Here is a 523234-nt window from a genome sequence, read left to right on the forward strand (position 1 = left end):
GACCCTAAGTGATTAGTAATACATTAAAATTTGAGAAACACATATCTAAAAGAGCTTTCTACTTAAAAGAAACCTAGAGGAAGATTTCCTTTAAATCAAGTCCTTTAAAATGCACAAGGTACTCCTCCTCTTGTCATCTAATTAGTAAAAGAATACCCTAATGATAAACTTTGAAATACTCAGTCTTAATTAAGGGGCCATTAATTAAATTTTGGTACTTTCTTAATTGAAATACTATTTCCAAGGCCTTCTAAATTTCTTTACAGTTTAGTCTTTACTGCACATAAAGTGAATTTTTAGGGATATGGTCTATTTTACGAAGGTCAGGATAGATTATAAATTGATTCACCTTCTGGATTGTAACCTAATTGCAGCTCCTCCACAGCATCTGGAGACTGGGAAAAGTTATGAGGCATATTAACAGGTTATTGTAACATCTTCTTTGTCCACTTGTTTATGTAGAATTGCTATATAAAATAATAATACATTAAAGCATACATATTGAGCAAGAAGTTTTAATACACCTCTCTTCAATTTTGGGTGGGAATTTGCATTTCAAAATATCTAGAATTTTCACCATTAGGTACATGTGTATGATTCACTGCATATCATATGAAATATGTTTCATTTTCCTTCCACAGATTCAATAAACAGCTCTGATGTCAGAACAAAGGTTTAAGTGTGTGTGTGTTAAGTCTGGCATACTGGGGCTTGACAGGCCTATAGTATACATATATGTTGTGTTCTTAGAAATAAAGAAGAGAATATGAGGTTATTTGTGATGAACATTCTGGTCCCAGATAATTTTGAAGTGTTTACTGACAACATGCACAACAAAGTCATGTAGCCACAATTACAGTTGTGTGTGAGCTGCTTATTTTAAAGAAAATATTCACAGATAAATTGATACTACAAGATATTTTCATTGTTTCGTGCAATGTACAACTTGAATTTTATGTGACTATAATTTTTATATTTATAGAAGAGATGGTTCATTTTCAAGTAGAATATTATGCTTTCATTAGCTCTCACAATCTTTCCTAATATCTCTCCTGGAAAAAGTAAAGCATCTAGACAAAAATAAATAAATCGCTGTTTCATATTGTTAGACATTACAAAGTTAGAAGATAAGTTAATGAGCTTTTTAGCTCTCACTGTTTTTTTTAAAAATCTTTATTATTGAAAGTATTACATATGTCCCCTTTTCCCCCCATTGACCCCTTCTGGCCCACCCTTACCCCCTGCGCCACCTCTCACTGTTTTTAAGCTACTTTATTTTTATTTTTTTTAAATTTAAATTCTTTATTGTTTAAAGTATTACATAGTCTCCTTCCCCTGCCCCCCCCCCCCTTGACCTCTCCCCAGCCGTTCCCACCTCTCAGCACATGCCCTCATCTCCCTATGTCTGTGTCCATTGGTTATGCTTATATGCATGCATACAAGTCCTTTGGTTGATCTCTCCCCCTTTCCCCTCCCCTCCCCTGCCTTCCCTCTGAGGTTAGACGGCCTGTTCGATGTTTCTAAGTCCACAAATGAGTGACATCATGTGATATTTATCTTTCTCTGACTGGCTTATTTCGTTAAGCTACTTTATATTTACCATCTTCAAAGACCCTGAAATCCAGCTTCTTCTAACACTCTGAGACTTAGTGTAGAGAGTATGAGGAAGTTCCAAATATGAGGAGACATGGAGGAAATCTATGTCCTAGCACACACCTCAACACTTGTGTCATTTTAGGTTATATTTATTAGTATGAAATATAATTAAATTACTCAGCACAACTTCCTTGATTGCTCATATTCCTATGGCTTGCAGGGGTGGAGTTCACAAAAGCCTGACAATGCATCAGACGTGGGCTACCAGCTTTCACTGTTGTTCATCTCTCACTCAAGGTTGTTCTCTAAATTGCCACCATGTCAAATTATTGTATAGCCCCAAACAAGTTCACTATATTGTTGATTTCTTTGCTAAGGCCACAACATCAGTATGAGACACCTAGAGAATGAACAGGCATTTTCTTGATTGTACTTTAAAAAAAATGTTTTTCTTAAGATACACACATTTCTGATACCAATTCCAGAAGTGGAAAAACAATAGTTTTGAAAGTCAAATATACAGAGACAATTAATAAAATATATTAGTATATCTTGTCTCTTTAGGAACATTGCCACTTTCCCCTCAAATCCAACTCTTTAAAGGTAAGTTTTAAAATTGACTTTTGGGAAGGACTAGTTGGCATTTGATGATTAAATAACAATGAAACATGAAAAAAAACCTAAGAAAGACAATCACATTGCTTTATTCCATGGAATAACAGCTGGGATGCTCATTTACTGTCTTTTTCAGGCTAATAAAATTTATTCTAATACAGCTTTCCAAATACCACTCTATGAAAGCCAAGAATTTATTATTTTTTTGCTAGAAATCAAATGACTTTTTGTTTTATGGAAACTGCTGATTATTTTACCATTTGGGGACAGAGTTATAGTCTAAAGAGCTGTAGAAATTCAACTACCCAAATTCAAATAACTTCTTATGCTGTGTTACTGAAAACATATAATTTAAAAGATATCTTCATTTTGTTGTTCACTAAAATCAAATGCACAATTATTAAGAAATTGAGTCAAATGCAGTTGGTCTGGTGCTTTGCTTAGTTTGTAGTGTTCATCTTTTGCCCATATTTACCACTGATTGTTGAAGAATTTCTATCTTCCTCTCATACCTCTTCATTTTTACCTAAAAGACTGTTGGGGGAAGGAGGATAATGTGCCAGGTCGACAGTTGGTATCATATTAATTAGCCTATCCAGGGTTTGATGGAGACCAGGATTAAAATACTAGATAAATTAAATGTTAAAGAGCTGTCCTGGGGGTGAAATGAAAAGTCATATATTAACCTTCATGAATAAAGATACTTAGAACTTTTGCCAGGTGAATCTGATGAGTGCAGATCTGGATTTTATTACTTTTGTTTGGGTCTTTATGATTACATGTACAGATGTCCTCACTGAAAGCATAAATTATGCTATTGTCTTCTTTATACCATTGATTTCAGCTATGCTTTTATATGTATTTTCATTAATTAAAACAATAGTAATAGTGAAAAACTAATATTAGTTTTAGTTTTATTTAAAAATAATATTTATTGAGTGCGCTTACTCTGACCAGTAATTGTATTTTACATGTGTAAATTAAGTAATATACTATTTACCGTAGTGGGGAAAATGAAAGTAGATACTATTGTTATCCCCTTTGAAGAGGTGAGGAAACGAAAACACAGATAGGCATAGTACTTTTCCCAGGCCTATACCGCTGGAGGTATAAGTTAGGATACTAATAAATAGAATCAAGTTCCTGCATGATATTTTTGGCATGGAGGAGGTGAAAAACCATCCACATGGTCAAGTGGTGACCTCAGCTTCTTCTATTCCTTACTCAGACTGTTGGCTCAAAAGGCAGGTGAGTCACAGGTAGGCTTTCTGTGGCTATTGGTATGTGGATGGATAATTCTGGTCTACGCTGCTCTGGACATTGCACTAAAGATAAAGCATGTGGACACCATGACTCAGTTTTAGCTAATCTTCCAGCTTTTACTTGGAAATACCCCTGGGGAATAGAACAAAGATTTTGAAATAAAAATTGTGAAGAGAATGGAAATGGTTTTGTCATTAACCTTGTTGCTTAGAGATTTTTTTTTTTTTTTGTCTAACCAGTAGCTATTGGGTAGAATAAATGAATCCGAAATTTGTCAAATTAAAAATGATGACCTTTCATTTTAATAGAATATCATTCTCTCATCCCCAGCTACCTTTTATTTAATTTGGCCCTTTTGAGTTCAATTAAGCAAAATGTTATTGATCAAGTTTCAGTTAAGCAAATCTCTGTGTAATGAAGGACAAGACACACATGACTGTACTGTCAGTCAGCTTTTGATGGGGGATGTAATACTAGACATAAAAATGAAGTAGCCTGGTATATAGGCAAAGAAGAGATGATTTCTGACTTGAGAGTGGAGGGATCAAAGCTTCAAGGAGAGGGCAAAATTTGGAAACATTGAGATGAAGAAGAAAGATATCCTAGGTAGAGAAAACAGTGTAAGCAAAGATGGAAAATTGTAGTGCATGTACAGGCTGTGGTGGGGTTGAGGTTAGAGTTGAGAAGGAGGAGGAACAGGACAATTATAGGGGGGATTGAAACAGGAGATGTTGAGCCTAAATTATGGGGGCCTTACCTATTATGTAGGGTTTAGATTTTATTCTGTGGGCAACAGAGGCCATTGCAGGAAGAAGGTGGGCAAGGAATAGACTTTAGGAATCTAGCTAACTCTACCCTCAAGGCTAGATTTTAAGTATAACTCTGTGAAGCATGGCTTATAGAAGGTAAAGAACAGAGGCAGAGGCTTGTTGGGAGGTTTTTAAGGTAGTTCAGGAGAGAGAGATAACAAGGATTTGAGATCTGGAGTACAATGGGACAGGAAAAGAAGGTCCAGACTGAATGTACGTAATTGGCTATGCTGGGGGGTGGAGGGTAAAGGAAGGAGGTTGGTCAATGCTTCTTGCCTCTGAGTCTTCAAGTTCTGATGAATGAGATTATCCCATGCAATTGACTGAAATGAAAAGGAACAGAGATCAACTTGTTTGCCTTGTTGTCTGTTTTTGCAGTGGTTGGTCACAGGGAGGAGATTACTTCTTAAAATAATCTGATAATATGTTTTTCATGTTTTTATTTGATATATTTTGAAGGAGTAAAATAGGAAAAATAATCTATAAAAATTTATTATTGCCTTAACCGGTTTGGCTCAGTGGACAGAGCGTCGGCCTGCGAACTGAAGGGTCCCAGGTTTGATTCCAGTCAAGGTCATGTACCTTGGTTGAGGGCACATCCCCAGTAGGGGGTGTGCAGGAGGCAGCTGATCTATGTTTCCCTCTCATCGATGTTGCTAACTCTCTATCCCTCTCCCTTCCTCCCTGTAAAAAATCAATAAAATATATAAACAATTGATTATTATATAAAACTAGTAGAATATAAAATGATGAAGCGATTCTTGGGACATATTTGTTTTTCTTAAGCAGGTAAAAAAAGCAACCAATTCAACTGTAGTTGGACCATCTGAGGGTAGGCAGGGGCTGTTTCTCATGATCTGGAGCATGGAAAGTGGGGGCTCTGACCAACAGGCCCAAGGAAGAACAGGTTGTACAGTATTCTAATTCATTTCTTGATGACTGACAGAAAACATGATTGTATAAAACAAGTGGATGAGAGAACAAGTGTTCTTAAAGGTCTTAAGTGTTGCCTTGATCTGAGATGTAGGAATTCTATGAAAAAATACTGGTAAGCAGCCGCACCAATTGTTTTAAAATATATTTTTATTGATTACAGAGAAGAAAGGAGAGGCAGAGAGAGACAGAAACATCAATGATGAGAGAGAATCATGGATGGGCTGCTTCTTGCATGCCCCCCACTGGGGACCGAGCCCGCAACCCAGGCATGTGCCCTAACTGGAATCAAACCAGGGACCCGTCAGTTGGCAGGAAGATGCTCTATCCACTGAGCAAAACCAGCTAGGGCCAGCCTCACCAATTTTATGTCATTTGACACAAATACCTTCCTGAGCTGTTTTCCATGGGGATGAAAACGTTAACGCACCATCTTTCCTTTAGTGGTGATGGATTTATATTTGTGTTGGTCACCCCTACTCTTTGCCTAGTTCTTTAAAACTAACAGCCAGCATTTAAAAACCAGTTGTTTGGAGTTAGAGAAACAGTCTACAGATACTTAACTAACTGGACTCTCTATATGGAGCTTGAAACCCCTGACATTGACCCCATTCGCTCCACACCATGAATAAGAGAGTCAGCTGTCAGACCCAAAAACACTGACTACTTATCAGTTCCTAGACACAGGCACTCCAGGAGAGAGCTTGCTTAAGATAACACAACCAATACTAAGAGATTTTCAGGTTTGGAACAAATTAACTTTTGGGTTAATTGCAAAGGTTGGAAAAGGGGGGGTAGGGTTGTAATAAACCAAATTGGTAGAGATTTACAAAATAAATAAGAAATAAACTAATATCATTGCATCTTTATTTTTAGAAACAAAATATTGAAAATAAATTAAAATTTCTGGAATGGGGAAAGAGTTAAATAAACATTGGTAGGTTTATATAATGGAGTATTAGGTTGCTGTTCTCACTCATATGTGGAATCTAATGAACAAAATAAATGGATGAACAAAATAGATCCAGAAACATAGAAGCATGAAACAGACTGTTGAATCTCAGAGGGAAGGTGGCGGTGGGTGGGAGGGTGGGAAGAGATCAATCAAAGCATTTGTATTCATATATGGATAACCTATGGATACGGACAGTAGTGTGGTGAAGGCCTCAGGTGGGGGGGGGCAGGCTAGAAGGGGATAATGGGGGGAAATTGAGGGACATATGCAATACTTTTAACAATAAAGATTTTTAAAAATGATGTTTAAGACTAATGACTGAAAAAAAGTCACAATCTATTATTAAAGAAAAAAATCTATATATCTATTGGGATTAAGAATGATTTTATTCTTTTGTTTGACTGTATTTCTAAAATTTCTGCAATAAACATGTATTACTTTGGTAATAAAGTAATGAGAATTCACACATGAGAGATGAGTTATATCTCCTCCAAACACTATTAAGCCTCTTTAAATGCTGACATCCACGAAAGGACTAACACTGCTTTCTGTTGCCTTTGCTCTGCCTAGTGTTCATGTGTTAAATCATGAAAGGTTTTGCGATGGGCTGTCCAGGTTGGGTTAAAAATCCTGAAAGGCTATTGGAGGTTTATTCACTGAAGCAGTATTTATAATAAAATGCAATCAATGCATCATTGGTTAAAAAAATAACCAGGAGAAACCAAGATGGTGGCAGGAGAAACCCTGTATGTGCTGCCTCTCACATCCACACCAAAACTACAACTAAAAGACAAAATGACTATCATCCAGAACCACAGGAAAACTGGCTGAGTAGAAGTTCTACAACAAGAAGGAAAGAAAAAAGCGCATTGAGACTGTGTAGGAGGTGCAGAGGCGCGGAAAAGCAGAGGTATGGAGGCATGCAAATCAGGTTGGCAACGGGGTGCACTGTTTTTTTCAATCAGAAGGGAAATGCAAGCTCCCGACTGCTCTGAACTCCAGTTTCTGGTGAGACTCTGGGGACCCAGACTCCTACGGGTAGAAACTAGACTGTCTGCCGTAGGGTTGGAAGGCGAGGTTGGCTTTCTCGCAGAGGTGCTCACAGGAATCATTGTTACTACATGGGGGTGCGGGACACAGGGACACAGAGACACGGAGACGTGGAGACCAGCTGACTGGCAGCCATCGCTGTTTGCTTGGCCCTGGTGATTCCCTGAGACCCTGCCCTACCCAAGCTGTGCACAGAAGCTTTTGCATATGAATGGCCTGTCCTTTCGCAGCCTAACCTAACAAACTGCAGCTGGGTCAGAGAGCTCCAAAACTTCCAAACCCCAAACAAAGAGGAGAAATCTGAAGATCTCCCTGTAGCTCCTGCTGGGGGGCCTCAGGCAGTAGCTGACTTTGCACCTCCTTGGAGATCCAGGAGCCAGTGTACCTAGTGGTCAGTGTGAGACGACACCAGATTTCAACTCAAATTCATAAGTGACACACGGAAGAGGCAGACTCAGTGAGCACCAAAGCCCCACTGAAGCAAGTCCTGCCCCATAAGTGTGTCTCCAGCACAGCAGTTCTTCCATTATAGACACAGCTGATCCTCACAGCCAATTGGCCTGGAGGTCAATTCCTCCCAGTGATACCAACAGCAATCAAGGCTTAACTACAACAAGACTGTGCACCCAGCCCACAAAGGGGCGCACCAAGAGTGTCCACCTCAGGTGATTGGGGAGGCTGAGCCACTGAGCCCTATAGGACACCTAGCACACAAAGCCACTCCATCAACACAGGGAAGCAGCCAAAATGTGGAGACAAAGAAACAGATCACAAATGAAAGAAATGGAGGAAAGCAAACAACTGGATATAGAGTTCAAAACCACGGTTATAAGGTTTTTCAAGAATTTTCTAGAAGCCTCCGAGAAACTTAGTGAGACCTCCAAGGAACTTAGTGAGACATTCAAGGATCTTAATGAGAATGTAAAAAAAAAAAAAAAAAAAAAAAAAAAAAATGGAAAAGAACCAGTCAGAAATTAAGCATACACTGTCTGAAATAAAGAATAATACACAGAAATTCAACAGTAGACTAGATGATCCCAAGAATCAAACCAAAGATTTGAAATATGAGGAAGCAAAAAACACCCAACCAGAAAAGCAAAAAGCAAAAAGAATCCAAAAATATGAAGATAGTGTAACGAGCCTCTGGGACAACTTCAAGTGTACCAACATCCAAATTATGGGGGTGCCAGAAGAAGAGAGAGAGCAAAACATTGAAAACCTATTAGAAGAAATAATGACAGAAAACTTCTCCTACCTGGTGAAAGAAATAGACTTACAAGTCCAGGAAGCGCAGAGAACCCCAAACAAGAGGAATCCAAAGAGGACCACACCAAGACACATCATAATTAAAATGCCAAGGGCAAAAGACAAAGAGAGAATCTTGAAAGCAGCAAAACAAAAACAGTTACCTACAAGGGAGTACCCATATGACTGTCAGCTGATTTCTCAACATAAACTATACAGGCCAGAAGGGAGTGGCAAGAAATATTCCGTGTGATGAACAGCAAGAACCTACAACAAAGATTACTCTACCCAGCAAAGCTATCATTTAGAATTGAAGGTCAGATAAAGAACTTCACAGACAAGAAAAAGCTAAAGGAGTTCATCACCACCAAACCAGGATTATATGAAATGCTGAAGGGTATTCTTTAAGAAGAAGAGGAAGAAGAAAAAGGTAAAGATAAAAATTATGAACAACAAAATGACAACAAATACATACCTACCAACAAGTGAATCTAAAAATCAAGGGAATAAAAAATCTGATGAACAGAATAAACTGGTGAATATAATAGAATCAAGGGCATAGAAAGGGAGTGGACTGACAATTCTCGGCGGGGGTGGGGGAGGCTTTGGGAGGGGGCGTGAGGGGTGCGGGAAGAGATTGGACAAAAATCTTACACCTATGGATGAGGACAGTGGTGGCGGGTAAGGACATGGGGTGAGGTGGGGGGAACTGGGTGGAGGGGAGCTATGGGGGGAAAAAAGAGGAACATCTGTAATAATCTGAACAATAAAGATTTATTTAAAAAAATAACCAACTCAACTGTATAATAACTATAATAAGTAGTACTATGGTAGGTTTATAAAAGTTTGAACTCCTTTATCTCCTTGGATTACCCAGAGGTTTCACTATTTTAACTTTGCCTATAAAAATAGTTTGGGCCTGTTTTAGTAAAGTAACTTTCTCACATTTTCTTGGCATGTCTGTTTCTGTTCCCCCATCTAAATGAGAATAATAGAGACATGCACATTTAAAAGCATGAGCTTTCCTTCTTTCACCAAAATTTGTTGATATCAATGGAAGAACTCTGACTCTGTTCATGATCTCTATGTTAAAGTATTTTTATTCTAAACAAGTTAAAAATGCAACTTTCCATTAGCATAAATTTGGCCAAAAATCTCATTACAGAAGGAAGTGATTGCTGGTGAGTAAGAAGGAGAAGAGTAAAGTAGTAGTGGAAGACAGGATAATCCCATGACCTTTAAATTTATGTTTCTTTCTTTCTTTTTTTTTTTTTTTTTTTTGCTTTTATAAATAAGAGAAACATTGAAGAAGGGGAAGCAAGTGAATATAATTGAGACATTAGAGCATTTCTACCGCATTATCCTAGAACCAAACTTGATATATCTATACTAATAAAAGAGAAACATGCAAATTAACCATCATTCTGCTACATCACCAGCCAATCAGGAGTGAGTATGCAAATTAACCCAACAAAGATGGTGGTGGTCACAGAGCTGGAGCAAGCAGGAGGCTTGGGTTGCCCCTGGCGATGGAGGAAGCCAAGCTTCCTGCCCGCCCTGGCCAGCCCTGGCCTCCACTCAAGGCTACAAAGTTTCAATTATAGTAGATAAATAAATCCCAGATACCTGCTTCCAGCCAGCCCTGGCCTCTGCTCAAGGAGGCGCTGAAAAAAAAAAAAAAAGAAAAAAGGAGGGGCTGGGAGCCATCAGCCCCTCACCCAAGCTGGCCAGGCACCCCAGTGGGGACCCCCACCCTGAAGGGGGTGTGGCCAGCCTGAAAACGGCCCTCAGCCCCTCACCCAGGCTGGCCAGGCACCCCAGCGGGACTCACCCACCCTGAAGGGGCTGTGGCCAGCCTGCAAACAGCCCTCAGCCCCTCACCCAGGCTGGCCATGCCCCCCAGCGGGACCCTCACCCCATGGGGGCGTGGCTGGCCTGCAAACCACCACAGGCTCCTCTCCCAGGCCGCCCCATATCCCAAGGGAACCCTCACTCTGATCCAGGACACCCTTCAGGGCAAACCAGCTGGCCCCCACCCATGCACCAGGCCTATATATATATACTAATAAAAGGGCAATATGCTAATTAGACTGGGACACCTTCCAGGAGACCTTCCAGATGGTCTTCTGAACAAAGCAATGGTGGAGGCGGTTAGAGGCCAAGAGGGGAGGGCAGTTGTGGGTGATCAGGCCAGGATGGGATGGCAATTGTGGGTGATCAGGCTGGTGGGGGACGGGGCCGTTGGGGGTAAGCAGACCAGCAGGGGGGCCAGTTGGGGGTGAGCAGGCCATTAGTGAGGGTGATCAGGACAGCAGGGGGGGCAGTTTGGAGTGAGCAGGTCAGCAGGGGGGCAGTTGGGGGCGAGCAGGCCAGTGGGGAGGGAAGGTGGGGGTGAGCAGGCCAGAAGGGGAGGCAGTTGGGGGTGAGTACACTGGCACGGGGGGCAGTTGGGGGTGATCAGGCTGGCAGGGCAGGTATTTGGGGGCGAGCAGGCCGGCAGGCAGAGTGGTTAGGGGCAATCAGGCAGGCAGGCAGGCAGGTGAGTGGTTAGGAGCCAGCAGTCCCAGATTGTAAGAGGGATGTCCGACTGCCAGTTTAGGCCCGATCCTTGTAAACTGGCAGTAGGACATCCTTCAAGGGGTCCCAGATTGGAGAGGGTGCAGGCCAGGCTGAGGGACACCCCCTGCTGTGCATGAATTTCATGCACCAGCCTCTAGTAATTATATAAAAACTTGTACCAGAAACTCCTAAATATTTACTCTCTCTCTGACTGGTTCTCTCCTGTTTGCTGGCACAGACTGGTTTCCTTTCCGTCAGGTAGGCAGCTCAGATGCCTAAATTCTTAGTCTCTTAAACTCCCCTCTCAGGATATTGAGCTCTGCACATTCTAGTTCCTGCTGAAGTTTAGGTATTTGTGAATATTTCATATCTACTAAGTCATATGTACATATTTTTCTTACCCAAGGAATTTAGTAGTTAAGGTACCAGAACTGTTTCTAAGCTTAAATGATTTTATTGTTGGAGGACATAGCCTGATTAAGTAAATCTGTAAAACCTCTTTTGCACAATACAAGAAATACAGGTTAATTGTCTGACTTTTTTCACTTTTCAATTAGTATCGATATCATTATTTTTAAAGTTATAAATGGTGTATTCTGATTACAGAGCATATGTTGGAAAGTGGGCTACAACCAGCAATTTCTGAATTTAGATCTCTTTTGTCTACGAGAGTGAATGATTTCTAGTTTTAATTCTAAAGTCTTAGGAAAAAACTATTATAGGTACCTGATATCCAAAGATGATCTCCCCCTGGTATTTATGCCTGTATCAGTTTCTTATTGCTGCTGTAACACATTGCTACAGCTTTTGTGGCTTAAACAATAAAAACATATATTATCTTACAGTTCTGTAGGACACAAATCCATTGGGCCTCATTGGTCTAACATGAGTGAGTCAGCAGTACCATGTTTCTTTCTGGAGGCTCTAGGGAAGAATTTATTTGCATGCCTTTTCCAGCTTCTAGAGGCTGTCCACATTCCTTGGCTCGTGGCTCCCTTCCTCCACTTTCAAGCTAGCAATGACAGGTCAGTCCCCGCTCATGCTGCCATCTCTGTTTCTCGGGAGATGAGAAAGATTTCCCATTTTGAAGTACTCACCTGGTTAGATTAGGCACACGTGGATAACAGGCTACTCTCTCAAGGTCCATACCCCTAATCACATCTGCAAAGTTCCTTTTGCCATGTAAGGTAACATTTTGAAATTCAGAAATCTCACTAGATTTTATTCTAGGTATTTATTTATTCTAGATAGATTTTATCTCAAGATGTCTTCTGATTACCAGTGTGCTCTTTCACCCTGAACATCGAAGTATTTTGTTGGTCAGAAAAAGAAAAATCTATTTTATTCCTGTGATTTTCATTACAATTATTTTTCTCCATCTACCCAGTCCTCCCCAGAGTTCCTAACACGTGGTGCTCAAAGTGTGGTCCCTGGGGACCCTGTTAAGAATGGAAATTCTTGACACCCTCAGACCTGCTGAATCAGACACTTTAAGGTTGGGGCCCAGGAATCTGTGTTTTTACATACTCTTCAGGTAAACCTGATTTATGCTAAAATTTGAGTCTAGCAACCCACTGAACATTGAGAGATAATAATAATAAGCTATTGCTGTGAGATAAAATAACCAGACTGGACGGTTAGCTAGCAGTCTCTATCATCCATCTATTCTTGTGAAGGCGAGATCACAGAGGAGCTTTCTGTCCTGCTCCCCGAAATTTCAGGTTTAGCTCTCTCTTGTATCCTGATGACAATGCTTTTTCTAATTGTGTTTTTCCTAAGAGGATGCAAGCAGAAATGTCAAGGATCCTCTGACCTTTTTCTAAGCAACTGATACCCTTTTGAATCCATTGCCAACAGCCTTTAATTCCCCATGCCTGGTGGAGACTGGATTGGTGGACATTGGCTGGGCCATTGCCTTGGGTCCTGTTGCATGATGTCCTGTTGGTCAGCTCACAGTGCTCCTGGGCCACTTGATGTGAAAGATGGAGTTCATTTAACACACAATTTTGAAAGTGGCAAATATGTAGATTTTAAATAAGATAATATTTCACTGGTTTATTCCCCAAATTTACAAATTAATCACATATAAAATAAGATATAGGTGAATTGCCCAGCATTGGTTCTTGGTAATATTGATAATATTGCCAAAAAGCTTTTTGTAACACTCCCTCACAAAAAAAGGTAAATGGGGAGAGAGTCCAAATGGTTTTAAAATTCTTTACTATATTGATTACTAAAATACATGAGTATACCAACATCATCTTGTGAGTTATTACATAAATAGGATGAGCCTTCATTTTCAGTGTGAAAGAAAGCAGGGTATGAGCTATGGGTATAGGTAGCTTGTATCCTAGCTCTGCTACTTGCCAGCTGTGTGGTCTTGGACACATCACATTATCTCTAACAGTCTCATGCTCTCCCAGCTAAGCTAGCTGGGCATCTAAATGACCTTATTTCTAAACTTCAGTTTCCTTTTCTGTCACAGGAGGCTAGTAATACCTATCTTGCCAGATAGTTTATTAAGGTCAAACATGACATTTTATGGAGAGCAGTATAACAGAGAGGGGACTCTGCACTCAAAGTTGGGTTTGAATCTAGCTCTTCCTGTTGGTAGCTACAAAAACTTGGGCATTTTCTTAACATCTCTGTATTAGTTCGTGCATTAACAATCTATATATATAAAAAGCCAGTGTCCGTGATGACCATGATGACCAAACAACGGGTCACCAGGAGGTGCATTGAGCACCTCTCGGTCCATCCCCCCCGGCCCTCAGGCTCTGATTGATCAGGGGATGGCTAATGGGGGAACCAGGGTGAGTGGTGCAGCAGGAACTGGCGACTGGATGGAGGGCAGACCTCTTGGTCCCTCCTCCTGGCCCTCAGACTCCAATGATCAGTGGTGGCGGCAGGGCGGAAATGGGGACTGGCAAACGGGCAGAACATGGTCCTGATGGCAGGCTAGGTGGTCAGTCCAGAGTAGGTTTGGAGTGTGCTGGGGAAGAAAGAGGAAGATCTGATTAGAAACAGCATCACCACCGGCCTCAACCCAAAAATGGCACGGCTGGCTGAGCACCTGCTGAAGCCGCTGCCCGCGGACAAGCAGATCGAGACCAGGCCCTTCCTGGAGGCAGTGTTCCACCTGCCACCCTTCTTTGATTGCCTTGGGTCCCCAGTGTTTATGCCCATCAAGGCAGATATAAGTGTGTACAAACCACCTGGCCAAGTTCCGGAACCTGCAGAACATCCTAGAGGTGGAGAAGGAAATGTATGGAACAGAGTGGCCCAAAGTAGGGGCCACACTGGCGCTGATATGACTGAAAAGGAGCCTCTGCTTTATCTAGGTCTTCCTGCAGAGCTTCTGAGACAGGGAGCAGGATGAGAGCCACCCCAAACTCATCTGTGTCAACGCCACAAGGCCTAAGAGATGGCACTCAAGAAGTACCACGGCTGGATTGTGCAGAAGATCTTCCAGGCAGCGCTGTATGCCGTGCCCTACAAGTCTAACTTCCTGAAAGCGTTCTCTAAGGGCTAGGATGTGACGGAGGAGGAGTGCCTGGAGAAGGTCCGCCTGTTCCTGGTCAACTACATGGCCACCATTGACGTCATCTCTGAGATGTACACCAAGATGAATGCTGAGCTCAACTACAAGGTGTAGGCATGCCCAGCAGCTGGCACTCCCAGAAAGAGACAAGCCAGAATCTCTGTGAAGCAAGCTGGCAGACTGCCTTGGCCTGCATCCCCCAGAGCAGCCCAGAGTTTGGCTGGGTTGCAGGGGACAGTCCTGGTTTCTGAAAAGTCATTTTTGGGGTCTTTCCTAACAGACTAATAAATAACCACCCTACTCTGAATCACCTTTAATTCCATGGCCGCACAGACTGACTGCCTTCATTTCAGTGTGATAAAAATCAGTTAATGTTGCTAATAAGTCAAGTCTTAGGGTTTTCTGTCCCTGCCCCCCCCCCCCAACATGGTGTGTGACCCTGGGGGAGCCCTGTCATATACCTCATTTTAAAAAAGAGGATCTGGTGCAGTGATGCTTCGGGTTGTGTAAGGACCACGAGGAGTCTGATTTGAAATTATACAGGATTTTTTTTTTAAAGCAGACTGCTGTGTGCTCCTGTGGTTGCACAGCCCAGCCTCACAGTGCTGTCAGTATAGACCCCACTCTTTCCTACTGTCTTTTTCCAGACAGTTTTTTATAGTTGAAAACAACCAGCAAGCCTTTGATGACCTTGCCCAAGGGGACTTTATTTTAAAGCTATCAGGTATGAGTAACTGACCACAGATGACTGAATTTGCATTCTTATGCATAAATATTTCCTTCAGGGACAGCCTACCTCACCTAAGAAACTACCTATCATGTGTGTTCTCTCAGAGGAGAAACCATGAGCCCTCCCGATGCCGAGACCCAAGGAAACACCTTGCTGCCTTAACTGTCCCTCCTGGCACTAACAAGAGCTGTATTTTGAAAGTGTTGGGGTGAGTAGAGGGACCCTCAAAGAATTCATGTGTGTTTAAAACCCAATGAGGAACAATTGGTGATTTTTATGCAAACACTAAATAATTATTAATAAATAAATCTCTATTTTGGAATCACAAAACACACACACAAAAACAAAAACAAAAGAAACATAAGACAAACAAACAAAAAAAACCCTTTGGAAATAGTGAAGGGCAGTTTTTCCAGACTGTTGAGAGCTCAGAATTAGAGTTTAATTGGGATAGAAATCCTGATAATAGCACCTGATGCCTGAAATCTGAGCACTCTACTTTTAGGTTTTCCAGTTCAAGTTTTTGGAGACTGCCTATTAAAACATTCCTGGTTGGAAAGTGTTTGTATAGAAGCCCATAAGTATTAAGTATTTTCTGTTTTTACCATGCTTAGCTCTCTGTAAGAAATATGAAATAATGTTCAATGCCTCATGTTCTCAAGAAGCTTGAATTTTAAAATAAAAAATAAAGAAGAAATATAACTATTAAAAATAAAAAAAAAAGAAAAGCTTGAGTTTTAGGGGCAGGCAGGTGAGTGGTTAGGAGCCCACAGTCCCAGATTGAGAGAGGGATGTCCATGGGATTGGGCCTAAATCTGCAGACTGACATACCCTGAAAGGTCCCAGATTATGAGAGGGTGCAGGCTGGGCTGAGTAACCTACTCCCTCCCATGCATGAATTTTATGCACTGGGCCTCTAGTCCTGCAATAACAAGCAATCTCCAGATTTCAGAGACAACATAATTTTATTTCTCACTCCTAATGCAAGCCAGGGGTGGGGAGGGCAGAGCTCTGCTCCATAGAGTCAATCAAGCTCCACCATCTGGTAGCTGCGTCTGGAATGTGAAGGTTCCCGGCTTACAGTAGCTGGGGAAGAGAGAAACTGGACTGTGTGTGGGCTCTTTACTGCCTCACTCCAGAAGTGACACATCTCATTTTCACTTACACTGCTTCATCCAGACTACTGGTATTAGTAGGTCAAGTGATATTCACACTTAATTTATAATATATGAAATTATCCTTCCTATTTCTACAAAATAATATGCTTGTATAATAAAATTATTAGGACACACACATTAATGATGGTAACCTTTGGAAAGTGGAATCAAGGGATACGTTCACTTTTTCTTAACATACTACTACTTCTATATTGTGTGAGTGGTTTACAAAACATTATTAATTTTTTAATAAAAACATAGAATTCTATAAATGAAACACAAATGACTCAAATTTTACATATTGTATTGCAACCTTTCCCCAGTCTTGTCATTATGCTGCTTAAAGGATAAAGGGAAATGTAGGATGGGTCTAATAATGGTATTTACCTCTGTTACCTCTTCCCAGAACCACTCCACTCTCGGCTCTTTCCGCTGTCTGCTAAAATGTCTTCATTTCAGAGAGGGCTTTCCTACTACCTTAAATAAAAGAGCCGATTCCCCACCATGTTTTCATCATCTTCCTTACTCTCCTTTATTTTTCTACACTTCATGACTTAGCACCACCAGATATGTTATGTATTTACTTGTTTATTTGTAATTGTCTGTTTCCCTTCCTAAGTCTTCCAGAGAATGGTGCCATGTCTATGTGTTTGTCACTGTATCTCCAGGTCAAGCATAGGAACTGAAATATAAGAGATAGTCATATGTATCTATGTCTTTTTTTGTTTGTTCACAATATTCACAATGTGTTTTTTTAAATTAATCCTCACTTGAGGATATTTTTCTATTGATTTTTAGAGAGAGTGGAAGGGAGGGGAGAGGAGAGAGAGAGACATTGATTTGTTTTTCCACTTATTTATGCATTCATTGGTTGATTCTTGTATGTGCCCTGACTGCGGATTGCACCCATAACCCTGGTGTATCTGTATGACACACTAACCAACTGAGCTACCCAGTCCTCTCTCCTGAGGACTGCTTCTCCTTAGGCCAGGGGTATTTTTGGACTCTTTCCTCAAACCTGTCACTGGTTCTATACACTCCCTCCCCAATTATTTCCACATGACAGGAGTGTAACCTCCTAATTAGTCTTTTGAATAGTTTTTTAAAAATGTATTTTTATTGATTTCAGAGAGGAAGGGAGAGATAGAAACATCAATTGTGAAGCCATGGCCTCTGTGGCCTCGGGTTCAAAGACTTGGAGAAATAGCTGACATGCAAATTAATTACACAAGACAAGAAATATAAATTTGGAAATTATGGGGGAAGTCAGTTGTGATCTTGGTACAAGGGACCAAGTTCCATTGAGTTTCCATTCTCAACTGCTTTTATTTACTAGAATACACAATTGCCTTTCAGGAATGCAAACAGACATATCAATGGTAATGTTTAGTAAACAGTAATATTATCAGGTTGGGGGAGTTTGCTTTAGGCCAGTGGTCAGCAAACTGTGGCTCGAGAGCCACATGCGGCTCACGAGCCATGGTTTGCCGCTCTGTTGACTAATGAGTTTGCCGACCACTGGGATAGGGGCTTAGTCACAAGGAACAACAACAGCCTGTAATTATTGGAATTGAGAGTCTAGGTCAGTGGTCGGCAAGCTCATTAGTCAACAGAGTGGCAAACTGCAGCTCACAAGCCACATGTGGCTCGCGAGTCGCAGTTTGCCAACCACTGCTTTAGGCCATTGAGTCAGCAGTAGGTAATAAAATACAGATATTCATCCCTGTGAATATCAAAAAGCCCCATTCAGCCTTCTGACTGGACTTCTTGCATTTATATTAATTACTGTTGATCTTGGTTCCAGCATTTCTCCCTTCTTTAATTTCTTAATAGATGTTGATATTCTGCTTGCAAAGCTCCAATTCTTTTATGATTGTTATTCCGCATCTGCAGACTGAAATTAAACATATAAGAACAAGAATGAGACAGGCAACAGTGGTTATGGTAAAAGGCCTTTAAATTGCTTCCAGGTATCCAAGGAATTAGTTTGTAAGTTTGCCGGGGAGAATTATACAATATGCTGCTGTAATTCTAAAATATCAAGGGTAATGTTATTTTTACTTTAAGCACCAAGAAGGTGATTTTTGATTGAAGTTATCATTTTAAACTATATCACTTTACTGGTGCAAGTGTAGCAGCTGATTTCCATTATTACTATATGCAGACCTGTAGGGGCTTCAATCCACAAAAGAAGAAACTGTTCTTGAGTTTGCTGCTGGTGGGTGCCATTCATAGGACTTTTTACATAATGGCTTAGTGAGAGGAGGTCTTAGTAATGTTAAATTCTGTTTGCCTCTCCCAGGAGCAAGCATTGATAGTAAATGTATTTAGGTTTTTTCTTCCCCTTCCTTTGGTGTCGATGCTAGCCAGAAAAACCTCTCTTTAATTCTACACACAAAGGAGCAGTAGTTTGATTCTGTTTCATATAAAAAGGGAAGCTGGGTGGGGACACCCATGTAATTATACTTTGCCCATATACTTACTATACTAGGTGGGGGATTAGCCCACGTAAGGGATTTTAACCAGGGAGGACTTCCCCATTAGTCCTTGGTGATATTACCGCACAACTGGTGACTGCCAGCATGGTAAGAAAGATGTTTTCCGGCATTCTTGGGGTTTTGGTCTCTTCACAAATTCGTTCAGCTTTCTGGACGTTCTTCTTTATCACTCCCTAACTCATCTCTGGGCTGTTCATCATCTGCCTTGTTCTTCTACTCCTTATCTTCAGTGTATTGCCTGGGGCTGCTGCTGTCTGTGGCTGGGGTAGCCGATTGTCTGCAACTGCAAGGTGTGGCTCCAGGTGCAAGGTCCTCATTAATCTGGCTAGTTCCTGTCTCAGAGCTATGTTGCAGTTTAATATTTCTTTCGAGAATCCACACAGGTTTGGAGAAATTTTCTGGAAATATACAAGCATATCCTTGACCACATGTTAGCAATGGGTTGGGTCCCTTCCATAAACCAGACTCGGGATCTTTCCATTTAATTAGACCATTTTTCTTTGTTTTATTCTGACACCAGTGTAACTCCATGGGTGTCTTGCCATCAGCATCACAAGTGAAAAAATTTAAAGTAATTAAGGCTTGATGCAGCCTACCCACAGGTGATTTCTCCATCATAATCTCCCCTTTTTGTTTTTCAAGTTGGGATTTTAGCTGCTGATGTTGGTGTTCAATAATAGCCTGTCCCTGGGAATTATATGGTATTCCTGTAATGTGCTGAATTTTCCACTTTTTACAAAATTGCTGGAAATGACAGCTTGTGTAAGCAGGCCCATTATCAGTTTTAATAATTTTTGGAATTCCCATGATGGCAAAAGAAGCTAGGCAATGATTAATAATCTGTTTTGCCATTTTCCCTATAGATGCAGTAGCCCATAGGACTTTTGAAAAGGTGTCTGCAGAGACATGCAATGCCCCAAGGCATCCAAAGGAAGTATAATGTGTTACATCCATTTGCCAGATATGGTCTCTTAGCAAACCTCTAGGGTTGACTTCTGTCCTTGAGGCAGATGTAACATGCAAGTGGGACATTCTCTGATAATCTGTTTTGCCTGCTGTCAAGTGATTGAGAATTGTCTAGGATATTGTCTCTGTTGTACAATTTGCTGAACTTGTTTAAATAGTAAAAATAAACTTTGGTCACTGAGCCATTTTAAAAGAGCAGTTTCAATTCTATTTACTAAACTTGCAGCGTAAGAAGAGTCAGAGATAATATTAAGAGGCTCTTGAAAATCCTGTAATGCAGCCTTAATAGCTTCTAATTCAATTCTTTGTACAGAAGTATGACTAGTTTGGATGACTTGGTCTAAATTCATTGTATGATAAGCAGCTTTGCTGTTAGACGATCCATCAGTAAAAACAGTTAATGCTCCAGGAATAGGATCCTGCCTAGTATTTTTTGGTATAATAGTAGGGGTATAATATAGAAATTGTAATAATTTGTCTTTTAGTAGGTGACAACTAAGTTCCCCTGAATATCCATTCAGTCCAATTTGCCAATTTAAATCAGTTTGAAATAACATTTCTAATTGCTTCCCACTGAGGGGAAGGTAAATACATTGGGGTTCTTCTCCTCTAAGCTGTCTGCAGTGCTTTCTAAATTGAAATATCAATTGAGCCATAAGTTCTATATATGTAACTGCAGTTTTAGAGGATTGATGTCCTAGGTGGACCCATTCAATAATAGCAAGAGAGTTTTTATTTTGGAAGATGACTCCAGTGGGACTATTTGCAGTAGGATTAATCTGTTCCAATAAAGGCAATTCAGGCAGTACCTGTGCAACTTGGGCTAAGGAGATTGCCTGCTCAATTCTTTGTAACTCCTTTCTAGATTCATCTGTCAATACTTGGGGTGAGGAAAGATTAGAGTCACCTCTAAGTATATTAAATAAACTTGTCATCTCTTCTGTAAAGATTTTTAGATAAGGTCTTAACCAATTAATGTCCCCTAATAATTTTTGAAAGTCATTTAAGGTTTTAAGGCAATCGTTTCGTATTTCAACTCTTTGAGGCCTATTACATTGGTTTTCAATTATGGTTCCTAGATATTTGAAAGGCATTTCTTTCTGTACTTTTTCTGGAGCAATTTTTAAGCCCCATTTAGGAAGTTCCTTTTCTAATTGAGAAAACATTGCTAAAGTCTGTTCTTCCTGTGGACTCGCTAGGAGCAAGTCATGCATGTAATGGACAATATAACACTGGGACTATTTGTCCCTTAAAGGCTGAATAGCTTGAGCCACATATTTTTGACATGAAGTAGGGCTATTGGCCATTCCTTGAGGCAAAACTTTCCATTGATATCTTTTCATAGGCTCTGTATTATTAATAGATGGCACTGAAAAGGCAAATCTTTGTTTATCTTGCGGTGCCAAGGGAATGGTGAAGAAACAATCCTTAAGATCTACTACTATAAGAGACCAATCTAGAGGGATTTGTAAAGGGACTGGGAGTCTAGGTTGTAAAGCTCTCATGGTATGCATAGTAGTGTTAACGGCTCTAAGATCATGTAACTATTGCCATTTTCCTATTGCCTTCTTAGGGATTGTAAATATAGGAGTATTCCAAGGACTATTGGAAGGTTCTATATGACCAGCCTCTAGTTGTTCCTGTATTAATTCATGAATATGACTTAATTTATCCTTGGTTAATGGCCACTGATCCACCCATATAGGTCTATCATCTTTCCGTTGTATAGGCTCAGTATGGGGGTGAGGAGATTGAGCAGTGACAACTCCTAAAAAGGCTGATATCCTAATCCTTATCTTCCTGTGTTTCCTTTGGCCTGAATGGGTTCTTTAATCTCCTAAACCTTGACCAGCTTGATATCCCATCTGAGTTATTAACTGTTGTCCCTTACCGATAATAATACAAGCTTGTAAACTTTCTAAAAGGTCTTGGCCCCATAAGTTGACTGCAATTCCAGAGACTATACAGGGCTGAAACCATCCTGCTTGTCCTTCCTCATCTTGCCACCTTAACACTGCAGCGCTGCGTTGCGTGTTATCAGGGACTCCAACTCCCATAATAGAGCCTATGGCTTCTACCATGGACCAACTTGGAGGCCAGAATTCTTGACTGATAACACTAACATCTGCTCCAGTGTCTACTAAACCTTTAAACAGTTTTCCCTCTATTCTTAGATTAATCATAGGACTGGTCTTGCTAATTTCCTGTATCTAATATATATCTGAGCTTCCAAATCCTTGTGTTCCTCTCTTCCTATTTATAACTTCACCTTGAATATAAGGTAAAAACAGGAGCTGAGAAATTCTTTGTCCTGGAGTAATTAGCATAATATGTTTGGATTCTAAAATTACTTTGATTTCTCCCTCATAGTTTGAATCTATGACTCCAGGAAAAACAGTCAGTCCTTTTAGAGTATTTTCACTTCTCCCTAAGACTAAGCCTGATGTTCCTGGTGGCACAGGTCCCCAAATTCCTGTAGGAACAACTTGTCTAGCCATATAGGGGATTAGGGTGATTGTTATTGTACTCTTGAGATCTAAGCCTGCACTTCCTGGTGTGAGTTGAATGAGGGAATCTACTTTGGGCCTGGCAGGGTGGAGATTCCCCTTATTTAACAACAGGACTGGGGGATGTCCCTCTGGCAGTTTCCCTGTGGCTGGCCATTCCCTGTGTCTTGATTTAATGGCTCACCATTTCTATGAATTAGATCTACACTGCTCAAAAGTTATGGGAATATTCTGTCTGAGATTTGAAAAAGCTTGTTCTTGACATTTCTCTAAAAATTCTCCCTCCCATAGCAAATAATCTCCACCATCGAGAGTTGCATGGGCCAGAGAATACCAATCATAAGGAGCTAGGAATGCATCAGAAATATTAGTTATAATTTCTCCAGTAAATGGAGCATTGGGGCCATTCTCTATCACACTATCGCACAAGGCCTTTATCATTTTAAAGTCAAATCTTTCATGCTGTCTTATTATTTGATTTGGGAATTGTGGGTTAGTTACCTGTATAATAGGAAAAGCAAGTCTATTCTCCACTGTCATGTCCTTTAATCCTTCTCAGATAGCTCTTTGCATAGGTGATTCTATTAGTGGCGATTTAAATGTTTCAGAATCAGGATATGAAGGCCACTCCTCCAATTTATCTTTCTGCTCCTCTTTAGGAATGAAGGGTGCAAAGGGAGGAGGTTTTTCTTCTCTGAAAGGCTCTAGCAAATGCAATACCGTTTTCCACAAGGAGAAACAATTTGGAGGCAAACTTTTCCCTTGCTGCTGAGCTTCTTTCAAGTTCTGACCTATTCTTTCCCAACATACAACATCCAATGTACCCTCATCAGAAAACCATGGATTATATTCTATAATAATCTGTAGAAACTGTAAAAGATTTTCTGACACTGCAATTTCCTTATCCTTGAGCATGCAAGCCAAAACTCTACAAGAAAGTCTCTCCCCTTTCGATGAATTCTGCCCCATTATGATTTCGCTGAAACAAAAGAAATTACTCTAGCACTTACAGATCTGTGGGCTTCTGCAGCTGACAGTTAATCTTCCACCACCGATCCGGTGGTTTCTTTTTCCACTCTGGCGAATTCTTTTTCTCCAAGTCCCTGTTCAAGGGCACCAAATGTGAAGCCACAGCCTGCATGGCCTCAGGTTCAAAGACTTGGAGAAAGAGCTGACGTGCAAATTAATTACACAAGATAAGAAATATAAATTTGGAAATTATGGGGGAAGCCAGTTGTGATATTGGTACAAGTGACCAAGTTCCATTGTGTCTCCATTCCCATCTGCTTTTATTTACTGGAATACACAATTGCCTTTCAGGAATGCAAACAGACATATCAATAGTAATGTTTAGTAAACAGTGATATTATCAGGTTGGGTTGAGTTTGCTTTAGGCCATTGAGTCAGCAGGAGGTAATAAAATGCAGATATTCATCCCTGTGAATATCAAAAAGCCCCATTCAGCTTTCTGACTGGACTTCTCACATTTATATTAATTACTGTTGATCTTGGTTCCCAACCATCAATGATGTGAGAGAATCATTGATTAGATGCCTCCTGCAGAGCCCCCCACTGGGGATCAATCCCACAGCCTGGATATGTGCCCTGATGGGGAATTGAACTGTAACCTCCTGGTTCATAGATTGATGCTCAATCACTGAACCACACCGGCTGGGCTTGAGTAGATTTTTTAAAGTATTCAGTAGTTATGCTTCTATGTGCAGTATCTTCTTTGAAATCCAGCAGCTCAGTTAGGTAAAGAAAGCTTTTTTTTTTTTTTGGTAATAAATATTATAAGATGCAGTTAGAGTAGATATTTTATCAAACCACATGCATTATCAATTAAGAAAAATAGCAACAAAACTCTTTGCCTTTGCCCTTTGGTGTATCTGTTGCTGAAAGCTACTCTTTAGTCTCTGCAGCTAGTTTAGTTAATGATATTAGTTCCAACAATAATAACTAACAACACAAGTATTTACTGTTCCTTATCTGATTTGATTCTCTCTTATTTCATAGATTTTAGCAGTTCCAGTTTTCCAACTTGTTTTCACTTATTCCCTGATTTAGAGGCTTTCAAATGTCAAATCCTTTGAATTCTTGCCAAAATAATTATTTTATGAAAGCTCAATGTGTAAAACAAGTAAAAGTTGAACTATTCTGGTCAGAGGTACACATCTGGAAAAAACGCAGCCCTGTGTTTCCCTGACTGTAGTTGATTTTGCTCTTCACATACATTATTATGTCTATCCTCTCTCTCATCATTACTGTCACAGTTCTTATTTTTTTCTGGATGTCCTGTGTTATATACCCCTTCTTCTGTGTCTTCTATAGTGTCCTATCCCTATCATTGTTCTTGCCATACTGAATTTTATTTTATTTTTTTTAAATTTATCTTTATTTTTGAAAGTATTATAGATGTTCCCCTTTCCCCCCATTGACTTCTTCCACCCCGTCTGCCCCCCAGCCCCCTAGGCCTTCACCACATGCCATACTGAATTTTAATTAGATTTGTTTATTTCTCTCAGTAGATGATGAAGTCCTTAAGGCAGGGACTTCCATATCTTCAGTGTCTAGTAACACAGTACACACCTTATCAAAGTTGTTCAATGACTGACTCATTGGCCATGTCCAAGATCAGACATGCTAAATCAGAAGGGGTAGATTGATAAAGCAGGGATCTAAATGATGGACAGCTGGTGACAGATCCAATAGGTAGGCTGTCCTCATAAAAGTGATGCAGGGCAGAAAGTGTAGGAGGCCCAGAGGGGACATGTATCAGTCATAACCCCAACAAAATAGAGATGGTACACTCAAATTAGGATATTTGCAGAGAGATATATTTACAAAGAGACTATGTGTAAAGGCAAATGATCTGGAATGTTTAGCACCACAGGATATGATGCAGTAACCTGGGATGAGTGGTAATTGAACTATTACCAATCTAGGCCCAAATAGACGAGCGAGGGAACCATTCCTACAACCCAGAAAGAGTCACGCTTCTCCCTCCCAGCAATTTTTTATGGCTCCCACTGGCTGATCCCAACTGGAAGTCTGAGAGAAAGGAGCCTGTTGATGCAGTTCACCCAGATCAGTGTCCCGGGCAGGAAGCAGGAAGGAAAAGGGTGGAGAGTGAGTCTGGAGGGGCAAATAAAAGATGTCCAGCACAAGATATCAGGTATGGAACTCAGCCTAAAAGCGAGGATAAAGATGGTTGTTTGCCAGATTAGAGGGATATGAGGCAGTTATTAACTGACTATATTGTAAACAACCACCAAGTCCAAGTGGCATATAGCAATAAGCGTTTATTTAGCTTATGTGTCTGTGTTTTCTAGCTTGAGCTCATTTGGGGTGGTCTGGCTAAAGCAGCTTCTTCTGTGTGTCTCTCTTCATCCTGGACCTTCCAGCCCATCCATGGATGCTCTTCTCACAGAGATGGCAGAAGCAAATGGGATCAAGGCTAATTATGCAAGTGTTCTCCAAGCTTCTGGTCATGTCACACTCCCCATAATGTTCTATTAGCCAAAACAATCACATGGCCAAGACTAGGGTAGACAGTGTGTGTGACTGCTTCTGAACAATAATTTATTGTACTCACCAAAGATGATCCTGCATTTTCCCTCATGTTACCTTTTGAATATTGGTTAAGGGAAATGTTGACAAATGATAGAGAATTTTTTGATGGATCTTGGGAAATTCTCTCTGACACTGTCCCTCCTGAAAGCATGCAGTTATCTGCCTAAAAATAAATGGAGAATGTATTAGTAGTAGATTCTTACACATTCAGCATTGCCACAGAAGCACAATTAACATGTAATTCAGCACTAAGGAGGAAAGCAATTTTTTCAGCATTATTCTTGGGAATGTCCACACCAAATGGATGCATATAATATTCTCTAGCTGGAAATAAACCTACTAGCACTGATGTTAAAAAAAATAAAATAAAAAGAGCCTTTTAGAAAGGTACGTGACATTTTTTGGAATGCATATGTGGCTTAATTTCAAATGTAACTCAGCAAATCCAGTGGCTTTTTTGTTGTTAATCCTCACCCAAGGATATTTTTCTATTGATTTTTAGAGAGAGTGGAAGGGAGGGGTAGGACAGAGAGAGAGAGAACTATCGATTAGTTGCCTCTTGCACACACCTGGACCAGGGCTGAGGATAAAGCCTACAACCAAGGTAGGTACATGCCCTTGACTGGAATTGAACCCGGACCCCTTAGTCTATGGGATGATGCTCTATCCATTGAGCAAAACTGGCTAGGGCAAATCCAGTGGCTTTAAAACAATGTGAAAAGGAATAACTTTGAGTTCCTGGTTGATGATGAAATCCAGAGATGAAAATACTTGAAATTTTCTTGCTTTTTAAAGGCTAGAATGTAATGATATAATAAGTATCAATGTAATGACATAATAAATTGGCATGTAAAGATAAATTATTTCATTCATTTATTCACTTACTTTTTATCATTCCATCAGTTAACTTTAGAAAAAATATCTATTTTTATTGATTTCAGAGAGGAAGGGACAGGGAGAGAGAGATAGAAACATCAATGATGAGAGAAAATCATTGATCAGCTGCCTCCTGCACTCTGCCCCACTGGAGATTAAGCCTGCAACCCCGGCATGTGCCCTGACCAGGAATCAAACTGTGACCTCCTGCTCATAGATTGATGCTCAACCATTGAGCAACACCAGCCAGGATCCATCAGTTAACTTTTATTGAGCACCTATTATAAATTATGGTTAAAGAGATTAATGAGTCATGATTTCTACCATCAAGAAATTTATCACCTTGTTGGGAAGAGAAAATATAAACAAATTATAGGCAAAAATAACATAAAGACTACAGTATGTTTTCTTTAAAACTCACTGTAAGCTTTCTGAGAACCAAACCCATGGCTTGGGATCCAACACGTGGTATTAGTTGTATTTAATAACAACTGAGTGTGAACAAAAAATGATTCATTCCAGTGGGAAAACTTATGGTAAGTTTCATGGAAACTATGATTTTTTGGTTGAAATGTAAAAGAAGGGTAGGATTTTAATGAGTGCAAAAGATTGGGGAGATAATAAGGGCATTATGTTTGGGGGAACAACATAATCAAAGCATGGATATGCAACAATTTTGTAGCATGTTAGGGTAATGGTGAGTGGTTGGATATGGCACAGCATAGGTGCCTGAACAGATGTAGTGGAAGATGGGGCTAAGGAGGAAGTTTTGGAAGGGTTGTTTAGAAACCTGAAATTGAGGCTGAGGAGTCTGCATTTTGATCTGTGAATATTGGGGATCCACTGAAGGTATTTAAAAAGGGAGTACAAGCAAATGGCTAGCAAAGGGGTGAGTGCGAGCTGGGAATAGTTAGGAAGTCTAGCAACACATCAAGCAAACAATTGATATTAGGGCTGGAACTGGGCAGTGGCGGAGTCAAGGGAGAGGAGGAGATGGTTGTGGCCAAAAGCACTGAAGCATACTTGAAGGGCTTTGGCAACCAGCTTGGTGTGGGTTGAGAAGAATTTCTTTGATTCCAATAGCTCAAGTCTGGTGACTGTAAGGTTGCTGGTGCCATGACTGAGGGAACGAAGGAGGACAAGAATGTTTGGTCTGTCTTCAATTTTGTAAATGTTGAGCTTGAAGTCCAGAGGGTACATCTATGTGGCTCTGGCCATTAGGCAGTTGGAAATTTGAGCCTGGCACCCCAAAGAGGGTGGTATAATGCGTTGCAGGCTGAAAATCTTGTCTGGTCTAAATTTGGAGTGACCAGATTATTTTTGAGTGGCAAAATTGTGACCATTACAAAGACTTTCTAAAGAAGTAATAAAGATTTTATGATATAGTATAACACTCAATATTTTTCTTTGATTCCTCCTTGCCATGTCATTTTAATCCTTTCCTTCTCTACTTTATACTTCCCAAAGCCATTAACCAAGGAAAGAATGCTTTTCTTTCTGAGGCCCCTATCCAATTTGGTGAGGTCCAAAGAAACAACATGTTAAGGACAATTTGAAAAGTTTTGCTCTGTTCTTAAGCTGGCTCTAATGGTTCGGACCATGTATCCCTGAGGTGTTTACCACTGTCTCATATGACCACCTCGACTGTTGTCAGTGAACCGGGACAACCAGATGGCATTGCACAGTGAGCTTCCAAAAACAGCACATTTTTGAATATAAAACCCTGATTTTGAAAAAAGCCTCAGGCACTGTCCTTTCACTGCAGCCCCTGCTCTGAGCCAATGTCTGCTCTAATCCTGTTTTTGGGCTTTGCTTTCCATTTCTGTCTTCACTAAAGCATTTTTCATCTATCAGCATACTTAGCTTTTCTGTTTTCTTTTTAATCGTGGTAAAAATATATATAACATAAGATTTAGCATCGTAACCATGTTTAAGTGTACCATTCAGCAGTGATAAGTACATTCACATTGTTGTGCAACCAATCTCCAGGCCTGTTTTCATCTTGCAGAACTGAGACCTTACCCATTAAACAATAATTCCCCATTCTTGCCAACTACACCCCATGGCAATTACCTTTCTACTTTCTGTCTTATGAATTTGACCTCTAGGTATCTCATATAATGGAATCACACAGTTTTTGTCTCGGTTATGTCTTCCTGGTTTTGGTCCATCTCCTTGGGTGGGATTTGAACTCACTTTAGGCTTTGTCACTTTGTGTTCCCATTGAGAGAAAAAAGGCTTGGAGCCCAGAACCCTGTTGGTCATTGTGCTGGGCCTATGCTACTCCCCTGAGGGAAAAGATCCCCCTCATTAGATGTCATGAGAGAATGCTTTAGCTACATGTAATTTCTAACATCCACTCTGCTCCCCATCAGATCATGGAACTGGAAGGAACCTGAAGCTTAGATCATTCAGACTCCTGCCTTATGGCAAAATGTTGCTTCCCCTGTGCCATCCCCCTCCCCAACTATGCAGGTAGATTAAATGCCAGTGGGAAGAATACAGAATTCTGCAAATCAAGAGAGCCTAAGAATGGCAACTCAAAGAGTTAGAATATAAACAATGAGAAAACAACCACACCAAAAGTTTGGCATTTATATTGTACTTTTTCTCTGAAGACAGTAGCATGCCTACCAGATATTATCTAACAGAGAGCTAAGTCCTTAAGAAAATTGCAGTCTTACTCCCCTAATAAATATCCCACTGGTTGACCTCGTTTGATTTAAAACTGAAGATGTCACCCTTGAAAACTTGGGTCAATGAAGCTGTTTAATGATCTCAGAGGAGTCTCTTTAATACACCACTATGGTGGATATGGACATGGAGGTGGGTATGTGGGCACGTTGGAATCATAGCTCCAGTAAGAATCTGAAGGATTAGTGCTGAGGGTGAGCTCAAGCCCACAGTGGGAGTGGGAGAGTGCCTCCTGTTTCTTAGAACTCTCTGGATAAAACTTTCACTACCTGGGCAACCCCTCTTGTCTGATTAGTTCTCTGTTGTACTCCCAGCTTTTCTCACAATGCTTAACACATAGAAAGAATTCAGTAAATATTTGCTAAATGACAGAAAAGAATACATATGAGATTGTTCTTCAGTTTTAAATCTCAAAACTTTTATTTCTCATCATGCAACTTGAGCTCACAGCTATCATAATTAACACTTACAAAAGTAGTTTAATATATTTAAACTAGAGGCTCAGTGCACAAAATTCATGCACGGGAGGGGTACCTTAGCCCAGCCTGCACCCTCTTTCAATCTGGGACCGCTGGCTCCTAACCACTTGCCTGCCTGCCTGCCTGCCTGATTGCCCTTAACTGCCTCTGCCTGCCTGCCTGATCACCCCTAACCAACTCTGCCTCAGCCCCTGCACCCGGGACCCAGGCTTCTCTCCTCTGGCCTGAGGCACCCAGGATCAAGACTGTGGGCAGCTTCCCTGCCTCTGGAGCGGCTTTCCCTGGGCCAGCCCAGCTTTATCGGGAAGGACGTCAGACATCTGGTAGATACGGTCTAATTAGCATATTATCCTTTTATTGATATAGTATTTTCAAGATTCCAAGAAGATTAAGAAGGTGCAATGGGACCTGATACCCCATTTGAGCACTCAGGTTATTAGGTCCCTGGGATTTCTTGTGATCTCCCACCCATTTAATAGTATTGGAAAAAATAGTATAAGCAGTTTAGCTGAATGGAAGAGAGAGAGAGAGAGAGAGAGAGAGAGAGAGAGAGAGAGAGAGAGAGAGAGAGAGAGAATTTTGTTTTTCTATTTAATGGAAATAGCGGGAACTGACAATATACTTGGGCTGGATGAATTCTGGATTCAAGGAACTGGTTAATATAGATAATAATATCTTTGCAGGGAAGTGGGACCTAATTTCACTATCAACTATGATATTCTCTTGCAGTCCAATCTCCAACATGTGGACAAAGCAATTCCCAACAGGGACTTTGAATGAGATTGGGAACTCTGAGCAGAAAAGCAGAAGTGTAACGTGGCTCCCTGGATCACTGGCCTGGAGCCAGATCCTCTGCTCCTTTACAAAGATGGAATTGAGGTGGAGAAGAGCAGAGTAGAGGAGAGAGAGAAAGAGATAGATAGATAGATAGATAGATAGATAGATAGATAGATAGATAGAGAGGAATCTCCTTGTTTTGTTTGTTGTTGGTTGGTGGTGACTTTTGGAGATAAATGTTGCCAAATATTGTCCAAGCAATAATCAAATAATAGATTCTATATTCGGAGTTGTGCAATAGGACTAACATTGCTTACCAAATGTTGCTCCCTATGAATTTCTTAAGACATAGTATTAATATATTAACACTGGTGGTGGTGGGGGGTGTCCCTCAGCCCAGCCTGCACCCTCTTCAATCTGGGGATGTCTGACTGCCATGGAGCCATCCCCCCCCCCCCCCCCCGCCCAGTTAACATAGTACAAAGTTAATTTTTATTGAGTGCCAATGAGAGAGAAATAGAAGAGGAGAAATGCCATGGGTTTTGCCTAGGAGGATTTTCCAGTGCAGTTAGGGAAACACAATAAGCACACACATGATATTTAGTGAATAAAGCTGTACACCATGAGCTAAATGTTGGTATTCACATTAATTGCAACAAAAAATTAGATTGGAACTCCATTGAGAAATGAAAACGTGGCTGGATCCCAAAAGATGTGTAGGTGTAGAGTATCTTTGTTGTTTTCCACCCAACACTTATTCCCTCTTCTTATAAAAATAATTCTCTGATTTTGCTGTGGGGGAATTAACTGCTCCGTAGCCACTTTCACCCCATGTGTTTTAGGTGCTGACTCCACTCTTGGCTCTATGGGCATGATATGACCCTAATGCTGAGCCATCTATGAATGCCATTCCTCAGACCACAGTTTATTCAGGGATGAACACGTGAGCCATTCAAGTTAATCAGAGCTAATAAGATTCAACACAAGAACTTTTTTGAATTATCAGGGATAAGGCTTTTCTATTACCTGCAGCTATTTTGTGTTCATGAAGAACAAGCATGACTGAAAATGGAGCCAAACCAGTGTAGGGGAGAGCTGAGAGAGGGAGAGAAATTGGGTCTGATGACTTTGAGTTGCTGAAGCCAATATTACTCTGTACATCTTAGTTGTGCAAACCAAAACTCTATTTTTTATTTAAGAAATTTGGGTTGGGTTTCTGTCTCATAATAAAAAAAGATCCAATTTGTGCAACAGGAAAGGCGGATGGACTAAAGCAATTTAGCAAGAGGAAATGCATGAGTAAAGGTAAAGAGGTAAAGGGGTTGTGGCAATAGTAGGGAGGCTTTCATGCTTGGGATAGAGACTCATGCTAGGAAATAATCTTAGACATATAAAGTAGGGTCATTTCGTAAAACTTCTGGAAAGTCAGGAACAGAAGTTTAGAGTCAGTGTGAACATAGTGGGAGATACAGTAAGATTTGGTTATAATGTATGGTTTGACTTTTGGTTGACATAATTTCTTTTTCAGCACTCCTGGAAATATCTGAAATATGGAATAGACACTCATCATAGATTTATAGTAATTAATCCTATATATTAAAGAGGTAATATGCAAATTGACTGTCATGCCCTCATACAAGATGGCCACCCCCATGTAGTCACAAGATGGCCGCCACAAGATGGCCAACAGGGGAGGGCAGTTGTGGGCAATCAGGCCAGCAGGAGAGGGCAATTAGGGGAGACCAGGCCAGCAGGGGAGGAAAGTTGGGGGTGACCAGGCTGGCAGGGAGCAGTTAGGCATCGATCAGGCTGGCAGGGGAGTGGTTAGGGGGTGATCAGGCTGGCAGGCAGAAGCAGTTAGGGGCAATCAGGCAGGCAGGCAGGTGAGCGGTTAGGAGCCAGCAGTCCTGGATTGTGAGAGGGATATCCGATTCCCCTGGGGATCGGGCCTAAACCGGCAGTCGGACATCTCCTGACGGGTCCCAGATTGGAGAGGGTGCAGGCTGGGCTGAGGGACACCCCCAGTGCACGAATTTTGTGTACTGGGCCTCTACTATAAGTATAATAAGACTAAATTAATTAGTGTTTCAATTAGTAAATACTGAAACAGACAAGTCTATTTGACTTCCATGGACTCTGTTGTTATATAAATGACAGGTGTAATTAATGATATATGAATACATAAGTGAGCTTTCAATGGGGATTTCTTAATACCTAGGCATGATTTTTTCCCCCACTCTTACTCTTTGAGCTGTTTTGTGTTAAAAATGCAGGGATCCAAAAGCTCCAATGTTATTGCTGGCATTTACGTCAAGGCACTCTCCACTTACATGGACTTCTGTGGGTCACTTGCAATGTTTTCTTACTCTTCCATTGACCATGTTTTTCCTTTGTCCTTTTTGGATGTGTCCTAACCTGCTGACTTGCCTCTAACAGACAGGGGGGGGCCTCACTTGTGGTCAGACAAGTGCAAGCCAAGGCTTATCCCTTTCCTGGATATTTTCACTTTAGCTTAATCTCAGCCTTGGTCAATATTTTGAGTTTCTAATCTCTTCATAGGAAGTCTTGGCTAGATTTTAGAGGCCTCAGATTTATTTTATGGCCATTTGCCACAGGCCTGGTCCCAGAACTGGTCAGAGATTTATGCCAGCCTTGCCAATCTGTGTCGAAGGAAAATAGAGGTTCAGCATTGGTATGCCTCCAAGAGAATTCCTGGCAAGACTATTGAAAGTGTGAGATGTTGGTATTATCTTCTTTCCTAAGATTCTTGCTAAAAGGCCAGCTTGGAGTTCTGATAAAATTTCTGAAATTGAAGTTAATCTCCATGTCTACTTCAATATATTTCCAGAAAATATGGCACGGGCTTACACCAGGCCTTTCCAAGAAGGAGCCTATCAAGAAGAAGACTAGTGGAAAGAGTGAAGGTGAGCTACGGGGTGAGCTCTTGTTCCTGTATTTACAGAATGAGGGCAATGGTGTGTCTAGCCATATGGAACTTCCTCCTAGTAAGGGAAGGACTCAGCTGAGGTCTAAGATATGAAAGACACAGCTGGCATCATACATATCTATGCCTTCGCCTCATCCATTTTGGAGCTCTGAGTCTCTGCTTTTAAGTATTTCAGGTCCCTGCTTCTGAGGAATACAGGTTTCTTTACTCTTCCATAATCATGCTCTTAGTCCAGGCTCTTTCTGTACCAAGATCTCAGTACTCTAGGAATCAGTCTCATGCTGGTGATATCTCTCTCTCTCTCTCTCTCTCTCTCTCTCTCTCTCTCTCTCTCTCTCTCTCTCTTTCTCTCTCTCTCTTTCTCCCCTTTCCCACTTCTCTCCATCTCTCTGCAATTTAGGTAGAGTGGATGTATTACTTTTGAAGAAATACTATTATAACCTGGTCTAGATTTAAGTGAGAAGTGTTGTAGCTGTAAGTTTGAGACAGAACTCTTTTCTTCTCCTTTTTTTTCTGGTAGCTTTTTCTCTTGGAAGCTTTAAACACCAATTTGACTTCCTTTCACACTTTTCATTAGGGAATGGACTCTCTCCCCTCTCCCCCCGCCCCAGGTCAGTGTTTCTAAAGAAGCATTAACTATTCCAGCAATACCTGGGTGATGTATAAACAAGCACATTCCCAGCTCCCAGCACCACAAAGATCCCCATTCAGAATAGCTAGGATGAGGTACTGCAGGAAACTCTCATTACACTACAGAGCATTTGAAAGTATTGTGCCTTTAGGGGATTTAGAACTTGGCTTAGGTCGGGTTTATCCTTTTTGAAAAAAATTGAATTTTTTGGGGTGATATTGGTTAATAAAATTATTATAGGTTTCACGTGTACAATTTTATAATACATTGTCTGTATGTTGTATTGTGTGTTCACCACCCCAAGTTGAGTCTCTTTTTGTTATCAGAGGAAGTGCACAGTAGAATTTCTCTGTTGTTAGTAGGAGTGGGGTTCTTATGATATCTTGAGAAAAAAGAATTTTCTATGACTCGTGTGGGAGAATGAGATGTGGGAGAAAAGTTTATCCTAGTGAAATTATATCCCTTGGTTTCCAAAGTCCCATTTCCCTTGAACTAGTCCTGGAAAACGTGCAACTGGGGCTTCAGAAGAACTAGAAGCAAAGCAGTGCCCAAAGTTTTCATTCCATGGTGGAGCTGAGTCTGGCAGAGTGTTAGGCTAATTCCAGCCCATCAGTCCATTGTGTGTGGGGTCCACATGGCTGTGGGCCATGTGGGTGAATGCAGAGTGTGAGAGCGCACCTCCTGCAACAACAGTCCCAAGGAAGCAAGAGGGCTAAGTGAGAGAATTCCCTTTGTTCAGAAGCTCATGTATCTCAAGATTTCATGCTCTTGCAGTGGCCACACCTATTCTGGCCAATGATTAGTTCCCAGGTGTGACTGATAAACAAGTACCTTCCCACCTCACCCAGACCTACTGGGCATGTGTCTAAACTGCCTCTGTCTAGTTCCTCTCCCCATTGATTTGTGGGGAACAGACCTGGAGAACGTTAAACTGCAGCTTCCTGGCAAAGCTGTACAAATGGCATGCCTATATTATCTAGCCTTCCCTTTGCTGTTATTAATAACCAAATTATCACAACGATATCACTTCCATCACCATTTATCCCCCCTTTAGGTTGGGTTTGTCTTCAAACAGATGAATTAAGTTCTCAAGGTTGCAAGGAGGTGGTGAGGCAGCTCAGAAGTGGAGGCTGGCTTCACATGGAGTTGTGGGATGAGGGAAGTGATACCTGTCAGCTGTGCTCATCCTACCCCAGTCTTTCCCAGCAGCTGAACAACTGTACTAACTTTCTGCGATCTTCATGCAGAAGCAGGAAGCCATCTTGAACCTGCATGTTCCCAGCACTGTCTGAGCGTCCTCTCAATGTCCTGATCTTTCCAGTAACCTTGCTGGCAGAGCCAAAGTCGAGGAGCAGGTAAGCAACCTGCCTTCCTGTGTTGGCAAACATACACATTTTGATAAAGCTATTGGCATGTTTAACAGAGTATCATTAACTATTCAAACTCTACTTCACTCTGTGGGACTTCAAAATTGCTTTTGGAGTGGTAAAGAGATTTTTGGAGGTTTTCTTGCTTTGAGCTTTGTTGAGGTTGGTTTTAGTAAAAGCCTTCGGGAGATTACTGTGTTGTAGGAGCTAATTCGTATTTGCTTAAAATGAATTTCCTTTAGGGGATTAGACTTTAAATGTGACCAGTAACTTAACATATCTACTGCTTAATATCACAAGGAGCTGCATATCACATAAAATCGTCAGAAGTGTAAGGTAAGTTCTGAAATATGCAAAAATAAAACTCACTAGTATGAGATTAGTGCCAGGTACACAGTACATGTTTATTAATTGTTATTGTTGAAGGAGGAGTGGAGTTTGAAGGATGAATTGAGTAACTATTAACTGAGAAACAGCTTTGTGTTTAGGGAGAGCAATAAAAATGTCCTCTTTATCAGCCAATGTTTATGATGTAAACTATTTCCTGATGGCCCTTAAGCAATAAGTAATGGATGTTTATTAGCTGACCCTTTTAAACACATTATATTTTGTTTTGCTCTTAGTAATTGAAGATAATAAATAGTATTGTTGCCTGTACAGCAGCTGTGATTTTATTCCCCCAAAGGATGCTTTATTTAGATGTTGTTGGGGGAAAGCCTCAAAAATCTAAATTCAGGATTGATTCTGAAGAACTGATGTGTAGTCTTTTTCAAACTCATAAGAGCTTAAATGGGAGAAACTTATGTACAAGGGCAAGGCAGCTGCTCCCAGTGGTGGCTGGCTGGGTATTAGCCATACCCCTCCCAGGTTAGTCTCTTTTTTATAGGGGGTTAATAGTAAAACCATACGGTGGGTAGTCATGTATACCATCAGAAAGAACAATGCATTTCTAAGTTAACAGATAACATCAGGCACTTATCACACTCTATACATTCATTAAACCCCTTCCTGGGGGCATGATGTTTATCTTTGGGTGGCATTCCCATTTTCTGGTAGTCAGCCAAGCCTGAGACTACACAGAGTTAAGAGTCCAACATTACCCAGACGCCTTTGCTTCTGGAGCCATATTGCATCTCAGTTTGTAGTATCAGCTTTTGCTATTCATAGATGACAAACACAGCCCATTCCTCTTTTAATTAGTGGGAAGTGTTATGAGTTTGAGGATGAAGGTTTAAAGCAAAGTAAGCTGTCTGACTTCTTTCCAACTGGTCCGTATGAATGGCTCATTTTCCGTAGTCTTATTTTCAACAGAGATTCTTGAAGCCTCTAAAGTTCTAATTAAAAAACAAATCAACCCTGTGTTGAAAAGATATGCATTCTGCCCTGGCCAGTGTGGCTCAGTTTATTGGAGTGTTTTCTGTGCACTGAAAGGTTGCCAGTTCGATTCCCAGTCAGGGCACATACCTAGGTTGTGGGTTTGATCCCTGGTGGGGCACGTATGGGAGGCAATCGATCAATGTTTCTCTCATACATTGATGTTTCTCTCTCTCTCTCTCTCTCTCTCTCTCTCTCTCTCTCTCTCAGAAAGAAAGAAAGAAAGAAAGAAAGAAAGAAAGAAAGAAAGAAAGAAAGAAAGGAAGGAAGGAAGGAAGGAAGGAAGAAAGAAAAATAAAAAATATGTGTGCATCCTTCCTTTTGCCAAATTTCTATGTTTGGGATACTTTTTTCTTAATAGTAGTAAATTCCATAAAAAGTACACTCAACTTTATGTTTCAATTATTTGCCTGTCTGACCTGTGCCAGCATGGCATAGGGAAAATTGCCTGGGTTTTGAATATGCCACACAATCTAAGGTTTGAATCTTGATTCTGCAATCCCAACCCTTACCCATATGTGATTTGTGTTGTTGGCGAAGGAGTTTGGGACAGCTGGGAGGCATAATAAAAATAGATTTAGGGCTTGGGAACATTAGGAGAAAGCACATTTGATACATCTCTGGCATTCTCATATGGTAGCAGCTCAATATGACCACATTTCACCAGCCCGAGGATTCAAAGGGGCACCCAGACAGCAATAAGCCAAAGTTCTTGTTTTTGCCTCCAAATGCATACTTAGAACTTTCCATACCCTTGCAAAGCAACCCTATCTCATAGTATTTTTGGCTTTGTCCCAGAGAAGTACCCATTTGACAGTCAATATGACAGTCATCCCAACCTATTCTTTTGTGCCTTACGCTTCCCCGTTGGGAGTGTTTCTGCTTATGAGGCCCTTTGAAGCCCCAGTAGCAATGGAGAATGCTGGAGAATGAAGAAACCAAGGGAGATCCCTTCTGATGTTACCAAAGCCAATTAAGTTGCCTTTTCTACTATTTCCAGGTGCCCCTCCCTTCCCTCCTATAATTGGGTGTCTTAACAGGGCAGGTCATTCTGACAAAGAGAGTGTGGGCAGACTTCCTTCACCCAAGGACTGCATACCTGGGTTCATGTTTGTGAGCTCTTGCCTTAGGGTGAAGCAGATATAAACAAGGATTATTCAGTTGTTATTTGAGTGCTAATTGGTACCAGTTGCTATGAGATAGAGATACAAATGAACATTCCTGACTCTTAAGCTAGTTCAAACTATCTAGGTTAAGTAAGATAAACATGCTAAAAATTCAAATAATTTTGCAAAAATTAAGAAATTGAATAGTAAGTCATTACAGCAACACCAAAATGATAGAGTATTTTTTCTCTCCAGAGAGAGAATGCAAATGGGATTTATGTACTTAGTGTGAAGATGATTTTGTGCTTATATATGAAATGTCTAGGAGTTTATGTTGAAATCTCCTGGCCTTCTTTGCAGGGTTTTTGTTTATTTTGTTTTTTGCCCAGCAAACATATTGACTTGGAAAAGTAATTCAAGAGCTCTATTTGTGCCAATGGGAATGTGTGCCTTGTACCTCGTCTGATCTTGTAAGTCCTGGACTCCTGTCTTCACAAATACAAATGTGAAGTTTCTTTAGCTAATTAGTCACTGCACTGCACTTTTAGAGAACAGTAGATTTACAACTATAAGATTTGGTATGAAGTTACATGGATGAAGTATAAAAAGTTTTTATAGGGTGCAGGGGGCTCAAAATTGTAATGTCTGAAGTAAGTACTAACCAGAAACCAGATCTTTCCTAAAAGGAAGTGTTTCTTTACTTTCAGCATTACTGGTGTGGACGAAAGGGGCCACATGCTGACCTGACAAACTCTGGGGAGGCCTGCATGGCAGTCTTGCAAACTCAGAGACCTAAAGTAACCACAAAGGATGGTCTGAAATTAAACTTTAACTAAACGCAGTTATGGTGGGCAGTTACATCCTAGGCCGGTATCTTCGCTGACAAGGTCAACCTTTACCTTAACTGAGCCTATCTGTCTTTTTGCATCTATGATAACATACCCTTGAAATGTCTGGGTAACTTGTAACTTCCCTTTTTCTGGAGCCCCTGGGGCACAACCAAATGTGGTGGGCACCAGGACAGATACCACAAATTCCTTCATTATCATGTTAATTGTTCCTGCACCCACCTAAGTATGTGTCCATCATTTCACTTTTTATCCAATCCAGGGGTTTTCCCAGCTTTGCTTTATCCCACCTCCTTAATCTATCACCAATGAATTTCATGTAACCCACCTATGTCCCTCTTTTGATGGCAATGTATAAATACAAATGTAACCCGCCATTTTCCAGAGCATTATCTCAATTTGTTGAGATTCTGCTTCCTGGCATATGTCGACAGTTTGACTCAAATAAACTCACAAAAATTATTTACAGGTTTCAATGTGTTTTTATTATGTTAACACTGGGTAGGACTGACTGCTCAGGATAGAAGACTGTATTTTTGATGAAAGTAAATCATTACTTTAAAAAATGTTTTTATATGTCAAAAATTCGCTGCTGAAGAATAAACCACATTCCCTTTGCTTTATGATGAAAAACTACATAACTGAGAATCTAAAAAAAAAAGGGTCTGGGCCTCATTTCAGGTAAACTAAATTAGAATTTCTGGAGTAGGTCCTGCACTTTGTCCAGGTAATTTTATTTTTAAACAGAGTATTTTATTTTAGCACAGTTGTTATTTAAATAGGAGGAGTTATATAAATCATCTTTCACCTGTTTTTAAAATAAAGGACTGAGTGATAGAACTTATTTAACAAATTTAGCAATATATGAAATGCCTTTAATTTGGTAGCTAGTGAAAAGTAAACAAAGAACAAAAGAGGAGCAGGAAGAAAGAAGAGGGGAGAATATAAGTATTATATTGACCCCCTTCCACAAGATATGACTAATATTGTTTTTTAAAATAGTCAGTTCTTTAGAGCAGGGAAATCTTTTTCTGTAAAGGGTAAGATCATACTTATTTTTATATTTTGCAGATCACATGCCTTCTCTGTTTTATTTTTTCTTTTACTTAAAAAAAATCTTTTTTTTAACTCTTTAAAAAATTTTTAAATTTATTGTTGACAGTATTACAGATGTCCCCCATTCCTCCCTTCTTTTACCTCCCTCCACTGACCCCAAGCCAGGCCTTCACCAAACTATTGTCCATGGGCTATGCATGTATGCATATATGTTCTTTGGTTAATCTTGTCCCATCCCCCCCAACTCCTCCCTTCTGAGGTCTGTCAGTCTGTTCCATGCATCCATGTGTGCAGATAATTTTAATGGGGATCTAAGGTAGAGAACCACTGCCCTACCCCAATTACTCCATGAAACGGCACTATGTTTACTTAATTGTCTTCGAAGTACACTTTACTTTTGAGCAACATGGGTTTGAATTATGAGTATTTTTTTTGATAAATACTGAACTATATTTTCGTAATATTTTATCTAGCTTAGTTTATTGTTAAGAATACAATTTATAATATACATATACAAAATATGTGTTAATTGACTTTATGTTGAGGATAAGGCTTCAAATCAATAATAGGATATTAGTAGTTAAGTTTTTGAGGAATCAAAGGTATCCTGATTCCTCCAACTTCGTTCTTATTTCACAAGGTTGCTGTGGCTGTTCTGGTTCTTGTATGGTTCCATATAAATTTTTGGATTATTTGTTCTAGTAGTGTGAATTACACCATTGGTATCTTAATAGAAATTGCATTGAATCTATAGATTGCTTTGGGACATTTTATTTATGTTAATTCTTCCTATCCATAAACATGGTATATACTTTCTCTTAGTTGTATTTTCTTCAGTTTCTTTCTTCAGTGTCATAATTTTTCAAGTATAGGTGTTTTACAGCCTAGGTATTTTTCTTTTTGAAGCAATTGTGAATGGGATTGTTTTCTCAGTTTCCGTTTCTGATAGTTCATTATTGGTGTTTAAAAATGCAACCACTTTCTGGATATTTATTTTGTATCCTGCTACTTTACTGAATTCATTTTTCAGTTGTAATAGTTTTCTGGTGGAATCTTTAGGTTTCTCCATACAACGTCATCTGGAAATAATTAGTTTTACTTTTTCCTTTTTGATTTGAATGTCTTTTATTTCTTCTTCTTGTCTGATTGCTGTGGCTAGGACTTCCAGTACTATGTTGAATAAGAGTGATGAAAGTGGACTTCCCTCCCTTGTTCCTGATCTTAAGGGAAATGCCTTTAGTTCTTGCCCATTGAGTATGATATGTGGGTTTGTCATATATGGCCTTAATTACACTGAAGTGTGTTCCTTCTAATCTCACTTTGCTGAGAGTTTTTATCATAAACTAGAGGCCCAGTGCATGAGATTTGTGCATTCCGGGGGGTTCCTCAGCCCAGCCTGCACCCTTTTGCAGTCCGGGAGCCCTCTTGCAGTCTGGGACCCCTTGCTCCTTACCGCCTGCCTGCTCGATGCTCCTTAGTGCTGCCATGGAGGCAGGAGAGGCTCCAGCCACCGCAGTTGTGCTCACCAGCCGTGAGCCTGGCTTCTGGCTGAGCTGCACTCCCTGCCTACACCCCCCCGCCCCCCCCCCCCCCCCCCCCGCCATGGGAGCGCACTGACCACCAGGGGACAGCTCCTGTGTTGTCTGTCCCCTGGTGGTCAGTGCATGTCATAGCGACCAGTCGTTCCACTGTTCAGTCGATTTGCATATTAGCCTTTTATTACATAGGATAGGTGCTGGATTTTATAAAATGCTTTTTCTGTATTTATTGATATGATCAGGTGGTTTTTATCTTTCAATTTGTTTATGTGGTGTATCACATTTATTGTTTTGCAGATATTGTACAAATCTTGCATGCCTGGAATAAATCCCACTTGATCATGGTGTATGATATTTTTAATGTATTGCTGGATTTAATTTGCTAATATTTTGTTGAGGATTTTAGCATCTATATTAATCAGGGATATTGGCCTATAATTTTCTTTCTTTATAGTGTCTTTATCTGGTTTTAGAATTAGGATAATGCTGGCCTCATTAAATGAGCTTTGAAGTCTTCCCTCTTCTTTAATTTTTTGGAATAGTTTGAAAAGGCTAGGTTTAATTCTACTTTGAATGTTTGGTAAAATTCACCTGTGAAGCCATCCAATCCAGGACTTTTGTTTGTTGAGAGTTTTTTTTTATTATTATTTTTTTTATTACTGCTTCAGTTTCATTAGTTGTAATTGATCTATTTATATTTTCTTATTCTTTCTGATTTGGTTTTAGAAGATTGGTTTTAAGGACTTATCCACTTCATTCAGATTCTACTTTCTGTCTCTATGAATTTGGCTCCTGTAGGTACCTCAATAAGTGGAATCATACATATTTGTCTCTTTGATTAATATCATTTATCATAATATCTTCAGGAATCACCTATGTTGAGCAGGCATTAGAATTTCATTCCCTTTTCAGGCTAAATATTCCATTGAATGTGTATATCACATTTTGTTTATCCATTCATCTGCCCATAGACATTTGGGTTATTTCACCTTTTGATTTTGTAATAATGCACTATGAAACTGTGTGTACAAATATCTGATTGAGTCCTTGTGCTATGGACTGAATTATGCAAACGCCTCTCCCCCCATTCATATGGTGAAGCTCTAACCCACAATGTGACTGTATTAGGAGATAGGTTCTTTATGAAGTAGTAAGGTTAAACCAAGTTCTAAAGGTGGGACCCTAATCCAAAATGACAATGGCTTTGTAAAAAGAGGAGAACGTTCATTCTGCCATGTGAGGACACAGCAAGAAGGTAGCTAGCTGCAAGTTGGAAGAGAGTTCTCATCAGAAACCAAATTATGATGGATTTTTTTTATTTTTATTAAGGTATTCTATGTGTACATATCTTACCATTGCCCCCCCCACCCCACTCCCATACATGTCCTCACCCCCCAATGTTTTGCATCCGTTGGTTACTCTTATATGCATGCATATAAGTCCTTCAGTTGACCTCTTATTTCCCCCACCTCTCCCTAACCTTACCGCTGTAATTTGACAGTCTGTTTGATGCTTTACTGCCTCTGTATCTATCTTTTTGTTCATCAGTTTATAATGTTTTTCATTATCCCCAAATGAGTGAGATCATGTGGTATTTTTCTTTCATTGACTGGCTTATTTCACTTAGCATAATGTTCTCTAATTCCATCCAGGTGCATACAAATGGTAGTAATTCCTTCTTTTTTATGGCAGCATAGTATTCCATTGTGTAGATGTACCATAGTTTTCTGATCCAGTCATCTGCTGACGGGCACCTAGGCTGTTTCTAAATCTTAGCTATTGTAAATTGTGCTGCTATGAACATAGGGGTGCATATGTCCTTTCTGATTGGTGTTTGTAGTTTCTTGGGATATATTCCTAGGAGTGGGATTACTGGGTCAAATGGGAGTTCCATTTTCAGTTTTTTGAGGAAACTCCATACTGTTCTCCACAGTGGCTGCACCAGTCTGCATTCCCACCAGCAGTGCACGAGGGTTCCTTTTTCTTCGCATCCTCGCCAACACTTGTCGTTTGTTGATTTGTTGATGACAGCCGTTCTGACAGGTGTGAGATGGTATTGCATTGTCGTTTTGATTTGCATCTCTCGGATAATTAGTGACTTTGAGCATGTTTTCATGTGTCTCTTGGCCTTCCTTCTGTCTTCTTTCGAAAAGATTCTATTTAGGTCCGTTGCCCATTTTTTTATTGGATCATTTATCTTCCTTTTATTAAGTTGTATAAGCTGCCTGTAGATGTTGGAGATTAAACCTTTATCAGTGATAACATTTGCAAATACGTTCTCCCATACAGTGGGGTTTCTTGTTGTTTTGTTGATGGTTTCTTTTGCTGTGAAAAAGCTTTTTATTTTGATGTAGTCCCATTTGTTTATTTTCTCTTTGGCTTCCGTTGCCCTAGGGGCAGAATCAGTGAAAAAGTTCTTTCGGCATATGTCTGAGATTTTGCTGCCTGTGGATTCCTCTAGTATTTTTATGGTTTCCCGTCTTATATTTAAGTCCTGTATCCATTTTGAGTTTATTTTTGTGTATGGTGTAAGTTGGTGATCTAGTTTCATTTTTTTGCATGTATCTGTCCAATTTTCCCAACACCATTTATTGAAGAGACTGTCTTGACTCCATTGTATGCTCATGCCTCCTTTGTCAAATATTAATTGCGCATAGTGGTTTGGGTCGATATCTGGATTCTCTATTCTATTCTATTGATCTATATGTCTGTTCTTGTGCCAGTACCAGGCTGTTTTGAGGACAGTGGCTTTGTAATACAGCTTGAAATCTGGTATTGAGATCCCTCCTACTTTATTCTTCTTTCTCAGGATTGCGGTGGCTATTCGGGGTCTTTTTTTATTCCAGATGAATTTTTTGAGAGTTCTTTCTAGGTCTGTGAAATATGCCGTTGGTATTTTAATGGGGAGTGCATTGAATCTATACATTGCTTTGGGTAGTATGGACATTTTAATTATGTTGATTCTACCAATCCATGAACATGGTATGTTCTTCCATCTGTTTACATCTTCCTCTATCTCTTTTTTCAGTGTCCTGTAGTTTTCCACGTATAGGTCTTTTACCTCCTTGGTTAGGTATATTCCTAAGTATCTTAATTTTTTTGGTGCGATGGTAAATGGGATTGCTTTTTTAGTCTCTCTTTCTGTAAGTTCACTATTGGTATATAGAAATGCCATAGATTTCTTGGCGTTAATTTTGTATCATGCTACATTGCCAAAATCATTTATTAAGTCTGTTAGTTTTTTGATGGAGTCTTTCGGGTTTTTTTTATGTACAATATCATGTCATCTGCAAATAAGGACAGCTTTACTTCTTCTTTTCCAATTTGGATGCCTTTTATTTCTTCTTCTTTCTAATTGCAATGGCTAATATTTCCATTACTATGTCAAACAGGAGTGGTGAGAGTGGGCATCCCTGTCTTGTTCCTGTTCTTAGGGGAAATGGTTTTAGTTTTTGCCCATTGAGTATGATGTTAGCTGTGGGTTTATCATATATAGCTTTTATTATGTTGAGGTATGGTCCTTCTATTCCCACCTTGTTGAGAGTTTTTATCAAGAAAGGGTGTTGGATTTTGTCAAATGCTTTTTCTGCATCAATTGATATGACTATGTGATTTTTATCTCTCAATTTGTTTATGTGATGTATCACATTTATTTATTTGCAGATATTGTACCATCCTTGCATTCCTGGGATAAACCCTACTTGGTCATGGTGTATGATCTTTCTGATGTACTGCTGGATCCTATTTGCTAGAATTTTGTTGAGGATTTTGGCATCTATGTTCATGAGGGATATTGGCCTGTAATTCTCCTTCATTGTGTTGTCTTTATCTGGTTTTGGTATTAGGGTGATGCTGGCTTCATAGAAGGAGCTTGGAAGTGTTCCTTCCTCTTGAATTTTTTGGAATAGTCTGAGGAGGATAGGTTTTAGTTCTTCCTTGAATGTTTGGTAAAACTCTCCTGTGAAGCCGTCTGGCCCCGGGCTTTTGTTTGCCGGAAGCTTTTTGATGACTGCTTCAATTTCTTCCATAGTTACTGGCATATTGAGCTGTTTAGATTCTTTGTGACTGAGTTTTGGAAGGTTATATTTTTCTAGGAATATGTCCATTTTCTCCAGGTTGTCCAGTTTGTTGGAATAGAGTTGTTCGTAGTATTTTTTTTAACAATCCTTTATATTTCGGCGGGATCTGTTGTTATTTCACCTCTTTCATTTCTGATTTTGTTTATTTGGGTTCTCTCTCTTTGCTTCTTGGTGAGCCTGGCTAGAGGTTCATCAATCTTGTTTATCCTTTCAAAGAACCAGCTCTTGGTTTTGTTGATCTTTTGTATTGTTTCTTTGGTCTCTATGTCGTTTATCTCTGTTCTGATCTTTATTATTTCCTTCCTTCTGCTTACACTGGGCTTTTCTTGTTGCTCTTTTTCTAACTCTTTGAGTTGTTGGGTTAGGTAATTTATTACCCCTGTTTCTTGTTTTTTTGCAGTAGGCTTGTAGAGCTATGAACTTCCCTCTCAAGACTGCTTTCGCTGTGTCCCATAGATTTTGGATTGTAGTGTTTTCATTGTCATTTGTTGCCATGATGTTTTTTATTTCTTCTTTGATCTCTCTGGTAACCCAGTCATTGTTTAATATCATGCTGTTTAGTCTCCATGTGTTTGATTTCTTTGGGTTGTTTTTATTGTAGTTGATTTCCAGTTTTATGCCACTGTGGTCTGAGAAGATGCTTGATATGATTTCTATCTTCTTGAATTTGAAGAGACTTTGCCTGTGTCCCAACATATAGTCTATCTTTGAAAATGACCCATGTGCATTTGAGAAGAATATATATTCTGTGGCTTTGGGGTGAAATGTTCTGAAGATGTCAATTAATTCCATCTGGTCTAGTGAATCATTTAGGATTAATGTTTCTTTGCTGATTTTTTGTTTAGAGGATTTGTCCAATGGTGATAGTGGGGTATTAAAGTCTCCTACTATGATTGTATTGCTGTCAATCTCTCCCTTGATATCCTCCAGGAGTTTTTTTATGTATTTGGGTGCTCCTGTATTGGGTGCATATATGTTTACCAGAGTTATTTCTTCTTGTTGGATTGCTCCCTTTAGTATTATGAAATGGCCTTCCTTATCTCTTGTTATGTCCTTCAGTTTGAGATCTAATTTGTCAGATATAAGTATTGCTACCCCAGCTTTTTTTTCAGTTCCATTTGCCTTGAAAACCTTTTTCCATCCCTTCACCATAAGTCTGTGTGCTTCTTTTTTTCTGAGGTGGGTTTCTTGTAGACAGCAGATATATGGGTCGTGTTTTCTTATCCAATCCGTTACCCTATGTCTTTTGATTGGGGCATTTAATCCATTTACATTTAAAGTTATCATTGATAGGTACTTATTTATCGCCATTTTTATCCTTTACCCCTGTGTTCCTTCTTTGCTTCCTATTTCTTTCTTTTCTTTCTTTTTTTTTTTACAGCAGACCCTTTAGCATTTCTTGCATTGCTGGTTTGGTGGTAATAAATTCCCTTAGTCCTTTTTTGTCTGTGAAGCTCCTGATTTCACCTTCAATTTTGATTGATAGCCTTGCTGGGTACAGTATTCTTAGATTCAGACCCTTCCTTTGCATGACTTTGTATATTTCATTCCATTCCCTTCTGGCCTGATGAGTTTCTGTTGAAAAATCAGTTGCTAGTCTGATGGGGGTTCCTTTGTAGGTAACTTTCTGTCTCTCTCTTGCCGCTTTTAAGATTCTTACTTTGTAATTGGTGTTTGCCAATTTAATTATGATGTGCCTTGGCGTCGGTCTTTTGGGGTTCATTTTGCTTGGGACTCTGTGAGCTTCTTGTATTTGTGTGGGTTTTTTTTCCCCTATATCAGGGAAATTTTCTGTCATTATTTCTTCAAACAGGTTTTCTATTTCTTGCTCAGCTTCCTTTCCTTCTGGAACCCCTATTATGCGGATGTTGTTTTGTGTTGTCCCAAAGTTCCCTTAGGCTCTCCTCCTGCCTTTTAATTTTTTTTTCTAGAAGTTGCTCTGCTTGGGTATTTTTTCCCATCTTGTCTTCTAGCTCACTAATGCGGTCCTCTGCTTCTTCTAGTCTACTCTTGATGCTTTCTATTGAGTTCTTTACAGCAGCGATGTCATTTTTTAATTTCTTCTTGGTTCTTCTTTATTTCCTCTTGGTTCTTGCTCATATTGACGAATTTGTCTTCCATTCTTTTCAGCCACCTTATGACCATTTCTCTGAATTCTTTTTCTGGAAGGTCTTGCCTCCATCTCATTTACTTTCTTTTCTGGTGATGCCTGCTTTTCTTTCATATGCGGGCTGTTTCTTTGTCTCCCCATGGTCTCTCTTCTCTGGGTGTCTGATTATGTAGTTCTTTCTCTCCTGCGTGGATTTAAATGCACAAAATACAGCACTACCAGGTACAACACACAAGGCATTGAACAGAAATGTATTCACGATATTAATAACCTCCAATAAAGGTGACCACCAGAGAAAGGCAAATCAGGGGATAGGAGAGAAAGAAGAAGAGGAAAAAGAAAGAAAGGAAAAAAAAAAAGGAGTGTCATAATGAAATTGGGAAAAGGAAAAAAAAAGTAAGACAGACAAGAAAGAGACTAAGAGAGAAAGGGGAACAGACTATATATATTGGGGATGAAACTCCAATAGAACAATCACTAATCCCAGCAAATGCCAGCAACAAGTTCCTGGGGATTAATACAAACTACAACACCAACTAATATTGAGTGAGGCAAGGGAGAACAGAAGCACAAAACAAACAAACAAAAAAAAAACAAAAGAACAATAAGCAAAACAATCTCACAAAAAAGCATAAAAATTCGATATAATCAACATTCAAGCGAACAACAACCGAAGGACAGAGAGAAAAACAATTTTTTGGATAGTTAAGACAGCGAAGAGAGAGGTGTGTATGGACTTGGAGCAGCGGATTGGAGATTAGATATGTAAGTAGGGTGAAATTTTAACAAGGGGTAAACAGAAAGAATAGGGAAAATCTAAAGCAGGAAAGGGGTAAGATAAACAGGACACCGAAAAGGGGAAGGTTAGGAAGAGAGTGATGGCATAAAGGTAGAGTTGAGATAGAGTAAAACGATGCTAAAGGAAAGATGAAAATAGAATGTAGAACACTAATCCCAAAATAAAATGAAGAGAAAATAAAATGACACTTTAAAAAAAAAAGATAAAATAGCAATAGTAATAATACGGATTGAAAATAAAAATGTAATAATTAAAAAGGTAAAATCAAGTGAGGCAAAAAGAAAAAAAATTAGTTTCTTGAGTAAAAGATGCAAAAAATGAAAATAAAAAAATAAAAAAATAAAAATAAAATGTGGAGTAGTGAAGGTCATTCACTTCCTCTGTTGTTCTGTTTGGCACGCCTGTTTCTCAGTCTGGACAGTATTGCAGTTCCCTGCGTTCCACTGCTCTTCAGTGATGTAAGCCAGTCCTGATTTTAAGCAGGCAGTGTGTTCTTAATTTCTCGTATTCCTTTATTTTTGATTACACAAGAGTCAATTTGTGATTCAGCCCCTGGGTGGCAGTGTTTCTGGATTGACTTCCGGGTTTATATAGGTCCTCTCTAGGCAGTGTTAGAGCCTTCTTTCCCTGTGGTACTCACTACTGGTTTGTGGGAGTGGGCTGCCTCAGAGCTGGCTCTCCGATGGTCACTCCCTGCTCTGATCCCTAGGTTCCAGAAAAACACTTTCCCCTGCAGTCTTCCAAGGTGTCCCCAACTGGGTGATCCTAAGTATTGAGCTTAGTAATCAGAAGCAAGGATTTGAAGAGGAAAAAGCCCAAGTGTGCGAACTCTGGGGCTGCGCGTAAGTCTAAGCAGCTGGCACACCTTGAAATTCTTAGGCTCTCCCTGCATGTCAGATCAAAATGGGTTGCTTTTTAGAGAGCCCTTCTGTTAGCAGCTCTGAGGACCCCCTTCCACATTCACAGATCATGCCAGCCCCAACAGCCGCGGATTTTTCTAGGCACAGACTTCCCTGGTCCTCCAGCTCCCGCAAAAGGCACGTTCCTCTCTCCCGCCGGGACCAGAGACCTCACCTTATCCCAGGCAAAATCTGACCTTTCTGTGGTGGAGTGTAGAGCTCCTCTGAATCTGTGTGTTTGCGCCAATTGGGGAGCGTTGTTCTGGGGCTCACAGCTGTTCCGTGGGTGCCGCAGTTGTGGATTTTCAGGCTTCCGATAAGCTCCACTTTCCCATTCAAGATGGCGCAGATTCCGCGTCCAAGCCCGCAGCTCTGGGAGGGTACCCAGCCGCAGTGGGGGCTTCCAGGTCAGGGGAACCCTGTCTAGCAGTCCCCCACCTTCTTCTGGAGTTTAGCTGTCCCTTAACTTGCCAACAAACACTCCTCGTGCGACCCTCAGCTGTTCTTTCTTTCTGCTCCGGGACAAGGCGTCTGTCTATTCCGCCGCCATTTTTCCTCCCTAGTATTATGATGTATCTTGATCAGGGATTTCCAGCTTTGAGAACTGTGAGAAAATAATTTTTTATTGTTTAAGCCACATAGTCTATGGTATTTTGTTATAGCAGCCTGAGCTAACTAAGACATCCCGCTTGCAATTGTCTGGGTATATACTCAGAAGTAGAATTGCTAGGTTATACAGCAATTCTATGTTTAATTTTTGGAGGCACTGCCATACTGTTTTCCACAGTGGATGCACCATCTAATATTTCCACCAATAAGCACAAGGGTTCCAATTTCCTTACATGTTTGCCAACATTGATTCATTGATTGATTGGTAATGGCCATCCTACTAAGTGAAAAGTAGTATTTCATTATGGTTTTGATTTGCATTTCCCTAATGATTAGTGCTGTCAAACATCTTTTCATATGCTTGTTGGCTATTAGTATATTTTGGGAGAAATGTCTATTCAAGTTCTTTACCAATTTTTTAATTGGGTATTTGTTTTTGTTGTTGAGTTGCTATAAATCATTTTTAGTAGAATAATAGTGAATACAAGGCATTTTTAAAATTTTAATTTTAAAAAAATATATTTTTACTGATTTTAGAGAGGAAGGGAGAGAGGTTGAGAGAGAAGAAACATCAACAATGAGAGAGAATCATTGAGTGGCTGCCTCCTGCATGCCCCACACTGGAGATCAAGCCTGCAATCTGGGCATGTGCCCTGACCAGGAATCAAACTGTGACCTCCTGGTTTATATAGGTGGATGCTCAACCACAGAGCCATGCCAGCTGGGTTACAAGGTACTTTTTTAGACAAAGTTTTCAGCTTCCATATAATATTAATTTTCTGGAATTTCCTTGCTGTATTTAAATTTCACAATTTCCTGTCAGAATTTTTTTCATTGATTTTTTTTATGGTTACTGGGAAGTTGGGATTTTTAATTTAGTATCTGTGTTATGAAATGCTGGTGACTCTATTTTCTGACAAGTGTTCTAATTTAGTTGCTAGTTGGCCAAACCATATTTTTAAAATTTAACATTTTAGAGAATAAATCCATAGCTTCTGTTTCAACTTTTAAAATTATTTAAATAGTGATGTTGTCTTAGGTCTTATAACACAAAAAATCTGTTTCTTACCAAATTGGATGTGAGAAGAGAAACAAAATATTATGACTCTCAACTGAGAAATCTATATATATAAAAGCCTAAGCGACTGGCCGACCAGCCGGTAGATATGACGTGCACTGACCACCAGGGGGAAGATGCTCAATGCAGAGCTGACAAGCAACAGCAACTTTGCAGAGTGCCCTCTCACACTCCAGGACCCCTTGGGGGATGTCAGACTGCTGGTTTTGGCCTGATCCCCTCAGGGCAGGCCAAGGGACCACACCTTGCCAGAGGGGCCCTGCTCACTCTGCAGATGCCCTTCAAGCCTCAGTACCACTCCAGGAGTGGCTGGCAGGGGAGAAACTGTGGGAAGTTGGCTCTAGGGCATATCTGGACCATTTCACCCAGTCCCACCCTGCCGGCCACTTTTTAATTAATTTTCTTTCAATGTGCACGAATCTGTGCACCAGGCCTCTAGTATCTTATAATCTCTTAGAACAGTGGTTGGCAAACTGTGGCTTGCGAGCCAAATGCGGCTCTTTGGCCCCTTGAGTGTGGCTCTTCCACAAAATACCACGGCCTGGGCGAGTCTATTTTGAAGAAGTGGTGTTACAAGAAGTTAAGTTTAAAAAATTTGGCTCTCAAAAGAAATTTCAATCATTGTACTGTTGATATTTGGCTCTGTTGATTAATGAGTTTGCCGACCACTGTCTTAGAATGTGTTGTTTTTTTTTTTTTGTGTGTGTGTGTGTGTGTGTGTGTGTCTAAGAGTAGGTGACTTAATAGACTAAATTTATTGCCAAAGTAAAATTGAATATTGACTTATGTGTTAGTTTCTTATGGCTGCTGTAATGAGTTACCACAATCTGGGTGAGGAGACAGAAGAAAGCTAGGAGGATAGTGGCAGGACCATGGGAAGGGAAAATAAAAACCAAGAACACAACTAGATGGAGATATAAGACACCCCAACTGGGTGGGGAAGGAAGGGTGTGTGCAAGAGACATGAACTTTAAAATGTATGGACATTGCTAAGAGAGACAGCTTGCAGATAACCAATCACACACACAAAAATAAGCCATATAAGCCAATCCCAAGGATATTGCTAAGGCAAAATTCTTTGAAAGGACCAATCAGAAATTAACAAGCATAAATACAAAAAGTGCGTGCACTTCTTCTCTCTCCCCCCAGTGCACTAGATGCTAGATGGCAGGAGATGTGCTCCCTTCTGCCCATGTGGCTTATGGCCATGTGGGTCTCCACACATGGTGTATTAGGCTTTAAATAGATTGGATACTAAACTACTCCTGAATGTAACATGAAAAGGAAGCTCTGGACACTGGCCTGCTCCTGGAACCCCAACTGCACATTGTCCAGGACTGGCTTCTCTCAATAAACTTCCACTATTTTTGTCCGTGACTTCATTCTTCGCTTTCATGAGACAATGAACTCGGACATAAAAACCCCACATTTTGGTTTAATTGGTACCTCAAAGGAACACAGATTTGTTCTCTTACAGTTCTGGAGGCTAAGAAGCCCAAAATCAGTTTCACTGTGCTGAAATCAAGGTGTTGGCAGGCCATTCTCCCTCTGGAGGCTTTAGGGGAGACCCTGTTTCCTTGCCTTCCCCTCCTCCTAGAGCAGCATTCCTTGCTGTCCTCATGTGCTCTCTTCCTCCATCGTCAAAGCCAGTGGCATAGCATCTACTTCAGTTGTTGCATTCCTTGTTCTGGATGTGTGAAACTTTCTGCTTCTTCTTATAATAATACCTGTGATTTCATTTAGGGGACACCTGAAGAATCTAGACTACTCTCCCTATCTCAAGATCCTTAAGTTAATCACATCTGTAGAAACTCATTTTGCTATTTAAGGTAACATTCATAGGTTTCAGGGATTATGTTGTGGCTATCCTTGAGGGACCATTTACTAGCCTGCCATAACCTACATATGACTCTTTGGTAATTAAAAAAAAAAGCAAAAGGAAGTTGTAAATATTATACATGTCATTGAAACCTAGTTATGGAAACAAAGCTTAAGTTCAGTAAAATTCTCCTGTTTTAATCATGCTCATTTCCTCAATTTTTCATTTCCCATTTTGTTCTTAACAACTTGCATTTGGCTTCTGCTCCATGGTATTAACACAATGCCTTCAAAAGTTTATCAGTGACCATCGAGCCAAATCCTGGAGCATGTCTCCTTTCATCCTCCTCATTCTCTCTGATGCATTCAGCAGACCATTTATTAATAAACGAAACTCTCCCTTTGCTAAATGCCTGCAATACTCACCTACTGGCTCCTCTTCTTCCATCAGAATCATTGCAACCAGTCCTTCTCTCTCTTGTGGTTTATTTTATTCTCCTAACCACTGATATTAAAGCCTTTGAGGTTCTGTGCATGGTTCTCTGGTTTCTTCCCATAACCCAGAATCTTTATCCTCTCTTGGGTTTAACTACTGTTTTAATGAGACTTGCCAACCTTTACCTTTAAATCTGAATTCTAACGATAAGCCTGTGACAGCCATCTATTTCCTGCTCTCTTACAGATCATGTACACATAGGTATCCTGATGTGATCTCCAACTCAGCATTCATAAAAACAAACCTCATCTCTTACTGGTTAGAAAACACCACCACCATTTCACTAGAAATTTTGGTATCTTATTCCTTATAACTATGCTTTGCCCTATGCTTTTGATTCTTAGTGAAAATAGTTTTTTTGTTTTTGTTATTTTTACCTAAGCAGTCTAGAGCAATGCCATGCAGAGTATGATCAGTATATCAACAGCATTAGCATTACCTGGAAGCCTTTAGAAAAGCAAATTCTTAGTCCTATCTCAGACTTTCAGAATTATAATCAGTATTTCAGCTGTCTTAGCAAGCTCTCCAGGTGATTCTAAGGTGTGGTGGTGTTCAGTACCACTGGTCTAAAGTCAAGTCCAGCCCTAACTGGTTTGGCTCAGTGGATAGAGCGTCAGCCTGTGGACTGAATGGTCCCAGGTTCAATTCTGGTCAAGGGCATGTACCTTGGTTGCAGGCACATCCCCAGTGGGGAGTGTGCAGGATGCAGCTGATCGATGTTTCTCTCTCATCGATGTTTTTAACGCTCTATCCCTCTCCCTTCCTCTCTGTAAAAAATCAATAAAATATATTAAAAAAAATAAATAAAGTCAAGTCCAGATTGGCATCACTCCATGCTTAGATTACTTCAACAGCTTCTTAACAGGTAAGTCTTCCTATTTCCAGGCAAATATCTTATGGACAATTATTTTCTTTTTGAATTCCTTATTCTCTCGGTCAATCTTATTTCAAATCTTATAGCATTATGTATTTAATGTGTGTGAAATATGTGGTAACTTGCCTGGAGGACATGCTTAAGGTGACTGGACAACCAGAATTGACTAATGCACTTCAAGTGTTTCATTCCTGTTTTGAGTGACAGGCTATGTAAACTATTTTTTCTTTTTCTTTTTTTAATACTCCCACCTCACTGAATTTAGCTACTTCCTAGTAAACTTCAAAATAGAAGTCTTTTCCATCTAAGAAAGTTGGTGACAGGAAAGAGAATAGCAGAGAGGGGAGGGAGAAGACTGGTGCCCCCAACTAAATTTGGATTGCAAATATGAGTAGGAATTTTAGCATTAAATGCATTTCTGAAATTTGTTATGCATCAGCAGTTTAATTTTTTAAGAAAAATAATTTAAGTAAAATTCCCAAGCTCTTTAAGTCCCTTTTAGCTTTCTTCATGTAGCTAGAGTTCATGGCAATGATTTATTTGAAATAAGCTCCTTTTCTATTTTTCAGCATTAGTTAAGGCCAGGACACAGGGAGGAGTTCCTTTAGTTAGATAATTAGCATTTGGGAAGAATTTAAGTCTCCAAATAAATTACACACTTAACAAAAAAATGAATTGAACATTTGTCAGTGTTGGGGTATATGCTAAAACAGAACACAGTGATGCTTAGGTGAGGTTCTCTCACGTTGTTCACAGTTTAATGTGGGGACAGACTAGTAAACAGACACCTAAAATATGGCCCACATCAGTGTAATTGACTCAAGCTCCCTCTGCTTTTAGGATGTCAGAGAAGATCTTAATTCTGCACACATGTACGAGGGGTTCAGCAGTGTAAAGACTGTCCTCTGAGGCACCTGCCTCTGTCAGTTCTTCCTCTTCTATGTCATAAGTCCCGGAAGGGTAAATCAACAGGACAACTTGTGCTAGGAAAATGGTAGTCAAAGGTGTATGAGATTGTTTTCAGTTACAAACCTTGTTGACTTAATCTAGGAGGAAAAACAAAACAAAACAAAACAAAACAAAACAGGAGTAGGGCTCTAACCAAATCATGCCTACTTAATTTCATGACTGGAAGTAAAACTTAATTATTTTGGCAATGTGTCCAAGATAATAGAGTTAAAATGATGGATTAACTCACTCATTCATGTGCTAATTTAAGAGTCACTCTGAACCAAGACCAAATTGTTCAAAGCTGCACTGAGATGGCTTATATCTTTGACGATTTTAGGTTCAGAAGCTGCTTAAACTTGTGAATGTCCCTAGAGTTGTGTGTGTGTGTGTGTGTGTGTGTGTGTGTGTGTGTGTGTGTGTATATATATATATATATATATATACTAATAAAAGAGAAACATGCAAATTACCATCACTCCGCTATGCCCAACAGCCAATCAGAGTGAGTATGCAAATTAACCTGAAAAAGATGGCGGCAGCCCCACCCCCCAGCCACTCCGGGCCTGTGGGAGTTGGAGAAGTTGGGGGCCAGCGCCTGAGGCTGGCTGCAGCCAGGGAGACCAAGAAGCCGCCTGCACCGTGATCCCAGGCCGCAGCCAGGCCGCAGAAGCTGCCCGCCCCATGTCCTGGGGGAGACGGAGAAACCGGGCCCCAGCGCCTGAAGCTGGCTGAAGTCGCCTGCCCCTTGATCCCAGGACATAGCCAGCAGCAGAAGCCTCATGTCTGCCTGCCCCACATCCTGGGGGAGACAGAGAAACCAGGCCCCAGAGCCTAAGGCTGGCTGCAGCCCAGGAGACGAAGAAGCCACCTGCCCTGTGATCCCAGGCCGCAGCCAGCCGGAGAAGCCTCCCACCTTACATCCGCCTGCCCCATGTCCTGGGGGAGATGGAGAAACCCGGCCCCAGTGCCTGAGACTGGCTGCAGCCCAGGAGAGGAAGAAGCTGCCTGCCCCATGATCCCAGGCTGCAGGCCAGAGAAGTCGCCCATACTGCATGCCACGGAAGACAAAGAAGCTGCCCACCTGTGGTCCAGGTGCCAGTACCTGAGGCTGGCTACAGCCTGGTAGACGGAGAAGCCACCCACCCGGGGTCCTGGGCACCAGCACTTGTGGCTGCAGCCCAGGCTAAGCCACCTGCCCACCATCCCCTGCTGCTGCAGCCGGCCTGGGCACCTATGGCTGATCAGAGGGAGGGAAGCCCGGATCCCGGGTGACTTTGGTCGGCTGGAGGAGGGAATCCTGGGTCCTGGATGCAGGGCCAAGGCAGAGGTGGTTAGGGGCAATCAAGCCAGCAGGGGAGCAGTTAGGGACAATCAGGCTGGCAGGCAGAAGAAGTTAGGGGCAATCAAGCAGGCAGGCGAGCGGTTAGGAGCCAGTAGTTCTGGATTGTGAGAGGGATGTCTGACTGCCGGTTATCCCCTGAGGGGTCCCAGATTGGAGAGGGTGCAGGCCAGGCTGAGGGACACCCTCCCCCCTCCCCCCCATGCACAAATTTTGTGCACCAGGCCACTAGTGTGTGTGTGTGTGTATGTATATATATATATATATATATATATATATATATATATATATATATGATTTCAGAGAAGAAGGAAGAAGGAGAAATAGATAGAAACATCAATGATGAAAGAGAATCATTGATCTGCTGCCTCCTGCACGCCCCACACGGGTGATTGAGCCCGCAACCCAGGCATATGCCCTGACCGGGAATCAGTTTGTGACTAACTGGTTCATAGGCCGACACTCAACCAATGAGCCATGCTGGCCAGGTCCTACAGTTTTCTTGATGCATTAAACTGATGATTCATTCTTTTTCAAAGAAGAAGCTGATAAGGTAATAAAAGCCAGTCAAAATAATTTATTCAGAAGTTTCATCCCTTAATGAATAAAACTATTGATTTAACATTATCTGTTTAACAACCAATATGAACTTTGTAATTTCTCATCCAGATAGCATAAAATCGTTGAGAATGATAAACAAAGTTGAATACCCATGATCTAGAGTACTAAATATTCTTTAAATTTAAAATTTAAATCTAAAATCTAAAAAACAGATTTTCCCCTCCCTCCTTCTTTCTCTTTAATGAATGTGGAGGGGCAAGGACTATCCTTTACACATTTCTGACAAATATAACTCTTTTTTAATTTTTAATTTAATTAATTAATTTATTTTTAATTTTTTTTAAAATTTCCTTATTGATTAAGGTGTTACATATGTATCCTTATTCCCCCATTACCCTCCCATCCCCCCTACTCATGCCCTCACCCCCCTGTTGTCTATGTCCATTGGTTAGGCCCATGTGCATGCATACAAGTCCTTTGGTTGATCTCTCCCCCTTACCCCCACCTTCCCCTACCTTCCCTCTGAGGTTTGATGGTCTGATCGATGTTTCTGTCTCTGGTACTGTTTTTGTTCATCAGTTTATGTTGTTCATTATATTCCACAAATGAATGAGATCATGTGATACTTATCTTTCTCTGACTGGCTTATTTCATTTAGCATAATGCTCTCCAGTTCCATCCATGTTGCTGCAAATGGTAAGAATTCCTTCGTTTTTAGCGCGGTATAGTATTCCATTGTGTAGATGTACCACAGGTTTTTTTTAAAATATATTTTATTGATTTTTCACAGAGAGGAAGGGAGAGGGATAGAAAGCTAGAAACATCGATGAGAGAGAAACATCGATCAGCTGCCTCCTGCACACCCCGCACTGGGGATGTGCCCACAACCAAGGTACATGCCCTTGACCAGAATCGAACCTGGGACCTTTCAGTTCACAGGCCGACGCTCTATCCACTGAGCCAAACCGGTTAGGGCATACCACAGTTTTTTAATCCACTCATTTGCTGATGGGCATTTAGGCTGTTTCCAAATCTTAGCTATGGTGAATTGTGCTGCTATGAACATAGGGGTGCATATATCCTTTCTGATTGATGTTTCTAGTTTCTTGGGATATATTCCTAGAGGTGGGATCACTGGGTCAAATGGGAGTTCCATTTTCAGTTTTTTGAGGAAACTCCATGCTGTTCTCCACAATGGCTGCACCAGTCTGCATTCCCACCAGCAGCGCACGAAGGTTCCTTTTTATCAGCATCCTCGCTAATATTTGTCATTTATTTATTTGTTGGTGATAGCCATTCTGACAGGTGTGAGATGGTACCTCATTGTCGTTTTGATTTGCATCTCTAGGATAATTAGTGACTTTGAGCATGTTTTCATATGTCCCTTGGCCTTCCTTCTGTCTTCTTTAGAAAAGTTTCTATTTAGGTCCATTGCCCATTTCTTTTTTTTGTTTGTTTGTTTTTAAATATATTTTATTGATATTTCACAGAGAGGAAGGGAGAGGGATAGAGAGCCAGAAACATCGATGAGAGAGAAACATCGATCAGCTGCCTCCTACACACCTCCCACTGAGGATGTGCCCGCAACCAAGGTACATGCCCTTGACTGGAGTCGAACCCGGGACCTTTCAGTCCGCAGGCCGACGCTCTATCCACTGAGCCAAACCGGTTTCGGCCCATTGCCCATTTCTTGATTGGATTGTTTATCTTCCTTTTTTTAAGTTGTATAAGTTCCCTGTAAATGTTGGAGATTAAACCCTTATCAGTGATAACATTGGCAAATATGTTCTCCCATATAGTGGTCTTTCTTGTTGTTTTGTTGATGGTTTCTTTTGCTGTGCAAAAGCTTTTTATTTTGATATAGTCCCATTTTTTATTTTCTCTTATTTTCCATTGCCCTAGGAGCAGTATCAGTGAAGAAGCTCCTTCGGCATATGTCTGAGATTTTTCTGCCTGTGGATTCCTCTAGTATTTTTAAGGTTTCCTGTCTTATGTTTAAGTCCTTTATCCATTTTGAGTTTATTTTTGTGTATGGTGTAAGTTGGTGATCTAGTTTCATTTTTTTTGCATGTATCTGTCCAATTTTCCCAACACCACTTATTGAAGAGACTGTCTTGATTCCATTTTATGTTCATGCCTCCTTTGTCGAATATTAATTGGGCATAGTGGTTTGGGTCGATTTCTGGGTTCTCTATTCTATTCCACTGAATCTATATGTCTGTTCTTGTGCCAGTACCAGGCTGTTTTGAGAACAATGGCTTTGTAATACAGTTTGATATCTGGTATTGAGATCCCACCTACTTTGTTCTTCTTTCTCAGGATTGCTGTGGCTATTCGGGGTCTTTTTTTATTCCAGATGAATTTTTGGAGAGTTCGTTCTAGGTCTGTGAAATATGCCGTTGGTATTTTAATAGGGATTGCATTGAATCTATAGGTTGCTTTGGGTAGTATGGACATTGTGATTATGTTGATTCTACCAATCCATGAACACACTATGTTCTTCCATCTGTTTATATCTTCCTCTATCTCTTTTTTCAGTGTCCTGTAGTTTTTTGCATATAGGTCTTTTACCTCTGTAGTTATGTTTATTCCTAGGTATCTTAATTTTTTTGGTATGATGGTAAATGGGATTGCTTTTTTAGTCTCTCTTTCTGTAAGTTCACTATTGGTATATAGAAATGCCATAGATTTCTTGGCATTAATTTTGTATCCTGCTACATTGCCGAATTCATTTATTAAGTCGAATAATTTTTTGATGGAGTCTTTAGGGTATTCTATGTACAGTATCATGTCGTCTGTGAATAAGGACAGTTTTACTTCTTCTTTTCTCATTTGGATGCCTTTTATTTCTTCTTCTTGTCTGATAGCAATGGCTAGTACTTCCAGTACTCTGTTGAACAGGAGTGGTGAGAGAGGGCATCTCTGTCTTGTTCCTGTTCTTAGGAAAAATGGTTTTATTTTTTGTCCATTGAGTGTGATGCTGGCTGTGGGTTTATCATATATGGCTCTTATGATGTTGAGGTATGATCCTTCTATTCCCACCTTGCTGAGAGTTTTTATCAAGAAAGGGTGTTGGATTTTGTCAAATGCTTTTTCTGCATCAATTGATATGACTATGTGATTTTTCTCCCTCAATTTGTTTATGTGATGTATCACGTTTATTGATTTGCGGATATTGTACCATCCTTGCATCCCTGGTATAAATCCTTCTTGGTCATGGTGTATGATCTTTCTGATGTACTGCTGGATCCAATTTGCTAGAATTTTGTTGAGGATTTTGGCATCTATGTTCATGAGGGATATTGGCCTGTAATTCTCTTTCATTGTGTTATCTTTATCTGGTTTTGGTATTAGGGTGATGCTGGCTTCATAGAAGGAGTTTGGAAGTTTTCCTTCCTCTTGAATTTTTGGAATAGTCTGAGGAGGATAGGTTTTAGTTCTTCCTTGAATGTTTGGTATAACTCTCCTGTGAAGCTGTCTGAGCCTGGGCTTTTGTTTGCTGGAAGCTTTTTGATGACTGCTTCAATTTCTTCCATAGTTATTTGCCTATTGATATTTTTAGAATCATCCTGATTGAATTTTGGAAGGTTGTGTTTTTCTAGTAATATGTCCATTTCCTCCAGGTTGTCTAATTTGTTGGAATAGAGTTGTTCATAGTATATTTTAACAATCCTTTGTATTTCTGTGGGGTCTGTTGTTATTTTGCCTCTATCATTTCTGATTTTGTTTATTTGAGTCCTCTCTCTTTGCTTCTTGGTGAGCCTGGATAGTGGTTCATCAATCTTGTTTATCCTTTCAAAGTACCAGCTCTTGGTTTCATTGATCTTTTGTGTTGTTTCTTTGGTCTCTATGTCATTTATTTCTGCTCTAACCTTTATTAACTCCTTCCTTCTGCTCTGGGCTTTTCTTGTTGCTCTCTTTCTAATTCTTTGAGTTGTAGCATTAGATGATTTACTACCATTTTTTCTTGTTCTTTGAGGTAGGCCTGTAGAGCTATAAACTTCAGTCTCAGGACTGCTTTCATTGTGTCCCATAGGTTTTGGATTGTTGTGTTTTTATTGTCAGTAGTTTCCAGAATGTTTTTAATTTCTTCTTTGATCTCATTGGTAACCCAATCAATATTTAATAACATGCTATTCAGCTTCCAAGTGTTTGAGTGTTTTGGATTGTTTTTATTGTAGTTTATTTCTAATATTATGCCATTGTGGTCTGAAAAGATGCTTGGTATGATTTCAATCTTCTTGAATTTGGGGAGACTTTGCTTGTGACCCAGTATGTGGTCTATTTTTGAAAATGTCCCATGTGCACTTGAGAAGAATGTATATTCTGCAGCTTTGGGGTGAAATGTTCTGAAGATGTCAATTAAGTCCATCTGATCTAGTGAGTCATTAGGATTGTTGTTTCTTTGCTGATTTTTTTTCCAGAGGATTTATCCAGTGATGTCAGTGGTGTATTAAAGTCCCCTACTATGATTGTATTGTTGTCTATCTCTCTCTTGATATCTTCCAGGAGATTTTTTATGTATTTGGGTGCTCCTGCATTGGGTGCATTTATGTTTACCATGGTTATATCCTCTTGTTGTATTGATCCCTTTAGTGTTATGAAGTGGCCTTCTTTATCTCTTGTTATGGCCTTCACTTTGAGGTCTTTTTTGTCAGATATAAGTATTGCTACTCCAGCTTTTTTTTTTCATTTCCATTTTCCTAAAAGATATTTTTCCATTTCTTCACTTTCAGTCTGTGTGAGTCCCTTGTTCTGAGATGGTTCTCTTGTAGATAGCATATATATGGGTCATGTTTTTTTAGCCATTCAGCCACTTGATGTCTTTTTATTAGAGCATTTATTCCGTTTACATTTGAAGTTATTATTGAAAGGTACTTGTTTGTAGCCATTTTTATTTTTTGAGGCTGTGTTCCTTCTTACCTTTTTGTTTCTTCTTTTTACAGCATTCCCTTTAGCATTTCTTGCATTGCTGGTTTGGTAGTGATAAACTCCCTTAGCCTTTTTTTTTTCTGTGAAGCTCCTGATTTCCCCTTCAATTTTGATTGATAGTCTTGCTGGATAAAGTATTCTTGGATTGAGTCCCTTGCTTTGCATCACTTTGTATATCTCCTTCCATTCCCTTCTAGCTTGATGTGTTTCTGTTGAGAAATCATTTGATAATCTGATGGGGGAGCTTTTGTAGGTAACTGTCTCTCTCTTGCAGCCTTTAAGATTCTCTCTTTGTCTATAACATTTGCCCTTGTAATTATGGCGTGTCTTGGTGTGGGTCTTTTGGGATTCATCTTGCTTGGGACTCTCTGTACTTGTGTAACTTTTTTCTTCTCCATATCAGGGAATTTTTCTGTCATTATTTCTTCAAATAAATTTTCTAATCCTTGCTGCTCTTCTTGTCCTTCTGGCAGCCCTATTATACATATGTTATTTCGTTTTGCATTGTCCCAAAGCTTCCTTAGGCTTTCCTCCTGCTTTTTAATTTTTTTCTCTAGTTGCTGTTTAAATTGGGCTTGTTTCTGTACCTCATCTTCTAACTCACTCATTTGGTCCTCTGCCTCTTCTAGTCTACTTTTGAAGCCTTCCATGGTGTTTTTTATTGTAGCTATATCATTTTTCATTTCTTCCTGATTTTTACATAGGTTGTTGATTTTCTCATCCATCTGGTGTATGAACTGTATGACCATTACTCTGAATTCTTTTTCTGTCCTGCATGCTTCCATTTAACTTATTTCCTTACTTGGCAATACCTCCTTTTCTTTCCTCTGGGGATTGCTTCATTGTCTCCCCATTCTGACTATCACCAGAAGGTTCAGATGTTGAGTTGCGGGGACCTGGACCACTGAAGAGCTCTGATACCAAGACATGCAGTTGCCGTGGGTTGGTGGGAGCCACACTCGCCCTGGGTCAGAGTCACAGGCGCTTAGTGTGGCCTCGTTTGTGCACCTATAATCAGGGACCCTGCCTGCGCCATGTTGAAACAGAGAACCCACTGGCATGTGCCAAAAATCCAAGTCCCCTATTGCTTGTCAGGAGTCAGAGGCTCCCTGTGTCCATGCTGAGAATCACATATCAGAGTCTCTGTTTCTTGGTGCTACCTCGCACTGAGAATCAGGTCCCTGTGTGCACATGCACCAAGAATTGGAGTCACTTGCTCTTAGTGTGAATGTACTGGGAATCAGGGATCTCAGGCACACGTAATGAGGAACGGAGTCTAGTCACTGGTGGTCAATGCTGCCTCTTGTGTGGTGATTCAGGATCCCTGATCTGCCCGGGAGACCAGGTTGCTCAGTCGCACTTTGTTGGCAGGAGGTACACTACTGCCCTGCAGTAAACAGCCTTCTGTGTGCGCTTGCCCTGAATCAAAGTCAGGTGGCACCGCCACTTAGTGTGGGTGTAGGGTCTGGTCACGTGGGTGTGCACTGTGGAAGACAAACTCCCTGTGTGCATGTTCCCAGGCTCAAATTCAGTGCTGCCTTCCTATGTGGGTACAGGGTCTGGTCGTGGGGAACAAACTCCCCGAGACTGCACATTCAGGTTCAAATTCTCCGCAGCCTCTCTGCTAAGGTGCAGGGTCTGGTCATGGGAAACAAACTCCCCAGGTTTGCACCCCCAGGCTCAAATTCAGCGCTGTCTCCCTGCATGGGCGTAGGATCTGGTCACAGAAAACAATCTCCCCAAGGTCGTGCGCCTATGCTCAAATTCAGGACTGCCTCCCTGTTTGGGTGTGGAGACGAGTCACTGGAAACAAATTCCCCAAGTTCACAAGTCCGGGCTCAAGTTCAGCGCTGTCTTCCTGCCCTGCGTGGGTGCGGGATCTAGTTGCAGAAACTTCCTCCCTAGGGATGAGCAGCTAGGCTCGAATTCTGCTCAGTCTCCCTGCCTGGGCATGGAGACTAGTCGCGGGAAACAAACTTCCCATGTCTGACACAAAGGCTCAAAGTCAGGCAGAGTTGCCACTGCTTTGTGTGTGCAGAAAGCCTTATTGTGCAGCTGGGGTCTGGTAGTTTCTATGTCGCTGCTGCGGGGTGGCGGGGGAGGGGGATTGGCTTTGTGACTCAGAAGTCTGTGGCCGGGTGCCTGGAGTCTTGGTGTCCCTGGGTCTGCAGCTGTGGTGGCAGGTCTTCTACCAGAGAGGCTGTAGGGTCCTGGTTTGCTTCTGAGACCAGACTGGGTGGTGGTGAGGCTAGGATCCTAGTCTCAAGCAGTTCTGTTCTTCAAGATGGTGTGGTCTCTGTGCCGCTGGTGTCCTCCCCAGAGTGTTTGAGGCGGCCACGGGGTTTTGCCGTCTAAGACTGCCCGGATTGGCAGCCCCCTGGAAGAACTGCAGGATCTAACTGTCCCTATTTCACTCACACACCCACACCCACACACGTCCACACACACCTCTATCGCTCTCTCACTCTCTCACACACTCTCCCTCTCTACCTTCCAGCCGGTCGCCATCTTGCCTCCTCCAGACCAAATATAACTCTTAAGCATTAGTCTACCTTGAATATTTCTTGGCTATTTCTAAGAAAATAAGGTATGGAGCCAACTTATTTCACATTTTGGTACTAATGCACTTAATCCAAGTGATTAGCATGAGGCCACATTTTAAAAATTATACCACATAAATTAGTAGAATCACATTTCAAGAGTACTTCCCATTGATTTTTACTTACTATGTTAATAAATCCATAACCAACATTCATAAAAGTTGAGTATACAGAGCACAATCCTGGGCACAGTGCACATGATTGGAAAACACTCTTCCCCTTAAATTTACAATGTTTTTATGAAATCTAAACTAGCATGTAAAATCATGGAGAGCATACATTGCTGCCTGAACGTAGAAACAATAAATGGGCACTTGACCAAACAAGTAGAAATACAAACGATTCCTTAATTGTGAAGGCTTGTGAATCAATTCCTATGCTAATTTGCTCTGCTGAATAGCCTGCAGCTCTGTCTGGGTTGGGGGAATTCCAGATTGCTGTTTATGTGAAGATGTGTTTATATGACATTTAGGAACCATTGGCATGTATCTCTTTGAAATTTATTATAAGCAGCATAAATCAAGCCAAACCTTTTAATAAGTTGTGGCAGCTTTCCACTTCTGCTGAGACATTTTCAAAGCCTCTTTTGCCTGGAAATCAGAGGGTGGGAAGTAGGGTTACCTAAAATCTTAGGTGATTTTTTCACCCTTTCAACTCTATTTAATCTCATCCTTAACCCTACTTCAGATCAATGATGTATCTTGTCATATTCTCTTAGAATTTTTTCAAGTATATTAATTAAAAAAAATAGTTTCTGCTAATACAATGTTTTATAACCTCTTAACCTTTGTCCCATTATGATAAATCTTATATCCTCCTCTTATGTTATTTACAATTTTAAAATAAAACATCATGACAGACACTATTAATAATAACCATAGATTATTGCACATTTCTACATTTCCCAGTCTGCTTTGCAGCTAGGTTGGGGCCATGTGACTACTTCAGGCAAAAGAAAAAGAAAAAAAAGTAAAGAAATGATTTTTTGGCCCGGGCAGTTAAGGACCAATGTGCCTACACCATCTCTTTTTTTCTTTTATCTGTGTAACTGGCAGTGAAGAAATCCAATATGGTGCAGTTGCAGGACTGAAGAGCCTGGGCCTCTGAGTCACTGCTTGGCTAGCTGATTTGCACTGAATTGGGATGAATGAAAAATAAATCCTTGTAGTTAAATCATTGAGATTTCAGAATTCATTTGTTACTGAGGCATAACCAAGATTAATTAAATAATACCAATGTCTTGAATAAAATATAAATCAGACAAATGGGATAAAAGGTTATTTCCTATGCCAATTTCACAATCATTGGATGGGGTTTGGAATTAAATCGATGAGTTTCTGAGTAGCACTTCAGGAGTGCTTTCAAACAATGAAGTCCTGGGATGAAGATTTACACTGCCTAAGGAAGCTGACAAACCTCACAGTAACTTTGAAGAACAGTTGTTATTGTTTCAAGTCAAGAAGGATTTATTGAGTATCAATTTATGCAACTACTGTAAATTGCTGGAGGTAAGAAGATGTTCATTCCTCCCCTAAAGAGTATACACTCTAGACTAAATTTTAAATAAATGAGGCCTGGGCATGGGGAAGATCCTTGGTTGATGTCTGCTGGATTTGAGGAAACACCAGGCACTGACACCACTTGGACAAATTACCCAAGATGCACTTATTTGAGTGATACCAAATGAAGTTAGTATAGTTAGACTACTCAGTAGAGATCTACAATGTTACCCCCCGCAAACACACACACACAGACACACACACACACACACACACACACACACACACACACATCGTATCCCATGACAGGAAGCACCTGTGAGAATACAGTGGCAGATAGTAGCCTGGTGTGTGAGGGTACATTATACTTTCTGGCCTTGGCAAGGTCATCTCAGCAAGGTCAGCTACATGAGTGTGTGACCTTTGCCGCTGTACAAAACCTGCACTCAGAAAAGGACTCTGCACTTGAGGTTTAACGCTCTATTGTTACCATGTTAAAATTCTTAATTATTTTTGAGTTTGCGTTCTGTAAATGAAGTCTGATGGTACAATGGAATATGCACTGGGGCTTGGAGCTTTGGCTCATGTGAGGTCCTGTCTTTGCCAATGCCCTGACTCTCCAGATTGGGTTCTCAGCCACCTGTTCCTTTGCTCCATTCAGTGATTGCTGTTGCCCTCCATCCCTGGTGGGGCCTGGGCATGGGGAAGATCATTTTGGGACACTTGTATCCCACCCCATCACAGATACCCACAAGTGTCTTTGTGTCTAAAGGATTGAAACAATAAAAATCAAAATAACAACAACAACAAAAAATCACCCTGACAGGTTAATTAACAGACTGCAGAAGGAAAAAAGAATTTTAATCCTGACTTTTGTATTTTCATTGTCTGCTGAGCTCTACAAATTCTATTGCTGCCTCTGCATCTGGGCCAGGGGTTGTCAGTGCTGGAGTTATACAACATTTGATTGCAAGGCTGAAGTCTACTCAAGTGACAACAGACATTTCCCCCTCTTTTCCCTCCTTCAGCTCCAGGCTAAAAAGGCCTGACCTAGGTACTGTTCTATGAGGCAGAACCAGAAAAAGGATCAGCAAATCTACCCATGTGTCTCCGGATGTCATATGAACATGCCCTTAGTCTAGCTATACGATCTACTTGGCATCATCTAAAATACTTATTTGGTATGAAAAATACTGTAGTCATGCATTGCTGTTCTCTGCTAGTCTGAAATTAAGATAATATATTCATGAGCACTGTAACATTTTAGTTCTGTGAACAATCTTTATTGCTGTAGATGTGTAAGAAAAAAATAACATATTTTAAGCTAAAAATTTGGGAAAATTTGGCCTGAATTGACATGAGGGATTGGTGTATAAGTCATATACTTATTTTTAAGCTAAATCTACTTTATATTTATGCATACATTCATTTATTCAACAAATATTTATTGATCACCCTATATGCCAGTCGCTTTGCTAGGAGCTGGAGATAGTATGGCAAAAAAAAAACAACACAAAAAACACAAAGAAATACGGCTCTGACATTATGGAGCTCACAGATTAATGGGCAATAAGGACATTTATAAAATAACTGCATAATTGAAAGTGTAATCGCAAACTGAGATAAGTACTCTGAAAGAAAGGAACAGCCTATAGGAGCAGATAGCAGAGGAACTTAACTTCGCCTAGGTCAGTGGTCGGCAAACTCATTAGTCAACAGAGCCAAATATCAACAGTACAACAATTGAAATTTCTTTTGAGAACCACATTTTTTAAACTTAAACTTCTTCTAATGCCACTTCTTCAAAATAGACTCGCCCAGGCCGTGGTATTTTGTGGAAGAGCCACACTCAAGGGGCCAAAGAGCCGCATGTGGCTCGCGAGCCGCAGTTTGCTGACCACTGGCCTAGGAGGTCAGAAAAGCCTTTCCTGTAAGGTAGTGGTTGAGCAAAAGCTGAAGAATCTGTTGGTAATGAGGTGAACAGAGCTGGGGAGGGAATGGCATGTGCAATGGCATTACAGTGGGATGGTGGCGGGGAGAATATGGCCCATCTGAAGAATTAGAATGTCAGGTCAGAGCTCAGAGAGTGAGAGGAGAGTTCTGTGAAATGAGTCTGAGCAGTAGGCAGGGGCCAGGCAATATAGGGCTTGGTAGACTCATAGATAGAAAGCAGGCCGACAGCTGTTGATGGGGGTGGGGGTGGAGGGATTGATCAAAAAAGAAAAAAAGAAAGAAAGAATTCATGGACACAGATAACAGTGTGGTGCTTGCTGGGAGGAGGGGGGTGTAGAGCTGGAGAAGAGTATAGGGTGGGTAAATGGTGATGGAAAAAAATAGCTAAAAAGAAAAAGAACGTTGGTTTGCAACCTATAGACAATGGGAAGACACTGAAGTGATTTAAACAAGGGCTTGGTAGAACTAGAGTTATGTGCCAGATCAGACTTATACTTCATAAATGATGACTCTGTCTGCTGTGGGAAAATAGTTTGGAAGGAGTCCCAAGTGAAGGGAGAAGGACGTTAGGGAGCTGGTTCAGTAGTTCAGGTAAAAGATCATGGCAGCCTGGACTAATAATGGTGATAGTGGAAACAGAGAGTTGTATGGATTCAAGAGACATTTAGAGAGCAAAACTGATAAATCAAATGTAGTAGGAGGTGTCAGAGATCATATCAAGTTTTTGGCTGGCATGCTTTGATAGATGGTAGATCCACTCATTGAGAGGAAACAAAGAATCAGGGTCAGAGGTAAATATGAGGCATTTTTTAGATGCCTCAGCTTTCAGAGTGTAAGTGCGGAGGAGATAAATGAAATATGGGTGAGATTTTATAGTATTGGGCTTATAGATGGGTAATTGAAACCTGGTAGATGGTGTTCCTGCAAGGGGGACAGAAGGAGTGCTGTATCTTGAAAGCAAAGGGAAGAAAGTGTTGCAAGAATGAAGCACTGATTCCAGGTATTGAATGTAACCAAACAGGTGAAATAGGAAGGGTACTGAAACCTCAGGGTCTTCATTCATATTAGCAAGAGCTGCTTGGACAGAGTGACAAATAGGAGCAAATGAGACCACTTTAGGCAGATCTAAGTATGTGTGGCCATTATAGAGAGAAGGGAGAAGACAAGAGCTGGAAGGGGATGCATGGCAGAGTTTTAAACTGGTGAGGCTTAGATTGATGAAACTAGCATACTAGTAAAGGTTTTGATATTATCACTGAGTAACAAAAATATATATCTTTATAACTTACACATAAGGCCCACTGGTTTCATTTTTAAATGCACCTTCTCTTCAAATTTACATTGTTAACTTCAGCTCTTTCCCATTGTAAGCATTCTTTTAATAATAACTCTATGACACTCCCTATTACATGCCTTCTCTCTAGAGACACAAGGTGAATGCTCACAAAATTTCTTGTAAAATAAGAAAAATGTGAATATTTCCAAATTGTTTTCATAGCAATGCTGTCTGATGTAATTCCCAAAGGCTATATCACTGGGTTTGAAAGAAAAGTTGCTTTAAGCTTTTTTGTGATTGCTTGTATTCTTTCTTCCAAATGGTATGTTTTTGGAGCAGAACACAATGGATGAGTAACATAGAATACAGTTGGCAGAACATGTTTTTACTTGCATTATAGTAATTCTTTTTTTTTTTCAACTCTGTTAAGAGTGAGACAGTTGTAATAGTGAGAGAAGCCATGGATCAGCTTTCAACTTCCATAAGCCTACTTTCAATAATATTTGTAAATGCCACTGGCATATTTGTGTTTTTTTCTCTTTTTATTATAAATTGATGGAGTTAGTGTTCATAATTGTGGACACATTTGGTGAACTTTCTCATTCTGTGGGCCCCATTACACTAGGATATTTCTCTCTCTTCTTCCTCCTGTTGCAACAGCTCTATAAATTTCACAGGGATGCATCTAAAATTTTTTCTTCCTTTTTTGTTTTCCTCTTCAATTTTTTGTTGATATCAGTTCAATTCTTACAGTTATGTAAATGCCTTTGAGTTCGTATTTTACTCCAGATTTCCACACCCCCCACCCAGACACTTATTTCACTTTTTGTTGCATTTCCCAGTGTCCTTATCTCCTTTCTTCAACCCAGTTAACAATTTCCTGTTGTTTTCTGGTTTCTATGAAATTGCTTTTCCAATTATCAGGTGTACCAGTTAATAATGAGGATTTTGTAATTAAAGATTACACGATAATTTCAAGAGAAACATCAAAAGTGCTTTATTCAAAGTAATGTCCATTGCTAGCTACACATTTCCCCCATCTTTCAGGTAATTTGTGGATACCGTCCCAATAGAACTTTTCTTGTTTTGAGGCAAACCATTCAGAGACCCAATTTTCCACTTCTTAGTAAGTTTTGAAGTGCTGCTCAGAAAGTGGGTGTGCCATAGATCGGAACAAGTGGTAATCTGAAGGAGCAAGGTCTGGTGAATATGGCGGGTGGGTTAATACTTCCCAGGCAAGATCTTTTAACGTGTCTTTAACTGGTTTTGAAGTGTGTGATGGTGTGGTATCATGGAGCAAAATTACTTTACCCTGTCTTCTGGCCCATTCTGGTTGTTTCACGATCAAATCGTGGTTCAAATTGATTATTGTTGTGGGTAGCGATCAGTATTAACAATTTCACCTGGTTTTTTAGAAGCTCATACCTTTCTGATCCCACCAAACGCAGAGCATTGTCTTCTTTCCAAAGCGATTTGGCCTTGCAGTCGATGTTGATGGTTGACCTGGATCAACCCATGATTTTGTGCATTTGGGATTCTCAAAATAAATCCACTTTTCATTGCCAGTCACAATTCGATGCAAAAAAGACTTTCTTTCATGCCATTGAAGCAACATTTTACTGATGACTTTTCGGTTTTCCATTTGTCTTTTGTTCAGTTGATGTGGCACCCATTTTCCTTCCTTTAAAATCTTTCCCACTGCTTGTAAATGTTCAGAAATGGTTTACTGAGCAATGTTTAATCTTTCTGCAAGTTTTTTTTGAGTTTGACACATCTTCATCCAATAATGCTCGTCATTGTTGGTCTTCAAACTTTTTTGGTTGACCTGGATGTTCTTTGTCTTCCACATCGAAAGCATCACTTTTAAAGCATTTAAACCAGCGTTCACAAGTATCTTGAGATGGAGCATGTTCACCATAAGCTTCCGAAGTATAGGATAACTTTCAGCAGCACTTTTCTTCAAAATAAAGTAATGAATTAAAACTTCCCGCAAATGCTTTTTTGGGGGCATGAAATTCGACATTTTTAAGCGTAAACATATCTATGATGTTAACACCTTCAGAAAATTTGACATATGAAGTTTTGAAGCTTGCTGTCAATACAACAAAATAGCATACATATCAAATCATATATATATCAACATATGTATAACTCCGTCTATTGAAAAAAATCCACATTATTAACTGGTACCTGGACTGGGGATGTGCCTGCAACCAAGGTACATGCTCTTGACCAGACATGAACCTGGGACTTTACAGTCCACAGGCCGACGCTCTATCCACTGAGCCAAACCAGTTAGACACTGCCTTCATTCTTTTTTCCTTTAATCCTCCAAAGCTCCTAATTAGCTCCTGATAAGTAAGCTAATTCAGGTACATGTCTTCTGATCAGTAGAGAACAACTTCTGAAAAGCAGTAGTTTTCTGCTTCTCCCTTCTCTACCTGCACTTCCATTCTCAGAGGAAAGTGACTTTAACTTTTTGTCTCCTAGTGGTTATTTCAAAACTGTAGGTAATATGTTTATACCTGTACTTATTTATTTATCTATCAATTTCATGTCTATTGACTCCCAACATAGCATATAAATCTTTTAATTGTTTATCCCTCAGCTTCTGATGTTTTGATATTTATATTTGTAGTTTTTATTCTTTTTACTTTTATCACTTTAATCTATGTAAGCTTTTACTTCTTGTCCTTCAACTCTTTAATCGTTTCTTTTTTATTTTTTTGAATTGTTTGTTGATTTTTAGAGAGAAAGGAAGGGAGAGGGAGAAGGAAACACTGATGTAAGAGCACAACATCAATAGGCTGTCTCCCGCATGTCCCCCAACCAGGGATGGAGCCTGAAACCCAGCATGTGCCCTGACTCGGAATTGAACCAGGACTATGCCCAACCAACTGAGTCACTCTGGCCAGGGCACTTTTATTTTTTCTTGATTTCCTTTTTGTAAAATGAGAAATCCGTGCCCCTACCATTTCCTCTATCTTTATTGTAGTCCTCAGTTACCTTCTATCTGCATCACTTCTAAGTTTTCTGTGTTGTTGTTTTTACCGCTAAAGGTTTAAAACCAAAAAACCAATAGCCTCCATTATTATAACATTATACAATATATGCTCACAGCTGGGTCCCCATTACATTTCTTCCCCTCCAGGAGTCAATGCCATTATTCCCAGGCCCTAGAGCAACATGTGCTTTGTTTCAGGTCTATTGAATTCCTGCTCTTTTTTGTTTTGTTGGTTTGGTTGTTAAGGTGAAATGATTGTTAAGGTACTAAAATAATAGTACAATTGACACTTGAAAAATGAAGGGGTTGGAGTGCTAAACCCTTGCACTGTAAAAATCTACATGCAACCTTTGACTCTCTGAAAACTCAGTTGTCCCTCAGTATCCATGGGGGGATTGGTTCCAGGACCCTTGTGCATAACAGAATTTGCAGATGCTCAAGTTTCTCATATAAAATGGGGTGGAACAATGCATACAGTTGTCCTTCCACATTCGCAGATTCCCGACTATGGATAAAAAAATATTGTTTTCAGCCCAGGCCAGTGTTTCTCAGTGGTTAGAATGTCAGCCTGTGCACGCAAGTTTCTCAGATTCAATTCCCAGTCAAGGGCCCAGGGTGGGTGGAGGAGGCAAGCAGTCAATGTGTCTCTCTCACATTGATGTTTCTCTCTCTTCCCCACTCCCTCCCTCCTTTCTACTCCCTCTAAAAAGCAATGGCAAAAATATCCTCAGGTGAGGATTAACAAAACAACAAAAAAATTGTTTTCAATCTGCAGTTGGTTGAATCCATGGTTGGGAAACATGAGTATACTGAGGGCCAACTGTAAATTTATTGAAAAAAATCAGCATGTATGTGGACCCCTGCAGTTCAAAGCCATGTTGCTTAAGGGTCAACTGTACATATATTTTTGTATTTAAGTTTTATTATTATTTTTCAGAGCAGTTTTAGGGACACAACAAAATTGAAAGGACAGTACAGAGATTTCCCATATGTTCCTTGTCCCCAAACGTGCATAGCCTCCCCTATTACCAACATTTTCCACTATAGTGGTATATCCTATCTAAGAAAAGGGTAATATGCAAATTAACCGTCACTCCATCACAAAAGATGGCGGCACCCATAGCGGCCAGGATAGGATGCTGGCGGCATCGCCCTGGCGACATGAGCCCAGCATCCTGCACCCCGGCTGTGCGGAGGGAGGGAGGGGCCTCTGGGGGTGACACTAGCTCAGCGTCCTGAGCCCCCACTGCATGGAGGGAGGGAGGGGCCTCTGGCCAGAGGCTGAAGCACAGGATGCTGGCGTCGTTGCAGGCTGGGCTGAAGGACCCCCCTCCCCCCGTGCATGAATTTCGTGCACTGGGCCTCTAGTTTTAAAATAATTGATAAACCTACATTGATATATCATTATTATCCACAGTCCATAATTTACATTAGGGTTCATTCTATGGGTTTGGACAAATGTATAATGACATGTATCCTCTATCATTCAGAGTGGTTTCATTGCCATAAAAATCCTCTGTGTTCTGCCTATTTATACTTTTCTCCTCCCTAAACCCTGGCAACTACTGATCTATCTCTCTCCCCTTCTCCCTTCCTCTCTGAAATCAATAAAAAATATTTTAAAAATAAAAATATATAAAGATGATCTATTTATCATCTATTATCTGTCTATCTATCTATCTATCTATCTATCTATCTATCTATCTATCATCTATCTATCCCATCGATTATCCATCTAACTATTTAATACCCGAGAAGGGAAAGGAAGTAATTAGAAAGTACTGTACTGCAGTTATAAAAAAATGTAGATGTACCATTGTTCTTTACTCACAATAGATGCCCAATAAAGACTTGATTGGTTCCAGATGAGTAGAGCATTTGTTTTAAAATCTAAAAATGTGTAGAAAGTCTTTGTATCTCTTTTTGAGGCTGGTCCTTAAATATTTGTTTTCTGACTTGTGCTGGAGAGACATGTCTGAATGAGGGGTGATGTGGTTCTGTGCTTATGGCCACAGAGTTTGAAGCTGCTCCTCTATAGACCCATGCAGTTCTGACTAATACCTGTGTAGGTATTTGAAGATGTGCTGACCTGTGATCTGCTTACTTAAGTAACAGAAAGTTCTGTCGGCTCATAGCTAAGGTTTTAAAATAATTTTGAAACAATACTGGACAGATTTTATCTCTGAAAAATAAATAAGAACATGACTCACCATGAACAAATACAAGGTACTTTTTCCTCGTGTTGGAAATCAGTGGAGTTTCTCCAACTCTTTAATTTACTTTCACAAGCTATAAAGTTTTGAGAATTTAACCCAGATTGCAGCACAGCTGCAGTGTTTGGAAGCAGCTGCCTGAGCAGGGTGGAACTTGTCATGGTTATTTGAAAGGATATTTGGGGTTATTTGACAAAATGAAGAGCTTAACAAAAAATGGAGCTTTTTATTGTTTCTTCCTTTTCTCTGTGCCACCCAATATTTTTAATTTGATGAATCATCTGAAAATTACAAAAAGTTGGTTAATGTTAAAATAAAAATATTTTTATAGTTAGACAAATCGACTCTACTCTCACCCCTTATTCCTTGTGAGTGAATCAAAGCAATATAAACATATCTCTTTCAATCAATATAATTATTTTGTTGAATGCATTTTTTGGCAAGTCTTTATATGCTCACCTCTGAAAAGAGATTTAGAATTTTCTTAAATTCCTTTTTGTGTGATTTAAAAAAAATAGACTTTATTTTTTAGAGCAGTTTTAGGTTCATAGCAAAATTGAGGAGAAAGTACAGAGTTCCCCTATACCCGCTACTCCTATACATGCACAGTCTCCTTCACTATCAATATCCTGTATCAGGTGGTGCATTTGTTATAATTGATGAGCCTACACTGACAAATAATTATCATCTAAAGTCCATAGTCTTGGTCTTGGGCATTCTATGGCTTTGAACAAATGTATAGGACTGTGTCCACCATTATAGTGTCATACAGAGTAGTTTCACTGCTTTAAAGATCCTCTGTGCTCCACCCATTCATCCCTCCCTCCCCTCTCCTCCTAGCATCCACTGATCTTTCTACTTCTCCATAGTTTTGCTTTTCTAGGATGTCATATAGTTGGAATCATATAGTATGTAGCCTTTTCAGATTGGCTTCTTTCACTTAGTAACATTTAAGTTTGTTCCATGTCTTCACATGGCTTGATAGCTGATTTCTTTTTAGCATTGAATATTATTCCATGTCTGGATGACCTGCAGTTCATCTACCCATTCATCAACTGAAGGACATCATGGTTGCTTCCAAATTTTAGCAATGATGAATAAAGCTGTTATAAACATCCATGTGCAGGTTTTTGGCTGGACATAATTTTTAACTCCTTTGGGAAAATACTGAAGAGTGATACTACTGGATCATATGGTAAGAGTATGTTTAGTTTATAAGAAACTTCATTTTACATGCCCACCAGAAATGAATGAGAGTTATTGGTGAGATATTTTAAAAATACATTTATTTTAAATTTCATAACAACCTTATAAAATGGGTATTAGATTAATGCAAAAGTGGTCAGACTCAAGGAGACAGATTATCCTGAAGCTAAGAAGTCAGTCTGAAGTCTGTTCTGGTGCAAAACTTTGCATTATGTCTTCTGTGCCATGCTGCCTACTCTATCCATTCTTTTATTATTATTTTTTAATGTTTTTCTCTGTTTTATTTATTTTTTTAAATTTATTTCCCCCATTGACCTTCCCCCGGCCTCTCCTACCCCCTCACCACCCTCCCTCCCCCCGCCCAGTGTCTTGCGTCCATTGGTTATGCTTACATGCATGCATACAAGTCATGCTGCCTACTCTAAATATAAACCATGATACACACACAAAATATTTATAAATCCATTAAGTTCAACTATTTTTCTAAATAATCTTGAAATATTATAATCAGACATTCCATGTGCTTACTGTATATATGTTGAAAATGAGGTCTAGCTTGCTTGAGTAATATGTTTGAAGTCACACAATTAATTAATGGTAGAGCTAATTTTGTCCTAAGGTCTCTTGACTTTGGATTTAACACTGGTAAGACTGATTTTCATATGTTGCTTATGGGATTGTGTTGCTACATTATATTGGCTTTTATTTTTAAAAAGTTTTGTCAAATTTGGCATTAAAAAATAAAGTTTTGTTCTATTTGTCTATATAGATTATTAAATTAACAGATAAATTCAGATCTGAATAGCTTAAAAAACTGGAGTATTTACAAATGAGAATTCACACAGAAAGGTTTTAGTGTATGTCATAGCAACCAAGAGAATTGATTCTAGTTGCCACAATAGATTGTTCTATTCATCTAGAACTCCTCCAGTGCAGCTCATGCTTAAATAACAATCAAACGTTCATCTTCCCTCTCCTGTTTTTTCACTGCTCTCTGCTCCTCACATTTAGGTTCAACAAGTATTTATAGGTCATCTACTTTGGGTCAGACTGCGTGTGAGCGGAAGCACATGGCACTGCATGTGTCTTGCTCAGTCCTTACTGTAACTCTGCAGAATGGACATTACACTGCAGGAAAATGATATGGCTTTCTTCTTGCTAGTCATTATTCCATGGATGTTTTTCTTCTTGCTAATAGGGTGACATTGAACAATGTAAAATCTCTCATGAAGCCCCTTGTTAACCTATAGATGGTTAACCCCCAGGTGGGCTCATGCCATTAGCTCTGGCAGCCTCAGCTTCTCATGTGTGAAAACACAGAGCCTGAGCCCATGATACACCTATTCTTAGCAGCATGTTATATGGCGTTCTAGAGCTATAAAATAATTTAAGGGGAAATTATGGAATGTAGGAAGGATTCTTAATATTTATAACTTTAGGCATAATACATAAATACCTTTTCTATAAATTACTTAGCCCCAAATTTCCCAAGTGTCTTGTTTATTTTCAGAGGCAAAGGAAAGAAGCTGGTGACCTTTCTGTGTTCTCACAATCAACAGCCACAAGGCATTTTAATTTAAGGGGAAACAAAATCTGTGAACCACTTTTAAACAATTGAGATTGATTAACCCTTGTTTATGTAAATTTATGTAATTTAAAATAAACAGTCTGGAAATAAGTCTCGGACATTTTTTTGGTAGGAAGTGGAGAAAGTGGTCATGTAAATATACAAAGTGAGAAGAGATGTTAACTGTATAATTGCTGGTGTGACCTGCAGGTAGAGTTTCATTTAAAGAATTTCTCTAATCATCAGAGAGATGCAAATCAAAACGACAATGCGGTACCATCTCACATCTGTCAGAATGGCTATCATCAACAAATCAATAAACGACAAGTGCTGGTGAGGATGTGGAGAAAAAGGAACCCTTGTGCACTGCTGGTGGGAATGCAGATTGGTGCAGCCACTGTGGAGAACAGTATGGAGTTTCCTCAAAAAACTAAAAATGGAACTCCCATTTGACCCAGTGATCCCACTTCTAGGAATATATCCCAAGAAACTAGAAACACCAATCAGAAAGGATATATGCACCACTATGTACATAGCAGCACAATTCACCATAGCTAAGATTTGGAAACAGCCTAAGTGCCCATCAGCAGATGAGTGGATTAAAAAACTGTGGTACATTCATCAAAAAACTAACAGACTTAATAAATGAATTCGGCAATGTAGCAGGATACAAAATTAACGCCAAGAAATCTATGGCATTTCTATACACCAATAGTGAACTTACAGAAAGAGAGACTAAAAAGCAATCCCATTTACCATCACACCAAAAAAATTAAGGTACTTAGGAATAAACCTAACCAAGGAGGTAAAAGACCTATACACAGAAAACTACAGGACACTGAAAAAAGAGATAGAGGAAGATGTAAACAGATGGAAAAACATACCATGTTCATGGATTGGTAGAATCAACATAATTAAAATGTCCATGCTACCCAAAGCAATCTATAGATTCAATGCACTCCCCATTAAAATACCAACGGCATATTTCACAGATCTAGAAAGAACTCTCCAAAAATTCATCTGGAATAAAAAAAGACCCTGAATAGCCACAGCAATCCTGAGAAAGAAGAACAAAGTAGGAGAGATCTCAATACCAGATTTCAAGCTGTATTACAAAGCCACTGTCCTCAAAACAGCCTGCTACTGGCACAAGAACAGACATATAGATCAATGGAATAGAATAGAGAATCCAGATATCGACCCAAACCACTATGCGCAATTAATATTTGACAAAGGAGGCATGAGCATACAATGGAGTCAAGACAGTCTCTTCAATAAATGGTGTTGGGAAAATTGGACAGATACATGCAAAAAAAATGAAACTAGATCACCAACTTACACCATACACAAAAATAAACTCAAAATGGATACAGGACTTAAATATAAGACGGGAAACCATAAAAATACTAGAGGAATTCACAGGCAGCAAAATCTCAGACATATGCCGAAAGAACTTCTTCACTGATACTGCCCCTAAGGCAACGGAAGCCAAAGAGAAAATAAACAAATGGGACTACATCAAAATAAAAAGCTTTTTCACAGCAAAAGAAACCATCAACAAAACAACAAGAAATTCCACTGTATGGGAGAACATATTTGCAAATGTTATCAATGATAAAGGTTTAATCTCCAACATCTACAGGCAGCTTATACAACTTAATAAAAGGAAGATAAATGATCCAATAAAAAAATGGGCAACAGACCTAAATAGAATCTTTTCGAAAGAAGACAGAAGGAAGGCCAAGAGACACATGAAAACATGCTCGAAGTCACTAATTATCCGAGAGATGCAAATCAAAATGACAATGCAATACCATCTCACACCTGTCAGAATGGCTATCATCAACAAATCAACAAAAGACAAGTGTTGGCGAGGATGCAGAGAAAAAGGAACCCTCGTGCACTGCTGGTGGGAATGCAGACTGGTGCAGCCACTGTGGAGAACAGTATGGAGTTTCCTCAAAAAACTGAAAATGGAACTCCCATTTGACCCAGTAATCCCACTCCTAGGAATATATCCTAAGAAACCAGAAACACCAATCAGAAAGGATATATGCACCCCTATGTTCATAGCAGCACAATTTACAATAGCTAATATTTGGAAACAGCCTAGGTGCCCGTCAGCAGATGACTGGATCAGAAAACTATGGTACATCTACACAATGGAATACTATGCTGCCATAAAAAAGAAGGAATTATTACCATTTGTAGGCACCTGGATGGAATTAGAGAACATTATGCTAAGTGAAATAAGCCAGTCAATGAAAGAAAAATACCACATGATCTCACTCATTTGGGGATAATGAAAAACAGTATAAACTGATGAACAAAAAGATAGATGCAGAGGCAGTAAAGCATCAAACAGACTGTCAAATTACAGCAGGAAGGTTAGGGAGAGGTGGGGGAAATAAGAAATCAACTGAAGGACTTGTATGCATGCATATAAGAGTAACCAACGGATGCAAAACATTGGGGGGTGAGGGCATGTATGGGAGTGGGATGGGGGGGCAATGGTAAGATATCTACACATATAATACCTTAATAAAAAAAATAAAAATAAAATAAAAAATAAAAAACTGTGGTACATTCACACAATGGAATACTATGCTGCTGTAAAAAAGAAGGAATTCTTACCATTTGAAACAGCATGGATGGAACTGGAGAGCATTATGCTAAGCAAAATAAGCCAGTCAGAGAAAGATAAATGCCACATGATCTCACTCGTTTGTGGAATATAATGAACAACATAAACTGATGAACAAAAACAGATCCAGAGACAGAGAAGCATCGATCAGACCATCAAACCTCAGAGGGAAGGTAGGGGAGGGTGGGGGTAAGGGGGAGGAGATCAACCAAAGGACTTTTATGCATGCATATAGGACCAATGGACACAGACACCAGAGGGTAAGGGCTTGAGTTGGGGGGTAGGGGGCAAAGGGGGGATAAGGACACATATGTAATACCTTAATCAATAAAGAAAAAAATAATTTAATTAAAAAAAAGAATTTCTCTTGTCTCTCATATGTAGAGTTCATATCCTCATTCCTACTGGTCTGAGCAATGGATTATTTTTGCATGTGAATGAAGCCAAAAAGAATCTTGGGAAGTTTCAATATTTTAAATATGTATAACTTTAAAAGGAATATACATGTTTGTTCTTTGTGAAAACTGGGGCTCTATCTTTCCTTCTCCAAAGTATAGTGAGTCAGTCATAGTGTTAAATACAGAATTTAATCGGAACCTTAATTCTTATTGGGCATGGATTTTGATAGTGTGTGGCATTCTTCAGAGTTTCCTAGCTTACAAAGTTTTTGTCCATAGGGTATGTAGAGAGTTCTAGATTAGGAGTCAGGAGGCTTGACTTTGCTATTAACTAGTTGCATGATTTGGGCAACCTATTTAACCTCCCTGTGCCTCAGTCTTTTTTGGGGAATAGAAAAGAGGGGAACCTGTCTTTGCTGGGGCAAAAACTGTTTACAAGCAAAATGTGTTTTAATACTAGTACTTCTTTAATACTACTTTAATAATTCAAATACTTCTATCAAAACTCATGTAGAATTAATACATCAACATGAAAGAGTTTAGGTGATGATGCTGTTATGAATTTCCAGCACAACAGAAACTAAATTTTACCTCTAAAAATTATTATATCCAGCCCTGGCCAGTGTGACTCGGTTGGGTGTTGCCCCATGCACCTAAAGGTTGCTGGTTCAATTCCCAGTCAGGGTGAGTGCCCAGTTTGTGGGCTCTATACCCAGTAGGGGGTGTGTGCAGGAGGAAACCAATCAATGTTTCTCTCTCACATCAATGTTTCTCTCTCTCTCTCTCTCTCTCTCTTCCTCTCTCTCTAAAAATCAATAAAAACATTAAAAAATTATATAAAAAATTAAATTATAAACATTAATAAATTGAATGAACTTAGAGAATAAGTAATTATGCAGTTTGTTAATAGACATAGTGCATTTATAATTCTTTGAGGAATCTTTTAATTATTGTATCTGAATATTTAGTGGTTCCCATGTGGTTTCCTATGGAGCTTTTGCTCTATGGCAGGCAACTGTTGGCTTGCACAAGGATGCCTTCCCTACTGCCCAGGAGTAGGGAATCCTGACCATTGCTACATTCTGAGAATTCAGTCCACTCAGCACTGATGCTCCTTTACTTTATGTTATTAAAACTGTCCTTGGCCACAGATTAGCATTTAGCTCTGGGGCAGCAATTGCAACACAACATGTCAGATTAAAAAAATGTTTTTATTGACTTTTAGAAAGAAAAGGAAGGGAGAGGGAGAGATAGAAACATCCATGAAAGAGAGAAACATCCATCAGCTGCCTCCTGCATGCCTCCTTCTGGGGATCTAGCCCACAACCTGGGCACGTGCCCTGATCGGGAATCCAACCTGCACCCTCTTGGTACATGGGTCGATGTTCAACCAACTAAGCCACATGGGCTAGGCATCACCTTCAGATTACATATGAATTATTAATTCCTAGCTGTTAACTGGAATCCTGATCATCTCTATGGCCATGTCCTAATAATCTGTGCTGATTGCACACCTCTTTAAGAGTTGTTTTGTTCAGGATGCATCTATGAAAGTTTTCTTTTCATTGCACTCTGGCTCTTGAAGTTTTGTTCCTGGCTTCTGTCCTGAGACATTTGCCACAGGTGTATAGATTAGGTGCAACTGACCCAGGAAGTTTGATCATTACAGGACCTACCTCAAGCACCTTTTCAGGGTGATTATCTGTAGCCTACTGGTTCAAAGAGATGAGTAATAGATGACTCACCAGAGAGCTTCTGGAAGAATCTAAACTTTATAGGCTAGTATTTCATCAGAAAGTTTTGTGGGGAAACAGAGTTTATATTCCCAAAGGTGGCTGTTGCATTGATCCTTAGATGTTATTTTTGTAGACTTCATTGTTAAATGTTTGTTATTATCTGTCTTTACTCTCTTAGGTAGCATAAAAGGTTTAGCTTATTCCAGAATATATTTTGTTTCATAAAAAACTGCTATTTAAGGCCAGCAAATGTTTTGTTTAAGCCTAACAACCCACTTTTATTATTATGGACATTTTATTTTGTGAAGAAAATATTGCTGTTTTATTCTTTATTTATATGTGATGCATTTAGATTGTATATCTTTATAAAACTAAAACATAATTTGGAATAAGAATTTAAAAGTTTTTAAAAAGAAGGTTATTCAAGGTTTTGTAAACATCATGTAAGTTACTTGCTATTAGATAAACATTCTAAGGAAGTATTTTTCTTAGATTATTTTGAGCTCTAACATACTGCTTTCTGGCATTCTCTTGAAATTATGAATTTTACAAATCAGACCAAGTTATTAAAATTTAAAAATAGCTTTATCAGCCTGAGCAAGTGGGAAAATTAAGAAATTTCTTATGTAAATTGCCAAACAACTTTATATTCTCTACTAGTGGCCCAGTGCACAAAATTTTTCCCGGGCAGGGGTTGCCCCTCAGCCTGGCCTGCACCCTCTCTAATCTGCAATGATCCCCACAGGGATCGGGCCTAAACCGGCAGTTGGACATCCCTCTTGCAATCAGGGATCACTGGCTCCTAACCGCTTGCCTGCCTGCCTGATCGCCCCTAACCACTCTGCCAGCCTTCTCTCCACCAACTCCCCCCCCCCCCCCCCGCCAGCCTGATCGCCCCCAACTGCCCTCCCCTCCTGGCCTGATCACCCCTAACTGCCTCTGCCTCGGCCCCGCCACATTGGCTTTGTCTGGAAGGATGTCTAGAAGGTCTCCTGGTCTAATTAGCATATTACCCTTTTATTAATATGGATAGTTTTGGCATTCTTACAATAAAGTGAGTAATAAATTCACTTTTGACTGTAGTTTTATTTAGAATAAATGCAGTTAGTTCCTAGTATCATGTGCCCTTTTGCAAACTAATCATTGCTTTTTTCTTCCCTCCCAGCTATATTAAGACATAAATGACAAGTAAAATTTTACATATTTAAACTGTACACTATGATGATTTGAAATATACACTGAGTGGCCAGATTATTATGACTACCTGATGTTTGTAGGCAAATTAGCCGTACACTGCATCGTATGGGATATGGAAGCCGAAGGCCTGTTCGAACACCTTTGCTGTCTGCAGTTACCAAGATAAAACGTCTCCAATTTTCACAGGAACATAAGGATTGGACAGTCAGGCATTGGAAAAAAGTCATGTGGTCCAATGAATCACGTTTCCAGTTGCATCATGCAGATGGCAGAGTGAGAATTTCATGGAAACAGCATGAAAGCATGCACCCCACATGCATGAGTACAACCCTTCAAGCTGGTGGGGGCAGTGTTATGGTTTGGGGCATGTTTTCCTGGCATGATTTGGGCCCTTTAATTCATGTGGAACAACGTCTGCATAGCACAACATACCTAAGTATCATTGCTGATCAAGTTCATCCTATCATGTTGATGGCTTATCCCAGTGGAGATGGCTTCTTCCAACAAGACAATGCGCCATGCCATGGTGCTCGTATTGTGCAGGAGTGGTTTCAAGAACATGAGGCAGACTTTACCTTGCTTAGGTGGCCCCCACAATCACCAGATGTCAATCCAATTGAATGTTTGTCGGACGAAGTTAAAAGAGCCATCAGGCAGCTGGTTCCACACCATCAAATCTCACAGAACTGGACAGTGCTATTCATCAGGCATGGTGTCAGATTCCTCGCATCACCTTTCAACATCTCGTGGAGTCAATGCCAGGAAGAATCGCTGCAGTATTGAAGGCAAAAGGTGGCTCACCCAAGTACTGATGGGGTGGTCATAAAAATCTGGCCACTCAGTGTATACACATTGTGAAATTATTACCACATCAAATTAATACATTTATCACCTTATGTAGTTGCCATTTTCCTTTTTGTGTGGTGAGGATGTTTATTTACTCTTAGCAAATTTCAAGTATATAATAGAGTATTATTTTTTAATAATGTTTTATTTTTCAATGACAGTTCATGTATAATATTATATTAGTTTCAGGTGTACACATAGGATTAGACATTTATATACCTTAGGAAGTGATCAGCCTGATAAGTCTACTACTGTTGGAAGCTGTCCATTGTCTTCACTAGCAGAGAGGTGTGGACAAGGAACCCCGAAGGCTGGTCAACCTTGAAGCTCTGAAAGGTCAGAGACAACCACCCACTGTCTAGTTGAGACAATGGTAGCTAAAGCAACTTTTAGCTTTATGTAAATCCTTGCTGATTGGCTATTATTGGAATTGCCTGCCTAAAGGCTATGATAGTCTTAATAAAAGGGATAGCAAGGCCAGAGCGGAGTGGAGTCCTTCCCCTTAATTTGGCTCCCGCCTGGCCCCCAATATTTCCAAATTAATATTTTCTAGTCTCTTTCATTTGTGTGCGTTCTCCTCCAGAGCCTGAACCCTGAACCTGAACCCTGAACCACAGGGGATGTGGTGGGGGACACTCGCAACTGGCAGCCCAACGTGGGGCACTCACATACTACCTATCTGACACCATACATAGTTATTTCAATGTTATTGACTATATTAGCTATGCTGTACTTTACCTCCCTGTGACTGTTTTTTTTTTTAATTTATCTTTATCCTTGAAAGTATTACAGATGTCCCTTTTCCCCCTATTGACCCTTTCCACTCTGCCCCACCCTCCTAGGCCTACCGAACTATTGTCTGTGTCCATGGGTTATGCATATATGCATATATAAGTTCTTTGGTTAATCTCGTCCTGCTCCCCCACCCCCCTTCCCTCTGAGATTCGTCAGTCTGTTCCATGCTACCATGTCTCTGGATTTCTTTTGTTCATCAGTTTATTTTGTTCATTATATTCCACATATAAGTGAGATCATGTGATTCTTGTCTTTCTCTGAGTGGCTTATTTTGCTTAGTATAATATTCTCAAGGTCCCTCCATGCTATCTCAAAGGGTAAGAGATCCATATTTTTTATAGCTGCATAGTATTCCATTGTGACAGTTTTTATAACTGGAAATTTTATAACTGATGATCAGTTTTGCTCAAATGAGCTCTTATAAAAATACTCTCCAGGTTTGGAGGTTTGGTTTCCATTTTTTGCAAATGACTGTGATACACAAGGGATTCATCAAATCTTCTCTCATTTAGCCTCTGAAGAAGAGAACTTGATGGCATTTGAAAAGCTGGAAATTAAATTGAGTTTTTACCTTTCTTTTTTTTTTTCTTTTTTTGTTTTTTGTTTTGTTAATCCTCACCGAGGATCTTTTTCCATTGGTTTTTAGAGAGAGTGGAAAGGTACGGGAGAGACAGATAGAAACATCAATGTGAGAGAGACACATCGATTGGTTGCCTCCCGCATGTGCCCTGTCCAGGGTCGGGGATCAAGCTGCAACCGGTACGTGCTCTATCCACTGAGCAAAACCAGCTAGGGCTAAATTGAGCTTTTAAACTCCTGAGCTTTTAAAGCTAAATACCACCCTGGGAGGGGTAGGGAAGAGCATTGTTCTGGGTGAACACTCATGAGCTCTGAGTGGGTGAAAAGCAAGTGATTTAAGATTGCTTGACTACGTCCTCTTTTCTCCTCATTTATGTCTTTTCTATTTACTAGACTTTAGTTCTTGCTTCTCTTGTCTTGTCTTCTAACCTTTGGTCCTAACATTGTTGTAGGCGATGGGAACGGCACCCGTGTTAGACCAGTGGAGTCACACCAGACCTGGGTTCAGCAACCTCGGTACTTGAGTTCTGGCCAGGAAAGAATTCAGAGCCAAGACCCAAACTATAAGAGAACATTTATTTGGTAAATCACAGAGATAGAAAAAGTAATCTCTAGAAAAAATGGGCTTAGGAAACAAGTTATAGAGGTAAAAGAAGGACCCTGGGAGCTTGGAAATGAGGAAACTAATGGTAACGTGCCTTGGGGGGAGGGAAAGAAGGGAAAGGCACAGGTGTGTTCCCAGGAGGGAGAGCACGCTGGTTCTCCATTCTAAGGGTTTTAAGAGTAGATATTTTAGGGGCGGTCCCAGGGGAACATCTCAATTGAATATGCAGTTCTCCAGGTGTGTCCTTTCAGGGTTGTAGTCTCCACTGATTGATTGGCCAACACTAGGGCAGGGCGTCATTATTCAGTGCAACTGATCCTGAGGTCAGCCCTGGCTGCTTTTGTTGCTTTTCTGGGCCTGGAGCTGAAATACAACTGGGGCCTAGATGTTATCTCTAGGGAGGAAAGGCCAGGGGGTCCAAACTGCATGCTCATTAATATGCTAGGGGAGGAAATGCCACCCTGGGTGCGAGGTCCCTCCCTACAACTGTTGCCAGGCACTTGGGGCTTCCCACCCTGGGAACCTTCTATGCTTGGCCCATGGTCCTTGCTCTGCTCCTGTCTGTCTAACGGCCCACCAAAGCATGGGGCCTGGCAAAGAGACATTGCTACAGGATTTGTTGAATGATGGTTTTGCAATCTCTAGACTCTTGGCAATAAGTAGTCAAAATAGTTTTAAAGAATGATGTATCTTTGGTTTATTTCTTTCTAAATATTGTAAAATCCCTCCTTCATTAGAAAATAGACTCTTATATTTCCTGGAGCCTTAGGAAACCCCTTCATGTATCTTTTGCTTTGCAGATAACTCTTTGCCACTACAGACTTGTTCTTGTGGTTTTAATTTTAAGTGATACACTTGGAATAAGGGAGCCTTTTGAAGTCCTTTCTTGTGAATTCAGACTGTAAACACATCATTGCAAGAACGCTGCTGTAGAAAGAGTCTTAAAGCAAAAATAAAACTTAGAAACTTTAGAGCAAAATGGCAACACTTTGTTTTATCCAAAAAAGAAATCCTTATGGCATCATAATTGGAACCCAATGTGTTTGGAGCCAGACAGCTTGCCCTTGGCTTTGGAGGCCAGCAGGCTGGTCTCCAATCACCACAGCCTAAGCCAGTCCTATAATTAAAGAGGAAAGCAAATGAGTAAAACTTTGGAAAGCCCCTTTCTCTGTTTATATATGTTGCTTTACCTAGTTTGTAAAAATGAGACTTTTTTATATTCTGTCCACAGTACTTGTAATGGTTCTCTGAAAGAATTTAGAACAGTGACAGAAAGCAGTGTTGAAGCGAAGCAAATGAATTTATTAAGGAAGCAAAGCAAGCGAATTTATTAAGAATACTAGAGGCCCGGTGCACGAAATTTGTACACGGGGGAGGGGCGTGTCCCTCAGCCCAGCCTGCACCCTCTCCAATCTGGGACCCCTCAAGGGATGTCTGACTGCCCGTTTAAGGTGGGATTGGGCCTAAACGGGCAGTCGGACATCCCTCTCACAATCTAGGACTGCTGGCTCCCAACTGCTCGTCTGCCTGCCTTCCTGATTGCCCCTAACCGCTTCTGCCTGCCAGCCTGATCACCCCCTAACCACTCCCCTGCCAGCCTGACTGATACCTAACTGCTCCCCTGCCAGCCTGTTTTCCCCTAACTGCTCCCCTGACAGCCTGTTTGCCCCTAACTGCCCTCCCCTGCAGGCCTGGTCACCCCTAACTGCCCTCCCCTGCAGGCCTGGTCCCCCACAACTGCTCTCCCCTGCAGGCCTGAGTCCCCCCGCAACTGCCCTCACCTGCTGGCCTGATCGCCCACAACTGCCCTCCCTTGCAGGCCTGGTCCCTCCCAACTGTCCTCCCCTGCTGGCCATCTTGTGGTGGCCGTCTTGTGTCCACATGGGGGCAGGATCTTTGACCACATGGGGGCAGCCATCTTGTATGTTGAAGTGATGGTCAATTTGCATATTACTCTTTTATTAGATAGGATAGAGGCCTGGTGCACGGGTGGGGGCCAGCTGGTTTGCCCTGAAGGGTGTCCCGGATCAGGGTGGGGGTTCCCTTGGGGTGTGGGGCAGCCTGGGCGAGGGGCCTGTGTTGGTTTGCAGGCCGGCCACACCCCCTGGCAACCCAAGCGGAGGCCTTGGTATCTGGGGTTTATTTATCTTCTACAATTGAAACTTTGTAGCCTGGAGTGGAGTCAAGCCTTCTGCTTGCTCCGTGGAGGCAGCCATTTTGGAGGGGATTTATGTATCTTCTATAATTGAAACTTTGTAGCCTTAAGTGAGGCCTGGGCCAGCCAGGGTGTGGGGAAAGCTTGGCTTCTTCCATCACCAGGGGCAACCCTAGTCTCCTGCTCTTTCCAGCTCCGTGGCTGCCGCCATTTCTGTTTGGATTTATGTATCTTCTATCATTGAAACTTTGTAGCCTTGAGTGGAGGCCTAGGCCATCAAGGGCAGGCGGAAAGCTTGGCTTCCTCCATTGCCAGGGAAACCCAAGCCTCCCTCCTGCTCTCTGTGGCTGTAGCCATCTTGGTTGGGTTTATTTGCAAATTTGCTCCTGATTGGCTGGTGGGCATGGCTTGTGGGTGTGGCTCTCTATTTTCCCAGGCCAGGGTAATTTAAGCTTTGTATTTTCTACTTAGAAAGGAGAAGTATAAACATTTCGCTCTCAAGAGTCCTTGGTTGGGGAAGATAAGGCCTTGTGATTCATAAACTGGCTGTGAGCTGCCCAAACTTTCTGGCTTTGTTTAATATTCTTGTCTCAGTGTCCCCATTCCACTTGCCCAGGAATTTTCCTAGCTTCTTACTACCCTGACACAAAATGACATTGATGCTTGGGTCCCACCCCAGTCTGACTTATCTTGTCTTGGGTGTGTCCTAGCCATCAGGATTTTTGAAAGCTGCCTTAGGTAAAACTGTTTGATAGGCCAAAATGTATTAAAAAGTATTGATTTTATTCAGGTGTTTCACAGAGTCAAGTTAAGCAATATCAGATCAAATATAGCTATCAGCTGGTAAGAAGCAGCATAGTGCTCACCCTGATTATTTTCTTAAATTTAATGAAAAATTGTGTACACTCTTCAATGTCTGCTGCACCCTCTATACCAGGGGTGGGCAAACTTTTTGACTCGAGGGACACAATGGGTTCTTAAACTGGACCGGAGGGCCGGAACAAAAGCATGGATGGAGTGTTTCTGTGAACTAATATAAATTCAAAGTAAAGGAGCAGAGGGGAGAGCAAGAGAACCGGATAGAACAGCTGGATCCGGCCCATGGGCCGTAGTTTGCCCACGGCTGCTCTATACTGTAAGCTCTTTGAGTGCGGGGACCCAAAAGCTATATAGTGGCAGACATATAAAGGGCCCTTAAATATCCTATACTAGAGGCCCGGTGCTCAAAAATTTGTGCAATTAGGGCTGGGGGGGGGGGGGCAGGGGGAGGTCCCTCAGCCTGGCCTGAGCCCTCTTGCAGACCAGGAGCCCTCAGGGGATGTCTGACTAATGGCACAGGGAGCGGGCCTAAGCCAGTCTGGCCTCCCTCTGTGGGAGGTGACCCGGGAGCTAATTGGGGACAGCGCCAGCCAGCAAGCGGCTGGCCCCACCCCACATCGACCCACCACTGCTGGTGGCCTCCCTCTGCAGGAGACAATTGAGGGACGGCGCTGACTGGTGAGTGGCTGGGCCTGCCCCCCAATTGACTCTCCACCACCACCGGTCGCTACTGATCCCCTGATTGCTGTCCCATCCCTCTGCCCGCTGGCACCCACCTTGGCTGGCCTGGCACTGCCTGCTCACCAGCCCCACCCCCTGCCAACTGGTCGTTCCGCTGTTCAGTTGATTTGCATATTACTAGTAGGCTTTTATTATATAGGATAATAAAAACCTAATATGCAAATTGCCCCCTTGACCATGAGTTCAACCAGGAGTTTGACCAGGAGTTTGACCAGGAGTTTGACCAGGGGGTGTGGCCAACTGGCCAACTGCAGAAAGGGAGGCCCCAGCAACGGCAGGCAGCTATTGTGGGAAGGGAGGCTCTGGCTGGCAGTGGTGGCAGGGAGCCAGCAGCTGCTAGGGACCCTACCTGTGCATGAATTTCATGCACTGGGCCTTTAGTTATAAAATGGATAAATAAATACTTATAAATACGTTTGGAAAGCATCCGATTAAGCTAATGTCATGCCAAAATTTTTCCTATGGGCATGTTATGCCTTTAATTCTTTCAGTTAGTTAGAGCATCATCCTGACACATGAAGGTTGCAGGTTTGATCCTGGGTCAGGGCACATACAAGAATCAACCAATGAGTGCATAAATAAGTGGAAGAACAAATCAATGCCTCTCTCTCTCTCTCCCCCTCTTCCTGTCTCTCTAAAATCAATCAATAAATAAAGAAAATGTGCTAAACTATTGATTTTTTACATTTCAGTGTCATGTAAGAATATAAGCTCTGTGAAGGCAAAAACTTTTTTTTTTTAATTGCTCTATCTTCCATGCCCCCAATAGTAAGTTTTGAAATATTTATTAAATGAATAAATTATGTATCAGTTCTTTTTAAACTGTATACCAAGGAGACCAAGGATCTTAGCTATGCCCCAAGGTTTGGAGATAGCAGTGCTATATAGACTATGCAACTGGGGCTACACTCTCTCCCATGTTCATTTCTACTAGAGCACTCCTTTTATTCCTCAGGTCTCCTCATTTTATTTTTGAAAGCTGGAGTCGCTAACTTGTACTAGTTCAGAGGAATATTTCCTTCATAGGGACTAAAAAGTTAGTCTCTATAAGTTTATTTTAAAGAATGAAACAAATATTTTTAAGCATGTAATTATATAATTTCACACACATACATAAAAAGTGCGCTTATAGGCAATGCATTCATAACACAAAGAAAATACCCAAGCAAACACCAAGGTCAAGAAGTAGAAGGTTGCTGGCATCCCAGAAGTCTCTTTCATGTCCCACTCAAATATTTTCTCCTTTCCCCCAAAGAAATCACTATCCTGACTTCTAACCCTCTGGTTTTGCCTGTATTTAAAAAGAATGTTATATGATAAACAACAACAACAACAAAGACCAAAACCTGTATATACCCTTTCGTGTGCACTTCTTTTTCTCAATGTTATTTTTGAAATGACTCCACATGGTTTTATTTGATTTATTTTCAGTACTGTGATTTATTTTCAGTACATATTATTCTATTATATGAATATACCATGATTTATTTATCCATTCTACTACTGATTGATGATCATCTGTTTCTAGTCTGGGCTACTATAAATAATGTTGCTGTTGTGAACATTTTTGTACTTATTTTTGATGTACATGTGTATGCATTGCTGTTTGGTTCATAACTAGGTTATAAGATACAGATGGGTATATATTCAACTTTATTTGATATTACCAAAGAATTTTCCAAAGTGATTATTTTAATTTATCATCTCACCAGCAACATATTCCCTTCCCGTTATTGCTTCTTCATACCAATACTTAGTTTTTTTCAGCCTCTTTAATTTTAGCCATCTTATTGGATGTATAGTGGTAGCTCATTATCTTTTTAATTTTTATTTTTTCAGCTGCTGAAAAATTTGGATATCCTCTTTCTGAAGTGTTTTTCAATTTCTTGCCCACTTCGCTAATGGGTTGTCTCTGTTTTACTATAGGGTTATCTCTCCACTAGTTTGTATAAGTCCATTGCATATTTGGATATAAGCCCTTTGATTACTAATTATATATATAAAAGCCTAATATGCTAATTGTCCCTTTGACTGTTTGACCAGTTGCTATGACATGCACTGACCACCAGGGGGCAGACGCTCTGACCAGTAGGTTAGCTTGCTGCTGGGGTCCGGCTGATTGGGACTGGGCGAGATGGACCAGACACTCCCTGGAGCCCTCCCGTGGTCCCTCCCTGGCCCTGATCATGCACCGGTGGGGTCCCTCAGCCTGGCCTGCACCCTCTTGCAATCCGGGACCCCTCAGGGGATGTCAGAGAGCCAGTTTCGGCCTGATCCCTGCAGGCCAGGCTGAGTGACTCTATTGGTTCACGAATCTGTGCACTGGGCCTCTAATATGTATTATAAATACTTGCTTCCATTTGCAGCTTATTTTTTCATTCTCTTAGTGGTGTCTTTTGATGAATAGAACTTATTACACTTAATGTAGGGCATTTGACTGATTTTTTCTTGATGGTTAGATTTTGCGTGTGTGTGTTCTGTTTAAACAGCCTTTCAATGCTGAAGTCATAAAGTTATTCTATATTATATTCCAGAAAAGCACTGTCCAATAAAACTTCCTACAGTCATGGAAATATTCTGTTTCTGGTCTGTCAGGTACTGTTTTCAAGTGTTATTGAGCACTTGAAATGTGACTAATGAAACTGAAGAACTACATTTTAAATTTCATTTAACTTTAGTTAATTTAAATTGCTACTTGTGGCTAGTGGCTACTGTATCAGACAGATAAACTCTAGAAGTTTTACTTGTTTGTCTTTTACATTTAGATGTATAGTTCAGCAGGGATTGATTTTGTGTGTTTTTACAGTGTATGTTAAGAATCAGGCTTAAATATTTTTTTTCTATATCCAATTGCCCAGAATAATTTCTTGAAAATATTGTTCTGTAGTCCCAATTTTGTCATAAATGAGGTGACATACACAGTTGGGTCTGTCTTTGAGCTCTTTATTTTTTGTCTATTTGCATATCTTCGTGTTGTTTTATATTATCTTAATTAAAATTTATTAATAGAATAAGCCCTACTTTGTTTTTTGAGAACATCTTGGCTATTCTTAGCCATTTGTATTTCTATATGAATTTTAGAATTAACTTGTCAAGTTCCACACACACAAAATTCTATTGAATTTTGATTGGATTTTTATTAATACTGTAGGCCAAGTCGGAGAGAACTGACAACTTTACAGTATTAAGTGTTTTATCCAAGAAGTGGCATGACTCTTACATTGTCTTTATTTTCTTTGAAACATGGATAATTTTTCACATCTTTTGTTGGAATTATTCCTAGGGATTTGATATTTTTGATGCTATCATAAATTATATTAATAAATATTTTATTTTCTGTTTGCTGTTGGTATAGAAATGCAATTGATTTTTGTTATATTGATCTTGTATTTGGAAACCTTGCTAAATTCATTATTCTATAATTTATTGTAGCTTCTTTTGTATATTCTACAAGTATATCATAAGCAAATAACCATTTTATTTCTACTTTTTCAGAATTTCAAATTTATTTCTTCTTTTTTTTTGTCTTAATGCACTGCTAGCCCTGCTCTGAGCAAGCAGGCCTACTGCCCACACAGCACGGCTGCGCTACCTGACTTTGAGCCTGGGAAAGCGCACATGGAAGTCTGTTTTCTGCAGTGCAGGAATGGACCTCCCACCGACACAGGGCAGCTGTACAACCTGGTCCCCCAACCAGACTGGGGACCCTGACTCTCCGCACGAGAGGCAGCACTAAGCACCAGTGACTTGACTGTTTCTCATCGTGCACGCCTGGGATCCCTGATTCCCAGTGCATTCACACTAAGAGCCAGTGACTCCAATTCTTGGTGCATGCACATATAGGGACCCTGATTCTTGGCACAAGGCCACACCAAGCAACAGAGATTCTGTTACTTGATTCTCAGCATGGGCACAGGGGGACTCTGACTCCTGGAGCGTGCTAGGGGACTCTGATTTTCAGCACACACCAGTGGGGTCTCTTTTTCAATGCAATGCAGGCTGGGCCCCAATTCTAGGTGCACGCACGAGGCTGCACTGAGTACCGGTGACTCTGATCCTTGGTGAGCATGGCTCCCACCAACCCATGGCAGCCACATGTCTTGGTGTCAGAGCTCTTCAGTGACAGTTGGGTGGCGCAAAGCTCCCACTGCACATAGCCCAGGCCCCTGCAACTCAGCGTTTGAACCTTCTGGTGCTAGTTAGAATGGGGAGACAATGAACCAATCCCCAGAGGAAAGAAAATGAGGAATCACCAAGAAAGGAAATAAGTGAAACAGAGGCATGCAACATGACAGAAAAAGAATGCAGAGTAGTAGTCATACAGTTCATAAACCAGATGGATGAGAAAATCAACAACCTATGCAAAAATCAGGAAGAAATGAAAAATGATATAGCTACAATCAAAAACACCATGGAAGGCTTCAACAGTAGACTAGAAGAAGAAGAGGACTGAATTAGTGAGTTAGAAGATAAGATAGAGAAACAAGCCCAATCTGAAAAGCAACTGGAGAAAAAAATTAAAAAGCAGGAGAGCCTAAGGGAGCTTTGGGACAACACTAAACAAAGTAATATATGTATAATAGGGCTGCCAGAAGGACAAGAAGAGCAGCAAGGATTAGAAAATCTATTTGAAGAAATAAAGACAGAAAACTTCCCTGATATGGGGAAGAAAAAAGTTACACAAATACAGAGAATCCCAAGCAAGTTGAGTCCCAAAAGACCCACACCAACACACATCATAATTACAATGGCAAATGTTAACAACAAAGACAGAATCTTAAAGGCTGCAAGAGAGAGACAGAGAGTTACCTACAAAGGATCCCCCATCATATGTCAAATGATTTCTCAACGGAAACACATCAAGCTAGAAGGGAATGGAATGAAGTATACAAAGTGATGCAAAGCAAAGGACTGAATCCAAGAATACTCTATTCAGCAAGACTATCAATCAAAATTGAAGGGGAAATCAGGAGCTTTGCAGACATAAAAAAGGGTAAGGGAGTTTATCACTACCAAGCCAGCAATACAAGATATGCTAAAGGGAATGCTGTGAAAAGAAGAAATAGAAAGGGAGGAAGAAACACAGGCATAAAATACAGAAATGGCTACAAACAGGTACCTATCAATAATAACATTAAACATAAGTGGATTAAATGCTGCAATCAAAAGACATTGAGTGGCTGAATGGCTAAAAAAACATGGCCCATATATATGCTGTCTACAAGAGACCCACCTCAGAACAAGGGCCTCACACAGACTGAAAGTGAAGGGATGAAAAAATATCTATCAGGCAAATGGAAATTAAAAAAAAAGCTGGGGTAGAAATACGTATATCTGACAAAATAGACCTCAAAATGAAGACCATAACAAGAGACAAGAAAGGCCACTTCATAATTCTAAAGGGATCAATACAACAAGAGGATATAACTCTGGTAAACATTTATGCACCCAATGCAGGAGCACCCAAATACATAAAAAAAACTTCTGGAAGGTATCAGGGGAGAGATTGACAGCAACACAATCATAGTAGGAAACTTTAATAACCCATTAACATTATTGGATAAATCCTCTAGACCAGCCGTGGGCAAACTACGGCCCGTGGGCTGAATCCAGCTGTTCTATCTGGTTCTCTTGCTCTCCCCTCTGCTCCTTTACTTTGAATTTATGTTAGTTCACACAAACACTCCATCCATGCTTTTGTTCCGGCCCTCCGGTCCAGTTTAAGAACTCATTGTGGCCCTGGAGTAAAAAGTTTGCCCACCCCTGCTCTAGACAAAAAATTAGCAAAGAAACATTAATCCTAAATGACTCACTAGAACAGACAGACTTAATCGACATCTTTAGAATATTCCACCCCAAAACTACAGAATATACATTCTTCTCAAGTGCACATGGGGCATTTTCAAAGGTAGACCACATAATGGGACACAGGCAAAGTCTATCCAAATTCAAGGGGATTGAAATAATATCAAGCATTTTCTCAGATCACAATGGCATAAATTAGAAATCAGCTACAGTAAAAACAATCACAAAAATTCAAACACTTAGAGGCTGAATCGCATACTATTAAACAATGAGTGGGTTACCAAAGAGATCCAAGAAGAAATAAAAAAACATCATGGCAACAAATCACAGTGAACACACAGCAATCCAAAATCTTTGGGACACAGTGAAAGGAATCCTGAGAGGGAAGTTCATAGCATTACATGCCTACCTCAAAAAACAAGAAAAACCATCTAACTCTGCAACTTGAAGAATTAGAAAGAGAGCACCAAGAAAAGCCCAGTGTGAGCAGAAGAAAGGAAATAATAAAGATCAGAGCGGAAATAAATGACACAGAGATCAAAAAAACAAAAACAACAACAACAGCAACAAAACAATACAAAAGGTCCGTGAAACCAAGAGCTGGTTCTTTGAAAGGATAAACAAGATTGATGAACTTCTAGCCAGGCTCACCAAGAAGCAAAGAGAGAGGACCCAAATAAACAAAATCAGAAACGAAAGAGGTGAAATAACAACAGACCCTACAGAAATATGAAGAATCATAAAAAAATACTATGAGCAACTCTACTCCAACAAACTGGTCAACATAGAAGAAATGGACATATTCCTAGAAAAATACGACCTTCCAAAACTCAACCAGGAGGAATAAAAAAAAATCTGAATAGGCCAATAACTATGGAGGAAATTGAAGCAGTAATCAAAAAGCTTCCAACAAACAAAAGCCCTGGCTTCACAGATGGCTTCACAGGGGAGTTTTATCAAACATTCAAATAAGAAATAAAACCTATCTTCCTCAGACTATTCCAAAAAATTCAAGAGGAAGGAACACTTCCAAGCTCTTTCTACAAAGCCATCATTACCCTAATCCCAAAATGAATCTCCCTCATAAACATAGATGCCAAAATCCTCAACAAAATTCTAGCAAATCGAACCCAGCATAACATTAGAAAGAGAGCAACAAGAAAAGCCCAGTGTGAGCAGAAGAAAGGAAATATTAAAGATCAGAGAGGAAATAAATGACATAGAGACCAAAAAAACCCCAAAAAACCGAAAGCCAAAAACCCAAAAGATCAATGAAACTTCATGAGGGAGATCATACACCACAAACAAGTGGGATTTATTCTGGGATGCAAAGATGGTACAATATCCACAAATCAATAAATGTGATATACCACATAAACAAACTGATAGATAAGAACCAGCTAATCATATCCACTGATGCAGAAAAAGCATTTGACAAAATCCAACATCCTTTCTTGATAAAAACTCTCAGCAAGGTGGAAATAGAAGGATCATACCTCAACATAATAAAAGCCATATATGATAAACCCACAGCTAACATCATACTCAATGGGCAAAAACTAAAACCATTTCCCCTAAGAACAGGAACAAGACAGGGATGCCCACTTTCACCATTCCTGTTCTATATAGTACTGGAAGTACTAGCCATTGCGATCAGACAAGAAGAAATTAAAAACATCCAAATTGGAAAAGAAGAAGTAAAACTGTCCTTATCCACAGATTACATGATATTGTACATAGAAAACCCCAAAGACTCCCTCCATCAAAAAATGACTAGACTTAATAAATGAATTCGGCAATGTAGCAGGATACAAAATTAACACCCAGAAGTCTATGGCTTTTCTATACACTGATAATGAACTCACAGAAAGAGAAATTAAAAAAGCAATCCCATTTACCATTGCAACAACAAAAAAATAAGATATCTAGGAATAAACTTAACCAAGGAGACAAAGGACCTGTACTCAGAAAATTTCAGGACGCTAAAAAAAGAGATAGAGGAAGACATGAACAAATGGAAGAACATACCGTGTTCATGGATTGGTAGAATCAACATCATTAAAATGTCCATACTATCCAAAGCAATCTACAAATTCAGTGCAATCCCAATTAAAATACCAATGGCATACTTCAAAGACCTAGAACAAATTCTCCAAAAATTCATCTGGAATAAAAAAAGACCCCGAATAGCTGCGGCAATCTTGAGAAAAAAGAACAATGTTGGGGGGATCACAATACCAGATATCAAGCTATACGACAAAGCCACTGTTCTCAAAACTGCCTGTTACTGGCACAAGAGCAGACATATAAACCAGTGGAACAGAACAGAGAACCCAGAAATCGACACAAGCCATTGTGCTCAATTAATATTTGACAAAGGAGGCAAGAGCATAAATGGGGACAAGACAGTCTCTTCAATAAATTGTGTTCAGAAAACTGGACAGATACTTGCAAAAAAATAAAAAATAAAACTAGACCACCAACTTACACCATACACAAAGGTAAACTCAAAATGGATAAAGGACTTAAACGTAAGATGGGAAATCATAAAATTCTTAGAAGAAGCCATAGGCAGCAAAATAGCAGACATTTGTCGTAGCAATATCTTTACCTATACAGCTCCTAGGGTAATGAAAACTAAGGAGAAAATAAACAAATGGGACTTGTTATCAAAATAACAAGCTTCTGCACAGCAAACGAAACCATCAACAAAACAACAAGAAAGCCCACTGCATGGGAGAACATATTTGCCAATGTTCTCACTGGTAAGAGTCTAATCTCCAACATTTACAGGGAACTCATACAACTTAACAGAAGGAAGATAAAGTATTCAATCAAAAAATGGGCAAAGGACCTAACTAGACACTTTTTGAAAGAGGACATTCAGAAAGCCAAGAGACATATGAAAACATACTCAAAGTCACTAATCATCTGAGAGATGCAAATCAAAACACCGATGAGGTACCATCTCACACCTGTCAGAATGGCTATCATCAACAAATCAACAAACGACAAGTGCTGGCGAGGTTGTGGAGAAAAAGGAACCTTTGTGCACTGCTGGTGGGAATGCAGACTGGTGCAGCCACTGTAAAAAACAGTACGGTGTTTCCTCAAAAAATTAAAAATAGAACTCCCATTTGACCCAGTATTACCACTTCTAGGAATATATCCCAAGAAAACAGAAACACCAATCAGAAAGGATATATGCACCCCTATGTTCATAGCAGCACTGTTTACAATAGCTAATATTTGGAAACAGCCTAAATTCCCATCAGCAGATGAGTGGATTAGAAAACTGTGGTACAACTACACAGTGGAATACTATGCTGCTGTAAAAAAGAAGGAATTCTTACCATTTGCAACAGCATGGATGGACCTGGAGAGCATTATGCTAAGTGAAATATGCCAGTCAGTGAAGGATAAATACTACATGATCTCACTCATTTGTGGAGTATAAAGAACATTATAAACTGTTGAACAAAAATAGATAGAGGCAAAGCATTGAACAGACTGTCAAACTATAGAAGGAAGGCTGGGGACAGATGAGGGGGAGATCAACCGAAACACTTGTATGCATGCATATAAGCACAACCAACAGACACAAGACATTGGGTTGGGGGGAAGGGTGGTTAGGGCAAGTGCTGGGGGGTAGGGCAGGCCTGGAGGGAGGTCAATGGGGGGGAAAAAAGGAGACATATGTACTACTATTTATTTACCTTAAACAATAAAATAAAATTAATAAAATTAAAAAATAAAATGAGCCGTTTTCCAAAAAGATGTACTGACAATGAGCCAAATAAAAGTGACATAAGAAATGCATTTGTAAAAACACAAAACAAACAAAACAAAACAAAACCTACAGGTTTATGGCTGTAATTGCATTATAGACATTTTAATATATACTTTTTAATTCAGTTCAAAATTGTTTCTAATTTCCATTTTGATTTCTTTTTTTAATCTGTAGTTTATTTAGTAATATGTTACATAATTTCTAAATAATTGGGGGATTTAAAAATTATCTTCTTGTGTTTTTGTATAACATTGTCTAAGTTTAAGGTGTACAGATTGGTTTGATATATTTATATTTTGCAAAAATGATTACCATCACAGTGTTAGCTGACAATACCTCACATCACATAATTACCAATTCTTTTGGTAGTGAAGACATTTAAGATCTACTGTTAGCAACTTTCAAATATATAATACAGAATTGTTAACTGCAATCACCATGCTGTGCAATAGATCCCCTGAACTTATTCATCTTACAAATGAAAGTTTGTACCCCTTGATAAATATCTCCATTTCCTCTACCCTCCGAGCTCCTGGCAACAACCATTCTACTCTCTGATTTTATGAGTTAAACTTTTAGAATCCACATGTTAGTAAAATCATCTAGTATTTATCTTTCTCATCTGACTTATTTTACTTAGCATAATGTCTTCCCCAGTTCATCCATGTTGTCACAAATAGGAGGATTTCCGTTTTTTCTTATGACTGAATTATATATATAATCTTTACTTATTCATCTGTCAATGGACCCTTGGCTTGTTTTTATACCTTGGCTATTATAAATAATGCTGCAATGAACATAGCAGTGCAGGTAGCTCTTCATTATACTGATTTCATCTAGTTTGAACATGTACCCAATAATGGGATTGCTGGATCATATGGCAGCGTTGTTTTTAATTTTTTAAGGAACATCTACTATTTTTCATAATAACTGTATCAATTTTACATTCTCATTAAGAATGTACAAGACATATGATTTGCAAATATTTTTCCCATTTTGTAGGTTGCCTTTTAATTTTGTTGATGGTTTCCTTTCCTGTGCAGAGGCTTTTTAGTTTGATATAGTCTTATTTATTTTCCTTTTGTTGCCTATGCTTTAGCTTTGCAGTAGTTTGAAATCAGGAAGTGTGATGCCTCCAACTTTGTTCTTTCTTTGGCTATTGTTCCATATGCATTTTAAGGTTATTTTTCTATTTCCATGAATAATGCCATTGAAATTTTGGTAGGGATTGCATTGAATCTTTAGATTGTTTTGTGAAGTATGGACATTTAAAAAATACTAAATCTTCCTGAATCTGGGGTATCTTTTCACTTATTTCCTCCTCCTCCTCCTCCTCCTCCTCCTCCTCCTCCTCCTCCTCCTCCTCCTCCTCCTCTTCCTCCTCCTCCTCCTTCCTCCTCTTCTTCTTCTTCTTCTTCTTCTTCTTCTTCTTCTTCTTCTTCTTCTTCTTCTTCTTCTTCTTCTTCTTCTTCTTCTTCTTCTTCTTCTTCTTAAGAGAGAGAATGGAAGGAATAGGGAGAGACAGAGAGAGAGAAACATTGATTGATTGCCTCCTGCATGTGCCAGGAATGGGGCCAGGGACTGAGCCTTCAACCAAGGCACATGCCCTTGACAGGAATCAAACCAACAACCCTTCAGTCCACAGGATGATGCTCTAACCACTGAGAAAAACTGGCTAGAACTTCAACAACCCTTCAGTCCACAGGATGATGCTCTAACCACTGAGAAAAACTGGCTAGAACTTCATTTTTTTTTCATTAATATTTTATAGTTCTCAGTTTACAGGTTAACCACCTCTGATTAAATTTATTCCAAAGTATTTCATTTTTTGATACTATTGTAAATTGAATTGTTTTATTATCTTATTTTTCATATAGTCCTCTGTTGCCATTAAGAAATGGTTTTGTGTCCAACAACTTCATTGAATTAGTTTATTAGTTCTAACAGGATTTTTGGTGGAGTCTCTAGGGTTTTCTATATACTAGTATAAGGTCATGTCATCTGTAAACATACACAATTCCACTTCTTCCTTTTCAATATGGATGATTTTTCTTTTTCTTGCCTTATTACCCTGGCTAGGATTTCCACTACTCTGTTGAATATAAGTGGTGAAAATGGACACTGTTCTTTTGTCTCTGATCTTAGGGGAAAGGCAAAGCAAACAAAAAAATCCAATCCACAACATACCAAAAATAGTTCTAAGAAGGAAGCTTATAGCTATAAATCCCTACATTAAGAAAAAAGAGGGGGGAGGTAGGACAGGGTAAAGGGTGGATAAAAGGTGATATAAGAAAACTTGACTTCTGGTGGTGAACACTTAATACTATATGCAGATGATGTGGTATAGAATTGTATCCCTGAAACTTATGTAATTTTATTTACCAATGTCACCGCAATAAATTCAATTAAAAAATGGAAAAGAAAAAGAAAAAAGATCTAAAAAAGCAGCCTAACTTTACATCCAAAGAAACTAGAAAAAAAAAGTTAGCAGAAGGAAATAATAAAAATTAGAGCAGAAATGAATGAAATACACACTAGAAAGACAACAGGAAAAGATCAATAAAATTTAGAGTTGAGTTTTTGAAAAGAAAAAATGGCAAACCATTAGCTAGACTTACCAAGGGGGAAAAAAAAGGACTCAAATGTATAAAATTATATGTCAAAAGGGAGACATTATAACTAACACAACAGATATACAAAGGATCCTAAGTGACTACTATGAGCAATTGGATAACCAACAAATTGGATAACCTAGAAGAAATGGCTAAAATCCTAAGAAACATAATTATATCCAGGTTGAATCCTAAAGACATAGAAAATATGAGCAAGCCAATAAGGATAAGGAGATTGAATCAGTAATCAAAAACCTCCCAAAAGAGAAAAGCCCAAGAATAGGTGGCTTCACAGCTGAATTTACCAAGCATCGAATCTACCAAAGAAGAATTAATACCAATTCTTCTCAAACTCTTCCAAAAAATCAAAGAAGAGGGGACACTTCCCACATAAGTTTTTAAGGACAGTATTAGCTTGATACCAAAGCCAGACAAGGATATTATAAGGGAAGAAAGTTATAGGCCAATATCCCTGTGAACATAGATGTAAAAATTCTCAACAAAATTCTAACAAACCAAATTCACAGTACATTAAATGGATCATACAAGATGATCAAGTAGGATTTATCCTTGGGTTGCAAGGACGGTTCAACACACATAAATCAATAAACATGAGCCCGACTGGCGTGGCTCAGTGGTTGAGCGTCGACCTATGAAGTAGGAGGTCACGATTCAGTACCTGGTCAGGGTACATGCCCAGATTATGGGCTCAATCCCCAGTGGGGAGTGCAGGAGGCACTCAGTGATTCTCTCTCATCATTGATGTTTCTCTCTCTCTCTCCCTTTCCCTTCCTCTCCGAAATCAATAAAAAATATTTTTTAAAAATAAGCATGATACACCACATGAACAGAATGAAGGATAAAAATCATATGATCATCTCATTATATGCAGAAAAAGCATCTAACAAAATTTAACATCCTTTTATGATAAAAGCTCTCATTAAATTAAGTATGTGTCTCAACATAATAAAGGCCAAATATGACAAATCTATAGTTGACATCAGACTCAATTATGAAAAGAACTAATTCTTTAGTGGTGTGTTAATTAGATATATGTCAATTCTGATTCTTTTGGTAATTTCACTGCTCTCTCCCTTTATTTTTTATCTGTTTTTTAAATAAGTTTCTGTTTTTAATAGTTGTAATTTTATAATTGAATGTTTCATTTATTCTCATTCTTCAAAGTCAAAATTTTTACTAAAAGTAGCTTTATAAAACTATAACTCATAAGTTTTGACATATAAAGATTTCAATTTTATTTTTCCTAACTTGCATATTTGAGTTTTATTATTGATATTTTAACTAATGGGGAATTTTAAAAATATGATTCTTTTTTTTTAATGTCTCAGCTGAGTAAGTTCCCCTGCCTTGGTTGGTCATGAATTTCAACTTCTGTCTCTCTAGCACTGATAGATTGCTGAAATCTTAACTTTACACTTTGGCGTCTCAGCTGGATGTTTTTGCTTGGGTTTTCAAATCTCACTCTGCATAGGAAAGGCTTAGGAATTGGCAAATGCCTCAAGAAAAAATTGTTGCTGCATTTCAGACTATGCTTTCTATTGCTTGTTCCTCCCTATTATGCTTTGGCACTGTGGTCTGTGTCTCTCCAGCCTGGTGGAACTGCTCTGAGCCCAGTCTACTAATTTGTGTTTGGAAATGATGGTCCAAATCTCCAACACCTCTGAGGGAAAAGCCAACCATCAAAGTGGGTTCACCTTAGTCCTTCCCTCTTTTCTCTCACATCTTTGCAACTGAACTCCTGATTATCTTGGTTGTCCTCTAATGCTTTCACCGATGCTTCCAAACTTTAAAAAAGTCTCTTATTCAGCTTTTGTAATTGTTTTTGGCAAAAGAACTGATAATGAGAATATAAGATTTCCCCCTTAATTTAATGCATTCTTTTCTTATAATGATCAATTCCTTTTAAATTTTAATCATAGTTTTGACTTCAGTTTATTCTATTTTCAACTCAACTTTTGACTTAATGTTTCAAAAGTCTATTTTCTTTTAATTTATTAAAAATGTAAAGTAGAGCCCTGACCAGTGTGGTTCAGTTGGTTGGAGCATCGTCCTGTGCACAATAAGGTTGTTGGTTCGATTCCCGATCAGGACACATACCAAGGTTGCGGGTTCGATTCGATCCCTAGTCAGGAGGCAACCAATGGATGTATCTCTCTCAAATCTACTAGTATATATCTCATGTCTCTCTCTCTCTCTCTCTCTCTCTCTCTCTCTCTCTTTTTCTCCTTCCTTCCCTCCATCTCTAAAATAAAAAAATAATAATGATAAAATGAGATAAAAATACAAAGTAGATAATTTCTAAAAATACCTTCATTTTCTTACTGTAAATCACTTTGTGCATACACCCTGTACACTTAAGGGAATTTTTCTCTTTATGTAATTTAATATTGTTTTACTCATTCTTGAAAGAGAAAAAATATGCCCAGGTTCTGTATTTGGAAAAAGACAATTTAAAATTACTCTAAGTGCCCTTTTTTGGGTGTGGAGTAAATCTCACATATCTTAAACTGAATGGGATAGTTTTTATTAGATAGCTACTAGCCAGATGTCAAAGGTCATGGCTCTGCTAGATTTTCTCTTGACTTTCAGCTGAATTCCCTGACTCAGAATGGAGTTTATTCTTAAATCATTAGAAAACAATTGCAATTCATTCACCAGGGTAGTACTTGATAAATAACAATGGTTTCCTTGCCTCTTCCTTTATTTCACCCCTGTCTTTTACCTACTTCGTATGAGAAGATGCAACATCCCTCCACTTTGTGTTTTTTACGCCATCACTACCTTGGGTTACGGAGGCTGAGATAGAATGACAATGCCTTAAAAGTTGTTGTGGTATAGAGGAGTGGCTGCCCAACACCAGATATGGATAAGAGGAGAGATTGTTTATGTCAGGCAGTCCTGGGCTTTAATACTGGTTACCCCATTCTCAAGTTACTCATCAGTGGAGATTATTTCATCTTTTTTCAATGGTAATATTGGTATGATAATGGGTTATTATAAGATTATTATAAAAACAAAGGATTATTGTAAGAACAAACTAACAAAACATGATCAGTATACACTTGCTACAAAAAAAGTGCTCCAAGTACTAGCTGTTATTATAATTCACTAGAGGCCCAATGCATGAAAATTCATGCACTGGAGGTGGGGTCCCTCAGCCCGGCCTGCCCCTTCTCACAGTCTGGGAGCCCTCAGGGATGGGAGGTGACCCAGCGATCAGGAGAAGGCGATGCCCCATCACACCTCTGCTGCTGCCACTGCCAGCAGCGCAAGCCTCAGCTGGCCCTGGTTACCTGAGCCTCGGGCAGCCCTGGGTGGCTGGGCAGCCGCCATCCAAAGCTTGCCTGCATCTCAGGCTGGCCCTGGGCGGCTGGGGGGCTGAGGAGACTGGGGGACTCCAGAGGCAGGTGCACAGAGCAGCTGGGCCCACCTGGGGGAGGGCCCGGCCTTGCCACACACCTGCCACCCTGGCGGGGCTGAGGGGATTGGGCACCGCCATCTTGTGGCTATGAGTGCCGCCATCTTTGCGGGCGTGGCAGTCAATTCACATATTCCCTCCTTATTGGCTGTGGGCACTGCCATCTTTGCAATGATGTGAGGGTCAATTAGCATATTCCCTCTTTATTAGATAGGATATTATCTTATTTAAAATAATAATAACCATTAGTAACTTCATTTTGGGTACAAGACTCCTTTGAGAAATCTACGTATCTTGTACATTAAGCAAGGTTTTGTAATATTTCTAATTTGGTGACAGGGGGGGGGGGGGGGGACATGGTCAAGTGGAAGTTCCAGTTGGCAATGAAAAAAATAAGCCTTGTGGGAAGGAAGGCCCTTAGGCTAGTCTTTGCAACATGAGTGACTCAGCCGGGTCACTTTGGGGGCCAGGGCTTCCACATCAAAGCCTGAGCAAAGACCTACTATAAATATCTGTGCTAGTTCCCCCAAAGTTCTGTTGTTGCTGCACATGTCTTCACTTTGAAGCCCTTAACAAACTTACTTCAATTTATCATTCCAATCAGAATCTCTGCCATTTATGCTTAGATACTCTTAAGTTACAACTGCACAGGGCAATTGTGATACTCTCCGAATCTGTTAACACTTTTCCTTTTCTATGCAGTTTTGTATGCTATATTCCAGGCCTGACCAGCCTCGAATGTCCTTTCTCCTTTGTTATTGTCAACACAAATTATCAATCTCTTGCTCCTTCATGACTCAGCACAAGTATCTTCTTTTCCAAGAGTTCTTCCCTTACTCCTCAAGCTCCTATTATTTTTATTCTGCATATTGAAAACTTATACTTGCTATTATTCATCATCCAGGCTGTAAATTTCTTAAACTGTGTCTTATTTTCTTTTGTGTTTCCTGGCAATAAGGTGTCATTTTTGTACCTATTAGGCATTGAATAAAGGCCATTAAAAACTGAACTCAAGTATCTTAATTAATGATAATGTTTTTTCATTTAGATGCCATTGGTAAAAGTACTTAGACAAATGGGGAAGAACCACTTTTAAAATCTGTTAGTTATAATTTTGTTTGCATATATAATCAGTTGTCTGTAGATGGTTATTTAAACTAATAGTGCCTTAGTTTCTATGTTCTCAACTGCAATCACTGAGTCAGAGAAGGACTTTATTATCTACACTAATAAAAGAGTAAGATGCAAATTGACCGTACCTTTGCAATGCCCACCAGCCAATCAGGAGTGAGTATGCAAATTAACCCAACAAAGATGGTGGGTTAATTTGCATATGCAGGCACCGAGCGGCTGGGGGCGGGGTGGGATGCTTGTGTCGTCGCCATGGCAATGACGCAGGCGTTCTGACCGCGCCAGCTGCTCCGGGCCTCTGGGCAGCATGGGAAGGCGGAAAGGCAGCTCCAGCCGGAGCAAAGGCGTTGCCAGCAGCCAGGGGAAGGAAGGCCCATTCTTGCACGAATCTTTGTGCATCGGGCCTCTAGTTAATTATAAGACTGAGTACTTTACACTGCATATAATGTTTCTAAGTTTCATTCATAGAATCAACAAGGGCACTTCTAGATCTTTATGCCCTGTTTCCAGAGTCCTTACATGAAGTTCTCATTCTTTTACCCTCAGATGAACACCTCCTTTACTCTTGATCATGGTTAATGATTTTACTCAGTTTCCCAAGTCATAAATCTCCATATTTCATTCAATTGTTTTTTTCCTGTATTCTATTATCTTAGATCTGTCAATTGACTTGAAGTTTAAAAATGCTTGGGTTGTGGGCTTGATCCCTTGTAGGGGGCATGCAGGAGGTAGTTGATCCATGTTTCCCTCTCACATCACATTGATGTTTCTCTCCCTTTACCTCCCCCACTCTCTCTAAAAAAATAAAATAAAATGTAGCTCTTACTTTATCTTCTTTTCCTTTTGGAAAAAGTAGGAACCAGTCTCCTACTCAGGTCACTGACACTAACTTCTTTTCCACTCTAGTCTATTTTAGTCAATGCCAATTAAAAAATTGTTCAATAAAACCATCTCTGCTCTTTGAAAATCTTTTAGATTCAAGTGGCTAATTATTGAATTGAAACTCATTAGTTTTGACCGAACTGATCAGTCTCACCTCCCACTGCTCCTCTCTGTACAGCTTAGTTCCAGGAAAGCGTCAGGACCTTTAAACTTCTTTGGACTCATTTGTTTACTGTTTCCTGTCTAGGACAGCCCTTCTACTCAACCTTCTAGCCATAACAAAGTATTAATCCCCAGGTAACAAGTTGCTCTATCCATGGGGCTTCTCAGCCCTTTGTTAATGTACCCTCAGTGGTTACTGCACTGGTGCTTATCAATTTGTTTGTGTTCCCTGTCCCCCAGAGTATAAGTCCTGTGAGTGCAGGAATCCTAAATTATTAATCACTGGAGGCCCAGTGCACAAAATTCGTGCACTGGAGGGGGTGTCCCTCAGCCCAGCCTGCACCCACTCCAATCTGGGACCACTCAGGGGATGTCCTACTGCCGGTTTAGGCCTAATCCTAAAGCGGCAGTCAGACATCCCTCTCACAATCTGGGACTGCTGGCTCCTAAACACTCACCTGCCTGCCTGCCTGATTGCACCTAACTGCTTCTGCCTCCCAGCCTGATCACCCCCTAACTGCTCCTCTGCCAGCCTGATTGACACCTAACTGCTCTCCTGCTGGCCAATCACCCCCAACTGCCCTCCCCTGCTGCCCCAATCACCCCCAACTGCCCTCCCCTGCAGGCCTGGTCGCTCCCAACTGCCTTCCCCTGCCGGCCATCTTGTGACAATGTGGGACGGCCATATTGTGATGATGTGGGGCGGCCCATCCTGCGGTGGCCATCTTGTGATGCAAGGGCGTGAGGGTCTATTTGCATATTACCTCTTTATTATATAGTATTGTAATCCCAAGGTCTGGCACAGTGCCTAATAATGGTAGGGGCACAATTTGCTTTTCTTAATTCTGGATTTAAAATTCCAGCCATGTGTTTAAGGGTATAACGCGAAGTACAACAGAAGCAAGTCAGGGGACCTGGGTTCTGGTCCTGGGTTGATTGTTAACAAGCTGTATAATGCTGAGTGTATCACCTCATATCAGAAGTTGCAACACACCTCCACTTTGTGTTTTTATGTACATCTCCTTGTACTTTGGTTTCTTCATCTGTAAAGTGGGGGGGTTGAACCGGATGCTTGCTATAGAGGCCCTTCCTGTTCTAACTGGTGGCGGTTCTAGGTGCAGAGGTTTGTGTATTGACTTGAGTGGGATGGTAACGTTCTATGGCATATTCTTAATTTATAATTATTAATTTCCTCCTCTTCCTTTTCTTTACTCTAACCACACACTCATTCTGATTTAATGAACTGAATTTCAGAGTGAGATGTTAAAGGTTCATAGTGTCATAGTTTAGACATGTGATCTTGTAATCACATGAGGTCCTCAGTACACACATTGCACACAAAAAGCCTTTAATTACACATGTGAAATGTATTAGGCACATGCTCTTGAGAAAACTATAAAAAGGACCCATCCCAGGCCCAGATGTGCCCTTGGAAGGTTCGGGCCATCAGCAGGGAAGGAGGGGTGAGAGTTTCAGCCATGATTACTCCCATCTGTTGTTCTTTAAAACAAACAAAAAAGTTTTCTAAATGAACACTAGACGTGGGAAAAATGATAAGATGGCTGGAAAAAATATGTTTTGAAATGAGATTTTAGATTTCAAATTTTGTTAAAGCCTTTACTGCTTGTGTCTCTTTTTCCCCCTTGACCTTATTGTTTTTAACTTTGATGCTTCGGTGATGAGCCTAGAACATACCATTTATTATGGTGGGTAAATCCACTCCGTGGAGCTAAGCTTGATCACAATTTTTCCATACAAACTTTCGGGCAATCTAAACTTTCGGGCAATACCAATTTTCCTCATTTGTTTAAGGAGCAGAGAATAACTATAAGTGGAGAGAACTTAGTTGAAGGTATATTAATCCATCTAACTTTTTTTTTTTTTTTTTTTTGGTTAATCCTCACCTCTCTCAATGATATTTTTTCCATTGATTTTTAGAGAGAATGGAAGGAGAGACACAGAGAGAGAAACATTGATGTGAGAAAGACACATCAATTGGTTGCCTCCTGCATGCACCCCAACCAGGGCCGGGAATGGAGGCTGCAACTGAGGTACATGTCCTTGCTCAGAATCGAACTTGGGATCCTCCAGTCCGAAGGCTGCAGCTCAATCCACTGAGCCAAACTGATGAGGGCTCATCTAACTTAACAAATATAAACTTGCTACAACACAGGATAGAATTTGTGTTATTAACTAATCTATTTTTTTCCTGGATGACATCAGAATTTATGGCTGGGTAGACCCCACATGACTATTGGTATTAATAAATAATCAAATGAATCAACTAAATTCTTGTAGATGTATTAATAAAATGTGCAGTTGTTGATGTCTGAGGAATGTGAAGAATGGAATTGCTATAAATATTTTAACCCTTTGGTTTAAATTTCTAACTTGTTGTTGCCCAATATACATGAAGTCCTACTATGACTTTACATAAGTTCTAAGAAGATAGTTTTATGACTGTGCTTACCCTTTCTAATGTATTTTCATTCAAGGCAGTTAATGAAGTGTTTTAATTTATTTGTTCTACATAACTGAAAAAATCATCAAGCTCAAAAGTAAATAATAATTCTTCTGAGATACTCTAAGTCCTAATTAAATGCAAAAACATTGAATACTTTAAAATGTGAAATGTTTATGGATGTAGATATTTTAAAAACAGCAACCAAATTTTGTTTTTTCTTCATGCAGATAATAAAAAGAAAACACATTTAAGAACATTATGTTTCCTTCACTTCTATTTCCAACAAGGACTCAAATTTAAAGGCTTCATTCATTACAACTCTAGAGAAGCCTTTCACTAAAAAGAAAAGTTGTTGCTTTAACAAATGTGAACAATTTCAAGTGAATTTGAGTGTTATTTCAAAGCCAGTTTATAGAAAGTATCAGGATCAGAATTTAACTTTTGAAACAATTTTGTTCCTATTTGTCTCTTCTTCCTATTGCAAATCTGGGGGAAATATGACACAATTTGATTTTAACATGTTCACGTGTATTCCTATTGGATGTCTTAAACCAAGAGAAAAACCTTTATGTTTCTGGGACAAAAAATATTAACATACCTGGCACAAACATACTGTTACTGAATGAGTAGATCAGTAAATGAATCAATGAGTCCAGTCTTCTCTACTCTGCTGAGCCAATGATACCTTTCCAAATAACATCTCAGAGATGTCTTCTGTACAGTTTAACAAACCGAGCTGATAGGAAAAAATGCATCCTTCAGCACCCAACCATAGAGTATTTGGAAAAACTTGAAGCAAAAAGAAGTTTTATTTTTTCTCTTTATTTATTTTTCCCCATCACCATTTATCCCCCTATACCCTCTTCCATTTCCTTCTAACCCCTTCCCCCTGCAATTACCAAACTGTTGTCCTTGCAAAAGCGAGTTTTAAATGAATAGTTCAAAAAAGAGAAGAAACAAAAGAAAAACACACACCTTCAAATAACAGACATAACTGAGGTAAATCCAAATGGCCATGGATGTATCTCAATTAGATGGACTTAAATGACTGGGGTTTGATATGAGACCTAAATGGAGACTTAGATCTGCAGGTATCAAGTGTGAAGGGAGCTGGAATTGGGCTGACCATATAAAGCCAGTGGGCTAAAATGGCTGTGTTGTTCCTAAAACTGACTCTAGAAAATCAGGCTGGGGCAATTAGAACAAGAATGACTGCTGTGGGCACTAGGAAGTGTCATACTGGAGAATTCAATACATCAAGTTCATATTGGGAATGCCACCATGGCATAAGGCTGAAGAGACAGTCTTAACATTCATTTTCCCTTTTTCTCTGGGAAGGATCTGGAATTGGAATGACGTTGCATTTCTTACCAACAGTACTGGAATCTAGAAAACAATAGACATATGCTTTTTATTTTTTATTTTTATAAAGGTGTTAGTGTTTTGTTTTGTTTTAATCCTCACTCGAGGATATTTTTCCATTGATTTTTAGAGAGAGGGAAAGACAGAGAGAAACATCGATGTGAGAGAAACACATCAATTGATTGATTCCTGCACACACCCCAGGGCCCGGGCTGAGGAGGAGCCTGCAACTGAGGTACATGCCCTTGACTGGAATTGAACCAGGACCCTTTGGTCCACAGGCCAATGCTCTATCCATTGAGCCAAACCAGCTAGGGCAATAGACATATGCTTTTAAAGTTGAGGAGAAAATATTTCCAGCCTAGAATTCTATGCCAGCCATCTGTCAATTATGACAACAGAATAAACAACCTCATAGGCAATCTCTTAAGTAATTTACCCTCAATATCCCTTTTCTTGTGAAACTATTGGAGAATGTACAGTATCAAAATAAAGAAAAAAGTAAGAAACTATAACCAAAAAACCCAGGCAATGGAGAATCTCATAGAGTAGAGAAAGAAACGAAATTCCCAGGAAGATAACAAAGTTCAACTTCAGAGTGACAGCTCTTCCTAGAGAGCAAACAGTCTAGTTTTTGAATAAGAGAACACAGGGATCCTGGTGGATGTTTCCAAAGAAAACAAAACACAATGGATGGATCACCCAACGTGTTGAGGAGAGTTTTATGGCTCTTGTGGAATGTTTGCTTCTAAACTGGTAATAGCCAGTAGGAAACTAAGGGAGAAAAAAAGTCATCTATTAGTTCAGGTATCCCTGAAAAGAAGGGTTACACAAAACAGGTGAGTTTTATTAAACATTCAAGAGGCAAATGACCTCTAACTTGCACCTACTGTTTCAGAGAATAGAAAGAGAAAATATCCCAACTAATTGTCTATTATATCTTTGATATCTGTAGTAGATAGGATAATGACCTCCCAAAGATATCCTAATCATTGTAACTTGTGAATATATTGTGTTACATGGCAAAGGGCAAAGTAGTGGATGGAGTTGAGGTTGCTAATCACCTGAGCTTACAGAGTTTAAGCTTGAATTATCCAGGTGGACTGAGTGGAATCTCACAGTCCTCAAGTACAAAATAAATGAACAAAACAGAAACGCACTCATCAATACAGAGAACAAACTAATGGTTGCCAGAGGGGAGAGGGGTTGGGGGCTGGGTGAAAGAGGTAAAGGGATTAAGAAGTACAAATTGGTAGTTACAAAATATTCACTGGGATGTAGAGTGCAATATAGGAAATATAACCAGTATCCTATATAATAAAAGAGTAATGTGCAAATTAACCATCAGTATGCTACACCCACAAGCCATGCCCACAAGCCACACCCACCAGCCAATCAGGAGCGAATATGCAAATAAACCCAACCAAGATGGCTACAGTCACAGAGAGCAGGAGGGAGGCGTGGGTTTCCCTGGCAATGGAGGAAGCCTAGCTTTCCGCCTGCCCTTGCCGGCCTAGGCCTCCACTCAAGGCTACAAAGTTTCAATGATAGAAGATACATAAATCCAAACAGAAATGGCGGCAGCTACGGAGCTGGAAGGAGCAGGAGGCTGGGGTTGCCCCAGGTGATGGAGGAAGCCAAGCTTTCCGCACACCCTGGCCGGCCCAGGCCTCCGCTTAAGGCTATAAAGTTTCAATTATAGAAGATAAATAAATCCCAATAGAAATGGCTGCCGCCACGGAGCAAGCAGGAGGCTTGGCTCCACTCCAGGCTACAAAGTTTCAATTGTGGAAGATAAATAAACCCCAGATACCAGGGCCTCCACTTGGGTTGCCAGGGGGCGTGGCCGGCCTGCAAACCACCACAGGCCCCTTTCCCAGGCCTCCTCACGCCCCAAGGGAACCCCCAGCCTGATCCGGGACACCCTTCAGGGCAAACCAGCTGGCCCCCACCCGTGCACCAGGCCTCTATCCTATCTAATAAAAGAGTAATATGCAGATTGACCATCACTCCAACACACAAGATGGCTGCCCCCATGTGGACACAAGATGGCCACCACAAGATGGCCAGCAGGGGAGGACAGTTGGGAGGGACCAGGCCTGCAAGGGAGGGCAGTTGGGGGCGGTCAAGCCTGCAGGGGAGGGCAGTTAGGGGTGACCAAGCCAGCAGAGGAGGGAAATTGGGGGCAACCAGTCCTGCAGGGAAAGACAGTTGGGAGGGACCCAGGCCTGCAAGTGAGAGCAGTTGGGGGGGGAGGGGACCAGACTTGCAGGGGAGGGCAGTTAGGGGTGACCAGGCCTGCAGGGGAGAGTAGTTGTGGGGGGACCAGGCCTGCAGGGGAGGGCAGTTAGGGGCAAACAGGCTGGCAGGGGAGCAGTTAGGCATCAATCAGGCCGGCAGGGGAGTGGTTAGGGGGTGATCAGGCTGGCAGGCAGAAGCAGTTAGGGGCAATCAGGAAGGCAGGCAGGTGAGCAGTTGGGAGCCAGCAGTCCTGGATTGTGAGAGGGATGTCCGACTGCATAAACGACCAGTTGGACATCCCTCGAGGGGTCCCAGATTGGAGAGGGTACAGGCTGGGCTGAGGGACACCCTCCTTCCCCGTGCATGAATTTCGTGCACTGGGCCTCTAGTTATGGTAATAATTATGAATGGTGCCAGGTGGGTACTTGAAATATTGGGGGACCACTTTGTAAAGTATATGATTGTTTAACCACTATACTGTAGACCTAAAACTAATATAAAATAATATTCAATGTAAACTGTAATTTAAAAATCAAATTTAAAAAAGTGGAAGGAGGAGTTGGAAGAGAAGGTCGGATGATGTATTATGAGAAAGGCTCAACCAGCCCTAGCTGGTTTGGTTCAGTGGATAGAGCATTGGCCTGCAGACAAGAGTGCCAGGGTTGCAGGCTCAATCCCTGGCATGCAGGAGGCAGTCAATTAATGATTCTCTCTCATCATTGATGTTTCTATCTCTCTCTCCCTCTCCCTTCATCTCTGAAATAAATAAAAATCTACACTAATAAAAGAGAAACATGCAAATTACCGTCACTCCACTACGCCCAACAGCCAATCAGAGTGAGTATGCAAATTAACCTGAAAAGATGGCGGCAGCCCCACCCCGCAGCCGTTCCGGGCCTGTGGGAGTCAGAGAAGTCTGGTGCCAGCACCTGAGGCTGGCTGCAGCCAGGGAGATGAAAAAGCCGCCTGCCCCATGATCCCAGGCCCCAGCCAGCAGCAGAAGCCTCATGTCTGCCTGCCCCAAGTCCTGGGGGAGACGGAGAAACTGGGCCCCAGCACCTGAGGCTGGGTGTGGCCCGGGAGATGAAGCCACCTGACCCTTGATCCCAGGCCCCAGCCAGCAGCAGAAGCCTCATGTCTGCCTGCCCCAAGTCCTGGGGGAGACGGAGAAACTGGGCCCCAGCGCCTGAGGCTGGGTGCGGCCCGGGAGATGAAGAAGCCACCTGCCCCATGATCCCAGGCTGCAGCCAGCTGGAGAAGTCGCCCACACTGCATCCCAGGGAAGACGGAGAAGCCGCCCACCTGCGGTCCAGGCGCCAGCACCTGTGGCTGGCTACAGCCTGGTAGATGGAGAAGCCGCCCACCCCGCAGTCCTGGGTGCCAGTACCTGCGGCTGGCTGTGGCCCGGGAGATGGAGAAGCCACCCACCCCGCGGTCCCAGGTGCCAGCACTTGCGGCTGCAGCCCAGGTGAAGCCACCTGCCCACCATCCCCTGCAGCTGCAGCCGGCCTGGGCGCCTATGGCTGACCAGAGGGAGGGAAGCCCAGATCCTGGGTGCCTGTGGTAGGCTGGAGGAGGGAATCCTGGGTCCCGGATGTGGGGCCAAGGCAGAGGTGGTTAGGGGCAATCAAGCCAGCAGGGGAGCAGTTAGGGACAATCAGGCAGGCAGGTGAGCAGTTAGGACCCAGCAGTTCTGGATTGTGAGAATGATGTCCGACTGCCGGTTATCCCCTGAGGGGTCCCAGATTGGAGAGGGTGCAGGCCGGGCTGAGGGACACACCCCCCTCCCCCCCCCCCCCCCCCCCGTGCATGAATTTCATGCACCAGGCCACTAGTATATATACATATATAAAAGAAAGACTCAACCAGTCATTGCTGGCTTTGAAAGAGACCATAGACTAGATAAAAAATTAGGATTCCTATACTAGTAATGACCCATTCCAAATATAAAAGCATCCCATTTTATAAAGTACCTACTAATAAAGCTGCCAGAAGGTGTAAAAGATAATTTATGAAAAAAAAATCTTTAAATGTAAAAGAAATCCTGAATAAATTGGGAGCTGAACCACATTGCTGTATGGGATGATTCACTATTGTAAAAATGTTTTTTCTCTCCCAAATTAATGTGTGAAGTCAATTCAATCCCACTCAAAATTCCAGCAGGATTTATTTTATGGAATGAGACAATTAAATTCAAAATTCAAGTGGAAGAATAAGGAACCTATTCTGAGGACATTGTTTATATTTTATTCTATGAGAAGTTGCCTGTTTTAGCAGTACAGGGGCCCAAAAGCCCACCCCTAAATAAACAAAGAAACAAAAATAAAAACTTTTGAAAAACAACAGGTGGGGTCATCTGTCCTACTAGATAGCATGATTTATTATAGAACCACTAGAGGCCTGTGGGGAATTGGGCCGAAACTGGCTCTCCAACATCCCCTGAGGGGTCCTGGATTGTGAGAGGGCACAGGCCAGGCCGAGGGACCCCACTGGTGCACAATCGATAGGGCCCAGAGAGGGACTGTGGGAGGGCTCCAAGCGTGTCTGGCCCATCTCACCCAGTCCTGATCGGCTGGACCCCAGCAGCAAGCTAACCTACTGGTCGAAGCATCTGCCCCCTGGTGGTCAGTGCACATCATAGCAACTGGTCGAACAGTTGAATGAAAGGTCGGACACTTAGCATATTAGGCTTTTATTACATAGGATGATGTTGAATTGATGCAGGGATGTACAATGGAGCAGAACAGAGAGCACAGAGAAGACCCATGCATATACAGAACCCTTATGAAAGAAATGGCATTCAAATCAGTGGGGAAACAATAGACTATTCAATAAACAAATATGCCAATTGGGTCTCCATAGGGGAAAATATAACTCTCTTATATTGCACATCAGAATGTAAAAAAAGAAACTTTAAAACAAAAACTATTTTTATCTAAATCTAGCTCATCTATGTTGATCTAGATACAGGGGTCCTCAAACTTTTTAAACAGGGGGCTAGTTCACTGTCCCTCAGACCGTTGGAGGGCCGGACTATAGTTTAAAAAAAACCCTATGAACAAATTCCTATGCGCACTGCGGGCCCGGGATGAGTCGGCTGCTAAGCAGGACAGGCAGCGGCACCCGACGGGCTGGATAAATGTCCTCAGCGGGCCGCATGTGGCCCGCGGGCCGTAGTTTGAGGACACCTGATAGAACCTCTTATTCAAAAACAGGAAGATGTGTAAATTGTGTTCATTGGTATATTTTTGTAATAGCAAAACACTGGGAGTAATTTGATATCAGTCAAAAGGGAAATGGATAGGATAAAGCTATTAATATGTTGGAAAATGAACAGCAATTAAAACAAACCAAATATAGAGAAATCTTAAATCAAAGGTGGATGAAAAAGCAAGCTTTAGAATGATTCACATTATAGAATTGCATGTATGTAAATTAAACCCAAAGCAATGTTATAGATTGTTTTTGTATTTATGAATGTAGTAAAAGTATAAAAGCTTAGACTGGAAGGCATATATGCCACATTCCTCATAGTGGCTGTCTCTGGGTAGGAAGGGACTTGATGGAAGCATAAGAGTACAATGTCTTGGCTTGAAATATCTGAGTGTTAGTTTATATTTTGATTCAATTTAGACTCAGTTCTTTTTATGTCCTGAAGCTGTCTGAACACATTTCCAGGAGTCTCAGCTACAATCAAACTAGTTCTTACTATTTGGGAGCAAATAGAGATTTGTGTTCTAAGTGTTGTAATTTTGAGGACAAGTTATAAAATTTGCATTGGAGCAATTATGATCATTTTGTTTTATTTCCCCACTAGAGTACAGTTCAGTAGGAGGGCTTTTATTTCAGTTTTTAAATTTATTTTTGAATCATCTTAGGTTGATAGAGAAGTTGCAAAGGTGGTCCAAGGAGTTCCTTATGCCCTTCACCAAGCTTGCCACAGTGAAAAATGGAATAAATTAATCCCCAGCTTATGGAGTAGTAAGATGACAAATGCAGTCACACATATGGTCAGCTGAGAGCAGCTTGTTTAAAATGAGTGAGTTTTCACCAATGTGAGAGGTGACATGCTTCTAAGATGGAAACAGTGTATGGGAAGAGAATGAAAAGCTTGAACAATTTTTCAATTTGTATCGTTAATTGTATTGTGGCATCATTTTAAATTAAGTATTTCATTTATTTGTATGCAAATATAATTATCATGCATAAGCAAAAACAAAACAAATAATTTTAAAATGTTCATCACGGTTATTGGTGTCACTCACTCTGGTCCCAATTTCCCATATAACCTGTTTCCATCCGTTACACCTGAGCTAGTGTTCTTTTCTAGGCTAGTTGGGTGCTCTGAGCCCTCAGCTGTAATTGACTCTCTCATCTCTCCTGATCATTTCTAATTGTCTGGAGCATCTGCTATGTGTAAATTTCTCATGCCATATTCCTTATCTCTTTACGCAATTTTACTTTCCTATAAAGCTTTTACAAATGAGCTCTACCAACATTCTTTTCCCATTTGCACACTTTCTGATCTTTTGTTTAAATGACTGCTGTAATTATTGCATTGAATCTATTCTATATGTACATACTGCTTGTCTGCAATAATAACAAGCATTTGTGGCAATTGGACATTATCATGGGAACAGAAGTACTAATACATTATTCACCCAAAGACCCACCAATTTCTATGTTCAACCCTTACTCTCCTCTGAGCTTTTGCCTATTCAACAGACTATTGGGATAGCTCTGAGTACCTCGGACTCAACATCTTGGAGACCTAACTAGTAACATCCCCATTAGACCTGCTCTTCTCTCCATGTTTTCTGTTTAGTCAATAGCACCTCCATCCACCAAGATGTGCAAGTCCGACTATCATCCTTGAAACTGGATCTTCTTTCCTTATTTTTCATATCCAGTTTTCTCCCAGGGTATGTTGATTCTGCTTTTCATATACCCCACAAATCTGTCTGGATTCAAGCTACATACCACCATCGGCCACGTGGACCATGGCAACAGGCAGTTTGCCGATCTCCCTGTGTTGTCTGTTGCTGTCCTTCAGTGGGTTCTGTAGGCTTCAGTGGGTTCTGGGGGCAGGCTTTCCAGGATGCAATTACTTCACACATACTCAGACCCTCACACCCTGCTTGCTTAAAACCCTGTCCTCGGGCTAAACACTGAAGTCCCTTATATGACCTGTAAGGACTGGCCCTCTTTTTCCTTGATACCCTTACTGTGCTCCGGCCACACTAATAGCGCATAGTACCATTTCTCCTTTATCCTTGATACCTAGATTGCCTTCTGTGACACCCTACTCTATCTAGTTGACCCTTACACTTTTGTCAGATTTCTCCTTCCATGCCACATCCTTAGAGAAGATTTTCTTGATGTCCCTGAATTGGTCAAATCCTCCCATTATTTGTTTTCAGAGCACTTAGCACCTATTGTCCTTTTTAGTACATAGCACAGCTATACTATCACATTCTTTTGATTAAGTATTTTTCCCACCAGACCTGCACTGTCCAATACAGTAGCCACTAGCCACATGTGGCTATTTAAATGTAAATTAATTGAAATTAAATATAATTAAAAATTCCATTTTCTAGTCATGCCAGATGCATTCCAAGGGACTAAAAGCCACATGTGGCCAGTAGCTACCACATTGTGCAGTGCTGAACAAACAGCGTTTCCATTCTTGTAGGAAGCTCTGTAGGACCGCATGCACCAAACTAAAAGCTCCTCAAGGGCAGATGCTGTTTATTTTCTTCTTTCCTGTTATCTCACTGTCTGTCTGTCTGTTTGTCTGTTTTTGTCTTCCCATTGTATTCCCAGTGGCTAGCAACATTCTGGCCCACAGAAAACCTTCAAAACATTTGTTAAGCAAATGAAAAAATGAATCAATTAATGAGCACCTAAAGCCTTGTGAGGATGAAGTGGAGCTGTTGAAAGTGTCTCCATTTGTTATAACTCTGTGTACTTGCCCCTCCAGTCCTTTTCCCTCCCTCTATGCCTCCATAATGATGCGCATGAATGTCCTGGCTGAGGCTCTAAAGAGTATCAACAATACCGAAAAGAGAGGCAAATGCCAGTTTAGTAGGCCATGCTCCAAAGTCATCCACTGATTCCTAACTGTAATGATAAAGCATGGTTACATTGGCAAATTTGAAATTATTGATGATCACAGAGCAGAGAGAATTGTTACGAACCTCATGGGCAGGTTCAACAAGTGTGGAGTATTAGCCTGATATTTGATGTGCAACTCAAAGATCTAGAAAAATGGTGGAACAATCTGCTCCCAGCTGTTAGATAGGTTTCATTGTACTTACAACTTCAGCAGGTATCATGGAGCATGAAGAAGCAAGGTGAAAACACACAGGAGGGAAAATCCTGGGATTCTTTTTAAAATTATTATTTTAAAAACTTTATTGAATGTATTGGGGTGCCATTAGTTAATAAACTTATATAGGTTTCAAGTGTACAATTCTATAATACATCATCTGTATACTGTATTATGCATCTCCTTCCATCTCCATTTATCCTCCCTTTACCCTCTTCTACTCCCCTCATCCCCCTTTCCCTCTGGTAATCACCATACGTTGTCTGTGTCTATGAGTCGTCTTTTTCTTAATCTCTTCACCTTTTCACCCATTCCTCCAACACCCTCCTCTCTAATAGCTGTCAGTTTGTTTTCTGAATCCATGAGTCTGTTTCTATTTTATTTGTTTCTTTCATCAGATTCCACATGTAAGTGAAATCATATGGTATTTGTCTTTCTCTGACTGGTTTATTTCACTTAGCATAATACTACTTTCCAGGTTCATCCATGCTGTCACAAAAAGTAAGATTTCCTTCTTCTTCTTCTTCTTCTTCTTTTTTCACTGCCAAGTAGTATTCCATTGTGTAAATGTACCAAAGCTTTTTTATCCACTCATCTACTGATGGGCACTTGGGCTGCTTCCAAATCTTGGCCTTTGTAAATAATGTTGCAATGAACATAGAGAGCATATATTCTTTCAAATTAGTGTTTCGGGGGTTTCTTTGAATATATTACCAGAAGTGGAATTGCTGGTAATCTGTCATAAGACAATCTGTTTTTTTTTTTTTTTAAGGAAACTCTATACTGTTTTCTACAATGGCTGCACTAATCTGCATTCCCACCAATAGTACATAAGGATTCCCTTTTCTATGCATCCTCGCCAACACTAGTTTGTTGACTTATTGATGATAGCCGTTCTGACAGGTGTGAGGCGATATCTCATTGTGGTTTTAATTTGCATTTCTCTGGTGATTAGTGATGTTGAGCATCTTTTTATATGTCTATTGGCCATCTGTATGTTCTCTTTGGAGAAGTGTGCATTCAGGTTCTTTGCCCATTTTTAAAAATTGAATTGTTTGTTTTTTGTATTGAGTTGTATAAGTTCTTTATAAATTTTGGATATTAACCTCTTATCAGATGTACCATTGGAAAATATGTTCTCCCATTCAGTGGGTTGTCTTTTCATTTTGTTGATGGTTTCCTTTGTTATGCAAAATATTTTAGTTTGAGATCGTCCCATTTGTTTATTTTTTCTTTTGTTTCCCTTGCCTGAGGTGACATATCAGAAAAAATATTGCTATGAGAAATGTCTGAGATTTTACTGCCTATGTTTTCTTCTAGGATTATTATGATATTGTAACCTACATTATTTAAATTTATTTTTGTGTATGGTTTATAAAGGTAGTCTAATTTAATTTTTCACTTTTTGCACCTATCTGTCCAATTGTCCCAATAGTATTATTGAATAGACTATCTTTACCCCATTGTATGTAGTTGTCACTTTTGTTGAATATTAATTGGCCATAAAAACATGGATTTATTTCTGGGTTCTCTAGACTGTTCCATCTATATGTCTGTTTTTATGCCAGTTTCTGTGCTATTTTGATTACTATGCCCTTGTAGTATGGTTTGATATCAGGTTGTCTGATTCCTTCAACTTGTTCTTCTTTCTCAAGATTACTATGTCTACTCAGGGTCTTTTGTGGTTCCACATGAATTTTTGGAATATTTGTTCTAGTTCTATAAAATATGCCATTGGTATCTTGATAGGAATGGCATTGAATCTATAGACTGTTTTCAGTATTATGGAAATTTTAATGATGTTAACACATTGCAGACCAGTAGTTTTATTGCTAGCTTTACCCAGTGGCCAGATAAGTTTCTATTGAATGAGTACAAAAAATGTTTTACATAAATGTTAAAGGCACGCTTTAAAATTAAATACCCATTGCATTTTGAAGTTATTTATTACATATTTTTACAAGCTAATATCTTTTTAAAGTATGATACTTTGTAAAACACTGTGTAATATGAAATGAGAATTCTTGTGATCCATCTGTAATGTGTTAATTCTTCCTATCTATGAACATGGTATATGCTTCCTCTTAGTTGTATCTTTTTAAATTTCTTTCTTCAGTGTCTTACAGTTTTTCAAGTACAGGTCTTTTACATCCTTCGTGTAATTTATTCCTAGGTATTTTGTTCCTTTTTTTTTTTTTAAATATATTTTATTGATTTTTTACAGAGAGGAAGGAAGAGTGATAGATAGTCAGAAACATCGATGAGAGAGAAACATCGACCAGCTGCCTCCTGCACACCTCCCACTGGGGATGTGCCTGCAACCAAGTTACATGCCCTTGACCGGAATCGAACCTGGGACCTTTCAGTCCTCAGGCTGACGCTCTATCCACTGAGCCAAACCGGTTTTGGCTATTTTGTTCTTTTTGAAGCAATTGTGAATGGGATTGTTTTCTTAGTTTCCTTTTATGATAGTTCATTATTGGTGTATAAAAATGCAATTGATATCTGGATATTTATTTTGTATACTGCTACTGTACTGAATTCATTTTTCAGTTGTAGTAGTTTTCTGATGGAATCTTTAGGGTTCTTCATATACAGTATAACAAATAATGACTGTTTTACTCCCTTCTTTCCAATTTAGATGCCTTTTATATCTTTTTCTTATCTGATTGCTGTGGCTAAGACTTTCAGTACTATCTCTATACATAAAAGCCTAAGCGACCATTCCACTGTTCGACCGGTAGCTATGGTGTGCACTGACCACCATGGGGCAGACACTCAATGCACAGGCATGGAAACATGGAACAGACTGATGAATCTCAGGAGGAAGGGGGGAAGGGAAAGGCAGGAAGAGATAAACCAAAGATCTTATATGCATACTAGAGGCCCAGTGCATGGATTTGTGCACCAGTGGGGTCCCTCGGCCTGGCCTGCAGGGATTGGGCCAAAACTGGCAGTCCGACATCCCCTGAGGGGTCCCGTATTGTGGGAGGACACAGGCCAGGCCAAGGGACCCCACTGGTGCACAAATCTGTGCACCGGGCCTCTAGTGTTAAATAAGAGTGGTGAAAGAGGACATCCTTGTCATTTTCATAATCTTAAGGGAAACACTTTTAGTTTTTGCCCATTGAATATGATGTTGACTGTGGATTTATCATACATGGCCTTAATTACATTGAGGTATGTTCCCTCTAATGCCACTTGCTGAGAGTTTGTATTATAAATGGGTACTGGATTTTATCAAATGCTTTTTCTGCATGTATTGATATGATCATGTGATTTTTATCCTTCATTTTGTTTATTTCATGTATCATGTTTATTGATTTACAGATATTATACCAGCCTTGCACCCCTGGAATAAATCCCACTTGATCATGGTATATTATGTTATTAATGTATTGCTGGATTTGGTTTGCTAATATTTTTTGAGGATTTTAGTATCTATGTTCATCAGGAATATAGGCCTTTAATTTCTTTTTCTTTGTAGTGTCCTTATCTGGTTTTGGAATTAGGATAATGTTGGCCTTGTAAAATGAGCTTGGAAGTCTTCCCTCCTCTTGACTTTTGGGGATAGTTTTGAGAAGGATAGGTGTTAATTCTTCTTTGAATATTTGGTAAAATTCACGTGTGAAGCCATTTGGTTTAGGACTTTTGTTTGGAGATTTTTTTATTGCTGCTTCAATTCAGTTAGTTGCAATTGGTCTATTCAGAATTCTGATTCTTTCTGATTCCATTTTGGAAGATTGTATGTTTGTGGGAATTTATCCATTTCATCCAGACTGTCCAATTGTTATTCACAATATTTTCTTAAAATCCATTCTATTTCTGTGGAGTCAGTTGTTACTTCTACTCTTTTATTTATGATTTTATTTATTTGTGTCTGCTCTCTTTTATTGTTGATGAGTCTGTTTAAAGTTTTGTCAATTTATTTTTTATTGTTTTCAGAGAACCAAGTATTGTTTTCATTGCTCTTTTGTATTGTTTTTTAAGACTTTATTTCATTTATTTCTGCCCTGGTGTTTATTATTTCTTTTCTTTTACTCACTTTGGGCTTTGTTTGCTGTTCTTTTTCTAGTCCCTTTAAGTGTAAATTAGATTGTTTATTTGAAGTTTTTCTAGTTTCTTGAGGTAGGCTTGTAATGCTATGAATTTCCCTCTTAGGACTTTTGCTGTGTCCCATAGATTTTGGGTTGTTCTGTTCTCATTTTTATTTGTGTCAATGTATTTTTTTATTTATTCCTTAATATTATTGTTAACCCAAAAATTGTTTATTAACATGTTATTTAGTATTCAGTTCTTCTCTTGTGATTGATTTCTAGTTTTATACCATATGATCAGAGAATATGCTTGATATAATTTAAATCTTCTTAAATTTATTGAGACTTCTTTTGTTTCCTAACATGTGGTCTATCATAGAAAGTGTTTTATGTGCACTTTAAAAGAATGTATATTCTGCTGCTTTGGGATGAAATGCTCTGAAGATATCAATTAAATCCATTGTGTGTGTCATTTAAGACTGCTATTTCCTTATTGATTTTCTGTCTGGCAGACCTGCTTATCAGTGTCAATGGGGTGTTAAAAATCCTCTGCTATGATTGTATTACTGTCTATATCTCCCTTTTTGCCTGTTAAGATTTGCTTTATATATTTAGGTACTCCTATTTTGGGTGCTTAAATGTTTACAAGGGATATATTCTTTTGTTGGATTGCTCCCTTTATCATTATATAGTGTCCTTCTTTGTCTCTTCACTATAGCTTTTGTTTAAAGTCTAGTTTGTCAGATACACCAGGTGTACCAGTTAATAATGCAGATTTTGTGATCAAAGAAAACACGATAATTTCAAGAAAAACATCAAAAGTGCTTTATTCAAAGTAATGTCCATCGCTAGCTACACATTTTCCCCATCTTTCAGGTAATTTGTGGATACCGTCCCAATAGAACTTTTCTTGTTTTGAGGCAAACCATTCAGAGACCCAATTTTCCATTTCTTTGTACTTTTTGAAGTGCTGCTCAGAAAGTACGTATGCCATAGATCGGAACAAGTGGTAATCTGAAGGAGCAAAGTCTGGTGAATACTGTGGGTGGGTTAATACTTCCCAGGCAAGATCTTTTAACGTGTCTTAAACTGGTTTTGAAGTGTGTGATGGTGTATCATCATGAAGCAAAATCACTTTGCCATGTCTTCTGGCACATTTTGGTTGTTTTATGATCAAAGTGTGGTTCAGATTGACCTGGACATTCTTTATCTTTCACATTGAAATCATCACCTTTAAAGCATTTAAATCAGTGTTCACAAGTATCTTGAGATGGAGCATGTTCGCCATAAGCTTCCCAAAGTATACGATAACTTTCAGCAGCACTTTTCTTCAAAATAAAGTAATGAATTAAAACTTTCCGCAAATGCTCTTTTTTTGGCATGAAATTTGACATTTTTAAGTGTAAAAATATCTATGATGTTAACACCTTCAGAAAATTTGACATATGAAGTTTTGAAGCTTGCTGTCAATACAACAAAATAGCATACATATCAAATCGCATATATATCAACATATGTGTAACTCCATCTAGTGGAAAAAATCTGCATTATTAACCAGTACACCTGATAAGTCCTGCTACCCCAGCTTCTTTTTATTTCCATTTGTATGAAATGGTTTTTTAATCTTCACTTTTAATCTGTGTGTATCTTATGTCTGAGATGGGTCTCTTGTAGACTGCATATATATGGATGTTGTTTTCTCATCCATTCAGCTACCCTATGTCTTTTGATTGGTGCAATTAAGTCATTTACATTTAAGGTGATTTTTACATTTAAGGTACACATCTATTGCCATCTTATTCTTTTAACTATTCTCCTCCTCCTCCTCCTCTTCCTCCTCATTCCAGAAGGCCCTTTAACATTTCATGTAATACTGCTTTGGTGGTAACAAACTGCTTTAGCTTTTTCTTCTTTGGGAAGCTATTTATTTTTTCTTCAATTTTAAATAATATCCTTGCTAGGTAAAGTAGTATTCATTGTGGATCCTTGATTTTCATCATTTAGAATATTTTATGCTAATCCCTTCTGGCCTGAAATGTTTCTGTTGAGAAATCAGCTGACAGTCTTATGAGAGCTTTTTTGTAGGTAACTAACTGCCTTCTCTTGCTGCTTTTAATATTTTCTCTTTGCCTTTAACCTTTGCCATTTCAATTGCGATCAGTCTTGGTGTGGTCCTATTTGGGTATATCTTATTTGGGACTCTCTGAACTTGTGTTTCTTTTTCCTTCACCAGATTAGGGAAGTTTTTGGTCATTATATCTCCCAATAGGTTCTTGATCCCTTGCTCGCTTTCTTCTTTTTCTGGTATCCCTATGATATGGATGTTGTTATACTTCCCGTTATTCCAATAGTCCCTTAACTATCCTTATTTTTTAAAAAAATATATTTTATTGATTTTTTACAGAGAGGAAGGGACAGGGATAGAGAGTTAGAAACATCGATGAGAGAGAAACATGATCAGCTGCCTCCCGAACACCTCCTACTGGGGATGTGCCCGCAACCAAAGTACATGCCCTTGACCGGAATCGAACCTGGGACCACAGGCCGATGCTCTATCCACTGAGCCAAACCAGTTAGGGCAAACTATCCTCATTTTTAAAAATTCTCTTTTCATTTTACTGTTTTGATTGGGTATTTTCTGCTACCTTTTCTTCCAAATCACAGATTTGATCCTCTGGTTAATCTAACCTACTGTTTATTCCTACAAGTGTATTAATTTTAGATATTGTATTCTTCACTTCTTACTGGTTCTTTTTTATAGTTTCTATGTCCTTTTTTATGTTTGCTATCTCTTTGTTGAAATTCTCACTAAGTTCCTTGAGCATCCTCATATATTTTTTGGAACTCTATAGCTGGTAAATTTCTTGCCTTTGTTTCATTTAGCTCTTTTTCTGGAGATTTCTCCTGTTCTTTCATTTGGGCAAATATCTTTGTTATCCCATTTGGCTGCTTCTTTGTTTTGTCTCTATGCATTAGGTAAATCTACTATGACTTCCACTCTTCGTAGGGTGGTCTTACGTAGTAGGTGTCCTCTGGTGCAGTCTCCTTGGTCACCTGATCTGGGTGGTCCAGGAATGTCCTTTGTATGGGTTCTGTGGGTCCTCCTGTTGTAATTGTATTGCTTGCTATTGGCCCATTCATGTGTGAGGTCGATCCTCAGACTGACTGACTGTGAGGATCAACCCTGACCGCATTATATGAGCTGCTGTGCAGGTGCTGATCACACAAAGCTGAATTTGATTCAGCAGGGTCTGCCAAGATCTTCCTTTGGATATGCCCCCTGTGAAGCTAAATGGATCCTGTTGTGATATTTTTTGAAGCTGGCCTCTGGTTGTGTTATTTTAGGTCATCTTGTTAGGGCCAATGTCAGACTCTGTCTGTGACTGTCCCTGGGCAACCTGTTTGATGTTACAAAGTGATCTACAATTTGTGGCTGCCTCTGTTGTTCCTGAGTGTGCATGGCAAGGACCACACTGCAAACTAAGGCTGGCTTTACCAGCACTGGGCCAGGGGTAGGTCAGCAAAAATCCCAAGATACCTCAAGATCCTCCACCTGCCTCCACCCGCTGGCTGCCTGATAGGCTCAATCACTGAAACAATCTCTGGTTGTACTCATTTAGGCTCAATCACTGAAACAGTCTCTGGTTGTACTCAAGTTGTATGAGATAGGTTCTCAGTGAGTCACCAGGTAGGGGCAAATGGTGTTCACCAGATCTTTAGGGGTTCAACTCAGTGTCACTGCTGTGTCTGAGGCCACTTGGCAATGTCCCAGGATACATCAAGCCTAGCTGACACCCACTGGGTGCTTACAGACATTTGCAGAGGGACAGGAGTCTCAAGGCATAATCAGGGTGAGGCCAGCAGAGCTTATCACACTGAAATAGACCAATATTTGGCCACATAAAAGACAGGCACTGCACTGATTGGGAGTGGGAGGGACACACAATTCAGTTCATCCAAGATCCTGCCAGAAGCCCAAACTCAACAGGGCTATCAGGAGACAGGGCAGTGGGCTTGTGGATCTCCTGTGCAGGGGAGGTGCCGATCAGTCTTGGGGGAAGGTGGAAGGACTGGCCTTGTTCCAGAGCCACACAACATAGTCTGTTCTGGATTCTGCCCAGATTTTGGCAGGACGGGGCCATCAGGAGCCCAGAGGACGGGGCCAAAGGATCTTCTGTGAGCAGGAGGCACCAATCGGTTTCACAGGAAAGTGGGAGGAATGACCTCCCATTCCAAAGCAACACCACTCAGTCACTGACACCCCCTGAGTGTGCCCAGACCTCTACATCCCTACCCAGACAGCTGACTCAGCAGGACATGAGCTTCACAGGTGGAGTGATATGGAGTCCAGAGGGTGAAACTGTTGTATCCCGCCAGGCTGATCCTATAAGAAGGTGAGTGTTCCACCCAAGAAATATGACGTTTGTGGTGTAGAAGACTGAGCACAGAGGTCCCAGTGGCTGTCCCCTCAGCTCTCTTCCCAGAGCCACAAACTGCAGTCTCTACTCACATTACTCCAGTCCACTTTGTCTTTCCTCTGAGGGAGCCCATGGAGAGTGACTGCAAATGAGATTTTGTGCATAGGCCCTTTAGGAGGGTGCCTATGTCTCTAACAGACTCCTGTGTCTCCTTGGCATACAGAATCCCCACTGATGTTCACAGCCAGATCAGATATTATGTGGTTGCCTCTTCCCAACCCAGGCGATCTGGGCTGGGAGCCTGGCATGGGGTTAAGACCCTTCACCTTGAAGCTGAGATATTACTCCGAATCTCAGCCGCTGGGAGCAGGGCAAGGCCTTTTTGTGTCTCTGCCCCTCCTACCAATGTGGATGTGACTTCTTCTATAAATCCTTGTTTTTAAGACTTTTCTTCAGCTGGTCTCTATTTGGATATTCAGGTTGATTGTTCTATATTTTAGTTGTAATTCCAGTTTGGTACTGGGAGGAGGTGAGTGTAACATCCACTTAGTCCACCACCATCTTGGATCTCTATCCTGGGGTTCTTTTTCTAGGGCTTTGATATATACATGCATATAAAATGCCTCAATGGAAAAAAAAAAAGAAAAATATGTTTCAAATTGTGAAAATTTTCTCTGAGCCTGGTATTTGCCAACCTTTGCTGCAAGGCCTCAGCAATTTATCCTCCCCAAGTGCTCACTTAGTGACATGCCCACATAAAGCTTTGTTTTGCTGTCTCAAAATTATACTTGGCAAATCATGGTCTGGAGATCCTTCGTGAACACTTTGTAAGAAAGGGCTCTTTGTGGAAATAAAAGTGCCCAACTGAGGTAGTATACATGTTAGTAGATGTTTATTAGTTTTTGGCAGTGAATAATTGTCATGTCTGAGATGTGTTCTTACACCTAAATGAATATGCCAAATGATGTGAGGGAATCATATTTCTTATTTCACTTTGTTTTACTTAGCTTAATTTACTTTTAGCCAGGAGGAGAGCTATTGAAGTGTAGTCTAAACACCAATAAGGTGGGGCTCTGGTTTCGTAGAAATCCATGTTCAAGCTGGAAAACACCTCAAAAGGTTCTAGAGCCAACTCCAGCCCAGTGCCTGGGTTTATTGGAACAAAGCCACACCCTTCCATTTACTCATTGATCACTGCTTTTGCACCACAGTCACATAGTTGAGTAGCTGGGCAGAGACCATTATAGTATAGTGACTATGCCAGTAATGACCTGTTTACTTAAACTCAATTCAATTATATATATAACTTTAAAATGTCAGCAAAAATAATTTTAAATATTTGGAAAAGTATACAGTTAGAATTTAGATATTGGCAAACAACAACACAAAAAACTATTAAGAAATAAAGTGCCAGATATGCTTTGTTGAAAAAATTGTTTAATGATTATTTTGTTTGAGAGAAAAAAGTAAAGAGAATGACTTGAACTTTGGTGAAGAAAAATAATGTAAAATAGAAGACATTTTAGTAAAGGTGACATAAAAATTAGAAAGACAGATACAAATGATACTTGTTCTTAAAGTTCTACACATCAAAGAGTGCAAGCAGCATTGCAGTGTCATTATTCAGTCTGACACTAGCTGGTACTAAAATGAATAGACACAAATGAGTTTATTATTTTCAAGTTCTTTTAAATATTGAATCAGAAAATTAAATCTGATTTATAAAATGTCTTGCTTTTGCAGAAACAACCCTACACAAATACGAATCATGGTTATTATTGGAACTCTTTTTTCATTGTGTATGAATGTTTAGTTATATGTTTGCAGGGCAAATTGAGGAACCTGGGAAGTGTTCTAAAGAGCCCTGGGAGTATGAATGTGGTATTCACACAGGGAAAAGAGAATTCTAGACTTACTCATAGTATAGAAATGAAAATAGGGCTAAGGTGGGCAACAGATGGTCCTAAATTCAGTGAATCCTGTGTAGTGCTGGGAAAGAAAAGCTCTAAGGTCTCGAAGCCTATCATTACTGGAGTGGAGTTCATCATGTGCTTTGATATGATAGACTTTGAAACTAGGTACTAGCTGAGGGTTAAACCTGGCCCTTTATCGCTTAAGTTCAGGAGAAACTGTGTGGCAGGCATTGGGGTGAGACCGCCAGCAGGGGACTGGCAGCACTGCAGGCCCTTTGTTAAAAGGTAGTTCCCAGTATTAGACCCATTGTTGCTGAGGTCCCAAGCAGTATCACTGAATCATAGTTCCTCCATTTATTCAAAATAAAAGTTTTGAGTGATCAATGTTTGCTGGGTAACAGCTAAGATCTGACTTCCCAAAAGTAGTAAATGCATAATTTCTGCCCTTAAGAAGCTCACCTCAACTGTTCAATGGTGTGTATGGTGTGTTGTCATTGTTTATAGATAGAGGCTACCATAAAAAGATGTGTGGACACCTTGGAAAGATAGTTCTTCAAATAAGGGGTCATTGACCCACAGTTTCCACAAAGTAGAAATTAAGGGGAGGGGAAGAAGGGATTCAAATGAATGTGAGTTGCTTCCAGGTAGAGTGAGTCAGGGTGGAGTTAGTGGACACCCAAGGAGGGAACTTAGGAAGGAAGGGGAAGGATGTCACTGAAGTCAGAGCCGGTCCTCAAGGGGAAGGTCATTGTTGGTCTCATGGATAGAGAGTATAACTTTAATTATATGGTATTGAGGCAATTGTGTAATAGCTTGTGAGAACTGGAGGGGACCTGATCTGTCATCTAATTAGCCCATTCCCCTTTCAACTCAACAAAGAGAAGCTTAGAGGGGTGGACTGACTTGCTTTAGTTGAAAGGAACACTTAGCTTTTTCTTTTAAAAAAAATAGAAATATGCAATGAACACATTATGTCTAAATCCACCCACTGCTTTTCAGTGATCTTGTCTAAGTGTTCTGCTGACTACTTGACACTGGTCACTCTTTTCTATTTAAAATTTCTGGTGCTTTTGGTGGCACCACATCCTCCTGGTTTTTCTCCTGTTCCTCTGACCAATCTTTCTCAGCCTCCTTTTTAGGTTCTATTATTAAACTAATTCTCTACATCCTGCTCCCTGGGGTTTTGTCTATCGTGTGTGTGTGTGTGTGTGTGTGTGTGTGTGTGTGTGTGTGTGTGTGTTAATCCTCACCTAAGAATATTTTTCCATCGATTTTTAGAGAGAGTGGAGAGGGGGAAGAGACACAGAGAGAGTAACATCCATGTGAGAGAGACACATTAATTGGTTGCCTCCTGCATGCACCCCAACTGGGGCTGGGGATTGAGCCTGCAAATGAAGTACATGCCCTTGACCAGAAATGAACCCAGGACCCTTCAGTCTGAGGGCCAATACTCTATCCACTGAGCCAAACTGGCTAGGGCTTGTCCATCTTTTTTACTTAAACAATCCCCATGCATTTTCTGAGCAATCCAATCTAATTGGCCATGACTTAACTGTCTGTAAATTGATAATTCCTAAACATACATATCAAGCTAAGATCTGTCTCCTGGATTCTGGGCCCTCATTCCAACATCATGCTGAATGTCTCCACTCAGCTATTCCATGTGAGCCTTAAACTCAATAAACACAAAACTAAAGTTATCATCATTTCACCACACACTCACCCTGTGCCCCCAAATCTCTTCCTCGTCTGTTTCCTATTTTCCTTGGCACCATAACCTTTGGCTCCTTAAACCACAAATGCAAATTCTCTCTTTGATTTGTCCCTCATCTTCTGTTGAACATTTTTTATCTCTGTAATTTATTTCCTCACTATCTCTAAAGCTACTAGGCTGAAGGCCCATCCTTTCCAGAATGGATCATCATTCTGCAAAAACCAAATTGGACTCCTTGCCATCATTCTTGCCTACTCCTAACCACTATCCACAGGACTGAGGAGTATTTCACTGAAGGGGAAAGCCAATCCTATCATTTTTCTGCTAAGTAATTCTTTGAAGGCTTTCCATCACCTGGAGGGTCAAGTCCAAAATCCCTAGCATGGCAAAAGGCCCTTTCAACACTTTTATGTCAGAAAAGTGTTGAAAGCATTGTTCACTCTGACTTCCTGGATATGCCCTGCTGTGCTGGTGCTGTGAAAACAACCTTACTGGCATTTTCAAGGGGAGTTGTCATCTGAAGGTGGTATGTGATGGAAAATTCTGTTATGTTCCTTTGCTAGAAATTATTTTATGCCCATTAGAGGGGAAAAAATAAAAAAAATGTGACATATCAAGTTTTGGTAATAATATAAAGAAACTGGAGGCCTGGTGCATGACATTCATGCACTGTGGAGAGGTGGGGGTCCCTCAGCCTGACCTGCGCCCTCTCGCAGTCCGGGACCCTCAGGGAATGTCGGGCCTAAGCTGGCAGGTGGACATCCCTCTCACAGTCTGGGGCTCTCGCAGTCTGGGACCCCTCACTCCTTACCGCCCACCTGCAGCTGAGGCAGAAGAGGCTCCTGCCACCACCGCTGCGCTCTCCAGCCATGAGCCGGCTGAGCAATGCTCCCGCTGTGGGAGCCCACTTACCACCAGGGGGCAGCTCCTGCATTGAGCGTCTGCCCCCTGGTGGTCAGTGTGCGTCATAGTGACCAGTTGTTCTGCTGTTTGGTCAATTTGCATATTAGCCTCTTATTATATAGGTTGGGAATTCAAGCATTTCTGGTGGTCCTTTGGGTAACTTAGCAATAACTAATAAACTCATATATGTATATATCCTTCAACCAGTAATTGATGCTTCCAAGTCTATACTCCAAAGAAACTAGAGCACACATACACATGAAGAAATGTTTAGAAATAGTTATTACATCTGTGTGCAATAGCAAAAACATGGAAACATCTTGAATGTTCAACCGGAGAAGAGAAAGATGGGGGAAAAGTCATTTAGTGGAATACCATACAGCAGTTAAAATGAATCTACTGGAAGTTGCCAGAATCAACATGGGTATATATAAAAAACATAGTGTTCTGCAAGAAAAACAAGTTGCAGAATAATAAAGTGTGACACCATTTATAAAATTAAAAACATGAAAAAATAATAAATATTTTTAACACATTTGGTAAATCTATTATGCTATGCAGGGAATATAAACACTGACTTCCCAGAGGTGTTAGAGAAGGAGGAGAATGAGATTATGGAAAAGTATCTGCAATGTTTTATTTAAAATAAACTACAATTCAGAGGCTTAATGACTTTGCCAAATTGTACCAATTAGCCAGGCTTCTAGTGGTATAAAGAGTAGGAATAGATAGTAAAAGTTGGGATTTAAATATTAAAAAGTAAAAGTGTGTTTTTGGAAAGTGTAATTATCAAAATAAACCCAAATGCCTTGCGTAATTGTGGGTGGATACATAAACGATTTTTTTGTTTTGGCCAATTCACAAAAACTCTCTTCTATCAGAAGAGTGTTGAAAGCATTGTCCATTCTGACTTCCTGGATATGCCCTACTTTGCTGGTGTCATGTAAACAACCTCACTGGCATTTTCAAGGGGAGCTGTCATCTGAAGGCAGCATGTGATGGAAAATTCTGTTATGTTCCTTTGATAGTTCAGTCCTTTTTTTTACCTGACCTTTAACTGTGTAATTTGTCATGTTTCCATCCTTTTGACACTATCTGTTATTTCCCTAAATGATTGCATCCACATTTAAATTCAAGTTCAAATAGCTAATTTGAGCTCTAGATATGAAATAGCCAACTGCTCACTCAACATCCTAATGGACATCTCATGGACAACTCGGAGTCCAAATGTGATACTGAATTCATTATCTTCCCACTCACTTCCCCAAGCATATTCCTGCTATATTTTCTTCCCCAGAATACAGTTTCGCTATCCACCCAACTGTACCTTCCAGAAACCTGGGAGTTATTATTGACATTCCCTCTCTTTTGATATCCAATCCATCACTAAGTTCTGTTGATTCTACCTTATAAACCTATCTCAAATATATTGGCTTTTCTACAAATTCATTACTGCCTTTAGTTTTCCTGGCCTTTGATGGCCTCCTTATAGGTATCAGCCAGCCCCACCCACCCATCCATATTTTATCAGCCTCCACCCCACTAAGCTATTTTCTATTCTATTTCCAGAATGACCTCTTAAAAATGTAAATCTGAATGTAGCCCCCTGTCTTAAACATATACTTAGTTCTTCATTGTTCTGGGGGTCCATCTAGAATCCTTCATAAGCTCTAAAGAACGTGGTCTTTTCCCATCTTGGAAGCCTCATCCTATTGCAGTATTCTACTCTTCTCTACACCAGCTTCCAGTCACACTGCATCCCTTTTAATTCCCCAAATGCATCAAGCTCCTTTCCAGTTCAGAGTGATATTTCCTTCCTTTGCCTCTAAAACTGACTCCTAAGCTACTGCTCCCCAATCCTTCCATCTAAGACATGACTCTTCATTCTTTAGCTCTCAACTCAATCATTACTTTAGGGAAGTCTTCTGTGACCACCGTAGGTGGGATTATCTGTAATACCCAACTCTGCAATTGTTGATAGCATTTAACTAAAAAGTAATTAAACACTCAATTGCATAATTGTCTCCTGTCAGAGGTGGGCAAACTTTTTGACTCGAGGGCCACAATGGGTTCTTAAACTGGACCGGAGGGCCGGAACAAAAGCATGGATGGAATGTTTGAACTAATATAAATTAGTGTGAACTAATATAAATTCAGAGTAAAGGAGTGGAGGGGAGAGCAAGAGAACCGGATAGAACAGCCGGATCCGGCCCGCGGGCCGTAGTTTGCCCACGGCTGCACTAGATAGTAAGTTTTACAAGGGCAGGACAATGTGTGCTGTTCACTGCTGTCCCCAACGACTAGCTCAGTGCACTCCAAGTGGTGCCTGAGTGAAAGGCTGGGCTTCTGGAATGGTTGCAGAGGAGCTACAGTCGTGCACAACATTTGGAAATCAGCCCTTTTCATTATTCCAGAAAAAAAAATCTGAGATAATAATTTGAAAAAAATTTAAACTTCTGAGGAATTGTTTATGTAGATACATCTTTATTCTGTATTAGTTTTCCTAAGCCAAAGTGTGTTTCCTTGAAAACCGATCAAAGCCCTGTGCGTGTTAGATATAGGTTTGGTTTCAGGGGCTGTGGAGTTTGTGCTTGGGAATGCCTCATTAGAACACTTTTTAGGATGACCCTTCAAATAGCTCATAGCCAAGTAGCATTAGTTGTGGGTTGGTGTGTAAAGAGAAGAGAACTGATTTTTTCTCATAAATTGAGTGAATTTTTGTCTTTGGAATTGAAGGAAAATGGATTTTGGATTCAGATCTACATCAGGATCTCAATTTTTTTTTTTCATTTAAACAATTTTTTTTAGCTAAACTTTTTAACTGCTGCAGGCTTCAGTTTTTCATTTATGGAACTGAATCTGTTTCTCCTTCAAGTGAACATTTACAGAAAAGCCATAGACTTATTGAGAACGTTTATCAGGCTCTGAGCACAGTGCTTGCTGCCGGTAGAGACCCAACGAGTTTCAGCTCTTTTCACTTTCCTTCTAACTGAAACTAGTTCAATTGTCCTTGAATCGAGAGCCAGAGCCCCAGATAATTTAAATTAGACTTTTGACACTTAACAAACCTCTCTTTACTAGAGCTCAGTCTCAAAAACTACTTGGATAGACTGAATAAAAGATTGTATGATCATAGTACACATCAATCAAGGTACCTGTATACATCTGGACAAAACTGATAATGAAGCAAGGATAAAAGAGGAACTCCCATAAGTGGAAGACTTTTGGCAATATACTACTTCATTGAAAGAAAGGAATAAAGCAAAGTCTGTCTTATCAGGGCTGGAAGCTATTCAGTCATAACCTTCCTAGAATATGGTGGTAGATGTGTTCTGAAGAGTAGCTGGAAGAAGGACCAACATGTTTCTCCTTGCATTGGAGAGTGATTCATCCACTCCTCAGCTCACTCACCTCACAAATGTTTGAATGCTCAGGTTATGTCAGGTGCTGTGTCAGCAGCATAAGTCCATCAGTAAACAAGACACAGTTCTGCTCTGGTGGAGGGAGGGGAGGAAAGGGAGTAGGGGATAATAATCAAATATAATCGATGTCAGGTGGAGATAAATGCAATAGCACATAAAAAGGATAAGGGGATAGTAGTGTGTGTGTGTGTGTGTGTGTACACATACGTGTGTGCACTGTTTTTATACAAGGTGGTCTACAAAAGTCTCTTAAAGAGAAATTTCAACATAGACCTGACTGTAGTCAGGAAGCAAGTCTTGTGGGTCCCTGAGAGAATGATTTCCAAAGAGAGGTGACAGCAAGCATGAAGGTGCTAGGCAGCATAATGAGTGTGTCTGAAGAAAGGCAAGGGAGCTGGAGCAGTGGGAGCACAGCAAGCTAGGGGGAGAGGGTGTGGGGGGGCAGCATACCATACTGAGATTTTGTCTTTGAATCCAAAAGAGATGAGAAGCCATGAGGGAGTTTTGAGCATGATCTCATTTACCATTTAATAGGATCACTCTGGCTGCCATGGGAGAAGAGACTGTTGGAGGGCATGGACAGAAGAAGGGAGACTAGTTTAGGAGGCTATTACTGAAACTAGATGAGACATATGTTTCTCTCAGAATGAGCTATAAAGTTATGTTAATAAAATATACCACCATATAGTATTTTTCCCAAATAAAACAATTTTTTCTACTGTCTACTATCATATTAAACACAACCTGTTTCTCTTTGCTTATTCTTTTATTTCCCTCTACATACTACCCTTCAAACATAAAAACTTAACCTAAAGTAACAATAATGGGGGTGGTAATGAATAGTTGAATTTTGGATATACTTCAAAGGTAGAGCTGAAAGAATTTGCTGAGGGACTAGATGATGGGTATGAAAGAAAGAGAAGCCAAGGATGACACTTAAGAAATGGGCCTAAGCAACTGGAAGGGTGGAAAAGACCAGAAAGGCTAAGAGAAGGGCAGATGTGGAGGATGCTCTTAAGTATTTTTTCTTCTCTAGGAACCCTCTAGTCCTATACAGTGTCTGGAAACAATTCTCTTGGGTTTATAAGTCATCATCTTCTTGCAGTTTAGTTGACTGCTGAAGGATGGGTTCCATGGAATATCAATGACTTTCTGGGCATGAAGGGTATCCTTTAAGGGAAGTTGGGAGAAGTGTAAAACAAAAATTGCATCTACTTGGCTGCTTAGCCAAGGGCTAGCCCTGTTTATTAAAAAAACATTCCTGACTAACTGTCTCCCTAGAGGTCCAAAGCTGGAATAACAGCTGTAGGTGATTCCCAACTTGGCAGAAGTTACAATAGTCATTAAGACTCCAAAAAAATGAATCTCAAGCTTTCCCAAGTTTTAGTTAGTGAAAGCAAAGAGCTGGAAGAGGGAAGAACTTAAAAGATGGTCAATAGCTGGAAGGGACTTCTGCTAGAGTCCAAATCAAGACTTAGCAAGACATGAGACTCAGAGTCGCCGAGATAGGACTAGAACCTGGTCTCTGACTCCCAGTGCAGTGCTTTTATGATGCTGGAGGAATATAGCAGTCCAAGGTATGCTCTGACTTAGAGAAGATCATCTTTTATTCTTGGGAAACTAGAACTTGTAAAGCCTTCAACACCCACTACTTTTAGGCATTTATGAATCCCATGGCTTTACCTTGGGAAGGAAACTGGAGATTGGCTGAGTTTACTGGTCTAACTAAGCAAGTGGAAAATGGCAAGAGCAGTCCTTGCTTTCCTCTGGGGATAGAATAGTACTTTCACATTCGTGTATAATTTCTCATTTGGGAAGTGAGGGATTGTAAGTTATCATGGTTGGAAAAAGACAGTGGTGTAATGAGTGATGTTACTACCATGAGTGTGAGGAATAATTAAACTTGATCTACAAACAATTACTCTAAATATAAATTTGTAGTATTTCAATTTTCTTTATCAAACTGGCAGCAGAAAGCAAAATGGTTTGATTTGAATTTCAACCATCCTCTTCTGAATATTGAGGGAGGTGCCAAGGAATAGCAAAAGGTCCAAATTAGACTACTAGAGAAAGAAAAGTGATGTGAGTAGTCAGCCCCTGAAAGATTGAGATTTGATTGTTTGTTTCCATTGAAATATTTTGAAAATCCTGGTGGGAGTTTGTGAAAAGCTTCACACTGGAGCCAAGACTATCTCTGATTATTAGAGTTATCACAGCCACATGTCAACAATTGTCATAGCTCACTCAATCTTAGCTTTTGTGTGTATGTGTGTGTATTTGTAGAATGGGACAGTCCGGCCTTTTGATGAAAGTTTGTCATTGTTTTACAGGTTATTATGCTTGATACCCAAGCATAATATTCAATTTGATTTTGAGGTGCATTGAATCTAGACCTTACTAAGATTTAGAGACCCACTCAGTTCTATCTGTACCAGTTGATTGACACCTGATGCTTTTTTATTTTTTTAAAGAGAAAAGCTTTTCACGTCTCTGTAGATTTCTTACCCTGATGTGTTCTAATATGGAATATTTTATTTCATCCTGACTCATTACCCTGATATTTTCTGTCTTTGGTTCCCCAAGGATTTGGGAAGAATATATCCTTCTTCTTTGGAAACTGAATGCTGGGCTTCTGATAAAGATGCTGAGCTATTTTCTAGGAAATGATGTGACACCGCTATTTCCCTCCTTGACCTGGCAGCATCTATAGAGAGGGTTCAATGAACTGCATAAAACAAGTTAATATTTCAGTGATTTTTATGTCCTGTTAAATCTAGATACACTTTGTTCTTTCTCTTTTCAGATTTAGCTCCTACCCTCTGCCCAGGAGTACACAAAACCCCTGATAAACATGGAATATTTTCCCAAAGCTTCAATTTTATTCTAAGATATGAATGAAGGAAGTTGAGGGGTGTTGAATTTTTACATTCCTCAAGGTTTTGTAATCCACACATGAAGTCAAAATCAGTGAATTCTGCTTTTTTTTTTTTTTTTTTTTGCTTTCCTATGGATATATTACAGACCAAATAGGAAAAGTCACTTATATTTTTAAGAAAAAATAACAGGCTAAAATTTTTTGAGTTGGAGGCAGTGTGCTTCTGGCTATGGCCAGGCTTCCAGTTCATTATTCTGGGCCTTTGGGTTTCTTCAGTGGAAGTGTGAGGAGAGCTTTACCATGCTCTCTCAGTCTCAGCAACCTGTCACCTAGATGAAGGATACTATGATCCCAAATCCTGGCAAGGTATGTATTATTTTTACTTGCCTCTGTTTACTCATTTGAAGTTGCTTCTCCCTTCCTCCCCCAACCCCCCTTATAAATAGTTATACGCATTTGGGTGGGAATGAACAGAATGTGTATATAAATTTTTAGGGCCTTATATAATTCATCTCCTCAATTATCCAAGTGGGTGAGCTGCCCTATTTACTCCACTAAAAATAATTTTTTCTGGTTTCTCTTTCTGAGAGTTCACTATTAGTGTATAAAAATGCTATGGATTTTGGGGTGTTAATTTTGTATCCTGCTATGTTCCCAAATTCATTTATTAAATCTAGTAGTTTTTTGATGGAGTGTTTAGAGTTTCTTATGTACAGTATCATGTAGTCTGCAAATAATGAGAGTTTTACTTCTTCCTTTCCAATTTTGGATGCCTTTTATTTCTTATTTTTGTCTGATCATTATGGCCAGGACTTCCAGTAATATGTTGAACAGGAGTGGTGAAAGAGGGCATCCTTGTCTTGTTCCTGTTCTTAGGGGGAATGGTTTTAGTTTTTATCCATTGAGTATGATGTTGGCTATAGGTTTGTCATATATGGCCTTTATTATGTTGAGGTATGATCTCTCTATTCCCACTTTGCTGAGAGTTTTTATCAAAAAAGGGTGTTGGATTTTGTTGAATGCTTTTTCTGCATCTATTGATATGATCATGTGATTTTTGTCTTGAAATCTGTTTATGTGATGTTTCACATTTATTGATTTGTGAATATTGTACCAGCCTTGCATCCCTGAAATAAATCCCACTTGATCATGAGATACTTAGGAATAAACAACCAAGGAGGTAAAAGACATGTACTCCAAAAACTACAGGACATTGAAAAAAGAAGTAGGGGAAGATATAAACAAGAGGAAGAATATACCTTGTTCATGGATTGGTAGAATCAACATCATTAGAATGTCCATATTACCCAAAGCAATCTACAGATTTAATTTAATCCTATTAAAATACCAATGGCATATTTCACATACCTAGAACAAACACTCCAAAAATTTATATGGAACCAAAAAAGACCTGGAATAGCTTCAACAATATTGAGAAAGAAGAACAAAGTTGGAGGAATCACAATACCAGATATCAAGTTATACTATGAAACCACTGTGCTCAAAACAGCCTGGTACTGGCACAAGAAGAGGCTTATAGATCAGTGGAGCAGAACAGAAAATCCAGAAATAGACCCAAGCCACTACTAGTATGCTCCATTAGTATTTGACAAAGGAGGCAAGAGCATACATTGGAGAAGACATAGTCTCTTCAATATATGGCGTTGGGAAAATTGGACAGGTACATGCAAAAAAAAAAAATGAAACTAGACCACCAACTTACACCATACACAAAAATAAACTCAAAATGGATAAAAGAATTACTAGTAAATGTAAGATGTGAAACCATGTAAGTTCTAGAAGAAACCATAGGCACTAAAATCTCAGACATCTCTCATAGCAATACATTTATGTTTACCAAATACATCTCCTAAGACAATGGAAACTAAAGAGAAAATAAACAAATGGGACTACATTAAAATAAAAAGCTTCTGCTCTGCAAAAGAAACCATCAACAAAACAACAAGAGAGCCCACTACATGGGAGAACATATTTGCCAATGTTATCTCTGATAAGGATTTAATCTCCAAAATTTATAGGGAACTCATACCACTTAACAAAGGAAGACAAACAATTCAATTAAAAAATGGGCAAAGGACCTAAATAGACACGTCTCCAAAGTGAACATACAGAAGGTCAAGAGGCATATGGAAAAAAAAAATGCTCAAAGTCACTAATCATTGGAGAGATGCAACTCAAAATGACAATGAGTTACCACCTCATACCTGTCAGCCTGACTATCATCAACAAATCAACAAATGACAAGAGCTGAGGAGGATGTGGAGAAAAGGGAACCATTGTACACTGCTGGTGGGAATGCAGACTGGTGCAGCCATTATGGAAAACAATATTGAGTTTCCTCAAAAAATTAAAAATGGAACTCCCATTTGACCCAGTGACTCCACTTTTAGAAATATATCCTAAGAAACCTGAAACACATATCAGAAAGAATATATGCACCCCTATGTTCATAGAAGTGCAATTTACAATAGCCAAGATTTGGAAACAGCCTAAGTGCCCATCAGTAGATGAGTGGATAAAAAAGCTGTGGTACATTTATATAATGGAATACTACATGGCTATAAAAAAGAAAGAACTCTTACCATTTGCAACAGCATGGATGGACCTGGAGAGTATTATGCTGAGCGAAATAAGCCAGTCAAAGATAAGTATCACATGATCGAACTCATATCTGGAATCTAATGAACCAAATAAACTGATGATCAAAAATAGACCCAGAGTCATAGAAGCCTGAACAGACTGTTGAACCTCAGAGGGAAAGCAGGGGAGGGTGGGTGGGAAGAGATCAAGAGATCAAAAGATATATGCATAACCCATGGACACAGACAATGGAGTGGGGAGGGCCTGGGTGGGTGGGGGCAGTGGAGCGGGTTGGAAGAGATTAATGGGGGGAAAAAGAGGATCTATGTAATACTTCAACAATAAAGATTTAAAATAATAATAATTTTTTCTGGTGTTACTAAGGTTGCTGGGTGTAGAACTTGATGAGATTTAGGGATGATCTGATAGCTGAAGCTACTTCCTTTGTTCAGATTATTCCATAGCAAATCTGTTTCCACAGGAAAGCAGAGGGGAGAAGTTGCCCAGTCTTATCATTTATTTAAAAGCAGCCTCCTTATCAGCTAGAGAGAGTGCTTGTGTAGGTGGCAGCTGCTTAGGACCTTTGCCCCTTGGTTAAATGGGTATTTTGATGTGCAAACTGACTTCCTACCTGCACTCAGTTACAGAGGAGCTTTAGACAGGCATTGTCTCAGATTGTCTGCATCCTCTTTAGTTGCTGTGTAGAATGTGTCCTTCCAAGATTTTTGTGTGGTTGTCTCAGCTTGGCTTGGCTCTTGGCGTCCAGAGACAGCTGGCTCATGCTGCCAAGACTCACACAGGACTGGCTTTTGCTATCATCAAGTGTAGAATTTAAACACCGGTGTGGATACACATATGTAAATAAAGAGACTGAAGTTGCCTCATAGTTCTATCACTCACCTAAGGAAACATGGTAGAAAAAACTATGTACTTAGAAAAAGAATCAAATTTTGATGGGAATGATTCTTTTTAAAAAATTCAAAAAATATTTTATTAATATAAGTGACCCTTGAACAACATGGTTTTTTAAAAAAAATTCACTATTGATTAAGGTACTACATATGTGTTCTTATCCCCCCATTACCCCCCTTACTCCCCACCACTCATGCCCTCACCCCCCTGTTGTCTGTGTCCATTGGATATGCTTATATGCATGCATACAAGTCCTTTGGTTGATCTCTCCCCCTTACCCTCACCCTCCCCTACCTTCCCTCTGAGGTTTGACGGTCTGATCAATGCTTCTCTGTCCCTGGATCTGTTTTTTTTTCATCAGTTTATGTTGTTCATTATATTCCATAAATAAGTGAGATCATGTGACATTTCTCTGACTGGCTTATTTCACTTAGCATAATGCTCTCCAGTTCCATCCATGCTGTTGCAAATGGCAAGAATTTCTTCTTTTTTACCGCAGCATAGTATTCTGTTGTGTAGATGTACCACAGTTTTTTAATCCACTCATCTGCTGGTGGGCATTTAGGCTGTTTCCAAATCTTAGCTATGGTGAATTGTGCCGCTATAAACATAGGGGTGCATATATCATTTTTAATTAGTGTTTCTAGTTTCTTGGGATATATTCCTAGAAGTTGGATCACTGGGTCAAATGGGAGTTCCATTTTTAGTTTTTTGAGGAAACTCCATACTGTTCTCCATAGTGGCTGCACCAGTCTGCATTCCCGCCAGCAGTGCACGAGGGTTCCTTTTTCTCTGCATTTTTGCCAGCACTTGTCATTTGTTGATTTGTTGATGATAGCCATTCTGACAGGTGTGAAATGGCACCTCATTGTCGTTTTGATTTGCATCTCTCGGATAATTAGTGACTTTGAGCAGGTTTTCATATGTCTCTTGGCCTTCCTTCTGTCTTCTTTCGAAAAGTATCTATTTAGGTATGTTGCCCATTTTTTGATTGGGTTGTTTATCTTCCTTTTGTTAAGTTGTATGAGTTCCCTGTAAATGTTGGAGATTAAACCCTTATTGGTGATAACATTGGCAAATATGTTCTTCCATGCAGTTGGCTTTCTTGTTGTTTTGTTGATGGTTTCTTTTGCTGTACAGAAGCTTTTTATTTTGATGTAGTCCCATTTGTTTATTTACTCTTTAGTTTCCATTGCCCTAGGAGCAGTATCAGTGAAGAAATTGCTTTGGCATATGTCTGAGATTTCTCTGCCTGTGGATTCCTCTAGTATTTTTATGGTTTCCCATCTTATGTTTAAGTCCTTTATCCATTTTGAGTTTATTTTTGTGTATGGCTCACCATTCCTGTTTGACATAGTACTGGAAGTACTAGCCATTGGGATCAGACAAGAAGAAGAAATAAAAGGCATCCAAATTGGAAAAGAAGAAGTAAAACTGTCCTTATTAGCAGATGACATGATACTGTACATAGAAAACCCTAAAGACTGCATCAAAAAACTATTAGACTTAATAAATGAATTCGGCAATGTAGTGGGATACAAAATTAATGCCAAGAAATCTATGGCATTTCTATACACCAATAGTGAACTTACAGAAAGAGAGAGTAAAAAAGCAATCCCATTTACCATCACACCAAAAAAATTAAGATACTTAGGAATAAACCTAACCAAGGAGGTAAAATACCTATACACAGAAAACTACAGGACACTGAAAAAAGAGATAGAGGAAGACATAAACAGATGGAAGAACATACCGTGTTCATGGATTGGTAGAATCAACATCATTAAAATGTCCATACTACACAAAGCAATCTATAGATTCAATGCACTCCCCATTAAAATGCCAATGGCATATTTCACAGACTTAGAACAAACTTTCTAAAAATTCATCTGGAATAAAAAAAGACCCTGAATAGCTGCAGCAATCCTGAGAAAGAAGAACACAGTAGGTGGGATCTCAATACCAGATATCAAGCTGTACTACAAAGCCACTGTTCTCAAAACAGCCTGGTACTGGCACAAGAACAGACATATAGATCAATGGAATAAAATAGAGAATCCAGAAATTGACCCAAATCACTATGCTCCATTAATATTCGACAAAGGAGGCATGAACACACAATGGAGTCAAGACAGTCTCTTCAATAAATGGTGATGGGAAAATTGGACAGATACATGCAAAAAAAAAATGAAATTAGACCATCAACTTACACCATACACAAAAATGGGAATGATTCTTGACAAACCTGGAATCTGTAGGAGAGGCTTGAGGTCCTTGTGCTGAGGTGACTTGGTGACACACCTTTCTCCAACCTAGAGATCCTCCCTACAGGATTGAAACTGCATTTCCTGTCAGGGCAGGCCCAAGATAGTTCTCCCAATTTGCATTCACTCTTATTTTAACTATGAGAGACTTTTAAAAATTTTGGCTCTTCAACGACTTGCTTCTTTTTCATTTCCACACTTATAACAAGGTCTCAACTTGTTTCAGACACATTATATTAATGATTTGTGTAAATACCTAAGAAAGCAACCTAACCTTATCAGCTTATAGTCTACAGACCAGGTATTCCCCAATGAGTGCTTTATGAAAGGCTGCTTGCTATTATATGTAGAAGGATTTTTTTTTATCTTTAATTGATAAACCTTCAGTCAACACATGTTTTCTGCTAGGCTTAAGTTCCCCGACTTCTCTTATAAGCTTTCTTTATATCAATGGTTTTTTGCATTAAAATATTTATCGTATAACATTTTATACACAAAAAACAATATGTAATGAACATTCATGACTCTACAGTCACATTTAGAACTAGAGTTTTACCAAAACCATTGCATATAGGTGTGTTCTTTCTCTTGCTTCCAGTAAATGGAAACCACTATCCTGAGGTTATGTGGTTTATCGATACCATCCTTTTTGGGGGCCAGGTTTTATCTATAATAATAAAAGTGTAATATTCTAATTAGACTGAACATTCTTCCGGACATCCTTCCGGACGACCTTCCGGATGAAGCCGGGGCTGCAAGGGAAGCCCAGGTCCCGGGTGCCAGAAGGAAGGAAGGCCTACTCTTGCATGAATTTCATGCATCGGGCCTTTAGTATATGTATAACCTTAAAAACATTTTGTTGTGTTTTATTGTCTGAGCTTTATTAAAATGCTATCATAATCAATATAGTCTTTTACCACTTGCTTATGTCATTCAACTTTGCAATTCCTCAGTGTTGTTATATGTAATTTTTATTCACTTGAGTTCACTGTTGTATGATATTCCTTTGTGAGGCTATACAAAAATATATCTGTTTCCTGTTGATGAATTTATGGATTGTTCCCTTTTTAAAAATTATGAGCTTCGCTACCATGAACATTCTTATACATGCCTTTGGTATGGATGTGGAATTGCTAGGTCACAGTGTATGCTAATTTTCAACATTAGAAGATAATGTCCAGTTGTTTCCCAAAGTGATGGTGCAGTTTCCATATCTATCATCACATACATAACAATTCCTTTTAATTCATATCCTTCCAATACTTGTATTGTTAGGCTTTGCAATTTTTGCTAATCTAATGGGCATAAAATGGCTTGTTCTTAGTAACCAAGAAAATGCAAATGAACCTGCCAAAGGGGTTAGGCATTTGCCATATGTATATTGGCTGTTTCTCCTTTCTCCTTGTGAAATGACTGTCCAAGCCTGTTGTCCATTTTTCTAATGGGTTGTTTGTCTTCTTACTGATATGTAAGAATTTTTATATATTTTAGTTACTTAGTCCTTGTCAGTTGTATGTGTTGCCATTAATGTCTTCTAGTTTGTGTCTCATTTTTTTCACTTTATTCATTTTTGATGAGAAGTTCTTAATTTTAACATGGGTAAATTTATAATCACTTTTTCATAATTAGTGCTTCTTATGCCTCAAAACCACATCCCCTAACCTGATGTCATAAAGATATTCTCCCATATTTTCTTTTAAAAGTCTTACAATTGTGATATTTACTATGATGTTCTTAATCAGTCTAGATTGGTTTTTATGTATGTATGAGGTGAGAGGTCCAGTTTCATTGTGTTTTCCTGCGGGAGAGTCATTTCTCTCAGCACTATTGCAGCTCCTTCCTTTCCCCAATAATCTGCAAAGTAACATAATATTTCAGATTTCCATGTTCATGTCTGTCTGCCTCAGAACTCTTTGTTCCATTTTGAAAAAAAATGCTTAAAACAAACAAAATCTTGTTAAAAGTTGGTATTGAATTTCAACAAGCATTTTTTTCCCTGCAAAGTTGAGATCATATGGTCTGTTTCAAGCAATCTGTTAATGTGGTAAAGACATTTATAGACTCTATTAAATTGTCCTAAAATTCCCTAGGATAATCCCAACTCAGTCATGGTGTTATATGTATTTTTTTAACTGCTGGGTTTGGCTGGCTAATATTTTGTTTACAATTTTTACATCTGTGTTTCTGAGTGAAATTTTCCAGTAATTTTCTTTTTTAAAGCCATTGTTTTCTGGTTTTGGCATCAAAGTTACATTTGCCTGAGAATGCACTGGGGAATGTTCTTTTTCTCTTTGCTAGAAGAGCTTGAGATTATTTGTTCTTTGGAAGTTTCATAGAATTCACTTTAAATATATACATACATATATAAATATTCTATCTAATAAAAGAGTAATATGCAAATTGACCATACCTCCCCTACACCAAAAACCACGCCCACCAGCCAATCAGGAGTAAGTATGCAAATTAACCCAACCAAGATGGCTGCGGCCACGGAGAGAGCAGGAGGCTTAGGTTTCCCCAGCAATGGAGGAAGCCAAGCTTTCCACCTGCCCTGGCCAGCCCAGGCCTCCGCTTAAGGCTACAAAGTTTCAATTATAGAAGATACATAAATCCCAGATACCAGGGCCTCTGCTTGGGTTGCCAGGGGGTGTGGCCAGGCTGCAAACCACCACAGGCCCCTCGCCCAGGCCACCCCATGCCCCAAGGGAACCCCACCCTGATCTGGGACACCCTTCAGTGCAATCAGCCGGCCCCCACGCATGCACCAGGCCTCTATCCTATCTAATCCTATCTAATAAAATAATATGCAAATTGACCATCACTCCAACACACAAGATGGCTGCCCCCATGTGGTCAAAGATGACTGCCCTGATGTGGACACAAGATGGCCACCACAAGATGGTCAGCAGGGGAGGGCAGTTGGGAGGGATCAGGCCTGCAAGGGAGGGCAGTTGGAGGCAATCAAGCCTGCAGGGGAGGGCAGTTAGGGGTGACCAGGCTGGTAGAGGAGGGAAGTTGGGGGCCACCAGGCCTGCAGGGAAGGGCAGTTGGGGGGTATCCAGGCCTGCAGGGGAGAGCAGTTAGGGGTGACCAGGCCTGCAGGGGAGGGCAGTTAGAGGTGACCAGGTCTGCAGGGGAGGGCAGTTAGGGGCAAACAAGCGGGCAGGGAAGCAGTTAGGCATCAATCAGGCTGGCAGGGGAGTGGTTAGGGGGTGATCAGGCTGGCAGGCAGAAGTGGTTAGGGGCAATCAGGAAGGCAGGCAGGTGAGCAGTTGGGAGCCAGCAGTCCTGGATTGTGAGAGGGATGTCCGACTGCCCGTTTAGGTCTGATCCTACCTGGATCGGGCCTAAATTGGCAGTCGGACATCCCTTGAGGGGTCCCATATTGGAGAGGGTGCAAGCTGGGCTGAGGGACACACTCCCCCATGCACAAATTTCATGCACCAGGCCTCTAGTGTAATATAAATATTGAGATGTCATTGTTCAAATGGATGCAGTTCATATACCCATCCCCCTCAATTATCACAATTTATATTTAAGGAACTTGAGGGTTTTTTTCTTTGCCTTCTGAATTTTTTTTTATAATCTTTGAGTAAATTCTATAGCATGTTATTTCCTTCAGAAGTCATATTACAATGGTAAACTCTACTTTTCAGTAAATATCACCCGTGTGACTTTATAGTAGTTAAAATTCAAATTAAGACAGAATAACATTATTGAGATGATAATGAAAATATTAATACACATTTGATGTTGAGTGTAAACCAATGATGTTCTATTTTGCCCCAAGAAATAGCTATAGTAAATAACACAAACATTGAAAACTGTTTAGGAAATAATACCAGTGCATTGCATTACAACCTCATGGTTCTCTAAGGAAGTATACCTGTGTCTATGCTCTATTTGACATTAATATCTATACTAATAAAAGAGTAAGATGCAAATTGACCGTACCTTCATGACACCCAACAACCAATCAGGAGTGAGTATGCAAAGTAAACCAACAAAGATGGCGAGTTAATTTGCATATGCAGGCACTGAGCGGCCGGAGGTGGGGCAGGACACTTGTGTCACTGCCATGGCAATGATGCAGGCATTTCGCACTGCCCCTGGCTGCTCCAGGCCTCTGGGCAGCGTGGGAAGGTGGAAAGGCGGCTCCGGGCCTGAGTGAAAAGGCGGCTCCGGTCGGAGTGAAGGCGGTGATGGCAGCCAGGGAAAGGAAGGCCCATTCTTGCACAAATCTTCGTGCATCGGACCTCTAGTATATACATATGTACATATGTATATATATTTTTGTGGGTTTTGTTTTTGCTGAAGATTTTTTTTTATTTTATTAATTTCTTTATTGATTAAGGTATCACATATTTGTCCTCATCCCCCCATTCCCATCCCAAACCCCTCCCCACGCATGCCCCCACCCCCCTGTTGTCTGTGACTACTGGTTAGGCTTATATGCATGCATACAAGTCCTTTGGTTGATCTCTCCCCCTTACCCCCACCCTCCCCTACCTTCCCTCTGAGGTTTGACAGTCTGATCGATGCTTCCCTGTCTCCGGGTCTGTTTTTATTCATCAGTTTATGTTGTTCATTATTTCCCCTAGATGAGTGAGATCATGTGATACTAAAAATACACTTATAAGAACCGAAAATGAGACAAGCAATAATGGTTATGCTGAGAGGCAAATGAATCAGTCTGTAGTGAGTTTCTTTCTGGGCCAACACTTCTTTTGAGTCCCAATTTCAATGTCAAACATTTCCTTATGTGTACATGTCAGCAATGATATTTCAGTTCTGGATGGTGGACAAATGGTGGTAATGCAGGTTCGACCCTCTCTGGTTTGGTCCTGGGCAACCTGCAGTGATGCACAGCTGCTGACTGCTGGTATGGCAAGGTGTCGTCAGCGTCTTCCATCTCTGGACTGTTTCTCTTCTGTCTTTATGGCTGGAGCAGTCCTGTCAATTCCTCTCTGTTGCAGGAATCCACATGGTCTTGGAGTTGTTTTCTGAAAATATACAAAGATATTCTCGACCAAAAGTTAGTAAAGGAATCATTTCTATAAATTTGACTTGGGATCCTTTTTCATTTTTTGCCCAAATGATTTTCCTTTGGCTTGTTTTGACACCATGTGTGTTTTTCATGGGTGTCTTGCTGTTAGCCTTTCAAATGAAAGTTAATTTTCTAAAGTAAAAATTTTCTAGATGTAATTTACTTACAGGATATTTTTCCTTACATGATATTCTTCTACTGTCCCCCCTTTTTTGATTTAAATATTAGGAGGCTTTTGGAAATTTTATAATGTAGTTTTGATAGCTTTTAAATTTTAATTTTTTGCACTAAAATATGACTGCTTTAGGTTCATTACATGTTACACAATTTTACCATGAGATGAACTACCAATAAAAATTTTAGTTAACACTTTAGGAACAGCTTTTTGTCTAGTACCATTAATTTTTCTAGAATATTCACTATTTCACTTAGCCAATTTAAATTAGTCTGAGAACTTGACTACTATTTTACTGTCAAATTTAATACTCTAACAACAATCTTATTTTACCCTGTAAATATTAGTGGAAAGTATTATTTGATTCTTGAGTAGGCCCTGAGCATTCCTGGTGTTAGGCTGAATTTAGATATCAAAAACTCACTTCCCCACCCCATGGGTACAAGACAATTCAAACAAGTCTTGTTGCAGTGAGAGGGCAGCTGCTGTCGGCCAAGTCTCTGTCTGTTACCTGGGTCCCGATCTGAGCTGGGCATGGGAGGTGAAGCAGCCATGGGGGCAGGAGACCTCCCTCAGAAGGGGTGAGGGTTCAGGCCCCTGCAAAGTTGGGGTGGTGAGGGTCTGTGCCCCACCTCTGTTGACCCCCAAGTTCTCTCCTGATGGCCCCTCTGCGACTGTGCCTGTCTTAGGTTGTTCCTTCCCCGAGAAATCTTACCCGTCTCTGGCTAACCAGTCATCCTCTGGGGCCAAGCAGGGTGATATGAGGTTCAGTTCTGTCTCCTTGGTAGCCTATGCCCCCGTGGCCTCCATGCCCAGCACTTGCCTTGGGATCCCCTCGCTTGCTGGCGGGGCCCTGGCACTGATCACATATCTTGGGGAACCCAGGTTTCTTCTCCAGGGAGGGCCCAGCTCACCCCACTGGGCGAGAGATAGATCCATGGTACCAGCCACCACGAGGCTTCAACCTCAGCATGAACAGAAAGCACAGGCAACAGCTATGGGCAATTGGATTGTGAGAAGAGGGTCCCTCTTGGCAAAAAGGGCAAAAGGGGCCAATATAGAATGCTCAGGTGCCTTCCCAGGGGGCCCTCTACACAGTGGAAGGGATTAAATCCTTTCATGTCCTTTTTAAATTGTTGCCAGACATTCAAAGAATTAGTTTGTAAGTTTGTTTGGGATAATTGTACATTATGCTGTTGTAATTCTAAAATATCAAGAGATGTGTTACCTTTGTCTCCAAGCACCAAAAAGATGATTTTTTATTGATTCCCAAGGGTGCGAGGTACTATTGTAGGTAATGGGGGTAAAACAAATCTGAGAAAAATTATAATGACATTGTAGAATAATATCATGTAAGGATATTCTTTGCTCTAGGCCACGGCAATTCCATTTCAAACTGGCTGTCAGTTTCTTTTTGTATAGACAAGGTCTTAGTTACATTTTCTGCACCTCTCCCAGGAGCAAGTAGTGATAGTCCCTTCCTTTGGTGTCCACCCAAGCCAGAAACCTCTCTTTAATTTTGCACACAAAGGAGCAGTGGTTTGATTTTGTGTCATACAAAAGGTAAGCTGGGTGGCGACCCCTGTGTAACTATACTTCCTTGCCCCACCCATGGTCCTCCTGGATGACCAAGGTGTTTGGTATTATTGGTGATTACATTAGGCGGGGGATCAGCCACATAAGGGCTCTTACCCATGAAGGGTCAGGAACATAAGTCCAAAATACTTCCACATTTGCCCCAGGTAATATTACCATACAGCTGATGACTGCTAGCATGGCAAGAAAGACGTTCTCAGGCGTTCTTGGGGTTCTGGTTACCTCACAATTTCTTTTCTATTTTATTATTATTATTATTATTTATTTATTTTTTTTACATATGTGTCCTTATTCCACCATTACCCCCCAACCCCCACTCATGCCCCACCCCCCTGTTGTCTGTGTCCATTGATCAGGCTCATATGCATGCACACAAGTCCCTTAGTTGATCTCTCCCCCTTCCTCCCACCGACCCCCTCCTTCCCTGAGATTTGAGGTTCTGATTTACGTTTCTCAGTCTCTGGATCTGTTCTTGTTCATCAGTCTAAGCCGTTCTTTATATTCCACAAATGAGTGAGATCATGTGATATTTATCTTTCTCTGCCTGGGTTATTTCACTTAGCACAATGCTCTCCATCTCCATCCATGTTGTTGCAAATGGTAGGAATTCCTTTTTTACCACAGCATAGTATTCCATTGTGTAGATGTACCACAGTTTTTTAATCCACTCATTTGCTGATGGGCATTTAGGCTGTTTCCAAATCTTAGCTATGGTGAATTGTGCTGCAATGAACATAGGGGTGCATATATCCTTTCTGATTGGTGTTTCTAGTTTCTTGGGATATATTCCTAGAAGTGAGATCACTGGGTCAAATGGGAGTTCCATTTTTAGTTTTTTGAGGAAACTCCATACTGTTCTCCACAGTGGCTGCACCAGTCTGCATTCCCACCAGCAGTGCACAAGGGTTCCTTTTTCTCTGCATCCTCGCCAACACTTGTCATTTGTTGATGATAGCCATTCTGACAGGTGTAAGATGGTACTGCATTGTTGTTTTGATTTGCGTCTCTCTGATGATTAGTGACTTTGAGCATGTTTTCATGGCAATGACGCAGGCGTTCCGCACCGCCCCTGGCTGCTCCGGGCCTCTGGGCAGCGTGGGAAGGTGGAAAGGCGGCTCCGGGCCTGAGTGAAAAGGCGGCTCCGACTGGAGTGAAGGCGGTGCCGGCAGCCAGGGGAAGGAAGGCCCATTCTCGTACAAATCTTTGTGCATCGGACCTCTAGTATATACATATGTACATATGTATACATATTTTTGTGGGTTTTGTTTGGGCTGAAGAAGATTTTAAACTACTAATTAAATTTCTTTATTGGTTATAGTACATTCAGGCTTCCTATAATAAGGCAGTTTTAAGTTCTTTTTTTCCCTCCCTTTTAGAATCTCTGGCTTTAAGTAGGAATCTTAGGTTCAGTTTCCCAGTCTTGTTCCTGCTTCAAGATTTCATCTTGTATTTTCAGAGTTATAATCCCTATTGAAATCATCTTCAAAAATAATTTTCACAAAGGTACTATTTGGGTCAGCACTGTCCTTGTAGATGCTATTGTTGAATTTTGTCTTCAGGACAATTTACATTTTATTACACAAACCTGAATTCCCTAGCTGCTTGCACACATGATTTTTCAGAAACATCTGGGAAGATTCTGATTTTGGTTTGCCCAATTTTGTGGATGTCCCAATTACAGGAGCAGTGCCCCCATCCCGGGGAAAATATGTACCACTTGGCCAGGGACAGAAACTCATCTCCCTCTCCTGTGGCTCCTGGAAGACTGCCCTAACTATGAATAACTCATGGGTAAGAAGCAGTATATGGCCTATATGTGCATGTGGATACTTAGTGGTTATAAGGAACTGATTTCCTTTACTATAAACACAATAAATCAGGACTTAGGTACTGAGTTGGCATTTTGTGCATCTGCAATATATCTCTGCTGCTCAACTGCTGCATTTGTCAACAATTGCCATGGGGAGGGGGGACCTAGCAGATACTTCAAGTGTCACGTATTTATCACACCTTCTGATCCTCCTCATTTTGTTAGCAATCTGCTAGAGTTAAAGGAAGATTCAACAGTAAAGCAAGTTCGTGCTTTTGAGGCTGCCAAAGGCTTGGTTGCATTAGCTATTTTCCTCATAATAGTCATTTGCTTCACAGCCCCTAATCATTTCTCCTTGCAAATTTTAGCAAGTGCTAGAAACTGAAGGCATGGGAGTAGGATGTGCTCAGAAGAGTTTGAGTAGAGAGATTGCTGGGGAAGAAATAGTAAAATCTAATGACTAAACTGGAACCCTACTCCACCTCACCTGCCTTCTTCCAAGCCTTGAACTACTCATTTTAATGATATCTTGCCAGCACAGCTCATTTTTAGTTTATGGTAAATGCTTCTCCCAGAAGACTAGATGGATATCCAGTTATCGTATAGCTTCCGAAACAGAAATAGTGATAGTTGATAAAAATTATTTTCTTTCCCACCTGCATAACTGTATTCTATGTTTTCTGCAACTTTAGGAACAGGAGAACACGAGGGGTGTTTTACAGCAGGAGTTGGCAGCTTTTTCTGTAAAAAGCCAGACAGAAAATAGTTTAGCGTCTGTGGGCCATATGGTCTCTGTGGTAACTACTCATCTCTGCTGCAAAAGCATCCATAGATGAAATGGCAATACACAAACAAACAGGCATGGGCGTGAGCGTGTGCCAATACAATGCTATTTACAAAAACAGGCAAGTGGGCCAGGTTTGGCTCAGAGGCCATCGTTTGCCAACCCTATTTTAGAGGCATTGTTTAAACTGGGACTTTTCTCAAGGTTTGTTCTAATCATTCATTTGTTTGTGATCATTTATCTAAAGCACTGTTTCACAACAAAGATCCTATTGAAATTTTAGACTGGTTAATTCTTTGATTAAAGGGCTTGTCCTATGCACTATAGAATGTTTAGTAGAGTTTTTGACTTCTGCCCACTAGAGTTGTGATAACCCAAAATGTCTTCAAATATCATTAAATGTACCCTTGGGGTAAAATTGTTCCCAATGGAAAATCACTGATGTGATGTGATATGATGAGGATGACATGTCACATTTGGAAAATGTAAATTGTTAAATTCTCTGACCATAGAGTAAAGGAGGGAGTATCAGAGATTGAGGCCAAGAGGCAGTCAGGGCAAAGATCATTCAGGGCCATTTAGACTTCCTTTTGAATGCAACTCGATGCCATTGAAGGGTCTTACAGAGAAGGGTGTGGTGGCAAGTCTATGTTCTTTCATCAGAGAAGAAATAAGCAGAACAAGACTGGAGGCTGGGAGGTTAATAAGAAAACCCAGCTCCTTATGTTTTGACTGGTACATCTTGAACAACGTTGGTTTGGTTTCTAGGTATTATTAAATCCTCATAAAATTCATGTAATGCTAACTGAATCTAGGAAAGACTGATTAGTGCCATAATGTTAACCTACTATTTATTAAAGATGTACTTGACCTTAAAATCAAGTTGTCTTAGAACACTTATTTCCTTCTTGTTGGGAAAGAAAATTACCTTAGAAAACAAAATCACCAATGAGACTTTTCAGCTGTGATTATAGAATAAGAGTGAGGATGCTGACCATCACTATGGGATGTGTTCAGTAAGCTATTATAGCCAAATGAATAGGCCAATTTCATTTTGGGCATCAAATTGGAAGGAGCCTTAAATATTCAATGTTCATTGAATACATTTATAGAACCATTTACAATTGATTATATCATCTCCCTTTAAGTAATTCTAACTGTGTCTTGGCTTCCGAGAACGCTCATGACATTTTTTTAGTCTGTAATTAATATATAGCTCTTTTGTTTTCTACTTCCACAGATATTAGGTATTTGATTTTTTCCCCCAAAGACCTGGAATACTTGCCCTGAATGAGTACCCTCTTTCCTGGACAGTCTTGGGAATGTGGACAAATTCTCATTCTCAAACTTAGCTCTTTTGTTCTGCCTTTAATTCCAGTTATTCTTACAACTGTGATAACCCAATTATATTATCAAACGTCTCCAGTCCTCAGGCATCATAGCAGGTAGTGGGGATACAAAGGTGATAAGACAGAGATTCTGTCCACAAGGAGCTCATAGTTTCATGGGAGATGGGGGAGGGGATTCAGATATTAAAATAACAAGTATGTACTTGATATAATTTATATAGTGATACATTCTTTATCAGTATTGAGGGAGGAACAGGAAAATTACTCACCTAGTTACTGTCTAAAATTGAACTTTTCCTTGAAGCAAATTATCTAATGGTGCTTTTCGCAATAGGAAGTATCTTTTGGGTCATTTGTTCCTCCTCTTGGCTGACAATGGATTCCAATTCTACTTTCTTAATCAACACCCTATTGATTCCAGCTGCAATTTTTTAATAGCTATTCTGTTTGGGAATGTTTATCTCTTATTGGCCAGAGTCCAAATTTGACAAAATATGCAAGTCATAGAGGTGCTTAAGGTGTTCATGTAGGAAAAGGGGTTACTCTAGGCATTAGCTACCACCAGAGAGACATCATTTTCCTAATAACTTAAACCTATTAAGTACTCAGAAGTGGGGGACTGAATAATTTCAGATACATGGTTTCTATTCTAGCAAACTGGGAGATGAGCTTAAGTACTGAACAATAGCTTTGATTTCATATGTAATAGTTTAATACTTTTATATGTGCTTGACATCATACTCATCAACCTCATCACCCACATTTTGATTCAATGAAGTAGCAGAAACAACCTCCTTTAGGTATTTTTTCATGCACATTTGCTTAAGCACTTCTGTGTATCTTCCAGTAAAAATAGTAAGTGAAGTATTATAAACGGGAAGACAGATAAGAGTTGTGAGATTTTTTTTCTTTCTCTTATCATCTGCACATATTTTGCTGATAGCATAATGCTTTGGATAAAATTCAGTAAATTTGGTAAACTTTAAGAGAAATCAAGGTGAGAGCTTTTTCTTTTAAACTGCTATATTTTTTGAGTTTTACAGAATCATTATAACTGGTATTTAATGGAAGCATACCCTGGCCTTTAAAGGCACAGAAATATTATAAAATTTAGTTTTATAAACATAAGTGTTCTAGATTTTTGAAGTCTGAATGAGTAGCAATTCATCTGCTGGAAGGCATTTTGCTTGACCTTCATGAAACAGAAGTACAAATTGGGAAAATCACTTAGTTTCGCACATTTAAACATACTCTTCATCTCTAAACTGTAAAAGTAGTATTTGTTGCACTAAGACAAAAAAAAAACAACAAAACACACACACACACACACACAAAAAAAAAACCTGGTCTTTTTTTTCCTAGTAAGAATTCCAGGAAAAGCAAAAACTTGTTAAAACACTTAATCCTTCTTTTCTGAAGTGACTCACTGCTTCCTTCTTGCTCCTGACAAACTGCGTATCTTTGTATCTGTGCATCAGCCTGCCTAAGGCTTCATCTCCTTCCACCGCCCAAAGACAGCGCTGTGGGGACACTTCCAAGAGTCAGCCGAGGAGAATGCACACACTTAAAACCCACACCTGTTAACTTCCCATCTTTTCCAAAAGAGTTTCTTATTCAGTTTTAGACTGAGAGGCTTTGTGAAGGAGTCCAGAATATTTTAACATTTCCTGCTTCATCTGCAACCAGAGCCAAAAGTATAGTCCCTGTTTCTTCCAAGATGTTTTATGAGGGAAAAATCATGTGCTCCGCAATCATTCTTAAAGATGCCTCAGGCTTCACACTTTGAGGATAGAGGAGGAAAATACATTTTCTCCTGGCATTTCAAGTTCATGTGATATATATTTTGGAATGCTCTCCCCGCCCCCCCGCCCCCAGCTGGATTGTGATTTTCTGAAAACCAAGTTGGGATGCCATGTTAAAAGGCATGAGTCTTGATTTATCAAATGACATGTTACTGTGGTTATAAGTGACCAGCTATAAGCAAAATGGTGCAGTCAATTATGTGTGACTTCATTGCCCCTTGCTTTGATTTCCTATGTGGTTTTTGTTGATGCTGCCCTCTCCCAGTCTTCTAAGATGTCAGTCATCCTTATATTTTTTGTTTTTCCCTCCTATCAAAATCTCTTATGAAAAAAACTAGGGGCCTGGTGCATGAAATTCGTGCACTTGCGGGGGGGGGGAATTCCTCAGCCCAGCCTGCCCCCTCTCACATACTGGGATCCCTCAGGGGATGTCCTACTGATGGCTTAGGCCCGCTCCCCTAAGCGGGTCTAAGCCGCAGTCTGGCCTCCCTCTGCAGGAGGCAACTGGGCTGATCAGAGGAAGGCGCCAGCCCCATCACCCCGCTGCTGCAGCCACTGCCAGCCACCGCAGCCGCCAAGGTGTTTTCATCAATACGGACTGCAGTCCCTTCACCATGAAAAACTAACAACTTTCTTTAGGCATTTTCAAGATGTGTCTTTCATAAGATATGACATTTCTTTCTTTTTTATTATCCTCACCTGAGGATATGTTTCCATTGACTTTTAGAGAGTGTGGAAGAGAGAGGGAGAGACAGAGAGAAACATCAATGTGAGAGGGACACTTTGATTGGTTGCCTCCTGCATGAGCCCTGACCTGGGCCCTGGCCAGGGAGGAGCCTGTAACCTAGGTACATCCCCTTGATCAGAATTGAACCTGGACCCTGCGGTCAGCAGGCCGAGACTCTATCCACTGAGCCAAACCGGCTAGGGCAGGATATGACATTTCTTAGCCCCTCCTACAGCAGACCTTCGTTTTTTTCTCCAGGAGTGTGGTGAAAAAACCCTAGATCACCTTCTTGAATTCTTATTACCCAAGTTACCAAGAACACTGCAAGTGGTGGTGTACAGAGAGCTTAGACAATGAGGTGTCAGAAAGGGTGTTTAAACTCAAACTGGTTTGGCTCAGTGGACTGAAGGGTCCCAGGTTTGATTCCTGTTAAGGGCATGTACCTTGGTTGGGGGCACATCCCCAGTGGGGAATGTGCTGGAGGCAGCTGATTGATGTTTCTCTCTCATCTATGTTTCCAACTGTCTATCCATCTCCCCTCTTCTCTGTAAAAAATCAATAAAATATATTTAAAAAAGAAAAGGTGTTTCCTCTGCAGCTCATGCACAGAGGACCCCTTGCATTGTGTTCACTGGGCTAGGGGCGTGTCCCGCAGCTCGGGGGACACACCCCAAGGCCGGCATCCCCACATTGTGCACGCTGGACTGGGGGCATTGACCCGGTCCGCCGCTTGGTGCCAGCACATGCGCAAGTGGCCACAGGGCGGAAACATCCACCACATCTCCATGGCGATGCCACAGATGTTCCTGCCCCTCCCCCAGCCGCTTGGCGCCTGCGCTGTAGGCCCGGAGTGGCCAGAGGTGTTCTGGGATCCCAGCCGCTCTGGGCGTACACGTGGGCCTACAGGCTAGGAGCGGCCTGGGTCCCGAGGATGTTCCTGGGACCCAGGCTGCTCGGCGCCTGTGTATGCAAATTAACCTTCCATCTTTGGCAGGTTAATTTGCATACTCACTCCTGATTGGCTGGTGGGTGTCACGGTGGTACAGTCAATTTGCATCTTTCACTTTTATTAATGTAGATATTAGTAGCGCACTCACACTGACTAAACATGGCTTAAAAATTCCTCTTCCCAAATAAATTCACATTTAAACCAGGCCCTAAGCTAAATGCCTGTGTTTTCCTGTAGATTGAAGAGATAGAAGTCAGGGCTTTCCTGAGGTAGCAATCTAACTCTGATCCTAATTATTCATCTTTTGGCCATCACTGGGCTGATTCTACAGCAAGCATATGTTCCTTTTTTGATCTCATCCTTTACTGCATGAAGTAGAAGGGAACAAAAATAACTTAAGGAAAGTTATTCTTCATTACTTCAAAAGACATTATTAATTGCTTAAATACATCACCTACCTATTAGGCAAATGAAGGTACAAAAATGAATAACAAATACTTAAACTGGAAAGAAACAGTGGGCACAAAATGCTCGTGAGTGGAATAGACAGCAAGAGCCAGATCAGAGGAAGGAAACAGCAGAACAGGACTATAGGATTTAGGGAATTTTTATTGGAGGCGGTAGAGATCAGAAAATTGGTAACAATTTAGAAAACAGCTACAGTGGTCCAAGAGTGAGAGGAGGCTACACACACACACACACACACACACACACACACACACACGTACTCACACTCCAGAAGTGACAAATGGCTATAGAGGATAGTTCTTCCTTTCTTTGCTCCTTTTCCACATGACAGAGTTGGGGACTACTGAACCTTATTTCTCTGTAGTTGTATTGTGGGAAATGCCACATAACAAAGGAGAATGGGTGGTAGCTCCTTGTTCAACAGATCATTATTGAGTGTGCAGTGGACTGGCAGCTGGGCTTTCCTGTAATGGCCACCATCAGCCCTGTTCTGAATGAGACCTACTTGGGCACCACCCCTCTGTGTAGAGCCTGAAACAGACCACTCTCATCTAAACCTAAGACAATATATAAATTGGGCCTCAGCCTATATGATTGATCTAGGCACCATTCCTGGTTAGTGCTTTTCTTTTGTCTTGTTGTATTGAGTGTTTGAGCTACCAATATATGTGGCCTATATGTTGTGAATAACTCACTTGGGTGAGAAGGGTGAGAGATCTGATTATCTGCTGTATTAATATCTAAACCCCTCCTAGATCCACTTACTTCTGCCAGCTATTTATTGCGATGGTTGCGAATAAGAAAAAAATTATTTCCAGAACGTTTTGTCATTGTCTTAGTCCATTCAGGCTTCTATAACAAGATAGCAGACTGGGTTAATAAACACCATGAATTTATTTCTCACAGTTCTGGAGGCTAAAAATCAGGGTGCCAGCATGGTTGGCAGAGGGCCCTTTCTGGGCCTCAAACTTCTCTTTGTATGCTCACCTGGTGGGAGGGGGTAGGAATCTCTCTGGAACCTTTTTTATAAGGGCACTAATTCCATTCATGAGGACTGCTCCCTCATGGTGTAAGCATCTCCCAAAGGCCCCACACCCAATACCATCATCGTTAGAGGTTAAGATTTCAACATATGAATTTTTGGGGAACACACTCAGCCAAAGCAGTTATTGTACAAAAAGTACTTGCTTATCATGAATATTTGAAACTATGAAAAAATAGGGGGGAAAAGGTGTCTCCATAGTTCTACATACAGACAACTGGTCTTGGTTTATATTCTTCTAGCTTTTTTGTTCTACACATATTTTTAAAATAGTTGTGTCTGTCAGTGTATAACATTTTACAAACTGCATTTTTTTTCTTTTTGCATTTTAGGATTTCTCATGCAGCCAATGTCATGTGGGTTTTAGTCACTAACTCCTACTTGATTAGATTGTGCCTCAATTTATATAACAAACCTCTTTTTTGAATGTATTTTGTTGTCTCATGCTGTTGTAATTTTTAAATTTCAATAAAAGTGTTTATGTGATCTCTATATTTTGGATTGTTACCTTGGCCTATTTCCCAGTGTGAATTATTAACTCAAAGGGCATAAATATTTTTAAGGCTCTAATTACTATTGTTAGAGAAGCGCTAAGAGCTGTTTCTCGGTATGGATGTGTTGGTTTCATTGGTTTAGGTGAAACCCAGTGACAGGGCCATGGTGCATTGAAGTTGGTAAGACTAACCCAGTAGAGATATCTTAACACATCCATGCACACAATAACGCATATATACTAGGTTTCCTTAGGTAGAATCAACAAGCAATGGGCTTAAGAATATTTTAACTAAATCTCCTTGTTTATCTTTACTGCTTTGTCTCTTTAACCATTTTAACCTCCCAAGGTGAACGTAGTTTATTTAACATCTGCATTTTCCTTAGGTTCTTTGAACCATCTTGTCATAGTGATTTTAGAGAAACTTCACTTCTTTGGGAAAATTTCACAAAGACGTTCACATCCTAATCCCTACAACTTGCGAATATGTTAGGTTATATGACAGAAGAGAATTAAGGTAACAGACAGAATTAAATTTGTTAATTAACTGATATAAAATAGGAAGATTATTCTTAACTGTCCAGGTAGACCTAATGTAATCACAAGGACCCTTACAAGCGGAACAGGGAGGCTGAATACAAGTCAGAGAAAGAAATGTGGTGATGAAAGCAAGGTCAAAGAGATAGTATGCTGCTGACTTGGAGCATGCAGGGAAGGGCCCATGAGCTAAGGAGTGTAGGCTTTAGAAGCTAGAAAAGGCAAGGAAACAAAGTCTTTCCTAGAGCCTCCAAAAAGGGAAATAGCACAGCTAACACATTGATTTTAGTCCAGTGAGACTGCATCAGACTTCACAAGTACAGAACTAAAAGATACTACATTTTTTATTGTTGACACCATTACAGATGTTAAATTTATGTTTGTTGTTAGCCACTTGTGGTGATTTCTAATGGCAGCAGTACAAAACTACAACAAATAGTTGTCATTTAAAAGAAGATATTTTTATTGATTTTTTTGGAGAGAGGAAGGGAGAGGAAGAGAGAGAGAAAATCATTGATCAGCTGCCTCCTGCATGCCTCCCACCAGGGACTGAGCCTGTAACTCAGGCATGTACCTTGACCCCAGTAGTTGAACCCCTGAAACCTTTTGGTGCATAGGATGATGACCAACCAACTGAGCCACACCAGGCAGGGCAGTTGTCATTTCTAAATAGAGTTAAACAACGTTTAGCTCTGTCTTCTATTTTATATCATTTTAATTTTGCCTTCCATTTATTGATTAATCAAACTGCCATTATGAGGGAGTAAATATTCTTATTTTGTTCGAGTCTAAAACTTGCTTGCCAAGAAGTGTTTCAGTAGATGCATAAACTGTATTGTATCCAGAAAATGGAATATTATTTAGTGCCAAATGAGAAATGAGATAACAAGCCACAAAAAGACATGGATGGATCTTAAATTTATATTACTAAGTGAAGGAAATAATCTGAAGAGGCTACCTACTATATGAATCCAACTATATGACATTCTGCAAAAGGCAAGACTATGGGAACAGTAAAATGTCAGTAGTTTTTGTAACTCCCACTTCCCTTTAGAAGTGACCAGAAAGGAACGCCTTTGGGAAGCCTTTCCTGCACCCACCTGTCTAGGAAGGGACAGATGCTCTCTTAGAGTCTCCATATGTTCTTGTGTTTACCACTATCCATAAGACACGTCACACTACTTAGTAACCATTGGATTGCTTTTCTTCATTCCCTAAATGTTAGTTTTCCTCCTGAGCAAGGAATAATCTCTTCTTTGTGGCCCTAATACTTTAGAGCATCTGGCATATATTGGGCTCTCTATAAATATTGGCCAAATAAATGCAAGATATATATCAGTCAATATAACTTATTGCTAGGGACAGTTCTGCTTTTTTATATACAAAAGATCTATTCTTTATTTATAAGACAGCTGAGGCACTTTTTAAATTAAGACTATTTATTAGAGCAGTTTCAGGTTCACAGCAAAATTGAGAGAAAAGTACAGAGATGTCTTATATACCTGTTGCCCCCACATATGCATAACCTCCCTTATCAACATCTCCCACAAGAGTGGTGCATTTTTACAGTTAATGTATGTACATGGACACATCATAATTACCCAAAGTTCATAGTTTACATTAGGGTTCACTGTTGGTCTTGCACATTTTATGGGTTTGGAGATGGGTATAATGACATATATCCATCATTATAATCTCATACGAAGTATTTTTAATGCTCTAAGAATCCTGTTTCTGCCTATTCATCTCTCTGTCCCACCCACACCTGACAACCACTGATTTTTTTTCACTGTCTCCACAGTTTTGCCTTTCCAGAACGTTATATAATTGTAACAAATACAATATGTGGCCTTTTAGATGAGTTTCTTTCACTTAGTAATATGCATATAAGGTTCATTCATTTCTTCTCATGACTTGATAGCCCCTTTACTTTTTGGGTCTGAATAATATTCTACTGTCTGAATGTACCCGTTTATTCACCTACTGAAATAAATCTTGGTTAGTTCCAAATTTTGGCAATTATGAATAAAGCAGCTGCAAACATCTGTGCAGCATTTTGTGTGGACATACATTTCCAACTCCTTTGCATAAATACCAAGGACCTTGACTGCTATATAAGATGGGGAGAGTATGTTGAGTTTTGTAAGAAAATAACTGCCTTCGAAAGTGGTTGTACCATTTCGTATTCCTGCCAGTAATGGATGAGAGTTCCTATTGCTCCACATCCCTGCCAGCATTTGGTGTTGTCCGTGTTCTGGGTTTTGGCCATTCTTATAGGAATGTAGTTGTATCTCAGTGTTATTTTAATTTGCATTTCCCTGATGACGTATGATGTGGAGCACTTTTTTCATGTACTTATTTGCAATCTGTATATCTTCTTGGGTCAGGTGTCTGTCTGTTAAGGTCTTTGGTCTAGGGTTGTTATTTTTTCTTATTGTTGAGTTTTAAGATCTTTGTATGTTTTGGATAACAGTTCTTTATCGGTGTGTCTTTTGTAAATATAGTCTCCCAGTCTGTGGTTTGTCTTCTCATTTTGTGGATATTGCCTTTCACAAAGCAGAAGGTTTTCATCTTAATGAAGTACAGCTTATCAATTCTTCCTTTTATGGATTTTGACTTTGGTGTTGTACCTAAAAAATCATCATAGGTTTTCTCCTATGTTACCCTCTAGGAATTTTATAGTTTTGCACTTTATTTTGGTCTGTGATTCATTTTGAGTTAATTTCTGTGAAGGGTATAAGGCTTGCAAGTGGATTCTTGTTTTGTTTTGTTTTTTTTTTGTATGTGGATGTTCAATTTTTGAAGAGGCACTCCCTTAAATGATGATATTTTCTCCATTGTATTACTTTTGTTACAGATGTTTGTAACGAATCACATAATTTTAAGGAAGGCTATTTTCTTTTACTTTAGCAAGGAAAAGTTGGGGGGAAATATAATGTTCTCAGTATTTCCCTGAGATAGTCAAAGAGCAGTTGACTATATTTATGTGTAACTGTTTCTGGGTTCTTTATTCTGTTTCATTGATCTATTTGTTATTCTTTTGGCAATACCACACCATCTTCATTGTTCTGGCTTTATAGTGAATCTTAAAGATGAGTAGTGCCAGTCCTCCAACCTTGTTCTTCTTCAATATTGTGTGGCTAATCTGGGTCTTTTACCTTTCTGTATGAACTTTAGCATTAGCTTGTTGATATACACAAAATAACTTTGTGGTATTTTGATTGAGATTGCATTGAATCTATAGATTAAGTCATCTTGATAATGTTGAATCTTCCTACCCATTAACATGGAATATCTCTCCATGTATTTAGTTCTTTGAATTTTTTCATCAGAGTTTTGCAGTTTCCTCATGTAGATCATATATATATATATATATATATATATATATATATATATATATATATAGTTAGCTTTATACCTAAGTATTTCATTTTTAGTGGTACATGTAAATGATATTGTGTTCTTCATTTCTGATTCCACTTGTTCATTGCTGGTATGTAGGAAAGGGACTGACTCTTATATATTAACCTCACTGGTTTGAGCGGGTTAGTCTAATATAGCACATCCTGTGCTGACAAATGAGTTGGGTCATTTGAAATGAGCAATTTCAGTCCTCTGGGAAAACTCAGAGCCCTGTCAACATCCTCTTATGTGATTAGCATTCTTTGACACAATTTAATGTCTTTCCTGGGCACTGGTGCAGGGAATGAGGTATTTGGTGCAGGGAATGAGGTATTTCACGAGTCAAAGGCCACCAGTTTTCTGTCCAGGCAGTGAGAGCTGATGATACATAGAGTAAGAAGTTGCCACATCTCATCCCATGGACTCTATATCAGACCCTCCCTGTTGCTTTCTCTATGTCTTTGTAATTAAACCTTGTTCCTGGAATTAATTACTGTCATATGTTTGTAATGAATCACATAATTTCAAAGAAAGCTATTTTCTTTTACTTTAGCAAGGAGAAGTTGAGGGGAAAGATGATGCTCTCAGTGTTTGTCTGGAATAGTAATTGAGAAGTTATTCTCTGATTCTAGTCTTTCTTCACTAGGTCTGAGATCCTGCTGGTGATATGTGAATAGCCTGTGGCTTCAGGGGAACTGATTTCACCTTGTCAAGTGGGACCATGAAAGCTAAAACTTAGGTTTGTCTTGGTGAAGAGGCAGTCATGAATTGGATATATTTAGGGATGCTAAGATGGTTCCTTGCTCCTATTCCTTTCTTCCTTAAGTTCTTGTGGTTAAGGCTAGAGGAAGAATTAAGAAGCTGAAAACAAGCCAGAAAGAATGCATTGTTAGATGAATGGGTGGATTTAAAAGAGAAGGGCTTAGGAAAGTAAGGTCCTCTGTATATTTTAATGTCCTTTAGGATTAGCATAGGCATATATTTCACTCAAATCCTTAGGAGAATCTTGGTTGCAACTTCCTGCATACCTTTTCATCTTCTCCCTACTCCTTTCAAAAACCCAAATTCTCCCCCATCCTCTAAACTGTCTAGAATGTCTTCATGAACTCTAAGGTGTAATGGCTGGTAATATACTGTCTCATAATGTTACCTCTCTCAAGGATCTTTACTTTTTTTTTCTGTAGCCAAAAGAATTCTCTAAAATATAATTTTAGACATAAGATACTTAACAAGAGAAGAAATTTTGTGTTTTAAAGCCCTCTAGAGATTATGACACACTAAAGTTTGTGAATCCCTAAACCATACAATTAATTCTGTTCCTTGGGCAGGTTTCTTAAGTTGTTTGAATTATGCCCTTTTCATCTCAAACTTTCATAGGGTTGCTAATGAGAATCAGAAAATGTAAAAATGTATTGTTTGGAAAACCAAAAATTGAGTACTCCCAGTGGACTTCTAGAGGAATAATTAGATCATCTTCTAGACATAAACTGGGAGGAAAGTTTTAGAAAAAAGTGTTGAACATCCAATAAACAATAGCTCCTATTTACCAAAATCACCATCACTATCATCATCATCATCATTGTCATCATCATTATCCTAATTAGACTGATGCTAAATCCAGATGGTTTCATTCTGGCCAACATTTTTTTCTATTATTTTCTGGTCCTAATTACAATGGAAATTCTAATTACAGAGTATTCTACTCAGTAGTATCAGAATATATATTTTATTCAAGGTCACAAAGATAGACCATATTATGGACCACAAAACAATTCTCAGCACATAAAAAAGGAATCAATTCGTTTAAAGTCTATTTCTCAGGGAGTGAGGAGAGAAAGGAGTCCTAATATATAGTGACTGAAGATTTGACTTTGGGTGGTAGGCACACAGCACAATATACAGATCTTGTAACATAGAAACCCACACCTGAAACCTGTTTGTTCATGTTGACCAATGTCACCCCACTAAATTTAATAAATAATCTAATTCCACAATGGAATTAAATTAATAACAGAAATCCTGGAAAACATCCAAATATTGGAGACAAATAATACACTTCTAAATAATACATGAGAAAAGAAGAAACCAAAAGGGGAGTTAGAAATATTTTTAACCGAGTGAAATGAAAATAAAACTTTCTAAATTTTGGTTGATCAGAAGAAGAGAGAAAAGACATAAATCAATATCAGGAACAAGAAAGGTGATAAAATTGCAGATTCTACAGATATTCAAAGATCAAATTCCTCAAAAGACACAAACTCATAAACCTCACTCAAGAAGAAATAGATAATCTGTATCTATTTATTAGAGGAATTAAATACTTATTAAAACAAAAAATTCCCACAAAACTCATCCCCCCCAAAAAACAAAACAAAAATCTTCTCACAGAGAAAAATCCAAGCCCACATGACTTCACAGGCAAATTGTACCAAAAGTTTTAGAAAAAAATAATACCAATTTTACACAAACTCTTCTAGAATATAAAAAAGAGAAGGTCATACTTCCAAACTCATTCTGTGACACCAACATTACTCTGACACCAAAACTTGACAAAGATATTTATAGAACATTATTGCAAATATTCTAAACTAAAATTTAACAAACTGAACCCAACAATATATAAAAAGGATAATAAATTATGACTAGGTGGGATTTGCTAAAGAATGTAAGGTTTATTTAACTGTCAAACATCAATCAATGAAATCCACCTTATTAACAAACTAAAAGAGAAAACCATGTGATTGTCTTAATATAGCAGAAACTTAAAAAAGTTTAACATTCATTTCCGATAAAAATTCTCAGAAAACTAGACATAGCAGGAACTTTCATAATTATAAAAAGCACCTACAAAAATCCTAAAGATAAAACAAGCTAGGATATCTGCTTTCACTTTCATTTAACACTGTATTGGAGGTTCTACTTTTTTCAATAAGGGAATAAAAAGAAATAAAATGCATCCAATTGGAAAATTAAAAACTGTGAAACTGTCTTTATTTGAAGATGACATGACTTTCTATTTAGGTAATCTCATGGAATATACCAAAAGTTTTACAACTAATAACTGAAGTTGGCAAAGTTGCAAAATACAAGCTCAACATATGAAAATAAATTGTATTTCTATGCACTAGCAGCAAAAAAGTTGGTAATTGAAATGAGAAAAATATGATTTATGATAGCATTAAAATTAAAAAATACTGATGAAGAAATCTGACAAAATATGTGTAAGAACTAAACATTGAAAACTATAAAACATAGTTGAGAGAAACTAAAGAAAAGGTATAATGGAGACATATACTTGATTTATCTGTTAGAGCACTCAATTTTGTTTTAATGTCAATTCTGCCCAAATTGATCTATAGATTCAATGTAATCTTTATCAAAATCTACTACAGCTTCTTTTTTTTGTTTGTTTGTTTTTTTTGGGGGTTTTTTGGTAGAATTTGACAAGCTGATTCTAAAATTCATGTGAACATACAAAAGAGTTACCTAGATGGGTTAATACTAATTGATTTTAAAACTTATAAAGCTGTGGTATTCAAGACAATGTGTTATTGGCATTAACATAGTACAAGTAAAGCAATGGAGCAGAATAGACTCCAGAATAAACCTGGGTGATATGGTAGTTCTATTTGACTTTTTAAAGGAACCTCCATCTCATATAAGTATTGCTACCCTGCTTCTTTTCATTTGCATTTGCATAAAATGTCTTTTTTCATTCCTATACTCAGTCTGTGTGTCTTTTGATCTGAAGTGGTTCTCTTGTGGGCAGCATATCTATGGGTCTTATTTTCTTATCCATTAATCCACCTTTTTTCATTTGATTGAAGCTTTTAATTTATGTACATTTAAAATAATTATTCATAGGTATGTAGTTATTGCCATTTTATTATTCATATTTTTATCCCTTTTTCTTAAAGAAGTCCCTTTAATATTTCTTGTAACACTAGTTTCGTGGTGATGAACTACTGAAGCTTTTTCTTATCTGGAAGCTCTTTATCTCTCCTTTGATTCTAAATAGTAGCCTTGATGGGTAGATTAATCCCTTCTGGGCTGCAAAGTTTCTGTTGAGAAATCAGCTGACAGTCTTATGGGAGCTCCCTTTTAGGTAACTAACTGCTTTTCTCTTGCTGCTTTTAAGATTCTATCCTTGTCTTTAACCTCTGACATTTTAATTATGATGTGTCTTGGTGTCAGCCTCTTTGGGTCCATCTTGTTTGGGACTCTGTACTTCCTGAACTCATATGTCTGTTTCCTTCACCAGGTTAAGAACATTTTCAATCATTATTTCTTCAAATAGATTTTCAATTCCTTGCTTTCTCTCTTCTTTTGGTATCCTTGTGATGCAAATGTTGTTATGCTTGATGTTGTTCCAGAGGCCCCTTAAACTATCCTCACTTTATTTTTTCATTTTTCTTTTAGCTGTTCTGATTATCTTCTGCTATCTTTTCTTCTAAATAGCTGATTCAGTCCTTTGCTTCATTTAAAATACTGTTGATTTTCTTAAATGTAGTCTTTATTTCAGTTGTATTCTTCATTTCTGACTAGTTATTTTTTATTGTTTTTATTCCCATTTTTATGTTTCCTCTCTCTTTATTGAAACTCTCATTGAGATCACCTATTCTTTGCTTAAGTTCATTTAGCATCCTTATAATCAGTGTTTTGAACTCTGTATCTGGTAGATTGCATGTCTCCATTTTATTTAGTTCTTTTGCTGAATTTTTGTTCTGTTCTTTCATTTGGGACATTTTTTTGTCTGTTCATTTTGGCTGCTCCCCTGTATTTGTTTCTACATATTAAGTAGATCTGCCACATCTTTCAGTTTTGGTAGGATGGCTTTATATAGTAGGTGTCCTGTGGGTCCCAGTGGCACAGTATCCCTGGTCACCTGAGCTAGGTGCTCCAGGGGTGTCCATTGCGTGGGTTGCATGTGCTCTCCTGTTGTAATGGAGCCTTGATTGCTGTTGGCATGTCAGTGGATGGGACTGACCCTCAAGTAGTGAGTACTGGGCCATGACTACAGGGAACAAGCTGTTGTGTGTGGGCTGACCCCAAAGAGTAAGATTTACCGTAGTGGTGTTCTGGTGCCTGCTGAGTTCGTCACTTGGGTGTGTAATTTGTGAAACTAATTGGGTGGTACTCTTAAGTGGTCTGAAGCCAGCCAGGCCACTAGGTATGTGGGTTCTGGGGATTCTGGGAAGGCTCCAGTGCAGGCCCAGGTCATCTGCTGCCTGTGCCGGGCACAGGGCCATCTGAGAGGAGTTAAGAGTGATTTGCAGCTGGTTTCTGCCTGTGCTGGGCTCGGAAGAACCTGGAAGAGGCTATTCTGTGAACTGAGGCCAGCTGCCACTAGTGCTGAGCTGGGGACCATTTGCCAAGAGGTACAGAGCACGCTGAAGCCAGCCACTGCTGGTTAGGGGTTTGTTAACTTTGAGAGATTTTAGAAAAGTCTGCAGAGTGGGCCGATGCTAGAAGTTTGTGAGGAATAGCCACTCAAAGAGGCTTGGTCTGGCCCTGGCTGGTGTTTCCCAGGGGTTAGAGCGTTGGCTCATGCAATGAAGGGTCACAGATTTGATTCTCAGTCAAGGGCATGTACCTAGATTGCAGGTTTGATCTCTGGTCCTGATTGGGGCACATGTAAGAGGCAACCAATCGATGTGTCTTCTAACATAGATGTTTCTCTTTCTCTCCCCCTCTCTCTCTTCCTTCTTCCCTTCCACTCTCTCTAAAAATCAATATAAGCCTAACCAATGGACACAGATACCAGGCGGGTGAGGGCAAGAGTGGAGGGTTGGGAGGTGGGTAATAGGGGGATAAGGACATATATGTAATACCTTAATCAATAAAGGAAAAGAAATAAAAATAAATCAATGGAAAAAATATCCTCCAGTGAGGATTAAGAAAGAGGTTCTGGCTGATACTGGTACATGTGTTGAGTAGGGTGGGTTCTCAGAGAATCACCAGGGTGAAGTCAATTTGATGGTGACTCAGATTTTGGTGCCTGCCTATGCCTAAAGGCTACATCAGGGGAGGGCTCAGTAAAGTAACAATGGTGCCTGCCAGCACTTTAGTTCTGAGAGAGTTGCGCTGCCATCCCTCACCCTGAAGCCAGATGATTCAGTTCCTTAGTTACTTCCTCAGTTTGAGAAGAACTTTCTATATCAGTTAGTTTAACAAAGATTATAAAAGCATGTTATCTTAACTTTGAAAGAAATAAAAAACAAAAGAGAGTGATTCATTCAATCTTCCATTCACTAATAGTACAAATATAAATGTTGATCATTCTCTATTAGAGTTGAATGCTAGTTAATATGGTCAAGATCAATGTTGTTCTACAGAGTTGCAATGATGGAATGTTTTGTCTCTACTATTCAATATGGTAACCACTAACCACATATGAATTACAGAGCACTTGAAATGTGGCCATTGTGATTGAGGAACTGAATGTTTAGTTCCTCAATCATTAGCCACCTGCGACTACTTAAATTTAAATTAATTAAAACTGAATGTTTAGTTTTAATTAATTTAAATTTAAATAGTCACAAGTGGCTAATGACAACGATATTGACAGTACAAGTATAGATCAAACAAATACTTTATTTTATTTTCATTTCCTTATTTCTATTTATTCTCTTGTTAATAGTCATTATTACACAAAGTAATCCCCAACCTTGATTTTGCAATATTCTTATAATTATCTCATAAAACTATTATTATTTTTGTTAACTTCAAACACAAATGTCTTTTTAAAAGTTTTTTTTTATTGTTCCTGGCTGGTGTGGCTCAGTTGGTTGAACATCGTTGTGGGTTTGGTCTCTGGTGGGGTGCAGGAGGCAACCAATAGATGTTCCTCTCTCTTTCCCTTTCTAAAATCAATAAAAACTTAATTTAAAAAATAAAGCAAGAGCTTGTAACATTTGTAAGTTAAAACTCATGGTCCTACCCCATTTCTACTAAATTAAGTTTTAAAAGCTTTTTAAACTGATTTTTAGAGAGAGAGAGATAGAGAGAAATATTGGTGCAAAGAAAACATTGATCAGGCGAGCCCACAACCTGGGCACGTGCCCTGACCAGGAATTGAATCAGAAAACTTTTGGTGTATGGGATAACACCCAATCAACTGAGCCATACTGGCCAGAGCCAAACACGTTTTTAAGCTGGAGTAGATATAAGAGAAGGAAAAAGGTATCACAAAGTCAAAACACAGAATTTCACAAATGAAATCTTTGTGCACTTTTATCCTCGTCAGTTATTGTTACTTTAAATACTAAAATTATTCAACTATTGTATGCTATCATTTCCTAAGAATAGCTTGTTATTCTCAATTTAGACCCATTTACTACATCTTTCCCTTTTGTATCAGGCTATATTTTTCTGATTAGATTTAGAATGTGTCCTATACTTTATTTTAGTCACTAGCTATAGCCAAAAGGACCCCATAAATGCCTATCTTGTGAGAGAGATGTGCCCTAAATGTGCTTCAAAGGGTCCTTATTTTTCCTGTTTATTCTCTCATTAGAGACATTAAATGATGTAATTCTCAATCTCAGTTTTGCAGTATTTTCATTTTATCTTATTTTACTTTTAAAAAATTTATTGGGGTGACATTAAATAACAGGATCCTGTAGATTTCAAGAGCATATTTCTATGATTCATGATCTGTATATTGCATTGTCACCACCCAAAGAAAATCATCTTCTATCTCCAAATATTTGCCCCTCCCTTACACACTCTATCCCCCACTTTCCATCTCCCACTCCCTTCCCTCTAGTAACCAATATTTGTGCAAAGATATGCTGGGGTTTTCTAGATATCTTTGCAGTATTTTAAAAGCATTTAATTAACTCTATTTGCAGTCTGTTTGTTACACCTCAAAACAATTCAATGAAGTTGGGAAGTGTCTAGAGATTTGGATTCTGTTGTTTAGGAAACTGTGACCATGGCTATTCCAGCCTTTAAAACACATCAGGCCTCCCATACACCACATGCAATAATGTGTAAAGTTAGCCTGCTGGCCAAAGCTCCTCTATGGTGTATTCCCAGGACTATCATCTTCCTACTTGTCCCACCTGCTGCCTCCTTGCATTCCTCCTGCTCTTGAGCTCCCTGCTGCTGTACTCTATTTTAGGACCCTCCTCTGACACATCCTCCTGTTCAAAGGAGAATGATTTATTGCTGGAGGCTAATTCCAGCATGTCATAAATGCAAGAAGTTTCATCAAAAGGTTGATGGAACCTTGAGGCTTCAGCAGGGCTGAAGATACATATTGTTGCCTGCTGGAATGGCCAAAGGCATTTCCCCAAACCTGAAGATCTGCATATATTATTGCCTGTTACCAGACAGCTGAGGACATTTTAATCTACATGTTATTGCCTCCTGCTGGCCAAACAGCTGAACAGCAGAAGACAGTTCCTCTAATCTGAACATGCCTACTGTATACTAAACCTTACCTTTGATATGTATATCTACTTTGCTTTAGGACAATTTGTGTTAATAAAGAGCGAGGGGTCCAGAGATTCAGAGAACTTGGTTACTGAAGCTAGGTCTCCTCTGGCCCCCCAAAATGCCTTCCAAATTTATATTATACTAGAGGCCTGGTGCACGAAATTCATGCATGGGGGTGTGTGTCCCTCAGCCCAGCCTGCACCCTCTCCAATATGGGAGCCCTTGAGGGATGTCCAACTGCCCGTTTAGGCCCGATCCCAGTAGGATCGGGCCTAAACGGGCAGTCAGACATCCCTCTCACAATCCAGGACTGCTGGCTCCCAACTGCTCGCCCGACTGCCTTCCTGATTGCCCCTAACCACTCTGCCTGCCAGCGTGATCACCCCCTAATCACTCCCCTGCCAGCCCGAATGATACCTAACTGCTCCCCTGCCAGCCTGTTTGCCCCTAACTGCCCTCCCCTGCAGGCCTGGTCACCCCTAACTGCCCTCCCTGCAGGCCTGGTCCCTCCCAACTGCCTTCCCCTGCTGGCCATCTTGTGGCAGCCATTTTGTGTCCACATGGAGGCAGGATCTTTGACCACATAGGGGCAGCCATCTTGTGTGTTGGAGTGATAGTCAATTTGCATATTACTCTTTTATTAGATAGGATAGTGGCCTGGTGCAAAGGTGGGAGTCAGCTGGTTTGCCCTGAAGGGTGTTCTGGATCAGCGTGGGGGTTCCCTTGGGGTGTGGGGTGGCCTGGGCGAGGGGCCTATGGTGGTTTGCAGGCTGGCCACGCCCCCTGGCGACCCAAGTGGAGGTCCTGGGATCTGGGATTTATTTATCTTCTATAATTGAAACTTTGTATCCTTAAGAGGAGGCCAAGGCAGGCCAGGTCTGTGGAAGCTTGGCATCCTCCATTGCCGGAGGCAACTCAAGCCTCCTGCTCTCTCCAGCTCCATGGCTGCCGCCATTTTTTGTTGGGATTTATTTATCTTCTATAATTGAAACTTTGTAGCCTTGAGTGGAGTCCTGGGCCCGCCAGGGTGTGCAGAAAGCTTGGCTTCCTCCATTGCCGGAGAAACCCAAGCCTCTTGCTCGCTCTGTGGTCGCAGCCATCTTGATTGGGTTAATTTGCATACTTGCTCCTGATTGGCTTGTGGGCTTGGCTTTTGGTTGTAGTGGAGTGATGGTTAATTTGCATATTACTCTTTTATTAGATAGGATTTCTAGTCTCTTTATTAATTTACACTCAGCGCCTTCTCTGGATTCCTGAACCCTTCTAGATGCCGAGAAAGACCCCAGCATTAGTTTATTAGCTTATATTTCCCACTCATTACTTGACTTCCTCAATTTTTACATTATTTAAAGCTCAGGTAAGATATAATACCTCCACCTGTTCAAGCCCGGCACCTCAACAAAGAAAGGAGAATTTAGAGAAAATAGGGAAGGCAAGCCTCACCAATCAGAGATGTATAAATTAGGTCTTAAAGAAGCTTGTTTTGAACCTAACACAAAGAAAGGATTCTTTATACTCATACTAGAGGCCCGATGCACAAAATCCATGCAAGGGGTTCGGCTTGCCTCGGCCCTTGCAGCCCCGGCTTCAGCCAGAAGGTCATCCGGAAGGACATCCGGAAGGTCGTTCGGCTGTCTGGTCTAATCAGCATATTATGTTTTACTAGTGGCCCAGTGCACGAAATTCGTGCACATTAAAAGGGGATTAATTAGAGGAAATATTTTAATATTGCTATTTGCCCTTTCTCTATAATAGAAGTGTCAGAGATGAGAGAAAATTAGTAAAATGTATATGAAAACCTTCCTCCTGTCAGAGTCTGGGGCTCACCACAGGACCCAGAGTCAAGTCCCTGCCCACCCATATGCACCTCAAAATTGCATGAGACCTAGACCCAGCCAGCCCCCCCCCCTCTTTGGGATAGATCCAGACCTGGCTAGTCCCACCCTTGTCAAGCCCCACTGGGCAGGGAATATAGCCTCAGGTCCCCTGGCCCGGTGCCAGAATGGGGGGCGTGGCCTGAGGTCTCCCAGCCCAGACTGTGGTTGGGGGGCATGCCTTGAGGTCCCCTGTCAAGCCCTGCCAGGTGTGGGACATGGCCTGAGATCCTCTGTCAAGCCCCGCTGGGTGGGGGGCATGGCCTGAGGTCCCCCGTCAAGCCCCGCCAGGTGCGGGGGGTGGGCGCAGCCTCAGGTCCCCAGGCCCGGCACCGGGAGGGGGGAACAACCTCAGGTCCCCTGTCAAGCCCCATTGGCAGGGGGTGCAGCCCCAGGTCCCCACTGGGCGGGGTGTGCAGCCTGAGTTCCCCCAACCCAGCACTGGGGGTGCACCTTGAGGTCCCCTGTCAAGCCCCGCCAGGCAGGGGGTCACAGCCTCAGGTCCCCGGGTTCGGTGTTGGGGCAGGGGGTGGGGCCTGAGGTCCCGCGGCCTGGTGCTGGGGTGGGGAGCATGGCCTGAAGTCCCCTGTCAAGCCCCACCTGGTGGGGGGCGTGGCCTGAAGTCCCCTGGCCTGGTGCTGGGGCTGGGGGAGCAGCCTGAGGTCCCCTAGCCCAGCACCAGGACAGGAAGCACACCTTGAGGTCCCCCGTCAAGCTCTGCTGGGTGGGGGGCATGGCCTGAGGTTCCCCAGCCTGGCGCTGGGGCAGGGGGAGCAGCCTGAGGTCCCCTAGCCCAGCACCAGGATGGGAAGTGCACCTTGAGGTCCCCTGTCAAGCCCTGCCGGGTGTGGAAGGTGGGCTGAGGTCCCCTGTCAAGCCCCCTGGGGGTGGTGGAGGGCGTAGCCTCAGGTCCCTGCTGATTGCTTGTTAAAGCTCCTTATGGGAACTTGGCCTCAGCTGTGGGTGCATCCATCTTTGTGATGGAGTGATGGTTAATTAACATATTCCCTCTTTATTAGATAAGATCATTATAGATAAAAGCATAAGTTGCTAATTTCCTCAAGATTATAAAGCCAAAAATCTAGAGACTAAGAAGGCTTTAGATAGATTGAAGAATGATCTGCAAGTATTGTCACTTAGGCATATAAGGGGCAATACTTCCCCGTACTATATAGAAAGCACAGAGGAGAACTTTATTCTCTGGTCCAATATACCCCCATTGGAGCAGGATACTTGTCTAATTGGATCACAGGTCTTGCTCAGTACAATAATTATAAAAACAACATTTGGGCTGAAAGCATGGAACACTGGTTTTCCATTTTCAAATATGAGTCATAAAAATTATTTTTATTAGCATCTTCTAGAAAACCCCATCATATCTTTGGATATTATGAATTGTAGATATATAAGCCTTTTTGAAACTCCTAGCAATAGGAGACCAAATATGAGAGACTAAAAAAATGAGAACTGATAGGTAAAATGATTGCACAGAATTTACGTCTAAACTTTGAAGGATTTATAAATTTTAGTGAAAGTCTCATTTGAAATAATGGAATTAACAAGGAACACTTAAAAAGTCAATTATGCACAGCTTACATATATGACACTTATTTGGAGCAGTGTTCTGGATGGCCTCCTGTCTTTTACCTACTTTCCCAAAGAGAGAAATAATATAAAAAAATGATGCTATGTAATTATTGTACTAAAATTCCACCAGGGTCTACTGTTGTGTAAAAAAAAAAAAAGCAGAGAATAAGTTCATAGATTCTCACATCACCTATTTGACTAATTTTATTTTTGAAGGCTCCAGTGGCTTTATTTGTGTATTTTTTTATGATTTTATTTTTTAACTCTATTTTTATTGTTGACACATTAAAGATGTCCCCATTTTCCCAACCCCCTTTGCCCACTTCCACCCAGCCCCCACCAGCCTCTTACCTCTGGCCATCACTTCACTCTTGTCTTTGTCTATGGGTTATACATATATGTTCTTTGGCTAATCTCTTTACCTTTATTTTTCTTTTAATGTTTATTTACTAAATTGATTGGGGTGGCATTGGTTGACATGAACATATAGGTTTCAGGTGTGGTTTCTATGTTACCAGATCTGTATATTGCACTGTGTGCCCACCACTCAAAGTCAAATCTCCTGTCAACTTATATTAGGACCCCCTCCCCCTTTACCCCCTTGCCTCTGGCAACCACCACACTGCTGCTTGTGTTTATGAATTTCAGTTTTATATCCCACACGTGAGTGAAATCATATAGTTCTCAGCTTTTTCTGACTGACTTATTTCACTTAGCATAATGTTCTCAAGGTCTATCCATGTTGTTGCAAATGGAGCTATTTCATCCTTTCTTATGCCTGAGTAGTATTCCATTGTGTATACGTACCACATCTTCTTTATCCAGTCCTCTCTCATGGGACACTTTGGTTGTTTCTATGTCTTGGTCACCTGAATAATGCTGCAATGAACATAGGGGTCTTCACCTTCTTTCATCCAGTTCCCCATCACCCACCTTCCCTCTGACAGCTGTCAGTCTGTTCTGTGTATCCATGCCTTTTTGTTCATCAGTTTATTTTGTTTATCAGATTCCACAATACCATATAAGTGAGATCATCTGGTATTTGTCTTTCTCTGATTGACTTATTTCACTTAGCATAATAATTGCATCCATGCTGTGGCAAAAGGTAGGAGTTTGTTCTTTTTTATGGCCACATAGTATCCATTGTGTAAATGTACCACAGCTTTCTTGTCCACTCATCTACCGATGGGCACTTGGTCTGTTTCCAGATCTTGGCTATCTATATATATAAAAGTCCAAGTGACTGTCACAACCGAAACAACCAAACTGATGACCGAACAGGCTGTGTGGGGCGACCAGGCCGGCAGGGGTGTTAGTGAGGGCCGACCAAACGACTGAGCAACAGGCTGCATGGGGCAACCAGGCCAGCAGGGGGGGCAGTTAGGGGTGATCAGGCAGGCAGGCAGGTGAGCAGTTAGGAGCAATGCACAAATTTTGTGCACTGGGCCTATAGTTGTAAATAACACTGCTATGAACATAGGGGTGCATATATTCTTTCAAATTGGTATTTTGGAATTCTTAGGACATATTCCCAGAAGAGGGATCGCTGGGTCAAATGACAGTTCCATTTTTAATTTTTTAAGGAACCTCCATACTATTTTCCACAGTGGCTGCAGCAGTCTGCATTCCCACCAAGAGTGTACAGGGGTTCCTCTTTTTCCACATCTTTGCCAGAACTTGTTGTTTGTTGATTTATTGATGATAGTTGTTCTGGCAGGTATGAGGTGGTAGCTCATTGTGGTTTTAATTGGCATCTCTCTGTTGATTAGTGACATTGAACATCTATACTAATAAGAGAGAAATATGGTAATTGACCATCATTCTGCGATGCCCACAGCCAATCAGGAGGGAATATGCAAATTAGTGGGACAAAGATGGTGGTGGCCAGGGAGCCAGCCAGAGCAGGCGGGAAGCTTGGGTTGCCCCTGGTGATGGAGGAAGCCAAGCTTCCCACCCACCTGGGCCAGCCGCCAAAGGAGGGGCCTGGGGGCGGTGGCCACGGAGCCAGCCGGAGTGGGCAGGAGGCTTGGGTTGCCAGCCGACCGCTGAGGGAGGGGCCTGCAAACGGCCCACAGTCCCTCACCCAGGCTGGCCATGCCACCATCAGGGTGAGGGTCCCCGCTGGGGGGCGTGACCAGCCTGCAAACAGCCATCAGCCCCTCATCCAGGCTGGCCAGGCACCCCAGTTTACTAGTTATTGCTAAGTTACCCAAAGGATCACCAGCAATGCTTGAATTCCCATCCTCTACACTAATAAAAGAGAAACATGCAAATTAACCATCACTCTGCTACACCCACCAGCCAATCAGGAGTGAGTATGCAAATTAACCCAACAAAGATGGTGGCGGCCACTGAGCTGGAGCTAGCAGGAGGCGTGGGTTGCCCCTGGCGATGGAGGAAGCCAAGCTTCCCACCCGCCCTGGCTGGCCCTGGCCTCCGCTCAAGGCTACAAAGTTTCAATTATAGAAGATAAATAAATCCCAGATACCTGCTTCCAGCTGGCCCTGGCCTCTGCTCAAGGAGGCACTGAAAAAAAAAGAAAAAGAAAAAAAGGAGGGGCTGGGAGCTTGGGTCACCGGGGGCGTGGCCAGCCTGAAAATGGCCATCAGTCCCCCACCCAGTCTGGCCAGGCACCCCAGTGGGACCCCCCCACCCTGAAGGGGGTGTGGCCAGCCTGAGAACAGCCCTCAGTCCCTCACCCAGGCTGGCCACACCCCCATGGGGTGAGGGTCCCTGCTGGAGGGCTTGGCCAGCCTGCAAACAGCCATCAGCCCCTCACCCAGGCTGGCCAGGCACCCCAGGGGGGACCCTCACCCTGAAGGGGTTGTGGCCAGCCTGAAAACGGTCCTCAGCCCCTCACCCAGGCTGGCCAGACACCCCATTGGTACCCCCCCACACACACCTTGAAGGGGCTGTGGCCAGCCTGCAAACAGCCATCAGCCCCTCACCCAGGCTGGCCAGGCACCCCAGTGGGGACCTCCACCCTGAAGGGGGTGTGGCCAGCCTGAAAACAGCCCTCAGCCCCTCACCCAGGCTGGCCAAGCCCTCATTGGGTGAGGGTCCCCGCTGGGGGGGTTGGCCAGCCTGCAAACAACCATCAGGCCCTCACCCAGGCTGGCCAGCCACCCTAGCAGGGACCCCCACCCTAAAGGGGGTGTGGCCAGCCTGAAAACAGCCCTCAGCCCCTCACCCAGTCTGGCCAGGCAACCCCAGTGGGACCCCCACCCTGATCCAGGACACCCTTCAGGGCAAACCAGCCGGCCCCCACCCATGTACCAGGCCGCTATCTATACTAATAAAAGGGTAATATGCTAATTAGACTGGGAGACCTTCCAGGAGACCTTCTGGATGTTCTTCTGAACAAAGTCATGGTGGTGGGGCCGAGGTAGAGGCGGTTAGGGGCCAAGAGGGGAGGGCAGTTGTGGGTGATCAGGCCAGTCGGGGGCCAGTTGGGGGTGAGCAGGCTGGCAGGGGGGGCAGTTGGGAGTGAGCAAGCCATCAGTGGGGGTCAGTTGGGGGCGATCAGGCCAGCAGGGGGGGGGCAGTTGGGTGTGAGCAGGCCGGCCGGGGGGCAAGTGGGGGCAAGCAGGCCGGGGGCAGTTGGGGGCAAGCAGGCCAGCAGGCAGAGTGGTTAGGGGCAATCAGGCAGGCAGGCAGGTGAGTGGTTAGGAGCCAGCAGTGCCAGATTGCGAGAGGGATGTCCAACTGTCGGTTTAGGCCCTGTGGGATCGGGCCTAAACCGGCAGTTGGATATCCCCTGAGGGGTCCCAGATTGGAGAGGGTTCAGGCCAGGCTGAGGGACACCCCCCCACCCCGTGCATGAATTTTGTGCACCAGGCCACTAGTCTTTTCATAAGACTATTGGCCATCTGTATATCCTCTTTGGAGAAGTGTCTATTCAGATCCTTTGCCTATTTTTTAATTGGATTAATTTCCTGGTGTTGAGTTGTTTAACTTATTTATATATTTTGGAAATTAATCCCTTATCATTTGCAAATATGTTTTCCCATACAGTGGGTTCCCTTTTTATTTTGTTGATGGTTTATTTTGCTGTGCAGAAGCTTTTTAGTTTGACGCATATTTTTTATACAACTCCTGTGTGTGGAGTTTGTTTATCCCTAACCTTATTCCAGAAAAAAATAAAAGCAACTTACAAAATCACATAAATTAAGACTCCAAGTGAGGGTGGAGATGGAAAATAAAACCAGGCATGATGCCAAGACATGCATCATGTCTATACACTTAGTGTGGGCCGGGGACACGTTTGGCTCTGGTTTTCTAGCAGTCAACACAGAACGAGAAACCTGGTTACGATGTCACGAAATAAATACAGTTGCTCAGAAAAATTACAATCTTTTTTCACATATAGAAGAGTTGAAGTTTCTTCTCCATGGTTTTTACTATACGATTTCATAAGCAATGTCTAGCAACACTCTTCCTTTGCACAATAGAGTTTCATGGTTGATTCTTATAGAGGATTTCAATGTGGGTGATGGCATTATACCAAAGATTATCTAATAAAATATTTTGGAATGAGCCAATCTTATTGTCAAGAACTATGAAGGGTTGCTATTTTACTGTACGTGCAAGCTAACACGCACAGTACATGGATGCTGGCAGGAGACACAAGACTCCTGAGTCAAAGACAAAAAGGACTGTTTATTTATTCATAGCAATAGCAGTAGCCTGCATATCAGCATTTGTGCCAGTTCTAGGAGCCCCAGTGCCCACAGGGAAGCACAGGAGGTATAGATGACAGTTACACATGCCATGAGTTGGTTTATAGAAAAGGAGCCCTGGCCTTAGGAAACCTGAATCTTTGATAATAGGAAGTGAGCACGTGTTCCCTTCACTCCAGAAGGAACCATTACCTTTATTACATGGGGCAGTAAACAAACTTCTATCTTCCAAAGCTGTTTGCTATACAAATATTCTTTTTGTTTAAATTTTAAAAAAATATTTTAAAATATTTTTTTATTGATTTCAGAGAGGAAGGGAGAGGGAGAGAGGGAAACATCAATGATGAGAGAGAATCATCAGCTCCCTCCTGTGCGCCCCCTACTGGGAATGAGCCTGCAACCCAGGCATATGCCCTGACCAGGAATGGGACAGGTGACCTCTTGGTCCCTGTGTCCATGCTCAACCACTGAGCCACACCTGGCTGAGCTAAAATATTTTTTATTGATTTTGGAGAGAGAAGAAGGGAGAGAGAGAGAAACACTGATGTGAGAGTGAAACATCCATCGGCTGCCTCCTGCATGCCCTGTACTGGGGATTGAGTCAACGTAGGGATGTGCCCTGACCGGGAATCAAACCAGAAACCTTTTGGTATGCACTAGATGACCAACTGAGCCACACCAGCCAGAGCTAAACATTCTTGAAAAACAAGCCTGGAACACAGGGAATCAGTGCCTCTTCTCATAAGATGTGCAGAAATGGGAGGGACCCTTGAATTGTCTTCTAACAACTATAAATCCAGTCATACTCTAGTTTTCTCTGGTTTTATTCAGAGCTAACCTTTAGACTATCTGGAAGAACTGATGAATTTTGCCTCATTTAATACTTACTCATTGTACTTACTGCATTTTCATTACATTCACTGGGTACAGTGATAAGCAAAAACAGACATGGCTCCCGCCTTCACAGAATACAGACAATACGCATATATTTTATGTGTTTTTCCAGCAGTTCTTCCTAAATGTTCTCAACAGGATTTTTTAAATAGTTTTTTTAACAGCAGTTTTAGGTTCACAGCAAAATTGAGCAGAAGGTAGAGATTTCCCATATACCTACTCCTTGACCCCACACATTTAGAGATACATCATATACCCTCCACCCTCCCCATACCAACATCCCCATCAGAGTAGTACATTTGGTACAACTGATGAGCCTAAATTGATACATTGTTATCATCCAGAGTCTATTTTTTACATACAGTTCACTTCAGTGTTGTGCATTCTATGGAGTTGAATAAGTGTGTAAAACTAGGTTTTTCACAGATATTGGTGAATACAATATTCTACAATCTCACAAGTAATGGAGCTTTAGATTTCTATATTTTCAGATAAATAAAGACACAGCCAGGGCTTCGTGTTGGCATTCTCTCATGACAGCTGAGAGAGACCTCACCAGGATGCATCGATTAGTCCAGAGCTGTCATCTCCAGTGAACCCATGGTCAGAGGGTAATTCTCCTTTGAATATGGCCTTAGGTCCTCTAATGATTATTACATGCCCACAGCTCTGAAGTTTTATTCCATGTAGCAAGACACTTACAGTTCCTCTGGGCTATTTGTCCACCTCCCGCTTGGGTTGGGACTCTGACATGATAGAAAACTTTTTGTTCATTGAGAAGTGAAATGTCTCCTCTAACATGGTCTGCTTCTTTATGATGTGCCCTCTCCCTGGTCTTTTGAGAGGAAGTCTTTCAGTGTCTTCACTGACTGCTTAGTGTCCTACTAGTTAAGGCAATAAATCACCTTTTCTGGACAAAATAATCGGAGATCAGCCTTTATTTAATTAGCTCCCAGACAGTTTCAAATTGCAAATAATGATTGCTCAAGCAGCCTACAGTCCAAGCAGAGACTGATCCCTTAATTCCATTACCTAACCCGCGGACCAGCCCCGCACATAGCCTTCTTCTCAATATTTCTGCTCGGTTATTTTTTCCCCTCAGGAACCTGTCGTTTCTGCTGGCACAGTGGCCGCCCTGGCAATGGCATATAGAGGCGGAATCAGCAGTGCCAGCTGGATGAATGTCCAAGCTCGGGTTCGAGAGAGCTGCCTAGTCAAGTAAAAAATTAGAGTTGAAAAGACCTGGTAAAGAACCCGATCCCCTCAGTAACCAGCGCCAGAGCATTCCTATGGTCGCCTGCGCTAATGACTTTAACAATGTGCCTCCTCACACTTTATTTGGAAGACAGGGCTGTCTCTTCAGTTTTTCTTGGGGAAGTTTATCGACTAGAATCTCATTTGACCAGAGTTAGTCCACTTCCCTCAGCTACAGCAATCCCATGAAACAGGCTATTTTCAGCGTCAATATAAATGTTCAGACAACATTTAAAGCAGTTTATTAATGCAGCCATTCTGGCAAGGCTTATATTCAGGGAACTGTGAAGTAGGAGGAGAGTGGACACACATGAGCGTTGGAGATAGACGCACCCAGTTAGAATACAGTTCTACTTAACTGGGGAAAATATTTTTGTTGTTTTCAGTGACTGTTATTTATTAAATGCTTCCTGTGGGTCAGGTACTATGGTAAACACTGTCCCAAAATCCTGCTAGCAAATGTATGAAATTGGTACTGTCATCTCTACTTTAGAACTTAAAGTTTAGTAATTACGAGTGCACGCTCTGGGGTTAAATTGCCTGATTAAAATGCCAGCTCTGTTGCTTACTAGTTGTGCCCTTGTGCCTGTCACTTATCCTCTCTATGCCCAGTATTTGTCACCTGTAAAGTAGAGATGATGACACTGACTGCTTGTAGGTTATTTTGAGGAATGAATGTTTTAATTTATGTGAACTGATCGTATCAGCACCTGGCATGAAGCAAGCATTTAAATGTAAGCAAAGTTGATGAGCTAGAGATGGAGCAATTTGTTCAAAGGCATATGGCATACACATTTAAACTCTGGTCAGTTCTATTGCAAAGCCCATCTGAATTATTAACCATTAGAATACACTGTCAGGACATTTAACCTGTCTAAGCCTCAGTTTTTCTCACTGATAAAGTGGTGATATCATCATACTTTCTATACAGCCACTGTGAGGATTAAATTACAATAATGTGGGCAAAGATACTATTACAGAACATGGACCAGAGCTGCGGACAATCAGTGACAATGAATTCACTATGTCTCTGTATCTATATCTAGAGACTATCAGTATGTGTATCTGTGTGTGTGTGTGTGTGTGTGTGTGTGTGTGTGTTTGTTTTTGTGTGTGTACAATGAATAGCTGTGTAGCCAAGTATTCACTTTTAAATGTTTCTTATAATACTGGAACTTCAGAATGGTTAAAAGTGCATTTTTATGAGTTTACTCCCATTTAAAAGAAGAATTGGATTGGAGTACTAGATAATTTAAAACAGTTTCCTTCCTAATAAGGTTTTATTTTATATTTTTAACGTTCCAATGGTTTTAAGTATGTCTTTTCTGGATTTTTAAAAATAGTTCAACCAATGTTTCAAAATTGACTAAATACTTTTTCTTTCACAAATAGAGATTGAACATAAGTTTGATGTTTATATCACAGAAGGAAGAGACAGACAGTTATAACCTAGCAGGAAATGTGATGATATGTTTTTGCTGCTGTGCCTTTCTCTTTTTTTTTTGGTGTGAGAAAGGGTGTGATGTCATTCTGTCTCCACCCCCTGTGAGTAAGCCCACGGCACGGCTAAATGCAGCCGCCCGCCTCTGTCACCCGGAGACAGTCCACTTAAATGCAGCTCCAGGGTTGCGGGACACCCACCAGCATCACTCCCCGTGTGAGGTGGCAAATGCAACATGCTGTCCAGCTTGGGGTGTCTCCTTCTCTGTGGAAGTTTTGCACTAGTCCTGGGAAATGCACAGAAATTGCCAAAAGGCAAGTAGCTCTGATGTTTTGTGTTTTAACAATAATTTTTAAGCGATACTAGTTTTGAAATGTTGACGTTAAGTGTGATCTGCTTTTCCAGATTGGGGGTGGGGGGATAATGTTTTATAGGGTGGACAGTCTAAGTTCAAATGTGTGAAGGAGTTATTTAAACTCTTACTTTTTTTTCCTCTCTCTGTTATTTACTTTTCAATTGGATCTCTTTATTACAAAAATAAAAACCAACTTCTTATTAGGTTTAGCAGATGTTCACAGGAGCTTGAATGGTATTGTGTCAAACTACAGTATTTGTATGTGGAATCAAATTATATAGATGAGCATTGTAGTCTGTTAAAAGAGTAGTTTGGTGTTTTTATCCCCCTTCCCAGAGACTAAGCCAGTACTATCTTAAGGTTTTTAAGAAGCTAATTTGGAAACCTCAAATCTTTGGTGTAAACCTCACGTACACCTGTTCACTTGGAGGTTTGAGGATCCTAGGCATGGCTCATCGGTCATGTGTTAATTCATAGACACGATTCTCCAATGGAGTTTGGATGAGTTTTGATCTGCTGGACCGGACACTCCCCCCTTTCCTGGCTAAAGTGCTCTCATTTTAGAATTGGTATTTTGTTTACAAATGTCATCAGCAGCAAATTAAAATTTTGAAACAATCTTTTGAGCCCATCAGCATGAAAACAAGAGCTTTCCTCTCTCCTGCCTTTAAACGTAAATGTTACATGTACTTTTTTTGTTCCTTTGCAAAGGCACTTTCCGAAGCCAACTCCAGGTCCGAAGAGGCTTTTTACGGTGACAGACTGCTTTAGTCAGCAGGATTAGGAAAATTACAATGGAAAATAGTGGAGGTAATGCAGAGCCACAAGCTTGTCAAAACCCTGCTGGGCATGGAGTCAGAAAGCAAGGTTGTTAGTGTCAGAACATCCGAAAGATCCTTCCTAGTGGATAGTTTGTCCCAAGTGACAATTGTTCTCTCCTCAGTGTGTTGAGTGAAAGTTGAATCTAGAATTGTGAAGGCTGAAGGGTTTGGCTAGTTGATATTTAACATGATCACATAAAGAGTAAAGAAAAAGGCAAAGTTCAACTCTGATTGGATAATTATGCAAAGAAAAAAAAAACAAGTACACACTATTAGATTTTTATCTTCTATCAAGATTTTTGTTTTTTGATCATAGAAGTGTTGCAATAAATCAATTATGAGCCACGAGCATAAGCATTCAGAATTAATTGTTCCTGCTGCTGAAACATTTAATAAGAACACACCATTTGAGAGGAATCCAGGGGTTTTCTCAGGATCAATTTTTACCTTGGTTTTATTTTCCCTTTTATTCACTGTGCAGGGATGATAGTCACAATTTGCTACTGCAGATTTCTGCAAATTCCAAGTGATTTAATTATCATGTTGTAATCACTGGGTATAAATCTGTTGACATAATTTTTAAAAATATGTTATGGTAAAAAAAATTATCAAAACAGCCACAAAATTCTTCTTTAGTCCCAATGCACTTTAATCTGAAGTATTTTTATCCAGGATTCTTTTGTAATTTTTGAAAATATCCATAGTTTTGGTAATATTATAAAGTAAGTGGAAGTCTCCTTGCCTGTAACGCTGTATTTTTTCTTTATTATGAAAGCTATGAAGAAACTTCCTTTTAGCTTTAACTGAAGTTGTCTTTCTCAAATTGTATTTCAGGAATAGGTGTACTGGCCTCAAAAGGGGGTTGGGGAGCATCTGCTCTCCATCAATAACTTGGGGAGCACTCATGCTTTGTCTGCTTTTGGGGAGTCACAATAAACATAAGAATTTTACAGGTTCTGAAACTTCTTAGTTAAGAAACCTGTCCAACTTTTTTAACCTGTTGTTTCCCAAACTCATTTGACTAAGAATGCTTTTCTGGTGGTATAGCTATATCTTGCCACGTCTTTCAGCAGAACACATTTGGGGAAATGCTGAAATAAACAAGGAAAAAGGGGATAACACTTTTTCTTCTTTTCTACTTTAGACTCAGGTAAATATAATTTGTGATCTAAGAACAGGATAGAATTTTGAAGCTAGAAAGTATACTAGTGATCACATAGTTTAGTGTTCCCTGACCTTTGGGTTTATGAACCAGTAAAAATACAGATGTGTTTTTAATGTCAGGTCCTGCTATGGAGGACATACTTGAATTTTGCCAGGTAAGGATGTCAAAAGAAAAAAAATCACCATTGTTTATTAAAAAATAGCCACTTTAACAGATTTATAAAATAAGCAAATTTATGCAAATATATCCATTGTTCTTATTTTTCTCATTTCACCTCAGACTGATGAAGTTCATCACAGGCCAACATTTGGGAACTACTGACCTAATACAACCATGTATTTTCAAATTAAGAAGGGCAGGGGAAGCTTAGTAACTTTCCTACATTGATGGAAGAATCAGACCTGGATCCTGGGCTTCTGACTTGAAACTGTGTTCTATTTGAGATATATAATATAATATAATATAATATAATATAATATAATATAATATAATATAATATACATGGTGGGCCAAAAGCAGGGTTACAGTTCATATGGAAAATAATACAATAATTGATAAATAATTTTACCTAATAATAGACAAACATGTAAATTGACTGTACCTCCACTACGCCCACAGCCAGAGTGAGTATGCAAATTAACCCAACAAAGATGGAAGGTTAATTTGCATATGCAGGTGCGGAGTGGCCGGGAGGAGCGGGACGCTTGCTATGGGGGGGGGGGGGCGGCGGAGGGAGCTACAGGAGTGGCGCTCTGGACAGAAGCGAGAACTTTCCAGCTCCCAGGGTGGGCCGAGAGCGGGGACTTGCTGGCTCCCGGGCGGCTGGGAGTGAAGCCAGGGGAAAGAAGGCCTATTCTTGCTCGAATATCGTGCAATGGGTCTCTAGTTTATATATATAAAATCCTAAGAGACTGTTACAACAGGGAGACTGGATGACCGGATGACCAGCCTGTAGCTATGATGCGCACTGACCACCAGGGGCAAATGCTCAATGCAGGAGCTGCCCCCTGGTGGTCAGTGCACTCCCACAGCCAACCTCCCATGGCCAGCCAACCTCCCATGGTAACCTCCTCCTGGACAGCCAAGCCCTGATCAGGACTGGGCGAGATGGCCCCGATTGGCCCCGATTGCCAGTCTGGCTGAGGGACTCCACCCATGCATGAATTTGTGCACTGGGCCTCTAGTAATACAATAATAAACTCTGTGTTTTGTGTACTCACAATTGTAGCCCTACTTTTGCCCTACCCTGTATATATATTTTGTTATTTATAAGAAAAAGAAATGATTTTTAATAAGAAGTCACTCAGTGCATGTCTTAAGCATGTTTGCATATCTAGTCACATACTTATAGAAAATAAATTATAAGAGTCTTGCTGCTTTTTAAAAGCTTAGAGTTGAGCCCTAACTGGTTTGGCTCAGTGGATGGAGTGTTGGCATGTGGACTCAAGGGTCCCAGGTTCGATTCCGATCAAGGGCATGTACCTTGGTTGTGGGCACATCCCCGGAAGGGAGTGTGCAGGAGGCAGCTGATCGATGTTTCTCTCTCATCAATGTTTCTAACTCTCTATCCCTCTCCCTTCCTCTCTGTATAAAATCAATAAAATATATTAAAAATAAAAAAATAAAAGCTTAGAGTTGAGATGGAGACTATTATTAACAGACTTCTTGTCTTCACTTCTCAATTACTATATTCTTTGATAAATCATTTATCTTTGCTAAGTCTCAGTTTTCTCATCTGTAAAATGGGAATAATGTTAATAATCACACAGTATTTTAGGAATAAATGCAATAAGAGATGCTAAGCTTTTAGTGAAGAGTCTAACATATAACAAGTATTCATTCAATAAATATTATTGGGTCACAGAAAAGTGGGTCAATCCTGAAAAAAATATGCATTCCAAATAATACATGTGTCCAAACTGTCAGATAAATCTCTTGGAGGATAGAAAATGTGGTGACAAGTTCTTGGCAAAAAGGTGGGGCAAGGGAATAAGTGTTGCCCTCAATGAGAGAAGGCCTCTACCATGTTCCAGCCTGACCATTGTCAACACAGTGTTTGATTGTCGGTGGAAATCTGCACCTTTGCCTTAGGATCAGCTTTTGCCTGGAGATTGGTAAGGCCTCATGGAACCTCCAGGAGACATCCTCTTGCACTTGTTTTTCAGGAGGAGGATTATGCTATAACACACAGGCCCTAGAGAAGAATTACCACATTGTTTTACACCTTTGACATCCCTGTGCTCCAGCTACCTCGCAGAATCTTTGTTCTTGGCACCATAAAACTTCTTTCCCCCTCCCTGGAGTCCAGGCTAAAGTAAAAACCACAGAGAACACACATATAGTAAAGGAAGCCAACAAAAACTTATAATGAGACATGAGGAGCTTGACATACCTCTTTGCAGAAAATCCTGTGTAATAAGCCAGAAGGCAAAGGCTACTATTTCTAGCCAACTCTATCAGTCCTCCTGAGGCACATGGGCAGAGAGCCGCTACAGAGGAGCATCCAAGATACAAGTGCAATCAGATGGGCCAAGGGCATGAGGCTCTTGGGAGCGACTCTTGGCTTGTGGCAAAGGAAAGACACATCTGGCTCTTTGCCTCAGGTTCTTACCTGACAAGGTAGAAATCTCTGACTCCAAGGACAAAACACACAGGGGTAGATGATAATGACAATAACCCTCATAGCTATTAATAACCGTTACTATTATTATCACTGATAACATTCTTTGAGCTCATATTAGTTAGTTGTGGTAATTTATGGCTAAATATTCTTAATGTGGAAAAATCTAACTAAATTTCCAAGCTTTCCTATAAAGCAGGTGTTTTATTACTCTCATTTTATAGAGCATAAAAAATGTGTGCCTAGTGTTTAAGTGATTTGCCCAAAGTCACTCAGCCAGCAAGTGGTAAAAGACTATACCCTTAATTTCCATGTAGTCCCAGTTCTCTGCTCCATGTAAAGATATGCTAATTTGTTCAAGTAACAAATTATAGTACATATGTATGTAGAACTCCCGAGGCTGGGAAGACACAGCTCAGCACTTGTCTTCAGGGAGCTGACCAGTTACTGGAAGAGACAGGGATGTGTAGGCATCATTACAATCAAGTGAGATCAGCATCTGATTTGGGAGAAGTACAAACAGCTTTGAGAACAAGCAGGAGAACCCAAACCTGACAGAGGATCAAGAATTATAAGAGAACTAGTGGCCCAGTGCACAGATTCCTGCACATTGAAAGGAAATTAATTAGAAGAACGATTTGTGTGGTAATTACATTACTGAAAAAAATTACATGTTAAAATAGTATATATAATATCTATAATAATAAAAGTTTAATATGCTAATTAGACTGGACAGCTGAATGACCTTCTGGATGACCTTCCGGATGAAGCCGGGGCTGCGAGGGCTGAGGCAAGCTACTGTGGCTGTGAAGGCCAAGCCCCTTGCATGAATTTTGTGCACTGGGCCTCTAGCAGTATTATAAAATTAAAATGTGTGCAATTGGCACCAGAAAGAGCTTTATATGTATCGCACATGTGCGAGTCAAGTTTATTTTTAAATTGCCAGTGTGCATCCTATGTACTGGCCGGTCGGACAGTAGGATGGACAGGCGGTTGGTCACTTAGCCTTTTATATATATAGATATGGCACCTAAGTAGAGGCTTAGAAGACAATTCAGGTTGGGGTAAAGGAGGATGGTTAAGAGGTGAGGGGCCTTTCCAACAGGGATATGTATAGGGCCAGACCAAGGCAACCCCCAGGGTCCAGAGTTCAGTAGGTGTTAAAGTACTCAGAGGGGAAGCCAAGACTAAGAAGTCCACACAGGTTGCAACTTTGTCTTCCTTGTCTAGATCTACCCTGACTCCCCAAGATTGATCACATAGAGGCAATAGAAGGCAGTCTTTGGAGAGAAGGGCTCCTACATCTTGCTCTATAAACTTTACCAGCCACTCAACTGGGGTCTGGCTCTCACTCTCCATGGAGACCTCCCAGGTTGACAAAACAAGAATGTGTCACTCCAAGGGTCAACTCCATTTTTTCAAAGGGGATTGATAGTTGTGAGCGGCTGGAGAGGATTTCTTTCATCTCAGGGCAAGGAGGTTGTAGGTGGGGAGGAAAACAGTGAGGAGTAAAAATAAACCTAGTGGGAGGGGTTCTGCTACTACTTGAGTAATATAATTTATGTATTGGTGGGGCTGTATTAAAGAGTACACAGGAAAAATGGTTCTATTCCTACAAGAAAACAAAAAAGTTCAAAAATCACAGAAAATTAGCTTAGCATCCTTTATAGCTCTAAAGTTTCTTGAAAGTTTTAGTGATTTGTTTGTCTATTCAACTACTATTTATTGAGCATCTACTAGGTAACAATGAGATCCAACCCCTGCAATAAGAGAAACTTGTATTAGAAATGTAAAATTTTTTCAATATGTTGTTGAAAGTATTACATATGTCCCTCTTTTTCCCCCATTGACCTCATCTAGCCTGTCCCCATCCCCTGCCCCAGGTCTTCACCAGGAATATAAAAATTGATCAAGTATAATTTGTTTTGTACTAAGACTATCATAGTTAGAACCCAAGGTTTAAAAATAAGGTTTGCCTGTGTTAATTATACATTTACTAGTTTACTATCTTAATGAAAAGATAGTTAAAATGTTTTTGTAGGTTAATATCAGTTGGCAGAAGGTGTGTTTGAGACCAAAATGAGCTATCTGATGACAGGAAAGCCTTTCGGGAGATGTGACCAACCATGCCATCTGGGTCACTGTCCTCAGAAAGATTCCCTTTGCCTGTTCCCTAATTTTATAAATTGTCATTTATGAAGGTAGGTATAAGACAAAGAATATGGAATGTAAAAAGATGAACTTAATAAAAGTGAGCTAAAAGATAGATAGGATAATCTAATGTGAGAGACTAGAATAGTAAAATAAAAATATAAAAAATAAGTAGTATCACCTAAAGAAGGAACATACTAAAAATAGAAAAAAAATGGTATATACACATACATTCTATTAAAGTTATGTTTAAAGAATATAATAATAATTCACTAAGTTGTTATATATCATGCATGGTGTTTAATGCTGTTTACTATATAAATTATCTCATTTTATTCTTATGCCTATGAAATATATATTATTACTGTCTCCATTTCACAGATGAGGAACTAAGCCTAAGGAATATGTTAATTATCTATTGCTGCATAACAAATTACCACAAAACTAGTAGCTTAAAACAACACATTTATTATTTCACAATATCTGAGGGTTAAGAATCAGAGTCTGGCCTACCTGGGTCATCTCCTTCAAGGTCTCTCACAAGACTGTAGCAAAGGTATTGGCCAGGACTAGGATCTCATCTGAAGGCTTGACTGGGAAAGGATCCACTTCCAAGTCCTACAGCTGTTGGTAAAACTCAGTTCCCTGATGGTTGTTGGTTTGAGGGACTCGTTTCTGCACTGGCCATTGACCAGAGGTCACCTAAGTTCTTTGTCACATGGGCCTTCCTATTATGGCCACTTGCTTCATCAAAGTGTACAAGCCCAGATGAGTCTGCAGGCAAGATGGAAATCATAATCTTATGTAGTTCAATCATGGAAGTGACAGGCCTAGTCCTTGCCATAGCGTATTGGTTACAAAGCAGCTCACAGACACTGTCATACTGGTGATTACACAAGAAATGAATGCAGGAGGAGGGGATTATTAGGGGTTATCTTAGAGTCTATCCACAACAAAATGGGCAATGGCTAGGAAATTATATAGTGGAACTATGGATGGAGAAAATCTAACTCCAGAGAATATACTGGTTGAGCATTAATACGCCATCTACTTCCCACAGAATTGAGCCATTCATTAGTGGCAGATGCCAATTTGTCTTTCAGATTTTTTTTTTTTTTTGGTGTTAATAAAACAATTCTTTCATAGTATCTAGGAATCAAAACACAAAATTTAGGTTATACACAGAACATATTCTTAATATGACACCCAGATGCTTATAGACTAAATACTGTGGGTTTTCCCTCTAGCCCACAGTCTCTTATTGTGTTGGGATGGTCCCAAAGGTCTAGGAGGTACACCGTAAGAAAGGTAGTAAACCTCAAGGTTTCAGGCTATTTTGTGAAGGTTCTGTGGACAGCTAGACTGAGTCAGGACTTACTCCACTGCTCATAATGTTAGCTTGGGTTCCCCACCAAGAACCTTCCACAGTGAGATTTTTGGAGTATGTCATAGGTTTCCCTAGTCTAACAAAACCCTGACTTGTATTCCTAGTGATTTTGGTAGAAATGTGGGAGCCTTGAAGCTAATCTGAGGATTTTAAGCTCTCTTGATACAGCAAGCATCCCCTATAGAGTCAACTAATGCTCCTCCCTGCGGAAGTCCGAAAAGAAGGTAGATGTATCGCCTTTATAGAACATTCATTATTCTCCAGTCATGGACTGTATATCTAAAGCCCATACATAAGAAAGCCAGACTGAAACCACCCACTCCAAGCACCTTCTGGCCAGATTAGAAATTAATTTTAGAGAAAATTGAGGTCCAATTTACACCTCACCTGTCATATAGCAATTCAATGTTTTCTTTAAAAATAAATTTAGTTATGAGTACAAATACTATAGCATCTATCCCAAATGTTGTAACCCATATTGCACTTAGAATAAATGAAACTTTCCAAAATATCAGTACTCTTCTGCTTCCCTACTCAGTTATGATTTTATTAGTCTGAGGTGGGAGACTTTTAAAAATTCCTCAGATGATTCCAATGTGGCCAAAGTTGGAAACCACTGATCAATAGTTTTTCAAAAATTTGCATGTGTAAGTGGATGATAAACCTTTCTGGATAAGTGCAGGGTAAAATTTAGGAGTTGCAGTAAATTATTTTGCTATTTAAGTTTTAATATTAATTTAAAGATTTATTATTTATTTATTTACTGCTTCATTCCAGGATTTTAAACCATTATTTGAAAAAAAAATTGAGAATTCCTTCTCAAGCTGTATAAAATAAAGAAATACTTATAATTGAGATTAACATTTGTTTTTGGTGTTAAAAATGCTAATCTTTCACAAAGTCTCAGAAGCCAGATCTAAAAAGCTATGGCAGATTGTGTTTTTCAGGACTGGACTTACATTTGTTCATTTTATCATTCAACTAACATTTTTTTTAAAAAAAATATCATATTAGGATTACAAAGATGAGTAAGACACTTCAAAGAATTTGAAATTAGTAGTATTTAAAATGACTTGGCTACACCAAAGTCATTTTCTTTTAGATAAAACTGTGTCTTAATTCTTCAACTAACATTAGTAGGAGTTAAACTACCCCATTGTATTGTCATGTACTAGCTTTAAGTGATGTGTGTGTGTGTGTGTGTGTGTGTGTGTGTGTGTGTGCGCGCGCGCGCGCGTGTGAAAAATATATATGAAAAATGAATTCATGTAATATGTTAAGAAAAACAAAGCACCCCATGATCTCAGTCAATGCAAAATACAGGAGTTAAGCAAATGTTCAATAAGTTTCTGTATTCAGAAGGTCCAGGTTATCTGAATTGCCTTTGGAATGGTTCCTTTAGTTGTGCATACTATTTTATACATTCCAGCTCATCTTCTTTCTGTTTTATTCTAAGGAAAATTTGTGGGCATGTAAGACGATTTATAATCGGAAACATATTCCACTGTGTCTCCCATACAGTCTCTCCTCTCTGAGTGGAGAGCGAGCCATTGCCAGGACATAGCTTGGGGGGGGTGCCTTGCTTCCCACAAGTTGTCAAAGTGGAGTTCCAGATTTCCTTTCTCCTTAAATGCCATCCTTTGATTTTTCCATTCTGCTGGTTGATAAGAAAACATTCTGGTTTTCCAAGGGCCTTGCTAAGAATCCACTGTGCACGTGTGTGTGGGCGAGTGAGACCTAACAGGCTTTCCTTCTCCGAGAGCAGCAGATTCTGTCGTTGAAGGCGGGGTTTGGGGCGGCTGCCAGCGTCATGCTGGCAGAGAACCCTGGAATTCAGTCCTGTTACTGATATGCTGGCAGGGGATACAGGACAGTTTCCTTCTCCTTTCGCTTTCCTAAATGGAGTTACAGCCAGCTCCAGTCAGGAAGTTTAGGACAAGGAATCAGATAGTCTGAAGAACACCCCCTCCCGTCCTCTCCTGGCTCATCCTCTGCAAATACCCACCCGATCATGTTGTCACAGAGTGGTTCCCTAGGTACGCACATTTTCATAAGAGTTAGAAGATGTTCTCCATGGAGTTTCCTCTAATCTGTAGTTTCATTATGAACTGGAAAGATAAATATTGGAAAATAGCGGTAGGAGGGGCTAGTAGGGAAAGCCCAGGAGTAAGGTGAGCCTGGGCACATGTCCTGACCTCTCTCAACATCAGATTTTCTTCCTTGAAAAAAGGGAATCATAAAAATAACAGTTCCCTTTTTAGCCTCCACTAATAAATAATATCAGGGTGACTTTAATAGAGTTTTTTGGTAGTAATTTTCTTAACCTAAGTAAGAGGAGATGTGAGGACCAGACACATTTTTTTCTTTAAATTTTTTAACTTTTCAATTACAGTGGACATTAAATACTATATTAGTTTTCGGTGCCATTTATACAACTTAAAAACTCTTTACATGCTGCGGCAGCTAGAAGATCGCTTAGACACTCTGGTCTCCTGGACACTTTCTGAAAAGACACTGAGCTGAAAGAAAGCCGTTGGTGGATGTTCACGTTGACTGTCAGGGCCTGTGTTGTGTAGCCTCCGTGGCACGGGGACTGAGGAGAGGAGCCATGGCACTGTGGGTTTTTTAAACATAATTCTTGCTACGAGCATTCTGCTCCTATCTGGGTCCAACCCCCCCCCCCCGCCCCCCCTTGCAGGGTTTTGGAAGGTCCTGCTCAAAGCAGATTTATCTTTTATTGTGAAAGATTTGGGAATACAAGTCGTGGTTTTTGGTCATTTTTTTCCCTCCACATATTCTTGGGATGCAGGTCTGTGTATTTGGTTTTCCCCTGGACGCCTGCTGCAGTCTGTCTGGCTGACTCAGGTCCTGGGTTGGTCTGATCAACTGGCTGATCAGTCCCTGGTTAGATTCTTTTTCCCATCCTCCCTCTTTTTTATTCCTAACCCTGCTTTCCCTTTAGCCTCTTTCTCTCTTTCCCTCTTAATTCCCTCCTTTTCTCTTTCCCCCTTCTCTGAACACCATTAGAGTCCCCAGAACTTCCTCCTGGCTTTCACCCTAGTTTCTGCTACTGGCCACGTTGGCCCTCGTTCATGCCTCACAGCTGACTCTTCATCTGTTTGGATATAGCAGAAATCATTCCTTTGGAAGACAATGCACACTTTATTTTTATTTTTTCAAAGCAGGAGTGGGTGTTTCTATGTCATGCTAAATGTTCCACTTGATTGAAAATACCATGGTTTCTCACTCATTTATCTTGGCATCAGCAAACTTGCAAAAAGCACAAATCTCCATTCATCTGATCAACTCTGTGCATGTCTTATTGGACAAGCCATAACTATGTACTAGTATTAACACCAGTTCATTCTTAAAAGGTTTTAAATATGGCAACAACATATGAATGATAAAAGTCAGATATTACAGTGTTATTTTGTAAGATCACTTTTCTATTTGCTTCTGGATTTTTGTTCCATTGTTGCTGTTGGAGTTTAACATTTTGAAGACCTTGCAAAGAATTTTGCAGTTTTCCAGTGGTTCATTGAGTTGGATCTTGAGTTCAAATGCCATTTTTCTCTTCATTTGACTGGTAGCCAACATTTCCATGAAACCAAGTTTCTGTGTCCAATGTCCTCATGAAATTTGATCCTCTAATTGGCAACTGGGTCACAGTTGCAGACATCTAACACTATTTTTACATACTAGCCTCTGATTCTTTGCTGTTCTCCATAGGTGACTTCCAAATTTTCCTCTCACTCTTTCTATACAGCCTCCTCTTTCGTATCTTTTTAAAGTTCTGATCCTTGTGCTTGGAAGACTCCATGATATCTGCCATGGAAACGTTATGTATTCTGTAGGCTTTTAGACTTTTTCAACCATATTAACAGTAATAATGACTAGTGAAAAAATGTATATATAATTAGGTTTCCAGATCCAAGTATGTGTGCTTACACACATGTGCCATTCTGCATTGTGCTGGTTCACTTTGTAATACAAATAAAAAACAAATAAATATTAAATAGATGAAAGCCCTAGGAATGGATTAAATTGGGTGTCATGCACCATTGATTTTTGATTGGTCAATAATTTAGTTGCAAAACTATTTATAAAGTCTTTGACTGGAGAAAATAATTATTTTTATTATCCTGTTTGGGGAACAGTAACTCAAATATTAAATACTAATATTATAACTGAATCACCAGAATGACAAATAAAAAATATCCTTGAGTCACTTAAAAATTAGTCACAGGGGTGTAAAGTATAGCACAGGGAATATAGTCAATAATATTATAATAACTGTATGGTGCCAGATGGGTACTAGACTTATTGTGGTGATCCTTTTGTAAGGTATATATGTCTAGTCACTATTTTGTATAATATTAAACTATAATTTTAAAGGAAATTATAAAAAGTAACAGTACTTCATACTCTAGGTTAGTCAAAATTCCTTCTTTGTATACTCTGGACAAGAAACCCCACATTCATAATTTTTTAGCATGTCAGTACTTTTTCAAATACTTCCAGGTGCCTTTATCAGCTGTTTACAAAAAATACCATTTAGTTTTATAATCTCCTAAATTGCTCAATGAATTGCATTATGTAATACTTATTCTCCCCCCTTGCTTTTATTTATTTATGTGTTTATGTATGTATATTTAGATAGAGTGGAAGGGAGGGAGAGAGGGGGGAGAAGTAGAGAGAGATGTGAGAGAGACACATTGATTGTTTGCCTCCCACACATGCCCAGATTAGGGCCAGGGAATGAACCTGCAACCCAGGTATGTGTCCTTGACAGGGAATTGAACTGGAGACCTTTTGGTACGTGGGCTGATGCTCTAACCACTGAGCACTGGCTAGGGCAACATCTGTTCTTAATCATCCATTTAATACGAGCATCTGTGTTCATGTATGTCAGAAAATTAAGACAACCAACATTTACTGTAGTGTTTTCCAACGTTGTCATAATTATGCCTCACAGATGTGGTGTCCCAGAAACATCCATTTCAAATATTCATTTTCATGGCCAGAAGTTCATAAGCCACAAAAGGACTACAGAAGTTAACAAAAAATAAACTTCCTGTAAATTATGTTATAAAATAATTTAAAAGGCATTAAAGGATAAGCATTAACAGAGTCAAGATCCTTTTAGGTATATCTCTTTCTAGGGATGTCCTTATTTTGTGATAATTTTATTTATTTATTTATTTATTTTGCTTTTTTAAAGGGGTGAAGCATGTACACTTGTTTATCTGTTTTGAATCTTTCTCCCACCTACCTTTTCCCTTTATAGCACTTGCAACCTACATCCACCCACAGGACCTGGTTGTGCAAGATGATTAGATGGTAACTGGAAAGGAAACCTCTGTGTTTTGTTTCATTGAGATGCAGCTGTTTAACAAACCTGGAGATAATAATTCTCAAACTATACTGAGGAGTAAGAAATCACTGAGGATAGTTGTCCTCAAGCTTGATAGAGCATCAGATTCACCTGGAGGGCTTGTTAAAATTTGGAACGCTAGACCGAATCCTCAGAGTATCTGCTTCAGTAGATCTGAGATGGGGTGGTCCAGAGAGTTGGTGCTGCTGGTCCCAGGACCACATTCTGAAAACCACTAACTTAGTGAATCTCTTAAGTATGTAGAGCCCCACTGCCTCCACCCGTCACCCTGCCCACACTTACTAGACTTATACCAGATTCTGAGTTAGTAGGTGTGATTATCCAAAACGTTCAATCACTATCACTGGTGATTCTGATGAGGTTAACTGTGTATGAAGAAATAATACCGATCTTTTATATAACCAGTACCAAGCACTGAGACACTAATTGGAAGAAAGCAGTTAAGAGAAACTGAGCTAACTTACTATAGTTGTATACATTTGGAGAACCTGTGCTTTTTGTTGTTCAGTATATGATATATGTCTGTAGGACAAGGCTTATCTTGAGATGGTGAGAACCCTAGGTCTTGTGTTGAACTTCTTAATACTTAGAAACCATCTTTTCCCATAGCTAGCTTGAGTCCTCAGCAGCATTTGCAGTTAATGCAGCCTTGTTTGGTGGTGAGTAATGTTTAAAATTGGGGCTGGAAGATTTTGGTGACATTTTGCGATATTAGTGAGAGTCATTCTGTTTGTGTGTATATGTATGTTAAAGTCAATGCCTAATATTAGCTTGAAGCATCTGTATAGTGTAACCCAACTCAAGAAAGTCCACTATAAAGTATGACCAGTTTACTTCACTGAGTCAATCAAGAAAAATACAACTCTGAAACCAAAGATGAATTTGATACTTCACATAAAAGTTCTGTTATTTTGGCTTTCATAGACTGGTAGCCAGCCCTTCAGCTAATACTGGACATCAGCCTATTGTTGAACATTAGCTATGACATTTGTATTTGGCAGGCAGCTGAGAACATTGTGTATGTAGCTTGCAGGTTGAAGTCTCTTTTCTGAGCTCCAAAAGTCCATAAAAACATAAAGTAGTACACTTGTGGGCATATACATTTTTCAGGTATTGGTGCTTCAATATTGAGATTCTCAAGGAGTCTAAGAGCTAATAAAAGTTAAGAACACCATGTCTAAACAGGTGCCTTTTACTGAGTTAGAATTGGGATGCATCAAGTGAGTGTCTTTAAAGATTGCTACTATATCATGAAACATGCAGAAAGGGCTTTGAGATGGCCCGTGAAAAAGTTCAAACTTCATAAGGAAAATGCAAACACAGTTTATTTTATGTAATTGATTTTGAATTGCAAAAAAAATTTAAATGTGTAAGTATATCCAAAATGACCCTTACCTCTTGGTATTCATACCCTTGTCCTCTCACACACTGAATCATGGCTGGCCTGTGTATCCATTAGAGTACAGAAGAAGTGAAGTGGGGATGTGTGATTTCTGAGGCTAGTTCATAAAAATCATAAAAGTTCACACCTTGCTCTTTCTCTTGGATCACCCAATGGAAAAAGCCAGTTGCCATGCCATGAGAACACTCAGGCAGTCCTGTGGAGAGGTCACGTGGTGAGGACTGAGACTTCCTGTCACACCAAGCACAAACTTGTTACTCATATGAGTGAGCCATCTTGGAAGTGCATACTCCAACCTCAGTCAAGCCTGCAGATGACTGCAACCCTGGTCAGTATCTTGACTGCAACTTCATAAGAGATTCTGAATTATAACTACTTAGCCATGATGTTTCCAAGTTCCTTCCTGACCCACAGCAACTGTGTGAGTAATAAATGCTTATTATTGTGTACATCACTGAGCTTAGAGGTAACTTATTATGCAACAACTAGTAATTACACAGAGTGTGTTTGCTGCCCCTTTATTGTAATTTAAAGGACTATTTAAGTGGAGCAAAAATAGAATGAGAAATACAGATTATTGGCATATGGCTTTAGACATGTAGTTTTGGCTGTAGGCAAAAGATAAGTGGAAATAAATTCTGAAGGAGAATTTTTGAATAATTTAGTTTTTCCTGGATTACCAAAAAAAATGGCATAAATGCTGATCAGAGTGATTGGAAAATTATGTGAACAAATATCCTTTTAAAGAAATCATGAAAAAATGTTTGATGGTTTGGAGCAGCTTGAGGACCATGCTTTCTAAGGTCTTGATAAATGGCCTTGTCCTTCATTCCGGAGACATTTTAGGACTGGCCTTAAGTCAAGGGTAAGCCTGTATTGGTCTGCTAACATATAGGAGAGTCAACCTGTGTCCAAGACAGCTTAAAGAGAACCAGATCCAAGATCCACACTGTACCTGACCTACATCACAGAATTCTCTGAGGAACTAATGGGCCTCTTGGCACAAATTTAGATCAGGCCAGACTCTCAGGCCTTAGTTAGCTTTGACCTCATGCTGAAGTTTATGCCATGGAGCTATAATTATATCTCTAGCATAAGCCTTTGTGCAATTTATCTCTTATACAATACTAGAGGCCCGGTGCACGAAATCGTGCACGGATAAGGTCCCTAGGCCTGGCCAGCGATCAGGGCCGATCAGGTTCCCTGCCTCCCCACCTCCTCCTTCCCTCGCTCCCTCAGCGCCCGCCACCGCCGCTGGTTGCCCATCATGGTCAGCGCACATCATAGCAAGTGATTGAACACCTGGTCTCCCGGTCGAACTCACTAGGGGACAATTTGCATATTAGCCTTTTATTATATAGGATAAGCACCTAATGTTTTAATGGGAAGAATAAACGTAAAAAGAAGAAAAATGGTTACTGTCCCAATAGAGTTTATGTCCTAGCAAAAGAAATAGATGAACTAAACAGGGTAATACAATGTAACAACAGCTATGATTGAGAAATGAATGAGGCTGAATTGGAGCATAGAGAAAAAAGAGATTTATTTTGCTTGGAAGAGTGGGAAGGCTTTGAATAGGACCTTCTCTGTCATTCTACAAAATTAAAAACAAGTGTTTATTTTTAAAAAAACAAACCCACGCACTGCATGTAGGGAGTTTCTTTATATGTGCTATCTGTGGAGGGTGAGCAAAGTTTTATAGCTCCAAGCCAGAATGCATAAGAAATAAGATATTTTTAAAGACATTGAAAGTGTTTGTAAACTACGGCTCTTTCAGAACATTAAAGATGCTCTAACTGTATTTAACTTATAGTGCCATTCATTAATGGGTGCTCTTAGTGCTTTAAATAACTCATTTGCTCCCTTTAAATATACAATTGTTTATAAAATTACTACAAAGAAAAATCACAGACACTTACCATCAATTACTAAGACCTTATTTACAAAGCATGTAACAAAACATAAAATTGGGTAAGCAGTGCCATCTTGTTGGCCAGTTCATTGGCCAATCAACATCTGAGTCAATTGGATGATCTAGGTCACAAGGAACAACAAGTCTTCCTGCTTAGAACCTCTTCCCAGACCAAATTCTAGTCTAGACTTAGACTAGATTTTTACTAATATCTATCATCACCCAGAGACTCATAAGGCCACATGTGGTCTTTGCTTTTTCATGCAAATTCAACGCACCATGGACTTGACTTTCCCAGAGCATTTTATCATAGTTGCTAAGGAAGGGCTATTTTATCAGTAGACACAGCTCATTTCTATCACTGCTTTATCCATTCTCAGTGGTCACAGCTAGTTAAGCAAGCAAAGCATTCAGGCTTTTAAAGCAGAATCTATTTGTGGTCAAATCAATCAGGGAAGGCAAAAAATTTAGTCAGATCTGAAACTGTCATCCAAGCAGGCGGCATGCCACTGGAAGAGTCACAAATGTGACGAGATCAGCTGTTTTAGAATCCTTTCCCACTCTGTCCTCAAAAGTGGGGACCCCTTCATCCTTGGCAGCCCATCTCCTCCAAGGCAACAGTGAGGCTCACTTTGCTCCTCAAACTTCATTAGAAGTGAGGGTGTATTGCTATTGGGTTCAATTTTGTCATCTTGCTTACAAATGTTTTATTTAGTGCAGCATAACAAATAAGGAAGCAAATTCCAAAGACTAAAGGTTTTTATCTACATTCAAATATAAACTATTTTTACATTCTCAATATCCTATTTCTCTTTTTTTCTAAAATAATTGCAACAATTTCTTCAAGAAATTCTCTTTACTATTTTTAATACATTGGGTTATTTAATACTCATCAGATCAATGTATTAAGAGTGACTAACTTCTAACCAAACAGGAGAAATGTTGTGCCTAGACTGACTATAAACAAGGTGCCTGCTATCTGTTAGAGAGAGAGAATCCCAAACAGCCCCTTGGGCAGGTTTGACTTTCCAGAGTGCCCTTCTTTTGGGAAATATTAATATATGCACCCTAAAGTTAAATGTGACTTATTTTAGCATTACTTTAGCTGATTAGTAAATATTCTGTAATTATAGCTTAATCTAGGAAGATAAGCAAAAAATAACTTACTTTCAGCTTTCCTTCTAAATTTGAACATTTGAAGATGTCTCTGTTGCCTATTTGTCTACTCCTTGTTTCATCCAACCTCATAAATTTTTATATTTTGTCAGTTTCAATCAACATATAAATATTTCCATCACCACAGAAGATTCTATGGTGCTCCTTTGTAGTCAATCCCTTCTCTGATCCCAGCTCCTGGCAACCACTGATCCGATTTCTGTTCCTTTAGTTTTGCCCTTTACAGAATGTCCTATAATAGAAGCATATATTATGTTGCCTTGTGGGGAGGAGGTATCTGGCTTTTTTCACTTAGCATAGTGCTTTTGTGATACATCCATGTTGTTGCAGGCATTAGGAGTGGTTTTTTTAGTTGGTTGAGAAGGGTTCCATAATATGGCTATTGCACAATTTGTTTACTCACCCACTAGTTGATGAGCTGTTTAAGTTGTTTCTAGTTTGTGGCAATTATAAGTAAAACTGCTATAAACATTTGCTTGCAGGTTTTTGTGTAAGCATGTATTTTTATTTCTTTTGCCTAAATATATAGGAATGGGATTGCTTTGTCATGAAAAAAAAAATGCATGTTTAACTTTATAAGAAATACCAAAGTGTCTATAGCACTTTTTTATAGCAAAGTATGAAGATTCAATTGCTCCACATTCTTGCCGTATTTGGTATTGTCAGTTTTTTTGGTTTTTGTTTCTTTAATTTTAGCTATTTTACCAGGAATGAGTCAGATAAGATTTGAATCCATATATTTACTCCTCAGAGATTGGCTCAAACTTGTTAGGCATCATTCTTTTAAAAATATGGGATCAGTTTTCTTAAAAGCAATAATCTTTTCCAAAGTGTGATAGGTAAGTTAATTTGCTAAAATCTACATTGATTCCTTATTAGATAAGATAAAATAAGGGAATCAGGTACATTTGCCTGAGAGAACAGTCAATAGATTTGTCTTATCTCCTTCTCTCCCTTTATCTTATATTAATGAGGCATCAAATCCAAACATTAGGAAGATAACCTAAGTTGAACTGTCACATAGTTTTTTGCCTCTTTCAACTTTAAGACTAAATTTAAGCTTTAAACACTTTAAAAGACACAGTCTGGCCTGGCTGGGTGTGGCTCAGCAGTTGAGCAGTTGACCCAGGAACCTCTTGGTCACCATTTTGATAACTGGTTGGGGCATATGCTGGAGTTGCGGGCTCTATCCTCAGTGGGGGGTGTGCAGGAGGCAGCCGATCAATGATTCTCTCTCATCATTGATGTTTCTATCTCTCTCTCCCTCTCCCTTCTTCCCTGAGATCAATTAAAAAAAGACACAGTCTGGATATGAGAATGCTAAGTAAATCTGGGCATCCCCTGTTATGCAGAAACAAAAGCCCTTTCTTTCTCTGTAACTGAAGTGTGCTTAGAGAAAAGTGGCATGAAGCAGAAAAATGACCCCTGGACTTGGAAACAAAATGCCTCAATTTTAGTCTTTACTCTCCTGCTAACTGGATGAGTGAACTCAGAGAGGAAATACTTTAGTCTCTCTGGGTCTTAGTTTTCTCATCTAAAAAACATGGAGTGTAATACAGTTAATTCTCATTATTCGCAGTAGTTATGTTCTACAAAGTTGCTGCAAACACCAATTTAGTGAATACTAAGTGAACTATTATTTCTAGGGAAAGTAGTGGGTTAGGTTCCTGGGAGCCTCTGGTCACAACATTTTTGTCAACTAATCAATGCATAATCCTGTTTTTGATATGTTTCTGTTTGAAGACACCTATTTAATGTATGCTGTTGATTCATTAACATTGAACTCACAGTCAACAGCACTATATTCATGCCTGAATAGAGCTTATCTTATATTTTCTCCATAAGGCACAATTCAGCCTTCTTGTGCACATAACCACTACACAGCACATTAGCACTACCCTTGGGGGCCATTGTAAACAGAAAAAGGACAAAAATGAGAAAAACAAAGCACTAAACAGACCAAGCAAAGCACACTTGTTTATAGCTGAGAGCTGCAACAGAGGCAGAATGTTGCCGTTTTCCACCTCAGCGTGGAGTGTGCACATCAGGGACTCAAATATTTGCCACTCGGTGCATGTCCGTGAATGACTGGGAAAGTGCTGTGCGTATTGACTTTGGGGTTACAAATAAACTTCAGCAAGTAGGCAAATTCTCAAATATGGAATCTGCTCATAATGAGGATTGAGTGAATCTGTTCATAATGAAGGTGGATCATGCATGTTGTTTCTGTGAAAGATCATGGTGATGCTGTTATTGTTTACGGGCGTTTTCTCCAGCTATTTGCCTTTAAAAACCAGCATTAACATATGAAGATAACATCATGTTGAAGAGCCTCGATTAGCAAAAATAATAACTGATTTTTTTTTATTTTTTTGATTTTTTTTTAAGGTGAGTGAGGGCTTGGGGAACCTGATTGCCTTTGTGTATATTTGCAGCTGCCGTAGGATCCTTTTAAAACTAAGTGGTCATCCATCACTTCTCTTCTTGGCCCCGAGAGTAGTTTTCACATGTCAAGGGTGCTTTATAAATATTTGCAATCACCAGTTTATTGGTAGATTCCTTTTCGTGCAGACAGAATTTTTTCACATAAGATTTGATTTTGCTTACATTAATTTCTATGGTGTAAGTTTCATTTTCTAAAATATACAGAGGTTGTTTTAATGGCAATGGTAGTGTTATTAAATCAATGAAACTCTAAATACATGGGTGTATTGCACTATTGAGGTGAAATTACCAGGTTGCAGAAATGTTGATGGGAATTCAGGGCTTCAGGGAAGAATGACATTCCATCCTCAGTTGCCCTTCTTTCTACCCCTTTTTTGGAAGGCACACCCCTCTCAGCCCACATTTCTGTGATTCCTTCCCTGACAAAGTGCAAGTTGATTTGACTGGCCAGAACTCTCACATCTTTCTATTTTAATTTCCATTTTAAAAATCTACTTTTGATGATTTGTATTCTTGATCCATTCATTGAAAAAAAAAACCTGTGGTTTTATTGGGACAAAGAAAGATAAATACTTCAATAAGCAGACAAGTGAAGTTCAACTTCCATGAACATCTGTTAAACATCTCCAAAATATCAAGCTTTGTACTTGCAGTTATTGTAATTTCCATCTGTATCCTCTGGAAGGCAACTGTGATAATTGGGGGGAAATCCAGAATGGGTGGGGAGATATAAATGCAAAAGTGGAAGCACCTTTTACCTTTGGGGTCTACGCACGTTCTCAATGTTCCCCTCGCTGGAGCTCAATATGTAAAGACTTATATTGTCTCACTCTGGACTTGCCTTCTCTTTTTAATGCTTCAGCTCCAAACTATCCCATCACTATGCTCTAACAAAATTTCCCTGGTCAGTGCCCCATTCCTGCTAGCCTACTTTTTGAAAATAATCTGATATTTTTGTTCATAGTAAGATGTTAATGGCTGGTAACAACGAAATGTCTTCTTTTTCTGAGAGGTTTGTCTTTTATCAAAAGGTGCTTATATGAATAAAGCCTTAATGCAAGAGAATCTGGTCTATCTTCTCTAATGGGAAGACTTCAACCAAGTAGTGTTTGTGGGGAGAATTTTGTTAAAGCATAAGAGCCCTTCTTATGTCTCTCAAGTATTTCAAATAAGTGGCAACGGATTTTGTTTACACGTCTCATGGGTCCCAGAAGAGATGCCAAGTAATGTCTTCACAGCAGAAAATGTTTTCAGGGAACTTGTACTCGATGTGTTTGGTATTGGGAGAAGGATGTATATTTATCCAGAAAGTAGTATCAGCAGCCACAAAAATTTCAGTTATAATTACCAAGAAAGCAGCTTGGGAGGGAATAATGGCGGCGGAATAGACAGACGTGTTCCGAGCCTTGTCCCGGAGCAGAAAGAAAGAACAGCTGAGGGTCGCACAAGGAGTGTTTGTTGGCTGGTTGGGAGACAGCTGAATTCCAGAAGAAGGTGGGGGACTGCTGAACGGGGTTCCCCTGACCTGGCAGCACCAACTGCGGCTGGGTCCCCTCCCGGAGCTGCGGGCTTGGACGCGGAGTCTGCGCCATCTTGATCCGGAAAGTGGAGCTTATCTGAAGCCTGAGAATCCACAACGGCGGCACCCTAGGAACAGCTGCGAGCCCCAGAACAATGCTCCCCAATTGGCGCAAGCACACGGGTTCAGAGGAGCTCTACACTCCACCACGGAAAGGTCAGATTTCGCCTGGGATAAGGTGAGGTCTCTGGTCCCGGCGGGAGAGAGGAACGCGCGTTTTGCGGGAGCTGGAGGACCAGGGAAGTCTGTGCCTAGAAAAATCCGTGGCTGTAGGGGCTGGCGTGATCTGTGATTGTGGAAAGGGGTCCTCAGAGCTGCTAAGAGAAGGGCACTCTGAAAAGCAACCCATTTTGATCTGAAGTGCAGGGACACCCTAAGAATTTCAGGCAGTCCAGACTTACGCGCAGCCCCTGCGTTCCCTGGGTGCCTGGGCTTACGCGGAGTCCCGGAGTTCGCACAACTGGGCTTTTTCCTCTTGAAATTCTTGCTTCTGATTACTAAGCCCAATACATAGGATCACCCAGTTGGGGACACCCTGGGAGACTGCAGGGGAAGGTTGTTTTTCTGGAACCTGGGGATCAGAGCGGGGAGTGACCATCAGAGAGTCAGCTCTGAGGCAGACCACTCCCACAGGCCGGTGACGAGTGCCACAGAGAAAGAAGGCTCTAACACTGCCTAGAGAGGCCACAGATAGACCCGGAAGTTAATCCAGAAACACTGCCACCCAGGGGCTGAATCACAAATCGACTCTTGTGTAATCAAAAATAAAGGAATACGAGAAATTAAGACACACCGCCTGCTTAAAATCAGGACTGGCTTACAACACCGAAGAGCAGTGGATCGCAGGGAACTGCAATACTGTCTGGACTGAGAAACAGGCGTGCCAAACAGAAAAACAGAGGAAGTGAATGACCTTCACTACTTCACATTTTATTTTTACCTTTTATTTTTTTATTTTTTTAATTTTTTATTTTATTTTCATTTTTTGCATCTTTTAATCAAGAAACTTTTTTTTCTTTTTTCATCACTTGATTTTACCTTTTTAATGATTACATTTTTATTTTCAATCCGTATTATTACTACTGCTATTTTATCTTTTTTTTTTTTTTTTTAAAGTGTCATTTTATTTTCTCTTCATTTTATTTTGGGATTAGGGTTCTACATTCTATTTTTATCTTTCCTTTAGCATCGTTTTACTCTATCTCAACTCTACCTTTAGGCCATCACTCTCTTCCTAACCTCCCCCTTTTCAGTGTCCTGTTTATATTACCCTTTTACCGCTTTAGATTTTCCCTATTCTTTCTGTTTACCCCTTGTTAAAATTTCACCCTACTTACATATCTAATCTCCAATCCTCTGCTCCAAGTCCTCATACACCTCTCCCTTCGCTGTCTGAGCTATCCATAAACTTGTCCTTCTCTCTGTCCTTTTGTTGTTGTTTGCTTGAATGTAGATTATATCCAATTTTTATGCTTTTTTGTGAGATTGTTTTGCTTATTCTTCTTTTGTTTATTTTTTTGTTTGTTTTGTGCTTCAGCTTTCCCTTGCCTCACTCCATATTAGTTGCTGTGGTAGTTTGTACTAATCCCCAGGCACTTGTTGCTGGCATTTTCTGGGATTAGTGATTGTTCTATTGGAGTTTTATCCCCAATATATATAGTCTGTTCCCCTTTCTCTCTTAGTCACTTTCTTGTCTCTCTTACTTTTTTTTTTTTCTCTTTACTTTCCCTTTTCCCAATTTCATTTTCACACTCCTTTTTTCTTTCTTTCTTTCTTTCTTTCTTTCTTTCTTTCTTTCTTTCTTTCTTTCTTTCTTTCCTTTTTCCTCTTCTTCTTTCTCTCCTATCACCTAATTTGCCTTTCTCTGGTGGTCACCTTTATTGGAGGTTATTAATATCGTGAATACATTCCTGTTCAGTGCCTTGTGAGTTGTACCTGGTAGTGCTGTATTTTGTGCCTTTAAATCAACCCAGGAGAGAGAGAACTACATAACCAGACACCCAGAGAAGAGAGACCATGGGGAGACAAAGAAGCAGCCCGCATATGAAAGAAAAGCAGGCATCACCAGAAAAGGAAGTAAACGAAGTGGAGGCAAGCAACCTTCCAGAAAAAGAATTCAGAGAAATGGTCATAAGGTGGCTGAAAAGAATGGAAGACAAATTCGACAATATGAGCAAGAACCAAGAGGAAATGAAGAAGAACCAAGAAGAAATGAAAAATGACATCGCTGCCGTAAAGAACTCAATAGAAAGCATCAAGAGTAGACTAGAAGAAGCAGAGGACCGCATCAGTGAGCTAGAAGACAAGATGGAAAAAAATACCCAAGAAAAGCAACTTCTAGAAAAAAAAATTAAAAGGCAGGAGGAGAGTCTAAGGGAACTTTGGGACAACACGAAACAAAACAACATCCGCATAATTGGGGTTCCAGAAGGAAAGGAAGCTGAGCAAGGAATAGAAAACCTCTTTGAAGAAATAATGACAGAAAATTTCCCAGATATAGGGAAGAAAAAACACACACAAATCCAAGAAGCTCACAGAGTCCCAAGCAAAATGAACCCCAAAAGACCGACACCAAGGCACATTATAATTAAATTGGCAAACACCAATGACAAAGTAAGAATCTTAAAAGCAGCAAGAGAGAGACAGAAAGTTACATACAAAGGAACCCCCATCAGACTAGCAACTGATTTCTCAACAGAAACTCATCAGGCCAGAAGGGAATGGAATGAAATATACAAAGTCATGCAAAGGAAGGGTCTGAATCCAAGAATTCTGTACCCAGCAAGGCTGTCAATCAAAATTGAAGGTGAAATCAGGAGCTTCACAGACAAAAAAGGACTAAGGGAATTTATTACCACCAAACCAGCAATGCAAGAAATGCTAAAGGGTCTGCTGTAAAAAAAAAAAAAAGAAAGAAAGAAAGAAAGAAACAGGAAGCGAAGAAGTAACACAGGGGTAAAGAATAGGAATGGCGACAAATAAGTACCTATCAATAATAACTTTAAATGTAAATGGATTAAATGCCCCAATCAAAAGACATAGGGTAACGGATTGGATAAGAAAACACGACCCATATATCTGCTGTCTACAAGAAACCCACCTCAGAAAAAAAGACGCACACAGACTGAGGGTGAAGGGATGGAAAAAGGTTTTCCAGGCAAATGGAACTGAAAAAAAAAGCTGGGGTAGCAATACTTATTTCTGACAAATTAGATCTCAAACTGAAGGACATAACAAGAGATAAGGAAGGCCATTTCATAATACTAAAGGGAGCAATCCAACAAGAAGAAATAACTCTGGTAAACATATATGCACCCAATACAGGAGCACCCAAATACATAAAAAAACTCCTGGAGGATATCAAGGGAGAGATTGACAGCAATACAATCATAGTAGGGGACTTTAATACCCCACTATCACCACTGGACAAATCCTCTAAACAAAACATCAGCAAAGAAACATCAATCCTTAATGACTCACTAGACCAGATGGAATTAATTGACATCTTCAGAACATTTCACCCCAAAGCCACAGAATATACATTCTTCTCAAGTGCACATGGGTCATTTTCAAAGATAGACCATATGTTGGGACATAGGCAAAGTCTCTTCAAATTCAAGAAGATAGAAATCATATCAAGCATCTTCTCAGACCACAGTGGCATAAAACTGGAAATCAACTACAATAAAAACAACCCAAAGAAATCAAACACATGGAGACTAAACAGCATGCTATTAAACCATGACTGGGTTACCAGAGAGATCAAAGAAGAAATAAAAAACATCATGACAACAAATGACAATGAAAACACTAATATCCAAAATCTATGGGACACAGCGAAAGCAGTCTTGAGAGGGAAGTTCATAGCTCTACAAGCCTACTGCAAAAAACAAGAAACAGGGGTAATAAATTACCTAACCCAACAACTCAAAGAGTTAGAAAAAGAGCAACAAGAAAAGCCCAGTGTAAGCAGAAGGAAGGAAATAATAAAGATCAGAGCACAGATAAACGACATAGAGACCAAAGAAACAATACAAAAGATCAACAAAACCAAGAGCTGGTTCTTTGAAAGGATAAACAAGATTGATGAACCTCTAGCCAGGCTCACCAAGAAGCAAAGAGAGAGGACCCAAATAAACAAGATCAGAAATGAAAGAGGTGAAATAACAACAGATCCCGCCGAAATACAAAGGATTGTTAAAAAATACTACGAACAACTCTATTCCAACAAACTGGACAACCTGGAAGAAATGGACATATTCCTAGAAAAATATAACCTTCCAAAACTCAATCAGGAAGAATCTAAACATCTCAACATGCCAGTAACTATGGAAGAAATTGAAGCAGTCATCAAAGAGCTTCCAGCAAACAAAAGCCCGGGGCCAGACGGCTTCACAGGAGAGTTCTACCAAACATTCAAGGAAGAACTAAAACCTATCCTCCTCAGACTATTCCAAAAAATTCAAGAGGAAGGAACACTTCCAAGCTCCTTCTATGAAGCCAGCATCACCCTAATACCAAAACCAGATAAAGACAACACAATGAAGGAGAATTACAGGCCAATATCCCTCATGAATGTAGATGCCAAAATCCTCAATAAAATTCTAGCAAATAGGATCCAGCAGTACATCAGAAAGATCATACACCATGACCAAGTAGGATTTATCCCAGGAATGCAAGGATGGTTCAATATCCGCAAATCAATAAATGTGATACATCACATAAACAAATTGAGAGATAAAAATCACATAGTCATATCAATTGATGCAGAAAAAGCATTTGACAAAATCCAACACCCTTTCTTGATAAAAACTCTCAACAAGGTGGGAATAGAAGGATCATACCTCAACATAATAAAAGCTATATATGATAAACCCACAGCTAACATCATACTCAATGGGCAAAAACTAAAACCATTTCCCCTAAGAACAGGAACAAGACAGGGATGCCCACTCTCACCACTCCTGTTTGACATAGTACTGGAAGTATTAGCCACTGCAATTAGACAAGAAGAAGAAATAAAAGGCATCCAAATTGGAAAAGAAGAAGTAAAGCTGTCCTTATTTGCAGATGACATGATATTGTACATAAAAAACCCGAAAGACTCCATCAAAAAACTAACAGACTTAATAAATGAATTCGGCAATGTAGCAGGATACAAAATTAACACCAAGAAATCTATGGCATTTCTATACACCAACAATGAACTTACAGAAAGAGAGACTAAAAAAGCAATCCCATTTTCCATCGCACCAAAAAAATTAAGATACTTAGGAATAAACCTAACCAAGGAGGTAAAAGACCTATATGCGGAAAACTACAGGACACTGAAAAAAGAGATAGAGGAAGATGTAAACAGATGGAAGAACATACCATGTTCATGGATTGGTAGAATCAACATCATTAAAATGTCCATACTACCCAAAGCAATCTATAGATTCAATGCACTCCCCATTAAAATACCAACGGCGTATTTCACAGACCTAGAAAGAACTCTCCAAAAATTCATCTGGAATAAAAAAAGACCCCGAATAGCCACAGCAATCCTGAGAAAGAAGAATAAAGTAGGAGGGATCTCAATACCAGATTTCAAGCTGTATTACAAAGCCACTGTCCTCAAAACAGCCTGGTACTGGCACAAGAACAGACATATAGATCAATGGAACAGAATAGAGAATCCAGATATCGACCCAAATCAATATGCGCATTTAATATTTGACAAAGGAGGCATGAGCATACAATGGAGTCAAGACAGTCTCTTTAATAAATGGTGTTGGGAAAATTGGACAGATACATGCAAAAAAATGAAACTAGATCACCAACTTACACCATACACAAAAATAAACTCAAAATGGGTACAGGACTTAAATATAAGACGGGAAACCATAAAAATACTAGAGGAATCCACAGGCAGCAAAATCTCAGACATATGCCAAAAGAACTTTTTCAGTGATACTGCCCCTAGGGCAATGGAAGCCAAACAGAAAATAAACAAATGGGACTACATCAAAATAAAAAGCTTTTGCACAGCAAAAGAAACCATCAACAAAACAACAAGAAACCCCACTGTATGGGAGAACATATTTGCAAATGGTATCACTGATAAAGGTTTAATTTCCAACATCTACAGGCAGCTTATACAACTTAATAAAAGGAAGATAAAGGATCCAATAAAAAAATGGGCAACGGACCTAAATAGAATCTTTTCGAAAGAAGACAGAAGGAAGGCCAAGAGACACATGAAAACATGCTCAAAGTCACTAATTATCCGAGAGATGCAAATCAAAACAACAATGCGATACCATCTCACACCTGTCAGAATGGCTATCATCAACAAATCAACAAACGACAAGTGTTGGCGAGGATGCGGAGAAAAAGGAACCCTCGTGCACTGCTGGTGGGAATGCAGACTGGTGCAGCCACTGTGGAGAACAGTATGGAGTTTCCTCAAAAAACTGAAAATGGAACTCCCATTTGACCCAGTAATCCCACTCCTAGGAATATATCCTAAGAAACCAGAAACACCAATCAGAAAGGATATATGCACCCCTATGTTCATAGCAGCACAATTTACAATAGCTAAGATTTGGAAACAGCCTAGGTGCCCATCAGCAGATGACTGGATCAGAAAACTATGGTACATCTACACAATGGAATACTATGCTGCCGTAAAAAAGAAGGAATTACTACCATTTGTAGGCACTTGGATGGAATTAGAGAACATTATGCTAAGTGAAATAAGCCAGTCAATGAAAGAAAAATACCACATGATCCCACTCATTTGGGGATAATGAAAAACATTATAAACTGATGAACAAAAAGATAGTTACAGAGGCAGTAAAGCATCAAACAGACTGTCAAATTACAGGGGTAAGGTTAGGGAGAGGTGGGGGAAATAAGAGATCAACTGAAGGACTTATATGCATGTATATAAGAGTAACCAACGGATGCAAAACATTGGGGGGTGAGGGCATGTATGGGAGTGGGGTGGGGGTGGGGGGCAATGGTAAGATATGTACACATATAATACCTTAATAAAAATTTGAAAAGAAAAAAAAAAAAAAAAGCAGCTTGAAGGTCTTTTGCTTAATGAACTCCTTGGAGTAACTCAGTTTTAATTTGGATTTAAAGAAAAAACTCTTGGCTTGGCGCACGTGACGTGAGCACCTGTGATGGTCCACTTTCCAATAGTTTCATTCAGATACTGAGATGGAGCAACACTTACTAGTAGATGGGGCCTCACAGCCCTCCCTGTCCCCTTGGTCCACTTCTATTCTTCCACCTCCCCCACTCTCTAAGGAGAGGGAGAACAATATTGCAGCTACTGAGGTAAGCTTTCAGCACAAATGGAAAAGCTGCTCTTCTCAGGGTGGGGCTCCAGAAGGGGCTGTAACAAGCCAAGAGCTCATGGGCTCTCAGCCCTGAAGAGAGAGAGCGAGAGAAGAGAGGCCACATAGAAGCACCTGATGGCACAGATATGAGAGGTCAGTCATGTGAAGCGTTGGGGGCTCTCTAGAGTGGTGAGAACAAGTAAATTTACTGGAAGTTGCTGTGCTCCAAGTTCTTAAGTCCTTTTGAATATTTGAGAGGGACAAGAGTAAGACCCAAAATCTCAGTCTGGGTTCATATGTCTCTAAATGTGACACTACTTTGCGAATGGATACCTGGGAGTTGGGCTTGATATGTTTGGTCATAGTTTTTAGTGTGTTCACTTTGGAAGGGACTATCGCTACCTACTCTACTTTTGAAAGGAGCAAAACCCAACACATTTCAAAACCAATTGATGTTTCTGATTTTACCACTAATCATCATTAGGAAATAAGAAGCCTAATTTCTGCTTCAAATCAATAGGAATTCATTCAACAAATACTTGTTAATCACCTTCAATAGCCCAGGCACTATAGGGGAATGGGTATGAATAAGAGTGCTCTTCACCTTTTTTATAACATAGACCTGAACAGCTACAGAGGTTGTTGGTTATCCAGGCATGCAGCTGTGAGGGAAGTGGGGCTGCAGTAAGAGTTTAGAGGAATGGCCCAGATTCGGCTAGATCTGCACTTGTAGGAATACCCCCATGGGAGTACTCTGTTGGAAGAAATGCAGTAACTCCTTATGTAATATGAAGTTTTTAAGTAGAGACAATTTAATAATGATTTCCTTTGAAGGATATTTATAATATAGCTTTTTGTTTGAGGTTATCTTTACAAGAACAGAAAAAATAAGTACAGAATGCATTTTTCCTCAAATCTCTGAAAAATTATTTTTCCCTCTGCTGAGATTATTGGGGATTTCCTCTGACTCTTGGCAGATGGTTTACAAAAATGAGTTAACACCCTCAGATGTGGAGTCTTCCTACTCCACCCTGACTCTTTTCCAGCAAAACCTATTCTGCTTCTCAAAAAAGTGTGTGTGTTTTTATTCTTCTTGATGACATAGATCTGTTTTTCTACCTGTTCAGAGCTATGCCTTGAAATATGAAGATACTAAAGTTTCTGTACCCTTCTTTTCAAATGCACATTTTTTGAGGGGGGGGGACAAGATGCTGTTCTGATTACTACACTTACCATATACATTTGTAGTTGAGGGAGATTTTTTCAAGTTTATAATAAAATCCAGAGCCAAGGACCCGCTGCTGGCTATGTTTATTGGTGTACCCATCTCTTTAATGATTGGCTCTTGCTCTCACTCCATGGGGCAGCATGAGGTGCATAGTATGGGGCTGATTGGTAGTCTGGAGAGTTCCAATCCCAGCGATGGCACTGGTTAGCTCTAGAGCTCTGTATCAATCACCTAACCTCAGTTATCTCTGCTTTGAAATGAAGAGTGCATTTTACAATCTCTAAACTCCTTTCCAGCTCTGAAATTCAGGAGGATTCCCGCTAGAAGAGCACACTGAGAATTGCCTTATGGCAGTCTGCATTGTGGACCATTTGTTTGGCTCTCACTCAGGTCTGTGACTTCTTGCTTCATGGTTTGCATCACTTAGACCATGTCTGCGCCTCCCCACCCTTTGTGTCAGACACTGGATCTGCGTAAAATGACGCAACAGTGACCCTGCTGGTGAACTGAGAATAAATAGATCACTCCAAAGGAAATTACGCATGAAGCTTAGTCTGAAGGAGAAAGTCACATTCAAAGGATAATCTGTATTAATCTTTTAAAACAGCAAGTTATATTTTAAGAACTCTGAAATATATCATTCAGGATTTTTAAAAACAGGATTTTGAGATTCAAAGCTATATAATATATACTGAGAGAACAATAGTCTGGAAGACATCCACAATCTGGGTCAGATATGCTGAGACTGCTGTATTAGAACTCCCCCAGGTCACCCATGCTAGTCCTTGCCTGACCTCCAGTACAACAGAGCCATCTTTTGATGTCAGCCTCAACCATCTGATAGTTAACTCCTTTCTAATCTCATTTTTAGTAAATTTTGAAAAGCTATGTGGCTACTAAATAGCTATCGGTTGTTGTTTTTTCTTAAATGTCTGTGAATGTATATTTTTTATGAAGACTGGGCTAAACTGAAAATTTTTGGCTAATTGTAGAAAAAAATATTACCTTTCATAAAATGTTAATTGAGATATTTTTATTCCAGTCTAATATAATAAAATTTAACTGTTGGGCTAGTTGTAAGAATTCTACCTTATTGGACAATTTTTATTATGATTGAAATCAGAAAATTGCATAAAGACATGAGTACATCACCATAAAGTTAGAATTAATTATTTTTATTGTATATTCGCAGGTTAAATTGTTTTTTCTCACATCGGTGCACCAAAAGGTTGAGAGGTCCAACATATCTGAGGCAGCATTAATTTCAAATAATATTTGATTTAACAAAATTCTAATCTACACTAATAAAAGAGAAAGATGCAAATTGACCATACCTTCATGATGTCTGGCTGGTTAATTTGCATATGCAGGTGCCCAGTGGCCGGGGGCGGGGCGGGGCGGGACGCAGGTGCTCTGCACCGCCCCAGCAGCTCCGGGCCTCTGGGCAGCGTGGGAAGGCAGAAAGGTGGCTCTGGGCTGGAGCGAAGGTGGTGCCAGCAGCCAGGGGAAGGAAGGCCCATTCTTGCACCAATCTTCGTGCATCTGGCCTCTAGTACAATATAAAGTGGGTCTGTCCCTTGGAATTGATGGTAATCAAGTGGGATTTATCTTTACTAGTCATGGAGTTCAGAGCCCAAAACCCCAGAGGGTATACAGTTCAAGCCCTCCCGTTCACAGATAAGAAAGTTAAGGTTTAGGTATATTAAGTCAGTTAACTATGACAACACTGCTAGTCCAGGACAAAACCAAGTCTGCCAAAGTAACTTTCTTCTGCCCGAGAAGGTTTCAGTACTGGGGTGGGGGGAATAGCCTTGTAATTTCTAGAGTTTGTAAAATTCATCGCACATGCAGCAACATCTGAGTTCCTTAGTGTAAGACCTTGTGCTCATCAAGGCGGGGTTGGGGTGGGGGGTAGATGCAGAGACATAGCATATAGTCTTCTAGGAGGTAATCACGAACACAAAGCCACCAAGCCTGACATCTAAAATAGCTGCTTATGTCTTGAAAGAAGAACAGCATTCTCAGACCAGTCTTTTTATGTGTCATGGATCAAGGGTGGTATATCTGAGTCTTTATATTTATGAAATTCCTAAGGCTTAATCTGTGCTGTAGTTTCATAGGTTTAACTAAGTAAAAAACTGTAGTTAACAAAGCATCTTAACTTTTTTATTTGCAATCCAATTCTGTAATAAAGAAGAATCTGCTTATTTTTGTTGCTTAATTATTTAACTTTAGAACAGGGGTCAAAAAAACTTTTTCAGCAAAATATCTGATAAGTTCTGGCCAGGTGGCTCAGTTGGTTGGAGTATCACCCTGTACACTGAAAGGTTGCAGGTTTGATTCTTGGTCAGTGTATAATACCTAGGTTATGGGTTTGATCCCTGCTTGGGGCACATATGGGAGACAACCTCTCTCTCTCTCTCTCTCTCTCTCTCTCTCTCTCTCTCTCTCTCTCTCTCTCTCTTCTCTTCTCTCTCTCAAATCAATAAACATATGATCAGATAAGGATTTAAAAAAATCAAACAGTAAATACTTTAGATCTTGTGAGCCATACAGTATTTGTCATATTCAACTCTGCTGTTTTTACAAAAACAGGTGGCAGACTGAATTTGGCTCATGAGCCACAGTTGCTCTTTAGAGCATGAAATTAAGAGATAGCATTGCCTCACTTGCTTCACTTCATCAGAGAAAAGTTGGCAACAACTACACTGATGGATGAAGGTCTTACCCAGTTTTCTAAATGATCAAATTAGAGAGATTGGGTTTATTGATAGCAGATCTCTTGTCTGCACTCATAGTTCACACATGAAGTCACGGTTCTCTATTTGTGAACAACAGCTGTGCACAATTGAAATAATTAGTGTTGAGGATCCAATGTGACCACTTAAGGTTGAAGAACACAAGCATCCTCAGAATTATGAAGTTGTTCCTGCTTTCATGTAGCCCCATTTAGGATTAATTTGGGGGGGGGGAACTTGGTCACAAAATTAGTTCTGTTTCATGGACTTTTTTTCAGCCCATTTTGGGGCTTGGGCATGACAGGTGTATGCATTTATGCATTTCAGACACTTCTATAGTAGTGGTATATTTATCATTAAAAAATGATTTAGTAAGTGAAATTGAGCATGTTGAGGCCTGGCTGGGTATCTCAGTTGGTTAGAGCATCATCCCAATATGCCAAGGTTACAGGTTGGATCCCCTATCCGGGCACATGCAGGAATCAACCCATGGGTGCATGGATGAGTGGAACAGTGGATCAATGTTTCTCTGTCTCTCTCTCTCTCAAGTCAATAAAAAAGAGCATGTTGAGGACAGGGACTTTGTTTTATTCCCAATTAAGGTGTTTCGGCAAAGTCACTTCACCAATCTAGGTCTTTGTTGACCTCATTTGTTAGCTCCCTAAGGCTCTTCCACTACTAACAAGCCATGATGCAATTCTCTAGAGCACCCAGAATAATGCCTGACACATGAAATTTCTCAAAAAAAAAAATACCAACAAACCTTTTTTTAAAATGAATGATACATAAACTCAGTCCTTTCCTCACTAAAAACCCTCACTAAATCTTCTGATGTTGAATCAAGTCCTTCCTCTGCTATTTTGTTTTATTTCATTCAAAGAATGCAGGCTTCTCATGTTTTCATGACATTGCTATAGCAACTCTACTAGACTGTACTTTGGTCCAGAAATAACTGGCCATGTTTAAGGATACTTGCTAAAACTACAGTTTTATTTCTTTTGTGAACCCTGCTATTTGAAGAAATTGGAATGCTTAATAATTTGAACTGCACAGAATTGTCACAATATCCATTAAAGTTTCTGAATTAGTCCTTGAAGCAGGAGAGATTGGTAGGAATTGAGGAAGTTGGGACTTGACATGAGTAAGGGTCATGGACCCCTAATGTAGCTTTACCTTAGACTCTGATTCTGCTAGTTCAGATGGCTGAGGTTTGGCTTAATAATCACATTGAAAAGGGCTGGCATATGTGTGGAAGGGGAGGTGGGCATGGGAAATAAGTTGCAACTGACCAGTAAGAAGCCTCCATCCCCAGGTTATCTCCCATCACTGTGCTTATACTATTGAAACTTAGATGATGCAGTTTGGTTTCCTTTACATGAACATTTACCATGACATAAGAAACACCTTAATTCTTGATTAGTCTTTTCCAACGTAATAGGAAGGAGCTCCAGATCCTTCCAGCATGATAATTAGCCAACCAGAGATTTAAAGAAGGGAGTCTGGCACAACCAGTAAGGATGGAGAAGCAAAAACCACAAGCTGGGGTAAATGTGCTGAAATTGGAGATAGGAGGATGATAACATTTTGCCTATAGAAGTTTTTTCCCCTAGGACCAACCATGCGGAAGCTTGCCCCAAACTATTATCCTTTTAAGATGATTTAAATGTCTCAAGTCTTTTCTCATCAAGAAGAAAACTAATCAACAAGGAAGAAAGAGAAGAGAAAGAGAAACCCCAGACCAAAAAGCTTGGATGGATGGTATCTGGTTAATTGACATTTCTGAGCTATTGAGTACCAAGGCATTAGGCTAATAAAGTAAACAAAAGTAGACAGTTGTGCTTTTAAACAGATTACATTTCAGTGGTCAAAAATATGTTAATTATACACCGAATGAATAAAATAAACTGAGATGCATGTTCTTCATGAAGAAGAGCTCGAAGCACAGAAACCAAATCTAGGCTGCAGTGTCAGGGAAGTCTTCCATAAGGAAGAAACTCCCCCACCAACAAGTTTGAAGAATGGGTAAGAGTGAACCACATAGGGGAAGGAGTGAGGTTCAGAGCTCTTTGGGAGAGGCACTTGTTCTGAACAGACAGTTGGAGGAAATAAAAGTTGTGTGGATGGAACAAGTAAGCTGGAAAAAATGAAAGTTGGCCAGTGTGACTGGAGTGCAGCAATCAAGTGGAGAGTGCTGACAGAAGAGAATGGAGAGACAGAGAGGCAGCAGCTAAATCATGCCTTGGGGGGTCAACTATATTAAAATTGTTGGTCATCTTAAGAGCAATGGAAACTTTAAAGTGCCCTATGCCCAAGTGATATAAACAGAATCATGCTTTAAGGAGTTGTCCCTAGTCATCAGTGTGAATCTATTTTAGTAGCTGAAGTAATAGATGACAATAGTTTGGACTAGTGTGGTAATTTAGTGATGATAAGGGTCAGTTTTAGGGCTAAAGAATATGTGTACAGTCTTAGACGTGTTGAGTCTGCGGTTTCTTTGAGACTTCTTAGTGAAGAGTGTTGAGCAGGCAGTTGCATACAAAGAGCCTGGAACTAAGTGACCAGGTCTGCACTAGTTACACATGTGAAGTCAGGAGTGTACAAATGACAGTTCAAATGAATACAATCGCCATGAAAAGGCTTCATAATGAGCCTCAGGGGCCTCTAATATGGAATGACCAAGGAGAAGAGTGAGAGAAACAATAACACACAAAGGAGCAGTCAGAATGTTTGAACGAGAGTGTGGCCAATAGGGTCTGATGCTGCTAAAAAATCAAAGAAGATTAAGAGTGTCTGTAGAATCTTAGGATCTAGAAAATGCAGTCACTGTTGACCTTACACGGAGCAGTTTCATTTATGTAATTGACACAGCAGCTATTTCATAGTGGGCTGTAGGGTGAGGAAAAAGAGAAAATGAGTAAAGACAAGGTGGAGAAGTTTGACTGTGAAGGAAAGGGGACGGAGTAAGAACTGAAACAGAAAGGAGAGGTCAACTGAAGACAGTATTTTGTTGCCATTGTTTTTTTCAAATAATAATTTTTAAGAGAAGTTTAAGGTTCACAGCAAAATTGAGAAGAAAATATAGATGTTTCCCTTACACCCCCTGCTCCTATAGCCTTTCTCATTAGCAACATCTCCCACCACAGTGGTCCATTAGTCACAACTGATGAATGTACATTGACATATCATAATCGTCCTAATTCCATAGTTCACATTACAGTTTATGCTGGTGTTGTACATTCTATAGGTTTAGACAAATGAATAATGACATATTTCCATCATTATAGTATCATACAGACTATTTTCACTGACCTAAAATCCCCTGTGCTCCCCCTATTCATTCCTCCTGTCCCCAACCCCTGACCACCACTGATCTTTTTACTGTTTCTATAGACTTTTCAGATTGGGTATTTTCACTTAGTAATATACGTTCAAAATTCATCATTCATCCATACCTTTTTAATGTTTGATAGATAATTTCTTTTTAGTGCTGCATAATATTCCATTTTCTATATATATCATTGTTTATTTATCTGTTTACCTACTTAAACCCATATTGATTGCTTTCAAGTTTTGGCAATTATAAAGCTGCTATAAACATCATGTACAGGTTTTTGTATGGGCATAAGTTTTCAACTCCTTTGGGTGAATGACAAGGAACTCAATTACTAGATTATATGATATGAGCATTATTAGTTTTGTAAGAAACCACAAAACTATTTTCCAAAGTTACTGTACCATTTTGTATTCCCACCACCAATGAAAATTTCTGTTGTTTCACATCCCTGTCAGTATTTGGTGTTGTCAGCATTCTTGATTTTAGCCATTCTGATAGGTGTGTAATCTCATTGTTTTTTTATTTTATTTGCATTTCCCTAATGACATATGATGTTGAGCATCTTTCCTATGCTTATTTGCCATCTGTATATCTTCTTTTGTCAGATGTCTATTAAGATTTGTGGCCCATTTTTTAATTGGGTTGTTTATTTATTTGTTGAGTTTTAAGAGTCCTTTTTATATTTTGGATAACACTCCTTTATCTACTCCTAGTCTTATTGATTTTAGAGAAAGAAAGGAATTGAGAGGGAAAAAGAGAAAGAAAAACATTGGTGACAGGTAATCTAACCAGAGACCCTTCAGTGCATGGGCCGATGCTCTAACCACTGTGCACACAGATGAAGGTGTGTATTTCTTTCTGTTTGTATTCCATGTAATGTTTTTCTTGATAACTGCACATGTGAAAAGAACTGCTATAAATAGGTCTTTAGAAATGTGGCAATGTGTGAGGGGAGGAGAAGAATTCTATAGTTCTTTGATTAGAGACATAGTCTTTAATGATTCTGTCCTCTGGACTGTGAACTTCACAAGTGTTTCCCAGGTGGGTCTTTTTAAAATATGTTTTTATTGATTTCAGAGAGAGGAAGGGAGAGGGAGAGAGAGATGGAAACATCAATGACGAGAGAATCATTGATCGGCTGTCTCCTGCACGCCCCTTACTGGGGATTGAGCCCACAACCTGGCATATGCCCTGACTGGGAATTGAACCATGACCTCCTGGTTCATGGGTCAACACTCAACCAGCGAGCCACACTGGCTGGGCATCAGGTTTGCTTTTTTGTTTTTTCTCTCCATTTAGGTGGGACAGAATGGCTAGAAGGGCTGGAGGTGAGACTTTCTCTTCCCCAGGTTAGTTAAGCTCTGACAATACCTTAGCTGTTTGGGCTCTGTTTAACTACTTTCCCTGAGGATGGGCTTTATTACAAAGAAAGTACTCTGGGATATTTTGAAATGGTTCCTTTTCCTCTTCTGCCTGAAGCATGAGGGGATTTTTCTGCAATATTTTTTGTGAGAACCTGGTTGAGCTCCTGGAGGTAAATCTCAGAAAATTGTGGGGTCTCCTCTGTGATTGGACCCCCTGGAGTGTTTAACTGTATTTTTCACACTGAGCCTCCAGCAGTTCCTGCTTGTAGGGCTCAGCTCTGGTAAGCATGACTCCCTGTATTCACCAGCCCTGTGTCCTGCCCTCTCCTACATATCCAAGAAGAGCTGTTAATTTTTCAGTCTGGTCAACTTTTTACTTGTTAGGATGAGTGCTGACTTCTAAGGGAACAGAAAACTGTTAAGTTGCTGTTGATTTTAAGATGAGAAAGATTTGCATATTTTAACCATCAAAGATCAAGTTGAAAGAAATAGATTGAATAGTGTAATTTCCCTGGCAAAGGTGAAAATGGGTAAGATGCAGAATATAGGTTGAGGAATTATCTCTAAGTAAGAGGAAAGATAATGCCAGTTATACAAAAGAAGAAAGAAATGGGTGTTGATGTAGGCAGGTTTGTGGACTTACTAGCAGAAGTGTGAATTTGAAGTTGCTCTTGTCCAGTGGTTCCACTTTTCTTGTGAACAGATGATCTGCTGAGTGAAGAAATAGAGGTTTGAGGAAAGGGCTGAACATTTGACATGATCATTAGGAAGAAGTGGAAAATAACCTGGCCAGAGAAATGAGAACCCACTAGAGATTAGTGACCATGAATTCATAATGATGCCATCTGCCCTGCTGTGTGATATTCTCTGGCTGAATTTGCTACTTGGAGGCAGGTACCATGAAGCAGATTGTTGGGTTCAGCCAGGGTGGAGATATCACCAGAAAGATGTGATGGGGGGAGGGGGAGGAGTGGCCTAAGCAGTTTGGGGCCTGAGTAGGATATAATTGCGATGATGGAAATTTAATAATGGGCCATAGGAGAGGCTGCTAGTTTGAGAGAAAGTAAAGGTGTCTGTGAAGGCAATTTTCAAATGATAGCTATAGTGAAAGTAGTTTAATAAGTGAGAAGAGGTTGTGATTAGGGTCTTAGATTCTTGAATTCCTGATCTAGAGAAAGAACAGGTTTATGGATGGTAATTTTAAGGCTGATTTGTGTGAAAATGTCTTAAACAGAAAGTTCTTAGTTTGTAAACACTTAAAATTCTGCAAAAGGAAAGTTTGATCTTTGTATAATAGTAGCAATAATATCTGAATCTGGGTTCATGACTTCCCATGCAACTAATTGTAAATTAGGCTGAGTCATCTGCCTCTTGTTGCATTTTGTGCTAATTCTGATATGTAGCTAGACCTTCTGTTGTTTGCAAACATCCCTCTCATGCGCCCATTTCTCTTCTCCTCTTTCTTCTTTAAACAGTGCTTAATGCTGATCACCTCACCCCATCCAAGAATGAACTAGTATTATCTGTGGAAGTGGGGCATCCCTTTCCCAGAGTGCTGGGGTGAAGTCATTGCAATATCTCCAGAAAAAGAATTTCCTGAGACTCACAAGGGAGGATGAGTGATGTTTATTTGTGTGGAATTACATCTTTGTGTTTCTAAAGTCCCATTTCCCCTAGTCCCGGCTTGGAAGAAGTGTAGTTGGGGCTACAGTAGAGCTCAAGTCAGAGCCAGTGTCCAGCATTTCCATGCCATGGTGCAGCCAGGTCTAGTTCAGCATCAGGCTAGTTACAGTTCATTGTGTGTGTGGGGGGGGGGGGGCAGGGGGGGGGAGACGCAGGAAGCAGGAGTGAGAGCCCTCAAAGCCAGGAGTTAAGCGCAACAGGCAAAGAGCCAGGAGAGCTAACTCCTTCGGTGAATTAAATATCTCAAACCTTCCCCAGCTTGCAGTGGCCATGCTTACTCTGGCCAGTGACCTGTTCCCAGCCAGCATCTTCCCTAGTCTCCCCAACTTTACTGGGTATGCGTCTCTCTCCCCCGTTTTGAGACCCTTCCCCCAGTGAACTGCAGGGAATAGACCAGTGGCTCCCTGGGGAGTTAAAGCTGCAGCTTCCTGGCAAAGCTGCCCAAATGACATGCCCATAATATCTGGCCTTCCCTTTGCTCCTTTCCTGTTACTAATAATTATGTTAATCACAACAGTATCACTGTCACTTCCTAATCTGTGTGATTTAGACCTGAGCCGTGGGAGAGACCATGCCTTACTCATCTTCTCTTTGTTATTAACACAGGTAACTTCTAAGATTGACTGTGTTATTCAAATCTGGAAATTCAGGCATGACGGTGGGCAGCTGGGGTGAGGCATATTTCATTGGGTAGAGTCTTTCAGTGCCTGTCCAATGGGATCGAGATGATTCCTTCTTTGCTCCCTTATTACTTTGAATAGTTGGTGTTTGGGCTGTTTTTGCTGAGCCTTGCTGTTTATAAGGCCTGCCTTTGAGTGGATTGATAAAAAGACATTGTATTTGCTTTTTCTTGCTGCTATAATAAGTTACTACAAATTTAGCAATTTAAATTAACCCAGATTTATCTTACAGCTCTGTAGGTGAGAAGTATGGGTAGGCAGGGCTGGTTTCTCTGCTCCAGGTCTTCAGAGACATACAGCTGATGGCTGGTGTGGGCTGTGGATGTGGCCTGGAGGCTTTAAGGGAAAATACACTTTCAGGCTCATTCAGGATTTTGGCAGAATTAAGTTCCATATGCTTTTAGGGCTGCGGCACCTGTTTCCTTGCTGAATGTTGTCTACGTGTTATTCTCACCGTCTATGGGCCACCTGTATTTCTTGTCTTATGGTCCCTTATTTCATCTTCAAAGTCAGCAACCATGGGTTGAGTCCTTCACATGCTTTGAATCCCTCTGACTTCTCCTGCTTCATATATTCTGCCTCCAGCCAGAGAAAGCCCTCTGCTTTTAAGGAGTCATTGATTAGATTGGGCTCACTCTGCTAATCCATGAGAATCTCTCAACTTTAAGCTCCATAACCTAATTACGTTTGAAAAGTTCTTTTAGCACTTTATATACCTCTGTTCTTCAGTATGTAATGTCCTTTTGCCCTGATTGCCTTAGGTTTTGATCTTTTGTTTTCAGTAATTTTAAAATAATATGTCTAGCTATTATTTTTTTTTGTATTTATTCTATTTGATGGTTTTTAAGCTTCGTAGATTTGCGAGTTGGTGCCCATCATTGATTTAGAAAAATTTCAACTATTTCTCTCTTCAATTATTTCTTCTACTCAGTTCTTTTTCTCTTCTGATTTTCTAATTACATGCATGTTGAACTGGTTCATATTGTCCCTCTTAAATGCTCTACTTTTTTTAGAATGTCCCTCCTTTTTATTTGTTTATTACAATGTTCTTCATTTCTGACATCTCAATATGACTCATTATTACACTTTTCTTCTCTCGTCTGAGATTATCATCTGATCATACATACTGTCCACATTTTCCACTAGAGTCTTAAGCATATTTATCATAGTTATAAATTTTGTATCAGATAGTTCTAACATCTGTGTCATAAAAGTCTGTTTCTGTAGATTGCTTTGTCTTTCCTTCTTTGTACATCTCATTTTTTGTTTGTTTTAAACTTACCATCTTTGTAGGACAAAGGAAGCAGAGGAAAATAGTTTTATGCCTGAAAATTAGCATACATTTTCTTTTGTTAAACCTTTAGGTTGAGACAATTAGGTCATGGGTTGAACTAGATTTGTTGTTTGCCATAGTTACCTCAGAGTGCTACAGGATTCAAATTCCTCTGGCATTACCTGGGGGCCAGAGCTGACTGATCAGAGGTATTTCTCAGTGTCTTCCCTTGGAGCCTGCACCTCAGAGGTTCTCTCCATGCTCTTGATGCTGCCTTAGCATTAAACTGCTATTATTTGTTATTCAGTGCTTGCTAGTGTGTTGCTAGGGGATTTGGGGAGTGTTTCCTCTGTTGTTCTGATCCAGACTCAGTCTTAGGAAGGCACCCTTTCCTGGGTCTTAGGAGTGGAGTGTTCTCAGAGATCCTGACTCCCTCTCTAAGGGTCTGGGTTTAAGAGGTATTCCTGCCCTTCTCCCAGGAAGAAAATAGGGTTTTCTAGATCCTTCTCCCAGCTCCAGGTACCTCTTCAACTGTGCTCTAGGGCAGTGGTAGGCAAACTGCGGCTCGCGAGCCACATGCGGCTCACGAGCCGCGGTTTGCCGCTCTGTTGACTAATGAGTTTGCCGACCACTGGGATAGGGGCTTAATCACAAGGAACAATAACAGCCTGTAATTATTGGAATCGAGAGTCTAGGTCAGTGGTCGCATGTGGCTCGCGAGCCGCAGTTTGCCGACCACTGCTCTAGGGTATGTCGTGTCCCCCATGAAACTAGGAAAGATAGGAAAGATGGATCTGGGTGGTACTTCATGACTTTCCACAGTGGCTGCTCTTTCCCCAGTCTTGAACCACAAAGGAAGCTTTCTCATAACTCTCTTGCTGCTTCCAATCTTTCCATTAAGTAACAATGAGTTTCATGTAGAAAAACCATCAAGTGGGGGCAGATTCTCCTCGTGCCTGAAGTTCCCAGGCATTTCTGTATTTTCATGATATTCCATACTAGGCTGAGAGGAAGTCATTACAATTTCCAACCAAATTCTTCTTACTAGCTCCCATGACACCCACTGACATCTTTCCTTGGATGTGCTTGTCTTTTCTTAGATCCCAGGTTTCCCTACGATCTCAGTTCTGAATAATTTTAAAAAGCCAGCAAATTTGAAGATTGTTTGGGTGCTCTTTTTTGATTATTATAGGGTGGGAGTGATATTTTTTCCACCTTTCTACATCCTAATATACAGGGATATAGAAATAAGAAGTTTGATGTTTTAAAGAAGTTTTGGAACACTTTTATACTATATTCCTTTTTTTTAAAAAAAAATATAGCTATGCATTCTCTTTTCATTAGTTTTCCCAAAATAATGCATGAGAGTATATTTTTCAGATGGTAAAATTATCCTGGATAAGAACACTGCTGTAAAGTAAATCCTCAAAGTACATTTTCTCTAATGGAGTGAGACTGCAAAGAAAATGCTTGTTCCAACCGTTGCTTTGCCTCTTTCTCTCACTCATATACACTCTCCTCTGTTCTGTTTTATTTCTTAGTCAATTTATTGTTTGTAGCCACATGATTCTCAGTTGGGCCAATTTTTATGAGCTATTCCAGAAAAAAAAGTAAATATGCAGTTGTGCTGAGTCCCAGCATAGTCTTCCTGCACATGAGCTGAACTGGGAGCAGTGGACCTCCCATCACAGCTGAAGTTTGATTCTCCCCTCACAAGTAACTTAACATCTCTGGGTTTCTGCCTCCTCATGTGTCTAGTTCTCATTTCTCACTGGCTGACCCTCAGTCTCCTTTGCAGACTCATCCTCATCTCAGCATTCTCTTAAATTGGAGTGTCCCAGGACTGAGTCCCTGGATCTCTTCTCTCTACCCTCTCCTCCCTTGGTGATCTCATCTAGTTTAATGACTTTAAATATCATCTAACCACCAACAAGCTGAACATTTCTATCTCCAGCCCTGACCACACCCCTCAACTTCAGACCTATTTATCCAGGTCCCTACTCAGTATCTCTGCTTGCCTTGCCTTTCTAATAGGTTTAAGAAGGGAATCAGATACCAAGAAACAGCAGTGGTATCTGCCCCATCATCTGACATACCATGTGTCTTACTTATTATTTGTCTATCTCTTCTCATTAGAATGTAAGCTCAACGAAAACATAGATTTTTGTTTGTTTTGTTCACAGGCATATTGTTAGCTCATAGAAGAGAACTTGGCATATCTAGATACTCAATAAATATTTGTTAAGTTAATGAATGAATGAATGAGTGAGTGAATGAATGAATGAATGAATAATTGAATTTCTATCATAACTTGGAAAAAATCTATCATTCCTACAGGTCTGTCAATAGATGCAAAAGATTCTTCCATGTGTAAAGTACTGTCAATACTATTGTTACCAGTGAAAGTGGGTTATCCCTTTCAATATAGAAAGTGGAGTCTTTACAATATCTCAAGAAAAAGAATTTTCTGAGACTCACATGGGAGGACGAGTGATTTTTATTTGCATGGAATTACATCCTTGGGTTTCCAAAATCCCATTTGCCTTAATTCAGTCCTGGTAGATGTGCAGCTGGGGTTTCAGTAGAGCTAAAAGCAAAGCCAGCATCCAAAGTTTCTGTTTCGTGGTAGAGCGGGGTCCAGTGTAGCATCAGGCTAGCTGTAGTCCATTGGTCCACTGGCTGGGGTCCGCATGCTCCAAGCCATGTGGGCAAATGCAGGACTATGAGAACCCTGCAAGCCAAGAGCAACCAGGAGCACAGAGACCACGAGTGCAGGGGCCAGAGAGGGAACACCTTTTTTAGGGTATTAAACATCCCAACTCTTCCCACACTTACAGGGGCCATGCCTACGCTAGCCAATGACCTGTTCCCATGTGTGACTGACAGACAAGTGCCTTCTCTAGGTCTCCCAGGCTCTACTGGGCATGCGCCTATTCTCCACCCGGTGCAGTCCCTTCCCCCAGCCATCTGTAGGGAATAGACTGTTGGCTTCCTGGTAAAGTTGCACAAATGGCATGCCTATGCTTTTTGGCCTTCCGTTGCCCCTTTTCTGTTATTGATAACCAGGTTAATTATAACGGTACCTCTATTACTTAATATTGTTGTTATTGATATTGTATACTTATAATTATAAGATATCTGTGAAATGGAAATATTTTTTAAATTATCCAAATAATAGAAGATTTAAGCAGAGAATCATCTAACTTAAAATCTTATGAAGAATAGAAATACACCGATCATATACCTAGTATGGTTCCCAATAAGTTACTACTAACTGTAATGGAAACCTTCTAATATCATTTATGGAGGGTTGGGGAGAGGCCACACAGTGAACATGTTGTAAAGGGAAACTAAATCAGCACAGTCATTCATGACAACATTTATCTTCATTTAAAAAAAATTATTCATCTTCAGGGAGGGGATCCTCCAGGGCCAGTCCTGTGCCCTGCCCCACTCAGATGATACTGTTGTGACATTTGTCTGATATGCATTGAGTGTGGTGCTTGGACTTGTGTCAGGAATAGGACCCGTTTCTTTCTCAGGCAGAACTCGTTGATTTCTTGGGCAGACAGCAAGCTCTTTGAGCTAGAAATAGGTAGCAGGGATTGTCAGCCTCCAAACAACCATTTCCCTCGGTCTGATGACACGTGTGTTGATTGCTCTCTGTGGTTATGAAGAGCTTTGCTGAGTTTATGAGGAAGACATGCCCTGTTTCCCTGCCTTGTCTCTTGCTAGCCAAGCTGTATGATTCTGTAAAAATAAAACCCAAGTTAACAAATGAATGACAAACACATTTTACCTTTGTCCTGGGATTGGTGGAAACATGCCATTTCCGATAAAAATAAAAGCTGCCTGTGGGCATTTCCATGTGTGCTTTTGTGTCTAGTGGATTTATATGCTAATTTATCTGGCATTTTAATTGGGGCCCAGAACTGCCGAGAAAAAGGGTTCTCTATCCCTTGAATACTAATGCAGATTACTATTGGCCCCTCCACACAGACAACATTTTTGTGCTAAGATTATCTAGGGCAGATTATCTACTAAGACTACCTGTGTACAATGTAAAGGCCCGTGGAACTGGCTGCATCTTGTTTTGTCTCATACCATGTATTTTTGAAAGGAATGGCTAACAATACTGTAAAAATAATTGTAATTGCTTATACAGTAAGTTTATTGCCATTTTACTTATTTCATTGAATAACTAATATTTAAATTGTAATAGTGAAGGACAGAGGAAAGGAATAAAAAAATAAAGAGAGACTCCCAGGGAATGGCCATTCTAAAAATAAATGTAAGGAGGGAAGTTAGGGATAGCATGTAAATGAAAAGAATTCTTAAATTGATTAGAAGTGATTCCATGACTAATGGCTAACCAGTGAAATTCTATTCAAAGGGTAATTCCAAGATTTCATAATTCCCAGCCCTCTTCAGACTTTTTATAATTTTGCCAAAAAATCAGAGTTGTTGCCTTTTTGGCCCAAAGTTAACGCTTCCTGTTTGTATTGCTGTTTCCAAGTTTTGGTTTATTATGCCCCATTAACAAATAACAATAAGTCTTTCAAATACCACTGAATTATTTCTAAAAGGCAAATATCTCATGTATATTCCTAAATGCCATATTTGAGAGGAAAATATTCTGATGGAAAACAGAAATGCAGTACCTAGGATTGCTGTAGTTGGGCCATTGTTAGAGGAACTAGTGTTTAGGAGGGCGAAGGGTTCTCAGTTTATCCTAAAAGCTAATTCATAGTCTGGCTCCGGTGTATCTGTCTAGTGTCATTATTAGAAAGAACTGACACGATTACTTTCAAGTCCCTTGCAGCTCTGAGATTCCAAGGACCTATGAACATGATCTTTCCATTACAACCAAAGCGACCTATTTCTTTTTGTAACTAAGGGTAAGGTGTGTAGTTCAATATGAGTTTCTGCTTCTACCATTTTCCACCTGAAATGCACTTCCAAGTCCTGCTTTTCATTTGGCTTTTACTTTCAAGGTTCAGCTGAAGTTCCAACTTCCCCATGAATCTTTCCCTGGACAGAAATCTCTAATCCCTCTGAATTCAATAAATGACAAACATTACTTTGTATAAATAGTCTGGTCATTTTCTCAAAGGCAAAAATGGTATTACTTCCTCAGAGAAGTGTTCCTAAAAATATCTTCCTCCTTGCCTCAGAAAATCCCTTTTCTTTCCTTGCAAATGCTCTCTGGATATAGCCCTTATCATGTGTTAGAGTTAACACTTAGACATCAGTAGCCTTCATTTCAGAGGTACAAGGGTTAGAAGTGTCTTACTCATTTTTGCGTACGTACTATTTCACCTGGGCCTGCAACATTATTTTGTAATAGTTTCTTTTCTCTTTCATCTATAAGGATAGCCTTATTTTGACCTTTATGCCAGGAGCATTCAAGAGTCATCTACTATTTTAGTGCTAGATGTAGGAGGAAGAGGTAACATAAAGCAGGATTGTGTGATGATTACATACAAATATTAAGAAGGATAGATTGGAGAGGTGATGAATTTGATTATTGTAATAATGGGTAAGATTGCCAGTCTTTTCAGGATAAGTCTATAGGTATTATCAGGCCCAGAAGACCCATGGTCCCATCCCGCCCCCCCCCACCCCCCCGCAAAAAAAAATGAGGCCATCCGACATGGGGATTGGGGAGAATTATATTTGAAGAGTGAAAAAAAAAATCAAAGATGCATCAAGAGGATGCAGGATAAAGTTTCAGAAGTTAGAAATGAAAAGAAAGGGGAAAAAGTTAAGAGCAAGTAACAGCTCAGGAGAACTAAGTGGGATTTTACAGAAACAAAAGGACAGATAATATGCAAAGTTTATCTAGACTGCATATAGTAGAAAACTGACAAGTCACAGTTGAGATGGTGTTGTCTTTATAGCACCAGTATCTGAAATAACACTCTGTTCACTCTTTAAAGATGAATTGAATCGGAAGAGTGGCAGTTTTGACCAGAACTTAAGGGATTTATTTGTAGACCAGAGACAAAATTGCTTCTTCCCCACAGAGACAAGAATATCAATAGGAAGAGCTAAGATGTTATTCAATAGTATACAAATGGAGTGAATTAGAAATAATAAGCAGTGATTTTATTGAAAAGGCTAGGAAAGAGGGTAAAATTGGAATGGCTGGGAACATGATTCATTTACAACCTGTTTTATGTAATTTAGAATGTATCAAACCACAATCTATATGTGGTTTGTCATTTAGAGACTCTTCAATTATAACAAAATTAGTGGGATCTGAAACGACCTGCATTAAAGTGGGCAAGTAGAAAGAGAAAACAGGAGAAGTCACTTTTTCCTCAAATTTAGCTTTTCAGAAGAGAACCACCACTCAAAGCCCAGGGCGATAGTGAAGCAAAGTCATAGGCATCTTTGCATTTGGAATTTGCTGTTAGATGAGTTTTATAGCAAGGTCTGAACGATGACTCTGCAAGGGTGACTCAGGTGCCTAGGACTGTGTCAGAAGAAGGGAAATAAGAAAGGCAGAGAAGTAAACTGGTTTTTATGGAAGATTGCGATGGTTGGGTTTGTGTGTCATCGATGATAGTGTCAGAGGCTCACAAAGTCTGGAGAAGTAAAGCTGAATGAGTATTCAGAAACAGAGGCACAGGTTTCAGAGAAAGCCAAGTTACTTGGTAGTTAGCAGCTAAGTTACTATTGAAGACTTGACTGTAAAGGAATTCCCTGGGAGCAAAAGACTGAACCTAAGTGAACTACCAAGTTACGAGGGCCAGAAGAGGAAGAAAAGCAAGGGAAAGAAGTGTTATTAAAATATGATGAGATTGAAGATACCGCTGTGTCCCAGAGTAAAACCAAGGGGGTGTGGGTGGGTGGGGGTGTGCATTCATGGGTCCACATGTAAAAGCACATGCATTAAGGTGGTCAAAAGTGTTAAATGCTATAGAGAGGCAATTTCCCATGAAGATGGGCACTTAAAACAAATGTCTAAAACATGGACTTCTCCAATTTGTACACTTGTCTCAGATAGTTCTAGAATCATTAAAACCATTGAAATTGTTCTAATGCTAGTATGGGAAATAATAGGTAAATTTAAGAATTAGTCCATCATTGCTCATTAGAGAGGACTGAGGTGCATCTCTTCATCCTCAGTGGGTGGAGTTTAGTATGCTGGATTTAACATCATGGCCTGCGGCCGCACTGACCCAGCTCCATGAAACTGTACATCATATTTCTGTGAATGACTACTGTGCGATGCCTGGGGTAGGGTGGACACTGCAGAAATTAAGTATATGTATTACTTTATGTTTGGACCCCTTAGCAATAACTCCTCGCTCAGAGGAATGATTTCTGTGTGGGAACAATATGAAATGGCATCAGATGCTTATGATCTGATATTAATTTTAAATTAGAGAGTGGTTGGAAAGACTGTTTTGAGCAGCAGGATATATTGATAGAATATGCCTTACTCAATGCCTTGTAGAATGGATTATCACAGACATCAACCCCCAGACACTCATCTTCACTTTTCCTCAGTCTGCAATCCCTTCCTGCCGTCCTCTGGACAAGTCCTTCTTACCATTCAAGACCCAGCTCAGAGGCTACTTCTTCTATGACACTATTCCTGACCCACCCATTTCTAATTACTTAGTGTTCCTCTGAATCACCTCAGCTGCAGCTTACTCTTCTATGTAGAATTTATTGAATGTACTGAGTAATAATGCTCACAAGTCTTTATCTTCTAATATAATAACATTTTCTTTGAGGAGATACATTTCTTTATTTTAGCACTAATTATGAGCAGGCACAATATTTCCCATTTAAGTAAAATGATGTATGTGTTTGCTCATTCATTTGAAAAATATTTATTGAATATCTTTTCTGTTGCCAGGGTCAATGTTCTTGTGTAGCTTACGATCACATAGAGGCTACATCTATATTTATACAAGGAATATTTGGTTGGAATGCAAGGAACTCTAAAAATTCAAAGTACACCCAAATTGAAACACACACACCATGAATAAGGTCACATCAATAACAACTATCGCTGAGTAGCACAGTTTAGAACTGCTTCTCATCAACTATTCCACTTAATTCTACCAGCATCTCTGAGAAGATTCCTATGTGTGATTAATCCTACTTTATAGGGGAATGTGACATTCAGCTATTGAGTTAATTATCATATAACTTGGGACTTGAACACAGGTTTTCTGGCTCCAACCCTGGGTGTTCCCATTATGCAGTCCTCCCTTCCTAACACTGCCTCTTAGAAGTCCAGGCAAAGAATCTTGAGACATGGAAACATTAGCACCCTCTGAGCCAAAATATTCACCATCATCTCACCAACAATACAGTGAGTTTAGACAATTGCCATATGGACTCAATAGAACAGATCTCAAATGTGATGAAAAACTAGGTCAAACTAATGATACGAACTTTGTAAGACCAAGTCCTCGACTCTAAAATGAATACAAAGTGCTACCTAAATAAATTCGATTATGAAGCTAATTCACTGGGTGATAAGGGTAAAAAGCACAGGTTATAAAATAGTACTTAAAATATAATCCTATTTTTGTAAGATAGCATATATATTATATCAGGAAAAATATGTACAGGACATATAAAATATTTTTCAGAAGACCTCTCTGCATATTAAATAATAGGTTATTTTAAGAACAAATTTTATCTCTTTTGTAACTCTTACATTTTGTTATTAAAATCAATGTGTATTATTTGCATACTTTTTAAGTTAAAAAGTCAGTGCATGGATTATTATCGGTGTGGGGTGGAAAGGGAGATGAAAGAGGAATAAGAATTGTGCTACCAGCCTGGGCTAAACAGGGCGATACAGGAGTAATTTGGGGAAGACCGATTATAAAATATAAGCAGTATAATTCTCAGGCTGTCCTTGCTAGTAGAGTCAATTAGAGCCAATTGTTTTATTTTATTTTAACTTTTGGCTAAAGAATGGAATTAATAATTGATTTTTTAGAGAAAAATAAGCCTTTATAGGCTTCGTTCACACACACAAAAAAAAGCTGGCTGACTTTGTTATAACAATTGATTTTAATAGCACATGATGTTTGCATGAGGACCTGTACTGTTTGAATTCCATTTCAACTGTAATCTATTTGTGAAATATTTTTGATGTTTGTTTATTTAAAAAAAGCATTTTTTTCTACCAAAAAAAAATTTCTTGGCTCTGAGCATTTTACTTGAGCTGTTGTTGCTGAGGGCACATGAGGCAAGATTCCTACCATGTGGACATACTTTATAACTGTAGAAGATTTAAATTTTGTATTATTCATTTCTCAGAAGTGCGTGTGTGTGTGTGTGTGTGTGTGTGTGTGTGGCTGGCAGGGAAAAATAATTTAGGTTTGCTTTTAACGCAATGACAGATCTTTTAATGTAGTCTATAGGGGCCCCATAGACTTCTGAAGCCTCCTTGCTCACCCTCTGCCCCATTCCATCCTAGCCACACTGACCTTCTTCGGGGTGCTCTGGGAGACTTCTTCCTTCAGCACTGTGCTCATGCTATTCCAGTCTCCTGGGAATGCTGTTTCTGCCCTCTCCTCACCCCATATGCACATTGACACTTTGGCTGATTAATTCCTAACCATCCTTAAGATGTGTTGCCTCCTCAGATCACAGCAGCTGTGGTGCTATGGAAGGTCTGGGCACCCCAACAATGGAACCTCAGATTTTTACTCTTGTAGTCCCTTGTGTCTATTTCCTGCTACCAATAGCTGCCTTGTCCTATATACTTTATCTTTTTTTTCTCAGCTTTACGATAGCTTCTGTTACCTAACAGTTTACCAACTCAACCTTAACTGACTTTGGTTCCTTGTTACCTCTTCTGGCCCCTCTTCCTCTGCTTCCCTTACAGCTTAAATTGATTGGGGAATGGTGTGACCAGTGGAAATTGAATTACTCACATTTTCAGTGTCTAAGGGACAATTTCCCATGAATAGTACTTGGTACACTCAAAAGTCAATCTTGTTTCTTCATTTTCTACTTTAGAATTTGGAATGGATTGGGGGCAAATCATCACAGCTTCTAAGTTCTAAATATAAGAAAAAGAAAAGAAAGCTAACTTTGTCACAATAAAAAAGAGTTATGAGAAATACTTCTTTTTTATTTTTTTAATTTTAAGTCAAGAAGACATTTTCCCCCAAATAGTTTATTTAGTTATATTTTGCTAACATTTTATAAATGTTTTAAAATTTCACTTTAAGGACCTGGTCTTAAGCTTGAATCACATCCACCATGTACACTGGGAAATTTTAATAATGTCATACCAGTAGGCAATAATAACCCATTTTGGCTTTCTTTTCCTAGAAAAGTTCAAATGCTACATTAATTACCACCATCAGAGAAGTTAATGATGTATATATACATATGAGATATGTGCATGATCACGAATTTCAGTGTTTGCATTCAAAATGTTTTAATTCTGTTTGAATTTTAATTAATTGGAAAAGGAACAGTGAAAAATATTACCAAAATAGCAATAAATCCTGTCATTATTTAGTTACATATTCAGAGGAACCCAACTAAGGCATTTGGTTCACAAGGTCAAAGTTTACATTAAATTTCACTTTAACATTAGGTATCCTACTTAATAAAAGCCCAGCAACCAAAACGGCAGAACAACCAGAATGACCAGAGGCCAGAATGACCACGGTCCCTCACCCCGGCCGGCCGCCCCCAAGGGAGTGATTAGGGGCGATCAGGGAGTCAGGCAGAGGCGGTTAGGGGCAATCAGGCAGACAGAGTAGTTAGGGGCAATCAGGCAGGCAGAGTGGTTAGGGGTGATCAGGTAGGCAGGTGAGCAGTTAGGGGCCAGCAGTCCTGGATTGAGAGAGGGATGTTTGACTGCTGGTTTAGGCCTGATCTACAGCAGGATCGGGCCTAAACTGGCAGTCGGACATCCCCCGAGGGGTCCCAGATTTCAAGAGGGTGCAGGCCGGGCTGAGCCCCCCCCCCATCTTGTGCATGAATGTTGTGCACCGGGCCTCTCATCTATATAATAAAAGCCCAAGCGACCGTTATGGTGGAACGACCAGAATGACTGGTAGCTATGATGCATACTGATCACCAGGGGGCAGACGCTAAATGCAGGAGCTTCCCCCTGGTGGTCCGTGCACTCCCACAGGGGCAGCGCTGCTCAGCCAGAAGCTGGGCTCACAGCTGGTGAGTGCAGCGGTGGTGGCGGGAGCTTCTCCTGCCTCTGCGGCAGCACTAAGGAGCAGTGAGCCAAGCAGTAAGGAGCAGTGAGCAGGCGGGCAGTAAGGAGTGAGGGCTCCCAGACTGCAAGAGGGTGCACGCTGGGCTGAGCCCCCTCTCCCCACAGTGCATGAATTTCATGCACCAGGCCTCTAGTAAGTAATAATAAAGTTAATCTCTCCAGAACCGGCTAATTCTCTGTTGAATAAATATTAACATAATTATTATAGGCTAAAATATTTTAAAAACTGAAATGACTAGAGATTGAGAAGACAACTTAGTAATTTATCCCGTATCATAATCATTGGCAGAAAGCTTATTTCTTGCATTCTGGATAAATTGGAGTTACTTTAAAATAATTCTTGTAACAAGATAAGTGGTTTTGTCTTAATTAATGACTAAATATAGAAATCTAAGGGTTGAAAGTTATTAATTTTATTATACAATGTATATTTAATGATAGTGACCAAACAGGATAGCTCATTTTCTGGATGATCACAATTTGGTGTTGTCCTCAAGCAAGAGTAATAGTCATCATCTTAAATATTAATATAAAAATTGAAAAGTTTGACAGTTTCTTAGAAAGTTAGACATGAAGTTACCATATTTTATACCTAAGTATTTACCTATCTATATATATAAAAGCCTAAGCACCTGAATGACCAAACAACTGAATGACCTGTCAACTGGTTGCTATGACACGCACTGACCACCAGGGAGCAGACGCTCAATGCAGGAGGGGCCAGCAGTATGCTCCCACAGCCAACCTCCCGCGGTTGGCCAACTTCCCACAGTTCCTCCCATGGGAGTTCATTTGGTTTGATATAAATGAACTCATACCACATCTGTGTTGTACGAGTTCATTTTTATTAAACTAAGAGCAAAACAGTAAGCAGACTAGTGGTTACCTGATGCTAAGGGTGGGAGCAGGGATTGACACAGGGGAGTGTTTTAGAGTGATGAAGATGTTCTCAAACTGGAATTTAGTGGATTTAGTAAATTCTAGAAGTTTTCTAAAAATTATTGAACTGTATACTTACAGTGGGTGAATTTTATGGTGTGTGATTATACCTCACGAAAGCTGTTAACAATTATATGTGACAGTCACATTCTTTCCACAACCTTATGAAAATTTGTGTTCTCTTCTTCACATTTGAGGTGTAAGTTTAGATTTCTGTAAAAAATAAATGTTATCTGGAAATTATTAGGCTAGTGTTTCTAGAAGCAAATTTTCTTTCTGATTTATTTTCCTGCATTTTTATAGGAAGATATTATTCTGTCTAGATGAGGTGTTAGGGATAGCCTTAAGATTGAGAATGTATTTGGGATTCTACAATTCATTCCACAGAGGAGGACAATGAGCCTTAGAGAGGACAGGTGACCTAGGCCAAACTCAGTGAAAGGCAAAGTCGATGCCCAAACCCCTTCTGTTGCTCCCACAACATATTAAAATGGGATGCCCCACTATGGGGTTAATAGCAAGTGGCCCTGTCTGCCTTAGTACCTGAGGCCACGCAATCACACTCTCATGGTGGTTTAGACATTTTTCTCTAGGGCTTTAAAAAAAGTGTTTTTATTGATTTGAGAGAGAGAGGGAGAGAGAAAGAAAGAAACATTGATAAATGGAGAAACATCAATCTGTTGCCTCCTGCACGCACCTGGACTGGACCCCTGGGGACCTAACACTGACCTGGAATGGAACCAGAAATGTTCAGTGCATGGGAGGACACTCATGCTACAAATGCTAGGGCTCCTCTGGGACTTTTTGATGCTGTGAAAGCTCAAAATAAGCAGCTGTATACCATCAGCACTGGGTACTTATTAACTGAACAAATTATAAACAATTCATGAAGATTCCAAATGTCTAAACAGTGATGGTGGATAAAACCATCATTTCAGCTCCATGTCATGTTTTCATTTGTGAGACTTTGCAAAATAAGTAAATAAACAAAAGCCAGATTTATTTAACAAAGTATTATTAATGATTGACAGATTTTTACAAAATAGCAATATTTTTATTTTTATCAAGAGTCTTTCCAATTTGCTCCCTGCAGCAACATTTTCACAATGGGAATATTTAAACTTGTATGTGCAAGATTTCTTCTAGTGCAAGCGAAAATTGTGCATTTTCTGCTTCGACCTATAAGGAAGAATTTTGACTTCATTTGACTTTTACTTGGTTGATGGAATTTACCATGTACCCAATTTGGAGTTATTGAGAGAAGAAAACAAAAGAGTCCTTTAGGGAAATTGACCAAATAGAGTACTATCAATCAGAATGACAGCTTTTTGATACCAGATCATTGTAAGATTATAAGGATAAGCATTTTTTTTTCTTATGACACACGTTTAAACTTATCCACCTTCTTCTTAGTGAAAATCACTCTTAGATAGGAAAGTCAATATCACATTTTACTGTTAAATGAGGCTCTCTTGTGCCTGGTCTTCCATTAGCTGGGAGTGAGAGGGAAAGATAGCAGATACTTAAGCCTTCCAGTGAAGATGAAACCATTATATAATTTAGTCTGCATTTACTATGAAGCATTTGTTAAAGTCTTACAATTAAGCACTTATTGTAAATAGAAGAGTTTATAGTTTTGTTTGCCTGGTAAATAGCATAACGTAAATAAATATGTGGAATATACATAAATTCTCCCTTGTACTCATAGAAAATTTTATTAAAGTATAATCAGCATTTAAAAAAACTAGTAAATCAAGACAGATTGATATTTTGTGAAGACACTGGAAGATGTAAAAATGTTGCTTTTAATAATAATTACCTGAGTACTATGCAGTAAAAATAACAACAAAAAACTACTTATTCATGCCACAAAATTATACATCTCCAAAACATTATATTGAGTGCAAGAAGCCTTACATAAAAGAGTACATATTGTATGATTCTATTTAACTGAAGTCTAGAACAGGCAAAACTAATCTAGTAAAAATCAGAATAGTTGTTTCTAGGAGGATGGGGTGGGAATGGACTGAGAAGGAGCATGAGAAAACTTTCTAGATTGATGATAATTTTCTAAATCTTAATAGAGTTTTGGGTTCACAGATACATGGCATTTAGAAAAAAATAAGTAATGTGTAGTTAAGATTTATATATTTCATTATATGTAAATTTATCTCAATAGAAAAATAAATATTGAATTCTAATGATAAGTGTTTGGGAGTGAAGAATACTGAAGTGTAACTTACTTTGAAATTTATTTAAAAAAATAAGATGAATTGATGGATGGATAGAGGGATAGAGAGATGAATCAATATGTGATAAGACATGGACTCTTGGTAGTAGCTCCACGGATGTGCAATGCACAATTCTTTCAACGCATCTGTAGGTTTGAAACTTTTTATAATAAAATGTTAACTCGTCTTCTAAGTCTCTAAAAAGTTTGGTTAGATCTAAAGACATACAACTGGTGCTAGAAGTCAGAGGAATTTTCCAGACATTTATAACATTTTATTTTGTGTGTCTCCAGAAATTATAATTCTAGAAAACTGTAATTCACAGAGTTTGTTAATAGATAAAAATAAATATAAAATGGTCATGGTAGGAAATCTAACAGTATTGTAGGTAAGGTGATTTTTTCTCTATATTGCATTGCATATCTGTAAATCTCCTTTTAAAATATATTGGCCCATTGATTACATTTTTGACTAGAGGCCCGGTGCATGAAATTCGTGCACTGGGGGGGGGGGGGGGGGGGGGAGTGTCCCTCAGCCCAGCCTGCACCCTCTCCAATCTGGGACCCCTTGAGGGATGTCCAACTGCCCGTTTAGGCTCAATCCTGGTGGAATTGGGCCTAAACGGGCAGTCGGACATCCCTCTCACAATCCAGGACTGCTGGCTCCCAACTGCTCGCCTGCATACCTTCCTGATTGCCCCTAACCACTTCTTCCTGCCAGCCTGATCACCCCCTAACCACTCCCCTGCCAGCCTGATTGATGTCTAACTGCTCCCCTGCCAGCCTGTTTTCCCCTAACTGCCCTCCCCTGCAGGTCTGGTCACCCCTAACTGCCCTCCCCTGCTGGCTTGATCGCCCACAACTGCCCTCCCTTGGAGACCTCGTCCCTCCCAACTGCCCTCCCCTTCTGGCCATCTTGTGGTGGCCATCTTGTGTGTTGGAGTGATGGTCAATCTGCATATTATTATTTTATTAGATAGGATAGAGGCCTGGTGCATGGGTGGGGGCCAGCTGGTTTGCCCTGAAGGGTGTCCTGGATCAGGGTGGGGGTTCCCTTGGGGCGTGGGGCAGCCTGGGAGAGGGGCTTGTGGTGGTTTGTAGGCTGGCCACGCCCCCTGGCGACCCAAGTGGAAGCCCTGGGATCTGGGGTTTATTTATCTCCTACAATTGAAACTTTGTAGCCTGGAGCGGAGCCAAGTCTTCTGCTTGCTCCATGGTGGCAGCCACTTTTTTGGGGGGATTTATGTATTTTCTATAATTGAAACTTTGTAGCCTTAAGCAGAGGCCTGGGCCGGCCAGGGTGTGCAGAAAGCTTGGCTTCCTCCATCGCCTGGGGCAACCCTAGCCTCCTGCTCTTTCCAGCTCCGTGGCTGCCGCCATTTCTGTTCGGGTTTATGTATCTTCTATCACTGAAACTTTGTAGCCTTGAGTGGAGGCCTAGGCTGGCAAGGGCAGGCAGAAAGCTTGGCTTCCTCCATTGCCGGGGAAACCCAAGCCTCCCTCCTGCTCTCTGTGGCTGTAGTCATCTTGGTTGGGTTTATTTGCATATTCGCTCCTGATTGGCTGGTGGGCGTGGCTGGTGGGCGTGACTTGTGGGTGTAGCAGAGTAATGGTTAATTTGCATATTACTCTTTTATTAGATAGGATGCACTGAGTTTGCACAGAGTAATGGTACTCAAACTTGAGTATACATCAGAATTTCCCAAACAGCTTGTTAAAATACAAATTGCTGCCCCACCCCATATTTCTGATTCAAGAGGTTTGGAGTGGGGTCTGAGGATGTGTAAGTACGGCGTCCCCAGTTGATGCTGATGCTCTGACTGGGGCACTGTTAAGAACCCTCTAAAGGAGGCTCTCTCTCCTTCCACAAGGCGCACCTACTGCCATCACTCCTTACTTTATTTTTTATTTATTTATTTATTTTTAATATATATATATATATATATATATATATATATATATATATATATATATATATTTTATTGATTTCAGAGAGAAAGGGAGAGGGAGAGAGAGATAGAAACATCAATGATGAGAGAGTGTCATTGATCAGCTGCCTCCTACACGCCCCCTACTAGGGATCGAGCCTGCAACCCGAGCATGTGCCCTTGACCAGAATTGAAATCGGGACCCTCCAGTTCGCAGTCCAGTGCTCTATCCACTGAGTCAAACCAGCCAGGGCAATCACTCCTTACTTTAAACGGCAGGACAATGTCAGCAGATCAACCCCAGGATTTTCATGAAAATCATGCAGAGAAAGACCAAAAAGAAGGGAAATGAGTTTTGTTAAATCCCTTAGCCTGTCCCAGTTTTTATTTTACATCTATTAAAAAATAATAATTACTAAGAATATACCAGTTGTCTAAAAGAGTATTATAAAATAGACTTTTGAGATCTACTTCCCTCCTGCATTTGCATATCCTTGTGGAATAAAAATTATTTTTGTGACTAGTTTAACAAAACTAAAGGGACCCTTTTTGTACATTTTTTCTTTCCACCTCTTCTATCAGATTTAGAGCCCCTCAATTGTAGCCACATTGTACTAATTGCACTAATAGTTGATTTACTCATCTGCCTAATTTACTACTAGAATGCAAAATTTTTGTGATCAGAGGGGTCATATTTGAATCAGTATTACTGATTGTTAGTACCTGATAAGTGAATGAATGGATAAAATGAAAAGCAGATGAATAAAAATAAAAATTCCCCAAAGCAAATATAAATTTTATTTATATTTTGTTGTTGTTTGAAGTTAACCCTGTCACTACTGCCCTTTCGTTATGGTCATTGACACTTGTGGTTGCCCTCTCATCCTCCCCACTCCCCACCTACAAAAAAACCCAGCATGCTCCTGACTTTAAAGAATAATTTGAGAAGAATTAGATCAAGGGGAGGTGTGTGAGTGACAGCTGTGTATGTATCAGGATGAGCTTTATCCTTAAAAATTAGAAGCTATTGACATAGAAGGTAGTCTATGAAAAGTAATTTCCCTGCTTGGCTTGGTGGGGTCACAAAGTAGGTAATGCGGTTACTGCTCTTGCCATGTGATGCTGAAATGTCAACATTGCCAGGTCCAGGCAGTCTCTTCAGTGATCCAAAGTCACCAGCCAGGGAAGTATTGGCCTGAGGAGTCAGGGCACTGGGAATTCTGACTGAGGTGGAAACTGGTGGTTTTAGCGGAAATGGAACTCACTTATTCAAACAGTTGGGCAAACATATAAAGTGGCCCCATTAGGGAGAAAACATTTTCTCCCTCAGGTTTTTGGCAAAATAGCATTTCTTTCTAAATTCAATAGCAAATGTACTCTGGGTATTTGGTGACTATAATGTCCTAATGAAAATTTAGTTGACTCCTGAGGTTAAGGCTCCCTGGGAATTGTTCGGGTGTGGCTTTAGGAGAGGAGCTCTCCAGGTGAGCTATGGTTTTTTATTTTCTGGACTCCAAGCACATGCTACATGTGGGAACGTGTCCTCGAGCTGGCAGACTGGCCTCAAGGCCCTGAAGAGGGAACATGCTGCTCTGCTTGTGCTAGGACTGGGCTCATAGGTGGAGCTTCTTGCTGTCGCTGGTCATGTGTAAAGTCAAGATCTGAGTTTTTTTAAAGGACCCCATCCCCTGGCTCATGTGGCTTATGGTACTTTCACACAATTTTTTTCTGTACTTTTTTTAAAAAATTGCAATTTTTCTTTAAATTTATTAAAATCTTGCTTTGTATATATCTACATTTGTTTAATCAGGATATTTTTTCTTATGTTTTTAGATTTAAAAACACAAGTAGGGATGCCTTCTGTTCACATCTAAAGCTGTATGCTCCTTTTTTGTGGGTATATATTTTTAATTTCATTAGATTTACTGGGGGACAACAAGATTATATAGATTTCAGGTATATTAATTCTATAATAGATCATCAGTATATTGCATTGTGGGTTCTTAAGTCACCATTTCCCAAATGCCTAGAATTTCTTTTCTTTTATTGTTCTGATTTAGATCCTTGATTCATCCTATGAGTTGTATATATTTGGTGAAGTAATTTCATTTGTAAATTAAGGATAACATTGTCCAAAGTTTTGTTGCAAATTCCTATCCTCCTTACATCAGACCTCCTCCCACCCTTATCCCTCATCACCTGTGACAGCAGAATCAGAAGGCAAGGAGATAGAAGTCAAAGTCCTGAAATGAGTGGGTGGGAGCATGAGGGCTATGGGAAGAGATCCGAGATTTTCAGTTTGATTATTGTATCCAATCATCCAATCTTGTAAGTAGCAATTATTTTTGCTTGGTCTTTGTGAATGTGGCTGCTATGTAGAGCCATAGATAAAAGATGGTTTGACTGGTTAGAGTTTTGCACTGTGCAATTTAAACAATAGTTGGTGAGAGCCCTGTTCCCGGAAGGCATGCTGTTGAGCTGCTCCATGTTTGCTGCACACTAGTTCTTTGCAAGCTCTCAGAAATCTTCTTTTGGGCCTCAGTAAAACTTCATCCCCCAAGGGAGTAATAGACAGTCTATGAGATTTTTGAGAAAAAATTCCTGTCTGGAGCTCCAGAGAGCCAGGATGCCATGAGGTATATATGATTAATAAGCTGAAATATAAGAATCTGAAATTTAAAAAGCATTTATCTAGTACATACTCTGTGAGTGCTTTTCTGCATACACCCACCACCACTACCAAAACAATTTAATTCTTTCCACCTATCTTTTCTGTGGAATGAGTCATGACTTTCCTTATCTCCATAACCACCTTGCACAGACTCTTTTTCCCATGGAGGGTTTATTTAAACATCTTGCCATTATAGCACTGGTGGAAGTAGTTTTTATAATTCCTAATATAATTTAATTAATAGCAACATTAATTTTCATTCTTTTTCAAATATTTAACTGCAGTTGCAATGCTTTTTCTGCTATGGAAAGTTTTCACGTGTATCACTGGCTTTCGAGTTGGTGTTATTGGTATGACAAAGTCATGCTAGAGATTACAGACCACACATTTCTGTTTAAGGATCAGGAACACTGAAGATACCTGCCTAATTGTCTTTGACCACTCCTTTCACCCTGTGGCTGTCACAGAAAATTTCCCGAAACTCCATATGGTTTTCTTTTTCCTCCTAACATCTTCCCTTGGATCATAATACCAGGACAGGAAGAGATTTGAGCACCAAGCCTATGTTACATGATCCCTTTTTGATTGTCTGAGTATATTAAATTATTGCCAAGTTCTATGTTAAAAGTATGGTTTGTATAACTTAGCATTACAGGTCAATTAAATACAATCTAAGCTATCAACTATGATTTTGGAAGCCTTTGAATAAGTTGTCAGACAGTAACTGCCCTACTTAATACATGAACTTGAGATGTTTTATTTTGATAGCTCCTTAACAAGCTGCTGTGACCATAAGGCATTGGAATGTTTTCTGCTTTCAATTTACTTTGTAAAAACATAGAATAGATTAGAAATTTACAATTGTCAGTTCTTGGAGCATAATAAAGCCTGAAAGGACTTGCTGATTTTATATATGTGCCATTGGTTGAATGGCAAATAATAATGTCAGGCACTGTTAAAACTACTTTCACCAGTGCTGTAATGGCAAGCTATTTGGATGACCTTCCATCAGAAGGAGATGAGGAAGGTTATGGCCCATGATGATGTGTCATGTTGAATTACATAAATAATGTGTTCTGTTTTATTGCTGAGTCATATCCCATTATATGGATGTTATAATTTTATTTATTCATTCAACTTTTGATGGACGTTTGGGTTGTTTCAAGTTTTGTGCTGTTTTGAGTATTTGCATAGGCTTATGTTTTTATATCTCCTGGGTAAATACCTGTGAATAAAATTGATGGGTTATTTGGTAACTGCCCAACAATTTCACACATGACTATACCTGTTAACATTCTCAAAATGTATGAGGACTCTACTTGTTCCAAATCCTGCCTAACACTTGACAGTCTTTTTAATTTAGCTATTCTTATGTGTGTGGTATATCATCATGGTTTTAACTTGCATTTCCCTGAAGACTAGTGGTGTTGACCAAGAGTTTGTAAACTATGAACTGGTAGCTAAATCAAGCTGCCTATTTTTATAAATAGAGTTTTATTGGAACACATACACATTCATTTGTTTACATAATGTCTATAGCTGCTTTAGTGCTATAATGGCAGAGTTGAGTAGTTAAGGTAGGTAGAAAGCCTCCAGCCTGAAAAGCCTATAATATTTACTATTTGACCTCTTACAGAAAACATCTGATGACCTTGAGTATCTTTTCATTTTGCTTGTTGGTTATCTCCTTTAGTGAAAAATCTATTTGAATCCTTTGCCCTTTTTTCTTAAATGTTTTATCCTCTTACTGAATAGAAAGCATTATTTTAAATATGGATACAAGTTCTTTAATTGGCATATGTATTACAAATACATATAGACATGGAAGAATTCCTCCTACTGAAAGGGCTGTAATGGTAATTCCTTTCTCACACATCATGCCTGGATGTCTGCAGGAGTTGAACTGGTGTAAGTACCATGTATTTGTACTGTGCATTTGGTCAGAGCTTCATTGAAACTGACCACAGCCACTCAGAACTCTAGGTTCAACATGAAATGTTTGCTCAGCACCTGTGCCCACAGCAACAGCAACCCACTTCCTTGGGTTGATAAAGAGAATTCTATGAACTTATAGGGTCCACCTTTTGTCTGATTTTCTAACCTCACTACCTCCCTTGTTGTTTTTAATGCCACAGGGCATGTATTTACTTTTGAAAATTAAAAAAGGATTACTTGTAATTTTGTTTTGAAAGACTTTTTTTTCTTAAAGAATTTCACAACCCCCTTTGAAATATTTATAGATACCCTAGGGTGTTGCAAAGAGAGGATTAGAAACAATTGTTATAGATCCAATATTCCACTTACCATTATGCAGTCTTTTTCTCAGCCATACCAGTGTTGCTTTCCTGAAAGGTTTACATTCTTTACTTTCTCTCACTCTTGGCATATGCTTTGTTTACTGTATAGTACAAATAAGTGTTCTTCTAATACTCTTGTTTCTCTGTACTCCTCAGGTTTTCTGGGTGACATATATGCCATTTTACTTATAAACATTTTCCTCGTTAAGCTTGTATCTTGTTGTATTATTGTTCTACTAGTGACCTGGTGCATGGATTCATGCACATTGAAAGGAAATTAATTAGAAGTTGGCTGGCAGGGCAGGACTGAGCTAGACGGGGCCGGACATGCCAACCTTCCGTGGTCCCTCCCTGGCCAGTGGCACCTGGGGTGGCATTGTGGCTCGAAAGGCGTCTGTGGTGTGAGCGGGGTCCCTCTGGCAGGTGGGGTCCCTCGGCCTGGCCTGCGAGGATTGGGCAAAAACTGGCTCTCCAACATCCCCCGAGGCGTTCCAGACTGGGAGAGGGCATGCTGCAAAGTTACTGTTGTACAGGATGTGGAATGCAAACGCAAGTGTGCAGTAAACCAGATTCAGGGCCAACAGTGCCTCAGCAACAACATAACCCATGGCCAAAGGTGGAATCACGTGGCCCCGCCAGGAATCGAGCTCCCTCCTCTCTGGTTTCAGGGTGCGTCACCCGAGAACTGCTGCTGCCAAGTCACTACAGCTCGGCAGCTCCTGTGTTGAGCATCTTCCCCCTGTGATCAGTGTGCATCATAGCGACTGGCTGGATGGCCCAACACTTAGCATATTAGCCTTTTATATATATAGATAATCTCTAAGTCATTCACCAGAGGCCTTCATACTAACTGTTGAAAGATAACTATCACTACATGATCTAATGTTTCAAACCATTAAGCCAGAATTACTCAGAGTGAAGATAATTTTATCAATGATTAAAAATTAATATAGAATGCACAGATATATCCTAAAATATTGGGGAAATTGTCCAAAAGCATAGAGTTTAATGGTACTCTAAATACACAAAAGAGAAAATTTGCTTAATCTTTTTGCTGAGCGCCGAAAGAATTAATGGGGTTATAACTGGGTGAGCAAAAGGGTGGAAAGAAACAAACCTAAGACAGAGGTAACCACACCAGGGATAATGTGAGCATAGGTGTAGGGCCAGGGCTTCGTATGCATCACAAAATATGAGAAAATTATACTGCTAAAAAAAGAAAGGAAGAAAGAAAGGAAAAAAGAAAGAAAGAAAAGTAGGATAAGCTGAGAAGCTATAAGAGAAGAAGTAATGTGTGGCTAGATAATGAAAGGATTTGAGTGCCTAGTTCCAAATAAAGAATTAGGATGACAATCTCAACTTATGAAGTTGATGATGCTGTGGTTTTTGAGGTAATATTTGTCTGTGTGTGTTTCTCTTTTATAGGACTTCAAAAAACTTAGCTCTAGAAAGTAGTATGAATTGGAATTGTTTTATAATGTAGGGAAGCTAACCACCAATTCATTTAAAAAATCACATGATGTTGATGTATTTGTTTTTTTTGTTGTTGTTGTTTTTTAATATATTTTTATTGATTTCAGAGAGGAAGGGAGCGGGGGAGAGAGAGAGAGACATCAATGATGAGAGAGAATCATTGGTCAGCTGCCTCTTGCGTGCCCCTTACTGGGTATCGAGCCTGCAACCCAGGCATGTGCCCTTGACTGGCATCGAACCTGGGACCCTTCAGTCCGCAGGCTGACACTCTATCTACTCAGCCAAACCAGCCAGGGCTATTGGTGTATTTGTTGACATAGATTATTAGGAAAAGGGAAAAAAGACTGGAGATATGAAAATTCCTGTGCAGAGGAAATGAGAACACTCCCATTTCTGTTGGTCGGTGATTCTGTTTACAGCCTGCCTTTTTCTCAATTGGTGTAGCCATCCTTTCCACTTGCCAAGGGGAGTAATAATGTGGTACATCATGCCAAAATTTATAGCAAAGGTCCAATGTGATGATGCTGTGACTCTTGGCTCTTAGTCAAATGTGTGTGCAGCCCAAGCACACTAAGATTCCTTGCAAGGTGCTGAAACAGGCTGGCTGTGTTTTCATTTATTGTGAGACCTGATAATGTTCTAAGGTAACAGAATATGTGCTTGACTTATATTTGCTCCATCTAGTGAGCAGGATGGAGTAACTCTGGGGTTAATTTAGTCACACAACTAAGAAGAGAAAAGTTGGCTTGGATAAAATCTGTTGTATCTGAAGTGTAAATCATCTCATCGAAATCTAATGAAGTTAGGACAAAACATCAGAAGTTAACATCAACTTAAGTGTTATGGTCTGGGGGCTGGCCACTCCTTACTCTAGTGGGTAGTAACAAAGGTCTCAATAAAAACAAAAGAAGTGCAGCCTAGAAAGAACCTGACACCCAGTTCTGAGCCTGAGATCTGACTTGCAGAGTGACGGGGTATGTCTACCCTTCGTTTAGCTATTTGGACTAGGTGAACTGGACTAGGTAAGTCTCCCTCAGACTTTAGAGAAACCCAGTGTCTCTGGGTTTCAATTTTGCTACAAGTGTAGGAATAGCTATCTGAGAAGCAAGTTCATAGAAATAATATCAAATTCTTGGGAAGTACAAAGTACTATGCACATATCTAGAAATAGTAGTACTGGCTGCTGAGGTAAGAGAGTGATTCATTTCCACAACCTGGTATCCAAGAAGGGGCTGTGTTTAGTTTTTCTTTTTTTCTTTTTTTTTTTTTTTTAAATATATTTTATTGATTTTTTACAGAGAGGAAGGGAGAGGGATAGAGAGTCAGAAACATCGATGAGAGAGAAACATCGATCAGCTGCCTCCTGCACACCCCCCACTGGGGATGTGCCTGCAACCAAGGTACATGCCCTTGACCGGAATCGAACCCGGGACCCTTCAGTCCGCAGGCCGACGCTCTATCCACTGAGCCAAACCAGTCAGGGCGCTGTGTTTAGTTTTTCAAAGGCCTAATAGAATCCTCTTATGTAACTATACTGAGGTGGTCCGGGCTGATTTTGACTGGAATATGATGACTTTGGGAAGCCCCATGCTGTTCAGAGGTGCTGACTGGTATATATACAAGTCTTTTATTAATGAGGAAGGAAATGTGAGATATTAAATTAGTAAGTGCAATTTTCTGAATAGGTACAATATTTTAGAAACATGAAATTCCTGTGGAATAAAGGAAGAAAATATTTGAAGTTCACAATCTTTTATCTAAAACTTTGAGCCAGACATGATTTTGAATTCAGAAAATCTTTGGATTCTAGAAATGTATTAGGATGCCTAGACCATACATTAAGTAATCTCTTCAGTGGAGTCTTGACCAACAACCCTTAATTAAACACATTAGTATTTCTACAAGTAAACATGTGAATAGTCACCCTGACTATTCGATGAGATTATGAAAGACTAAGAAGACTTATGACAGCTCAGATCAGGTTTGTTACCAAATTAGTTTGGTGTGAAGTTACAAAAACCTTACAAATCAATTTTGGATTTCTGAATTGTGGCTAACGTGTTATCAATAGACCTGATCAAGTAACCAATTATTAAGTAATTACTACATGCCAACTTTGAGATGGGGCCATTTGCACTAATCTTTGTAAACATCCTGTTAAAGTAGATATTGTTATCTATTATCTATAATTTACGAATTAGGAAAGAGAAACCAAGGCTCAGCCTATGCACTGAGTGGCCAGCAGCCATAAGTATGTGGCAGACCTGGAATTTGAACTTAGCTCCTTCTGCCCCAAAGACAAAGAACAATTGTCTTCCTCACTGATTGACCAAGACCTCTGGTTATTGTGATTATTTGCACGTGTTGCCTTCACACACACACAAAAAAGCCAGTTGGTTAGAGCAGTGGTCGGCAAACTCATTAGTCAACAGACCCAAATATCAACAGTACAACGATTGAAATTTCTTTTGAGAGCCAATTTTTTTAAACTTAAACTTCTTCTAATGCCACTTCTTCAAAATAGACTCGCCCAGGCTGTGGTATTTTGTGGAAGAGCCACACTCAAGGGGCTAAAGAGCTGCATGTGGCTTGCGAGCCACAGTTTACCGACCACGGGGTTAGAGCATCATTCCAATATGCCGAGGTTGCTAGTTCGATCCCCAGTTAGGGCACATACAAGAATTGATGTTTCTCTCCCGCTCTCCCTCTAAAATCAATAAAAAGAACTTTTAATGCCTTAACAACTTAATTAAGTTTTCTCTCCTCACTCTACAATCTTTCTCAGAAAATTCAGCCAATGGTCATTTATAAATGAACTAGAGGCCCAGAGTACGAAATCGTGCATGGGGGCAGGGGGTGTGTGTCCCTCAGCCCAGCCTGCACCCTCTCCAATCTGGGGCCCCTCTCACAATCCAGGACTGCTGGCTCCCAGCTGCTTGCCTGCCTGCCTGCCTGCCTGCCTGATTGCCCCTAACCGCTTCTGCCTGCCAGCCTGATCACCACCTAACCACTCCCCTGCCAGCCTGATTGATGCCTAACTGCTCCCCTGCCGGCCTGGTCACCCCCAACTGCCCTCCCCTGTAGGCCTGGTCACCCCCAACTGCCCTCCCCCGCAGGCCTGGTCCCTCCCAACTGCCCTCTCCTGCTGGCCTGGTTGCCCCCAACTGCCCTCCCCTGCCGGCCATCTTGTGTCCACATGGGGGTGGCCATCTTTGACCACATGGGGGAGGCCATCTTGTGTGTTGGAATGATGGTCAATTTTCATATTACCTCTTTATTATATAGGATTATACCAGCTGGATCTATAGCCCACTCCTGAGTATCACACTTAAATATTTGACTTACTGTTGGGCATCTCCATTTAATTGTCTCACTGTCCCAGTCACCTCCAAATAGAACTAAGCATTTTTCTCCTCCACATTTGTCTTTCAGAATTCCCTATTCTACCATCTCATTTACCCGTAAGCTGAACTCTTCCCATTTCCCTCCCTCTCCAACTCTGTAATTACAAAGTCCTGTGGAGTGTAACACAAGAGCAGCACCGAGGAAGCTGGGGTTCTCCCAGTGCAGTAATTTAGTTTACCAACCACAGATCTTGTCACCATTCCCAGACAGTATGTATAAAACGGAGGTTCTGACCAATTGTGGATAGCCAAAGTAGCCTGAAATCCCACCTACCTGCTCAATGGCAGATTGCTAAATATTAAACCCTATCATTTTACCTTGTATTCTAGACTACTTTATGTGTTAAAAAACCTGTTTTCTGTGACCTCAAAATTACCTATATTTTCTCTATTCCTGTGGGTGTGTCATAAAATTGAGTAACTAAGTGTATAAAATGCTTTCTGATAACAACTAACCTTTGCTCCAAACTTGTGCTGGGATGCTCACGAGGTAAAGTAACAGCCACCTGTTTTTTCATTTCCACCTTCAGGTAAAAGGCCGAGCCTGAAAGTCCACATCAACACCACAAGTGACTCTATCTTCTTGAAGTTCCTGCGTCCAAACCCTAATGTAAAGCTGGAAGGTTTTCTTCTGGGATATGGCAGCAATTTATCACCAAATCAGTACTTCCCTCTTCCCACGGAAGGGAAATACACCGAGGCAGTAGTCGGTAAGATGCTTGGCTCTCAGGCCTGGGAAGGAGAGCTAAAAGTAACGGGTGTTACATGATACATAAGTTGTGAGGGCAATACCATTTCTTCTCCATCCTCAGCTGAATTGAATGCCAGAATTACAAATCCTCTTCATAATTGTTATCCATAGCACAATTCCTTACATCAAAGAATATGTGATGCATATTCTGCATGTACTACAGAAATAATCAACTTCATTGCCATTATACCTACAATCCCTGAGCACATACTTAGATTGCATAGGGAAAAAATAAGCTAAAACACCTCGTTTAAATCTCTGTAATATAGCTTATGTGGAGTAATTCCACCCCCCCCCCCTGCCCCGCCCGCAACCCCCAGTGCCTTAACTTTCTTCTGGTGGAAAATAACAACCATGGCTTTCTGGATGCCTCTTCGTGAGAAGCTACCTTTACAAATGTTATTGATACATAACCCATGGACACAGACAATAGGTGTTGGAGGCCTGGGGTGGGGGGCAGGGGCAAGCTATAAGGGGTCAATGGGAGAAAAAATGGGACATATGTAATATTTTCAACAATAAATATTTAAAAACAAAAACAAAACATAAAAAAATAAAAAGAGGAAAAATAAATAAAAATGTTACTGGTAGAAGTGTGGGATCTTCTTCCCCACTGGGTGCTGGGGGTGGGGGGGGCGGTCTTATGATATCTAAAGGCAAAGTATTTCCTGAGGCTCGTGGGGGAGTATGCGTGATTTTTATTTGCATGAAATTATATCCCTGGGTTTCCAAAGTCCCATTTCCTTTAATCACATCCTGGAAGAAGTGCAGCTGGGGATTCAGCAGATCTAGAAGCAGAGCCAGTGTCCAGAGCTTCCATTCCATGTTGTAATTGGGTCTGGTACAGCATCAAGCTAGTTCAGTCCATTAGGCCACTGCTTGGGGTCCACATGGCTGTGGGACCTTTGGGCAAATGCAGGAGCATGAGAGCCCTGCAGGTCAGGAGTCAAACAAGAGGAACCCGGAGTCAACCAAGAGCAAACTAAGAAAGCACAAAGCAGGAGAGTAAACTCCTTTGTATCTCAAATCTTCCAGTGTTGGCAGGGGCCATGCCTACTCTAGCCAATGACCTGTCCCCAGGTGTGACTGACAGACAAGTACCTTCCCTGTGTCACCCAGACTTTATTGGGCATGCCTCTGTTCTCCACCCGTTCAGTCCCTACCCTCAGCCATCCGTGGGGAATAGGCCTGTGGCCTCCTGGGAAGCAATAAACTGTGCTTCCTGACAAAGCTGCACAAATGACACGCCTAGGCTATTTGTCCTTCCTTTTGCTTCTTTCCTGTTAAGAATAACGAGGCTAATTACAACGGGATCCAAAAGAAAAGAACAAGTGTTACATTTTGAAAAAAATTTTAGTATGTCAGACACAAAGATTAGAGTTTTCATATATAATAAAGTTTAACATTTCATCGAAAATGTTTTTAATCACATTAAAATATAATTTGGAGGATGTGGGCAGCTTCAAGTCTTGTTCAGTAAAATTATTTGCAGATAAGACCTTTTTAAAGAATAACACTTTTTAAAAAAAGAGATCATCTATTATGAACTCTCTCAAAGGCTTCTGAACAGTCTGAGATTTATATTTTGCTCCACTGCTAGGATTATTGCTAAAGAGCTTTTCCATGAACTTCTGATATTTAAGCCTGAAACTTGAACTATTGTAGATCAGATCTGGCATTTATTCATATATACTCAGAATGTTGAAGATGAATCTGTTTTGTCCTACAGCCCCTTGCTTCTCATAGAGAAGTCTCAGTTGTACTTTAAAATCAGGCAAGGGAGTAACATTGTTAATTAAATGTCTAGACTAGATTTTATGTAAGATAATCACTTTAATAAAACAAACAAATTATAGTTACCAAAAAATCGAGATTAAGGAACTTTGGACAAATATAACCACATTAACCTTGATCATATAAGCCATAAGGAATTTGAAATTTGCAAATATTCCCCCATCACAGTCACTCTACTATAAAAAGTGACTGGAAGCTGTATACTATAACTCCACACAAGCAGAAACAGATCTGCTCCTTTATTTACTGAGCATTAGAAGTGATAGTTCACTTGTGATGGTTCACTAGTTAAATGATGAGCGATAATCAAATGGACGAGGTACCCTTTTATTTCTCTACTACTGTTTTAATCCTTTAAGATATTTTTATTATGGAAAATTCAAACATAAGGGGAGAGAATATTATAATGTCCCTCATGTCTCATCATGCAACTTGAATACATATAACTTTTTTGCTAATCTTGTTCCATGTATTCTTCATACACATTATGTTACTTGAATATTTTAATTGAGTTGCTGGACAGGGACTGGGCCCAGAGCGGGTCTGCCTTGGACTGGCAAGTAGTGTCTAGGTTCTTGACTTTGTGCAGCCAAGATTTCACAAATGAGTCCAGGTGACTTGAAGGATATGTTTATTAAATTTGGGGACAGTGAGACAAGGAAGGGTTTAGAATAAAAGCAGCAGCAGGAGAGCCACGCAGGGCTGCTTTGGCGCTTGAGAAATGTCACAGGAAAGAACAGTGCGCTGTGGGTACTTTGCTTTGAGGCTTTTAATCTCCCCCTAGCTGGTGGGAGTCCTAGGGGAGGTCACACGGGAGGGTCTTAACAGAATATTCATTAACTTTCCAGGTGTGTCCTTCAATATGTCGACTGGTCATATAGAAGGGTCAGGGTTTTTTTGGTGTTTTTTTTTTTCTGGTTAGTTTTACTTTCAAAGAACGTCATTGAAGAGGGACCGAAACCTAGGCCCCTCTGCGGTCTGGAATGTGTAAAGTATTTATTCCTCGTGGTCCTTGGTTAGGGAAGGTAAAACCTTGTGATTCCTTATCTGGCTTTAAATTGCTCAAATTGTTTGGCCTTGTTTAATTATTTTTGTCTCAGTTTCCACTTGTCAAGGAATTTCCCTAGCTTCTTACTATCCTGTTACAATTGGATATCATATTTTTAAATCTATTTTTTATTAAATCTTTATTGTTGAAAGTATTACACATGTCCCTTTTTCCCCCTCATTGACCCCATCTAGCCTGCCCCCACCCCAGGTCTTACCACCCTCCTGTCTGTGTCCAGGGGTTATCCATATATGCATACAAGTTCTTTGGATGATCACTTCCCACCCTCCCATCCTCCCCCGCTTTCCCTCTGAGATTCTGAAGTCTAGGCTTCTATGTCTCTGGATCTATTTTGTTCATCAGTTTATTTTGTTCATTAGATTCCACATATGAGTGAGATCCTATGAAACTTATCTTTCTCTGACTGGCTTATTTCACTTAGCATAATACTCTTCAGGTCCCTCCATGCTGTCTCAAAGGGTAAGAGATCCTTCTTTTTTACTGCTGCATAGTATTCCATGGTATAAATGTACCGCAGCATTTTTATCCACTCATCTACTAGTGGGCACTTGGGCTGTTTCCAGATCTTAGCTATTGTAAATTGTGCTGCTATGAACATAGGGATACATACATTCTTTCTGATTGATATTTCAGGTTTCTTAGTATATATTCCAAGAAGTGGGATCACTGGGTCAAATGGCAGTTCCATATTTAACTTTTGAGGAAACTCCCTACTGTTTTCCATAATGGCTGCACCAGTTTGCATTCCCACCAGCAGTGTACTAGGGTTCTCTTTTCTCCACATCCTTGCCAGCATTTTTCATTTGTTGATGTTAGCCATTCTAACAGGTGTGAGGTGGTGTTTTAATTTGCATCTCTCTGATGATGAGTGACTTTGAGCATTTTTTCATATGTCTCTTATCCAACTGTATGTACACTTTGGAGAAGTGTCTATTTAGGTCCTCTGCCCATTTTTTTAATTGGATTGCTTGTCTTCCTTTTGTTAAGTTGTATGAGTTCCTTATATATTTTGGATAGTGACCCTTGATCAGATGTATCATTGCCAAATATGTTCTTCCATACAGTGGGCTCCTTTTCATTTTGTTGATGGTATCTTTTGCTGTGCAGAAGTGTCTTATTTGATGTAGTCCCATTTGTTTATTTTCTCCTTAGTTTCCTTTGCCCTAGGAGATATATTGGTAAACATATCACTACAAGAGATGTCTGAGATTTTGCTGCCTATGGTTTCTTCTAGGATTTTTATGATTTCACAACATGCATTTAAGTCTTTTATCCATTTTGAGTTTATTCTTATGTATAATGTAAGTTGGGGATCTAGTTTCATATTTTTTGCATGTATCTGACCAATTTCCCCAACGTCATTTATTAAAGAGACTGTCTTAACTCCATTGTATGTTCGTGCCTCCTTTGGCAAGTATTAATTGAGAGAAATGGAGTGGGTTGGCTTTTGGGGTCCTTTCTGTTCTGTTGATCTATATTCCTGTTCTTGTATCAATACCAGGCTGTTTTGATTAAGTGGCTTTATAGTATAACTTGATATCTGGTATTACAATCCCTCCAACTTGGTTCTTCTTTCTCCAAATTGCTGTGGCTATTCAGGGTCTTTTTTGGTTCCATATAAATTTTTGGAGTATTTGTTTTAGATCGGTGAAATATGTTGTTGGTATTTTAATACCAACAGGAATTGCATTGAATCTGTAGATTGCTTTGGGTAGTATGAACATTTTAATGATGTTGATTCTACTAATCCATGAACACAGTATATTCTTCCACTTGTTTATATCTTCCTCTATCTCTTTTTTCAATGTCCTGCAGTTTTCCTAGTACAAGTCTTTTACTTCCTTGGTTAAGTTTATTCCTAAGTATCTTAATTTTATTGTTGCCATGGTAAATGGAATTGTTTGTTTAGTTTCTCTTTCTGAGAATTCATTATTGGTGTATAAAAAAAGCCATCAGTTTTTAGGTGTTGATTTTGTATCCTGCTACATTGCCAAATTCATTTATTAAATCTAGTAATTTTTTGATGGAGTCTTTAGGGTTATTAGGTCATCTGCAAATAATGACAGTTTTACTTCCTCCTTTCCAATTTAGATGTCTTTTATTTCTTCTTCTTTTCTGATTGCTGTGGCTAGGACTTCCAGTAGTATATATATCTGTATATATATACCTAAGTGACCAGCTGCCCAGCCAACCGGCCAACCAGCTGACCAACCAGTGCTATTATGTGCACTGACCACTAGGGGGCAGACGCTCAACGCAGGAGCTGCCGAGCAAAAGCAACTTTGCAGAGTTCCCTCTCACACTTCAGGAACCCTCGGGGGATGTCAGACTACCGGTTTTGGCTGATCCCCACAGGCCAGGCTGAGGGACCCCACCCGTGCACGAATCCATGAACCAGGCCTCTAGTGTTGAATAAGAGTGGTAAAAGCAGACATCCCTGTGTTGTTCCTGTTCTTCGGGGAAATGTTTTTAGTTTTTGCCCATTGAGTATGATGTTTGCTGTAGGTTTGTCATATATGGCCTTTATCTTGTTGAGATATGCTCCCTCTATTCCCAGTTTATTGAGAGTTTTTACCAAAAATGGGTGTTGGATTTTGTTGAATGCTTTTTCTACATCAATTGATATGATCATGTGATTTTTGTCTTTCATTTTGTTTATGTGATGTATTATGTATATTGATTTGTGAATATTGTACCAGCCTTGTATTCCTGGAATAAATCATGCTTGATCATTGTGTATGATCTTTCTAATGTAATGCTTGATCCAATTTGTTAGAATTTTGTTGAGGATTTTAGTGTCCATGTTCATTAGTGATATTGGCCTGTAATTCTCTTTCTTTGTAGTGTCTTTATCTGGTTTTGGAATTAGGATAATGCTGGCCTCATAAAAAGAGCTTGGAAGTGTTCCTTCCTCTTGGGTTTTTTGGAATAGTTTGACAAGGATAGGTGTTAGTTCTTCTTTGAATGTTTGGTAAAACTCCCCTGTGAAGCCATCTGGACCAGGGCTTTTGTTTGCTGGGAGTCTTTTTATTACTGTTTCTATTTCATCAGTTGTTATTAGCCTACTCAGGTTTTCTGATTCTTTCTGATTCAGTTTTGGGAGATTGTATTTTTCTAGGAATTTGTCCATTTTATCCAAATTGTCCAGCTTGTTGGCATATAGTTGTTCATAGTATTTTCTTATAATCCTTTGTATTTCTGTAGTGTCTGTGGTTACTTCTCCACTTTCATTTATGATTTTATTTATTTGGGTCTCTTCTCTTTGTTTCTTGATGAGTCTGGCTAACGGTTCATCAAACTTGTTTATCTTTTCAAAGAACTAGCTCTTGGTTTTATTGATTTTTGTATTGTGTTTTTAGCCTCTATGTCACATATGTCTGCTCTAATCTATTATTTTTAAATCTATGAACACTTCAGTATGCATCTCTAATAGATAAGAAATATTTTTATTTATTTATTTATTTATTTTTTATTTTTTTATTGTTTGAAGTATTACAAATATTAGTACATATGTCTCCTTTTTTTTTCCCATTGACCTCCCCCCCCCCCAGCCTCCCCTACCTCCGAGTACATGCATTAAAATTTAAAGTTATCAAGACTGCATTATAAAATTTACAAAAGCCTCCATTAATAAAAAAAAGGGAGGGGATAGTAGGGTAATATCATGTAAGGAGAAATATCCTGTAAGTAAATTACATCTAGAAAATTTTTACTTTACAAAATTAATTTTCATTTGTAATGATAAGAAATATTTTTATAATTCCATGCTTTCCAAACATTCCTCATACATATTTCCTTTCCCACCTTTCTTCATCACATTATAACAATAATAATTCCATAATATTTTCTACTTCATCCATACTTAAATTTCTCTGGTGATCTTAAAAATGCCTTCTTAGAGTTGTATTTTTTTCTTTTTTGTTTTTTGAGTCAGGATCCAAACAAGGTCTACATATGACATTTGGTTGTTATGTCTCTTAAATCTCTCTTATTCTGTAATAATCCTCTTTCCCTTCCCTTTTAAAATGTCATTGATTTTCTGAAGAAATTGGGTTATACATCCTGGTCCACATTCTATATTTAACTGGTTGCTTCCATTCCATATTTCTGAATTTGCTCTTCTATCACTGTACTTCCTGTGAAAAGCTATTTAAATTTGAAGGTTGCATTATATTTGAATTCAGTTTTTTTTGGGGGGAATAATATTTTATAGGTGGTACTATATACTTCCTAGCAACTCACAAAAGAGGTACCTGATGGTTGATATCATACTTAGTGTTGTTAAGACTGTTGTGTGTAGGTGGTCTCAGCCTGATCCATCCATTATAAAATTCACCATCAAATTTCACTTAATGGTTTTTAGCATCTACTGGTGATCATTGCCCAGATCCATTATTTTAAAGTAGGGTTATAAAATGGCAATTTTACATTGTAGATAGAGTATAGATGGAATCTAATTTTATCATTTCTTCTGTATTGTTTAGCTGAAATTCTATAATAAAGAATTTTATTTTATTTTCCTTAGTCATGTTTTAGAAAAGTCAGGGTAAATTCTCATTGCAATAAGTTGGTGCCCTGCTATGGTGATGAATGATACTGTTTATTTTATGATCAATAAGTGAGTTAATTTTTATATATTTAATGGGTTTTAATCAATATGTCACTTATCCAGCCCTATGTTTCTTCTCATTGTCTAGCTTGAATATGGTTGGTTGTGAACTTATTGAAGTCAAAATTTATGTCTTACTCTCTGGTTTTCAATGAGTAGAGAGGCGGTAACTACATATTTATGTCACTGAATAGACTCAAGTTGGCATCGAGTGGTTAGGATGGAGGAGGCCATGAGAAATTGTGCAATCTAGACCTTTGTCATCAAGCAAGTATATATCTAAGCCATCCAAGGTGGATAAAATATATAGATCACGATGTATTGTAAAAATCTCTAGGGACAAAGATTCCCAACTTCTGGAAAGCATTTTCAAATAGCCTTTTCAAAACTCTTACCTCATCCTTTAAGTCAATATGTTCTTTTTATTAATCTCCTTTGTGTTCTAATAGTATTCTAGTGGAAGAAAAAAACATTCCTCTTACATATTTCCTTTCCCACCTTTCTTTATGCCAAGGAATTTGTGTGCTTCTACTTTTATTTCTTCAAAATGGACTTGCATTTCCAGGTTAAATGTTATTCTTTAGTTACTCAGATTATATATTGATTATATATTGTCTTTCTTAATTATTGTGTTCATATTAATTGCTTCTAATTGATTAGCAGTTGTCTATTAGTTTTCTATTGTTGCTATAATAAGTTACCAAACTTGGTTGCTTAAAACATCACAAACTTATTGTCTTAGCCTTCTTTAGATCAGAAGTTCAACATGGGTCTCACCAGGCTAAAATCAAGGAGTGGGCAGGGCTGGCTGCATTCCTCTGGAGGCCCAGGGGTGAGGGGGCATCTGTCTTCTTGCTTTTCCCAGCATTCCTCTTTTACCTTTAAAGTCAACAGTGGGTCAAGCAGTTCTACCACATCACTCTGATCTTCTCTTCTACTTCCTCTTTCACTTTTTAAGGATCCTTGTCATTATACTGAGCCCACCTAGATAATCCAAGATGGTCTCCCTATTTTAAGCTCAGTTGATTAACAACCTTGATTCCACTTGCAACCTAAATTCTTCTTTAATGTAACATATTCACAGATGTTGGGGATTAGGATGTGGGCCATTATTCTGCCTGCCATAAACTGTATGTTTGAAATTAGTGTCTCTATTCCCTTTCTGCCACCAATTTACTGCTAATCATTCTCAATTCTATTCATCTGTAAAATGTAATAAAGTCTATTTTTCACAGATGTGCTGTGGGCATATTAGTGAATTCATGGTCATAAGTGATGAGTTGAAATCCCTTGAGATCAATATGCTATACAAGAGCAAGGAATTTTGGGGGGTTTTTTTAATGGAAAAAAAGTATCACAGCCCCTCCTATTACTTTCTTCTCTAATAGGAAATGACACTGACCATAGTAACTCATTCTCATTTTCAAAAACAAATGCGAAGTGCCACATCATGTGACACATCCCACTTGTTTGGTGTGTTTGAAAGATCTCAGCATTTAAATGAGAAGCTGTTGATCATTCAGAAATATTCAAATTAACTTTCAGTGATCTGTGGACTAATACTCTAAATAATCATTTATAAGTATGTCTACATTTATTTTAATATCTATTTGTCTCTATCTAAATAGAACTAACAATGAGAACAGTGTGGGGGAGGTAAGGGCAAAGGGTGGGGTGGGAACCAGGTGAAGGGGAGCTATGGGGGGAAAAAGGGGAACAATTGTAATAATCTGAACAATAAAAATTTATTAAATTAAAAATAAATAAATAAATAAAATCAAGGGGAAAAAAAGAACTAACAGGGGCATTTCCAAAAGTCACACGGTGCTCTTACATGCAAAACTAAAAAAATATAAAATATTCCTTTTTGCTATTTTGGAAAATAAGATTCATATGAAACACTTGTAAAAAAATTGTACTAATGTAAAATATTATACTAAAATTTTAATAGATTAATTGGAGCAGTAGGATACATTGTATTTTCCAAGGTCACTATTAATAAATATTAATGGCTGTGAGAATCTTGCAATGATGTGCTAAAACATGATTCACATATAATAGATCTGCTAGGTTCCTGTGTCCTTTTCTTTACCCACATCATCAATGTTCTCATTTCTGGTTTACACATCCAGTTTTTGCTTTTATGTGCAGCTGTTGGTAATTTTGCATATATCCAATAAAGTAAAAAATGAGAATATTTTTACTTTGAAACTTTATAGAGTCAGACTCTATGATGTTCTCTTGACATCTGAAAATATTTTAATCAGTGTCACCTGGGAAGGAAAGCATTTCAGTCCATCAATTATCAGTGCAAGTTAACAAGTTATTTTTGTATGTTTACTGCAAGAAAAGCTTAATTTTAAAAAAATCATATATATTTATCACTACCATGAATTCTGACTAAAGAATCTGTCTTTCAGCCAGGTGATAGGACTCCAAAAAGGTTTAAGAGGGCAGATTTCTGAACTCTTGTGTTCTCCCAGCTGCTAACCATCACACTCACAGTCCTAACAAAGCACGTTTCTCATACCCAGCCACAGGCCTCTCAGCCACTCTGCCCAGTCCCCGAGTTGCCAGTAGCGCCTTAGAGTGACTTCTGCGCCAGCGGGGAACACAACACCAATAGCCCCGTAGATTCTCAGCACTGGAAGGAGTCTGGACCAGAATGCTAACATCTGCATTCTAGAAAGATCCACCTCTACCCAGAGAGGCAGAATGGTGAGAGGAAAGAATGTGTGTATACTTTTTAGTCAGACAGACCTGGGTTTAAATTCAACACAACTACTTACTGTGGAGTAGCTCTGGGTAAGTCGTAACTTCTCTGTTTCACTTTTCTCATATATAAAATAGAGAGATAATCTTTTAGGAATGTTGTGAAAGCTATGCATAAATTATATAAGGCAGCTAACATAAATCCTAGCACTGAGTAGGCATGTCTTGTATATTTTCTCACTTGCTATTATAATGAGCTGAGTGATCCTGGATAATTTACCTCAACTCTCTGAGCTTTGTTTTTCTCAGTTGCTAATAGTGAATGGGCTGAATCACCACTAAAGTTCTGGTCGGCTCTAAGATTTGCCTAGGTTGTAAAATCTCGGTCTCAGTGGTAGATCTGTGGTTTTGTTTGGTTTTTGGAAGGTGGGGTTTCAGTAAAATGATAGAAGTGGATGTTTTGGCAGAACTGTCAGTTACTAAAAAGAAGTACCCATACACATCTTTCTGTTGCACTTAAGAAATGTTTTCTTGGAAGGGACAACTCCAAAAACAGATTAAGAAACAAAAGAAGCAGCAAAATCTGACTGTGACACAGCGCGTTTGATGGGCACACACCTCTCTCCTGTAGCCATGGCCTTTTAATTATATTCAAGGGATTCCTCTTTGGTGCCCTTGAATAGAGCTGTCAGGTGCCTCTTAGAATTCCACAGCTGTGGCCTCCAAAGAAAAAAAGGTGAAACCTCAAAATATATTGCTTAAAAAAATACAGCTGAGCTTGTCATCTCTAGATTTTACTTTTCCAGTCTCTGTCTTACTCCAACAAAGCAGTGTTTATAAAGAACATAGCAAAACTTTTTACCTGTTTTACAAAATAAGATAAAAATAAGAGCATGACACTGTTTTATTTACTTAACTGCTGGTAATTTTATCTCGGCAAGTTCAGGCCAAAGGGTAATCGGCAGTTTCTTATTCTGATTTTTCACCAATGTTTATTTCACAGGAGAAAATCACTATTTAAATGATTTGGAACAAAGGTTACTTATAATTGATTACCCAGATATGAATAAATATAAATTCTATGCTTATAATTTTACACAGTTTACATTCCTGCAGATTATTAATTTCTCTTACAGTTTACCCTGAATTTTTACATTTGCACAGAAAGCAAGAGTAAATGCACAGTTTTTCTTCTTTCTTCATTGCAACTCAGAACTTCCACTGCCCTTCTCTATCTCCTTGTCATAAAGGTGCTCTGTTCCTTTTTGTGGGAGTGGGATGGAATATACAACAATGGAGACGCTACTCTGTGTTACACTTAAGGATAAAATCACCTCAATGACAAAAAAAGAAGTGAATATATATTGCAATAAGTGCCACGAGGAAGGTGGTGGTGGATTTATTGAAGAAAAATAGCTGGAATAAAGAATTGAAGGAACTGTATTAGAAGTAATTAAGCTGAAAAATAACTAGTAAAAAGGGAGCAGGGACAAGAGATAGCCCAGCCATTGGAACCAGCTCAGTCCCTCTCTTTCCTGGCAGAATCCTTAGAGAACTAGCAAGAGGCTGTGAGGGGAGAGAGTGAGATGACAGACAGCAGTGCGAATCCAAGGCAGCCCCACCGTGCAGACGAGGGATGGTAGCTGAGTAGGGGAGGTCCTGGTGTTCGTGCCCTTTATACACAAAGACACTGAAGCTCCGATGCAGGGTGTCCCCCAAAATGTATACACACGTTTTTTTTTCTGTTAGCTCAGATTTAACCCATTGGAATGAATAATTATTCAAAGTGTGTATATATTTTTTGGGGGACACCCTGTGGTTTAAGTAACCTTTCTAAAGTTACTCAGCTAGTAAATTTAGGAAATTTTATCTGTTCTTCTACAGTAGAAGGTACACACCAGCCATTTATTTGTTGCTTCTATAATGCCCTTTAAACAGAAAAGAAAAAAGTCCATATATTATGGAAGGAGCCATTGGCTCCCTAACTCATTAAGATTTAAATGTGAAAACATGTAAAGTACTTACTGTGCCTCTTCCACGCCCACCACCATCTTTATTATGAGCTGCCTGTCCATCAAACCCTCCCTCTGTTCTTTGCAAGGCCATTTCTTGGCAGGTACCATTATTACTCTCTCCATGAATATCCTAGAGCCTGAGCATTTTTTTTTATCATCCTTCTTAATAAATTGCTATTTGTTTTTATTTTGGTGTGTCTTGTCTGCTCTCACACTCCACCCTAACAGAAAACTCCCAGGAGCTAAGGGCCCTAGAGGCCTTAGATTCCTTTTTTACTTCCAGTATCATTATAAATTTAGAAGCACAATAAGTAAATGCATGGGAGGGAGGCAGGGGAGAGGCCCAGGAAGTCTGAAACAGCTGTGGGTCACATGTACTACCTTGCTGACAGTCATGAGTACACTCACGTTTCCAAGTCCAAATGTTGCTGACCAGTCACAAGTTACCTCGTGTCTTTTTCTCAACTCGTCAGTCAGTATGTCCAGAGATGTGATGGGCAATACATCTAATTCTTTTCACCCACCTTTTATTATGACAAAAGTTTTAAAAAAGATGTGTCATGGCAGAGAGGAACCTTTGAGCGAATTGTGTGCAGACATTGTGTCGGATTAGCCAGGTGACTTTGGTAGTCAGCTGGAAGATAGTACTTTGTCAGAAGATAGTAATGAGTCTGACATTAGAACATCACAAAGGCAAAAGAGAAATATGATAGTATCCGACAGTGAAAGTGATTCTGAAGAAGAATGAGCAGAAAAAGACATTTTACCAGCCTCGGAGGATTATACAAATATTTCAGGCCTAACTGTTCAATTTGGAGACCCACAAAGCATAACTGAAGTAACCAATTTATTTATTTATTTGTTTATTTGTTTATTTATTTATTTTGTTAATCCTCACTGGAGGATTTTTGCCATTGATTTTTTAGAGAGTGGAAGGGAGGGGCAGAGACACACAGAGAGAAGCCTAGATGTGAGAGAGACACATTGATTGGTTGCCTCCAGCACGTGCCCCAACCAGGGCTGGGGATGGAGCCTGCAATCCAGGCAGGTGCCCTTGACTGGAATGGAACCCGGGACCCTTCAGTCCACAGGCTGATGCTCCACCCACTGAAACAAACTGGCTAGGACCCAATTTATTTTTTAATAAGTATTTTTTTCTATCTCATTACTTCTCAAACCAATTTATACCATCACCAAATACCACAAAACCTTTGCTAAAAGATCACCATGGACAGATGTTATTTATATGGATATAAAGAAGTTTCTTGGTTTAATTATATTGATTTGACTAATGAAGAAGCCAGAATGGAAAGATTACTGGTCAACTGATCCTTTACTTGAATCACCCATATTTCCAAAAACTATGACTTAAAAGAGGTTCGAGCAAATACTTAATTCTTTCATCGGAATGATAATTCACAAACATGTAACACAAACAGTCTTTATAAAGTTGGACCTCTTTTGGACCCTTTATCTTGAAAGTAAAATCTTTAAATATTCCAAAACACCTATTATCACTTGATGAAGCAATGTTCCATGGCGAGGACATATCAGATTCAAGACATATAATCCGGCAAAAATAATAAAATAAGGAATTTTAGTAAGGATGCTTTGTGAAAATGAGAGTAGCTATATTTGCAAATTTGAGATATATACAGGTGAAGGCAAAAATTTACAATAGACTATATTATCCTTTTTATGGACTTTTCTTGGTTCTTTTTTTTTGGGGGGGGGCATTTAAAAATATTTATTGAAAGTTATTTTATGTCCAGCAGAGTGCTAGAAAATGGGAATCTAAATAAATAAATCTTGATCCCCTTATATAAAAAACAACACATAGTCTGGTGGAAAAGATAAGCATATGTAAAATCAATTATATTGCAATGTAATAGGAGATTAAAATACATAAATAAGGCATTTTGGAAGCCCAGAAGGGAGAGGAATTTATTTCTCTAGGTCGGACTCACTTACCTATCTGACTTCCTCCTTCAGTTTACTACATGTAAACTGCCTTCCTAGCAGTTTTGCAAAAACGTAAACCATATTTCTGCCTTTGGGACATCTTACCATTTGTTCCTCTGCCCATGTAGCTTTCTCCCTCATGCCCATGGATCTTCTTCTTTTTTATTTTTTTTGGTTCTTGGCATCATATTTACCAACATAATTTCTGCAACAGCATATCTACAGCTGAATTATTTTTGAAGAACAAAACACTGGCCTGTGGAACAATAAGGGAGAACCATGGGTAGCCAAAACTACTGAAAGAAAAGTTGCTGCATGAGCGAGTTCTGGCTCGAAATAGCCGGTCAGCAAGGTGTTAAGGTGTATTTTGCTCTTTTGCTTAAGGCTATTTTCAAAATGTCATCTAATTCTTAGTTCTTTCTCTGGAAATGGTTTTACCACTTGGGAAGTATTTGGCTTTAAATATTCAAGATTAATCCAAGTTTTTCATTAAAAAATAGGAATCTCAGAATCACTTGACTTTTCTCCCAGGTGCAAAATTTAGCACAACTTACATAAGCTTCAAAAGGGATTTTTAAAGAAATTGGCACAGTGGGTATCAATTTCTTAATAAACACTATGCTATCACTTAAAGAATTCACCATGAGTTTACACCAGAAAGACCTTGATGATCGTAGATGACCATTTTAGCATGTTTTAATAAAAATAGCATCTTTTCAAAGTTCTATGTTTTTAGGATCTTCCTAACCTTACCAAACAGTAGATAAACTGTTCCCAAGACTCTTTTCTTGAAAATGCAATTAAACTAATTCAGAATATTTCAATATAAAGCATAACAATTTTTTCAAATGTATTGCACTAAGACCAAAATCTAACTTTAAAAAGTTATTAATTATATTTAAAATGGTCTCCCAAAATAGCTGGGCCAAAAGCATACCTTGTCCCAGATTCATTGCAAAAGGCTTGCTATTGAGAAGGGGTCCTAAATGGAAAGACAGCTGCCAATAGGAGGATAAATTAGAGAATTAGAGGGTTATCTGGAACAGATGTGCAAGGTAATATTTAGACTTTATGATTTCATTAATGTTTTAGGTTTAAATGAATTAAAATATATAAAGCATTTACTGTGTCCCCAAAACTTGTTCCCTCACCCTATCTCTTCCATCACCCTCTCTATTTATTATGAACTTTTTAAGGAATATATCTCAAAACCAAGACAAACAATCAAATCTTCATTTTCTAGTTGCCCACATATTATTTTCTTAAATGTTTTACTTTCCCCTGGACACTTGATGTTCCCTGGAACGTACTGATCACACCTGAAGTGCTGACATGTCGGCCAGCATTTATCATTTTCTGTTTTAAATTGTTCTATAATTGCTTTTGTTTTGTTATTGTTCATCTGCTCTTATTTGTGTCATGTCTCACAGCTAAATCGTGAGCTCCTCAGAACCTGAGCTGAGCCTCACCTTCCCTCGTTCCTCCATGTCAATAGATCTGTGGATGTAGGAACTGGCGACCCACAGACTGAAGGGAGGTTTGCTGGGAAAGCCTCCCAGTCAACATGATAAAAAGTATTTGCCAGGAGTGAAAATCTACAGAAAAATCATTATTCTCAGGCACGGTTATGGTTTACACCTGTTGTTCTGGCATAATTATTAACAGAGTTCCCCTTTCTCTCGAAAGCGTCTCAGTTTCGTAGAAGAAGTATATGCTTCATCTACATGTGAAAGAAAGCCTTGAATTATTAGCATGGTCATAGGTCTTTCTTCTTCTGATGCTAAGCCAATAGCCCAGCCTTTTCTCTGGCCACCAGGAACACTCCTCAATGAGAAGGGAAGGATAAAATCAAGAAGAGGTTGCCATTACTGTGTTCCATTCACCAGGCTGGACACAAAATAGCTTCTCAGCAAATTCTGGAATGGAGTTCTCACCATCTTGTTAGCTGATGATTTGATGTTGAGCACCTACAAAGTGCTAGGCTTGGGCCTTTACAGAAACAGGTCACTAACTCCTCACAGCAACCCCTTGAAGCAGTACTATTAGCATCCTCGTCTTCCCAATGAAGACAGTAAGTCCCTCCAAATGAAGAAATGGTAAGTGGCAGGCTGGCTTCAGACCTGTGCATATGACCACCATGCCCTTGTGCTTTTCATCAAGTCCCCTCTTACCTTTGAACCCTGCATGAAAACTCATCTCATGGCCTCCTCACCCCTATGTGGTAGCACTAACCAGCATTTAAGAGAGAAAACACCTTCCTGACTGGAAAGCTTTCACATACCATCTGATAGCTCCTGTGGCCTAGCTTGAAAGGGAAATATCAAGACACAGTCCTAATTTTTTAATGGTGTTTCCTGTAGAGATAATATGAACGAAGTTGTGAACTCGCTGGAAAATGTGCATAGGTCCAGGCTGTCCTTCAAAAGCAAGCCCTTGCCAAACCTTAAACCAGTTCACAGACAAGCTCCTACACCCAGTTTCTCTGCAGATTGCACATGTAAACCATGGGCAAAAAACTAACCTGCAGGCAATAAAGTCGACAATTTTAACGCCTCACAAGTCTGCAAACTAGGAAAGGATGTGTATTGGCTGTGGGGCAAGTGTGTAAGAGAAATAGGTTATTAAATAGTCTTTGTTTGCAGTGTTGCCAAGAATTTTGTCTCCAAATCAAGATGGTGGGTATTGCAGGGATTGGAGTGGATGGTGGGTCCAGGCTGGCTTCTTGGGCCTGTGACCAGTGTACTCAGAAGGGCCCTGCATTTGAAGTTTAAAGCTTTACTGTCACTGTCTTGAAATTCTTAATAGTTTTACCTTTCAGTTTGATGTTGTCAGTTAGGTTGGATGGCCCTTCACCTAGTTTGGTTCTCAGCATATGGTCTCCTGGCACCCCTGCTGTTGGGCCTTCTCCTCACTCCCACTCAACAACTGCTGTCACCTCTACCTTCAGCAGGGACTTGGTGTGATGCAGGGAGGATCAGGTCTGCAAATCCCCATCCCCCAAGCCTGCCCATGGGGACATCTGGCAGGACATGGTGGCAGCAGTTCTGCATGGGCTGGCAGTGACACAGTGCATTCAGTGGATGATTTTGCCAAAGAAAACTTCTCTCACACCCCTATTAAAGTACACAGTGTGTCCCAGTGCCAAGGTTGCAATCTCGTGGCATCTCTGGGCTGGAATGGCAGGCCTGTGGGAAGGGGAGGTTGGCTTTTTCACGCTGGAGCGTAGGGTGGGGGGTAAGGTGCTTTGATCCTGAGTTTGCAGTGATGGGGGAGGGTCCCATGCAGTGAGGCAGGCAGGTTGAGGAGGATGGGGTGGGATGAGGGTCTGCACTGTCCGGCAGAGCTCAACATTAAGTAGCCAATGAATCCCATGGCAGGTCTGGCTAGGGACTGTGAAAGAAAGGAAACATTTTATATTTTAGTGTCTTTAATGTCACTTTCCCCCTGCTTATAGAAATGGGGATCCCACCCTTTGCTTTTGCATTGATGAGGCTTGCAAAGTATGTATAGTCAGTGCCAGGTGACTTGTGTGTTTTCAGTAGCATTGCTTCCCCAACTCTCACTGAAATTAAAGCAAAACTCTCAGAAAAAGTTTCCAGTAATGTCTTCCTCAGTGACTGTGTCTTTGAAATGCCTCTCTGTTTGGAAAAAGGATGCATCTCTCCTTTCAGACCACTTTAGTAGGCTGCGGACAGTGAAGGAGCGTAGCAGAGCCTTTGGGGGTACACATTACTGGGCCTAGGAAAAGCCCTCTTCCCGCCTCCGACTTATTCCTTCCACCTCCTCCTTCCTCACCTCCTGTCTTCCTGTCAAAGCTGAGTCTCATTTTGTAGTTAGAGGTGCCACTCACTCTGCAGCATGGAGATGAGGGGCTGCTTCTCCCTGCTGTCATCCATCTCAAACGACTCTGAAACATACATCCCATCAGCTGTAAGCTCCCTTCAGAGAGTGGCTATGACTGGACACTCTGGAATCCCACCAGTGGTGATGTCCCTGGCCATTTTTGTGTGAGTAGTTGCTCTGAGTTAGGGGGTGGCTGTGCTCTAAAGATCATTTGACCTCTGTATTGCCCCAGCCTGCTGGGGGCCCGAGTCTGCCAGATGCCTTTCAGAGGCTGAGAGAAGCCAGGGCTCTCTCAGGGCCCAGGGCCCAGCAGAATGTTCTGTCCAAGTGGGTGTTGGTTCATTTTTCAACCATTTTTGTAACTTTTTATGGAAATAACTACTGAACAGTGTAGGATTGGCTTTAACATTTGCTTAAATTATTTTTACAGGTAAAAAAGGGATCAGGATTATTCTTACACACAAAACCATACATAAGAAAAAACTCCCAAGGGAAAACCCAGTTTTACAGATAGCTTATCAAAGATGAACTCAGTGGTTCAAGTTTACTAGCCTTTAAGAAAGGTCATTTGCTCTCTTTTGCTGACTGCTATTCCCCAAATCCCGAATCATTTTTTCCTTTCTTTCTGCAAGCTTCACACTTTATTTTTATTCTAGCCCCAGGCAAAAAAGAATAGAGGAGTAGATTCATTTATTCTTTCAGAAAATGTTTATTGTGCAATTACTATATTTCCAGGCCTAATGGTACAGATATCAATAAAACATGAACTGAGTCCTGGGTAGATTCAGCATGATTCTCAGCCCCCACATCTTCTTACAGGGACTTAGAAATACTCTAAAAGGTGGAGACCTTGTGTTATTTTGTGATGATTCATAATTCTATAGATGTTCATTTTTATGTACAACTAAGAGCTACGTGCTAGTAACCTAAGTGGTTTATTGAAAATTACTAAAGTTTTATATTTATAAACTTAGTAAACACAGTGAATTAAGCGCAATACTGATACTACTTGTGACCACTGTGTCTTCTCTTTGGACTCCTGCCACCATGAAGCTTTACAAAGCTATGACTTAGCACATGTCTAAGCAGACAGCATAATTTTCTTGATGTTCTAGGAAAAAACCCACCAGTATTTTTCCAGAAGAGACACCAAACTTCCTGAAAGGACATAGAAACAAACAAGACTAACAATGGCTACCATTCTAGCTTTTGACTTAATTATTATATTTTATAGTGAGTTTTTTGGTTGATATTTCCCACTGGAGGGATGTATCTCTTGCATCAACAGTATCTGAGCCTCTCATTTTCCAGTCACTGGGCTTCAGAATGGGTGCGGACTGCGCTCTCATATGAACCGTCTGTACACCCCATTGCTGAAATCCATTTGCTGTTGTGGAGTCGATTTGTTATCATTTATCACTAGAATGTGAGAATAGGTGGTGTGGGTGGGGAGCAAGATTGGTTATCCTCCTGAGATTTAGAATTACTGATGCAGCTTTCAAAAAATGAGTCAGTAGCCAAGTAGGATTTGCTGTCTTTTTAATACTCCAACTCTCCCCCCACACACACACACCAGATTGTGCACCTCTTGCCCAGCGAGGCCTCCCTCACTCCTTCCTGGCCCAGCAGGTGAGGAGCTGGTGCCAGCAGCGTGGCAAGCTCAGCTGAGACAGAATGCAGAGCCAGGGCCCGCAGAGCTCTGCTGGCTCACCCCTCCCCCCCGCCTCCTCCCCGCCTCCCCCCACCCCCTGCAGTGCCACACTCTAAGATTCTTCAGAACTGACTATTGGTTGAGTGGAACTCTCTGCCTGAGCTTAAAACACAAGGAGGCTGTTCAAGGGTCTTTGCAAACAGACATTACTCAGTGCTCGTGTTGATGAAATAAGGCACAGGAGCTGTCTGCCAAATGTTAAAGCTAAAGGGACTACTTAAATTTGGACTGTACCTACTCGGGCCAGATTACTGTTAAGGGTGGCATGTGAACACTTGCAGATGCAAGAAAAAATTTGAAAATATTTCTCTGTGGAGATTTCCAGGGCCACAGACTTTTGGTATAGGCTAGGTGGGTGATTTTCTTAACTTCTTAGTGTTGTGATGTGCCATAAGGGCTTCTAATAAAAACACCTACCTTAATTTCATCAAATTCTAAAGCCCCTTTAATTGTAAATCACACCACGACTTATCTAAAATGAAGAAAAAAGTTGCTGATGAATGACATTGCTTTTGCATCCTAGTAGGATCTTTATTTTATCCTTATTGAAAGAGCTTCCTTTGATTTATCGATACATAAATTTTATGTTATCTATTTTTCACAAAGAGATTTTTTAAAAATAAACTCTTTATGCTAGAACTAGAGGCGGGGGTTGGGGGGTGTCCCTCAGCCCAGCCTGCACCCTCTCCAATCTGGGACCCCTTGAGTGAGGTCTGACTGCCTGTTTAGGCCAGATCCACCAGGCAGTCAGACATCCCTCTCACAATCGTGCATTAATATGCTACATTTGTCACAACTAATGAACCAATATTAATACATTTTTAACTAAAGGCCATCCTTCATTTGATTGCCTTCATTTTTACCTGAGGTCCTTTTTCTGACCCCGGGTGCCTCCCAGGACATCACATTACATTGTCACATCTCCTTAGGCTGCTGTAGACTGTCACTTTCTCACTTCCCTTGTTTTTGATGACCTTAACAGTCTGGAGGAGTCCTGGTTAATTATTTTGCAGAATGTCCTTCAATTTTGTTTTGTCTGATGTTTTTCATATGGTTAGTGTGGGGTTTGGGGTTTGAGAGAGAGATATCTATTACTTAAAAAAAAAAAACAAACACGAAAGGAAAATAAGACGAAGAAAAGTGAACTTACTGTTAAATATTCTTCACCTTGGGGGTTTAACTTTTCTGCTTTACCTTTTGACTCAGAGTTCTCAGTAGCCTTGTTTTCAACACCATCTCACACTCTGTGCCAGCAAGAACATTGGCAATACAGCATTTTGGAGACACTGCTTTACTGGGGTTTCTTCCAAATCACTGGCGCTCTTTTGCCAGTTTTGAAGCTGTCACTTTCATGGTATTTTTGTTGTTGTTGTTGGGTTTTTTAATTTTTTTTGTTTTTTTATAATTTGAAGCTGTCACTTTCTTGACCTTACTGGAAGGTGTCAGGCAAACTCTAGTCTCTGACAAGACATTTGCAACCCAGTTGTCTTTAGCTTATGGAGAAGCTAGCTATTTTAGGGACAGAGAAAAGGAATTAGGAAGGGCACTGGGACAAAAAGTCTCCCCATTTGTTGCTTGATGCCCAGTATGTATTTAGTAGAGGACATGCTTTTCTTATGTAAATAAAATAGATCATGAGTAAACATTAACATGAATCCATTCACATTAAATTGCAAATGATTGCTTTTGTGATCCTCTCTGAGAACAAAGGAAAATAAGATGGAAGAGGACAAGCTATTCAGTCAAGTGAGGAGGTACCTCAAAGAGGGAAATGGTCATAGGAACTTATATCTGGGACCTTCGTGAGCAAGTTTGTTCTAACTCACTCTTCCAGTAAGACTGGTCTTGTACATAAATGTTCCAGGAATGCTCCCAACCTGCTACTTCATTTTAGCTATTCCCACAGCATTGGCGTACAAGAACACATAATATAATTGGTTACATAATTCTTTGTTTGCCTAATCCTTGTCCCATTACTCAAAGAAAAGTTGGAGCAGGTTACAAAAATAGCATCATAGTGTAACATTTTTTAAAATATGGTAATAAAAGGGAAAGAAAAATGAGGGTTGAATGTTCTGATAAAGTCAAGGTGAATTATCAACAGAAGTGTATGTGTGGAATCCTGCACATTTAATTAAGGTGGTGCAGATGTCTTAAGATATCTACACTAATAAAAGAGAAAGATGCAAATTGACCATAACTCTGTGATGCCCACCAGCCAATCAGGAGTGAGTATGCAAATTAACCCAACAAAATGGCAGGTTAATTTGCATACACAGGCACGGAGCGAAGACTGAAGACTGAAGACTGAAGACTGAAGGCTCCGCTGTGGCCTGGGTCCCAGGTGCTGGAGGAAAACCAGTGCCGACAGCCAGGGGAAGGAAGGTCTATTGCACGAATCTTTGTGCAATGAACCTCTAGTATTTTATATTAAGGAAGTATTTCATTGAATTCTTATTCAGAATTGGTTAAAAAAATTGGTGGGGAGAACCAAGATGACGGCATAGGTAAACACCTGAACTTGCTGCCTTGCACAACCATATCAAAACTACAACTAAAAGACAGAATGGATATCATCCAGAACCACAGGAAGGCTGGCTGAGTGGAATTTACACAATAGAAGGAAAGAGAAAAGCACACTGAGACTGGGAGGAGATGTGGAGGTGCGGAAGTGAAGTGCAGAGGTACAGAGGCTTGCGAGCGTGGGAAAGGGCTGGCAACTGGGTAGTTGTTGTCTTTTTCAATCGGGAGGGAGATACAAGCTCCCGACTGCTCTGAACTCCAGTTCCGGGCGAGACTCTGGGGACCCAGACTCATATAGGAAGAAACTGGACTGTCTGGCATTGGGCCGGAACACGAAGGCGGCTTTCAGAGGTGTTTGCAGCAATTACTGCGGGACACTGAACCCAGGGGCCTCTTAGGGCAGGGCTGACGGGAAGCCATTGCTGTTTGCTTCGCCCTGGTGATTCCCTGAGACCTCACCCCACCCAGTTTACAATCCCACCCAAGCTGTGCACAGAGGCTTTTGCATATGAATGGCCTGGCCCTTTGCAATCTAAAACCTAACAAACTGCAGCTGGGTCAGAGAGCCCCAGAGCCTCCAAAAGAATGCCCAAGGCTGGACAGCAGCTTGCATTGATTCACAGCTGGGCCTCATCTAGGCACCTCCAAACCCCAAACAAAGAGGAGGAATCTGCAGATCTCTCTGTAGCACCTGCTGGGTAGCCTCAGGCAGTGGCTGACTTTACACCTCCTTGGAGATCCAAGAGCCAGTGTACCCAGTGGTCAGAGTGAGACCATCCAGATTACAACTCTTCACATCCATAAGAGACACACTCAGAAGGCAGACTCAGTGAGCGCCAAAGCCCCACTGAAGCAAGTCTTGCCCCATAAGGGTGTCTCCAGCAGCACAGAAGTTCTCCAATTGTAGACACAACTTGTCCTCACAGCCAGTTGGCCTGGAGGTCAATTCCTCCCAGTGATACTAACAGCAATCAAGGCTTAACTACAACAAGACTGTGCACACAGCCCACAAAGGGGTGCACCAAGAGTTTCCACCTCAAGTAATTAGGGAGGCTGAGCCACTGGGCCCTATAGGACACCTAGCACGCAAAGCCACTCTATCAACTCAGGGAAGCAGCCAAAATGTGAAGACAAAGAAACAGGTCACAAATGAAAGAAATGGAGGAAAACAAACGACTGGATATAGAGTTCAAAACCACGGTTATAAGGTTACTCAAGAATCTTCTAGAAACCTCCGAGAAATTTAGTGAGATCCTCAAGGATATGAAAAAGGACCAACTAGAAATTAAGCATACACTGACTGAAATAAAGAATAATATACAGAGATCTAACAGCAGACTAGAGGATCACAAGAAACAAGTCAAAGATTTGAAACACGAAGAAGCAAAAAACACTCAACCAGAAAAGCAAAAAGAAAAAAAAATCCAAAAATATGAAGATAGTGTAAGGAGCCTCTGGGACAACTTCAAGCGTACCAACATCTGAATTATGGGGGTGCCAGAAGAAGAGAGAGAGCAAGATATTGAAAACCTATTTGAAGAAATAATGACAGAAAATTCCCCCTACCTGGTGAAAGAAATAGACTTACAAGTCCAGTAAGCGTAGAGAACCCCAAACAAAAGGGATCCAAAGAGGACCACACCAAGACACATCATAATTAAAATGCCAAGGGCAAAAGACAAAGAGAGAATATTAAAAGCAGCAAGAGATAAACAGTTAGTTACCTACAAGGGAGTACCCATACGATTGTCAGCTGATTTCTCAACAGAAACTATGCAGGCCAGAAGGGAGAGGCAAGAAATATTCAAAGTGATGAATAGCAAGAACCTACAACCAAGATTACTCTACCCAGCAAAGCTATCATTCAGAATTGAAGGGCAGATAAAGAGCTTCACAGATAAGAAAAAGCTAAAGGAGTTCATCACTGCCAAACCAGGATTATATGAAATGCTGAAGGGTATTCTTTAAGAAGAGGAAGAAGAAGAAAAAGGTAAAGATAAAAATTATGAACAACAAAGTGACAACAAGTACATATCTATCAACAAGTGAATCTAAAAATCAAGGGAATAAAAAATCTGATGAACAGAATAAACTGGTGAATATAATAGAATCAGGGGCATAGAAAGGGAGTGGACTGACAGTTCTCGGAGGGAAGGGGTGTGGAGGGTACGGGAAGAGACTGGACAAAAATCGTACACCTATGGATGAGGACAGTGAATGGGGTAAGGGCAGAGGGTGGAGTGGGAACTGGGTGGAAGGGAGCTATAGGGGTGGAAAAGAAGAACAACTGTAATAATCTGAACAATAAAGACTTGTTTTAAAAAATTGGTAATAAGTTTTGTCAATATTTCAGCAGAAATAGGAAATATTTTTTTCCTCCTTATGTTACATTTCTGGAATAAATTAGACTTGGCCATAATGTTTTCCTGTACTGCCAGATTGTGCTTGCCACTCTATTTTCTAGGTTATTTTGCATTGATATTTATGAATATTGTTAAAGAAAATAATTACTCAGTGGCACTTGTTAAAGATGGTAAGGAAGACTTTATTCAAGGGGAACTGCCTTGATAGTATAGGGACCATTGTAATGGGGTCTTGCAGTGGAGGAGAGAGATTGGGCTCAACTCTAAATACAACAAGGAAAAGTGGAAATTTTTAACCACGGAACAGGGTTGCGGAGAGGTCAATGGATGAAAAATTACTAAGGGGAAACATCAAGTGTAAGAAAATTTTTGGTTAAACCAACCTAACAGATTCTTGCTGAAGGCAAGCCAAGCTGATCAGATACCTCCTGAGGGATGGTGAAGAATAAGAAATGGTGAATGGACGGTAAGGATAAGAACCTGATTAGGTATCATTGGTGATGAAGTATGGAGGATGGGGAATTCTGGCTAAACCATCTAAGCAGGATTCTCCCTAAAACTGGACAATGCAGAGATGAACACAGAAACCTAACAGTCAGGGCCTAGTTGAGAAAGAGCTCAGAAGAAGAGATTAGGGGTCAAGGACAGAATAATCAGTATGGCCTATAATTTTCTTTTCTATGAAATTTTTGTATTTTGGAATCTGTGATACAAAAGGTTTGGAACATTTTCCTTACTTTTAATATGTGCCCGGGACCTCTTAAGACACAAACTTGTGCTTTCAAGAAATCATCCTCATCATCATGATGGCTAAAGTTACATGAGCACATGCTGTGTGCCAGGTGGTCTGCAGGCTACTCGTCCCTAGGAACCACATGAGACTGGTACTCTGACTTTTTCCATTTTGCCGATGAGAAAACTAAGGTGCACAGGTGTGAAGTACTTCACCTTGTACTGGTAAGTAGCGAGCAGGATTATCCAGGCTCCAGAGTCCACACTCTTATGCCCAGAAATTTAGTTTGACATGAAGCCAAATTGTGAAAAAAGATGGCAGGGTAAATAAATTGTTTTTTTTTTGTTTTTTGTTTTTGTTTTCATGCCCCTTACCTGATTTCCTTTAGTATCATCTGGCTTATTTTATGGTTATTGGGTGGAAATATATGTGGCAGAACCAAACGGCACTGTGACAGCATTTCTAAAGCAGGTAGCTTACAAGGCAGATGTCCTCTATTAAAACATGAGAGAATTGGAATTTGTCAAACACAGCAATTATGGGAGGATTATTTATATCGTCAAAAACTCTAGTACCTTATAAAGGATTTCAATAGTAGATTTCCCCAAACAGTAAAACTGTCTCTATGGTCTACCAGAGGGCATTTAAAATATTAAGCAAATTAGATATAAATAGTCTACAACCATGTATATAGGCTTAACTATTAGGAAAGGAACATTTGTTAAGGTAATTGCATTCCACACAATTTTCTTAAATTGACATTTTAGTTAACACATGCTTTAAATGAAAAAGTCATGTATTTTGGCATGTTTTACCAGAATTTCTGATCAGGCTACTGTTGTGTATATTTCCAGGTTGCTACAAACCCACCAAGAATTTCATAGCTCAGAACAGAAATAGAAATCTTCTTTTTCACTTGTTTTATTTTTCTGTATCTGTGTTACCAATCAAATGCAAACACTGCTGAAATCCATGAACACTGAAAGTTTTTAATGAGCAGAGAGGGCCACATGTGCACCCAGATTCCAACATCTGTTCCAATTTGTAATTGGCTGTAACTGCCTTTGCTTTATGCAAAATGACTGGGGTCATAACAAAAATTACTTTTAAATTGCTTGTATGTCTTGGATCATGCATGTTATTTTTCTAGTACTTCAAGTCTTCTTAAAAACCACTGAGGCATAACTGGGTTAATGTGTATCAAGGAAAGAAATAAAAGGCTAACTCTAAGAGGCTCTGTCACAGTAAGGACAATTTAAGAAAAATAGGGATTTAGCTTTGTTTTCTAGAAGTGAATGCCAGAGTTTTAGTAAAAGGGCATTTTGAGGACTAGATTAAGATAGCGATATAATTTGCAGGGTCAAGTGCAAAATAAAAACGAAGGGTTCCTGGTTCAAAAAGCAAAGGGTGGGGAGGATGGGGGGGAGGGGAGTGCCATTAAAGGTACTAAAACATAAAGTTGTCCCCTTTCTTCCAGAGTTTCCCTCTCAGCTTGTCCTGGTGTTATTTTATTTGCTCCTTAATGTCATTAAATTAAATTTGTTTATTACCAGCATGAATTTTAACATTTAACATTATACTGGGCAATACTAGTTTTAAGTGCAAATGTGCTTTAAACTCCTAAGCAGTATCACTGAAGTTACACAATTTGTAGTTGGTAGTTCATACATGTATTTCATTCTTACCAGAATAGTGGAAATGAACAAAACTAACTCAACTTTTTATTTCGTTTCTTGATACGTGCACATACTACCAATACTCTGCCTTTGACTTGCTTATGAATGTGGAAGAACCTAAAGAAAAGGAACTAGGGGTTGCTCTAACTATTCCTTCTACGTCATCATTTCCAGCATAAGTATGTGGTGAATACGAGAAGTAACATGAGTAAGAAAGAATACGATTGGGTTCCTTACTCATTTGTGTTTCTTAAAAGGCTATTGCCTTCATTATGCTTTGAACCAAGTTCTGGTTCAAATGGGAAGTGTGGCCTCAGAGCTGCCCGTGTCCCATCCTAGGCCCTTACTCAGTCATAGGTGCAATATGCTTACCTTGTTCTACCTTTGAGTGTTGCTGAACTCCCAGGCAATCATGGACCCTTTGACATGCTGGGCTAATGGGCCATCTCGAATGCTCTCTGTGGATGGGAGGAACTGAGGACATGCATATTGTTCCGGTCTTTGCTCACTCACATGCTCCATCCTTCCATCAAACTTCCCTTGCAAAACACAAAGTCAAAGACAAAAGTATTAACAATTTCAATATGGTGACAGCAGGTTACTAAACCAAGCTTGGCACCCTTTTGGGCAGAGGACTCTGTGCGACTGCACACATTTTGTGCCCATCAAGCTGACTGCTGTGGTGACCTCATCTACAAATTGGGGTGATAATCAGATGTCTCGGGAGGATTGCCATGAGGAGTAATTAAGGCATGAATGTAAAGTGCTGAACAAGTATCCTGCACATAGAAAATACTCAATACATGGTAGTTTCTTAATACCTATATCACGTTATATCCCAAATAAAATCAGGAAATGGTTAATGTATTTCTACTAGGAAACTTGATTTAGATTAAACGCATTCCCAACATAAGCTTCACTAAACAGGATATGCTTCCAAACACTTGAGACTGAAATACAATGAATGCTCCTTTATCTGTGCTGTGCTCATGAGGCAACTAGATGATAAACAGGCCAAGCTCTGTTTACCCTGAAGTTCCCTGGTTTGGTTTATGCAGTGGTAATTACCCTGCAAGTTACAGCAAATAGAGCAGTGAGGTGTCCAGAAAAAACAAAGGCTCTAGTCATTTAAGGCAGTTGAATTTCCAGGTTGCCTTTGGCTGAGAATGAGGTCAGTTCTGTAAAGCCTTGGGCAGTCAAGGCCTCTGTGAACCCAGAATGAACACAACACAAAGATGTGTGATGTGCCTGAGCAAGTGGTGGGGAACTCTTGTTGACTACAGCGTCTGAATGCAACTTGGAATAGAATGAGTTTCAGGATCCAAACTTACTAAAGAAATATGTTATAAATAATACCCATCACTTAGTTAATCTAGTAGAGCTGCTTATAAAATGCTATTTAGTATGTCTCAAGTGTATTTGCCTTATTACATATATTGAAACCAACCATCCATCTTGGAAACATCAGTTTAAAAAAGAGCATTTGATAAATTATTAGCTCATGATTGAGTTAGCACATACTAATTATTTAAATATAATTTTATTTAAAACCTAAATATTTTAAAAACAGACTCTCTATTAATTTATTTCCCATTAGCATATTTTAGGTGAAAATTATAGCAACCTAAAATTGTGAGCTTATTTTAAAATTGTTCACAAAAATGACTGGTTAGATATGAGACTGGCTGAGAAATTACATAACAAGATAAAATAGGTCATTATAAATACTCATATGTTGCCCTGACCAGTGTTGTTCAGTGGTTAGAGTGTCAGCCAGCCCATGAGCTGAAGGGTCACCATTTGATTCCTAGTCAAGGGAATGCACCTGGGTTGCAGGTTTGATCCTTAGCCCTGGTTGGGGTATTTACAGGAGGGAACCAACTGATGTGCTCATGTGTCTCTCACATCAATGTTTCTCTCTTTCTCTTCCTCTCTCTCTTTCTCTCTCTCTTTCTCCCTCCCTCTCTCTCCCTCCTTCCCTTCTACTCTTTCTAAAAAAATCAATGGGAAAAATATCCTTAGGTGAGGATTAAAAACAACAAAATAATAACTTCACAAAAGTGAGCAATTTCAGGTCATACAACAGGTGACATGACCATATATCTTATGCAAGTAGGATTTTCCATCTCTGATTTTAGCATCAGGCTGACCCTCTGTGAGGAAAAGGGTCACAGAATTGATTTGATCTGATTTTTTAAAAAATCTCTTTACAGGGGAAAGGATTGATGAAGATGTGACATGAAATCCATGTCTAGTAAGATTCTTTTAAGACCTATCCCCTACCCCTGTCCATTTGGTCTTAAAAATCTGGATTTAATTTTCATTTTAAAAACTGAACTAAATTGAACTATGCAAGAAGTATTAACTTTCTGAATTCCTAGGTCCTCTCATCCACTGTGGTTACGATGACTAAAGTTGGGAGCACTGAGTCAGGACATGGGTGTGCTGTGGCAAATGCTGCTCGTTCTCAAAGAATTTTATTGATCAAGTTATTATTATTTCCAGATGCAGAGCCTAAATATCTGATTGTCGTTCGACCTGCTCCTCCACCAAGTCAAAAGAAATCATGCTCAGGTATTTTTTATTCATTTTGTTTTTTATTAACTGTAAACCATGACTTTTTGTCTCTTTTCTACCTACGGAGACCCAGTGCCTTGGGGAGGCCTTGAGAATGCACATTAGAAGTTGAAACATGCGCAGCAGGCTCTGGGTCAATAGATTAGGAGCAGAGCCAGGTGGAGACTTCTCAGGATCCTATCCCAGTACCACCACATGTGAACTGCAGGGCTTTAGGCAAATATGTAACCTCCCAGTGCCTCCTTTCTGCTGCATAATTAGGGTCATTGTGAGAATTAAATGAATTTATGGATATGCCACACCTAGGCCAAGGCCTGGCACACAGCAAGTGCTCACTGAGAGTTGCTCCTGTTAGTGTCTTTGTTTTGAAATGTGTGACCTCATGCTTGCTATTGTGCCTTTCAGATTTTGAAGGCAAATTTTGATGTCTAACTTTTGCTGAAGGAGACTGTTTACATTTCAAAGGCATAATTAATCTATATGTGTTGGATTAAATAGACTGGAATTATGTTTTATTTACTCCTGATCTCTCCCTTCTAAACCTCTTCTATTTAGTCAAATATAGAACTCCTTTTATGAAACAGCAGTGCAACACCCATCTTCCCATGGATAGGACGTCCTGAAACAGGAACATAGATGCCATATGAATAAATGAGTAGAATTATTTCCACATGATGAAAAGATTAAAATCCTTCTTGAAATTGCCTCAGTTTCACTACTTAAGTGTATTCTCAGACCAAATGAGTTGCCATTGCTATAACAAGGAAACAATTATAGCTGTGAATATGATTTTACCACCTGATACTACACCTTCCTAACTCTAAGTAGAGTTGACCTTGTTTTCCAATGTGAACTGTTCTCAAAATAATTATTTCCTAATCAGACTTATCTTTTATAGTACACTGGATGCCACACACAAAAAAGGACCTTTTTTTGTTTTGTTTTATTTTTGTTGCATCTTTTTTAAGGCATTAAATGGGTGGGGAGAACACACAGATCTTTAAATATACCCAGCAAGGGGTCCTTGACAGCTGTGTGTTCATCTTCTAGATGAATCAGCCAAAACTGGTTCACAGAAATCAGTTGCCCCAATCCTCTCCCCTCTCCCGCTCCTTCTGATGTTTCCACTTCTTTTAAGAGAAGCAATAAATAGTCAAGCATTTTGAAAAATACACATTCCTTTTCCTGACCTTTTACATTTTCCCAAAGCCCAAGGAAAATTTCAATCACTGCTTTCAACTTGTTAACAATAGTTGTCCAGCAGCTTTCCATACTCTTCAAGATAAATAATCTCACAATATTTCAAGACTCCATTTCAAAATATTTAACAATAAAGTCAAGAAGCATTGAGTCTGCTTCCATGGGATTCTGGCTTCATATTCATTTAACTGTTTCTTAATGCAAATATGATCATAATACAAATACACAAAGATACATAAGTAAAGTCAAGACGGCGATTGCACCTCAGTAGCACCTTATAACTTCATTTCATTTTGGAGCTGCTATGACACTGGCCTTAGAAGTCATTTTTCACTTTGTGATGACCAGTGCAGGGAACTGCTTCATCTTGCTCAGGATATAATGCCCCACCTTTCCTTTCAGGCAGCAGATATCATTTTTGTTTTTGTAATCTGCATTTGAGAAGGATATCATGACTAATGGATTCACTTCCATTCATTTTATATTTGCATCTACCACATAAATTGTAATTATTTAATCATTTTATATTAAAATCAAACTTAGTGAAATAATTATTTGATGGGTCATGTAAGCCGTAGGTTCCCTTGTGAAAGAAAAATGTATCTTTGGTCTTTAAGTGGCATCATATTCATAAGGTGTCAGCTAAACCAATGATGCAGTAAAAAAGAAAATTATATTACAATTGCCTTTGGTATGACCTTGGCCACCCTTGAAAGTTCTGTAGGTTGAAAGTTATATTTACCTGTAAAATAAGATTGCATTAGTATTACATTAGTGAAAATCAACTCAGGGATGGAAAAAGGCCTACCAGAATCACCTCAGGGCTTTTTAAAACTACCAGTGCTCCCTACCCTCATTTTAGATTCTAATCTGCCCATCTTGGCGCCCAGACTTGGACCCTTTATATCACAATCATACAAGGTACTATGATGGGTGGATTGTAAAAATCTACAGAAAGATATAAATGCATGTTTGCAACCAAGTAAACAATAACTATCATTGAAAATTATTTCAAATATCTTGTAAAAATTCAGCAATGTTACAATGAGGCAATTTGTCATCATTAGGTTATGTATTTTCTAGGCTCAGAGGATTTTTTCACTGAAATAACAATTTTCAGAAACTTAAATCTAGTAGAAGCAACAGTATGACACAATTTTCAAGGGCTTTTGGTTCAGATAAGCTCCACTAAGCTCATACAATGGGTACCTTCCTACCCACTGGTTCCCACTTGCATTAGACTAAGATAACACAAGTTGGTCCTATAGCAAATACAACACCCATAGTCTCATGAAATGGGAATCCAATGAGAATACAAATATAGTATATGTTTTATGTTAGCTCTATGCAGTTTTATTAGGTCTGCTATTGGATTTTTATTTTATTCACTTTGATTTTTTTGTGAGCCAGTGTTGGTTTCTATGGTTGAGGATCTTCCCTTCTCTTTTTCACTGTTTCCATTCTTGCAGTTTCACATATTTTGAAAATGTGAAATGTCTGGCCTCTATATACTTGAAAAGATTCTACAGTGGTTTATTAGCATTGCCTAAATCTCCTTAGTCCCATCGGAACAGCTGTGCTTCCTGTTACTCCTATTCTCCCAGCATTGTTAAAAGTGGATCTGCATTTTCCATTTGGATACTCACTGTAAAAAATATTCTTATTTTAATGGTATGATGGGGATTTTACACTCCAAAATAGGTTTTAAAGAAAGAATATTCCTACACCTAGATACTAAGCTTTCTTTTCTCAGATGTTATTTCACACTAATTCACAGTCCCAGGGGGAAAAAGGCATGTTTTTATTTTGTGTATAAAAGAAATGGAATGAGTATGTATATATACATATGTACATATATGTATATGTGAATATAGTATGTATATGTATATGAAAATGTGTATGTTTTTATTTTACTGGTAACAGCCAAGACATATTCAACAGTCATATTCATCCCTGACTCACACAAAAATAAAAACTAGATATAATTGGTTATAGTTTATATGTATATATTACACATATATGAATATATACATATATACACATATGCACACACATAAATATCAAAAAGGAATATTTCATTTGATTCATGCTTAAATTAATTGTCAAAGAATTAGTAATATTTGTGCATTATATAAAAAGAATTTGATACTTTCACACTTTTCTTCATTTTACCAAGTCATCTTCATGCATTTTATCCCAATCATGAAAATACACTAAGTGTTACAGAATTAACCTGTATGTTACCTCCGTAGGCAAAACACGCTCTCGCAAGCCTCTCCAGCTGGTGGTTGGCACTCTGACACCAAGCTCTGTCTTCCTGTCCTGGGGTTTCCTCATTAACCCACACCATGACTGGACATTGCCGAGTCACTGTCCCAATGACAGGTAACTCATCATAATGGAAGACTTTATTTTTCATCTGAAAATTAGAAAGTTAGTGCCTGCTTTTAATAGTATTTGTGCATGCTTTTAGAAAAATGTGTAAATATCAGGAGCATCAGCATTTACAGGTCACCTCTTAGCTGTCCAGCCCATTCTGGATGTAAGGGGAATGCAAAGGCTTACTCTTAAGGGAGTTATCACCTACCTGAATAGAAACATATGCAAGTATGTTTTCTGTTTTCTTTTTTGATCAATTTCAGAGAGGAAGGAAGAAGGCGAAAGAGATAGAAACATCAATGATGAGAGAGAATAGTTGATTGGCTGCCTCCTGCATGCTCCTCAACCGGGGCATATGCCCTGACCAGGAATTGAACAGTGACCTCCTGGTTCATAGGTTGATGCTCAACCACTGAGCCATGTAGACTGGACAGTATATTTTCTCAACAAAGAATAAACTACAAGGGAGAATAAGCCACATGGCAAATGGGGAGTATCAGTGAGAAGTGTAATGAAAGCTCAGAGGATGAGGCTGAAGGCAGTTAGGAAAGACTATTAAAAGTTGGAAAGGTAGCCCTAACTGGTTTGGCTCAGTGGATAGAGCATCGGCCTTGGGACTGAAAGGTCCCAAGTTCGATTCCGGTCAAGGGCATATACCTTGGTTGCGGGCACATCCCCAGTGGGGGATGTGTAGGAGGCAGCTGATCGATGTTTCTCTCTCATCGATGTTTCTAACTCTCTATCCCTCTCCTTTCCTCTCTGTAAAAAATCAATAAAATAATTTTTTTAAAAAAAGTTGGAAAGGTAAATGTCCTAGAGAAATATAGTAGCTTTCTGTTCACCCTTTGCAAGTAAAAAAAAGGTGGATCGTTCCACTACTGACAAAAATAAAATAAATAAAAAAATTGGAAAGATTGCTGGTTCCCAGGAAAGAGGTATATTTATTTTTTGCTTTGTTTGTTTTTGCCTAACATCCATTTACATTCCCATAAGCAACATAGGAAGGGTTCCAGTTGCTCCCCATTCTCACCACGTTTTGTGTTGTCAGTGTTTTTCATTTTAGTTATTCTAGTGTAGTCCTCTCTCATTGCCATTTTGATATGCATTTCTCACATACTAAGGTGTTGAGCACTTTTTCATGCACCTTTTGGCCAAATATCTATTTGTGTAGTGCTTATTTGTATTTGTCTAAATTGAACTAAAAAGAAAGACCATTAAAATGTTTATAAGTCCTCATAAGTGCCTTTCATATGACTTTGATTAGGAAATCTAGACTAAGAAAAAAAATTAAATTTCCCTTCACATGTCCATCCTACAGTTCTGAAGGAGACATTTTTGGGGAAAGGCATGTAGAAGCTATTGCCAAAACCAATTTTTAAAAAAAATAATTTTGAGATGTTACAAAGAATCTGAAATATTTTTCATTTCACCCACTACTAAACCCATACTTATTTTGTTTGGAAAATGGACTCTTGAAAGAGCATGCTTTCTTGTGATAATTCCAGTTTCTAGTGGATTGGGTGACAATGCTGAGAAAATAAACATTTATAAATTGCTTTCTTTTTTTAAATAATTTTTTATCCTCTTATTTTTTTAAAAGTTAAAAAGTGGGGAGGGAAAGAAGGAAGGGAAGAAGAAAGGAAAGAAGGAAGGAAAGAGGGAAGGAAGAAAAGAAATTTGGTATACTTGTAGCAAAACGCAGTCATTCAACTTGCTTGATAAATCACTGAGGTTCAGTAACCTGCAAATTCATATAGCACAATATGGATATGATTTCCTCCCCTGTCCTCAAGCCTTTCCTCTAATCTTACCTGGTCTTACTGACCCTTCCATGAAAGAATTTATCTAATGACAGATTCTAATCGATAGCTGTTGTCATGGACTGACAGCACATGCAGGTAACGAATGTGGAGAAGGTAGAGGAGCAGATATCCTGGTGGAACTTGGATTTTAATCAAGGCAGTTGGCTCACAGGCCCAAGCTACACAAACCACACATGCACCTCACCCCCACCCCATAACACCCTGGCTCTGTCCTTTTCATCAAGTAGATGGACTCATGCCTGTCAAATCACAATATTTAAAATAAAGAATTCCATTTCAAGTAAAGTTTCTTTAAAAATGGGCATGAGAAGGGGGTTGGGGGAGCAATGCAGGGGATAAGGACACATATGTAATACCGTAATCAATAAAGAAAATAAAAAAACAAATAAAAAATTAAAATTAAATAATAGCATGTCAAGATTCTATGGGAATTGTTAAGACATGACTAAAAGGGAAGAATTAAATAGTAATGACTAAAAGGAAGCACTTGGAGTATTTGTGAATTTCATTTAACCATGCTTCCTTTCTCCCCAGTATAGTTAATAAAGAGCTGACATTTTAGTCTTTGTGGTATTTGAGAAAAAAATAGTAGTCCCTACTTAAAAGCTCTGGAAATGCTGTACTCAATATAAGCAGCCAAATAAATCTACCAGAACAACTCTAAATTAGTGTAATTGTAAGCAGATTTGGAGAAATTCACTCTCAGATGATCATGCAGATGTTTTTAGAATTTAGACTAATCTAGTAGGTTAGAATAAGCAATAATAGCTATAGGGAATGATTGCTTCTCAAAAATTGGAAGGTTAATACAGCTGAAGTTTTCCTTCAGGAGTATCTTTTTACAAAACCATTGAAATCTGAATGCCCTTGGCTTGCTACAGAAATACCAACTGTTGTTATTTTAATCCTTTGGACTCTAATATTTGGCCCTCTGTGTAGAGTCTCTGATTTAAACACACACACACACACACACACACACACACACACACACACACACAAAACAAAAAACTTTCACATTGTTTTGTTGGATAGCCTCATTTATCCTACAAATGCAAATAAATTTTTGGAAAAGTTTTTGCTTTTTACTTTGCTTTTGGACTTCCTATGTCAAAGCTCTGTGTAGTAAGTTTCCAGTGAGAAAACCCCTGTTTTTGTTTTGTTTTGTTTTAAACTTGGGAATATTAATTAAATGTTGATTTACTCTTTTGTGGTACATGTTTCTATTCCTATTGGCATAGTGTTCATATGGGTTTCCCTGTTTTTAGACCCTTTTCTTAATTCACATGGGAGAATAGATGTGCTTAATTTATGGTTTTTATTCTTAATGGACTTTGAATGGAAGAACGTTACACTTATCCTTGATAAATCTAAGGTCAAAAGAAAGCTTTCCAAATTGGCCCAGATAAAGAGTAAAACATGTTTTTAACCAAAATTTATTTTGCCATTAATAACTTATTTTTTCCTTCCTGTGTTTCCAATTTAAGTCGTTTAAGATTGCTTTAGTTCTTCCTTCTTTGCCAACTTATTGAAGTTTTATGATTCTTTAGATATCATTTTCACATTTTCTAATACTTTCATATTATATTTATTTACTCTTAATGCAGAATGAGGGCCTCCTTGTTAGCTGTTGGCTCTCCTTTTCCTCCCCAAGTTTTTAAGAAGTTGGTATTTTCAATGTTTGTGGATTCTCACCTGAATGAGCACAATGCCTTGGTATCCATTTGTCTTGCCATGTATATTTTAAGTCCTGTGAGGAGAGAGATCATATGTAAGTTTATCACCATTATCTCGCCAGTTCCTGGAGCCAGCATCTGGTAAATAGTAGACCTTCAGTAAATGGATGCTGAATAATAAGCAGTGAAATGTCATTTTTACTTTTATGTTGTACCATTACTTGAAACTTAACTTGATATATTACCTCACTTGTCTTAATACTTTCTGAAGTATCACAATTTTTCCACTCACCTTAATTTGAATCTTTACTCATTTTTTTCATCTCCTATAACTAATGAGCCCCCAAGTTATATTGGTTTTGCCTTTGAGAAGTATGCATGTGAGTATCTTTGTCTTTTACTTCTTCATTTCCACACCAATGATTCCAATCCAGGCACTCCTCACCTTACCCCTGATCATGGAAATAGCATCCTGGCTTTTTTTCTACCCTAACCCATCCTGGCTTTTGCAATACTGAGGAAATTTAGAGTATCCACCATCAGCTTACTCTTTCTTCAGCCCAAATTTATCTTTACCACTCTTTTCTTTCCAAGGGATATATGTTTGCTCTGTACAATAACCATTGAGTCCCCTCCACATTCTGTAAGCCTTTCTCTTTTACATTTGCCCCTTCACTGTCATTGGTGCTCTGCCTTTGGCTTATAAACAAGCTCTAGAGTTCCCTACCTGAAAACAAAATCTGTTGATCCTGTTATATCTTCCAAGCTACGGGTTTTTTTTTAAATTTATATTTATTGTTGTAAGTCTTACAAATATCCCCTTACCTCCCCTCCCCCATTAACCTCCTCCACCCAGCTCCAGCCCCCTCCCCAGGCCTTCACTTCACTATTGTCTATGTCCATGGGTTATGCATAATGCATATAAGTTCTTTCGTTAATCTCTTCCCACTCCACCCCCCGCTTCCCTCAGAAATATGTAAGTCTGTTGCATGCTTCAATGTCTGGTTCTATTTTGTTTGTCATTTTATTTTTGTCATTGGATTTCACACATAATTATGTGAGATCATGTGATACTTGTCTTTCTCTGACTGGTTTATTTCACTTAGCGTAATACTCTCCAGGTCCCTTCATGCTGTCTCAAAGGGTAAGAGATCCTTCTTTTTTACACCTGCATTCTACATTTTAATCTCTTCTCTTAATTACTAAACTTCTTAGAGCAATCAGCTCACATATTCCCGATTTCTGTACCACCCATTCAGTGGCTTCCATTCCTCTCTACCATTCACTGAAACTTCTCTTTGTGGTCATCAGTGATCAATTAATTGCTAAATAGATATAGAACAGTGCTCAGTTGATGTGCATGTAAATCATTTGGGAGACCTTATTGAAGTGCAGATTCTGAGTTCACAGGCCTGAGGAAGAGCCTGATTCGGCATTTCTAAAAGCTCCCAGGAATTGCTGGTGTGGCTATTCCACAGAGAACAGCAAGAATGGCAAAGATATAAATGATTTTCAATGCTGAACCTCAGACCTTAACCCGTTTCCAAAACTCTAAGATATTTTTAGTTACCTATGGAATATTCTCATTAGGTTAACCACTGCACTGTGAGCTCATTTTTGAAGTTAAGCATAGTGTCCCACTCATCTTCCATCTCACAAAGAACCTAGCATCATGTTTTACAGAATAGGCCTGAACAAATGTATGAACTAATAAGCAAGTGGATTGTCAAGAATAAGCCTTAAAAATCATCTAGCCAGTCCATTCAGCCCTTGAACCCCCTCTGCAATATCTCCAATCCAGAGTTTGCAATGAATACCTCCAGGGATGGTAACAGCTGGCGGTACAAATTCTGGTCAGATTAACCTAAGTTAAATCCTGCTCTATTATAAACTGAGGTTATAATTTGGCAGGTTACTGAAATGCTTCAAGTTTTGGTTTTCTCATCTTTAAAATGGGTGTAATCATAGTAATATCTACTAGCGTTGTCAGATTTAATGAAATGACACCATAAAAGGTGGCTATGTTACCATAGTGTCTGGCATGCAGTGAGCACTCAATAAATGGTGCTTACTGTGTTCTGCTAGTCTTGATGTTTTTTATATTATTGCCTTATGTTATAATTATTCACAACATACTGTTATAATTATCACTTCAGACAAGCTATTTCATTTTAGATCGCACTAAAATTACTAGAAACTTATTTTGTTGAGCTTAAGCCAGCCAGCAGTAGGTAATAAGGAAAAGAGATCTGGGAAATAATTGACCAGTTTGAAAATTATTGCAATAGTTCAAAGGTAATGAGGACCTAAACTGGGTCCTTAAACTCCTTAGGAATAGAGACGAGCCAGGTGCAAGAGGAATCATGCAGGAAAAGTAACTGACCTTGAGCACTGATTGGACATGAGGGGAGAAGAAACCTGAAAGGTTTGAAAACGAAGATGGGTAGATTTTAAAGTAGTTATGAAATTCATGGAGGAGTAAGTCATTGGATTTGATCCTAAGGTTTTACTATACTAACAAGTCAGACACCACATTGCAGAGGGTTACTGGGGATGGTGAACATGATACAATACACAGAAGATGTATTATAGAATTATACCCTGAAACCTATATAATTTTATTAACCAATGTCACTCCAATAAATTAAATAAAAAATAAACATTTTAAAGCCAAACAAAACAAAAACCAAAGGGGTGTAGGCATTATGAATGGTAAGAAGGTGAGAGAAAGTATATTACTTTCAAGAAATTTGTGTTAAAAGACAGTGGCAGGAGTAAGACGTAAGCATCAGTTTTACTTTGTTTTGGTAGAATAGAAAATATTTAAACATCATTTAGACTTAAAGAAAGGTCCTTGAAAGATCAAGAAAAAGGTTGGGGAGCAGATTGAATTAAGACATGGAATGAAATTACCAAGTTGCTTAATTTTCAGAAGGGAGAACCCTGGAATCAGAGAGGGGCAAGGAGAGAGTGAAGGGGGAGAGAGACACTTTCAGAGGAAGGGAGTGAGGACAGAATTTATATCACTAGTCACAGTCTCGGTGTGGCAGGAAACAACATTGACAAAGGGGGTTACAGGAAGTGTACTTTGATGTGAAGAGAGCAAAAAAATGTGTGGAATAGATGTTTTAGGAAATACAGTAGTAGTTAATCACATAGAAATAAAAACATTGCTTGGGGGGGGATTAACCAGGGAATTTATATGCATACATGCATAGCCCATGGACACAGACAATAGTGTGGTGAGGGCTTGGGAGAGGTGGGTGCGAGGTAGAGTGGGTCACTGGGAAAAAATAAAAAGAGGGACATCTGTAATACTTTCAACAATAAAAATAATTTTTTTTAAAAAAAGAAGACATTGCTGAAAAGGTATGGAAAGCGCCATAGATGGCCTGCCATGTGTACCACGCCAGATAGTTTGTGAAAGACTAACTTTATTTTGACATTCTCCCATTTCTCCACTTGGCATAATTCACTGTCATCTACATCACAAATTTTGTTTTTGGAGTTTCTACCTCTGAGGTTTTACCCTATGTTCTGCCTTTGTATTTATTAGACTAGAATGCCTGATGGTAGCTAGAATAAATTTTTAGTAACAGACATAATCTCAAAGATCATCTAGTCCAATTCCCTTCTTTTTCAATGGAGAAAAATCTATGCATTAGTGGGCAAGAAACTCTCCTGAGGTCACACTACTAATTTGCAGCTGACAAATATCCAAGCCGCTACCTGCCTTCTCCACCACATTTTGAGGGGCTATGGATTTCTTTAAGCTATAATAATAATTCTCGTCAATATTGAGACTATCGAGGACATCAAGCACAGAATAATGCCAGCTGAACCAAACACTGCCTTCAACAGTTTTATACTTAGTTGGGGTATGAGATGTGTTCTTAAAATCCAAATTGCTAGAGGAAGGCTTTCCAGAGGTCTTCTCTGATGACGACATTCATGGGCTGCTACCTGTTTAATAGACTCGTTGCCCCTCCATGCACTGGTGCCTAAATTTAATCATCCATAGTAAAGATGCAATCAACACTTAATCCTGGGTGTCCTCCAACAATAATGGGAAGTCTGTGATGGTAAATACACAATAAAACAAAAGATAAAAAGCCTTAAATAATACTAAAAGGAACTGTGATTCCTTTTACTCTTCTATTTTGCATCCTTTACCTGTCTTTTACCATCTCCTTTTGCCAAGCATCACAGTAGAAAGATAGTCCAATGCAATACAAAAGGTATTAACCTTTGGCCTGGCTCTCTCACTGGTTATCAGATGTGAGACACTTCTCAGCCTCTCCTTTTCATCCACAGTAATTCTTGCTCTGCTCTTTTCAGAGTTTATTGTATGGATAAACCAAATAAATAAATAAGAGTCTTAAGCCTTCTGCACATGTACAATGTAGACATTTATTGTATTTTCCTTCAGTTCACACTGGTTTTATAGGATTCGTGAGTTTTGGTAAGTAGAACCTTCTATAGTGACCATTGAAAAATATAATGATAGACCTAATTGTTTAAGCAAGGTAACTCAAATAAATTCAATAAAAAGAAAAAGAAATAAACCAATATATTTTGGTGATTGAATCGTTGGCCATTCAGAGCAATTATATTCTAATTTTAGAATGACCCTATGAACACCTAAGTAACCATTCTAGTCATTCCAGAAATATTTATGGAGTATCTGTGGTGTGCTAGGTTGTGCAGCACTGTTTATTATCACAGGCCTATATTTTGCTTTAAAATCAAGGAAACTTCTTTAAATAAGTAGTTTTGTGTACCATCTCCTTTAGAGTTTAGAACTTGCCTGTATTACACAATTATAAAGTCAACCAATGTGACAAGGGTAGGAAGCGGACTGAAGCAGAAGCTAGTATTAAATAGAGCCTTTGGAGTAGATACGAGGCTGTGATGTTTCATTAAGAAACAAAACATTCTGAATCTCCCTGTGATTTCAAAGCATCATATTTTGGGTTTTCAACAGATTTTATACAATTCGCTATAGAGAAAAGGATAAGGAAAAGAAATGGATTTTTCAACTCTGTCCAGCCACTGAAACAATTGTAGAAAATCTAAAGCCCAACACGGTTTATGAATTTGGAGTGAAAGACAATGTAGAAGGTGGAATATGGAGTAAGATTTTCAATCACAAGACTATTATTGGAAGTAAGTACCTGAATTATCTTAGCTTTCTGTAATATTTTTATTTTCCCCCTAATGTTCAAATTTCTAATTATGTATTAACTGTATGAGACCAGTTAATTCCCATCTTCTAGTATTTGAGAAAACATAAAAATAAACAGAACTTGTTGGGTATTGATATTTCAGAATCTATTTTTTATGAGTGTGTTTTTTAAATGATACTAATATTTGATGCTGCCATTGGTAACAGTTCATTGATCATTATAGTATTTTAAATCAATCCCTGATCTATGAACACCAAGTGGGCTAAAAAACTAACAATATGTGCACATATTCAGATGGAAAGCTACCAGAAGTGAATGTAAGAAGACTTTAGGGGGCCCTGGACTTTCTTCCTGTTATCCCTTCATTCAAAAACTTCATTGGAATCAGTCTTTTAAATTATAGTAAATAAAATAATATGCTCGAGTTGGAGAGAGCAGAAGTTATAGTTGTTTTCATAGTGATTAGTAAGAATTGGCATAGAAACCATAAAAATGAAAATAATGTTATTTTTCCCTTGTTTTTTTCAGGTATAAACAAAGTAAATGGGAAAATTCAAAGTACCTATGACCAAGCAAACACAGTGGTATGTACCAGGTTATTTTCAAGAATGTTTTTTAAGAAATTGTGTTTGCATTGTATTTTTATTGAAATAGGGAAATAGTCCTATTATTGGGTACTGAGACTGAATCAACTGATTAGCTATGTACGAGGTGTTAGGTAAAAGTACTTAACATTTTAGGAATTCCTTTCTTTTTTAGAAAACAGAGTTGGATGTATAAGACAAGATCATACTAAATTATTTAAATATCTAAAAATCTGATATTCAATATAGTTACTCCAGTACTTCAGTATTCTAGGTATTTTGAAATTATGTTTATTGTCTTCTGTCTTGTGGATTGTTTTTTACTATAACATATTCCAAGAGTAAATTGGTACATGCTCTACTTACATTGCTACTGTTCAAATCTTCATCTATTTTCTATCACTTCCTACACATACATAAGAGTTAACTCTTTTCAAAATGATAAAGCAATTGCTTTGTTGTTGTTTTAATGTGCCCAGCCTCTATTTAGTGCAGGGAATGTTTGTGTATTTTATGTACCAGCCATTTCCCACCATCTAGACACCTTTTTCTCTCTCACTTCAGAAACTCAGTCCCTTGTTCTCCATTTTCCCTTCACCTTTCTAAATCTGTTCTTAGGAACCATTCTAACAGTTATGTATTACCTGTTGCAAATGTAAGCCATTGTTATAACCATCACACAGATGTTTGCATTTCAAATCACATGCTCAATTACAAAGTGAAGGATGTTATGTCACTGAGCAGGTAGAGGAAGCACTTTGGTGAGAAGAGGGGAATTTGGTCCTAGCTTTGGTTACTAGGTATTGAAGTATTCAGCCAGGGAAATATCCCATAGTCAGGTAAACGTGCAAAGACTATTCATGGTTGCATGTGTGCATGTGATGTATATGGATGGATATATCTTTGTATCTAATTAAATAGTCCACAGAATACTCCATTGATTAGAATCTAATCATTAGATAGTCCCATGGGGGAAAAGGTAGTACATACCCCATTGGAAGAAAAAAAAATACTGAATTCTTTTCAGTGACAAATAGGTTTGGATAAAATAGAACTGAGAAATAATCTTGCTGAGGTGACTGTTTCTGTGGTTTGAATTGGCAGAAAAGTGCGCATATTGGGGAATTATCTAATCATGATTATCACATTATTATGATTGCCCAGAAAAGTATTTTGGTGTATTTCAAATAATAATATCAAAAAAAGGAGATTGCAGGTACATTCCCAAGCCATAAATCTTGTTTTATTTTTCTTTCCTATCTTTTTCCTCCTTTCCTCCCTCCCTCCCTTCCACTCTCTCTTCCACTCTCCCTCTTCCCTTCCTCCTTTCCTTGTTTTCCTTCTCTCTTTCTTGTTCTTTCTGTTTTCCTCTTTCTTTTTTTCCTCCCCTCTTTTTTAAGTTTTAATTTTTTCTTAATTATTTAATTCATATTTAAAGATTTAGAATATATAAAATTCAAAAAGAAATATTAACAAAATTTTCTATTACACTGCCAAATGACTAGTAATAGAACTATTTGTGGTCTACTGTTAAAACTTCAGAATATTTTTTATTTCTAAGAATATTTTTATTATAAAATTAAAATCATGCTATATAATTTTAAAGCTTACTCTTTTTACTTAGCTGCCATATGACATAGCGTATTCATGTCATTAAATTCTCTTCATATACATAATTTTAATTGCCGTATATTACATCATCTAAATATGCTTTCACCTACCCAATCAGTTTCCACTTTGTAGGCATTTAAGTTATTCCTTTCTTTTTTTTCATTTTTTTTATTTTTTATTGATTAAGGTATTACATGTGTACATATCTTCCCATTGCCCCCCACCCCACTCCCATACATGCCCTCACCCCCCAGTGACTTGCGTCCATTGGTTATGCTTATATGCATGCATACAAGTCCTTCGATTGATCTCTTATCTCCCCCACCCCTCCCCAAACTTCCTGCTGTAATTTGACAGTCTGTTTGATGCTTTACTGCCTCTGTATCTATCTTTTTGTTCATCAGTTTATAATGTTCTTTATTTTCCATAAATGAGTGAGATCATGTGGTATTTTTCTTTCATTGACTGGCTTATTTCACTTAGCATAATGCTCTCCAGTTCCATCCAGGCTGCTGCAAATGGTAAGAATTCCTTCTTTTTTATAGCAGCATAGTATTCCATTGTGTAGATGTACCACAGTTTTGTAATCCACTCATCTGCTGATGGGCACCGAGGCTGTTTCCAAATCTTAGCTATGGTAAATTGTGCTGCTATGAAATAAGGGTGCATATATCCTTTCTGATTGGTGTTTCTAGTTTCTTAGGATATATTCCTAGAAGTGGGATTACTGGGTCAAATGGAAACTCCATTTTTAGTTTTTTGAGAAAACTCTATACTGTTCTCCACAGTGGCTGCTCCAGTCTGCATTCCCACCAGCAGTGCACGAGGGTTCCTTTTTCTCCACATCCTTGCCAACACTTGTCGTTTGTTGATTTGTTGATGATTGCCATTCTGACAGGTGTGAGATGGTACCACATTGTCGGGTTTTTTTTGCATCTCTCAGATAACTAGTGACTTTGAGCATGTTTTCATATGTCCCTTGGCCTTCCTTCTGTCTTCTTTTGAAAAGATTCTATTTAGATCAGTTGCCCATTTTTTTATTGGGTCGTTTATCTTCCTTTTATTGAGTTGTATGAGTTCTCTGTGAAAGTTGGAGATTAAACCTTTATCAGTGATAACATTTGCAAATATGTTCTCCCATACAATGGGCCTTCTTGTTGTTTTGTTGATGGTTTCTTTTGCTGTGCAAAAGCTTTTTATTTTGATGTAGTCCCATTTGTTTATTTTCTCTTTAGTTTCCATTGCCCTAGGAGTGGTATCAGTGAAGAAACTGCTTCGGCATATGTCTGAGATTTCTCTGCCTGTGGATTCCTCTAGTATTTTTATGGTTTCCCATCTTATGTTTAAGTCCTTTATCCATTTTGAGTTTATTTTTGTGTATGGTGTAAGTTGGTGGTCTAGTTTCATTTTTTTGCATGTATCTGTCCAATTTTCCCAACACCATTTATTGAAGAGACTGTCTTGACTCCATTGTATGTTCATGCCTCCTTTGTCGAATATTAATTGAGCATAGTGGTTTGGGTAGATATCTGGGTTCTCTATTCTATTCCTCTGGTCTATATGCCTGTTCTTGTGCCAGTACCAGGCTGTTTTGAGAACAGTGGCTTTTTAATACAGCTTGAAATATGGTATTGAGATCCCTCCTACTTTGTTCTTCTTTCTCAGCATTGCTGTGGCTATTCGGGGTCTTTTTTTATTCCAGATGAATTTTTGGAGAGTTCTTTCTAGGACTGTGAAATATGCCATTGGTATATTAATGGGGAGTGCATTGAATCTATAGATTGCTTTGGGTAGTATGGACATTTTAATGATGTTGATTCTACCAATCCATGAACATGGTATGCTCTTCCATCTATTTATGTCTTCCTCTATCTCTTTTTTCAATGTCCTGTAGTTTTCTGAGTAGAGGTCTTTTACCTCCTTAGTTAAGTTTATTCCTAGGTATCTTAATTTTTTTGGTGCGATGGTAAATGGGATTGTTTTCTTAGTCTCTCTTTCTGTAAGTTCACTGTTGGTGTATAGAAATGCCATAGATTTCTTGGCGTTAATTTTGTATCCTGCTACATTGCCGAATTAATTTATTAAGTCTATTAGTTTTTTGATAGAGTCTTTTGGGTTTTTTATGTACAATATCATGTCATCTGCAAATAAGGACAGTTTTACTTCTTCTTTTCCAATTTGGATGCCTTTTATTTCTTCTTCTTGTCTAATTGCAATGGCTAATACTTCCAGTACTATGTCGAACAGGAGTGGTAAGAGTGGGCATCCCTGTCTTGTTCCTGTTCTTAGGGGAAATGGTTTTAGTTTTTGCCCATTGAGTATGATGTTAGCTGTGGGTTTATCATATATAGCTTTTATTATGTTGAGGTATGATCCTTCTATTTCCACCTAGTTGAGAGTTTTTATCAAGAAAGGATGTTGGATTTTGTCAAATGCTTTTTCTGCATCAATTGATATGACTATGTGGTTTTTATCTCTCAATTTGTTTATGTGATATATCACATTTATTGATTTGTGGATATTGTACTATCCTTGCATCCCTGAGATAAATCCTACTTGGTCATGGTGTCTGATCTTTCTGATGTACTGCTGGATCCGATTTGCTAGAATTTTGTTGAGGATTTTGGCATCGATGTTCATCAGGGATATTGGTCTGTAATTCTCTTTCATTGTGTTGTCTTTATCTGGTTTTGGTATTATGGTGATGCTGGCTTCATAGAATGAGCTTGGAAGTGTTCCTTCCTCTTAAATTTTTTGAAATAGTCTGAGGAGGATAAGTTTTAGTTCTTCCTTGAATGTTGGTAAAACTCCCCTGTGAAGCCGTCTGGCCCCGGGCTTTTGTTTGCTGGAAGCTTCTTAATGACTGCTTCAATTTCTTCCATAGTTATTGGCCTATAGAGATTTTTAGATTCCTCCTGAGTGAGTTTTGAAGGTTGTATTTTTCTAGGAATATGTCCATTTCCTCCAGGTTGTCCAGTTTGTTGGAATAGAGTTGTTCATATTTTTTAACAATCCTTTGTATTTCTGTTGGGTCTGTTGTTATTTCACCTCTTTCATTTCTGATTTTGTTTATTTTGGTCCTCTCTTTGCTTCTTGGTGAGCCTGGCGAGAGCTTCATCAATCTTGTTTATCCTTTCAAAGAACCAACTCTTGGTTTTGCTGATCTTTTGTATTGTTTCTTTGGTCTCTATGTCGTTTATCTCCACTCTGATCTTTATTATTTCCTTCCTTCCGCTTACCCTGGGCTTTTCTTGTTGCTCTCGTACTAACTCTTTGAGTTGTAGGGTTAGATAATTTATTACCATTGTTTCTTGTTTTTTGCAGTAGGCTTGTAGAGCTATGAACTTCCCTCTCAAGACTGCTTTCGCTGTGTCCCATAGATTTTAGATTGTTGTGTTTTCATTGTCATTTGTGGCCATGATGTTTTTTATTTCTTCTGTGACCTCTCTGGTAACCCAGTCATTGTTTAATAGCATGCTATTTAGTGTCCGAGTGTTTGATTTTTTTGGATTGTTTTTATTGTAGTTGATTTCCAGTTTTATGCCATTGTGATCTGAGAAGATGCTTGATATGGTTTCTATCTTCTTGAATTTGAAGAGACTTTGCCTGTGTCCTAATATGTGGTCTATCCTTGAAAATGTTCTGTGTGCACTGGAGAAGAATGTATATTCTGTAGTTTTGGAGTGAAATGTTCTAAAGATGTCAATTAAGTCCATCTGACCTAGTGTGTCATTTAGGATTGCTGTTCCTTTGCTGATTTTTTGTTTAGTTGATTTATCCAGTGTTGTCAGTGGGGTATTAAAGTCCCCTACTATGACTGTATTGCTATCAATCTCTCCCTTGATATTTTCCAGAAGGTGTTTTATGTATTTGGGTGCTCCTGTATTGGGTGCATATATGTTTACAAGAGTCATATCTTCTTGTTGAGTTGCTCCCTTTAGTATTATGTAGTGGCCTTCCTTATCTCTTGTTATGGCCTTTACTTTGAGGTCTATTTTATCAGATATAAGTATCACAACCCCAGCTTTTTTCTCATTTCCATTTGCCTGAAAAATGTTTTTCCCTCCCTATACTCTCAGTCTGTGTGAATCCTTTGTTCTGAGGTGGGTCTCTTGCAGACAGCAAATATATGGGTCATGTTTTCTTATCTATTCAGCTACCCTATGTCTTTTGATTGGTACATTTAATCCATTTATGTTTAATGCCATTACTGACAAGTACATGTTTGTTGTCATATTTTTCCTTAATGTTTGTGTTTCTTCTTGCCTTTCTCTTTCTTCTTTTTACAGCAGTCCCTTTAGCATTTCTTGCATTGCTGGCTTGGTAGTGATAAACTCTCTTAACCTTTTTTTGTCTGTGAAGCTCCTGATTCCACCTTCAATTTTGAATGATAGCCTTGCTGGGTATAGTATTCTTGGGTTCAGTCCCTTGCTTTGCATCACTTTGTAAATGTCATTCCATTCCCTTCTGGCCTAAAGTGTTTCTGTTGAGAAATCTGTTGATATCCTAATAGGAGAACCCTTGTAGGTAACTTTCTGTCTCTCTCTGGCAACCTTTAAGATTCTTACTTTGTCGTTGGTGTTTGCCAATTTAATTATGATGGGTCTTAGTGTCGGTCTTTTAGGGTTCATCTTGTTTGGGACTCTATGTGTTTCTTGGACTTGCATGGTTTTATTCTTGCCAATATCAGGGAAGTTTTCTGTCATTATTTCTTCAAACAGGTTTTCTCTTCCTTGCTTCTCTTCCTCTCCTTCTGATACCCCTATTATGCGAATATTGTTTTGTTTTGTGTTGTCCAAAACCTCCCAAGTCTTCTTTGCAGTTGCTGCTGTGTTTGTGTTTTTTCCTACCTTGTCTTCTAATTCACTTATGCGGTCCTCAGTCTCTTCTAGTCTACTGTTTAAGCCTTCCATTGTGTTCTTTATTGCAGCTATGTTGTTCTTAATCTTTTCTTGGTTCCTTTTCATGTTGGCGACATTCTCATTCAGCTCCTTGTAATTCTCATTGAGTAGTATGTATTTGTCTTCCAGCCATTTAAACATCCTTATGACCATTACTCTGAATTCTTTCTCTGATAAGCTGCTAGCCTCAATTTCATTTAACTCCCTTTCTGGCAATTCCTCTTTTTCTTTCCTTTGGGTATTGCTTTTTTGTCTTCCCATGTTTTGCTGTAACGTTTTAATTGTAGGTTCGATTGGTTTGTTACTCAGGTTCTTTGGGGATGGTGCTACTGGTGTGATCTCTCAGGTCTCCTGGGCTTGGTAATCTAGTGTAGCTCCCTACTTGAGCTATTTGGATTCTCTTGATGTAGGCCTGCGAGCTTGAGAGGCACAACTGTGGTGTCTAGAAGTCAGCAGCCGTGGAGGGGATTGTCCCAATTTTTGCTGTCTTGCACCCTTTATTGAAATCATGCGTGCCCAGCGGGGACTCACAGTGGCTCCCAGGAACCATTTGTTGGGGTGATGGGGCATAGGGGGCCTGCACTCTGGAAAGGCGTGACTGTGGTGACCAGAGTTCTGTAGTTGTGGGGTGAGCAGACTCAGCTTTTGCTGCTGCACCTGTGGTGGATAGGGGCTCACTCCCAGTGGCGGCTCACAGGGGCACCCGTGGTATGTTTGCCTGCGAGGCACAGTGAAGCACTCTGAAGGGCCCTGGCAGTATAGCCACGTAATTGAGGCGCCTGTGGGCAGGTATCCAGGATGAGTGAATTCAGAATTTCTACTGCTGAGGGGGAGTGTGTCCCTGCTTGTTCAAGATCACATCCAGGGAGAGCTCACAGTAGCTACCACAAGTGCCCTGTGGGTAGATGGGCTCAGGGTGCCTGACTGTTGGAAATTCGCATCTGTGGAGGTGCATTTGCTGGCGCAGAGCTCTGAGGCACTCTGAGGGGTCCTGAAACTGAGGTTGAACAGCTGGGGTGAATGGGGGCAGTTATTCAGGAAGGGGGAATTCAGAATTTCTAGTGCGGGGCAGCGCGCCCTTGTCTGTGCCAAATCACACCCAGCAGAGTCTCCCAGCTGCTCCCCCGAGCACGCTGTGGATAGATGGGCTCAGGGGTCCTGCTCCTTGGGAATGCGCGAGTGTGGAGGTGCCTTTGCCTGGGCAGAGCTCTGACGCACTCTGAGGGGCCCTGGCACTGAAGTTGCACAGCTGGAGTGTCCGTGGGCAGTTATTCAGGAAGAGGGAGTTCAGAATTTCTACTGCAGGGTCACACGCCCCTGTCTGTACAAAATCACACCCACGGGGGCTCCCAGGTGCTGCCTACAGAGTGGTGTGCCCTGGGTGTCTGTTCGCGCTGAAAATCCTCAAATGTTTTGTCCAGAGTTCTGTCGCTGGGGAGGGGGAGGTTACACTTACTGCTGCCGAGCAGTGTACCTTTGGAGGTGGAGGACCCAGGGTCCGCAGGTCTGTGGGTGGGGCAGCAGGATTTTGGCTGGAGTGGCTGCTGGGTCGCAGGGCAGTTCCAAGGCCTGTCTGGGTGGTGGTGCTGATGAGTTCCTAAAAAAGGCCATTCTACCCTTCAAGATGGCGTGGGCTCCATGCCAGAGTCCCGCAGTCCTGGGAGTGCCCGCAGCGGTGGTAGTTTCTCCTTGTCCGAGATAGCCGGTCTGCCAGCCCCTGCTGCCTCTAAGGGGATTTAACTGTCCCTTACTCACTCACACACATACCACACACATCCACACACTCTCCTTTCATACCCTCACTCACTCACTTCCTCTCCCTCACCTCTATCCTGCCAGCCGCCATCTTCAAGACCTAAGTTATTTCTAATGGTATTTTAATTGTAAGTGATGTTGCAGTGAACATTTATGATCATAAGTCTTTATTCACAATTCTGATTATTTCCTTACAATAGATTCTTAGAATAGGAGTTACCAGTTTAGGTGTTTAACAGTTTTTTAACTTCTTAATATGTCTAGTCAAATTTCTTTCCAGAAAGGATAAACCAATTTTTCATCTTGCCAGCAATGTATAAGAGTTATCTTAATATAGCATCCTGATTATTAGCATTCTATATATCCATCACTAAATTTCTAGCTAATGTAATAGTGTAAAACGTATTTTTTTAAATTTCTATGTCTCTGCTGATAAAGCAGTACTTTCTTCACTTGTTAATTAGCCATTTGCATTTTTCATTTAATGACGTTTATCTTGGCTCTTGTTTATTGGGGGTCTCATGGTATTTTTGTTGAATAGTTTAAAGACAGGTTAAAGATATATTGTAATATCATCTAGAAAAATTATTCTCAAATGTTTTATCAACTTTATGAGAATTTTTGAAATAGTTAAGACTTGAAATTTGCTTAATCAAATTATTTATCTTTTCCATTGTCACATCTTTAATTGCATTATATTTTAGAAAGCCCTTTCCTATCCAGAGAGTGAGAAATCTTTTTAGTTTTATAAGTAGTTTGATTTTGTAATAATTAAATTCTAAACTATGTGTTTGATTTTTCTCTGTTTTGTATAGTAAGGTTCTATATTGATTAAAGTATATATTTTTTTCCAAATAATTGATCATTTGGCCTGGTATCAAGCATCCATAAAGTCCCTTTGGCTTTGTCTCTCTTAAGTCCAATCCCGGGGATTCTCTTCTAGAACAATTCTCAGTATTGTTGTGATGGTTTCCTAGGAAGCATTTCTTATCTCCTGGCCTCTTGGCTGTCATGCTTTGTCTTACATGTGACTCAATGATATCATCTCATCCTATCCCAATAATTTGTATTTCTTTTGGCAGAATATTCCATTTAAGTTGAGTTACTCAGCAAGATTGGGAAAGATGATTGAGGTTTTTTAACTCCCAAGGAGCTTAATTTCTTTTCACATCACAATAGCCATGGCAAGAAGAGCTAGGAAGAAACTTCCTGCATCTGTGACACAGAGCCAGATACCGTATCACTTCAAGCTGTGAGGTGGAGTTACCGCCAAGCAGCTTGATGAAATTGGGTTTGAAATTCTTGGTTATTTCCACATGAAAACCTAAATTAATTGAAAAGATATTTTAAGGCTTCTCTGTGATGTTTTCTTCTTTGTTACATTCTGGAGGACAGAAAAAAATGTTTCGCAAATTGCCATCTGTGCTCTTGGGTAGCTCAAGAACACAGGAAAGTTGGAGAGAAACCACTTGGGAGAGCCATAACCATCTATTATGGCCACTTAGAATTGATTCTGAAAATTGATTTGATACTTTAGAGGAATATTTAATCCAAATAAAGTCCATGTCATTCCAAATACTAACCCATCTCTTCCCTGAGATTGATCTTAGGAGGCAATATTTCAAGAGATACTGAATTGATTCCAGATGTTTTACTTTTAGAGTTTTAAGCAGAAGATACATTAAAAATTGTTTTTATTCATATATGCATTCTTACGCCTAAAACTTATATCCAGCAAAAACTTCTTAACACCTTCTAAAAAGAGGTATTTGAAATGGGAAAAATAATCTGAACTTCAGGCTACCAGTTTTAAAAGAAATTTAAATAAATACTATTTAGGTTAAAAAAATTGACTGTTGATAGTTTCAGCTCCAACGCATACATATTACAGTGTTCTATTGCTTCTCCAAAGTAGTGAATGATCCTGGTATTAATGTGTGTGGTGTGGGGAAATGATTTAATGCAGTTTTAATCACTTACAATAAAAGAGTTAAGTACAAAAAGTTTTAATGTTGAACTCAGCCCCCATCTTAAGCATATGGTTATTATATATTATAATCCATGTCTGTAAGCACGTGTTCTGCTGGCATGCTCAGTACACTTGTGCCAGGGACAAGAGCATGAGCCTCTCCTGTTTGGTCAGTGACTTTGTTCTACCAGTTGTAAAATACTTTCAATGTTACCCTTGCTTATACCTCTAGAAAAATCAGTGAAAAGGTATATGCATAAACAAAAGCATTATTCTTTGAATATAAATTGTATTACTTGAGATTCATATAGTTAAATGAAAAAAACATGTTTTTATGATAATTGTGCTGTTTTGTCCATGTTGAGAATATAGAACACTGTTTTTATGAAGGTTAAATGTTTGCGATTAAATGTTTACTATTAGGTTTTATTATATTTAAAATTTTTAAACAATGGAGAAAAGACATAACTTTAATATACTATCTCTACCATTTAAAAATATTAGCTATCTAACTTAGTTCACTGAACAATCAATTTTTTATGTAGCATTTATTAACTGAGACTTTAAAATAGAAGCTTAATTAATCCAAATCTCCTTAGAGTCAGTGTTGCCCTAATATATGACATCCATTTTCACCCTTAAATTTTTCCCATGAGAGATCCACCCATCTTTTTTAAAAGCCACATCTATTATTGGTAAAAAGAGACGTGGTGCTAATCTTTAAAGTATAAAGTTACCGACAAGTAAAGTGAATAGAAAGAAATACCTTATGGTCCCCACCCATACCTTGAGATTGTGTACAGTAAATACATCAGGTGTCCTTTCATTCTCAGTAATTGTTGTCCTAAGCAGAAACTTAAAAAAATTATATTTAGGCCAATGATATCACCAAAGGTATATGTCTGATTCCTCCCTAGCTTATCAGAAATATGAAGACTTTCATAAGTAGAATGTGAGATTCACATTTCACCAGATGTTAGATTGAATCAGTAGGTTTTGTAACTTTCATTAGAATATCCCCAAAATGAATTAAAACCAGAATGTAACATGCCCAAATTCTTCTGATGTGGTTTGGCTTGTGAGCCATTGAAATTTAATTTTAAGCAACCCTTAGCCATTGCCCACATGGACAGCTCCTCCTTATCTCAGAACCTGAACATCAAGTTAAATAAATCTACAATGAACATTCTGACACCACAATAATACCAAATTGACAAACCTCTCAAGAATAACTGCAAAGAATAGCATCCTGGTACCATCACTAGTTGTATTAAAGCTAATTTTCAAAGTAGCACCAGGGGGAAGTTAGTACAATGCAGGGTGGATTGGAAGTCACTTGTCCTGTGTGGCAGCGGCTGCTATGGTTCTTTCTGGACAAGCATAGGCTTTCCCTAATCAGGATGAAAAGGCTGAATTGGTCATCGGGTCATTGCCTTTTACCTCTTCAGTATCAATCTCTCTCTTGAATCTCACCAACTGGGTACTCAGCCACAATGTTCCCAGAAAGATGGTAAAAGTGAATTCCCTTAACCAGTCACCCTGCTCAAGATATATTAGAACCTGGGTTCTCAAGGGACAGAATATCTGGAAACTCAGTAAAAAACAAAACACAATAATGCATCTCTTATAGAGCAGGAAGAAAATATGCTTACTTCCTGGTATATAGCAAATGTTTGAAAAATACTTGCTAAATGGCAGGGTGAAAGCTAAGGAAGGAAGTGGCGATGGAGGTTTGCAGCTGGAATGGGGGTCAGAAAAGCTGCAGAGAAAAGAATCAGCAAGGAAATGACCTAAGAAAGAAAACTGGTACCATGATGGTGTCCATAAACATCATGTTCTGCTGAGGCCACACCAGCTAAACTGTGCAGCAGCCTGCGGGACTCTCACCGCCTTGCTCCCCACCCCCACAGCCCCCACCTGCTGCACTGAGATTTTTATACAGATTGATAGATGTTCATAACAGCAAGTCTGAAATGGCAGGGACAGGTTACTGGTACCTTCCAAACAAGCAAGCAAGCAAACAAACAAACAAAAACACTATTTCTGAAACAATTCAATTAAAATTGGGTTGCAATTGGTTAAACACCGTTAACTTGGAAATTATCACAATACTTCATTTTCCAATAAGTCCAGGTAACAGACATTTCCCAACACTTTTATAAGAAAACACAGGGAAAACACAGTATGGATTTCTTCTTGGGAATTTTAGAGCCTTCAACACAGACACACAGGGACTCTCCTGATGCCCTTTAAAAACCTGCTTACAGAAAAGCAGCTACCTGCTCAATAGTCCAATCCTGGTGCATCTTTGGATTGCAGAAGAGGGGAGAGAGTAATTATAGGTCTAAAAAGAATAAAAATAATTGGATTCCACAGCTAAATGACTTCCTTGTTTTTTGGCAGCACATATTGTACATACAGTCTTTCTATCCTCTTAATAGAATATGGGTCTAACTCGAGTAAGAACTCCAAGAGAAACTTTGTTCCATCCATGTGAAGAGGGAAATATTTTCTATTTGTCCTTGTAAAAAAATTGTTTAAAAAAATCATCTCATGCCAAAACCGGTTTGGCTCAGTGGATAGAGCGTCAGCCTGCGGACTGAAAGGTCCCAGGTTCGATTCCGGTCAAGGGCATGTAACTTGGTTGTGGGCACATCCCCAGTAGGAGGTGTGCAGGAGGCAGCTGATCGATGTTTCTCTCTCATCGATGTTTCTGACTATCTATCCCTCTTCCTTCCTCTCTGTAAAAAATCAATAAAATATATTTTAAAAAAAATCATCTCAGCAAAAGAAATGATAATCGGAATAATGCAACTCGAAGGCTCAACCCAGCGACATGCTGGCCTTTCTGCTATAATATGATGTCTCCCTAAAAAACTTCACATTCAGCAAAACGGGCATTACATTCAGTAAAACAAAGCACTCAAAATTCTTTGGAGCTGTAGTCACAGCTCTAACAAAAACCATTATTCATGCCGGCGAAGATGGCGTGGCTCCTTGGGCAAGTGCTCCCAGGTGACTGGAGGTCCCTGCAGCAGGCATTTGGAATTCTGAGAAAAGAGAGGCCATGGACTGTCAACCCTTTCACGGGAGCAGGGCAGGTGGAAGTAAGGTGGACACATGAGGCAGTGCCATGGGGCTGACTGTCCCTCTCTGCGGAAGGCTCCTGTATACAAGTGCTCATATTTAATTTTCTTAGGAAAAAGGTGAAAGATATCCTACTGCCAGTGCAACATCAAAGCTGAGATTTTTTTCCTCTCCTCCTGAAGGTTATGCTTCTATTACTACTTTCCTCCTCCCCTTGCCTGGGAAAAACCATATACAAATTATATTTACAATATTTTCTCTTTACCGACAGCATATAAGCTATGCAGTGGAGGAGCATATGTAGAAACTGAACAGACTGTTGATTCAATTAACTTTTTCTAGTCATAAATGTACTTCATTCATGTAAGAAATTTGGAAAATAGAGAAAGGTATATGAAATAAAATTACTACCAGCTTATAAAAATAACTACTGTTGGGAAGTCAGAATTCTTAATGTTGAATCTGTTCCTCTTTACTATCTACCACACAACCTCCTTACTTTATTGTCTTATAATAAGTTTCTTAAATAATAAAATTTCTCTTTTAACAGCAAAAAAAAACACAAAAAACTACTGTTAAAAAAAACTATGATCTATTTCCTTCTGGCCTTTTGTCTATACATATTTGTTATAAAATCAGGTTATGTTGTGGTTTCAAATTTGTCTCCTTTGTATTTACAGCATGCATATTTTTCTACTTTATTAAATAGATGTCAAAAACTTGAACCATATACTTTACTTAATAAAACCTCTGTTTTTGAATAATGAGATTGTTTCACATTGGGGAATAAACACCCTCACACATATAAGATGATTTGTATCTTCAATTAATTCCTTAGGCTAGGTTGCTGGGTGTCTTAATCCATTAGAGCTACTATAACAAAAATACCATAGACCGGGTGACTGAAATAGGAAACATTTGTTTCTCGCACTTCTGGAGTGTGGGAAACCCAAGATCAAGGCGCCGGCAGGTTTGGGGTTTGGTGGAGCTCACTTCCTGGTTCACAACCAGTCATCTTCTTGCTGTCTTCACATGGCGGAAGGGTGGAGGGAACTCTCTGGGGTCTTTTTTATAAGGGCACTAATTCCATTTATGAGGGTTCCACCCTTATGACCTAATCACTTCTTAAATGCCCCACCTTCTAATGCCATCACATTGGGGAGTAAGTTTTAACATATGAATTAGGAGGGGCACAGCATTCAGTCTAGAGCTCTAAGTCAATAGGTAGATTATTTTTAAAATAATCTGATAATAGTCAATTTTGTTCATTTATTTACTTTTAAACATAAGGACCTTAATACAAGAAGAAAAATAGCCAACAGTAAGGTTGGTATAATGGTACTTCTTTATTATGGAAAGGTCATTTATTAAAATGGTAACATGTTAGTCTCTTTTGCTCACAATTATGTTGTAAGTATTTCATTCAGCACATTCTGATTTATCAACAGGTCTAGTAGGTAGAATATATGTACTATGTATGGACTTTAAATTAAGCATCAAGAAATTGATGTCTCCCTGGCTGATGTGTCTCAGTTGGTGGGAGCTTTGTCCCATGCACCAAAAGTGGTGGGTTTGATTCCTGGTCAGGGCACATACCAGATTGAGGGTTTGACCCCTAGTCAGGGTGCATGCAGGAGGCAACCAATCGATGTTTCACATCGACATTTCTCTCTCTTTCTGAAATCAATTTTTTAAAAAAAGAAATTGATGTCATGCTTACCTCCGTAACTCAACCTAATTCTTCTCTATATCATTCGTTGCCTTTCTCTTGTTGTTCCCATGTCTCTTCCTTGGCTTCACAGTTATGTCTGGTGATGACTTCCCTTTAAAGTTCACACTATACCCATCTCTACTTCAAGTAGTTCTATGATTTTAAAACTTCCAGTGGGACATCTGAGGCAATTTGGGAGAGATAAAAGTGCATAGTCTCCTGAGAACTGCCCTTCTAATTCCGAGGTCCCTTGTGCATAAATATGTACAGAATGGTTAAGCGTACAGGCTTTGGAAGTAGACATGTCTAGATTAGATTCCAAGCTCAACCTTCTTGGGCAAGGAAATGTGTGGTGTCAGGAGCTCATGGTGGTTGTGTGTGTGTGTGTAGTAGTAGTAGTAGTAGTAGTAGTAGTAGTAGTAGTAGTAGCGGCAGCAATTGGGTATACTCAAACAATCGATGTTGTTCGGTTTAGAAAGATAATATGTAGCTTAACATCTATTTGAGAGAGAATGTAAAGACAGAGTTTGATGGGTTACACCTGAAATAAAGTGAAAATTAACTAGTATTCAACCCAGAAGATTTAGTTTCTTTCCATTGCAGTTTCTAAGTAAACTAATGGGAGTTCTGAAGAAATTGCTTCTGTCAAATCTTTGGACATTTATGGGGAGAGGTTGTAAAATAAAGTAGAGGCAGATATATATGTACTAAAGATCTTTCCAGCAACTGTTAAACCAGTGTCATGGGAGACTTTATTGAAGACAAGAAAGGGCTACTTCCAGTTCTTATTTATTTTTTATTAGCACTAACTCAAAAACTAACTTTTCCTCTTTTTTCAGCCAGCATATGTCCCAAGGAAACTGATCCCAATAACTATCATCAAGCAAGGTAATTTTATGAGTCTGCTCTGGATATGTATTTATAACTATTTTTAATATACTTTTTTAATTCAGATAATTCAGCGTCACACATATTTTTTCAACTTCTCTGGTTATTGTTTTTTAAAAAATGTTTGAAGTAATCAGTATGGCCTAATAAACTAGAAGTTAATAGGTAATTTTGTCTCTTGTACCAATAGGCCTAGTCCTGGCAAGTCTCATTGTTTGGACAACTAGAGAAAAGCAATCATAAGTATTCAATTCTAAAAAGCCTATTAAATATGTGTGGCTTAGTTTAGTGTTAAGTTAGCATACATGAAGAAAATCATTAAGAGGATATGAATTAATGAAGTGAAAACTTTAGGGAAAGGTAAGACATCCAGGCTTCAAGAATTATAACGTCTTATTTTATTTCATTATCCAGTTGTTTTTGTTTTGACTCTCAGTTTTTCAAATTATTATTCTTAACACTTTTTTAAAATCTTTATTGTTGAAAGTATTACATAGGTCCGCCTTTTTCCCTCATTAACCTCTTCTAGCCCACTTCTGTCTCGGCCCCCACCCCAGGCCCTCACCACCCCATTGTCTGTGTCCATGGGTTATGCATATATGCATACAAATTCATTGGTTGATCTCTTCTGATCCACCGTCCCTTGCCTTCTCTCTGAGATTCAACAGTCTGTTCATGCTTCTATGTCTCTGGGCCTATTTTTATTCATCAGTTTTTTTGGTTCATTAGATTTTACATATGAGTGAGATCATGTGATAATCTTTCTCTGATTGGCTTATTTCACTTAGCATAATTCTCTCCAGGTCCACTTTATTATGTCCAGAAAGTTTCTTGGGAGAAGAGATTGGGGACTTAAAATTATTCTTCATTTTAAGAAAATAATGTCACAAGTATACTCTCAAAGTAGGGTCAATTAGTGTTGGAATTATCCAATGATTCTTTGCTTTGAGAATATATACTAGTATTTTCTAATTTTTTAATTTATTAGGTCATTGCCTCATTTTGTGCATTATTTAGGAAATTTTCAGCTCCTTAGAAAAGAACACTTTATGATAAAGTAATAATAGCCTTTCAGTACTTATAGGCATTGGTATTAGGGTAAGATGTGCCTTCTAGTCCTTTTGTTGGCTGTGTAGTCAACCCAATGAGTTCCTTTTTATTAACTGAAAAGTTAGATCAGTGCTTCTTCAGTGCAGATGACTTCACATTATTAGCTTCTTACTGCTTTCTGACTATTTTCCCCCAACACACACTATTATCTTTTTGTATTTCAACAGTGATTCAGAATGTTACCCACAGAGCTTCAATTAAATCCCCCGATAGGACTCCCATTGGAGGAACAATACTGGGTGAGTCAGTCTTGAACTCTATACCAAGATTAAGAAAGTCAGGCTATTTTTTTTTTTTTATGTAATAGAGCTTTTATGGAATTTTGCACTATGAGAAGATCTGTTAAATTGATGTTGATTCATTTCCTTTCAATATTTAGGATCCTGGCTGTGTTTATTCCAGGCTAGGAGCCAAGAGATGCTACCTCTATCCCAATGTGTTAGAGAAACAACTCTAGCTCATGCCTAGTGGGAATGATGGAACCCATCCTACCTACCCCACAGGGTTGTTGCAGTTATGAAGGAGTCTTTGTTATATTGAACTTCTCTTTTTTTATTATTTTTTTTTATTTTCCCCCCTTTATTGATTAAGGTATTACAAATGTGTGCTTATCCCCCCATTGCCCATCCCCCCAATCCTGCCCTCATCCTCACCCCTGTTGTCTGTGTCCATTGGTTATGCTTATATGCATGCATAAAAGTCCTTTGGTTGTTTATTATTAATAGTGGTGTCCTTTGTTCACCACACATCTTAAGCATCCATTTTACAATTTTTAAGTCCATGGATTAAAAGTCAGAGGATTTTGGTAGTTCAGTTCCGAATAAGAAAAAGACTCTGTTTAAAAGGTACTGTCATATTTTTTTCCAACATTTTAAAGTTGGGGTTAAAAATGACTAAGCAAAATAAGTGCTAAACTCAATATTTACTAATATCTGCCACTCTGAGCTTTATTTTATATCATGATGCATTTTCTTTCTCTCATCTTTACTTCTGTTTCCTTGCAGTCCACCTTGTTATTCCTGGTCTTAATGAAACCACCGTAAAACTTCCTACATCCATAATGTTTGAGATTTCAGATGCAATCAAGACACAATTAGGTAAGCAGCAAAGTTCTATGATTGAACTTCTCAGTGACCAAGTACTAGAACTTATATTCTTAGAATAACCAAGGAATCTAGAAAATGGGCTATTTGGGATCTCAAAGTAAAAGTAAGGGACAGGCATATATACTGTTGATAGGAATGTAAAGTGGTATAGCTGCTATGGGAACAATATGACCACTCTTCAAAAAAATAAAATTACCATAGGATTCAGCAATTCCACTTCTGGGTATATAACCAAAAGGATTGAAGAGTTCTCAAAGAAGTATTTTGTACACCCATGTTTGCAGTAGCATTATTCACAGTAGCTAAAACATGGAAGCCATTGAATGTGTCCAACAGATGAATGACTAAGCAAAATGTGGTTCATACATAAAATAGAATATTTTCATTAAAAGGTAAGGAAATTCTGATGGTTGCTACAATATTGATAAACCTTGAGCAAAGTAAGCCAGTTACAAAAAGACCAATACTCTATGAAGGATGGTTGCTAGGGACTGGAGGGAGGAGAGGAGTGAGGAGTTAGTGTTTAATGGTACAGAGTTTGTTTTATAAAATGATAAGAGTTCTAGAGGTAGATGGTGGTGATGGTTGTGCAACATTTTGAAAATACAAAAGGCCCAGTGCACAAATTTGTGCACTTAAGGGAGTCCCTCAGCCTGGCCTGCATCCCTTGGGGGATGTCCACCTGCCGGCTTAGGCCCGATCCCCCTGGGTGTGTGATGCTTGGTTAAGTCTGAGTATTAAACTAATTTCTGATACAAGCCGGCAGTCAGACATCCCTCTCACAGTCCAGGGCTCTCACAGTTCGGGACCCCTAGCTCCTTACTGCCCACCTGCAGCAGAGGTGGGAGAGGCTCCCGTCACTGCCACTGCCCTCACCAGCCGTGAGCCTGGCTTCTGGCCGAGTAGCGCTCCCCCTGTGGGAGCGCACTGACCAGCAGGGGGCAGCTCCTGTGTTGAGCATCTGCCCCCTGGTGGCAGTGCACGTCATAGCAACTGGTCATTCCTGCCAGTCATTCCACTGTTTGGTCGATTTGCATATTACGGTTTTATTATATAGGATTTAATACTACTGAGCTTTCCATTTAAAAATGGTTAAGATAATAAACTTTGTTATGTAGTATATTTTACCATTATTAAGAAGTTGTGGGGAAAGTAAGAGGCAGAGAAGTTGGAGTGCTGAAGGTATTAAATCACATTCTATAGGGAAGTAGTTATATATATCCTAGAGGCCCGGTGCACAAAATTCATGCACAGGGGTGGGGGGTCCCCTCAGCCCAGCCTGCACCCTCTCCAATCCGGGACCCCTTGGGGGATATCCCCGGGATCAGGCCTAAACCGGCAGTCGGACACCCTCTCACAATCCTGGACCACTGGCTCCTAATCACTCACCTACCTGCCTGCCTGGTCACCCCTAACTGCCCCCGCCCCCGCCAGCCTTATCGCCCCTCACTGCCTCTGTGTGCCGGCCTGGTTGCCCCTAACTGCCGCCCCCCCGCCAGCCTGGTTGCCCCTCACAGCCCCCCTGCTGGCCTGGTCACCCCCAACTACACCCCCCTGCCAGCCTGGTTGCTCCTCATGGCCCCCCCGCCAGCCTGGTTGCCCCTCACAGCCCCCCCTGCTGGCCTGGTCACCCCCAACTACACCCCCCTGCCAGCCTGGTTGCCCCTCATGGCCCCCCCGCCAGCCTGGTTGCCCCTCACGGCCCCCCCTGCTGGCCTGGTCACCCCCAACTACACCCCCCTGCCAGCCTGGTTGCCCCTCATGGCCCCCCCGCCGGCCTGGTCACCCCACGCAGCCTGCTGTTCAGTTGTTTGGTCATCCCTCACTAACCCCCCTGCCGCCTGGTCGCCCCATGCAGCCTGCTTGTTTAGTCATTTGGTCACCCCTCACTAACCTCCCTGCCGGCCTGATCATAGGCAGCTATCTTGTGAGGTTGTGATGCTCAATTTGCATATTACCTCTTTATTATGTAGGATAAAATATTAAATAAATATACATTTATAAAAGAAGAGTGAAAATTTGTCAAATTATCCAAAATACACACATTTATATAATTTTCAAATAGAGTAATTGTTATAAATTATACTTACTACACTATCAAGAGACCACTAGATACTTTCTATAAGAACTGATATAAAGGTCAGGACTGTTAGCATTATTATTTACTTGAGATTGGTACTGCTTCTTACTTCTAGAAAGAACCTGCTATGATTTCAATGTTTAAAAAAACATAAAAAATAAATAGACAAACAAAAACATAAAACATAACAATTTGGAAAACAACAACAATAGCAAAACCTCTTAAAGGGAGCCCAGGAAACAATTGTGGTGGTCACTGGGCTTAGTTGCTGCATTTGAGTATCAAATTAGTTTGATACTCAGACTTAATCAAGCATCACACACACTGAAGAGCTTGTGAACACAGACTCCTGCTCGCCTCCCTGCACCCCGTCCCCCCAGAGTTACTGATTCAGTGGGTCTGAGCTGGGGCCCCGGAATTTGCATTTCTTACCAGTAGGTGATACTGATGCTGCTGTTCTGGAGAATGTCTTGGGCTATTGATAAATATGAAAGGAGATGGTGTAATGTGATAGAAATTGAACAAGACTTAAAAATGCAGAATATTTTCCCTAAAGTAGGCACTAGCTAAGAACTTCAGCACTTACATAATCAACTCTTCACATTTTATGGATGCTAAAACAGAGGCCCAAGCCCCTGGTTTTTTGTGTGTGTGTGTGTTTTTTTGTGTGTTTTTTTAAAATATATTTTATTGATTTTTTACAGAGAGGAAGGGAGAGGGATAGAGAGTTAGAAACATGGATGAGAGAGAAACATCGATCAGCTCCAAGCCCCTGTTTGGTAGCACTCAATCAACAAATACTTATTAAGCATTACTCTGTGCCAGATAGCATGTTACTGGGGCCTATCATGGTGAGATACACAGCCCATACTGGGACCTCACACTTATTTTTCCCTTGTTGGAGACCTAACCCAGTGGTCGGCAAACTGCGGCTCGTGAGCCACATGTGGCTCTTTGGCCCCTTGTGTGGCTCTTCCACAAAATACCATGGCCTGGGCGAGTCTATTTTGAAGAAGTGGCATTAGAAGAAGTTTAAGTTTAAAAAATTTGGCTCTCAAAAGAAATTTCAATCATTGTACTGTTGATATTTGGCTCTGTTGACTAATGAGTTTGCCGACCACTGACCTAACCTATTTGTTTTTCTGATGGTAGGCAATCAGACTGTAACTGTTTTAAAAATTAGGAACTCCTAAATTCTCCTTAGCTGTTAATTTTGAGAACTTCCTGGGAGAAGGAGGAACAAAGCTTAAGTGAGTAAAGAACACTTAATAGGTGGTCTATTAGACTTACAGTTTTAGAACAATTTTCAAAGCTTATGCATCACCATTTCCTGAAGATGTTAAAATATTTGCCCGTAAATCTTTGTGATTTTGTTCAACCCTTACATTTTTACTGTAAAATATTCATAGCTGTCAGTACTAGAATGAGTTGCCTTCAAGGGTATAGACATGTGACCCTAGGCTTCATATCCTTAATTGGTACATCAGGCTTGATCATCTCACTTTTAACTGTAAAACCCTGTGACTCAACTCCACATCATCTGTATGCTGTGCTCAAAACCAGGAAGCTTCCAAATTAAATGCCCCCAGGAAACCTGTGTTTGGAATCGGAGCTCAGGACTTTTGCACTCACCTATTCTCTGTCTGGAGCCTACGTATTGCCTTACTCCTCACCTGGAAACTTGTTTGGAAAGAGAAAAAAAGGAGCCAGCCAATCTCTTACTGATTTGGTCCCTAATCTGTCTCTCAAAACTACAAAACCCAGGATGTGAAGGAGACTGAAAATGGGCAGTTTTTTCCCCAGATCACTGCTGTCAGTTTAGAATTAGATGTTTCATTCCCTAGTCCTTAGTCTTAAGTGATATTTCCTTTTGGTTTTTGCAAAGTTCCACATGCTACCTTAATATCAATTCAGGTGTTTTGTTTACTTTAGAGATTTGGGGATTTTGTTTTGTTTTTATTTTGTTTTTCTGATATAATTCACTAAACCTTCAGTATTGTAATTTTAATAGAGAAGAAATGGTATGCGAATAGTTAAATATCTCTTTTAACTTGTATTTCTGGGGAAACACCTGTCAAATTTAACACTGGCAATTTTTTATGCATTGAAGAGATTGATAGTATGTTTGAAACTGTACAGTAAATCCATCCAATGTAACATCTTAACAGACTATATTTTAAAAATTACATTTTAAATTTACTGTAATATTTTAATGCGGACATAGCAATTCTTCACACTACTGAGGAAGAAATAAACTTTCCTGGGGTTATTTATCACCACAATTCAGAGAAGTCCAATTTTTTGATGGGGTAGATCCTAAAAATAATATCCTCATTCCAGCAGCATCCATCATGGGACATCGAGAAATTACTAGCTTTTGTTCTAAGAACACATGGTGTGAATAATGAGAGATATAAACAAGAAAATTAGTATTACACCCACATCACCCAGGGATACACGTAGGGTTTGCCAAAGTCAAGACTTAGCTTGCCAAAAATTAACGGAAACAACAGTGTTGAAAAAAAGGTACAGAAGAATCAGAGAGGGAAAAGTAATTTCCTGGGTTTTAAGTCATTCTGATGGGATTTTGCTCCACTGGTGCCAAGACTGCACTTGTACATAGATGATGTGGAGGAATGTTTGGGTTTGATAGGAAACATAAAATCCCCCCATTTAAATATTTCTCCATCTACCAATTTCTCTGATTCTAAAAGGCAATATTTAGAAATACAACATGCCTTTGTAGGGAATTGGTGATGTGCAACGAATACAAGTCTCTCTTGGGAACATAGCTTACCCTTTTTTCTTCTTTTCAGCCTAAGGTGATTGCCAGCTAAGGGCATGTTTAGAATATAAGAAGCTAAAGCAAAACAATTTAGAGCATTCATGAAAGTCTATGGATGTTAAAATACATTAGTTAAGTAAGCAAGTAAGTAATAAATAGTCCTAGTCACCCTGGCAACCACCAAGAACACAGGATGTTACACAGGGAGGAGAGGATTAGCAAACATATCCTAAAGGATCAGAGGACACTGAAAAAGAAAAGACCCTTAAAGAGAAACCTTCTAATCTTACATTTGAAAAATAAAAGCAAACACCTTCCTATGGCACATCCTGAAAAGAACAGAACCAGAACTTGCTCATAAAAATTTGTAACCCAAATGGTTTTTCTTGTGCGAACAATCACAGTGCTTCTAAATAAAAACTGTGACTACAAAGAAGGGCAGGAAAAAGGGTTGATCAAATTTAGAAGTTTTAAAAATAGGATTTTTTTTGTAAAATTATACTGGATTGCCATTTTTAGTTATTCTAGAAATAGAGTCCTCTCTCTTTATGCCCTGCTAAATTAATTTGAGCAATGGAATCAAACATTTCTGCTGTGCAAGCATGCTGTACAACTTCATGTGCTCATGAATCCAAAGCACACACATGGCTATTAGATATGATAGGGCAGTGGTCGGCAAACCGCGGCTCTTGAGCCACATGCGGCTCTTTGGCCCCTTGGGTGTGGCTCTTTCACAAAATACCACGGCCTGGGTGAGTCTATTTTGAAGAAGTGGCGTTAGAAGAAGTTTAAAAATTTTGGCTCTCAAAAGAAATTTCAATCATTGTACTATTGGTATTTGGCTCTGTTGACTAATGAGTTTGCCAACCACTGTGATAGGGCAAGTATATAGCACTCATGACACCTATTTCTAGCATTTTAAGTCACTCCTGAAAATAATTAGCTCTATGTAGAAATCTATTGAATGCTTCTATAATACAGATTAAAAATTGATTGGCTTCTATTAACATTGTGAAAGGGATGACTTTATAACTGCCTTTGTCCATCATCAGTAAATAAATATTTCATGCCCATGTCAGCTGAAAAGAAGAAAATGGTCTTTACAGCAGGGATGTGAACTACAAAAGGAGGTTACAAAATTTGCATCCTCAAAGAACTTTGAGAGAACAGGTTAGATCAATAGTTCCCAACAGAGAACAGTTTTGTCCTCCAGGGGAAATTAGGCAACGTCTGGAGACATTTTTGGTTGCCACAACTATGTACATGCTAGTGGAATCCAGTGGTAAAAACCAGAGGTGCTACTCAACATCCTGCAACATAGGAAAGGCCTCACACCAAAAAATTATCCAACCCCAAATGTCAATAGTGCCAAGGTTGAGAAACCCAAGAAGTTCCTGTACAGCCTTTGGACTCTACAAAATCCCATCTAGCTATAATAAGTTCAAAGTGACAGGATCAGGGTATCTCAAAGATTAATTAATTTTTTTATGCCACGAGACTGTTTCAAAATATTATAAGTAGGTTATTGATTTTGTGTGTGAAAGAGCTGACTCAAGTTAATCCTTGGTGCATTTTTAAAATGAGAAATATCTTAATCATTGGGAATCTCTGGTATAGAAATGTACTTTCTTTGAAAAAGAATACCTACATTTTAGAAGGAAGTTTCCTGAACAGTTGTCTGAAGAGGGAAAAAAATATATTTTAATCTTTACAATGAATCCCCTCTGTGACCAAAACAATAGGTGTTTGTTAACATATGGCTCAAATAAATTACTATTGATATTTTTTTGCCACAAGTATTTTCAAATAATTTAGTTTCCCAAGTGTGTTACTTATGCTTTTTTAAAATTTCAGTGTCTGAACCTATTGCATGTTTTACCATGCATAATAATGGAAATTTTCTATTCATTGATTTTTTTAAAAATTAGGAGTACTTCAATATAAAATTCCAGTGAGTATTTGCAATGCAACATATGCCTTCCAGAAACTCTATGAATAAGAATGACTTGAGAGTTATCCAAGTGTTGGATTGTGATTTATTCCTTCATTCCAATGCCAACTTAGATCTTAATTACTGAGGGTTAAAAGAAGGGATTCTGAACACTGTCATCTATTCATGCTAATCCCTGGTAGAAATGCACAGTAAATTTGTTGACTACCTGGTGGGAAGAGATAAAAGCAGAGTAGATTTCTGGAAATAGTCTGTTGCTTGATTATGTTTTGAACGAATTGTATTTGGACACTGTGTTATAGGGAAGTGAGATAAACTGTTTGTTCTCTAACTTTTTTTTTTTTTTAGCTAAGAATGAAACCTTGGCATTACCAGCTGAATCTAAAACACCAAAGGTAGAAAAAATCCCAGCACAGCCCATAACAGGTAATGAGATCCCCATATTGTTCACTTACAATAAGTAATATTTTTCTAATAGTAAAAGATTGACAAGCCTGTACTTTTTTTCCAGTGAAGAGCCAGTAGGAAATTCATTTCGATCGATAGCACAAAATGATAGGTGATGTGATTCTAGGTCCTTAATCTAATGTCTGGAAAAACAACAGCTGCAAAATGAACTACTGAATCATATAACTAACATGTAATATGGAAACTGTATTTTTCACTCTAAGTGAAAGCTATTACCTCAACATTGTGAAATAATCTTATACTAACACGTAATGCCTGGTTTTGGTGTTTTCCTTTTATGTGAAGATATGAGACCATTTTTCATTTCTCCACTTTCACAAGTGGTCATTTGAGCAAAATGCCATCATTAACCTTCACAAATCCATAGCTTGAGAGCTATATCATTTAGCAGCAATGTCTTTGGAAGATTAAAAATCCCAGTAGAGATAATATGTAATAGTTCAGTAAAAATTCTTTAAAGAATAAATGTGGAATGCATTTTCCCCACAGTTTATCAGCCGTTACTAACAAACATTCAGCATTTCTTCTATGAATGAACTGTCCAAGTCAAGCCCACCGGGAACACATTATTCTCTGAACTACAGAGTTTTGCCAGAGCAATACCACCTCATCTAGAACACAGTGAAGCAAACATCTGGCAAGAATTTCCCCAAATCCACATTTAGCAAAGTAACTCCAATCTAAAGTAAAAACTTTAATCCATAAAATTGCTATAAGTTCAAATATTAGTGGTATTTACCTTATACTAAACTCTTAGACTCATAACTGATCCAGAGGAGTTAAATATTGGTGGGAAAATAAAATAATGTGATTTCAAGAAACCAATTCAAATAGGGATATTCTGACAAAGCAAGAAGTATGTGGCTCTGCCTAAAGGACAGAGATGGACCTTCCATCCCTCACCTTCATGGCAGGTGGGGCAAAGGTCAACGCTATTCAGGAAGCTGAAATAATCTATCTGAATGAAATTCCTCGGTAGTTTTCTGATTTCAATATAATTGTTCAATACCAATAAAAACATAGGCATGATCCAGTGGATGACTCCAACTTCTTTTCTGCCCCAAAGATTCTGCCCAATTATACTTTCTTCTCTTGGCACATTATCTCATGGAAGAATCTATAGATTTCTTAGTTCTCTTCCAAATCTTCCTCACAATTTTCCACTTCAGAAACACTTAGTTAAACACCATAACTTATTATTGAGTGTTATTGTGTTACCACAAGTCCTTAACCCTGCAAAAATTCTAGAATTGTCTAGCTTCCAATTCACTCCAGATCTCAGTGATCCTGGTTCTTATTTCTTGAACACTATTTAGCTGAGGTCGTCTTTGCTTTTGAACTAGCAATTAGAGCACCCTTGTGGCTGAGCATTTGCATCCTTATCATCATTTCAACCCAGTTCAAACCTTCGCATGTTGACTGCAGTTTGAAAGAGAGAAATCATAGAATGTAATAGTTCTCAATAAACCTTTTTTGCCCTGGGTCATTGTTTTATTTGCCCATTTATTAATTCATTTAATAAACATTTATTATGTGCTTGCTTACTATACCCTGGACATTGTGCTAAGCCTTGAAGGTGAAGAGAAATAAAAAGGCAGATAAATAAAAAGTTATGATTAATCTGATAAGTGCTTTCATGGAGGTCAGTTCAGAGTGCTTTTTGTAACACATGGAAAGTGGACCAAACCTGGAAAGGAAATGTTGGGAGCAATGTCAGGTCAGGCTGTGGCACAAGCAAGCCATGGAGTCCTTAACATAAGTAACTTGAAAAGTAATGAGCTGTGCGTCAGTTAATTCCAAAGGGCCCCGATGTCTTAGGGTCTTCGGTTGCTTCATAATTTTATATTAATTTGTAAAGTTGCCTTTTTTACTTTCCAGTGACTCCTGACTCAGTTCCAGGAACCACTAAATCCACTGTGTCTAGTGCATTAGATATTTCAGAAACAACACTGGGTAATTCTAAGAAGTTTTTTTCTAAAACAAACAAAACCCTCCCAGCGCTCATAGAAAGGAAAATAACCCAATACCTTACCTTTCCCCTCATCTCTCACCTCCCTACTGGCAGTAGTTAATCTTCCTATTTCTTGGACCAATTTCATTAGAGTTAATCACATGCCTCGATCCTGGTGAATGATGTCCGAGGGAGTGCTGGATGCTAGCTGCTAGCTGCACACCCTTTTCCCCAGTCTCGTAGGATGTACAGAAAAACAGATTGCAGCCTTTTATCCCAGGTGGCTTGGAGAGGTGGGGGAAACCTGGAAGTCTTGACTGTGTCTGTGCTTTCTGTTTTCAATGGCTTTTCCAAGTCTTGTGTGTACTAAAAACGAGGAGAATCCCAAAAAGTGTCATGCTTTCTAATAAGAATTTCATGTCACACCCATTAGCTGCTTCTTGGCCCAAGAGGCTCTTCCTTGCTTGGTTCTCTGCTGAAGAAAAGGAGCGGCATGTGTTTTGTTCTGTACTTGTGATGTTGCTCATCCGTGCCACACCACGGCCCTTTGAAAGTGTACCTTCAACTTTGAACAGCCATGTCCACCTTTTCCAGGGAAAGCCAGCTATGTCCTTGAAAGGCATCAGCTGCTGGTTCACACTCTGTGTGAGCACGCATCACATGATCACGGTTAAGCCACAGTGTCGAATCCCAGGTCACACATTTGCTAACCGAATTCTTCTTTATTTTAGTTCTCAGCGAAAAGACCCCGGAAAGATCGCAAACTATTCTAATACCTAGGTTTGAGTTACCACTGAGCACTCTAGGTAAAAATTTTTAAATACTACAGCTTATTATTACCTTGCAAATTTTATGCATGCTTGAAAGCCGTCCTAGGCTAATTTATTTAAATTTGCCTCCTCACAGGAAAGAAGAAACACTTAGCTTATAAAACAATAAGCTCCCCAACACCACGTTTTTATTTTATTTTTTAAATTTAATAAATCTTTATTGTTCAGATTATTACAATTGTTCCTCTTTTTTCCCCCATAGCTCCCCTCCACCCAGTTCCCACCCCACCCTCTGTCCTTACCGCCCACCCCCCCCACTGTCCTCATCCATAGGTGTACGACCTTTGTCCAGTCGCTTCCTGCACCCCCCATACCCTTTCCCCCCAAGAATTGTCAGTCCACTCCCTTTCTATGCCCCTGATTCTACTATATTCACCAGTTTATTCTGTTCATCAGATTTTTTTATTCACTTGATTTTTAGATTCACTTGTTGATAGATATGTATTTGTTGTTCATAATTTTTATCTTTACCTTTTTCTTCTTCCTCTTCTTTAAGAATACCTTTCAGCCTTTCATATAATACTGGTTTGGTGGTGATGAATCCCTTTAGCTTCTTCTTATCTGTGAAGCTCTTTATCTGCCCTTCAATTCTGAATGATAGCTTTGCTGGGTAGAGTAATCTTGGTTGTAGGTTCTTACTATTCATCACTTTGAATATTTCTTGCCACTCCCATCTGGCCTGCATAGTTTCTGTTGAGAAATCAGCTGACAGTCGTATGGGTGCTTCCTTGTAGGTAACTAACTGTTTTTCTCTTGCTGCTTTCAAGATTCTCTCTTTGTCTTTTGCTCTTGGCATTTTAATTATGATGTGTCTTGGTGTGGTCCTCTTTGGATTCCTTTTGTTTGGGGTTATCTGCGCTTCCTGGACTTGTAAGTCTATTTCTTTCACCAGGTAGGGGAAGTTTTTGGTCATTATTTCTTCAAATGGGTTTTCAGTATCTTGCTCTTTCTCTTCTTCTGGCACCCCCATAAGTCGGATGTTGGTACGCTTGAAGTTGTCCCAGAGGCTCCTTACACTATCTTCATATTTTTGGATTCTTTTTTCTTTTCTGGTTGAGTGTTTTTTGCTTCTTCATGTTTCAAATCTTTGACTTGATTCTTGCGATCCTCTAGTCTGCTGTTAGATCTCTGTATAATATTTTTTATTTCAGTCACTGTATGCTTAATTTCTAGTTTGTCCTTTTCATATTCTCAAGGGTCTCACTAAATTTATTGGCCTTTTCTAGAAAATTCTTGAAAAACCTTATAACCATGGTTTTGAACTCTATATCCAGTCGTTTGTTTTCCTCCATTTCTTTCATTTCTGATCTGTTTGTCTCCGCATTTTGGCTGCTTCCCTGAGTTGATAGAGTGGCTTTGCATGCTAGGTGTCCTATAGGGCCCAGTGGCTCAGCCTCCCCAGTTACCTGAGGTGGACACTCTTGGTGCACCCCTTTGTGGGCTGTGTGCACAGTCTTATTGTAGTTAAGCCTTGATTGTTGTTGGTATCACTGGGAGGAATTGACCTCCAGGCCAATTGGCTGTGAGTATTAGCTGTGTCTTCACTGGGAGAACTTCTGTGCTGGAGACACCCTTATGAGACAAGACTTGCAAAAGCCTCTGTGCTCAGCTTGGATGGGGCAGAGTCTCAGGGCAGAGCAGACAGCATTAGTTTCCTGTCAGCCCTGCCCTAAGAGGCCCCTGTGTCTCAGTGTCCCGTGGTAATTGCTGCAAGCACCTCTGAGAGGAAGCTGCCCTTGAGTTCTGCCCACTGCCAGACAGTCCAGTTTCTCCCCTAATGAGTTTGGGTCCCCAGAGTCTCGCCCGGAACTGGAGTTCAGTGCAGTTGGGAGCTTTTGTCTCCCTCCCACTTGAGAAAGCCAGCCACGTACTCAGTTGCCTGCCCTCTCTGCGAGCGCACGCCTCGGTACCTCTGCCTTCCACAGTTCCTCTGAGTCTCAGTGTGCTTTTCTCCATCCTGACAGTCCAGTTTCACCCCGTATGAGTCTGGGTCCCCAGAGTCTTGCCCAGAACTGGAGTTCAGTGCGGTTGGGAGCTTTCGTCTGCCTCACGCTTGAGAAAGCCAGCCACATACTCAGTTGCCAGTCCTCTCCGTGCGCGTCTCAGTACCTCTGCCTCCTGCAGCTCCTCTGAGTCTCAGTGTGCTTTTCTCTTTCCTTCCAGTTGTAGAATTTCCACTCAGCCCGCCTTCCTGTGGTTCTGGATGATGTCCGTTTTGTCTTTTAGTTGTAGTTTTGAAATTGTTGTGTGAGGCAGCAGTTTAGGTGTTTACCTGTGCCACCATTTTGGTTTCTCTCCTTCCACATTTTTAAATGTTATAAGATCTTTATACTTTAGGGTCCTAAAGAGTCTCTCTCTATAACAAATCCTTCAGCTGTTTAGAATTCTAATTTCTTTATGAATGCAGTATAAAAAAAGTTATTGGTGAAAGTGAGCTTAATTATAGAGCCATGTGGTCACTACAATTCTATTTTTAAATGCTAGTAGATGGACATTTGCTAGTTCAGACATGTTTGGTACTTGATGTGAGTCTAAATGAGCACACATACACATAGCTGAATAAATTAGAAAACAAATTTAATCAAAATTAAAAGAAGAGCTCAAATTCCTCAAGTATAGTGTCTGGTTATAAAAACTAGAAAAGGGAGCTGATTATATCATCCAATGTTGAAACACAGGATTAAAAAATACTACTAACAGTCCCTTACTTAATGTGAATAATTTGCCTTTCTGTGTTTGTTTATTGCTTTAGTAAAATCTTTTCTCTGTTACTTGCACCTCAAGTCATATCATTTCTTATGTGTTTCTTTACAGCTCCGAAAAGACTTCCAGAATTTCCTCAGGCAAAAACACCCTTCCCTTTTGAGAAACCTGGGGGCGCCTTGGGTAATAACAATACCTAAAACCTGGTGTTAAGATGTGGGTGATGAGTGCTTAATTCTGGAGGCTACATTCACTGGGTCCTATCTCTGCAAACCTCAGTGAACTGATGAATTCCATTAACTTAACCAGACAAGTGGTTGATTTGGTAACGCAACACAAACAAACAAAAAACATGTTTGATTGGATTTTTTAAAAATTTAGTATAAATCATCACTATATTAATTCCACATAGTTCATGAAGTTAGTTTTTTGTTCTCAAAAACATTGAGAGTACGACACCAACCTTTGGTCTCTCTCTAGTCACTAACCAATCACATGCTCTCAGGATGGGAACATAGTAATTTCTTCTTGATAGACGATGGCTTTTGATAGAATGAGTATGTGCTTTTCATTGCAGGATTCTCATAGTCAACCATACCAGCAACCTGTTTCTGTTTCTTTGTCCTCCTCAAAAAAACTTAAGCAAATTCCCTTTCTTTTTACTACTGTAGCTTCAAGTGAAAAGCCATGGATTGCACCTATAACTAAAACATCTGAAGATTCCAAAGTTTTACCACCTCAAACTGGTAATTGCATTCTTTTTAAAAAATAGACTGAAACAACAGTACAGGCAGTCCTAGGGTTACATTGGACTCGACGTACGTCGTTTTGTGGTTATGTTGCCATCTCCCATTTATTTAAAAAAAAGTTCCGTCATTTCAATGTATGTACACATGTGCTTTATGTTTTTTGTTATTTATTTACCACAAGTAAACATCAGGAATTGTTATCTTTCTTTGAAATTTGTTTTACTGTGTCACTACTGTGTATGTGCTCCATGTGAGTGATGTAGGTGCTTGTGTAGGTGCATTCTGACTTACAGCGAAAATCACGTTCTCTGATGTAACCCAAGGACTGCCTGTATTGAGTTTCTCATTTTTATCTTTATATGTTCCTTAATTGATTATCAGTATACTTTGTAGTAAATGGTAAAGCTATAATTCATTCTTATACTTAAATAAATCTTTTTTTTCTCAGTACAAAAGCAAAATGTTTTTGCATTTGTTTTAAAGATCTGTATTTTAACACCTGGACATCTATTTAGATCTTTGGCTAGAAGATGAACTATGCATTGGCTCATTGAATTTCTAGAGATCTCTTTAGTGCCATGAGGCAGTATCAAAAATAAGAAGCATCATCCTGGGTCTGATTTAACAGTGTGAATTTAATGTTTCCCTTGCAGGTAGATATTTGTTTCTTTTCCAGCAATGAACTTTTTTTAGTGACAATTATTGCTATTTATTGAGCACCTTTTATGTGCCAAACATGGTACTAGGTGCCTGGGAGTGAGCTGTATGACTTGGGGCCCAGGGGCCAGTGATAGGACATTGCATCCAGAGTCCAACTTTAAAAAGGCTTTCCAGCCCCTGCGTATCCTCAAGTCAGCTTTGATTTGCTCAGCAAGGAGCAACTGAGCTTGCAGGTGGAAATCAGCCAGTCTAGCTAAGTGGGGGTTGGGCAGGTGACTCTCATTGCCCCTCATGCCATACCTTATCTTTGCCACCAATGAACATTTGAGAGCCTACTATGTACAAGATATTATTACCGAACCCTAAAATTTATAATCATACTGTGATATAGAGGGAATCTTGGAATTAATAATGGACTTTTTTCCAATTCTGGCTTTCCTGCTAACTATATACTTTAGATATTTTACTCTACATTTCTGGGTCTTAGTTTGCTCTTTTATAAATTGTGGCAATTGACTTTTTTTCTTCTGAGAATTCTTGTGTTCCACCACTAAAACTGATTAAGGGAGATAGCTCTACTTTTTTGAAAATAGATTTTTCTCAATTAAAGAGTTTTCTCCCATGTATCTTTTTTTGAAATATCTAACAGTCAACTAAGGAGGATGGATATTCAGCATATGATAATTATAAAACCTCAGAAACCACTTAGTGTGATTACCTCCATGATTTTTATTTTACTTGTTTGTATTTTAATTTTTGTATATCTCCTAGTTGTGGTTTTTGGAGCACATATAGTATATAATGTAGTTAGAAGTTCAAGTAATAAAGTTATATAACCAACATTTTGTGGAATTCTCCAGTAAAGAGTCCAACAGAGGACTGGTTTGGGAAAGGATGAGAATGAGCCTTCAGATACATAGATCCTGGTCAAATTATCTTTTCTCTGATATCTGTAGTGGTCTCAGATCTCAGCAAAAAATATCAAATAAAGTAAGTGTGTCTATTATTATAATATCCACTAATTTTCTCAAGTGGGAAAACACTTGAAAGTTGGCTAAAATTGTCAGTCAATCCAGAGAAGCCTCAAATTGGGTCTTTCTAAGCCATAGTTATTCTAGTCATTGATGCAGAAACTTTACTGCAATTACTTACTGTGGGTGTAAAAGTACGTTTAGCATTCCAGGTTACCTGAGTCCAGGTCCTGAGTAGAGTTTCATACTGTGTTCCATTAGCTATCACACTGTGACTATGGAACAACAATTAGTCTAAGGGCATCTGTGATGGTCTACCTGTACACTAAGGCAGGCCTGGCCTCACTCCCACATACTTCATGAGCATCACATCTCCCAAACCAAACACTTTGGGGGCTCACTGTACTAGATGAACTCTTAAGTCCATTTCATCTCTTAGCTTCTGTGCTATAGCATGGGAGACACAGGGTCCCCCAAGGTCTCCCTTGAGCAGCCTCAAGTTTTTTGGTGTCTTTGATTATTCAAGAGCAAACTGATCAAAACCTCAAGGGAACCATACGGAGTTTTAATGCGTAGGGCATGGATTATATATAAAGCCTGAATTGAACCAAGTATCGGGAGTGGAGAAAATATGTTGGGAAGTGAAGGTTGTAGAGTTCAAAGGAGACAAATATCGGTGTGATTACAAATCCCATTAAAAGCAGTTCTTTTTGCCTTTAATTTCAGAAAAGAAATATTCTGGTTTTGCCCTTTTGGAATATAACTAGTGGCTATGCAGTTTTATTATTCAGCTGCCTCACTATTGCCAGGGCAATTTTAGGCCGCCAGAGAACTTCCAACTGTTGACCGCCAACCTTCTCTTGATGAAGTGTTGGGGCTTGTCCTGGGCTGTAACAGCATAGTTGGTAATTATTGCAGACATGACCAGTAGCCCCAGGAACTCCTAGCCTGCCCTTATAACATTTAATTTGTACATCCACGCTACTTAGTGCGGTCCTTGGACCAGCAGCATTGGCATCACTGGAAGTTAGCTGAAAGGCAGAATCTGGGGCTCTGCTGAGTCAAGATCTGCTATTAAGATCTCTAGGTGGTCTTGCACATTAAAGTTTGAGAAGCACTATCTATCACTGAAGTCTGTAACATTTCACATGATATAGATGAGAGTCATCAAATGTGGTTAACTGTAGACAAGAGAACTCAAATCAATATAAGATTGGTTTCTCAAAGTGTGTGATTCTTATCCCTTGTTTTTGCTACTGTGCAAAATGCTTACATCTAACTCTTGTGTAGGAGTTCCGAGGCATCTTCCTAACATGTTAAATTTTAAATTAAAATTTATCATGTGCATTATTTGTAATTTAAAGAGTTGATATAGTCATGCCACACTTTAATTGATTTTAGCATTTTTTGTTTCTTGTGATTGATTTTGTGTGAATTTATACATGTACTGAGGGTATCTATTACCTGTTTAGTTTCAATGTATAGGATTATTTATTTTATATTTCAACTACTCACATGACTTTCAAATGTAATTGATTGGTGAATTAAGAAGAGAAAGAGGTAGAGATAGTATTGGAATGCTGGTCCATAAAATCATTAATCTAATTTTCAGTTGTTATATCCTTTGAAGAAACCATATATTTTAACTGGTATTAATGACCTTATTATAGCAAAATTAACATAATTTGGTTTTTCTGTTGGGATATAATGCATCTATATTTACTATATCAATTCCCTTCACCCAAAGACCACCAGGAACACACCCATATTTGAACAAAATTAGGTTTACTGACTCACTGCAACAATGGGAAATACATACCATGAGAAACTGGGAACATTTAGTAAGACGGTGTTGGAAAGGACTTATTGTAGGATTTGGTCTGTGTTAGGTGATTCTGGAGAGGCTCCAAGGAAGTGAAGCTTTGTGGATAGGATGCTGTCAGAAAGTGGAGTAATTCTGTGATTGAATATCTCAATAAATACCTTTTTCTATTTTATACATAACTTTAATTTGACTATACATAGCATAATAATTTATTTTTATTGTTGAACACTATTACAAATATCCCCTATTTCCCCTGCCTCTTTTCCCACCTCCTCCCAGCCCCAGCCCCTGTCTTCACCACAGTATTGTTCATGACCATGGCCTATGCATATATGTTTTAATAATTCTTAATGAGAAGACAAGAAGAGTGGAGTGAAGCTAAACTTGTGATTGATAAATAAGCAACAGTTAGTCATATTAGCCAGACTGTAGGGACAGTCATTTTTGTGCTCATTCATTTGTCTGTGTCCCATACAATTAGAGAGTGCTCTTGTTTTTTGTCTCCATCCATCTTAGTCACTAAGTGGTCTTGTTTGATGTTGATATTCTTTAAAATTGTTAATGTTCAGCAGAAGAATAGAAAGCCTAGCTGTGAGCACCAGACCAGCACTGGATGCCAGCATCTGCTTTTCTCCTTATCAGCTGTTAAACATGATTTATCAATACCATTTGTAAAATTCATTTTGCTTCCACATTTACTAGATTTGTTTTCCACATTTACTTCATATTCTGTATTAAATCATTAGAATGCACAATCTCCAAAGAATTTTTGTATAATGTTTGAATATAAAAAGCTATGTGGAAATTCTAAATTGCATACTAAATTTTCAAATCCCTGGGTCATTTCAATAGTTTATGACAAGAGTGGTTCAAAGTATTTGGAATTTGGAATATTCCAGGAAACCTGAGACGTATAGTCATCAAGCCTATTTCTCCTAACCTTTCATTAGTGCTGCATTTTGTGATCCCATTATTTGAATTGTATTTTGTATTAAACTTTCTCTAAAGTACATTTAAGTATGATTGATCATTTTTGAGTCTCTTGACAAATCCAACTCTTCTTAAAGTATAGAAAGGAAATTACAAAAATCTGCTCTACAATTATATGCCAAAATGCCAACTTGTTCATAAAGTTTGTATTAGAAGAAGTTGACAACATTTTAGAAATATTTTAGTGCTTGTGACAATCATTCAGAGAATTCAAACTCTCTGATGATAAATGGAATTGGTCTATTTTCTATTGGAAGGTGGCCAGTTGACTATGATTTCTGTGTTATTATAGAGTGAGTTCCAGAAAAGCTCTCAGTACTTTCCATCCCCAACCCCACCCACACCCACACCTGCACCCTACTGAATTGTGCACTGCAAGTATATGCATGTATTTGTTGCATTACTTCTTCATTGGAATAATATAATTTTGTATATGCTTGGCAGTTTTCTATTAAGAGATTCAAAGAGTTGTATTTATACCATTATATTGATCTTTTAGAAGTCCCTGGAAGCAAAGAGAGTTATTTTCTTTTATCTTAAGAAGATATGTGAGAGACTTGCCTTTGAATAGGTAGAGGAGCAAAAACTAGATTCTTGTTCATTTCTTTCTGAATCTCTCCAATGAACCACTTCATGTTAAAAGTGAAACTATGTCAGATAGCTTGCTTTGAAATTTTCACTGAATAGTGCAACAGAGAAAATCAAATATTTTTATTAGAGTCAGGTGCCTTTTAGATTTTTTAAGAAAGAGCAAGTGGTCTGTAAGGAAGGCTGGCCAGTCCCTGATGTTTATTCTCAATGTGAATGTGACCTCTAATCTGTGAACTATAGGATGAGACAGAGCTGGGTTAATAAATAGCTCAACTATTTACTATTTAAGTGGTTGTAGACAAGTAATTTATAATCACTTCATCTAATTCACAGTACATAAGGGGTACCCTGCTACCATTTTCTTACTACAGCAGACTTTTGCATTGAACGCATCCCCTTCCCGTCACCCAAATTTCCTGAATTGCTATAGATGCTTAATAATAATAATAACAATAAATTATTTAATTAATGAAAAGAAGGAAGAGAGAAGAAAGAACACTGTTAAGCTTATATACATATGAGCATATCAAATGATTCTTGGGTCTTCATTTCACCTGTGTAAAATTTTTTAAGGAGAATGGAAAGGACATGTGCTATGGTATTAGGAGAACCTTGCAACCCCATGGGAATGGCCTGATGTCCTATTAAGCCCACGGCATGTCTGGTAAATTGTATCACTTGGCCATTCTGTTCAGATGGAGTGGCAGCCTGTATCATTCTGTGAACTGGGCTCAGGCCCTGTCTAGGCTCAGGGAGTAAAATCGATGCCAAGACAACTTTCTGTGTTTTCTATGGGCATTAGAGTTGAGAGAAGCAGCATAAATGCCATGCATTTACCATCCCTCATATGGGATATGTGCATGATTTCTAAAGCCCTGGTATGGTTTGAGGGGGCGGATGGAAATCAACTTTCTGTTTCTAGCTTGATAATGCAATCAGTGTTAAGGCTCCTTAATTTCTTGATTATCCTCTTAAAAGACCATCATTTAGTACCAGGAGGGATTTAAAGCCCAAATAAAATAAATTGTTTTTTTAAATAATCCCAGGGTGATTCAGTGAGTTTATTTTCATCTTTAGAAAATTCTCCTGTCTGTTCTTCTCCAACGGTGTCCAAACAAACTGATTTTCCCCTCCAATTGTACTGTGACTAAGACAGTGACTTTTTCTGGCAAAATTATTTCCCCTTGGACAATAAATAGTTATCATTAGGGACTTCCCTTTATAGTCAGAACTGAGGATGGTAGACCTCAATCTTTTCATTAGACTCCATTAAAGAGAGCTACCTTTAAGAGTTTATCACCAATTATTTTCAATGTTTAATTCTTTCAGTACTTTGTAGATCTGTAGTAAATTGCTAAATGCACTTAAGCTCCATCAATTACTTAAGCTGAAAGTTGAACTGGTCAGTGTGCCTGAGGAGTCCTATGCTGGATAGAACATTTTGACGCAGGTAGTTTGCTCAGGGTGACTGATAAGAGGTTGAACTCTACATTTGGATCTTATTGCCCACCTGTCAGGTGTTGATTATCGAAGATCTGGCCCACACAACTGGATTAAGCCCTAGAGAGGAGAAAAAGTAGGAATGAGTGGTGGTGTTGATGCTTCGAGAGCAGGAAAATAGAATTCAAGTGTAGAAGATGGTTTATAGATTTCCTGTGGCCTCTTAGAGATTTATAACCTCAGACTTTGACTTTACTTCATGAGCATATTTTTTTTTTTGCAGACCATGTTTTCACAAATTTCAGGATTAATCAGAAAGGTATTTTATTTTCCTATGAATTAAAAAAGCATTATTTCTTTATTGAAATGATAATGAGAACTCTGTGTTTGGTGTTTATAAATGTTTTTCTCATCATCTGTTTTTTTATAATCCTGTTGTATTTTCCCATTGCCTCTTTTAAAAAAAATTCTTTATTGTTTAAAGTATTACATAAGTCCCCTTTTCCCCCTATTGACCTCACCCCAGCCATCCCCACCCCTCAGCACATGCACTCACCCCACTACTGTCTGTGTCCATTGGTTATGCTCATAAGCATGCATACAAGCCCTTTGGTTGATCTCTTACCCCCTCACCCCCCACCTTCCCTCATTGGTTGGACAGTCTGTTTGATATTTCTATGATTCTGGTTCTATTTTTATTCATCAGTTTATGTTGTTCATTATATTCCACAAATGAGTGAGATCATGTGATATTTTATCTTTCTCTGACTAGCTTATTTTGCTTAGCATAATTCTCTCCAGTTCCATCCATGCTGTTGCAAATGGTAAAAATTCTTTCTTTTTATAGCAGCGTAGTATTCCATTGTGTAGATGTAGCACAGTTTTCTAATCCACTCATCTGCTGATGGGCACTTAGGCTGTTTCCAAATCTTAGCTATTAAAAAGTGTGTTTCTATGAACATAGGGGTGCATATATCCCATTGCCTCTTCATATATGTTTTTTTTTATTCTATTTCCATGGTAGGGTATGGCCACACAAGCACATGGCACATAATTGTGTAGTCGAGAATGAGATTTGTATGCACATCTATGTGTATCATAGAATAATTAAAGGACCTGTTCATTTATTCTCATTCATCTTTACTAAAAGCATAAGCTACCCAACTGTCAAACTCATTGTTACTTGTTCATTGTAATGGGCATCTGTACATTAACTCTGTTTAGTCTCTGCTTTGTACCAGGCTTTGGGGAAATAACCTTGTAGCACATAATGAGCATGACAATCACAATTTCCATCCTACTAATGATGGTCTTTCACACAGTTATTAATATTCATGCTATTTGAATAAAACAAACTGATAAATTCTTGACAATTGGAAATACCTTGTCAGTGTTGCCATCGTATGTTTCCAGAGCAAGATCAGAGCATTTTATTGTGGAATTTTCATCTAATCAGTTTTTTTCAGTAAAAATATACAAATAACAAAACACAATTAACAATATGGTTTTAGGAAGTTATGAGCAAATGGTAGTGTGGCTTATCTCACACTATAATATTTTTATCTAAAAAATAGAAAAGTAAAACTTAGCTATCATGATCATAAGTCATTACTGTATTCTGAAAGAAACTAATACTGCTCATTGTAACATTTGAATTGAACTACTTATTAAACTCACATTAGACTTCTCCTCCAACCTTTGGTCTCATTTATAGGTGAGAGATAGTGCTTAATGCCAGATGGCTGGAGCATTTCGTCCACTAAGTAAACATTGGTGGCAAGATATTTGCCTCTAAACAATAATGCATGATAGAACATAGAGTGTCTAAAAATCAGAAGGATTCACCCCTAATTCTTAACTATTTATCAGTTGTGTAGCCTTTTAAAAACCTGAAGTGCCTGACCATGTCATGCATTTTACTCTGACATAGGAGTACATATATAAGAGTTTTGTAAAGAAGGCAAGAGCAGTTGGTTTTTAGGGACCTTCATTTCAATACTGTCCTCTCCTCTGATATCTATTACTTCAGAGTAAAAAAAAAAATTGTTTAACCCCTGAGTGATCTGAGGTGGTGGTGTGCTTCTCAAGGCAGCCCACACAACACAAAACTTCCACCAAATGGTGTTTATGTGATTTTAGCACTCCTGTTATTTGCTACTCAATTCTCAAAAACTCCAGAAATAGAAATATGAAGGGCCAAGTCTGCTGGCAAATGTGTTATTTTCATCTTGGAGCATATTTGAGAAAATGTTTGGAAGTAAGAGGTCCCTGACCATTGAGAACTTCCAGACAGGGGCCACTGTTGCCCAGGAATGATAGAAGGGGCTTCCTCCCCCGTGGAGTGCCTTCTGAGAATAAGCCAAGGAACGTGGCAGCCAGGCTTGGGAACTCCAGACTAGAAGGAAATTGCAAGTATGGAAAAGAAATAGAAAGAGGGTGAATAAGCATTGACCTATGGGACAAAATTGCAGACTATAAGAAAGGAGGGACAGTGTCACTAGAGAAAAGGAAAATGTGGGACTTAGGATAACATAAAGGCAGTTGTGTATTTCAAAAGTAACAATATAAATAAGTCAAGCTATTAATTCATAATTTCTTTCCTAGTATGAGAGGGTGAAATACAAGTTGGTCAAGGTTTCTTACTTTATTTAGTAGTAGATAGAGCTGCCTTTGATGGTTCCATGAAATTGGCTTAAAGCAAGACTAAGATCAGCAACTACCAGCTTTTCTGTCCTTTGAAAGATTAGTCTTTCTTCTCTTCTTCTCTGACCCTTTAAAGTTGTAGCTACCCTAAAGAGAACTTTACATCACAACGTAATGTATTTACGCTCAGAATGTTTGCACATTTTAACTCATAATATTCTGAGTGCTGTTCTTACTGGTTGTTTATTTGTGTGTGTGTGTTTTTAAGATTTTGCAAAGCAATAGACTCACCTTCACAAGCTGAAATGTATCTCCTGCCTCTTTAGTATGTGGTAGATATAAACTGTCCAATCCGAATATCAGAGTGTGTCACAGGGTCTGATATTACCTTTCTTACAGCTTCAACTAGCAGTGGTTCAAATCATTACACTGTCATTGAATTACAAGTAACCCCATGAGAGAATTTTCCCATGAGTTCCCCCCACCTTTCTAGTTTATTTCTGTACAGTCTTTGTGAAGGGGCAAGGAAAGGAAAGTCTACCTTACAATTCAAGCTTCTGTATACTTGTCATTATCGTCGTGACAGCTCTTGGTGCAGAAGAAAGGACATTTGTACTTTGGTCCTGTTTTTGCTTATAGATTCAACTCTTAATGTGAACATGAAAATGACCCTTGTTTTAAAACCAATCTTTGTTTTTAAGATCACCCTGCTTTCTTTATTTCCTGTAGAATATAAATGTTTTCTTTAAATCCACCTCGATTATAGAGGGGTTTGTAGCTTAATGGAGGAACAGAGGAAGAAGGCTGCCTCCAGGTTAAGAGGCAGGAGCAACAATGCAAGGGATAGAGTGCTGGGTCTTAGCACCGCCGTTCCTGGCCCTGTGAATACAGTGAAAAATATGCTGAGCTGGACAATCCCGTGTGTGACCACTGGCAAATGTATCACCACTGTGAATCTCCACTACATTGTCTAGGAAATGGAGATAATATCCCTTTCTATGAAGTGGGGATAAAGTCTACCTCACCTATTTCTCAGGGATGTTAAGACAGTTAAATAAACGTATATATGAGACAGCGCTGTGCAGATTGTGAAGTGCTGTCCGAATGTTAAGGTAGCATGATGGAAATGTTTACTAAGCAGAAAGACGAAGCAGTAGACTTGGTGCAAAGAGTCTCTATGTGAACGTTGTTTCCTTCTTTGGCAATCTCTCCCATTTGACTTCGTTTACGTTCATATTCTTGGAAGCTCTTTGATTTACAGCTGGCACCACTTTACTGTAAATATACAGCACTATGCGCACATCGGCCCCGAGGCCGGTGTCCGGGCTCGCTGCACAGAGACCTTTAATTCAGGGCAAGAGGGACTACAGGCAAGTGTTAGTGACTGCTCACACGGTAGTGACATGACCATTATTAAAATATGTCGTGAAATCTTTTCAGTCAAAATTAACATTATCTCTTTTGTTTTACCTTTTCCTTTAAAGCAGCTTATGATGTTTTCTCAAGCCCTACAACGTCAGATGAGCCTGAAATATCAGAGCCCCACACAGGTACCCAACCTCTCAATTCCTTCCTCGGATTCCATGTGTTCTGACAATACTGCACCTAGTTCTCTCTTTAATTTTTGCTGATGAAATAGTACACTCGCCAGAGCTCTGCAGCAAAAGAAATGGCAATCCGTGTCAGGGAGACAATGCTACCCTCTCCTCCCACTGAGTGATTATTGGCTTACATCCATCAGTAAACAGGCTCCCACAAGTGGGAGATGCAGATGGGTTTGGTTGCTACTGAGGCAAAGTAAGGCAATGGCCTATTGCTCTGTTGTTCAGAATCATTCTGAAAAGGTTTTAGGATCCTAGAGAGTTTTCTCTGGAGCAGTGGTCCTCCAGTGGGGTGATTTTGCTCTCCTCTGTCCCCAGGGGATTTGGAAATGTCTAGAGACATTTTTGTTTGTCACAGCTGGAGGAGGTGCTACTGACACATCCAGTGAGTAGCGGTGAGGGATGTTGCTAAACCCCTACAATGCAAAAAACAGGCCCCTACAACAAAGAATCACCCAGCCCTAAATGTCAATATTGCTGAGGTGAGAAGTCATGCTATGAAGCACTCATGCTATTCATTTATCTACCAGAGGCCCGGTGCACGAATTCATGCACGGGTGGAGTACTCCGGCCTGCCCCAATCGGGGCCTATGGGGCTGAGCCGGCCAGGGGGAGGGGCCGCTGGTGGTTGGCTGCCGGCCCAGCCCCTGGTCGAACTCCTAGTTGAACTCCCGGTCAAGGGGACAATTTGCATATTAACCTTTTATTATATAGGATAGAAGTTCAGGTGGGTCTAATATTTAGCATTCACTTACCGATGCAGCTACAGTGAATTTAACTTGGTCCAATAGTTCCTCCTGGCAAGTGTTTATTAAGCACCTACTAAGCTTGGTCCCACAGAACATTTAAAGTGAATAAGACTGGTCTCTGCCAGGCATACATATATGTCTGAGACTTTCTCTTTGTGTAGCCTTATCTCATCATTATTTGTATCATAAATAAAAGTGAATTATTTTAAACAGCAGAAAATTTTAAAAAGTGAAATAAAATGCTAAAGGCGGGTCCAATTAGTAGTTAAGAAACAGAGAGAAGAAGCCAGCAAAATCTGTTGAAAGTAAGTTGAGTATATGAGACACTGTTTTATCATGCTTTCTGATGTTTAAAGTATATATGTTCTTTAGAGTGAGCTCTTATTTAAATTCTAACGAATCGCTCATTTAAAAATGTTGGTCAGAAATCTCTCAACTGTTCTTGGTATTTTTTCCTATATGGGGCAAAATTTATTACACGTGAATTTGTATTTTATTCCTTGGGCCTTCTACAGCTTTTGTAAATGTTGACATTTATTCCAACAGCAACAAGGGATCCATTCCTGGATTCTGTCCCACCTAAGACTTCTAGAACTCTTGAACAGCCAAGGGCAACACTGGGTAATGTTTTTAACAGAAAAATCATGCTTTGTTTTCCATCAAAAGAAAAATCCATGTGAATGCCTTCCTTCCAAATGACCATTTCTTTCCATCACATCTAATCATTTATTTCTTTCCTATTTCTGAATATATATACTTTTTTTTCCTATGATGCAGGCATCTCATGTTCCATTTTGGTCTCTTTTTTTCTTTGTACTGTAATAGATGATATTTTTCCATCCCTAAAGGAATGAAAAGTTTTGAAAAACTGCATGGATACCTTCATCATCCATCTCACCCATCTCATGTGTTTGTGGCCTATATCACCTCTCTTTCATGCATTGAGTCTGCCTGGAGTCAGTTACTGAACAATTATCATTCCAACCTTCCCCTGACTTTATATTATTATTTCATTCATCAGCTTTGAAGACTACCTGCATTTTCATCCTTAATCATGTACTTGTAGCATGTGCTTTGTAACACCAGCTAAAAGCATGTGAAAACTCCTAAAATACCTCATTTTAACTGGAACTATTTGGTGGGATGGGGTGTTTGTATTTTCAGCTCCAAGGGAAACGCCATTTATTCCTCAAAAACTGGAAATCATTACCAGTCCTGAAATGCAACCTACAACACCTGGTAACTAATGACATTTGTATAGTTGTTTACTTTGAAAGAACAGATCAATTGACCCAAAAAAATCAGTCATGTTGCTCCTTTCAGAATATTTTCAGTGGTAAACACTTCTCTGCATGCCCTACCATGAAATTGTGTAGATATTGTGAAGAATTATTATTTTTTGGCTATACTTTCAAATTCTCCAACCAGAAAATAGCAGCAGGATTATAGATGATAATTATTTTAAGTATATTCCCTCCTAATTAGCACACTCAGATATCATGAGGTCAGAGAATTTTTCTCAAAGCAGTCCAAGTATAAAGAGCCCCAAGAGAGTTCTGCAGTCCTGAGCATGATGAAGAAAAATGGTTAAAAGAAAGGTAACACAACCTACATTTTAAAATAGGAAATTAATGGAATAATGAAGTTCATTAGTTCCTGGTGAGGTTAGTAAAATGCTACAGAATTAAGGAAGTCCTGAACTTTCTATTCTCTAAAACCCAAATAGTTTATTTGTGTTTCTCCCCAGCTGTTTGGTAAATCATCTTTTGAGTTCTTAAACTGTTCCATGTGTTCTCAAATTCTTCAAAGGTCCTCACTTTGCAGTACATTTAATTGAAGAGTTCTCACATAGAAAATTAATTAATTTGGCTCTATCAGCACTTTTATTGAGCACCTGCTGTGAATAAAGCACAGTGCTGGGCATTCCAGGGATACAAAGAAACATAAAGCAGTTCTTGCACTCAAGAAGTTTAAAAGTTTGCACTTACAGCCTGATCCACCCCTGATGAAAATCATTTATGAAAGCTATTTTAAATCTTCTTTCAGCTCCCCTGCAAACTACACCTAAACAACGCTTCAGGCCCAAACCACCAAGAACCAAGCCTGGTAAACAAATGTCTCTTTAACCTTTCAAAATATTTAATTCCAAATAGATAATATCCATCTCCTTGCCATAAAATAAGTGACATGATTCCACAGGTTAAAGTTTCTTTACAAAATTTGAAGTTAACTGAAGATGAATAATTAATGAAAATGAATAACAAGAGTCAATAATTTCTGATAAACTTTTATTAAAAATTATGTAAGTGATGTTCTTGCATGTGAATTTTGGTATAAACCTAGTCACAAGTCTTGCTATCACAACATGATAGAGTAAGATATCTATACTAATAAAAGAGTAATATGCTAATTAGACTGGGTCAACCAGACATCTTCTGGATGTCCAACTTCCTTCCAGACAAAGCCACAGTGGCAGGGGCCAAGGCAGAGGTGGTTAGGGGTGATCAGGCTGGCAGGGGTGGGCAGTTGAGGGTGATCAGGCCAGCAGGGGAGGGAAGTTGGGAGCGATCAGGCTGGCAGGGGAGCAATTAAGGGGCAATCTGGCCAGCAGGCAGAGGTAGTTAGGGGTGATCAGGCAGGCAGGCAGGTGAGAGGTTAGGAGCCAGCGGTCCCAGATTGTGAGAAGGATGTCCTGGATTGGAGAGGGTGGAGGGTGGGGCAGTGGGCAGAGAGCTCCAGGAGGGCGGGGCAGTGGGCGGAGAGCTCCAGGAGGGCGTGGCAGTGGGCGGAGAGCTCCAGGAGGGTGGGGCAGTGGGCGGAGAGCTCCAGGAGGGTGGGGCAGCAAGCTACAAAGCGGAGAGCTACCAGGGGTGGTGGGCAGGTGGCCAGCAGAGGCAAGCAGCAGCAAGCTACTCGCACATGGGTTCCTGTGCAGGGCTACTAGTGTATCATAAACAATGAGAGAACAACATAAGATCATATAATCTACTTGTGAGACTAATACTCGTGTAGAAGGTCAGAAAAAGAAAGTAAGAGTTAAGGATGCAAGCCTCAAAATCTGTGTAGGATTTGGGCAAAGGAAAAAGGAGTGGGGAACAAGATTATTTTCAGGCACAGAGTTTGGGTGATGGAGGCAGCTTATCAGCCTGGAGGTGATTTTCTCCATTGTCAAATAATACACTCAGAATCATACTCAACAACTGGGTTTTGCTTAGTCCATTGTAATATAAGTACAGTGGTTTTATTATAGTATATATTATTTTGATTGAGTTTGAAAATTCTTTTCCAAAACTTTTACTCACTGCATACTTTATAAGCACTGACTACTAGCTGTGGCAGGATTTTAACAAGTCATTCAGTTCTTCTCTGGAGGACATCTTTTTATTGTCTCTAGGATATCGTAATATCTCTTTTCCTTTCCATCACCAGAAAGAACCAAAAGTCCTGGAACAACTACTTCTAAACTTTCTAAGAGCCCTGAACCTACATGGATCACACTGGGTAATGATATGTCCTTAGTGGATGTGTTACTTCTTGTCACCATGGGAAATCCAGGACCCCAACTTTCACGTAATGTCTCAGTCAGTATTCTAATGGGCTCATTTCAGCAGTACTGAGTATCTCATGTAGTACATCGACTATGGCTTTCATGGTTTTGGATAGCTAGCCCTATAATAAGTGGATCTGAATGGAACCCTGTACATCATCCTATGCCTTTGAAAGCTATAATTTTTATAGTATAAAACCACTGCTTCTTTCTCATCTTCTACCCAATCATTGTATCTGAAGTTGGGTCTTACACACAGTTGTTGTTTTTTTCATAATGTCCTCAATTTCAACTTTAGACTGCATTTGGAAAAATGACTGTTATTGTATTAATAGAATTTCTTTATGCTGCAGATCATAGCATTATACCTATCAGTAAATATTAATTTTAAAATATGTCTTTTTTTTCTGGTGCTTAAAGACTTAGATGTAAATAAGAAATATGAAATAGCACAAAATGATTACACTGATTTTTTTAAAGCATGGATTAAAGTGACATTGTCTTTGTGTAGTTATTATGACTACTTAGTAGCAATGCTATTTCTTTAGGTCAAATACAGTCTATAAATGTTTTTTCAAACCAGATGAAAATTTATCACTATATTTCCATTAAATGCTACTCTGTGAAATACTCTTTTAATGTACTATTTCCATCATCTCAAGATGATGGGCTCATTCTACTTAAAGTATAGGTTTTCCTTTGTAGTTTTAGACACTGAAATGTCTAAAAATGGATTTGTTGATTCTTTTTGTTTCTTTATTTTTCCAGCTCCCAGTAAAACACAGTTTATTTCTTTGAAACCTAAAATCCCTCTGAGTCCAGAAGTGACACACATCAAACCTGGTAATTACCCTGATTTTTTTTTTAATATTCCAAGAGTAGGATTGAAAAGTTGTTTTATGCCACTCTTTGGAGCAAGAACTTCTGATTTGTATTTTGGTGTTTGACACATTTTGCCATGAAAAATGCAAAAATGCAATGAAATGCTCTCATTATAACCAGCCCCTCTGATGTTATCACAGCACTGCTCTGAGCTGTGTGAAGGAGCATTATGTTCATGGCCTTCACAGAGAAAACAGACATAGAATGATGTACATTATTGAGGACTCCCTTGTCTAGGACTATGAAATAGTTTTCAGTACCAACGTTGACTGGAACTCTTATGACACTGAACAATTGCCTTTCAGCTGGAAAGAGAAGAGTCTTTCCATCCCCTAAGAACTCTGCCTTGTTTGAAGCTTCTTAGTTTTCAGGTTAAAAAGTGTGTATCTCCCTGATGCTCCATGACTTCTTTCTCTACTGGGGCTGATTTCTGAACACTGACATCTGTTTACTTCTCAGGAGATATTAAGGGTGTTTTGCTGAAGAAAAAAAGGCTCTTTTACAGGGAGGAGTTATTCTGTAAAATCTAAGACAAAGTTAATTCCCCACATAAGGATTGTGGGACATACTAAAGGACCGAATCTTCATCATTTTATATCCCAAATCTATACAACAGTTACATGTTGACTTGCATGATTGTATATGTATGGATCTCTGTCACTACTCATCATTTTCATCTAAATTTTAAACTCTTAGTTCTGGGAAGAATATATTTCTCACTGTAATGTTCAATGGATTTTTCATTAATTTATGTTTACAAAGCACAGTTATTAAAGCAAGTGATTTTCAGCTTTAGTGAGCAAGCTTTATTTTTTGCAACGAAATGCATAAGGAAGAAAAAGTAACTGCTTAGAAAAAGAATTCTAATGACCCCCTTTAAAGAGGCAGTGCAGGTCTTAGACTGAAGAAAATTAGGGATTAAGGGAGTGTGACCATGGGTGAGGTCTCCAAGTCAGGACATGGAATGATGCATTCTTACTCAGGGAGGCTATTTGGAGAAAGAGGCATAGCTCATGATACTCAAAAGCCCTACAAGTTTAAAATCAAAGAACACAGACAACTATATGAGAGAATGGTTTCATGTACATTTATTTTTAAATATGCTTGGAGGACTTTAGATTAGGATAGTAACTATTACATTTATGTTATATTAGCATAGAAGACTATTACCAAACTGACTGTATGAGAAACCTTACTGTATGTTTGGGTCACCAAATTTAAATGAATATTTCTCCAATCTAATTATTTCTGTTATTACAAATTAAAATTTGAAAACATCAAAAAATGTCTCCAAATGTTAATTATAATTTACACAATGTAATTTACATTATTAACTTCAGTGGTTTCTAAAAAGTTTTCTGACAGGCAGTACATTAATACAAATAAGAATTGGAGGGTGTGTTCTTATTATTCTAAGGTATTTGAGCAGAGACTTCTTAATTGGACATTTCCTTTTAAAATTTAGAAGATTATTTGGAAGCTTAATGAGTTTATGTTCCTTTCATTTCTACCTTCTAATCACTTAAGAATAGCCACATTTTTTCTCCTAGCAGCAAGTATAGCCACTTCAGAATCTGCACCAAAATGTATGCCAACTCAAGTTGACATTGAGGCAACACACAACACAGAGTAATGGCTGGATATCTGAAAACTGTTGCTTGTGTTTTAGCTTTTTAAAAAGTTTTTATTTATTTTTTACTTTAGGGCAGGCCACTGTTACAGCTCTGCTGAAAATTTCTGTTTCTAGCCAAGGTTCAGGAGAGCAAATAAACCACCAAAAGCTGTTGGATTTGAGTGATTCATTGCCTTTCCCAGCCCTCTCCTCACTCTCTTTTTTTCCATTTCACTTTCCATGCAGGCTGCTTTTCCTTTGGTTTCCCTTGGTGGTTAAACTAATAAGAAAAAACCACCATTGGTTTTGGCTTGTTTCATAAGCAGAATCCAGTGCTTTCTTGAAAATCCCAGCCATCTACTCTGTCTCTTTTTGTCTACCACATCCAATTAGAATTGTTTCTTTCACAGTTAATCTTTGACATTCCACTCTTCAACTTTTAACACAAAAAAAAATGAGTCTTCCAATTAATTACAGTGTGGTGGATGGAATTGTACATTGTTAAAATTGCTAGCCACAAATCCATGAGCAAGTTGTATATTTCTTTGTGTTGTGTTGGTGTGAGTGGTGTAGTTATTTGCATGCCACTCAGTTTTTTTTTTATGGAACATTTCTATATCTTTATCTACAACACCTAAATAGTGTCAATAGAAGAACTCATCAGAAATGTATTTGTTTTTCATAAACATTGACTCTTTTTATATGGAGGTGAATTGGAAGCTTAATTGATAGAAATACATACCTATGTGGTCTACGCCTGTCAGGAATTTTAAAAATGCAGATTTTTCTTTATAAAATTTAAAAGATAGTGTTCTTTAATCTTTGTAAAAATGCTGTGAGCAGCAAATTTTACTTACTTTTTCACTCTTTTAGAAGGCACCTTTGTAGAAATTAAAACATGAATTACAACCTCGAAATTTCAGAATTTTTGTTCTTTGCTATTTTCAGATGTGGATACTTTTAAAATATTTATTATATTTAATGTATTGCTTGCTTACTATTTTTTCCCTTCTGTAGAATCTGAAATATCGAGGCCCTTCTCTCTCTCTCTCTCTCTCTCTCTCTCTCTCTCTCTCTCTCTCTCTCTCCCAATTTGACTACATTGAGGATTTGTTATCTGATAGAATATTTAAATGATATTGTTATTCAATTTTTTCAGCATTTCAATGAAATCTGAGATTGCCTTTTGACTTCTGCTGATTTACTAACCAAAATGGACTAAATTTTATAAGTAAATCAATTTGTTCACCAGCAATAATGATAACAAACATGGAGAACATCATATGAGCACTTTGGGTTCTTTTTAGACCATAAGTTCGATTTTTATTTTTTATAAAATAATATCAGATCCAGCCAGGCTGAAAATCATCCAAAATGAACAGAACTCAGACAAAGGTACAGGTCTAATGAGTCTGTTCCTTCTTCCTTGGATGAACCCAGCTGTCCTGCATGGGAGCAACATGGCCCGTGGACAAGAGCTCCACACAACCTTTCAGAGCTGCCTGACCTCCCTTTAATGGACTATCTCCTCAAGCACTAGAAACGGTTTTCAGAATATTGTGTAGTAAATACAATAGCTAAAAATCTACCAAAAAATACAGAAATCTCAATTCTTACTTTTATTGTGGTTTGCGGAGAGGATGTGGGTGTTGAGCTTTTCAGTTGTTAAGCCAGGAGAACCTGATTGCTCATCAATGAGAGAATACTTTTCCTACTAAAGAACATGTAGTTTCTGTCTTCAGCATTGCCTTTGATAATACTTGCTTTTATTGCAGCCCCAGAACCTCTGACTCCAACACCATCACAGTCAACAATAGGTAATGAAGTTTCTGTTAGTTAGTGAAAAAGAATTATCTCTCTTTTTTACACCCTCTATCTTCAACTTTATCCTTAACTCTGGCTTTTTAAAAATTTATTTTGCCATGGCTGGTGTGGCTCAGTTGGTTGGGCATCATCCCATGAACCAAGAGATAAAGAGATCACTGGTTCAATTACCGGCCCAAATCGTAGGCTTGATCCCTGATAAGGGGACAGGCAGCCTCACATCAATGTTTCTCTCTCTCTCTCTCTCTCCCTCTCCCTTCCTTCTCTCTAAAAATGAATAAAAAATATCTTTTAAAAAGAGATTTAAAAATTTTTTAAAAATTATTTCTTCTTTGTTTCTTAGCTCTTTCTTTCAGCCATTTTTGCCAGAAGATAAACTCTTCTGTCTATGCTCAACAAAGTAGAGGTTCTGAGATAGCATGAAAAGCATACTGATTTTGACTTGACACATTCTTTTCATTTTTATTTTACATGCTTTATTGTCCTTCCTTATATCTGAGGAATGTGACCTGAGCTGCTTTTAACCTGGTGAGGACCATGGCTTTCCCAGGACATGTTTTGCTTTCACACTGGAGGTGTTTTTCTTCCTTTTGAAACTCCAACATTTGCAGATTTTCTTGAAAGACATTATGGTCTTTCCTGATCTAAATATCCTGATATGTCATTAGGAAATTCATTAAAAGAGAGAAATATAAAAACTAACCCTAATGTTATAGCTTCTTTTTCTTCAAGAGAGCAAATACTGTGTTCTGCTGGTGCCATCTTAGCCAATTACCCATATTTTCCTTCATAACACGAACTCTTGGTTACTCTATTGCATTCACATATTCCAAATAAGAACCTTACCTTTTTCTTTCCAGTTCTCTTTCCAAACTTAACTGACTGGCTATATTTTCGTTCATTTTGTCTAAAAGCACAGGGATCAATTTAAATAAAAAAGGGAATTTTTATGTGGCTAGAATTTTCATCATTTATATTTGTTCAACTTAGTAATTAAAAATTAAACATTTTTCATATTTATTTCACATTAATATTTCATGTTAATCATTTTTCCTTTGATCTTGATTCTTTTTTGATGATGTTTCACGCAGCCTTAGAACCTGGAACACTGGAAACCAAAACTTCAACAACAACATTAGGTAATGCAGTTATTGAATGACCTCTTTTCCTGACTGCTGGTATCATTATTAACAGGCTCGTATTAATGGATTAATCCATTAATATTCATTTTTATGTGTGTTTTCTATTCTTACTCCCAGAGAAACATTTTTAATCTATAGTTTTATCAACTGTATCTCAATTTTAAAATATACCTTCCCTGAAATAATTTCTGAATTCAAAATACATCTTGCTGATTTGCAGATTTTTGTAATGCTAAGTGCAAAACTTTTTCTTTTGAATCTTAGGCCAAAAAAATTTTAATTTTTATCCCTAGTGGCTTTTTAAACATAACTTTTCTCATGTTCCTATTGAACAAGCACTTTCAAATTTTTTATGAGACTGTTTTCTCTAAGCTACACAGAGTTCTGGGTTTTCCATTTCAAAATGGATAAATAGGGGATCTCTTGAACAGTGATTGTTTACAAATCTTTGTCCAAAAAAATATAATTGAAGATTCACTTAACTGGCCAAAAAAATATAATTGAAGATTCACTTGTTATTTAATGATAGAAAGGTGCAAAACAGAAGGGTACATATACACAATAAATCAAAGAGTTTAAATGTGCTTCTAAGGTATATGTAAAATTGTTTGTCCTGTATTAACTAGCTAATTTTCTTTCTTCAGCTCCACCAAAGACCAAACGACCAAGTCGTCGCCCCCGCCCTAAAACCACACGTAGTCCAGATGTGCCCAAGTCCAAACCCGGTAAATGTGATGTTGAGGGTTTCAATGAACACATAAAGTGGAATATGATAGCTTCTGATATAGTAGCTACCTCCTACCTAAATTGATGGACTTTAGGAACCACTATAGTTGATGTTTATATTTAAGTATCTGTATTAACCTTCCATATTCATGTTACACGAATATACATATTTATATTTTCATTTACAGATACACACAGCAGTAAGCTGACTCACTAGGTGTATTATTAAAGTGGGGCACCCTAACATCTTACGGAGGATGCATATTCATGGCAGATGAGCTGTGGCAAAGCAACAGGGAAAAGAGGAGGGAAAGGGGGAAATAAAGGGGAGAATCGCATCCAAAAAGAGCACACAGGTTAAGTAAAGATTGAGGAGTAATGTTTCCTTCCTCAAGATGCTGCTTCTTGACGTAATTATTCTTTTTGATTTTTCACTTCTATAGCTCTGCAACCTGCTACGGTACAGCCGGAGCTCTGGGTGCCCACAGTCGGTAATTCTACTCTCCTCCAACTGCTCTCACGTTGTCACTTTTGCTTTTCCTACTCTTCACCCAGGCATGACTGCATTTCTGCCAGATCACCACAGTTTCATTCCATGCGTCCCCTCAGTTTCCTATCTGGGTCTGAAGAACCTGAAGATAGGAGACTTCTAGAAGGATCCTGTGTGCTTGTTTAAGGAAGCTCTGTGGCCTTGGACACAACTTCCTGGTTTTTCACTAACCCTCTGTCTTTCCATCCCACATGTCCTTGTGTTGGAAAGACCATCTCCTCTCCCAGACAGAGGCTTCTGTGCTCAGCCTGAACTTGACACATGGCAACATTTCATTGCAGTGCCCTCATTATCATTTCATTGATTTACTCATTCAACTTGTATGACATTCTTTCTTTTTAAAAGCTGCATGAAATAATGGCTTCTTCAGCTTTTTTTGTTTCTTTGAAGAAAAAGTTTGAGTATGTTTCGATAACTTTAAGGACAAATACTATCCTTGGTCTAGGATCCAATATAAAAATAGGATGGTCTGTAACTTGAGAATATTAGATGGCCCAAACTTGTTTTATTGTTTTTAGTACTAATGCTGTTGATGATTATTAGTTCATTGTAAGTTCTCATCATTCACAATAAATCTGTCACTACTTTACTTCAGAAAATTCCAGAAATCAGTAGCCATGTAACATTGTATATAATTTCAAGTATTAGAGATTATTTCCCAGCTCTCCTACTAAGCAGGTTTCAAATTTCTACCATATTATTTTTATATAATCAATTAAGAAACAGAACTATTATACTTATCACATTTGAAATTACTTATGTAGAAAAGAAATATTATTACAGTTCTCATTATTTTTGCTCAAAGACACATTTTGAGCATCTCCTGAAGAGTTTTTTCTTTTGGACATATTTTCCATTCTTCCCACAACCTAGGAGCTAATTTTGCTGTATATTCACTGAAATTATATAGTATATTTGCTTGAGCGTATGTGTCCTTAATTCTGACAGTTACAGCCATGACCATTTCGCTAATTTTAATACCTTTTTCTTTAGCATCAAAACCATCCAAAAGACCTAAAACCACACATAGACCAGACGGACCTCAAACCCAGCCTGGTAACCACTACTTTCAGTGCCTTGATTTATAACTAGGAAAAATTTGTGTAAGTAACATTAATTTTGACATTCACAGCTCTCCTAAGACACTAATTATAGCACCTTTTTTCCTTCAGATTCAAAACCACCAAAGCAATTACTTCCTAAACCCCAAACCACAGCAAAAGCAGATATGACATCAACTAAATCCGGTAAACATAAATTCCAATGCTTTAGTTTAAGAAGCTCTTTCTTTGGGAATGTTGCTGAAAATGTTTACAGTTTGTTATATCACATAAAACATAGAAACCCAAGTACCATGATTTTGTTCACTATTGTCTCAAAGTAGTCACACTAATGTTTTAAGTGTTAAATGAATAAATCGATGTGTGGAAAATTAGTATATTTCACAGCTGATACTGACAGATGCTGTTTTCTTAACACGTTAAGTGCCAAGCCTGTTTTGTCTTCCTTTCCGTTCCAGTCACCGGTGACTGACATGGTGCTTAACGTGTTAAGGAATTTTTAGGCGTTGTTTTCTGGATCTGGGTTTGTAATGAATGGAAGCCTGGTTGTCTGTATCTGGACCATTTCTGAAAGCGCTGTGAGCAGCCACTGCCAGGCAGCACTTGGGAGGCTGGCACTGTGTTCTTCCTTTATGGGCACATAATCAGAGCTTGGCCTCCTCGCAAATACCTTATTGACATTTTAAACAGTAACTATTTACTAAGCGATTTCCTACCAAATAAGGAGATATTTATATAACAGTTCTGAAAATTCAACTGTTTTGCAATTGAAAATTTCTCCTAAAATTCCCATTAGTATAAAATTCTAACTTACTAAGAGCATCTCTCATTAAGCCTATCAAGAAGACAATTTATATCACTTTTGAATTTATATCAGGCATCAGTGATCACCTAAAAGTTTAGACTTACTGCTTTTATTATTTTTATCTGTTTGTTTTTGTGACTCAGGCTTTGAGCCTGTTACATTGGAGGCTGGAGCTCCCTCCATAATCATAGGTAATGATGGATGTCTTCCTTCGTGGTCAGTGTTTCTCTGAGCTTGCTCCTCTCATCTCTGTCATTATCTGTGTTCTCTTGTGTAAACGGTTATTCACCATCTTTTTCATTCATTTCCAACGTTGTTAGGGACCTTTTTAACATTGTGAGGCCATCTGGCATCTGCTGCTCAGTTTACAAGCCCTGAATGTTACTCTTCCTTGGATTACCTTCGGAGGCATTCACATTGCTTCCAGCACTTGATGCTGTCAGGAGTCACAGGGGCTCTCTCCATCCATCCTTTAAACCAGGAAATTTTTTGAGATCTCTGTCTTTATGTGTATAACTTATAAATGTGGGAGGGGATCAATGAAAAAAGCTGGCTGGGGCTTGACGCAATACATAATTATTTCTTTCTCGACAAATCTCTTGCTTCCTTGATTCCATACTATTCAAACACAACTTGAATGAATGTCAATTTTCTGTTGAAAATTTCAGCTTATGATGCTGAATTCCAAACAAAATAAGGATTCCCCTTTTTTGTTTGAAGGTAGTCAGTTTTGAATATGGTTTTCATCTTGTTGTTCTCGCTTTCTCCCTCTCTTCTGTCTGCCATGTTTTCCATTCGTTCAGAAATGTTCCCAACTCAGTGCTATGTGTCTTGGACAGTCAATAAAAAGCAATCTTCATATAATTGCTTACAGGGTTTTTAGTGCTAAAAATGTTTTAATGTTACATTTAATCTTCTGAATTTAATGAGAAATAGAGACTAATTTAAAACTAGAGAAATAATAAATCTTAACTTCATCTCTATGCATAATTTAATCATTACAGAATTCTAGGTATCCTGTTTATCCAGACAAAAAATTGAAGTATTGCTTTTCAGAATTTTTTCTTAATCATCTCTGTTTCTCACTTGAATTATTATCTCATAATTATCCATTTGAAATAAATGAATAAATAAGAAACAGTAAGAAAGTGTATCACATTTATTCTGGAGAAAGGCAAAAGTTTATCTTTTGTATAACTGCCACAGATCTCCAATAAACAGATTAACTAAGATTTTTAAAAATTCTCCCCACTACCAATATTCCTCAAAACATATATTAATAATGGTGGTAAAAGGGTTTCAGATACAAACAGAGGTTTTCATAATAAATTTTCAGAGTAATTTAAAATAGATATCAGACTAATTATCTGATGGGGGGGAGGGGCAAGTTTCCAGTATAGTTGGAATCAGATCGTTAAACACAGGGGGAAAAAAGAAAGCTTTTCATTGGCCTTATAAGGATTCAAAGTGCAAAGAGTATGACTATCTTGTGAGATAAATGGATACCAGAGTACTGTCAGTTATTAGAGAACAAATACTATTTTTCCAGAGTTCAGCACTGCTTTTTAAACATTATAGAGCTAAGAAGATTTATTTTCAAGGTAATTTTCCCCTATGTTTCTTAATCTCCATTGCTCATTGTATTGCTTTTGGTCAGTTCCTGCCACAGACATTGAACCTGAAACTCTGAAAACTGAGGCTCCCTGGACAACATTAGGTAATGACCTTCTACGTCTTGAAGCAAGTGCATTTTCTGCTCATAGTCTAGCCTATTCCATTACTATGTTGGTCAGGGGCTTTTCTCTTTCCTAGGATTTTTCTCATCATCCTCTCTTGTCATTCAACTATCCTTCACTTTGTATTGAAGATGTCTAAAACAAGTTACTTGGTTAGAATATAAGCCTCTTTGCAGCTAATGCAAAGCATCTGTCTCCCATCCTATCCAGCTTTATGAATACTTTACAGAGCCTGTGATTCTGCTCAGTGTTCGGTGATTAAGCTGAATTTCAGATACAATTCTGCCCCATAAACATTATTTATAACTCTGTGTACATCGACAGAAAGTTGTTTAAAAATATGCAGGGCACTTTTTTGTCTACCAAGGATTTTAAGTAATGAAATGTGCTTTTCCCAATCATGTTTCATGGGATGCATGCCTAACTGAAGGGTATCTAAGTAAAGTCCCCCAGAAGCTGGTGAGCCTGGGTGCCTCTCTAACCTGACGAGGACATGCTGTGCTCTGACTTCCCGTGGTCAGGGTCATCGTTGAAAATCTGACCCCAACAATAACAAAAATGCTTTCAAGTTATTCAAATGATGTTATACAGAGTTTTTCAAAATAAATGTTAGGAGACCCCCCAAAAAAGTATTTTCTGCATATGGATGACAAAGAAATTTTTTGAAATAATGAGGAAATTTTCTCAAGACTCAAAGAAATCTAGCAAAATTTTAGAAAACCTAGAGCCATGTATAAATCCTTTTTTAGTTTCTGGAGTTATTTGATATTGACCAGTTTCCTTTCTTCAGCTCCAAAAACATCAAAACGACCAAGAACACGTCCTCCACGTCCCAAACCTTCAAAACGTCCAAAACGTCCAAAACATCCAAAACATCCCAAACATGAAACCACGCCGAGCCCAGAGGCACCTGCGACGGCACTAGGTAAATATATGGCTCCTGGTGCCTGTGGGACCTCCTTGGATGTGATTCTTGGATGGCAGTTTAAATTGCCACCTAATTACCTCTGTGACCCTTAAGGGTGAAGGCCCTGGCCAATACCTGTGACTCCCTTACAGGGCTTGGTATCTTCTTGGTGCCTGTGTATTTATTCACTTCTCTGACCACTGAGTTACATTTTTCTCTGTGATTCTGACCAAGTTCATTTTCAAGAGAATTTGACAACTTTTCTCCTGTGTTTAACGTTTCTTTTTAAAAGTACTTTTGATCATTTCTTGCTACAGACATTGAACCTGTCACTCCTGGGACATCTTTAGGTAACGATTCTTTATGTCCTTCAGCAAGAGCCTTTTCATATTCATTGTCAAACTTACCTATGGTGCTATATAGACAATGACGTCAAAATGGGTCATCCTGTTACAGTATTCATCTTAAAATCTAAACAGCTTTCTTTCTAACAGAAATGGGCATGGACTTAATTCAGGACAGATGTCTTCTCCATATTCTAGCTTGAAATTGCATCTCTGTTTAAATAGTACTGTTTGTTAGAGCTGATGTCCAAATGTGATTATCTATATGTCCCTTATTGAGACTACCAGTACAGTATCAATTGTAATATCATGAAGTTTCTCTAAGTATCTCACTTTCTACATTCAAGTTCTACATAACTTTTTTTTTTACTTTGTTGATGTTTCAGCAAATTTTGTATACTATATTCTAGTAAATTACCAAGTGGAAAATTTGTCCAAGCCTAATCACTTTAAATTATTATAAGTGAATATAGGGTGGTTTGAACTTCTCTAACACCATCATAGTTTAGCAGTGATTTATAATCAGTTTTGGATTAAGGGCATTTCAAGAAAATGAGAGTTTGTCATCTTTATTTCTTAAACATAATTATAATGTAATTTTTAATCTCTGGAGAACTCTTAATTATAAATGAAAACCTATTAATATACTAAAGGAGAAAATTTCAAACCAAAGTAACAGTTTTCTCCACTCTACTTAAAGAAATTCTGACAAGTTTTAGAAAGCTTAGAGCCATGTTATATCATCCTAATAAGAGCTTATGGAGCCATCAACACTATATTAATACTAATTTTTTTTTCCTTCAGTTCCAACAACAACAAAGAGACCCCATCGTCTACGTCCCAAACCTAAAAAAACCACACCCCATCCAGAAGTACCTCAGATTCCACTGGGTAAATATGTGGTTTCTCATTTAAGGAATCCCAGCAGTCCACCCAAGTTGGGACCCTAAATTCTATGCACTAATTGGTACATATCTAAATATCTATTAAGAGTAAAAGCTACTGGTTAGGAGAACATGACCTGAGTACCCCATGCCTCCTGTGTGGGAATCTTCTCCATCAATGTACCTTTTGCTATTTGAGTCCATTCATGTTAAAGCTTGCTCAGTAAAGTATGAGCCTATACCAGTGGTCGGCAAACCGCAAGCTGCGTTTGCCGCTCTGTTGACTAATGAGTTTGCCGACCACTGGCCTATACAATCAATTCAACTACTTTCATTAGTCCCTGCTAAACCCCCATAACCATATTAGCAGCTGTGAGCTACATCAGAAGTAGGAAGTACGTTTTATTTCCCCAGTCAGTTTGTACTATAGTTGTAAACAAAAGCTGTTCCTGCATAAACCGGTAGAAAATAACATAAGGCGGCATGTTTATGTGAATGTAAAATAACTTCTCAAATGGTGCAATTACTGTATGCTAAGAGTGTGATAAGTATTTGGAACAGAAAAAAAATCCAGGATAATTAGAAAGAAATCAGTACAGAATTTGGACTAGTGGAAGACAAGCAGGGGATGTGTTGAAGCTGGCATACCAAACAGAGGATGACTTGTTGATGCCCTCCTGTTAAATGTGCTCATGGGATGAACTAAGGTGGAGTCTGGCCCTAGCCAGTCTGACTCAGTGGATAGAGCTTCAGCCTGGGGACTGAAGGGTCCTGGGTTTGATTCCAGTCAAGGGCACATGCCCAGATTGTAGGCTCTATCCCCAGTAGGGGGCGTGCAGGAGGCAGCCAGTCAATGATTCTCTCTCATCATTGTTGTTTCTATCTCTCTCTTCCTCCCCCTTCCTCTCTGAAATCAATTATATATATATATATATATATATATATATATATATATATATATATATATATATATATATATATATATTTGTAAAGCAAGTCTGGGATATCTACTCTAGAGCTTAAATTTAATCCAGTGGGCTTTTTTAGAACTGAAGATGCCTAGCTTAATATGATACCACAAACTGAGAGGTTGTTCCTCATCTTAATTATATTAAGTGCCATTGTTTTCACTACGGATTAGTCTCTTAGTGAATACAGTCTCAGCTTCCTTTAAGGCTCTCTGTTGTATGTGTGGTAGATAGACTCTAGGGTGACCCCCTACTCCCCACCCCACTTCATCTCCCACCCCCATAGTTCCTGCCTCTTGGTGTTAAAGCTTTTGTGTAATCCATCTTTTCCCTCCCCCTTCCCCTCTCCCTTAGAAGCATTATTTTTACTGGCAAGATGAATTTTCTGACATTTCATGAATTCACAAAAAATCTCTTTGGTTTCTTTTATTGTTTTTGATCAGTTCCTGCCACAATCTTTGAACCAGTTATTCCTAGAACCGAGGCTCCTGGAACAACACTAGGTAATGACACATTATGTTCACCAGCATCTGCTTTTCCTGCTCATTTCAGCCCATTTCATCACCCTCCCAACCATGGATCTTCCCGCTTCACAGGACTTCTGTGTCATCCTCCATTGTCATTCAATTACTTCTTAATATACTGTAGAGTATTAAAACAACTCATTTGTTTAAAGGAGGTCAACTACAACAAGCATAATCCTACTTACAGCTTCTGGAATGAGAACACTCTATTAACCAGAGATTTTCTTCCTTTAGCTCCCCAAGTGCCTGAACGAACTCGCCATCCACGTCCCAAACCTAAAACCACACCAAGTCCTGAAGCTCCTCAAACCGAACTAGGTAAATGTGTAGATCCTGGATAAGGAGTCCTGGCAGCCCATCCCCATGGGGTCCAGAGAAAGGGAAGGGACAAGTCAGGGTCAGCAGCTGCTTCCACTCCACAGTAGGCTTGAGAACACGATTGGAGAGGTCTTAGGTGGTAGCCAGATTCCCTATACATTGTGAGTCTGAATTTCTAAATGTCTATTTGACTTCTTATTTGCTTCTACTCATCCTTTAAATATTGAAATTGTATCATGGACTGAAGCAACTACAGAACAACATATGTTTGGGCAAATAGGAAATTATTTCTTGGTAACTATAAAGGTTGTGAAAATCATAGTAAGGATCACCTGGCCAGTGTGGGTCAGTGGATGAGCATCAACCAGGAAACCAAGAGGTCACTGGATCAAACCGATTCCCAGTCAGAGCATATGCCTGGGTTGGGGGCTCGATTCCCCAGGGGTGTGCAGGAGGCATCTAATAGATGATGTTTCTCTCTCATCTATGTTTCTATCTCTCTATCCCTCTTCCTCTCTCTCTAAAATAAAAAAAAGTCAATAAAAACAACATTTTTAAAAAGTCATAGTAGGGCCCTAGGGCCAGAGTTAGCAACATTTTTTTTCAAAGGGCTAGATAGTAAATACTTAGGGGCTTTGGGGGCCATATAGTCTTTGTTGCCTATTTTTCTTTTTTCCCTTTTTTTCTTACAACTTAAAATAGGGTAGAAAAATAATTTTTTGCTCTCATGGGCTGTTTGAAAACAAGCCATGGACAAGATTTGGTGTAGGAGGCATAGTTTTGGGGGGAAGGGGATGAAGAAGTACAGAAAGGAAGGACATGTGTAGAAGCCAGTGAGAGGAGAGGCAAAGGCTTCTAAGTGTTGATTGGAGCATTTCATTGAAATTGCAGCAGATAAATGAGCCCATTGGGCCAGTTGAAAAGGGATTTCAAATGTTGGCTTTGGGAGTTCGGATTTCATAAGAATCATCAGTATCCATGTATGGTCCAGCTTTCCCTAAGCACTGGACAGAAGGATAGATACCCTGCTACCTCAGACTGAATGGGTGCCCCTTACGCTGCTCTCTTAAGTATCCTGGTGGTCTCTTTCAAAGATGAGTTTTCAGCAAGATAGGTATGGTCTACTTTGGTGCATTTACTTAGACTAGGATCATCAAAGTGAGTGAGAATCTTCAGGGGCACTTCATGGGGATAGTTATCTGAACACAAAGATGGTCTCAAAGTGACACATTGATACCTAAGTGCAGAGATGCCATATCCCTCAGCTCAGAGGGTTGGTAGTGTTTGCTTTATGCTCTAGACACATGATTACTTTGGTACAATTCTTTTTGAAGTGAATGTTCTGAGATTATATAAATGTTTACCATTTCATTGCTTTATTGTTATTCTTTTTGGTCAGCTTCTACTCTAGTCCTTGAACCATTTACTCCTATAAAAGAGGCTCCAGGAACAGCATTTGGTAATGCCACTTTCTGACCTTCAGCAAGTGCTTTCTTTGCTCATTGTCAAACCTGTTCCACTTTGTTGCCATTCAACTAAATTCTTCAACTTATGAGCTGAACAAGTTACCTCTTGTTCTTAAGAGAGCCATTCCTAAATCTAGTTTGGGATAGCTTCTTGCCCTGTACAGTACTTTAACATTTTTTCATGCCACCTTACGTTTTTAGATTAACCAGAGTGCTCTGTTAAGGTAAATTACATATATGCCTGATCTTGGTCAATGCTAACAAGGATTAGGAAAGTTTCATTATACATTCTTTGTACAAATACCTTTTTATCTGCCTGTTTTTTTGTTGTTGTTGTTTTGTTAACATTTGGGTAGTATGTTTTTAGTGAATTGTATAACAGATAATGTGATCAAGGCTGATAAGTTTAAATGGCAAGTTCCATCCTTATGGTTCATCTTCTGACTCTCCCTTACTCTCCACCATAGTTTAGAAATGATTCTTGCCCTAGCTGGTTTGGCTCAGTGGATAGAGCATTGGCCTGCAGACTGAAGAGTCCTAGGTTCTATTCTGGTCAAGGGCACATTCCCAGGATGTGGGCTCGATCCACAGTAAGGGGTGTGTAGGAGACAGCCAATCAATAATTCTCTCTCATTATTGATGTTTCTATCTCTCTCTCACCCTTCCTCTCTGAAACCAATAAAAATATATATATATTTTAAAAAGAAATGATTCTTAACATTTTAAATGTAGTCAGGGAACTCTAAGATAATGTGAAAAATACCAATCTGATTCCTTGAATTAATAACTTCATTTTTATGTCAATTTTGCACACACACATACACACACACCCATCTTCAATAACAAAAGAAGATACAGTAACATAGTAGGAGAAATTTTTTTTATACTAGAAAGATCCATTTCCTGAAACTCAAGAAAATCTATCAAGGTTTGGAAAACTTCAAGATTTTTTTTTACAACTATAAACTTTTAAGTAACTGAACATTATATTTTTTCACATCCCAAAACATCCCAATGGACATGTCATTCACAACACAAACTTAAGATCACTCCATGTCCAGATGCACCTGAAGCTACACCAGATAAAAGCAGGGTCCTTGGTTTAAAGAGCCTAGGAGCCAGTCACTGATGGAGAATGTAAACTCAGATACCCGCTGGAGAGGGAATCATGAAGTCCTTCCTCCTTCAGGGTTGGCAAGGAGTGTATGTTTGGAAGAGACATAATCTCCCCTCTAAGTCTGAGTACTTAGAGACACGTTTTACTTCTCAGTCTGCAGGCTAATTGAACAGAAAAACTTTTCCTGCATGAAAAGCCTAGAGAATGAAAAGAAGGCAGGGTGTTTGCACAAATTCAAAATTTTTCTTGGACACATAAACATTAAGTGTTAGATGCATCATATAAAGTCTTGAAGAAATGAAAATCCATTTGGGCTTCCGTAGAGTAGGGATAGAGTTTGGACCTTGATGTCACATCAGAATTTACACAAATGGAAAGGTGAGAGTGAACCAAGATGAAAAGAATAGGATATGTGTAGAGGCAAACAGAGGGCAAGGAGATCTCGCTTCTTCTATCAGCAACGGTATTTTTGTTGGTGATTCTGCATTTGGATGACACCGTGAAAGTTGGAGGAGGCTGATGTTGTTCTCATGGGCATCAGAAATGTCTTCTTTCTGCACTGAATTGCATTGTCCCTGTATGAGAGGGAACAGGTGCTGAACAGTGACCAAAAGTGATGACCAGCTCCTGAGATGAAAATGTTGAGAACTATAGTTTGGCCAAATCAGGACAAAGAAAGTGATTTCTCTTTGTATTCGTGCTAAAGCACCATAGCAAAACACTACCGACTGGGTGGCTTAAACAACAGAAATCTATTTCTTACAACTCTGCAGCCTAGAATGCTAAGATCAAGGTGTCAGCAGGTTTGATTTCTCCTAAGGTCTCTCCCCTTGGCTTGCAGATGACCACCATCTTGCTATGTCCTTGCATGGTCTTTTCTCTCCCTTTGTCCTTGTACAGAGGTTCTTCATCTCTCTCCCTCTTCTTATAAGTACTTTAGTCCTATTGGGTTGGGGTCTCACCCATCAATTACCATTAATTGCTTCTTTAAAGTCCCCATCTCCAAATACAGTCACATTGGGAGTGAAGGCTTCATGTGAATCTTAGGAAGACATAATTCAGTCCATAACTACCTTCATCTAAAATTTTTTAAAATTATTTTAAAGGTGATAGGACACTGGCAAGTTCATTTTGAAGTAATGTAGCTCTTGAAACCTTTTTAATTTCTATTACTTCAGTTCCTATTATAGACCTCGGACCTGTTACTTTTACAACTGAGACCTCTGGGACAACATTAGGTAATGCCTCTGCCATTCGCCTAGTGCTTTGCTGTTCATCGTATAGTCCACTCATTCTCCATTCCCATAACACTCCTTGTTCATGAGACAGCCTGCATCCTCCTCCGTTGCCATTCAAGCACTTCCTTCATCTGAAGAATGCTGACGCCTCTTAAAAACAAGTTTCCTGTTGTTTTTATGAGAGCAGGCATGAGCTTAGTCCAAATCATGAACCTGTCATGTGGTACCTTTGAAACTGTCATGTTATCTTGTGCTTCTCTGAACAGTGTTCTGTGTAAAAGCTGAGTTTAAAACAAATTTGGATCTATTTCTTAACTAGGCTGATTTTCAATAACAGCTACTCCAATGTTCCCTTGGGCATCTAAGTTTCTAGATTTTGTTTAAAACTATTTGCATGTTATTTTTGTTTCTTTCTTAATACTTGAAGTACTGATATATTTTGTTACTAATTTGACAAATAAGGAATTGCCCAAGTCTGAAATTTTAAATTACGCATATCTTCCTTAGTATGACCCTAACTTCCCCTCTTCTTGCGTCAGAGTTGAGCACTCCTTCTCAAATCATTTTTTCCAAGTGAGAAAATGCTCTGAGTATCTGATTTTAAGTGCTAATTTTCATGACTTGAATGTGTGATGAGGTTGCCCCCAAAGTACCCTCAACAACAATAAGAAGACATATTGGTATAAAATGAGTAAAAATTTTAAACTACAGACAACTTCCTGCAACTTTAGGAAATCTAACAGGTTTTGGAAAAACCTCCCCTTCGTGTCAAAAGCCATCAGACCTAGAGTAACACAAGTCTTTTCTTTCTTCAGCTACCAAAGCATCAAAAAGACCCCATCGTCCACATCTCAGACCTAAAACTACACTGAGCCCTCAAGTACCTCAGACCAAACCTGGTAAATGTGTGATTCCTTGATTTAAGGATGAGCCCTAGTAGCCTAGTGAGGATGCAAAGCAGTGCCAAGCTCTTATTTTCTCTAAGTGTGAGGTCATGAGGCAGAGTCAATAATGTCTCCTCCTCCCAGGTGTCAAGGAGAATATGACTGTGTGAGATAACATGTGAAAATATTCTTTGATATGCATTTAGTATATTTCTTAACTATCAAATTTTATTCAAATCTTTAGCAAGCCAATATATTCAGTTCAAGTAAATAAACGAATTGTAGGTCCCTTTCATATACCTGGACTAATATTGGACTAATATTTGTCAGCTGTAGGACACCTATTTTATTTCTAAAACAGTAAAGTTGAATACATGTTTGCATGATACAAAGATTAAATATTGATCTTGCAAAAGAAAAGATCAAGGTGAATTGGACCTTGAACCCACTACAGGATTTGAATGAATGGAGAGGAAAGTGAACCAAAAGAAGGACTGGACATATACTAGTAGGTAGGGTAGGGGTTGGGTCAGCCCTTGAGGGTGATCCAGTCTGCCTGAAACAGACTCTCCTACTTCAAAATAATCAAAACATGGCTGTTGATGACCCTGCATTTGGAAGGGTCCATCTAGACAGAGTTGAAAGAGGATTTTGAGGACTTGAATGAGGAACTTTAACTTCATACAGAGACATCAACTGTCTCTCACCTTTTTCTGGACTTAGGCCATCTGGCTGAGTATTACAGACTGAGTGACTATCTTTATTCTCCTCTCTTATGTACCATGATTTGGACAGGGGACTTGGATTCTTTTCATAGATGAGTTCTTGGCAAGATCAACATAGTCCACTTCAATGATTAATTTTTATATCTATTTGAAACTTACAAACTTCTGATTTATCCATGTTGACTTAAACATTGTGAGTATTCATGTTCAGCTTCCATAGAAGTACAAGTTGATCAGATTTTTTAATAGATAGTTTCTTTTCTGCGTGTATATTAGAAAATACATGTAGGGTTTTCTGTACCCAGGAGAATTTCTTGTCGACTTCTTTAAGATACTAAGCTAGTTCAAAGGCTAATCCTAACCTAGCTGTGAATATAATTTGGCCAAATCTTCAAAGAACAAACATCTACTCTTTGTCTGTTATTTTTTTGTTTCTATAAAAGTATTATATACAAGTAAGATTGTTTTGATGTGAATGTTCTAATTTTTCACATATTTTAGAATCTCTTTGGTTAACTGTGTTTTTTGGTCAGTTCCTGCTACAGTCCTGGAACCTGTCACTTTTATACCAGAGGCCACAGGAACAACATTTGGTAATGATACCCTGTGTTTTCAATAAGACTTTTCCTGATTATTGTAAAATCCAGAGTTTCATCTTGCTTCATGTGACAATAGTGTCATGCTTCATGGTGATTCATTTGCATTCTTCTGAAAATTATGAAAACTGTTTTTAATTGAATTTATTGGGGTGAAATTGGTTAATAAAATTATATATGTTTCAGGTATACAATTCTACACTACATCATCTGTACATTGTAATGTGTGTTTACCACCCCAAATCAAGTCTCCTTCCATCACGATTTATCCCTCCTTTCCCTGCTTTTACCTGCCTCCACTCATCTCCCTCCTTCTGGGAATCATCATACTGTTTGTCTGTGTCCATAAGTCTTTCTAGAAGGATGAAGAGATTAAGCAGATTTATGTAAAATGTTAAATCAAATTACCTGTTGTTTTTAATAGAACCAGTCATACATGAACCACATTAGAACATTTATTTGCCATGTAACCTACTTGAAGTTGTGTCATGTCAGTCTTTGCTTTATTTAAGCAATGTTTGTAGTAAAACTGATTTTCAAACATATCATGGCTCCCTACCTCTCATCTAGACATAGAAAGCCATTAACAGCCATCATAGGGCCAAGAAGACACATTATTGTATGTCTACATTTCTAACTTTTTTCTATTTGCATAGAATTGAGTTGTTTGTTTCTATTTAGGTAATGCTATGTCCTTATTTTAATAGTTATGTAAACATGTACCCAAAATCAAAAGATTAAATTATAAATCTCAGACTTAGAATGACCTTTATTATCCATTAAAATTTAGGGACAGTTCTTAACCTTTTTTTTGCCCAATCAAGCTGTCTTATGAGACTTTGATTATAATTACTAATATTTACTTATTTAATTTAAAAGTATTTTTGTTTTCAAATAATTTCCTATGATAAAAGAAGATATAAGAGGAGTATATATGACAAAAATCTCAAAGTAAAAAGGCAAATATCTAACAAGTTGTGGAAAATCTAGAGCCATGTTTTGACCTCTAATAGCATCCAGAGCCATAGATAATGTAGTTATGTAGTAACACAAGAATTTCTTCCTTCAGTTTCCAAACCATCACAACGGAAGGGCCGTCCATGTCCCAGACCAAAAACCACACCAAGTCCTGAAACACCTGAGTCCAAACCAGGTAAACACGTATTCCTGGTTTAGAGTCCCAGCAGCCTAATCCAGCAGGATCTCAGGAGTAATATTTGGATCAGGGAAAGGTAGATTAAGAGAGAGTGGAGCCTTGAAATCACCATAATACATGGATGAGTAGAAAGATGGGGAGGAATAAAATCAGAAAGAGTGGGTAAAAATAGAGACTAACCAAAAGAAAAAGTCTAACCACAATACTAGTATAGAGAATGCCTGACTTCAGGGTGGTAGTCAAAGATTTTCTGGATCTAGATCAGTCCATGGACTTTCATGGTGGAGTTCCTTAGGCACCTGATAGAGCCATTGAGATTTGACTCAGTAGACAGAAAACTCTTCTTTGCACATGAAGGCATGCTCTTTCTTTGCTTAGAATAGAGGGATTCACTATTTGATTCATCATGCAGAGGCCTCAGTGTCTTTCCAAAGATAAGTTCTTAGCAATACCCACATATCCCACTTTGGCTTATTAGTTAGATAATCGAAGAAGGGGGGTAAGAAAATAAGTACCTGACTTAGGTATAACCAAATAAAAAAAATATATTTAACAGTTTTTAGAAGATGCTATATAGTTCTAGAAACTATATTATATTAGTAAGATTCATTTTGAATCAAATGTTGCATTTTCTTTCATTTAAAACAATCATTTGGTTTACTTTTAATACTTTTGGTCAGTTTCTACTGCAGACTTTGAACCAGTAACGTTCAGAACTGAGGCTTGGGTAACAACGCAAGGTAATAACACATTGTGATCCTCCCTAAATGCTTTCCTTCCTATTGTCAGACTCATTCCATCAACGTCGTAGCTACAGGTTCTTTTGTTTCTTAAAGCTGCATTGTCATTCTTTCTTGTTACTCTTTTATATTCTTCATCATAAAAGTATTGAAGATTTTGATTCTTAAAACAAGTTATACCTTGTTTCTCAGAGAGCCATGCATGAACCTAACTCAAGTCATCTGTTATACATATAACCATCTGAAATTGTTTTATCATTTTATGTGGGTTTTTTCCACCAATGTTTTTTTAAAGCTGGGTTTAAAAGCAATTATTTTGACTCTAACAACTATTATGGTGTCCAGGAGTTTCTTTGTGGATCTAAAGATCTACTTTTTTTTAAACTATGTGATATTTGTTCTTTGATAGACATTTTAGTTGATTACGTGGTCTTATTTAGTAAAATGTCAAAGTTTGTGTTTGGGTATCACCACCACAATAATATTTTAGCAGTGATTCTTACCCTTTTTATTCAGCAGAAGCATCGTAAAAATGATTTTTCACTTCTTGAGTTAATAACAATTTTATAGTATATGACTTATTTCCAATGAACTTCCAATTGTAAAAGAAATACTATTATTATAATAGGGGTGAAAATTATAAATTAAAAAGTTAAAAAGACACATTTCCTAAAGTATAAGGAAATCTAATAAGTTTTAGGAAATTGAAAGCCATACATCATGCTATCCATAACTTCTGAACTATGGACTCCATAGTAACTGAAGGTTTTCTTTCTTCAGCTCCTAAGCCATCAAAATGGACCCGTCGTCCACGTCCCAAACCTAAAACCACACCAACTACTGAGGCACCTCAAACCAAATTGGGTAAATGTGGGTTTCTGGTTAAGGGACTGGGTCCTAGCAGCTTTGGGGAGCCTAGGGTTGATGCCCATGGTGGGAGTGATAGCCCATGTGAGCCCTCTGTGGGTGAAGGCACAGAGGATCTGCTGCTCCCACTGTTGAGTTAGCAAAGGAAATCATGGTTGACCTGTGTGGCAGCTGAATTCCTTGTGCTTCCTACAAAAATATCTTCTCTTTTAATAGATATTTTATTTACTTTTTCTTATTGCATTATATTCTTCTATTAAAGACAAAGTATATTAAATAGAACAAAGCATTTTTAATTCAAGAACCAACAAACATTAAGTGCCTTTCATCCCCCTAGAGTCACATCAACAGCTGTGAGGATATAACAAAAGTAGGCAGCTTGTTTTTACTTCTCGTCTGTGATTCAGTCAAAGTCAAAACCTACCCCATATGAAACATTCAAGGATTGAACCAAGGCAGTGTGTGTGTGTGCAAATCTAGCTTGTTCTTTTTGCAGAGGCTGTAAACATCTATGAGCGAAGAGAGAGAGAAGTTTGTGAAGGACAGGAGTAAGGCATTAGAAACAAGTTGGGTCTTAAAATCATGAAAATGAACAGGCAGAATAAAGGGGGTACAGAGGCCAACCAGAGGCACAGGCTTCTGGAAAAAGGGGGTCCTGCTTCTAAATGGTGATGGTAGTGCTGTGTTGGGAAGGGTCCATAAGAAGAGTAAAAGAAAAATCCTTGAAGTTATGACTCAGAAGTTTGGATCTGACCCTACAAGTATCATAGGATACCACATTTTTGTGATCAGAGAGGTGCTCTGTTGCTCTGGTAGTCCAGCATCCCCTGAGGGGTCCCGGATTGCAAGAGGGCACAGGCCAGGCCGAGGGACCCCACCAGCGCATGAATTCATGCACTGGGCCTCCAGTATTTAATAAAACGTTTAAACAAGTTTCTAAGAGCAGTCTTCTATAACAGTTGGAATTAGGTACTTACAAGTATCATGTTGACTTTATTGAGATAATCAGATTTGTGTTAGGCTATGACTGACTATCTCATAAAAGAACATTTACCTGGCTATAGGGTGGCCTGAGCCTTTAAATAACTAGTATTTAATTTCAGGGGAAAAAACACATTTAAAACTGCTGTACACCTCTTAAAGCAATATTATATATGTAAGATTTAATTTGCTGACTTTCACAAGTGTTTATTTCATTGCTTTTTGATTAGTTCCTATTACAGATCTTGAGCCTGGTACTCCTAGAACTGAAGCTCCAGAAATCATAGGTAATGAGAATGTGTGTCCTTCAAATAGTGCTTTTCCTACTCATTGTCATACCATTGTAGTAACAGGTTCTCCTTCATCTTAAAACCATCTCAACATCTTCTGTTGTTAATCCATTACAGTCTTCATCTTGAATTTATGCTAAGCTCTATGTCAAGCTATCTGTTGAATTTAAGAGAACTGTGCATAAACTAATTTCAGGACATCAAACTGCCATGTAACTTCTCAACATTGTGTCACATGATCATGTGCATTTGTTTAAACAGCATTGACTCTTTTAAGCTTCATTTCAAGCATGAATTTCCATCCATTCCTTACTTACACTGCTTATGTCACATTGATTGTGGAAATACCATATTTCTTTGCTCACATTACTTTTTATTATATTTTATTGTATTAGTATCTGTGTGATTGATTATACTGGTGGGTATATTATTTCAATGAATAATATTTTTAGTTAATTGTTAAGATTTTAAATGTGTAAAGTCTTGAAAGTTTACATGACAGGCTTATGTGATAGAGTAGACTGACTCTTCTGACAGGGTTTAAAAATGTTTCTTAACTTATTGAATCAAGTGCCACTTTAAAATTTTGAGGAGCACAGTCCATTTAGTATGCATTGATCCTTATGTTTTCAAACATATGAACTCATAATTGTACCGTGGTTATTTAAATACTAGACAAAAATAGTAGGCATTTATGTCAACTTGTACAGAGGGCAAGTAGACTGATGAAGGCTTTTTCCAGTAGAGTTAGAAAAGCACATATTATACAAATGTGCAAAAAATCTTGTCCAGGAGAGTCTTTCATATTAGCAAGAGTTGTATAATCAAACTTGTTAAACATAGTATTTAGTAGAGTACAATGCTATGTCTAAGGAAAAAAAAAATGGGTACTTGGCCATTTGGTTAAACCTGCAAAGAACAAGCGTCTCTTTTCTCTGAGTTCTGAAGTTTAAAAATTGACCTCTGAAATTAGTCATAAAATGAATTTTTAAATATTCTTTGGCTTATTCTATTATTTTGGGGCACTTCTTCTCACAGTCCTTAAATCTGTTATTCTTACATTAAGTAATGATGTTCTGTGTTTCTTATCAACTTTTTCTGCCCATTGTCAACCCATTCCATCATCATCATTATCAAATTGTCATCAGCTTCAAAGGACTGTCTTGTCATCCTCTGCTGTCTTTTGACTTTATTTTTCTTCTTCTTAAAAGTATTGCAGATTCGCCCTAGCTGGTTTGGCTCAGTAGATAGAGTGTTGGCCTGTGGACCAAAGGGTCCAGGGTTCAATTGCAGTCAAGGGCACGTACCTCAGTTGCAGACTCCTCCCCGGCCCAGGCCCTGGTCAGGGCTCATGCTGGAGGCAAATGATCGATGTGTTTCTTTCACATCGATGCTTCTCTCTGTCTTTCCCTCTCTCTTCCACTCTCCCTAAAAATCAATGGAAAGATATCCTTAAGCAAGGATTAACAAAACAAAAAGAAGTATTGCAGACTCTTAAAAGAAGTTACCTATTTTTAAAAGCTATTCATGGACCTAGATTAGAATGTTTGTGTTATTTGAATTTTTGTCATGTACTTTTGTCTAAACAGTGCTCACATATAAAGCTAAGTTTCAAATGCAGTGGGTAATGTCTGTATCTTTTCTAGACTAAACTAAACATGAACATAACAGTTGCTATAGTGCCATGGATTCCTTGGCATATTTAAATTTCTTGGTGTGAATTTAAGACCACACGACCTACAGTTTGGCTATAGTCTTTACCTTTTTTTGAAGTTGACTTCACTCCTTGACTTAATTTTATGTATTTTATCTCTCAAGACTCTTTAGTAATTAAAAGAAATTAACAAAATAGGAGAAAATATTTTTTTTAATATATTTTATTGATTTTTACAGAGAGGAAGGGGGAGAGATAGAGAGTTAGAAACATTGATGAGAGAGAAACATCGATCAGCTGCCTCCTGCACACCTCCCACTGGGGATGTGCCCGCAACCAAGGTACATGCCCTTGACCGGAATCGAACCCGGGACCCTTCAGTCCGCAGGCCGACGCTCTATCCACTGAGCCACACCGGTTTTGGCTAGGAGAAAATATTTTAATCTTAAAAGTTATATACCTTACATTTCAAGGAAATATAACATATTTTAGAAAATCAAGAGCCTTATTTCCAAAACCACCTTCACTAGAGTAATCCAAAATTTCTTCCTTCAGTTCCTAAAACATCACAATGATCTCATCTTCCACATCCCAAACAGATTTTCCAAAGCAAGCTTTCATATTAATTAAGAGTCAGAAAAATCAAACACCTTGGAAAACCTCATGTTGACCATAATAAGTTGTTTAACTGAGTTCAAGAGATGTGACTACCTTCTGCAATGAATTATTCCTAGCTACAGTTTGACCAAAACTTTAAAAAGAAACTATTTATTTCTTGTCAATTCAAAGGTTTAAAAAAATTGTTTGTCATTTGAAACTAATGTTTTGAAAGAAAAATTAAGACTTTCTATGTGTGTTTAAACTTTCTCATTTTCATGTTGTTGCTTTTGGTTAGTTCCCACTACAGGCTTTGAACATGTTATTCATAGTTCTGAGGCTCCAAGAACATTAGGTAACAATTTTTATGACCTCATTAAATATATTCCTGCTCATTAAAACCCATTCCATCACTGTCACAGCCAGAGTTGCTCTTGCTTTCTTAGACTACTATTGTCATCCCATTTCACACTTCACCGTATAAGTAATCAGGATTCTTAATCCCAGCGTTACCTATTGTTTTTAACAAATGTCCTTGGATCCAGTTGAGGACATCTATCTATTATGAAACCCCCTTTAAAATGTTATTATATGATTCAGTGAAGAGTCTGAAGATCAAATTGCTCTCCTATTTGGTATTTAAATCTGTAAAACAATGTCATCTAAGTAACATGAACTTTCTCTGAACAACTTTACTCTCTAAAAGGTCTGTTTGATATTCTCATTACTCTCTTCCTATTTTAAGGAATGAGGATTCTTTGTTGTATTAAATTATCAAAAAATGTTGCTTCCTGGAAGTGCCAATTCTAATAAATATAAATTACAAGCTCTGCAGCCTTTGATGAATTTGGCTATTTTTTATTCTCCACCACAGTTTAGCAATTGTTCTTAATCTAAGTAGAAATTTCTTTATCTAATTATGCATATTAATATTTATTCCTTTAATCAATACATTTATATATTAAATTGGACTCTAAAGGACCCTCAGTGATGATAAGGAACAAATTCTATTAGTATAGTAAATTTTTTCAAACTTCGGAAATAAACTCAAGAAACTCTGATATGTTTTAGAAAACATAGGTCCTATGTATAATGTTGGTGGTTGTTTCTAGACCTTCAAACACTGTAGTAACCCAAGATCTTTCTTTAATTTTAAAACAATGGAGTGGGGGGGAACCCTCCTCCCAAACTTGAATCTTCCTGAAGCTTCCCCATTGAAAACAAGAAAATCTATGGTTTCTGGTTTAGAGAGTCCTTCCACTCCATTGCAGTCAGGCCCCAGGAGTGACAAATATGTGTCTTGCTAACTTGCTCTTTTCACCTCTATGCCTTCTAAATAGGAAGGTGCAAATAATGGGTAGCATGTCTACAACTGCAGGGTTGACCAGAAGGCTCATGGTTGGGAGATCTATGTGGTAGCCAAATTCATCTCGTGCCCTGCATAAGGATTGTCTCTGACAAAAGATCTTATTCAGTTTTCTTACTATTCCATTTCATTCATCTCTTTTTAAAAAGTGCTGCTTCTTTGGTTTATGTAAACAAACATTTCCTTGGCCTATGTGCTCTCAGTTGAGTATTAGCAGTTGAGTGGGGTGGGGTGGGGAGCTGAACAGAGATGGAGATCAAAATAAGAGTATGTTTTACCTTTTGAACAGATGATAATATAGTTATGGGAAAAAAAACTGTTCTCGAGTTTTTCTTAGATATAAGACAATTTGCTTATACAAAAGCAGCTTGTTTAATTGAGTGGTAAAAATATGCAGAGGAAATATTTAAAGGAGTCAAGAATCTATGTTAGAAAATAGTTGGACTTTGAAATAACTTTACGATTTGAATTGGTAGATGGAAGGGAGGGAACAGCAAAAATAAAACAAAAAGTCTCACCCCCTACTGAGAGTACCCAAGAGGGCAGTCAAACTGAAACATAGAACAAAACACTCTTAGGTGATACTGAGCATTTTGTTAATGATACTATCATGAAATCAGCTGTAGGAAGCTCTTAAAAGCCCTTGTGGGAATTCAGATTCAGATGAAATAATTAACGATAACCTGATTTTTTCAAATAGGCTCTTCCTTTTTTTGAAGGATGTTTTAGATCAGGGGTCAGCAAAAATTCTTATGCGAAGAATTAGTGAATATTTTAGACTTTGCAGGCCATTCAGTCTCTGTCACAACTACTGGATTCTGCAATTTAGCCTGAAGGCAACCAAAGCCAATATGTAAATGATATGTAAATATGCTTTGAATCATCTTAGTTTGTGGATTTGTCTTTGTTCCCATAAAACTATATTTGAATTTCATACTACTTTTACATGTTATGAAATACTGCTGTTCTTTTAAATATTTTCCATCATTTAACAATGTAGGAAACATTCTTAGCTCGCAGGCCAAGCAGAGGAGGGCCATAGTTTGCCAATTTCTGCTTTCAATAATGCATAGTCAGCATGAGCTCTCCCTCATCCTGCTATTTTGAGGATCTATGCATTTCATTGCTATCCTTGTCTAAAACCAATGAAATAAATTATACATAATTGACAACTTAGATCCTCTTCTTTCAGCTCCTACTGATCTTCAGACTCTTATTTTGAGACCAGTGACATCACCAAGCCTAGAAATGACACAAAGTCAACCTGGTAAATAGATTGTTTTGTTTATCTGGATATACTGTGAGCTTCACGGGACTAACTTCAAGGGTTGTATTTCCAAGTATAAAAAAGGACACAAAAGAATGCACATTTAACAACTCTCTCTACATATAGTATAATGCTCTTTCCATGATTGTATATTGGTATTAACTTGGTAATGCATTATGTTTATGTTAATTATGTTACTCAACAGTATAGAAAAACTTACCTTTATTTCACTGTTTGCTCTGTTTCATTTTAGATAATAATCATGTATCTGATTAAGTACTCCACAAAACCACTTAAAAGAACTAATTTTATTCTTTATCCTTATTTTTCACTAACAGCTATGAATTTGTGGTACGGTTTAGCAGTAAGCTCGATTCTGTTCTGCCAAGTGAAAAGAATGCTAGTTCAATTGTGACCATCAAAGGAAGGAGAAAGTTCTCCCTTCGGAAAAGATAAAAAACTTTACTTACACAATATCAACCTGAACTTATTGCCTTCAAAATTGAAAACTAAATTTTTAAAACATCCTTAGCAATGCTGTTGTTACACCCTAACATTTATCTTGAAACATTGGATCTTATTTTTTATAGCATAGGTTAGTAATCTTATTCATCTCCTTTGTTCATCTTTTAATTAGCTAATGGCTTTTAAGTACTCATGTTGGCAGTACAAGGTATGGCTTTTATTGGTAACCTACAACATTTATATAATTGTGAGTTCAATTCAGTTATCAGAGCTTCTTTTGGTGTTAATAACATATTATCGTATCAGCTAGCATGGAGCAGTTAAAGGTACAAGGCACTTTTCTAAATAGTTTGTATTCATCCATTCAATGTTCACAACAACCCATAGTGATTAATTGTATCATCCTGTGTTGTTGTTTTTTACTAGTTTCTGAAGTCCTGGAATCTGTTACATTTAGCACTGAGTCATCCGAGGGAGCTATAGGTAAAAATGTTCCCTAATTGCAAGTCAGGTATATGTGCTTTCTCTATCTCATTGTGGACGTCCTCTTTGAATGCCCTCATGCTTTGTGACATTTAAAGCTCCTCATATCTTGTCTGTGCTCATCCAGTGAATCTTGATAGTCAAACATTTTATAGAGAACATTGTGCTAGTGTCTGCTATACTGCTATGCAAGTTTCACAATTTCCTAATTTAGTTTTCTCTCAGTCTGAATGCAAATTTTACATTTTTATGTTCTGATCACTCTTTCAATATAAATATGGACATGCTATTTTTCATTTTAATATCATCATTTGTAGTATTCATCTTCATGCTTCCCAAGGACTCATTCCATGTCTTTTTTTCACTAGAATTCTTTTTTAAAAATGTAAGGAAGTGAAACAAGCTGCTTTGCTCCAGGTAGAAATTGCTGTAGTTAGCGTGTGTGTGTGTGTGTGTGTGTGTGTGTGTGTGTGTGTGTTCCCACATTGTCTTTATTTCCTGCTTTCATTCTGCCATCTTAAATTGTAGTCATCTTCATAAATCACCTCAATGTTATTCTCACAAATGTATCTCATAATCTTTGTTTTCACATTAAACAATATTCCATTACAGAGGGCTATGGGCTGCCCACCACTAACCAGACATTCCTTGTTTCCTCCCTAGCATCAGCCGAGACACGTTATGTATATCCCACTTCCAAAGCACCACTCAGGCCAGAGGAGCCAAAGACTGAACGTGGTAAAGGTTTTCATGCTTTGATTCATTTAATTCAACAAAATTTAGTTAGTGTATATGATGTCCATGGAACATGGAAGGTCAAGCTGCTGTACTTGTTCTTCAGTTGAATAGATTTGAAGAGCTTTCAAACTTCTTGGATTCTTAACATGATAATTGGCTCTCCGAATACAGAAATAGATTTCAGTTTCTCTGTAGTATCTAAATATTGAGGCATAATAACAATTGACAACCAGTTAATAACAGTTAAAACATAAATATTAGTTGGAGGATTAGTTTTATAGAATTTCCACTCTTGGTTCTGTTTTTTCTTATCTAAATTCATTGTCCTATCTATAAAAATATGATGCAAAATCTTAAGAGAATGAGGTGTGTTGATATTAAAGAAAAATAGTTCACTATAGCTGAACGTCTGACAATTTTTAAAATTGTTCTCCTTTTTTTGATACAGTTGTGGAATCTATTACAAATGTGTTTGAACCACCTGAGACCACGTTAGGTAATGACATACCTAAGCAGCTTTTGTCCTCATTGCCATCATCATCTGAGAACCTCAGGTTCTCTCTCATTGTGGATTCATGTTGCAACATCATTTCTTGGTTCTTCTATTTATAACCATTGTCCAAGAAGTCTCTTTGTTCATTCAGTTTTGTATCAAGACCCGGTCTCTATCTCTACTTAAGTCAGCGAAACTATCAAATCTAAAGCATCTTTTTCCTAACATTGCATATTCTGCCAGCTTGATGTTGTGTTGAATATTTCAGATAATATATTTTGTATAATGATCCATTCATACTTTCTACTCTGGCAACACATTTTCCATTAACACTCATTCCATCATGTTCATTTGCATGTTTGATGTTTTCTCCGTTATTTAAGTGAAAGTCAATGCTTCTTGAATTGGCTTAGCTTTACTTTTTTTATTACTTTGTTTTTTTCCTTTATGGTTACTACTGAATATATCTTTCTAGCATTGTTGTGGAGGTATGAGGGTGAAGGGGAAATTTAAAAAATAAGGACATTACCTACTTTGAAAGTATTTTTATAACCTGTCATCTCTAAGCATTTTTTTAAACTAAGGCATTAGGAAGAAAGAGGAATGCTATTTTTGTTGCAGAGTTGCAGTTTCCTTTCTTTAGAAAAAAAAAAAGTCTACTTGTTACCATCATTTCTGTCATCTGTACTCAAGGTGTGTGAAGCACCATGGTAACCTCCGATATTCTCCTTTAATGAGCATAGAAGCATCAACTCTGCCTTCCCAAACTGTAATCCTACTCAGCCCAAATGAGCCTCAGACTGGACTGGGTAAATACATTATTTTGTACTTCATGTAGAAGGGGAGTGTTTGCAGAATATAAGAATGGAAAGACAATAAGGGCGCTGCTTGACATTGGAAGCCCCACTTAATCACTCAGCTCACAGTTGTCGCTGCCCCTCTTCTCTTCTACCCATCACTTGTAGGGTCACGTGTTGTGAATAGTCTTTAGGATATGGCTGAAAAACACCTCTCAGCTGCTGTGCAAGTGTTTAACATGGGAAACAGTAATGTTTCTGGGGAAGACCATTTATATTCCATTTAAATATAAATAGATATCCTAATTTTAAGTACTTGATCATCTTGACTAGTTTTACAAGTTCTGTGGTCAGGTATTAACAGAAACAAGTTTCACTGTGCAATCCAGATAAAAGGTATTACTGTCCTGTCACCTTGTCCTTATCCGGTCCTTTACTTCTTTCCACTCCTTCCTGCAGCGGTTTGGCCATTTCACTGAATGCAAGTAAGAGAAAGTGAAATCAAACCAGTGACTATGAAAAATCATAAAAGGTTTACTTGGTGGTGGAGTTGGACATTAAGGAAATCAAGTCATGAACATGGATAACTAAATATGCTGCTGATTATAAGGAAAAGCCCTCTCAATATTGATAGACTCTCTTGGAATAGGAGTTTATTACAAATAAGTCCAAACTTGTGTTTTGATTGCCATCGGACTTTTTATATGGCTCTATTTCCACAGATAGAGCTATTTATTTTACTCATTGTTCATGGAAACATCCTATTAAATATTGCCTGTTAACCTCTACAGTTTATTACCAAAATTCTGCATTGACTACATGAACTGAGTCTGTGTCAGTTATCTCAAGCTTTTTAAAGTTTATTGTTTTTAATAGCTGTGATAATATTATTGAAATGTTTAAATGTGAATACTATTAGTGATTCTTATCTTTCTCTGAATCATTTTTGTGGCATTGCCTCATGATATGCTTTTACCTGCAAACGGTTTTTCCTATTCCCTAGAGCCATGGTCGGTAAACTGCGGCTCGTGAGCCACATGCAGCTCTTTGGCCCCTTGAATGTGGCTCTTCCACAAAATACCACAGCCTGGGAGAGTCTATTTTGAAGTGGCGTTAGAAGAAGTTTAAAAAATTTGGCTCTCAAAAGAAATTTCAATCGTTGTGCTGTTGATATTTGGCTCTGTTGACGAATGAGTTTGCCGACCACTGCCCTAGAGGAAGCAAATAGCCTGTCAGGAACCTCAGCAAGCAAGGATTTTGGGATTCAGGAAATCATAAAGCTGAAAGAAACTCTAGAATCAAAGAATCTTAGAATTGGAAGGGCTCTTTAAAAATTCTGTACCTTTGTATGCATATTAGCATAACCAATGTACACAGACACTGTGGCTGTGGGTCAATTGGGGAAAAAGGAGACTTATGTAAAACTTTAGACAATAAAAAAGAATAATAATAAATAAATATTCTGTACCTTTTGATGGCGATCCTGCAGCTGTCACCCAGTGATTAGCAAAGGGAGCTCTAACGCTCCAGGTTGCAGGCTTCTAAACCAGTGTAACCTCCAACATATCCTGGTGTTGATCTCTCTACAGGCAAGAAGATGCCACTGAAACCATTGTCTGCCTTGCATATTTTGACTTAGTATCCTGAGGAAGTCTCTGCAGACTCTAGAAACGTCTTCTAGTATCTAATAGTTCTTATTTTCAGCAATCTTTTTGTAAGGTACCTGGAACTCCCTGACCTTGGAACATTTTGTTTATTCTTACCCCTCTTATACCAGATACACTTTAGTCCAACTAAATGAGATGGTTCCACAAACTGCAATGCTTTTCATTTTCTTGGTGAAGAAATAATTGGTTTTTATACCGAGTGTCCTAGAACTTCTTTGGGAATTGCCCAGCGAAGGAATACCTTTCTTCAGTAATCTTTTGTCTTAATTTCTGTTCAATTTCTCTTCCTCAGTATGACCAATAAAAATTATTGTCTTTAATAAGATTAATTTTTCCATCAGCACTTGCTACTGAAATACATTCATTTTTTTTCTAGGTATATTTGGAATGTGACATGCTAACTTTTTTTAAGAAGAAATTGTATCTTTTTGCACTCAAAATATGTATTGTACTGGAATAATCTGATAAAATGGTATAAACTTATAAGGATGAATACTTGTTATTATGAAATTTATTTTAACCTGTTTAAAGGGTACTTAAAGTAAATGTTTCTAGAATTCTAACAGTTTCATTTGCCAGCTGAATATCTTGGATATCATTTAATGTTCCTTCTTGTTTTGTTTTCTGTTATAACAAGAAATTATTTTCCTATACTTCACAGCTGTTTGGAAGATTTAATTGCATGAATTGCTGTGTATCTACCTCATCTGTCACTCGACAAACACCTCTGAGAGCCTAGAGGCTCTTAAATAACTGTGATTCTTGCAAGATCTCCAAGCCTTATGTCCTTTCTTTTAGCTCCCAAGCAGACAGTGCACACTCCTCCCAAAGCAAGAACATCTCCACATCCAAGAGTCCCTCAGACACAGCCAGGTAATAAATATGTTACATTCTATGTAAATGAAAAGTTTGATGTTAGTGAAGTTGTTCTGCTGAATTATAGTGAGTTGAGTTTTTTAACCCTTGTAAAACAAGTCTTCCATTGAAACCTGATAAATATTTACATTTACTTTTATACTGAAAAATATATTATTGGAATAAGTTATTCCAGAAAGTTCCTCTAGTATTATATTATTTTGAGTGGGGGATGGAGAAGAATGGAATTTCTTAAGAGTAACCTGTCTACTCTCTCTGCTTTTTCCAGCTTGAGAATCCCTAATGCTTCCATGGTCCTTGAATGGGCCTCCTCTTGCCAATCACCTAATTTTTTTTAAGTTTTCAGTAGATTTTATTTAGCATTAATGTCATAAAGAATAAACATATATGTCCTCTCCTATAACATAACAATTATATTGCTTTGGTTGTTTTGCTGTAAGATTTTGATAAGGATACAAATAAGATTCATTATAAACTATTTTTTATTCTGTTCAAGAAACTCTCATTTGAATGTTGAACTCTAACCCTAACTTCTTAACCAACTCTTCTCTAATTTTTCCAACTACCTCAGCCAGTCTCCATGTTGGAATACTATAAACTTGACATGCCTCAAAGAAAGCTTATTGTTTTCCACCTTTCAGTTACATCTGTGACAGGTTCTCAGCACTTTATATCTGATTCTTACCTCTCTTTCTCATCTGGCCTCTGTAGCTCATCTGTTCCTAAGTATGAGACATTCTAGCATTGGTGCCTACTCCACGCATCTACCCAGTCATGCCTAGTCTATTGTTATCAATCAACTGATCTCCTGTGTCTCTTCTCTCCTAATTTCAAATATGTTACCCCTTCATGCTGAAGTGATTGTTTAATTCGTTTAATCAGTCATTCAACAAATATTTATTGCATTCTGAACATGTGCCAGGCAATGCACTAAACACTAGGAATTTGAAACAAAATTGAATCCTTCTGTGGTCAAGGAAGTTACAGTCTAGGCCAGTCACCTAAATTTAAATTTATCATTTATACATGGTGTACTTCCAAAAAATGGGAAAGGAAAACATTAGCAGGTAGCAGTTCTGAATTCCCACCACAAATCCTTTAATCATAGCTCAGTATCCCTATTGAAAGAAAAAAACTATATATTTGGGTATGGTCTTTAATGTCTGATTCTGAGAGAAATTTTACCTGTTATTTTTTTCTTTAAAAGGAAATTCCTTAAAAATAGATTCTATGTTCACATCTAGCTCTTTTAAATCTGCTTTAATGTACTTTAAAATGTGTATTATTTAGTTACTAAAACTTTGATATGAAAATAATATGGGTATGATACATAAGTATATGAGAGTAACATGACAACAATCTCTTGATAGAATGAGAAATTTAAAATAATAACAATAAATACATGTGTAACATTAATATATAAGAAATACTGGAGAAAAGAATTAATGATGAATGAATAGAATATGAATAAAAAAAACAAGTGGATTAAATTTATGGATAGGAAACTAAAATCTAACTTTAAAAATAAATCAGTTCAAATCACATGGGGATTCTCTCAACTTTTTATTTGAATACTAGAGGCCTGGTGCACGAAATTCGTGCACAGGTAGGGTCCCTAGGCCTGGCCGGTGATTAGGGCTGATCTTGACCTTCCAGCTGCTGGCCAGGGCCTTCCTTCATTCCTCGCCGCCCCCTGGTGGTCAGCGTATGTCATAGTGAGCGATTGAACTTGTGATCTGACAATTTGCACATTAGGCTTTTATATATATAGATAGCATAGAACAAAAGTAGCAGAGAAAGGAGAAATGGAAATAAATAAGAAAGCATGAAAGTTTAATGAATGTTGAAAAATAAGAGTAGAGATGAAAAATAAGTGCTTGGAGTTAAGACATTGGGAATATAAATTCCTGGTTAGTAAAATAAAAAATAAATAAATAAAGGAGATATGAAGTAACAAGGAAGACATTCATAATTTTCTTTTTGAGCTGTACTCTCTACATATAGAAATATGAAATAATAAATTAGCAGCTTACTCTACATTTCCATTATTATACTATATTCAAAGTTTCAAATTTGTTTGATTTAGACCGTTAGCCAAGCTTCCTCCACAAGATATGCAGCTGCAGAACGATAGGTTCATAAGCTCAATGCATTACACTCTCTAAATCTGAAACCCTTGAGTGGCTGCCAAACAAGCAAGAGAGCCTCCTGATTCTGTCCCAACTCAGGCAACTAACTCCCAATCCATCAGCATCTCCCATGGAAGATAGCTGCAATTAAACACTTCTGGCTTTGTTGGTGATACTTAATGCAAGGGAACAATTTGTAAAATTGATCAGGAAAAACAAAATACATTCTAATTATTCCTCTTAAAAGTGGATGAAATTGGGATCTCTCTTACCCAAGAGAACATGATCTTACCTAGTAGATCCCAGTAATATCCTGGGTTTTATAGTCTTTCAAGAATGCTTATGTATGTATTCGTATATATTACTAAATATTTCAAAGACAGATATTCAAATTCTAGTACTTCCCCTCTAACCCTTGGCTAGCTCTTTATGGACTTCAAAAGGCTTTGGAGTGGGAGAATGTCCTGCTCACATGTATAATACCAAATGCAAATTACTATTATTGGGCTGTAAGGGTATCATCTGACAATAGTGTATACACAATGTGTTCACCCACCACTTTTTTAGGATGAAATTCTTTAACTGGACATGCCATCTTTCTTCTTATTTATACTTGAATTATGTTTATAAATTAGATGGCAAATTTGAAATCTATATTTGCCATTGAAGGTGAAGTGGGATAAAAATTTTGGAACAAATCAAGAATATTTTGTCATTAAGTAAAGATTTTTGAATTTCTATATTCATAGGTAATACTTAACAATCCCATTATTAATTGTATACCTAGAAATCTTATAATCATCCAAACTATAGGTGTCCCTAGTTTTTGTAGGAGCAAAGTGAAAATTAGAATGTTCTCAGATCCTTCAATGTCAACTTTGTAAAGATTTTTCTAGAAATGGAAAAAAATTTATAGTGGTAGAGTTTTCACATCATTCTCACATTTAATTCTCACAATCACCCTTTGAGTTAGCACAAGTTTATCATTTCCTCATAAAAATGAGAAACAAGTTAAAATGTGACATGCAGAACTTGGATATAGAGAATCCACGTGTTTGGACCTAGTGATAAAGTCTGGACCTCAGCTTCAGCTCAAGTCTTTTCTTTGGTACTTAATAACTATGTAACCTCAGGCAGATGGTCACCAACCCAAATCTTTAAAGTGAAGCTGATAACTCCTTCCTCCCGGCATTTTGATAAGAATCAAAGGGCATAATCTTTATGAAAGCATTTTTGAAATTATAAAATGCGCTATAAATAAATTAGTTTTTTTTCCTGGTATCTATTACATTAGCACCTGTTACAAAGGAAGAGTTGTAGAAAGACAATTTTAGTTTGCAAACATGTTCATTTAAAGGTTTATTTGGGACTGAAGAATTGCAGGAAGAGCAGAGTGCCAACCCACCCACTCTATCCCTTCCATACTCACTTCCCTTTCTGCTGTGGCCTGATTTGACTTTAAGCTTCTCTTTTTCTTATTCATGCTTCATGGGCTTCTACTCTGACTCATTGAATTCATCTTCAAAGAAGACATAGGGTATGTGTATGTTGTGGGGGAGAAGTGAGAAGTCAAGCAAACATCTAGAAAAGAAGAATATTCCTTCATTAATTTGGTAATCTCTTCTGAAATGAAAATTTTTAAATGTTCTCCATCCTACTCTTATGCTTAGTCAAATTTTGCATTTCTTAGATTTCATTTTATGTAAGTATCTGGAAATCTAACTGATCTATTTTTAGAGCTTAAGGTTTATTTTTCTACCTACCATTTTCCATTTTTTTTTTTATTGTTGGGCTTATACTTTGTCAAATCTTATGTGTTAAGCATGACCGGGAGATGCTGACAGAACTCGTGATCTGAGTTCTCTCTTTCAGCTCCTAAGGTGTTCCAGCGTGTTACTTCAAAGCCAAAAATGTCACCAAGGCCAGAAGTGTCATATACTCCACCTGGTAAATGTTTTATTTCATATTTGAGCCAAATGCATTCTATTGTCACATTCTGCTGCAATGAGACATAAGAGCTGATGGATATGAGGTCAATATTTCACTTATGTTCAGAGAGCATGTTGTATCATACATTGCATGATCATTTCAAAGGTTTCATAAGACTTCTCTAAGTGCTCATATAGTAAGCAGAGACTTATGCCAAGAATAGAATGTTTCTTTTAGAACTAAAGTTCCCTTATCTTCTGCCTTACAAAAAAAAAATTCCTGCCAATGCTAACTCTGCTGTACTCCAATGTTCCACCAAAAATAAGATAAAAAATTCAGGATTTTTCAAAAAAAATGATAAAATTATGTTTTTACAAACAGAGGAAATGATGTTTAACCATTTTCTTGGGTTTAGAAATTTAACACTATCCATCACTGAGTGTTTTTTCTGCTTGTTTGTTTTTTCTGTCAAATTCTATTTTACCAGTTCATGGAGCAATAGCTTGGGTTCAGAAAAACATTTGTTACACACACACACACACACACACACACACACACACACACACAAAATAAAGATTTTTTTTAGCTACAAATTTATATCTTGCCTATCATTTGAGAAGGCCTTTTGTCCATTTATGAGGAATAATCCCATATTTGTGGGGGTCGCCAGGGGGGGACTGCAGGATCAGATCTTTTCGGGGTCTTGCCACTAGTGCTCCAGGTCTTCCAGTGGCCTTAAGAACTCTTAGCTGAACAGTTCTATAATAAGCAAAACTAAACACATTTTTAACTAGAGTATCTGGGAAATACTATCAATTTTTTTCTCTTTCTTTTTAAAGATCCAATTATTATAAATTCCTAGTGCTCCTAGGAACATGTAGACCATTCCCAGGACCAAGAGTATTTCTAATCTGTGTTTTGAAATGATGGCATTTTGGAAGCACGTCTGAATTCAGTTGGTATAGTGTTTTCAGACTGTGAGTGGGAGGCAGGTGTTATTGCTAGGAATTATCCGGTTGCTGCAGGTGGTGATAGGCTAGGGAGAGGCTCCTTGGCCCTGAAGCCTGGAATTTAAATTTAAACCAGCAGCCAACATTGTACATGCCAATTAAAAAATAAATAAATAAGGTGATCTTCCCACTTGCAAAAGATTGGCTTTTTATTTTCAATTGTGGAAAAAATGTAACAGAAATTATTACAGATAACAGCAGTAGATCTGAGTGATGTTATTCACTTTTCTTTTCCAATAGAGAAAGAAATACTATTGGTCCTGATGTTACTTAATCTCATTAAACCACTATATCAAATAAACTTTTTTTACTCTTTTTAAATGTCTAATATGTGCCTTAACTTTACGAAACACCTTCGTTTCACAGAAATTCTAGCCTGTAAGTGAGCAGGGAAACAGCAGCACGAACAGTTCCTGTGGAGCCTTCCTCTGTTAATTCTCTAAATCCAGTCATCCAGTTAGAATTCTGTCTTTAGATCTGGTGTTGGTCCCACTGCTCTGTATTCATCGGGGAGTGCCCTGGTGCCCCAGGGATGTGAGGCCTACGGGAATAATCATAAGGCAACTGTTACCATGTTTCAAACAAGCGTTCAAACACCTGGATTCTGTTGTCTTCAAACGGTTTCTGGGTTGTCTAGGCTCAGGTTTGCTTCCTAATGAACCCAAGACCTTGTTTACAGGCTCCTGTAGGTTATTTCCCCAAAACAGGGGTAAATTACATATGCACTTAATATTTACTGATATCCTAGAGAAATAGATGCTCTGTAAAAGTCTAAAAAAGTAAAATGTGCTGAAATCAGGACAAAGTTACGTTTTATCGCAATGTTTACCTCAAAATGTATACCGAGAGCTATCAGAGGTAACAAAGTTGAATTTTTAGACGTGCATCCAATAAGTCAGTCTAGGATTTGCTGGGAGCAAACCAGGAAGAAAATCTAGATTTCTGCAAGCTATGCAATCCTCACAGCTGTTCTGTGTAAACCACTCTTTTTGGCAAATTCTAATTTGCAGTCACACTGCAGCACATTTGCCGTTAGGAAGTAAGGGAGTGATGCTGAAATGCCTTTGAGATGGAATTGCTAGGGCCTAGAACCCTAGACCAGTGGTCGGCAAACTCATTAGTCAACAGAGCCAAATATCAACAGTACAACGATTGAAATTTCTTTTGAGAGCCAAATTTTTTAAACTCAAATTTCTTCTAATGCCACTTCTTCAAAATAGACTTGCCCAGGCCGTGGTATTTTGTGGAAGAGCCACACTCAAGGGGCCAAAGAGCCGCAGTTTGCCGACCACTGCCCTAGACAATGACTGAATGGTGTTAGGGAGAGAAGGATGGCACTGCAGGAAGGAGTAAAGGGTTGTGTTTGGACATGAGGGGTTTGCAGGGCCTGTAGGACTTTCAAGTGGAAATATCTAACTGGTGGTTGACATGTATTTCAGGATATCTAAACAGAAGTCAAGATTTGGGGTGTAGATTTGGGAGTCACCTGTATAGAAGGTTCTTAAATCTGTGAGTGGATGACATCATCCAGGAGAAAGTACAGACTGAGGAAATAAGAAGTCAGAGACCAAAGCCTTGGGGAACACAGTTCTATATCCGAGGAGTGGGCAGAGGGGGAGGAGCCAGCGGACAGGAGAGTCCCAGGAAAGATGGATCAGGGGGTGAGGCAGGGAAGGGTGGTCAGCAATGCCAGAGAGGGGTCAGAAGAGCTGCTGGACTTGATAGTTCAGGTGCACAAACCTGTATATGAAAACCATGGGCTGATGCTTTGGAATTCAGCAGTTTTCAGGTTACAAGCATATTAATGTGCCTGCTGTGAGAAGTATGAAGAGTCATACTACACAAGACACATAAAAACTGTAAATAGGCTAGTTCTAGTTAGGTTTCGCTGTGAAATAAGTTTGGTTGTTTGTTTTTAATTTTTCAGTTTCAGAGCATTTTGGACTTCAAAACTAGGGGTGAGGAATCACGCATGGGTCCGTGGTTGTAGAAAGTCAGTGCAGTGGAAGCCGGACCACAGTGGATGGAGGAGATGTAATTGAGAGACCAGGATGGAGAGTCAGATAGAGGGTTTTGTTGAAAGGAATGAGAGCAAGAGAGAGATGGTGTGACAAAGAAGCCATGTCAGAAGGTGACTTTTTTAAAGATAGTGAGGCATTTGCTCTGTTTTATAGGTAGAGGGGAAGAAATTAATGGACAAATGGAAATATGGACTAATGGAGAAAAATATAAAATAATAGAAATAATGGACAGGGGGTAGGGGAGGCTGGGGGAAGGCCTATGGGGGGGAAAAAGGAGATATATGTATTACTATATGTAATACTTTGAACAATAAAATAAAATTTTTTAAAAAAATAAAAATTTCCTAGTGATTTGTGAAAAACTAAAAATAAATAAATACATAAATAAATAAATACATAAATAAATAAATAAATAAATAAATAAATAAATAAATAAGAAATAATGGAAAGTAAAAGGTCCCAGAGACATGGGAGGGAGCGTGGCCCAAGACCCCAGGTTGAGCTTGGAAAGTGGCCTCCAAAGTGGCAGGAAACCTGCTTCCTCTCAGACTGGCCCTCAGGGAACAAGGTTAGAATAAAGGCATAGCGTGCTGGAGGTGCAAGAGTGTGTAGCCTACATGTATTACTTTGCTATAGGATCAGTCTCTTTGTAGCCTGTTGCAGGGTAAACCTTATTGCAGATTTCATATTTCACTATCTTTATCAGGGAATAACATATTGATTCTCTCACCTGGTATAACATCCATGCACATTCATTTTCATTTGTCCATATCAGACGTGTTAGTTGAACTTTTCTTGGCAGTGGTGCCCTTTATTCAAAAAGATAGTTCATTTCATTGATTGTTTCATTAATATACGTGGTAAGTTGGTTAATATAATTGAATCTAAAATATAATAATGGTACATATTCTTATAAGGAAATCAAAAGTGCCCTCTCAAAAAAATTGTCATGATTTATATTGTTTCCCCCAGCATGGAAGATTTAGATTTTAGGAATCACGCTCTTATTTAATGTAATACACAGAGGCATGCCACATAGGGAAAAAGGAAAAAAAAAACAATTTGCATTTCTTGAAGCTGCAATTGACCAAGCAAGAAAATGATTCATAACCCTTTCCCATGAATATTTCTATATTTTTTTTTCCTTTCCACTGATTTTAGCTGCTATAAAAGCCTGCTATGGCAGTTTATTAAATCATCACTTCATGGTTACAAAGTGCCAGTCGCAGCAGCAGGAATCCACATTACCCCAGCCTGAATTCCCCAGTCAACTGAAGCAAGCAGAGAGGAATGCACTTACAGTATGGTGGATTTATTGGTTGCACATGGCTTCTGGGTCTTCTTTCCTTAATCCCAGCTCCCTCTGTATAGTCTAGTACTGTAACCAATTAAGTTATTTATAAACTACTGGCACTTTGTATAGTCACGACCTTCACAGACCCAACAAAGTGCCTTCTCCTTCACCCTCCGGATAAACATTTAGTTTGATTTGCAACAGGAAATTCCTCATATTTTACCATTTGAATTCCCCAAAATACTGCATAGCAAAGGTGAAACATTCACTGTAATGATGGGTTTTCTCTAACTTTGACAACCACTGATCTTTTTAAATTTGTCTTTTTCCTTCAAAAAAAAAAAATCCAGATTTTTTAATTCCCCTGGATGTTACCTTTTAGTTCATAGAAGTTCTAATTGAGTCAACTTTCGTGTCAATGTACCAAATTCCACAGCTGTAATTTCAGTGGTAGTTAGCGGCCTACACTAAGAACAGGTGTAATATGTGCCTTAAATATGATCCCCAAAAGCAATAAAAAGTGAATGTCCCTTTTATAAAACCTATTTTTATACTAATGGTAAAGTGGTGCTTGGCCACCTGATACAAAGGTTTTTTTCCATTTTTCTCTGAGGCAGAACTGAATTCTAATTATTTTTCCCCAGCATCATATAAGATGCAAGAAAATTACACTACCTACAAAGAGACTCTGGTATTTATGAAATCTTCAGAGTGGCAGGAAAACCTTTCAGTGAGGGAGCGGGGCTGAGAAGGACCTCCTTGTGGAGAAACTGTCAAAGAAGCACATTATCTTGCTCTTGGATGGAGACTTTGCCATAGAAATCTGATTCTAGCAATAGGCAAGTCCCCCTGAAATTTGCCCCACTGAGAAACAAAGTATCAAGTTCTCAGCTTGCTGTTTTATTTTGTTAAAATAGAACAGGACAAAGGTATTAAAAATATACTTGATATCAGGGACTGAATATAAATAGGTTTATTGTAAAGCTGACATTTTTGTTCTTCATTTTCATATTCTCACTAGAGGCCTGATGCACGAAATTAGTGCAAGAGTAGGCCTTCATTCCCTGACTGCCAGCACCGGCTTCCCTCTGGCACCGGGACCCGGGCTTCCCTCGAAGCCCCGGCTTCCTCTGGAAGGTTGTCCGGAAGGATGTCTGGTCTAATTAGCATATTATGCTTTTATTATTATAGATATGTCAGGAGGCCCTGATACCTAATATACTAAAAGCCACATCACTAAGAATGCCAAAAATGGCAACATTTATCTAGTATTTACTATGAAACAAGCACTCCATCAACTTTTCACGTGCTATTTCTAATGAGAGACTGACTTCCTTTTGCTGTCTTCTCTGCATAATAACTGTTAGTGTCTTTTAAAATAAAACTTTGTTTTTCTCTTAGATATTCAAGACTTTTACCTTTCTTGCTATTTTCATCAATTTTTAAGCCATTTATGCACTTTATCTAAGATCATGTATTTCCTATTGCTATCAATGGAATTTTAGCATGAATATCAAATGGCCCCTAACCACTTACTTCAGGGAAAAACTGACTTTCTATTTTGACGTCAATTTGAAGGAGACCTACCTTCTTGTGTTTAATTACATAAGTTATTACCTCTTTTTTTTTCCCTTTCAAGGGAAGCTTCAAAATGAACTGTGACCAACTCTCTTCCACTCCCACTAGAACCTTCCCGAGACAGTAACATTTTTCCACTTTGAAAAGAACGGTATCTCCTCGGCTTTGTTCCTTAGTCACTGTGGAAGTATGCTTGCCTCATTCTCACTTTCCAGGATTGTGCATCTGTGGATTGTTTCAGTCCAGGCATGACATTTCGAGTACACAGTGCTTCCTCACCTTTTCTTTCAATTCCAGGAGATGTGCTCCTTCCCCATAAACCAGACCACGAAGTTTCTCAGCGTGAACCTGGTAAATGAACCTTTTTATTTTCCCAATTAGGAAGTATGTTTTTCAAAAATATTCTTGAGGTAAATGTTTTTTTAATGATTGTAGATGTGGAAGATGTTTGAAAAAAATTATCAATATAAAAGGTGTATTTCTTTATTTCTTTTTGGGAAGGGATAATCATACAATCTGTTTGAATTTTTTTTTCCCCGGTTAACACTAGGGAATAATGTGCAATTAGTTTATTTTTCCTGGAAGTGTTTTCATTGAATAGGAAATCATGTTAATATTATAAGGCCTAATGATTAACTGAGCCAACCAATTTCACCTTCTTTCAAAATGTAAATATAACTACATTCCAACTGTGCGTGTACTTTGAAGTAAAACATGTAGGAGTTGACTCAAAAATGTTCTTAAAGTGGCAGTGAATACAAAATTTAATGTTTTAACTAAACTAAGTTTCCTGAGTGGCATCTAATATATATAATTTTCTCATATTTATCATGGTTCGTAGAGAATTTTTAAATGTTCCAATGGATGCATGTAGAAACACAGAAACTATTTTCATTTCACCAGGCAATAATTCTCATGAATATGTTTCTTTGGTTTGCTTTTGGCCCAGTTCTGCAGCCTGTTACCTTTAGAATTGATCCGCCACAGACAACAATAGGTAATGGCTTCCCCATATTGACCAAGTCTAATTGTTTTCCTTGCCATCATCAGGATTACAGGTCTTTCTCAAATGATCATATTGAAACATCATCTCTTCTCAAACCATTTCATCATTTCATTCTCATTATTACTCTTTCCAATAGAAAAGTAATGGTTTCACTGTTCTAAAAGCTTTGCTCTGAAGACCAGCTTAAGACAGCTCACCACCAAGCCCATCCTCACCTACCTCATTTATCTCCATGTTCCAAATGACTCCACCTCACTCATGCCCATCCAGTTAACATTTTCTGCTGTTTAGTGGTTCTCGGCTGTAGTGTTATGATATTCTAGCAATTTGTGAGCGGTACTGGCAAGTAATTATCATTAATATTGGTCAAAGTACTGAAATTTGCCAATGGTTTAATTTAAAAAATAAACTCGAGCATACTTGCAATGATTGTAGCAAGCACAATGATAATACTCTCACTCATTTTGTAACCCTATGTGCTGTGTTGGGTGGGAGAACTACAGCTGACAGACTCAGGACCATGACTGATCCATACCCCATCTTACTGGTATGGTCATAGAGTGTGTCAAGCATTGAATGCCATTTATTACCTATCCTAGTGGAAAAACACAGTTGAGAACCATTATTTCAATATTTCAGTCATTTTCCCAAGGTTCTGTGCACACTTTATTTTCTTCTCCATAACTCAGTGTTTTCCTTTTTCTGTTTCAAATGAAGGAATCTCATGTGATATTCTGATCTGGCACTGGCTTTTGAATCTAGGGATTGAAAACCTTGGTGCTTATCTTTTGCAGCTCCTTTAGACACCCGAAGCAGCCCTTTCATTCCTATGATTTCACCAAGTTCTAGTCAAGAGGAACTACAAACCACTCAGGGTAAATTTTGTTTTGATATTTCAGTCCAATGAGGACCTACCTTCTACGGCTTGCCCTTAAAGAAACCATATTACATTGTGCTCATGTTGTTTCCAAGCAATAGAGGGTTTCTTTCTACCATTATATAAAACCCCCACCTCACTTGATTCTTTTACATTAATTGTATATTTTTCCTAATACTTATGGTGATTTTTAATATAAAATGAGAAGGTTTTAAATCACCTTGACAAATTTTCAAGTATTCTAATAAGCAGAATGTTCCCAACGTGTATCAATCCTATGTGTTTTATTGTTTCTTCTGTATTTGAAAGTGCATTTGAAAGAAAAATTGTATCTAATATTTATTGAGTATTTTATGGGAACAATGCCAAGCAATGGGAGTTTCAAAATAAAACTGTTTTAAAGATGGGTCCTTCCCTTGGAGAACTTGCCCCGTAATACGAAAACAGGATTTAGGGATAGTGGTACTTCCTGAGTGCCCCTGAGGATCCTACATGTGTTTTTAAATTTAAGCCACATGACAACTTTGCGAGGTAGGTTCTATTACTTGCCCCATTTTAAAGATTAGAAAATTAAGACATAGAGGGATTTAAAATTGTGGACAAGTCACACAACTAAAGTCAGAGCCAAGTTGGGACCCACACACTCAGTCACCAGAGCTCCTGGGATTCATCACAATGTTATGCTTTACAATGAGTGTGATAGAGAAATGAGCAACATGCTGAACAAGCCAATACCTTCAGGCATCAGGGGAGGCTTCACAGAAGAGGTGACATTTACACCAGGTGTGTAAGTTGGAGTGACAGTTGAAGTTAAAAATGCAAGGTCCTTTCAGGTTAAAGAGAGATGGGACTGAGGCACGGGCAGACTGGCGGCCAGTCTAATGTGGTGAGCATGCAGGTCACCCGGAGAAAAGCTGATGGATGAGTCAGGACAATTGTTCGGGATGAGCTGGCCATGCTTTCGGGGAGTTCATAGTGTGGGAAACCCCAGCCTGCCTGACTCTTGGCTGAAAATGAACCAGAAAACAAGTGTTCCCCGCTTGTGATTTTTGGCTCCTTTGTCTGTCCATGCTACATCACACATGGCTGTGTTTAAATTAGTGGCCTTATTTTCCTTTCTTCCTTCCCTTTTCAAATAAACTCACTCTGTATGTATGGCTGCTGAAATTAAGTTATGGATCACATTTTAAAATAAAATTCTTTTAGAGAAAAAATTAAAAACTGAATGAGCAAATATACCCTGATTACCAAATATTCGTCTTTTGTAGTCTAGGCCCACAACGTCAAGATCACCCATGAAAATGAAATCAAAAGTACTTTTAAGAACCCCTGCCAGATAGGCTAATTATCCAACTTCCACTCTCTATTTTTTTAATGTATCTTGGTTTATTGAAGCAAGAATCATCACCTATCATTTATCTCAAGTATCTCTCTTGAGCCAAATCCAAATTATAAAGCAGAACAGAAACAACAACAAAAAGATGACAATATATTATTTGCACAAAGTTTTTCCTTGGATCCAGTATGTGCCAAAGTGAACAATGTTCTGTCTGCATGATGTGGTAATGATAAAAGGTAATACTGAAGGTGGAACTATTGCCATACTTATTTTTTTTTGATGGGGTGGAGGAGGGGTCAGGAGAAGTGTGTCTATTTGTCAGTAAACATAAACTGCTTTTCACATGAGGAAAATAAAATGTATCCTTATATGGTACAAATACACATATTTTCATTTGATCTATTTCTTTCCCAGCTCACCTGAATAACTTGTGGAATAATTTATGGAATAGGAAAAAGACACGAAGGCAGTTAGGAGACACATCCAAGTATCATCACCTCCAGAATCATGAAATAATGATCCTGAGCTAAAAGCGTTTCAAAATCATTACAATAATTAGTGCAAGAAGAGAGAAAATATAATAAAGGAGAGTTACTAAAATGCACTATTAACTTTGAATTATGATGATTACTGGGCACACTGATGAATGCAATTTACCCTTTTGTTATCACTTGTTTATAATGTTAATTATTTAAAGCCAGCCACCTGACTGTGCTTTTTCCCAGCAGACACAGACCAAGCCACCCCAGAGCTCTTCACAACTAAGATTCCACGAACAACGGAATTGGCAAAGACAACTCGGGGTAATACTATTTTCCCACCTCTGTATAGTAACCTCCTTTTCTTCATTTTAAATTAGGAAATACCATTTCTTTACAGAATGTAATTTCTCATCACAGTGAATTACTTGATTTTTTTCATTTCATAGGTGCAGGACATCAGCCAAAGAGTAATGTCCATATGACTATCAGTGGGTGTAGGGAAGACAAGTTTTTTAGTTAGAGCTTTACTTTTGAATGCATGGCTGATAACTAACAATGAAAGCTCTCTTTTGTTATTCCTTGATTGACCTTCATTTGCCTCATTTTCTACATCTGATAAATAAGAACCTTTATTATCTTTCCTCCCCCACATCCCCCACCACCCCCCTCTATCTCTCCTTTTTCTTTCTGTGCCCAACCTGCTGGACACACTGATATGTGGCCCAATGAAGGAAACTAGTAAGAAGATATCTCAGTTTTCAAAGATGATTTAATATTTAAATTTCCAGGAAACTTTTCTCTGGAATGTCCTTTTTTAATTTCTTCTTTTCTGTGTTTTGGACATTAAACTCACCTACACAATCCTCTATCTCATGCTCTCAGAGGATGTTTTATCCTATCTGGGTTATAACCATTGTGGATTTCCAGTATTTTTGTGTGTTCTTCCTTTCTTATTTGCCCCAAATGGCCCCCTTTGCCCATCTCTGCCTCTTTCATATGGAAATAAGCCCCAAAAGCAAAAACAAATATTTTTTAAGGAATTAGAAGACAAATTTATTTTATTCTTTTGTTTATTATAATTTTGGGATGGGGGATTTAATGGAAGAAATTTGAAATAATAAGAGCAAATGATAACAATAAAATAAGCCTAATTTTATGGTGTATATTTTATAGTAAGTAGAGCAGTATGTACTTCTATAAGTATGACTGAACACTACAGCATAGGACAGTTCTCATAATTTTTATAAATTTTTTTACTTGTTTGGTTTAATTTTTATTATATTTTAAGTGCTTATTTTATTATTTGCTTTATCACCTTTCTACTTATTTACTTTTTATTTATAAATCTACACAGAAGCCTAATATACTGACAGCCTTCCCACATCCTCATTAGTAACAGATGTTTAATTATATTACATCCATACTCCACCCTCATTTTTGCATGTTTATTTTTTTATGTTTTTGCAAACTTCTTTAATGTCTGGCTTAATAGAAGATAGCTGGATTATCATAATCAAGCACATTAATTTTTTGCAGGAAACTATATATGTACTTACACTAAGCAGGAAAAATAAAGACTATTCAGTGCAGGTCCTGTTACCAAATGAGAAAGCTTTCAGCTTTTTAGAGCTTTATAGGTTTCAGAATTGAGGATGAAAGATCATAGGGCTGTTCTTTATTTTTGCATTTTCTTATTTTAATGGGAATATCAGTATTGTGTTACCAGTATAAATGTATGTAGAATTCTTACCAAATTCCTTCTAGAACATGGTTTTATTAGATAGAAGTTTCACAATTAATCGAATGTATATCCAGGATTTGATAGCATTATATTAATTCTCTTAACATAGTGATATAACATACTATGTTTTAATTATTTTCTTACGTTCTGAGGATCCTCAGCTTAAGTCTCAACTGCATTGCCTGGGAGTCACACTTTTCTAGACTGTGCCAAGGATCTTGAGAGTGGCTCACCAGAGATTCATTTCCATGAGGTGACAAGGGACATCCTAGGAAGGAAGCCATCTAAGGATGAGAGTAACATCCACAACCTGGCCCAGCCCGATAGCCCTACCTGGGAGTACAGGGTCAACTTTAGTCAAGGCATGATGTGTGTCTGTAGGAACACTTTTTGGCCCAGTCCTCAAAAATGTCTGCCTGAACTCTAGAGAAGGGGCGGCCAATCAACTGTTTTGTTTTGGATGTGCTGTGCTGTTTTATTTGTAACATCAAGCATTAGGAGCACACGACAGCACACAATACTTTGATATAGATTCTGTAGGGGTGAAATTGCTCCTCTTGATCTTTGCACTCTACACATGCCCTCCAACCCCTCAAACATGGGGCCCAAGTGCTCCAAGGAAACTCCAGCACCTCCTCTGTGCACCTTTGCTCCATTATCTATCTACTGAGACAGTTCCCTGAAGCACTCTACACCCTGAAACACTCAAACACTTCTGCTCTGCCTTTCTCATCTCAACCCGTAGCAGAAATCCACTTGGCCAGGCGCATTTGGGAAGTACTTTCATTATTTTACTGCTTGCAGCCCCTGATACTTACCCACCCAGGGAAAGTTGAATATACTCCGTCCCCTCTCCCTGTACTGTGCAGAACATATATCATTCACAGTGTTTCTCCAATAATCCCTGTTTAGTTTTAAAGTTCATTTTACATAGATTTTTATAGAACTATTCCGATATGAAGCCATCTTTTGAAGTTATTTTTATTATTGGTCACCAAAATCTACATGGAGATGATGTTTGCAGAGTCACATTGTCACAGAGCTCCTTTGTCCTTTTTTTTTTTTTTTCTTTAAAACTGAAACCCTAGATTTCTCACGGCCATGTGTTATTTGGTGATGAGATATGTGAGCAACTCACAGCCTAAACTTAAAATTATATTTTGGCTTTTTTTATAAAAGTTATTTCTAGATTTAAGTAGAGACTGTGGAACAATAAAAAATCCTGTGGTTTTGAAATAATGAATATAGTGCTGATTATTTTTGTGTTCTGCTCTAAGTCTCTTCTAACTAAAGTTTTTTAAATTTAAATTTCTTCTAAAATGAGACTAATAAGAACCATGATCATTTAGTTCTTTAAAAGAAAGCAATCTAACACAGAAGAAATTAATATAAAAACCTGAAATATGTTGAATTGACAGATAATCCTATCATTCTCAAAGAAAATTAAAGAAAAACATGGGCTAATCATCATCATGCATTTTAGGGTGTGTAAGAATTCATATTTTATAGCATCAATGCCTCTGTTCACTCTAGTTATTACACTTTGAAGGGCCCACACTGAATCCAAGGAGAATATCAGTGTGTGTCTGCTGGTTTTGGCCTAAAATATGACAAAATTCTGCTCATCAGTCTTCACATTGGAAGCTTATAAATGAGCTACATTATAATCTGTTTTGCAGGTGTTTTTTAACTTGTTAGGCAAAGCATTGCTAATTTATGGTTACATACATACCCCCTCAAGATCTGAACAAAAGCAATGTAATGTACTTACAAGTTTGAAAAAAAGAATTTTTTTCTCCAGTCTTAGCTAAAGCATTACCAAGAAAGTTGGAGTTAGGAGGCAGTGCTGTGTCAAGGGGGCAGAGGAGGGAAGGGAAGAATGGACAAGTTCCTGCATAAATGCATATTTTAAAACCTTAGGAAGCAACCAACCTGAGTTTCTTGTGAATTTGCCTGTTTACAATGCTTGCTCATTTTTTAATTTATTCAACAAATCTTCAGTTGGAATCCTCACTGTGCGAGGCCCTGGATTACAGGAACAGGAAGTGACAAACTGATGTGTTGGTCCCAGAGCTTGTCTGAGTTCTTGTTCCTTGCTCTCTGTTGAGCAGGACCCCTGAGGTTATTTTCTCTCATCCTAACGCTGTAATAGATGGCACTAAGTGAGCATTGATTCATTGCAGGGTTCATGAGCCAAGACATTTTGATAGAGATCACATGTTTTCACTCTTTTCTTCTTACCTACCTCAAAATATTTTGTTTTGCCTTTAAGATTACTTGTCTTTTTTGGCAAAACAGCATTTCACAGTGACTACCTAACTGAGTGATGTGGATGGATGGATAGATGGACACATGGATGATGGATGGATGAATGCTTGGCTGCCTTTTATGTTTACCATGTTAAGCAACTATCTGGTAAAGTAAATGCCCTTGAAAAATTGGACTAATGATGATATCTGTAACACACATTAGAAATTATCTACCTCATTCTGACAATGTGCATTTTAATATCCAATCATGGGTACTTTCACTTATTTTATTTTCCTTTAGCTTCAGTGCTGTAATGCATAATTGGCGGTTGCAGAATGTTCTTTCCACTTCCATGCACAATGTACAAATTGTTGGTCCCTAGGGTTCCAAATCTCGATTTAGTGGGCTTTGGAGTGTAGGGTATTAAACATGAAGCATTTGCTCTGTTTCAGCACCACGCAGATTGTACACTACTCCTGTGAGGCCCAAAATACCAGAAAAACCAGACATCAGACCTGGTAAGTTGTTTCTCTTTCTGATGACCCAAACAATCAGCACATCTGAGAAGATAAAACAGCTAGATGTACTAAAGAAGAACTATATACTTAAATTGAAATAAAGGACATACAGAAATTCTGATCCTTGCAGATAAGTGGGGAGGTAATAATGGATCCATGGAACCGCCAAGACCTGAGTGAGGTTTCTAAGGAGGATCAGATTCAGAGACCACTATAGAACTTTATCAATATAAAATTATTTTTAAATATTATTTGTGCATAAATCACACACACACTTTTTCAATTTTCCATGACAATTATAGGTAGCATTAACATTCTGTGTGACATATTACTTGCTTTCAAATATTATTAATCTATGTTATTTTATTTTATTGTTTAGGGTATTACAAATAGTAGTACATATGTCTCCTTTTTTTTTTCTCCTATTGACCTCCTCCCGGCTTCCTCTACCTACCGGCACTTGCCCTCACCGCCCCCCACCACCAGTGTCTTATTCTATTGGTTGTGCTTATATGCATGCATACAAGTCAACTATTATTTATCTTTTAAGAAAAGATCATCTCTTCAGTATAAAGGGCTCTTGTTCTGGGAGAATATTTTTACTTTATTCCTTCTGATGATATAAAAAAAAAAGCACATCATTTTTCAGGTTTTAACCAGTAAAAATAAAGTGATAATTAAACATTAGAAAATACTTTAAATTTACTAAATTCTCAGAGGTTCTAGGATTTCCCTTACTGGAGCTTGTTAGGGAAGAGTTAACTGGAGGGGTTGATTTGAGCCATGTAAATAACTTGTATGCTAAAGTACAAGTTAGACCAAAGGTTGGTGTTTTCTACCCTTTTTCTACTGTGTTTCTAAAAGTCTTCTTGAATTTATAAATTATGAAACTGGCTTATAAATTAATGTTCCTGGTTAACATCTCTCCAGGCACATGGAAGAAAGAACAAATAATTTTTTCTATTCTTTGGTTTATGGAAAGCCAATAAGTTTTAGAGTAATCCTCCAAATCCTAAATGCATTAGGCACAGAAGTCTTTTATAAACAAGTATGCCTCCATGTAACTTTTGTATCATGATAGCTGTTGAGAACTGGTGTTGAGGACTAAGTGTTTCTACAAAATAATGAATAGTAGCACTAATGGCTAACATTGGCTGAGTATCTGCCTTGTGTCCTGTTAGGTTGAGTTGAGGAAGCTAAGACAGAAGAAGAGATAGGAAGTAGATTCAGAGTCAAGCAATCAGGGTCCAGTGGTTACTCTCTTAACCATGGTATATTTCGTTCTTTTCTTTAAAGAGTCTTCTAAGCGAAGGATAAGACAGGTGACCTCTTAAAGTTTTGATAATGCTATGGCTGTCAACAGAGCAGGAAAGAAATTTTAATGCTTTTATTACAGTTTTGTGTCCAATGATGGACTTGTACCAGGATTATAAAGGAGCATCTGTACCTAAAGACTCATGCAAAAGGACCATCAACCTATGAGTTATGAATTAAGGCCTTGACAAGTAAATACACTTCAAGTTTTGTTTTTTCATTAGCGTAGGTAGTCCTAATTGTTCTTCAGTTCACTTTGGAACATATCTAGTGCTTATAAATGAAGAAAGATATTTCCCATTTAGAAATATAACTTTCTTTGCCAGTTATTTTTTTCAAACCCAGTGATCACATTAGAGTACAAACCCAGGTTTCTATTTCCAAATACAAGCCTATGATTTTCATACCAGAATTGTGGTTTCTATATTCTGAACAATAATTTTTGGTAAACCATCATTTTTTTATTGCTTGGTTAAGTGATTTACAATTCTCTGGGAAGTTTTGTTTTCCTTGGCTACAAATTATTATAAGAAAATGTCTGAACTATTTCTTTCCCACTTTATTATAGTTCTGAATAAAACAACTACAAGACCTACTAGACCCAAACCCAGTGGGATGCCCAAAGGGAATGAAATGGGAACAGGTAATGATCACAAATTTATTTCCTTTTGATGCTGCCAAAACTATAAGTGTTTTCATTCAATTTTTATAGTTTTGTTGAATTCTCACTTCAGTTTCTTTTTTACTAGTTTTGGAAGTTCCTAACTTAAGGAATTAAAAATTGTAATGCATTCCAAAATCAAAACATCCTATGTCTCTGAAAAATTAAAGAATAATTTATCATTTTTCTAAACCCAGTTCACTAAATTAGCTACCATACATAGGCTTGATTCTTCAAAAGATGCTGATTAATATGAATTATTGAATTAAAATATCAAAACAGCTGTTTTCCTTCATTTCAAAACAAGTCCTATACACAGGCTTGGTCTTTGAGACTGAAATCATTTGGTTTTCAACTTTATAATTTCACAAATACCATTATAACTTTTAAGAGACTTAAATCTGTTAGAAATCTTGACTATAATATTTAAATAAGAAGGGGAATTGGCAATTGATCACCCTTGTTATAGTAACACTAGAGGCCTGGTGCACAAAATTTGTGCACGGGGGGCGGGTGTCCCTCAGCCCAGCCTGCACCCTCTCCAATCTGGGACCGCTTGGGGTTTGGGGTATGTCTGACTGCCAGTTTAGGCCCGATCCCACACTGGCAGTCAGACATCCCTCTCACAATCCGGGACTGCTGGCTCCTAACCACTCACCTGCCTGATTGCCCCTAACCCGCTTCGGCCTGCCAGCCTGATCACCCCCTAACCGCTCCCCTGCTGGCCTGATTGATGCCTAACTGCTTCCCTGCCCAATCGCCTCCAACTGCCCTCCCCTGCCAACTTGATCACCCCCAACTGTCCTCCTCTGCTGGCCATCTTGTGACAACGTGGGGGCAGCCATCTTGTGATGACATGGGGCGGCCATCTTATGATGTGGGGGCAGCCATCTTGTGATGATGTGGGGGCAGCCATCTTGTGATGACATGGGGGCAGCCATCTTGTGAGGGCATGAGGGTCAATTTGCATATTATCTCTTTATTATATAGGATTAATGTTTCCAAATTATACTGTTTAATTAAATGACATTAATTTAGTCACATCTATAGGACTAGGCATCATATAGGTAACTAGGACAATGATCTGATAAAAGTTCAAATACCCAACTCACTAAGTGCATAAATGATAGTTTTGATGACTTAATATGGGATGGCATCATTTCCTTGTAATATATATTTATTAATATGTATAATATATATATTTATACATACATGTGTGTATATATATATATATATATATATATATATATATATATATATATATTTTGTTACTTCTCACCTGAGGATATGTTGTTTTCTCTATTGATTTTTAGAGAGAATGTAAGGGAGGGGGAGAGACAGAAAGAAACATTGATGTGAGAGAGACACAATGATTAGTTGCCTTCCACAAGTGCCCCGACCAGGGCCAGGGATCAAGCCTACAACCAAGGTACATGCCCTTGACCACAATCAAACCTAAGACCCTTCAGTCTGCAGACCAAAGCTCTAACTACTGAACAAAACTGGTTAGGGCAATATTTTTTAAATTAGTACAAAATTTGTGCTTGTTTATGTAAAAAAGCATGAAAATGAGAATTTATTTAATGATATATATTTAATCAACCCATGATGGTTTCCTAATGAGAAAGAGATGTAAATAATACCTGGAGATATTCCGTATAAAAATCATTTAGATTTGTTTTAGAATGTCTTTTTTGTACTAGGTTATTAGAGTGTCTGAAGTTCTAGGAATTAACTTCCCTGAAATCCAAGTAATGAGACAATTGCTATAAGTTCCTGACTCATGAAAAATAAGAAAGAGTTCTGATACCTATTTGTGCTTAGTGCTCCTTTTATTCTTCACAACAGTGAGATTAGGCAATGCATAGTTTCTCAATTTAACATGAACAATCTGGCTCTAAACAGAGCCAACTTCTTAATATTCAAAGTAATTCTCTCAAGTTTGTCTAAGTAAAAATAGAAGAAAGCACTTATGTCAACAAAGCAAATGAAAGAACAACTAGCTGTGATCAAACTTGAAAGCCTTCAACCTTCAGTACAATCAAGCATTGATTCTCACTAGGAAAGTGCTCATTGTTCTTCAGAGGGAAAAACAGAGTCATTATATTTTAGTTTATCAACAATAGAAACATTTTTTCAGAGCCACTTATAACACAAACTGACATATATTACCCTCTTATATAGATGAAGTCAACTATGTAGTAATAACTCATGTAACTTAGCATTACATAATCTCTTATCAGGGCTTTTTCAATCTAATTAGCTGGTTGCTGGTAGAAAGGGGCCAGTAGGCATAGGCAGAAAAAGCTGAGCTCACTCTTTCCCTTATCCTTGCTCCACCTCCATCCTCAGCCAAATTGTGTTGAACCTATTTTGTGTTCTAATGTCTGTCTATTCGGGATTTCCCTTCAGGGAAACACTTGCTGCCCACCTGCAGGGAGTGAGGTCAGCAGATAGCATCCAACTGTCAGCTCCTTCAAGGTCAGCCTCTCAAGATCTGGGTGGGAAATTTCCATGTCAACTACAATAACACATAACAACCAAATGACATTTACCTCAGCAATACAAGGTTGGCTCAACATTCAAACAAATTAGTGTAATTTTCTACATTAACAGAGCAAAGGAGAAAAATGATCATCTCGATAAATACAAAAAAAAACCACCATTAGACAAACTTCAAAATTTACTCATGATGAAAACTCTCAGAAAACTAGGACTTGAAAAAATTTTCCTCACTGATAAAGGGCATCTGTGAAAAATCTACAGTTAACATTATACTTAATAGTGAAAGTCAAAATATTTTTCTCCTAACATCAAGAACACAAACAAAGGCTTCTATTTTTATCACTTTTTTTGAAAATAGTAGTGGCGTATGTAGCCAGTGCACTAAGTCAAGAAAAGAAGTATGCAGTATAAAAACTGGGAATCACAGACGACATTACTTAGCATCTTATGAAAGGAAAATTTAACAGCTCTCAAACTATTTGCCTAGGGCAGTAGTCAGCAAATTCATTAGTCAACAGAGCCAAATATCAACAGTACAACGATTGAAATTTCTTTTGAGAGCCAAATTTTTTTAACTTAAACTTCTTCTAACGCCACTTCTTCAAAATAGACTCGCCCAGGCCGTGGTATTTTGTGGAAGAGCCACACTCAAGGGGCCAAAGAGCCGCATGTGGCTCGCGAGCTGCAGTTTGCCGACCACGGGCCTAGGGAATAAAAAATTGGTAAGAAAAAGAATGTTTAAAATATATTCTCTCCAAGTTATAGGTTTACATGAGTTTACCTTTCTTTGATTCTGCATGGCTTTGATCTGATTTGTTTGCAGAAATGCAGGTATTCACATTAAGTTTATTTTCTTCTCTGACCCAGTCCCACTTTCTCATTCACATTCACTTCTGACCTCCATTGAGTCTTAATGAGACAGTATTTCTGTGTCAACTGCTTCCTTATCCAACTTTCACATCTTGCCCAGAATGTTTATCTTTATTATCCATCTCACATACATTTTTCTATAGTTTTCCTTGCTGAAGTTTGCAGCCCAGATACTTTATCCTATCTAATAAAAGAGTAATATGCAAATTAGCCATCACTCCAACACACAAGATGGCTGCCCCCATGTGGTCAAAGATGGATGCCCCCATGTGGACACAAGATGGCCACCACAAGATGGCCAGCAGGGGAGGGCAGTTGGGAGGGACCAGGTCTGCAAGGGAGGGCAGTTGGGCGCAATCAAGCCTGCAGGGGAGGGCAGTTAGGGGTGACCAAGCTGGCAGAGGAGGGAAGTTGGGGGCGACCAGGCCTGCAGGGAAGAGCAGTTGGGGGGGGGACCAGGCCTGCAGGGGAGGGCAGTTAGGGGTGACCAGGTCTGCAGGGGAGGGCAGTTAGGGATGACCAGGCCTGTAGGGGAGGGCAGTTAGGGGCAATCAAGCTGGCAGGGGACCAGTTAGGCATCAATCAGGCTGGCAGGGGAGTGGTTAGGCATCAATCAGGCTGGCAGGCAGAAGCAGTTAGGGGCAATCAGGAAGGCAGGCAGGTGAGTAGTTGGGAGACAGCAGTCCTGGATTGTGAGAGGGATGTCCCTTGAGGGGTCCCAGATTGGAGAGGGTGCAGGCTGGGCTGAGGGACACACCCCACCCCCCGTGTACAAATTTCGTGCACCGGGCCTCTAGTAATAAAATCAGTTGATAAATGAAGTGTTTAGGATTTAGAGGACATATTCTTCATGGTCTTAGATCTCTTAAGGTTGTGCCCTTAGAAGACTAAAGAAGCAAGATTCTAAGGCAGCCACGGGCAAACTACGGCCCGCGGGCTGGATCCGGCCCGTTCGGCTGTTCTATCCGGCCCGTGGAGCCGAAAGAGCAGAGGGTTCTCTTGCTCTCCCCTCCGCTCCTTTACTTTGAATTTATATTAGTTCACACAAACACTCCATCCATGCTTTTGTTCTGGCCCTCCGGTCCAGTTTAAGAACCCATTGTGGCCCTCGAGTCAAAAAGTTTGCCCACCCCTGTTCTAAGGCCTCAAAACTATCAACCTTTGATTATTTGGGCCTCTCTAATAATTTCGCAATGATTGCATAAACCCCAGAAATCTTTAAGCCATCTTGAGCCAAGTATCTTATCTTACTATGACAGATTTTTATCCTGCTTTATGTACATTCCATACCTATATGCATAAATATTTCTCCACCTCAAAGTTAGAAAGCAGCCTATAAGAGGTTGAAGTTTTAGGTCGGTCACCATCTCTGCATCTCTTTTTTCATGGCTTCAGAGCTGTGTCTCAGCTTAACTTATGTGTTCTACATATTATAACCAACTTCAGAGATGCAACAAGTATGCATTAGATCTCATAAACTAGAGCCCCACAGGCCAACTTCAACTCACTGTTTACTTTTGTAAATAAAGCGTTATTGAAACATAGCTTGCTTTCTCTGGCAGAGTTGAATAGTTGTGACAGAGACATATGGCCCTCAAAGCTGACAGTATTTACTCCCTGAGACCCTTGGCCAAATGTTTTCCAACCCTGTGCTAGACAGGCTCTCAACTCTGTCCCTACAGAAGAAAGCTGCTGGGTTGTGCAGCTATTATTCCATTCAACCAACATTAATTGAAGGCCCACTAAGTGCTAGGTGAAGTGTAATTTGGAAACCACCTTGGCACATGTAGTTTGGCAGATATATTCCATACTTAAACCCCAGACTTCTTTTTCTACATCCTGATGAGGTGCACTTCACTGCCCCCACATGGAGTTTGCTTGACAACCAAAATCCAGACCCCTTTTTTGATTTGTGTATTTACATTTAAGGAATGTGTTTGAGCTGTGGCTAAATCTTCCAGTCTGCTGGCTCATCACCCCTGACTTTTTAGCTAGGTGCTAAGATTTGGAGACAAGGATGAGGAGAGCAATTATCCATAAACCCCATGCCTTTATGGTTATAGGAAATAGAGTCTCTGATACATTTGGAAATTGATGTCCAGTTTACAATGTTTCTTTGCAAATTTTTTGTTACCATGGTTAAAAATACCCAAATCATTACTTTATTTTTGACAATAAATTCCTAAGAGGTGAACTGTGTAAATCCAGAAAATGTTGGAGAACTCCCGTTTGGCCATCGGGAGCTCATAGTGAATGAGACTCAAGTGTTGGTATTTCCAAAGACAACTCTGCACTTTAGAAAACATGTGGATTAATCCTGCCTGAGGGGAAAGAATTCACATCACAGACTGGGCCACAGTGGCTGATGATGTACCAGGTCCTGAGAATTCTTTCTCTGCAGTGTCTCTCTTACTGGCTTCTTCCTTTCCCTCCCATTTCGTCTCAGCTCCCTTTGGCCTTCACCTGCTCTCCTCTGATTCAGGGAAACAGAAGTTCACTGGTCTGCAGCTTCTGTGCTCACACTACTGCCTAGCTCATGTGCAAACCACAGCGAGGTGGAGGCAAGGCCAGTCTCTGGTCCTCAGTGCAATGCTCTTTCCCTGAGCCCCCTGGCTGCCTTTCACGGGAATGTGCCAATGGTTTCGTCTACCACTCGCTTTTACGTGTTTTACAGGCTAGCCGAAGCCCAGTTTATCAGCTGACGCTTTCTAGATTTGGGTATTTACATTTAAGGATCGTAACAATATGATGCTCTGTCTCTACCTTTATAGAAAGTGATAGGAAATGGCTGGTTTCTGCTGATTGCTCCCTTACTTAGAAAAGAAGCCAGTTTGTATCTATGTTCTTACTCATAAAGTAATCCTGCAGAATTTTGGATTCTCTCCTAGATCTCCAATTCACCAGCTCATGGCTGGTAGATATGGCATGGGCATGGTGGTATATGCCATCAGCCTTGTATTATATTATCCTGAGTCCCACACACCAGGGGCATGGCTGGATGATACAGTCATGCCAGTCCTGACCATGTAGCCCTCACACAGTGATGGCACTTTAAAACACCCAAAGACAGAGTATAGGACTCTAGGGCTGAAGTCACTCAGAGTCATTATGAGGAATAAGAGAAGAATAAAAATGACGAGAGAAAGATAGTACTCTGTACAATCCTGCTTAGGGCTTAAGAGATAGGCTTAGCAGCCAGGCACATGTGGATCTGAATCCCACCACTTCCAGCTGTGAGTCCTTGGTCATCTGCTTAATCTCCCCTTGCCTTGGGTTTCCTCATCTGTGGGACCTGGGTGATCTCTCCCACCCAGAAGGTTTAGAAGGATCAAATCAGGTATTGACCATGTAAAGTACTTGCACAGTATCAAATCAAAATACTTTGATTTTTTTTTAAGGGTAGAAAATTTTGGAGAAAGGCTGTGAGGAAGTAGAGGGAAGGCACACACAGCCTACTAGCCTTCTACAGTATAGGATACATATTTACCCTGAACAATAGTGGTAAATCAAATCTCACCGAGCCAGGGCATCCCGGTGACACTGATGGAAGTGTTTTCCATTTCCCTATGCCGTGCTCAGAGCAACCACCCACATGAGTCATTTCCCTGGCCCATGACCGCGGACAGCGGGGCACAGTATGAAAATTAATGAGCCATTTGTTTCCACCATGCCTGAAGGGTTAGCCACAAAATAGTCATTGACCCCAGAAACATTTTTTTTCCTACCGCAAATTAGCAGTAATTAATTCATGACTCCATATAAGCTTTCACTAATATTTCATATATTATCTTTTATTCAAGCAGCAGAGAGTATGAATTATAATATTTGGGTTTATAAATTAATGTTAATCGTTATTATAATGTTAAAATTATAATAATGCTAGTATATAATGTTAATAATTATAACATTAATACTAATTATGTTAATTTCTATTACAGTAGTTATAATTAATAATTTCATAAGTTAATGGGGGAATATCATCTAATTTTTGGCAAGCAAAGTTTTATGTTTAATTTATGATTTTGGTTGTGTTTGTCATTGTTAATGTACTAACTAGTATGTCAATTAAATGTTCTCATTTTATAGTATGTGAATTATTGTAGAATCCTGAGAGTATGGACTCTTCTTTTAGAATGAATCATTATATCTAATGAGATACTTTTTAAATCTAAAAATATGTTTCTTTCCTTTCTTAGTGAAGACTGTCAGCCATGTCAGGGAAGATTATTTTATAACATAAACAAATAATAACTCTGGCCTTTGTGGTCCAGTTGGTTGGGTGTCTTCCTGTGCACCAAAAGGTTGCTGGTTTGATTCCAGGTCAAGGCACATGCCTGGTTTGCAGGCTCGATCCCCAGTGGGGGGCATGCAATTGATGTTATGCTCTCACATCGATGTTTCTCTCTTCTCCCTTCCTCTCTCAATAAAAATCAATAAACTATTCTTTAAAAAGAAAAGAATAATAATAACTTTAAAAGGATGAAACCCAAACTCCAAGCCTGGGTATTTAGATGAATGGCTGAGTTCATCTAAATGATTACTCATCATTTGAGTAATAACCACCAGATTGTGTTTGAGAAGTTTAGGAGTTCAAATATCACACAAAGGAATTTTCAGATCAGTTTCTTTCAAATAGCAATTTGGAGTACTAGGCCTGCCCAGGATTAATTTACAAATCTCAAAGGCACAGATCCAGTTTGTGGCCTACCCAGTCTGATAGCCAAGTCCTCTCCAGAAATATTTTAAAAGTCAATCCATTAAGTATAAACCCAAACACATTGGAATTTTAAGGGTTTTTTTATGGGGATAGAACAGTTGGAGGAAATTTCTTCAAAACCACAAAATGTGTCCATGAATGTTGGGAAAGAATGGCCAATTGCTGTAGATGAGATCCCCCTGGTAAGGCAGTACCACCCAGGAAGGCTGTGCAGACAACATGGAAAATCAAGACAGAAACCACAGTCCACAATCAAGCGTTAACTCTTCAGAGAAAATATCACAACCAATGAAGGTAGCCCTTTGAATTTCTTCTGTATGAAGATGGGAGAAGCCAATTCAAATGCCTGGCCCTAGATCACCAGTGTCCCTGCTCTGTAAAGAATGCATGTTATGCCCTAGCTGGTTCGACTCAGTGGATAGAGTGTTGGCCTGCGGGTCAAAAGGTCCCGGGTTCGATTCCAGTCAAGGGCACGTACCTCGGTTGCAGGCTCTTCCCAGGCCAGGCTCTGGTCAGGGCTCATGCTGGAGGCAACTAATTGATGTGTTTCTCTCACATCGATGTTTCTCTCTGTCTTTCCCTCTCTCTTTTTCACTCTCCCTAAAAATCAATGGAAAAATATCCGCAAGCGAGGATTAACAAAAAATAAATAAATAAAAAGAATGTACGTTACCACTGAGACTCTACCAAGTTTCCGTTAATAAGAACATTTGACACAATTTTGCTATGTATTTATTCCCTTTTCTTGTCTCTGCTCATAGGGGTCAAGCAACCACCAAAGCCATCGGGCGCTGGTAGAAATGTGTCTATGGACTCTACCCACTTCACAAAAAAACCAGGTGAGGGATAGGATGCTGACTCCCTTACTCAGCTCTGTGCTGGACCGGAGGCAGTAACTGCAGTATCATTTGTTGCAGCAAAAGCAGCAGTGTCCTCGCGGCCCCCAAAGCATCAGAGCCATGCTAGCAGTACGTGGGGATTACTAGGAAAGCATTCAAACATCTGATCTTTGGGAGAATGAAAATGCTCTGTGTACAGATTAAACATTAATAAGAACCTCTAATGGGTACCAATTGAATAATTACTTTGTATAATGTTCTGAAGGGCCGTAATGCACAAATGCTGGTGAGTCACTGTGGGTTCTAGTCTTCCTCATGTTCAAGTTTTGCTCTGTGTCATTTATTACAATATCCTTTTGCCTGAAATGATTTATGTTTCTAATTTACGACTATGCTCTACATTTTAGGCCAAAATTATGTAGCTGGTGACTTGGAAAATCTTGGCATTGAATAAGAACTCTGTGCTTTTTGAAAGGATACTGTGAAACCTACTCTGGTGTATTAATGTCGGGGCTACAGATCTAAATTCTGTCAGCACTGCTCGCTCCCCGCACACATGCACGCACATGCACACATACTTTTTGGTCTCCTAAGAAGAACTTAAAGACACAGGACATTTTCCTGGATTGTCAGTTGTACATGAAGTTTTTTTAAAAAAATTTTAATAAGTTTTTTTTATTGATTTAAGAGAGAGGGAGAGAGACATAGAAACATCAGTGATGAGAGAGAATCATCAATGGGCTGCCTCCTGCACACCCCCTACTGGGGATCAAGCCCACAAACCAGGCACGTGCCCTGATCAGGAATCGAACTGTGACCTCCTGGTTCACTGAGCCACACCGGACTGTATATGAAGATTTTTAAACCAACATATATTATGCAAAGAAAGCTATAACATAGACTTAAAAGAAAATTTGGGTTAAGGTAGACTGCTCCAGGCACCCCTAGCCTTACCAGCCTTAGTGCGAAGTAGACACCTTATGCAATTTTTCAATGTTGCCTCTTCCCTCCATCCTTTAGGTAAACCATTTACAACAATGTATCCTTCCTCTGGGCTGGCAGCTTTGTACCAGGGCTTGTGGGCGGATGAGCAGAGTGGGTGTTAAACTTCGGTTCCCACTTACACACCTCTGCCAGCTGCCCTTGTGCACTGCACAACCACTGACAATGACCCTGCTCTCTATGGGTCTCCAGCTTCTGCCATCGGGCTCCTTGGCTGTAATGGTTTAAGTTCTGAAAGTGTTGGTTTAATTATAATTACATCATAGAGTTTGGGGGTGAGGTGGATCACCCACTAATGGAGAAATTATACACTTTAACAATTTAAAGCTAAAACGGTACAAGAATTGTAATCTCAAAATCAAAGGCAATTGCAGATAATGAAACTCAAAAATGCTATTGCTGAGACTATGTGGGAAACTAAAGATGTTAAATTCAATACATCTACACAGTCTTTCAAAAGGCAGGTATACCTATACATGTTTATCTATAACCAGAGGATGTTTTTATATACTAATGTGCTTCATTATTCCTGAGTACATTACAATCATTACTTTAGAAAAATATCAGAAATTACTTAGCACTTTTCTATAGAATATATGCCATTCAGTTACTACTTATCAAACGTTATAATTTTTTAAAACCTGTGATTTTTATAGAGTGAATCCTTATGACAACTTTATCTGTCATATAATCTCTTAGCCACAATTCCAGGCACTCGCCGCCCACCCTTGCCACCTAGACCTACACCCCCTCGAAGAAAACCATTGCCACCAAATAATGTCACTGGAAAGCCAGGAAGTGCAGGTATGTCAGTCATATGCATTTCCTTCTCCCTCCATGACTTCAGTTGTACTAGCCAACCACAGCCCTCCTTGGTATACTAGCCCAGGCAACGGACAAGCCCTTGGTGTGTGTGATGGTGCCTGGGTTGGCCCTAAAGACCAGACACAGCTTTGAGGACTCATATCCTGATTCTGAGTGGGTGGGTTGAAAGAAACCATCATTGAGCATCCCAGCCAATGTGTCTGCTTGGAGCCAAGACAGAAGCTGACTCGGGCCCTTCCTGGAGTGGATTATTTGGGTCAAAATGTTAAATGTTGCCAACCCACCAGGGGTAATAGAAAATGTGAGGCCCTGTCATCAGCTTATCATTCTATCTTCTGAAATGAAATCCCACACATCTTGTTGAAAGCTCCCCTGTCCACTAGCCTTTATGCTGGCTCCAGTGCTAGGTAGTGGAGGAAAGATTAGGGACTAAAATATCAGCGGCTCTAGGCTGAGGCACACGGCAGGGATATAATTTAGAAGTCAAGCTGCCTCTCACCTCTATGCCTTCGCATGTGTTATCTCCTTCCCATGGAAGGACCCCTCCAAGTCAGCTGGGATGCTCACACTTCACTCTTTTCTTAAAGAGGAGCCTTTTCTAACTCCCCAAAGTAGTCTTAGCATTGCTTCTCTGTTCTACTTGTCCTTGATACACACCTCTGTCAGAGAAAAGATCAAATTGTTTTATATCTGTTTGTTTATGCACTTGTCTTCCCCTACTAGACCAGGAGTTCTGTGGGAACAGAGTCCTTAGCACATTTTCTCTGAATTCCCAGAACCAAATCTGGTGTGTGGCACCTAGAGGATATTTGATAAATTCTCGCTGACTGAATAAATGGATGGAATTAATAATTAGTGAAAATTGACCTGGATCAGAGCAAAGCTTTACCTCATTTCTCTTTGACTAGACTTGCCAGCAAATCACAGCACGTTCCCCACCTCTCCTGCCTCTTTCCACCATCTCTACTTCCTAAATATTTTCTAGGTGGAATCAGGATAAAAATGTTAGACAGCTGTGAATGATGAAAGGGTGAGGGGTTTACATGAAGGGGAATAGATGCCACTCTTTTCCCAGGACAAAGGTAGGGCGTGGTGATAGCGAAGCTCTTCTGCTGTATCCCGTGCACAGTGGCCTCTCGATCATTTTCCCATGTGCTGAAGGAGAGCTCAGCTCCTCACGCACGTTTTGGAGCCTTCCTGAGTCAAGGCCCAGAGGCATGGCTGCAGTGAGGACATCTGGTTCTCCTCAGTAATTGTAACCTGGGGTCAAATTGGATGAGTCAGACTGAAAGTGATGCCTGAGTGTCCCCCATAGAAAGCTTGGAAACCCACCTGAAGAAGAACCACAAACACATTCCATTTCTGAGATTAACTCTGGTTTCCCACCTCATCCCCCTCGTACTATCCACCTCTCACTCAAAGGAAATGGCTACCTGGAGGAGCCAAACACAAGAAGGGCAGTTGTACAATTTTGGCCTGATTACAGAAAGTGCATCCTGAATTCAGGAGTCAGCAAACTGTTCTGGGTGCCTGCGAGCACCGTCCGAGGCTACCGTGTAGATCCTCCACTTGCCCCTATGTCCAGAGCTGCCGAGGCCTCAGAGTCCCCCTCCACTTGCCAAAGTAAAAGTGCAGGCTGCATGCAACTTCTGTTGGCTTTTGCACACCCTCTCACTGTGGCCCGGTCCCACCATGACCAGGAGGATGCGTCTGCTGAGGTTGCTCCAGCAGCCCGTCTGAGGGACTCGTCCATGGTTTCATGCTGGGCCATGATGTTTGGGTCAGTGCTGTGCCCTTGACTCTTTATTGTCTGAGAATGATCCCTTTTCCCAGGAGGACTGTAAAATCCAATCTAGCCCTCAACCTACTCTAAACACCCAGATTGGACTAGACCTGGGGATGAATCTGGTTTGGGAGACTTAGTGTTTTTAGTTGGGGAGACACTGGACTATAGTATTACTGTTCTGGCTACTAGGCCAGAATCACAGATGTTACCTTCAAAAGCATTTGCTTCTTCTTCAGCCGTCTCCCATGCCTGCCAGTTAACCTCCCAATCAGGCTATGCCATCTCCTTGACATCCCTCATGTCTAATTCCTTCCATCCAGCCTTGCTGTTTCTGCTGCAGTTCACCTCGCCTGCCCCTGCCTACACAACTGCTTTTGTCTCCTCTCTTCTCTCTCTGCCACCAGCCTTGCAGCCTAACTATTCATCCTCTTCTCATCTGATCTGGTTGTTCCCCTGTTGAAAGTCTTTCAGTGGCTCCTTGCTGCCTAAAAATACTGTGCAGATCCGTGGTGCATGGCTCTTCATGATCTGCCTTCCCTGCCCTCCACTCTCCGTTCTCACGGCCCCCAGCAGCACTGTGGGCTCTCACCCTTCAAATTAAAAATACCGAATGGTTACATGCTTCCATGACTCGGTTCTTCTTGCAACCTCTGATTCAAATACAGCTTTCATGCCTACCCACTGATCTCTTCTTTATTGTCACATCCTCTGTGAAGGCATTTTTACCTCCCTCCCCCTCCACAAAACCCTTCACCGTTCCTCGTAGATATTACTATTCCTTCCCCTTGCCCTCTCTGTGACTTTAGCCACTTCTTTCACAATATCAGTAATGATTCAGTATATTTGGCTCACACGTCTCTCTTGATGAAGGATACCAGGTCTTTTCTCTCCAAAACTGGCATATAGTGCCAAGCTACATGGTAAGTGCCTAATATATATGCATTGGATAAATAAATGGGAAACTGGGCTCTTCTAAAGCCTGACCGCTTTGGCTCTACATTTCAGGGATCATTTCATCAGGCCTAGGAACTTCCCCACCCCTGAGGGCAACACTCAGGCCTACTGGACCCACCTCAGAGAGAACAGAGACAGACAAAAAGGAACCAACAGCTCCTGCCTCAGGAGAAGATCTTGGTTAGTATGTCAGTCACATCCTACTGGAGACTAGCTACAAAATACTCAAGTATTTCAAATTAGAGGGGAAAGAGTCTCAGCTCTGGATCATCTTTGTTACTTAACTTTATGATCAATATGATTCTTTTTAGTTTTAACATAATACTTATTTTTAATGCTTTGGCATAGAATATGCTCCTTCCCTTCATAAACATAGAGGAAAGTACCTAAATTTTTTAGGAAAGTCTTCCTGAGAAATATATATTTCCCAGTGCTTCTTACTAAATCACATCATTATAATTACATATGCCTTATTTTATTAATAAGCATTAGCTACTTGGTTGTAAACTTTAAGCTTTATTTATTACACTGTAGAATGCCTAAAGCAGGACACAATTAAAGACCTTTTATTGCAGTTGATGTGAATAATTAAAAAAAATGAAAATCAAAGTTGTGAACAATTGACTAGGAGGCATATTAAATATTTATAGTCTTTACTACTTTTTATTGTATTGTGAAGCTTTATCTTTTGCCAAAATTGTTTATTATACTCCATTCTCAGGTGATATAACTGACTTTAGCTCAAGTCCAACAAGAGAAACTGATCCTCTTGGGAAACCCAGATTCAAAGGTATGTCTGGCTTCAAATCTTAATTTTGACAAGGCTGATTGGTGGGTATATCAGTCAGAAGTTGCTGTGTAATAAACAACCACAACATCTTAGTGGCATACCATAATAAGGAATTACTTCTCATATGTGTACAAGTCAGCTTTATGATGATATTAACAAATGGGGTCAGTTGCTCTAGGATGTTCTTGGTTGGGTGGTTCTGCTGGGCCCCTTGTGGGTTGGGATGGGCTTCTCCTCATCTGTTCATTCTAGGATGAAGGACCAACAGTGACCCCAAAGAACCCATTCTCAGGACTATACAAAGTCAAGAGAGGGGGAATCCAAATACACCATCATATTTTAAGCTCCTTCTTGTGTTATACCTGCCAATATCTATTGACCAAAGAAAGTCACATAGCAATGCTCAAATCAACTATTTCAGAAGTATACTCCTTTCATGGATATAGAGAGTATTTTTGAACAGTAATCTTATCTAACACAGGAGAGATGTAATATGATACAGAGCCCAGTATTTCCTTTTGTAATATTTTGTTCTGAAGTAAATAACTTGATAACTTTTTACATATGTATATACCATGAAGCCACCATCACAATCAAGACAATGAATACCACTTACAAAAGTTTATAATCCCTCTCACTCCTCCCACCCAACCTCTAGCCCCTAGGTAACAGCAAATCTGCTATACTATAGGTTAGTATGCATTTTGTGGAATTTTATATCAATGGCTGAACTCTTTTTTTTTTAATCTGGTTTCTTTCACTCAGCATAATTATTTATCCATGTTGCTGCTTTTATTAATATCCCTTTTTATTACTGCCTAGTATTATATTGTATTCTATATAATAAAACCCTAATATGCAAATTGACCGAATGGGGGAATGACCAGCGGAATGACCAGTGTCTATGATGCACACTGACCACCAGGGGGCATACGCTCAACACAGGAGCTGCGTTGAGCATCTGTCCCCCTCCCCCCGCAGAGGGAGGCGACCGACGGTAGTGATTGGGGGGGCAGGGCCGGTCAGCCAAGGTGACTGCCAGTGGGGGCTCCCCCAATAACCCCACCTGCCGATTGCCTCACAGATGGCGCCGATCACCAGCCAGGCCTAAGGACCCTACCCTATGTATTGGGAACAGTCTCTTAGATTTAAAAATTAAAACCTGGCAAGGCTGCTCTAACACTGAAAAACAGTATGATGCAGCAATGATATGCATGGACTCTGGCTTGCACATTTTGTGGTCAGCCCTGATTCTGACACTTATAACTGTGTGACAAAGCCAATTACTTAATTTCTCTCTGCTTTAGTTTTTCTACCCATAAGATGGGGAAAATGGTACTACTGCCTCAGAAGGTTCGTGTTATGTACTACTTTTTATAATCAGGGCAAAAATAAAGGAGCTGCCCATACATCAGCAAGATGCCTTTCACCTGTATGAGAAGTATGGTCACTGGTGCATGCAGTGTCCCAGATTGCAAGAGGGATGTCCGACTGCTGGTTTAGGCCTGACATCCCCCGAGGGGTCCTGGATTGTGAGAGGACACAGGCCGGGCTGAGGGACCCCCTCCCCCAATGAAAGAATTTGTAGATATATAATAATTTAATTAATCCTATTCATGGCATTTGGGTTGTCTCTAATTTTTTTTTATATTACCATTAAAGGTGCTATGACCATTCATGTTTGTGTAGACATACATTTTCATTCCTTTTGGACAAATTCCTATAAGAGGAATGGCTAGATTATATGTACATGTATATTTAAAATTTTAAGAAACTGCCAGTTTGCCACAGTAGTTGTATTATTTTACCATTTTGTCAGCAGCATATGAAAGTTCCAGTTTCCCCAGGTCTTTGCCAACATTTAGTGTGGTAGATCTTTTTCACTGCAGCCATTTCAATGGTGTGTATTAGTATCTGATTGTGATTTCACTTTGCATACCCCTAATGACTAAGAATGACAAACATCTTTTCATGTCCTTATCTTCCATCTGCATATCTTTTTTGGTGTGTCTGTTCAAAATGTCTGTCCATTTTTTCTTATGGAGTTGCTTATTTTATTAGAATTGAGTTTGGGGAATCTTTATATTTGTCTGACACATGCTTTGCAATATTTTCTCCCAGCATGTGGCTTCTCTTTTAATTTTAATGAAGCTTGGTTTATAAATTTGCTTTTTTATAGATTGTATTTTTGGTATTGTCTTTGAGAAATCATGAACTAATCAGAGATCATAAAGACCTCCTCTGTTTACTTCCAGAAGTTTTCTAGTTTTACATTTAGGTTCTATGACCATATTGAATAAAATTTTATATGTGACACAAGCTAATTTTCTTGTTTATGGAGACTTAATTTTTCTGGCATCATTTGTTAGAAAAAAAATCTATTCTTTCTCCATTGAATTTTATAGTACCTTTGTCAAAAATCAATATATATATATATATATATATATATATATATATATATATATATATATATATATATCTGTTTTGGGATTCTCTATTTTATTCCAGTGATCTGCTTACCTTTACACCAATACCACAGTGTCTGGATTCCTGTGGGTTTACAATAAGTGCCTCAATCAGGTTGCATTAGTTCTCTAATGTTGTTCTTACTTTTCAAAGTTGTGCTGGTTATTCTGGGAACTTTGGGTTTCTATCTGAATTTTAGAAACAGGCTGGTGTGATTCAATGGTTACAGTGTTGGCCCAAGCACCAAAGGTTATCAGGTTCCATTCCCAGTCAAGGGCATGTACATGGGTTGCAGGTTCAAATCCCTCGCCCTGGTCAGAGCTCATGTAGAAGGCAACCAATCAATGTGTCTCTTTCATAATGATCTTTCTCTTTCTCTCTTCCTCTCTCTATCTCTCTCCATCTCCCTTCCTCCCTTCCACTCTCTCTAAAAAAAGGCAATGGAAAAAATATCCTCTGGTGAGAATTTGTTTAAAAATAGCCTGCTTAAGTTTCTATTAGAATTGGGAAAAATTGACAGCTGTACAATATTAAGTCTTCCTGCCTATGAACATGGTATATTTCACCAATTACTTAGGTCTTCTTCAGTTTCTCTCACCAATGTTTTATATTTTTCTTTTTTTAAAATATACTTTTATTTATTCCAGAGAGGAAGAGGGAGAGAGAGATAGAAACATCAATGATAAGAGATAATCATCGATCAGCTGCCTCCTACGCTTCCCACATTGGGGATTGAGCTTGCAACTTGGGCATGTGTCCTGACCGAGAATCGAACCCTGACTTTCTGGCTCATAGGTCAATGCTCAACCACTGAGCCATGACAGCCAACCTGTTTTATAGTTTTCAGTGTATAGAAAATCATAAAAGCATTTGTTTTCATTTCTAATATATAGAAACACTATTGATATTTGTGCAGTGATCTTGTATCCTGCAGCCTTGCAAAAACTCACTTAGTCACGTTTTTGTAAATACATTGGATTTTTACATACAGAATCATATTATCCAAGAGTAAAGTTTTACTTCTTCCTTTCCATCTTGGGTAGCTGTTCTCTTGCCTTAATGCACAGGCTGGAGCCTCAGTAAAAATATTGAATAGATATAGTGAGAATGGACATCTTTTTCTTGTTTCTGATCTTATGGGGAAAACATTCGGTCTTTCACCACTAGGTATCATGTTACCTGTAGATTTTTCATAGATGCCCTTTATTGGGTTGAGAACATTTCCTTCTATTTCTACTTTGGTGTGAAATTGATGTGGGTCTCTTTTATATCATTCATGTCCTAACTTTTGACCATGTGGATTATCCTATACTAGAGGCCCAATGCACGAAATCCATGCAAGAGTAGGCCTTCCTTTCCCCAGCTGTCGGCACCGGCTTCCCTCTGGCACCCGGGACCCAGGCTTCCCTCACAGCCCCAGCTTCATCTGGAAGGTCGTCTGGAAGGACGCCCAGTCTAATTAGCATATTAGGCTTTTATTATTATAGATAATAAAAACCTAATATTCAAATAGACGGACCTGCAGAACTACCAGTCGCTATGATGCACACTGACCACAAGGGGGCAGATGCTCAACGCAGGAGCTGCCCCCAGCCCTCAGGCCCCAGGCCAGCCAAGGCAGGTACCAGCAGGGAACCTCCCCCCCCCCCTGGATTGCCCCACCAGTTGCCCCTAAGATGGAGGCAACTGGCGGTGGCAGGGGGCAGGGTCGGCGAGTGGGCAGAGCCAGGCTGGCCAAGGCAGGTGCCAGTGGGGGCCCCCCCAATCACCCCACCAGTTGCCCCACAGATTGGCCCTGATCTCTGGCCAGGCCTAGGGACCCTACCCATGCATGAGTTTTGTGCACCGGGCCTCTAGTAGTAGTAATAACTGCTTTATTGTTTTTGTCTAATGATTCTAACACCTATGCAAGTTCTAGGTTGTTTTTTAAATGATTTATTTTTCTCCTCATTATGGGAAATATTTTCCTGTTAACTTCATCTTGTTGGGTTCTGGATATGTTTTTATTCTTAAAATATTTTTAATTTTGTTCTAGGTGTAGGCAAATTATTTGAAACCACTTGATCTTTCTGAGTCCAGCTTCCATATTTATTAGGTGGAACCAGAATTGTGTTTGATGTAGGGCTCTTTATTGCCCACGACTGAGGCAAGACCCTTTGGAGTATTCCTTCCCCTGCCACAGATATTGTGAGGTTTAAACCATGCGTGGGGGGACAAATTACTTTTGGATATTAGCACACATTAAACTATCTAGAAAAGTAAATTAACAAACATCCATATCATGTATCCTAGAGACAGGATTTTCACACTTCTGAACCATCCACATCACTGCTTCCATCTAGCTGCTCTTAATGTGAGACCAAATGTCCTCAAGCAATTATATTTATTAGCTCACCTTCCCCCAACTTTACTCAAAAAATGCTAAATGTCAGAGTCCTCTCTTTCTCTAGGGCCTCATGTGCGATACATTCAGAAGCCTGACAACAGGCCCTGCTCCATCACCGACTCCATCAAACGGTTCCCCAAAGAGGAGCCTGCAGAGGGGAACGCCACCAGCCCGCCGCAGAACCCACCCTCCAACCTCACTGTGGTCACCGTGGAAGGATGCCCCTCATTTGTCATCTTGGACTGGGAAAAGCCACTCAATGACACTGTCACTGGTAAGAGCCTGGCATAGGACCGTTACTAACGTGCTGCAGCGGGACTGCGGAACCCTGCGTCAAACTATAGCCTGTGGGTCCGCGCTCAGGAGCAGCGAGTCCCAGCAGAGTTCTGCTGTCCCTGTGGCACATTCCTGCCGAAAGTGTCATGTGATGGGAAAAGATCATCTTTGTCCTGGTTGTGGGCTCCCTGTTCATCATCCTTAGCTGATCTCTCTAAGTTGCATCCTTTCATCTCCTCTTAGAACTCTTTCATAATGGGGAGATACATCTAGTTTTTTCATTACCCAGAAAACTACAGATAATAATATGAGAAGTTGCCACTGACTGCTGATAATATTGAAATCAGTTTTCCTTTCACCAACCCAGTTTCTAGATCAACCTAGGACTTTCAAGCAGGCTAAAATGTTTTTTTCAATCATTTTAGGGTACATGTTTTAAAAATTCTATTCCTGGTCAATTTTCTGCTTATCTCCCGAAATTTGTATTCTGCTATCCACCCACCCATTTCCTTTAAAAATCCTGAGTCATTCTTTGAACTTGTTAGATGGGAATTTAATTCTCCATAATTAACCAAATAATCAAACTGGAGAGGAGCGGGAAAGATCAGCTCTAGAGTACAGCCTGAGTATGCTAGGTTCCTGCTGCCCACGTCCCTGTGTCCCTGTTCGGGTGCCTGGGGCAGGTAGACAGGTCACGGGGGAGCCCACTAAGAAGTTGTCGGGAGAAGTAGAGATCCCTACACAGAGGGCTGGGGAGTGCAAATTTCAGGCTCTGCCAAAAACGTTTCCTATGAATAAAGAAGAAAACAGCAGATATATCTCCTCAAACAAACTGTCTGGGAAACTCCAGTGTAAGCAGCCTATCTTTACTTAGCTGGCTTTTTTAAAAACCATATTTTGTAAATTTTGTTTCTCATGCAAAGCTTACCTTTGTATTGAGAGCAAACCAGTCACTGCCTGTGGCTCCTGGGGACTTGCCTAGTCCTGCTTCTTTACTTGGGACTGTGCCCATAGGTGCTAAGTCAGTATCTAAATCAGCATCAAAAAATCAATCAATCTCTAAGTATTGATTATCTACATGTATTAAAAAGTTCAAAACTTTCAATCCACATACTGTGCTAATAAGAAGTTCCTGTGGTAGTCTGAGGTTTAATTCTCACAAAACCAAATGATCTATAAAAATTCATTTGCCTTAAAGATGTGGGACATCAGGTTGGAATTGGTTAGTCTACTAGGTCTAATAATCTAATAGAGCAATTTTCAACCAATGTGCCACGACAATTTTTAAAACACGCAGTACCTGACTATTTAGTCAGGAGCACTGACCTCTTTTCCCTTAGATTATCAAATTAAAAAATGACAACAGCTAACACAACAGCCATCCAGTGTGAAGGCCCTGTCTTGAACCATAAATACATAGGTCATATAAGAGTTTCATCTTATTAGTCACATCGCACAATAAGAGTAGGTAATTACCATTTTTTTAATAAATCAAAATTGTACCTGTTTTTGTCAGATTGGCAAAAAATATATTTTTGGTGTGCTGCAGAATTTAATAATTAGTTTATATGTGCCATGTGATGAAAAATGTCAAAAATCACTGACCTAATACATCTAATACATATTCACTTGTGTATGTCAATTATATCTGACTTTTTTTAAGAGAAGGATTTTTCTTTCTGGTTCATTATGTAACATTTTTAAAAAATCATATAAGCTTATAATCTCAAAGTATTCTAACCAATTACTTTTGGAACACTGTTACCAAATGTTAATGGGCTGTTTGAGATCTTTCATAAGATAACGGACTTAAATAACAGGTTTCATGGATAAGGACCACATCTCATTAGCTATAATATTTCCTACATAAAAATAACTCCATATTTAACCATTATTACTCATCTGGCCTGTATTTAAATGTTGGACAGATGATATACCCTAATGGTCTGTTCTATTTTTTTCCAATTCTGTTTATTTTTAAATTGTTAATTTAAATGTAATCTTGCTTTCAAACAAACCAGCAGTCCAGATCTTATAGAAATTAATTCTCATATCATTGAAAGTGATATGAAAGGAAAAGATTGAGAAAGAGAACAGAAAGAGAGTGAAACATATTCTTTATTACATGTGTTGGCTTCTGTCAAGAATCTTTCTTTTAATTGACAGACACGTACATATTCACCTCTAGTAAATACATTTAAATTCTGTTGCTTCTACATGTCCCTTCTACACTAATGTGGAAATAGATGACCTAAGAAATTGGCCACACACTGCTGGGGTCCTTGGCAACTTAAAGTTAAATTGGTTATAAGGTGTTGCTTTATGATATGCCAAGGGTGTGCTGACATCTATTTAAATCCAAGACCAGCTGTGTTCTAAATATGGAACTTGGGTATATAGTTAGCCTCTTTGAACTTTAGCTTCCTTATTTGTAATGATACTCATAATTATCAGTTTATCCTCAGGATAAAATTAAACAGAATGAATGCCCAGCACAAGTCAGCAGCTGTTAAATTAATGTTTGTCAGTGGTCAAAGTGTAGGACAGGGAAAAATAGTACCACCATTACTATTTTCATGTTCTATTGACCTGAGTGATGTTCCCAAACTTTACAACAAATAACTTTTTCTATTAAGTGTATTTTTTCATAATAGGGCAATAAAACCATTTGAAGGGGGAAAAAAGACCAATTTTTCAGTGTTAGTCCTTTACAGATTTCCTTATGTCTTTACTGATAATGAAATTATAAACAAAATCCCATATTTGAAAAGAAGAAATATGGGCATAAATTTAAGAGACTGTCTTTACCTTCGGAAATATACTCAGAGTGTGTCTACAAATATTCATTCTAAAATTAATATTCCATTTTTATAATGTTGGTAGATTTATTAAAAGCTGTTATCACCTAAAACATTAAAAATAAAAGATATGTTTACAAAGCCCAAAAATATACATTCAAAAGGCTAGAATTCTGAGAGAAGTTCTAAATACCTATTTAATTATGAAGGTAACGTCTAGATTCACTTTGAAAACTATAGTCTTTTAGAACTAAAATGGTATTAAATCACTAGTGGCCCAGTGCATGAATTCGTGCACATTGAAAGGAAATTAATTAGAAGAAATATTTTAATATTGCAATTCGCCCTTTCTCTGTAATAGAAGTATCAGAGATGAAAGAAAACTAGTAAAATGTATATGAAAATAACATATAAATTGATTAATAAACAATAGCATGATATAACAACAAAGATATGATATAAAAAGAAAAACATGATATAAAAACAACAAAAACATGATATAAAATCAACACTGATAAAAACAATGACTGATAAATTGATTAAACTTATTCTAACACTGAGGCCAGTATCAAACGGGGACAAATCAATTCTTAGAGTCAGAACAACCTCTCCTCCACAGATCCTGTTAATACTTCCGCTTTGACTATGTTAGGTCGCAATCTTTTGATAATAAATCCAGTACCATTACAAAAACCCCATTTACTATTAAGATTTCTCAGTAGCATGATGATTGCACCTACTTTCAATTCTAATTTATGACACAGCATTTCCGAAGGAGTAATACTTTTAAGAAATTCTATGAGAAAATTTTTCTTTTCAACATCATCCATTGAATCTAGTATTATTGTCAATTACACTGTCATCTCCGAGTCTTAATGCTATATCCGTTCCCAGCCTTTTTCACCATGTGGGAAAAGAAATAGGATACGTCATTGCATCTAATGTAGGAAACAGGATACTGATTTGTTTCATTTTAGTGGCATTTGTATTATTGGGATCTGGTTTACAATAGAATGAGCAAGTCCCTTTCAAAAGGAGGTCCTCCATCTTCATTTCTGAATATGACGGTAACTTCTGTTACACGGGGATAATTATATCTACCTGGATCACTATTATGATCATATTTAATCGCCATTGTTACTTCCGTGTGACGCTGCTGCTTTCTTTCAGCTTCAGAATGTCAACAAAAACAACCAAATTCACGATCAACAATGGCAGATCGAAACACACACGTGTGATTGGTGCCAGTGAGAGCTTTATATGTATTGCTTATGTGCAAGTCAACCCAGCCTTTATAGATATAGAATAAACTTGCTTAATTAGACCTGCTTTCTGATGTAGCTAAACTTTTTCCAGCCCAGTGAAGCACCCCAACTTCTCTTTCAGGTAATTGTCAGCAACACAGCAGTAAATATCAACATGAAGCAGATTATTATTGTGCTTCACGCAGGGAGAACAAAGGGTAAAATATTTAACTGCAGCAGTGTTTCACTACATTCTATGCAGTGAGGAAACCTGAAGTCTTTTCAAGTTCCACCATTTCTTACTTCTTTTCAGTTGGGTCAAGTTTCTAAATCTCCATTTTCTGGCTAATGAAAAGAAAATAGGATTCCACCAAGTCTCATATCTACCCGCTCCAGGACTTCTGTGAGGATCAAATGAGATGAGGCACGTGAAAACACTTCACAGACATTTGGTTACCGTGTAAAGTGTTTCCACCTGAGGCTAGTCGTCACTAGGGAGAGGAAGCCAGGTGTTGCTACTTGATGTCATTACCCAGATGGTGGGACTCTTAGCATATCAGCCTTTTATATAGATAGATCCTTTAAATTTTTAGTCAAAAGAAAATTAGAGAAGATATACAATAAGAGTTTCAGGTTTGAAGGGCTGGGGTAATATTAAAAAGAGTAACATATTGTCAACGAATGTTCCAAACCAAAGATGTTTTTTGAAGGTAGTAGCTTTTATGCATAACCAATTGGAATGTCGCATAAACTGTTCTTTTGGTAACTAAATTATACTTCAATCTTTTCGAATGGAATCTTTCAAATTTTTGTGACCCTATTTTCAAAACACAACTAATACGGGATAATAAAAGCAGCAACAACAATAGGTGCCACGTGTTGAGCAAATAAGCACTGGCTATATATGTTCCTAATTTAATCCCACAAGCAACACTATGAAGAGACATTATTGACATTTTACAGACAGGAAAACTGGGACTAAGATCAAAGCAAGCGGCTTGGTCTGTCTCTCCCCAGCAAGCCACACAGTTTCCATTTTTAAAAAATCATGTTTACTCCCATTTAATTACTAGTACATGTTTCTAGTAAATATCCCTCCACAGCTGAGGGAAGATATAAAAAGGACATATTAAATTCAGGGTCCTTCCCCTTCCTCCCTCTCTCTCCACCCTCTGTTAGAACAGAAAACCAACGGAACTGGGAACAAAAAGAGTTGGGAAACAACAAAACCAAACCCAAAATGCTTGGGAACAAGAGTCTGAGGAAGGAACACTAAACACCAACCACTGGTCCTGTAACAGATGCACTGACATGTGCAGACACAGTGGCATTGCCTTCCAGTTTACTATTGAACTTTGGGAAGATAGCCAAGAGAAATTATTCATAGAGTCATGCTCCTTTTTAGAGTTTTGGAATATAGCATGAAAATGCTTCCCAAATGAAAACTGGTGATTATAAGTCTCCTGAGTTACTTCATGGTTTCCTACCTTCGGTGTCTGCGCCAGTACAGGAATCCTCAGGAACTCGCCAGCTCCTTCGCAGCCTCCCGCTTTCCCCGACGCCCACCACTTGTGTATTTCTTCATACTGATGGAGCTGATTTTGAGTGGGGTTTTGTTTTTTGTTTTTTTGTTGGATATTTTTAAATCCTCTGTATGATCTTTACACATGTGTTATAAACCCAACCGAGAGCAGGGAACACCATTTAACAAATTTGTAAATTATATTTCAGATTCTGAAATTCTTTCTCTTTTCATTAGCCCTGCAAGTTCATAGAAATATGCCTTTGAGTGAAATTTATGCAGCTTCCTGTTCAGACTTTAAGGAATAGCTTCTTTTTACAAATACAAAGATAATTGTCAAAGGGGCACAGATAAGCAGTATGTACAAAACTTAATAACTTATGTAAGATGTAGGTGCAAAAATCCCATCTACATATATAAAAGCCTAAGCAACCATTATGACCAAATAACTGGAACGACTGGAACGACCGGTCGCTATGACATGCACTGACCACCAGGGGGCAGATGGTCAACACAGGAGCTGCCCCCTGGTGGTCATTGTGTTCTCACAGCCAGAGCGCTGCTCAGCCGACCAACACATCCCAGCAGCCCACCAGCCCTGCGGCAGCCACTTACTCCCTCAATAGTCCTGCAGGTCCAATCTCCAGAGAACAGGCCAGGCACCAATGGGCCAGAGCCGCCAGCACGATCCCGACAACGCCGCTGGCCTCCTGGAAGTTGGCCTCGGGCACCGCAAGGAAGAAAGCATATAAAAGCTGCTGCCAGGTGGCTCCCGACAACTGGTGCCAACATCAGCGGGATGGATCTGGATCTCGGGCTGGCAAGGGTGTCCCACCACCCACTCAGAGGGCCGATCGCATCCCGGCCTCCTCCACACCCCTTGGAACCCCACCTGTGCACGAATTCGTGTACTGGGCCTCTAGTAATTCTATAAATCAGAATAATGAACCATCGGAACGTATAGTTCATTGTTTGGTTAGCTGTCATTTGCTGCTATGGTTTGAGACCCAGATGAGTGTTTTGCAGCAGCACCATGTAGTCAGTGGCCTTTTCCCCACAGAGTAGGGAACAGGGCTCCTACACACACTCCACTCAGCAGTGCTCGCCAATGGCAGGCTGACTTGCCTCACAAAATCATAGGTACCAGTTTCCAAAGCTACCGTAGGAGTGTCATTGATCTTCACAGTTGCCAGGCCTTCCCTGCTCTGCTAAAGGGAAAGCAGAAATGGTCTATGAGCAACTCCCCAAATGGTTTGGGACCCTTGTCATCTGATGACCATCCCAATCTGGAATTTGCAAATGTATAGGATGTACATGTAATATATACATAATGTGTAATATCAACACGTAATGTGTAAGATCAGAACTGCAATCTGAGTTGCTTATTTTTATTATGCTATTAGCATTCAAGAACATTTAATTCAGCCAGAAAATAAAGATGAGTATCTGTTGGCTTTTTTGCTTTACAGAATATGAAGTTATATCCAGAGAAAATGGGTCATTCAGTGGGAAGAACAAGTCCATTCAAATTACAAATCAAACCTTCTCCACAGTAGAAAATCTAAAGCCAAACACAAGGTAAGCCACCTGTGCTATTACAGGTGAATTCTGAGAGTGCAAGTGTCATCATCCCTCTGTGTCCTCAGGGAGGGTCTAATTTGCATTTCATTCTTTGGCTTTCACAGCACTTGATACCTCTAAAGTCATATTTTGCAAATATGCAAATTACTGGTGGGGATACAAGAGCTAACAAGATGGTCTTGTAAGCTAACCTATAGCTGGGAACATTGAAAAATAGAAGTTCATTAGTACCAGATGTTGATATTAAATACCAAAATTTAGAGAAAAAAGCCTGTGGACCAGTGACACCTGGAGTGTGCATGAGGTGAACTACATTTGACGTAAGAAGAACTTAGCTGGCATGCTGGAAAGGGGAAGGCAAGAAATAAAAGCCGTGAGGTAGATGCAGGGGGAAGTGTGTAATAGTTAATGCTTAAGGTAACTGGAGATGAGTCCCAGATATAGCAATCCTTTGCTTTCGGGTTTTTTTTATAATAGATGAGAAAAGATTTTTGAAAAAAGATATAAATAATATTAGCATCATTCTATAATAAGCAACTTTTCTTGATATCCTTCATTACACATTGACACCAGGTTGTTTATATTGCTATGTAGTTTTGTGATTCTTTTATAAATCTAAATTACACAATATTTTGTCAGTTCATTCTATTATTACAAGAAATATAAAGGCCTTAGACATTTCTAGAAATGCAGTAAGGTTTTTTTGTTTGTTTGTTTTTTAATGTATTTTTATTGAGTTCAGAGAGAGGAAGGGAGAGGGAGAGAGAGACAGAAACATCACGGATGAGAGAGAATCATGGATCGGCTGCCTCCTGCATGCCCCACACTGGGGATCAAACCCGAAACCAGGCATGTACCCTGACCGGGAATCAAACCGTGACCTCCTGGTTCACAGGTCAACGCTCAACCACTGAGCCACACCAGCTGGGCTGCAGTAAGGTTTTTTATGTTTTGTTTTACATGGCCGAATCACCAAATTTAGGCATGTCAAACAAATCAAAAATCAAGGAGATTATTAAATGGAAACAGCCAAGCATTTTTCTTAACAAAGCCAATATGCTAAATGGCCCTGGACTGAATTTTACTCTCTGTGGGAAATCAATCTCTCTTTAAACTCCAAAACACTGTTTGGTAAATTGTCTGTGCTTCAAGTTTAAAAAGAAAAACAACTGGCATCTTGAGTTATAGTCCACCAAGGAACATAGAAGAATTTTCATAATCAGGAATTTTTTCAGATAGAATATTGCATCGCTCAGTGAAGTTCCTCAGTGTTGGAAAAGATCAGCATAGGTAAGGGCTGAAACTCCAGCATTTGAGACTTCGTTAATAAATTTCACCTCCTGTATCTTTCACTGTCATCAGTGGATTGGATGGAATTGGATATGGACTGTGACAATGCAAAAGAGCCCTTCTTGGCTCTGTCAGCAGGAAGCATCTATTTCATTATAGATGGCTGCTGTATATTAAACTCTAGTCCAATTCTGCAAAAATAACACTTTCCACAAGCATTTTTTTCTTTCAAATTTTCTATTTTGAGCTATAATATGGAAAATTTTGCAACTGCTGATGTTCTTAAAGGATTTAAGTTAGCCAAAATAAGCATATATTTTAGTAATGATGATCTTGGTTCTGTTTTCTTAACAAGATTAATAGAGACAGAGCCTTTTTTACTATAATATATTTTAAAGAAAAAGTAAAAAAGAAAACTCATTTAAATTGGACTTTATAATAGTGGACTTGGACTTATAGGACTTGGAAGGAATATCTCTTCAGTTTCCTGCTTTTTATTCCATTTTATTTAAAAAAAAATGGGCTGTGTAGTGTACAAGAAATACATTGAAAAGCATCCAATTTCTAAATGTTCATTGTGTTCCTTTTCTCAATCAGGTTCTCCTCAGAACTCACAGTGCACCATTAGCTATAATCAGAAGTAGAACAGTTATTCCAGTGACAGTTTCTCTTTTTTTATAATTATTTTTAATCCTAATCTGAAGATTTTTTTCCATTGCCTTTTTTTTTTTAAGAGAAAGTGGAAGGGAGGGAGGGGGAGAGAGAGAGAAACATCGATGTGAGAGAGACATACCCATTGATTGCCTCCCACACAAGCCTGCAGGAGATCAAGCCTGCAACCCAGGTATGTGCCCTTGAATAGGAATTGAAGCCAAGACCCTTCGGTACATGGGCTGACACTCTAGCCACTTAGCAACACCTGTCAGGGCTCTAGTGACATTTTCCATGTGATTTGTTTGTTAAGGGTTTGTGTTTTCATTTATTAAGTACCAGCCATATCTCAGCGGTGTGCTTAGTGTTGTGACTACAAATCAGTAAACATGGTGCCTGCTCTTGAGAAGCTGGAGGTTGGGGTAGGGCGGAGGGTAGGCAGTTAATAACAGATTATACTACACAGAGTGGTGAGAGCTCTGGTAGCAGTATGCCCAGGGTGCTATGGGAACCCGGAGTGGGTGGCACTTCACAAAGTCTAGGGAACTTAGGAAAAACTTCCTGAAGAAGGTGGCACCTGGCTGATCCTTAAGGATACGTAGGAAGGAGCTAGCGAGGTGACTGTCTCAGGAGAAAGGAATGTCAGAGAGAATAGCGCTGTCAGTGCAGAAGCAAGAGTGGCATGGTTGTGGGCAGTGAGCAATATGCTGTTTTTACCAGTGTGAGAGGTGAAAAGTGGACCGAAGCAGTGGCAGCAGAGAGAGGTGGAAGCTAGGTTGTGGAGAGCCTTCCATGCCAGATCAGGAAAATGGGTCAAGAGATGGGGAGAACTTGAAGGAGGGTAACTGGAGAGGGACTCTTTCATTTTCATTTTCATTTGACTTTCATTTAGTTAGAAAAATCATTTTTATACTTGAGCCACTTATGAGTGACAGTTGGTGAAATAAATCTACCAAAAAAGAACATTTTGTTAATGTCATGTAAGATCACCATTTTGGCATCTTGTTCAAGAAAAGTATCTTTGGGCTGAGTTGCATTTTATTCTGGAATCACAGGACCAATCTGGGATTCACATCAAGCTTCTGGTCTAACTGTTGTAGAACTCACGCTCATTGTTTCTGTACTTTGCCTCAAACTGAAATACAACCATGTCCCCTTTATCCCACCCTCATTGTATGTGTCTTCCTTATGTCTCTTGTCCCTCATCAGTGGGCCTTCTAAGGAAGACCCCTTACAGCCTATTCTCATCTATAGACAAAGCCCAAAGGGAGGCCCTTTCTGCATGTGTCTTTGGGGGAAAGCAATACTAAATTTAGTTTAGGAAACCCTGCTGACTTTTACTACTAGGCATAAATTTGAAGCCATTCAAGTGTGTCTATATGTGGATTACTCAATGTTATTTTTAGAGTTTGGTTAGATTGAATGAAATCCATTAGGATATAAAGACTGTTGTTGTTCATTTATATGATTTTACCAGGATTATGTTGATAGTCCCTAATGGGTCAGGATTTAAAAGCAGTATGTCAGTAATTTGAAGTAAAGAACATTTTCCCGTTGGGGGCAAATATAATGCCTGTGGGTGTAGAGGTGCTCTAACGAAAATTGTTTTGCCTACAATACATGAAACTATGTGGTGTTCAATAGATCCCAGTACCCAGCGAACCTGTGAATGCATCCCAGGCTCTCTTAACAGAGGCATGCAAGAGATTAGTCTAATTTAATGAGCAAAGGTTTTGAGCTGAAATATTAAAAACTATTTGTTGAAATCCCTATTAGTCGAAGTAACTTAATGAGTTAAGGAAGAATAAGCTGAAGTCAAATTATTTCATTAAATGTAAGGTTTCAGAAGCCTAAAAATATCTAGAGAAACAAAACTAACACCCATGAAACAAGCATCATAAAACAGCATGGAAGAACATGCCAGTGTAGGACTTACACCCAATTCTGCAATTTACCAGGAGAAAAAGCCTCATAGAGCACTTGAGACTATAACTTGGCAGAAGCAAATAGGAAGGAATGGGACAGGCTGGCAAGAAAAGAAAGAGCAACAATAGCATTCAAGTCAATCCATGTGCATGACTTAGGTGAAATACAAGTAGTCCTCAAAGTTACTACCGACAGCAAGGCTGGAGCCAGAATATTAAAATTATGAGTTCCAAATTTAGGTTCATTGGCTTTTTGATGCAAGCTTTTTTCAGACTGTATCACATTGTAGTTTCATTCCATTGTATCTACTGCCCAACCATGGCCCAAGATTATGCTAATAAAAGATACGTAAAATAAAGAGGAAGTATGCACAGGATGCAGCCAGCAGGTGTGGTTTTTATTAGCTTATAAAGAATGACTTTGGTCACATTTCAATGCTTGGGAAAATTTTATAATCAAAATATATGGTAAAATTGAATTCCCAAAATAGGCGAACTTTGAAGTATAGCTGTTCTGAAATTCCCTATTTGAAAAGCTGAAGAAGATAACTTCTAAAAGAATTCCAATCCTGGGAGGCATGTGTAAATAATTTATTTTAATAGCATTTTCCATCATTTGTCCAGACTATAAAACAAACAAACAAACAAAACTGAGCTCTAAAATAGGTGATAATTACGGCTAATCTTCATGCACAGGTGAGGGTGGAGTAGAGAGCTAAGTGTTAGAACATTTAACACACTTAGAACAAAGCAGAGAAAATAGATCTGCAGAGCCTGAAAAGTAGCCCACGGTGTGGGACCATCCAGCAATTCCTTGCTGCTGGGAGGGTTCAGCTCCATACCTGCAGGAGATGTTTCTGTTTACAGAACGTGGAGCCGCCCAGCTATTCTGGGCACGTGGAGGCAGCCCCAGCCTTGTCAATGACCTAGTTAGCCCATACTCGTAAGATTTATTTCCCCCTTCTTTTTCCCCATGAAACCTCAGTGTGTGCCTCTTATTGAACCTCAATGTGTGACTCGTATTGAACGAAAAGAAAAATATTAAGAAGAACCTCTCCTTTCTGGAGCCAACCACTTTGTTTACAAAGACCCCTATGATTATTTTTAGTTCTGTGAACAGAACTGATAAAGTATATGACTTAAACAATTGCACCACTGCTTAAAGGATTAGGAAGTGTGGACTAATTGATCTCCAGTCTCTCCCAGTGATATAATCTTACAATTTCTGAAGCTAGGCACAGAATCAGTGGGAAAACTGGAACTGAAAATAAAACCAAAACCTAGGTCAGTTTTACATCAAGTAGAATTGTCCTGATAATCCATTTTTCCTTGAATCTGTGTCTGTGGTATGCAATTTGTTTTCAGAGAAATTGTTTTTAATACTCATTTTGATAATCCATTGATGGGCCAGGTTCTTCTTCCTGATGAACTGGTTGGGCAACATAGATGGACACATGCAATTGCTGTACTAACCAAAAACCCCTCAGCCTCACCCTTCTCTTCAGCTGAGCCCCTGGCTCTCCTCACTGACTAAAAGACTGGAGAATCCACTGTGTGTGCCAGACTCACATGTGGCCCAGCAATTTCCTATGGAAAACGCACTCTGTCTGGTAATTAAATAAATCAAGTTCACTAACCTGCTCAAGTACGTCTACTGTCCTCTGTGGCTTCGGCGGGGAGGGGGCTCGTTGGAGAACAGTTCTTCTCTCAGGCTGAAACCAGCCAAAGTTTCCTGCAGCTGACAGCAAAGATGGTTTGGGACTATTGTTTATGTTGTTTGATTTAATAAAATTTTGGCACTAAAAGTAAACGGGAACAGAGGCAGCAACTTATAAACTGTAAATCTGGCTGAATGAAGCAGGCATATGGAAGAGCCATTATGTCCTTTGTGGTGTTTTTGTGAAATTCTGGTCTCTGCAGACCCTGTGTTGAACTTTCAGCATCTCTTCTCCTGGGCTGGGTAGAGAGGAGTAAAATAAGCTGCCAGAGCCTTAGACATTTTATTTAGTTTCATTGTAGGTGTGGGCAGCAAAACACTGCTTCTTCATTAGAGAAGGAAGAAATATAGGTCACTTGTGCAACTTTTCTTTGAGCAAAAAGGACAGCTAAAAGCATAGAACTCCACTAGTCTATAGAGACTAATCAATCCTTCTTTTCACATCACCGTATTCTTACCAGTTTTCACTTTCAATTTTTTAGTAGTTAGTAGAGGGGTGTCAGAAACTCACAGCAACACTGTAATTAGAGTGCAGCCCAGGTCTTACATTATGTCCCCCACAGAAATGGGAGACACGAGAAACGTCCCTGAGGGCACACCAGGCAGCTAATTGGCACCTGATGCCCGCTGGTACCCAGCTCCTCTCCACTCTGTCCCTGATTGGGACTTACTTTGCCCTCTAAGTCCCCACAGCTCTGTCCTTTTGCTCCTCAGCTGTGTTCCCGGGTCTGCATACCTGCAGGTGGTAGGAATCTAGAAATGCTTACTGTAAGCCTGCAGTGTCCTTGGAGAACTGATCGGCTGGGTTTCTCTTTCCCTGTTTGAGCGCCCCTTACTCTTTTTCCTCTTATTCCACTTTTTTCTCTCTCCCTGACTGATGCCTCACCTGAATGAGGCTCAGATACTTCAAGACTACACTAAGGATAAAATTAGCTAACCAAACAATTCAAACAAACAGCTAGGAGTAGCCTTTCTATATAAAAAGCAGGTTGCTTGAGGTTTTATGAGGCTTTTGTTAGAGTGAAAACCAGCTTTTTAAATCAATGGAAGTATATAGAAAATTCGTCCGCTAATGAAAAGTATAGCTCAGCTATATATTAAGGGAAACGGTTATAGAGAGGAATAAAAAAGGGAGGCAGGAGGTGGCAGAAGTGTCTGCCGTAGCCAGACCTGAAGAGTATTCTCAGGCTGGATCCTCTAGGCTGGAACATCCCTGTCTCTGACAGTTTTGCCCTACGAATTCCCACTATTTGAAACCCTAGTTTTTTACTTTTCTAAAAATTAATATTTAATGCTTATGCTGATTTTCAGTTATTCTCAAACTCTCCCCTCTTCTTTATTATTCCCGCTCCTCTGGGATAAAAATTGGAGCTTAATACCAGAGAATATGTAGACCCACTACGTACCAGACCCGTTGGAATCTATTATCTCATTTAATCCTCACAAAAAAACTCACACTTTTCTACCCTTTAGACTGCAGTGGTTGGTTCTCAACCTTTCTAATGCCGCGACCTTTCTACAGCAGCGTAGAGCCTAAGACCATCGGAAAACACAGATATTTACATTACGATTCATAACAGTAGCAAAATTACAGTTATGAAGTAGCAACGAAAATGATTTTATGGTTGGGGGTCACCACAACATGAGGAACTGTATTAAAGGGTCGGGGTATTAGAAAGGTTGAGAACCACTGCTTTAGAGGCTGTAGTTGGTCACAAGTAACATGATTACCCTCATTTTTCTATAGGAGGAAATTGAGGCTCATAGCGGTTAAATAACTTACCCGGAAGTCCCACAGCAGTGCAGCCGTGAGCACAGTCTCTCTGGCTTGACCTCCACCATAGCGCCTCACTGCTCCGACAGGAGACTTGGGAAGAGTATTTTTGTTTGGATCCATCCCTACCCAGGGGACCAGGCAGGGCATCTGCCAGGGGGTACTTGCTGGGCTTGTCCTCTACGAGGCCCAAAGGTTTGACTACAGTTGTCATCTGGACTGCATCCCATTCAGATATTCGTGTTGATTAAACAGGTCTTATCAATGGTTTTTTAAATTTAATTTTCATTTTTATCAGAAATCTATGTACATGGTTTTAAACTCAAATGTTACAAAGCAGCTCATTTCTAGTCTTAAATTGTTTCCCAGGAGCAAATCTTTTCAATTATTTTTTCAGCTTTATTGAGGTATAACTGACAAATACATTTGTAAAGATAAAGTACTCAATGTGGTGATTTTATATGTATAGTGAAAGGATTCTTCCCACATACACACATACACACACATCAAGTTAATTAACACATCCAGCACCAAGTATATGTAACTGGGCAGGGGGGAGGGTGGTTACATTTAAACTTTGCTCTCTTAGCATATTTCAATTATACAATAAAATGTTTGCAACTATAGTCCAAATTATATATTACATCCTTAGGCCTTATTCATTGCATGACTAAAAGTTTATAACCTTTTACAAGCTCTATTTCCCCTATCCCCAGCCCCTGGCAACCACTTTTCTACTCTGTTTCTGTGAGTTTGACTTTTTTTTTTTTTTTTTTTTTAAGATTCCACATATAAGTGATACTGTGCAGTGTTTGTCTTTTTCTGTTTGCCTTATGTCACTTAGCTTAATGCCCTCCAGGTCCAACCCATTATTGCAAATATAGTATTTCCTTCTTTTGTGTGTGTGGGGTTTGTTGTTATTTTTGTTAATCATCACCGAGTGGGAGGGAGGGAGGAAGGGAGGAGAATGGAGGGAGAGAGGGAGGAAGGGGGAGAGAGAGAGAGAGAGAAACATCAGTGTGAGAGAGACACATCAATTGGCTACCTCCCTCATGTGCCCTGATGGGTCTGGGATCAAACCTGCAACTCAGGTACATGCCCTTGATCAGGAATCAAACCCATGACCCTTCGGTGCATGGGCCTATGCTCTAACCACTTAGCAACACCAGCCAGGGTGATTTCCTTCATGTTTAAGGCTGAATAATATTCCATTATATACATACAACACATTTTCTTTATCCATTCATCCAGCAACAGACACTTAAGTTGTTTCCATATTGTGGCCACTGAATAATGCTGCTATGAACATTATAGTACAAATATCTCTTCGAGGTAATGATTTCATTTCCTTTGGATATATATCCAGAGGTGGGATTTCTAGATCCATACTGTTTTCCAGGGTGGCTGTACCAATTTCATCCCATAAGCAATATACAAGGGTTCACTTTACTCCACATCCTCACCAGCATTTGTCATCTCTTTTTGTTAATAGACAACCTAACAGGTGTGAGGTGATATCTCATTGTGATTTTTATTTGCATTTCTCTGGTGATTACTGATGCTGAGCACCTTTGTATGTACCTGTTGGCCATCTGTATGTCTTCTTTAGAAAAAATGTCTATTCAGGTGATTTGCCCATTTTTTAATTTATTTGCTTTTTTGTTACTGAGTTGTATGAGTTTCCTATATATTTTGGATAATCCATTATTGGGTACATGGTTTGCAAATATTTTCTCCCATTCTGTAGGATGCCTTTTCATTTTGTTGATGGTTTCCTTGCTGTGCAGAGATTTTTGTTTGATGTAGTCCCACTTTTTATTTGATGTCTTTGCTTTTGGCATTAAATCCAAAAATCATCATCAAGACCAATATTAAGGAGCCTATGTTTTCTTCTAGGAGTTTTATGTTTTCAGGTCTTATGGTCACGTTTTTAATCCATTTTGAGTTAGTTATTTATTGTAATGTAAGGTAGTGGTCCAGTTTCATTCTTTTGCATGTATCTGTCCAATTTTCCCAACACCATTTTTTGAAGAGACTATCCTTTCTCTTTTTATATATTCTTGATTTCTTTGTCATACGTTAATTGGCTATATACATGTGGGTTTATTTCTGAGGTTTCTGTTCTGTTCCATTGATTTATGCGTCTGTCTTTATGCCAGTACCATACTGTTTTGTTACTATAGTTTTATAATATAGTTTGAAATCAGGAAGTGTGATGCCTCCAGCTTTGTTCTTCTTTCTCAAGATTGCTTTGCTTATTTAGGGTCTTTTGTGCTTCCATACAAATTTCAGAATTGTGTGTTCTATATTTTCAAAAATGCCATTCCAATTTTGATAAAAATTGCATTGAATCTATAGATTGCTTTAGGTAATAGGAATATTTTGACAATATTAATTATTCTAATCCATGAACATGGAATATATTTCCATTTATTTGTGTCTTCAGTTTATTTAATCAATGTCTTAGAATTTTCACTGTGCAGATCTTTCACCTCCTTGGATAAATTTATTCCTAAATATTTTTAAAATATTTCTTTACTGCCCTAACCGGTTTGGCTCAGTGGATAGAGCATCGGCCTGTGAACGGAAGGGTCCCAGGTTCAATTCTGGTCAAGGGCATGTACCTTGGTTGCGGGCACATCCCCAGTAGGGGGTGTGCAGGAGGCAGCTGATGGATGTTTCTCTCTTATCAATGTTTCTAGCTCTCTAGCCCTCTCACTTCTTCTCTGTAAAAAATCAATAAAATATATTTTTTTTTACTGATTTTTAGAGAGAGGAAGGAATAGGGGGTGAGAAACATCAATATGAGTAAAACATCACTTGGCTGCCTCTTGCATGGCCCCTATCAGTATCAAGCCCACAACCCAGGCATGTACCCTGATGGGAATCGAACCGTGGCCTCCTGATTTATGGGTTGATGCTCAACTACTAAGTCACACCGGCCAGGACTATTCCTAAATATTTTATTTTTTATGCTGTTGTAAATGGGATTGTTTTCTTAATTTCTCCTTCTGATAGTTCATTGTTAGTGTATAAAAACATTAATGTTCTGCAACATTAGTGAATTTATTAGTTCTAAGTTTTTTTGGTGATATTTTTAGGGTTTCCTATATATGGTATCCTGACATCTGCAAATAAAAACCAATTTTACTTTTTTCTTTCAAATTTAGATGCCTTTTATCTTGTCTGATTGCTATGGCTAAGACTTTCAGTACTGTGTTGAGTAAAGTGGTGAGAGTGGGCATCCTTATCTTGTTCCTGATCTAGAAGAAAAGCTTTCAGCATTTCATTGTTGAGTATGATATTAGCTGTAGTGTATCATATATGGCCTTTATTATGTTGAGGTATGTTCCCTCTATACCAACTTTGTTTAGAGTTTTTATCATGAAAAGATGTTGAATTTTGTCAAATATTTTCTGCATCTATTGAGATTATGTAATCATATAATTTTTATCTGTCATTGTGTTAAGTTGGTGTATCACACTTATTTGTGAATGTTGAACCATCTTTGCATCCCTGGAATGAATCCCTCTTGATCATGTTGTTTGATCCTTTTAATGTATTGTTGAACCTGGTTTGCCAATATTTTGTTGAGAATTTTTGCATCTGTGTTCATCAAGGATATTGGCCTATAATTTTATTTTCTTGCGTGTCCTTCTCTGGCTTTAGTGTCAGGATAATGCTGGCTTTGTAAAATGAGTTTGAGAGTGTCCCCTCCTCTTCAGCTTATTGGAAGAGTTTGAGAAGGATTAACATTAATTCTCCTTTAAATATTTGATAGAATTCACCAGGAAGATCATCTGGTCCTGGGCTTTACTTTGTTGGAAGGTTTTTTATTACTATTTCAATTTCATTGGTAGTAACTGGTCTATTCAGATTATCTATGATTCAGGCTTGGTAGGTTGTATGTTTCTAGATAGTTCTCTTTTTTTGTACATATACCTTATTCAATTTGTTGGAATATAATTGTTATAGTAGTCACTTATGATTCTTTATATTTCTGTGGTATCAGTTGTAATGTCTCTTGTTTCATTTCTGATTTTGAGTCTTTTCTCTTATTCTAGCTAAAAGTTTGTCAATTTTATCTTTTCTAAAAAACAGTTCTTAGTTTCATTGATTTTTTTTCCTGGTCTCTATTTTATTTATTTCTGCTCTGAGCTTTGTTATTTCCTTTCTCCTACTAACTTTGGGCTTAATTTGTTCTTTTTTCTAGTTCCTTGAGCTGTTAAGTTAGGATAGTTGACATCTTTTTCCTTAACGTAGGCATCTATCTCTATAAAATTTCCTCTTCAAATTGCTTTTTTCTGAATCCCATAAATTTTGGTATGTTGTATTTCCATTTTCATTTCTCTAAATATTTTTTCTTATTCTTGATTTCTTCTTTGCCCCATTGGCAGTAGTAGCATGTTTTTTAATCTCCACATATTTGTGAATTTTCCAGGTTTTTTTTCTTGTAATTGATTTCTAGTTTCCTACCATTGTAGTCAGAAAGTATGCTTGATTTGATTTTTTTTTTTAAACTTATTAAGACTATTTCGTTTTGTGGCCTAACATATGATCTATCCTGAAGAATGTTCCATGTGTGCCTGAAAACAATGTATATTCTGTTCTTCTCAGGTGCAATGTTCTGTACATATTTGTTAGGCCCACTTGACATAACATACAGTTTAAGTTTAATGTTTCCTTATTAATTTTCTGTCTGTATGGTCTATCCATTGTTATAAGTGAGGTATTGAAATTCTTTGCACCCCACCCCCCAATTGCTGTCTGTTTTTCCCTTCAGATCTGTTAACATTTGCTTTATATATTAAAGTGCTCCTATGTTGGGTGCATAAATATTTACAAGTGTTATATATTCTTGATGAAGTGACACATTTGTCATTATACAATCATCTTCTTTGTCTCTTATTACAGTCTTTGGCTTAAAATCTATTTTGTCTGATATAATTTTAGGTGCCCCTGCTTTGTTTGGGTTCCATTTTCATGACATATCTTTTTTCATCCCTTCATTTTTAGTCTGTGTTCTTAAAGCTGTTATAGGCAGTATATACTTGGGTCTTGGTTTTTTTGTCCACTAAACTACTCTATGTTTAATTAATCCATATACATTTAAAGTAATTGTTAATAGGTATGAACTATTGCTATTTTGTTCACTGTTTCTGGCTGTTTTGCAATTCTTTTGTTCCTATTTTTCTCTCTTGATCTCTTCCTTTGTGATTTGATGATTTTCTGTAGTCCTCTGCATTTATTTCTTTCTCTTTATCTTTTATGTATCTACTATAGGTTATAACTTTGTGTTATCACAAGGCTTACATAAAACATCTTCTATTTATAACAGTCTGTTTTAAGCTGATAATTGTGGAGAGCGCCTACGCATTTGGACAGTTTCAAGCTTCTCATTAGTCTGAGGCTTGAACCTGTCCAAACGCTGTAGCCACTCTCCACAGATAATAACTTCAAATGCATACAAAAGCTCTACATTTTTGCATTCTCCTCTTCACATTTTACTTTTGATGACACAATTTAAATCTTTTTACATTGTACATCCATTATTAAGTTATTGTGGTATAGTTATCTTTGATACTTTTTTCATCTTTGTATTAGTTATGTAATTTACCCACCAAATTACAACACTAGGATATTCTGAATTTTACTATATATTTACTTTAAACCAATGAGTTATATATTTTCATGTTTTCCTCTCATTAATTTAGCATTGTTTAGTTTCAGCTTCAAAAACTCTTTATCTCTTCTTGTAAGGTTGGTGTTGGTGTAGCTTTTGTTTGGGAAATTCTTTCTTTTTCCTTCAATTCTGAAAGACAACTTTGCCAGGTAGTTTTTTATTTCAGCACTTTGAGTATATCATGCCACTCCCTTCTGACCTGAAAGCTTCTGCTGAGAAATCTAATAGTCTTACGAGAGTTCCCTTGTATATAACGAGGTATTTTCTCTTGCTGCTTCTAAGATTCCCTCCTGGTCTACAGCATTGGACAATCCCATACAATAAAAGCCCAGTGACCGAAACAGCAAAACGACCAGAGACCTGAACAACTGCTGCCCTTACCCTGGCCGCCCCGCCCTCCAGCAGGGACCCCCAACCCCGATCCGGGGCATGGCTGGCCTGCAAACTGCCACAGCCCTTAACCCCAGCTGGCCCCACCCCCCAGTGGGGGGCCCCACCCCAATCAGGGGCCCTAATCAGGGCAAGCAGGCCGGCCCCCACCCTATCTGGGCCTCTATCCTATTTAATAAAAGGGTAATATGCAAATTGACCCTAACGGCAAAATGACCAGATCAACCACTAGACCAGTCACTATGAGGTGCACTGACCACTTCTTGGTCCCTTTCCCTGGCCAGCAGGTTCCGATCGCCCATTGGCAAACGGGGAACCAGGGGTGGGTGGTGGGGGACGCGAGTGGTGCCAGGCCAATGCCCCCACCCCACCAGTTGTCCCACACATAGAGGGCAACCTGTGGCATGGGCGGGACCAGTGAGTGGGCGGAATGGCCAACCTCTCGGTTCTTCCCCCTGGCCGGCAGGCTCCGATCACCCGATGACAAACAGGGAACTGGGGGTGGGTGGTGGGGGGGGTGGGGCAGGCTGCGGGCAGCTGGGGAAGATGGCCCTGATCGCAGGACAGGCCTAGGGACCGTACCCGCGCATGAATTTCATGTGCCAGGCCTCTAGTTTAAAATAATGTCTTGGTGTGGATCTGTTTGGATTACCTATATTTGGAGATCTGGACTTCCTGGATCTGGATGTCTCATTCTTACCCCACGTTAGGGACGTTTTCAGCTATTATTTCTTTAAATACGCTTTTTGCCCCTTTCTCTCATCTCCTTCTGGAACCCCTATAATGCATATCATGATCTGCTTATGTCTCCTATGTCCCTTAAGCTATCTTCTCTCTTTTTCTTTCTTTTTCCCTTTTTATTCCTTTGATTGGTAAATTCCAGTGCCCTGTGAGGTTTGCTGATCTTTTCTTCTACTTCATTTAGTCTACTTTTAAACTCTAATGATTTTTTTTTTCAGTTCAGCTATTGTATTCTTCAGCTATATGTTTTCTGTTTTGTACATTTTACTCTTTTCTTAGTTGACATTCTCATTTTGTTCATGCATTGTTCTCCTGGCCTTGGTGAACATATTTGCAATTGTTATTTTGAACATCCTATCAGGTAAATAACTTATGTTCATTTCATTAAGATCTGTTTCTGGAGATTTTTCTTGGTTTTGTTGTTGTTTGGACCATATTCCTGTTTCTTCATTTTCTTTGATTCTCTTTGGTGATCTCTAAACATGAGATAAAACAGCCACCTCTCCAGTCATGATAGACTATTCCTGTTATAAAAGTGAACCACTCTGATCAGTCCAGCCAAGCTTCTAGTTGTCTCCCAAGCCTCTGAGAGTGTCCAAGCCACCATCCTTGTTCTTAGAGGCTTCAGGAGTTGAGGGTGTGCCAAAACCTGTCAGTGTCCCAAAAGTGAGAATGACAGTCAGCATTTAGATGCAGGCTGATTATAAACTGGACCCTCAGATAGTAGCTGGGCAATTATGTAGTTAAGCCCCTTCTAGGGAAACACTGGGAGATGGGTGTTTTTGCCTGCTTCCTCTCTGGTGGGCCCAGATATAGCTGTGGGGAGGAGGGAATACTCCTGCACCTGTTAAGAACTCCTTCATTTGATATAGTATTGTGGGGCTGAGGAATACAAGCCCCATTGGCTCTCAGAGCCAGGTACTCTGGGGGCAGCCACAAAAGCTGGAGTGCCACCCATTTGTAAAAATTCCTTCCAGGGAGACACTAGTAACTTGGTTTTGTTGTTGGAGTGGGCTGAAGAGAGAGGGCAGGAAAGGTGTTTGCTGTTCCTGTCTCTGGAGAGGATTGCAGCCAATCACTAGATGTGTGCTGAAGTTAGAAACCTCATCCTCAGGTAGCCTTTAAAGTATGTGGGAGTTTTTGCCTGCTTCCTTTGCTCTAATCCCGGGAGGGGAGTGCTCAATGCATTTGTGAATAACTGGGTTTTGTTTGCTATATTCTTAAAGGTCTCATAGACACAATCCCCATTGGTTTTCAGAGATGGGTATTTAGAGAGTCTTAGAAGTTGGAAAAAGTATCACAAATGTTGGCAAAATCCAGATACTAGATTTGGGGTCCAAACCCTTTGCTCCTCAGGAAAAGCTGGTAGTTGTGGGTCTGCTCCTGATTGTATGGTCCTGTGGCAGGGGGTTCTGTCAAGTGTCTCAGCCTTTCCTAGGCATTTTGATGTGGGTGGGTGTTCTGTCATTTGCCCAATGTGTAGGAGCTGTTCAGCTAGTTTCTGGATCACTTTCATTAGGAATTGCTCTGTGTGGAGCTATACATTTGATGTGTCTGTAGGAGCAGGGGAGTTCAGAAGCCTCGTATGTCACCATCTTAGTCACCTCTGCAATTTTCAATTAGTTTAGCTATTTCTTTTGTCAATTAAATCCATATTTCTAGACTGACCATTTCTCAGAATGATCAAATGCTCAAGTCATCTACACTGAGTGGCCAGATCATTATGATCTCTGAACACATCATAATCTGGCCACTCAGTGTATATCCTATATAATAAAAGGCTAATATGCAAAATATCCCCTCGACCAGGAGTTCGACCAGCAGGCAGGCTGGCCAACCACCCATGTCCCCTCCCCCTGCCAGGCTGGCCGGACCCCACCCATGCGTGAAATTATGCACGGGGCCTCTAGTGTGTGTGTGTGTGTGTGTGTGTGTGTGTGTGTGTGTGTGTATAATATATATACACACACTAGAGGCCCGGTGCACGAAATTCGTGCACGGGGGGGGGGGGTGTCCCTCAGCCTGCACCCTCTCCAATCTGGGACCCCTCAAGGGATGTCCGACTGCCCGATCCTACCAGGATCGGACCTAAACAGGCAGTCAGACATCCCTCTCACAACCCAGGACTGCTGGCTCCCAACTGCTCGCCTGCCTGCCTTCCTGATTGCCCCTAACTGCTTCTGCCTGCCAGCCTGATCACCCCCTAACCACTCCCCTGCCAGCCTGATTGATGCCTAACTGCTCCCCTGCCAGCCTGATTGCCCATAACTGCCCTCCCCTGCAGGCCTGATCCCCCCTGCAACTGCTCTCCCCTGCAGGCCTGGGTGCCCCCCAACTGCCCTTTCCTGCAGGCCCAGTTGCCCCCAACTTCCCTCCTCTGCCAGCCTGGTCACCCCTAACTGCCCTCCCCTGCAGGCTTGATTGCCCCTAACTGCCCTCCCTTGCAGGCCCGGTCCCTCACAACTGCCCTCCCCTGCTGGCCTGATCCCTCCCAACTGCCCTCCCCTGCTGGCCATCTTGTGGCGGCCATCTTTGTGTGTTGAAGTGATGGTCAATTTGCATATTACTCTTTTATTATATAGGATACACACACACACACACACACACACACACCGAGTGGCCAGATTTTTATGTGTTCAGAGATCATAATAATCTGGCCACTCAGTGTATATGTTCCATGTACTTTTTTATGGCAACATCTCCTGGAATTCCTCAACATCATCATCTTTTGGCTCTCTCCTATGTTGAATAACCTAATTCGTACATCTCCTACCTCCCTTCTTTGTTTACTCCCTGGCATTGTGGCACTTCTTGAGAAATACATCTTGGGAAAAGCTTAAGGAAGATAATATTTTTGAGTCTTCGCATATCTGAAAATATCCTTGTTTTACTCTAATACTATCATTTAGCTAAGCTAGACATGGAGTTTAGGGTACAATGAAGATTTTTGAAGACATTGTTCCATTATTTTCTAACTTCCAGTGCTGTTAGGAAGTCAAATGTTATTCTGATTCTGGGTTCTTTGAATGGGACCTATTTTCTTCTCAGAAACTTAAAAATTGTGTCTTTACCCCAATACTCTGAAATTTTGCATCGTTTGTGCTTTGAATAGTTGTTTTTTGGTGTGTGTATGTGTTTGTTTTTTTTTTTTTTTTTCATTTTTCTGGGTGTACATTGGGCCTTTGTAATCTGCAAACCATATCTTTCAGTTCTGAAAAATTACATAATTTCCAGGATAATTTTCTATCCTCCTTTTTCCCTATCTCTTCTAGAACAAAATACTTAGGTATTGTATCCCCTGAAATAATCCTATTTTCTTATTTTCTCTCACTTTTCATTTCTGACTTTTTGTTCATGTATTTGTAAAACTTCCTTACCTTGATCTTCCAAATCTTCTTCAAAGCATTAAATAACTTTATTGTGCTTTATAACTTTTTAATATAGCATCCTATGCTTATTTCCTATGTATAATCAATATTGACCTACAATGTCATAGATCTTGTGATATAATGTGCTTCTTGGGAAAAACTTTGCCACTTCAATATTTTCTCTTTATATCGGATTTAATCTGCCAAAAATATGTACCTTTTAGTCCCATGCTGTTAATTAAATTTAGTTTAAAATGATTTCTTCAAAACTTGTCAAGTATCACAAAATGTTGGCAAAAAAACAAAGTTTCTTAGGAGTATTTGTGGCCACACTACACATAGAGCTGAAGTATAAATAACTGCAAGATAAAAAGCAAGGAGATGGCTCCAGCAATCAGTTAGCCAAAGCACAGGGCTTTTGGCAGTGGCCTGGAATGTGGGATGCATTGCCCACTTGAATCGAAGTCCAAATGCCTGTGGTTTCTTTTTTCCATTATCAGTTCATCATACTGGTTTGTTTTTGTTTTAAGGTCATCAGGCTTCTGAGCAAGAATCTCATCTCTAGAAAATATTCCATGCCCAAACTCCCTATGTATATGCAATTTATTTAAATGAGTGACATGTGGTTTTATATTGGCATTCTCTTATTGCAAATGATAATGGCATCTTATATCAGTTGATTAGGTTACAAAATGTTTTGATGTGCAGTCTCTCAGTAAAAACCCTGTAGATTTTTTTTAACATATTATTGTTTATTTCAGAGAGGAAGGGAGAGGGAGAGATAGAAACATCAATGATGAGAGAGAATCATTGATCGGCTGCCTGCTGCATGCCCTCTACTGGAGACCGAGCCCACAACCCGGGCATGTGCAGACAGGACTCAAACCCGGGACTCTTCAGTCCGCAGGCCAATGCTCTATCCACTGAGCAAAACCGGCTAGGGCAACCCTGTAAATTTTTATCCTCATTTCACAAAGTTTGTAAAAGTGGACAGAACAATGGTTAAGAGCCTCATCATTCTTAACTGAAAAAATGGCATAACATTGATCTCTTAGGGTTTGTGTGTTACTTTATATACACAGAATGATTAATGTGTCTGATATATAGTAAGCACCCCTAAAGGGGTTGCCATTGTCGTAATGCTAGAGTCTGTCTTAAGGATTCTAGCAGTGTGTATTAATACTGTCATCCTTCTGTTTTTCACTTATTTATAAAATATCTTCCTTTTGTATGTTCTGCATTCTTATTCAGTTACAAACTTTTCAAAAAATGGGAATTATCTACCAAAAGCCTATACAAATTTGAGACTCACCATACTATCAGCTGACTCAAATTGATTTTGTATCCAAAATACTTTCCGGCACCCAAAACACATAGTTTTAAGCAAATGGAAACTAGTTTTACTATTTAAATTTCTTAAAAGGATGTGCTCTGCTTAAGTATTCTATGAATTACATTTCTCAGTTATTGCATAGCAATTTAATGTGTACTTCTTAAGGATATAATCAAACATATAACTCCTAAAGATCTGGGTTTATTTGGGTGTTTTTTTTATCCTCACCAGAGGATTTATTTATTAATTTTAGAGAGAGGTAAGGAGAGGAAGAGAAAGAGAAAGATCCTTCTGTTGCCTCCCATATGCACCCTGACCAGAGATTGAACCTGCAATCTGTTTTGGTGTATGGGCTGATGTTCCAACCGAGCCATCCGGTCAGGCCTGTTTTGATTTTTAACATAAAAACTAAGAGCCTAGCCCACATGAATCTGGTTTGCAGAGGAGAGAAAAGTCTGCCTTTGTGCCCATGCTCTTCAAGACGTGACACTTCCATGTCCCTGTTCTGGAGATGCTGTGGCTTCCTGTGGTCCTCTGAAGACCTGAGTTCCAGGAAACACAACCAGGAAGTCCTTGTAAAGAACTTTTTCCATGTGCATTTGTTTCCATAGCTTAGTCTAATAGTTTTTAAATGTCAAATGTAAATTCCTACCTGGATCCCCTCAAAAATTTGATTCAGTAGATAGGATGGAGCAAGAAGTCTGCATTTAAAACAAACTTTCCCCACAGCTGCTGCTATGTGATACCGACATAGGTAGTGCAAACCCCACAAAGAGGAACACTGCCTAAGTCTAAGGCTTTGAGGGTTGGGATAAAAGGAATATAAAGGGATCTCCCTACTTCTTTCCCCCCAGGAAGTAGTTGAAACATCTAGAGAAAACTGAGGGTCCTTGTTGCTGGAATTAGCCTAGGTCTACCACATACCTCTTTCCTATATATCCATTACCAACTTTCCCAGATAGTTCTACTAATTTGGACTTTAAAAAGACAACTATTTTATTAACTTAACCCTGTTCTTATACAAAGCATTACACAAGCTGTTTAGAAAGTGAGATTCAATGTTTTGTTTTTCCTTTCCTCGTGCTTCTAGAACATGTCCATTCAAAACAGATTCAGGAAGGATATTGGTATAACAAGGGAATGTTGTCTCCCCCTGAAGAATATATTACTATTTTATTTTCATTTCCCCCCTACACAGCTATGAATTCCAGGTGAAACCAAAAAACCCACTTGGGGAAGGCCCACCCAGCAACACAGTGGCATTCAGTACTGAATCAGGTAATCACATCAACAGGATGTAAAGGGCTACAATGTTTTGCAATAGGGAGCTTGTCTGAAACCCAGCCAAACACTATGTATAGTTTCTTGAATTTCCAAAAATCACCTATGGAACAAAACCAATTGTGGAAGATGCCCATAAGGAAAGACCACTTACGTTTTTCCTCATATATTTTGATGTAAGAAAAAAGTTAGGTATATCAGTTTAAAAGAAAAATGTTTAATCTATACTCAAAAATCTAGTGAATTAATGGTCTTCTGTATGCCAGCATCAATGCCTAGAATCAAAATATCAGACATGCTGAGCCATACATCTAGAAAGGAAACTCATTTGATACGTTTGTTTTATGATAAGCAACTGTAAAATTCTCTTTTGTGACCTTCTAAGCTCCAATTCCCTAATGAGATACATATATACTCACAGCATCATTTGTATAATTTTACACCAACTGCAGTTCATGGCGTGTTGGTGACTTTATCATCAGTAATTTTTATATGAAACTAAAAGAGGAAGCTTTTAAAATGCAAGTGAAAGCTAAAACAGCAATGAAGATGTCTAACTACTCAAATCACAAATAAAAGATACAGCTGACTATCTGGCAGAAGATTTCCAATTGAGAACAATTTCCAAAACAACACCCACATACTTTCCAATTCCATTTTAGAAAGAATAAACTATTTTGTGGGTAAAATTTCTTTACTGTAAGCACCCACCTTCTTCACTGTACCACTGGAACACTGAGACCTACTTACTTAATAACTTCTGACTTTGTTGCTATTTCTCCTCAGCGGATCCGAGAGTGAGCGAGCCAGTTTCTGGTAAGTACCTGTCTCGATGTGAACATAACTACATGCTTTTCTAAACTGATTCAACTTACACAGACATGGCGGAATGTAAGTCATGATGATATCCATCAGATGTGAATGAGTATCCAGAACACTCAGTTTCATCAGAAGTCTATGATGTTTTAGGAACAAGTTGGATATTTTGAAGCTTGCTTTCATTCATGTACCAATTTTTTTGTATAATAACTGTCAAGATATAATACCCTCATTTCCACTTTTAATAGCAAGTCACATTAGAGCAGCTGTTTAAATTGTATATGCTGCAACACAAAACAACCCTGAATTCCCTCAGGATGCTGTCTACGTCTAGCACTGCAAAGGCTATTCAACACCTAAAAACACACCTCTACAGTTTTATCACTATTGACAGGAACTTAAGTGGGGCCTTATGTGTTTAAACTCCTATAATATTTATGGCTCCAATATTTAGCATTGGAGAAAACCAGCTGTCAGCAAGTTGACAGTGAACTTGGCAAACTATTTTTGTTTGTTTGTTTTTTTAAAGCTTTTAGGACAGCTCTTCAGCACCAAAATCAGATACTAAACTCAAATCTTATGTTTTCTTGATGCAGGAGGAAGAGATGCCATCTGGACAGAAAGACCCTTTGATTCAGACTCTTACTCAGAATGTAAAGGCAAACAGTATGTCAAAAGGACTTGGTATAAAAAGTTTGTAGGGGTGCAGCTATGCAACTCTCTTAGATACAAGATTTACCTGAGCGACTCCCTGGCAGGTAAGCAAGACTACCTGCTGTTTTGAGTCTTGTCTTTCAGGGAATGCTTTGCAGCATTCTGTAAAACTTGGCCTTTTCTTTGGACAGAAACTAAGGTCTGATGTAAATACAATTTTTCTTTTTGAGCAAGATGTTATTGAAATAGCCTAGAAAACGAGGATTTGAGACATGCCAATAGAAGGTAAACAATGAAAATGCAATTTGAACAGTACCATCATGGCAAACTTGAATGTAAAGACACTAGCCACATTTAAGCTCAATTTTGTTACAGCCAACCAAGGATTAAAAACCTTACTGATAATAAAATGGGTGTATCTAATAGTACTCCTGGGAGGAATATGACAATCAAATTTTAAGTTTGTTAACGACAAGATCAAGATTACAACAACTGGTTGGAAAGGCTATGTAACCCCTTGCTTCAGACTCAGCAGCTTATTTTCTCTTCTATACTCCTACAATAAAAATTTTAAATAAGGCTTAGAAAGATAGACATTTGTTCAATTATTCAACAAGTAGTATCTGCTTTATTCAGACATTGTTCTAGGTGCTAGGAACAAAACAGCAAACAAGCCTTCTTGTAGCTTACAATCTAGTTGTAGTGCTTTGAAAAAAAAAGAGTGGAACAAAACAGCTGAATGGAAGCTCCTTTAATTAGAAGTGTTAGGAAAAGCCTCTCTGAAAAGATAACACTGTGCTAGGAGGAAAACTACGAGAAGGCACTAACCAAGTAAGGATCTTGGGGAAAGCAGAAATGGAGGAAGAGAAACTCAAAGGCCTGTGGCAGAACATGCATAGTCAGTTCCACTGGTGTGGCTGAGGCTTAGTAAGAGGAAGACAAGGCAGGCAGGTGTGAAATCATGTGAGACTTTGGGTTTTCTTCTGAGTACAATTAGAGGTTGCTGGAGAGATTTATGGGAGTAACATCTGAGTAGCATTTTTAAAACATGCAGGATATGAGAGGAAGGGAGGAAGAATAGAGAGACAAAATGAAAAACAGGAATATCAGCTGGGAGACCATTTCATAGTTCAGTCAAAGGACGCTGATGGCTTGAACTAGGGCAAAAGTAGGGGAAAGTACAAGATCAGGAAAGAATGATTATTTGGAACAATGTGATTATTTCAGAGCTAGAGGCCTGGTACATCCATGCACTGGTGGGGTCCCTCAGCCTGGCCTGCACCCTCTTGCAATCCGGGACGCCTTGGGAGATGTCAGACTGCCGGTTTTGGCCCTATCCCTGCAGGGCAGGTGGCTGGGGAGGAGCCCAGGCTGGGTGCTGCGCAGCTCCCGCTCATCCCCGCCCCTCTGAGCCTACTGCCGCAACTTGGTAGCAAGCTGCCAGGGAGACAGGAGAGGCTCGTGCCACCACAGCTGTGCTCACCAGCCATGAGCCCAGCATCTGGTGCTCCCACTATGGGAGCGCACTAACCACCAGGGGGCAGCTCCTGCGTTGAGCATCTGCCCCCTGGTGGTTAGTGCACGTCATAGCTACCAGCCAGTCGTCCAGTTGCTTAGGCTTTTATATATATACATTGTCTCATATCAAAGAAAGTAACATTTTATGATCCTTTTAATTTTTGGTTCTTCAGGAAAATTTTATAACATAGGCGATCAGAGAGGCCATGGAGAAGATCACTGCCAATTTGTGGACTCGTTTTTAGATGGACGCACAGGACAGCAACTGACTTCTGAGCAGTTACCCACAAAAGAAGGTATGTTTTCTGAGCCTCCTCAAAAGCAAGGTTTTATAAATTGACCCAAAAAGAATTCAAGCTGAGGAAAGCAATCACGTTAAAAATAATTCTATGCTAGCACTGTTATAATTATCTAGCTAGAAAGAAAAAACTGTTAAAAGGCCTTACTTAGTATGAAGACTTTAATGAAAGTTTCTCAACTTTCCTCCCAGCCCCTAAGACTCTATTCCTTAAGACCAAGGAAAGCTACATACAGACAAATGTATTCTACTTCAAGGAAACCTGAATAAAAGAGCAATGTTTCCTAAACTTAAATCATTCATATATTACCTTTATGTTTTTTGTCAATATTGAGCACATAGGCATTTTTTTATTCCCTTAAAAAAATTTTAAAGACAGACTACCACAAATGGAAAAACAGTACTATTTGCCTTCATTATATAAGTTCAGTTAAAATAAAACAATTATGTTAAAAAATGAATAACCAAGGTAATGCTGAGGACACATTAGCACTAAGCTGCTTAATGAAGATTAAAAAGATGAAAATTAATTTACTTGTTGTACAGACAAGGTAGGAGAGGGTAAATTAAATGTCCATATTACTTGGGAATCACCAAGAAGTTCATTAGATACCTTAAATCATTTGACTGGTCTTTTCAGCAACACATTTTGTTCACTGGCACCATGAAAAGATGCCTTGATAGGATCTGTGAACCAATGAACCAGAAGTTGAAACTGGTATCTCATAGGAATTGGATATAAACAAACTACAAATTTTGTATATTTCTACATTTTACATTCACAGAGAAATTTTGAAAGTTATAATCATTTAGTATAGGGTCATTGAAGATTCCACCTAAGTTTAATTCTTATAAATTTAGCAAGCTTGATACTACCTTTCTTTTGTTTCTTAACACAGTGGTAAATACACATAGCACCATTACTCAGGTCAGTTCTTCACAGACCACCATGGGTCTGTAATGTGCAGAAAGTACACTTTCACATAAGACAGAGTGTAGATGTGCTCAATGACACTCAAAAACACACAACTCCTCTGACTCCCGCTCCTTTCCAGCTTTGTTTCCTAGACACTACCAGCAGTCCCATGCTTTGTCAAGGAGTTACAGATGCTCCTGATGTTTAGCCCCAGTTTCTACCTCAGGAAAGATTCCATGGCCTCTGTTGCTGTCCATTTCTAAAATACTTCACCTAGAGTAACCTTCAGCCACTCAATCTATGAGCAAAGAAGTCACATATATAACATTGCAATTATTATAACTAATTTTTCCTTGTAGGCTATTTCAGAGCAGTTCGCCAGGAACCTGTCCAATTTGGAGAAATCGGTGGGCACACCCAAATCAATTACGTTCAGTGGTATGAATGTGGAACCACAATTCCTGGAAAATGGTAGATGTTGCAATCGTGTTCACAAGTGCCTTGTTTCATCGTGGCAAAAAATAATTGCAAACACTATGGTATTTGTCACATTCATTTACAGCTGTTCTGTTTACTATGTATAAAAGTTTAAAATCTAATTGATAGCAATATTAGATGTTTATTAGAAAAATTGCTGAGAATATTTATCAGGTTTTAAAAAGTCATTTTAATAAAGCAAGGTATTAACAGAGTAACATTTTTCTGGGGAAGCTGGCTCCCTATTCATGGTATTTTAAGAGATTTTTTGTATATTATTTATCACAATGTTGTAATGTTTTGAGATACTTTTATAACAAAATTAACATCAAAAACTAATATACTTTTTAAAAAATGTTTACTTTTATTAATGTGTATTCTTCCTACTGGTGAGTTAATTCCATAAATCTCTCTTTGGTTTAACTTATTAGATCAGATTAACTTCAGCATATATATCTGGGGGTAAAATTCACGTTTACTTAAACTTCAGTTTTTTAGCAATAGTTGAATATCTTTTCTGAATGTTTAAATAAACATTCATGTGACTATTCATTTCCTCAAATATTTGTAAATTATTAAAAAGGTTTAGTTTCAATAAGCAAATTTCATTTCAGCTCAAAACAGAATTGAGAATGACATTGTTTCAAAAATACACTTTTCTTACTATACTCATAATTATATATTACAATATCTGAATATACTTTGTCAAACTATCCCTTCAAGCAACTGTCTTTGTATTGTTTTTAATATAATTCTAAACAAGTTGTATGAAGAAACTGAATGTGAAGTCTGAGCACAAAAAGATAACATATGATGAGATCGCTACCATTTTACAGGATATTTACTACATTTTTACACATAAGACTTCTAGGAATGAATGTATCAGAAGATGTTTTCACAGTCTAACTTAACCTGTACTGACTCAGACTCATTTTTATTTAAAAAGGTATTTTCCTCATTTGGAGAGGGAGGTGGGAATGCTGCATTGTTGCCCTCATTCTGAGAGGACCCTTTCAACATGCTTCAGTTTTATCAGTGCTACATTCTGTACTTTTCAAACCAGTAGAAACTGCAATAAAGAGATTAGTGTTTTTTTAAGGCTGAGTTTTTTATTTCTGAATGGTTCATCTCTATAAGGAAAATTAGTTATTCAGGATCTACCAAAACCCCCTTGTATCTTTTAATACTGTATCTATTGTATTTATGTATTATTGCTAATCTATCTTCCTGTGACATCAATTTTAAAGTTACACTGTTTTAAGCCAATTATTGTTAAATGCATTTCTTTCAAGTCAGGACAAAAATCAGTTTCTCTGAATAGAAACTGTTCTAAGTTAAACCATCTATACTTTATTTACAAAACATTAGTAAGGATTTGTTTCTCACCTTTTTCTCATCTACACTAATAAAAGAGAAACATGCAAATTGACCATCCCGTCTCTATGCCCACCAGCCAATCAGGAGTATGCAAATTAACCCAACAAAGATGGTGGCGGCCATGGAGCTGGAGCAAGCAGGAGGCTTGCCCCGGCACAGAGGAAGCCAAGCTTCCCGGCCACCCTGGCCTCCGCTCAAGGAAGGGCTGAGGGCCTGGGTCACCAGGGGGCATGACCAGCCTGAAAACAGCCATCAGCCCCTCACCCAGGCTGGCCAGGCACCCCAGTGGGGACCCCCACCCTAAAGGGGGCTTGGCCAGCCTGAAAACAGCCCCCAGCCCCTCACCCAGGCTGACCAGGCACCCCAGCAGGAACCCCCACCCTGATGGGAGTGTGGCCAGCTTGAAAACAGCCCTCAGACCCTCACCCAGGCTGGCCACGCCCCCCAGCGGGGACCCTCACCCCATGGGGGCGTGGCCGGCCTGCAAACCATCACAGGCCCTTCGCCCAGGCTGCCCCACATCCCAAGGAAACCCCCACCCTGATCCAGGACACCCTTCAGGGCAAACCAGCCAGCCCCCTCCCGTGTACCAGGCCTCTATACTAATAAAAGGGTAAAATGCTAATTAGACTGGGAGACCTTCAGGATGTTCTTCTGGACAAAGCCATAGTGGCAGGGCCAAGGTAGAGGCGGTTAGAGGCCAAGAGGGGAGGGCAGTTGTAGGTGATCAGGCCAGGATGGGATGGCAGTTGTGGGTGATCAGGCTGGTGGGGGGGGCCATTGGGGATGATCAGGCCGGCGAGGGGGGGACAGTTGGGGGTGAGCAGACCAGCAGGGAGGCCAGTTGGGGGCGAGCAGGTCGTCGTCAGTGGGGGTCAGTTGGGGGTGATCAGAACAGTGGGGGGGGGGCAGTTTGGGGCGAGCAGGCCAGCAGGGGAGGCAGTTGGGGGCAAGCAGGCTGGCAGGGGGGGCAGTTGGGGGTGAGCACGCTGGCAATGGAGGGCAGTTGGGGGTGATCAGGCTGGCAGGGGGGCATTTGGGGGCGAGCAGGCCAGCAGGCAGAGTGGTTAGGGGCAATCAGGCAGGCAGGCAGGTGAGCGGTTAAGAGCCAGCGGTCCCAGATTGTGAGAGGGGTGTCTGACTGCCGGTTTAGGCCTGATCCCAGTAAACCGGCAGTAGGACATCCTTCGAGGGGTCCCAGATTGGAAAGGGTGCAGGCTGGGCTGAGGGACCCCCCCCCCCCCCCCCCCGTGCACAAATTTCGTGAACCGGGCCACTAGTGAATATATAATTTTAGTGATTAAATTAAACTACAAGACAGCTAATTGATTCAATCATCTTTATTAACCTATCAATGTTATTACATTTTATACATAATATCTAGTTGTCTTTTCAAAGAGATCTATTTTTAGTACATCATGTTAATAGTACAAAGCCAAATGAGATGGCTAAATTTCAACCTAGCATTTTAATAACCTCTGGACAAGGCAAGCTAGAAAGTCAATCACTTTACACACATAAGAGTAGTGTTCCAAAATTACTAGGAAGCTGCTACACTTTTAAGCAGGGGAGGAAAGAATTTTCATTTTGGTCTTTTTTTGTGTTCTAGCAAGTTATACTCTCAATTAACAGCAACAATGATATCATAAAAAATGCTCTGCTTTTTAAATTTCTGAACTTCAATACAAATTAAAATAAAATAATAGTATTGGAGTCTTTTGGGAGGCAAATAGCTAGCAGCTACATTTCATCAATGTAGCTGAGCCTCTTTATCGATAACCAGGTCCAGGTTGAGTATAGCCCTGACCGAAGGGAGGACGGTTACGTGCATAAGGGTTAGGCCCACTTGGAGGAGGGGTTATGGTACTTGCAGACTGAGTAAAACCTGGTCTTGGTTGATAGGCCCCAGCTTGGCTTGGAGCCATTCCAGGTTGTGAGGCAGGGGCCACAGTATAATTAGTAGGCTGAGAAGTTTGGGTAGCGTAAGTGTGTGGAGGGTAATTGCTCGCCTGGTACTGCTGTGGCGGTTGAGCAGGCAGTTGTTGAGGCTGACCAGAAAAGGCAGCAGCTTGTGCCTGGGAAGTTGCTTGCTGCCCATATCCCTGGAACTGCTGAGGTTGCTGGGGTCCAGTCTGCTGACTATAGCCTGCTGAAAAGGCAAAATAAATAATGTTTATACTATCTTTTTCTGTTGATTAAAATTTTCCAGAGAAATAGCCTTTACTGTTATGGACCAAAAATGATGAGAAATTTAACAAACTTAATCCTAAGTATTTATATAACAAGTAAGGTATTAGATTCTACCATGTAATCTTATTTCCAGACTAAATGGCATCAAAATTTTTCTAAACGTTTTTTAAACCCACTCATCTTAAATTGAAACCTGTATACACATATTTCACTAACAAGTGCTTCTACACTATATAATCCCTGAGAGCATAATTCCTAGTATAGAGTAGATGCTCAAATGATAAAGGGCAGAATTAACGCAAAAACTAGTCATTAGTCTGGTTTTGAGGGAAGGCCTATTTAACAACAGTACCAAATAAAAACACGTTAGAGAATTAATATTTTAAAATGAAACAATGGTGCTACAAATACATCTAACTGTGCTATTGAGATGCTTTAAAGGTTTAGTCACTCTATAAAAACTAAGCCATTTAAGAATAAACATTAAGTACCCATCTTCACAACTATTAATATTTTCACTTTTTAAAAATTTGGTATCTGATTTTGTTTTTGCCTTTACAACTCAATATTATGATTTAGCAGTAATAACATAACACACAAAAAGCATACCATATTGCCCCACAAAAGCAACATCTATATTCATTATTTACTAAGGATATAAATTTTTTTAAAAGAAAAAGTCTGCTTCACTAAAAACTTTTATCTCTACCATGAAACACACCTGCAGCTACTTGCAATGAAACCTCTCCATTGACTGGAATCCTGTCAGCATTAAATACCAGATACATAAGAAAATTATTAAAATATATACAACCCCGCACATTTGAAAAAAAAAGGATTGAATGAATTTGTGTATATTCTGAACTCACCTTGAACCTGGGTTCAAAATTTACTCATGAAAGAAACCTTTTGACACAGTCCATGAATACACTGGAAAAAGGTCAGAGGGAAACTGGCAAACCAACAGTGTCAAAAATGGTCCAATGCTACCACCACCACTTAGTCTCCAAGCAGAGTATTCAGTTGACTATTCCCATATCTCCCAATCAAATTCAAATTAATAGGACTAGTGGGATCAGAAATACAAAGACAATTTCAAAAAAACTAAATTTTACTCAGAGGGGAGTCCCTGACTAAAATCATTAAAAGCAAGCTTTATTTTTAATAACTAAATCAAATAACTAATGCATTTTACTTATATTTTCTAAATACTGAACTAAAGTCAATTCGTGATCAAATCTTGAGTGTCATACAGTTTCTCCTATCTTCTACATAAAATTTTTTAACTTAAATTTTTTACTATAAGATTATGGAGAAACAGACGGACTCAGCTTTTATACTGAAAAAGTCTATTCAACTTAAGACCGTGAACAAAAAAATTAAAACAAGCAAACAAATAAAAAAAACCTGCCTTTTCATCCTGGCAAAAACAAACAAAAAAATCTAAACTGGCTTTTTCACTAAGGAGTCTGGAAACAACTGGATCCTTAATTATCTCTTAAGAGAGAGACTGACCCCTAGGGGCCTAAGATGCCATTTTCATTAGCAAACTAGTAAAGTCTTCGACCACAACGTGGCAATACTTCCAAATTATATGTATAATTTCCCTCAAACCACCATCCCCTCCCTTAAAAAATAACTGTGGTGAAGAAACCAAAAATCATAAGAAATGAAAATTCTGTTGTGAACAAATGAATAGTGGGATCATATGGTCCACAAAGCCTAAAATATTTACTATCTAGCCTTTTATGACAGAAGTCTGCCAACCCCTAGCTTGGTTTGAGAATGCAGAATGGCATAGGGAAGTAATTAACTGGAAAGTCAAATGCACTGGGTTCTTATCTAGCAACCCCACTGAATGGCTGCATGTCCTTCAATGCACCACAACCACTCCCAACCCTAGTTGCCTCATTTATAACATGAGTGGGTGGGACAAAATCAGTGGTCTCAACCTTGCTGACTTTAGAATGACCTGCAATGCTTCCAAAATATCAAAACCTGAGTCCCACAAACTAAATGAAACAAAATCTCTGGGAGGAGGGCCCAGGTGCCTGTAATTTTCAAGAAAAGCTCTCCGGGTGCTTCTAAAGCTCTGAGATTTCTACAAATTACATAATTTGTAACATTTTGATTTTTCTTTAATTTTAAGGACTTGCATCCTAAAAATAACCTTTCCTCAAATATCATAATCCAAGTTTAAATTCATTCCACCTATTTTATATAATTAAAAACTAGCAGCTACAGGTTAAATCACTATACAGCAAATTCAATCCAAATAAAAATTGCTGTATGTGTTAAGATATGTCAAACTGCAATTAATGATAGAATTTTGTAGTCTAGTTTAGGGACAGGCAAGCTTTTTTTTCTGTAAAGGGCTAGATAGTGAATATTCTAGATCTTATGGGCCTACTAGAGGCCTGGTGTACGAATTTGTGTGCAGTGGAGTCCCTTGGCCTGGCCTGAGGGATCGAGCCAAAACCAGCTCTCTGACATTCCCCAAGGGGTCCCAGATTGCAAGAGGGCACAGGCCAGGCCGAGGAACCCCACTAGTGCACGATCAGGGCCGGGGAGGGACGCGGGAGGTTGGCCAGCTGGGGAGGGACTGCGGGAGGGCTCTAGGGCGTGTCTGGCCCATCTTGCTCAGTCCCAATCAGCCGGACCCCAGCAGCATGCTAACCTACCGTCTGCCCCCTGGTGGTCAGTGCACGTCATAGGGAGCGGTTGAGCAGCCTTAGCATATCATTAGCATATTACACTTTGATTGGCTGAACGGACGACCAGACGCTTACATATTAGGCTTTTATTATATAGGATGATCTCTGTTGCAACTACTCAACTCTGCCATTGAATGCCAAAGCACCAATAGGCAGTACAAAAATGAATGAATGCAGATGTGTTCCAATAAAACTTTATTCACAAAAATAGGCAAAAAGTCATATTTGGCCTATGGTTTATAGTTTGCTAACTCCTACTCTACTTTTTACTACAAAACTCCATAAAATAGAAATTAGGCAAGATAAATTGATTGTAGTTGAAACTTGACACTTAAATGTTTCATTGTAAAACAAGAGTTGAACACGAACTCTCTAGCAAATATAAAAATTAACTGAATTGTTATAATCACTATGTTCAAAACAACTATATTTAATGTTCTTAATTGCCTGAATTAGGTTTTACACAATTTTTTTTTTTTTTTACCTGTTTCTGGCATTCCTACATACTTTGGAGAAATTTAAAAACCTAAGTAGCTTAATTTGCTTCTTATTTACAGGGCTGGGCAAAAGTAGGTTTATAGTTGTGAATACATAAAACAGAGTTAATAAAGCTATTATAATAATCATAACCTGCATGTCTATTCCACATAAACCATGGTAAGCCTACTTTTTCCCCACCCTGTATTAAGATCACCTTTCCATGTATGAGGGAACTATGAGTATTAATATTTTTACAGACACTAAGAGTATACTGGGATTATGAGTTACATTAATGAAGTGAAAACACCTTGCATTTTTGCAATTCTAAGTTACCTAAGGGTAAGCTGATCAGAAGGAGATAGCTTTTTATTAAAAACTTTTTAAACTACAAGTTATTAGAGAATCATCTACTATGACTGTTTTACTTGCCCACTGAAAAACTGAAATGTTGATTTACAATAAAATATTTATACAAAATATTTTAAAATAAATAAAACAAATGTTATTTCCCTAATAAATAAATACTACCTGCTATGACAATGTAAGTATTACAAATCAAGGAATTAAGAGCAAAGGATTAATGTTTAGTGAGTATAGCAAGAGCTCAAAAACCATGAGCCAGATCCTTCTGGACACCTGCTCACCTGAATACTGAATGCCATACTGCTGTGCTGGCTGAGGTGGTGCCTGTGGCTGCTGAGCACCATAACCAGCCTGCTGTGGGTACTGTTGATACATCTGACCTAAAAAAGACAAGAAAAAGAGGCAGGTTTAACTCAGTAGAATACCTTTAAGGCACATTTAATTCTCTGCCCACCCAAACACATAAACATACTGAGTAACAAAGACAGAAGAATGTTTGTTCCCCTTTAAATGTCAATGAATAGACATTTAACAATTTAATGAACAATTTGACAAGTGTTTTCAAACCCAACTGTCAACAGGTTATGTACTGCTAATGTTCAATAAAAATCAAGTAAGTCAAAAAACATGCCCTGGCCTGTTTGGCTCAGTGGATAGAGCGTCGGCTTGCAGACTGAAAGGTCCCAGGTTCAATTCCAACCAAGGGCATGTGCAGGAGGTAGCTGATCAATGTTTCTCTCTCATCGATGTTTCTAATTCTCTATCCCTCTCCCTTCCTCTCTGTAAAAAATCAATAAAAATTTAAAAAAAAATCTAAGACACACCATTAATAGCTCCCAAATCTTTCCTAAAACACTATATTTGTCATCTAAAGGTTTAAACTTTTTTTGGTTACCATGTGAATGGACTCTTTGGTAGCAAGGAATTACATGGTATCTTTCATTCCAGACCTCAAAGACACCTTTGGCATTTTGACAACAGTTTGCTTTTCCATCATCTGAAGATCCTAGCCAATCACATGGAATCTGATAAAGCGTAAATAGTTCCTCACTGAACTTTTTAATAATGGTAGATCTGCTTAACACTGGGGATGTGTCCTTGGAAATGAGAGTACTATTTATGTCAGTAGACAACAGTTCCTACAGAGAAACCCTTCAGACACTTTTATTACCTGTGATTTCCAAACAAGTAAGTTTTTCTTGATTCATGTCTTTATCATCTTTACCACTTTACAGTTGTTCTAATGGTGGATTTATCTCAATCTAATGCAATAAAGCTCTCGTTTTAATATCTAGCTAGTATTTAAATCCCTAAAATTTTATGTTGACTCTTTCAAAAATATTCAAACTATCTAATGTTGATCAAAAGACTGGGAGTAGCCTGGCTAGTGTAGCTCAGCTGGGTGCACATCATCCCGTGCACCAAGAGTTCCCCGGTTCGATTATGGTCAGGGCACATGCCCTGGTTGCGGGCTCTATCCCCAGTGGGGGGCGTGCAGGAGGCAGCTGAAAGATTTTTCTCTCTCATCGATGTTTCTATCTCTCTGTCCCTCTCCCTTCCTCTCTCTCTAAAAATCAATAAAAACATATTTTTAAAAGACTATGGTAAAATAGCATACTTTTGGCAGAACGAGACAACTACTAAAAAAAAGTCAATGCAGCATCCAGTGCCACTTTAACTGTAACTGAAGTGCAGCAGGCAGCCAGCACTCACTTGCTTCTGTTGCTGAAAATACATCTTACCACCACATGGCCCCTTTATATAAATAGTTAGAGCACCACCTAGTGTTTGTTTTAAAGTGAAATGTGTACTTTTAAAGGTCCTTTTATGTATGGGCAATTCACAGAACCAACATTTAAATATCTGGAAGGCACCCTAGAGATCAGTAGCTAGATCAGTAACTACAATAATCCTCACCCACTTATCCACCAGGAATATGTTCCAAATGGATACCTGAACCACGGATAGTACCCAACCACATATATATGAAAAACATTATATATAATAAAACATTATATATATATATATATATATATATACACACACACACACACACACACACATACATATATATATATAACATTATATATATAAAAAACATTATATATATGTATATGTATATATATGTGTATATATAATGTTTTTTCTATACATACTTATACTATAGTTTAATTTATAAATTAGGCACAATAAGAGATTAATAATAACTAATAATAAAATAGAATAAATATGAAGTTATGGGAATGGCTTTGGGGCCATTATTAAATAAAATAAGGGTTACTTGAACACAAAGCACTGTGACAACACGACAGTAGGTATAACCATATACAGTGTGGGTACAATGAACAAAAGGATGACTCATATCCTAGTTAGGATAACTCAAGATTTCATCCGGCTACTCAGAACAGTGCGTAATTTAAAAATTACAAATTATTTATTTCCATTTAATATTTTCAGACCACAGTTGACTGCGGGTAACTCAAACTGCAGAAAGAAAAACTATGGAAAAGGAGAAACTACTATACTTAGCCAATCTGCAGAGCTCCAAGGGTATAAATGAGGCACCTCAGTGCCTGCTGTCCTGAGCTTGTGGCACCTCAATTTCCTTCACATATGGCAGCAACTTTTAACCAGTGTGCCACAAGAATTTTTAAAACATGCAATACCTGACTATTTAGTCAGGGAAAATGACCTATTTTCCCTTAGATTGTCAAATAAAGAAATTACAACAGCCAACACAACAACAGCTATCTGGTGTGAATGCCCTATCTTGAACCATAAATATATGTCATATAATACAGCTGCATCTTATTGGTAACATCACAGATTAAGGTTGCATCTGATCGGTTAATTCTTGGTACCAGAAATCCTTATATGGGCACCTGATTTTTTTTAAAGTCACTTTGGAGCAAAAATGGTAGATAGTTACTATCATTATAGTTTTTGTAAATCAATCAAAATTATACTTATTTTTTGTCAGGTCAGCAAAAAATCTATTTCTTGGTGTGCTGAAGAATTTTAGTAATTAGTTTATGTGTGCCATGAGATAAAAAAAAATTGAAAAATCACTGACATATGGCAATGACCCCCTTTTTATCATAATATTGTAATACTGAGGTTATAAGTTACATTTCATTCAGGATTAGATTTTCCTTTAAAACTACTGGTTTAGTCCAAATTTCACAATTTACAGTGAGAGAATATCAAAACCCACAGAGTAAATTTACTCATCCAAGCACACATCATTTAAAGAAAAAAAGTCTGATTTTAAAATACACTTTTTTTCCTCAAGACATTATTAACAGTACTACTTTTAAGTATGCTTTACTTCTATTTTAAAAATATTTTTAAATTACAAAAGTAATACACAGTTGCATAAGGGGGAAGGGAGAAGAAAGTAGCACCTAAATTAAAAGTATCACTTCAATGAGTCACCTCTTACCCCAGGGTCACCACTGACTGGTATGAATCCTTCCTGATCTTTCACCTTGTGTTTTATTCACATAAATACTTTCTTAGGTTCTTTTTCCTTTTCAATAATCAGAAGCATACATAACATATTGTTCTATTTGGTGTGTTTTTTTATCCCAAAATATACCATATTAGTCAATCAAAATCTTTCCTACCTGTGTTCATAACATGAACACAAGCATTTACCATTACAAACAACACTGCAATAAACATTTCTGCATGTGTACTTTCCTGCACATGTGCTCTAAGCTCTATTTTACCTTCACTCTGACCTGCTTGTGTCTGAGCTCCTGTATATGGTGGCTGTTGTGGCTGAACTCCGGGGGGGTGAGCTGCGGAGGAGGAGGAAGCAATGCTGTCAGGTGTTCCTGAACGATCTTCTGCAGGAGCACTGGGTGGCCCTGGACAGTCATAAAAAGTCAGTTAATTTCTAATGCAAGACCATTCCCCAGCAAGCTCAATTCATAAGTATGGTTAAAAGAGACTAAAAATAAAAGTACTATAGAATAAACATAAACGTAAATGCAGGATTTTACATTTAATGTATATATATATATTTTTCCTTTGCTCCAGTCTCAAGAATCCACAGCTACAACTGGAAATCCTTCCCTATAAAGTGCAGAGTGCTGTATTTCTGAGTAGTAACCGTCCCCTGAAAAAAACAAAACTCATCTCTGCAATACCAATGTCCTCCACATCATGCAATCTAGTTTGTAGGTCAACCAAAAGTACAATTTCATTCTTTATGGGTTGTCACTGCCCATTAAAGAAAATACAACCCTATAGTTTAGTATTTAAGGATACAAACACTACTTCTCACAATTCCTTCTCACATGCCCCCTTCAGCTAAACTAATCTATTCCCTATTCCACCAATATATGTATTTTTTCTGCCTCCATTTCATTGATCACTATTCCCTCCACTGTCCCATTTTCACACATATAGATACAACAGTCTTTAAAACTCAGTTATAACTCCACAGTTCTAGTAACACTTCTTCACCCATAAATACTTTTTCCTCTTGTGAACTTCTATAGAGATACTTTTATTATGACTCTTACCAACTTCTGCTTTGCATTTCTGAGTAGATTCCATCTTCCCTTACTAAAAGCTCTTTGACCAGGTTCCTTTGTGATCCTTTTCATCTGCCTCACAACCCCTACCTCTCTTATCCATGGAGCTACTCATACTGTTCCAAAATCATAAACAAAGCAGTAAATGGAGAAAATTCACTAAAGTTCCAATAATGTGACAGTCAAAAAAGACATTCTGGAGACAACTCGTGATATGTTTACTCCTTTAAGTTCTTTTTGTTTAGAAAATACAGGAGAGTGGTTAAAAGCACAGGTTTTGGAGGCAGACTGCCTAGGATCGAATCCTAGTACTTCCACTACTAATACTAATTCCTACTCCATAAGGTTCCTATAAAAATCTACACTAATAAAAGAGAAACATGCAAATTGACCATCACTCCGCTATGCAAAGCCACGCCCACCAGCCAATCAGGAGCGAGTATGCAAATTAACCCAACCAAGCTGGCGGCCGGCCATAGAGCTGGAGCAAGCAGGAGGTTTGGGTTGCCCTGGCAATGGAGGAAGCCAAGCTTTCCACCCGCCCTGGCCTATCCTGGCCTCCACTCAAGGCTACAAAGTTTCAATTATAGAAGATAAATAAATCCCAACAAAAATGGCAGCAGCCACAGAGCTGAAGCAAGCAGGAGACTTGGGTTGCCTCCGGTGATGGAGGAAGCCAAGCTTCCCGCCCGCTCTGGCCAGTCCTGGCCTCCGCTCAAGGCTACAAAGTTTCAATTATAGAAGATAAATAAGTCCTAGATACTTGCTTCCAGCAGGCCCTGGTCTCCGCTCAAGGAAATGCTGAAAAAAAAAAAGAAAAAGAAAAAAAGGAGGGGCTGGAACCTTGGGTCACCGGGGGGTGATCAGGCCAGGATGTGATGGCAGGGGCCATTGGGGGTAAGCAGACCAGCAGGGGGGCCAGTTGACGGTGAGCAGGCCATCAGTGGGGATCAGTTGAAGGTAATCAGGACAGCGGGGGGGGGGGGGGGGGGGAGACAGTTTGGAGTGAGCAGGCCAGCAGGGGGGCAGTTGGGGGTGAGCAGGCCAGCAGGCAGAGTGGTTAGGGGCAATCAGGCAGGCAGGTGAGCAGCTGGAGCCAACAGTCCCGGATTGTGAGAGGGATGTCCAACTGCCGGTTTAGGTCCAATCCCTGTAAATTGGCAGTAGGACATCCTTTGAGGGGTCCCAGATTGGAGAGGGTGCAGGCCGGGCCGAGGAACACCGCCACCCTGCACGAATTTCATGCACCGGGCCACTAGTAAGTTACAAGTGTTTATAAAAATGATTATTTAGCAAGAGCTTATTAAAGTATTAGTGGCTCAGTGCACAAAATTCGTGCAAGGAGGGGGGGTTCCCTCAGCCCAGCCTGCACCCTCTCCAATTGGGGGCCCCTTGGGGGATGTCCGACTGCCGATGTCCCAGGGATCAGGCCTAAACCGGCAGTCGGACATCCCTCTCACAATCTGGGACCACTGGCTTCTATCCGCTCACCTGCCTGCCTGCCTGCCCGATCGCCCCTAACTGCCTCTGCCTGCCTGCCTGATAGCCCCTAACTGCCCTCCCCTGGCAGCCTGGTATCACCCCCAACTGCCCTCCTCTGCCAACCAATTTGGTTTTGATTGGTAGGTTTCTACACCAGTCAGCGTCAAAAGCTCCGCCTCCTAGGCAGCCATTGGCTCCTCACAGTTCACCCAGATTTGGTTATGATTGGTCAGTTTCTATGCCAGTGTCAAAAGCTCTGCCTCCTAGGCAGCCATTGGCTCCTCACACTACCCAGATTTGGTTCTGATTGGTCAGTTTCTATGCCAGTCAGCATCTCTGGGCTTATCAAAGGGGCCTGATCAGAAAGGCGGGGCTGATCAGCAGCCCCGGTGGAGGCCTGGAGAGAAATGGAGGCACGGCTGTTGGCTAGGCCTGGAGAGAAAGAGAGAGGCAAGTGCTGATCAACAGCTGCCACAAAGGCTATGGATCCGACCCTGCTTCTCTCTTCAGGCCTCTCTCCGGGCTGATTCACAGCCCCCTCAGCAATCATTGCTGGGTCACTGCGCCTACAGCCACAGCAGTCAGTGTTGGGTCACCACGGTAACACAGTGCTGACTGCAGGACTGACTTCCGATTGGTCAAGCCTCAGGTATGACGGACCCAGGGTTTTTATATATTAGGACTAGAGGCCCAGTGCACAAAATTCGTGCACGGCGGGGAGGGGGGCTGTCCCTCAGCCCAGCCTGCACCCTCTCCAATCTGGGACCCCTCGAGGGATGTCCGACTGCCCATTTAGGCCCGATCCTACCAGGCAGTCGGACATCCCTCTCACAATCCAGGACTGCTGGCTCCCAACTGCTCGCCTGCCTGCCTTCCTGATTGCCCCTAACCGCTTCTGCCTGCCAGCCTGATCACCCCCTAACCACTCCCCTGCCAGCCTGATTGATGCCTAACTGCTCCCATGCCAGCCTGTTTGCCCCTAACTGCCCTATCCTGCAGGCCTGGTCACCCCTAACTGCCCTCCCCTGCAGGCCTGGTCGCCCCCAACTACTCTCCCATGCAGGCCTGGGTCCCCCCGAACTGCCCTTCCCTGCAGGCCCGGTCGCCCCCAACTGCCCTCCCTTGCAGGCCTGGTCCCTCCCAACTGCTTTCCCCTGCTGGCCTGATCACCCACAACTGACCTCCCTTGCAGGCCTGGTCCCTCCCAACTGCCCGACCATGCTGGCCATCTTGTGGCGGCCATCTTGTGTGTTGGAGTGATGGTCAATTTGCATATTACTCTTTCATTAGATAGAAGCCTGGTGCACGGGTGGGGGCCAGCTGGTTTGCCCTGAAGGGTGTCCCGGATCAGTGTGGGGGTTCCCTTGGGGCGTGGGGCAGCCTGGGCAAGGGTCCTGTGGTGGTTTGCAGGCTGGCCATGCCCCCCTGCGACCCAAGTGGAGGCCCTGGGATCTGGGATTTATTTATCTTCTATAATTGAAACTTTGTAGCCTTGAGCGGAGACCAAGGCAGGCCAGGACTGCAGAAGCTTGGCTTCCTCCATCGCCGGGGCCAACTCAAGCCTCCTGCTCTCTCCAGCTCCGTGGCTGCCGCCATTTTTGTTGGGATTTATTTATCTTCTATAATTGAAACTTTGTAGCCTTGAGTGGAGGCCTGGGCCAGCCAGGGTGTGCGGAAAGCTTGGCTTCCTCCATTGCCAGGGAATCCCAAGCCTCCTGCTCGCTCCGGGGTCACAGCCATCATGGTTGGGTTAATTTGCATACTCGCTCCTGATTGGCTGGTGCACGTGGCTGGTAGGTGTAGCAGAGTGATGGTTAATTTGCATATTACTCTTTTATTAGATAGGATTACCACTTATAAAGCTCCACATAAGTTCCTGCTTGCTATTGCCAGCAGACTAATTTCCTTGAGGGCAAACACCTAACCCTTGCACTAGTATATCCCAGAAGTTAGCACTGTGTTAAGCACACAGTTTGCAGCTGACAGTCCAGATTTGATGAGAACCTAAACTAGGATTAACAGCAGTGGTAATACAAGAGAAACTGATGATTACCAGAGTAAAATGGCTGACTGCTCCTGTGTGCCTCCGTTTCATTGACACCTATATACATGTAGACAAATTCATACACACAGCCCTTCTATAAAAAACACTGTTATCCTTAAAAAATGTATTACTTTGATTGCTCTTTTCTCCCTTACACATAATTAATGTACTTTATCCAATCTGTAATACTTCATCCCTCCTTCTCATGTCCATTCACTATTATAGCTGAATTTTTCACCACATCATACTGGAATAACTCAAAGTATTCTGACATTTTCAATGTGTATAGTTTTTGTATTTCAACACGCAAAGCTACCAGAAAAATGGTCTGCAAATAATGTGATTATATTAACCATAATATTCTGGTCTGGCACATAATATATTCTAATAAAAAATTTAAGACTGCTCTCATATATAATTATTTACTCCACTCTCTGGCATTTCTTGAAGTTTTAAATATAAGAAGCTGTAATATTAACTCATTTCAGTTGCTTTAAAAATGTGTTTTTCAGCTGTGTCATTTGTCTATAGTCTTCTTTTGCCAAGAACATCCATCATATACAAATATGAGTCTCTTAAGAATTTTACAATTCTCTCTAGTGAATAATCTCATAAAAGTATCAAAGAAAAATAAAATTAACAGGCTGAATCTTACATTTCTAGTTAATAATGGCAAAGTAAACTAGTTAGGTAAACCCTTCCACAGGTAACAACTAAAAACCTGAGCAAAATAGAAAAAAACAATTATTTAAAATCACTGAAAGTCAACCAAATGTCTGCAGAAATCAGAAGAGTTTACCCCCAGTGGGATTACAATGGGAAAGAAATGCAAGCCTTGACCTCTGCAGCTCCAAGAAAAAGCCACAGTGTTAACTTCATGGCTAGCCAAACACCTAGAAATTTGAAGGCAAAATTCTTAAAATGAGAGACCACCAACAAAGGAGTAAGACCAAAAATCTGAGTATAAACCAAGTCCCAAATTCCTAGCTGACCAGAGTTAGGCGTAGGGCAAGAGACAGCCAAGAGGGCTCAGAAAAAAAGCAGCACCTAGAGCTGAAAGAACTGAGCAGAGATGTCAGCTGCTATACTCTGTAGGAAGACAAAATGAGCAATTTGAGTCCATACAAGTTAACTACCTGCTAGAGAAACAGTAACAAAAAAATTCTCAAAAGAACTGAAAAGAATGCCAAGTAATTACAACATATTAACCACGATGTCCAGTTTTCAATCAAACACTATCAGGCATACAAAATATTAGAAAAAATGTGCCCATACTCAGGGGGGAAAGGCAGGCAAAAGAATGTGACTCACAATTGGCCCAGATCTTAGCTATAGCAGACAAACATTTCAAAGCAGCTATTATAAATATTTTTGAAGAACTAAGTAAAAATATATTCAATGAGTTAAAATGAAATAATCTTAATGAATGTAAAGGTAAGGAATCTCAACAGAAAAAAATAAACTACAAAAAGAACCAAATGGAAACTCTAGAGCTAAAAGCAAAAGAGAATTCTCTAGAAAGGTTCAATAGCAGAATGGTAATGGCAGAAAGAACCAGTGAACTTGAAGAGAGTTCAATAGAAATCACCTCAACTGAAGAATAGAGAGAAAAAAACAGTGGGGGGAAAAAATGAAACTCAGAGACCTATGGGACAATATTAAGCTCTACAATATATGTGGAACCCCAAGAGAAAGAAGCAAAAAAATGTTGAAGAAATAAAAAATAAAAAGGAAGAAATCACAGTATAGGTGTTGCTATAAGATTTAAAATATTCATATAGCCTGGCTGGTGTTGCTCAGTGATTAAGCATTGACCTATGAACCAGGAGGTCACGGTTCAATTCCCAGTAAAGGGCACATGCCAGGGTTTCAGGCTAGATCCCCAGTAGGGGGCATGCAGGAGGAAGCCGATCAATGATTCTCTCTCATCACTGATGTTTCTCTCTCCTTTTCCCTTCCTCTTTGACATCAGTAAAAATAATCTTAAAAAGTATATTCATTTAAAAGCACTTTCTACACTAAAGCAATTTAACCAGAAATGTACATTTAAATTTTTCTAATTTCTGATCAGAAGAAAGACCAAGACAGTAAATATAATTTAATCATGAAACGATATGATTTTTAAAAAATAAGATTTCTGATTTCTACTTTTGATAAAATTTACCTAAACCAAATAGTGGTTATTCTATAAAGAGGAGTTTTCTACTAACTGGGAGAGGGTATGAGAAAGCTTTCTGGGAGCTGGAAATCACCTACATCTTGATCTAGTTGGGGTTTTATATAGGTGTATACATATGTAAAATTTACTGAACCTTAAGATTTGTGCACCTCACTATATCCAAATTATCCTCTATTAGAGAAGAAAAGGGAGGGAAGGAAAGAGAGACTAAATGAAGAATGGGAGGAAGGAACTAACTTACCTGAAACCTGATCATCTGTTAAGCCAAACGCTGACATGACATTTTTACTGATTTCATCTTGGTTTTTTAAAGGATCAAAAGCTGACATACTTGCTGCCATAACCTGAGTAGACTGTTTTCCAGAAGAATCAGAAGCAGCAGGCTTTTCTTCCCTACCATCCATAGTATCTATAGGAGGAAAAAAACAAAAACTTGTTTCCATTTTATCTATACTCACTAAGGGCTAACAAAAAGAAGACAGGGAAATACAGGGTGGGGCAGAAGTTAGTTTACAGTTTGAGCGCATGAAACAGTTTATTCTTATATTATTATTTATTCATTACTATATTATTTCCCATACAAGAAACTGTAAGCCTACTTTTGCCACCCTGTATATAAGTGTATATAGTCTGGAATGTTAACAGTAAGTATTTCTGAACACAAGATTAGAGATCATTCTACTTTCTTCTTTATACTTATTTACATTTTTAATTTTTAAATTAGAAAAAAATAGTCAAAAAGAAACACAGGATAAATAACAGCTTTTTCAAAAAATTATATCAACATTTTGCCCTAAAAATTATCAGATGAAAAAATATATATATAAGCTCCTTAACAAAAAGAGAAAAAAAATTTACTTTTTTTTTTAGTTCTTGGAGTCCCAAGACCTATACCCTAATATAAGACACATACTAGACACTTATTTTGTAAAAGAAGATATTAACTAAAGTTACAATTATCAACGTTTATGTTTTATTTCTACTTGTCTACTGGTCTATTACTAGATTACATGAAAATCCCAAGCCAACCAATACACTAAAAACATTATTTTAACTTGATATGTTTTTGTTTCAAATACTTATTTAATTAAATCCTTACAGACAAAATGAAATGTGTCTGGGATCTGCTCAAAATAATATGGGAGGAGTGGAAATGTGGTGTAGTATAGATGACATGATGATGACTATGACTTGAGGTTGGGTGTACGTTCATGGGATTCATTACAGTATTATATCTACTTTTATATACGTTTAAATTTTCCATAATATACTATTTTCAAAATGGAAAAATAAAATTTTAAACATTATGAGCAGGATACATTTAAAACCATTTTTTTCTTCTAAGGATACTACGATACTCAATAGGTATTTATACTACTACTTTGTAAAAGTAAAGGGATTCAAGAATAACCTACATTTTACAAATAGGAACCTGAGGTCAAGACAAAGAAAGATATAAAAACAGAACAAAATATACAAGTAAAAAGAATATTGCTAACGATTTACTCAATTAACAGTTAGTAATCAATTTTTTTCTGCTACCAAGCAAGTAAATAAACATGTTATTAGATCACATCTTTAATCAAGAAAAATTTATCTTGTAAAAGAAAACGTAAGTACTAAGGGGAATATAAGCACATAAGGGTTTGTATTTCTCATTCATTCCTATCATTCCACTGGTTACACTAACATTTCCTAAATTTCTAGAAGAAAACTCCTACGAATACTTCTTTAAAATAAGTCCCCCAGTTATTCATCATCCTTACCAATTTTCCTTCCTCTAATTCCAAGGCTACACCCAAAGAGCAAATCACATCAATCTTACAAATTATTCATCCTCATACTACTACCTTCCACTACCTATGCATCCTTCCAATTGCAAACTAAATCCATCAGAAAACACAATATATGTCCACCCGCCTACTAGTTGCTCCATTAGCTAGCTGCTAGAGCTACTGTAACAGGTCAATCAGTATCTAAGGTAGCCTCCGCATTATCTGCTTCATAGAGGAAGCAAGTGTCCAAGAACCACTGCAAAGGTAGAGCACTGAAAAGCATAGATAGCTGCATATTTCTGTCAGTTCCAAATTTACTGATAAATCTTGTTTTATCTGAATATAAATAGTACATGTCATCTGTAAAATGGAAAAAAAATAATTTTTCTTTGCATATTTTAATTAAAATTTGTGTTTAAGATAAACTTTACAATATGCCATTTGAATATACTAACCTAGATTTTTTTTTTTTAATCTTCACCCAAGGATCTTTTTTCCATTGATTTTTAGACAGAGTGGAAGGGAGGGAGAAGTGGGAGAAAGAGAGAGAAAGAGGAAGAGAGAGAAACACCAATTGGTTGCCTCCCACTCACACCCTGGGCTGGGGATGGAGTCTGCAACCAGAGGTTATGTGCCCTGGACTGGGAACCCCTGACTGGGAATAGAACCCATGACCCTTTGGTCCAACGCTCTAACCACTAAGCCAAACCAGCCAGGGCTAGAATTATTTTTTACTTGAAACTACTTGCATACCAACTGAAATGAAATGATTTTAATTCCTAAGGTTCATTAACTAACTATTACACTGAAAAGGATTCAAGAGTCTAAGGGGTTTGAAAAATGACCTATGTCATAAACCCAGAAGTCTAAAACTAGACTCAAATAGTCACCAAGAGAGCACTTTAAAAATGGGATTCCTGGGTCCTACTATTGCCAGCAGACTAATTTCCTAGGAATCTAGCTATCTATATAAAAGCCTAAGCGACCATTCCAACAGAAAGGACGACCTAACAGGCTGTGTGGGGTGACCAGGCCAGCAGGGAGGTTAGTGAGGGGCGACCAAACGACCGAGCAGCAGGCTGCGTGGGGCGACCAGGCTGGCAGGGGTGTTAGTGAGGGGCGGCCAAACGACCGAGCAGCAGGCTGCGTGGGGCGACCAGGCTGGCAGGGGTGTTAGTGAGGGGCGATCAAACGACTGAGCAGCAGGCTGCATGGGGCGACCAGGCCGGCAGGGGAGTTAGTGAGGGGCAACCAAACAACCGAGCAGCAGGCTGCGTGGGGCAACCAGGCCAGCAGGGAGGGTTAGTGAGGGACGACCAAACAACCAAGCTGCAGGCTGCGTGGGGCAACCAGGCCCAAGGTGGGGCAGTTGGGGGCGACCAAGCTGGCGGGGGGCGCAGTGAGGGGCAACCAGGCCAGCAGAGGGTGGCAGTAAGGGGTGACCAGGCCGGCATGGGGGGCAGTAAAGGGTGACCAGGCCAGTGGGGGGGAAGTTAGGGGTGACCAGGCTGGCGGCAGGGGCAGTTGGGGGTGACCAGGCCGGCAGGGGGGGCAGTTGAGGACAACCAGGCTGGCAGGGAGGGGTCAGTAAGTGGCGACCAGGTCAACGGGGAGGGAGGGGGACTTAGGAGCAACCAGGCCGGCAGGGGGAGGGAGCAGCTGGGGGCAACTAGGCCAGCAGGGGGGCAGTTGGGGGTGACCAGGCCAGCTGGCAGGTGAGCGGTTAGGAGTCAGTGGTCCCAGATTGTGAGAGGGTACAGGCTGGGTGCAGATCCTGGGGATCGGGCCTAAACCGGCAGTTGGACATCCTCCAAAGGGTCCCGGATTGGAGAGGGTGCAGGCGGGCTGAGGTGATTGCCCCCCCCCACATGCACGAATTTCATGCACCAGGCCTCTAGTTGGTATAATAAAATCCCCCAACAATCCTGATGAACAGCCAGGTTTAGGAATACACATATGAATACTAGCAAAGACAAAAATAAAAAGATATGACAATGAGAGTGCCATCCGAACTCCTGAAGAATGTTTTGTTTTAATCTGCAAAAAGATGTAAGGATAACTTTTTTAAAAAATGTAGAATCACAGTCTACCATTTTCAGGAATACTGGTGGAAGGTCCTGGTTCACCAGGTGGTTCCAAGCTATCCAATAAGCGATTCACTTTATTTCGAAGTTCTATGAGTTCTCGACGGAGATATTTCACCTGACTTGATTCAAGGGGTCTTGGCTGGCCATTAACTGAAATAAAAGAATTAATTTGGTTAAAATTAGGAAATGTTTTTGAGTAAGTATACTGACAGAATAATATGCACTAAGAAAAAATATGTAATTTCTTAAAAAAGTGAAACAAAATCAAACAAGATACTTATTAATATCACTTGAATGGTAACTATTTTTAAGGAAAGAATTATTTATTGCTAATAATTTACTTTTTGGAAAAAATATATTCATTAGTCTTTGCTGATGCCATATCTACGGCTTATGATCACATTCTTTAAAAAGGTTTCTTAGAAGAATTTAATGACAGTAAAATAAATTAAAACCTATAGAAAGCTCTGATATCATTTCTTTAAATCTTTATTATGAGAGTATTACCGATGTCCCCCTTTTTTCCTCCATTGCCCACTCCTCCCGTTTCCCATCCCACCCCAGGCCTTCACCACCCTGTGTCCATAGGTAATACATATCTATATATATATAAAACCCTAATATGCATATAGACCAAATGGCGGAACTGGTCACTATGATGTGCACTGACCACCAGGGGGCGCGTGCAGAACATGGCGGGCATCAGTTGAGATGGGATGGTGGAGCAGGTGAGCAGGGGCGCCAGACCAAGGTGGGGCGCCAGTCACTGTCATCGGGAAGAGTCTCTGGTGGTTGCTGAAAATCCTTTGCTCCCGCATCCCATGGTCCTGCCGGCTGCTCGCAACTCCTGCCGGCACCGTCAGCAGGTGCAAGCGGCGGTTGCCAGCCCTGATCACCCCTCAGGGCTTCTCCACCTCCCCCTACTCCTGAGGGGTAATCGGGGCCGGCAGCCGCCTCTCACACCTGCTGCCAGCACTCAGCACCGGTCCCAATCACTCGGCGCTGGCAGGAGGTGCAAGCAGCAGCTGCTGGCCCCAATTGCCCCTCAGGGCTTCTCCACCTCCCCCTACTACTGAGGGGCAATCAGGGCAGCAGCTGCCACTCACACCTGCTGCTGGCACCAGACCCAATCACTTCACGCCATCAGTGGGTGTGAGCAAGGCTGGCGCCATCGGTCTGGGAGCGGCAGCGGGGCTGCAGGCAGACAGGAGACCGGGGTCTGCAGCGGGAGGGTCCGGGCAGGGGCACAGAGGATCAAAACCTGCCCCCGTGCCCACAACAGCCTCATGGCCCACAGTTCCTTTCAAGGTGCATGAATTCATGCACTGGGCCTCTAGTATGTATATAAGAACTTGGGTTAATTTCTTCCCACCCCCTCCCTTTCTAAGATTCATCAGTCTGTTCCATGTTTCCATGCCTCTGATTCTGTTTAATTCACCTGTTTATTTTGTTCATTAGATTTCTTGTTCACTGAGATTTTTATATTCAATTGTTGATATGTATTTGTAGACATTTTATTGTTCATGTTTTTTGTTTTTTGTTTTCATTTTATTGTTCATATTTTTCCTTCTTCTCCTCCCCCTTCTTTCCCCCCTCTCTTCTCCCCCCTCCCCCCTCCTCCTCTACCTCCTTCTACAAGAATACCCTTTGCCCTAAGTGGTATGGCTCAGTGGATAAGAGCATTGGCCTGCAGACTGAAGGGTCTCATAACCCTCCTCCTCCTCTTCTTAAAGAATACTCTTCACCCTAGCTGGTTTGACTCAGATAGAGTGTTGGCCTGCAGACTGAAGGGTCCCAGGTTCAATTCCAATCAAGGGCACATGCCCGGGTTGTGGGCTCGATCCCCAGTAGGGGGCGTGCAGGAGGCAGCCAATCAATGATTCTCATCATTGATGTTTCTCTCTCTCCCTCTCCCTCTCCCTTCCTCTCTGATATCAAGAAAAAAATATATATACACTGAGTGGTGGATTATGACCTCTGAACGCATAATAATCTGGCCACTCAGTGTGTTTGTGTGTGTGTGTGTACATTAGAGGCCCAGTGCATGAATTCGTGCATGGGTGGGGTCCGGCCAACCTGGCCAGGGGGAAGGGACATGGGCAGTGGGCCTGCCTGCTGGTCGAACAACTGGTCGAGGGGACAATGTGCATATTAGCCTTTTATTATAGAGGATATACACTGAGTGGACAAATTATTATGCATTCAGAGATCATAATAATCTGGCTACTCAAGTGTGTGTGTGTGTGTGTGTGTGTGTGTGTGTGTGTATGCCCTTCAACATTTCATGTAATACTGGTGGTTTGGTGGTAATGAACTCCTTTAGCTTTTTCTTGTCTGTGAAGCTCTTTATCTTCAATACTACATGATAATTTTGCTGGATGGAGGAATATTGGTTGTCGGTCCTTACTATTCATCACTTTGAATATTTCTTGCCACTCCCTCTAGCCTGTAAAGTTTCTATTGAGAAATCAGCTGAGAGTCATATGGGCACTCCCTTGTAGGTAACTAACTGCTTTTCTCTTAATGCTTTTAAGATTCTCTCTTTAATTATGATGCGTCTTGGTGTGGGCCTCTTTGGGTCCCTCTTGATTGGGACTCTGCACTTCCTGCCCTTGTAAGTCTATTTCTTTCACCAAGTAAGGGAAGTTTTCTCTCATTATTTCTTCAAGTTAAGTTTTTAATATTTTGCTGTCTCCTCCTTCTGGAACCCCATAATGTGACTATTGGTATGCTTGAAGTTGTCCCAGAGGCTCCTTACTATCTTCATATTTTTGGACTCTTTTTTCTCTTTGCTCTTCTCATTAGGTGTTTTTTGATTCCTCATATTTCCAAATTGTTGATTTGATTCTCAGAATCCTTACTCTACTACTGAATCCCTGTAAATTATCTTTTATTTCAGTTAGTGTATGCTTAATTTCTGACTGGTCCTTTTTCATGTCTTTGAAATTCTAAGGTCCTTGAAAGTCTCACTAAGTCCCTTAAAGCTCTCATTAAGATGCTTGAGCAACTTTATAACCATTATTTTGAACTCTGTATCAGTAGTTTGCTTTCTTCCATTTCTTTCATTTGTGACATTTTTCTTTGTCTCTGCATTTTGACTGCATCCCTGTGTTTCTTTATATGTATTAGGTAGAGTTCCTATGTCTCCTGGAATTGGTAGAGTGGCCTTATGTAATAGGTGTCCTGTAAGGCCCAGTGGCTCAACCTCCCTTGTCACCTGAGCTGAGCACTCTAGGTGCACCCCCATGTGGGCCGTGTGCAGTTTTGTTGTAGTTGAGCCTTGACTGCTCAGGCCAATTGGCTGTGAGGACCAGCTGTGACTACAGTGGAAGAGCTATTGTGCAGGAGACACGCCTATGGAGCAGGATTTGCTTCAGTGGAGCTTTGGTGCTCACTGAGTCTGCCCCAGGAGTGTGTCGCTTATGGATGTGTAGAGTTGTAATCTGGTATGGTTTAAAGTTGTCCACCAAGTGTACTGGCTCTGGGACCTCCCAGAAGTTTCAAAGTCAGCCACTGCCTTGGGCCACCCAGCAGGAGCTAAGAGAGATCTGCAGATGGCTGCTACTAGTACGGGGCTTGGAAGTGCCCAGGAAAGTCCAGCTGTGAAGCAAGGCAGGCTGGTGCTAGTGTTGGTTCTTGGGCCTCTTATTGATAGGTTTGGGACATGCTGATGCCAGCTGCTGCTTGTTACAGAGATTTTAGGAAAGTCTGAAGCCAGAGCCAGAACAGCCATCTGTAATAATAAAAGCATAATATGCTAATTAGACCAGACATTCTTCCAGACAAAGCCAGGGCTGTGAGGGAAGCCCGGGTCCCAGGTGCCTGTCACTGGCCAGAAGGATGCCCAGGTCCCGGATGCCTGCTGGCGGCCAGAGGAAAGCCCAGATCCTAGGTGCCAGAGAAAAGCTGGTGCTGGCAGCCAGGGGAAGGAAGGCCTACTCTTGCATGAATTTTGTGCATCAGGCCTCTAGTTACATAGAAAAGCAGCTTCTAACAGCTTGGGTGGGGTTGCAAATTGGATGGGGCAGGGTCCCAGGGGATCACCAGGGTAGAGGGAACAATTTGGGCCAGGATGACGGAAACTCAGATATGGCTGCCAGTCATCTCTGTGACAGGGGAGGTTCTAGCACAGGAACAATGACCCCTGTGAGCACCCTCGTCTAGGAGAAAATCACCCCCAAGTTCCTGCCCTGACGCCAGATAATCAAGTTCCTCCCCCATATGTCCCTGGGTCCCCCAAAGCTGCTACCCGGCACTGGAGCTCAGAGGAAGTGGGATGTGTAAGTTTGTGTGCCCACCCTTTAAGAGGAATGCTGGGTCTCCAACAGCCTGTGTGTCACTCAGCCACAATCCCTGCTGGTTTTTATAGCCTGAAGTTACAGGGACTTCTCTTCACAGTACTGGAACCCTGGGCTGGGGGTTCTGGTGTGGGGCTGGGAACACTTGCTTCCCAAAGGAAACCTCTACAACCACAATATCTCTCCCTATTTAAAAAAAAAAAAACAAAAACAAAAACACACCATGTGGGTTTTGGACCAGCCTGTTCCACAACTCCAACCCTCCTGCCAGTCTTGAGGTGCTTTCTCCTTTACTTCTCTAGTTGTAGGACTTTCACAAAGCCAGATTTCAGGTGGTTTTGAATGATGGTTGTTCTGTATTTTACTTGTAATTTTGATGTAGTTGTGGGAGGCAGCAAGTACCAGTGTTTACCTACACCTCTATCTTGGTTCTAATAGAAATTATATACCTTCAAAAGTTCATTTTATCTCACCCTATTCTTTTATATTTTTGAAATAACACAATAAACACCTTATTCTACACATTAATATTAAAAGGTACATGACTAATAAGTCTGCTATCCCTCTTGCCTACTTTTGACCTAAAAAAAAAATTAGCTACCTAAAATAACTGACCTAAAAAGTAACAAAAATATGCAGAATTCATGAATCCACACTACCATCCTTAAAAGTAGTTATAGTTGGCCCTTGAACAACATGAGTTTGAACTATGCAGGCCTACTTATAGACAATTTTTTTTTTCAATAAATACAGCATATATATTTTCTCCTCCTTATAATTTTCTTAATAACATTTTTTCTCTAGATTACTTTATTGTAAGAAAACAGTATACAACACACATAACATACAAAATGTATTCATCGACTATTTGTGTTAATTGTGAGGCTTCCAGTCAACAGTAGGTTATTAGCAAACGTTTCAGGGACTCAAAATTTATATGCAGATTTTTGACTGTGTGTAGGGTTGATTCCCCTAAGCAGGCATTGTTCAAGTCAACTGTACTTCTAAAAGCAGTATCTGAGTAACAAAAAGTCTAGAGATTTCTCAATAATCAGTTTGTTTTTAATGAAGGCAACATTACTTCATTTAATTACCCATTTTGTCCAAATGACTTTCAGCTGAATTAAAAAAAAAAGTGACACCAGGCTCTGAATACAAACCTCAAGATAGGGGCTCAAAAATTAAACTGAAAGGCTTTATGCATTGCCAGTACACATATATACAAATTCCTAAGGCACCATATTAGAAAAGGAAATCTACTTGAAAATAAAGGTTCAGAGAGATTCTTAAATATATTTCAAACATCAAACCACTAATGTAAGCTTTTAGAACACAACCCACCAGTATTTTACATACTCCCTATATAGTTATGAGGAAATTAAATATCATCTCCTACCTATATCAATTAATTCTTAGCTTTTACTGGGTGACTGGTTTTTCTCTAATATCTGATAAAGAGAAAAGCAGCCAGGAACTGGCCTGGTACTGTTAATGCTGCTGGAAGCTGGCCTGGCACTCAGGTAGGCTATGATGTTCTCTTGCTGAACATGAACTACTTCAAACACCAACAATCAGAAAAGATCACTCCGTTACTGTGATCAAGACAAAAACAAAGCCATTCCATAATCATGTGAGAACTCAGACAAAAACAAGAACATTGACCAACCATAAAAATTATCAAACATCCCTGAATAATATGAGTGACTGCTGCTTTTTAACAATTGCAGCTTTAGCCTTAATTCACTCCTCCACCTCTGGTTTAGTTTTAGTAAGGTGCCCAATCACAGGACCACCCCTATCACTTCCTGAGAGCATCTAGTCTAGAAGCCCCACTTCCTTGAACCTTATCAAAAATCACCTAACACAAGCACAAGACATATGAAAAACCCTTTCTAACACACTTTTACTGAAACAGCCCATTGTCCTCCTCACTGCGGAAGTATTTGTAATTATGTCCCTTTGCATTTCTAATGTTGCTTATTTGTACCTTTTCTTCTTGAATAAACTTAACAGAGGTTTGCTAAGTCAATTCCCTGATTTCTAGTTAATCTCTGCACTTTATTATTTTCTTCCTTTTAAGTTATTTGGGCTTACCTTGTCCTTTTTGTAGTTAAGACTATCCATATAAAATTAATGCAAATACACCCAACTTTGTTCAACTACAGCTGTGGTCCTAGTAGTCTTTGTATGAAAAACCCAGCAGATATATATGTCCCTAATATGGCCTATAATCTGAAGTCATCTATTTAGTGGCTCTTGGAATACCGTGTGTTATAAGTTTAAATTCCCTATTCCATAATTATGTATTTTTATTAGTATAACTTTATGACTTTAATGATTTCAAGCACACAATAAGATAAACTCATTAATATCTTCATTAATCTTAATATTTTTCCATCTTTGCTCCTGATCATTAAGAAATAAAACAATACAGACATAATTAAATTTCCCTGGCAAGCTCTCCCCAAAACCCATACCCGTTTCATGATTCATATTAAAATTTTACACATTTTTCCATAACAATCTTGCCTCATTACATTTATCTCATTATCTTTTTGTTAAAATTATTAGTATTTTAGTTACATTTTATAATTCTTTTATATTAGGATACATAGCAATTGTTCTATGTGATAGTTACCCAATATAAGGTTAAAGACTTCCCTTCTATTCCTAGTTTGCTATGACTTTTTAACATGACTGGGGTCTGAATATTTTTTCTTTTAGAGAAGAAGGTTCAGTTTTGCCCCTATATGAACAGTGGTATTAATAGGTTTTATTTAAATCAATCCTTTATTCCTAGGATGAAAAAATCTGGCAATCATATATTTTAATATTCACTGCTGAATTTGATTTATTAGTAGTAGTATTTTGTATCTAGGTTTATGTGAGACTAATCTGCATTTCCCTTGAGTGACTTTCATGTTAAAGTTATAACCTCCTAAAATGAGTTACTACAGATTCCATCTTTGCCTGTTCTCTGGAATAGTTTGTGTAATTTGGGATCATCTGTTCCTTAAATATTTAGTAGAATAATTGGTTTGATTTCTTCAATGTTTATTGGGACAAATTTGCTATTTTTGAAAAACTTATATATTAAATTCACCTAGGCAATTGTCCATGTCATCGGAGTTTTCAGATTGAAAGTTATTCACAGTAGTCATAATATAGATTTTTTTAAAGTTTCTACTATATTTTATAGTTATGCCTCTTTTTATTTCTAATATTAGAGGCCCAGTGCAAAGATTTCGTGCACTGGTGGGTGTGTGGCATCTAGCAGCAGGGCCTGACATAAAAATAGGCGGCCATGAAGCCAGGTAACATCAAGGCCACATGCAGCCACTGCCCAGAGATTTAGGATAATTGAGCAAATGGGGAATTTTAAAGATGACTACTTTCTATTAATCATATATATGTATAATTAGAGTTACATATATATAATTAAGCCTTAATAATTTAAAAATTCTGATACAGCTGAAAACTTATTGTTTAATTCTGAGTGTTTAAAAGTAAAAAAGCTAGAAAAGTCTTTAATAAAAATACAATGAATAAAATAGTAAATTTATTAGAAAGTTTACCACTTACCAAATAATGTCAGTTTCAGTATTCTACTACACTGAATTGCAAAGGAAAGGTCAGAACTATCAAAAATTGTTATAAGATCTCCATCTGGACAGAAAAAGAAAAGAAATGAGTTTCAAACTTGCATCAATAGTAAACTAGGATCTACATTAAATTAAAATCCAAAACCCAGATTGCATAATTAGAATCTCCCATAAAAACCTTACAAACAGTAAGAGATCAACCAAAGGACTTGTATGCACGCATATGAGCAAAACCAATGGACACAGAAGACAGTAGGAGGGGTGAGGGCTTGTGCTTGGGGGAGGGGGTGGCGGGGGAGAGGTCATTGGGGGGAAAAAGGAGACTCATGTAATACTTAAAACAATAAAGAATTTTTAAAAAATTAAATAATTATCCAAAATTCCTTAAAAAAAAAAAAAACCTTACAAACATTAAAGGATCTAGGAAAAATGTATGTTCAAAAAAATACTAAGCCAATTTTGCTTATTACTTTTATAAGAAGAGCTAAAACATAGCTAACATTAATGCATTAAGTCATCCTTTATTAATCACCAGGAGATGCATGGTAGCAATATCACAAATTACTAGTTCAGATTAACATCTTTCCATTCCAGAAAATATAAATATATATGGTATCCCCAAAAAATGTATACACACACTTTGAATAATTATAAAGGCAGTGTTTATTAAAATACATTTCATTCTCAAAATAGAGCTATCAGCGGTTAAAGTGTGTATACATTTTTAGGGGACACTCTGTATTTATCAAAAGTTAAAGTAATATTTTCAAGGTTCAAATTTTAATCCTAAGTACATTAAAACATCCCTGACACAAATGGCAGAGAAGCCATATATATAACAGTAACTAAAAGTGTTGCAAAAAGATTTTTACAGAATTGCCCTAAAGATGGGTAGACACTAGTCTTTCAGGTCACTGACCATTTTAAGATGAAAATTATCAACTCACCCCCCAAAAATATTCATATACACCAGATTCTGAAATCCCCTAGATCCCAAGGATTAAAAAAATGATAATTTGCATATCAATCGCCTATTTCAAAAGCTTTCAAAGGGCTAGGCAAGAGAGAAAAATGTTCTCTAGAGAAAGCAAGAACAGAAAAGCAGCTACAGGCAAGGTGTTAGTCAGAGGGTCCTGTGCAGGGTATCTTCAAAGACAGTTATTTTAGACAAGGAGTTTTGCTCTTGGGAGGCTGAGAGGCTGTTCTTCTACACCAATTTTATCACTGGTTGGGCAGATTTGGCCTTAGTTGGAAATAAAAGCCATAACGGAGAACTTTATCATTGCTTTTAGTTCTTTATAATAAGACGTATTTCTTGTAACAAACATATCTAATGTTCAACTTCAAGGATTCTATTCATAAAAACATTTTAAGGAAAATATAGTATATATGCAAAAGAAGGAAACTTTTTATAACTGCCTTTTTTCTTTTCTAAATTCCACAACAGAAATAGAATATCTCTAATGGCAAAAAAACTTTATGTAAGCCAGCAGAAAACAAACCTGTACAATTCAAAACACCTAAAAATACCATGGGAAATAAATGTATGTGGTAACCAGATGTAGAGAACAAGGTTTCAACAATAAGGATACCCTAATTTAGGGGTCCACAAACAGCAACCAATGAATAAATTCCTGTTTTTTCTGCAAACTAAAAATGATTCTTACACTTTTAAAAGGTTTTAAAAAAAAGATGATGAGACACAGGGCTTATGTAATCATGCTAAAATATGTATCTGATCCTTTAAAGAAAAAGCTGGCTGACCCTGACCTAAACAAAAATAAGGGAGTTAAGAGTAAGCCAGATAAACAGTTGAAGATATGCCAAATTTTAGGTAAAAGCAAAGCATCTCAAGTAATAAAGTAAAAAAAAAAAAAGACATTTATAACTGATAAAATTAAAGCACATATTTGGAAATCAGAGAGATGAAAGTTGGTGTATTATAAATAATAAATTGCTCTCCTTTATTGTTTCTTATCATGGGTGACTCTCAAAAATTAGTTTTGGGTAGGGCATACATTATGAAAAAAAGCATAGTGTCACAGATGTTAAGGAATAAGAGAACTTAATACAGGGTGATATGGACAGCAGTGCCGGGTATTGAGGTCAAAGTAAAATAAACTGGGAATAAATTCAGCAGTAAGAAAGATACTGATAACCACCTAAAGTACAATTTCAGTAGAGATGTTAACAAAAAAAACGGGTTTAAAAAAAAGGAAGAGTCTATTACTGTAATTCCACTGTGTGCTTGATAAAACATTTTTCATGTTAAAACCCATCTCCATAAAAATAGTTTAGCAGTCAATAAGTCTGGGAATACTGTATGCTATAAAGCAGAAGTGGGAACCTTTTTTCTGCCAAGGGCCATTTGGATACTTATAACATCATTTGAGGGCCAAACAAAATTATCAACTTAAAATTAGCCTGCTATATTTGGTCAACCATTTAATTAACTCACCCCTAATGCCTTGGCAGGGCCAGACCAAATGATTTCTCGGGCCTTATGTGGCCTGCAGGCCAGATGTTCCCCACTCCTGCTAGTATAAACTGACAATATGCATCAGCATAATTTCCTACAATAAAGAAATACATTTGTCTTTTTTTAAAGAAGCTTTTCCAGGCTTAGTTGACCATGGAATCCTTTTTCATTCAATACCTACTGATACGCCTTCAACTTTGGACAATATGAGTGAAAGTGGTTTTAAAAGCAAAAATGAAGCCAGAATTGCATAGGCAGAAGAGAAAAAGAAATGCTTGTAAAAATATATGTGACAGTGTTCTATCACTTAAAACCCCCTCTATTAATAATATTCCTTAGCTATTTTTAACTTATAAAAGAAAACTAACTATATAAATATCCCATTTAATAAAAGAAGTGAGCACTCAAATCACCATGAACAGGACGAAATTTTTATCCTGAGAGAGTCCAATGAAATATTGGCAAAAGAACACATAATAATACTTATGTTTTTAAAACTAACTTTAGAAACACTCTTACCTTCATCTTTATACTTTATGATAACTTCATCATTACTCAGAAGTTTTCCTCTGAAAACTCTTTGCATCATTAGCACTAATTCATCATAAGTAATATCTTCATTATGAATGGGAATTCGTCGAATGTCTTCCCCAAGTTGAGCTTTGATGATTAGCTTCCCACTTAGGTCCAACTGTCCATTCATGGTGGACTCCAGGATGTTAGATGTATACAATTCTAGAGAAACACTGAAAAAATGGTTTTGATGATTAAACAGCTATAAAACATATCTTAAAGGCTGAAAAGCAAAGCTATTATTAGAATCTAAGAAATTCTGACCATCAAGAGATTCACAGTTCCAATGTTACCATATTCACCTTAAAATGGTCTGGAGGTAACTTTATTATGTGCACAATAACTTAAGTTTCATTGTTTTATATCTAGTTGAATGCATATCTGACATTACATTTAGATTTCTATTTTAACATGTCTAAAAACAAACTCCTGGTCTTCCCCTCAAAATCTGCTTCTCCTATAATCTTCATACCTCAGTTAATGACAATTCCTTCCTTCCAGTTGTTCAAGATTATATATATACTAGAGGCCGATGCACGAAATTTGTGCAAGAGTTGGCCTTCTTTCCTCCGGCTGCCGGCACCGGCTTCCTTCTGGCACCCAAGACCTGGGCTTCCCTCTGGCCGCCAGCAGGCACCTGGGACCCTGGGACCGGGGCTTCCCTTGCAGCCTGGCTTTGTCCAGAAGGACATCTGGTCTAATTAGCATATTATGCTTTTATTATTATAGATTATAGAAGATTAGTTCCTCTTTTCCTCACACCTTACATCAACCAAATTTCTAAGGTACCTAAAATCTAGTTGACACTACCTTTAAAGTATCTCTAGAATCCAATCACTTCACTGTCTTCATTTCTAATCAGCTTGACCCAAGCCACCATTATCTTTTGCCTGAATTATTGCAAAAAACTCCAAACTGATCTGCCTGCTTTTTACCTTTGCCCACCTTTTGATCTATTCCCAACACACCAGGCCTATCTCTCTTTCAAGACCAAGATGTTCTTGAATACATTATCTATAATCACTGAGCATTTCCCTGGCATCAACTCCTTCTTCCTCCTGTCCCAAGCAAATGATCTCTGAATACTTAAAGCATCCTATTATCTCCTACTGGCTACATTCTGGTTTCAACCTCATGCTTTTCAATGGCCGCTTTCTATTTTCTCCTCTTAAATTTGTTATTTCATTAATTAACATCATACTTTGTTTCCATAGTGCTCTACAATTAGTGTGTGTGTGTGTGTGTGTGTGTGTGTGTGTGTGTAAGCACCACGCCTGCTCCCCAACACATCTCCACCATTCAAATATTTGAAGTATTCATGAATCCTAATTCATTTCATGAATTTTGCATATAAATGCCCTATATCCTTCCAACTATTCCTTAAATGAATGTCTCTAGACTCCCTCACCATCCTTTGAAGAGATTACATTTTATTAACAAATCTTTAATGCCCCATCTTAAAATGGGACTTTAAATACTGAATCTAACACTCTCAGGTCAGTTCATAACAGAATGGATTGTGATCCATGATTTGGATGCTGTGCTTATCATAATGTAAAGTAAGAATACAGTTAGTTTTATCTTTGCACTCTTTCACAATGGACTTCTGAAGACTGTGATTAACTGAAACCTCTATACATCTGCTTTACGTGTTAGCCAAACCTGACTTCTTCATTCAGGAAAAGTTTACTGGAATACCTGCTATGTTCCAAGCTCTGAAGTATGATTACTTCAACAAGATGGTGAAGATTCCATCTTGTGGGCCTTGCAGCCTGAGAGTAATAAAGAACGTCAGTAAAACAATGTTACCTTCTATTACCTACAGGTTGTGTAAATCAGCAATAATGTAGTTAAGGACCAGGGCTTAACTTCAGCAAGATGGTACTAGCTACTCTCAGCAGCACCTAAAATAGAACCTGGCATATAGTAGGTGAAGACTTGATTTTGTTCCATGAACAAAACATGAATGAGACATAATAAAGTTCTGATAAAGGAATTGGGAGGAGAAAGCTGTACTATTAGTTCAGCTGCTAAGTCAGACCTTCACAATGTACCTTCATTATATAGCTAGAAGTGACTCCCCAAAACAGATATACTCCTAATTAAAAGAAATTTCCCACATCAGATATTACTGATAGTATGTCCTTTTAACTGTGAGGGGATTCTTGTTCACCAATGGGTCATAGAATTGTACACTGGAAACCTATATCATTTTATTAACCAATGTCACCCCTATAAATTTAATCAAAATAAAAAGACCAGACCTGCAGATCAAACCAATTTGCTCCAGTTCCTCTATTTAACAGTAGTCTACACTTGCCTCCTCAGTTAATAGGAACATCACATTTTCATCCCAATTTTTATTTATATTTATTTGCTCTAGTATGTATGCCCTTTTTTTTGGGGGGGGGGAATTCTTGCTCACCTATGGACTGGAAAACATGAGTCTCTTTCACTTTGTATCTGTCATGTTTGCCTGCAAATTCACTTATTCCTTGGTGTTTCCCATGGACTGTAAACTCCCTGTGGCTAGGAACGAGGGCTTCGTTCCAAAGGTTGTCCCCAGTTTGTGCAGTCATCTCCTTAAGGCATGCACAAATACCACAAAGCTAAGGGTACCACAGAATTTTCCCTTCCCGGGGAAATCCCACCCCCACATATTTTGTGTGTAACAGCATAATTTTAGGTTCTCTTTTTCTCTAACTTCAGTCACAAGGTAGAAATGGGTATGAACTAATAGTGCCCAGGACTGCTGCTGAGACCCTTACAGCATTTTCTCCCCCCACCTTGTCCTTGCCCCAGCCCCTCTTAAGGCCAGAAATGACACAGCCATTAACGTATGAAACTTTCCAACAGGAGCACTGGTCTCAGCACTAGAGAATACAGTGACATGCCCAAGGACACATAAGAAGACCACCTCTTGAACCAGGATCTGGGTTCCTTCAGTGGCCAAACCTCCAACTCCACCCCTCTGGGTAGGGCCCTGCTCAAGTTCAGAGGGGCGGGATTAGGCCCGTCCAAGAGGGTAGCAATTTCCTTTAAGAAATTCTAAGCAACATCAACCTTTGATTATTCCAAAGAATCCAAGGAGCCTCCAATGCTGCCTGACCAGAGGTAATGTAGCGAGACGGTGAAGATTCCCACCACTAGCTCTGTGACCTTACGCAAGTATTTCTGGAAGCTTCGTTTTCATCATTTGCAAAAAGGGAATATCTAATTGTGAGAGGATCCTTGTGATTAAATGAGATCATGTATCCTAAAAGACTCTGTACAGTGTCTAGCAAAGCTAAGTCTTAAAAGTTAGCTATCATCCTCACTACAAAACTGGGTTGGGCCTTCAAACGGCGCTTGATTAAGCACCAACACAGCCAAGGAAACAGGTTCCTCTTACGGGACCCCCACCAACTTATTCCCATGGCGCCTTTCGCCACCCTTCTCACCTTTCCTAGGAGTCCCCTCTGGCTGTTGGGCGCTCGACCACCACAGGCCTCCCAATCACGCCTCCTCTCCCTCGGGCAGCCCGACCCCTGGGAGCCAGGCGGAGCAGCCCCACAGCCCCCAGAGACCCGCCACCCCGCCACTGCGGACCCCTCTCCCTCCCGCACCGCGCCGCGGCCTCTCCTCCCCTCCCCCGCGAGGCCCCACCCGGCCTCCGTGCTCACGGCCTCCAGCCCCAGCCAGGCCCCTCCGGCCCCGGCGCCGGCGGGAGCGAACGAGGCCCTCCCGGCGTTTCCTCGTCCACCGCCCGCTTTGTCCGAGAACGCGGCCGCGCCCCCGTCCCTGCGGCCATACCGGCTGGCTGAGGCCGAGCTGGCGCCTCTCCGCGGGTCTTCGCTGACCCGACCGGTGCAAGGCCGCCGGGCTCTCGGGCGTCGGGGGTGGCTGCGGTCAAGGCCCACTCCGCTGCCTTCCGCAGCCGCCGCAGCTTGTTCGTAGGATCGCGCGGGCTCCGGCCAATCGCACGGACCCACCAAACCTAGCGAGAGCTCAGGCCCAGTACGTGGCAGGTGGGGGAAGAAGAGGGGCGGAGCAAGAAAAAAAAAATCTGTCCTTTCGCTCCGCCTCACAGCGAGCCGACCACCCCAAGACGCATGCGCAGCAGCAGGGGCGTGAAACTGCCCTGGCCCGGGCCAGCGAGTCTCTGCTTTCTCACTGGATGACCCAAGTATAGGAAGTCCGAGCTGAGCGGATGCACGCATGCGCGGGGTCTGACCAGGCATTTCCGGTTTTCCTGACAGCTAGTACCGTCTTTCTCGCCTATCACCCGTGGGCGGGGCGTATAGTGTGCGGGTCTGGAATCTTTTTAAGAGCCGGTTGAAAATGGGCATTTGTCCAAGTTTGCGTTTGGTTGTTTTGTGATCATTGTAGTTCTCCGTGTCATATCTGGCAAAAACTAACATTTTCCCGCCTTTCTTCTACAAACTCATTCATTCATTTTTGGGCGCCTACGTGCTGGAATGAGGATGAATCAGTTTGTGAGCAAGGACTTTCCAGTAGCGTTTACGAGACAGGACAAACCTATGAGTGTGTACAGGATAAAGGCTGACAAACCAAAGATGATTAAGGATTCCACAAGCCTTTTTTTTTTTTTAAGCGTTTCAGCATGCCCTACATCCTCTTCCCCTCTCTTACCTAAAGCATTTGTTTTGAATACATTTATGTAAGAAGTGTCCTGACTCAGACTCTCAGACTGAACCCTACACGGGGAGCAGGGAAGAGTGCTATTTTAAAAGTTGCAAGCAAGTTTTGCCTTTTCAGACAGAAACTAAACAAAAAACAATTCGAATTTACCTGGTCCCCAGTTCTTCACCGGATAGAAGGCCCTGAGTAAAGTGAATCCAGAGTGAGAAATCATGTTCTTTTAGTATTGTAAATAGTGTAATAGTGTGGTCTTTTTTAGAAAAATCTGTTTGAGAGTGAAATATGTCAGAATGCTTTTTGCCTCTGAATTGTATTTTCCAACTGTGTATATTGTTTTTGGGCAATTAATTGCTTGTAGGAATTAGGGACAGAGTATTATAGAAAGAGTGAAAAAAAAGTTCTTGAATCTTCTCCAAAAACAGTTCTTTACTTGTTATTTAAAACTAAGTAATCCAGATTTGGGTGAATGGACTGTTGTCCAATAATAATATTCTGATGACTTTGAGATTGAGATTGGATAAAAACACACAAATATGAATGGAGGTAAAATGTTCTCCCCAGGAAGTGAATATTACCACTCTCAATCTTCCTATAAAGAGGTCAGATCCTAGGGCAGGAGATTAAGGGGATGAACTTTGGCCTGGATTAAGGGGAAAGAATGTCTTCACTTACTCTAGGCTCCCAAGAAAGAGACACTCATTTAACAGTCATGCCATTGAGGAGAAATAAGCTGACCCCTGTTACACTGGCTCCAGCTGGAAGCTAGGAAGAGAGGCATTCATAGGGTGTCTTGTGGTTGGGCTGGAGTCTGAAAGCAGCTGGAGGTTCTTCGTTATAATTCCCTTGTGCTTCATCCCCAAACAATTAGTGAAGTCTTGTTTAATGTTAAAACCTATTCCCTGCCACCACTGTTCAAATTGAGAGATGGGGTAGTGATGATTCCTCAGGTCAAAGCAGAAGCAGGAGCTGCCAGAGGTAAGAAGTGAGAAATGAGAGAGTAAAGCTTTAATGGGAAGCTAGATCAGAGGCTCAGGGGACATGAGACAAAAAGGACATCTATGCAACATTAAAGCATTTCCCCAGGACTCTCCAGAAAGAACCATTTTAAAATTTGTAATAAAGAACTTCATTTAAAAATTTGTCTCCGCTATCCAGCTGGAAGTAGGCTTACAATATTGTGTTTGCACATGAAATTGAGGAAATTCGGGTTTATTTTCTGTCATATAAGAGCATGTATAGAGAAACACACAAAAAAAATATCATCTGAGTTTGTTAATTTGCCTCCTTTAGGTTATAAACACCTTAATAACCAAAGCCATTTCCTGCCAGTTTTCTTGTTTCAACTTAATACTAAGTTGTCCACAAAACCTCAATGAACTTTCCTGTTCTTGACCTTATATAACAACTAGAGGCCCAGTGCATGAAATTCGTGCACTTCAGGGGGAGTGGCCAGGCCAAGGGACCCCACCTGTGCACGATCAGGGCTGGGGAGGGACACAGGAGGTTGGCCAGCCAGGGAGGGACCGCGGGAGACCTCCAGGGCATGTCCAGCCTGTCTCGCTCAGTCCTGATCAGTGGGACTCCAGCAGCAAGCTAACCTACAGTCAGAGCATCTGCCCCTTGGTGGTCAGTGCACGTCATAGCAACTGGTTGACTGGTCAACTGTCTGCTCCCTGGTGGTCAGTGCATGTCATAGTCAGCAGTTGAGTGGCAATAGCATATCATCAGCATATTACGCTTTGACTGGCTGAACAGCCGACCGCACAACTGGACACTTGGCATATTAGGCTTTTATTATATAGGATTACATTGTTTAATTTAACAGCTAGAACTGCTAGATCTCACTGCACAACCCAAGGATTAGAACATTACCAATTGTCCTCCTATGTACTCCTCCCCCACGTGGTGCCTCTCTTCTGAATTTTGTGGTTAACATTCCCTTGGGGTTTTTTTTAATCTTCTATATTGTTTAATCACATATATATGTATACCTTTGGAATATATTCAGTTTTACTTGTCTATAGACATTATATAGAGTATATATCTATGATTTTTCTGGGATAAATTATTTGCACTCAATACATCCATGCTGTTACATACAGTTGGAGTTCATTTGTTTTCATTTCTTTTAGGGAGTATACCACAAATTTTTACTCTCAGTTTTTGCTCTGTGCCTCTTGTAAATGTCTCTTGTATGAGCATATCTGTATCTGGTATTGTCTGCCCTGTGTATGAATACCAGGCATTTAATGAACATCTGTTGAGTCAATAAAATAATTATTACTATTTCTGTAATGATACGGTTGCTGATGCTACAGGTGATAACTGGCCCACAGAGTGATAACCTGAATTGAACCAGTTACCACCATTACCAAAAATATGGTTTCTCCCACAGCATGTGGAGACACTGATTTTAGTTACTACTGCTTTTTAATAGTGAAGCCCAAAAGGCTAAGTTATCAAATAATTATCATTTGCTAAACACTTATGGTCACATTTATTGATATAAGCATTAATCAATTGTTCTAGGAATTCCATATATAATCATACCTTTAAAACAGTTAGAAAACATTTTACCTTCTCTTTTTGTGTGGAGCTTAGAAAGGTAGTGAACCAGAGAAAATTGAACTTCATGCTCACCTGGCCCTTTAACCTATGTCCAGGTGAATTTGGTTTTATATGAACACCAAGAATAACCTTGAATCAGAAATGTGAAAGTTTGAAATATCTGAAAAAAGGAGAACCAGTGTAAAGAAATACCTTTGACCCCACCTGTATCAAGGGGAGAAATGCGGCTCTACGTTCAAAGGTTACTTTCCATGTTTCACAGAATCTGAAGAAGGGTTGTGGTCTTGAGAGAGGCAGTCAACTCACTTACCTACCATCTGCTCTTTCTCCCTAAAAGTCTGTTTGGCTAGAACTTTTCAAATAGAAGAGGGGAAATCCTAAGAATGAAAAACAGGAGATCTCAGAGTGGGCAGGAAATGGAACAATGACTGTGAGCCTTGTAAGCAAGTTGGATGAAACTTGTGTTTCATCGTGTTCTCCTTTAGCAGTTAGTATAAATCATTTTGAAAATTTCAGTCATCTCAGCTATCCTCCGGGGAGAAAAAAAAAAAAAAAAGGAGTTAAGTTTCTCCTTGGATGACAATTGCAAGGAGAAGTTATATGCCTCTTGAGAATGAGCTCTTTTGTGTTGATAGTCAGCTAAGTGAGGGAAACTCCAAACAGCAGGTGGAAATTCATTAGGACCAAATAGGGGCCAGTTGGTCAGATCAGCCTCCCCTCCACTGGCCAAAAAAAAGATCTGTTTGTATAAACAAAAGAAGCTGCCACCTGCTGCAGAATGAATAAAGGAGAAAGTTATGATATTCTTACCATGTACCTTTGAGTGAGTCATTCTTAGCACCAGCTAAGCAAAACACATCAGTCTACACAGCTATTTAGACCCTAAAATGTTTTGCTTTATCATGGGGTTCTATGTTCAACCCCTCTTTAAAGAAGTTGTTTCCTTTTTTAATATATATATGTATATATGTGTATATATATATATATATATAATTATTATTATTATTACTATTGATTTTTTTTTTTTTTACAGAGAGGAAGGGAGAGGGATAGAGAGTTAGAAACATCGATGAGAGAGAAACATCGATCAGCTGCCTCCTGCACACCCACTCCTGCCCGCAACCAAGGTACATGCCCTTGACCGGAACCGAACCTGGGACCCTTCAGTCCACAGGCTGACGCTCTATCCACTGAGCCAAACCGGTTAGGGCGAGAAGTTGTTCCTTGAAGACAGTTCTTCTTAGGCGCATCCTCGGTATTAAATACCTATTTATTGAATGAAAGAATGGAAACTGAGTTCCCCACCATTTCATAGGGCAAGCTTTCAGAAACAAGGAGCAGCCATCACTGGTAAGTTCCTAGCTCCCAATAATATAGAATTTTATCTGTGAGTAATTTAAAGTTGCTTACTTTTCTTCATTTATGTCTCCTGGAAACAGTGCTGAGTTTCCTCTGTGCACTTTGTCAGAGTTTAGGCTGAAAGACTAATGCCACAAGAAGTACAGGAGACCTCACAACTTTTCATTTGATTAAGAGTAGCTTAAGCAACAACTGATGGTTGCCAGAGGGAAGGGGCATTGGGGGGCTGGGTGAACAAGTGTGAAGAGAGTAAGAAGTACAAATAAGTATTTACAAAATAGTTACAGGGATGTAAAGTATAGCATAGGGAATATAGTCAGTAATATTGAATAACTAAGTATGGTGCCAAATGGGTACTCCAAATATCATGCAGATTATCACTTCATAAATTATATATATATATGTCTAACCACTATGTTGTACACCTGAAACTAATACAAAATAATATTAAATGTCAACTTTAATTGAAAAATAAAATAATATGCTAGCTATGAATAAATGAATAAATATCTCAAAAAAAGAGTAGCTTTTTTCAGCTTTTTTGAGAAACCTAGATGTCTGATTCTAGAAATTATACATGGCAAATCAAACTCTGGGTACCTGGAAGCTCTTGAACCTCTAACATTTATGCCAATGATCCTGCTTTCGTCCGACCATATAATTGCATAAACAAGGCATTCTCAATAAGCCATTTCAATGAAAAAAAACACATTCATAATAAAAGATGCAAAGTAAACCACAATATGTCATTTTCACATTAATTTGATAAAAATCAAAGTTTCATAACACTCTATAAGGGTATGGAAAAATAGACATCATACTTTGCTGAAGCGGTGCATAAATTGATACAAACTAAAAGGTGTTATGGTAATGTTTATCAACATCTAGAACACCCAACCCTGTATGACCCAGCAATTCTATTTCTGGAGTACCCAGAGAAACCCTTGCACATGAGAACACAGATACCCGTTAATGTATTATTTTCAAGGAAAGGGCTATAGCTCAATTAAAAGAATATACACACATACAGTTTGATCTCAAAAATATTTTATTGAGTAAAAAAGCAAGTTTCAGAAAGTTATATTACTGTGCAGGAAAGAGTTAACATAGCAGCCCGAGACTGCTGTACTTAGGAAGATCTGCTTACAAGGTTGGCCCACAGCTAGTGTCTGAGGAGTAGGATTCCGGGACCATTTCCAACATTCTTTGATAATAATGGTGCACCGTAGCCAATCAAAAAATGGGCAAAGGACCTAAATAGACACTTTTTGAAAGAGGACATACAGAAGGCTGAGAGACATGAAAACATGCTCAAAGTCACTAATCATCTGAGAGATGCAAATCAAAACCACAATGAAGTACCATCTCACACCTGTCAGAATGGCTATCATCAACAAATCAATAAACGACAAGTGCTGGCGAGGATGCAGAGAAAAAGGAACCCTCATGCACTGCTGGTGAGAATGCAGACTGGTGCAGCCACTGTGGAGAACAGTATGGAGTTTCCTCAAAAAACTAAAAATGGAACTCCCATTTGACCCAGTGATCCCACTTCTAGGAATATATCCCCAAAAAATCAGAAAGGATATATGCACCCCTATGTTCATAGCAGCACAATTTACAATAGCTAAGATCTGGAAACAGCCTAAGTGCCCATCAGCAGATGAGTGGATTAATAAACTGTGGTGTATCTACACAATGGAATACTATGCTTCTATAAAAAAGAAAGAGCTTTTACCATTTGCAACAGCATGGATGGACCTGGAGAGCATTATGCTAAGTGAAATAAGCCAGTCGGAGAAAGATAACTATCATGATCTCACTCATATGTGGGATATAATGATCAACATAAACTGATGGACAAAAATAGATCCAGAGACAAGGTAACACTGAACAGACTGTCCAACCTCAGAGAGAAGACGGGGGGGTGGGGGAGGGTTGTCCTGCGGGGGTAGGGGGGGAGTGGCCAGAAGGGGGGTCAATTGGGGAAAAAGGAGACATATGTAATACTTCAAACAATAATAATAATAATAAAGAATGGTGCACTATGCTAAACTGTTTGCATAAATAATGTGGTTTATGCTGAACACCTGCTTGCTTTCTGGGAGTGTGGAATTTTGGAACATGCCAGGCAGAGGGTGCCTTTGTGACCCGTCCCAAATAAAAACCTGGGCACTGAGTTTCTATTGAGCTTCTCTGGTAGACCACATTTCACATGTGCAGCCACAGTTCGTTGCTAGAGAAGCTAAGCACACCCTATGTGACTGGAAAAGAGCTTTTGGGAGCTTGTGCCTGGTTTCCTCCAGACTTCACCCCATGTGACTTTTTCCTTTGCTAATTTTGTTTTATGTTGTTTCGCTGCAATTAATCTTGAGTCATGAATCTGACTCTATGCTGAATCCTATACGTACTGTAAGTTCTCCTGCTGAATTATTGAATCTGGAGGTGGTCTTGGGGACCACTGAATTAGTTCTCTATATCATTTATTTTTAAAAAAGAGAGAAAAGAAAAAAGCACACATACGACTGAATTTCTATGGGTATATAATTCTGTGTATACCTATTTATTGAAATCTGAAAGGATACACATCAAACTTATTACAGTGGTTAACTGTGGGGAGAGGAGAAAGGAAGAGGCGAGGAGGGGCCTGAGTTTGGTAGAAATTAGTCAAAGGAAATTTTGGCTCTATCTGGCATGCTCATTTTAATTTATTTTCTCTTTTTAAGAAAAATATACAAATGCAATACTTGGGTGAAAAAAAGTACTTTAAGTTCATTTAAAAATAATTTAATCCTGCATTTAGAGCTGGTAGGGAATTTAGAGTTCACCTAGTCCCACCCATCCCCTTACAAAGGCAGAGCTTCAGGCTTATGCACAGAGAGGCCAATGTCCTGCCTCAAGTCACATAACTTGTAGTTGGGACCACAACTCCCTGTCCACCATCCTTCCTAATCTGCAGTTGCTTGGTATGTACTGTGTCCAGGAAAAAAAAAAAAACAACTCTTCTTTTTTTGTTATTGCAAAGTTCAGAAGGTCTCAACTGTTACATTATGGTTATAGCAGCTTATATCAAAGTTCAGCAAATTATCAATGTCATACTTCCACGTGTAACCAAGCTCTACTGAAAGAAGATAAAAATTGGACTATAGTTCCCTGGGAAATATAGTTTGAAAGAGATAGCAGCATTAGATCATACCACTCTGCTTTTCTTTTTCTTTGTTTTCTTTGTTTAAAAAAAAAAGGGTAACATATTAAGTAGGATTTTTCAGAAACATGATCAGTATCTTGTGAAAGGATTTATAACCTATTTCAACTTTTTGAAAAACTTCACAAATCAGAACTTTAAAAACTAACTCCAAAGTTTATATATTGCAATTGGTAGTATAAAATGATACAACCGCTTTGGAAAACTGTTTAGCAGTTCCTTACAGTTAAATATATATATATATATATTTACTCTGTGACTCAACAATTTTACTCTTAGGTATTTCAAGAGAAAACACACGTTCACACAAAGACTTATTTATTAATGTTTATATCAGTTTTATTCATGGTTTTCAAAACTTGGAAATGACCAAATGTCCATAAACTAGTGAATCCATAAGTAAAATGTAGTCTATCCAAACAACTGAAAATTTTTTAGAGCAAGATGACATCTTATTTATTTCTGTAACTCACAATCCCCTTTTTTTGAAATTCAATATTATATTAGTTTCAGGTATACAGCAAAGTGGTTAACTTATGAAGTGGTCCCCCAGTAAGTCTAGTACCCTCCCGACACCATACATAGTATCATTGACTATATTCACTATGCTGTATTTTACATCCCCGTGACTATTTGGTAACTGCTAATTTGTACTTCTTAACCAATTCACCTTTTTCATCCAGCTCCGCACCCCCATTCCTTTTGACAACCATCAGTTTGTTCTTGGTACCTATGCGTTTGTTTCTGTTTTGTTTGTTCGTTAATTTCAAAACAAGTGAATTCTACTCAGCAATGAAAAGAAGCAAGCCACTGATACACACAACATGGCTGAATCTCAAAAACACTGTGATGAGTGAAAGAAACCAGACTCTGACATTCGAGAACAGGCAAAACTATCACATGGTCATAGAAAGCAGGTCAGTGGTTGCCTAGGGCTGGGGATCCGGGAAGGGTTTAATTGGGAAGGAGAACTAGAGAACTTTACAGGGTGATAGAAATGTTCTTAATTTTGTATGGGGTGGTGGTTTCACAGGTGTATACATTTGTTAAATTCATCTAATTGTACACTTAAAATTGGTGATTTTATTTCGTGAAAATTACAGATCAATAAAGTTTACTTAAAATTTTTAAATAAAGAGAACAAGCCCCTTACCAAAGCAAACAAAACAGAAAACTAACTCCAATAACCAGACTAAGGAAAAGTCTTAAAAGAAGAAAGTCTTCAGTGCCTCATTTGCGATTCTGAAGGTTCTTGTGGTACATTAAGTGTGTGTCTTTGAGGATACATAGTATTGTGTAACTTTGAAGTAACACTGAACTTCACCATGACTGTTTAGCATACACTTAGCAAACTGGCAGGCATGGAAACTGCATTTCCAAATGTGATAACCCTTCTGTTTGTTCAAAACAGTTTAGCCTCTCATTTAGCAATATATCCAGATGGACATTTTCAAGAAACCTTAATAGCAATTTCAAGTAGTGTTGGAATAACTATGCGTTTATTTGTTTCATTGTTAAGAGATATGTGACTTGTGTGATTACGTTTCCCTATTTATGTCGGTTGTCAGAAAGCTGACAGTCCAATCTGTGGCCCACTCCTAGCAAAAGTACCAGACCTTATAACATGCTTCTTGGGTAGTAATCTCATGCCTGGTTTCTTACTTTTTGCTCCTAGATTATTTTCCCTTCCTCCTGATTTTCTTACTTAATCAGTTTTCAGCAACTGTTACATATTATTTTCAAACACACATTTTAATACTGTACTTATATGTAAATGAAGTAATATAGATGATGCATATGTAACACTACTTTGAATCTTTTGTGTGTGTTAGTAAATAATTGTTAATAAAGCTTATTCCCCTCTTCTCCAAGATTTAATGTTTTATTTTTAAGAAAAGGGAGATGGACAAAAATAGTCCAAAAACATATTTGAGAGGAAAAAATAACTTTGTCATGGAACCTCATCCAACAGCTGAATGATATAATGAAGGGTTAGACATGTCATGTACCTGTCACACATGATTCGTTTGTCTTTGGTTGGCATATTTATGTCCCTGTTCTTCATTTTAAAAGCTTCTTACATAGTCCCTAATATATTCCTTAACCCTAAATTAAAAATAATCTGCCTATATGAGGACATATAAACTCAAAAATTGCTAAATCCTTTATAAATCTTTTGGATATTTTAAATTAAATGCAGAGGGGGCATTTTATTATATTAAAAAAGAATAAAATAATAAAATGAAGAAAATATTTTCACCAAATAACCCTAATGAAAAGGAACTCCTGAGAATTTATCTTAAGGAAATAATTAAAAAGAAAGGAAAAATATAGGTACTAATTTATTCATTTGACACTATAATATTAAAAATGGAAATGATATAAGTATCCAATGATAAAACAACTTAGTAAACTATACTATATTATGCAATCATTAATTATTATAAGGATTTCATTAGTAGGTGATTTAAAGTAAAAAATCAGAATAAGTTTTTTTTTTTTTTACTACTAGAGGCCCGGTGCACCAATTCGTGCACCGGTGGGATCCCTTGGCCTGGCCTGCAGGGATCGGGCCAAAACAGGCTCTCCAACATCCCCCGAGGGGTCCCAGATTGCGAGAGGGCGGTTCTTGGGTGACGCACTCTGGAATTGGGCTCCCTCCTCTCTGGTTCCAGGTGTGTCACCCGAGGACCGCCACTGCCAAGTGACCGCAGCTTGGCAGCTCCTGCATTGAGCGTCTGCCCCCTGGTGGTCAGTGTGTGTCATAGCTACTGGCCAGTCAGCTGGTTGGCCAGTAAGCTTAGGCTTTTATATATATAGATTTCAGTTATGTAAATTCTTATATAATCAAACAAAGAGCATAAGGGAACATGACAAAACAGACATTAATATATTTGGATAGGGAATTATGAATTTTGCTTTTTAAAAATATATACTTTGTATCTTTTAAAATCATTATAAGATGGCTAACACGGTATTTTAAAAATATAAATGTAAATGTAACCTGCCCCATCTCCACCCCTGAACCTTTGCCCCCAGGTTCTACACATAATCCTGGTGGCTCTGTCTTGGACCTAATCTGCCAGCCAGGCACTTAAAGCCCCAGGGTCACATTAAGGAGGTTCCACAGAACCAGAGAGCTCCTATGGTTGACAGGCTGATATAATCTAGTCAACACTTTTGGCCAGGGTTTCCCAAATGTTTGCAAAGAATGCCAAGCTCTTCTGATTAGGCAATGACCAACTGATAGCAATGACCTCGAGAATAATCTCTATTTGTTGGTGACAGGAAAAAAAAAAAAGAAAAGAAAAAGAAAAGAAAGAAAGAAAGAAAGGCAAGATAAACTTTAAAATGAGAAGAGTTTGGGCCGGGGCGGGGGGTTGAGGGGGGGGCGTGGAGCAATCCAGACTCTTGCAATTAAACAGTGAGCTCTGAACTGACAGTTAAGACCCAGGAAAGGAAATTCAAAGGTCAGGGTGGTTTGTTTCCAAAGAAACTACATGTGCTGCCACAATCAAAAGGCTAAAGGGCACTGTTATCACACACTATAAATCAGAACCACAAAAATTGGCCTCATATAAGATCACAAAAACCAGTTCTGCAGTAATCTCAGCTTTCCTTTCCTGAAATTTTCTTTAAGTAAGTCACTCTTCCACTTCTACAGTCTCTATCCTTGCTCCTCAACTTCCAAGGCAACAAATAAGTTCTTGCTTTCCTTACCCACCCCATTCAAACCCTGCTCAGGCAAGGATCTAAGAGGCTTATTCAGAGTAAAATGATGGATGAGCCTCCAGGTGGTTGGTTGCCTTCCTAGAGGGTACTTGTATTTTTGTCAGGAGATGTAGTGGATGCCGCCAGCATCCCATGCTTGGTATAACTGCCCATTCTCCACTTCAGATTATCCTGTCAACTAAGTCGTCCCCCATTCCTCCACCTCACAGCGGGTATGTGACCCAGGCTGAACGCAATGCCTGTGGGCACACAACCAAGCAAGGCGTGCCAGTTCTTAGGTCCTTTCCTCTCCCTCCCCCTCCCGTGCTCCATACCACAGAGGTATGAGCCCCACAGGCTCCTGGCTCAGCTGGCTTCTGGCTGGCTATAGCTGACAGGAGACACTGATGGGAGGTTGCAAGGCAGAAGGATGGAGATGCTAATGGCCAATTTCTACCCATGTCTACCCAATTTGAGAATAAAGCCAAACACAGAAGCACAAAGAGCCATAAAACAGGGAGATAAAAAGAATCTTGACTCATTCTTTGAACTCCTTGCATTTGAACTCTAAATCTAAAGTTAACATTATCATATATTTTATGCCTCAAACCAGGACACTTTCGAGAGTAAAAGGGGCTGCTAGCAATACCTAAGTCAGGACAACAGGCACAAATTTAGACTGGTCCAGGCAAACCAGAACCCTACCTAAAACCAACCTGGCCTTTGGACTTTACCATTAATTGAGCCATTACATTCTCTTTGACCCTTAACCTAATTTGAGCTGGATCTCTATCACTAAACAAAAAGATCTGTTTAAATAGAATTGTTTTCTCGTGGTTGGATTTCAGGGTAGGTACATCAATGTCTGCCTGACTTAGCCTTCACAGTATGCATGTGGATCTTACAAATGTATGGTATAGCTATTCCAGGAATGCTATAAGGAATTCTGGTTGCTATATTCCAAGAACCCTGAAAAAGTGCAAAGAAAACTAAAATCACCAAGGGAACACGTGTACTCCACCCTCAGAGTAAATGTGGCTCTTTGGTGCTTTTTTTCATATTTAAAATGGCCCTTACTTAAGATTTAATTTTATCTGAATATATATTTTGGGAAATAGAGTAGGTCAACCACATCTTATAATTTTCTCTGTGTCCAGCCCCTATCTAGGCATAGCACCATAACACCACAAAACACTGATCTCTGAGAACTGATTTTCTTCTTTATTCTTTTCCCTGTACCTTTCTGCATTACCCTATAAGGTCTTAATTATTCTACAGATGAAACAGGCTCTTGTTGTCTTGTCTAGGAATACAACAGTCATTTAAAACCATTTCTATAAAAACACACACATACTTTAGGGCAGTGGTTCTCAACCTTTCTAATGCCGCGACCCTTTAATACAGTTCCTCATGTTGTGGTGACCCCCAACCATAAAATTATTTTTGTTGCTACTTCATAACTGTAATTTAGCTACTGTTATGAATCGTAATGTACATATCTGTGTTTTCCGATGGTCTTAGGCTCTACAGCAGTGGTTCTCAACCTGTGAGTCGCCACAACATGAGGAACTGTATTAAAAGGTCGCGGCATTAGAAAGGTTGAGAACCACTGCTTTAGGGTGTGGTGAAAAGAGTATGCCACAGCTCACCTGACATATTAGTGCCTTAGTTCAGTATATTCACAGCAGCTGCCTAGTTCTTGACAAAACAGCAATTCAAAGACTGTCTCTCCTAATTCCAGTGGGAGTACCCCCCAACCCAGTGGAGGTCATTTTTTTATTTAGGAAGTCATTCATAATTCAAGTGTTTAAAATTTCATGAGCAATTAGTTAGATCTTTCAAAAGCCATAGGGGTGACTGTAACTAATGTTTTCATGTTGTGAGGCTCTGTATCATTTCATCAATAAAAGGGCAGATATATTAAGAAGTGGGAGAAAATATCCAGAGGTGTTAGTAACCAGCTAATCTTTCTATTTCTCCCCGCCCGTTTCTCATAGAGCCAACTCCTGAGTCATAAAACATGATTTTTTAAAACAACAAAAAATTCCCTTTCCAGAGGTTAAATGGATACAAAATTCTTAATTGGAAAGTATAAGCACATACAAATTTTAAATATTCACAGATCAAAAGTATGATACATACAAGCAACTCTTCACAGTGTTCATCAGAAGTCATTTTCTAGGTGGTAAATTTTTCTCCTTGTATCCTTTGTAGTAAATCGTAAAAGAATTTGTTTAGGTTCTACATTTTTATCCAAGTTTGTCACAGACTTTATGATATACACAGAGCAATGATAATCTTGAATTATTTTGAATGCTGGATGGGATTCTTCACCTCGTTCAGGTAAGAATCTGTTGAATAATGGAAAAAAACTACCAAATCCAGTATCCCTGATGATAATAAACAACAGGTTTTACCTGATTTTTAACCTTGAGCCAGATATATTGAGGGAGACTTTCCTGAAGGACTAGGTAACAAAGGAAAGAAATAGAAAAAGCAAAACTCACACAAGTTGAATAAGAAGGACCACAGAAGGCAACAGTTTTACTGTCTAGATGCTTATGCTTGCTTGGTCACTTTCAGAGAGTGTCATTTCCTCGGTAACCACAACTGGCTCCAGCAGCCTAAAGCGTTCATTTAGGGCTGGCCATGACCTGAGCATGTTGTACATCCTTACATGCAGCCTCATCCCGGTTGCTGATGGCAGCAACTTCACTCTCCCAGCGGATGATGACAGCGACTTCAACATTTTGGAAGCTTCGTTCTGGAAGATTTTTGTTCTGACAGTGTAGAGGATAAAAATTTGCAATCCCTGGCAGATAGAATAAAAGCTTAATATTAGATAAGTGCTGCAATACAGAACCAGAGAAGGGATTTTATTTCACCTTGTCACCTACCCTTTTCTCATCATTCACACAACTCCACAACTTTACAAATTAATAACATCTGGTCCAGCCTATGTCACTCAGTGACTGAGCGTGGACCTATGAACCAGGAGGTCAGGGTTCAGTTCCCTGTCAGGGCACATGCCCAAGTTTCGGGCTTGATCCCCAGTAGGGGGCATGCAAGAGGCAACGGATCAATGACTCTCTCTCCTCTTAATGTTTTCTATCTCCCTCTCCCTTCCTCTCTGAAATCAATTAAAATATTTTTAAAATACATATTAAATAACATCTGTAATTGAGTTGATAGTATTGTGCCAATGTTTATATCTTTATTTTGACAACATAGTAGTGTTATACAGGCATTATTATTAGGGAAAGCTGGATAGAGTACATGGAAACTCTACTGTTTTTGCAACTTCTTGTATGAAACTATCTCAAAATAAAAAGTTATTAAAAATAAATATCCATGGATGTCTTCCAGATTGGCATCTATATGACCCCAAGGTTTATAAGAATTTATCTCTAGCCCTGGCCAGTGTGACTCAGTTAAGCGTCCTCTCATAGACTGAAAGGTGGCCAGTTGGATTCCCAGTCAGGGCATATGCCCCAGTCAGATTTGCTCTCCAGTGGGGTGTATAGGGGAGACAACTGATGGATGTTTTTCTCTCACATCCATGTTTCTCTCTCCAACTCCCTTCATCTCTTTCTAAAATGAATAAAAACATTTTTAAAAGAATTTATTTCTATAATTATTATATTCCATAAATACTGTTTAGGAGACTTCTGGTGTTGTGGTAAGATAATCCAAAGATTCTGAGTTTGACTAATAGGATTGATACTTATTAGCAAGAGATAGACCAGTTCACTGGACAAAAGCAGGAAGATTACCAACAGGTGGTATCTAACACATCTGAAAAAGGCCTTAATGACACAAGGAAGTGTGCATGGGGTTTCAGAAGGACAAAGGTGGTCATTAGCCATCCTGATTGTTCAAGGGAATAATTTATTTTGGAGAAATCTGGTCCCTAGAAAACCTCCTCTTTGTGGGGTACACTATTTCATCTGGCTTTTCCAGAATTTAAATTCTAAGTCAAAAACAATACTAGATAGAATTTCTGATTGTACAGTAATTAGGAAAAGACATAGACCATGGAGAATTCATGAAGACACTATCCTGTGGAAGTCAGTGGAAGTCAGTGGAATCCCAATATTTTTGTACTCCCTAAAATCCCAAAGATGTTATTTGAAAAAACAAAATGTAGGGATCAAACTAATTATCACTAGCACAAAGATTAAATTGTGCCTTTTAAGTAATATCTGTAGCACTTAGCAAATAAGTATGTATTAGCCTTATAGCATTCTACAACTAGAAGGAGTTTACATGTGAATTAGTCTAGTCATTCCTACACTTTAATGTACATGAAGGTCACCTGGGGCCCTACTTTAAAGTTGAGATTCCCAGCTCTTACCCTATCGACTCTGATTCAGTGGGTGAGGGGTGAAGTTGCCCAGGAATCAGCAATTTAACACACTGTGTACATTCTGATGTAGGCAATATTCAGAACCACTTTGAAAAACCCTGTGTCAATTTTAACAACCTCTTCCATTTTATATTTTGCATGCCTCACTCAGAGAGGTTGTGACTTACCTAAAATCATGAGTCAATAATATTAAACTTGAAAGATAGCCCAAGTCTCCTGACTTTTAGTTCATAGGGCTCTTGCCCCATGGCCACCCTCAATTTTACCATGTAGTATGAACATTTTGTAATGTGCCTCTCCTATGCATGCAGAAAAGAATATCCTTGACCATACCTTTTTAAAGATACTTTTCTAAATTACTGGTAGCTTTAGGCAACAAGTCCATGGTCAGTTGGCAATCCCAGACTAAGCTTACCCTATTTATTGCCCTTCTGGAGAGATTCCATTGGGAGTTGCCAACAGTAAGGAACTGCCTTATATCTATTTAAACTTAGCACCAGGCACACATCCATTGTTTCAGGGAGTTATTCATAAAAGGCACTGAAGAGGGCTTTCCGGGATAGACAGTGAGGAGCTACAAGCATTAAATGTGATGTTAGCAATTCATACAGATAAGCAGCTCTCCACACTTCACTAAACAAGCTCCTCATCATTTGTGGCCAAGACAAATGTATCTAATGCCCTACCCAATTATTTCTATTTTGTATCAAAGATTTCCCTCCTCAGTGATATTTGATCAGAGCCAGAAAGAACCAATATCAACTACACACAGTGTTTACTATTCTCAGCAACTTAATGAGACAATCACCAAACACTGCAGTTTACTTCACAAAATATTAGAGAAGTACAGCCCATACTTATAGCAAACAAGGTATCTACTGCAAAAGATATACACAAGCATGTTACTTGCACTAGAGAACTAATAACCTAGTTGAGGAGATAAGACTTCTATGTAAAGAAAAAAAAGTTAATTTTTGAGTACAAGAAGAAATGGGACAAGTGAACTTATAAAACTACAATCCTATTTTACTTGAGTTATATTCATAAAACTAGAATTAAAGTCATCACCTCAGCCCAGCCAGCATGGCTCACTGGTTGAGAGTCAACCTATGATTCTCTCTCATCATTGATGTTTCTATCTCTCTCTCCCTCTCCCTTCCTATCTGAAATCAATAAAAATATTTTTAAATAAAAATAAAAGAAGGGTACTTTTATTATATTGAAGTATAATTCACTCTGCCAGCTCAGAAAAGATAAGATTAAATATAGAGACAGAAAAGTCTGTGTAATATTTTTCATCAGAGCAAAAGACAATGTTTGCCACAGGAGGAGGCATAGAATAAAAACCATGGAAAGAAATTCTGATTTCAAGATAAGTCTTTCAATAACGAATCCTTGTTTTATCTTAAAGTTTTTACATTCCCCACACATAATACACAAATACAAACATATAAAAATCATCTGAGATCAAACAAAGTTATTTTAATTTTTAATCTACAATTTTGGTTTATCTATACCAGTATTTTTGCCATAATGAAAATTAGATGACCATAATTTTCCTCTAAATGTTTAGTTTCTTATAGGAGATGCTTCCAATATGTTAATAGAATGGTTTCCAAATAAAAACATATATAAATCTTCATTCAAATTTTAAGACAAGGTATGAATAGAATGTTCTTTAAAATTATTATTAAATGTATCATTGAGATAAGACTCAGGAATAAGAGCATCTTCAGTCCTATGTATAATTATGTCACACAAAAAAAAACTTCATAAGGTTCTGCTTCTAACAAATCAATTCTCTTGCAGGATATTATATAGAGAAAAACCAAAAGATTCCACCAAAAACCAGTTAGAACTAAAAAATGAATCTAGTAAAGTTGCAGGATACAAAATAAACACCTGGAAACCAGTTGCATTTTTCTACACTAACAACAAGCTATCTGAAATAAAAATTAAGAAAATAATCCTATATAATAAAGAGGTAATATGCAAATTGACCATCACTCCCACACACAAGATGGCCACCCCCATGTGGACACAGATGGCTACCACAAGATGGCTGACAGGGGAGGGCACTTGTGGCCTATCAGGCCAGCAGGGGAGGGCAGTTGGGAGAGACCCGGCCTGCAAGAGAGGGCAGTTGGGGTTGATCAAGCCTGCAGGGGAGGGCAGTTAGGGGTGACCAGGCCTGCAAGGGAGGGCAGTTGGGGGGGACCAGGCCTGCAAGGGAGGGCAGTTGGGGGGGGACCAGGCCTACAGGGGAGGGCAGTTAGGGGTGACCAGGTCAGTAGGGGAGGGCAGTTAGGCATCAAACAGGCTGGCAGGGGAGTGTTTAGGTGGTGATCAAGCTGGCAGGCAGGCGAGCAGTTGGGAGCCAGAAGTCCTGGATTGTGAGAGGGATGTCCCAGATTGGAGAGGTTGCAGGCTGGGTTGAGGGACATCCACCCACACCCCCACCCCCATGCATGAATTTCATGCACCAGGCCTCTAGTCCTATTTATAATAGCATAAAAAACAATGACATAATTTGTAATAAATTTAAACCAAGATTGTAAAAGACATAAAACAATAAGACATTGATGGGGGAAAAAATAAGACATTGATGAAAGACATTGAAGAAGACACAGATAAATGGAAAGATAGCCTGAGTTCTTGGATTAAGAAAATAAATACTGTGAAAATATTCATACAACTCAAAACAATATAGATTAAATGTAATCCCTACCAAAATTCCATTGGCATTTTTCACAGAAAAAAACTATCTGAAAATTTGTATTCAGCACAGGAAAGAACATCCTATCTAATAAAAGAGTAATATGCAAATCAACCATCACTCCAACACACAAGATGGCTGCCCCCATGTGGACACCAGATGGCCACCACAAGATGGCCAGCAGGGGAGGGCAGTTGGGAGGGACACGGCCTACAAGGGAGGGCAGTTGGGGGTGACCAGGCCGGCAGGGGAGGGCAGTTAGGGGTAATCAGGCTGGTAGGGGAGCAGTTAGGCATCAATCAGGCTGGCAGGGAAGTGGTTAGGGGGTGATCAGGCTGGCAGGCAGAAGCGGTTAGGGGCAATCAGGAAGGCAGGCAGGCGAGCAGCTGGGAGCCAGCAGTCCTGGATTGTGAGAGGGATGTCCTACCGGGATTGGGCCTAAATGGGTAGTTGGACATCTCTTGAAGGGTCCCAGATTGGAGAGGGTGCAGGCTGGGCTGAGGGACACCCCCCCCCCCATGCACGAATTTCGTGCACCAGGCCTCTAGTAAAGTCATAAAGAGCTTTCTTTTGTCTTCCATTAAAGGATATTAAAATAGAATCTCCTAAAGGTACTAAACAATGACCTTCAGGGAACTTTAAAAGGAGAAAACTTTGGTCCAGGGAGATATCACCTCCACCACTGCATGGTCTGCTACTTTCAGACTAATCCACACCATACCTGAGTAGTGTTGAAAATGCAGAATATGTAGCTGAAGATGACTCTGGTGTTATCGTCACGTAGTAGCATAAAGAATCCCAGGATCCAGGTAATTCCAAATACAACTGCAATAGATAATGTGCTAAAAACCTTCTTCAGTGATGAAACCTTTTTTGTGCTAAGTAAGAGAAAGCAAGCAAGAAAATATGGTTCATTCAGTTCTCTTATTTTAAAATTAATATCATTGTTAGCCTACTGTTAAGAATATATATTCAGCTGCCTATATAGTATACTGTTCATTTAACAATATTATGCCTCCAGTGGAAAAATTATGCTAGATCTATGCCATGCTGGATAGAATCTGATTTAGCAAGCTTTATTAAGAAATACAGTGATAACTGTATCTGGCATAAACAATTTCTTACAGACAAATTTCACAATCAATTCTTTCTTTGGAAGAGAATTTTATTTTAGTTATTATTACTATTGGATCAGCTAGTGATAAATTGTTATGGAGGCATCTGGAACCTTCCCATGGCGTAGGCTGATATAGAATGAAAGGTTGTTAAAATGCAGAGTGATCTTCTTCCCTTGATGGTGAGACAATTGCTAATATTTCACTTTGAATGGCAAGACATCAGCAATTGTTCCACAAGCAGAGGCTGGAAAGCATTTTTTAAATTAGAATTTGCCTTCTCTTTATTGCTCTTTGGAATCCTGAGTCCACTATGTTAAGAAGCCCAGACTGGTTTGACACAGGATGAGAAACCACATGGAGGAGAGATGATTTTTCCCCACTGAATAGCTACCATTAAAGACCAGTCCACTACTACCTACGAGGCATGAAAGTGAGTCACCCTAGATCAGTGGTCGGCAAACTCATTAGTCAACAGAGCGGCAAACCACATGTGGCTCACGAGCTGCAGTTTGCCGACCACTGCCCTAGATCATTCACCTACATTCAAGCCAGAACCAGGACAACCTCCTAACCAACGCTCAAATTTATGACAAATAATAAACATTTGTCATTCTAAGCCATTAAGTTTTGGGGTGATTTGTTATGTAGCAAAAGCTAACTGATACATAAAAGATAACTTGTTAAACAATTAAATTGTAACCTGCTTTTCATTGTAACTAAGCCAATTTAAGAACAAGCCCTATCAGCCAAAATTTAGAAATATAAATTTGGTTGATGTCAGAGGCCAAAATGATATTGTTTTGTATAAAGAAAATATAACTGAATTTGCAATTAAGCTGAGAAGACTTCGCCTAGTCTTTTCTGCATTTCTAATAAAATATAGGTTTGAATGATTATCATTGATATTCTTCCCCATATTTCCCCTCAAATAGATTATCATAAAGGGAAGATGATACTACTCTTGATCAGTAAATTACATATTAAAGATTACAGTCTTACTGATGAGAGTTGTTTTCATCATCTGTTCATACCAAGTGCACTCATTTGGTGACCAGCAAAACTCACAGATGTGCTTATAGTAAGAACATTTGGGCTAAGTAGAGTCTTATAGAATTAAACCTGAATTCATAGCCTCATTGGCACCAGGTTTTATTCAATGTGTACTATGGGAGAAGGCGGGGGCGGGGGGAGATTTATGCATTTAATAGTTTCTGTTCTTTCTCTCTCCAACTGAAAGCTTTTTCTGTATATCAGGAATGACAATGAAAATCTTTATTGGAGTCAGGAAGGTTACATAAAGGAGAAAAGCAGTCCTCATGGAAACTGATAAACCAGGGAGCACATGCTTCATCTGCAGGGAATATGGGCTTAATGTTGCCAGTTGTTCTTTCCCCCCACCCCAAGGAAAGAATATACATTTTTAAGTGAAATCTCCCTGTTATTTTAGGTTTACAAGTAATAAAAAATATAAATACATTTATGTGATTCAAGCAACACATGTACAACATAACCTACAGTTACTAGTTTATAAAATACATTTACTAGCATTTGTTCACAACCCTCCCATTTCTTTATCCAAATCTGATTTATTGAATATTTGGGAGAAAACTTGGGTAGAGTTTTTTAGTTGGGCTCATGTAGCACAAAAGTATGTTGTGTAATGCAGCACATCCACATTATAGTGCTGATGTTGGAAAGTGAGAAGATTTACTTTCTGAGACAAAGTTTAAGAGAACATCTGTCCTGCAACCACATGCCCTTGCCTTTGTCCCAGAGTCGGAAAACTCTTCTAGGAAGTGCAGATATATGAGGGTGCTCTATCATGTGCTCGACGAGTCATGCCTGGCAGCTTCCCATTTCCTGGGAATCTTACCTTGTCAGATTCTGGTTATTCTTCCACACTACTTTGACTATAATGACAATATATAGAACAACATTGTTGATGAGGATAATGGTCACAGGTAGAATGAATGACCACAATAATGGATTTGTTTTAAACTCATTGCTTTCTGGAAATGCCAACCAGCAGCTGTGGAGAGAAAATAAATGATTCCAGAAGACTAAGAAAGCTATACATACTAATTCTCTATGCTGTTATCATTACTGATGTTCACTTGGCTGAAAGAGAATATCCCTTTGCATCCTATATATTTGAGATGACTTTCAAGAATTCAACCTAATAGAAAAATGAAATGGGCTTTTGAGTCAGGCAATCCCAAATTTAAATGTCATTCTCTGTCACTAACTAGGTGTCTGACTTTAGGCAAATTATTGTTTAGTTTTATTTTTTAATATATAGCACATCTAGGTTTAAAATTTAAATGGTGCAAACACTCATAGAAAAACAAGATTGACCTACAATTATCCATAATTCCTAGTTTCTATCTCCAGTGGTAATCAGTGTTTCTTGTATATTCTTCTCACATTAATACCCAAGTGGAGGTGTCAAATAGACATTTGGGTATTAATGTGAGAAGCCCTCACATATATTTGCCATTCAATTAACTCACATGGATGGGGACCTGGAGGGAAAGAGGCTTGGACACCCATAGTCATTAGGAAGTGTGCACCAGGAGGGGACTCCTCACCCCCTCTATATTTGTATTGCTTGGAGAGATAATCATGCTGAATTTGTTCTCACAACAGCCTTTCCCTTTGTTATCCCTAATTTAATAACTAGGATTTTGAGAAATAAACTGCCGAGGAGAGAGATGGATCCTACAGTAAGACTAACCCTTGTAGGCATGGAGCAAGATTTCTAGAGTGGAGATTGGAGAGTCACATGGTCGAGGATGAACTGACAAACAGCTGTAGACCCAAGGTAAGGAGAGCATCATAAGTAGACTCCAGATGCAGTATTTAATTGCTTGGTGATTTTTCCATGCAGCACACCATGAAGAAAGTTTTAGGATATACAGCATACAGTTGAATAATTTCCCCCTTCATGCATTATAATTTATCATGATTACCTCAATCCTTCAGGAAAGTCTGAAAACAGCCTATATGATGGTGGTACAGATAACTGGGGGATAGAGCATTAAGGAGACATGTGGCCTGTCTTGCATTTACCTCTTAATTGGGTCCTTCTTGTAAAGATAGCAGTACGTCAGGGGAACTGGGTTAGGAGTTTCAGGTATCATTGGCAGAGCAGGGAGCAGTGGGGGAGAGCATAGGATATTGAGGTTCAACAACTGGGAGGAAAACTTAGGAAAGCCAAAAAGTCCCTCCACTTTCTAAATAAATCCTGAAGGAATGTGACCCTTGATGCCTGTGTATAGGGTGGAATGTGGGGGATAATGGTCCAAGAGGAGGCAGATGTTACACATCCTTTCCTCTCTTCCCAACTTCTCTTATTATCAGTCACCTAGTGTCTTCCCTAACATCCAATACTGTGCCCAGGAAAGAATTTACTCTCAATTATTTATAGCCCAGTCAGAATAAATTTAAGATAGTAGTCTTCTTTCTCCTAGAGGCTTTTATAGAAATAGGTCTAGCCCTGTGCCTGGGTTCGAGTTGGAAATTAAAAATGCAATTTGAAGTGAATTACCTCTCCCTGGAGATATGTGCATCTTATCCCGATCTCTAATCTGGTAATTCAAAATGTAAAACTCATTGAAAGATACTTAACCCTAATTAAACAGAGAAAATAAGACCTGAAGTGCTTGGCTCCTAAATTCAAACCAGGCAGATAGCCTCCTATTCCACAGCGGGACATGGTTAGCCCTGGAAATAGGGAAGCACCCTAACACCACAGCCTTCCCTTGGGTGTATTGCACATTTCCAAAAGTTTTATTTTTATTTGAGTTGATCGGGGTCTTAAGGTGGAACCTGGGGATATGAATGATTGGATTATAAGATGAGAAGGGAGGGTCGATTAAAGAGCAGTTGTTCTGTGGCAGAAATACACGTAAAAAGTTCAGCTCAGCTTTCTTCTCTTCCTCTCCACATGAAAAGCAACCACCATAAAGTCAGGTACTTCCATTATTAACAGTTAGTCATGCTGGAGTCCCAGGGAGAATTTGTTATGTGTAATAAATCATCATGAAATATTCATTATAATCATATAAACATGAAATTGGCTCATAAGTATAGATAGTACCCTTTAAGTTATGAAATGTTTTCACATTTGTTTCACCCCTCACAGTAACCTCTGAGCAGGTAATACTATTATTGTCATTCCTGCTATCTAGATGAGAAAACTAAGGTAAGATGTTACTAAGGACCACACCTGTTCTGTCTTATAATTTTTCAGACTTAATAAAAAATTCAATTTAACATAAGGAAGTTCAAATATATAAATTTAGAAGGGAAATACTGGCTTTACCGAAGGATTTATCATAGGAAACATTCATGTCACCATATTTAAAATATAATGTCTTCTTTGAGAATTTTAAATACCCACTTAGAATATGACAATTATAAAGTGAGATCCATATGTACAGTGGCACTTGGACTTAATATTACTGAATAGTTACACTCATATCAAAGAAATGGACATTTTAAAATATATAACTCACATTTCTTCTTGCCGGTAGTTTAGCTCCCATTGTGAAGGATCCTTAGAAAAAATAATTCCCACTGTCATAGCTACCATGACAGCTGGGACTCCTAGGTAATAAAGAGAGGTACAGAATTAATAATTTACCCAAGACTGGTGTTAATTATAAAAGATCATGAATGAATTATACAATTAACCCTTTTCAAGATGTATTGTTTCCACTATAGACAATGTACTAAATGATCCTATAGCTGTAGGTCAACAGTTTTGAAATTATTTTTCTTAAAGAGTCACTCTCATTTTCTTTCTTAAAAAAATTATTTTAAATTAGCTAGAAAGTGCCCTAACTGGTTTGGCTCAGTGGATAGAGTGTCGGCCTACGGACTGAAGGGTCCCAGGTTCGATTCCCATCAAGGGCATGTACCTTGGTTGCGGGCACATCCCCAGTCAGGGGTGTGCAGTAGGCAGCTAATCGATGTTTCTCTCTCATCGATGTTTCTAACTCTCTATCCCTCTCCCTTCCTCTCTGTAAAAAAGCAATAAAATATATTTTTAAAAAAATTAGCTAGAAAGTTTTTCTGGTCTAAATCTCAAATCAAATTAATAGAGATGTTGAAGGAAATTAACATCTTGAAGTTAGCTTATTATATATCTAGCATGATCCAGCTCCCTCCACAGAACTGTGAGCTATTAGGTGGGAGACACTTCTGATTTTTCCATCTCCCCTACAACTGGGTCATCATACAATTAGGTCTTCAATAGGCATTTGCTAAAATTAAATTATTTCCATTAAAGAAATGCAAATTAAAACCACAATAATATATTACCCCACAACTGTCAGAATGGCTAGCATCAATAAATCAACAAACAAGTGTTGGCAAAGATGTGGAGAAAGGGGGACCCTGGTACACTGTTGGTGGGAATGCAGACTGGTGCAGCCACTGTGGAAAGCAGTATGGAGTTTCCTCAAAAAATTAAACATGGATCTGCCTTATGACCCAGCAATTCCACTTCTGGGAATTTATCCGAAGAAACACTAATTCGAAAGAATATATGCACCCCTATGTTCATTGCAATATTATTTACAATAGTCACGATTTGGAAGCAGCCCAAGTACCCATCAATAGATGAGTGGATAAAAAAGATGCGATGCATTTACACAATGGAATACTACACAGCTGCAAAAAAGAAGGAAATCCTACCCTTTGTGATAGCATGGATGGAGCTGGAGAGCATTATGCTAAGTGAAATAAGCCAGTCAGAGCAAGACAAGTACCATATGCTTTCACTCATATGTGGAATCTAGTGAACAAAATAAACTAACAAACAAAATAGAAACAGACTCATAGATAGAGAACAGGCTGACAACTGTCAGAGGGGAGGGGGCTTGTGGGGCTGGGTGACAAAGATGATGGGATTAAGCAAAAGAAAACCCCCAAAGTCATGGACAACAGCATGGTGTTTATCAGAGGAGAAGGGAGGTGGGGGGATGTTGAAGAGGGTCAAGGGGGGATGAATAGTGATAGGAGGAGACTTGACTTGCAGTGATGAACACACAGTACAATATACAGATGAAGTATTACAGAATTGTACACCTGAAACCCGTATAACCAATGTCACCCCAATAAATCAAGATAATCGCAAAGTAAATAAATAGTTTCAACAAAATTAAATTTCTGAGTAGGTAGAGAAGCAAGCACTTACCCCATCCAATTAAAGAAATGTAAAGAGTGAACCGTTGAGGAAGAGGCTTCATGGTCCTAATCAGAAGGAAGTAGAGCTGCACTGCACTGACTCCAGTCCAGGTAAACATCACTAACAGAAAATAGTGCAGCAAGGCAGCGATCGCCGTGCACGTGGTATTCCGGTCCTCATGAATTTCTTCTGGGAGAATTTTATTTTCATTAGAAGCAGTATTATGGGTATCATTTGTCTTTCTGTTCTTATTGCCGTTTTCAATTCCAAACACAAAGAGGAGGTTGAAAATCAACATTGATGTGCACAGACTGACCAACACCCAGGTTACTGAGGTTTTTCTGACTTTTCTGAAAATAAATTGGTAAATATAATTAGATAAATAAACAAAATAACCGCAAAACATAAATTCAAGTGAAACCGTGAGGGAACAATGGAATATTATTATCGAATGTAAATCCAGCACATAGCCCAGTGGGCCAGCTGGTAAACCTACCTTCCCTACTACATCAGAAAACCATACTCCTCTCTTATCTCATTTCCATAAGGAAGTGAGTTAGAAAAAAACAGGCTCTCTTGAAACCGTGTTCTAATCAAAGGTGACAGCTATTTTCCAGAGATGGCCCCCGATGAATTCTACTTCCCATTATGTATTCCCTGATGTTCACCTCCAGGGCTGGCCTGTGACTTGTTTTAATTAACAGAGTGCAGCAGAAAGCCTGGAAGCCAGGGTCAACTTGTCCATTAGATTCAGGAGTGCTTAGGACCCTCAATACATTTGTGGCCCACAGCAATGTTTCAACCCCTTTCAATCCAAAACAAACAAACAAACAAAAATGAACTTTCATGTCAGTGAAAAAAAATGTAGCATATAATATTAATACATTCATCTTTATACCAATGCTGTCATAAAACATACTTTTTATCCTTTTTTAGGGAGGGCAGTCTCACAAAGGCAAAAGTGCCTGGGACACACGAAGTCATAACAAGCTTTCCTTTTGTGCTCCTGGGAGTTCTGAGCCATGATGTAAAACTCCAGCTACCCTGCCAAGGACCCTCGTGGAAATGCTCTGAGACTATATGGAGAGAGAGACCAGGCTGCTGTAGCATCCCAGCTGAGCCTGCGGATGACTCCAACCCCAGCCACCAGGTGACTGCAGTCTCATGGGAGACACTAAGAGAGCCCTTTGGAATAACGTCCAGCTGACCCTAGTCAAGTCACAGAATCATTAGAGATAATAAATTGTTCTTTCCAGTTTTAGGGCAGCCTTTTTATACTGCAGTAGACCAAAAGTTCTCTAGATTTGCAAGGACATACAAAGACTATCTATATAAAGGTCTAAAAGGATTTTTCAGATTTTCAAAATAGGAGATTATTGCACATTCTAGATGAAACCATGTGTGAAAGCCTCTTGAGTTTTTAAAAGTATTTCATTTTAAATGTTATGGATAAATTTTAAAAGAATAAGGCCAGATGTAATTTTTAACTAACTGTATAATCTTAAGTAATGTTAAACTTATTACTTTTAAACTAACAAAATGTCTTAAACTAGCAAAATGTTATAAGGTTTAGCTTACATTACATTTAAAGAGTAAACATTTTAAATTAAGTGAAAATATTTAAAATTCACTTAACAGCCTATTGTTCTAATGATATTCTTCATAACTTGAATAGACTGATGATTACTGGCCCTGTAAATGGCTTATACTCAACAACATTTCACATGTGTCTTTTCTATAAGACATCTCAGAGCCCTTTTCCTATGGAGTATCTCCCAAGGACTAGCATTTCAGGGACCATACTTTGGGGAATACTTGCTGATAGTCAAATGGTCAAGATGTTTTGAATGAGCCTTTTTAATGTCAAACATGCCCAAGGACTGTCCTTTCATTGGAAGATATAATTTTGGATGTAGAACTAAGTGCTCTTTAAATGGTTTTTTCTTCATCTCATTTTTACCTAAGATTTTTCTAGAAAAGCCTTTTCTCATTTTGTCTGCAGGCTGGCATTGTTTAACAGTAGTCTTCAGAAGGCAGTGAGATGAGGTAGAGAAAGACTTGAGAAGAGAGAGAGAGAAATATCTTCAATGGACCATGTGTATATTTGAGGTTGGCATAGAATTCAAGATTGACCTTAATAAAGTTGATCTCAAGTGTGAGGTTTGATATTTCATTTACTGTGCATGTATTGTATTCCGTAATGTTTAAAGGCAGGTATATCCTTAAATCCCCTCTAATGACATTACAGTTCTCTGTAGACTATGGTATACAGTCCTATATTAATGAAAGCTATAAAATCTACATCACTATCATCTAAACCCTTCTAGATTTTTTCAGACTACAAGGCCTCTTAGAATAACAATTTCCCAAGTTTATTACTGTACATGACGTTCTAACATCTTCAAGTGTCTCGTTATTTTTTACTAGAGGGCCAGTGCACAAAATTCGTGCAATGGGGGGGGGGGAGGGTCCCTCAGCCCAGCCTACACCCTCCCCAATTCGGAACCCCTCAGGGGATGTACGACTGCCTCTCACAATCCAGGACCACTGGCTCCTAACCACTTGCGTGCCTGCCTGCCTGATCACCCCTAACCCCTCTGCCTGCCTGCCTGATCACCCCTAACCACCTCTGCCTTCATGATTGCCCCAACCACCTCTGCCTGCCTGCCTGATCGCCCCTAACAGCTCCCCTACTGGCCTGATTGCCCCTAACTGCTCCCCTGCTGGCCTGATTGCCCCTAACCGCCTCTGCCTCGCCCCACACCCAGGACCCAGGATTCCCTCCTCTGGCCGGTCGCAGGCACCTGGGACCCGGGCTTCCCTCCCTCTGGCCAGCCACAGGCACCCAGGACCTGGGCTGGCTGCACCCAGGCCGGCCACAGCCACTGGCGCCCGGGACCGTGGGGAGGGCAGCTTGTCCCTCTCCTGGGCCGCAGCCCCAGCCACTGGTGCCAAGGACCACAGAGCGGGTGGTTTGTCCCTCTCCTGGGCCACAGCCTGGCTGGTCTCCATTTCTCTCTAGAGAGCTCATTTGTGCCTGGCTGGTCCCCATGCCTCTCTCATGAGCTCATCTGTGCCTGGCTGGTCCCCATTCCTCTCTCCCCAGTGTTGAGTGTCTGAGCCATTAAGGCATGATGGCATAAGGGCATTATGACCATTTGCATATTAGCTCTTTATTATATAGGATGTCCCAGAATTTGATGTCTGTTTGTTGAATATATGTCCTTTATGATTTTATAACATTACATCATGATCTTTCTCAGTCTTTGGATTTCCATGCTGATTAAAAAGCTATTATTCAAACAAAACTTTGTCCATCCTCTTGATATTTTAGTTGAGATTTAGTTGAAAACTACAAAAAATAGTCAAAAGAATCCTTTCATATAAAATAACATTACTTTCTAATTTTTCTTCAATTTCAAAAATAAATTATAATCCACAGAAGAATAGACTCTTTTTAAATAGCTTGACTTTTCTGTATATTGCAATATTCTGTGCTTCACTATATATGCACATAAATTTATAATATATACTGAGTGGCCAGATTATTATGATCTCTGAACGCATCATAATCTGGCCACTCAGTGTATATTCTATATAATAAAAGGTTAATATACAAATTGTCTCCTCATCCAAGAGTTCGACCAGCAGGCAGGCCGGCCAACCACCCATGTCTCCTCCCCCTGGCCAGGCTGGCCGGACCCCACCCATGCACAAATTCATGCACTGGGCCTCTAATATATATATGTGTGTGTGTGTGTGTGTGTGTGTGTGTGTGTGTGTGTGTAAATATATACACACACACACACACACACACACACACTGAGTGGCCAGATTATTATGTGTTCAGAGATCATAATAATCTGGCCACTCAGTGTATATTATATATAATAAAAAAAAAACCATATTATATTAATATGGCAACCTGCCCATGAACAAAAAGAACTACTTGATTCAGGATTTTAAAATCAACACAATTTTGTTTTTATTTTTGTTTTTCTTTCCTGATGGCTTTTTAGTAATATCTATGGCAGCACAAATTGTCCTAAGAAACATGTTGATAGAGGATGCAAAAAATAAAAAAAAAATCTGACGATAATTCAAAGGAGTGACATTTTAGGCAAAGAAACTAGTTATGCTGCTACCACAATTATTCCAATGGGATCCAATAATTGTCTGCTCCAGTGTGGTGATGGTAGAAAAACAAATAAAAAGACAAATATAAGAGCCATTTCTTTTTGTATGACTGACTTGTAATTACATAGCATGTAATTTTCCTTCCTCAGGGCATGTCGGAGAGCTGGTTTTGGCCCGATCCCTGCAGGCCAGCCCGAGGGACCCCACCCATGCACGAATCTGTGCATCGGGCCTCTAGTATGCATATAAGATCTTTGGTTAATTTCTTCCTGCCCTCCCCCCTCCCCCTTTTCCTCTGAGATTCATCAGTCTGTCCCATGTTTCCATGCCTGTGGTTTCTGCTTAAGTGACCAGCCGATAGCTATGACATGCTTTTATATACAGGCCGTCCTCAGGTTACGTTGAACTCAATGTATATTGTTTCATGGTTACGTCGCCATCTCCATTTATTTATAAAAAAAAAAGTTCCGTCATTTCGATGTATGTACATACGTGCTTTATGTTTTTTATTATTTATTTACCACAAGTAAAGATCAGGAATTGTTATCTTTCTTTTAAATTTGTTTTACTGTTTCACTTCATTACTACTGTGTATGTGCTCCATGTGAGCGACGTAGCTGCTTATGTAGGTGGGTTCCTACTTATGGTGAAAATTGTGTTACATCGCGCCATAGGAATGGATCTCCGATGTAACCCGAAGACCTACTGTGTATAGATTTCTGTATACAGTATATTTGTATAACATTTGTCTTCCCCCTGAAAATGTAAACACCATGAGAGATGGGAGCTTACCTGTCTTATTCATATGGGTGGTTGGCCCATAGTAAGCACTCAGTATAAGAATTTTAAATGAATGGCAAGAGACTTATTGAGTGTGAAAGATAAAGAAAAGAAATAAAAAAGAATTCTGGCTCTTTGGAAATATGGCTGATTCTAAGTACAGGGCAAAGAAAGTGATAGATGTGCCTCTGTCATCTTGCTGTGCCTGAAATAAGGAAGTGCTTAAAGACTGATAGGAACATGACAAAATAACATCAAGGGACTCCCTCTGGTTACATTGGAGAGTACCCTTTTTCCAGTATTTTTTTTTAAAGAGAGAGGAAGGGAGAGGGAAAGAGAGAGAGAGAAATATCAATGAGAGAGAAACAGCCATCAGCTGCCTCCTACAGGGGATAGAACCTGAAACTTGGGCACGTGCCCTGATAGAGAATCAAACTGGTGACCTCTTGGTGCATGAGACAGTGCCCAACCAACTGAGCCATAGTGACCATGGTGGAGGGTACACTTTTTTATGAAGGAATATAGTGACTAAATATAAAATGCTAGGTTAGAAAATTATTATTCCCAACCATTAATGTAATTATATATTCCAGTAAGGATCATCTATCTCTCCTTCTCTCTCTCTCTCTCTTTCCTCTACACATCTGAGAAAACAGTTGTGAAGGAATTTAGTAGAGAGAAATAAATCTGAAGGAAAGATGAATTCAAGTTATCTTGAGTATGAGAGGAAAACCAGGTAGGAGTACACAATAGGTCGACCCATTTACGTTACAGATATTCCTCTACTATGAGTCCATTCCTCTCCTGTGGTCAACCTTGGGGATATGGTGGTGAAAACAAAACAAAACAAACAACAGCAACAACAAAATCAGAGGAGGTCACTATTCTCATCAATTTACATGCTGATGTGGAAAACATACAGTACACACGTAAACTAAAAATGGGCTATATGCTCAGAGGAAATAAAAAGGACAGCAACTTCTCTCCCGAGAAGAGCCAACTTCCCTTCTTACCTGGTGACAATCTGAAATATAATTGTGAGAGTCAGACCAGTAATGGACAGCGCACATCCAACGGTGGAAAATGTGTCTAGGTCACGATATTTATAGTCCTTTTTAAAACTCTGGAAAAATAAGACAAGATTACTATTTTAAAGTAACAATTAATGAAATGCCTACAAAAGTCAAAATCATGAAAAATTACATTGGTCAAAATAACCAGATAGTTGCCACATATGTCTTCTTTTTATAACTTTTGATATATTTTAAAAGGAAATAAATTAACAACCCCTTATTGCTAAGTTTACATGAAGTAGGGCTTGACAGCAATTTTTTAAACTAATTCAGTTAGGGAAAACATATATACTGCTCCTCACTGTCTAAAATCAAAGTTGTTGGATGAGATCTCAACTGGCTAGGTTACTTCATTTATCCATTATATTATTTTTATGTGTAACTTTAATCCAAGGGGAAATCAGCATATCTAAGCTGATGCCCTAAAAATAAAGTTGCAGAAATATTTTTAAGGATATGGAAACTTGTTCACATTATCCTGTCATTTCTTAAAGGCCTAATTTTTATGTAACACTAGAGGCCTAGTGCACAAAATTCGTGCACTGGGTGGTGGGGGAGGTCCTTCAGCCCAGCCTGCACCCTTTCACAGTCCAGGAGTCCTTGGAGGACATCCCTCTCTCAGTCTGGGACCCCTTGCTCCGTACTGCCCACCTGCACACTGCTCCTTACCGCTCGGCTCGCTGCTTCTTAGCGCTGCCATGGAGGCGGGAGAGGCTCCTGCCACTGCCGCTGCACTCACTAGCCATGAGCCCATGAGCATGGGAGCCCGGCTTCTGGCTGAGCGGCGCTCCCCCTATGGGAGCGCACTAACCACCAGGGGGCAGCTCCTGCATTGAGTGTCTGCCCCCCGGTGGTCAGTGTGCATCATAGCAACTGGTCAACTGGTCATTCGGTTGCTTAGGCTTTTATATATACAGATGTGCACCAATCCTTCCACTTCCAGGGAAAGGGGCAAAGGAGGGTTGCTGAAAGTGATAAGGGAGGCAGCAGGGTGAACTTTTTTTGGGGGGAGGGGAGAGTTTCCTCCTGATGAGGGCCTTCAAAGGACAGCAGACTACTTCTGCTACCCTCTGTCTCCAGAGACACAATTTCTGATTGACATCTGGCAGGACAGAGCAGTTTCAGGTTCAGGACTGGGAGCGCCTTTCTGTATGCAGCTCCCTGGAGAGTCTCTTCTGGCCAAGGAAAGCTTTGTTCTAATCCTTTCTCCCGGAGCCAGGGCTGCTGGGTGGTCTGGGGCAGGAGGGCAGAATGGAGGTGGGGAAGGGCAGGAAGAAGTATGGGGTAGAAGACTGGGGGTGGGGGAGGGAGAGGGTGAAATGTGTGTGTGGGGGGGGGAGGGGCTGGTGCAGAAGGAGAGTTGGGGTCAGCATAGGGAGGTTTGGAGGTACTGGGGGAGTAAGAAGGACCAGCAGATGCCAGAACAGGGGAAAGGGTCTATGGAATCAGGTGGGGGTCCACCAGGGTGAGTATACACTAAGTCCCTTCCCCAGACCCTGCCATCCCAGGGTAGCAGTCCACTAGTGGGAGGAGTCCACAGTGAGGCGCTGAGCCCCCTACATCTTGTGTCTGAGGCTCCAGAACATGTGGCCAACACGCACCGCCCCTGCCACCCCCGCCCAAGTGCTGCCATTTGGAACGCATTTGCAGACGCATGGATTGTTTTTTTAAGTTAATGCTTTTCAATTCACTATTTCCCACTTGTCATATTTTATCAGAAAGGCAGATTCTGCTGGTGTGTGTTCCTTTGGGGGTGGGGGGGCGCCGCAGGGGTGTTCTCCGCGGGCAGAGATCCGATGAGAGACAGAGACAAAAGGCTCAGCAAGACATGGGGAATGAGTAAACAGGATCAGAGAGCAAGGAACAGGGAGACACACAGGGCGAGACAGACAGACATAGAGAACCCAGGAAGGCGAAGGGAGGGACTCAGCCCTAAGGGCAGAGCGAGTGTGCCGAGAAATCCTGCTTCAGTACGGAGGATCCCTCCACCTCCAACTAGGGCCCCTGGGGCTGAGCTTGCTCCCCTCTGCGCTCTGCTGAACTGGCCTCAGGGAAAGGGCTGGAAGGATGTGGAGGGCAATGGACTGAGTACGCAGAACCAGAGTCGCCGAGGGCTAGGGATCCGAAACCAAAGAGAGAGGAGGACATGGAGGCCTACCCTCCCAGGTCCACACAGGTGTACCTTCTGTTTTTGAGCGACGCCCGAATCCCGAATCCCGTGCCCCGACTCTGGAGAGCGGTGGCCCTGGCCTGCTGTGCCGCCTAGGGTGAGTTCCCTAACCTCTCTGAGCCCTGGCTGTGCCACCTGCAGGAGAGGCGCGCTGGTGGCTGAGGTTCGAAATGGCTGCGGGGGGGGGGGGGGGTAGAGGGGGGGCCGAGGAGACAGAGCATGGTCTAGGACACCTCGGTTTGGCGGTTACATCTGAAATCCCAGGGATTTTTGGCCTTGGCCGCTGCTCTGGGCTCACATTTATGTAGGACTTGTGCAGACGGGAGAGCCGGGCACTAGCGCTTCCTTCCTTTGCAGCTGAGAACCAGTTCACCCCACCTCCCTTCGCCCCACCACCCCTCCTCTCCTCATCTGTGCCTGGTACTCCTGAACCTTCCCAGAGGCCAGTGTAGATAAACGACAGAGGACACACAAAGATATCCCCAAGCCAGCACGTGGTGGCTGTGTAGACAGTTGGGCAAACACAGACACATGACACAGGGTGCTGTGGACGGGATAGAGCTTCCTGGCCCAGTGAGAAGGCTCATTGGGTGGAGCAGCGGCTCCATGGGCGTGTTAACCCGGGCACAGTTCCTAGGGCCTCCTAGGCGAACTGAAAGCCTGAGATAATTACAGCTAATTACATGTGTGCAAACAGCCAGAGCAGAGGCCAAGGGCTGGCCACCCCTCTCCCGGCCTGCTCCCTGCGATCCCGCCCCAGCAAAGGGGCTTTGCTGGCACAGCTGGGGCTGAGCGCCTGGGGGAAGGGCACGCAGGCGGAGAGCCCCCAGGGCCCAGGGGTTGGGGTGAGCCTTCCACCTCCAAACTCCCCCCTCCTCCACCTTCACCCCCCCACCCCCATTACATACTCCAGTGCGCACTGCGGCCCTGGATGCCCAGGGATGGCTGACCGCCACCGGGTTAGGAATTGGACCAGAACTTGGTCCAAGCTCCCCTTGGCCTTGTGCTGAGCGGGCCCTGGCAGCATGGGCCCCAGCATTTGGGTCCTTAGGTTTCTGTTATCTTGGCCTCCTGAGCATTCCCACCTCTGAGAAGAATGGAGAAGGGGCTCTCCTTGTATCCTGCCTCCGGGAGTGCCTGTCTGGAGCTGAGGCCGTGGGTGAGGAGGGGCAGAGTCTGGTGCTTGGCATTTGGTGATCAGTTTATCTCTCTGCCTGGATGCACCACAGGGCCCCAACAGAGTGACTTTTCTGAGCTTTCATTTGTGCATTTATACCGTGTATGCCTTCTCTGAGACACGGAATCCAAGGGGAAGGAGAAAGGTGCGAATTCCTCACATGTGAATGAGGCTTTACACTTTGAACTGCTAGCCTGAATCAGTGATCTAATTTCGTAGTTTCAGGAGCCTTTGGCAGGTTGGGTAGGAGTGGTGGCGGGGGTAGGGTTTTATATTTCTACTAGGGGCCCGGTGCACGAAATTCGTGCCCTGGGGGTGGGGGGTCCCTCAGTCCAACCTGCCCCCTCTCACATACTGGGAGCCCTCAGGGGATGTCCTACTTTTTTTGTGGGGGGGAAGGGAGTGTCTCCTCCTGATGAGGGCCTTCAAAGGACAGCAGCCTACTTCTGCTACCCTCTGTCTCCAGAGACACAATCTCTGATTGGCATCTGTCAGGACAGAGCAGTTGCAGTAAGAAGCCTTCCTCCAGTCCTTTCAGCCCAGCGGGGGGGGGGGGGGGGGGGGGGGGCAGCAGGCGCACAGTGCGACCAGACTCGCCCTCAGCACCCCACCCCCACCCCCCAGCCACCCAAGGCCAGCCCGAGGCACAGGCAGGGCTGCCCAAGGCTCAGGTAACCAGGGCCGACTGAGGCTTGTGCTGCCAGCAGTGGCAGCAGCAGAGGTGTGATGGGGGCATTGCCTTCCCCTGATGGCCGGGTCGCCTCCCGTCCCTGAGGGCTCCCAGACTGTGAGAGGGGGCAGGCTGGGCTGAGGGACCCTCCCTCCAGTGCATGAATTTTCATGCACCGGGCTTCTAGTAGAAACATAATTTTAAAAGCATTTTTCTCTTTACTGTCAGCTACCCCATATCATAACCTAACTCTTGAAATCCTGTCTCTTCTCCAGAAGTGACCTTTTTTTTTATGTGCTTATAAATATTACTATGTCTTTTGCACAAATATATAGGGGTTATTAAAATAATTTAATTATTTTTGAATTACTATTTAAGATCTCATAAAAATTTTCCATATCAGTATATTTCTGTGCAGTAGATAACCTTTCATACTTTATGCAGTGAATATGTATTTCTTTTGTAAAAGTAAAAACAAAAATAAACTTCACTTTAAATAATAATAAAACAAAAATTTTATGATGACAAAGAAGCAGAATACATAGATCTTCAGATCATAGAAATCATCTATTCATTCAGCTCCTACATGCTCTTACCCTACATACAATTCTAATTAGCCTTTTTTTTTTAAATTCTGCAACCCAAAACTAATTGTAAATATGAGTAGGTAGTCATTGAGGCAGGCTCAGATATTAGTGAGAGGAAGTAGTTGAAAGCCTAACCTAAAAAAAAAAGAAAAAAGAAAAAAGAACTATGGCAATGTACTCTGTATCATTTACTATGCATAGCAGTCTGAGCTATCAAAAAAGTTAAGATTTTATCTTTATTATGTCCTGATTGAGAAAGAAGATCTTTGTAATACAAGTTAGAAAACAAACAATCAAAATCAACTAAGATTTTATAATTAAAATAAGAAAACTATAGTTATCTCAAAAACATTGAAAGAGTAATGTTCTCTAATTTGATAGTCTCTGTTATTCCAGTGTATTCTGACCTCCACTGGCTTCCCAAATACATCATGGTTACTAGGGAAAGAAAACTTCAGTTTCTCTTTGGAAGATTCGCAGCATTAGTAATACCTTAATTAAGGGTAAGACACACATTTCATCAAG

At 39.4% G+C, this 523234-nt stretch overlaps 3 protein-coding genes and 2 pseudogenes across 26 annotated transcripts in view; 3 read left to right on the forward strand and 2 right to left on the reverse strand.

The window, feature by feature from the left end:
• Positions 1-14077: 14077 nt before the first annotated feature.
• Positions 14078-14680, forward strand: LOC308241581 (glycolipid transfer protein-like; annotated as a pseudogene). The gene has a single exon. The product of its transcript is annotated as a glycolipid transfer protein-like (transcript).
• A 105283-nt stretch (positions 14681-119963) lies between these two features.
• Positions 119964-120363, forward strand: LOC308241222 (small ribosomal subunit protein uS8-like; annotated as a pseudogene). Its single transcript has one exon. The product of its transcript is annotated as a small ribosomal subunit protein uS8-like (transcript).
• Positions 120364-185804: 65441 nt separating this feature from the next.
• Positions 185805-451149, forward strand: ABI3BP (ABI family member 3 binding protein). Of its 10 annotated transcripts, none has more exons than XM_080656576.1 (61): positions 185844-186008; positions 254436-254615; positions 284172-284240; positions 287696-287828; positions 296303-296484; positions 297033-297088; positions 312962-313010; positions 314288-314359; positions 315125-315217; positions 322391-322468; positions 328106-328177; positions 328666-328740; positions 339348-339413; positions 340760-340834; positions 341378-341452; positions 342260-342319; positions 343643-343714; positions 344529-344603; positions 348030-348071; positions 349170-349217; positions 349865-349945; positions 350390-350437; positions 351490-351552; positions 351669-351743; positions 352506-352553; positions 354020-354079; positions 354889-355023; positions 355323-355355; positions 356154-356240; positions 357645-357704; positions 357960-358043; positions 361805-361864; positions 362680-362763; positions 364007-364066; positions 365139-365222; positions 365906-365965; positions 366746-366829; positions 368044-368100; positions 372913-372987; positions 373879-373935; positions 374599-374673; positions 375122-375169; positions 378429-378503; positions 382508-382582; positions 388765-388818; positions 389417-389464; positions 390268-390348; positions 392415-392492; positions 396615-396680; positions 398563-398637; positions 407509-407586; positions 409288-409392; positions 412205-412333; positions 412875-412943; positions 417860-418069; positions 425105-425213; positions 445287-445366; positions 446156-446185; positions 446785-446946; positions 448534-448656; positions 449934-451149. In XM_080656576.1, exons 1-61 carry the CDS (start codon positions 185930-185932, stop codon positions 450047-450049), a joined length of 4932 nt encoding a protein of 1643 aa, XP_080512702.1. In that variant the 5' UTR covers positions 185844-185929; the 3' UTR covers positions 450050-451149. The 10 variants fall into 10 exon arrangements, with proteins under 10 accessions (XP_080512707.1, XP_080512710.1, XP_080512702.1 ...); XM_080656578.1 differs by having other exon boundaries at positions 392418-392492; XM_080656581.1 differs by lacking the exon at positions 328106-328177 and having other exon boundaries at positions 185805-186008.
• Positions 451150-452753: 1604 nt separating this feature from the next.
• Positions 452754-486405, reverse strand: TFG (trafficking from ER to golgi regulator). 13 transcript variants are annotated; one of them, XM_080654893.1, is made up of 10 exons: positions 486031-486341; positions 483937-484010; positions 482185-482411; positions 479167-479250; positions 471290-471436; positions 467666-467833; positions 460913-461047; positions 457457-457550; positions 454340-454380; positions 452754-453577 (listed from the first exon to the last, which is right to left on the reverse strand). In XM_080654893.1, exons 3-10 carry the CDS (start codon positions 482366-482368, stop codon positions 453198-453200), a joined length of 1233 nt encoding a protein of 410 aa, XP_080511019.1. In that variant the 5' UTR covers positions 482369-482411; positions 483937-484010; positions 486031-486341; the 3' UTR covers positions 452754-453197. The 13 variants fall into 13 exon arrangements, with proteins under 13 accessions (XP_080511019.1, XP_080511025.1, XP_080511018.1 ...); XM_080654899.1 differs by lacking the exon at positions 483937-484010 and having other exon boundaries at positions 460913-460978; positions 486031-486385; XM_080654892.1 differs by lacking the exon at positions 483937-484010 and having other exon boundaries at positions 457457-457555; positions 460919-461047; positions 486031-486385.
• Positions 486406-500273: 13868 nt separating this feature from the next.
• ADGRG7 (adhesion G protein-coupled receptor G7) overlaps positions 500274-523234 on the reverse strand; it is a gene marked incomplete at both ends in the record, with an annotated part of 61357 nt that continues 38396 nt past the window's right edge. The window contains 6 exons of the mRNA XM_080654289.1: positions 500274-500534; positions 505526-505682; positions 507796-507951; positions 510440-510530; positions 512125-512465; positions 518046-518155. Of these exons, the coding sequence (XP_080510415.1) occupies positions 500274-500534; positions 505526-505682; positions 507796-507951; positions 510440-510530; positions 512125-512465; positions 518046-518155 (1116 nt within the window). The remainder of the gene's footprint in view (positions 500535-505525; positions 505683-507795; positions 507952-510439; positions 510531-512124; positions 512466-518045; positions 518156-523234) is intronic.

This window comes from Plecotus auritus (genome assembly GCF_963455305.1).
Source record: "Plecotus auritus genome assembly, chromosome: 2".
Classification (NCBI taxonomy): Eukaryota; Metazoa; Chordata; class Mammalia; order Chiroptera; family Vespertilionidae; genus Plecotus; species Plecotus auritus.

Coding starts and splice junctions, on each gene's coding strand:
- ABI3BP (XM_080656576.1), top strand. CDS start 185,930: ATGCTGTCCAGCTTGGGGTGTCTCCTTCTCTGTGGAAGTTTTGCACTA. Junction 351,553..351,668: donor CGGACCTCAAACCCAGCCTG/GTAACCACTACT, acceptor TTTTTCCTTCAG/ATTCAAAACCACCAAAGCAA. Junction 351,744..352,505: donor TATGACATCAACTAAATCCG/GTAAACATAAAT, acceptor TTTGTGACTCAG/GCTTTGAGCCTGTTACATTG.
- TFG (XM_080654888.1), bottom strand. CDS start 482,368: ATGAATGGACAGTTGGACCTAAGTGGGAAGCTAATCATCAAAGCTCAA. Junction 457,551..460,912: donor TCAGACACAAGCAGGTCAGA/GTGAAGGTAAAA, acceptor TTTTTAGGTCAG/ATGTATCAACAGTACCCACA. Junction 453,578..454,339: donor TTCATTGCAAGTAGCTGCAG/GTGTGTTTCATG, acceptor TTGCCTTTTCAG/CAGGCTATAGTCAGCAGACT.